General features: G+C 41.5%; 6 protein-coding genes and 1 long non-coding RNA gene across 12 annotated transcripts; 4 read left to right on the top strand and 3 right to left on the bottom strand.

The window, feature by feature from the left end:
* Positions 1-45546: 45546 nt before the first annotated feature.
* APIP (APAF1 interacting protein) lies at positions 45547-63397 on the bottom strand. 2 transcript variants are annotated; one of them, XM_086748138.1, is made up of 9 exons: positions 63265-63397; positions 56531-56631; positions 53766-53814; positions 53020-53121; positions 52322-52439; positions 50875-51010; positions 48193-48360; positions 47532-47654; positions 45547-46296 (listed from the first exon to the last, which is right to left on the bottom strand). In XM_086748138.1, the coding sequence occupies exons 4-8, from the start codon at positions 53104-53106 to the stop codon at positions 47555-47557; spliced, it is 609 nt and encodes a 202-aa protein (XP_086604264.1). In that variant the 5' UTR covers positions 53107-53121; positions 53766-53814; positions 56531-56631; positions 63265-63397; the 3' UTR covers positions 45547-46296; positions 47532-47554. The 2 variants fall into 2 exon arrangements, with proteins under 2 accessions (XP_086604264.1, XP_086604263.1); XM_086748137.1 differs by lacking the exons at positions 53020-53121; positions 63265-63397 and adding an exon at positions 62974-63118.
* PDHX (pyruvate dehydrogenase complex component X) lies at positions 63214-108429 on the top strand. 2 transcript variants are annotated; one of them, XM_086748133.1, is made up of 12 exons: positions 63214-63336; positions 63436-63639; positions 70951-71034; positions 75738-75838; positions 84278-84465; positions 86494-86592; positions 91606-91789; positions 93439-93586; positions 98369-98427; positions 101919-102077; positions 105679-105743; positions 108026-108429. In XM_086748133.1, the coding sequence occupies exons 2-12, from the start codon at positions 63492-63494 to the stop codon at positions 108288-108290; spliced, it is 1500 nt and encodes a 499-aa protein (XP_086604259.1). In that variant the 5' UTR covers positions 63214-63336; positions 63436-63491; the 3' UTR covers positions 108291-108429. The 2 variants fall into 2 exon arrangements, with proteins under 2 accessions (XP_086604259.1, XP_086604260.1); XM_086748134.1 differs by lacking the exon at positions 63214-63336 and adding an exon at positions 71732-71864 and having other exon boundaries at positions 63586-63639.
* A 13722-nt stretch (positions 108430-122151) lies between these two features.
* LOC147600571 (uncharacterized) lies at positions 122152-124166 on the top strand. The gene is made up of 3 exons (XR_015258609.1): positions 122152-122274; positions 122442-122611; positions 124047-124166. It is a non-coding gene; the product is annotated as an uncharacterized LOC147600571 (long non-coding RNA).
* A 57366-nt stretch (positions 124167-181532) lies between these two features.
* Positions 181533-246068, top strand: CD44 (CD44 molecule (IN blood group)). The gene is made up of 16 exons (XM_086749530.1): positions 181533-181693; positions 206598-206763; positions 209918-210054; positions 211480-211551; positions 212254-212493; positions 214027-214122; positions 225707-225880; positions 227665-227826; positions 229896-230081; positions 230978-231163; positions 231640-231867; positions 233506-233781; positions 234678-234863; positions 238210-238329; positions 239751-239829; positions 243255-246068. The coding sequence occupies exons 1-16, from the start codon at positions 181627-181629 to the stop codon at positions 243469-243471; spliced, it is 2592 nt and encodes an 863-aa protein (XP_086605656.1). The 5' UTR covers positions 181533-181626; the 3' UTR covers positions 243472-246068.
* Positions 246069-252752: 6684 nt separating this feature from the next.
* On the bottom strand, positions 252753-348381 carry SLC1A2 (solute carrier family 1 member 2). Its single transcript, XM_086748132.1, has 11 exons — positions 347653-348381; positions 290510-290649; positions 288536-288688; positions 287668-287918; positions 282986-283154; positions 280096-280222; positions 277046-277279; positions 274524-274718; positions 271646-271780; positions 265221-265452; positions 252753-261729 (listed from the first exon to the last, which is right to left on the bottom strand). Exons 1-11 carry the CDS (start codon positions 347667-347669, stop codon positions 261655-261657), a joined length of 1728 nt encoding a protein of 575 aa, XP_086604258.1. The 5' UTR covers positions 347670-348381; the 3' UTR covers positions 252753-261654.
* A 4406-nt stretch (positions 348382-352787) lies between these two features.
* On the bottom strand, positions 352788-410941 carry PAMR1 (peptidase domain containing associated with muscle regeneration 1). 4 transcript variants are annotated; one of them, XM_086748129.1, is made up of 13 exons: positions 410762-410895; positions 407105-407219; positions 398788-398964; positions 397896-398024; positions 390278-390392; positions 384901-385118; positions 380498-380605; positions 363452-363622; positions 360813-361025; positions 359205-359271; positions 356816-357048; positions 355097-355392; positions 352788-353835 (listed from the first exon to the last, which is right to left on the bottom strand). In XM_086748129.1, exons 3-13 carry the CDS (start codon positions 398915-398917, stop codon positions 353299-353301), a joined length of 2217 nt encoding a protein of 738 aa, XP_086604255.1. In that variant the 5' UTR covers positions 398918-398964; positions 407105-407219; positions 410762-410895; the 3' UTR covers positions 352788-353298. The 4 variants fall into 4 exon arrangements, with proteins under 4 accessions (XP_086604255.1, XP_086604254.1, XP_086604257.1 ...); XM_086748128.1 differs by lacking the exon at positions 407105-407219 and having other exon boundaries at positions 410762-410941; XM_086748131.1 differs by lacking the exon at positions 407105-407219 and having other exon boundaries at positions 410757-410889.
* A 37412-nt stretch (positions 410942-448353) lies between these two features.
* On the top strand, positions 448354-449884 carry FJX1 (four-jointed box kinase 1). The gene has a single exon (XM_086748943.1). The coding sequence runs from the start codon at positions 448468-448470 to the stop codon at positions 449758-449760; it is 1293 nt and encodes a 430-aa protein (XP_086605069.1). The 5' UTR covers positions 448354-448467; the 3' UTR covers positions 449761-449884.
* The last annotated feature ends 105941 nt before the right edge of the window (positions 449885-555825 follow it).

The following is a 555825-nucleotide window of genomic DNA, read 5'->3' as shown; positions in this document are numbered from 1 at the left end:
ATACTTATATAACCCATCCTGATGTAATATGCTAAAACATCTTTCAATCCTGTCCTTGAAATATTGCTGTCAGAAGCAAAAGTACAATTACCCTCTTTTTACACACCATTTATACAGAGAAAATGAACTCAAGATCTTTTTGGTGCTTTTGAGATGCTTATGCACCTGTGTAGACTTGAGCTGAAGCAACTTCCTCAAAGTCATACAAATAGGGAGATCCTGAATGCGAATGCGTCTGCCAGATACAGGCAGCTGCCGTGCACTGGGATGGCTCTTCCTTTCACATAGCTGTCACAAAGCACTAAACTGCCTAGTGGAGGCACTGTCATTTCTAGTGAAATGCTTTTAGTTTTGCTGAAAGTGTTAAAAAAGTAAGGCTTGATTATTTTTGTTTGTCTGTTTTTTTGTTGTTTTTTTTTTAATTCTTATGAAAACTTGCCAGTCTGTGCAAAATGGACTGTGGTAAATGAACAGTGCAAGTTTTTAGCAAAATAATAATAAGAAAAATTATAAAACCCGAAAAATGCAAAGTAACATAGACATTTCTGGTTTGACAGAAAAGCCCATTCATCCAGTTAATCAGTCTGCCAAGCTGGCTTTTTTTTTTCACAGAAAATTAAAACTTTTAGCCAATTCCGTTCTTCTTGTTGACCGGTGGGAGACCTAGGAGCCCCAGTGGAAGGTGGATATGTGGAAGAAACAGTTTCAAAAAAACCCAGAACAAGATAAAGGAGTTTGTTATTTTTTTTTTCCTTTCACATAACGTGTAGATTACCTCTTTTGCAGCTCTTTTTCGTTCCCTGCTTTCATTCTCTAGTTTCTGTCTTCAGTTGAATTCTCAATACATAGCTAAAAAGAAAAGCTGAGAAATCTTACCCGCCACTGAACTTCTGTATCACTATCAACAAAGCAACAAGAAAAGATACCTAGCCATCCAGAGTACAGATGATACAAAGAAAATACATTAGCATCAATCTTCTAAGCTGAGTAATGCTTGGTATTTAGGAAGGTAGTTACAAAAGGTTGGCCGCAGCCTACAAAGGCTAATCATCTGAGGATCGTCTGTAGTCAATGAAAGCTTTGTGTTTGCATTTGAGTTTGTGACACGCAGCATACGCCATGCCTGTGTTGGGAGAGTCAGCAGACAAACTCATCGCAGGTCAGCAGCACACTCTGCACAGCACTCTAGGAGGGGCAAAAAACCTACGCAAAGCATGCACTGGCCCTGGTGTCAGACCAGATCAGTTTGTAGCAACTATAGATAAGTGCTAAGGACTGATTTACTTAGTACTACTAAGTTAATCTTACTACTTAGGATGAATCTTTCTCTACCTCGGTGTTTGGAGAATTTCAGAACAAAATCAAAAGAGGGAGGATGACTCAAGAGTTAACAAGATGGAAGTGTCTTACTCAACTTGCCAGACCACAGCAGAAAGGATTTTGGATATCTAGAATGACTTGGCACCTGTCGTCCTCAGGCACATGAAATGATGTGGGATTTGGATGTGTCAGGAAGCAAGGACTGAGCCTCATGCTGCTATCTTCTAAGGATAACTTGCTCTCTTCCTGATGCCTGATACGAACTGGGATATGCCTACTCAGACCAAACAAAAGATGTAGAGATTAAACTGCACCATTAGTATGCAGTAATGAGATGACTGGAGAAGATCTCTCACATGCAACAGCTTCATTTCCATGCTTAAATGATTTACTTCTTTATTAAGTCCACTTGAATCAGCATTTCATGCAGGGAAATTAAATGTGTGTGGAAGAACAGTTGGCATCTTGACCACAAGCTATGCTATGGATACAAATTTAAATACACAATTCTGCAGAGTTTGATGTTACTAATGAGTGAAATAGAGTAGAAAAACCATTTACATCTGCTTACGCTTCTCAAAAATGTTACAGAAATCCTGAAAGGTAAATGAAGAGTATTTAAAAGATAGAAGAAAGCAGGGCAACCACCAAATATAATTTCTCACAGCACTACAGTTTCACTTCACAAGTAAAATACTGCTTTCAGCAATGAAGGAAATGTGGCAGAATTATCTGCTTATAATTATGATCCTCAAAATTTTAAGACTCTGTTATTTGTTATCTGACATTCTGGGAAACATATTATAGTTTGTGAATGCACCTGTTCTCTCCTGCTCAAGACCAGAAACAATCATATTTTAGCATGAAATGTTCTATTTCTAGAAACTGCAAAGGTGAAATTTTGCTTATGATTCTCTGTAGATTTCATCATAATTTTTAAATCAGCTCCTGCCTCATCCCTCCTTAACAGCAGGAGACAGAAGGAAGGCTGGAGAGATGGGCCTGGAGATAGTGGTTCTGTTTGGCACCACCTTTGTGCACCAGGGATGATGGCACTGCACTGGCACCATCTGGCAAGAGGTTTTAGTTGTTCCTAACGTGGACTGTGGAGCTGACTGCTGCAGATGAAAGACTCCGTATCTCAGTTGCTCACTGCTCAGCTATCCAACACATCCCAAGTTTTCAATTTGTAATAAAACCACATTTTAATCTTGATTCTCTGGAAAGAGGGAGATTTGTTAACCATGAATTGATAGGATTGCCTCATGTCAGCTGTGTTTTGAGAGCTTTGTAAATTCCCTGTGGCATAGAAATGGGAAACTTCTCCTGTTTAGAGTTTTGCCTTGCGTTTACAGGGAAGTAAACTGAAATCTAAGATGTGATGTAACTTTTCAGCACTGCTTTCAGTTGACTTGTCAGTGAAATTAAGATTTTCCTTGTCAGGAAAAATAATATTTAAGAGGCGTTTCAAGTTCGTTGTGGGCAAAATCTTCACAAACAGCTATTTGCATTCATATCAAGGGCTTCAGATTAATATTTATTTAATTATGAACCGATAACAGATTTACCTTGCTGCTGTAAAATGAAGTTGTAGAGGCACATGGAGAATCAGTCATCACAACTGACTGAGAAACCGTAAACCCTTCCCAGAAACTGACAAGAAGGAGAGCACAGAAATGCCAGGAGATGCACTTTGATATTTGAACTCAAAGGAAACACCCTGAAATGAGCCTTGTAGTTGGGATCTGAGCACCTCATGGCCGTCATAACAGCACCCATCACCCATAGAGTCTTGCCTGGTGGAGAACAACGTATTTTACCAAGGGCAGATCTGCACGTTTGCACAGGAGAGGACAGGGGCTGTCCCAGGTCACACAGTCAGCACCAGGGTGAGGACATTCCTGTGGCTTGTTTCTGTTAATCTGATACATTTTTGTTCATCATATGGAAGAATACAGTCTAAACAACAACAACAACAAAAAACCACAGATGGGTGAAATTTTAGAGGTATTTCAGGCTGGAGAGGTGGGCCCGTGCCAACCTCATGAAGTTCAACCAGGCCAAGTGCAAGGTCCTGCACCTGGGTCATGGCAATCCCAGGCACAAATACAGGCTGGGCAGGGAATGGATTGAGAGCAGCCCTGAGGAGAAGGACTTGGGAGTGCTGGTGGATGAGAAGCTCAACATGAGCCGGCAATGTGCTCTTGCGGCCCAGAAGGCCAACCGCATCCTGGGCTGCATCAAGAGAAGCGTAGCCAGCAGGTCGAGGGAGGTGATTCTGCCCCTCTACTCTGCCCTGGTGAGACCCCACCTGGAGTACTGTGTCCAGTTCTGGAGCCCCCAACACAAGAAAGACATGGACCAGTTGGAGAAGGTCCAGAGGAGGGCCACGAAGATGATAAAAGGGCTGGAGCACCTCTCTTATGAGGACAGGCTGAGAGAGTTGGGGCTGTTCAGCCTGGAGAAGAGGAGGCTCCGGGGAGACCTGATAGCGGTCTTCCAGTACCTCAAGGGGGCCTACAAGAAAGATGGGGAAAGGCTGTTTAGTAGGGCCTGTTGCGATAGGACGAGAGGTAATGGTTTTAAAATAGAGGGGGGTAGATTTAGATTGGATATTAGGAAAAAATTTTTTACGATGCGAGTTATAGAACACTGGAACAGGTTGCCCAGAAAGGTGGTGGAGGCCCCATCTCTGGAAACGTTCAAGGCCAGGCTGGATGAGGCTCTGAGCAACCTGATCTAGTCAGGGATGTCCCTGCTCCTTGCAGGGGGGTTGGAGTAGATGACCTTTGAAGGTCCCTTCCAACCCTAATCATTCTATGATTCTATGATTTCAAACTAGCAGTGGAAAAATTTTATAAATAAATGCAGATGAGAGATTTTCACAAGAAAATGTCAGCAAACCACTATTTTTTAAATGCCAGGAGGAAACGTTCGGCAAACTAAGAGCAGGTCACTAGGCAGCTGCCCAGGAATAACATGTGTATCTCTGTGGCCTTTTGGATGCCTCTAAACAAAATCCCAGCAGTGAGTGAGTGCCTGGTGGAGGCTGGGCACTTGCTACTACCACAGCATTTGCCTTCCCTGTAGGTCACACAAGCTTGTCCCCCTCTCCTGGTGCTTGTTCGGCAATGTTACAGTTGCTTTTCAATCACATACGGCCAAAAATAGCTGGAGTTTTTTCCTAAGGTGACTTTGTTTCTCCTGGTTTATGAGCTAATAGTCACGTGTGCTCTTGGCGGTGATGAGGCACAGCTTTGTGCAGAAGGTGTAGCTGATGCCTTTGTCTTCTCAGTCCCTCGTGTTCAGACCTTGCATTTCCTTCCACACAATCTGTGAAATGTTTGACTGTTCTATTGGTGGCTGGTGGCATAACCCAGTGGTTACCTGGAAATGTGGGTGCTAAACCAAGCACCTGGCAGGTAAACCTTTGTCCTCTAGTAACCATCCCCTCTAGTTTCTGTATATAAAAAGGTAATATTCTTTATATCTGTAATTTTCTTGTCTCTTTATGTTACACGCAGTGATGCTAGAGCAAACTTAATAAGGAGATGGTGAAGTTACAAAAGGAATCAGTTTATCTGATTGTATTTGTTTTCTCTTAGTGTTCTTTAAAAAATAATTATAAGTGTTTTGTAATATTTGCTGTAGCCTGGAAATATGTACAGTGGCAACAGATCAGATTCAGTGTCAGATGAAGCCATCATCCTCAGCTAATGTGTGTGGGAGAGGTATGCAGACAACATTTTCAGCCCATTTATTCAGTTATGTAATGGCCTTTTAAACATTTTCCATTTATGGTCTCTATTTAATTTACTCCAAGTCACAATGGTTTAATGTAAATCCAAGCCATAACACACACCAGACAGCTCAACCATAAATCAAACCAATCTTTGGTCTTTGTGCATTTCTTCTTTAATGAAATAACAAAATGTCCATTACCTGCCCTTTAAAATGAGACCTGAGAAAATAAATCATTTTGGTTACTGCATAGAACAAACCAGTTCAGGGACACTAGGTCTTTGCCCATAACAAATGCAATAAAGCTTTAGAAACTCTTCCTTTAAAAAATATTTACACTCACCTTTTGTGCTAACTGGCTTCAATTGTGATTGAAAGAGAAAATATGGTGGGGAAAATCACTCCTCAATGCAACTTTCAAACTCTCCAAAGTCAGGAGCACTCAAAGGTTTTTTTGCAAGGTTTCCATGTGTCTCATTAACAGAGGTTTGGATTGGTGTCTAAATTAGGATATTTACTGAACTAAACAAAACCTTGGCTCTACTGTCAACAAGTCATAGCATGAGTTTCAACAGTGTGTGCTCCCTCATTTATCTTCCCTTTAGCACTTCGCTCTCTGCTCAGCTTTTCCAATCAGCATGTGGTGATCCTCATAAAATCCAATAGAGGATTTATGTGTTTTCACTAAATGTGTCAATGGTGAGTTACATTATTTGGGCTCCAGTCTTGGGAAGCAATGCTTTTCCTTCCATCCCTCCTCCCTCTAGGCCCTGCACTGGAGGCATGAACCAGAACGCAAACCCCAAAGACGAGACTCTAGGGAACAGAACCCAAACCCTGTGGTCTCCACCAAAGAGAAATGTAGCCCAGTGCGGACTGTGCCATCTTATGCAGTGCAGTCAGGCTGCTCTGTAACACGCACCCCATACATCTCCCCCAAAAATGAGAGAAAGGGTGAGTGAGGAACCTGGTGATACTGGTAAGAGGTGTATTTTTGAGAAAAGCATTGTGGTGTGCCGAAGCTCACCCTGTGTCAGAGCCAGCAGGTTCAGCTCCGATGCGGCTTGGGGCAGGGTACAGCGTGTGGGTGCCCTGGGTCAACCTCAGCAGCCAGGCCGGGTGCTGAAAGCAGGCTAACTGCAAAATTAGCACAGCTTCTCTGCTGAACTGCCTGTGCACAGCACCCAGTGCAGTGCAAATGCATCCCAGTTGGTTTTACACTGGCTGCCCAGGGTTGTTGTAGCTCCTTAATCAGCTAGAAGTTTCCCCTTTGGCTGGTGGAGTTGGCCGGGTCTAGGGCGGACCTGCTGGTGGCCAGGGCCAAGCCAATTGGTGATGTGATAACACCTCTGTGATAATGTAATCAAGAAGGTGAAAAATTAAAAAAAAAAAAAAAAAAGAAGTGAAGTAGGAGCTGGGGGCAGAGAGGGGGAGGCATGAGCCTTGTGGGCCTTACAGGCCTCACCCTCTGGCCTCTCTCTGGGCAGCCGTCTGGGCCTGACTCAGCCCGGCCTGGCTGCAAGAAGTGGAGAGGAGATGAGATGTGAAGGCAACCTGAGAGGCGTCTGCCTGAGCCAATTGTGAAGAATTTCTTGTGAGAGAAACGGCTGCATATGCCAAGGTCAGTGAAGAAGGAGGGGCAAGAGTAATGTTGTTCCTGACAAGATTCCCCTGCAGCCCATGGTGCAGCCCATGGTGAAGCAGGTTGTCCCCCTGCAGCACATGGAGGCCCTCGGAGGAGCAGAAATCCACCTGCAGCCCATGGAGGACCCCACGCTGAGGCAGGTGGGTGCCTGAAGGAGGTTGTGGCCCCTGGAGGGCCCACATTGAAGCAGTCAATTCTGGAGGGACTGCACCCCATGAAAAAATGACCCACGCTGGAGCAGCTGGTGAAGAACTGCAGCCCTTGGGAGGGACCCCATGATGGAGCAGAGGAGGAATGTGAGGAGTTCTTCCCCTGAGGAGGAAGGAGTAGCATAAAGTGACATGTGAGGAACTGACCATAACCCCCATTCCCTATTCCCCCTGTGCCGCTCAGGAGGGGAGGAAGGTTGAGATAACTGGAATGAAGTTAAGCCCGGGAAGTAGGAGGGGTGGGGGAAGTTGGTTTGTTCTTTTTCTTCTTATCCTGCTTTGGTTTTCTTAATAATAATAAATAAATAGTTTTCCCCAAGTCAAGTCTGTTTTGCCCATAATGGTAGCTTCAAGGATCTCTCCCTGTCCTTATCTCAGACCCCCAGTGTTATATTACCTCTCCCTATTCCCTTGGTGAGTGGAGGCAGTGAGTGAGAGATTGCGTACCTTGGTCCCAAGTGGCACTAAACTATGACAGACATTGAAAGGCTCATGGATAATTACTTCTCTAAATTATCAATGTAGATAACCCATGTCTTAACAGAATATGTCAGCTGGGCATGCAGATGAACCCGAGGTATCTTTCATTTAGCCTGCCCAGGCACCGGTGGCATTTGAACTGGGAGTGTGTGGCCAACAGCCAGACCTGCCTGGGAAATGGGGTAAACCCCTGCCCACATAGTGCTCCGTGCAACTACAGCTAGACATGCAAGCTCTGGGCAAAAGCAGCTGGGGTTCATCTCCACTGAGCTGCCTGCTGTACGCCCTCAGGATGCACCCCCAGCATCCTTGGTGCTCCTGGTGCTGACACCCACGCCAGAAAAGACAAAGACGGCTGCAACGCTAGCGAGCCATCTCTCTTCAATATTGATGGCCAGAGCTCACCCCAGCCCTCTACAACTGCTCTCCACCTTTTCCCTGCAGTGCACCCTAGGTTCTTCTTTAATATATTCCTTCCTCATTAGAAGGGGCACATTAAACATACGGTGTGTGTTAAGCCTCTGCCAGCTAACTGATTACCCATGTGCATGCCTCCCTTGTAGCTGCAGGCAGAGATAGGGACAGAGGTCAGTCCCTTGCTGAAGGTCTCTGGAGAGGCACTCCCAAGAAACCAAGACACCGTGTGGTCCTTCTGCCTGGGGGAGAAGTTGGGCAAGTCCTTTACGTGGCATTTCTGAGGGCCATGTGTTCTGGTGAAAAAAGCACAAATCTTTAAACTCCAGCCTCCCAATATTTCAGCCCGAGAGGCTGGTCCCCAAGTCTCTTGTGTTAAGAGCATAATGCAGAGGGAGAGTGGAACTGCTCGGCCTGTTTCTGTGTTAATGAAGACAGACTGTACCCTATATTTCTTCTCTGTATTGACTTTATCAGATTGAAATTTGATGGGCCTGGTATATTTGCAAGAGCCTTGTGTGCATTGTTCTGCTGTTTGGTTTTGATAAAATGTGGTATTGTACTTGATGTTCTTTAGCTACGTCAAACCTTGCTTCACGGCTAATGCATGGCATTAGTCCATACCACAAGTTGTGCAACATTTTGCAGCAAAAATATTGATGCTTCTTGGGGATTAAGAGTGTTATTTCAGTGTGAGTTTAATGAAAGAAGGGAAGGTAGGATTGGAGGAAGAATAACTTAACTGCAAAATTAATTTTGACAAGTTGATTATGAGGAAAAAGCCCCTCTTTCTTTCCTCCTTCAAGCATTATGCATTCATCTGTTTCTAGAAGCAAACTTTTTTTTTCAAAGCAAACTTTTATTTTTAGTTTTAATTTCAAGCTGAAGCAAAAGGGTAATGACAAAAAAGCAAAAATTTTTGACTGAAAGCCCTTCAGAAAGCACTTTTAACCAGGGCTACAGGAGACAACGATGAGAAATTTTACAGTAGCCAGTCTCTCTCCCAGTGGGTATTTTCAATAAAGTCTCAAGAATTGGGACAGTTCAAGCCAGCATGAACTGTACAGTGTTTCTCTCACCTGACCAAATTCCTATAATTCTGGGGAAATGAATGGAGTGAAAGCAGAGGTGAATTTGGTCTGTTCTGCTCGGAGCTGCCACTTGGATGTAAGCACTCTGGGAACCTCTGGTGGGAACTAAATGCATACAGCCTCTGCGGCTGTGTCTAGGCTGCTAAATTGAACAGGGAGAAACACTCCTCACTTGATCATTTATGCCATTACACTCTCACAACATCCCTGGTACATGGTTTGCCACTTTCTCAAGCAGTTCCCAGTATGTTTTAGGATTAGCCGCTCCCCACTAGCAGCCTGCATGGAGCGAGGGAGTCTGATGGCCCCGGGGACCGCAGGATTTAGTTTGCCTGCAGGGGCATAGTGGGAGGATCTGCAAAATCAGTGCTTCGCAGTCCTGGGGAAGCAGTGGTGACAAAACTGGCTGGTACTTGGGCACCCCAGGCTGAAGGCTGCCTTTTTAGCTGAGCCCTTGGTGAACTTGCAGCACTGGGGTTTCAGCCTCTATGGCAAGAACGTGAGGTTCGTTTCCCCTGCAAAGTGTAAAGCTCCTTCCCGCCCTCGTGGTGCCAAATTTATTCTGCTCCTTGTGTTTCCTAGCCAAGGAGGCCCCTGCGCTTTGGAGAGCAAGGACCAACACAGATGAAATGGGCCTGTTTACAGGAGAAATGCTGCCTTCATTTCTCTCGGTAGCAGCAAGATAAAGCTCTCACATGCACACTTTGGACTCTGAATCATGTGCTCTACCCATTCATGCTGGGCTGATAGAAGAGATTAGCAGCACGAGGGCTGCCACACCTGTCTGCCAGAGGTTATTGCCCTGCAATGGGGGCAACAACAAGCCGGAGTATCAGCTTCTGATGCTTTCTAGTTCATAGGCTGATAAATGCACACAAATTGCTGGTTTTGCTTTTAATTTGTGCCACTCTGCCTTGAAACGTGGCAGTGTGTGACAGTGACTCAGGACTTCTCCGCTGCAGCTAGATAAAATTTGAAATTACCAGCGTAAATTATTTGCGATTCATTCTGGCTTTTAATTTTTTTTTTTTTTTCGCAAAGCCCGATCCCTACCCAGGCTGGCAGTTACTACTCTAATATTAGCACTACTACTATTAACCACAACAACAGTAACAGCAGTGAGTACCTACATGAACCAGACAATGAGTTTATTAGATGCCACAAACACTTTTTGTGCAATGTGAACGCTTGTGTCATACAGCCTAAATGCCTCGACTCCAGCTAAAACCTGGACCATTGGCTTTCTTCCAGAGTATTTCTGAGTATCCACAGAATAGCTTCGGGGTCAGAGAGTCGCATGGCAGCCCAGAGCCCGGCTGACCGAATGCAGCAGGTCAAAGAGGGATGTTCCACACTTATGCAATGATTTATTCCAGTGAGATCACTCCACCTTGGTCTAAAACCAACACTCATACATATTAGAGGAATCTTTACCCACCAGGGTTTGCATGTGGTGTTTTTGCTTATTAAATTCCCGAGTCCTCGGGTCATCATTTGCATTGTATATCTTCCTCTCTCGGGCTGACAATGTTGCAGTATGAAAACACTGAGGCTAATTGTTCTGCTATTACAAAGGCCTCTTGGAACAAAGCAGGTTTGGAGGATCATTCAGAGCAGGTGCTGAGTACACAGGAAGTTCAGTTGTCCAAGTAACAGATACCATACGAGGTTACTGGCTCTAGTATTGGTTTTATGAGTCTCTAGATGTTTCAAGCCTTCATAAACAGAGGGGCAGCTTAGACAACCTCCATAAGTATCTTCCGTATCTAATGCTATGAGCATATAATTAACTTACGTTTTGCGTATCTATGCATGTTTTTCTGGAAGTAGGTCTGCCTTTGTTTTTCTGACACTGTTTTACAGCTGCTAGTATCTTTAGGGACATAGATTCAAAACTGCATTTAAGCACTATGGATAAGTTGTGTTGAAAAGATGAAGGGAGGAAATCCTGCAAAAAACACTAGAACTCTTTTCAGGTAATACATAGATACTTTTTTTTTTTTTTTTGGTAGGACGTTGTAATCCATCCTACTGAATTTAAAAGAACAATATTGCTGTAGCAGAGCTTCATAGATTTTTTTAAAGTTTTTACAGAAAGTTTAGCCATGAAATTCTACAGAAATTTCCAGGAGGAAAATGAGAATATATGCCTTTATTATGACTATTTATCCCCAGGCTGTAGTAAGAGAAACAAAACCTTTAGCCAGTGAAAAGAGAGAAAGCAGAACATCCCACTGCAGATTTCTTGCAAAATCTGGCCTTTTCCTTTAGCTGCAACTGTTAATTGGTGGGAAAGAAAAGCAAGTAGGACTGCACTGGAGTCAGATATAGCAGCAACCACATAAAAGGCCACTGCATTTTAAAGAGTAACTTCTGTATTCATATGATTTAAAGGATTTTTAAATATAAGCTTTGATTTGTTCCAGGGAACTTTGTAGTTGCAATCAAAATGGAACAAATCTAGGAATGTCAGAAATATTACTATAAATTATTCATGAATTAAAAAAGCGAAACAAGATGGAAAGTAATTGTAGAAATCATGTGAAGGGGTTTTATAAGGGGTTTTTTTTTTTGCTTACATACATCAAAAATACATTTTTCTTCTTCAACAAAATGTGAGTAACATAGGATGAAGGAAAACCTAACTATGCTCTGGCAATTCCAAAACAGATCCTACAGAAGCTGTGCCATGATTTTACCCTGAAAGAAAAGCTGGAATATCCATGTTTAAGCTAGTCTGTGAAATACAGTGTTTGATTCAGATGGACATTCCAGGAAAATTACTTCCATGTAATACCTGAATAAGTCAACTACAAATGGACTGACAACTGTAGCAACATCCAATTACAGCATTTGATAGTCAAGCAACATTATTTTATAGTAATTACCTTTGATAGCAATTCCTTGATGTTCGTTTTATGTTTACTTAAAGCAGGCTTATAATAAAGCATGCTCATAATAGCATGACTCTTTATAATTAAATATATTTACATCTTGTATCTCATCAATGCAAAAAACCCCAAGAAACAGAGAGAAATAGTCATACTTAGCAGTGGGATAGGTAGGGGAAATTAAACAACAAAAAAAGGATTTAACAAAATATCCAAATCACGTGGAAATGAACACTTATCTCTCTTCCTGCTGTGATGCCCACATGAATAAACAAGAATTACTGTCCGCTTTTTTCGTGAAGTCATTGTTTTGCAGGATTGTATGTTTTTGGCTCATTACTGAATTGTGAGCTGTAATGAAGGATTTCCTAGGTGCTGTGCAATGGCCTGGTAATTCATAGTGCTGTACTGGCTCACACATTAATGTGTATGCTGCTTGCAGTGCGGCCAGTGTTAGCAGCTGAGTGACGGAGTACACGAGCTGCAATTACTGCATGTGAAGAGTTAGTGAAGAGTTGTTAATACACTCTACAGTCGTCACTTAGTGTAGTACTCAGTTAGGTAGCTATGAAGAGGAGCTTTCAGCCTCATCAGAGGATAATTTTGTGGATCATTTCTTTTTTTTAAAGGCCTGCTACTTTCTTAGTTGATAGAGTTGTTCTCTGTAAAAATATATGGTAAGAATTGGTAGAAATGATAACTAATTGCGTAATACTTTTGGAATATGCATTTACATTGCATACATCGTTGCCTGCTTTCTAACTGCCAGTTAGGAAGTATGTATGGATATGTATGTGCATTATGTGAACAGGTGTATTTATTCATATTTTCAAGAAAGTTTTTAGAAAGGAATTCAAATATTTATACTCATTTTAGGAGCATCATAAAATTATATTTCTTAATAAATAGCTTGTTTTCTTTCTAGAGGTTATGAATCACATTTTATGTTTCTTAACTACCTAGGAGTAGTTCATGAATAATCAGTCATGCAAAGTTGTCACACTTGGTTAAATAGCTCAGTCCTGTTTTTACTGCTTCAGTCCTTTATATCTTTAATTACCTTTATTTAGCTGATATAAATCACCTTAGAACACATGCTCTGCTAAGCAGCCCTATTTCTGTATGCATTCTGCAAAGTACTGATTGCACTTCTGGCTGAAGTGCAAAACACAACAACTGTATCTCTTTTTCTTTGGCATGGTTATGGAAATCTTTTCCATACTTCTTAATCCTTTTATCTCGAAAGAACTGCTCTTTCTTAGACATGTTTTGCTGCATTGGCATTCTTGCTCAGTTGCCTTCTCATGCAGGTACACACATTTTTGTTTTATGCAAAGCTCCTTGTAAGAATATGTCGTCTTTTTCAGCACCTTCGCTACTGGAACAAATTTCCTTGCATGTGCATCCCAAAGTGCCTTAATGAATTCCTCTCCCCTGTTTGCAGTTGGATCTCACTCCTCCATGCCTCCAGAGCTTTGACGACAAAAGTGCCCCACACAGCCAGTCTCTAGCTGACAGTAAGATACTCTGTATTTAAGAAAGCAATTCTCTCAGAAGGGGTTTGATAACTTCACATGTAAACATTACTGTCACAATAAATGCCTGGAAAAGTCACCTGGCAACCGAACCTACTCAATTGGGTAGTTGTAATGAAAAAGTGATGATGGGTTAAAGTCATAGTAACTAGAAAAGCCAGTCAATGGCTGCCAAAAATACTCTCAGGCTAATGTGAATGTCACTTTCCATTTATTTTCTCCTAATATGTCTGTCACAATGGACAGACAGATTTGCTATAATGGCTAGTGTCTGCAGATTAAATGCGATAAATTCTCTGAAATTAAAGGAGTGCATCTTCATGCAAAAAGTTAATTAGGCTCTAAAAATTGTCTTGCAAATTTCCAAAGGAAAGACAAACAAAAAATCAAAGAAGATAAATGAGCCAGATTATTTCAGGATGATAATTTAGTTAGATCTATTACTTCAAATTCTCTCCTCTACTTTTGAATATGTTTTAACTTCTGTTCAAGGACTACAGCTGATTATGTATGTATGTATACATTAATATAAACAAACTACTGCAGCTGAGGAGATGAAGCCAGGTGTCCTGTATTTCTGATTCTGTAACAGGCTTGTGACCAAGGACAAGGTACTTCACGCTTCCATGTTTTGGACTAAGTATATGTGAGGATTCAGATAAACTTTCTCTCTCACATCTTCCTGCCCCCTCAAGCTTTCATCCCCTTTTAAAAATTTTCCCTTGAAACTTCCAGCTCGTGAGTAATACAGCAACATCTATACAAACAATACCTACCGTGAAAATATCTGCTAAGGATAGCTGCACAATGTCAAATACATCAACAAGTCATTAGCACCCTAAGCTTCTGATGCATCATCTGACATCAGCGATGCCTGCAATCAGACTGGCAGAGGCTGCTGTTCTGGCTGGTCTTGCTTTTTCAAATTCCTCTTTGCATGTACACTGCCAACTGTACAAAACTGATACGCCTTTTTGATGAAACAAAGGCAGTATTATTGGACAAGCTGCTGATAACAATATGTTGTTATTTGCATATCTAAATGCTGGCTTGTGAGTAAGTGCTGTAAGCCTGGGAATGGGTGGGTTTCTGTTAGAGTGACTCAGGCTGTACCTTTGCTTAGTACAGGAGCTTTAGTGAATAGCAATCACCAAATATCCTCCCATCGTGCATACACAGAAAGGTAGGAGTCTCTCTTTCCAGTCCAGGGAAACCTGCGTCACTCAGTAGACATAGAAAAAAGCAAGCTTTTGCTCTAAAGTGGATTTGCCTTGATGTTCTGTGAAAACATCAATAATTGTCATCACAGAAAGTTCCATTAAACTTTCACAGAGGTTCTTAACCATGTTTGGCATTTCTGGTACTCAAAATTGTTAAGATTTCTGACCCCATTTGAGTCTGCTTCTTTGATTTTTCTTATGCAAATATGTCATATTTTCCAGGCCTCAGACAATGCAGCTAACAAGATCATTTGTGCCCCAGTCTGAATATATTACCCCTTTAAGTGGGATCCAGTTCCAATGTTTTCCTCTTCATTCTCTTCCCTCCCTACTCACTTACCTTACCTGCCTTTTATAGCATTGCCCCTCTGCCTTTTTAGTGATAAATATCGATGTCCCCTCCAGCTCCCCTCCTCCAGTTACTGCTGTGCTTCCAACATTCGGTCTGTTTTGCTAATGAGTTGATAAACTGCTCTCTTGCACATTATACTGGGTACATCAGTGCTAATAGTGCAGGGCAGGGGTGCTATACACCTGCTGCTTCTGTAATCCCTCCAAACTAAATCACACACTTGGGAGACAGCCTGGATAGAACAGCAGCAGGTATCCACCCTTTAAAGGGAAAATCCCTGGTAAAAATAAAAATGCCACAAAGTCTTTATGACCTGTAGACCTGTTCCTTGTATAACAGGTGTTTCCAACACTGGAACTTCAGGTGCTTTTTGCACTCCTCCAGGCTTTGGAGATGGTCCAAAGCTGCTCTTGGAAGACCCCAGTGAGATACAGGTGTATTTTTCATGCAATGTCACTTGTCCATGGTCTCTCTGAACTCCATTATTTCCTGAAAAGGGGGTTGCTTCCTTCCAAGTCCTCTGATGGATGAAGATCTTTCTCAAGAAAGCTCTCCAGCTACAGAAGAAATTAATTTGGAAAATGTAGACTGTGAGGCATGAGAGAAACTCTTGTGCCCTGCATTTAGCTGAGGAGCAGGTGCTTCATGTGCCATGCCTGGGCTCAGAGAGGGGAACACAAGTCCTGAGGCCCCATCATGCCCACACCACTCCTGGGTTGTGGGACTGGGACATGGTGGTGATATGCAGAGGGCAGCATGTACCTGGGTTTCACCCGGGTGTGAATTTGTATGTGTGTAGCTGTGTCTGTAATTGGATTTGAAGGCTCAGAAGCTCCCTGACTCCCAGTTTATATGTGCATGCTTTACCTCCAGCAAAGCTGTTCAAGTAGTGATATTATCAAGGAATCCGGGGACAGTGGGGTTTGTGCTTATGGTTATGAATACCAAGCCATGGAGACGACCCATCTGGTACTTTTTAGGTAGCACAAAAACCAAGAAAGGGATAAATAAAGAATGGAGGTAAAGCAGCTATTTTTAAATGCTTAATTCAGCAGCTGGACCTTCTCCTTCGTGTTTGTAGTTCGTGCTGCAACCAGATCTTTCCACTGGCATGCTCTCTGTAAGAGTGCTAGTGCGAAAGTGGGACCTGGATTGTTGTATGAGTGCTGCATAGTAGACACATTTATGATGAATTTGTGGCAGATGATTCCTGCCCTCGGCCTGACAAAGCTGATCATCTTCTCACAGTCCATTCAGTACTTTGTCTTTCCAAATTGCTAGGGCAATTTGGAAAAGTCGCTATGTGAGCACTTTTACAGATAGCCCTAGAAAGAAGTGAGAGTATTAGGCAGTTGATGGACATCTCTGCTTAGTAGTGTCATTGTGACGAGATAGTTGAGAGGGAGCTGCTGTGCAGGGGTGGTTGCAAAGCAGATGATAGCTCTAACCAGGGGGTGAGTGCTCCAGGCTGTGGTGTGCGTGCAGAATGCTAATGGCTGCTGAGAGCAAAGTACTCCTGAATTCTCTCTGCTCTGATCCAAAGTAGGCCATTTTCATGGTGCCCTGCAGGTCTCCCTCTGCTAGGGCTGTGGGAACAACTGGAAAGCTGAGTTTTCAGAGCTCTCTAGAGGCCAATCCTATGGGCATAGGTATTGTGCACCCATCCTGTTCCCTGGTGAGCTTCTGAAGGGTAGGGTTTGAACCCTCTGACCTGGTCTGCAGGCAAGATTGAGTAGGTGCTGATGCCCTCTAGTGACTTCCCGAAGATAAAATAGGCTGGTGCAACTAACAAAGGAATATTTTTGATCTAGTGTAAGAGCTATGATGATCAAGAATTCAAGTCCTCTATCTGTATTTTTTCTAACTGAACGCAATTATTGTATTTATTGCCAGCGGTATGTCCAACATAACAAGAGCTTTGTGAAATATTGAGGTTGGTACAGTTTGAGTTTTATCTCTCAAGCCTTTTGGTTAAAGAATTCTGCTCTACTAGAGTAGGATTTGCATAAAAGAAAATACACAGCTATACTAGTTCTCTTTAAATAAGGAAAGACCTTTTTATAATATAAAGGGTATGTTTTCATACAGACCTGCTTAGTCATACTATGACTGTTTCCTTGCCACAGGAATACTTGAAAAAATAGAGTAACTAAATTTATTCCCTACACTCACTTAGTGGACCTTGCTTAACTTTTTGAGATGTCTTCACAATTTCTTTATTTTTTCTAGATGAGTTACGTGGAATTTGGATCATTTCAAAGAATAGTGTTAGTTATGCAAGCAGTGTTTTCTGAATGGGGAAGATGAGTCACTTGTGAAGAGTGCAGGAATGGTGGATTGGTTGACAGTCACCAGGTTTTCATTCGAAGAAACTGACCCACTCACCCTCTCCCTTTGCTGTGCCCTTGGCTTTTCATGAACCTGTCCATTCTGCAGAGACAATCTTGTTTGGTGCCACACTCCTGTGCATCTTCTCTTCTTTCCCCCCTAAATGAGAATTACGATTTTTAAAGCACTGTTTCCATTCACTTGCTATCTCTAAAAGAGCCTCTTCTGTGAGATCTATCACACGTACACATAGTTAACTGTCATTCTTGGATTACAACTGGAGTTTTGCTGTTTGGTATCCCTTCTTTTGGGAAGAGAGCTATCTAGTAGAAGGACCTTTTTTTTTTTTGGTGTATGCTCTTATTACTGTATGTCAATGCTAAATAAAAATTTCCAGAACTTCTCATGTCCAAAAACTCTAGTAGTTTCCCTGGTTGTTTCACCATGGTTGTTCATGGCTTTGTTTAGTCTCAGTCTGAGGTGAACGAGGTGAAAATATATCCCCTTTGTGCTCGGCAAAGGAGCCACCACCCTACATCTTCAGTGCCTCTTCCTTTTTCCCAGAACACATGAAAATGACCAAACATATAGCAAACATAAATATTTTACATTGTACTAAATCTGCATCCTCCTTGTTTGCTTCAGTCCTTGTGTCTTCAAACACTAAGTCTGCAAGATCTCTGGATGAGGACTGTCCTGCTCCCTGGGTTATACCCAGCCCAGCGTGGCCCTCAGCCCTAGCTGTAGCCCTGACATCAACACTGTACCAGTGGGTGGTGGATGAGTTTGTGAGGGCTGCACAAAAAGCCTACAGGCAAAGTGAGGAGCAGGTCGTATGGGAGATGGGACAGGTGAGAAGTGATGCAAAAGGGGAAGGGACACAGAGGAGAACACAGGCAATAAATTGAAAAATGTAGGGAAAAGAGAGAGATACACTGGGCTTCCAGTTCAAACAGGTTCTTTGTATCTCAATACTTCTCCCAAAAGCTGGGAAACAGCGGCATCATGTTTGCAACTGTAAGGAGGGAGATAAAGGAGGAGAGAAACAGAACAAAGACAAGTGTGTTGGAAATGGGGCAGGCAAAAACCAGGTATGTGTCACAAGACACCTGAGCATTTTATCTTTGCTGTCACTTGCCAAGTGACCATCTAAGTAATCAGAGGGTATTAATTAGATTAGCAACAAGAATTCAGTGGGTGGAAAAGTGGGACAATCTGCTTGTATTATGCATGTCAGCACATATGACTTCTGTGCTAATTCAAGGCGTCTGTTTTGCCAGTCCTGGGTGTTCCTTCAAGCTGACAGAAAAGTGCTCTGGGTGGAAACAGATGTACTTAATTAGGAGCAACACCAAGCTATATTTTACTACTTACAAATCTCAATTAGAAGAGGGTTAAAAGTGTGCTGGACCCTGTACTAATAGGTCCTGTATGAACAGGGCATCATGCGTGCAGAACCTCCCCTCTGGGAGGATGAAATGAGGAGTGAAACACAGGGAGGTATCTCTATTTATTTGGTGTTTGGTGTCCTCAAGTGAGACTGTCAATTATCATAGTTAGTCTTATGCTTTGATCCTACTTTTTTTTTTATTTTTTGTGTAGGGGCTGTCTCTTTGTTATGTACACAAATCCTTAAAAAAACTAAGGCTTTTGCTTGTTGGTACTACTATCATTAATTTTTTTTAATTAGTGGCTTTTTGTGCACAGGTTATTTCTCTCTACATACAATGTTTCTGAAAAATAGAGTGAGTCCATGAAGTACTGGAGGAGGAGAAAGCAAGCCTCTGCTGATGAGTTTGAATGAGCAGGTCTCTTTAGGACATGTGTTCCACAAGCTTAGGACTGTGTTATATGGTCTTACTGGCCTGTCTATCTGCACTTGTGGACATCCCTTCAGCAATCACTCTTCCCTACTCCCCACTATGGGAGAGCATTCCTTGAGGATGTGCCTCTCCATCAATAGAGGTCTGTTTCAATACATTATTTGTTTTTCCACTTACACAGTTTATTACAGAGGGTACAAATGCAGGACCCTACAACTGTATGCCCACATGGGGTGAGGAAGAAGAAGAAATATTTTCTTCTTGTCAGACAGGGTGATGAAGAAGCAGAAAGACTTTTTTAGATATAGGCTAAATATTGGAGCAGGGATTGACAGCAGAATTGGGGAATGTCTCACTGCTATGTCCTTTTTGTCCATCCAGGAAAAAAAAAATAATTGAATGAACTAGTAATTGACTTCTGTTAGGGATTGTTGGGGGAGGTGTTATTTGTTTAACTTATCCCAGTATTAGGGTTTACTGTGGACCTGGAAATTTTTATTTCTGAGTGCTCGCAGTACTTGTGTGTTGATGTGGTGGGGTTTTTGGCTTCTTTGGGGTTTTTTAGTATCAAGTAGTCATCTCTGAAGATCAGGTTTTTAAAGTATCTTAGTGCATGTACTCAAATCACAGGGCTTCCAAGTTCTCTATTTTTCCTTAATTTTCTTAAGTTCCTGAACGTTGTGGTTTGATAGATTAAAATCAACACTCAGGTTTTCTTAAAGGCCATCCTACGCTGCCTCCGTTAAGCTTTAACCAAAAATGTTGTTCACTGCAGTTCTAGTGATCAGCTAAGAACGATTCCTAGCCCTCAGTTAGGAATTACTGTTCTGACATATCCAACAAAAAGACTGTAAACTCACCAGATACTGCAAAACAAAACTATAATCCCTGCTGTTCTTGTCATCAGGCGTATCAGAACTTCAGTCCTAGATTTATCAGCACAGAATCGGATCAGCTCTTAAAATAAGGAGCTTTTTCTTTTTCTTTTTTCTTTCCTTTGGTCCTTTGAATGTCAAGAAAGTATTTTTTTTTTTTTGCATTATAATGATTACTTAGTTATCAGTTCTTCAAAATCGCATCCTCTCCCCGATTGTCTATATTGTATTTTGACTTGCTTACGTTTTGGGTCTTTGCTACTTCCTACACTGGATAACTTTGATACCAGTTTTAACCTTTAGTATTTTATGCTTTCAGATCTATGGTTACTTTTATTGGTTAAAGTTAATTTGATTATTTCAGCCAAGTGCTGCACTCTGCCAAGGTGAAATAATATAGGAAATAAACTAAAAATTTTGGAAGCTAAGAAAAGTCCAGCTGTCCATATTATTTATATAATACTCTACTTTCTCAGGATACACTTCACATGCCAGTTGGTCTTCCAAACATTTGTTTAAAAAAAAATTTCTTACTATTCTTGCTCTGGCTATAGTGATGGAAGAATACAGAACAATATCATGGTGCTTGCACTAGAGAGTTTATAATCTAAGCCTGAGATAAGAAATGCCAGCAGATCATAGAAGAAGAAAATCACAAGATGCCAGCAGTGTAAGTGTTATTTTTTTTCAGTAGACATTGCAGCTAAGGAAGATAAATGAAACTTTTGTGAATGAATTAATATTTTTTTAAATTTATGCTTTTTCTTCATTCTGTATCTGAAAAAAAAGCAGAATAGATAAGAGGAGTTTATCACCTTTCCAAGGGAATCAACACTTAGGAATGGATGGCTCCTACATTTAAGGAGGTTGTTCTTTGCCTGTTGTTGATACATCACAGAAAGACTGAAATGAATAGGCCTGTGCAGGTAGATCTGGGAGCAGAGTTTGGCTGCAAAGCCTTGATGACTGGTGAGGTTACACAGAAGAGCAAGGAGCTGTGCTGTATTTGCATAACTGACAGTTGAAAAAAACGATGCTTTCAATTATAAACTAAAAAGTGCACAAGAAACACTGAGATAGCGACTCCTTTAATCCTACACTTTCAGTCACATGATGGGACAGGACCACACTTTGAGGCAATCTGGTTTTCTTCCCATAGATTTAGGATTCTGCTGCAATTCCCTAATTGCTGTGGAATGTTGGTAATAAGGAGCAGGGCATTATCACTCCATCTGGATTGTACAGTACTAGAATAGTTTGCATTTCTTTAGTTTCATTTACCATGGGGAATTTAGGCTTAACCTGACTGGTGAACCTACATGACTAATATTTCCTTTTTAGGAGTGCAGAAATTGAGACAAACTGTGCTGGTATTTTTTTCCCCTCCATGCTCCACAGACTAGGAAAGCCTGAGATTGGAACAGGGTCTTCAAATCCTTAAAGGGTTAATTGTTTTAACTCCTAAACTGTATGTACAGCTTCCACAAAAATCTTCATCTCATCTTTGGGCATACTCTGAGGAAATTCATAGTAGAAACGTCTTTAATGGTGTAACACAGAAGGAGTTTTCTTAGGCTTTAAAAATATATGACATTTTTAAGAATTATGTAAGAATTTGTATGAATACTGAGAACAGATATAGTCTTTCATTCCTCAGACCTGCTTTGTGAATACTCTTATGGCTAGCATGTTTATTTAAGTGGTCAGTTCATAGTTCTACCATTCCTTCTAGTGTCTACTTCTACACAGAACTCACATGCTTCTTAGCTGATGGTGTTGACTACACTGTAAGACAGCAAAAGATGTGAACCAAGGCTTATTCGAACCATGTCAAACTTTCCGTGCTATAAGATCCACATAGATTATTTCTAAATACCACTTCCTTTTAAGCAAAATATAGTAGGATCTCTACAACAAAATGGAGGACTTCAATTTCTCAGAATTAAGATTTGGGAAAGGTGTTGGCTTTTCCACTCTGACAGATAAGATTTACAATTTAAGTGAAAGTGCGTCATGCTGACTACTTCTAAATGCTTTATTATCTACATTTCCTTTTTTCCTCACTCACAACAGATAAATGCATGTAGAACAACAGCGTGGTCTAGATGGTGATTACCAGACAGTGGCAGAGAAAGAACTGAATATATTAAAGACAAAAGGACCATGTGCGTGGCTTGAACTCTCTCCAAAATGCTCTTACCACGTTAAGGTGCGAAGCATGAGAAGTGCAATTACAGTCTCTCCCTTGCATGCAAGTGTGCAAACAACTTCATATAGTTTTGGAGGAGGAGAAAATTTCATCATTACATGGGTATTTTGTTTCCCAGTAGCACAGTTACCAGTACTTCCAATAGTATATTATACACTATGACCCAAAAGGTGTAAAATCAGACTTACAAAGAAGTAGCTTTTCATCTGAATTAGCTGATGAGAGCTCAGGACCCTGCAGGTGCCTATATTCTGTATGCGCCTCTCCCCTCCTCGTTATTCTGAAGGATGTGTACTGGAATGACCAGCTCATTTCCCACAGTCTATCAGCCATCTGATGACCGCTACTGACCTTGACTAGACTGGAATGATTATTCAGCCATTTAGCTGTGGGAGATAAAGTTGGTCCAAGTTCTTGGACATACTTCAGCAGTTTCCAGACTAGTGCATGTAGGCATGATGAACCTATCACAGCTGTGGTTTAATGGGTATAAACAATTAAGTAATTATAAATCAATGAGCTCTGTAACTCTGGTATTATAATAATTACATTTTAAAAGGCACTACTTAGTTACAACTGAGGGATTATTTACAGACAATAACTGAGGTCAAACAGACTTCCTCCTGTTCAAAGTATTTGTATGAGCAGCATGTCAAACAATAATTAATTTAAGGCAAACCTAATTGCCTAGTGTACTGAAGTGTGTCATTATCCTAGAGAATATACCTTATGTCTATCACTGGTTACATTTTAAAGCGAAAAGATGTCTTTTTTTTTAAATGAAAATGCAAATTGTTTTAATGTGTTACTTTTTGGTATCATTTCCTTCAGGGGTTTTTTACTCAGCCCACAGGAAAGGAAATAAAGTAACAGGAAAAAGAGTATGGCACATCTTATGCATGAAGCAATGCTATGAAGAATGAATAGATGGGAAAAATCAGTGGAATCATTTTACAGGATTATTCCCTACAGTATACTTCCCAGTGCTTTGTCTGGTCTAGTTTGCAAAGATGCAAATGATGTCGTTTTTCTTGCTTCCCTTAGGGGAGATTATTCCAGTCTAATAACACTCACAGTTAGGAAATTTTACTGATGTTCAAACTGTTTTTCTTTACCTGACTTTACCCCATTGCTCCCAGTTGTAAACTCCCACAGGCAATTAGGAATAGTTCTTCTCCTTCCTGGGTGTTCTGGGCCAAGCAATACACAAGTATTTCTTTTAATCTTTCATTGAAGTCTACCGAAATGATGGACGTTTGGGCCTTGGATAGCCTCCAAGTTTGAACACAGCCTCTGATCACTGCCCTGTGTCCACATGTATGTCTGTGCACAGACACACTGATGTGCAGAGACACATACTCATGACATGCTTACCCCAGACAATGCCCCCATGGTGCCCACTGACTGATCAAGCATTCTCTTGCCAGTGGATTTCTTTTTCAGTCAGAAGAAAAGTCACCTCCAAGGCTGGTAGCCTTGAGGAAAGGTAAATTCATAGGGTCAGCACAGAGTCAAAAAAGTCAGAAGGGACCCCAGGAAGTCTCTGGTCTGACTCCCGTCGCAGAGGATGAACTATGAATGCCGACCATGCTGTACGGGGCTTTGCCTTGTTGGGTCTCAAAGGTCCTCAAGGGCATATATTCGCCAACCTTTCTTGGTGACCTGTTTGAACACTCTGTTTTCTCATTGAGATATTTTTTCCTATTCTTGTACTTGTTAGTCTTCTGAAATTCATTTTACATTTGATGTACACTTTTCAGCAGAAACAGCAGCTGTGAAAGGTGGCAGCATGAAAACCATCTCATGAGCTTTGAAAGGCAGCACAGGCTTCTTCGGTTTCGGGTCAGATGAACATTGTCAAGTTACCTTCCCTCTCTGAGTTTTGCTTTCCTGTCCACTGTTATTTTGTTTAAATGGCAAACCTGGAAAAAACAAAAAAAGAGTCTTTGGAATAACATCTGGAAAAGGCATGCTTAAAATGGGCTTGTGCTAAAACACTTCAGAATTCAGTTATATTATGAGAGCAATTTCATAAAATATTGCAAAGTTTCTGCAGTTTGATGAAATACCTAACATTACATGACTATTGGTAGTCACGTTGGGCAGTCTTTCTCCATTATCCATATGAAAAGTGGAATCTTCCACAGGAAATAGTCTTCTTCCTGGTCATTATGCCTACCTCAGCTCACCTCAGTGACATCTCCTAAGGGGATTCACTTTCAGACCCTGGTGGTACAATGGACTCTGTTGCCATAACGCCATGCTTCATTCCTGCTCAGCGCTCCTCTGTTTTCTCTGCACTCCTGCTGCGGAACAGGCACCAAGTTTGCCCTGGCTCCATCCCACTAATGCAAATCTTCTCCTCTAGTTTAGAAAGAGATATATGTGAAAAGGAAACAAAATAGAATGCCTACTTTATAAATATGCAATGGAAAAATTCGACATGTCCTCATGATATACAGTTTCCAAAAGCCAAGCATGAAGTATTTCTTACAAAGGCTGCCTAGGAAGCCACTTCAAAAATAACTGAATGAAAGAGTTACGTTCCAAAGTAACCATGTTTGTTTTTCATTTAACAAAAAAATGGGTTTACAATAAAATTGTTTTGTAGAGATATACAGACACATATAGAACCTGAAATAATAACTGGTGAATACTGTAATATCCTTTAGCAAAAGTATTTCAAAGGGGACAGACTTTTCAAAAAGCTTGGCTTCTTTTTAAGAACCAAAACAACTAGCAGCATTCTTTCTTAGAAACTTTTAGCACACATGGCTTTGAGCACTTCTGAAAATTTGCCTATAGAAGTGCATGCCGAGCACTTAAAAAAATTATCCTTGAGCTCTTTGGAAAATCTGCCTACCTTTTAGACAAATGCCTGTTCTATGATCTCTTGCTCTTTGATATACCAAAGCTTCATGTTAATATTTGATTAACTGCTTGTTGACAGATATTTATCAGTTTTTAGCTGGCTTGAAAAAAAAAAAAAGAGGAGAGGAGGGACATCTTGGATTTTGTAGAGATGTAGCTAAACTTTATATTTAGAGGAAAAGTCAAACAGCCAGTCAAGCAATCAATCAGATTTCTTGGTCCCTTGAGAGGATCCAGAGCATACAGTCCAGGTGCAGGCCTGGAGATTCTTTCTCACACTCCAGTCCAGCTACATCAAGGCTTCATGGTTTTACTAATGTTACTGAGAAATGTTTGCACATATTTTTCCACCACCAAATGGTGGAATAGAAAATACAGCAGCCTTTTATGCTGATGCAGGGAATGATTAGCCAGTATGGAAAGTACATTACAGGAAAGTACCATAACTAATCCCACTGCAGAATAAATAGTTACTAATAAAATAAATAATAAGAGGATGTATAGTTAGATGTATCCAATATGTCACAAAGAACTGATCTTTAAATATTGCAGATAATTGCTATATTAATCTAAGTTTGATGTAGCACCCATTTACTGAAGTTTCTGGATTGCATTCATGTTTTTCAGGTATACATTTTTACACAACACATCATCCCTACTTTCAGTCCTGCTAGTGCTAATAGTAACCTGGGAGTTCTTTTCCAGCCTCCCACCCTCTAAAGAGCACCTGAAGTGAACATACAGAATAAGCATTCCTGGAAAACTCCTTGTGTATTTAATTGACAATTAAAATCTTGTTGTGGCTTTCCTGCATTTCTGAACATATACCAGCCAAAATGCAATCTGATGCAAATCCAGATTGGATCAGCAGGAATATCTTGACTGGCCTGAAAGTGTCCTACGTGAAACTGTAATGCTACCTGTGGAATTATACCCCCAGCTGTTACGTGGGCAGTAGCCAATGCCTGACAGACTGTTTGGAAGAACGCTGCTGCATCCTTTTTCATCCATGTATATAAAAATGCCCCAGGTTTTTGAACATATGCATCTCTTGCTGTACTCATGGATGTTAAATTTACAGAAGTAGTAATTATTTACAGCACTAGGTGGTTAACTTACTCTTTTATCAACTACCAGTCCTATCCTGATTAATCAGTATTTAATTCTGCATTCCACATCTCTATTGACCTTTAAAAATATTTTTTTGCTACCTATCAGCCAATTGTGTATAGTATGAATTATTTTAGATCTTATTTGGATGATTAATTCTTTGCTTTTCAACTTGGTGGGAAGGGTGGACATTCAATGCATTTCTTGAAATTAGATGAAAGTAGTTTCTGAGCAATAGAAGTGGCAGAACTGTGCCATGGGTGCAGTAATCTGGGCTTTGTGATAGAAAAAGACATTAATGCTTCTTTTTAGAAGCTATTTGTTTACTTATTGCCCATAGCCTCTTTCCAAAGATTGTACAAGAGATGCGTAGCTATAGCAGCAAGGTAAAGACATGATTGCATAATAGATATGGTTTAGGATGAGTTTTAATCTTTACCATATCTTCTCACTAAATAGTGAATGATATGTAGCTGACAGAAGAGATACAGGAGAGAAAGAGCAGTTGGTGCTTTGACTGAATCTATGATATAGTTAATTATGTTTCTAAACCTGTGCCAGGTGCTTTAACAGCTCTAGCTAGGTTTTATTTTATGTGGATGTAAATAAATAAAGATTGTGGTTAATTTTCCTGTTTCCTGAAATAAGACTTTATAGGTGTCAGTGAAAACAATGTTATTGAGGCCTAGAAAAAATAGAAGACTTAAATATTGGAACTGTGCAACTCAGTTGAGAGGCTGACTGGGTAGCTAGGGAGGAGGTGATTTAGCAAGGTATTTATAGTCCATCAAAGGGTCTGTATTTGTCTTTTAATAAGGACATGAAAGCCAGGAAATGACTGAATATAGCCTTCAATACTTAACTGCATGAGCACACGGTGCAGACAATGATTGGAGCTGGCACGGGTGCATATTGTATGGATAAGTCATTCATCAATTGAAAAACGTGCTGCAGATTGATGACACAAGCTAAGCAGTAGGAAATGCATGGCAAAATGTAAAAGGAATAGATTAGACATAAATAAAGCGAGGGGCAAAAGAGATTTGCATGCAGATTTTTTTACTCAACTGCTTGAAAGTTTGACTGGCATCACACTTCATTACTTACTGTGCTACATCAGTAAAGGGAACCTGAGTAATAAATCTGGTCTTGATTTAAATATGTGGTTAAAGGTGACTGGGCGAGTGAAAATTCTCAACTTGTGGGAGAGGGAGGCTCCTGCCAGGAATGCGGGGCTAATGAATGAACAGTTAAACTTGGAATAGCATCCAGGGACCCTGGAGAGGCAGTGGGATTGGGACACAGAGAGGGAGAAAGAGTTTGTAGCTGACAATTGTACACATATCAATTTTAGGCGAGCTTAATTATTATATTATTAAGAGTTTAATTTGATTTAAATTTAGATGTTTGTTTTAGTGCAACATAAATCAGATAACGTTAATAATAATGTGGTATTATCATCTCCCAAATAAATGTATTTAACACAGATTGCCATTGTCTCCACCGAAACCATAAATGTAAGTGGGAAAGAAACAATCTTGTTCAAGCCACAGTGGAAAAGATTTGAGATTTTTGTGAAATGTAGTCATATTTTCTATTTCACTAAATATTTTTTTTTGTATTTGTCAGTTTAAAATGTCCTGTAAAGCCATATGAGATTATAACAAATCTCATAATTTTCCCTTTAAGTCTCTGTGATGATGGTTATTGTGCAATTTACATTTCAACATACAGTTATGCTCTCTGGACTCCAGGCCTACTGGAGCACAATCAACTTCAGGATAAAGAACAAAGAGAGGATATAATTACATGTACTCACAAGAGATGAAAATTAAAACTGTTTTCCAGTTTATAGATATTAAGTGGACTTGAGTTAATTAGCAAAATCATCCTTCACCATAGGTTATAGCAATTAATTTATTAAAGTGAGAGGTGGTCATCTAGTGCAACTTCTTAAGCAGTTGTGTTTCTTTCAGTGATAGGAAGACCTCTTACATCTTTTCTCTGCTACAGTACTTAGCAGTGGAAACCGGTCCTTGCCAAAATCCATAAAGCTGATCCCTTACCCTCCTTTAAATCCCTCCTCGAAACCTTTTTCTGCTGTGATGCTCACGAACCACTCCCATCAGTTAGGCAAGTAGTGAGCTGTAGTGAAGTCTGTTTGCTTTACAGTTATTCAGTCTTTCCAATCCACTCCCACCTTGTGATTTATCTGTTCCGTCCGTCGCTTTTATCCCAGCCGATAAGAATGCTGTTAGATCTCTGATGCAGGAACTCTTTTTTATTATTGTTTGCAAAACACCTAATTAAATTAAATCCTTTCATTTGGGGTTTCTAGATGCAACTATAATATAAATAGTAAATTATAACTTTGTAAGATTAGCATTATCTCTAACCCAAAAATCTGAAAATAAGACTTCAGTAGTAGGTGATTTGCAGTGCACTGGGAGGAACTAAGCAGTGGAGAAGGCACTGGGGTGCCTCTGTCTCGTCACCAGACAAGTCCTGCCTGGTAATAGGAGGAGCGTTAATAGATTTGGGGAACTGTGCATGTGTAAGTCTACACAGTTTGCTCTCAAAAGACAATTCAGACTAGGAAGTTAGAACAAAAAGTTTTTCCATTATAAGATGGTTTTTAGTTCATAGCAAATTAATTTGTCCATATTTAGGTCTGATTTATTGGTTGTTACTAACCCGTGCACAAAAAGCTTCCCACATTAATGGAGCTTAGGAATGAAATGTATCCTGGGAGTCCTCGTGTTTGAACCACAGTAACGTATCTTGTCCTGCAGTGAAAAGTGTTCCATAACAGAAGTGAAGAGAACCTTAGCTAAATCTGCAAAAGAGTTTACAGGTGAAGTCTTGCATCTCAGGATTTTTTTCAGGTGTATTTCAGTCATACACCTCAGTGTGACTTGGCTTTTAGCATGTCACTTTGGCTGTGATATTGATAATTGGGTCAAAACCAGAAATAAAAATGAGTTCACAGTGCATCACTAAGCCAGGAGGAGAACACTATGTCTTTTCAGACCTCTGTGTAACTGGTCATACCTGTTCTAAAATGAACACATTCCTTGAGAAGCATTAAAGGAAACTGACCTTACTGTAGTGTCTAATCATAATAAATGACAGGCTGGGTTAATTATTACTTGGTAATTCTTTATTTAAACTTTGTACTAAGATTCATTTGCAGTATATTCTTTCATGCAGAACATAAAAGATGTAATTGTGCACAAGGTGGGCGTGGTGTTTCCCTAGGTCGAGTATGGAATAATTTGTTTATACACTTGCCCTGTATGAAAAGTCCATGCGTGCTGCACATGAATATCCCAGTTTATAGGACTGTTTCTATTAGCTTTTTGCACACATGGAGGACAGTCACTTTCTTAATTCTTGACGGTCACTTTTCTTCCTAGCCTGATAGAAGGGAACACGATACAGGTAAGTTTGCTCAGTGCAGCAGTAACTTAATAAAACCTTCCAGATCCAGTCTATATCATCATCCTTCCGCACTCCATACATAAGTATTTCTAAATTAGCTGGCCTGATTACTCCATCTTGTAGTCTTGTAGGACTTGTTAAAAAGTCAGTGCCCAGACTTTGCATCCAGGCTGTCCATTTGCATTCCCAAGGATAAAAAAAAAAGTTATTTGTACTGAATCTTTTTTACTCAGCTGACTGAAGCTGGCATTCTGCCTTTAAGAAATCTGTTACAGACAGTACCTCACTGGATTGCTTTTTATCCAAAAGATATGTGCAGCTTTTCTATGCGCTTCATATGTATAGTTGTTGCACCACGGAATTTGCCTGAATTGACAGAAGCATTGTGCACATGGAATGACACATGGGCAGATAAAAGTAGAAGTCACTTTGGAAAACATCAATGATCAATGTAATTTTTATGAAACAATGCAGTATCCTGAGAAAGGGGGAATGCCAGCTAATCCTCAAGGGTGTTGCTTATTCTTCTGCAAAACAGGATTCTTTTTATTTAATTGCCTACCCCTCCATAAAACCCCAAACTCCTCCCCCTCCCCACAAAAAAAATAACCAAACCCAAACCTCTAAAAGGTTCTGAACCGGACTTCCTTGGATTGCCATCAGGTTTCTACCAAAACCAACAGGATATTGTTGAGATTAAGATAATTCAATGTCAAAATTGTAGCTAATTCCCAGTCAGGCATGAAAGACTTCTTCCAGCAGATCGCTCCTCACAACTGCTGCCCTTTCTCCCAAAGCTCGCTCTTCTCTTTGTTCTCTTTTCCTACAGCTCTCACATTTTTTTTTGAGCTGGAAGCCCCTGGCCATTCCCTGCTTTAAGAACTGATGAAAAAATGGTACCATCTCCCTGTGCTTCTTCTGGATTTTTTAGAATAGCATGAAGCTTATAGTGCCTGCGGGAGGATGAATGAGCAGACTCAACATCAACAGAAATCTTAAGAATGAAAGTAAAAACCACTCACCTCAGTCATTGCTGGCTGATATTTGTTCATAGTATCTCGGCCAGTACAGGTGAATAAGAGAAGAGCAAAAGTCTAAACTCCATTGAACTGGTAACTTCAGAAGTTTCCATAGAGAGGGAAAAGGAAGAAAAGCAATTACCTTTGCTCAAGGGGATGAGGAATGATGTGCTAGCTGCATCAGATACACAGAAGCAAACAGTAATCTCTGACCATCCTGTGGAAGACTTGAACCACACTGTTCAAAGCTGCTAATCAGTCACTTTAATTACTGCTAAACTTACTAGCCCTCAAGGCAACTTTCTTTATTAGTAGCACTTCTCTGCAAGTATTTTGAGTTCACAGGCATCTACTCTGGTCTTTGGGGATCTCTGCACTGTGGAGCTCTCATTATCTCAGAAGGGTCCAGGACATTTGGCTATACCACAGAGAAAGGCAGGCAATTACAGAGAAAAGAAACTTGTTCTTCCAGCACAGGCAAAATGTATAGCCTGTCACAAGGAACTCATTGTTTCATGACACAGTCTGTTTTTTCTGTTACCAGCCATATTTAGAAAGTAAATGTTTTTCTAAGATCTGCTATTTTTCTCTCTTTAGATGCTCTTTTTCTAAGTCCTTTGTCCCATATTTTTTCCTACTGTTTTCTTTTTTGTGTGTGTATGTCTTAACGTCCTCTTGATATCTTTAAAGTCTTTGTCATGTTTTACTTTTTCAATAGGCTTGCTTTTTCCTTTTTACATTTTTTTTCTTTATGCTATCCTGCATATTCCTCCCCCTTTTCCCCAGTATTATATTTATTTTACTGCACTTAAGCAATTCCAGTTGAGCATGAGGTCCTATTATGTTGGTCACAATCTATAAAGCATAGCAGAAAGGAATTCTATTCTCATAGATAAGGAAAACATGGCTCTGGCCAGTCAGTGTCTTGACCTAACCCATGTAAGGATGCCAGATACTTTCAGGCTTGAGAATTGCAGGTCACTTTCAGTTGGAAGTGACCTGCAATGATAATTTAGTCCAACCATCTGACGGCTTTAAGGCTGAACAAAATTTAAAGCATATTATTTAAGGGCATTGTCCAAATGCCTCTTAAACACTGACAGGCATGGGGCATCGACCACATGTGTTTGACCATCCTCTCTGTAAAGAAATGCTTCCTAATGTCAAGTCAGGGTTTATGTCGACTGACACAGCTTTGAATCATTCCCACACATCCTATCACTGGATACCAGGAAGAAGAGATCAGAACCTCCCTCTGCCCTTCTCCTCCTCAGGAAGCTGTAGAGAGCTATGAGGTCACTCCTCAGCCTCCTTTTCTCCAAACTAGACAAAGTCAAAGTCCTCAGCTGCTCCTCATAGGACATTCCTTCCAGCCCTGTCACCAGCTTTGTTGCCTTCCTCTGGACACATTCAAGTACCTTAACATCCTCCTTAAACTGTGGGGCCCAGAACTGCAGACTGTACTCAAGGTGAGGCCACACCAACACTGAATACAGCAGGATAATCACCTCTTTTGGCCGGCTGGTTATGCTGTGTTTGATGCACCCCAGGATGCACTTTGCCCTCTTGGCTGCCAGGGCACCCTGCTGACTCCTGTTGAGCCTACTGTTGACCGGCACTCCCAGATCCCTTTCTGCAGGGCTGCTCTCCAGCCACCCCTCTCCCCGTTTATACTTGTGCCTGGCATTATTCCATCCCAGGTGCAGCATTTGGCATTTGGACTGGTTACCTTTCATGCCACTAATCACAGCCCAATGCTCCAATCTATCTAGATCCCTCTGCAAGGCCTCTTGTCCCTCAACAGAGTCAACAGCACCTCCCAGTTTGGTATTGTCAGCAAACTTGCTAATGGTGCATTCAACTCCTGCATCCAGATAACTGATAAATATATTGAACAGCACTGACCCCAGGACTGAACCCTGAGAAACACTGCTGGTGATTGGTCATCAGCCAGATTTAGCCCCATTTACTACAATACTACCCATTTAGGCCCTTGAGCTCTGCCATTCAACTAGTTCTTCACCCAGCGCACTGTGAACCTACTCCCCTCATAGCTGGACAGCTTGTCCAGAAGGATACTGTGAGGGACAGTATCCAAAGCCTTACCAAAATCCACAAAAACTGGAGTATTTGTGACTCCCACTGATACAAGTGGGATTTAAACACATCTTTCCCTCTGTGTGCTTTTCTGTGTCCCTTTTCTCTTTTCTTTTGTACTTTTCCAGAGAGAACATTTTATTCTCTATGGTTACTAACCCTTGGCCACTTAGCTGAGTGGATATCTTTCCACCAAAATCAGTGGCAATGATCTCAGGTTACAGGATGTTTCATCAATCACAGAACACCTGTATTGCATAACTCAAGTAAGTTGAACAGTACACTCATCTTGAAATAACACTAGGCACACAAGTTAATTGCATAGTTACTGTGGAAAAAAAAAAACCCAAAATTAATTATTTGATAGTAACTATTCCGTGATTCTATCAGCAATGGCAGTAACTTGCTTGTTTAACTTAAGATAACACTTTCAGTGCTTGTTATTTTCCAGTAATAGTGTAATTGACTGGTGTGCAAATAAAACAACATTTTTGAAAAATGCTTGCATATAAAATTCCAAGCTAACACAGCAAGAAAAGGTTACTCCTCCTACCTCCATAAACATTACTGACAAAAGTTATCATAGCTTTCTCAAAAATAAATGGGAAAAAGTAGAATAAGGGCTTCATTGAATTCCACCCATGTTCTACTGCAGTGCAATGGGGAAAGATGCACAACTGGAGGAGAAGGAGGAAGGAAAGAGGTACTCGATTGACATGTATAAATGAAGATCAAATAGTCTTTTTTTTTGTTTTGTTGTCCTGCTCTGTGGTAAAGGGTTTGGGTAAGGAAAGGTTATTTGAGTTACATGGTGGAACAGATGTTTAACTCGATCTCATTTACAGAGCAAAAGAACTACTGTCCTGTCACTTTGAGTTATTACTACCTCTAACTCTCTAAACCTAAACTTCTAATTCTGAAAGCAAGATAGAATCAGCTTCTGTTAACAGGAGTGGAAATTAAATAATCAATGTATCTAATAATTAGATTCTAATTTTTAAAAATTGAAATGAATATTTGGTTGATAAAGGAGAAAATTGAACTTTACTTTTTCTAAAAATTAAAGAAAGAACCACTTTTGGTCTTGAAAGCAGTTTTGAACCAATAGGTTTCCCCAATGGATTTTAGCATCCATGGTTGCATGTGGACAGAAAGAACTACAGCTGAGCTACATAAGGATCAACATCAAAATAAAGTAGGGCATGAATCAGAGCAGTTTATTCACGTCCTGAAGTGGATACTCCTATTCCAAGATAAAAACTCATCGGTGTTAAGTCACTTCTTTAGACTAGAAGGCTCCACCAGTTATCAATGATGCTGTTACATGAGTATAACAAACTCCCTTCCAGGACACACTCAAAGAGGCTTCTTTGGCTTTTATTTCAGTTGAGCTTAACCCCTTTCTAGTCAGAACAATGTAGTATTTAATGCCATAGCATTACCGTATTCACAAAAGCATAATATATCTCTGTTTCTGTATTGTCTTGAAATCGCATTTACTCATTTGTACACATGTTTGAATCAGGCTTGTTACCATTTTTCCTGGGTGTCTGGAAAATTGGGATGCAGTGTCTTAACTACTAGTGTAACACTAGAGATCCTGCAGAAATAGTATCTACTAGAGGTTCACAGCAACTGTTGTTCTCTCTGTATTTTGTTAAGGTGCTTCGTTATTAATGGAAATTCTAAGGCAGTAGTTATCCCATATTAACACATAACAAGAGATTTCAATCTGTTATTGAGTCATAATAGCTACTGGCATGGTGCTTTTTTCAGTAGTAACTGGTTGGAGAACAACCTTTGGACATGTTCCTGCAGCAACACCCACTCTTCTAGGGAAAAGGATTATCAATGCAAATTACAGGGGTGTGTTTATTAAAGGTTACTAATTTGAAAAATGAAAAATTTGCTGAGATGAATGATTGATAAAAGCATCTGTCATCCATTTCAGGACCAAAAGAAGATTATAAGAATCATGGAAAGCAAAAGAGGTTTTTGTTAAAAGAGAGGCCTGGAAGCTGTAATTGCACATTTCTTCAGATTTATTCCTAAGTGCCTAGTCAATCCTCCGTTTCAAGCATCAAGCACTATTCTCAAGCATCTTAAATATTTCTGTTAGAGGTATCTAATCCATAGGATTTTCCCTTGTCATCTAAATTTCTCCTAGAATTGTGTACAGTCACGAAAAGCCTTGAGTAACCAAGCTCTTACCTCAAACCTAAGCCCTTTCAGGAACCAGAGTCTTGATATATCTTTGGAGGATGTGAGCAAATCTGGGTCAGGCTCTGATTTTTTACAAGTAAGTAAGTGACATAAAAAACTAGCTTTTTGTATCTCATGTTGTATAAATGGCATTCATTCAAAAATATTCCATAGTCTTTAATTCTTTCTTCTGCTGGAGTATCTTCATATCTGCATCTGCCATGACAAAAGCTTTGCTGAGTAACAGTACTTTAACTTCCTTCTGCTGACTCATCTTTCTCTAGTTCAAGCTAAAAAAAAAAAGTGGGACATATGTTCAAGTATCTATAAATTAAACACAGATTAGAATTCAAGACTCCCCTTCCCCATTTAAATAATCTGTTGGTTGCTTGAGGACTCATAGGTGCCCACCGCTATCTCTTTTTGAACCAGTGAATGGTTTCACAGCATCTTCAGTAAGAAGGAATGAGAGTACTCCCTCCAGATCTGGAATAACTGAACTTTCAGCTCTCTTCATGGAGATGGGACAAATTTGGTTGCACTTCCTCATTACGAAAAGGTACCAGGTTTTCATGATTCTGAATAAGACCATTAACTGCCTAGGTAAAATTTGAAGGAGCTGGTACTTCTTTATCCCCAGGAATAAATTAATAATCCTCGTTTACAATTTTTTTCAAGGACAGTGCTTAGGCATCCATCTTTAGGAATGGATTCTAGACTGAGATTTTTCAAGTAGGAGGAGGCTCCTCTCTGTTCAGTCTGACACCCAGATATGGCTTAAAATTAAAGACTTACTGTTGCTCATTTTGTTTGCTACTGATTGCTTATTCTACTTCACATACAGCTTGTATTTTACAAATGTAAATCTTCTTGTACCTTTGAATACAAAAGTTTTTATAAGGAAGTCCATTACAAGTATCAGAAACCTACTTCCTTTTTTTTGGATAGCACTTTCAAGCTGTAAGTGCTTGAAGGATGCATAAGGAAGTTCAAAACCTTTGCAGAGCTTAAGTGGATCATAAATGAGTCAAAGTCCTGATATCACTTCTCTGAACCGGAATTGATTTTTACCCAACTGGGAAACCCCGTCTTTATCCTCTAAGAACTCAAGCGTGGAAGTCACAGTTTGAGGGAGAATGTTGTGATTTTATACTGCTGTTGTGCTCAGCTGATATGACCAAACAGAATATTCTAGATAGTCCCAAGAGACTGTTTGGGTTATAGAAACTAATTCCCAAGGACATCTACAAATCCTGAGGAAGTGTTCTACCCTCTGCTCCTGAAATCTCAGTCTTATGCTCAGCCCCTAAGGGAGAGCTTGAAGAGTTCTGCAACAAAGGCTTCAGTTTCTTACATTATTCTCCATTCTGGTGAAATTATCTCTGGCCTGATCTGTCTTTTCTGACATTTTACTCTTTCTACCCAATGTAAAGAGCATAGAAGACAGTGAGAATTTCCTCTGTAGACATTAGTGATATTAAAAAGTACAATTTCAGTGCACAGCTGACAAGGTGTGAAAATAAAGCTCACAAAACTATCCTGACTTTAACCTTTCCTGGCTAACAGCATTTCAGCCATCCCTACTGGTCTTCAGTTGTCTGTCTTATGTTTAATTATTTGAAAATAAGTTTATTATCTTATTTGTAGAATTTGAGCTCTGTCATTTCCACTGGACTGATACTTCAGGATGAAGTAGGATGAAAACATTCTGTAAAAAAAAAATACAGAAAAATAAAAATGAATCTGTATCAGTCAACTGTAACTCAAAATAGTAGTTTAAGGATTTCAATAAAATATGCAAATTAAAAATATCCTGATCAATATTAGTATCTTTTTTTAAAGGATAGCATAATTACAACTGTAACTAAGCTGATGTTCCTGGGATGAACCGTAATTTCTTGATCTCTTGGAGCATATTAAATTTGTATCTACATCATAGAGTCTATTGTGTGATAAACTTAATCCTGTAATGAGAAGTCTTCCTTTGACCTAGCTGACATCTGTAGCACAAGGCAAAGTCTGACCTCTTAGCTATTTAACTTTGTCAACTTCATGACACTTGTCCTGAGCTCTTCATGGCTGCTTTCCTCCAATGTGTGGTTACTCTTTTTTTTTTTTTCACATGCAAGATTATTTTTATTACATACCCTGGTGTATTACTTTGAATTTCTGGGACTTTAACACCCATTCCCTTTGCTTTTTAGGTTTCTCCTTCATGTTCATCTGTTCAAGATGAATTCCCTGTTCAAGAATCCTGTGCATGTTCCTTGTGCTCATGTTGGAAACTTTTTCCTGCATATTAATATTCTGCATTCCTTCTTTCATCCTGAAGCAGTTCTCATGTGTGGACACTTCTTCCATGGAGAAATCTCTGTGAAACTATCCCCTGTGTTGTTAAGATAAATTTTGAATATGTTATGAGGGAAAAGAATCAGAGACCTGTAAAGAAAGGTAAGGCAAATAGGAAAGCTGCAGAGATTTACAGAGCTTTGGAGGATTTCTGGATGTGAAGCTGTGAACAGCCTATCATTAATAATAAAGGAAGCAAGTGAAGTAGTTTCGGAAATTACGTATTTTACCAGAGGTTAAGCTTTCTGATAAATTTATTCATACAGATTTCTGTATAGATTTCCACATACACAGAAACATGATTAGGGAAAGCTCATGACCTGCATAATGCTGTTACATGGCATAATGCCACAACTTTGGTCTCAGTGTTGCAGCCTGGGAACCTTTATCGAGTTAGAATTAAACACAAACGAGAGATTATGGAGAGACATTAAACTTAAATACAGCTGGGGCGACTGTCTCCCATTCTTTGTCTCCCTATAGGAACAGGTTGCAACGTACTGTCATTTCGTTTCATTTGGTAATTAATAATTAATTTTGTGCAATATGAGTTTTGTGTTACACTAAGTTATTGAGTAGCGTCTACTTGATTGGCCGTTGTTCTCCTCTGGTCTAATTAGAACTAGTTCCTCACCTTCAGCATGTGACAGCTTTGTTTATAACACTTCTGAAATTTAGGAGGGATCTGTGTTGTATAAACTACTTAAAATACCTAGACCTTCTCTTTCAAATGTAGTAGTTGTCCTTACTGAGGACTAGAAATTTAGAACAGGAAAATATATATTAATATAGGTTAGTATATGACTTTTTATTAATAATATTGGACTAACTATTGAGGCTATGAGCATTGTGCTGGTTTAATCATAGGTACAGTATAGTAAAATATGGCACTATTTTTTGGTACGATTAAAGTGTTTTATTAATGCTTCCATTGCAATAGACAGTGGTCATCATCCGATTTGTTTAACTGTGCTTGTCTACTGATGTTGCTTCCATTGCTACTAAATGATTTCTTATATAGGTGTCTAAGACCTTAATTATATTCTCTTTTCTTGCCTTTACTACAATTAAATAATTTGTTATCATAATGTTTGCCCTTTCCTCACTGGAAACATTATTCCCCTCTTATGCTATGGCTTGAGGCTTTATAGACTGAGCTGTCACTAAAATGCTATTGAATGGGTTCTCCTCCCTCTGTGACTTTTCAGAAACAGCAGTTGCCCTCTTCCTACTCCTACACGTCTCTTTGTATCCCCATTTGTTTTAACCACGGCAAGCAACCCAAGTAGCCTTGGGTTTTGTTTGGTTTTTTTGGTCTGGCGACTGGACTTTCGGGTTCAAATAACTTACTCATCCAGGTTGAGTAAGAAATAAATAACCTTTCAGACACCTCTGCAGCACCCCAGCCATAAGCCTCTAAGCATGTTTGCGTGGAGGAAGCATTGGGTAACAAATTCTTTACTTTGGCAATGGGATTCTCCAAATAAAAAGTTAAAGCATGCAAGTGCCTTGATTTTTAATTGCTAATGTACTTTCTCCTGAGGCCCTTCTGCTAAACTCCTTTATTTATATACAAGTTGAAAAAAATAGCTGCATTATGAAATCTCATTGGGTTTTGGTCTATTTTTCATAGATGTAGTCCTCAACCCTTGTTTTTGTGGTGCATGCGATATTTCAGAAGTTATCATAACCTGAAGGTGAGTGCATTTAATAAAATGATGACCCAAGACGCGCTAGTTTGATTTTGAACATGTGACAGAAGTCATAAAAGGAATAATTTTTTATTATATGAATTAAGTTGCAAGGACTGTTAAGTTAAACTTAAAATAACCCTTTTAAAAGTTGTTGAGGATAATGAATTAGCCAGGAGGAGTCAGAGCCTGCTGCTGCCAACTAAAGTGCTTGGGGACTTGAGATAGAAGTGAACGATAAGCAGCAGCTTTCATGCATTCAAATAAATTACATGTTGGGCTTGGCTTAATCCTGGCAGCAGAATGATCTCTGGGGTTTTCCCTACATTATCTCAGTCTATGATTATGCAAATATCCTTTTAATGTAGCGACTCCTTAACAGGAAATTAGTCTCATACTTGCTCAAATGCTTTTGCAACAAACAGACATTTGCTTGCAAAATCCTGGTGTGTCTGAGGTACAAAAAGCGCATTAACCCTTTAAGTACCAAAATTTTGAAAACGTGCAAATAGCAGGACATGCTCAGATGTGTCAGGGATGTAGCAGATGAACCAGGAAAGAGAAAAGTTTCCTAACCCAAAAATATCCCTGGGTTTCAAAGTTCAACCAGAATGCAAGTGTATTAAGGTTACATTTGCTTTCAAAGATAGTAAGGAAAACAGGGGAGGGAGAAAAATAGGATTAAAACTGAATAAAACATGGAAATGAGACAAAGCATAAAGACAAAGGAAATGTAACAGTGTTAAATGCGCAGTGACCTGCTGAGCCCGGGTAGTCTGCGTCATCATTCACGCATATCGATGTACTGAAGTTTATCACACGTATAGATGTACTTCAGTTTGTCGTAGGCATGTTGTTTTCAGGAACTGCACCAAAATGGGGACTGTGAGGGAAGCCTGCTATGTCCGGAGAACAGGAACTTAAGAATGGGCATCAGATGTTTCATTTGGAAAGAGAGATGGCTGGTATTCTTTGGGAGGGTCAAAAGTGGAGTCACAAAAATTGTGTTGTGTTCCTTGTGGTAGTATTAATGTACATCTCTGAGTGAGCAGGAAAGCTCTTTTTTTTTTTTTATTTCTTGTTTTTGTAAATCTCTGCTAGGTGAAATTATCTTAGGTAACCTTTTTCTTAAACTAAGAGTTTCTAGTATAAAAGGTCATCTTTCTTTTTAGGAAAAAAGCACCAGTTAAGCATTTGATGTCAATCTGGGATACACTAGCAGTAAGTTGGCAGCTAGTACTTGAGGTGCCTCCCACTCCTCTTTTCTTTTTTTTACCCCCCTGATTGAAACACAGACAGCTAAATCCTCAGAGTTACAGGGGAGCCTAATGAAATTAAGCACCTAACTTTCCAATGGGATTTAGGGTAGTATCTGATTCATTCAAGCTCTTTTGAAACTCCCATCAAAGTGAACTGTTCAAGGCATGACCTTAAGGTAACACTTGGATCAGCCACAAAATCTAGACTTCCAGCTCTTTGCTTTAAATATAAGACCTATCCTTTCTTCTATATCCAGTGTATTCTGTTTGTAATTACCAGAAATTACCATCAGAGAAATTGGAACTAATCTGAGGCTCATTAAGGAGCGAGAATTTATGCCTAACTATTTAAATAAATTCTTGTTGATCTGGTTTCTGGAGATTAAACTCTGTAATTTTATCTGTCATAGGAGGGAGAAACTTGCTAGTACAATAGCACAGTATCTTAGAGTAAAAAAGCTGAACACACATACAGAAGCACAGAGGGAGCGGGTGTTTGCAAACGCTATTCAGGCAGTAGGAATTAGCACAATTCCCCATTGAATCCCATCTAGTCAAACATGCTCAGTCCATGTTTGTATTGAGCACTAGCCAGTCACTAGTTAGTTCTGACAGCTCTAGCAAAATCTAGCAGATGCTAGATGAAGTCTGAAGATGTATAGAAAAATTTAGAAATGTTCTATTTGAAATTGAATTTCTTTTCACTAGATTAAAATCCTAAGAAACAGACAATTGTTGTGGTTCCACTAGAGGTTTCACCTCCAAAATAGTTTTGCAATGGTGCACTCAGTATGCTGAACCACTAGCATTCAAACTTAGCAGAAATAGGTCCCTGTGCTAATGATGTCAAACAAAAAATAGTGAGATTTTTACTTAGTATCTGATTTGTGTAGTGAACCCTTGCATAATACCAGGATAAATGCCTGAGAGCTTTTTGTCAGACTCAGGGTCTTAGAAATTTGCTCTTTTAAAAAATCATGTCAGGTAGCATTCTTCTGGAGTAAGACTAAGCTTTTAACATTAAGCTGACTTAATATTCTCTATATTCTCTATTACAAAAGTCTATCTCAGCTCAGAGGGCTGTCCTTGGGCACAACCTGCGTCTGTGAGGCGCAACTTTTATTTCACCTTACATGTAGAGAAAGAAAAAAACCAAAAACAAAGCCCACAAGAGTTCATCTCCCCTTATAACAACAGGGAACTAGAAATCCAAAGTGACTTCAAATTCTCCAAATTTCTTTATTGCTTATGAATCTGTAAAGTACCTGACTGATAACTCCCTTCAACAGGAATGCCTTAACTTGTATCAGCTCAGAGGTTTTTTAATAATTTTAAAATCAAGAAGCATTAATATAAACCTGTATTTCCTTCTGTTCCTTGATACACAAGTAAGTAATCTAAAGTGCTCCAGGGTCTTTTTTGATAATTTGCAATCTTCTGTGAAATAGCAAAAAATTGTTACAGACATAGTTGCCAAAAAGTGTGGCAAAAAAGAACATAGAGGAAGGTTACTGGTTTATTTGTATTGTTCCACTAGTTAGTGGGGTTTTTTTTTAGATGTTAATTTTAAAATGATTATTTCAGTGTTAAAGGAAATAGGATGCCAGTTGTTCAGGCATTACAGCATTCACTAGAGGACCTATACTGGCATCACAACTGCTTGCTATAAATTAGAGCTCTATCTCTTCATGTTTCAAGATGCTGTGTTCTGCAGTTTTATTTCCTTCTTGGAAAGCAAGTAGGATGTTTGCTAGGAAATTACTTTTGCTGGGAAATACTGGAACTTAATTAGTATTTTGGATGACCCACTTGAAATGGGAATTACGTCATTTTTACACAAGCCTATCTGGTGATACTAAACCTAGATAATTGGCTTCGATGGAGATCAAGTCTTTGCTGCAAATGCATAAAAATATCTAGCTGGCTTATTAGCCTACAATTCACATCAGAAAATGACTTAGACTTAAAAATGATGGGAGTTTAGAAGCTTTAACTCATATGGGAAATGTTCATATTTTTGTTCTGCGTAGTTGGAGCTGAGCTTTCTGAACACTTTGGGCAACAGAAATCGTTTCACAAGTTCATGAAGCCACCAAAGCTGTGAAGTCATTGATTTCTTTGTTGAGAGTTCACACACAAACAGATGTGAGAAGAGCGTATTTAGCTCATTTCCATACCACTGAATGGGACTCTGAGCATCTTGGAGTCTTATATGTAAGAACTATGAACTTAACTACTGCTATAGAAAATTAATATCTCACACAGATTTTAGAAAGGCTACAGAGTGTAGCTGGATGAGGAAGTGAACATTTGTAAATAACACAACCCCAGAGGAATATATTTGGCAAAAAATACCTTTGAGTGCTCTTTGTTAGTTCATCATTACACGTGCAGAACAAAACAACACCAAGTGTAAAATCATCTTTATCCTTACCAAACATCAGTATTATGGAATGGTACAATTATGTCCTATTCTGACATATCAGAATACCACAGGAATTTACTTTTTGCAGAAATCTAGCTGTTTAAATAAAGAATTAGAGGTCACAACCAATAGATGGCAACTAGATTTCAAGACTAAGTGGATTGTCACATCAAGAAATATTTTCATGAGCATCCCCATATGGAAGAAAAACTAAGGGAAATACAGTCTGCTTTCCCTTCATGTCAGCTGCACCTCTGAAGTCTTTAAAATACTCAGAGATGTGTTTTGTGCTTAAGTGGAGTAGTGGAGCATGCAGTCTGTCCAAAGTCACTCTCTGATCTAAAAAAAAAATATTTTTCATCCAAGTTCTCAGTGCGATCCACATACACTCACAAGATGTGGAGTCACCAGAAAACATTTGCCACTGACAAACAAGTGTCTAATAATGAAAACATGTGTCAATGAACACACAGTCAACAAGCTGCAGTAACTTAGCCATAGCCACTATTTTGCAATGACTAAGGTCACCCGCCCCCTAAGGTTTAAAGGTTGCTCACTGCAGGCACAGCACTACCTACAGAATCTTAATGAAACCTGCCACTCTGTCAGCACAGCACAGCACAGCATAGTACTCTATGAATTTTAAGAATCAGGTAGCACAAATGTTTGGGAAGGGAGTTCAGAAATAAAGTCAATGGCATAAACCACAAAATAGTCAGTTAGTCTTGTGTTCCTAAAATGTGTAAGGAAATCCAGAAAAGATCTAAATATGGTTATTCCTTTAATGTTAAAGAACAGAATGGGAAAGATTGTGTTCAATTAAATTCACTGTAATAGATGCTGGTGACTCTTGCTGTCCAGTCATTGGGGGGGGAGGGGGGGGGTGCAGGGAGTGGAAAGAGGCCTATCTGAACTATATGGCAGTTCCTTTAACAACTATTTAGTTGATACCTGACTGACAGGGATAGGAAAATTTGAGCGCAAAGCTTAGGTATTTCCTGTTGAGAAAATTTGAAGCATCACAGAGAGGTGAGTGCGTGGTTTTTTTGGTAGGCGAGTACTCAGCAAGCTCCTGATGGCAGATTAATCTATGACAAGCCATTCCTGGTAACTTAATCAGTTGAGGTCTTGGTGTCATCTTTGACAGCTGCTGTTGGTCTGGCAGCAGCAGGTGCTGAACATTCTCTCCTGTGCAGCACAGAAAGATAGGCTGTAGCTGCTACAAGGACATGGCACTAAGAGGGATCTTGTTGCTTGACAAACTGGCAGCATAGCAACAACTCTGGTGGCTACACCAGGCTGTCATGGCACAGATGACCATATCTTACTTCGAAACAGCTGGTTCCCAGCACATTGGATCAGGTCAGTGGGCACTTGGCTTATACCATGATGCCTTTCTGTAAAAGAGCTTTATCAGAGCCCAGTGACAGACTGTTACGTGGGGACACAAATACCCACAGTCGTAGTTCAGCCCTGATCGGGGCCAGACTACGCAGTCTCTCTCTCACTCCCCCCACCCTCTGAGAGAATAGGGGGAGATGATATAAGGAAAACGGCTCGAGGTTTGAGATAAGGACAGGGAGAAAATCCTTAAAGTCACCGTTACGGGCAAAACAGACTCGACTTGGGGAAAACTATTCATTTATTTCTAAAAACAGCAGGATAATGAGACAGAGAATAAGACAACCTCCCTCCACCCCTCCCTCTTCCCGGGCTTAACATTATCTCTACTATCTTCCCCTCCGGAGTGGCACAAGGTGGGGAAGAGGGAATGGGGGTTGCGGTCAGTTCATCACGCATTGTTTCACACCACTGCGTCATCGTCGGGGGAAGAATTCCTCACATTCCTCCCCTGCTCCTTCGTGGGGTCCCTCCCACGGGCCACAGTCCTTCATGAAACTGCTCTGGCGTGGGTCATCTCTTCCACGGGGTGCAGTCCCTCCAGAACAGCTGCCCCAGTGGGCCCTCCACGGGCCAAAGCCTCCTTCAGGCATCCACCTGCCTCAGCATGGGGTCCTCCATGGGCTGCAGGTGGATCTCTGCTCCTCCGTGGACCTCCATGGGCTGCAGGGGGACAGCCTGCTCCACCATGGTCATCACCACAGGCTGCAGGGGAATCTTGGCCAGGAGCCACATTACTCCTCCCCCTCCTTCTGAACTGACCCTGGCGTCTGCAGCCGTTCCTCTCACATGAAAAATTCTTCACAACAGGCTGGTAGACGCCTCTTAGGATCTTTTTACATCTCACTCACATCTCATCTCCTCTCTACTTCCTGCAGCTGGACTGGGCCGAGTTGGGCCCAGTCAGCTGCCCAGCAGGAGGCCAGAGGGTGAGGCCTGCAAGGCCCACGAGGCTCACGCCTCCCCGTCTCTGCCCCCACTCAGCTTCTTCACATCTTCTCTTCTTTTTTTTTTTTTTTCTCCTGTTTTCCCCTTCTTAAATACGTTATCGCAGAGGTGTTATCATGGAGCATTCTGCTACCAATTGGCTCGGCCTTGGCCAGCAGCAGGTTTGCCCTAGGCCCGGCTGAGTCCACTGAACAAAGGGGAGCGACTTCTAGCAGTTTCCTGCAGAAGCTGCCACCTTAGGCCCCCCCTCGCTAAACAAAACCAGAACACCCACCAAGCCAAAGCAAGATGTTTTTTTGTGCAAGTTCAGCACAACGCAATTACCATGGTGTATGCTGTGCTATAATCACAGTAGTTTTCTCTTAGGCTGAAGAGTTAATCCACCTCATAGAACCTCAAAAAAGTGACAGAGATGGTGCAAGGGCAAGTGCTGCGAATGCATGGCCCCTAGCAGAAAACAAGGGCCACTGATGCTTACCCTGTCCCAATTCACCCTTGGGAATAGAGTCTCAATACTCAGAAAGTTGGTCAATGAAGGCTTAGACTGATGCCGCTGTGGGGCCATTCCAGATTTTGAAAGAAGACACTAAGATATAGAAATATGTGAGACTATATTTTAATGAGCAGTTTGATTAAATCCACCTTAGGCTGGCTAATCATAGGTCATAAAAAGCTGTTTTAAAGTTGTAATAAACAAAATCTTAATGAACGTGAATGAATTTAATGAGGTAAAAAACACACAAGACCCAGAGTAGTCTCTCAGTAACAACTTCCAAATGCATACTGTAAAATTATTATTTCCTACTCATTATAATGACAATTAAGAGAATTTAAAAATACATATGCTACAGGCTTAATTTTGTAAAAAACCCCTTATTAACACAGCATGAATGAATCAACAGTTCAAACAATGCTTTAAACTTTATACCTAACTTCCAATTAAGGAGTCATCCTCATTTTTTTTCACCCCAAGAATAAAAGCCACTGTAACTTTCAGAAATGGAGACCTAGAACAAGTTAAATGATGTGGCAGTAGAACAAGATCAACTGATGCAGGTTGTTGAAATATGAATTTTCAAAGCATGCAAATAAAATGCCACAGTTCTCAACAGCTGTTTTCAAAATCTTTTTTCATATCTGAATTTTCATTCCTTCTACATTTGACAGGATTCATAAATAGCAATGATTGTTCAGCATTTTTGTTTGTTTTAACTCTCCTTTTCTTCTTGGATGTGTTTAACAGTCCAAACTGACTGCTAACATCTCTCAGTCAGCTGAGTGCAACAGCACCCCCTTCTAGTTTTAACAGTGCGAGGTGGAATCTGGAACTCCCGTCATCATGTAAGAAACCTGTAAAGAAGAAATAAGATAAAAGTGAAAATATTCTAAAACTAGGTATTTAGACATAAGAGATAGGCAAATGAATATTAATGCCACTACGTTATTACAGCCTATTCAACTGCAGGGGCTGAGGAGTTTTAAAATGGTTCTTGCGGGCCACAAGGTAGCTCTGTGCAAGTATGGTAGCCAGCATGTCCTCGTCACTGTATGTGGTGGCAGTGCTCCAAAGATCTGTTCACGCAGATGCTTACTTGACAGCAAGCCTCCTGTCCCACTGCTTCCTCCTCTAATGTGGGCATAAAGGCTAATCAACCAAGTACCTGACTGTCTGGGCTCAAGCTGCCTGAGCAGCCATTTGTCATCTCTTCTGATGCAAACACGGTGGGTGGAGAGGGCTATCTGATGGGCCAACTCTATGCCACAAGTTAGCCTATCCTATTTAATTAGACCACCACTTTGGCCTAGCAACTCCTTTATAATCTCAGCACCGGTATCTTTAAACTTGCTTAGATTTTCAGGAAGAAGTACCCCAGACTCTGAAACATTACGCTACCACTGTGTTTTGCCGTACTGAGCTGTATATTCCTTATGTGAGAATTGTTTCAGGAATCCTTCATGTACAGTACTGCCTGATCATATTATCTGTGTGGTTTCACTTTAAAATATTTGTTATGAAAACTTTCAAAACATTGATCGTTGCTACATTAGAAAACAAAGTCATGGTAATTTGTATGAGGTAAGCAGGTGACACTCATCAATGAAACTTAATCAAATTGCAACAAGCCATTTCTGCTGAAGGAAAAAAAAAAACCCAAACAATCCACCATATAAGTAATACCACTGAGATGGACTGAAATCAAACATGATCCTGCAAACTGAAGAACAAAAGTGGGTGTGCAGGCATCTCTGGATAGATTAACTTACCAGGCTGGGGGTCTTTCTTCTGCATTGGCTTTTTCTGGTAATGCTTGATACAATTTTGTTTTAAAAAGCAATTGCACTCCATGCTGTACATAGGTGCTAAAGTATGCACAGGACAGACTTAACTATTAATACATATATTTTTGTTGCATTGTGTGGTAAAGGAGCATTATTTCAGGCATATATACAGTTGCAGTGATAATGGAGTGGAATGGGGGAGATGTGCAATACTGAAATCTCCTGAGTGGGAAAGCAGACTGAAGTGATGCTATCATCTGCAGTCTCTCCCTCCAAACAGATCAGCTCTACAGATAAATTCACACCTGAATATAAACGTCGTCATCGTTTACAAGATCCCATTTTCTCCTGCTGGATGTTTTGAAGGATCTAGCCCATGCTGCTTCATCTGCACTGCGATATCAAACAAGTAATCATAACACTCACACCTAAAATTAAAAGGAAAAAAAAAGGTGAGATGTAAAGTAAGGATCAAGTCTTACCATGTTTTATGAAAATTAATAGTTTTCTTCCTTGTGCTTTACATCACCAATTTGACAGTCTGACTGGACATTTCCATTACTGTGGTATGGAAAGTGCCCAGCATTTTTACTACATGATCCTGATTTGCTGCTTGTCCATCAGCAAAAGAAGAAGTAAATTCCAAATATGGGACTAGAAAAGACTACACAAACAGTATTGGCAGGTGTCGTATAAAAGCAGACATAGCCTGCAGGTTTCATAACAGGAGGGACTTGTCCATATGAAAGGACAATGTTGGCAACCCTATCAGCCAGCATTGATACGAAAGGAAAACCAAGTGGTGGAATAATGGATGGACCCATTCCCAAAAGCTCCCTATACATTGAGTGAGGCCAGAACTTAATGTTCTGAATCACTGCTCATGGGCTGGAAACACACATGACATTAAGGTCACTAAAATTTTGCGGTACAGCAAAAGATACTATATTCCTAAATTGTACTCACATTGTTTTGGCTTTTTCCCATGTTTCTCCCCATACGTAAACTCCGTGACGTCTGACCAATACAGCACAAGAGTCTGGGTATTTTTCCATTGCATGTGCCATTCTTTCCTTGAGATCCTTCTCTTCTGGTGTATTCTCAATAATGGGAACCACTAGCGTATCATCATATCTGAAAGAAAAATCAATGTTTGTGTATTTTAAAAAAAATGCCGTGTTTGGATACATGAAGCTTCTTCCTAAGAAAGAGATTCTCCTTTGACTGTGTAAGGATGTTAACAAATTCTCAACACTACTGATTTCACGCTCTTTTCTTGTGAGTCATGCTGTAACATAAGAACCCTCAGGAACATCTCTCATTCCCAACAGTATGCTATGCTGGCAATACCCGAGAGCTACACTTGAGGCACAAAAAGAAAGTAACACTTTAATGTATTAGGTGTAGCTGTTTGTTCACATATCACTTTGTAGTTGAGTCCCTTTACAACTTTTTCAGACTCTCTTCATCCTGTATTGGCATCACCTACAAGCTTTATCTCAGATTAAATTATTTAAAGGAATCACATCATGAAGAAGGAAATGAAGCTGTTTGCTGCAGAGCAGAAAAAAATTAATTTAGGTAGTCTAAAAAGCCTCTGGAAATAAGATTGTCCTGCTAAGGCATATAAGTAGAAAGTAGAGTCAACACATGAAAAATAAATTATCTGTGATGGAGTCATTGGTGGGCTATATGTGATCTTAAGAGAGCCTAAGAACCCCAGTTCCAAAGACAAGATGATGCATGTTACTCAGTGGAACTTGCCTAAGAGTTTCTTCTGAAGGAGGACTGCGATATTTGGCATTGTCTGAACCTTAATTAACACTGGCAGAAACTTGTTTAAATAGTTTTAATGAGCCCCCAGTGCAGGTTCAGATTTATCATTGAGATCACATAGATACTTCATGAGTGGATGCTACCAGTACTTACTTTTATAAAACAGAGAGAAAGCCATGGTAAAAATAATACAGCTTATACTTCAAATCAGATACTCAGAAAATTTAGAAGTCTCATCCCTTACAGTTTTCATGGCTGGTACTTTCCCAGGAAGTCTATAAAAATAGTGAATGAAGAAAATTCAGTGTTTTTGGCAGGTTTACTTTGACTCTTACATATTCTGATCATTAAAATTAGATTTGGAGTGTTTGCTACTAGTGAGGCCAAATGAGCTAAGGGATTGGTTTCCTAGGTTCTGCCTTCTACTTGGACATGAGTTTGGAAGCAGGTGTAAATACTGTAACTGATTCCTAATCATAGCCATAAGCTTTTAATCAAGAACAAATACCTATAAAACCCAAAGAAGACTCTGAATGAGTTAAATATCTCTTTAGTTTTACTGAAATATAAGCAGCCTACATTTAGCCAAACCTTCATACAAAATATCTTGGGGCAGTCTGAGACATTCAAAGCTATTTACTACAGATCTAGTTCTCCTTCTACTGAAGTCAAAGGTAAAACTATTCTGGCATCACTGGGATCCTATTTAGGCCAACAAATACTTCTGATTATTCTATCTGTAGCATTTTCCTGAATAGTTTCCATAAAATCTTTACGTAATTAGAAGCAATACATTGTCAATCCCTTTTTTGAAAGATCCCATTCAAATTTCTCTGAATTCAATGGGGAGCCTTGTGTGAGGCGAAACAGTGGAATCAGTCTAGTATGGACATATCTAATATGTACGTAAGAACCACATAATCTGGAGGTTTGATTTCTTTACTTTAACATTTAGGAACATTTGGGAATTCAAAATGCATATTCAAAAAAAGAAAATTGTTGTGGATTTTTTAAAAAAACAGTGTTGTTAGACAATTCAATATAAGGAGTGTCTTTTGCCACATTAAAAATACAAATGTTGACAAGAAGGTAAAGCTGGCAAGTCAACCAAAACTGAATAAAATATATCCAGGCATAAAATCACATGCCAGACATATGGCTTGCTCTCTTGCCAAAGGGCAATAGTTAGTTACAAAAATTAACATCAAAAAGTAGAAAGAATTTAGCATTTCAATTTTTCATCTAATTGTGACATATTACATAAATGTTGTTTGTGGATCCCAATTCAACACGCCGTGGGTGGAGTCCTCAAAACAAGCCGTCACACATAATCTGGAATAACTCAGCACTTACCTCAGAGCTCATCCTTGAAAAGTAATAACATTATGTTTAATGAGCTGTTTATTCTGAATTTTCTTTCAAAGTCTGTCAAGTAAAATCTGAAATCCTTTACTCTCTTAACATGCCCTAAACTGGCAAAGGCGGTGATACGTGAAATCCACACAAATGTAGTTTGTACGTCATCAATCCAACCTAATGCTGGTTGGCTCCAGTTTCAGTTTAACATTGTATAGATGTGTTAAAATCTCTGCTCTTGAGATATCTGTCAGGACACAGCTCTTTATTTGGTTTGTTTCTGTAGACCACAGTAGCCTTGACATTACATGATTTTATCTCAAATCTCTTCCACAGGCTTGAGACGTTCTTAGGGAAAGCCAGAGGTCCTTATTCCAGAGGTCTTTTTACTTCTTATTGCTAATACTTTATATTACACACTTTAACACACATAACTCAAATGACTTGCCATCTATTTATGTTGCTCGAAACAAATGATCAAATAGTATGCTTCTTTTCTTAAATATAGAGAAGTACCGGTAATAGCCTCCTGAAGTACACTTCTGGATTCCTTTTATCATCTCCTGATGGGTAATACTGAACTCACTCCCTGGGTAAAGAAGGGTAGCCATAACAGCAGCCTTGGAATGAGTATGGATCACTGCACCTGCTCCTAAGAACAGAAAGAAGAAAAATATGTATCTTTAGAATTAATTTTAAAATGTGTCTATTAAGAAAATTTCATTCACATACTTGCTTCATTTCCCTTGGCTAGGCATCTTAGAAAACAGTGACCTACTGTACTACAGGAAAAAATATACAGCAACCTAAATAAAGGTATGAGATAATTACTCATCTATAGAAGACAATTACAGATTGTCTTAGGACGCTAGTGTTAACTTTTAGTTAGTGACAAATTCCAGGAGAGAAACTACTTGCACAAATTCAAGTAGAAACACTACTTGTACATTTCTTCACATACTGCAATGACTGTAACAGGCTATTAACTTTATCAGAGTTCTCAGATTCTAAAAAAGTCCAAAACTTACTTGTAAGATGAAAGTTTAAAGATTTTTACTTTCTTTTTATGCTAGTACTCTTCTTCGATTATCCACTGATTCTCTGAAAAAATATTTATTGTTATCTTATTGTGTCATGATGGAAAAATAGGTAGACAATAATTATAATTTACTTATATAGTTGCAATCTTGCCAAAAATATGAAATCGGTTTTCCTTGGGTACACATGCAAGGTTCTTGTGCAGCAAGATCAGAAGGGACTCCCTACATCCTTCCCAAACTAACAGATGTAAATCAACAGCAAAAGCTCTCTATTACTGTCCACCTGCAAAAGAAAAGTTTTGTACTTTTTTCACCTATCCATAATTTAGAAACTTTGATCACAGCCAATGCTTATGAAAGGATATAAAACATAGCTGCTGAATAGGCAAAACTACTGTTATAAAACTGCTGTAAATGACCCAGCTCCTCCCACACCCTACTAATATACTGCACTAAAAATTAGTTCCAAAAGATGATGACAAGTATAGGTACATGAGAAGATGAAAATGTAAAGGACACTCACAGGATCTTACCATGGACTACCTTCCACTGTACATATTCCTTTGCAAATTAATTTATTTTATAGTTTCATGTTTATTTCACTGTGACTTCCACATATAAAGAGTATGGTATTGAGCTTCAATTTTGTGGATGGGTATATCAAATCATACGTAGTCGGAGTTGTAAGGGACCTTTAAAAGTCATCTAGTCCAACTCCCCTGTAAGGAGCAGGGACATCTCCAACCAGATCAGGTTGCTTAGAGCCTTGTCCAACCTGACCTTCGGTGTTTCCAGGGATGGGGCATCTGCAACCTCTCTGGGCAACCTGTTCCAGTGTTTCACCACCCTCATTGTAAAAAAATTCAGTGTGAAAAATATACAGTGTTTCAGTCATCACTAAACTAAAAACATTTGCTAAGCACCTCTCATAGTGTAGGCATTCATAAAAAGAGGTGTGCACTGGCTTTTCTTTAGTTTCTTGTGTGGTGGAGGACCACTGATGTCCTTTTCATTCATGTCACAAACAAACATATCTTCTGGCTGTAAGAAAGAAGAAATTATTTTGACCTGTGATGATCCAAATAGTTTTGTTTTCCTTCTAGGGAGACAAATATATACACCTTATATTTCATATAGAATGTGATTTTAACTTTGTAAAAGTGCTGTAACACACTGCATTTCTTCTAGCTTCAACACTATTTACTAACATTGTATAATGTGAATTGTTATTAGATACTTTTTATATTCAGACTGCTGCCAAGCAGATATTTGTAAAACTAAAATTTTCTCAGAAAGGAGACAGTCTGTATCTAAATAACAGACAATAGATCAAAAGGAAAAGTAGCAACTGATTCAAAAAAAAGAAATGTAGATGTACTTTTCTTTCCCCCCTTCAAGAACCAACACAGGACCTTAATTAAACCTACATATAATATATTTAACTTGTAGAACTATTTTTTTTTAAACTTGCTTTTAGTAGCTTTACATGAATGTTACCTTTGCACCAATCAGCTACTCAAAATAGTATAAAGAATTGTTCAGAGCACCAATAAAATTTTCTTCTTTAATGTTATTTTAAAAATCAGCAGGAAATACAGTTGCAAAAAATTTCCTTACTCACTCTGCTCAATCCACTGCTACTGCTAGCAAAGCACAGACCATCACGGTCTTGCCATGTTATGCCTTTGCCTGCCTTACTTGCTAACATCCCCAGTGAGCACTGCTGCAAAACCCCAAGTTTCTATCAGTGAAGACATTCCTTTCACTTCTCATTGTATTTATCCTCAGATTGACAAAACAACAAATCCTTTCCACATAATATTCTATTTTGGGGGAAGTTCTGCTGTCGTAAAATAGTTATCATTTACAATTCTCCCCTCCACTTACATTTTGGGTTTTTATTTAAAAGGAGATACATAGACAAAGTCACCTTTTCATGCTGAGAGCCCAGCCATTGACTGAGAATATCAATACAAAGATTTGTAACCACTCAAATGAAAATAAATAGAGATGAGGTGTTAATGCTTAATTATATACGCAGCACAGTAACTTGAAACTGTAGCCAGACAGCTACAAAGCCATTCAAGCTTGACAAAGAATAAAGCTGGATTTGAGTAATGTTCGAATCTCACAGTCTTCTGTGTTAATTTAAAGCAAAGAGATCATCAAGACTAATCTACACTGGCCACTGAAACGCATGTTGGCTTGCTATGCTAGCGGAGTACTGGGCAAAATCTTCAGTTGTTTCAAAAAGGCAGTCAATAGTATAACAAGTTAATAACTACATAAGGAAAAATGAAACTCTAAACAAAGGTATTTTCATCCATCTCAAGATGAGCTCTGAGATAAAAATATAGTTCAACATACCTGTATTCTTTCCTTTTGGACTCCTGAAGGAGCAATGTAGATTTCATTCCTAAGTTACAGACAGGGAAAAATCAATAAACATAGAATTGTTCAATTGCACAGACATTAGAGCTCTCGATCCACTGAAAAGGCAATAGCAAATCTAGGCCCTCAAAATTCAATAATTCTCTGGCTCCTTCCATAGATTGACATGTAGATGGTTTTCAAAATAGTACTGAATCATACAAAGGCGTATGAAATCTCTAACAATGCATTTATATATTTATTTGTATCGATAAAAAGATAGCACTAATTCAAGGCAATTAAATGACCAAAATTCAAGTAGAAGTGCATTATTTCTTGCAAGGTTTACATGAACAAAGACTATAAAAAATTGGTTGAAATTAAAATGATTTCAATATGGTGTCTGAAATATTTTCAGTAACAGCAAAAAAAAGTTCAGATAATCTCTCTCAATTTTAATCACTATTCAGTTTCAACAGTAACATACTAAATTCAGGAGCACAGAGACATCTAGTGAATAATTAGTCAAGGTACAGATATGTTTCCTAAGGACCACGAGACATTTATATTTCAGGACAAGAGCACTTAGAAGACGAGCGAAGCTGGTAAAGGGTCTAGAGAACAAACCTTATGAGGAGTGGCTGAGAGAACTGGAGTTGTTTAACCTGGAGAAAAGGAGGCTCAGGGGAGACCTCATTGCTCTCTACAACTACCTGAAAGGAGGTTGTAGCAAGGTGGGTGTTGGTGTCTTCTTTGAAGCAGCAAGTGATAGGACAAGAGGAAATAGCCACAAGTTGCAGCAGGGGAGGTTTAGACTGGATATTAGGGAAAAAATATACACTAAAGGAGTTATCAAGCATTGGAACAGGCTGCCCAGGGAAGTGGTTGAGTCACCATCCCTGGAGGTATTTAAAACACGTGTAGACATGGCGCTTAGGGACCTGATTTAGTGGTGGACTTGGCAGTGTTAGGTTTACCATTTGACTCGATGATCTTACGCATCTTTTCCAAGCTAAATGATTCTATGATTCTAACTCTTACAAAAATACAACTCTTAACATAATGCACTGTTCATAGTGGTAAAATGGCTGTGAAGCACATCATATTTGTCATTTTAAACATTCATGAATTAACACTGCCAACATTGCATTAATTTTGTCTTAATTCCTTTGCATGAGCAAGACGATTCAGAGCGGAACATATCGAGAAATCAAATGATAATTCACTTACTAATCAAAGACATGCATTTTTTTCTTAAAACTTTTTTTTTTCTTTTTTAGAAATTAATCACAAAGGGAAAAATCAGATGATGAATACAGCCTTTGAAATATAGGACACCTGACAAAGAATTCTAGATCCATTTTTAATATGTTATTCCATGTCCAAATTGACATTTTTATTCTGAGTAGCTGATATGAACCGCACAATGAGTAATGCTGATTAGGATTAGCTGGTAAAACCATTGTTAGAATTTCAATCAAATTCACATGTTCTTTCACTGTTTCCTATGTAACAATTCTAAGCTAGTCTGATCTCTGCCTCATAGCAGAAACACAGCTGCTGTTACTGCAGGTATAAAACAGTACAGCCAGACCATGTACAACATGTACAGTATTGGTACCAACTCAAATACATATTTTGGTGTAGTCTGAGAAACCAAGTTATGGAACTGCTGAGGAAAACGGTACTACCATGTTAGTGTATTCTCTGTTGACACCATTTGTCCTGCCACAACCAATATGAATCGCACTGAAGTGACGAAGAAAATAGCCCACACTTAGCTATGGATGAGAAATTACTGCTAGAAAGATCTTTCCATAGGCAAAGAACTTTAAAAACAAGAATGAACTGTCTTATCATTCCTATCATTATTATTATTGTTATTTCTTTGCTTGCAAAATCACACAGGGAAGCGAAATGTCCTGCACAAATCTAATAGCACAGCACAAATATTAGCATTTATGTATCTGTCTCATATATTTAAATAGCAATGGCTGTTTGTATCTGCAGGCAAGTGGACATCAGAAAAATGAGAGGTCAGACACTTTCAAGTTAGAGTGTCACAACGCCCTGTGACTGGGGGCAGAATTGCAGGCACCGCGGAAGGTGCGTTTCGCAGAATGAAAACTATTTTCTCAGTGGCCACTGAGAGGAGCTCTGTCTCCATTAAAAGCTTGGAACGTATGAACGGGGGGAGATGAGCAAATTAAAATGCAAAGTGGTGATTCTTAGTAGTGGATGCACACCAAAAATTGTTTCTGTTACCTGACCTGCTTTAATTATATATTAAGCCTATCTCCTTAGAAACTATTTCAGTGGAACAGTAATTTCCTTCTTAAAGGAAATGTCTTGCCTGCAAAATGTATAGGGTGGGATTCATCTCATCTAACCACAGGTATTTGAAAGCTGCATGCCTGGTGTAACCCACTCTAAATTCCATAGTAAATTAAATTAAAAAGGGGAAATACATTGTTCCTTAAAGGCAATTCATCTGCCTTAAACACTGACAGCAAAAGGACAGAAAAAAGTCACACACCGAAGTTGGTGCTCTCCATTGAAGGGACTGCAATGATTAATTCAGACTAGCCACCTCCCTTCTATATGGTTAAATTTGGCATATTGTTCAGCTCCCCCTCTACCTTCTTGCTCATTCTTGATTTTCAAACATTTTTCATGGAACTGAAATATCCTCACCAACTACTAAACACAGCTACCCCCTCTCTCTCTAACCATCACATTCTTTCTCTTCCATCTTTACTTACCCATGTTTCAAGCTGATTCCTCCACCAGTTCCTGTTACCCAGCCTAAACCATAAAACAGTCTACAAAGCTCTGGGATAAGATTTCTTGGATGTAACTTCTCCTAAAAATAAATTAAAGTAAAAAAATTAAAAACCATCAGAAACCTAAGAATTTCAACTCTGAAACTGAGTTTAAAGGGGCAGTACTTTCATATCGCAGTATGACAGTCTAACTTACGCTTAGGAACTTCAGTTACAAAATGAATGCACAATGTATTTGCACAATGTCCTTACATTTTGCAGGGACTGTTCACATCTTGAAAGGAACAAACTAAACCCCCAAATAAAATGCATGTCTGATTATCCTTCACAGGAAAGGTCTCATCTGAAATTTATTAGTGCAGTAGCCCACAGGTATATTACACCAGCGAGATTAAGTCATAGACTATTGCCACAAAAACAGAAAAATAAATGCAGCTAACATTAGCCATTCTGAAAAGTTCAGTTAATTACTTTTCCTATTGAAACAGTTTTCCGTAGGTTTATTTTGCTTAATTTACAAATTTCAGTAGAACAAACTTTATTATTTCTGCTGTATCGTATTTTCACATAGCAGTCAAAAATACCATAGAAAACACAGGCAAATTATTTGATGAATTTACATTCCTACATTTTTACAATGTGAGGTTACCTCACATGCAGTTTAGCCAGAAGGCAAATTGTATTATTTTAATATTTATTTCAGAAGGGAAAAGTTCTTAATTTTTCCTACATTCCATTGTTTATTACAACAATAAATACATCTACACCTGTCTGTTAACCAAAGGTATCCGTAGTGTCAGAGATTCATTCATAGTTAACCTAAACCAGAATAGCTTTACAGTACAAGCCAAAACTATTTATTGGAAATCCTAAACATTACTCTGCACTGAACATAAATGAAAGCTGTATGTAAGAGGTAGCAGTCCTTGATAAGTGAGGATTACATTGGCAAACTAAAAGTTTTTAACGTTGGAACCACTTACCTCAGAAATATAACCAGGATACACAGAGAAAAGTGTGAGATGCTACTTTAATTCATGCTGCGTGCTTGAATTTATACATTTGCATGTTGTCCTGAGTAATTCTCTTAGCTTATCTGAGACAATACAAAGCCAAAGTCTTCCCCATTTACCAGTGTAAAAATAAAAATCATATGTGCTTTCACAAAGATCCTGATACAACTGAACCCATCAAGTAAGGAATTAAATAGCAGAGAAACAGAACAGTCATTTTATTTACGTCAATTTATTTCCCTGGGATGAATTAAGATTTCCACCTACACTACTACAGTAATACAGCTGGTTTTGTTTTTCACATGAGTGTGTGACAGAAATCTATGATTAAGCAATACAGATGTGCTTCTTGCATTGTTTTCAACAGAAAAACTGATCAGTTCTAGGAAGGCTAAACCCTTAGGTCACCAGATACAGTCCCTTGCTACTGCATAATTCTTTTTATGTACTCATTAAGCCTGATCAGTACTTCAAACTTCAGCTTAATAGTGTAGCACTGTATTCTTCAATGGCACTTGCTTCTGAAGCATTTATCTTTAAGGAACTGGGATTCAGTTCAGATGCTATTCCTGCCTGCTCTGATTTTGTTTCTATTATTCATAGTCTCTCTTAACATATTAAAAAATCATGTTTATTCATTCCAAGTGATAGAAACAAGACTCTAACCAGCACTCCTAGAAAGATTTTTAAAGCATCATGAACCTTCATCAGTTCACATTACCTGAAACAGCACATACAAGAGTGTGTGAAGGAAAAAGACTCCAGGGCAGATAAGCAAACTCCTACATTTACCATGAAAAAAACCTGAAATCTTCCCCATTCGCAGATCTGAAAATTAAACCACTTCTTGCTAGCTCTTGGCCACTGAAAACAGCAATATATATCGAGTATACTCTAACTCAACATCCCTCAAATACTCATGACTCTGAAATGTTCTGTGAATCTGAAAATATTAATGTATGTGTCTTATGTTTACAAATACAAAACAAGTGCATAGCATGCGTAAATTATGGGTCCCCATTTTGTTGTTCTGATTTATTTATACAGAATTAATGGCCGTACATAATTTTTATCTATTAATCTGTCATGAAACTGAGTTCCACAGTATCTTGTTTTGACTTATGCAAAATTACATGTCTATTTCTACCCTATGCACTAAACCAGTATCTTTCATTTCAAAGAAAAATTATGTCCCCTACTTTTCATGGAATAAGCTTGCATTAACAGGTTTATATTGCTATCATTTATTGAATGCATGCAGCTATAAAAAAAAAAATAGTTTGTAACACTCCTAGAGTTGTTTCGTATTTTCCCTGTTTGATAAATCTAGACATTTACTGCAAAATTCATATTCGTGGGAGAACATGAGTGGTTTTCACCACTTTAAGTCACTAAAAAGATTCTTAAAAGTTCAAATTCAGAAGCTGCTTTCATCGAGAACATATGAAAATAATCAAGGAATTCTGACTGTTTTTCTGAAATATTTCAGGACTATAAATCAATTCTCAGAGTTCAACAGTATTTTTCCAGGATCAGTGGATATGGATTATAACCATAAACTATCTAAATAAAAACATTACTGTATTTCACGTTTAAAATTACTGATAATAAAAAAGACAGCTCTTTCCATAACTAAAAAAGGGTACTTGCTGTGAACACGTATAAAAGCAGCAGGCAACTCAACAGGATTACTCTTTGTTAAATCTCAATTAGCAGTATTTTTAAATTTGATTTTTAAGTTGAAGTACAGGTGCCATGGTTATCTCTTCCTTCATGTCTCCAACTCAGGATCTGGCCCACTAGTTTCCGATATAGTTAACATGAACAATTTGGCTTCTTTGCTGCTATGCTGTTACCATCTTAGCTTAAGTTTCTACATGCTGTTAGGCATCAAGGAAAACTCCACAAATTTCCATGAACTAAAAGAAGTGACAAATTTTTCAATCCATTAAATTATTCATTTGAAAACAAATTTGCTGGTAAATTTCCAAACAGAAAGTGACTGAAAGTATTCGCTGAATATTTAGAAAAATTCCAGCAGTCAAATCTTTTAAAAAAATTATTATTGTATTCTGTCAGACTGTGGTTGCTCAAGGAAAGTTACTTTTTTTCCTATTTTATCAAAGTTATTGTACCTAATATGATTTAAAAAACAAACCAAACCAAACCCATCCCCCTAAACCAAAAGCCCAGAAAACAAAGTGGATATAACACAATGGAAGTCAAGGTGGACCCAGGCTACTTGTGGAACAAATAAATTTGTAAAGGTTTTGTGAACAGTTTTCAGAAAGTGTAAAACTAAACTACCATGTGGATATTTTAAGATATTATACTAAATAAGCAGTGTCTGAAATATGTATCTACCTTTCATAAATTGTTTAGAAATGACATTTCGTTCTCAGAAATAAGCACAGACTGCATAGATTAAATCATAACACTGATGCTTCATACTGATGGGTGGAAAATCATGATGAGGTTTCTTTGAATAGTCACGTAGTGTTTAGTTGCATGTGGTAAACCAGATCTATGCTACACTGTACACATAAAGTGAGAACAGTACTGCTAATAACCTGGTAGATTTCTGTTAAAAATCTATCAAATAAACCAAAATAGCAAAAATATTGTCATGATCCTTTAAAAAAGTTTACTTTCTACAACACCTTCAGCACCATACAAGGACTCTATAATGCAAAAGGGAGGGTTTTTTTTTTCTGTGAGAAAAAGAAATAATTGTAAGGAAGAGATAGGAAAGCAATGTTGTGAGGATTCCTACTCTGCTTACAAGCCTCAGATGGTCAATTTTTATAGCAAGTACAGACTTCCAACTGAAATTGATAATTTCTTCTGTGCCTTTTTAATGTTTTGAATTTATATCGCAGTAATTAGAAGCTTTAATAGTTTTTTTAAAAAATGACAAGTGATTAACTGTTCTAGGGCTCAGCTTCATAATTTACGGCCAGGAAAGGATATTTCCAAGAGAAACATTTGTTTAGCAGCAGGAAACCACATTCTGTTAGGTTTTTCTGTTAACATCCAAAGAATAAAGAGAACAAAAGAAAAAAAAAAGTAGCACATATCAAAACTTAGTTACTTAGTACCAATACTCTTGCTGAAACAATAAGAAAAAAGTGCTGTTGTCACTGTTCTCTCCTCCCACCCCGATACCACTGTGACTCTAAAGCTGAAGACTGAGTGATCCTTGATGGTCTAAAGTAAGACCATAAGACTTAAACAAATGGGAACTGGGATTTTGTGAGCCTCCCAAGATCGTCTCCTGGCCTGCAGAATCACAGCAAGCAGAAGCTTTGTTTAATGCAGCCCCCCTGAACAGACTCCTTGCATCTTGTTGCAGTTCCTGCAGGGGGCTGCACGCCCCAGGAAAATGCTTCCAGCTCGTGTTGGACTTGGAGAGGCACTGGCAGGGTATGGGAGAAACAGGCAGGGATGCAAGGCAGAAGCAGTGGTTCTGAGGGAGGAGACGGGAAAGGTGAAGTGATGGAGACAGCAGTCTGGGGCAAGTTTGACAAGGTTTGGGAGCTCCTACCATAACTCCATCTTTAAAACCTCTGATGACAGTGAGCCACAAACTCCTTAGGCAATCTGTTTAACTGTCCCAGGTTAGAAATACTTTCCTAATGCCTGGCCTAAATCTGGCTTGCTGAAACTGAAGTCTGTTACCTCTTACCAAAGTTACGGACATAAAGAAGACGTTCTTCCCTTTCACCTCTGTTGACAACATTTTACTTATGAAGACAACTCCTCAATTCGCTCTTTTTTTTTTTTTTTTTTTTTTTTTTGACTAAGCAGATTCTTTCCCTCTTTCCAGACAGGCCACATTGTCTAGTCTGCTAACAATTCTCATCTGCCTGTTGCCAGTCCGCACTGTTCTCTTGATGTAAGGGTCGGTCAGAAAATCAGTATTGTCTCAACCTTGTCATCGAGGACTTCCAGGTGGACTATGGACTTGATCTGGCCTAAAAGTTAGGCTCACAACTTGACATGAGTTGCTGCGAGCAGCCTGCCTGAGTTGTTTTTTTTTTCTGGAAACAGAACAGAACTCTTATGAACAAGGCCGACTCTGGCCTAACAACAAAATGTACAACATCCTTGAGACAGCGGACAGAGTGGCGCGGAGGTGCCACAGCTCATCCCTGCTGTCAAGACTGGCAGAGATAACCATGCAGCTGCTATCGAGGAGGATGAATCACAACTGCTGTCTCAAAAACAACGATGAGAAAGTGCCCTTTAACAGAACTTTGCTAATTATAATGTACAAAAAACACACTTCTATCCTAAGGGCCAAGAACAGGTGGAGATCCCCGAAGTAAAGGAGCAAGGTTTGCCACTTGGCATAAAAGGTCGACCCCTAACAACGAGGCCCCCGAAATGCTCTCCCCACCAAGGATCGACATCGACATCGATTGCGAGGACCGGCGAGACGCTGCCTGGACCTGGGACCATAGGGACACCTTGGATCCACAGTGGTAGCTATTATCCTTTTTTTTTTTTCCTATCTTTACTTTTCCTTTTCACTCCCTTTCACCTATCGCACGCCGCTTTACAGGCAAAATAATAAAGTTTGTGCTGTTTGATTGAAAGCAACCCCTTTGGCATGGCAGCCGTAACTCTGCACTTTGAGATCGCACTAAAAGAACCATCACAAGTCCCGAGGGGGCCGTGACACTTGACCAGTTCCACATACAAACAGGACAGGTATTTCAAGCCTCGTCCAGGAGATGCTCCCGTAAGCTCCAGCACAATGCTCGCTTCGTTTGATGAAGCACAGCCCCGCCGACTCGTATTCACGTTGTGGTGACTTATAGTAATGAACAGTTACCAAACTACAAAGAACTCTAAACAATCACAGAAAAAAAAAAAAGAAACAAAACCCAAACAAACTTAACCCCCCCACACCCCTCAGTTACCATAAATAAATAAATAAATTAAAAGGGCCATCAGTCCTGTAACTGCAGCCAGACTGTCAGCTGACAATATTTTGGGAAGTGTAGTAAATTTCATAACACCGCTATACTCTCTGCTAATTAGTAACTACGAAGGTTACCAGCTAATTACTCAAGTTACAAGAACAGCCTCAACAACGGCAATTGCCAGCTGCTACCCTGGAGCTGAGGCAAAACACTCCCAGCCAGGCGGCCGGCAGAGCGCGGGGCGGCCACAGCAGGGTGCGGGCACGCTGGCAGGGCCGCTGCCGGTTCGCTGTCCCGCCTCGGGCCTCCGGGAGTCCCTCCGGCCGGAAAGGGGCCCCTGGGGCGCCGGGCCCGGCAGGCTGGGGGTGGCCGACCCCGCATCGCCGGGAAGAGGCGGGCGTGCGCGCCCCCGCCGCTGCCGGGCCCCGCGCCCCTTGAGAGCCCACGCGTCCCGCGGGGTCTGCGCGTGGCCCCTCGTTACCTGCGCGGCGTGGCGGTCGTTAGCACCGGTCGCCGCCATGGCGCAGGTCGGGCGGTGAGCGCAGGGGTCCTTGCGCGGGGCCGCGCGGGCGCCTGCTCGCCGCCCGCGGCGGGGCGTCGGCCCGTGGGGCGCCCTGGTGGGCGCTGGGCTCTGCCCCGCGGCGGAGGCGGAGTAGGGGGGGGTTGGGTGGTGAAACTCGTCGGGAGAACGGGAAAAGGGGAGACGCGGGCGCACCCCGGGGGCGAACAGGCAGGCAGGGCTGCGAGAGGCGCGTCTGTGGTCGGCTCGTACCTGGGGCGATAGAGGCAGTCACGCCCGAGCAGGCAAGTGCTGCGGGAGGCCTTGCCGCTGTGCCAGGTGCAGGTAGGCGGCCAGCTGCAGTGCAAGGGGCGCCGGTGAAGTCGCTGTGTGCTGAGGCTGGGGGGCGTGTCGCATTTTTTTTTTTTCCTTCCTTTCCCTCAGGCAGTGAGGGAGACAGCCCCGGCGCTGGGGAGGGCAGGGACGCGAGGAGAAGCAAGATGGCAGCTTCCTTGTGGCTGAGCTGCGGCGGCAAGCGGGTGGCGAGGCTGCTGCCGCTGCTGGCGGGGCGGCCAGCTCTGGGTGCTGGCGTGTCTTTCCCCACTCAAGGAGGCTGGAGGTGTCTGCACGGGAGCCGAGAGCTACTGGGTGAGTGATGGGCTGGATGCTGCACCCTTTTTTTTGTCAGCCCGATGCCTGTGCCGTGGGCCTGCTGCAGGTTTGTGCGTGGAGGAGCTGCCGCGTTCAGTAAGGGATGAGGGTAGGTGGTGCTGGGGGGAGAAGTAAAGGCTGTGCAAGGCGGTGGGGAGGTGCGAGTGCCCGGTGTTACCAGGTAGGTGGTGTGGGGTGGCAAGGCCGAGCAGCGCTCTTGGTGTCCTGAGCAGGAGAGACTGAGTAGCAACGGCGGATGGGGAGGTGGGTGAGAGGCCACGGAGATGGGTTAGTTTGGCAGGGTGCTTGGTTTCTGGAGGTACTAGAAATACATGAGGAAGTGTGTGGCTGGTGGGAGAGAATTCGGAGAGGGGCATGAGACTTATTAAAGATCTAGAAAACGTGATCACTGAGAAAAAAAAAACTGAAGGAATTGGCGTCTAGAGAGGAAAACAGGTTGATGGGAGACTAGGCCTTTAAATATGTAAGTATTCTGTTGTGGATAAAGAAAAAAAATGCTTACAGTTGAAAACAGTTGAGTGTTTTGTAGCTGTTAAGTATAGTTGAGTAGTGAAAGTTTTTGGTTTTGGTTTGTGGTTTTTTTTTTTTTCGATGTTTGGATATTCCATCACTTTTCTGTCATCTTTTTATTCTACAAGTAATGTTTCAAGTAGCTGGAGAAGGGCACAGAAGCTATGTTTTATGTTTTTTTTTTTTAATGGAGAAATAAGGGTTTGGATTCATTAATTGCATGTCTAGCATACACTGCTACATAGAAGTCAACCTATGAGGTTATGGCAACAGCCTTTTAAGATAGTTTTTTGTCTTCTCCAGAGTTTGTTCTTTCAGAATTACCAGGCACATCTTCTACTTACCTTCCGTATTTTTCTCTGTTTCTGAGATGTTGGAAGAGTTTCGGATGACCGAATGAAACGTGATCTTTTCTTTCTCTGTTAGCTACAACTTGTAAAACACTGAAACAATAATCAGGTGCATTGTTATTAGGTACTAGTGTGATACTGAGCATAAAATACTTGAACTTTTTGGTTTTTAAGTGCACTTACAAAGAAGTGAGGTCTTGCTAACCTTGTGTAATAAAACTACATGCATTTTACAATAAAACTTAGCAGTAGTTTAGAGACTTGTTAATCATTATGGTTTAGATCTCAGTATACCCTTCTTTCCAGCACTGATTGTCTTTGCTGCTTTGCAGTGTGAAAATGTTTTCCTTTGCAAAACCTGCTGTGTATGATACAGACAAGGCTATCCCTGTCCTGAAACAAATGTTACTTATTTTCTAATTTTATTAGAAAAGGTCTGCTTACTCCTTCATAAAATAATGTGTTTGTCTTTTTGTCCAATACAGGGTTAGCTACTTCTGTATTAATCTTGTTATCTAACTCCCTAAAGGCCTTTTGTCTACAGTCCTCCTAGGCAATCTATTGTTGTACTTTATCTGTATGGCGAGAAAGGCTTATCTAATGTATAGCTGGAGTTAAATTATTAATTTTGGATATGGAAATGACTGGTTTTTGTTTTTTGGGTTTTTTTTTTGTCCTTGTGGTAAGCTTTTATGTATCAAGGTATGTATCACACTTTTAACTTGTTCAGGCTTTCCTCATTGGCTTGTTTCTTTGAACTCTTAATATTGCTTACTGCTTTTTGAGGTGGTGCATATCTTAGTGACAGTGTTTTTTCTTAAATGTTTATTGTAGCCTCTAAAATGAAGATGAGAAGTCATGACTTCTTTGGTAAAATACAGCTCTTTTGGACATAAAACTCAATCTTAGTTCCTACTTTGGAAATTTAAAGTCAGGTGTTTTTTTTTTTTTTTAGCATTAATTTTATTTCTTCACTTTTCTGTTTCAGAAAATGCCACTGTCTGAAGTATTGAAGTATTGGTTAATATGGATCTAGGTGTTGTTTTTGTTTTTTTTTTTTATCACTTCAGTTTTTTGCTTCTCTCCATGTTTCTTTCCCTCTCTGTGGTGATGTTGGAGGACGGAGAAAGTTGATTTGTATTATCAAAATAATTAATTCAGAATTGAATTCCTAGTTTGTTGGTTACAAGGAAGGAAGAAAATAGAATAAACCTGTCTATTAAAGGTCTGTCAATTTTTCTTTCTTTTTAATGTTTTTAATCTTATAATTGATGTCAGGTTGGAGTAAATCTTTCAGTTCTCTACTGAGTGCAGAGTATGGCTCGGGTAGTTGGTTATGAAATATCTCTCTGGTGGGGTACATTAAAGCATTTGTTCATTGCGGTGGGTTTTTTTGGTTGTTTGGTTGACAATGCTGTAACTGTTTTCGTATCAAAGATATCAAAGGAGGTCAGAATGAGGCAGTGACCCCATGTTATGCTGAATAAGTTTAAGTACAAAATTCTCTGTCAATGGGATTCTCAAATTGTAGTTGATAGGATATTATTGAGGTCTACTGTCTGTTCTTCTTTTAGAGCCCTGCCTTAAGTCTGTTTGCGTATCAAACAGACTGCTCTTCAGTTTGTTTGATACAGAGCCTAAATATGCATTGAATCTCTTCATGGAGAAGGAAGGAGACAGAAATGCCATGCCCAGACTCAACTTGATTCTTAAAATGTGTCACCAAGAACAAATTCTCTTGGGTAAACAGGGAGTGTTTAAAATAGCAGCTACTGTTTATGTGAAGTTTTTTTAGGTCGTCATCTTTTTTTTTTTTTTTTTTAATTCAGATAATTGATATATAATAACACAGTTACTGTTCATAGCAGTAAAATTAATGAGTAGTGACTGGGAGTTCAGAAGTTTCATGTGCTTACAGCTCTAAATTGTGTTATGTCAGTGAGCTCTGTCTTTGAGATTATGTGCAGATTGCCAGAACTTTTTGTTTACCCATAATGAAAATGCAACAATATTTACTTCCCAGAGTGCTTGCAAGGACTGCTTGTACAGTGTAATGGCTTCTTGTGTTAGCATTTTTTTTTTTATTTTTATTTAACGAGGGAAAATACTGCTGAAGTTCATTGTAAGATTGCTTCCCCCCTCCCCCCGCCCCGAAACACATTGAAGCCTGGTTTTTCGATGTGTGTTGTCATTAACTGAAAAGTGACTAAAATAGCTTTGAAAAGAGACCATTGTTGTAGCTGGTGTTCTTGTGTGTCTGTTGCTGAACAAGGCTCTTAATTGCAACACTACTGAACTTCTCTGAACATAGGCATCTCTATGCATGAGCAGTAAATCAGTGCACAAATAATGGATAGGTTGGTGAGCTTGGAAGATGAGAAGCAGTGCACCTTTTTTTTTTTTTCCTTTCCTTTGCTGGATTGTAGTTTCACAGTTGCTTTTTAACTCCACTCAAATTCTATTCTAGTTCCCACTGCCCATTTTGGATGTTGATTTTGTTCATACTGCTGTATGATGAGCTAGATCAGGAAACCAACCTGACTGAAATTGTATTTGTTTTTGTGATCGTGTTAATTTCCAGCAAAATCAGTTCTCCAGTCTGGGTAACTGGGCAGCAGCATGAGTATTAGCACTACTGGTACTATGAATAAAAGTGTGAATGTCAACAATTCTTGTTTAAAAAGCACTTTGATTTTGTAGCTATCAAATTACTTTAAAGCATCCAAGTACTGTTAATAAATATGTTCTCTGGGAAGTTTTTCAATGAGCTTCTTGACTGCACCTGACCTCCAGACAACTGAAAGTAATTAGGAATTGAGTGTTTAAATCAGTGCTACCGCATTGCCAAGGCTGTTGCTGAAATATTTTCTTGTGCGTTACTGTTACAATATTATAATTTTGTTGTATAGTTCTGCTTAGTTTAGATTAGGCTGTGTATAAGTGAGGAGGAAGAGGAAGTTCCATGCAAAATAAAGTAACAGAAATAAAGCAATTTGTTGGTATAGTTTGTCCACTTTTTTTTTTTTTGCTGCAATGGCTCTTCACGTTATCAACATTATTTCTAAATATAAAGTTGTTCTCTAGATAACTCAAGTAATTTTTCAATTGGGCTAACTTATTACTTTTTTTAGTCTTGTGTTCTCTCAAGTCCTCTGCCCCCAAAATATTCTCAGAATGTCAGGAATATTTTTATTTCTTTGATATGCCAGCAACAGCAGCCTAGAAATAGATCTTAAGTTTTGCTGGTGATTGTAGGAGTTGGGAGAGGCAAGGAAAAAAAAAAGCAACCCCTGCATGTGGTTTTCCAGTGTAGGAATAAAATATTCTCAAATATCTACTGATTCAGTTTTTATGTGTGTTTTTTTTCTGACCAACTTGCTTGCTGCAGGTAACTAGAAGCTTGCAATGATTTTCTAAATAATTTTAGTTTTATGCCATATACAACCATACAGTTGCTGTTTAACAATCAACATTCATCTGTAATTACCACAAACAATAAGAGAGATTAAAAATATATGTAACTCCCATAGTTACATATAGGATGTAGTAGATATAGGAATATAGTAGAGGAGGATATAGTAGAATTTCAAACACTAACCCTTAGCAACTGTGAGTAAACTGATATTTTCTTATTGAATTAAGACCTATGATGTATCTATTAAATTCTTATTTGTTTGAACTTATTTGGAAATGTTTCCAAAATGTTTCCTTATGCAAATTATTTTGTAATTTAAGCAGGATGTTGAAGTTTCAGTGAACAGTTTAAAGGAGAACATCTATGACATCAGTGGTTGTCTTGCAATATGTTTGAAGTTGCAGGGACAATTCATGGAATTTTACAGCCAGATACTTATTTTTCTGAATGAAATAACCACATAGAATAGTATAATATTGTTTATGTATTTATTTTTGGAAGTAAAATGTTAGCAGCCTCCCAGGTAGTAGTAAACTTTCTTACCTGCAGCTTGCAAGGTCTTTTATTCAGCATCTTCAAAGGAAGTGAAGTGTGGGACTAGTTTTCAAACTTTATTTAACTTATATTTTCTAAATATACTTTCAGATTTGTAAGGATAGAATTACACTGAAGTGTTTTTGTAGAGAAGGGAAAAAAAGCAATTTGAGTTATAATATGCTATTTACAGCATAAAGCGTGGGACTAGGGGTGGAAAGATGGACGTTCTTTATTTTGCTTAGTGATGCAGAATGAACTATTCTGCTAGCACTCGGATTTACATCAGTGAAATTGAGATAACGTTATCTCATTAAGAGGGTTTATATTCTCTTGCCTACTGAAGCTGCTGAGCAGCCCTCAGCTCTCTGTGTCTTCCCAAATAGGAGTAGGTTCTGTAGGGTTTTTTTCCAAAAAAATATTTTTCCTTTGAGTTCTATAATATATAGGTCTTTCTCGGGAGCAGAAAAGTTCCTCTGTGTAATAGTAACAAGCTTTTATTAGTTTCCTGGGCATTACAAGTCAAATATTCTGTGTACCTGGTGGAAAGCTGGGGAAGGATGAAGGAAAGAATTTTTGGTTTAGTTACCTTTGTGAGTATTTGTCTCATCTCCTGCATAAAGATTTTTGCAAAGCTTTTGTCTAGTGATGAGTGGGTTTATTGTGTGGGATGTAGTTTTGTTTCAGTGTGACTGTCAGTAGTAAGTCGTTAAGTGCCTGAAAAGACAGTTAGCCTGCTGTATTGGCTCTTACAGGCAGAGTCATAGAGCTTCTAAGGTCAGTTCCAGTGCTGCTCCTCACCTACAGTTTGCATTCTTGCAGTGGGGCACACAGCACAGAAAAAACGACAGTTTCTCGTTTTCAGATTTGACATGTGCCTTGATTTTTTGGATCTTTTCTTCTGCTTTGTCTCTTGTTTATTTTATGTATTTATTTTTTTATACACTTCATGTGTACTTGCTGCTGGATCTTTTCTCCTAAATTGATCAAAGGACCAGAATGGACTATATGTTTTGTGATAGTTGCTCGTAACATGAAAGGGAAAATGTTACAGTGGCATAAATTTGTTGCTCGATTTTGTATTTATGCCAAAGTATGGAGCATATTCTGGGAAATGGATCAAGTTACTCTTTACTGAACTGAAACATGAACCACCATGTTTAAAAATAAATTTTTGTCCTCATTGGAAATGTGTAATGCTTTCACTTTTTTCAGTGAAGTATGTCCACTAGCTCTAGATAGTCTTAGATATTTGTGGGCTATGACTTCAATATCATGTTTTGATTGTCAAAGTTGATTTGTCAAGTTAGACAAATGAAACAGAGAACACTTCTGTGCATCCTGTAATGCATTATTTTCTCCTTGCTGTTATCTGTAAGTATTTTTTGAGTGAACTTTTATAGCGTTAAGAAAATGGTGAACTCGTGCTTTGTCTTATGTTCAGACTTCCTTTCCTGTCAAGCAAGCGGGAATTGAGAGGACAAGTCTGAGACCCATCTCATTCACTTGGACCTCTCATTTACTCCAGGACACAGCATTTTAATCAAGGTTTTTCTCAAAGAGGCCCTGACAGGGTAGAACTAAGCATATGCAGGCCATGTGTGGAAAGCCTCCAGAAATGGAAATGTGTTTTGGTTTAGTACATATGCACAAGAGGCAGGGGCTATTAGCTGGCTCAGCTTTGAAATTTATGTCATTTTGAGGGTGAGAGGAGAATAAAAAAAAAAAAAACAAAAACAACAACAACAAAAAAACCCAACAAACAAACAAAAAAAAAAACCCAAAAAACCAAAACCTACAGCTTCATGCTGGTTACTGACATTTTTTTTCCTAGTGTAGGTTTGTACATTATAGCTGCTACTTCTTTCTACACAAGATAGCTTGTGTGTAGTTGGAGCTCTAAGCAAGTTATAGATTTTTTTTTTTTCCTGTATACATTTCTGTTGGTCAAAAGTTATATAACCTTGTTTCACTTACATCCGCCCTAGGATTGTTCAGGAGGTCAGACCGAACTGAGGTGTACTTGAAATACTATTTTGTATATTTTCGGTAATGCTCTAAGACTTGGTCTTGGAGAAAGCTTCTGTTAAAAATTACTTGAATCAAATCTGAAGCAATGTGAGTGTCTAAAGTAATTTTCGTCAGATCCAGAGTTCTGTATCATATTTTTATTTAAGACAGAGTTTAATTTGCCTAATACTTTGTATTATTTATGACTTCATACTCAAGTTGGCCCTTGTTCTCTGTGTAGCATACAGTTTCTATACTTAGTGCCTTGTTTTCCTTGGTGCTCTTGGGAGTGCATGCCTTGTATGTACGCTTAAGAAAAGAGCATCGTAGTGAATGTTTTGTTCAACTGTCTTTCAGATTGATGCACTTTTAGTTTCATTTGAGTTGAGCAATTAACTGAGAAAATAATTGTACTGAAAAAGTGTTTAGGTAATCATGTGCTTTTTTTTTTTTTTTTTTTTTTTAAAGGTACACCTGGTATTAAAGTTCTCATGCCTGCACTTTCTCCTACAATGGAAGAAGGAAACATTGTGAAATGGTTAAAAAAGGAAGGTAAGATAGCATTTTCTATGGCCACATTTGTTGTAGTTCTTCATTATATAAATCTATTCTGTAAAAATAAGGTAATTATTTCTGGTTGTGCCTTAGTATTTTGAAGCAAAATGTTTGCTATATGGATGCTGTCTCCTTGAACAGTATTTCCCTTGAAATTATTGGTTCTTGTAACATTTTTCCTTTAGTTGTCTTCCAAATGTTGAGTTTATCATATTTTTGAAAAATTTCCATTAGACTGTTCCAGAGCGTTGAATGTTTGCATTGTTTTTAATTCCCAGTGCTGTCATGCTGATTAGTAACTTTGAAAGTCTCAGAACCTTTGAGTTTGGGAAGGGTTTCTGTTTCGTTATTCTGCTGTGTTATGAAATAACATGAAAGATATGGTATTTTTATAATTGCTATTTAGGGCTTACTTTTCTTAATATATAAATTATAGTCTTCAATTAAAGCTGATAGGAGAATTTAAATTCCTTTAATAACCCAAATTCCAAATGGGGAAATATCTTTCAAAAAAAAAATTAAAATAAAAAAAAAACCCAACCAAAACCCAGACTACTCTTCCAAAAAAAGCCTTAACATCCTCGGTTATCTTAAAGCTCTCTGTGCTCTGACAACTGAAAAGTAAGGTAATTCAGTTAAAATTTGTTGGAGCAGCTAGATAACTAGACTGAGTACATGTTTTGTCTTCACATAGGTTGTACATAAATGAAAAATTATCTGCCGAAGAATCAGCAGTCTGTGTTCTGTCTTTCTCCCCTCTCCTCCTACCCTTTTACTTCTCCAGCTGAATATTAAAACTGGATTTTGACTGTAGCTTTGGATTCCAGGTAGCAGCTGTCCACTGCTAGAGGATGCATTGCAGACTTTTAGATGACTGTAGGAACGTGTCTTGTTCTCAGGCATTTTTAGATTTGCTAAAGCAATTAACATGTTTGGAGGAAAGAAAATCTCTTAAAGCATATTATCTGTGACAGACACAATTTGGTGAGCTGAATGTGTTTTTTGACTACTCTGCCTAGATAAGCCATTTCCTGTGGCTTACCCTCTAAGTATTGATACAGCCTCCATCATTGTGTTACTGGAATACTTCGCTTTTATACATTTCTGGGAGGTGGCTGGAAGGCAGCAGCTTGTTGCTCCAGTAGCGGACATGACCGCTTGTAAAAATTCTAGTAAGAATTTCTGCAGAATTTACTAGGCACAATGTGGCAGTCTATGTCTGTAAAAAGTAGTTGCACCAATGTTCTTGCGACTTGAAGCTTCAGTTAATTGAGGATCAAGTCCAAGATTATGCAGAGAGAAAGGAGCAATCCGAAGTCCTCCTTCTATTCATTAGTTGTCAATAACTGTAAGACATTAAAAATCAACAGTAGTTTATTTTACAATAAATGTAGCATTCAAAATTGCAAGAGAAAGCAAAGAAGAGAGTACAAGAGGAGCTGAAGTAGATTCCATCGTGCTCCACAACACGAATGAGTCAGTTTTCCTCGTATAAAAGTGTTAGGATGCAACAGCTATACAATGTTTTTTTTTTAGACTCTCCACTATGCTTCCACCTCAACACAAAAGGGAGAAAAAGCTCCACACCTATTTTAAATTAAAATAAAATCTTAATTGATGGTTGGACTTTGAGAGAAAACTATTTTAGGATTTTTATTACTCTACTTCACATTTAGAAACAAGGCCAACACTGAATATAGTATATTGTCTTATTTGGCACATCTGTGACCATAATTAATTCCTATTGATTTTTTTTTTCCTCTGACAATCTGGAAAATAAACATAATGACAATGTTAAAAAAGTGAAGAGAAATTTTGAAGAAAAAAGCAAAGCGATTTAATGCTTATACACCTTCTGTCTGCACAGGATGCTCATAACTACGTAATCCTCCAGTGAGCTGGCCATCTAAATGTAGTAATGTTACTGAATATAAATATTTGATAATCTCATATTAAAAAAAAAAAAAAGCAATTGACAGAAGAAGGTTAATGATTGCATAAGAAATGTCTTCCACACTGCATAACCAGCAGGGGTCAGCAGAATACTATGTTAATCATTTTTTGGCTCTTTGTGTAAATAGCAAATGTTTTCATTTTACAATTTCAAAGGATGAACAGATGATTTTAATACTGCAGAAGGAAAAATGCTGAATTTAATTGACAGCTTTACTATTTCCATCTTATTTTTAATGAAGTTTCATATTGATTTTTTTGGGTAATAAAGTCATTCTCATAAAAATAAAACTTATGTTTCCAAAAATTTGTATTTATTATGTATGAATTCAGTGTTGGTGAAAGATGATAGATTGACAGCCCAGGAGACTGAAATTCTCATGTTATTATGAGCAGGAAACAGAATAGGCGACAGTGCAAGCAGTTTCCTCATGCAGTGTAACGCTGCCACCTTCTGAGACATCACCTCCAGGGACTTCAGTCTCTCTGCTCAGTCAACTTTTATTTGATTTGCACAGAGTACATCAAGGAATGCAGTTTGTGTCTTGTGATTTGGATACTTGTCTGTCAGTAATTGAACAGAGCATGTAGGCTCTTGAATGCCAATTGGAATATTTGTGTGCCCAAGATTTTTCAAGGGCACTATATACAGTCTCAGAGAGATACTGTTCAGACTTGTGTTGCAAATACTGCTCTTTCATTAGAAAGTGTAAGAACAAAGATATGCTCTACAAAAGTGTTCCTTCCAATCCTATCTATTGGGAAAGCTGACTTGTAATTGACATCAATGTGGGTATCAGTTAGGAGCTGTCACAAATTTTGCAATCTCTAATGAAAGTAACTATGATCCTTTCTGTTGTGCTCGGGTACTGAAACACACATAAGACTTTTGAATGCTGTGATGAAATATGCTTCTTAAAATTGCATTTAGTCAATTACCTTCCAAACTTACGACCACTTCTTGGCTGCAGCAGTGAAAGGAAAACAAAACAAAAAAAACTAGCAGAAAAGTGGTTTGCCCAGTTCTCTGAAGACTTTTCCTCTTATCTTCCCTGTGCAAGGGAATTCTTAACTTTCTGTGAACAGCCTCATGTACCCAAGTTAAGCGATGGCATGTGTGACAAGCACATGTATGAAGGCATTTGCTTTGGCTAGCTGGCGCTGTTGGGGTTATTGCTGCAGATTGCTTAGCACTGAGATTTGTTTGTAATGGCATGGTCTGATTGTAGGTTGGGAGAGAGAATAATTAAGATATGAAGTTAAGCTCCTTTCTGCTTGCCTATCTTAGCTGTGTAGGTTACAAAATTTGCCCAACAATTTGATTTCTTAATATCTATGAAGTACTTACCTAATGATCTGATATATGAGCTACTTGAATTAATGATCCAGTGGAATTAAAACACTGGTATAGAGCCTGGAATTTTGACTTCCTGTTACAAACTGTTCATGCTCTAGTTATTGCAAAGTGCGGTGTGGCAATTAGATTATTAAATTCAAGAGATCAGGTGCTACTTTGTGTACTCCCCTGCCAAGTTCTGTAATAGGACTATTTATGACTTACACAGTTTTATAAGTGACTGAGCTTTGAATGTTTCCATTATTTACTACTGAGAGATCACGAGAATCATACAATACTTAATTTTCCACTTCTAATTCAGGTAGTCCTGAAATGGGAAATAATTATTTAAAAAAACCCCGAAACAAACGTGTTTGTCTCTTACCTAAATACAGATGATAACCTGCACTAGATTTACTCTGGTGCTTAAGTATGACAGAGAGTGGTACCAGGAGTTAAATTAAATGCTTAGATAGATATAGTGTTGCAGCATTTCTGGTACTAGGAAAATATTAAGTTTTTACTTCATATAAAAATTGTAGTCATGTATTATACTTCTGTTTATTGTCCCTGTTTTTCAGTGCTCTGTAAGGAGAACGTTATCATATTTTGTTGGAGGCCAAAACATTCAACTACCTCAAAGTTTTTTGGTGCAATTTCAATGTTAATGTTGGCCACCTAGTTGGTATTGATCTGTTGAAAGATTCCAGACCCATAATAACTTTGTCATGCACTCGCAGATACAGATATTCAAAAGCAGAGGAAGAGTATACTGCAAAGTTAATCATAGATTTGTGTAACGTAGCAAAGGCAATTTCTAACACATGCATATTTTTATTTCGCAAAGTAAGTATTTTTCTAAAAGACCTTTTTTTAACTATGTAGATTGAGGAAACCAGCTTGCAGACTTGCTTTCCAAAGAGATTGAAGTTCCTGAGGTTTTTGTTTTAATATCTTTAATTTTTTTAAGACAGTGGTCACAGGCAACAACACCTCTAAGTATCACAGCTCTCTAGTTTATATCTACACTATTAGAGTTTTAACTAGCTTGCTTTGACTTAGGGCTAGCAATGAATATGGAGGGCTCAGGATTAATAAAATGGCAGTGTTACTGAGTGATGGTGTTGTGGAAAGAAATTTCATTTGTGTGTACTTCCTCTTGGAAAACCTACTGTAAACATTAGTATTTGGAATCTGTTAATGTTCTGCTGTAGCAGGTTGTGTCTCTGAATCTTAATGTTTTGTTTTGGAAATGAAGATACAATATGATAAATAATGATGAGGGATTACCTAGCTATAGAATATATTAAAGAATGTAAAATGGCTGTATTGTATGGATAATTATATATTTTTGCATGGTTAAACAGATCTAAAAGGAAGTTTAGGCTAAGTTTTCTGTTATATTTTGCAGGTGAAACAGTGAATGCTGGAGATGCCTTATGTGAAATTGAAACAGACAAAGCAGTGGTTACCATGGAATCAAGTGATGATGGCATATTGGCTAAAATACTGGTAGGGATTCTGCCTTTCTGAGTAGGATGATGTAACTCCTCTTCAGACTGTTGTTTAGCATATTGCCTCAAAAGCTACTAAGCTAAATTATTAAATGTCCTTCTACTCAACTTCCAGAATAATGCTTTTACTTGCATTCCTAGTGAGAAATAATTGCTCTGTTTCTTTCATACATGTACCAGACTACTGGTACATGGTTCATGATTCTATATATATTAAATAGATTTTCAGTTAATCTTTTTGAATTATGGTTTTTTGTATGTTTTGCATCTTAAAAAATTATGTCCATGAGATATTGCAGTTTATGACATCTCTTACTCTGAGTTACAGGAAAATAAGTTGCAGTCAGTTGGAATATGGAATTTTGGATGGTACTTTACGTAGGATGTGTGATCTCCATGCTAGATTATCTTGTGCTGGCCACTGAAGTTGGGCTACTATACAAGATAGGCTGACTCAGAGGACAATTCTTAGAATTATTAATTTCCTATATTCTTAAATTTAGATTAGTTAGGCTTAATATAAAGAATGAAAACTGGGGTGAATGTGTGTCATAGTTCAGCCCCAATTGGGACTAGACTACGCAGTCTCTCTCTCAGTCCCCCCACCCTCCGGGAGAACAGGGAGAGATAATGTAAGGAAAAACGGCTCGAGGTTTGAGATAAGGACAGGGAGAAATCCTTAAAGTCACCGTTGCGGGCAAAACAGACTCGACTTGGGGAAAACTATTCAGTTATTACTACAAACAGCAGGATAATGAGACAGAGAACAAGATAACCTCCCTCCACCCCTCCCTCTTCCCAAGCTTAATATTATCTCTACTACCTTCCCCCCCACCGAGTGGCACGGGAAGGAAGGAATGGGGGTTGCAGTCAGTTCATCACACGTTGTTTTATGCCGCTGCTTCATGGTCGGGGGAAGAACTCCTCACATTCCTCCCCTGCTCCGTTGTGGGGTCTCACCCATACGCCACAGTCCTTCATGAAACTGCTCTGGCATGGGTCATCTCTTCCACGGGGTGCAGTCTCTCCAGAACAGCTGTCCCAGCAGGCCCTCCACGAGCCACTGCCTCCTTCAGGCATCCACCTGCTCTGGTGTGGGGTCCTCCATGGGCTGCAGGTGGATCTCTGCTCCTCCATGGACCTCCATGGGCTGCAGGGGGACAGCCTGCTCCACCATGGTCATCACCCCAGGCTGCAGGGGAATCTTGGCCAGGAGCTGCATTACTTCTCCCCCTCCTTCTCCACTGACCTTGGCGTCTGCAGCCATTCCTCTCCTCTCACAAGAAAAGTTCTTTACAACAGGGTGGCAGATGCCTCTCAGAATCTCTTCACATCATCCATCTCATCTCCTCTCCACTTCTTGCAGCCGGGCCGGGCCGAGTTGAGCCCAGTCAGCCACCTGGCGGGAGGCCAGAGGGTGAGGCCTGCAAGGCCCATGAGGCTTGCACCTCCCCCTCTACCCCGCTCAGCTTCTTCACATCTTCTCTTCTCTTTTTTTTTTTCCTGTTTTCCCCTTCTTAAATACGTTATCGCAGAGGCGTTTTCACGGAACATTCTGCTTACCAATCGGCTCGGCCTTGGCCAGCAGCAGGTCCGCCCTAGGCCCAGCCGAGTCCACTGAACAAAGGGGAGCAACTTCTAGCAGCTTCCTACAGAGGCTACCACCCTAGGGCCCCCCCTCACTAAACAAAATCACAACAATGTGCAGTTCTCTGAACATCATTTTGGAGTATTTGTGTTTATCGGCATATATAATAGAGATAATGCTCAGTTTGTTTCAGTTCCTTGTTTGTGTTTGGCTTTAAATCCTGTTCTGTACCAAGATGGAAGCAATAACAACTGGACTACAGAGATCAGGATGAAGGACTTAGTTCTAAACCTGTATTGCTTAAGGTCAGCTTCCAAGTCTTGTGCTCTTCTTTACGTACTGTATTCTAAAAAGACAAGTCAAATTCTTTGGCTTTTCCTTTCTCCTCCTCTTCCTCTTTTCTAACATTTTTGAAAAATATTTCTTATTTCAAAAGGCCTTGATGTTAATTCTCATCAGAATTTAAAAGGATGGGGCTGTAATTCTGAGGCCTTCTATTGCTGCTTCTGTGTAAAAGTAGATATTACATTTTCTGAAAGCTCATACTTGATGCTTAGAAATTAAGGGAGGCTATATTTTTCTTGTCCGTTAAATATGTGTAATAGGAAATGTATTTTGGAGTTTCTTATCTTCAGGTAGTGGAATGAAAGTTGTTACTAATTGTGTATAAAGGCAGGGAAAAGATTTTCCCTCCCTTTCAGTATTCACCACTTTTTCTAAAACTTTCCCTAAGCAATGTCTAAGTCTGTGGAGTTATCTTATTTATCCTGTGAAGGCTTAAACTGTCTCTAGCCTCTAGCACCTCCAACTGGAACACTCATATATTTTCTTTTTCCCTTTTAGGAGTTGGGTAGATAAACATGGATAATCTTAAATATGATTTTGCAATGAATTTGCTGTTTGGTTAAGATAAAACAACTTGCTCAATTACAGTTGCAGAAAATCTAGTTGGTCAAATAAGGCAGGTAAATGGGGAAATGGGTTATGCAGCATAGTGTTTCTTAAGTTTCATGTGTATACTAATACATTAAGAGCTTCCTACCACACTTAAATATCCCACCTATGAGCTAGTGTCTCCAGGAAAAGTTATGAAACACTTCGGAATGTTTGAACTATGGGATACTGAAGAAATCTACTGGAATTGCTGTGCAGCTTCTTAGTTTTGTTTGATGGTAGACATGTTAAAATGAATATTAGGACTTATTTTGTCTAAGAGTGTTTGACGGACACTGGCTGTTTTGTTTTCAAAATTCTCCTTTGTTCTGTTATAATCCTTCAAGCTCTCTTTAACAATTTTTCTTGGAATTATGGTGCTCGAAACAGGATTGAATATTCTACCTAAGGCCTCTTTAGGACTTAATAGAGTGAAATACTTCTCGGGTGTTAAATGGAACATTTCCCAATATAAATATGCTATACTTCTCTCACCTTTCCTTTTTTTGTCTTTGTTGATTCATGTTTAGCTAGTAATCTTGGAGCCTTTTCTGCCTAACTGAAACAGTTTTATTCTACTAACAGTCCTACAATCATTAAGAACTACGATTGCACTCTGAAAGAAAATGCTATTGAGGACAAACTTTTATAGTAAATATTAGATATTTTGATCAGGAAGATCTCCTCTAGGGAGTATCTACACAAGAGGTGTGGATTGTATATAATTATATATAGGCATGTTGGTATTATTTGCAGTCTAGCTGCTCGGGAAACAACAGAATGGGTGTAGGTACAAACCAGTTCCTGGAGCCATCAATGTGCAAGAGAAAGTCCTACCCTATGCACAGTGAGACACATGTTTCTGCTGCTTTTACAAAAACTGTTGGGGTTGAATACAACAGCGTGTATTTGCATAGTTATCCTTTGGGGAAAAAAAAAAAGGAAGAATGATGGTCTGTTTAGTATCTTCCTTCTTTGTATAAGCGAAGGGAACATCTTTTGCAAAAATGAAAGCATCAAAACAGGTGAGAGGCTGGCTGGAGAGAAGCGGTGATGTAAGATGGAACTCGACTGCAAGTGAGGTCTATCAGGGCTTATAAGAAATTGACTAGTGTTTGATTTCTACAGGATAACTTGCATTTTAAACACTAGTTTATAGAAGCAACGAAGAGTTTTGTAAATATTTTGCTGCTTTTAATTTGCATTGCTAAATAGTAATTTTTCACAGATGTTCAAATTTTTTTCTACTGCTTTGAAACATCTAACCACAAAAAAACTGCTCAGCTGTGGAGCAACACATCTAGTAAGTTTCAGATAATCTATTGTGCTATTCCAGGACAAAATATCAAACATCAGACATGTTTTTAAGTGTGTTTTTAGTCTTGTAGTTTAGACCCACTCAGGACTAAGCCCTACACAGTCGCTCATTCACCCTCACCACCCTCCGAGGGAAAGGAGAGATAATATAACAAAGGGTTCAAAGTTCAAGATAAGGACGAGGAGAGATCATTCAACAGTTACCATTACTGGCAAAACAGTAAATTCCTTGACTTGAGGGAACTAATTCAGTTTATTAACAATAAACTGTGGGCCTCCATGGGCTGCAGGGGGACAGCCTGCCTCACAATGGTTTTCAGCATGGGCTGCGGGGGAATCTTGCCAGGAGCAACTTTACTCCTTCTTCCTTCTTCACTGACCTTGGCATCCGCAGCTGCTCTTCTTACAAGCAGTTCCTCACAACTGGACTCAGACAGACGTCTCTCATATTCTCTCACCTTCCCTTCCTGCTGCCCAACAGGAGGCCAGCGGGCGAGGACTGCACCTCATCCTTTCTGTTCGCGCTTATGCTTTATTTTGCCTTTCTTAAATACTTCTTCACAGAGGTGTTATCACTGTCACCAATTAGTTGAACCTTGGCCAGTGGTGGGTCCACCCTGGAGCCTACTGGGTCCACTGGACAAAGGGAAAACTTATAACAGCTTTTTGCAGAAGCTGCTGCTGTAACCTTGCCCCACTACACCAACCCAACACAAGTCTCCATATAGTTATTTTAATAACTGCTGGATGAGTAATGCTTTCACTATTTTTAATTCTCTCCTCTTTAATTTTGAGTGTTTCTGAAAATTATTTTGCATCTAATAGCCTTGACAAAAATATGTGCAACCTCATAATTTTTATTAATATGAAGGACCTATTCTACATTTACAGATAGTGCTTTGTTAGATTATACGAAGAGGAGATATGAGGATTGTCTCTGTCAAAGGTATTAAGGAATGATTCCCAGAGAGACATCAGGAAAAGTATAGCAGACTCCAGTATTCTTTTTTTTTTTTTTTCAAGTTCCTTTCATGGTGATTAATGATGACTACAAGTAGTATTTCTATTTCAGAAGCTGTGTTTTTCATGTTTCCTGTAGCCTGAATGCATTCCAAATTACAAAATTTTTGTATTGCTGTTTTGGCACACCTTTTTTGATAGGTCAAAACCAGACTCCCTAGCAACTATCTGATATCAGTATTGTGGAGCAGTGACACTTGGCCTTAGCCAAGGATTCCACATTACTCAGTAACAATCATACACCAAGAGCTTAGTCTGAGAAGAAGATGCCAGGAGGTGGAAAATGACTGTAATGTCCTTCAGGTTAAGCGAAGACAGACAGCTTTATTGGAGTAACATGAACAGATTATTATGCAAACCCTATCTTTAATGGATTCTTTTAATGCCCATTTTTAGAATCTAGAAGTGGTGGGCTTAAGTATTAGAGTACAGCATAGGCACACAAATAGGCTTTTTATTCCAGTCTACTAAAAAGTGCAGGAAAAACGTCATGTTTTGCACACTGAAGGAATAGCGGAGAAATAAGATCAGGAATTTTTCTGATTTTTTTTCTTTTAATTTTTTTTCCCCCCTTACCTCAGATATGATGCTTAGTAGTCTCTCTGCAACATCCTATGGATATTTCTGCACTGCATTGGGTGTTCAGTAGATGTTTGTGTAGTTTGTAACATTAAGCTATCTCAGGTTTCTAGAAGGGGAGAGGATTTCCTACTGAAAAGACTGTCCTTCCAAAGGCTGCTCGAAAGTTTCAGATGAAGTAGTTAATGGAAAATTAAGAATGTTTGATGCCTCTGAGTTATCAGCATCTGTCTGAAGTTTACAAACTTCCTAAAATAAATCAGGCACCAATTTTATGTTCTTTGATTTCGACTACAGTTCTGTACCATCTTGACTGAGTTCAGCGTGGAAAACTGAGTGAACAGTTTTCCTAACTGCCTAACACTTTGTTTATTACCTTTAAAGATAGAAGGTTCATTAGATCAATTTAAATTCAACTTCTGTAGCCCTTGTTTTTGTTGACTGTATAATGTAAATTGTATGGTTTAAGAAGGAGCAGACTAACAGTAAAATGGATACTCATGCATATATTCCTTTTCTGTCTCACTAGATCTTTTAATGGTCACATCTGATTCAGTGTAAAATACCGTAAAAGATTAAATGACTGAATGAAAGTATTAAAAGGGTAATTTCAAAATGGTGATTATTCTTTCAGTAGAGTTGCTCCTTAAATTAACACGGTCTTTTTTGCCTGAAATACTTATCAGTTCAATTTGGACCAAAACCGGATGGTGAATGATTGTTTAAGAACCGGATTTAATATCCGTTACCATTTTCTCATTTATGACCTAAATGAGAATTGGTGTGAACTGAAACTACTTTGTATAAAACTTCCACTGCAGAGTGAGCCAGCATAAATTCCATCCACCTTTCTTCCCAGTGTAGCAAATGAACATATACTTTGGGATATATGTGTGAGTGACTAAAGCACTGTGCTGCAGTGGCAGCCGCTCCGAGGGAACTTTATTCCTCTGTGCACTTAATCTCCTCCTGTTTTTTTCTCCCTGTCATGCCTCACCTGTGCTTTGTTGTTTTGTCAGCAAAGTTGGGATCTTTTTTATTCTTCTTGGCTATGCATGCACATAGTAATGAAAGTATTGTGAAGCTACTTGTTTTAGCTGTTCTTACATCTGAGATTCTGTAGAAGTAACTCAAAAATCCAGAAGATGAAAAGTTAGGCAAAATCGTAGTTTTTCTTTGTCTATTCTAGTTCTGGGCTGCAAAGCTTATGTGTTTAAAAGCATGCTTTTTAAAAAAAAATACATACATACACTTTTAAAAAGTATATAGTTTTACAAATCTGTTTATCAATGGGCATTTCTGTGATAGGGTCTTTCAGCCTTGGAGCAATGAGTTCAGGACTTTTGGTTGACATCCTGTCATGCTTAAGTATTTTAAAGTCATCTCAGTAAAAATAAAATTAATCAAGTCTTGATGGACTCTTCAGACTTCTCTCAAATGAAGCTTTTCAGAATATTAATGGACCAGAATGCATCAAGAGATCAGAACAAGAAATATTGAACTGAATCTTAAATAATCTTTTCATTTAATAAATACTCTTGAAGAAGTAGTATTGCACTAGAATTGCACCTGGTGTTCCTGGGGGTGGGAAGTGAACTGACAAAACTGTGAATGTGAGATGTTATATCAGAACATACTGAGAACAAACTTCCTTCTCACGTCTAGTGTTGATCCTTCTAGTGAGGGAGCTGGATAGTTCTGTGAAGTCTGATCCGTTCAGTCAGGGGAGTTAACAGTGTGCAGACGACAATCTTGTCTGAGTAATAACATACTTGTATTTCCGTCTGCCTAGTGCAGTCTTTACAGAATTCTGATTTATTTGTTAGTGTTTAAGTACCTAGAAAACTCAGTTAAGGTAGCAGTAAGAACAATGTGATACCTGATACTTATGTATATGTTTTTGTGTCTCTGTCTTTGCGCTTTTCAAATGATAGTGATTTGCATTTTCTTCAGTAAAATGTCAGCATTGCCGATATAGAGCAGCTTCATTTAAGGCAAATGTATGTGCACTGTGGCTTTATGGTGGATATATAATGTCCTTTTTCTTTGTTAGGAAGTCAGCTCTATTTGGGCTGGTAAAATCGTAAGTTGTATTTGACTACCTGTGGTCCTAAAGGGCTATTTTTACATGTGGCCTAATGCCCTGGAGATGTTACTGCTTTTGAGGACCAACGGCTGCACTTCTGCAGCCGTTTCAGAGACTGTAGGAGGAGCCCTTCATTAGATTGTTAATTTACCATGACTGCTATGCCTTTATCTCTAAAGCATCAAAGAGATACTTTGTGATACAGTCATCCTTTTGTTTTAAAAGGAACATCTAGAATAAATTGGCTTTATCTCATCTAATTAGATTATATTTAGATTAGATTATACTTATCTTTCTGTAATATTTCTGTTCAGGTGTTCTTTAGAACAGTGATTTACACACCATGTGACAGACTTGTCTATTTTAATATAACCAGTGCCAAATAACAAACTTAGAGGAAAGTGCATGTTGTCTTTTTCAGAAAGAAGTAACGGAACACCGTTAGTATGGGCTTTTGTCTCTTTTTGTTCCCTTAGCTTCTGAATTTACAAGCTTGTGTTTTAAAAAGTAACGCTGCTAGATACAGGTTATATACCTCAAAGTACATCTGCTCAATGTGTCCAGCAAAATTTTCAGGCTCTGTTTGCAAAGGTAAGGCATCCACATTTGTCTTCAGTAGCTAATGTGACTTTATTCTTGGAGGTACTTAGTAGTCTGGAACTTACTTTGATTTCTGAATGCTAACTTTAGATGTATGGGATTTTTGGGGCATAAGTTAATACTTCTCGCCTTATAATAGCAATGGTAATTAATTTCAGTCATGAGTCTTCTTATTAATAGTAGGAATAAAATGGGATATATTTTCTTGATGAAGTGTCGTTAATATGCCTGAAATTTTCACATCTACCATTTTTAGTCATATTAGTCTAGATGGTGCAATATGTACCTTAATGTTCTCATTGTCTTAAATTTAGGTGGAAGAAGGAAGCAAAAATGTGCGCTTGGGCTCACTAATTGGTCTGCTGGTAGAGGAAGGACAAGACTGGAAGCAAGTTGAAATACCAGCTGATGCTGGTGATTCATCTTCCGTGGCTCCACCAGCTCCTGCAGGTCCTTCAGTTTCAGCCCCTCCTAAACTGGAACATCAACCTGGAAAATTGCAGTAAGTTTCTATGTTTGTTATGAAGTAGAACTCTTAGATCAGTAGAGCTGAACCAAGAAGAATCTTTTGTCTCCTTTTACCTACTACTAAGCTGTTTAAGAGGTGTTTCAGTATGTGTGAGGTAATAAAGCTTGCCTGCCCAGAATTTTTCTTTGCTTGTAAGCCCAGTAAGTCAATTTGAACAACATAGTTTTATTAGACCACTTTGTATGGATGTGCTTTTATTCTGACATACAATTGCTTTATGAAGGATTCTAAGCTTAGGTTAGGAAGAAGTCGTGTTATATATGATGGACACTAATGCTTATGCATCAGATGCTGAGTTTACCTATAACTTATTTTCTATTGCTTTTTTAGGAGAAAAAAAACCCCAAACAAATGGCACACTCCAAAACCCTTCCAAGCTCTTGCACTTTTGATATTAGAAAAAAATTATTCTTATTTTTATAAAGGTGGAACGCGAAAAACTCAGAACTGTAGTTTTATGTCCTCTTTGTTAGTTTTGTTTTGTCTTGATCTGTTAGGGTACTCTAGGCATTGCAAACATCTTGAAGTGGGAGTAAATTAACCCCTAAGTGTTAGTCAGATAACAGTAATCTGTAAATCACTGGTTTGTGTTCTCAGGGTGTACCTTATTTGGAGGTATCACTCCTTGTTTGGAGTGAATTACAACACAAATGCTGTACAGCTACAGCCTATTAAAGAAAATTTCTTTTTTAAAAAATTCTGGTAGCATGTACTGCGCAAAGTTTGGTTGTTTTGTTTTTTTGGGGGGTTGGTTTTTTGGGTGGTTTTTTTTTTTTTTAGCCTCATTACTTTTCTGTCTGGTTTACTATGTTTACTCTTGCTGTCAGCATTTAGGCTCTTCTCATGCAAGTGGAAGACAACTAATAGTAGGAGGATGATGCAAGGAAAGAATCTTTGAAAGGATTAAATCTTGCATTTTAGTACCAAAGAACATGAGAAGTGCATCTGTTTCACTGCAGCTGTTAATTGGAGATGTATCTACATCTTTGGAATCAAATTATCAATTTTTTTTTTTTTTTTTTTTTTTTTTTGCAAGGGCTTATGGACAGTTCTTAAAACTTAGTGTGGTGCAAATATAGTCTCCTTTAGGAAATAGAGTTGGAGATTTTGTGGAAAGACTTGAAACCATGTATTTTCTATTTTATGAAAATGTTGCTGCTTTTGTGTCTAAGAATTCTGTTATGTTATTTTTTTCCTCATTTCAGAAAGCAAATCATGCTCAGGTGCACTGAGTGCTCTGTAGCTGTATGCTGTGCTTTGTAGTTGATCACTGTTTCTGTTTCCAGGCAGAAATATTACTATTGACTGTACCCCATCTAGGTCAAGATGACAGGTACAGGTTTACTAGTATTATAGTGGATCTTAGGTATATGCTGATTAAAATGTTTGAGTGTGGGAGGGCTTACTACTTAGTCTTCTAAAGCAGATACTGAATTATGCAACTACATCTATGTGGCTTTTGCTTTCTGAAAAAGTAGATATTTCATTAAATCAATTCTATAAAATAAAATTGAAGATAGGGCAAAGGTAATGTTACAATTACAACTCAGCTGCATTAATGATGCAATTACAGCTAGCCAAACAAATAATAGGGATGAGCAACCATTTTGTTTGAGCTTCTAAAACTCATTTTTTGATGTTACTATAACAAGCTGGTATTAAAAAATGTATTTCATTTTTCACTTACGACCCTTTTCCAGAAGAATCCACAAGTATATTGCATTGCTGCTGTAAGAGGAAAGTTTGGATGAGTTTTCTACTCTTTATTTTGATCTCTTTAAGTCATTATTGTCTTTTTAAATTCATCCTTGCGTTAAAGCTTTGTGAAGGGGCACGGTCTGACTTCAGTGATCACAGCCTTTTGTACAGACATCTGTTTTCTTCCTCAGCTGTTGCTTCTGAAATAGAGTGTATATTGTGTAGTTTCTCCTTGATATGCATTAAATGAAATTAAGTTAATCTTATTGTTTAAATAGTTTATTTTTCTCCTCGTTTCTTTAGGGTTCGTTTAAGTCCAGCAGCACGCAACATTCTGGAGACACATGGACTAGATCCAAGCAATATTACACCTTCTGGGCCTCGAGGAATCTTCACTAAAGAGTATGTAGATATTTCAGTAAAGTTACAACCTCATATTCCCTTATTTGTTCCTTTGAACCTAGAGCAATCTCCAGGAACTTGAGAAGTCAATTTATTTAAAAAGACATATTTGTGTTCCCGTTTTTTTTTTTTTCTACCAGGGAATGACTTAATTAAATTTGAAAAACATGTTGAGAAGATATGGAGAATAAATTAGGAAATATTGTAAGAAGCCTTTAGTTAAAAAAAAAAAAAACAAACCAAAAAAACCTTTGTTTTTATATCCCATCTGAGCTGCGTGGTACTGCTGTCACATTTCTTGCAGCTCAGCCTAATAGTGGCTATCAAGTCCTAGGCACCACTGTTAGCTACCATTGTGGATCTTGATAATTTTGCTACTAAGAGATGTATTCAGAGCCAGAATAAAATACCAGTGGCCTGTTTTCTTCAACTCCTTTTCTTTGGGGAGTTTAGGTCTTTTTCTTCTTTCACTGAAGTTCAGTTATGAAGTCTGTCAGGATTTAATTTGTTCCCTTTTTTATTAGACTGGGGAGAGCAATGAAGTACAATGGTAGGAAATCCAGAGTTATGTTTTTCTTCCATCTTTGTTTTTTTTTCCCTGTCTTTGATTTAAAGAATGTTTGTTTACAAGCCTGTGGTTTGTTACGATCAAACTTCTAGTAGTTTACTATACTTTTTGAGTATTCTAATGTAATTGTTGGCACTCAAGCCTTGGAGTGGGGAACTTGTGTATAAAAATGTGTTGTGGTAGATACAGAGCCCTTAGCCTTAAAATAGTGCGTTATCTTCACATTAGTGTGTATGTTACCGGAGATGAGGATTTTGGCAGGAATACTTATTTTTGTTCTCAGTAAAATTATTCTTTTTGACACATGCCATCATTCAGCTGCGCAGACCTTGTTAACTGCCGTAATTTTAGTTCCATTCAAAGACAACCAGATCAGTGTAACTTGGAATTGAACCCAGAGAAGCAGACAGTAGAAGTCTGGTTTTTTTTCAAAACATTTTCCCATGGTCTTTGTCTGAGTTGAATTAAAATAAGGAGTCGGATAGATAAAATATCCTATATAACATCATATTATCAGAGATATTTTTTTCTCAATTATGTAAGTGTGATGGTAATTTATGGTGTGTTTCTAGGCTATGGCAGGTGGAAACCCTCTAGGACTTTAAGCTACCTAATTAACATTCCCTAGTTGTCACAGAGATGTAGCAAAGAATTTTCTGTAGCTATGAGAATTATCTAACAAAATCCTTCTTCGAAACTGCTTTCTTCTGTACAAAAGATTAAACTTTGAAATGTTGTTTTAAGATATAACCTGGGATTTTTTTAACCATTCTTTTGAAATGCTGTTAGTCTTTCAGATGCCTACAGGCTTTGCTATTATGTTCAGTTTGAAATGAAATGCTTGCAGATTTTTGTAGAAAGCTGCTACAGATGTTCAGGAAAATACTTCTTTTGCTAACTTGAGATTACAGTTGAAAATAATGTGTTTTATAGCTGGGTGACTCAGGGTCTCTTTGCCAAGTAGACTAGTGGTTAATTATTTGAGTGTTGCAAGTTCACTTTTCACTTTTAAACTGAGTTTCGTTATTGAACAGGGCTCACACTCACCAGATTACGAGGAACAAAGACAGTGAGTTATGTAAGCAAGCAAAATTCTTTCCCCCTAACTTTCTATCTCTAAATTCAATTAACTGTAAAACTTTTAACAGGAATAGGAGCTTTCACTTAATAGCTTCCTCTGTCATAATCTACTCCCTTAGTAGGCTGATACATAATTTCTTTTATGTATCTGTGCAAGGCTGAACTACTGTTGTCATCTTCCTACTTGTTTTTCTTTTATGGAATGGCAGCTTTTTTTTTTTTTTTTTAAGCAATATCCTCTGCTTTCTTCAGAACTACACTAAAAAATTGATGTGTCAGTACAAAGGAACTCTCAAGTTCTGTCAGAGATTGCACCATGTTCCTAGTCATCAATTCAGACACTGTTTGCAAGAGCTGTGTTAAAATTGTTGGTTATTTCAGACTACTTTTACCCTTTCTCATCCTGTTTATTAGTGATCTATGAATTTATACATAAAAAGGTGGGGGAACTAGTTACCAAAAATAACTGTGTGTGTCTGAGACCATGTTCCTTCCATCTGTACCTTCCTACCAGCTGTTACTAACTTAATGTGATTTGAGATCTCAGAGCTGCTCAGGCATTTGCATTTTCAGCTTGCAAATAAGGCACAGTGCACATGCAGTGCTGGTTTTCCAGAGTCAGTTCATCTGTATGTATGGAGTGCAGACTTACGGTGGGATCTGTGCTGCGTGCGGTTTGTCAGCTGCCAGTACGGAGCAGTGAGTTCCTTCTATAACGTTGATAGTGCATTAAGTCCAACATCTAGAAGTTTCCGATGTGTAACATTGTCTGCTCACCTTTTTCCTTCTTCCAGGAAATCTTCTATGAATTGACTAATCGGATGTTCAGGTGAAGGGGGATTGGGACAATTTAGTAACAGTAACATCCACCAGAGGAAGCTAGTGTCAATCTGTGCATCTCCTCTTGCACTGTTGGATCCTTAGTGATTTTTTTTTTTTTAGGGAGGAGAGGGGTGTATAACCTACAACTTGTCAATTTCAAACAGTATATTCTGAGCACAAAATACTCAGTTTACTTCTGCTGTTCTTTGGATTTTGGCTAACATGAAGTGGAAAGACTACACACTTCTGTAGTAGTGGTAAACTGAAGTGTAGCAGAGTTGCCAGAATCTGCATACTTCTAATAATAAATAATAAGTTTGGTAAGGGGTATTTTTGTTTAATAAATGTTTACCGAGCTCTGATACCTTTTACTGGGGAGCAGACTTTGCTCTCTCTTGTTACCTCTCTCATGTTGCTCCATTACTATCCTTTGTTGATAGAGTAGTTGAAAAGACGTATCCAACCCTTCCTTTTCCAGTTCTAGTAAAATATCTATTTGCCTGACTTGTACTGAAATCTGTTTAGTTTGATTTGCTTTGGTATGTCCTCCAATGCTACTTGTATGCAGGCTTGCAATCTTGCACCTGTGACAGTCACAACATTGTTGTACCTCTTTTTCTTAATCAGTTAAACCATGTAGCATTGTGGAGGGGAAATTATTTTTGTATGTCTGTATAACAAATATTTATATAATGTATAAAAATACAAATATATGTGAAATGTGAATTTTATATATGTATATTTTATATATATTTGTATCTCATGCATGAGTTTCAAAACCTTCTGAGAGAATCTTCTAATCTAAAAATAAGCTTAATTTTGGTAATACGTTTTTCAGTTAACACACTAAAAGCCACTGAAGTTATTAAAGCATTTTGACTTGCCTGCGATAGGTAGGACCATCTGGTTTTTGTTATTTGCATAATATATGGGAGTAATTTAAAAGCATTTCTTTAGCTTTAGAATATATAAAAAGCTATAAAAGCTTTATTTTATGTGTTATGGAATATAATGAGCAGATGGTCTGTCTCTTATGACTGCCAAGTTAAAACCCTTAAGTAATTTTTGGTAGCTTCTAATATGTTAACTAGGAAAGTTGCATTATGTCATGCAGTTACTTTTTTTTCTGTCTCAAATTTTAATTGTAGGAGATTATTTTCATTCAATGAAATCTATTTTTTTTCTCTGATATAGTAGTTACGTTAAATACTAAACACTTATTTTTAAAACAAGTCTTGGTTAACATGTTAATTTGGGAAAACAACTAACAGCTTCAATTATGACAAATTTATGTCCTGAGCTCATTCTTTTTATTTTTAATATAATTTGCTGAAGTATGTATTGAATCTAAAAATAAGTTGAAGCAAGTCAGCAATCAGTAAAAGGCATCATATAGAACATACAGAGCTTTTCAGTTTTCAGTTCTTGGTTTTGAAATGCTGCTTTCTGAGGAAGAACTAAGAATGCATAATGTTGTTCTGAGATTTTTCCTTTCTGCAAAAATTTAATAACACATTAACTGTTGACTCTCACTCAAGAATAGACTCTCACTCAAGCAGTAATCTAATGAAATTGTATAGCTTTTTTTAGTATTTATGGCTTATGTTTCAAAGCCATGGTATGGTTGTAAGTAGTCTGATTTTTACATTTGTTTTTAATTTCCTTCTCCAGCTTATGTAATAAGACATTGTGTACGTAAACCTTTGTTTACGGCCTGTGGTGGTGTCTTCATGAAGTTACAGATTTATCCAACATATATGATACAGACCTTTGTGTCAGATCTGGAGCGTAAAGAGAGATCTATGATTGATATAGCTCTTCTAACAAGTCACTAGTATAGATGCAGTTACAACTGCAAACCAGAAATTTTACTACAGCTTATTTCCCTTGCAGTTGGCAGTGGTGCTGTAAATGCAGTCTTTTCTGTTTAGGGTCCTACGTGCTGATATTTAGCATGTTGCTTTATAAATACAATGCACCATGTAGATGTAGATTATAGCTTAAAGATGGGACTTTAGTTTTGTGTGTCGTACTGTGCCCACAAGAGGGAAGTTTTGTGGTGATAGCTGTATCCATATAAAGGCTCTGGGAGAATGCTTATAGAGCAGACAAGGTTCAGCCACAACTGGAACTGTTAGATGTTGCTCAGTTTTTGGCTTTGGTTCTTCCATGTGGTGCTATCTTTCAAATTGCTTATGAAGCATGGGCTTTTATACTATCTACACATGTCTGTGCATATTTGTATCAGAAAGGTACAGAAAAAATGAATGATAAATGTACTGCTCAATTTTCTGTAAGCACTAATTAATTACTTTAAATTCAAATGATTACAAATATAACAGATGAAACATCTTTTATTTGAGACTTTATAGCCTAAGTGTGTTCTGATATCTTATTTACAGGAGTTGTTAGTGCAATTCACAAATTGGTTTGTACACTCACAATCAGAGATGATGAATGTTATCTCTAACACAAATGTTTTCTGTTACTGCATATTCAGTCCCTTATATTTACAGAAGTATTTCACTGTGTTTAATTGCAAGGGATGCTCTCAAACTTCTGCAAGAGAAGCAGAAGGGCAAACCCAGTGAATTGAAACCTGTGGTTTCTCCAGCTCCTTCCCAGCCTACTGCAGTGCCTTCTGCATCGCAAGCAACAGCTGTGACTTCTGCTTATCCAAGGCCAGCAGTTCCACCAGTTTCCACACCAGGACAACCTGCTGCACCGGTAACATTTCTGTTAAGTCTTCAGCATTGCTACAGCTAAATATTGCCACAGCTACTTAAGTAGCTGTATGAAATTTCCAGAACTGGAGAGATAAAAGAAACTAAGACCACTCAGATGCTGAGCCCAGTCATATGCAGTTTTTACTATGTTTGAGTGATTCTAAAGCAGTGCAATTCAAACTGCAGAGCTCTTGAAATAATGGTCTGCACACTACTTTCTGTAACTTGCAAATTGAAGCCATGAAAAGATTTACGTTGCAGACCTTGGAAAGAGGAAAGTCAGAGAGGCAGCAGTTTTATTTCACTTCCCAAACAAGAAGATGCCACTAGTTTGGAAATCAACAGTACACCCTTTCCCTCAACTGCTGCAGAATCAGTATGTCAGTGTGTATTTCCAAAGTCAGAGAAATGTGAATCCTGATTTATTTTTACTGTACTTTATTTGTTTGCTTTCCTGCAAAGTAAGTTTATGCAAATGTCCATTCATGAGTTATCAAGAAACGAGGAAGGAAAGGGCTTAGTGATTGCTTTGAAGAGTAATTTTGCAAACTCTAGCATCTAGATACAGTTCTTATGTTAATTTGAAATGTTAGAAATACTAGAAATTATTTTTTAAAGAAGAAATGCCCATGCTGAAATGCACATTAGTAGGAATCAAAAAGCTTTTGTGAAAAATGGGAGGAAAAACCTTTCTGACTCTAGAATTAAATTTGAAGTATCTACAGGCTGAAATTTACAATGTAGCTACAATTAATATTCAATTATACAATTAATTAAATTCAATTAATATTAATTAATTAAATTCAATTAATACAATTCATATATTCAGAAAATATGGCGCTTTTTTTTTTTTGCACTGTACAAAGAACCAAAATGCTCAAACTTACGTATTTTTCCATTACAGAAAAAAATGTTTTTGTCATGGCAGCAGAACATACATATAGCAATTTGTTGTCATCTTGAGTACTATGTATGTATTGTATGTGCTGAAGATTAGGTATACAAAATAATGTTTTAGAGAATCACTTCTTTTCTTGCTTCCTATAGTCACTGATGTTTCAAGAGATTCCTTGACAGTTGACTTGCTCCTATGAAGAAGCTGGAAAAACTTTTGCGTTGAGTCGTTACTGAATATATCTGGAAGGAGAGAGAGGAATAACAGAAAAGATACGCAATAAAGCCTGTCTTAAGGAACCACTCAGGGAAATGAAAAAGCAGTAGCTTACTGAGGAAATTCTCTATTACTATTTAAATGGAACAAAGCATATTCTGAGCAATATGCCAGATCTGGCAGATGGAACAGTGCTTATAAACTCTATCTGAGAATTAATGCTTGAGTATTTGGATTTTTTTTTTTTTTTTAAGTAGTCTACTAGAGTAGTAGGATTAATTCTGTACTGTAAAGGGCAACTATCTTTACTCTGTAAAACCTGTTGAGTTGATCCAAGTTAAGTGGAATAGACTAGAACACTCAGTGGTCTTAATCATATTGATTTCAGTAGTTGAAATGTATCACTCTGATATCTAGGGGATATTTGAAGTGAGCAGGAGTCACTGATGATAATGCATCAATGCTGGAGTCCTGTTTCAGCAAAGGGGAAGTATGTTTGCTGTCTTGGTATTTAATATGCAGCATATGATTTCTTTCAGGGCACATTCACAGAAATCCCAGCTAGCAATATCCGAAGAGTTATTGCTAAGAGATTAACGGAGTCTAAATCTACTATACCTCATGCGTATGCTGCCGCTGACTGTGACATTGATGCTATTTTGAAATTAAGAAAAGAATTAGCCAAAGGTTAGTGATTAAATTCGTTTACTATAACATGTGGTACTTATATGCATAAGATAACATAACAATGCATACTTTGTCTTGTTTACGTAATCTTGCCCAGGAGGTGTGGATTTTTGTATAGGTAGAACTCCATACATTCAAATAATCTTTTTCGGTATTCTATATGTGGTTCCCTGTGACTATTGAATTGGACAACATATCAAGATACAGGAAGACAGAAGATAAGGTCATAGTCAAAGATTGCTTTGTTTTTGCTAAAATCAGCTGAGTGTACTGTGCAATAGGATGTTTTAATAGTTTCAAAAGTAACTGTGCAGGCTAGAATCTTCTATCCCAAATGTCAGTTCAACAAAGTATAAATTACATTCTTTTTTTTTTTTTTTAAGAGGATTTTTCAATAGAACACTATTTTCATGCAAAATATCACAAGTGTGTGTTTAGTGTCTTTTTAAGGACTTCTGCTTAATTGGGTAAAAAAAAATGAATGAAAATTTTTATTACTTTAACATCATGATCTTCTTAATTTAAATAAACTTTATATTTAGAAATATTTGGTCAATATATTGATTTTAATGTTGCTTGCAGGATATGGTTCCAGTTTTGTAGTTCATGAAGATATTAAACCAAAACCTGTGGAAACTCTTTAGGAAAGCATCATTTTATATTATATCAGTTCTTGCAATTGCTTGTAGTTACTAACATTTTTCTTTTTTTTAAATTTCATAGCTGGTCTAATATTCTGTAAAGAGGACACCAGCACAGTGCAATCTATTTATAAATACCAGTGTCAGAAATGTGGCAACAAATGTTTTCATAAAGCTTTGACATCTGTAAGTTAATTTGATTAAGCCAGATTTACAGCAGAGTAGGTTAGACGTGTATTAATCTAGGACATCTTGCTCTTCAGTAACTCACCTTAAGTTAGACGATTTCCTAGAAATTGTGTCTTTTGACTCAGATATTTAAGCCTGAGGAAAAACTTATTTTGTAATGTACTGTGCTTTTTCTTCCATCACACTTATAAGGCTATTTTCCATTAATTACACACGTTGAACAAGAATTTAAAGGACTATAGTGAAATAAGATCAGAGAGAATTGTTGAGCAGTTCCACTGTAGGACTGTTTTTCTTAGCAAGGTCATATCTCTGTCACAAATCTGGTAAGCTGTGGAAAAAATTAGTGATGAATTCACTGTCCTTTTTCAGTCACATGTTCCATCTTTGCTTATCTCCTAAGCCACTTATGGAAGTTATAGATTTTTTTATATATATATATATTTTTATGGATTAAACAGTAAACCTGTGCTGCATGTTTCTGCCTCCGTAGTTTCATCATTCCCTCTGATGCCAAAACTTGAGTTATTTTAAGCTGTACCAATCTACTGATACATTTTGACATCAGACCTGCAAAACAGTTATGCAACCACGATTGAGGTGATGTTGCAAAGTAGGAAGCAGTAGCTGAGGGGAAGGGAGATAGGCCTGGGTGGGGGCAATGCCTGCCTTCAATTTCCTGCTTGTCCCTGGAGCGCTAACTAATTCAAATATCTTGAGAAATGAGGTTTGGCTGCAGCTGTCCAGGAAGAGTAGCATTCTCAGGAAATCTATCTGGTTCTAAGGCAGAACGTGATAAATTAGTCAAGGTCATGTAGTATGTCTGATCGCGATATCTGTAAGTGATTCTTCTTGTCTTAAGTTTCTATAAAATATGGAATATTCTTCATAAAGTATAATGTTTATTTCTAGTGTCTGAGGTCTGTAATTTTGTATATTGAATTGACAACATCTTATCTTTGGCTAAAATGACATGGCATCTGTTGCATTTTATCTGCTAGAAATTGGTTGAGATCAGTTGACGTTTATCAGTTGCAGCCAAACTAATTATGCATAGCTCTTAAAATTAATTTTCATTCTTTTAGAGGAGAGATCCCTTTTAAAATCAAATTGGGAAAATATTACTTACTTTTTCTTTTGATAGGTTTAGCTCATGGTGAAAGAATCATATATTTGTTTACAAAACTTGACTTTTCAATACCTACAAAGTTTGGATACTATTCCAGGCATGCAGATTAATCTCTGCCACTTGGAAAATTAAATTTATATTCATCATTCATTCCATTTTATGAAATCTCATTTTCCACAGTATTCAAGCTGCACTAAGCAAGCAGTGAAGGTGACATGCACACATACACCTCATAGCCTGGTACTAAGTCTGTTATTTGGGTAAAAAGTATTAAATGCCCATTGTTTTATAATGAGGAGAAACAGTTTTGAGGTTTTGTTTTGTTTTCTTTTTTTCATCCTACTATACTTTTTTTTTTAAAGATCAAAGTTTATTTCTAAAGACTAAAGATGTTCATGGGAGAATCCAGCTGTCTACATAAGAAGGTACACAGACAACCTCAGGTGGATTCTTCTTGATGTTATTCAATGAGTCCTTTTTTTCTAGTACCATTTAAATAATTTGTTCTCAATACTTCAGCTTTTACTTGTGCATCCTCATCATTACACCAACTAGTAGAAATAAAATTGATAGTAACGTCGAAAACAGCATACACTACAATAATGAAAAGTGAATATTTATTGGTCTAAGACAGTGGATATGTTACACTTCGAGTTTTGTTCTAAAGCTTCCTCATTGCTCTCATGGTTTGAAAGCTTGTAGGTTCAGGTTCAATTGATAGTTTTATGAAGCCATGTGAACTCTACATTCAGTACATTTACATTTTTATTGTTGTTCTGATTGAGACAGCAAGTGCTTTCTCCTCCTTGTTTGAAGCATTTGGAGAAGAGCGTGAAAGCTGGGGCCATCTATTGCTGATACTGCTGTGCCTTTATTTAACCTGCACAAATTAGGTCGAGTTCTGAGAAGTGCTGAATGTTCTAATGTTTAACTGAAGTCTGTGAAACCTAGAGACTTTTTCTTTTTTTTTTTTTCTTTTTTTTTTTTTTTATGATGTCTTGTTCACAGGTTAATGTCAAAGACAGTTTATGATGCTGATACATTCTTTAAACAGTGACAGGTCATAAGAAATGAAGTAAAAATTGGCTTAGGACTACTTGCTTGCTTAGAATTTTTCACATCTCTCCTGCTGCTGTGGATTCTTAATGAATATTTTTCTTAAATGTAAGGATAGGAAGGAGCCATATATCTTTGCATAAAATTGAATTGCAGAGATAATCCTGGTAGGTTTTTTTTGGGGTGTGTGGGGTTTTTTTTGTTTTGTTTTGTTTTGTTTTTTTCTTCCCCCCTGATGGAAATGATGGTGATTTCTATTACATGATGAGACATAATATGGAAGTTTTATGCAGCATTCCCTACTGTAAGCTTTGTTTTGGGGGTAAAATATAGCAGTTACCCCTGCCATAAACTTCAGTGATTGAAGGTAAAATATTATAAGACATACTTCATTTAACTGTGCCCCTATATTTTCATATAGTCATATATTCCTGCCCCGCTAGTGGTCAGTGACACTTTTACCAAGGCTTAGGTAACATATAAATCAAGATACAAAATACAAAAATATATTTGATGACCAAGATACAGATTTGTCTGATGTGAAATTCTGTCAATGCAAATTCCATTGTGTTATGTTAGAATTTTGGCTCTCTTCTTACACGTAGATTGCTAATCATGGCAATTATTGCAGGACAGTTATGTGGTAAGAGGATACTTGGTTCATTCCCCCAATTTTATGATCACTTAAGAAGATTTTATATAATATAATTATTTATAAATAATTTTCCCTTTACAATGCGTTTCTAAAGGTGTATGTATTACATGCCATAAACCAGACTCAAAAATGAAGTAATTTTGCTTCTTGATCTGCTCGACTGGCAGCAGTGATGTTAGTAGCAGAGTAATGTAACTTTTTTGTTGTGAGAATGATGCGTTTAATATTGTGTAAATGTGATGCATCTTTAGGATACAGCAACCGTGGCATATTCTGCATTGTATCTATAGGCTTTGCTTCTCCTACCAGTCCTGATTTCAGTAAGTACTTTTGGTCTCCTAAAGCTTAGGAGGTACAGACAAACATAGACATTGTTTCCATCCCTCCTTTCTCCTGAGCTATTGGGAAAAGGAAGCAAATGTACTAAACGTTACGCAGTATTCCTTAGGCTTCATGGAAAATATGTAGTCCTCTCAAGGTTATCTTATCTGCTGCTGGCTATTGCTGCCTTTTTTTTTTAATGTAGCTTTGTTTTTAATTTAACAACTTTGTCACTCCATATTTTGCAGCCTGCTTTAGAATATACTGTTAACCCATTTTAAGGATTGACAGATGCCTTCACCTTGCGAATTCTTACATTTTAGGGCTCTAAAGGTCACTGGAGAATAACATACTTCTGATTTATAGCTGAATAAAAGCTAATCTCTGCAGTTATTCCAGTTAATACGTCACAGTACATAAAGAATAGTAGTCTCCAGTATTGTCTCTGTATATTTAGGTCCTACAATAGATTTCTACATAGACAGTAAATATGTAAAGCATAAAACACATATGTGCTGCTACTTATAAGAATGAATAGTAATACTCAAGTTTGCAGCTTTTTTAATCTAGTAACAGTCAGCAAGGATGTCTCTGCTCAGGAGACTTTTCCTTGATGATACTCCTTTTCTCCCAAGGTGGAGAAAAGTTTTCTTGCTTTTATGATTGTAGTTTGAAGATGAGTTACTTTCTGGCAATTTTTCAAAGAAGCAAATCTGCTAAATCACTGGAATCTTGTCATCACACAAACAAGTCTTATGAGCAGTGATTGTTGTTGTTTTTTCTTTTGGCAGATGACATTAAAGTATCTGTAAATGATTTTATCATCAAGGCAACTGCAGTTACTCTGAAGGTAAGTGAATAATTTGACTTTTTAAAAAGGTGTATTTTATGGTAAACTGAGAAGGAGACGAGAAGTATTTTGTGAGCCTATATGAAGATAGGAGTGCAATCATAGCAGGCCTTGTAAGTCTTTATCACTTACTGTCAGGTTTTTTTAAGCTCACCACGTAAAATTCTCTACACTGTCTATGCTGTGGACTGTGAAAATGAGAACTTCTTAGTAAAGATTCCCTTACTACAGTTATCATCTGCAGATAATGGTAGATGCTTTGTCAGCAGACTAAAGCAATTGGCAAGGTAAGTGTTCTGTTCTTTGCTATTGCATCTTATTTTCTCTTACAGTTATAAACAAATATTTATCCAAGTCATAACAATTTTGTGTATTACCTCAGGTGTATTCTGATGGCATAGTCAGTCATCTCTGCTTTGAATTAAAAATTCTTCAGGCAACCAGTCTTTGCTAATTGCTAAGGATTGTCATTGTTCCCTTTGTCAATGTAAAAGTAAATTATTTCAATACATCCTGAAGTTAAGACCTTAAATTTCATTAGGATCTACTGATTCCCTGCTGAACTGGCTTCACAGTCTCCATAAGCTATTAGCGTGTTCTCTGGGTAGAACTAGATACATTGCCTTCCAATTTGTGTTGATTGCTCTGCTTGGAAAACACTCCCAGTGGCACTTAATTTTTTTGAAACTGAAAGGTTACAGAGATCGTTCTTTAGGAGAACTCCCACACTTTGGAATTGTCTCTGCTTAGTCGAGAGTGTCTCAAATGTAATCACTTGGAAAACAGAATGTGAAATTAATCTTATTTCCAAAATTGTGAAAAGAAAGAACTGTGATGGTTTCACTTAGATGTGGAGTGGTTTTAGTTTAAATTGTTCGCACTTAATTTTAGAATGAGTCATAGGTGGGAGTTCTGACCAGCCTGAAGGCCAGTATTTTTAAGGTTCAGGAGGAAAAAATTGTCTTTTAGTGGTATCACTAACAGCTGGAAAAGATCTCTGTCATGTAGAAAGATAATTAAGAGGGACACATGCTCGATCCTCAAACACTCCTGTGGAGTTTGCCCTCGTTATCAAGCCAATGTGCTTATGTGTAACAATAGATGAATGCAGATTTTGAAGCCATTTGATATTGCCATGGATTTGTTAACTACATCTTCTTGATTGCACAGTGATCATGCCTTCTAGCTATATGGTAAAGGCCTAGAAAAGCTAAACATCTCTGATGTCATTGCATCATTTCAGCAGCAGATTGTAAAAGCTACAGACAAGATAAAGCAGAGCAAGGATCCAGACTTGTATTACCTCACAACAATATAAAAACATCAGAAAGGGAGTGAGAGCTGTTTCTTCTCATTTGTAAGGATTATTTTAACTATTCAAAAGCTGAAGGAACAACTTGCATCTAATTTGGGGAACTATTCCCATGAATGTATGGAATTGAGAACACTGCACTGAGACTCGAGAAATTTCTAGCCAAACAGGATCTAGATATTAATGTATAATTGAAAGAGCTATAGATTAACATGTGATTGCAAAAGCTATAGATTTTGACAGAGAATAGACAAGATTCTAGGCAGTTTCATAAGCAAGTGCCTCAGAGAAGTTCTGAGTGGAGTGACTGGAAAAAACTTCCTAAGTTATTCTATATCAGAAACAGGAGGAGGAGCTAAATATGCTTGCTATGCATTTGTTAAATGTGAACTTAGCAAGAAGCTTCTTTTTGTGGCCTAATGAGACCTTACATGAGGAAATGGTGACATACAAAAAATTACTGTGAACTGGGGGACGTCGGATAACAAGTCTCCGCACCAGGAGACAGGGAGAGTGAGGAATTTAAGTTTTGTGTTTTTCTATTCTACACAAAAAAGACCAATTAAGAAAGATAATGGGATGTAATCCTCTATATGTGAAAGAATGACTTGAGTACAAGCATTTAATGAACTTTTTATTGCTTCTGCTTATATAATAAAAGTTTTTTGTCATTATTTGTAGATTTTTTTTTAAGTTGCTGCCTGAAACTTAAAGGATAAGTGGTTTCCTGTCCATTTAACTATTAGACTGCTTTACTGTACTTTGAAGGAGCATACACATGGATTATGCATATTGTTCATTATTTAAAACAATATTTCCTTATCTGCCATCACAAAATGACCTAACCAATGAATTCTTTAAATATGATTTCTCTTTCTCATATACAAGTAAAAATATTTAGTCTGTGATTAGATTTGTATTCTTTTTCCTAGTATTTGTGGCTGATGCTTATAATACAGAATTTAATCTTGGACGTAAGGATTAGATAGTTCTGTGCTGTGAACACGAATCTGTAGCATGTCATTTTAAACTTTCTTAAAGGAAATTCAATAGGCAAAGTTAGTAAATGATAATGCATATAGCTTTGTAAAGTAAGTGTATCTTTGGCTATAAATGAGTTGATACTCCAGGTCTGATTCTGAGAAGCAGGAGTTCTTGTGCACTGGGTTAGAAGAAATTCAGATGTTTTGTTTTCTGGGGTTTTTGGTTATTTGTTTTTATAGGACATTAATATTGTCTTTATATTGAAGTTATCATTAAACTGTTCTGTCCGATCCTATTGCTTTGGTACAAATCCATGCTAGCATTTGTTTTACTATTAAAATAATAAAGTAAAAAAAAAAAAAACAAACCCAAAACCAAAAAACCAACAGATTTAACTTTGTATACCAGGAAATAAGCTCATGATCAAGCTTATGTCGCAACTACTTTCTGTCAGTGTTTCAGAAACAGCCCCAGCCCCCCCCCCGCCCCCAGCAGTTTCAGCTTTATATGGTAAACTCAATAACCTTATTGAAATTATCAGTAAACGTTATCTCAATTTCAGTTGAGTCCACAGAAATAAAAAATTTAATGCATTTTAGGAGAACCTCATCTGAATAACCGTGAGTGTAACTGCAGCATATTCTATTTCTAACTTTAAGAGTCATGCTTGAGACATGAGTGGAAAACAGCACATGGGTATAATAGAATATCCATTTCCATGCTTTTCATGTCAGTATCCTGTGATTTATTTTGGGGGAGAAATGACACTGCTTTGTAGCTTTGCATGCTGGGCATCCGTAAGGTAGTATCAGTGACTCCTGAAGGAATTTGTAGTTTTAATATTTTTCCAGCAGCATCAAAAAGCCTTCTGGCTGCCCTGCCATTTTCAGTTCCTGGAGCATACGTTCATGCTTTTTGACAAAGTAAGTTTAGAAATAAAATAAATGCAAGCTAATCAAGTACATCTATTCTTAGACCCTCGCAGTGACTCTTTTTTTTTTTTTTTTTTCTTGTGGCAGTCCTGATGACAGATGTGACCTGTTCTTTTGTCTTCATTTACAGACAGCAGTCTGTGATGCCCTAATTAACTTGGTGAATGCTTGTATGTGGCTATGTGTCTTAAAGGATTTTCCTTAATAATTGGTTGCAGCACTATTCTTTTAACAGCTGTCTTTTTAAAATCGCTCTTTTCTAGCAAATGCCAGATGTGAATGTAACGTGGGATGGAGAAGTCTGCAGGCAGCTGCAGTCCATTGACATTTCTATTGCTGTGGCAACAGACCGAGGTCTCATTACACCAATCATAAAAGATGTTGCTGCCAAGGGAATACAGGAAATTGCTGCCTCTGCAAAGGTAGGTCTTAAATGTATGATAGGCTGAGGAATAGAGTAGCTCTATTTTATTTTATTTTTTTTTTTTAGCAGAAAATGTAGCATGACCCAGATACACATCAGTAATAACAAAGATAGTTTCAAAATGGATCTAAAGCAGTTTCACCGTTCCTTAGACTTCAGAATTATTATTAATTTTGCAACTCTGTTCATTTTTAATTAACAATAACTTATCCATCATCTTATTCAGTTGAATGCTGGCAAGACTGAAAAATAAACCTGTGCAGACTTCTACCATTTAATATAGTTTTATTTCTTTAATTGTCATGAGAAAGCTAGATAGTGTTAATTTGTTTAATATTTCCGGTCTTTGGGTTTGAGATTTTGTTTGTTTGGGAGGTTGTCCCCCTCCTGTCTTTCCCAGAAATGTACTTGAATCTGCTTATGTTACTCTGTGCTGTTATGTTATGGCACTTACTTCTGTCAGCATTTTTTCAACATGCAATTCAGCTGAGAATGTCACCCGAAAGGTAACATGAAACTCCTCAGACTAATGAGCAGTATTTTGCACGGACCAGGTGCCAATTAGCATGACTTGAATCTGTGACAGTTGTTGCCAGCCACAGAAGCAGTATTTTGTAGCAGGTAAAAATACAGTGAATGGTGAAATGCCCCAACACAATCCCGTTCTTGTCATTTCATGAGTGCTAATCAAAGGCCTGCAGTATCTGAGGAACGCAATGGAAGTAGCTGCTAGACACAAAACTAGACAAAAGCTGCACTTTGCAAGTTTTTGTCTTACCAAAAACTACAGAAATCATAATAGTCTGTGTTGACAGAGGGGAGCAACCAACAAAGTTGTATCAAAAAAAAAAAGGTGTAAGTGTGATGCAACAAAACATTCATAAACGGATGTTTTAAGATTTTTCCAGTCCATATTGCTTATTTCATGTTGAATGTGTTGTGAAAGCAGATCCTTTCACCAGTACAATAGCCGGCCAAGGAGGAAGTTCAGCTGAGATTGTTAATTTATTATATGATTAGTGATAGAATAAGAGCATTATGAGAAGTGAAGTATAGGTTATGCTTTCGTTATCATCCCAAATACCTGTGATACTGTGATGCAGTATTGTAAACCTGTTACCATAAGCTACAGTGTCCCGCAGTTCCGATAATGGGCATGTATGCTTGCATTATGTTTAATAGTGCTCTGATAAAGTAAGCATTTCCCTTTAATTTCAAATGGAATGTGGTAACATAGGTCACACTACTCAATGCCAAAGTCGTTGGGTCCACACCAGATTGCAGGTGTCCACACGAAGATAGTTTTGCTTTTCAACTTCTTCACTGAATTATTGAAGTAAATATGTACCCAACATGCACATGTGGAAGGTACAGACTGAAACTGCAGCTGCTTCTCTACCAGTGTGCCTGTAGTTTGGCAGGTGCTTTCTTTGTGTAGATTGCTTATGTGTCCCTTTCTGCTGCATGTTAGTTAATTTTAACTTCTTTCCAGGTCATGTGCATCCTAGTACCATATTTTCATCGTTGAAATAATGAAATTGCACATATGCATTATGCTGATACCCTATTATGTGAATGCTGTTCCCATGACTATTGTATTCTGGTACACTAGTTATTCAGAGATGAAAAAAAGCCTGAAATAAAATTCAGTGTATCCTTTTAACTTTTAAATTCATTATAAGGATGTCAAAGTTTTGTAAAACTTGGTGTAAGCTTGAATTATTTAGTAGGTGATTCATTAGAATGATATTCTCTTAAACTTCTTGATGTTTATTTCTAAGCTGAAGTCATTGCAGTTGTTAAACTACCTTTCAGAACTTTCTCTGGCCTTTCAGAACCTTCGCCTGAAAGATGTTTAGAAATGTATACGGGGAAGACAGTTGTTTACCATGACCAACAGAGTTATATTACAACATGAAAGGGGATTAATCCATGGCACAACTGTGTAACTACTAGTCAACTCATTATCTTTACGGAAGTTTTATCTTGTAATGACTACCTCCACCCACATGCAAACAAGAAGGAGTCAATTCAGACATAGTTTCCACTTAGTGATTCTGGTTCTTAAAGGCAGGGTGGGATTTCACAGAAGTTACCTCTTGGTAGATTGAATTTAATTGAGTGCTTGACAGAATATTCATAGAACACATGTGGAAAATCCCTGGAAAACAGGACAGGCAATTCCTGGAAAGCAATCTAGAAATTAAAAAAAATAAAAATAAAATTAAAAAAATTAAAAAAAATCCTGGAACATGGGGAAAAAATATCCTAGAAAACAGTGGTAGTATTCCTAAAAAGGGAGTGCAAAATTCCTAGGAAACAGGTGATTCATGGAATAATCTTCTCCAAGAAAGTTTCACAAATGTGATGTATCACTTTTTTTCATGTTGTGATAAATTAGATTTTTTGGTTTTTATTCACTTCCACTGAAATTTCCCTAACATAATTAATGATTGGAAATGATCATTAGTTTTATTATTTTTACCAGAAGAAGGGAAATATAAACAGACTGTGTTGCTTTTATCTGTCTTTTCAGAAGAAAATCTGAGTCTTACCCTGACTCTGCTTTTGGAAACAGTTATTTTTGTCTTAAAATGTCATAATGCTGCAGTTGTCACAACGTGACAACGTTTCTATGCACTTTTCCACCTGCAGAATAAATATAATACAAATATGATTACGGTAGATTATCTGTCCTGCATATATTCCCTCTTCAGTCTCTGCTGTCAGTTGAAGAGCTCCTCATTTTGAAAAGGTTGCTGCTATTGGAGAAGGCATCCAACACATTACCAGTTGCCACCTTTTCCATTGAGTACTCACAGGATGTTAGGAATGGGTTGGTGACTGAATAACTGGCTCTTGACCCACCAATGAGTGCCACTTCTCTTGAGGTCCACACGGTCCTTTCTTTCGTATGTGACAACTGCTGTAAGAATTATTAATCCTATTTCCTACTGCTTCCATCGAGGGAGACCTCTGAGCTAGAAACATCCTAGGTGGGGATAAGGTTCTTTTTCTCTATGGTCTTATCTTAGAACATAGTATGAACTTCTTGAGCTGCATTTTGAACAAAACATCTGTGGACAGTTTCTTCTGTGGTATTTAGAAGTAGAAGGGTCTCACAAATTAAATGGGGGTCACAGGAAGGGTGGTCTTCAAGGTGGTTGAATGCTTACCTGGAAGAAATATATTCTCTCAGACTGCTAGAAAGTGGTACTTGGCAGTTTCTTTAAACAAGTATGTTAAGAAGAATACTGTGAATTTGTCTCATCAGTATTTTGCTAGATAACTTTTATAATCTAAAAACACCAGGGAGAATAGTGGTTCCATTGTGAAAACTGGAGCAAGGTTTGTAAGGTGAGAGAACAGCTTTTATTGAACAGCCAGTATCATTGGGAAAATGAAGTTTTGTGTCGTAGTCTCTTTGCCAAATCATTGCAGCTAAATAATGTTGCTGAGGTGCTTCCCTAAGTCCCAAAGCAGATGACTTTTTTTTATGGCTGTATGATACTTATAATATCTTAATGAAGTAAAAAGAATTCGTATATTACAACACTTTAATTTCTTTCTTATCTCTTCTTCTTTTTTTTTTTTCTTAGGCTCTAGCAAAGAAAGCAAGAGATGGAAAACTGTTACCAGAAGAGTACCAAGGAGGATCTTTCAGGTAAAACTGTCTAGCAGCATTTAATATGTGCAGTGTGGGTTGAGAACTGTTTTATCCTCAGGTATTCCACTGTGTGTTAATGCATTGCCTTTTAAAATCTTATTCCAATTAGGATGAAACTCCATGTGATGATTCTGAGGGCCAAACCTAGGCAGAGTATCCTGTATCAGGGGGAAGCAATTATCTTGGTATAGAATTTTTTTTTAATCTGAGCCTGGTGTGAAATTAATGTTTTTTGTGATCTGACTTTTATTTTTCCTCCTACTTTTTCCCAGTTGCAGAAGAATGTTTTAGTTTTGTGAGTTGTTTTGAGGGTTTTTTTTTATTTTGGTGGGTTTTTTTTGTTTTGTTTTGTTTGTTTTTTTTTTTTTTTAATTTGCATTCTGTAGTTAGGAAAACCCATTGATAATAGTTTGAATATTTTTAAAGGAGTTGTATGGCAGAGGTATTGCAGCAGGCAGTGATGTCCAGTTTATCTTCAATTCACTCTTCAGAGGACTCTCTCTAGAAGGGAAGTCGTGGCAGGTGAAGTCCCTGGTGACTGGAAAAAAGGAAACATTGCACACTTTTTTAAAAAGGGTGGAAAGGAGGACCCGGGGAACTACTGATCTGTCAGTCTCATCTCTTGTGCCTTGGAGGATCATGGAACAGATCCTCCTAGAAGCTACACTAAGGCACATGGAGGACAGTGGTTCAGACCAGATGGGAGATCGGTGTTGAGTGTGTCCCTCAGGGGTCCATCCTGGGACCAGTCATGTTTAATATCTTCATGAATGACAGAGACAGTGGGATCAAGTGCATCCTCAACAAGTTTGCAGGTGACACCAAGCTGAGTGGTGCAGTTGATGTGCCTGAGGATCGAGATGCTGTCCAGAGGGACCTGGACAAACTTGAGAAGTGGTCCCATATGAACCTCATGAGGTTCACAAGGCCAAGTGCAAGGTTCTGAACATGGGTCAGGGCAACCCCTGGTATCAGTACAGGCTAGGAGATTAAATTGAGCGCACCCCTGCTAAGAAGGACTTGGAAGTACTGATGGATGAAAAGCTGGACATGAGCCAGCAGTGTGTGCTTGCAGCCCAGAAAGCCAACTGCATCCTGGGGTGCATCAAAAGAAATGTGACCGTCAGGTCAAGGGACATGATTCTCCCCCTCTACTCTGCTCTCGTAACACCTCACCTGAGGTATTGTATCCAGCCCTGGAGTCCTCAGCACAGGAAAGACATGGACCTGTTGGAGCAAGTCCAGAGGAGGGCCACAAAAATCATCAGAAGCATGGAACGCCTTTCCTGTGAAGAAAGGCTGAGAGAGTTGAAGTGGTTCAACCTGGAGAAGAGAAGGCTTTGGGGAGACCTCATTGCAGCCTTTCAGTACTCAAAGGGGTTTTATAAGAAAGATGGGGACAAACTTTTTAGTAGTAGTAGGACAAGGGATAATGGTTTTAAAATAGAAGGAGGTAGATTTAGACTGGATATAAGGAAGAAGTCTTTTACAATGAGGGTGATGAAACACCGGAACAGGTTGCCCAGAATAGTTGTGGATGCCTTATCCCTGGAAACATTCAAGGTCAAGTTGGATGGGGCTCTGAGCAACCTGATCTGGTTGAAGATGTCCCTGCTCCTCGGAGAGGAGTCAGACTAGATGACCTTTAATGGTCCCTTCCGACCCCGAACTATTCCATGATTCTCTACAGATTAATCTTCTTTCTACTCTTTGTAGTAACTATAACAAATGGAGGAGATGGTGGACCAGCTTTCTCTGCAGACAATCTTTCACAAAAGAGTCTAAACCTTTCGTAATACACCACTTCCCAGTTGGTTACACAGAGAAAAATGTTGAAGGGAGAAAGGCATGATGAGGCTTTCCCGTGCCTGAGTGATATCTAGATTTCCAAATTGTATCACTTGGTAATCAACAGCCATTGTAACTTAAAGTTGTGAAGTTCAGTCTAAAAGACATTTCACTTGGAATAGGGACAGGCAAAGTTTATTTGAAGATATCATTTTCCTGTCCTACTTTCTGCCTTCAGTGTGTGCAATGCAAGGATATATTACTGTAAAGAAACGGGACTTCTAAAAAGGTATGTTAGTTGTAATTGCAAAATTCCCGAACACTTGAGAGTCTGAATGTGCCCAACTGAAATCCAGCTCAGATTTATTTTAAAGTGAATGGGCTTGACCTTGGGAGAGAATTAGGTCATAGTAGTCATTGAATATAGATTATTTCTTCTAGGGGATATATAATTTCTGACATTACTGGTAACTCTTTTCTCTTTCATTTAGTATCTCCAATCTGGGCATGTTTGGCATCAATGATTTCACTGCAGTCATAAACCCTCCGCAGGCCTGCATTCTGGCTGTGGGCCGAGCAAGACCAGAGCTCAAGATTGTGGAAGACGAAGAAGGAAATGAGAAACTTAAGCAGCGTCAACTCATGACAGTGACTCTTTCAAGTGATGGTCGGGTGGTAGATGATGACCTGGCTTCAAAGTTTCTGGAGACCTTGAAAGCTAACATAGAGAATCCAATGCGACTTGCCTTGTGTTAAAATCCGTGAAGATGGCTTCTTGTTTTGATAACATAGATAACCGTTGTTTACTTGGGGTTGTTTTTAGAGGAGTACATAGTTACTGTAAGATGGACAGTTAAAATATTTAATTTATTAAATTAACCTGAAAAACTAGTAATTCTCATGCTTTTAGTCTTTTGCAATGACCAGGTTTTATACTGTAAAGCTAAAAGACTTTAAAGTTAACATATGACATTTCTTTAAACATTTAAGCACGTAACATTTGCATAGAAAAGTGAATCTCCTCTGTAAAGGAAAATTCAAGACAACTTAATGAAGTTTAAAAGGGAGTCATAGAATCATAGATTCATACAGTAGTTAAAGTTGGAAGGGTCCTTTTAAAGGTTATCTAATCCACCCCCCTCCCCGCAAGGAGCAGGGACACCTTCAACTAGATTAGGTTGCTCAGAGCCCCATCCAACCTGACCTGGAATGTTTCCCTTCTATTTTAAACCCATTAGCCCTCATGCTATCACAACAGGCCCTGCTAAAAAGTTAGGCATCATCTTTCTTTAGGCATCCTTTTAATTATTGAAAGGCTGCAATGAAATCTCCCTGGAGCCTTCTCTTTTTCCAGGCTGAACCACTCCAACTCTCTCAGCCTTTCTTCATAGGAGAGGTGCTCAACGCCTCTGATAATTTTTGTGACCCCCCCCTCTGGACCCACTTCAGCAGGTCTGTGTCTTTCTTGTACTGAGGGCTCCAGAGCTGGATGCAATACTCCAAGTGGGGTCTTACCTGTGCTGAGATAGGATGCTTTATTTTAAGGACTAAATATCTACCTTTTAGAGTGAGGAAAGCCAGAATCATAATTGAGCAATGTGCTGCTATAAGCCCTGGTCAATACTGAGATAAGTGAGTAGCCAACTGATATTGCTGCAGTAGGAAGTTTTTCACTTCTCAGAAGAATTTTCTGGCATGTTGTGCCATCCAGATTAGATTGAAATAAGGTTTATAGTATTTTGACAGATATTTCAATGGCTTCCTACATAAAAGCAAAGACATTACAAACCAAAAAAGTTTTGGTTTGATTTCTTTTACGTGACAGATTTAACTGTTCTTGTCTTCTCTTTTACTATAAGCTACATTGAAGAAAACAAGATGCCTGCAGAGGTGAATGGGGAAAAGAAATGATGGGAAATTCTGAGAAAGTCTAAATTCGATCATACATAAAAAAAGTAATTTCTTAAAATATTAAGTAATCTGGTGAAAACCACAGCTTCATTCATATAATTAGAACTCCTTAAAACACATTTAAACTGTAGGTGCATCTATTTTTTTTTTCCCAGTAGTTTAAGATAACTGCATAATCTAATGCCTTGCACAGGGGTAGAGAGGAGGATAAATTTCTCTGAATAAATGCATTCTCCATAAAGGATGGAATCTCAGCATTGTAGATATATATTTTTTTTTTAATTATTATTTTTTTAAATGGAACTAGCATTTAGTGAAAACAACACTGTGTGTAGAAAATTAACAATAGGTTTTCTGTGACTTAATTTGGAGACAAATATATTTTTTGAATTTAGTAGTTGCCCGAATTCAGATGTCATCTTCATTACCACAAAATATAATTTTTTTTTCTGGTACTCTGTGATATTTTGTGGTTAACTTAAAACCCAAGTTAATTGTGCTGATGTGAAAAACTGGTTTTGATCTCTTGCTCTCAGAGAGGTTCCAGGATGAAAGGTCAGATTTTGCACACTGAATATTTACTGATTAATGCTGTTCTTTGCTGGGGCAGAATAAAGATGTAAGTAGACAGTGTTTCATCATCACTGTGTATTGAGTTGTAACTTGGAGGCTGAAGTGCAGTGGCTTGAAGTTTAAATTAACAGAAGTAGATTTTTTTTTTCTTATATATAAATATGGAACCACATGTTGTATGTTTGTAATGAAATAACTGCATTTACAGGACCTGGTGAGAATATAAATTGTCAGTAGAATTCTTTGAGTTTTTCTTATTCTAGTTTGTGCAAGTACTTTTATTTAAAGATTTGGAGGTCATTTGAGCTGCTGCTATAGTTAAAAAGTTAATTGCAAAACAAAACCTTTAGTTAATAGTGAGTTGAGAGTTTTTTCTAAATGAGTTTACTTCTTTGGCTTCTTGAGATATCATAGATTTGATAAACACTAGGTAGAGTTTTTGATTACCAGATCTAGTTTACTGTGCAATAATGGATGTATTCATTCTGTATTTCCAGGAGTTGCTTACTGATAAATTATATTCAAGATTGGGTGCTGAAGATTAATTTGCAATTTTAAATTGTTAACCATGAATTTTTCCAAAGTATTTGTCAATCCCATATTACTTTGAAGGGGAGAAAACCCACCAATTTATATATTGCCCTTCATAACGTACAAGAAATTCTCATTGTTTACATAGCTAAATCTGCTCTGCCAAAGAGAATTTGCAGACTAATTTAAAATCTGATACACTGGTCTTCATTTTTGTACTTGGTGTTCTAGTGGTGTTGTGTGCTCCCTGGTCTTTGCGTATTCTACTCTTTAGCTGGCCACAGTTAAGGGCTGCATGACTGATGTGTACAACGATAGTTTTGCATGTATGTGCGTTTATGTAGTGCATTTTACTTTTGCTTTTGGAGCCACTGGAAGGCATTACTGTATGTAAGTATGGAATGTTTATCATGTCTCATTCGTGTGGGTACTAATACATCATTATACTTTCCCTGTTCAACACAAACAGGTGAAGACAATGCAACTTTTTCTGCAGGTTAAATAAACCTTTACAAGTTTTGAACTAGGCAAATCTCAGTAAGGCTAATACAAGATTTTTATTCCAATTTCTCTGCACATGCTTGCTTGCCAGCATTGTCATTTGACATAAAAATGGATGGATGTGATTTGTCAGTCATCAGCCCGTGAAGGAAATCTCTGGAATTCAGACATGTGACAGCAGTCAGATCTCTTTAATTCAGAGTAGCTGTACCATTTGGCAACATCTACCACTTTAGCAGAAGTGAGACAAGAAATAGTTGCCCATACAAATTAAACTAAAACATTTAATATCTTCCTGCAGAATTTAGGGATTTGAGGATGGGGGGCAATGTATAAAACAGCCCAGATTCATAGGATTAGGACACCTGTTGTCATCTCTCTGGACTTCTGTAATGCCTGTGACCAAGGTGAGTGGTGCAATTGAACACCTGAGGGTCTTGGATGCTATCTAGAGGGACGTGGACAAGGTTGACAGTTGGGCCCATGTGAACCTCGTGAGGTTCAACAAGGCCAAGTGCAAGGTCCTGCACCTGGGTCAGGGCAATCCCTGCTATTTATACAGGCTGGGGGATTAAGCAGCACTTCTGCTCTGGTGAGATCTGATCTGGAGTACTCTATCCAGCTCTGGAGTCCTCAGCCTAAGACATGGACCTGTTGGAGCAGGTCCAGGGGAGGGCTGTGAAGATGATCAGAGATGATGAGAGAGTTGGGGTTGTTTGGCTGGGAGAAGAGCAGACCTTATTGCAGTCTTTCAGTACTTAAAGTGGGATTATAAAAAAAGATGAGGACAGATTGTTTAGCAGGACCTATAGCAACAGGAGAAGGGACAATGGTTTTAAACTAAAAGATGGTAGATTCAGACTAGCTACAAGGAAGAAATTTTTTTACAATGAGGGTGGTGAAACACTGGAACAGCTTGCCCGGAGAGGTGGTGGATGCCCCATCCCTGGAAACATTCAAGGCCAGGCTGAACGGGGCTCTGAGCAACCTGATCTAGTGGAAGATGTCCCTGCTGTTTGCAGAGGGTCTGGACTAGATGACCTTTAAATGTCCCTTCCAACCAAAATTACTGTATGATTCTGTGAAAACTACTACTCTTGAGCTACTTGTTCAATTCAAGCTCATGTTGATTATTGCTTATACTGCTGCAAGGTTAGTAAATAAATTATTAATATAATTATATAATTATTCTAGTGATGAGAGTAACTTCTGCCTTTCATGTAGGTAATAGTTCAACTTATGTTCTGTGCCACTTTCACGTTGTGGAAGAGCTGTTTTTCAGCCTCTTGTTCATGGCTGATATGCCTTAACTACACCGATTCATGCTATTTTGTTATTGAAATTATAGAATGATTTTTTTTTTTTCCTTCTTCCAGGGATTTGAAATAAAATATCCCTTCACTTCTTATGAAGTACTACGGCACAACTAATACAATTTAACTAGCCATCCACCCGGTCCTAGTATTTTTCTGAGTTTTCTGGATCAGGAGAGATTCTTATCTAGTACTATAGTACATCATGGATTAGAAATAAAAAGATATTTCCTTTACCCTGAAGGTTGCTAATAAGCAATCAAGCATTATCATTTAAGAAGTGTGCTAGCACCTACAATTTCCTGTTCCCCAATACCTGTTTGTAGAATGCTGTTTGCATTTCCATTTTTTTGTTTGTTTGTTTGAAGAGGTATTGAATTACATGTGGATAGTCACATATTGCTTTGTAAGTAAGAAAGATGGAAAAATATGGTTCTTCAGTCTGTGTTCTCGTTTGTGTGCTTATGATGATGGTGATTTTTCATTTTCCTTAAAGTTTCCCTCTACCTTGCTCTGGTGAGACCCCTCCTGGAGTACTGCATCCAGCTCTGGAGCCCAAGCCCCCAACATAAGAAGGACATGGACCAGTTGGAGAGGGTCCAGAGGATGGCCATGAAGGTGGTCAGAGGGCTGGAGCACGTCTCGTATAAGGACAGGCTGAGAGAGTTAGGGCTCTTCAGCCTGGAGAAGAGGAGGCTTCAGGGAGACCTTATAGTGGTTTTCCAGTACCTAAAGGGGGGGCCCCACAGGAAAGATGGGGAGAAACTGTTCAGTAGGGCCTGTTATGAGAGGATAAGGGGTAATGGTTTTAAAATAGTGGGGGGTAGATTTAGATTGGAAATTAGGAAAAAAATTTTTTTCACAATGCGAGTTATAGAACACTGGAACAGGTTGCCCAGAGAGGTGGTGGATGCCCAGTCCCTGGAAACATTCAAGGCCAGGTTGGATGGGACTCTGAGCAACCTGATCTGGTTGAAGATGTCCCTGCTGCTTGCAGGGGGGTTGGACTAGATGGCCTTTGAAGGCCCCTTTGAACCCTAACCATTCCATGATTCTGTAATTCCAAGTATTAGCTAAATGATAGTCCAATAAAATTAGATTAATGTTTTGATAACCCTTCCTAAGTAGTTTAAATGTTCTGATCCTTCCCTTTTAGGCTTTTTAGAAACTTCTAATGTATGAATGTTTCCTTCTAGAATTCAGCCAAATGACAGGGTTGAGTAGAGATTTCTCTGTTGGCTTTAAGCGGCAAGGCCAAACTGTTTGAGAATGTGTCATTTAAATTAAAGTCCTAGCAATCATTTAAAAAATATGCCAGCTAGATATTGTTCTTGCAGAAGGAGGAGTGTATCTAAGATGAGGATGACATTGATCTCAAGATGCAAGGAAGGTGAGCGTTGCTGCAGTAGCTTTAAAGGATATTAGCACAATGGACAAGTGTGTGCCTCATGAGGTTCCTTTCTGACTGTAGTAATGTAGCATGAAAAATGAAGCATTGTTCTACAGGGAAGTGCATGGAGTGTGCTTTTTTCTTTTGCTGTATTTTCTAAATGACCAGAAATAGACGCATATTTATCCAAAACTTCTTTCCAAGAAAGTGTATTAATCAGCCTATTGATCTCTGTACATAGAGCTGTTCACTAAGTAATTGTTCAGAAACGAGAAACAAGGTACTGATATACTCCTCACCAGTGGATTTGCTTGATATGAGCCTTGATGGTGCCGCTGGTTTTGATCACTTCAGTCAATTGAAGGCTTGTTTTAAAGGGAAAACTGAAATAGAGAGAGGCCAGCAGAGGGCAGAGAAGCCTGGTGTTCTGACTTCTTGATCTCCGAGTTTAAATATAGTCACCGGACTATTTTAGTATGTGGATACTCTTGAATTTAAACTGTAGCTTGATGATTTAGTATTTGGTTTTGAAGTGTTTCAGAAAGCACCTGACATGAATAAAGAACAAGTAGTAAACAATAACTTGCCTTGATCTGTTGGAATTAGGATCAGTCAGAAACCTTGGTTGTTGTATGGCACTTCCTGCAGAACTGGATCATAGAATCATAGAATATCTCAAGTTGGAAGAAACCCATGAGGATCATTGAGTCCAACTCCTTGTTTCTTGCAGGGCTACCTAAAACTAAACTGTGTGACTTGGAGCTACGTGCAGATGCTCCTTGAACTCTGACAGGCTTGGTGCTTCCTTGGGGAGCCTGTTCCAGTGGCTGACCACTCTCTCAGTAAAGCACCATTTCCTGATGCCCAATCTGAACTTCCCCTGATGCAGCTTCATTCAATTTCCTCTTGTCCTACCACTGGTCACCCAAGAGGAGATCAGCACCTGCCCCTCCGCTGCCCCCCTTGAGGAAGTTGTAGACTGTGATCAGGTCGCTCCTCAGCCTTCTCTTCTCCAAACTGAACAAACCAAGTGACATCCTCATAGGTCTTCCCCTTGAGACCTTTCACCATTTTGGTCACCCTTCTCTGGACACACTCTAATATGATGCCCTTCTTATACTGAGGGGCCCAAAACTTCACACAGTACTCAAAGTGGGACTGCACCGGTGCAGTGTAGAGTGGGACAGTCACCTCCCTTGACTGGTTAGCTATGCTGTGCTTGATGCACCCCAGGACATGGTTTGCCATTTTGGCTGCCAGGGCGCACTGCTGACTCATATTAAATAATGTTTTACTCCATTTGTCCCTAAAATGTTGAAGGCATAGAGAGCAGATTCTAAGCCAGCATGGCAATTTCATCCATAATAGATTAAACAGAGGAAAAACTGATCAGCTGAAAGTACCTTTCAGTATGTTCTTAGTTAAGCATAAGTTTTAAACTTATAACCTCTTGTGATTTCTTTCTTTGTAATCATGCTTGAGTGAAGCAGGAGGATGTTGACAGTAGCCTGCTGGAGATGTGTAGGAACGTGGCAACCAGTAAATGTTCCAAGAAACACAGAAGCTTAGGATTTCGTTGAAAACCCATGTGTTGGTTAAACTGGGGTACAAATAATTTACTGGAAGTTTGACGGGCTACTTTGCATGGTTACTTTACAAAATCTGCCTACCTTGTATCAGTGTAAAGCCATCACTGTTTTCTTGAATTCAGTTTGTGCTCCTTCCCTTTGGCATCAGTTTGACTTGTAGATATCACAGTGGATAATTATTCAGATATGATAACCATATTGTTCTTCCCTCTCTCCACAATAATTGTCCTACCTGGCAAGTTAAACATTTGTGTTATTATGAGAAATAGCTAGAAAATGACAGACTTTTCTGTTTGTTCATTACATGTACTAAGGGAAATTACTTATCCTATGTTAATGAATACCGCTATTTATCTTCTTAAAGATTAGGGATCAAGAGAAGATTCTCTTTTATACCTTCAAAGTTCCTGTCATGTCGCCTAGACCTAGATAGGAAGAGAAGACAACTGTGAACATTTTTATTTCTGCCCACTATTGTATGAAGAATATACTGAATTGTTAGTGCAGCAAATCTCCTCATACAGTTTCATGGTTTTTGCGTCGTCAGTGTAACATCATTACATAATTCACTTCACTTTGCAGGGATCCAAGCAATTGAACCTCGTAGGATGCTCTCTGTTGACCTAGTCATCAACCAGTTCCTGTTTCAGCTACCTATCTTAAGAAAATATGTGTAATTATGTTTCATTTTGCAACTTTGGTGCACTTTAATTTATTCCCTGCCAAATAAATTATAAGCTTAAATACCCATGGAGGCTGTTAGCTTGTGCAGATGCTTATACTTGCTGTGTTGTGTCCCAGTCTCCATTAGCAGCAAGCACTGAGTATCTCTGGGTTTCAGCAGACAGCATCACACTGTTTCCTCTTCCCGACATGGAAAATAGGAACTAGAAGAGATCCCTTGGCTGATCAAGAAAGAAACTCTTCTTACACTCTTCTGAAGTGTGAGACTTTTGCCTTATAGTGTAAATTTCAACCAAATATTCTGAGTGCAATACATTGCTTACTTGTTAATCTTGGCAAGGATTCTAGAGCACCTTTACTATTCACTTTATGGTACAAGCAATACACAGACTCAAATGAAAATAATAGTCACACTTTTTTTTTTTTTTCCTCCAAGAGTATTTAGAGAGACAAGTTAGGTACAGAAGTGTTTTGGAGTAAATTCACAGATGAATTGGTTGTGCCTACAGAAATTTATCAGATGTTATAACATCTTGCATTTCCCTGTTGGCAAGTATAGAAGAGTTACAGCTTTTTTCAGGCAGATTAGGAGTCCTTCCTCTGTTCATTCCTATTTTGAACCTAATTTAGCTATTCTAGGCTTCAAAGCAGGTGGTGTTTTACTTAAGCTCATAACAAAGTCTAATGATTCTGAGTGACTCCCAGCCTGGAGCAGAAGAGACCTTTTGGGATGCGCTAAATTATCCTAAACAATGCTCTAAGGCACCTCCTTGGCTGCTTTTCCTGTACATTTGTATGCTATCTGACAGCTGCAGAGGAAGGCCAGAAGCAGAGGGTCTAGGCCCTCCTATTGAAATGGATAATACTAATAAAGGAGAAAAAAAAAATGTGATTATTGGATCCTTTTCACAAGATTTTTGTTAGTTGCATTCCAATGCCTTCAGCAACAATGCAGCTAGTTTCATTGAGTGTAAGTCGAAGGAAAGGGTTGCAGTTCTACCACAACAGATCTACTGCTGTGTTAATACTTTTGTTTTCCAACAAGACAGCTTTTCTGTACTGTATGTTGACATAATGTCTGTGTTAATCATTAGTCTGTGACACCTTTAGCTGCATTAGGAGGGAAGAATGTTGCTTTTGAAGGTCAATACTCACTGTTTACCTGGAGATTAGCAATTGCATTTTTACCAGTAGCACCGATGCTGCTACAAACTTATGAAACTAAATTGACCTATCGGGAGTGTCTTAAATATTATTCCCGTGGCTTAAATATAAAGTGAGATCTGAGCTGAGAGAGAGCTGTTTTGGCCAAAGACTACATTTTGGTGATTGCAGGAAAACATCTTTGTTTTGGAAGACAATCCCAATTGTGCAGGGTAGAAAAGATGGAAGAAAGTCAAAAGAAAGCCTGTGCATGTGCATATCTCTGTATGTGCTGAGATGGAGTGGTAAAGAGAACCCACTGCTATTTCAACCACACTTGTTAAAGCCTTTCAGATCTGGGCTACAGGGTGGACAGAGAGACAGGCTTTCTCAGTTCCCCTGCAGAGATTTCAGCATTTCTTCTTTAATGGATGTGTGTCAATGTATGTGTGTATTGCCACAACACTGAGGGAGGCCTAAGAGAAACCTGCCATGATTACACTTTCTTCGAGTAATTGCAACATTGCATCTGTTGCTCAAACACAAGAGATGAGACCGTTGAAATGACAGCCAGGAGAGAATACTCTTGGCTAAGAGATACCCTGACGAATCTATGAAGCAATCTTTGTGTGAGAAGACAGCTTTCCCTTATATGCACCTCATCACAGTATTTTGGGGAGTTGTGGCGGTAGAAAAAGTTGTCTTGTGTGAGAATAATGTGTTTAGTGCTCTTGGACAGGTTTTAAATATGTATTTCTATTTGTTAAAAAGTAGAAGGATGATCAACTAACCAAGCAAAACCTGCAACTGCTGCAGAGTACTTTATAGTTTGTTGATAAATGTATGAATCCACAAAGGGATAGTCTAGAAATCACATGGTATTAGGACTGATTTAGGCGTACACTAAGCCATTATTTTCTCTGCACTTTTCTAAACCTAAGTCCTATTCAATTTTTAAGATGTTTAATGTGATGATTGTCTGCTTGTGAACATGCTCTATAGCCGGCTATGAACTATATCTGACTCAGGGGTGTGTGTGTGTGTGTATACCATTTATATCAATTAACTAGTTGTGGATGGTAATGACCAATTTACTTTGAATTTCAGAATTGACTAGACAACCATCAATGCCACAGGAAATGCTATATTTAAAAAAAAAAAAAACAAACCTGAACAGCTACTAAATAGCCATGTTAGTGGGTAGTGCTTGCTCCACTGAGATAACTTAGCCTAACTATTGACAGAAAGCAAGAGAGATTAGGACAGAAAACCAGTAACTGTAGAGAACTCAATAGCAAAGCAGCCCGGGATTCTTGCATATGTAAATATACAGGGGGTGGGTGGGGTGTCTTGGTTTCAGCTTCAGTAAACACAGAAAATTTTAGCTTTTTCTTGTTAAGTGACAATTTTTTGCCATACCAACCACAACTTCTAATTACAAACTCCAGAATATGTTTTTCTGACTCTGGAAGTTTTAGGGGGTTCTTCTGAAATTTTTGTGATAGCAAAAAGAAATGTTTTCATGTGATTTGCTATTATTCTTGTGGTTATTTTCAATGCTTGACTGGAGTTTCATATGTGAGCAGCAGATTAAACAATTGTAGGTTACAATTTGTTTTGCTTAACATACGCAACTGCTAGATAAGTTTTTTGGAGTAGATCCCCATGTCACTGATGGTAGGAAATGTACAGATGCCCTTTTTCTAGGCTCTCAACCAGGTGAGAACAGCATCTAATTTTGTTTTACTCTATTTTTTTCATTTAAAATTAATTTCAATGTTCTGAAAAACTAGTGGCCTAGTTTACCAAAAACATTTATATATACACTGATGTTTTCACAAAACTGTGGATGTATATCTATAGTTAAAAATGTTTTCATTGGAATTGCTATGAACATTTCAAAGATGTTCATTTGGAGAAGTTTTGATTGAGATGTGGATTCATATAAATAATAAAATACGTGCATGAAGATTATTTTAGTCCTGACCACCACTTTTTAAAATAAGAGGTAATTTATGTGTCAGTTGTTTAAATCATTTGAAGAATTTGTTATCTGGCAATGCTTAATCGATTTTTCCAGCAATCCCAGAAAGCCTTGGCTCATCTCATCATGAATTGTTAAGAACTTACGTTATCTCTGAAATCCTTATACAAAAAGATCTTTTTAAGGATCATGTAAGTTTGAACAGAATAATTTAAAAAATGGTTTTTATTACAATGAAAGCATATTTGGACTTTAAAGAAAATAACTTTTGGGTTTTTTTTAAGTCTGAGGACTAAATACTATCAGAAAGAGCTAACATTTTTAAGAGTTTCTGACTATCCTTTCCTTAGTAACTGTTTTCTTGCTTATATGTAAATAGAATCCAGAGCTGTAAAATGAAAATACTACTGGGACTGTCCACAGGGATGCCGAGACACTTAACAGTAGGATAGCAGCTCCAACTACATCTTGGAAAAACTGCCTTCAGCTTCCAGTGATACTGTGAAATATCAGTGAGAAAGCTTACATCATTTGTGCTGATGTCTCAGGTCTCCTGGCATTTAGTCTCATCTCTTTTAAACAACCAAATTGTGAGAAGACAAAGAAAATAACTGATGATACAGCAGAAAGCTTGAAGGATCTTTCTATCATTTGTCAGCAGTCCTGGCTAACTGGGGAAGTCCCAGTTGAGTGGAGGTTAGCAAATGTGACGCCCATCTACAAAAAGGGCCAGAAAGAGGATCTGGGGAACTACAGGCCTGTCGTTCTGACCTCAGGTATTTAAAAGATGTGGAGGTGTCATGTTAGTGCATGGTTTAGTGGGTGGACTTGACAGTGGTAGGTTTATGGTTGGACTCAATGATCTTAAGGGTCTGTGTTGGTTTTGTTTGGGGGGCGGAGGGGGCTACGGTGGCAGCTTCTGCAAGAAGCTGCTAGAAGTTTCCCCTTTGACTGGTGGAGTTGGCCAGGTCTAGGGCAGACCTGTCGCTGGCCAGGGCCGAGCCAATTGGTGACGAAATGTTCAGTGATAATGCTTCTGTGATAACATATTTAAGAAGGGGAAAAAAGAAAAAAAAATATATATGAAGAAGAAGCCAGGGCAGAGGTGTGGAGGCATGAGCCTTTTGGGCCTTGCAGGCCTCACCCTCTGGCCTCTCCCGCTGGGCAGCCGACCGGGCCCAACTCAGCCTGGTCCAGCTGCCAGAAGTGGAGAGGAGATGAGATGTGAAGAGACTCTGAGAGGCATCTGCCTGCCTGTTGTGAAGAATTTTTTGTGAAAGGAACGGCTGCAGACACCAAGGTCAGTGAAGAAGGAGGGGGAGGAGTAATGTTGCTCCTGGCAGAGATTCCCCATGGTGCAGCCCATGGGGAGGCAGGTTGTCCCTCTGCAGCCCATGGAGCAGCCCATGGCGAGGCAGGTTGTCCCTCTGCAGCCCATGGGGGAGCAGAGATCCACCTGCAGCCCGTGGAGGACCTGACACCAGGGCAGGCAGATGCCTGAAGTAGGCTGTGGCCTGTGGAGGGCCTGCGCTGGGGCAGCCAGTTTCTGAGGGACTACTGCCCCTCGTGGAAAAGGACCCCATGCTGGAGCAGCCAGTGAAGGACTGTATCCCGTGGGTGGGACTCCACGCTGGAGCCGGGGAGGAATGTGAGGAGTTCTTCCCTTGAGGAGGAAGGAGCGGTGGAAAGCAACATGTGATGAACTGACCATAAACCCCCATTCCCTCTTCCCCCCGTGCCGCTCAGGAGGGGAAAGGAGGTAGAGATAATCGAACATAAAGTTAAGCCCGGGAAGAGGGAGGAGTGGAGGGAAGTTACCTTGTTCTCCTTCTCATTATCCTGCTTTGTTTTTACTAATAATAAGAAATAAATGCTTTTCCCCAAGTTGAGTCTGTTTTGCACATAATGGTAACTTTAAGGATCTCTCCCTGTCCTTATCTCAACCCTTGAGCCTTTTTCTTGTATTATCTCTCCCTATTCCTTTGGAGGGTTGGGGGTGTGAGTGAAAGACTGCGTAGCTTGGTCCCGAGTGGGGCTAAACTACAACAGGGTCTTTTGCAACCTAAATGATTTTATGATTCTATGAGCTAATTTAGCTACTGGGGAACATTATAAAGATTCCAGAGATTAAAGATAAGCGAAATTTTACCAGAGAATTAGATTTATGTTTTCCATGTGATGTTTTTGACAATATCCCTGTACGTTTAAGATAACAGGTTTTCCACCACCAGAAATGTGAAGGCTGGGTATTCCTGGTGGTGAGCTTATTCTGACTGTGGTGGTGATGTTCTAGAAGCACTTTATTCTTGTTTGTTAGAAGTAAGTCTTGAAATGTCAGCCAGTTTGTGTATCATAAGCTTAAGGCAAAAACCCCACAGCCCTGCTGCCTCCTTTTCTGTAAGCTTGGGTTGCCATCCTTTCTCAGTCATTAACTCATCTTTCCACCGGCTTTGAATAATTACTGCTAGCACTGCAAGTTGTCTTCTATGCTTACCAGCCTTGTGTCAGGAATTGGTTGATATTTATCTTCACAGATTCTGCAAAAGAAGAAAAGCAGAGGCTTTAAGAAAAAATTGTGCCTATTATCTATATATATTTATGAAGGTTGTATTCATTTGCCTATCCAGAAAACTGTTTGAGTGATTTCCTTTGAGCTAACTACTGAAAGCCTGTGAAGCAAGAGGAAGTATTTAATTACGATTACTTTATTTCCTCCTTTCTACTATCCACTGTAATCCAGCAGGATTTGCCACTCCTTTAAAATAAATTCTTTGTCCATCTGTAAACTGTTGTAATTTTTCAAGACTCACTAAAGCAGGACTCATTAATATAAAGCACATACTGTGTTTTGCAGTTTAGACCAGGATACCTGTAACTGTTGCCAAATCACGTTGTTAAAAGCTGTTTACTGAGAGATACATAAAATGCACCATTGTTGAAGCTAGCATGGTTTATAACTTGCTTCTGCTGTTCTGATTTTTTTTTTTACCCCTGAAGTTGAATTTTAGGATTGTGGTGGTCCTTTACATCTGGTTTAAAAAAAAAAAAAAAAAAGAAAAAAGAAAAAGCTAAAAGAATAGGGGACAATAGCTGCTCTTCAGGAGTGGCAGCTAGAGACCAGGTGGGATATCCAAAGGTGTCTAAAATAACACTGAGGCTTGTGTGTAAACAACGAACTCTCATCACTGAGTTACATCACTGAGTAAGCATGGGGAGAAACCACTGTTAGGTTTTGACTTGCTGTTTCTTGTTTCCCTAAAGAATGAACTCGAATTATTTTTTTGATAGGACCTTTTGTACTTTCACTGCAATGTATGATGATATGAAAAGAATCAATTTTTGCTTGGACTTGGAGACATGTTTCTAACAACATCAGGAGTTGTGCGTGTCCTTAAGATAAACATACACATGCTACATACAACTTCTGCATTCCTGATAGAGCGCTGCCTCGTACACAGGTAAGAAATCAAGCTTGCAACCTACTCTTAAAATGAGAAACAAAGGACTTACTGGAGAATAGCTTGATTTGATTATCTTTCTGATAGATTTCAGATCATTTATAGCAGTGAACTGAAGTTCAATGAAATAGAAACAGCAGGAAAGAGACACTTGACTTCACTTTTGATTAAATCTGATCCAGTCTTCAGGATCAAATACTCTTATCTCTAATTTGGAGATTTGGATCATGAATCAAAGCTGAGGAAAGTTCTGTCTGGCAACTCCTGGCACAAAGCTAAATGTTCACAGATGACTGTTGAGTTTTAAGTGTAGGTGCCCAGGAAACTCCAAACTGCAAACACAGTCACACCCCTGATTTCCAAGGACTGCCTGCTTACCAGGTGCTTACCAAGCGACTTACTGAGGCATATGAAAGAAAATACAGAAAGTTTTTAAAATAAGGAACTGAAAAAATATGTAACTGCTACTAAAACTGTGTATGATGCGTGCAAACAATAAATTAGAAGTGTGCTCTGATTTCATAGCATCCAGCCAAGATGACAACTGGACTCCTTTGTTGAGTATTTAGAGTGGAAATAAAAATTAAATAGTGCTCCTCAGGATAACTGTATTACATAGTAAATTAATATGAAATATAGTTACTTCCTCTGTATCTGTTTTTTGTTGTTTTGTTGGTGTTTTTTTTTTTTTAATGAAAAAGCCATCAAACCTAGGCATAAACAAAGAAGAAAATCCTACTATAAGGATATGGACTTTTCCCAGCATGTATGACTTTCCAAAACCTAAGAATTATTAGGTAGGCATCTTCTAAATACTTTGCATGTACACAATAAAACATTTATGTAATGAATAGTAGGCTGACACTGCAGCAGGAAAACAATAGGGGGGGAAAAAGCAAGAGATGCTGGTACATGTTGATGCTGATTACAACACACTAGGTTTGTTGTCTTAAACCGAAGGCATGACATCATCAAACCAATGCCTTTGATCTCAAACACCAAGGCAAATGAATTCCTATAAAAGGCTATACACTGGATTTTTCCCAGTACTGTTCCAACTGATTATCTGGAATACGAATTAACAATTAATTAACATGATTGCAGTTCATACAAACAGTCATGTAATTAAGTCGCAAATTAGGCCTGATTTTTAGAACAGACGAACATGTAATTCCTATTATATTCCAAGGAAGAGAAATGGTCTGGAGGGGGAGTACATGCCAGCAGGTGAGAAAGAAGGTTATAGAAGGAGACCATGCTGAAAAGGGTAATGGAGTTTCCAAAAAGAGGAACATAAACCAGAAATTAGAGATGAGTATCGAAATGGAGATGCAGGTCAACTGGCTGGCACTGTAGGAAGCAGCGCAACTCCGGTGAATGCAGGAAGAAGTGAGTCATCCAGTGACTCACAGCCAGCCTTGTCTCTCTGTTTCAGGAACTATTCGGTGAACTCCAGAACAGAGCACTTAACCTTCCATGCCTCTTCTGCATCTTGGGTTTTTATCCACAGTAAAAGTTAACATTTGTACAGCTGCCTTCACTGCAGCCATTGTGAGTATATAATGCAACAAGTCTTTGAGATTTTTTTTTTTTTTATGTGGGCTCTTATTGAGTGCATATGGGATCAGCAGGATAGAGATGGAGTTATTGAGTGGCTTGTCTGGCCTAGTTCAAGCATCCAGCCAGGACAATTTGTGCCTGGGATGCCAGCCAGGTTCTTTTGAGTTTATGTTGATGGAAAACAATGCCTCCTTAACTATAAGGTACTTAATAAAAATAAAACCATTTCAGTTCCAAAGAAAATAGCTCTGATTCTGCCACCTCTTTTCTGTTCCATAAAATGGTGTCACTGTGAGAGTTGCAGCCCTCTGTTGTCACATTGTAGGGCATTATGGGAGGTTACTTGGATGTGTCTTGGAGGAAAATGGCAAGTTAAGTACAGATACTCAATCTAGATGGAATTGTTTGTTATTTTGCGCTTTTTCTTTTTTAGCTGCTGATATACTTCAGCTCTTTTGGTGCCATGTATGTAATGCATGAGGTGTAAGTATGTCATAGTTCAGCCCCGATCGGGACCAGACTATGCAGTCTCTCTCTCACTCCCCCCACCCTCCAAGAGAATAGGGAGAGATAATATAAGAAAAACGGCTCGAGGTTTGAGACAAGGACAGGGAGAAAATCCTTAAAGTTACTGTTACAGGCAAAACAGACTCGACTTGGGGAAAACTATTCATTTATTACTACAAACAGCAGGATAATGTGACAGAGAATGAGAGAACCTCCCCCAACCTCTCCCTCTTCCTGAGCTTAACACTATCTCTACTACCTTCCCCCTGAGCGGCACAGGGGGGAAGAGGGAATGGGGGTTGCAGTCAGTTCATCATGCGTTGTTTTACATCGCTGCTTCATGGTCGGAGGAAGAACTCCTCACATTCCTCCCCTGATCCTTCGTGGTGTCCCACCCATATGCCACAGTCCTTTGTGACACTGCTCTGGCGTGGGTCATCTCTTCCACGGGATGCAGTCTCTCCAGAATGGCTGCCCCAGCAGGCCCTCCACGGGCCACAGCCGCCTTCAGGCATCCATCTGCTCTGGTGTGGGGTCTTTCGCGGGCTCCAAGTGGATCTCTGCTCCTCCATGGACCTCCATGGGCTGCAGGGGGACAACCTGCTCCACCATGGTCGTCACCACAGGCTGCAGGGGAATCTTGGCCAGGAGCCGCATTACTCCTCCCCCTCCTTCTCCACTGACCTTGGCGTCTGCAGCCGTTCCTCTCACAAGAAAAGTTCTTCGCAACAGGCTGGTAGACGCCTCTCAGAATCTCTTCATGTCATCCAGCTCACCTTCTCTCCACTTCTTGCAGCCAAGCCAGGCCGAGTCGGGCCCAGTTGGCCGACTGGCGAGAGGCCAGAGGGTGAGGCCTGCAAGGCCCACGAGGCTCACGCCTCCCCCTCTGCGCCTCTGCCCCTGCTCAGCTTCTTCACATCTTCTTCTATCTTTTTTTTTTTTCTGTTTTTCCCTTCTTAAATACATTATCGCAGAGGTGTTTTCACGAAACATTCTGCTACCAATGGGCTCGGCCTTGGCCAGCAGCGGGTCCGCCCTAGGGCCGTCCGAGTCCACTGAACAAAGGGGAGCGACTTCTAGCAGTTTCCTACAGAAGCTACCACCTTAGCCCCCCCCTCACTAAACAAAACCACAACAAAGTATTGCATTGGATAAAAGGTAACTTCCTCCAGGAATCAGTGGAGAACTTCTGAGATGCCTTGTCCTCTGAACACTGCCATGAACATATGGTATTAATTCCAGATGTTATGGCCCTGTTTCTGTGGGGAAATGAACAGGAAAAATATTTCCAAAGCTTTTTAATTAAATTCACAGAAGATTCAGACCACATATTTATGCCTCAGACATATTCAAGATGTACAAGCACTTTTCTTTGTCAGTATTGTTTTAGAAAGAGACGAGCAATAAGGGTCTATTAAGCCTTTGTACATGTTGATGTGGTCATCAAGGATACTTGAATCTTCTTCAATTTCTCTCAGTCTAAATGAGTATAGCTTTTGCCTTCCATGCCACTTTGAGATGTCTGCAGCATGGGACATCACCCCACCACACGTGGAGGACAAACCTGCAAAGGCAGATATACTGCTTTCTCTGATACACCATTGTGCATTGTTTAAGAAGCAAAGATTCTCCCCAGTGAGTATCCTTTGCAATCCTTTTTAACAAGCTATAGACAACAAACCCATGGTTTATTTTCATCGTTCCTTTTCCATTTTTAACAGCTACTGAACCTTGATGAGTTTCTGCTCACAGTATCACATGTTGATGCCAATGCTAAATGCTAGCAACCCACCTAACCTGACTTTCCTTTAACAGAAGATGCCTGCCCCAGTCATTTTAATCAAAATTTGTTTGCTATAGAATAGTTTGCTGTGCACTTTTATATTCACCAGGAGAACACTGTACTTCAGTGATTCTCTGCCTTTACCTTCTCCAGCAATTTTATTCAGTTCTGACATTTCAGAAAGTTAAATCTGTTATCCAGATGTCAATACCCTGTATGGCAGATTCTTTTATAAAATTGCTATTACTCTTTAGCTGGAGGAAAAAAAAAAATCTAGATTTTACACAGAAGACAATCTTTTCAGGATTATTAGCAGTAGGGTGGGTACTTGAGATGGAAAGATTTTCTCTATAATAACTAAATATATGTTATCGTACGTCATCCCTAAGCTCGCATGATTAAATTCCAGTGGGGAGCCATTCTTTTTGGAGCTTTGGAAACAGCTGTAACTTTCCAGGCTGTGTTTCCACAGTGTATTGTTTATCATGAACCTGCCAGAATTTTAAGCAGGCGTGCACTTGCATTCCGATGTTAAAATATTCTATAGCAGCTACTTCACCAAGCAAGTTTGGTTCAATTGACTGTAAAGTAAGCTCTGTTTTCTAGAATGCCTCAAAGGGTGTGGAAAACTGCCTAAATTTGCCTGCACTAGGGACAGAAGGCAAAATGACATAGGAGGAAAAGAATTGCTGATACCAAAACTGGATTTAAAAAAAAAAAAAATCCACATATTAACTTACTGTGTTACCTTATAACAGCTGGAGTGATGCAGAAAAGGATGACTGGAAAATTAGAGCCATTTACAACTACATATGGACGTAGGTATTAGACACACCACTCGTAAGTTTTCAAGTTCCTTTCCAAGAAGAAAACAGGAATCAAAGCCTGTAATACAACTGTCCCCTAAATTTGGAAGAAACTTGCTTCTTATTGTGACCTGACTTTTCTACAGGCCTTTTATTATCTCCAGCACATAACAGAATAAAACATTTTCTGTCCTTAAACTTTAAGAAGGTCAGGATTTCCATCTGTGAAATTTAAATCCGCTGCTATATCACAAAAGCAACTTATCTTTAAAGCAGCACATTAATTTCTATGGCAATGAATAAGCCAAAGAAAAAACAGCAGTGAATTACAGAGAGAGTAAATTTATTCTTGAGAAAAGTTCCATTGTGCTTAACTAATAGGCCTCATCTCTACCTTTTACTACAGTGCTACTGCGTCCTGCTGAATCATTAATTACAGTTTGTTTTTAAGAAAGGGAAGTGCTGTCATTGCTCTTGTCTCAGCAGCAGATTTATTACAATATGCCAATGCGCTTGGCAGCATGCTAGCAATTTCCAGTTTCTAAGAAAGCAAATGCGCTATGACCTACAAACACCAGGCTCTGTAGTTTTCATAGACTCCAGAAAGAAAGCACAGAAACTTGCTTTGCTGTGCCTGCCAGGTAAACATATGGTGATCAGCCACAGCATCGTGACTGTTGACTGCAACTAAAACAAGGCAAGAGCTATCAACTCAATATTCTACTCAGGGGTCATTAAATTTAGGGATAGAGAGCCAGAACAAAGGGCACATTTCTGCCGAAAGCAACCAGAGAATGGTTCTTTGGCGGTTCACTTTTTATTTGTATGGAACCATAAGGTTTCTGTTTGCAAATTGCTTTGTGGAATCTACCTGTCGTACCTGTTGCTGGCCTTTCCAGTTCCAGCAAGCCTTCTGTACCCAGTCTTTTATTTTTTAGTTTCCAGACTGCCTGGTCTTCTTTTCTCATATCTCTTTCCTGCTATTGCAGTCGTTTCATTTTCCCTTACTCTGTTCCCCTGAGGCAGTTTTCTTCTTTTCCCCTGTTCTAGCATATATAAACATTTTGCTGGCTGGATCTTATGCTTATGGGATGACACAGTACCTCCAAAGGAGCCATAAATCATAAATGCCATATTGCTGAAGACCATAGTGGATACTATCAGAAGATAAAATCCTTATAAATCTGTCCAGAAATGAACTCCCAAGGAAAACCCACCCTTTTCAAGGTGCTTAAATCATAGAATTTGGGTTGGAAGGGACCTTCAAAGGTCATCCAGTCCAACCCCACTGCAAGGAGCAGGGATGCCTCCAACCAGATCAGGTTGCTCAGAGCCCCGTCCAACCTGGCCTTGAATGTTTCCAGGGATGGGACATCTACCACCTCTCTGGGCACCCTGTCCCTGTGTTCAACCACTCGCATTGTAAAAAAATCTTCCTTATATCTAGTCTAAATCTACCTCCTATTTTAAAAACATTACACTTTAACAGCCTCAGGTTGACCAAGAATTCCGTATATAGAGAAGATGCAGAAAATAATCCTGTTGGGCATGTTACTTGGAGCAAAGTCCTTACCTGGAGAAATAGCTCCAGAATTATGCATATTAAATAACATATTCCTCATGAAGCTTCTCAGACTGCAGAAAGCCATTTTTTAAGAAAAGTAAATTACAGATATCAGACCTTGGCTGTAGGCAGCCTGTCTCCTGGAACAGACCCTTTGGATGTACATTATAGCCTCGTTTCTGGCCCTGTCTTCTGCTCCTGACTGGACTTGCTGAATGGACTCTGTACCTGGTTCATCACTTGCCTTGTCTGGGAGTATCAAAAAACCCTTATTAGTAGTATCTGGCTCTAGCCACTGTTTTCAGTCCCTGTGGGACTGCTCTGGACTTTGCTGCTCTCAAGAAAGAGTTGCTTTTTGGTGCAGCTTTTGAAGACCTTGATGCACTATGGCTTCTATGTGCAACCTCCCTTGCTGCAGCTTTACCAAGGTGAAAATGAATTCTCCATTCCAGATCAGCCTCCTTTAGTTCCAGTCTTTTCTTAATCTCAGTTTTTATCTTTGTTTATTCAAGTTTATTTCAACTTTTATTGAATATTAATCTTATTTTCATAAATATATTTTCCTAGCAGAATCTCAACCTTCCAGCTCATCTTTTACAGAGACTTTTTTTTTGCCTTTCAAAATTACTGTTGTATTCATTTCTTATGTGCTGCTATAATAGATGTGAAATGTACTCTCAGAGATCCATTTATAATGTACCTATCTTTTCACTTAACAAATGAGTTTTCATTTTTACCCTAATTGCCTATTGTTGTAGTTCAGCCCCGATCGGGACCAGACTACGCAGTCTCTCTCTCACTCCCCCCACCCTCCGAGAGAATAGGGGGAGATAATATAAGAAAAACGGCTCGAGGTTTGAGATAAGGACAGGGAGAAAATCCTTAAAGTTACCGTCACGGGCAAAACAGACTCGACTTGGGGAAAACTATTCATTTATCACTAAAACTAGCAGGATAATGAGACAGGGAACAACATAACTTCCCTCCACCCCTCCCTCATCCTGAGCTTAACATCATCTCTACTACCTTCCCCCGCCCCCCAACTGGGGGGTCATCTCTTCCACAGGGTGCAGTCTTAGTGTATACTTAGTGTACTAGAACCAGTTTAATTTTATCTCCACATTAGACCTCTGTTCTAACAGCTAGAGGTACAGCAAATTCAGGATGCTGTTATTTTCTCCCTTGCTAGATTTTAGATTCAGAAAGCCCATTTGAGAAATATTAGGCCACACAGAACTGGCCTAAGTAGGAAGAAATACTCTGAGTCACCAAGTGCACTGTGGCTGAAAAAATGCAAAATAAATGCAAATTCACTTTTAGGGCGTTACAGTTAGGAGTTCATCCTTTTCTTGGACAGCTATTACTTCTTCAAGAGCAAGGACACAAGTGTGGGATGGGTTATGATGCAACAAGATCGTCCTCAAGTTGTGCTGCTGAGTATCAGTCTTTAATGTTACCATTGTAAGCTGTTTTAGAAGCTACATAATGAATGAGAACACAAGAGTGCTCTCAAAAATTTGTAGCCATCACTCCCAGTAGCCTGGTGGGTGATGAGATATCTTGGAAAGCTTTATCGGTTGAGTCAAAAGAATACCTTTGCAGCAAAATGAAATGTTAAAGACCCTCATTGTTTTTATACGTTTTGACATGATTAGGGCAGCCTCTGGAAATGTAACTTTGAAAACCTTTTTATTTCACAAACCCATCAGTAAATAGCTAGTGACAGTGAGTGCTAAAGGGAGGGTAACCCTTGAGAGAGGGTGCACTATGCAGCCATGTATATTTATACATCGTATACAGTATATATTCTCCAGTCAACAAGGTACAGTATACAAAGTATTTACAGTAATTTATTTGGTAGGCTGCACAGCTTCACTATTGTAGAGATGAATGTGTTTTATGGTCCACAGCAGTTTTACATTGGCAGATTCACCAGGTAGTCAGCCAGTTAACAAATCAAGATGGAAAAAAATAAGTAGAAGATCTAGTAGAAGTTTTTGGACTTTTGATAGAATATGTAAAGCTGTTAGCATTCGCAAAACTTGCAGATGACCCATTAGGAAGACCAGGGTCTTACAGGTAATGTTTGCTTTGTCTTATTCAATTTCAGTGCCTTATCTTGTACTTTCCTTTCCCCATAGCCTTGCTTTCATCTCTTGATCTCTTTTCTTCTTGTTTTCTTAGAATCATAGCGTCGTTAGTGTTGGAAAGGACCTTTAAAGGTAATTTAGTCCAATTCCCCTGCAAGGAGCGGGGACATCCCTGACTAGATCAGGTTGCTCAGAGCCTCATCCAGCCTGGCCTTGAACGTTTCCAGGGATGGGGCATCAATCACCTCTCTGGGCAACCTGTTCCAGTGTTCCACCACCCTCATTGTAAAAAAATTTTTCCTAATATCTAATCTGAATCTACCTCCCTCTATTTTAAAACCATTACCCCTTGTCCTATCACAACAGGCTATACTCAAGAGTTTTTCCCTGTCTTTCCTGTAGGCCCCTTTTAGGTACTGGAAGGCTGCTATCAGGTTTCCCTGGAGCCTCCTCTTCTCCAGGCTGAACAGCCCCAACTCTCTAACTCAACTCCAACTCTCTCAGACTGTCGAACTTTCTTCCTCTTCCCCTTAGTGTGTCTCATTTATCTTTTTTCTTTCTCTGTTCTCCAATTTTGTTTCCTAGCATGTTCACTTCCACTGGTGCTCCCATCACTCTGTTTTGTGTGCGTCTCAATTTTCCGTTCTCATTCTCTTCTGTTTTCATTTTTTAAGTCTCTTTTCCCACTCTTATTTTAGGCCTCAGCTTTGCCGTTAGTCAAGTGCTGCCTATTCAAATCTATATTTTGTATGAAATATGAGAGGATTTGACTGGAAGCAATTGATCTTTCACTCATGTCAACAATAAGTTTAGTTATCCTTGGCTCTTCTGCCATTTTAATAGTATTTTTTTCTCCAGCTGTTTCCATGGGTTAGTAAGTCTCTCATACTTGAATGTTAATTTTAAATCTCTTCCAAATTGAACATCTGACCAAGATTTTAACTACATTGTCCCATCTGAAAGGAGAGGGAAAGTTCCCTCTCTGTACAGTGCCAATAGTAGCATTGAATAGTTTCCAAGAGTGCATAATATACTATAGCAATTGGCTTTTAAGATTGTGCTGGAAAGTTAGCAAAGAGAGTCTCAGCAGAATAGTGGAATACACAGAGGACTGGGAAGGGGCTATATAGAGAACTGTGGTGTGGGAAATGTACAGCTTCAATTTGGATTGTTTAAAACTGACCGTGCCATGTTACCGCGTTGTGTTGAGCAGCTGCTGAGATCCATCTTGGAGGCTGCGGCACTTAAAAAACCAAACCAAAGCAACCGTGACCCCTCTTTCCCAAACAGATATTTGCTTGCATGCTCTTCATTAGCATGAAAATATGATTTTGGAGATTTATTGGTAAAGCAGTGTGTATAAACTGCAACATAGAAGCTATGCCTTTTGAAAACATTCATTACTATAACAACCAGATAGCAGTATCTATCTGTGATCTCGTTATATAGGAAGCATATTATAATTTCTCTCTCTTTTTTTTTTTGTTAGAAGGTCCCTTCCAACCCTAAGCATTCTATGATTCTTTGATTCTATGATTCTATGATTTGTTCAAGTAAATAATACAGTTTGTCTACACTGAGTTAAGAGGCACTCCTTGAGCTGTTGTGTATAACTCCTTTTTTACAGTCTGACAATGGTTGGTTCTCCACTAGTCTCAGCCTGCGCAGCTCCATTGACTTCATCTGGGAGCTTTCAGCCTAAATTTCAGCAATATATAGTAAAAAGACTCTTTTGGACAATCAATTTAAACACCATTCTTATTAGCTAGCAGATTAATGCAGGTTTTGCCCAAGCTATGTTTTCTAGAATGCTCTAAGTAAAAAAGGACTTTTAGCTCATGACATACAAAAAATAGTATTGTAAAAAAGGAAATATTTTTAGCTATTTTGCATTTTTTATGTGTCAGCTGGTCCATCACAAGTCAGTCTGGTTTGTCACGCTTAGATACAGTTTCTAGCTACATTACATCTTTTCATAATATTCTTTGGGCTTTGTGGTTAATTTTTGAAAGGCAGCAACACGTTGTGCGCTTGGTGTCTTTGAAGTTCATTGAAGTTCAGAGTATTGGGAAAGAGGTTCTCCCTAACCACTTTTGCTTGATGATTCAATGGCAGCTGCCATTAGAAAATGTACTGTGTTTCCCCAGGCAGGATGTTCCTTTATTGGACTCCTCTGTACTGCCTGAAAGTCTGAGCTCTTTCATGAAGAACCATCAGCATCTGAATTGACTTTCTACAACTCGCAAAGTCTGTTAATCCTGGGGACGTGCTATGGATGCTGCTATATAGGAACATGCTTATTGCAATATCAATCAATTACAGCTGTATGGTTTACCAGAAATGTAGTGTAATATTGATATAAATAATAGAAACAAGGGCATCATGTCAATGATGCTTTCTTTTGCCATGTAAGTTTTCTTAGAAAGTAAATTAGTAATCAAATCAACATATCTTTGGCTCTGAGTTTCTCCACTATCAAGCTGTAAAATTGCTGGCCTGTTTTTGGGTTTTTTTTTCTTCTCAACTTCAGCCAAAATACTTTTGCAAAGTTATTAATGCTAAGAGAAGATTTTTTTTCATTTTTTCTTTTTCTTTTTCTTTTTTTTTTTTTCTTTTTTTTTTTTTTTTGTAAAAGAACAGATGAGAATTACTCATATTATTCTTTTCTCCCTTTGCAAGGACTGATGACACGGTGACTTTTTTCAGAAATCTACTGGTAGTGATCTAATACCACAAGTGTGCTTTCAAAAAACTATTTCTAGTAGTGAATCTACAATCCTTGTTGATTTTTTTTTTTCTTTTTCTGTATTTGTCAGGGTGGATTTAGTATAGCATAGGATGTATTTTCTTTCTTTTTTTAATGTATTATTACTGAACACTACATGTCAGAGCAGGGTTTTTCCTTCATTGATTTTCTGTTGTTAAGGTACCTTTTTATAAAGCCAAGTGTTTCAAGGTTTCTTTTTAATTATGGATTTTCAAATATAAATGCGATAACAGCAAATTCTCAGAGTTTGGGTCTACGTTCTCTTTTGCTTGAGCCCGTTAGCAGGTGTAAGATGAAAAGTTTTTTCAGCTTCCTGTGGATGCAGCTGCTTTAAAGTTAGCCACAGTAACGCTACAACATCCTCAGGTGTTTCCCTATCTAGTCGATCATGCAAGTTATTATTTTATGCTCTCTTCATTACCTTCTTGGACACCTGTCCTTGGTTCCTGACAACTGGGTCTGTTTCCAGAACTGCAAAGCTGTCCTCATTCAAAGCACTGTTTTCCTAATCCTGCTCCACGAGAAATGTTTAGCAGCCTTCCACTGTGTTGCAACTCACCCATGGTCTCAGTTACAAGCCTTATGCCATGATCTGCCTGCTGTTCTGCAGGCTGATCGAAAACTGGGTGACCTTCACCTACGTGACACTGGACTGGTATTCTGTCTAGTTTCTTCTTCTGTGACTCCCAGCCTCTGAGCATAACTCTGAGTTAAATTATCTTCGCAGAATCTTTTCAGGGTACAAAATTATTTAGGCACAGAGAGATTAAGTTCACTGGGACAGGACCTCCAGTCGCTTCTTTACAGTCTAGTGATTTAACCCGAGAGACAACAATTCGCCTCTCATTCTGTTTTCAGTAATGTTGTGTGATAGATAAGTTAAAGTGAAACAGGAATAAGACACATGAGGAATCTATTCAAAGTTATACACAGAAGTGGGGAGAGGATGGGAATTTTCCAGTGATTATACCCTGGCCCATGAGACTTAATTATCCAAAACAGCCTGATAACTAATGAAATTTGTTTGCATAGCTAACTCCCCTGATTAGTTTTGGGGAGGTGTGTGTCTTTCTTTCCACTTCAGGGAGTTTCTTGTATAATTTTCTTCCAAAGGTGAATAACGTCATATTTCCCTAAATGTAGCTGGCTCTGAGAATCAGATTCTGTGTTCAGCAACTGAATTTTCAATCTGAAATGGTTTCATGGTTGCATCTGTTCCAGGAACTTTTCTCCTTTACAATACATACCTTGTACAAGTTGCTAGCTCACACTTCAGCCTTTGCCATAGTATCTTTAAAGTACACCTTTTTCAGGGTAAACCCATTCCCATGTGACACATCATTCCATAATTTATCTATGTAAATCCCTTGCAGTATAGAAGCAAAGGCAGAATTATGACAACCACTAGTTTAAATGGTGAAAACTCTTTTGAACACTGGTGTGTGCTTTTTGTCCAGAAATTATTTTTATGGTAATCCAAATTTGTGTTTGGTTTTTAACAGTTCAGCAAATTGTAGTGTTCATGCGTGGTGATCTAGCCTATAAGTTGTTCTGTTCACAAAATAAGTTATCTGTTGACAATACCAAACTCTACAGGTCAGTTTGTGTGAGATCTCTTTGGTAAAGTAATTTTCAGGATCTTCTTTTTTTTGGTGTTTATTTTGATCATCTGGACATATTTCTAAAGACTTAATGGAAGGATTTTTCTTTTTATGGAAAGCAGAGGCCTCACCCTGGCATGGCATGAAAGTTAGGTAGGACGGGAAGCTGACTGAAACCATTGAGTTTTGCTATAAGCAAAGAAAGTAGAACATTAATAGTCCCTCTTTATGCATGTCACGTCTCCTTTGAAAGTAACTACCTGAAATGCTGACTGTAGCTCAGTATTAACATAGGCACAGAAATAGAGATGAGTTAACACTTCCACTGGCTTAATTATCATGCTGCATTTTTAAACAAACAGGACTTCTACATTTCCAGGATGAGATATGCTGCCTCAGTTCACCTACTATTTAGCCATGGACAGTAACATGACATTTGCTGATGTCTGCCTGCATATATATTGTGCTTTCTGCTGCCACAATAGATCACTTGAGTCATAATCGGGAGATCATGCTCTAGTGATGTTATCTGATTTCTCACCTGAAGCTGCTGGTAAATGTGGATATGAATCCAAGGGAGAGATAGAGTTTTGCATAGGAGCTGACAAAGCTCAGAAGCTCTGTTTTTTTCCTTCTGAAAGACATAAAGAGGAACACCTCAGTCCTCATGAGGAGAGCAGGATGTGAGGCTTCCCAGACTCTGTGATCAGAAGTTTCTCATTCCAGTGAAATCTGGTGGAGTAAATGTTAGCTACACGTGACGGCAGAATACAGGTTTTCATCAGGTTCTTACTAAGATTGTGATGGTCTTGCTCAGTGAACTTTGAATTCAAAAGTAATTTTTTCTTGGCAGCCAGCATCTGAGCATTATGAAGAGGCAAATGAGGCATCTCTTGACTTGCAATGCTCTGCCTTACAGATTTTGAAACAATATATGATTCTAAACAGGGCAATCAAATTCACTGTTTCTTTCAGAAGGAAGAGAGAGACTGAGAGACTTTGGTGTTATGTTTTTATGAGATATTTTTCCACATATCTTTCGCACACAGCTGTCCCAGTACAAGCATTTATATTCCAAATTCATGCCCTGGGATTTCTGAGGTTTTTAGGCTGTCAAAATGACTGATAAGCTTGGAAGCTAATGACAGAAGTCTCAGACAAAAAAAAAAGGAACCTATGGATGTTAAGCACCTTGCGATGCATGGAGAGTTGGGCTAGATGCCAGCCTGGTTGTTCAAGGCAGACTGATAGAGGCCAGTAGAGAAGTAATTCTTAAATCTGGCCTGTTTCCTGCGCTTGGAATTCTACTTTAGTCATGACTTGAGGTATATGAAAACCTGAAATTCCCAGTAAGAAATCCCCTTCTAGAGCTGAGAGGCCAATATGTCCTTTCAGTCAGGAAGCTGGCTCAGGGGTGATGGGGCTTTTAGTGTGCATTCCTCTGAAAGGAAGTCTGACACTTAGACATGCTTAGAAAGTAGAAGACCCTGGTTCAGTGCTTTCCTCTGACAAGGGTTCACCCTTCCAGGAAAAAAGGCCATAGAGAGACCAAAGAGTAAACTGGCACCTGGTTATCTTTACATATATCATGAGAGTGAGCCACTCTGTAGCCAAGAGCACAACATCCAAAAGCGAAGAGAATCAGCCAGAGAGGCTACTGTGGAAAGGTGTCCTGGAGTCATGGTTCTCAGGAGTAAGTCTAGGCCTTATTAATTATTACTTCCCATAAAAAGACATTATCTTACTATTCAGTGTTAGGTGAACAGTAGTCAATATTTCCCATCCGTGATAAGAAATCTGATCACACTTTTTAGCTCTTATGATCTCAATGAATTTTGCATTTGGGCTTTCCGAGCATGTTCAGTAGCAGAAATCAAAATCATTTTACTGACGCAAACCATAGGTCTCCATGGAATCAAAATGTTGAGAGAAGGTTGTTGACAATTACAGCCTTGCACTGAAACCACCTGAATCCTTCCTGGTTTGTCCTTGAGGTATGTATGAATCTATGTTTTGGTCTGGTTCTTTGCAGGCATGCATTTCTTGGTTTTGCTGTTTCACAACAAATTGGGGCTCTGCCTTTTCAAGACTCAGAGAGAGGAAGGGCCAAACATTTATCATTGGGAGCAGACATAGCCCTCCTGCCAGCAGCATGTTTTCTAGCGGTTAGTGATGTCTCCCTGCAAGTTAGAGGTGTAACTATCTTATTTTCTCCCTTTCAGACATAGCACTTGGCTGGAGAAGGTGAAAGTGCTGTCTTCTAAATAATTGATGCCACTTTCTGCAGGTATTCCCTTTTTAAGTGTAGCATTAGAGAAGTTAACATTTGAAAGTGCCGAGGGAATTGCAGTATACTGTGGCTTCACTATCTGTCTTTCTGGGTGGAATAGTCATGGCCAGAGATGCAATATGTGCCAGTGAAGAAATTTGTCACACACTGTGTGTAGTAGTTCACAGCAAGTGAAACCAAGGGAAGTCATGAATTGTCCAGAGCTAGACTGAGACAATGGCAAAGCCTGCATGCATGAGTTACACGAGCGTGATTATTCCCTTGTCACAAAGTTTAACATGGTTGTACTGCATAACTACAATGCATGCAAACGTTGTCCTGCTATAGCAACATGACTCATTTGTTCTTTTAAAGACATTTCTATTACATCAGAGGAACCGTTTTCGGAAATCTGATCATTTTCACTGAGTCAGTTAACTGTCTTTTCCAAATGTGCCTGGCTATCTTCTGAGTAAGCTTGGAGAATGTGAGGCTGAATTAGTATTGGTGGGGTCTATCTGTCTACAGGCAGAAAATATCCTGAATGAATACATAGCTTGTATGTCATGCCAGTATTATTCATACACGTAATATCTAAGAATAAGAGCAATTTAACAAGCCAGTAAATGTTTTTTCTGATACTAAATTTAAGAATGCACACTAAGGAAGAGATAACTCCTCTTTCTCAGAGTACTTTCCTGGTTGTTCGGGCTTGCAAAAATAATTCTTAAATTGGCACAGAATAACTCCAAAAGCAAAGCCCAAGTATTTCATTGTGTTATACAAACTACACTTTATAAAAGAGTGACTTTGTATCACAATTAATAAATCATAAGCAGTAAGATTTTAGAGGACTTTAAATGCTGATGTAATGAAAATACGAGGTTGTGTATTGTCATGTTGTCTATTTCAAAAGTATTTTTGTTTAGTCTATATGGTCCAAGGTATTTTCACTGAATTTTGGAAACTTCTTAACTAGAGATTTTTACCTAAAGTGATCAGAAGAAATCAGGATTATATCTCCTTCTATTTATGTATAATTTTATTGGAAAAGTTTATAATAGAAAGGTGTGTCTGTGTGAGATAGAATATTGATGTGTGTGCTACTTAATAGAAGAGACAGAATTTCTTGTTTATAAAACATTAAGTTTGCAGTAGTTTGATATAACCAGAAGGAAAAAAACCCGAAGTTCTGGGTAAGTTGAAAAAAATCCTGCCTGCATAATGTCTGTATGATTTGTGTGTATATGGGCAATGATATACCCTTGTCATTTGAAAGTATTAAAATTAGAGCGAGGCAGAGCTAGGTTTATAAAAAAAATGAAAGCTTTTCTTAAAATGGCCATAAGAAGAACAAAGGCATTAGTTTTTAAACACTATTGTGGCTTTGTTGTGCCACTGATGTAACTATTCTGACAAAAAAAAAAAAATAAAAGGTTTGTCTGTGTACTATAGTCATGGTGTCCTCCAGAGGAATACAGGCAGTTCTTGTTCTCACTCTCAGTTTCAGGTAAACTTCGGTCACAGTACTTGTGAAATGGCTCTTGACTGTCTTGAAGCTAGTGAGAGTTACTGGATGGAAACGGAACAGCAGGGATTTCCCAGACTTGGTGCTTGTTAACTTACAACCACTGAATTGCTTCATTTAAATTGCTCAAAAATGTCTCCCTCATCTCTGGAAAACTGAATTACACAGGCTTGAAGGCTAGCCGACCACTGCTGTCTTTGCCTGTACTCTGCTCTGCTGCCAGCCCTGTAAACATTCCTAGGACATGAGTGGAGAGTTACAAAGTAGGAGGTATGCTCAGCGTCACAGCAGGCAGAGAGCGCCAAATTAATAACTTCTTGGTGATTAATTCTACTGTTATGGGATCACCATAACTAGCTCGTAAGAAATAACAAGCCTCAGCTCGCTGGGTTGCCTTTAGTTTTACTTGCCTGCTTGCAAAGGCAGCTTTTGCTGCAGCCAACGGGAGCATTCTGGGCTTTGGATTAATCATAAAGTACTCATAAATTTTGTAACGAAATTATTCAGGAAGCATTGACATAGAGACTTTCAGACTTTAAACCTCTTACTCTACTCTAGGATACTTTCATATTTTTTTTAACACCATTCTCTGTTTGCTTTTAGGTAAAATGAAATGAACCAAACACCTGTGCAAACTAGAACAGAAATTGCAACAGCACACGGTTACATGATGTATACCTGGCATTGCACTGCAGGTATGTCGAGATTAAAAATACCAACATAAAGGCCCTAATTAACACATGCACACTGTTTTGGCAACCAGCAGGTTTTGAAATATGGATTCACTGGATCAAACTCTGTCAAATCATGCCTTCTCTGTCCTCCAACTGCCTATGAAAGACACGTCTGCAATTTGTTTTCTGCATTTATTCACTTTATTTTAATGTGTATTATGCCTATTCTCTACAGAGAAGTTTGCATGCCAAATCATCATCTAAGATTCTATTTTTCTAGGCACTGATTGATTACTTTTGGCTGGTGTTTGGACATAGAGCAATTGAAAGAGTAAAGCAAGAGTTACATCACCCTGGGTTTTGTTCTGAGGAGGGTACCACATGCTTTAGCCTTGCTGACGCAAGCCAAAAAACAATGTACAAGCCTTCAAGAGGACATAGAAGCAGCCTGGAAAAAAAATAGCATAGGGACCGCAAGTACCAAAATGTCTATTCATATATCTAGGGGCTGCTTTTGTCTTTCTGCAAAGAAAACTATTTGAAAATATTTGCAGCAGAAAAGGACCAGTTAGGATCTTTAGCACTTGAGGAAATAATAACTTCTTTCCTACATACTTTCTCTCCCCCCCCCCCCCCCCACCAATGCATCATAAACTTGTTTTGGAAAAATTTCTTAGCTGGAAAATTCTTACGAGAATAGCCAGAAACAAGCAATAATTATAGTAATGCATTGCAAAATAAGGTGCTGTTGGAACCAGAAAAGCAGCGAAGCAACCTGCTTGAGGCTTATTTCCTGGGTGAGAGAAATTGCTGAGGGTGTGACTGGGAAGAGGAGGCTGATGCTATGGAAATGTAGTAATCACCACCCATGAATAAGGAGCTGTTGAATAATGGGCAGTAAAGTTTTGGGGTGCAGATGACTAACAGTGGACGTAGTTTCATTCTCTGCATCCTGCCCGTGACTCTGAGAAAGCCTCTCCATTTTTTTTGGCCATCTGGCTGTGCATTTGGCTTTAGTCAGGAATAAATCAACTGCATACAGAGTGCTGATGACTACCTTGCTGTAACTATGCCTATGAACGTTCCTTTGCATTTCAGAACAGGACCCAGAATTCCGGTCAGATTCCAGGTCACTGTTGTCTTGCTTCTTGAATTCTCACATATATTCATCTGAAATAAACAGTTGTCAAAACAATAGGCTTTCAATCAATTGCTGTATTGCAATGACAGACAAATATAGCCTGCAGTTAGAGTCAATTGATGATGATGGACTGCTAAATAAAAAGCAATTATTGCCCATTACAAGTACCCATATAATAATCATTGTCTAGATACTGCTGTGTGTAATTGGTGGAAGAAGAAAATTAAACTGGTGTGGTTTGTATTTTATTTTATGGTTTTAAAGTTGAGATGTAAATTGTACAGTATATCTGATACAAAAGCCAAACAGCATCATAAGATCAGTTCTTTCATGCAAGTCAAAAGATAACAGCAAAATCATGTGAATCATTGGCTATCAGATATGAAGGGTACTAAAATAAAGTTCCTGTCTTTTAAAGATGCAAAACTGGTGCTGCTTGGAACATAGTGGTCAGAAAATAAATTTAAAAAGAAGTTGCTAGAATGGAAAGTACACCTAACAGAAATGTGAACTTCACTATTAGAGGCTACTATGTTAATTAAGTTTCTGTTGAATAGTGCTGGATTGGCAGCTTGGAATATGAAGACCTTGTTAATTCAGAAAAAAAAAATCACTCACTTGAAATGTACTTTAGAAATGGCATTGGATGAGTTGTCTTGAATTTTTTAAGTAGAGCAGATAAATAGCTTGATTTCTGGTATTTGAAAGAGTGCATGTTACCAGGTTTTCTTCTCTTCCCTATTAGTTTCACATCTTGCTCACTCAAAGAAAGGATATTACACTCGATGGTCCTCTAGCCTAATTCCTTAATTCCTTTAAAACTTACAATTTTTATAACCCATTCAGGATTTTATTTGAAAGCCCATGTATGTCTGAATCATAGGAATCTTTACCAGTTCATATTTTGTGTGGGTTGTTACCAATATGTAACATGATTGCTCTGCCTTTCGTGGATGCTAATTAAGGGGAAAAACATTTACAACACCTGCAGAAGCTAAGATTTTCCCAGTTTGGTGTAATTTCCCATCATGTGTGGTGTAGTAACTATTGCCTGGATCTGCACTCAGATGAAATTGTTGTGTTTTGAACAGTTTACAGAGCCTTCCTTAGTTTCTCTCTCTCTTTCTCCCTTACCACATGTTATCTGCTGTTTCAGTCTCCTTGTGACTCCCTGGGATTAAGCTTCCCGTTAACTGTATCAGGGCATTCCCCAGTTGATATGGGAAGCTGGAACTGGAAACTGTCCTCTCTGGGACAGGAGTGGAAAATCTTCCCCAGCGAGCTCCAAGAGTTTTAAAGTACAGATTTTTTTTTTTTTTCTTTGGCGAGGATTTCCTTATACAGAGCAGTATAGGAGGAATATTTTTACTGGATTTACATTTTAAAGAGCCCAGAAATTGTCTAAAAAAAAAAAGCTGTAGCTGAGATATTAAAGTTGCATTTTAATTTGAAAGGGTCTCTCCTGCTCCACTCAGCAGTGGTGCCTCAGAGTGAAATTGGTTTTTGGAGGAGAAAATCACAGCAGAATTTTCTAAGCTTGCTTGGAGATGCTCTGCAGGCAGAGCAGTTTTAGCCCTTTAATAAGAGGCTGTAATATACTCAAGAGGGGGAAGATGAGAGGTTTGTTGGTGAGAGATGCTCCAAAGAATGAAAGTGTTGATCATTCAATTCTGTCTTGCCAGCACTGAGGTTCTAGAGGATGCAGCCAGTTTGCCTCCTATAGGTTGTTTTACTCAAATGTTAACTTGGTAAATAATAAAAAAATTCCAGGGAAAATGGGGGATTTGGGGAGTGTTTTTGTTTTTTTTCTCTCTCCTTACCCTAGGTCATCTGCAAATATGCTCATCTCAATAGCTTAACACTCTGTAGTCTCTCTCCCTGTCGCTTATTTGCTGGCTTCTTCACAGAGCCACTGTCTTTAACTGGTGACAGATATCCCTAGGTGCACCACTAAATATCATAAGAAACAATTAAATCAAACCATTTGAAATGAACTAGGAAAGGAAATAAACTGATAATTGTATAGACATACAGTTTGAAGAGAACAGTTTGACAGTCCCACAAACATTCAAAAAGTAGGAAATAGCAGAAGCAGGTTTGTCTATGCTTCCGTAATTTTGGCTGCTTTATACGTCTGATTACAGTGTTTTCTTCAATGCATGATCGTGCTTTCTCCTCTCCTCCTACTCCTCCCAGGACCCCAGGCTCACTTAGTGCATGACACAGACAGTGCTCACTTAACGAGCATCTTTTCAGTGTTTTGTTTGTGCCTCGTTGTTCTATGTTTGGCGTTCAGGAACTGTGTCTGATGACCGAGAAAGCCATGTGCTTTGAGATGACTCGTGCTTTTCTATAGTGCCTTAATGCTTTAAAAGCAGTAGTTTGTCTTTACAAAGGCCCCTGAGACAAGCAAATCTCATCACCTCCAGGAAGTTTTATGATTAAAAGAAACAATTAGCTTGATTTGAGACAGTACAATTCTGTTTGTCAATACTATGTGCAGTTCTGACAAAACCGAGACACACAGGAAATCATGTTTTAGAATATGTAGGAGTAAATTGAACTTCATACCTTCGAAGTATGGCATTCTCCAGCTTCGCTTACAGCTGTGAACTAATGAGATTTCTTTTACTGGAGCTGAAGCATCAGTTCAGATACCCAGAAGTTAACATGCAGACTTCACTTGTTTAAAAAAATAAAAATATTAGTTCAAGTAACTTCTCCAGGTAGAAAATATGTGACAGAAGAATTCAATTTAGCCTTTAATCTCAACCTTAGCCACACTTTTTTCTCCTACAGTCCCTTATTCTAACTGCTACACACCTCCCACTCTCTGTGAGGATTATGGGTGCTACCAACAATAATCACTTTTACTTCAGAGCTTTCCTGCCTTCCCAGAGTGTTTTGTAGCATGCATACTGAATAAGGTATTGCGAAGGAGGAAAATATGATTGTGAAATTGTGAAGGTGGCTTCCTTATGCATACAACAAGGCTGAATTATGATTATACACTGATGAATGCTGGTATTTCCTCATTTTGGAACCTTAACCAGACCATCACTAGAGGAAAAATGAGGGAGTAGTAGAAGACAGTGAGGGTCTACTGTAGAGTGACCATATTTCTGGAATGCATTTACTGTACATCCAGTGGGACAATGCTTCTGGCAGGAGAGTGGGATATGTCTTGAGAGAAACAGTATGAGTGTGGACACAACTGCCATTTTTATTTCTTTCAACACTAAGCTGAGCTTTTCTATTGCTTTTATTCTACGCTGCAATTTCTCTCTTGCTTTCTGGCCTGTTTCCTTACTGAGTCAGTGCAGGTCGTCTTCTCTCCCTGCCAGGTCTTTCAACAGGCTTCTTTTTGCAGTCCACTTGTACATGGGTCAACTCTTGTCCTCTCCTTGACTCTGACAGCTTTGTTACATGGTATTTGGCAGTTTCAGCGACAGTTGTGCTTAGCCCTGTGCTTGGGCATGCCCTATGGAGGTGGAATATTTGATAATCATAGATGCAAAGAGCCACTGGGTGTATATGAGATGCAGTTACTCTTAGAATTTTAGCAGCACTCATGCATAGGATTGGAATATGCCATGCTCTTGATGCAACAACCACGTCCATGTAAAAATGTAAAGTACATGGGTGTTAGACAAATTGAAAGAAAAAAAAAGTGTCAGAAGTATGGACATTTGAATAAAACAATATATTTTTAATTTTATGTTTTGAAAAGACCAAGCTGTTCTGGTTGAAGTTTTCCAACAACTAAATTTACCTTAACACAGCAGACTCTAAGAAAAATTTTGTTTCAATATTTAATAGACCTTTAAAATATGATTTTTTTAAACACATATTGTTACATAGAATCATAGAGTGGTTTGGGTCAGAAGGGACCTTCAAAGGTCATCTAGTCCAACACCCCTGCAAGGAGCAGGGACATCTTCAACCAGATCAGGTTGCTCAAAGCCTCATCCAATCTGGCCTTGAATGTTTCCAGGGATGGGGCATCCACCACCTCTCTGGGCAACCTGTTCCAGTGTTCTACCACCCTCACTGTAAAAAACTTATTCTTAATATCTAATGTAAATCTATTTCCCTTTATTTTGAAACCATTACCCCTAGTCCTGTCACAACATGGCTTTAATAGGTGGAGCAATCAATAATAGCTAGTAAGCTACCAGCAAATGTTTCTAGTCAGTAAGACTGACCTGGAACCCAAGCAATAATCTAAAATTATAGGACTGTGTGTTTTATTTCCAATCTCAGAGCCTTAAAACTTACTTATTTAAGGATTTTCTTTTCTTACTAGGAAGCATTTCCCCACACAGCAAATCTCTCCCTCCTTTCTTCCTCTTTCCCTGCATATAATAAAATGTTTCTCTCTATCTATGATATTGGAATGAAATTGAGCCCTGTCTGACATCCTTTCAAAAAGACAGAGATGTAGGGAGGATATTTGAGCTATTAGCTGAATCTTGTAAATAAAATTTTACATTATCTTTTAATAATTCTTTGGCATTTTCTTAGATCTTTTTATTCTTCGTAAAAATATGACCTAAAAATACTTGATGAAAAACTGAGCTAGATCCTCAAATGGAGGAAGAAAAAGGAATATAGGCAGAGGAAATGAGCCAGATTTCACTCTCCTTCAGTAGATTTGTTTCAAAATTGTTGGCAAAGACAAAACAAAAATCTTGGAACTTCTCTGTGAGCAGCCAATGTTTCCTTTGAATTGCATGCAGTAATTTCAAGGAGGAGCTGTACACTCTTACAACAAAAAAAGAAGTCAAATATATGGTACTGCTTATAGTGCTAGTGCTCTGGTATCTGTTGCACAGATATTTGTACACACATGTATTCCAGTATTGGGACTGACTGGAAAGATTTTGTGCTCTACTGTTTCTCCCCTTCATTTTTCTTTCCCTTCACCTCTTGTCTCTTCCACAACTCTTCGCTTCCTCTCTATAACTCACTTTTATTACTCACATTGAACCATAGATTAGGTTGCTGAGTTTCTATGTCATTACTTGCAAGCCAAAAGACTGCCTCTTTGTTAAAAAGAAAAAAAAAAAAAGAGGCAAAACTCCCCAAACTCTCCCCCCTGTAAAGATTCCATGTAGAGCTCTTGAAGGATTTCTATTCTCTTCCATCAGATTCACAGAGAAGGATATGCCAAATGTGTTTTCATGTCTATGAAGGAAAAGCTGGACTTGTTTGGAAGAAAAAAATTAACAATGTACATTTGTATTTTCACAGCTGACGATGACACATTTCACGGTGAGTATGTTAGGATCTGCCTTTCCAGGTCTGGGTGCACAGTAATAAACCTGCAAGGAAATTCATATTATCAAATGCTATACCAGAAAAGTATAGTGATTCTTTTTAATACTCTCCCTCTTCTAATGTCTCTGCAAAGGAAAATTAATTGTAATCTGTAGTCTACATTCTGAGACTAGGAAACTTTGAATGTTGCCCCTGTAAATCAGCAGTGCAATCAGAGGCTAATGCAAGCCCATGGGCCCCCTTTTTCTAAGCCAAATGGTCTTTGTCAAACACTGCTGAAGGCACCACAACAGTGGTGACTTCCTTTTCATTCAGATACCTAGTATTTGTGCTTGAACATTCATGATGGTAATAATTCAGAACTTCATTATAAGAACAAGTTTAGGGTCAAAATTATTTGCTTCTGAATGCACATTTATGCAATCATACTGAATTTGAGATTTGAAGGGCAAGTTCAGAAACCTTGGATAATTGCACAGTAACAAACTGTTCAAGATTCATTGTACTTTCTTGGTTTCTGCAGATACTGAATCACCTCTGCTGTCTTTTTCCCTGTTAAAGAATTGAAAAGAAAAAAAAAACAAACAAACTCAAGAACAAAACCCAGTATTTGATGTTCTACATTCATACAAGATATTGTGCTGTGGTCACTATATGTTCACCTCATGTAGCAACGCATCAGTTTATGATGTGCTGCACAGAGACATTGTAGAGAAAGATATTTCCTCATCTCCAAAAGCTGTACTACACAATAAGAGACAAAGCCCCCAACATAAGAAGGACATGGACCTGTTGGAGAGGGTCCAGAGGAGGGCCATGAAGATGATAAGAGGGCTGAGCACCTCTCCTGTGAGGACAGGCTGAGAGTTGGGGCTGTTCAGCCTGGAGAAGAGGAGGCTCCAGGGAGACCTTATAGTGGCCTTCCAGTACCTCAGGGGGGCCTATAGGGAAGAGGGGGAGAGACTCTTCAGTAGGGCCTGTTGTGACAGGACTAGGGGTAACAGTTTTAAAATAGAGGGAGGTAGATTTGGATTAGATATTAGGAAAAAATTTTTTACAATAAGGGTGGTAGAACACTGGCACAGGTTGCCCAGAGAGATGGTGGATGCCCCATCCCTGGAAGCGTTCAAGGCCAGGCTGGATGAGGCTCTGAGCAACCTGATCTAGTGGGGGATGTCCCTGCTCCTTGCAGGGGGGCTGGACTAGATGACCTTTGAAGGTCCCTTCCAACCCTAACCACTCTATGATTCTATGATTCTAAAGCTGGGAGAAACAATCAAGTAGTGGTTAAGTTAGTTCTCAGCAGGAAGAGTATTGTAATTATCTGACTTCATTAAGTAATGAGGTTGAAAATCATAGATATGATGGTGGAAAAAATGTCAGTGTTATTTTTAGATAATGCATGTTTGGTAAAGCAGGATGAATATTCTGTGTCAGTCAAGGGATCACATAAAAAGCAGTTGATGAACTGCAAAAATTCTAGGGCAAGGCATGGCAGCAAAACGATTCCGCTCTGGAAAGATTGACTGGGAAGGAAAATGTGAAATGATAGCTCAGAGGGAATCGTGCTAACAGTCTGCAAAAGCTGAAGCATGTGAATGCCAAAGAAGGAGAGGAATTTACTGTGATGCAAAGGAAGTAGTACAGGAATTAATGAGCTGAAAAATTTAGAGGAAGTGTAACTATGAGACTGCAAAATGCTTAAAAATTAAGACTGGACAAATGTCTGCAAAATACAGTGCAGGAACCAACCTGAACTGGAACTGGGTACTGTTATATCCGAGCCTTATAGACTTCCCTCCACCACAGTGTTTTTCTGACAATAACTTCAGCGCTTGTGTGGAGCCAGTATGTTGCATTTCTGACTGTTATATTACTGATTATGAACTGTGCTATGATAGGTCTAATAAAAAACCTACTTCAAATCATCTTCTATCTAATTACCTGGAGAAATTTCTGCAATGATAATGAGACATACAAATTTTAAACTAAGGAACAAGGGAAGAAGGTGGGGAGAGACTCGTATTCATTGAGGCTTAGTATTTGCTCACCAAGAGCATAAATCAGATAAATAAGTACACAAAAAACCCACAAAGGAGTAGAATCAGTGGACAGAAAGAGAGCAAAAGGAATCATGTAGATGAAAACAGGGAACAGTATAGGTACAGAAGGAACTTCACCTCTTCTCAGAGACTGGGTGTGGCACTGAGAAACCAAATATTTATGTACCAATACCACAGCCTGGTAACACAATGGAGGAAGTTGAGGTGCTAGGGGAAATGAAACTAGACGGGGTGGAGACAAGAGGAACATGATGGAGTAAGAATCATGGACCGTAGGTATTAAGAGGTATGCCATATACAAAAACCTATTTAAACATTTAGCTGGTGGATGGATAATACAACATGCTCGGGATGTGATCAGACATAAACAAACAAACAAACAAAAAAGAGGTAGCATGGCTTAAAGAGAATGGATTTGCATCAAAAGGAAATCTAGTTAAGTTATCATAGGACAATACTGAAACCTGTATAGATATTTTCAGATTTCTAATGGTGTTAGGAAATACTTTTGGGAATTGCATGATTGTGAGATTTTTAGCTTTCTTTATAAGAGTTAGAAAATGCCACTTACAATAAGGAGCCTTAGACATTCCCAGATTTGATAGTTAACCTCATGGATTGTTCCCCAAATAAGAAAGGAGTGATGTTATTTAGCTTGTTTTGGGTGTGTAATAAAACATGCTATGAAGATGATATAGAAGAGATGGCCACAGAAAATACCTATGACTTGAATGATGGCGGCTTGATTCACTATAAATTAAGGGAAGGATAACCAAAAGCAGATTGGTGAGAGAGATTCAGTTTTGAGAGAGAAAACAAAAAAAAATTCTTGTATAAAGGATGAGGATTAGTTAGTCAAGTTACTTGAGCTTGCATGTAGACAGGACTGACACTTGCTTAATTAGAATGTTGTGGAACTATCAGGAATTCCTATCTCATGCAAGGGAAAGCTTATTCAAGGCACTCCATGCCTAAATAGATAATGGATACTTCCAGAGTGATATTACCATAAGTAGACAGCTGGGAATGAATGGAAAATTGTCTGCTTACCAAAAAATGCCCCATGTCTTGGACATGAAGTATATGGGTACAGCAAGAATCAACAGAAAGATAGACCTTGTTAATAACATAAAAAGTAGATTTCAAGAGGCCCTTTAGCCATATAAACTGAAAGGTTTATAAGGAAAAATTTTCAATGCAGTGAGGATATGGTCAGGAGTAAAGATATTTATCTGTTATGATTCAAAAACTAAATCAGTGTCAACTTCTTTCCCAGGTTTCCAAGTTAGCTAGCATGCAAAAATTTGCATAGACAAGCTGTATCTATTTATTATACAATGCTCAGATTAACATTGAAGAAAAGTAAATGTTTTCTTAACACTTACAGGGAAAGAGATATATCTGCATATCTGTGGGTGCATTCCTTCAACCTGAAGAAAAGGAAGCCTTCAGAGTAAATTTGAAGGGCAGGAGTACTCAAAGATTGAAACAAGAATGCATTCAAACAATGATTTTGCAAACAGAAGGTTGTACCACTCAAATATTTTCTTTCTCTAGAAAACCAGGGAATTATTTGGCAGTGGGGAAAATATTACTTATTTGAATTAAATGCATCATGTATAGGGCCACATTAGAAACTAATGATCAAGAAGGGAATGAATGCAAGAATTGTGAAGTGGAGAAGGAGTTGATAAAGAAGAAGAGAGGTAAAGAAGCACCTTGGGAGTAGAGGATTGGACTGATGACGACAAAGATGATGATCCATTGTCAACACATGGTAGAACTGGATCATCACATAGGAAGATTTGAATGCATTGAGGACTGGAGTAATAGAAATGAGATTAAATTCAGCAGTACAGTAGAAAAAAAACACTTAAGGGAGAAACTAATCACAAAGCTGTTCTGAATTGGGACTACCACAGGGATAGGCAGCTTAGAAAGGAAGTTAATTGGGGTGAGAGAATGGACAGCTATCAGTTGCCAACAAGAAATGCATCCATGGGAAAAGACAAATGTCCTGAGAGTTATCAGTCAAAGCATTTCTAGTAGAGGTGGTAGGTATGGTAACAACTGATTGAAACTGGAAGAGGCGCAAAGAAGGGCAAGTAGGATGATTAAGGGAATGGAGACACTCAGGAGAAATTTGTGTTCTTTGACTTAGAAAGACAAGTGGAAAAGATTATATTGCTCTCTGCACATGGATAAGGAGGATAACCACTACCAAGAGACAACGTTTTAAAACAAAGAATACAAGATCAAAAAGATAGAGATTCTGTCACTGTATGGAGTACAAAAGTGAAGGCAAAAGAGCTCTGGAGAAGTCCTCCATTAGAATGTTCCATAGTATTCATGGGACTTTCAAGATAGAGACCAGAATAACATGAAAAGTCACTTTTGTGACTAGGTGACTGTTTGAACAGGGAATTGCTTTGGGTGGGCTTGGAAAATCTTTCCAAACTTACAGTCTACATGCGTATTCAATCTTTGTGAACAGTTAATCCCTAATTCCTCTCTCCAGTTCCTTTAATCTACATGGCAGGAACTATTTAACTCTCCCATATAAACACACTTCTCAGTAAACATTTCCCAAGACTCATTTTTCTGAACACAGCAGTGAACGTAATCACAAGTTGAGTGGTTTAAGTAGCATTTCCATTAGTAGCGAAGGAGAAAAAACTGCTCTTTTTTTCACCTCTATCACTTCTATTGAAGAGCCTACAGGTTAAAAAAAAAAAAAAAAAAGCCTTTCATTTTACTTTATCTAGGAGGTAAGATTAAAAAATTAAAGTGGCCTGTCATCATTTTAGATGGTATAAGCCACCAAAATACTGGCTCCTCAGAGAACTGCTGGCCTGTGATATCTGAGGAACTGCATAGATGAAAGTTTGAGAAAGGGGAGGTAACATGAAAATGTCATCCTGCTGAACGTATTTAAATTATAAGCAAAAAATGCCCATCCTCAGACATTAACTAGGTATTTAATTTTATAGTACTCTACTATACTGTTGCTCACCTCCTTCTCTCATTTCCCAACTGGAAATATTGTTTTACTCCTACAAGAAGTCACTATGTGGCAGAAGAAGTCACCGTGTGGCACCCAAGCAGAAATTGCACAGATGAAATGGCTAACTTTTCTACAGCAACATAGCTGTTCTGAGCAGCTGAAGTATGCACAAATTCTACTCTAAACACTTCCCTCACACGACCAAACTCTCTATCATCTCTTTGATGTACTTATCTTGCCTTGTGTAGATATGTATGTTATCACTTGGAGACAGTTTGCCAGTCTTTGCGTCTGAGTTAATGGCCTATCTGGAGTAGCTAAGTCTGCCTGGAATTTTGATGTGTAAATAGCATATACAAAGATGCATCATACAGAAAATATTAAAATATATGCACTGTTGCTCTGGTAAAGTAACTTCTGTTCATTGTAACCCTACAGTTCACTTAAGGAAAAAAAAAAACCAAACAAACTTGCAGGAGATTCCAGATTATCAGTGCATGACATTGTTAGAAAGAGGACGTGCATTATTATCTGAGTTTTGCTGTGGGGAGTGCCAAATAGGGGAGAGAATTGTGTATGACATAGAATGAGAAGGTGGAAGAATTGCATGGTACTATCATCTAATCCCTTTAATGTAGGAAAGTATAAACAAAGGGAAAAAGTCTAGGATGGGTGTGAGAAGGCTTGAAATAAGCAGGATAGATAAACAGCAGGGAGCACAGAACACTGTACCCAGGCTCACCTGCTCTACTGTTTCATTTAATGTATCCCAGTACAGGGAGAGATTGTTCCAATTCACTGCTGATGTCTTCAGCTCAGTGTTGAAACTGCAGATTGTTAAATTAAAAAAAAAAAAAAAAGAGGAAGTAGCTTCACTGTCACAAGGCATTGTACTTCTGCAAAAGTAACATCAAAATATATCTTGCAAGATGTTTTGCAGTTTCACTTTTTGATCATTTCACAAAGATTATGAATTGCCACAAAACTTGCTTTTTCTCTGTGAAAGTGAAAACTCTGAGATTACTCAGGTTTCAGTGTAATGAGTTTTATACAGGAGGAGTAATTAAATTTAGATGTTTGAAAAGAGAAAAGCTGCATCAAAAATGCAATCATTTTTCATGTAGCTACTAAAAATTTTCTGGAAAATACTGGAGACCATTCACAAAATGTGACCATTTTAGAGATTTTTGAAAGATAAATCCAAGCCATCAACTTTCTGCCCATAGTAAACCTTCTCATAGGAAGCATGCATAATAGCAGATAAAATGATATGATCCTTATCTGGAAGGAACATATCCAGGTCAACATGTAAAGCCCAGAAAGTACTTTTTTACATGTTGCTTTGCTTTGGTAGATAAAAGATCTATGTGCGGGTATTCCTAGGGAACTGGTGATGAATAAACTTGAGTGGAAAAAGTAAACGTAGCAGTTCTGGCAGTGACAAAAAAAAACCAGTGTTTCCATTTTTTTTTGTCTCTGATTACCATTCTAGTGAGTAGTCTAGTGGTAGGACCAGATGGTGATTCTATAGTAGTTTGGTTTGGTTTAGTAGCTGTGGCAGCAATGGTAGTGGGAAGACGGTTGGACTAGATGATCTTATAGGTCCCATCCAACCATGTGATTCTATGATTGTATGATTCTATAGAGGTGTGGCAACAAACTGAGGAATGCAAAATGAAGTGCTTGCAGATCTATGCATCTCTCAGATTTTTCTAAGTGGAGAAGATTTGATGCTGTAAGAAAAATTTCCAGTCTCTTCATTTTATATTACTCTTCATTAAAAATTTCAGTTCCTTTTCTGGAAAACCTCCTTGAGGAGGTTTTAATACTCATTTGCTTTTGATACTCAGTTCCCTTTAATACTTATGCAAGTTGGTTTCATTGAGAGCAAGCAGTTATACTGTATAGTGACAGGGATGCAAAAATAAATTAAATGTTCTTCTTGTGCACATACAAGTTGCTACAATGGGAATTTCAGTGGTTTTATATTTATAAACAGGACTTAAATTCTTTGCATGAATCTGCATAGCAGGAGGATTTGATCATACTTACAGCTGCTGCATTCAGACAAGAAAATATTTGTTGGTTTTGTTTTAAAAGTGATTGCTTTAGTTCTCTGAAGTACAAGTAAAAAGTTGTGTTTTAAAATTGACCTTCAATCACTTTCTTAGGTCTAGCAGAAGAGTTGATAGAATTTTTTATCATATATTTTTGACAGAATTTCCCAATATTCTTTTTGTCTGATGTCTGTCACGTGAACCTTTTTCTAAATCCAGATTTAAACTTGTCTTGGTTAAATGCTATCTGATAACTGATTGTGTCTGTGTACATACAGGACTGCTCTGTGGACACTGCCTGTTCTCCAGATCATTCAGCCTAGGACAATCAGGCACAATCCACATTTGAGGTTGTCTCTGACTTGGTATTCTACAAGCCTTTGCACTTGCAGTCCTTTTAGAAACCTGGTTGAGGCTGGAAGAGACCTCTTGAGATCACCTAGTTCAATCCTCTTGCTCAAGCAGGGTCAGCTAAAGCAGGTTGTCCAGTTGAGTTTTGAAGAACTCTTCTCTGACCTACTGTTAAGCCTGAGGCATTTTAACATTTTTAAAGAGACTTCAAGTAACCATTAATATTTATTTACAGGAAACTGAAGATTACCATAGGGCCACTTTATTGGCCACCTTATATTTGCTCTCCTAACATGTCTTTGATGGTGTGTATTTGCATATAGACAGATTTGGCATAAAGAGCTAGGCAGAAAGTTTGATGTATTAGCAGTTGAGAAGGGAGCCTTAATTCACACTCATCTTAACTCATATTGCCTATTGAGACAGAGGTATCTATTGGGTGGAAACTTAATTGTCCTACTTTGAAAGACATCCCAGAAGTGATGGAGCAGTGTGAAAGACAAAGGCAACAGAATCCTTGACAGAAATTTGTAGTGTAGATATCCCCAAAATACAGCAGAAGAGACTGAGTAAAATATAAAAGCTAGTGCTACCTCCTGCTGCTTACCAGTCTGATAATGGCCTGGAATAACTCAAAAGAGTCATCAATGGATTTGAGCCAGAAGTGAAAGCAGTCTTCACCAGCAAGGGCTCTAGGTACATCGCCCAAGTCACAGAAGGCAAAGGCAGTGACTGGGAGAATGAAGAACCACCCACTGTAGAAGAACAGCAGATTTCAGACCATTTAAGGAAGCTTAAAGTGCACAACTCTATGGGACCTGATGAGATGTATCTGCAGGTCCTGAGGGAACTGGTGGATGAAGTTGCCAAACCACTGTCCATCATATATGAGAAGTTGTGGGAGTCTGGTGAGGTTCCCACTGACTGGAACAGGGGAAACATAACCCTCATTTTCAAAAAGGTAAACAATGTATACACAGGGAACTACAGGCCAGTTGGTCTGTATCTGGCAAGATCATGGAGCAGATCCTCCTGGAAACTATAATGGATAATGGAAAATAAGGACGTGATTGGTGACAGCCAACATGGCTTCACTAAGGGCAAATAGTGTCTAAGAAATTTGGTGACTTCTACAATGGCGTTACAGTGTTGGTGGATAAGAAATGAGCAACTGACGTCATCTACCTGGACTTGTGCAAAGCATTTGACATTGTCCCATATGACATTCTTGTCTCTAAACTGGAGAGACACGGGTTTGACAGGTGGACCACTTGGTGAATAAGGAATTGTCTGGATGGCCACACTCACTGCACTGAGTTGCAGTCAACAGCTCAATGTCCAAATGGAGACCTGTGAAGAGTGGTGTTCCTCAGGGGTTGGTATTGGGACTGGTGCTATTTAACGTCTTTGTCAGTGACATGGACAGTGGGATTGAGTACAATCTCAGCAAGTTCACTGACGACACCAAGGTGTGTGGTAAGGTCATCACACTGGAGGGAAGGGATGCCATCCAGAGGGACCTTGACATGCTGGAGAGGTGGTCCCATGGAAATCTCATGAAGTTCAAGAAGGCCAAGTGCAAGGTCCTGCAAATGGGTTGAGGAAATCCCAAACACAAACACAGGCTGGGCAGGGAATGAGTCAAGAGCAGCCCTGAGGAGAAGGGCTTGGGAGTGATGGTGGATGAGAAGCTCAACATGAGCCAGCAATGCGCACTTGCAGCCTGGAAAGTCAACCGCATCCTGGGCTGCATCAGAAGAAGTGTGGCCAGTAGGTCGAGGGAGGTGATTCTCCCCCTCTACTCTGCCCTGGTGAGACCCCACCTGGAGTACTGTGTCCAGCTCTGGAGCCCCCAACATAAGAAGGACATGGACCTGTTGGAGCAGGTCCAGAGGAGGGCCATGAAGATGATCAGAGGGCTGGAGCACCTCTACTGTGAAGACAGGCTGAGAGAGTTTGGGCTGTTCAGCCTGGAGAAGAGGAGGCTCTGGAGAGACCTTATTGTGGTCTTTCAATGCTTAAAGGAGGCTTATAAGAAAGATGAGGAGAAACTCTTTAGCAGGGCCTGTTGTGATAGGAGGAGGTGTAATGGTTTTAAAATAGAAAGAGGTACATTTAGACTGGATGTAAGGAAGCCATTTTTTACGATGAGGTTGGTGGAACACTGGAACAGGTTGCCCAGAGAGGTGGTGGAAGCCCCATCCCTGGAAACATTCAAGGCCAGGCTGGATGGGGCTCTGAGCAACCTGATCTGGTTGGAATGTCCCTGCCCATTGCAGGGGGTGTTGGACTAGTTGACCTTTAATGGTCTCTTTCAGCCCAATTTATTCTATGATTTTGTGATTCTATGGTTTCTAGTTTCCAGACTGTGTTCTTGCATAGTTGTTAAAGGATATTATTTTTAATATCATTTATTTGAAGGAGTTTTGCATGCAAATTTTGCTTTTTTGTAGTTGCAATAGTTTTTAGAAGAACATTTTGAGATACTTTTGAACAATATTTGGGATACTGTTAATTGGAATCCAAAGCATATCTGAATTTTTGATGTTTCCCCACCAGTCTAACATATTTGGTAAACCATTATTACATGGTAACAATTCAGCCCTTAGTCTTCTATTGGGTGAGTTTTTGGACTGAGGGGAATTTTTTTTTTGTTTTAATGTGACTGTGGCAAAGAATTTCTGGTCTGTTGCAAGAACATTACAGTGTGTTCCTCTTTGGGATAGTCATTATTTAGGTTATATAGCTTATTATATTTTCAGATAAACAATTTGTAGCTGCAGAAGTGCCCAAGTGTAGCCATTAAAGTCTGGCTAATATAGGGCAATTTAAGTTTTAGGCTAAAACAGCTTGTGGTTACAGATTATAACATACATTGTACTGTACAAATGAAAGTGCATTATAAAGATATATTCTTCCTTTGTCAGCTTCTTAGTAATCTAGTCCCATTTAATCAGACTTGATAGAGACAGTAACACTTTTCACTAGTTATTTCTAACTAGGACCAACTGCAGTATTTCTCTGTTCCTGAACTAAGCAGGAAATACAGTTTGAAGATTTAGTGTTTTCTAGGTAGCACATGGGAGGCAAGTGATTTGGTGAAGGGGAGTTTTAGCATAAGTATTAAGGTCCCAAACCACTGAAGGTCAAACGCATCTATTACTTTGTTCCTTGGCACAACACCTGATACAATGAACAGCTCTTTCGTTCATTTGCAGAGTGAAAACAGAAAGAGTACTGAGAGAATGCTGGAGAACTCTGTCTTCATTTGGATCATTGTCTGCCATTATTTAAATCTCAGCTGCATCTTTGTACCCCTGCTAGTGCTCCATGGAAAAGGGACTTGTTAGTTCTCAAGATGAGAAAGGCTGCGGTGACACAGTTCTGACCACTACATATCTACCGCATTTCTACATGGAAATCTGTAAGAAAGTCATTGCCATTCAGGGATGTCAGTATTGTTCTGCCTACTGTAAGCATTTGTAAATTGCTGCTAAGCATTTGAATCCAATAGAAACATGAACTCTAGAATTGCTTTGGTGTAGAGACATGAGAGGGGTAATAGGAACTAAAGCTAAATTTTAAAGAATCAGGGATTATTGACCTTGTCATCTGTTAGCTCTACAAAGCGTTTGGTTGCTATGGCAAGGTAGATTCTTCACAGGAAACTTCATGGGGTTCTTTATAGTGGAAGCAAATGGCCTTTACGTAATTTAACTTCCTTTTGCTTGTTTCTTTCTGTCCAGCCTTACAAACCACAGAAGTTTTCAGCTGAACAAATGGGAAGTCCAAAATCTGAGAGCTCTTTGTTCAAGATAAGAGAGCTCTTTGTGAGATCATATTAAACATAAATACACAGTGTAAACCAAACCATCTGAATTATCTCCTCAAATGCATAACATATTAAGTTTGACATTTCTTGCAAGAAATTTTTAGTAGATTGAACAATTGAAGAGAACAAATAAGAAAAGGGGAAGGAAGGGGAGGGGAACTGAACCATAAAAATCAGTCAAAGAGGAAAATTTTAGTTAAATAATCTCTGTTGCAGTTGAATAGATGAATTATGTGAATGAAGTGGCTTGCTTTCGTAGCTGGTGGGAAAAAGTTGATCTGCGTTACTTTCTCATAAACAATATTTAAGGACAATTTAACTGAGAACTTGCTGAAGGCCTGGAAGCATCAAAAAATCAAAAATAGTTTGAAAATTTTTTAAATCTAGAATATCACAATGTATTAGTAAAATATTAGTATTGATTTTTGAACTGATTTTTCAATCCTTTTGATAAAATTTGAATAGAATCTTTGCTGACCTTTTTCCATTAGCTTTTAGAGTGAAATAATCTACTATGTCTTCCATGGACCTGCACTTAGTTTTCTGGGAAGGAGCTGAGTCTGTCCAGGTCTTCTTATATTAGCAGCTGGTAATGAGTTTTGACAACAGCAGGAAGAGCATAAAAGCATATGGAGTTGAGAATCTGTAGGAATCACTTCAGCAAAAGTTGGGAACACAAAGGAGAAAATGAACAGAAGAGATTTCACACTTATATATGCAGCACATGCATGTTTATTGTATACATAAGTATTCTAACTGAAATCATCGAACACATTCAGTCAGTGTTACACCAGAAAATCTGACTAATTGAGAGATCAGAAAAAAGCAACTGTAAAAAGGGAATCATTAGTACATGGAAAAGTTTCTAGAGGAGTCCCTGTTTGCTTGGCTCACTTGTTATTTAATATCTTCCTCTTTAATTAGTAGGAAAATATAAAGTCATTTCAAATTAAGTTTATGTAAAACATGGTGCAGTAAAAAAAATGGTCAAACAGATCAGTTATACACAGCAGCCTAGTTCACATGGTTGGCCTGTACCTTGTATGGTAGTACAGCTGCATGTAATATTTCATAACTGTGAGCAGAGAACAGTTTACTAGCCAGGAAACTGAATCCCACAAAGAGCAAACAGCGATGTGCATTTCTCTTTTTATGATTGATGAATAACTGTAAATGAGACTCTGGTACACACATGGTATTATTTATGTCTTGGACCATACCTACATCCAAACTATTCTTCTCCTTTCCATTTTTTGCTCCTATTGATTTGATAATAGGATCTTCTAAAGCAAAAATTTACAGTGACCTTTGTGATCTGTTTCTTCCTTCCAAATGTAAATATGTTCATTTTTTCCCATCCTATTTCAACCAGTACATTGTTCCAGACTGATTCAGCTGTTTAGTTTTGCTAAATTAAGTATTATCTTTGCTTCCAAGGCAAAATCAGCACTTTGTAAGAAATTAGTCCATAACTTTTCATTGTTAGGGCTGAACCATTAAAATTGTTTTTCCTTGATGGCTTGCACAGAACCAAGAACAAAATCTTGGTAGCTTTGAAAGACTGCTACTGCAAATTGTTGTAAATGCTTGATGCACTGTTTGGCAGTCCAGGTGGCATTAAGTTGACCTTTATACCACATAGTGTTTTTTCTGGTAATTACAACAGAAAAAAAAAAACAAACCTGAAAATGCTGAGTGAACTAAGTCAATGAGAGGATCCCTCTATCCTAACTACAAGTTAGAAAAAATGTTATTATTTTGAAAAACATATTCAGGGCTAAATTCAAGTGTCCTGGCAAACTGCTTGGAATCTCCATTTGGAATTTATTTTGTCTACTAGAAGGCATTGTTAAGCTTACACTCACCAGCTGCTGCACTTCATATTATAACTACAGTAGTGAAATATAATCTAGCTAAGTACATCAGACACTGAGTTAGACATTCTGAACCTCCAGTGCAAGGAGTCCACATCTCTTCATTGCTGCAAAACTACCAGCTGTTTTCTTCCAAAACTTGTACAATAAACATCCAGTGCGATGGAAAAGCCCATGATTATGCTATTATAAAAATAATGGCTAAAAAGGCCACGTAGATGTTCCAAAGTTAGATGTAAAATATTTATATACTGGAGGCCACCCAGCTGGAAAGCAGCTTGGCAGAAAAGGACCTGGGGGGCCTGGTGGACACCAAGTTGAACAGGAAGCAGTAATGTGCTCTTGCTGCAAAGAAGGCTAATGGTATCCTGGACTGTATCAGGCAAAGTGTTGCCAGTAGGTTGAGGTAGGTGATCCTTCTCCTCTGCTCAGAACTGGTGAGGCCACACCTGGTGTACTGGGTCCAGTTCTGGACTCCCCAGTATGAGAGACAAGGACAGACTGGAGAGAGTACAATGAAAGGCCACTAAGATGATGAACTGAAGCATCTCTCCTATGAGGAAAGGCTGAGAGAGCTGGGACTGTTTAGCCTGAAGAAGAGAAGGCTCAGGAGGGACTTTATATATCTATTTAAATTCCTGAAGGGAGGGGGTAACAAAGACAGAGCCAGCCTCTTTTCATTGGTGCCCATTAACAGGACTAGAGACAATGAGCAAAAACTGAAACACAGGAGGTTGCTTCTGAATGTCAGGAAACACTTTTTTACTGTGAGGGTGACCAAGCACTGGCACAGGTTGCCCAGGGAGGTTGTGGAGTCTCCATCCTCAGAGATATTTAAAAACTATCTAGACATGATCCTATGCAAGTGGCTTTAGATGGCCCTTCTTGAACAGAAGGCTTGTACCAGACACCTACAGAGGTCCTTTCCAACCTCAGCCATTCTGTGATTTTGTGATTTAGTTTGGGGACTGATGGGAGTTCAGTCGTGACAGTACAGATTGAAATAAATAGCTAAAAAAAATGACCTGAACCTTTACACAGCCTCCTGGCATTACTGCTGAGGCCAGGCTATTTAAATAGTTGTAGAACTACCTGTACTTGTGCAAGGCATTTGACACTGTCCCACATGACATCCTTGTCTCTAAACTGGAGAGACATGGATTTGACAGATGGACCACTGGACAGATAAGGAATTGGCTGGATCGCCGCACTCAAAGAGTTGCAATCAATGGCTCGATGTCCAAATGGAGATCTGTGAAGAGTGGCATTCCTCGGGGGTCAGTATTGGGACTGGTGCTGTTTAACATCTTTGCTGACGACATGGACAGTGGGATAGAGTGCGCCCTCAGCAAGTTCACTGGTGACACCAAGCTGTGTGGTGTGGTTGACAGGCTGGAGGGAAGGGATGCCATCCAGAGGGACCTTGACATGCTGGAGAGGTGGACCCATGGAAATCTCATGAAGTTCAAGAAGGCCAAGTGCAAGGTCCTGCAAATGGGTTGAGGAAATCCCAAACACAAATACAGGCTGGGCAGGGAATGAGCAGCCCTGAGGAGAAGGGCTTGGGAGTGATGGTGGATGAGAAGCTCAACATGAGCCAGCAATGCGCACTTGCAGCCTGGAAAGTCAACTGCATCCTGGGCTGCATCAAAAGAAGCACGGTCAGCAGGTCAAGGGAGGTGATTCTGCCCCTCTACTCTGCTCTAGTGAGACCCCACCTGGAGTACTGTGTCCAGCTCTGGAGCCCCCAACATAAGAAGGACATGGACCTGTTGGAGCAGGTCCAGAGGAGGGCCATGAAGATCAGGGGACTGGAGCACCTCTCCTATGAGGACAGGCTGAGAGAGTTGGGACTGTGCAGCCTGGAGAAGAGGAGGCTCTGGGGAGACCTTATTGTGGTCTTTCAATGCTTAAAGGAGGCTTATAAGAAAGATGAGGAGAAACTCTTTAGCAGGGCCTGCTGTGATAGGAGGAGGGGTAATGGTTTTAAAATAGAAAGAAGTACATTTAGACTGGATGTAAGGAAGCCATTTTTTTTATGATGAGGGTGGTGGAACACTGGAACAGGTTGCCCAGAGATGTGGTAGATGCCCCATCCCTGGAAGTGTCCAAGTTCCACTTAGTGGAAGGTGTCCCTGTACAGGGCAGGGGGCTTGGAACGAGATGATCTTTAAGGTCCATTCCAACCCAAACCATTCTATGATTCTATGCTTATTGAACCCTAGCGCTCGTGTGCATACATTCTGATAAAGCTCGTATAGGTGGACCTCTCACAATGCATCTTTATTTTTTTGTTTTCTTTCTCTATTTTTTTCTTCACATCGAGTGGTCTTCAACAAACTCTTCACTTCTTTCGATTTCCCTCTTTATTCATTCAAGCTGGTTAAACAGAAGCCTCGATAGGAGTTTATTTCCTCATGTAACTTGCTGAAAGTAACTAATAGTGTTGATGTGTGCTTTTTTCGCCCCGTGCTCCCAGAACCGAGGTACTGATATTGTGTTCATCAGTTAAACTGACTAATTTTGCAGTAAGGCTCAGTAATAGACAATAATCTCCCAGCACTGCTTATTTTCAATGGCTCTCCTCCTCAGGCTCATCTGAGCGGCCATGATGCCTAGCTTTCTGCCATCCTCACTGCTGTTGCTGGTGATATCAACAGTGCGAATTTAAATTAAGTTCATAATGAGTGTCACACTTGGTGTGTGCATGAAATATGTATCACATTATTAACAGAGCCTGTGACTAAAAATACAAGATTGCTGTCCATTTGTAAAATGAAGAATCTGTAACTGTTTGATAGGTAACAGCTTTTAAGTATTGGACATCAGAAGATGTTTTGGGAGAAAAAAAGCAATTTTGCTTTTCACAGTTGCTTCTGCTTATTTGCTTTTTGCATTTTACTTAGTGTAGAATGAATACCCTGGATTCATTTTTGCATTTACTATATTTAAGCCAATTTCATTTTCAGTCAGTTCTACAATATTTTCTTTGTAAACATCAGAAGAGTCTTTTAATTGCTTTTACAGAAAAATTTTCTTCTTGTCATGTGACAAGGCAATGAAAGCAGCTGCTATTAATGGTCTTAGTTTTATGAAAAATTATTCCTTTGCCCCAATAATTAATTCAGTGGCAATTAAATCTGAACAAATTTTGTAAGCTAATATAATATGTTTTCGCAGACCAACAGATATAATTAATTGTGGACAGAAAATCAGCACCTAGGTATCAAGATCAGGAGCAATACATTATGCATCCAGTTTGCAGCAAATGATGGGAAAATATATAAGGTAGCATAAATTAATCTGAAGAAGAAATATAGAAACTCTGAGATCAAGCACCTAAGTAGAGATTATTCTCATCCATGATATTTTCAAGTTCAAATAGATAGATCCTAATACTCGTTTGAGATCTGCTGATAGAGTGACTAAAGAAAATCTTATGTATTATCTCTTGCTTTATTATTGCTAGTACATTCTTTAAACTTACTTCAGTTCGCTTTACTGAAAGCGAAGATGATGCAAGTACTGCCATTTATTAAAGTTGTAACTTTAATAATTTTCTAGGAAAATGAATGTGTCAGTATCATGCACAAGTATTATTTAGCCAAGTACAAGAGTGCTAAACAAACATAATAGAAAAGCAAAAATACACCCATATAGACTATGAGAGCTACTTTGAGGCAGTAATTCTACTGCTCCTGCCCTTCTCGGTAACTTCAGTATCTTGTGACTAAAATAATATGAAGCTTTGATTCTGGAATTCAAGAGCCCAGATGGATGTATATATTTAAAAGGCGTTGTTATGGATGGCAACCATTTTACTTCTGAGATCACAAAACTGTAATTGAATTGGTGCAAGCATCAGATTTCCCTGGACTTAAGCAAGTTTTTGTGAACTTGTTATTCTTCATGAAACAAATATAGGAAAGGTTATCGAGGGCATCAGTGGACAACATAGTGAATTTTTGAATCATTACTCCCTCTCTAACTCCGAGGACATCTTACTGTGGAAGTACCAGCTTTGTTCCTGAGTCTTTTTTCTAAATAATGTCTGTATTCTTGGTCTGAAATAATTTAGGGCTTTACTTAATGTAAGCTGGCAGGAAAAGTGCATGAAGATTGTCAAAGTGGTCCTGCCTTAGTATTTATGTAAATAGTATTATCTATTTATAAGCCCCTGATCTTCTCTGGCCCTCTACAAATATTTTTCTTTACTATCATGGAGGTAATTATGCACAAACCATGCAAAATTCCTACGAGCGTTCTAGTGCATCTTCAAATCCTCTCAGCAAAGTAGTGTATCTCTTTAGGCTCATTTTTAAATTGTACACATCTGTGTATTTCCAAAGCACTGGCTTAAACATACAAATTATTCTGCTCCTGGCAAAGAAGAATATTTTCAATATTCTGTTACCTACTGCTTTGCTGGGCTCTACTATTATTGCCATTCCCTTTGGGAGTCATTGCGTAGGAAAACAAGCCTGACATCTTGTAAAATTCTGATCACTATGTGCACTCCCTCTCAAGCCTATGGGACCACATACATCAGTATAGTGCACAAAATCATTTATTTGAAGTGCTGGTGTAAGAGAGAACTGTGAAGGATTTTTGCAACACTCACCTATGTAGTTATTTCTAATTGCAGTAGAATATAAATTACTTTCTCTGAACAACATAGTAGGAGAGAACTGATTAAAAAATATTTTAACTTCATCTCTTCAAATGAGAAAATCAATTTTGGAGGAATTTATTTGTCTGCATTCCACAAACAGATGGATATCCAGTCTGACCCTTTGAAGAAGAAACTATTAGGCTCAACACAAACATTTCTGCACTGATCAGCACTGCTTCACTTTCTTGCTTAATCTAATAATTTCTTTCATTATCTGAATATCCTTAAATGAGAACATAAATGGAAACACATATTCTGATAAATATGCAATCAATTCAATTTCTAAGTCAGAATTGCAAAGTTCTTTAAAATACAGACCTTTAAACTGAAAGCTGGGAGGGATGATAACCACTTTGCTTAAAGTGCTGAGGGAAATAGATAGTTTATGCTCAGATTTTGTGTTTCGTCCAGAAGGATTGGGGAAAAAATCAAATAAAATGAAAGGAAAGATCATCATATGCAATGGAAGAGGAAATTCTTTAATTACAGTTGTGATATCATTGGTGGTGGTAAAACTGACAGTCATTGCTGCTTTGGGAGCACGTCTTACAGTCTGCTAAGCATGTGGGGAAAACAATGTCACCAGCATCAGTAACTCCCTCTCTGCCCGTGTATTCTACACACATACAATAAATGTGTATGCTCTAAAGTGCAGTAAGAATGTATAGTGGGGAAAAAATTATCTTTCTAAAAAAAGATTTTTAACATGGTGATAAGGTAGGAATCCAATCTCATATCATACTATGCAATGATATTTTCATACACCAGAAGTCACAAAGATATATTCTTATGTATATCTATAAAGAAAAGTGAGGGCCTGTAAGAACATTCTTAATTTTAATTTTTATTTAATCAAGAAGATAAAAGGGCAATAGGTTGGGCAGAAAGTTTCTCTGAACGAACATGTTGATTCAACTTCTTTTTTTTGTTCTCTTTTGACATAATTCTCATTAGTCCAATGAGTAAAACAGAATAAAAAGAAATTGTTCCTTTATTGAATGAGTAGAAGTACAGGTGAACACTTCTTGTACTAGGTGATAGTACAAAAGATAGTAAGGTGTTGTGTTTCAGAGATTCTTTAGCAGGTAAACAATTTTCTTTGTCTTTGGGAATTTCTTTTTGTCTTGAGCATTTTTGTTTGAACAAAAGGTGCTGTCATCAACAGTCTCTGAGCAGCAGTTAGGAATAATTGAAGCTGCCTGGAGTATGAAATAGGCACTTGATGAGCCATTATCGTGAGCCATTGATGACTGTACAGTGACACAGAACTTGCATTCAAGAGAGAATTTGATAGAACATGTCTCTGTATCCAGGACTTTCAACCATGTGTTATCAGTCATTACAGATGTCCTGAGAACTACCACATGCTGAAGCTAGGCTGCTTACTGTGTGGAAATACCAGAGAATACAGGTAGCTCACTGTAAAACACACCTTCTATTTGAAATTTTAAAGAATCTTTCAAAGATAACTTATACGGACTCAATTTTTTACCCGTCATCCTGCCAGAGAAAAATTCATTTAGCAAGAGCTAAAACCTAATTAAAGACTGAAAAAAAATGTGAAACACCTCCTTCTTAAATTTACGTAAGAATGTTGGGTACTTTTTGTGATGGAAGAGGTGAGATTACTCGTAGCAGTAGGAAACAGGGCCTTTTGGGCACCGTAGAAAGGAAATTCAAATATTAAAATAATGAGATGTAAGAAGTTTATTCAGTGAGTTGTTAAGTGGAGATACTGTACAAGGCAGCAGGGTTAAGATCTTGCACAAAAGGGAAAAAACTCCAAACACGTGCTTCTGTTGTAGTTATTTTCATTACTGTGGCATTACAGATTCTAGTGAGACAGAGGCAAGACCTTGAGATACCTGAATCCCTTTCACAAATTCAGCTCTCTTACTTCCTCCTAGGCTGACAGGTAAATCTGTCTTTTGAAATGTTCACCTGAAATAACATTTTGAGTCGTCTTTCCTTATTTGCAATTTCTTTCCCTTTTTCCTTTAATTGTCAGTTTACTTTGCTTCCTCCCAGCTCAGCTACCCATCTCTTCGTTGCTACAGTCTATCTGGTATTTCCTAAGCAAAACAGGGTGTTCTCCATGCCTTCCACAGTGCTAAACACTCAGTTTCTGACTGCAGGGAAATGCAATAATGTGGTGTTATAAAGGAAAACTTACTTTACTGTATTCTGAGTCATTGGCAGAAATAAAGACTTTATTGTTACATTTACTTGACTACACTTTTGAACTACGCAGATCTGAAATGAGCTGAAAGCATGAACTTTTCATTCCATTTATAAGATGACAGGCTGGAGAGGTGGGCCCGTGCCAACCTCATGAAGTTCAACCAGGCCAAGTGCAAGGTCCTGCACCTGGGTCATGGCAATCCCAGGCTGGGCGGGGAATGGATTGAGAGCAGCCCTGAGGAGAAGGACTTGGGAGTGCCGGTGGATGAGAAGCTCAACATGAGCCGGCAATGTGCTCTTGTGGCCCAGAAGGCCAACAGCATCCTGGGCTGCATCAAGAGAAGCGTGGCCAGCAGGTCGAGGGAGGTGATTCTGCCCCTCTACTCTGCCCTGGTGAGACCCCACTTGGAGTACAGTGTCCAGTTCTGGAGCCCCCAACACAAGAAGGACATGGACCAGTTGGAGAGGGTTCAGAGGAGGGCCACGAAGATGATCAGAGGGCTGGAGCACCTTTCCTATGAGGACAGGCTGAGAGAGTTTGGGCTGTTCAGCCTGGAGAAGAGGAGGCTCTGGGGAGACCTTATAGTGGTCTTCCAGTACCTAAAGGGGGCCTGCAAGAAAGATGGTGAGAGGTTATTCAGTAGGGCCTGTTGTGATAGGAGTAGGTGTAATGGTTTTAAAATAGAGGGAGGTAGATTTAGATTGGATATTAGGAAAAAATTTTTTACACTGAGGGTGGTGGAACACTGGAACAGGTTGCCCAGAGAGGTGGTGGATGCCCCATCCCTGGAAACGTTCAAGGCCAGGCTGGATGAGGCTTTGAGCAATCTGATCTAGTTGGGGATGTCCCTTCTCCTTGCAGGGGGGTTGGACTAGATGACCTTTGAAGGTCCCTTCCAACCCTAACCATTCTATGATTCTATGATTCTGTGTCAGGAATCAAAGAATATTTTAATGATTTTGTCAAATAACTCTAAACTTCAAAACATACTGCAGGTCCCCTAAGGATAATGTAGGATTATATACAGCAATTGCAATATACATTAAATATGACAAAAGCTTTCATTTTTTTTCAGTCTTAAACATGTAGGATTGATGTTTCTTTGCTTGGTGTTCCCTGTAATGAACATTAATGTCTTTCCTAGATTTGTTTGGAAAAAACTGAAATATGATCCTGCAAAACATCAAAGAAATCTTGTTTTACTTCATCATTTCCTATCTTACATATTAGTCTTCCATATCTTATTAGTTAAAAGTGTGATTTGTCTGGCCAGAATTTAGGTTACAGAGTTCAGGAAAAAACATGGAAAACTTGTTTTGCCATTGCCTCACATCCTAAGTAACCAATTTGGGGGATTTAAAGCATTGTACAGTGATAAGCAAAATCAACGGCAGTAGTTCAGATTAATTTTGCCCAGTTACAAGTAACAGAAACAGAGGAAAGTTGGTGTATAATAATGTCGCTGTGGTAATCAGTGATCAGTTAGCAACATGAGCTTTCTTATTCAGCAAAATTCCTAAATCCACAAATTTCAGCCCAAGAATAGTGCCACTGAAACCAGTCAGAATCACTGACATAATTTCTGAGGAATGTACTTTTTAAGATTAGGTCCAGTAAAGTGCTTGAATACCTAATAATTAGGTGTGTCAGCCCTATGTCTCCCCAAATAGAAACCAGAACCTCACCCAGAGTTCCCTATAGCGTGGACAAGCTGAGTCAGGTATTTCTGAATGGGATCTATACAGAGCGTTTCCTATAGCTATGGCAGGAAATGTTGAGAGGAATAGGGCTATTTCTAAGATCTCTCATTCCTCTGAGGTTTAGGTAGATTTCTCGGTTTTCTAAGGAAATATTTCCATTCACACAGCATCAGAGCTCTGAACAACTGCTTGAATGTAGGTATCTAGGATCAAAAATATATAGATAGCTACCTATGTAAAGCAATATCTGAAAGAATAAATTCCTACTATCCCACACTAAAGACAGCAAATTGTGTTGTTCTCTTTTAAAATACAGTCAGTAGTAGCAGTAGTGATTCTACACTGGAATTTCCCTTGTCTTTAGAGAGCTTTAGAGAGTTTTCCTACCTACCTTATTCAAACCTGATCAGGATTAAGAAGCTCAAGGAAATCACAAAAGTCAGAACCAAGCTATTGCAGAGAGATACTGAGAAGTGGATCCTTGATTTGGGTTAATGCCATAGCTGAATTCTACTGAAGTCCTTCAGGAATCACCTTTCCATGTATTCTTGTAGTTTTATTCTTTAAAAATGGGATGGGTAATTCATAAAGTTTTTTGGTTTGCATACACACATATATAATGTTACAAATATATCTATATACACACAAATATCTTTGGATGTCTACATGTTAATGTGGAGGTTTCAGCCTTCACTTGCATTTCAAAATTTAAACAAATAGCCTGATATCACAACTACATTTTTTTCCTTTTTTTTTTTTTAAAAGCATACTTAAGAGAAACTAATGCAATGGACATTTACAACCAAATCAGAAATTAAATTTCTGCTACACTTCCTCACCTTTAAAAAAATGTCTCCACAAAAGCTAATACCATTAATAGTTGCATGGGAATCCAAATAGCAGAGCAACTGTGCAGAAATATTTAAACAAAGCAATCCTTGAATGCCAGTTTGGCACTTTCTATCTAGTCGCATAGCTGAGACCTTTATTTCCTTTAAGAGGATGTTGAGGATTTCTGCAAGTTTAAAATAAAACATTAAAAAAAACCCCAACAACAACAAAAAAAAACCAACAAAAAATCCCAGTGTAGCAAACTCTGTAACTGTGTTTCCTTTTAATTAAGTTCTGCAGCCTCTCATCTGATGTGCAATTTCTTGACTATAATAGAGAGCATTCATTGCCAAGTACTTCGCATGGTTATTTGTGTCTTTCCTTTACTCGTCATGTAGCCACATGCAGGGGAAAGAAATGATTGGACTAAGGTGGATGTTGAGAAAAATGTATTTGTTCATTTGGAAACTGGAGTTTATTTATAAACTCCACAGATGGCTTTTGATTCCATTTCAAAAGGTTTGAAAATAATTAAACAAATGTGTTTGATGCTGAATTAAATAATAAATTTAAGAAGTTAATTTCTGTTTATCCAGAATGAGTGTGAGTAGGTGGTGATTATGTGCAAATGATTACTGATGAAGACAACGCAGTCTTAATTTCCACCTGGCAATGAGTTCTCTGTCTGTATCATGGGTCAGGTGTCCTTTCTCAAGCCTGTATCTGACTTGAGATTATGGCTTAAAGCAAGTCTCCGAATTCTCTCCAGGCTCACCTTTTCTCTGCTGTTTGCACCTCTTTCCACCTCATAGTAATCATCAGAGATGGAAATTCTGGTGTGACTTTGATTTAATGGAGAAGGCAAACTGAGATTTACGGAAATTCTTGAGACTTTGGAGTTTCCTTTCCCCTCTAAAATCTGTTGGGGTTTAAGGAACACATAGGGAGAAAAGTCAACACAGTATTTGGCTATAGTATTGGCCTATTTGGCCTGGTTTACTGGACATAGTCCTGCATTTGTGACTGTTTAGCCTTAGGCATAGGTTTTGATTCCTAACTGGACAGAGTTCTACATTTGTAAGTGTTCAGCTTTAGGGGTAGGTTTTGATTCCTAAACAAAGCTAAACTTTACAACCGAGATAGGGAAATCAAGCTCCTTGACTTTAATGCTTCAAGCATGGAACCAACCAAATTTCTAAGACTTTATTTGGTATCTTATTCTCCTTTTGTTGTACTGTTAAGTTTGAGGTCATTGAGAGATACCTCTGAGTGCTGTTTGATTGTACGTTGATTATAACTCTTCTGAAGATGGGTTGAACATCTGCATTCAGACTGCAGAATGTCTGCACACAAATGTGCAGACCAGCTGATAGATAGTACTCAGATCTTGAAATTCTGAAAGGGTTCAAACTGGCAAAAATTGTGTTTGTCTTGGGAAAAGGTATGGAAAAGGAATCTCTACTGAGGCCAAGAAATTACTTTTCTGCCTCTAAGAGGACAACTACATCGTGGAGTTTTTACATTCAGGACAAGGAGCCAAAACTTAAATAGACAGAGGATCAAACTGTGGCTCATGATTCTTGCATAGATTCATTCTGAGACTACTTAGCAATGGGGAAGCCTCAGCTGGGACCATAGATTCCGGTGAATTTGAGTTTCTGCCTGTAGGCCAGTGTGGTTGGGTTGCCCTGTGTGCCCATCTTAACTCAGCTCTGCCCCAGAAAGGAAAAGGAGCAATCATCACGTGAACCTCTCCTGGAACTCCCCTCTTTTTTTCCCCAGCATTCTGTAACTTGTCTCGTGGCTCTCAGATTTATGAAGATATTTTCATGTTGCTGGTATGGTCAGTGTTGCATGGCTAAAATAATGCACATGAATGAGCATTGTAAAGAGTCATCTGACAATACATAAGTACATTTTGCTTGAGATCTTTGTCTTTCTAGAGTTGGTATTTTCAGTGACAAAGAACACATCTCCTGACAGATCTTATACTTGTTCCTTACTCTACTACCATATTTATAGGAAGAGGGCATTATACATTTCATGTTTCTGAGCTGCAGCTAATAAATGGTTCACTGACCGCAATAAATGGATCAGTCTTGGTACCCATTTTTCAAATCCTGTGTCCCATTTTTCTATTATTTCTTTCCCTCTGTATCACTCTACTCATAAGAATTTATGAAACAGATCAGAGCTGCACAGTTATTATTTCCAATGTTCCTTAGCATCGCCTACCATTCTAAAAAGCAACCGTTATTTGCAAAGTAATAGCTCAGTGTGGAAAGCACTGCAGAATGTGTAATAGCATGGCAATTGGAGTGTACTTGACCTAGAAGATCACTATATGTCTCTTTAGGGAGAGCTCTTTTTTATATAGATTTGTTTCTTTACAACGCCTGTAACTTGAATTCTCCGTTCATTCAGGCATCAAACCATATGTTTTCTCTTGTTTATATTAAAAGCAGCTACTGAATCTGTGAGGCAGTAGAAATTATTCTAAGATCTTGATCCTGTGAGGCTCTAATTGCATTGCACAGCCCAGAACATGGTGCTGTCTTTCTATGACAAATGCGCTGAGGGGAGGAAATTGTTGATAAGTTGATGTTTCTTTTGGAGCCCAAAGTAAGAGACAATTAAGAATAAATCTCATAAATTCATGCTCAGATTATTCCTCATTTTTCATCTAGTCTTTGACTATCTACTGCTAATGTCTCATCTGTCAGGGATGATAAAATGGATTATTGAGGAATGGAAAATCTACAACGTCTGTGAGATTGTCAATAACATGAATAGAGAGGAGATAGGTTAAAATACAACAGTTCTTTCCCATAAAGTAATTAACCTGTCCAAGAAACAGAGGAATCTAATAGCTGAGTTTCAGCCTGAAAGCTGTGTGACTGAAAGCACTCCTTGTCTGCAGTAAAGTCTCTGAGGAGTGACAAGTCCCACCATGATGTGATTAATTCCTTGTGCTGGTTTCAGTGACTGTTCAGATGTTTCAAGTACAGCACTTGAGATGTGGGATCCTCTTAGATGAATCACAGACTCATAGTTAAAAACGTCAAGTCATCTCATCCATCATTCAACAAGGATGAGTGTGTTCTCAGAAGCTATTCCACGATGTAGTTGGTATCAGTAGCAGGACTTCCCTAAGGTTCAGCTTAATTTTTTTCCTGTCTGAATTTTATCACTTACTCCATTTGAGTCTCAGGAGGAATTTTCCCTAGTCTTGCTTGGCCAGACTTCCTGCTTGGCAAAGAATTTATTTTGCAAGGCCAAAATCGGTTACTGAACAGGCTCTTGCTTCAGCCTCAATCCACACCAGCAAAATCTGAAATCCTGCAGAGCCTTGCAAAAGAAAAAAAAGAACAGAGGTGAGGAAAGGACAGACTGCCCCAGACTTCTGTGGGAGATAACCCCTTTCTTATCTGAAAGGTCACAAGCAGTGTAACTGGCGACTTACAACTAAGTGCCACAATGTGCTGTGTTGTTTAGGTAAGCTCACCTGAAGGGACATGACTTCAGCGTACAGGAGAAGAGGGTGAAGAGATGTACCCAGCTGGTACTTCTTCATGATGTCATGCCAACCTATGTAGAAGCATGAGTTCCTGAAAGCCGTAGATCATTACCAGAGTGCAGCTGGTCCTAGCTAGTTAGGTTTCTCTGCAAGGCTAATTAGCTCATATGCAATGCCATACAACTGTGGCTACAGCATTTTCAGCTCTGAAGCAGGCTCAGCTGACAGCAGGCTAGAGCTTTCTTTGCTATGCAGATGTGCAAACGCATGCTAAACTGCCTGCTCCCTGAGGAAATAAGAGAACCGTGATTCTCCCACAAGAGTGTCAGACAAAGCCATCCAGTTTCTCTCTCTGGCCTAATATTTCCCTGTCTAAGCAAAATGGAGTAACTTCAACACAAATGCTTGAGGGATACCCAGCTCAAGGGGACCAAACTATCCACTCACTAATGCACACTCATGGGAGAGCAGCTGTGTTTGAAATGGTCATAGCAAGTAAAGGACTTAAATCTGCCTTCCACATCACAGGCAAAAAAACCAGTACAATCAAATTCTCTGCTCTTAATCACTCATAGATCTGTGTTTAGTCTTATAGTCTTGGCTGCCTTCTAATTCAGATAATCACAATCTGAATAATTAAGACTGTAACCTATATTTGCAGTTAGAGAAAAATGATACCGTTCTCTGAAGTTCTCATACTTGACAATATTGTGCAAAGGATCTGCTGTGCCCTCTACGTGATGCATCCATATTTTGGAAGGAAATTAATAATCTCTTGAAAGATGCACACTGAACCTCCTCGGACGTTCAGTAAGAGTTTCTGGCTGCATGTGACTAGCAGCATACGGTGTATTTTTACCTTTTTATTTCTCAATTTTCTATGAGTCCTTCAATTAGTTCTCTAATGGCATAAGCTAGAAAAAGCACAAAGTATTCTGGAATGGCTAAGTTCAGCAAAGACTGGGCTATGAGGACTACGTTTCAGATATCTGTCTGTAGAGAAATGTGTGATTAAGAAGAGAGGAAAAACTAGCTAGGCTGGGATTGAAGAACTGAATTTGAATATGGGAGGGAGAAGTTAAAAAGGAATCCTTAAATAGTTGAGATAAGCTTTAGTATACTTATATCTTTATTTGAACTAGACTGTTGAGCATTCATAGCCTCTCTATCTCACATCTATTCCCCTTGAGATATGCCTCGTATAATTCATCACTTAGGGAGTCATACATTTGTTAGAGTTGATGTTGATGTAGATCTGTCCTTCCTGAGCTAGCTAGTACCAGTGACTTTCCTCCTGTATAAGGGAAAGAAGCTTTGCAGGAGTGCACTCAACACATTTAATTTTGTCTCAAGACTCTCAAAAAACTGTTTAGTATTATACTGTTTTTGTGGTATTGGCTAGCAGTTGCTGCTTGCTAGATAGTGCTGTGCAGAGTTTAGTATAGTACCAGGTCTATCAGACTAACAGGATAGGTTTTTCTTCCTTCTGTTATCTCTGCCTCTCCTACGTAGGGAGAGTTACCCCTAGGGAAACTTTTCATTAAATTCTTGTAACAATTAAAGACGGTTTGGTTATAGAAAACAAACTGGGTGGAGTATGAATCTCAGCTAAATCTTTATGTGTATAAACATCTTTATCTTAATGTATCTTGCAAAAGATAGGAAGAGGGGCTTTTTACTGATGGGACTTCCAGGTACAATGGACAGCTGATAAACTGCAAGCTCTCTTGCTAGTTCTCATATCCATTTATATATCACTGAATTTGCTCTCATATTGTATCTTTGAAATCGCAGATGACTCAGACATAGATCATTTCTTGTAAATTCAATGCAAGTTGGCTGAAGCTTTAACATCTCAAGGAGTCTTAATAACTTTCCAGATCTGACTTGTTCAAAATGCTGTTCAGACATGATCTGCTTAATCCTTCCAACACTTCAATAAAATGTTTAGCATATATAAGTAATGTTCTAGAGGTGAACAAATAACTCATAATACTTTATTTATTGCTAGTTGTACATTTCTGCAAATTAAAAGTTTGTTAACTCATTGCAAATATTTTAGACATGCACTATTCAGAAGAATCTGACAAATTCCTGCACAAATGTTTTCTTTACACAAATGATTGAAAGAGTGGTATGCAGGAACCAAAAAAAAATTATATGGGGTTGGTTAGCAATGATGATCATGTGATACTGTGTCATTTGATGATTAGTGTATTTATATAAATCACCAGCATAAATTTTGTAATTTACACTTGCATAAAGCATTAAATTTCTTTTTTTTCTGTATAGACTTTCTGTCCCACTACTATCTCTTGCTGGTAGATCCTGTCACCTCAAACATCCCTCAAAAGGCAACCCAAAAGGACTGCAACTGAATGCAAGCACGTTTTCAAAATCATATTCAAGGTAATATTTTTTTTTCTTAACTTCAGAAAGTTATTGTCACTCAATATTAGTAAAGAAAAGACAAAACAAACAAACCACAAGTAATATCACATTTTGGTCAGCAAGAAACATACATTCTCAAACACAGCTGTGTTATTCTAGGTATGTAATGAAAGAAATAAACTTCAATACATAATTGAACTCTTACCAACTATGTAATAATATCCCAAGTGAGTGTTTATTTTTCATTTCTAAAATATTGGCTTTCATTGTTACTTCAGCCAAGTTGTTAAGTAGGCAATGGATGTGTGGTCTAGTGTGACAATTCCCAGTTCTAAGATAAACTCACTGTGTTGTAATAGCATTCAGCTTCTTCCTTATCTCTTTCTCTACCAGAAATCCAGGAACATGGAAATGCACAAAAACAGAGTTTTTGTCTCACTAATTTTATGAAATCTATTTTCTGTGCCTCTGTCCCAGCCTCACACAAGACTCCTGCCTGCAGTCACCCAGAATTACCTTATTTTGCTTATTTATACAGAGAAAGCAGTTTCCCTTGGAAGGCATTGTTTATTTTCCTTGACAATTCCCACATAAATTATGTAGGGCTCAGAAATGAAAAATGCTTTTGTAACTGCCACCTCTACACACTCTGAGTGAGCTCCAAGGGGCAAACCGGGAGGGTTTCCTGCCTTGTGCATTCTCCATCCATGGAGGGGCACTTAGTGCCTGTTGGACCTGAGGCAGCTCCTCGGGCTCCCTGTTTTCCAGTTGGGCTCAGGGAAACAGCTGTCCTGGCTTTGTCTGAATATGCCCAGGCAGAAAGGATCCAGTCTTAGTAAACAAGCTGTTGCTCTTGCACCAGGAGGAGCCAAGGTCATTGATTCCAGGCAATGTTTAACCTGCAGAACTAACAGAGTTTAAACATTTTTGGGGGAGGAGGGAAAGGGGGAAATGATAGTTGCTGCTGATGTTTGCACATCCCACAAGGCAAAAGGACTGCTCACTTGAGGAAGAAGATGCTATTGCTGTAGCAGTGCATTACCTAAAGCCATATAAGGGGCAGATTGCTTGGTGTGTATTCTACCCAGCAAGTTTACAGTCCAAAACCTAGCACTGCTATGCCTGCCAGCCTCCTCACCCTGTTCATCATATGATGTGCACACACCTGCACCTTCCATCCTAGAGCCAGACTGGAACCAGCTATTATCTTGGTCTCTGAAAACAAACATGCTTATTATGATCTAAAATTAGGATACTTTTCCTTCCCTTCCACCTTTCACAAGGGTCATAAACTGACTAATAGGGAGACTGCTGAAATTCAGTAAGCTGCTGTTTATGTACAGACCAGGTCTGCTTTTAGTGTTCTTCATGACTGGAAAAGACAGGCTTAACTATTCATTCCCACACTGCTATGTTTAGGGCACAGCCTAAATGTGGCTGTGTTATATGTGGCTAGGGCAAGAATGGCACAAACAGACTTGGTGTGAACAGAAATTGTTCCATGAATGACTCCAACTAAAATTTGGGTTTTACTTTCTTCAGATAGGAAAATATTTTATCAGTGGCTATAAATCTAATGTAATCCCTCTGTCCTTTCAAATGATATATATACAGGGAAAAAATGTAACACAGTATGCAGAGTTATCGTAATAGAGATACTGGGGCTAAACCAAACACTGTTCAGAGCTGGTCTGACTCAAAATTCCTCAAAATCAGTAGAAAATTTCCCTTGCCTTTGAAGGGCTCTGGCCAGGTCCATATTAGGCATAAGAGCCCCTGAGGATTTATCTGTAGGTACAGTTAACAGTTTGCTTATTATGCAAATATCAAGTGTTTCCTGAGTCGTGTGAATGTTTGCATTTCGTAAAGCTCACCTGCTCTTCTGGAGCTTTACATGTTTGATTTAATGATTCCAACATTCTGCATAGAAGGGAAAGTGAATGAGGAAGGATGGGGGCTAAGAAAAAGGAGAAATGAGTAGAGATGGGAGAGAGAAGTTGAGGTAGAAGTCAAGAAGCAAAATCGAAAGGAAGAGAATGGAAAGACAGTGGGGAGGAGAGCGAGGGAGATGAGAAAGAGCACATCCTGGAGATGGCCAGGTGTCAGCTTGATTTACTTACTGTTAAACTGGAAATGAAAGAAACAAAAGTGTGAATACAGAATGCTTAGCACAAATATGGCAGCTCATGCTCCGATACGTTTCTTGTTGCGTGGCGTGTGCTGGGAGGGCCGGCAAGGAGGAGGGAGGGGCAGACAGACTGAAACCACCTAGAGAAACTGTGTCTCCCCTTCCCCCCTCAGTTTCCCGTGTACTCCCCCCACCACCTCCCCAGCCCTCTACATAGCTACTTATGGCTCAGTTAGTCACTAATGCATTCAGTGTGTCTGTCCTGCCTGCTTGGACATCTGGTGGCAGCTGCTGTGTGTGGATTTCGCGCCCCAACTCCAGCAGCGACGTAGTAACTAACTGGGTATGGTGATGGGAAAGCTGTGAATGAGGACCAGTGCTGGGATGTCCTGCCCCTGCTCTGTTGGAGCCACTTGGGTCAGCCAGGGACTGAGTGCTTGGGGACAGCGCTAGGAATGAGAAAGCTGATGGGGCCACGTGGCCTGCCGCGGGAGAAACCTTGCTGCAAAGGGTTTCCTATGGCCTACTTGAGCGATTCTGGCTGTTGAGATCTTTCACCTGTGTTGGATTAGTGAGTTGTTTAGGGATCTGAGGCAAACCAGTAAAACAGGCTGATGAATCCAGGAGGTAGGTGCCAATCTGGGTTGCTGCCTTTTTCAGAAGTAAACAACTAGGAGCCATTGTTCATCTTCCTAACTCTCTGCAGGACACAGGCTGTAAATTACATCTAGGAACAAAGGGTTGATGGGAGTAGAACCGGGTGCCCAACTTCCCAAGGGAGTGCTTTGCCCTCCAGCCAAAAGAGTAGCTTTTCTGGCTTAAACCAGCACAGGCTCTTCTTATGCCTTCCCATCAGCACTCAGAGCCCAAGAAAAGTGTGCAGTACAGGATTTGCTATACTGAAGCATTTACAGCCGTTTCCATTATGAAACCTGGTTTCAGAGTTGATCATGGAAATTAAATCTGGTCTGAAATGCAGGAAACAAGATTGCAGTCTAGGGACACAGGAGGAAATTGTATTAAAAATACCATATCTTATTGAGATTACAGTTAAATAGGTATAAAATCCTCCCTCCTCCCCCGAAACTGCCTTAACAGCCAGTCTCACAGACCAGCTGTAGTCTATGCAGAATGTACGCTGCCACGACGAGAATTACCTAATGAGATTTGTGCTTTTTATATTTGCCAAGACTGTGTTCTTCAGCTCCCCATAACAAGCTTGAAATTTCCACCAAAGCATGTTCAGAAAATAATTTTTTTAATTTAAGAAAAAAAAAAAAAAGTCTTTCTGCTGGTAATAGAAAAAAAAAGGTTTTTCAAATTAGGAACTTTCTTTTTCGAAGTTTCTGGTTTTTACAATAGAAATGTCAGCTATTTTGACAGAAACAAAATTCCATTCTTCCCCACCTTTCAATTGTTCCTATTTGATAGCGAAACTGATCACCATTGGTGTGATTTTTTTCATTGTAAGTTCAGGTACATTCACTTTCTGGTCTGTCCACATAATAAAATCCAAATAAATATACATTACAGGGAGAGGCTGTCCCACTGAATTCAGAGGAATTGTGGCCTTTGACTTCAGCTAGGCCAGAATTTCATCCTCTATGGAGATTCCTGCAAAAACATATCTTTATATCACTGTAAGCCATGCATGTTCCTTTTCTAGGACTCCAACACATGTACTTCCTAATAGGATTTTTATCAAAATTAATTAGTGCTGGCTACAGTCCACATATGTGATAAAATCATGAATGAGTTATTTTGGTGTTCCTGTACTATACTGCAACATCATAGATTCAGTATCCGCTATGTCAAAGGCTTCACAGAAAAACACTTTTTAAAATGTTGGGGTTTTATTCTTTATAGTTGTATTGTTTCATTCTCTTTTGAAAACTTAATTAATTTGGTACCATTTATTATTTTACAAATTTTTAGTGCCAGTAATTTAATTGCTTGTTGCCAAGGGAGTAAGCAAATTCCAAAAGCTCAAACATTTACCTATGTGATTTTTGTTGTTAACAATAATGCCATGGGAACAAATCCTCAACTTGAAGTGATGGTCTGCTGGACTTCCTCAGCTGAAGATTTGCTTTAGGATTTTTCTGTTCCTATATACTAAGATTATCCCAAGTTAAAAGAAAAGTTATGTATTTCTCACAAAGAAACCCCCAAAACAAACATACAAAAAAACTTTTCCCATGTCCTTTAACTAAATTTTCTGGGTAGCATCAGTCCCTGCACCCAGGCTCAATTTGGACTGCTGTCTATCTACCTCAGGCCAACATATTTCAGGAGAGAAATTCCATGTTTGGGTGGGAAAGAAGGAAATATTTTTGTGTCAGCTTTTTTATTTATTTGTTAATGGCAGCTCTTTGAAGTGCTCTGTGCATTGGAATGCAAGTGTGTGTCCTAGGCTGGCGTGTAAGCAGGCAGATGGCATGTGAAATGGCCAAACTTATGTATTTTATACGTACAGCACATTAATTATTTCTGTGGTTTATCACATTAAATGATGTACTACAATTAATTATTTTTCTTGTATACATCTTGTTTTCTTTATGCACATCCATGCACCTGGTGTAAACATGCCTAATCTTAGCCCAATTTTATAGGACAATAAGCAAGAGAGAGACTTTTCAAATTGGAATACTACTCACCTCTGCCAAATACATGTAGAAGTACCAAGAAGTCTAAGATGCATATCAAATAATATTCAGTACTGAAAAAAACCAAGCTGTTCATAATCTGATGTCAAAAGGGCTAGAATTAGAAACTTCAGACCATGAAGAGACTAGGAATTTCCATTCCTGGTAAAATAAGACTTTTGCCTCTGTAACACTTGCCCACGTCCCAGAAATGGACATTATTCTCCATTTACCGGTGCCAAAGAAAACTTATTTTCATTTTTTCATTCCATGTAATTGTGAATACGTGACATTAACAGAGAGTATTTTATATTCATATAAGACTCAAAGATACCAAAATTTTAATTAAACATTCCATTCTTTTGTTTCATCCATAGGGGTGAATTTTAAAACTCATTTATCAATTGAAGAAAAAGATACGCTTAGTAAACTTAGAACATGCATTAGTTGTGCAACAGCATTTTAAATCCCAGTAAACTTTATTCATATATTTCGATGCCAAAATATCTGTAGCTATAAACATACAGGAATTCATGGAACTATTTCTTTTCCACTCCTGCAAACAGTGTATAGGAGATTGTTATTTCCTTGCTTTTAAAGCCATTTGTTTAAAAACAAAAAGTAGCATATTCACTAAATAAAATGTGTTTTATCTGTAACGTCAAAGTTGCTACCTTCTTAATAAAAAGATCCCCTGTGTTTGAAGGAGAAATTTTCACTTTAACCTTGTCCCATCAGATATTCTAGACCTGTAGGAAAAGCTTGTTGGAGCCTGTTGCTAAAAATTTGGCTGATTGAGGAAAGGATATCCAGCCATCTCTAAGTCAAAAGTCAAAGAAAAGGCAAAGTCCTGAAAACCTCTTTGTGTAACGTTCTTGTGCCTGTGGCTGGAAAGACCTGTCTGTATTTTTCCATTGTTTGTGTTAACAGAGATTAAAAATTAATGAGAAAATTCTTTCAAGTGGGAGGATCAACAAAATGGTAATCTGATATAGAACTATTCATTTCAAATTTGCCGAGTGAAACTGAAATCGGGGCATTACTGGTTGTCAGTCATTGCCACATGTTGGCTGGTAAAGGTGAGATGTACTGGCTTTGGTGATCCCTGACCAGCACCTCATTCCACTGCACACAAACAAACCACTGTTGCAATTCTGCAGCTCTGAAGAGACGCCAGGGTATGGAGACACCACGAGTAATCGCTAAGGCACACAACAGACATGCCTTTCACTTATCCATGGAGGCTTTGAGGTTTTCACCATGGATTTAATGTGGCATCTAGAGTCACACAAAACCCCACGCGGCAATGAACATATGTCCCTCAGGAACTGAGACCTTCTGTGAATGTCAAAGACTGTCATACGTTTCCCATCCTGTTTCTCTGCTTTGCGAATTGAGAAAAGGAGGAACCTATTCCGTACCTCATACTATCAATACAATAAAATATCAGCCTCAGCCCTCAGTGTCACTGCTGGCACTGGCGTTAGTTACTGCTTTTGTCGGAGCAGCCTGTGCAGAGAAGCCAAGGGTGGAATGGGCTGTGGGAGATCGAACTGCCTCGACTTACCTTCTGCGGGAGGTTATCCTCCAGCAGCCAGCAGAAACCTTCTAGAAAGGTTCACTGCAGAGCAGGCATCGTACTTGCTCTAAATTGCACTGCAAAAGGAGAAATGGTGAGATGAGACAAAATAAGCAAAATATTTAGGGAAACATCCAGGCAATCGGAGGTGCTTTGCTGGGGCTCAGAAACTGTAGTGCTTTATGTTCACCGCATTTGCGATAGTGAGATTTTTAAATGCAGGAGAGGAAGCTCATAGCAAACCGTGCCTTTCTGAGCTAACTCACAAGAGATTACACAAATTTTCCTGCGAGCACAGTAAGTATAACTTTTGCCTGTGCTTGTAAGAAGAGGAGGTTTAGTGCCTCTTTAAAACTCAAGTGTGGCTGCTTAGTCAGTACTAGCTCTCCTCCCACCCCCCCCCCCCCACACTGCTGGGTAACTTTTGTTGCAATATGGGTGTGACTTTTGATGGAGCTCCCCCTCCCAGTTATGTCATTACTTCAGTTCCTTTGAATCAGAATAAAAAGTGCAGCAAACTTCAGACTCATTGACTGCAGGCTTAACAAGCGTCCGGGCTTTTCTTCTTTCCGCAGCTTGCAAGGATCTCTGGTTTTTGCAAAACAGTTCTGAGGAAACAATGGCCAACTTCTGCTTATGGGCAACTTTTGGATTATGTTTGCTGAAGCTTTGTCTAACAGAAACACGTAAGTTTTTTATGAATGAAAACACTTATGGTTGCTATTAAGTTTATCTCTCAGACAGCAAGAGCTCTTCTGCTAGATAGCTAACAGCTTTACATAAAGTTTTATTATTTCTAAGAGTTACCAGAGATGCTTTAGAACTGTAACCTCAGCTGTGCTGGTCTGTACAATCACGGAAAGCTCTGTATTGCTTGTAAGGGGCAATTCCAGATCTATAAAAAGTGAATTGTAGATCATTAAAGTTAACTTTAAACTAAGAAGATAAGTACATTACGGAATTTAGAACAGCTTTGGTAAAGCTCAGTTCGACAATGTGACTGCTGTTACATACTTAGTTTGCTCTCAGTTCCACTTCAGACAGTAGAGAAAAGAGGGGGGTTGGGGGGATGCGGATGCATCCCCCCCCCGCCAGCATAGAATAACTGCATTCTTGAGTTTACATGGGCTGAACGAAGAGCTAAGATACATGGCATTTGGACACAGCCTCGCTGAACAGAAACAAAACTGCAGTGATCTGTGACTGAAATTTTGAGAGCTTTTGTGCCAGGCATGCTTGTTTCTGACTTTCTTAGCTTTCTTTGGGGTTGACTGATGAGATTTTGGAACAAAGTGGGTTAGAAGTGACCGCAAAATTCAGTTGTTTTTCAATTAATTTTCTGTAGCTTGGTTATCTGCTTCAAATATTTGTATTTAAAAATGAAACGTTAATAGAGAGAAAAAAAAATTATGTCCAAAATGACAAAATGCTTTCAAAATTTCACATGGTGCAGGCTCAACCGTGTTTGAGAGAAATGGCCATGCTTTTAACAGACTCTTACTGTAACAGCAACTGCCTCGAGGCATTTTGTGCTTAGGGATAACAATTACAGTTCTGTATTATTTTTTTACTCATCAGTTCCAGGAGTCTAACAAAATACATTTTTCATGGCCATGGTTACCCAAGGGCTCTGTGTGTGTGTTTGTACAGTAAATATATATATCTCATTTGTTTGAGCAGCAGTGGATACTTCTGTAATGGTTGCAGCGCTGTCGGGCTGTGAATGGGTGTGTCGGAGTGAACAGTTCCCAGCGCATCCACGATAGCTGAAGCACCCTGTTTGCTTTTCTTTCTAAAATTGTCCATTGTACCAAAATGCTCTTGCTAAAATCAGGTGTATGGATAAAGCCCTTAAAGAAAGGGCAGGGTACTGCAGGCAAATATAGCATGTCTGAGATGTGTTTAAAAACTTGGCTTGGTCCAAGTCAGTATGCTGAACAAGTATTATAATTATTTGGTTACCGGCTGCTCAACTGATTTCTCCTTTTATGAGCTGCCAGGAGCGTCCTAAAGCAGGAGGGTCTGCACTGACTCTGGGAGTGCTGCATTTTTACAGTGAGACATAGCAGAAAACCCCATCATCTAATCTTCAGCATAGTTAAAAAAAAGTATGTCAAACTTCACAAGTGCCCCACAGGGAAGTTTCTTTAATGGCTTAGCAAGATATTAGACTACAGCTACAATATATTTCAGTTGGTATGTGGTATATTCCAGCATGACTTTGTAGTCAGTAATGACTTCAAAGCAGCAGTTGGTGGTGGCTTTATTTCTTTTTTTAAACCAGTGACTTTGCTGTGTATCATAGAGTCATGGCCATTGCTGTTTAGAAACACCTTGCTTGAAGACAAAATTCAGATCTGCTCCCGAATTGGAATTTTGATTCTTTTAGCACATAATTTGGCAAAATTAGAAAGGACATAGGATTACTGTTAATATGATTACTAAGGGAAAGATGAGATATAGGGAGCAGCTGAAAAACTTATTTGTCCTGAGATATGTGCTGCTGTGACCATTAGACTCACATGACCATGACATGTGAGTGAGGTGTACTCATGGTATTGATGTGACTTTTGTTGTCTAAGGAGCCTGGATCCAGGAGGATTTAGATGCTGACATATTGATTAATGATGATTCTGGGGGAGATATTCCCCTGTGAGCATTATGTATTTGTAAAATATTTATTTCAGAGTTTTCGTTGATTAACGCATAGTGAATCTTAGAATTTTGACCCCCAAAATGGAAGAAGCTGGAATAGAAGTAATAGTAAAAGTGAAATGAAAAGAGGGAGCATGAGTCCATCAGTGGGAGGGAGGAGCTTAGCACTGGAGAGGTTGCCAGAGTCTCAGTACGAGGTAAGGCAGTGAGATGGGGCCACTATAGCTACCAGTCAGTCACAAAGGAAGGGACCTGCCTGCCTCGTGGCTTATATATCCATCATGTAAATTTGTAAATAAAGCAGTTTGAAGAAGCTCTTTGTGCTAGTTTATTTTCCCTTAGTCCTTACAGTGTGTATCTTGGCTATTTTCCCAAAGCTGCAAAGTAGTGAGACTTTATTAAAGTTCACTTGAACTTCCATCATCATTTAACGGAAAGGTTATATACCTGTCCTTGAAATATTCCCACACCCACAGCCTACAAACCATGGCAGAGGATTGTCTTGCGGAATTGGAGAAATGTTTGCTGATTCTTTAGTTACTGGTGTTCACCACAATGCAGAACCACTACCTTGAAAACAGGAAGTCACAGAAAGGCTTAATGAGGAAAGATAGCATCATACAGTTGAGGAAGAACTTTTTAAACTAAACGCTTTTAAAACCACTGGTAGTTCTAGCCAAAGTTAAATGTTCCCCCTATACCTGGTGTGTCATTCTTTCCAGAACCGTTCCAATAACTTATATAGGCTAGGACTTGAAGACAGTATAATACTGCAGTTATTCATCTAGCACCTAAACATGCATGAAGTTCTTCTGTAGAAAGACTATGCCAGCAGGATGAGATGTCCTAAGATGCTGATAGACAGGTATAAACAGCAGAGAGAATCACAAGCTCATTACTGCTAAAATACTTGTAGAAAAGATGAGTTCTCAAGAATTTCATGAAGGGTTAAAAAAATACTTTCATTGAAGGACAACTGCCATTTCAAATGAAAGAATTTATGGAAGAGAGCAGGAAAATATAGGGAAGAAAAATGTGGATCTCAAAGGGATGTTTGGTTGTATGGAAAGGAGCATGGTGGATTGCAGGAAGCAACTAAAATTAGCTGTATAGAGAGCATGAAGTCTTGAAGAATTTAAGTTAGAGAAGAAATCTGAAATGTATCAAAGCAAGAACCTAGTCTAAACCTCTGCAGACGTTTCCACTAATTTGGATAGCAACTGTCAGGAACAGGGGAAAATAAATGAGGAATTAGAAAAGATAGCAGCAGCAATCAAGTTAATGTATAATAGGAGTGGAGCCTACAGATATGTGAAAAGTTAGAAAAAGTAAAAAGTGCGTTGCTGACATGGCGGAGGAAAAAGCCCTGGTGAGCTCCGTGGGATATGAGTAAATTAAAAAGCAAAGGGCAACAATGCAAGATGGCAGTGTTCTTTCCAGAGAAGAGATGGTATTCAGAGGGAGTGGCTAGACAGCAGCGGTAATTAGGTTTTAAGTTGCTAAGAGACATTGTGTTTAAGGACAGATTGATAAAGACAGACTAGATAAATCCTTTTAAAGGACAATTTGAGTATTGGTGATTGTGCTACTGGGCAAGAAGATGGAGCAGATGACCTATGGTAACTCTGTTTCTTCTTTGATAAAAGGATAATTTTAGTTCTGAATGTAGTAGTGGAATACATTGTAGAGAAGCAGGGAAACATGATGTAGAGCATCTTATATAATGACAGGATAAATCAGCCCAAGAACTTAAAAGTTTTTCAAAATTTCAGAGATGCTCTCCGTTTGCTTTCTGGTCTTCTTGCCTTGCATTTCTATTCATGCACTAATGGATAAATGCTTGAAAATATAGTGAAGATAGAAGATTATAATTCTCAACTTCATATGACATGCTTTCCGTTATTCACAAACTTTTTTTTTTTTTTTTTTAAAGAGAACCCTATGCAAGAGAGCAAGGGAAGTTGTCCTGCCAAATTCTCCTCTAAAATTGCTTTTTCCAGAACCAAGGCTAAATGTACATAGTTACCTGTGAACTGTAACTTCACAGAGAGGATAATCGTGAAACAAACATGACCCACCACAGTAATCTTTCCTACTTTGAGAACAATACAACCTTGTACTGGAACAATTCACGGTGTTCAAAACATGATATTTTAGCATAAGCTGGTAACTGAGAGCATGCTTTACCAATTTTCATTTTTCAGCACTAAGCTGAATTCTGAAACTACAGAAATTCAAACTTCCAATTGAAGGCCAGCAAAGTGAGAGGAGCAAGACAGAGGTTAGGTTTGTTGCCAACACGTCTCTGATATGTACATCATGGTTACTACAAAGTAAAATCCACATCCCGAGTCTATTTTGTTCTTTGCCTTTACCTTTGAGGGTTTCTATGTGATACATCTGGTGGTTTGGACCGTTCTTGCTGGGTTCTTAAGAACTGTAGGCGTGAAGCCAGTTTGGCATAGGTGCTAGCCATTTTCCAGATTAGACCGGAAGTTCATCAGCTGTTAACATGCAGCTGTCTCTCACTCCCAGGGAGGTAATAATAATTTCAAAGCCACCAGACACTGTAATTATCAGTGACCATTATGGCTGCTGCTAATACTGGTGGCAGAGAGGGTTCTGTCAGTCCTGAATGTTTATCAGTTTCCTCCCTGCCAAATCACAGGCCTCCCCACAGTGGCATCACCAGTAATATCAGTAGCAGCTGGCTGTGATTTTCCTCCCTTGCCACGGCTGCCGGAGCTGACCCCACCCAAAGGACGACTGAACAGCTCGTCATGAATGAGTTTGCAGGCAGTAATGTGAAATGGCAAGCGAGAGAGAGAGGGGTTTTCCTTGGAGAATCTTTTTAGTCACACTGAAAGTTCAGCTAATTGTGATTTAAAGTTCAAACCTCCATGACTGTTTCCTGCCTAATGAAACCTGCAGTTATTTTTGAAGTCTGTGTCTACAATTAAGAACATAATTGAACTCTCTTTTGTACACACTGGCTTTGGGACTTTCCAGTTCCTCTGCATGACAACACTGGCTCCATTATATAATGCAGCAATCTTATTTCAGTACCAAAAAAAAAGAAGACAAAAAGGAATTGAAGAATAATCTGCATTTTTAGCAATTATCAACATGGAGGCTCAAGCCACCATGCTAATCCAAAGTAAAAATAACAGAGAAGACCTGAATTTTACTTACGTTAGCAGTTTGAAAAATACATTGCTTCACTTTTTTCTTTCTTTCTATTTATGACTGAGCGAGGCTCAGTAGCTGGAAGCTCTAAGAGACTGTATTGTGTCTTTGCAAAAAAAAAAAAAATAATCAGCCACGCAGCAGCTGTGGTAAAACTTCCGTCTCTGTTTCTGCTAATGATACTGTTCCAAAAGCAATGTGAGATGGTTATAAAAGAGGTTGCCAGGGTAGGGGCTGACAGCTGCCTAGGAACAGGGCGTTAGCCAGCCATCACCAACTACACAGCTAATGTCTGTTTTACTAAATACCTGCTTTCGTAAATAAGAGGCTGCCCTTGACAGAACGTATAATAGTTAAAAAATCTGCTGTGACATAGCTTTTGTTGAATATATATGTTTCACAGTGGCAGCATGTTAGCAAAACAGGTTCTCAGAAGTATATTTCCCTAGGGGGCTTTTTTATTGTTATTTTTGTTAATGGCTACGTGTCTATAAAGAAGCAGGGTGTGGTATGTGTAGGCAGATGTAATGAATAGGTTCTTGCAGCGTTCCCATACAGAAGTGAAAGGTTAACCTGAGCTCAGCACATGGTCTATGGCCGCCCAGGGCCCTGTGGGCAGATATGAGTGAGCTCTGCCCAGGCAGCGAGCAAGCTGCTGTCCAAATTGGAGTCTAAAAGTCAAGCACCGACTTTAAGCTGGCAGCCGCTCTGAGAGAACACATCTTGCTGCCAGGGAGGCTTATCAGCAAGGGATGAGTATCACGCTTGCCAAAGCAGCATGGCTGCAGCCATTTTCAGAGCGCAGGCAGGGCCCGAATGCCCACTGAAAACAGACTAAGCAAGCTGGCAGCTGCTCCTTCTGCAGCATGTAAATGCAATAGCTCAACAGTGCTGTAGGGATGATTGTGATGGTAGTGATAGCCGTTTATTTACTCTTTGCCATCGGTCAATGCACATCTTGCACCTAAGACAGGAGATCCCTGTCGCAGAATGAGGAGCCTAAGGCAGTGATACAGTACACCACTGCTGCGGGCAGCCAGGCCTGCCCAGCTCCAACACAGCGCTCTTGGTGAAGCTTCTGCACAAGGAATATGGAATGGTTAACTGGGCGGGTTCAAGAGAAAGTAATATTTGCTAATTATAAAGAAACATGATTCATTAATAATGAAGACACTGAGAGTGAGGCCTGAACTCAGCTTAATGTTTTGCTTTCACTCACTTCCCTATTCTTCCTCCTCCTGCTTGATTAGGTGTCCTCTGTTAATTTACATGGCCTCTCTCTTTTCCATCATTCACTCAGGTATGTAAGTGTAGAAAAAAAGCCTCTTTTGCTAATGAGTCTTCATGTTTATAAATGTGGGATTTGTTCTCTGTTCCTATTTATTACTTATGCATAAATTTGACTTAGAGGAACATTTAGAACATGGAACATGGAAATAATATGTGTTCTGTTCAATTCAATTTCTCCATAGCAGTGCTATAAAAATCAGATAAAACTTTTCTTGGTCGCTCAGACAGTTTTATCCTGTTTTCTTGTGTGTGTGCTCTCTACACACGCTGAAGACTGGCAGCTATTTTCAGTTCAATTGCACCTGGTTCCTGTTAGACAAAAGCAAATGCTAAGTATAGTTTTCTTAAAAAGTTTTTATTCAAGACTTATCTTTTTATGATTAGGGATGTTGGAAGCTGTTTGGCAAATGAGAACTAACTTAAATCTTTTGTCGTACTGTCAAACTTAACATTCCTTTGGGTTCAAGAACTTTAAAATTGATTTAATAATTAACTGAAGAATGATGTCTTAAATTTAGTCAAGTTTCCTCCTGTTTGAAGCAATACTTCCTAGTGATAACTATAGCTATCTTCTTGAGATCTTGGAGGTATCTGTACATAAAAGCCTGATACTCTGGGAAAGCTGAGTGCCAAGAGCTGCAGCAAGTCAGAGGAAGAGCCAAGAATAGGCCCACTGTCTCTAACTCGAAGAAGGGCCACCTGGCCACAATGCCAGAAGGACATATGGCCAGAACATTACAAGTCCAGAGAAGTTTGAGTGTCACTGTGCAGCAACTATGTGTGTCCAGGTGGTATATCTTTGAAATGCCCACATCTTCTTTTGAACAACTTTTTCTTGCACCGATTTACTGTTTTCCCCACTAATCCATCTCCATCTCTCTGGGACTTCTGGCTGAAGCAGTCCAATAAATCTGATAGACTCTTGTCAGCTTGCGCCTGTGATAGAAGGTTATATTCATTTGATCCAGTAGCACTTTTGCTCAGCACCTTAGTCATTCTCAGGCAAAATTAAATTCTTACAAGAGACAGGCCTCAGAGAAGACTCAACTGACAAGAAAATCCTCTTATTAATATTTTTTATTATTTTCCTTTGATTTCAGCCTACTGTGCTGGCAAGTCTGACTCACTGTCATCGTGTTCAATATCAGGCTAATAGGATTGGCACATCCAGTGACTTCAGAAGAATTTTATTAACAAAATACCACTCTCATATTGCACTAGCAAGAGTGACTTTTATCTTCTTGAGAGGAGCAAAAATTCTTCTAACACAGAAAATAAGAATACTTTTCTTGAAATCTCATATTGAGCTCTAAATTCTTAAACTCCTCTTTTCCAGAATGTAACAAAATCATTTCATAGCCTACAGAGAATAGATACTTGATGGTTCCAGTTCATCACTGAATGGGCATAGCCAAGGTTTTAGACAGGCAGCTATACAATTCACAATTCCTGTATTAAAAGCAGTAACAGGCAGATGTTGTGAGCATGTGAGACACCTTCCCATGCTGACTGCCTAGAGAAAAGTTTCTTTCCTGCTTTTGTGGCTTGCCTCAGAAAACCCTGGATCCATTTGCTTGCTATTGCAGTGTAAAATGTTGTAAGCTCTTCTCAGAGTGTGTATGATGATTTTTGTGTCTCCTGACATTTCTATTAGATCAGTCCTATTCATTCTTTTTCTTATGGCTGTATTTCCTGGCTGCTTGTTGGGTGGGAAAAGTTCACAGTAGTTCTGCTCTATTTTCTCAAAATCTCCTTGACCTGCCAAGTCTCACACATTATCTAGTAGTGATACAATTTGTGCTCACGCGGAACAGAGTACAGCATTAACTGACTTTTAAAACAATGAAGCAGAGGCAGTCTTAGAGCATCATGAAAGGGTAAGACCAGCACAGTTACTCAGTTTTTTCAGAGTATCTCTAGACATAAGTGCTGGATGGCATTTTCTGTCTCTGTGGGTTCATGTGGATTAAAGAAAAGTCCAGTCATCCAGTTTTCCAGGAGGAGGCATATCCTGTGACTTGGAGATTATTAAGACAAATGACTGAATCAAAATTTGTTTTCTGTTAATGCTTTTCTGACGGTATATTTTTATCCAGGTAGTTAATTTAACAAGTAATTTGTGTCTCTTTCTGGAGCTGGAATCTTTTTTCTTCTTTTATATTTCCTAACAACTCCTGTTAGATATATACATGCCAGTGGGCGCAAACACTATGGTAAATTAGTGTGGAGTACGGAATATATTACATATAGAACAATGTAAGACTGGTAAAATGTTGCAACAGTGCCCTTAAAGGTCATTGGAACCTCTATCCAAAGTTTTGCATTTGCAAATAAATGAATTCTTTAATTAATTTCCTTTACTGAGCAAAGGAGAAAAAGTTCAAAAACTCTCTTTACCTGACTAGGTTATCCTTCAAAACAAAACATAGGCAATGCTATTTTCTTCCATTGCTTCTATATTGTCACAATTCCATTAAAAAAATATAGCATAGCTACAGCATTGAAAGTCTTGGCCCCAGAGAAGGTTATATCCATGAAAAACCTACAAGAATGTTTGTTGATAGCATCTACTTGGTGATGCACATCCCCATCTTCAAAGCTCAAGGCGGGCATTAGTAACAAAATGCAGTGGTTTCTCCTCAGTATATCCTACAGCATCTTAAACATTTGAACATTTTGACATCAATGTATGTCTGAGATGTATTCTTTGCATTTGTCATCTGCTGGATTCTTCCAAGCACCATAGAGGAACTTGAATTCTTCTTGAAGAACATTTGACGTCTTGCACTTTCTCAGTGTATCACTGCAGAAGCAGGTGGTGTCTGTGAGGAAATTTTTTTCTGTGCAGTCTTTCTTTTTCTTGTGTTACATGGAGTTCACAGAAATATTGCAACATTTGGTCTAGACGGGGGTACTATCTTATATGGTGTGTTTCATCAACGCATTCAGCACAGTTGGAATCAGACTGAATGAGTTTAAATTACCATAGAATTAAAATTTCAAGTCTAGATATAGTGTTGTGTAACAGGGTAAAGATGATTCCAGCTTGGGAGAAAGAAGTGAACTCATAAACGTGCTCATAGCATTTTTGTAGCCCTTTGGAAGTCAGTGATTTTATCCCTACCTCACAGGTAGGGAAACAGAGAGAAAGCTAAATAAGTCACCCCGCAACATAGCTGTAAATAGAACATTTTCTCCAAAATCCCAGCCTGGTGTTCCATCAACAAGATTAGTGCCTCTTTCGCTTGAATTTCAAAAAGCAGCTATGCTTTCACATACAGGACTATTTTAACTGGAATAAACATTATTATTATCCATAAGGACAAAAGTCGTTGTGCAAACATTCTTCTACTGGAGCAGAAATGAACAAGAGTACATAGGACCGGAGCATTCTCTGGAAAGCTGTTATCTTAAAACCAGGAAACTCTCTTCAGTTACTAACTGTTTGGTAATCCGTCATTCAGCCTGGCTTTGCAATCCTTACTTCACTGAGAAAATACTCTTTATGAGTAAGAGCTAAGTGTTTTCCTAATTTTTGAAACACCCTTACAACTCATTCTTTGCACACTTGCACTGAATTTGTTAACAGTATCAGTCAAATACTTTCTCTGACTTTATTACTCACAGTGCTCAGGTCATGCCACTTTATCAACACCGGTCGCAACCATATTATTGTTGACTCACAGCAATTGCAAGACAACACCTTTTAACACCTTTTTTCCACCCTGACGTGATAAAAATATATCCACAATGATAGTCATAGCAACATGTTCAGGTTCTAATGTAAGTCTGCCTTTTGCTCTTTACCTTACTGGCTTTGTATCTTAAATTGATTGCTAAATTGGGAGATATCCCAATATCTCGGATCCTTCCAGAGTAAATAGTTTTAAGAGTCAGCTGAATTAGCAGCGTTTCAGGAATTGATATAGTAAGGTGTGTCTAAGACACGCTTTCAGACTGTTCAAGAATTATAAATGGGATCTGTACACAATGACTGGTAGCAGTGGTTCCACACTGTGTCAGCTACTTCTGCTGCTCCTAAGAGAGATCTCTGCTTGTTTAAAGAACTTGAAGCTTTTTTTTTTTTTTGCAAGTATGTGATGAGAACTTTTAAATTCTGATTTCAGAGTCCTTTACTGACTTGCTTTCCTTTTCAGCTTTGATAGGACCTTACTGGTGTCAGTCCATCTTGTGTACTGTATATAGCTTGCTGTTAATACTCATTGTCTTGTGATAACAATGGGTCACACACGGTTAGTTTTTTGCTCTGTTTACTGTACTTGGCAGACAACTCAATGAATTTTGCTTCAAGAATGTAAGTAATTTCCTTGGAAGTAAAAAAAAAATCTTGTGGTGCTTTAATAATAATAAATTACTACCTAAGATTTTCTGTTCATTAAGATGACTTATTCCTGATTTGCTATTTGAATTGACACTTGCTCAGAGTGAATCTGACTTCATGATGCTTTCCAATGTCATGAAACTCACAGTACCTCACTTGAGGTCTGTCACTGTATTATTTGGCATTCAAGCATTGATTAATTCTGGATCTTTTTGTAAAATCCAGCTATGTCTCATTACAATAGAAAATTGCTAGAATCAGTGAGCATCACAGCAAAATCACTGGCTTCGCAATGATTCCAGCACTTTTGGGAGACAATGATGCTTCACTATTAGAGGATGATTACATGGCAAACACTAGTGCATTGCCCTTACATGTCTCCACTGCCTAAATATATGTAGGATTTAATGTAGTATTTGAATTCACAGAATATCGAGGCCACACTGACAATGCCTCTTTCCCGTTCTTCTCTCATGCAAGTGAATCTTCACTACCTCTCATGAATTGTTAAGTTTAAATAAACTTTTTGTTAAAAATAGGAAAAAATATATTAAACCCAAGGCATATCATTATTCTCACCACATTTGTGATGGCAACAGCATTGTGTACATACTAATGTTAATTGCAAATTCTAATTATTTAACATACCTTTTTACTAAATCAACTATAAAAGATTCAAAACTTAGACTGTAAGAATTATTAAAGAAATTTAACTTGGGGATACAAATAACCTGCATACATCTTATGAAAGTTTCTTGCTAGTCAATATTTTCAGTATAAATCACAAAATTCTTGAAACTGTAGTGTATGGATGGATAGAGTGACACAGAGTCCAGAAAACTGAAACATTTTGCCTCTAAAAATTCCAGTAGAAGTTGCCTGCTGGCCTAGGCATTCTGGTTGCCAGCTATGGGATCCCTACCCTGCTGGTATTAGGGAAAAAACAGAGGGAGCAGTGGCTGTGACAGTGTTCCCTTCCATCATCAGAAGCTTACCCTAATTTAAGATACTGTAAGAGCTTTCCCATTGATCTCTATAAATTCTAGATGAGATTCGATTAAGTAGATGGTGTTAATCATTACCTGTTTTTTACAAAGTGATCATTTCCAAAGACCGCTTTTTGTTTGAACCATATTTACTTCAGATCCCAAGCCAAGTATTTCTGACAATGAAAATCTTAAGTTTGAGGTTTTATCACTCTTAGTCTGTCCTAATATTTCCAGAGTAAAATTTCAAGATCTTCTGCAAGTGAAAATGAACTGTGCATTTTACAAGGTTTGGTGTTTTTTTTTTTTTTTTTTCAATAGCATGTGGTATGCTTCCCTATGCTCGTAAGAGCACCACGGTTGCCATGCCTCTATTGAAAATGTACGCATGGCTGGGTACTTCTTGCGTTTTTATGGAGAAGAGAGCAGTGAGATCAACCCACTCTCCATCTCCGAGACTGCAGTAGCTTGTACACAAAGCTGGATATGCAACTGTCATCTTTCATTATTGCCTGTGAATTAAGCTCTTCAGACTTCCTCCATGATCTGTTCTTCAGGGAATGCTTTTTTTTCCTGAGATTGTTTCTTTACTTTCTCTTTCACATCCAGCATTTCTGATCTCTTCAAATCACACCATTTGTAAGGTCTTGTAAATAACAATGACCAGACAGCACTGCTAGCAGAAGTTACTCAAAATCCCACTGTGGAAAGAAAGCAGTTTCAGTGTAACATCACAAAGCGAGTCAGCTGCTTTTTGCTAACCATTGATTCTAATAAGGAACTTCAGTTTTTGGTTTTGATTTGATTATCATTCATCCAGTAATTTGATAGGACTTAGAACTCTTCCACATTCTGAAGACCTTCAGAATGCAGACAATATTATACTTTATTCTGCTTTTTTTTTTTTTTTTGGTGAAAATCACACATATTCAAAAGTAGTGTTTTATCCATGTTTAAAAATGCTAAGTTACATACAAAGGTTACAGCTATATTCTTAATTTGAGTAATTGGAATTTAGTATGAGTCATTAAATCATGCATTACATTGGAGGTTTCAGTTCTCCAGTTTGATTCCTAGCAGGCCAAATTCAATGGATTATTGGACAATATTTTAATCAATATGCAATTGATAACTATAATCCTTGATTTAAGTGTTTAATATTATGTTACTTTGTTCTGTTCTCTGAGGTAGCTCCTTGTAAATTCCTACAAGGAACTTCTACAGAAAGGTTTGGTTTCATCTTAATTTTTCCAGACATTTGAACAATAATGGAGAGAGGTTGTGAAAGAAACTGGGAATGAGTTTTCATCTGCGTTGTGGGGAAGCTGACTTTGGAATAAGTACTGATATGTCTCCTGTTTCGGCAGTCCTCCCCTGCCATTATTTGTTACTAGGAAGTCTGGATGGGTCATTTGTCCTTTGACATGTCTTACATTGTGAGGCATATTCTAAGCAGCCTTCTTTTTAGTATGTCTTCCAGATTAAGGTTATCTTTGTTTTAACTGGCTGGCTTCCAGAGCCTTTAAAAAGATACTTGAGGTTCCTTTCTTTGTTGTTTTCTTGCAAAGGGGCCTTGTTAAAGTCAATAGATGTTCTACTTCTTATTCAATGTCTTTTCCGTAATGAACTACCTGTACAAATGAGTTCAAAATGTTGAGATTACTTATTAGAGGTTTACCTGTGTAACTCAGAGGAGTAAAGGAAATAGAAAAAGCATAGGTTTTTGGTTTAGAAATTGTTTACCAAAAAATAAAACCCCCAAACTTTCAATATCATGTGAAAAATAGTTTCAGATCACACCTGATATGATTATTAAGTAGCGTAATTAAAATTCAAAATCTGTCACTTGATTGGACTTGTTAATCATAGATCTGATTTTGTATTAATTTGTTATCTAAGTAACCATGGAAGTTAAATCAGACTTGTGGCTTGTCAAAGCTTAGATGGAGGCTGAATGTAAAAGCTATAAGAACACAATAAAATAACAATGTAATAGTTCTTTGCTCTTACAGCATTCTTTATCAGTAAATCTAAAATCACTTTACTAAGGGGGTTAGTTGTAAGCTGAGGTAAAGAGAGAAAAATTGGCTTATCCAGGTTATATCAGCGAGTAAACGACAGAGCAGGGAATAGGCGTCCAAGCTCCAAGCTGGGGATCTGTCTGCTGAGCAACACTGTGTCTCACCTGCTTGTATCCCAAGGACTGAACAATTTGCTTTCAATCAAACAATAAAAATCAGACTCTAACTATTATTCACCAGCTTTGTTTCATCTATGTTTCTTCACCTGGATTGCTTGGAACTGATCCCAACTGATTTGCTTCACAGTCCCTGTTACTCAGCCTTTGAGGTTAGACTACTCATTGTACAATCTGAAGCTCTCCTTGTATTGACAATGATAATTATGCTTTCATCATCTTGAGGGGGGCATATCTGATAACTGTCTAATTCCAGGACTATGATTTCACTGCCTGCAATTTTTCCACGGAGGTGCTGCACATCTGTACCATGTTCTAATGGAGTATGAAAACTTTGATCTCACTATTGGGTGAAACTATTACAAAAAGAATAATATTAATGTCAGCAGCAAGGAAGTTTATCGTAAGTGATGACACTGTATAGGCTCACTCAGGATGTTTACCAGAGCAACAGTTGCTAAGCAGATAAAGTATGTTTGGAAGATGCATTAGCAGGCTTTTTTCTTCCTGCAGCAACTGCTGAGGAATGAAGCATATTTCTTGTATTTACTTGCATTTTGAGTGACTCTGTGAATGCTTGATTTATTAATAGTGCCACCTCCACTCCCACTTTTTAAAATTAGTAGCCAGGAAAACTATCAGATTAAGAGACTGAAGATTTTTGCCCATCAGTAAACAGAGACAATGACTTTGGTGGCCAGTAGGCAGATTTTTTTAAGAACAATTTAGAAGGAAGTCAACAGATTGAGCTTTGTCTCACATCCTTTTTCCAGTTTGCACTTACTGAAGTAATACAGAAATGTAAGGAATACTTATTAGCATTTGGTGGAGAAAGGAGAACCCCCTATGCAGTGTATTCCTTTCTGTCTACTGTCTATATTCCCAGCCACACCTCTCCTTTTCGTTTGAGATCCACTTGAGCCCACGTGGGTCACAGGGTTAGCATGGCTATGCCATGACTTTTTATGTAGTTAACAGAATACAGGAGAGCAAGGAAGCTACCATCTTATTTACCTGTTCTGCCCAAGTTACTAGATACCCATCTATAACTGGGTAGTAGGAACAGCTTTGGCAAGACTTCAGAGAAAGGTCTGGTTTTATATCTTTGGATCTATGGAGAGACATCTTCACTTTCTTGTCATGACACTCAACTACTAAGTATATGTTGTCTCTATTTATAGCAGACACTCTTTGCAACATGCAGGTTAATTCCTTTTAAAGTGTTTTCCTGGACTTTACTGTCTTTAAAAAGCCAGATGTGCAGAGAACTGTTTTCCCCAGCATTCTATAAGGAATATAACTGTGGTTTATTTCTCTCTGATGAAAATTTTCAAGAGTTAGAACATTTTTATAGGCCAAACTGAAATGAAAATATGAAATTTTTAAAAATTCTACAGGGAAATTTTGGACTGGATTCCTTAAACCATCTACTTGTATTGCAACCATATAAACATTTAAACTTAACTTTCTTAAATTGTTCTATTTTATTTTGTGCAAGCTAATTAATTAAGATTCAAAATGAAAGGCAGTTACAAACTAAAAAACAATCCCCCCCGCCCCCTTTTTTTTTCTTTAAATATCCAGAAGGGATACTTCAAAACCCAAAAATATGGTTTATTCCCACTAAATCTGGAAATATATTTCCTATAAATCATTTTAGGTTTTACAACTTGGCAATACCCCCGGGAAAGTGTTTCATCTGATAACTCCCAAGAATCTGTAAAAACTTACTTTCACTGTCACTATTTGGAGAAGGTTTGCTTATGGTGTAGGTGGCTTATTTCCAGGTTTGTTTTTCTACTTTCTGTAGAGAATGATGGCTGGCAGAGCAAAAATGCTATAACTGGGAGAACAGAAAAATATCACCCAGCCACACCAAATGACTGTACTTGATCCTTGGTGCTTTTTTGTTGTCATGGTAAAGGACTGCTGCCTCATAGACACATGGTTGCTTAACTCACATGGATCCTACACAATCTTACTTCTAAATTTTGATCAGTGTGTAGTCATCCCAGTTTAGAGTCCAATTTTCCCAGCACAATTTTCCTTTCCCCATCAAGCCCTGAGGGATTCAGGTATAGGTGTGTTTTAATGATGTCGACACGTGTCTATTAGTGACTGGGGCTGGGATTAATGAATCATTTTACATAACCTAGCAAACAGCTATCCAGTGGTTTTCATTGCTACTGACTTGGGCTTTAGTCCAACTTCTGACATAAAGGTGGAAGCCTCTGTATCCTGTTACAGTTGTCTGGGCTGCCAATTGCTTTAGTGAATGATTTTACTAATAGCCTCTAAAGAAATTGTGAAATACTCAGCAAATAATAATGCCATCCAGGTCTGTGTGTATTGCAGTGTATTGGGTAATCACTGAATGATATTTTTGTACATTCAAGTTCTCCCAGCTGTAAAAATGGCTTTAATTGGGCTATCTTAGTATATACATTGACAAAATGGTCTTGGATCCTGAAATGTTTGATAAATCCATTCTATATGCAATTTTGTATTCAGAGGGTATTTCCCCTAGTCAGGAGTAAAATATGTATTCTTATTTAGCCATTAAGTAGTTTTCCCGTGAAACATTTTAAAAAAACCCAACAACTGGAGATAGATGTGAACTGAGAGCCAAGATGAGAACTGTCCAGATCTCCTGAGATCTTAGGACTCATGGCCCAATTTCTAGACTTGCCTGGAGAAGAACCATAGTTACTAGGAGTCTCTTTTAAGCAGATTTTAATCTGTTTCCAATACACCACTTTTTCCTACTTCATTACTAGCATGCATTAAAGCAGGTGCTAATATTCAAAATGTAGATATCGCTGCTAAGCTAATGGTTGTTTCTGTTCAGAAGTGTCAGTACAAGATTAAATAATCTGTGATTATAAGAAAACGTTTACCCATGTATATCTGTCTGGAACTTGAAATCCGTTTAATAAATTTAGAACAAAATTATTACAATAAATGTAAAACCTATATTCTATTAAAGCAAACAGAGAATGAAAAGTATCTGCACTGTCAAACCCCTAGTTCTGTCCCTGATTTCAGCCCCAATTTATCACATCCTGGTGACATATCAGTCATCTTGAACCACAAACCAAAAAGGAAAATCCCCATGAGAACAGCACACTAACATTTCCTGGTTGCCATGCAATGCAGACTGTGGTTTTACCAAGAAGTCTGTTAACAACCTTGTGTGTAAGTATTCTTCTACAGGTTTTTGTTTAAGGGGGGCAAGTTTTTAGCAAATCTTCCACTTCATTTGCTTTGATGTATCTCTGCAGTTGTTAAAATAACATTTTTTTTTGTATAAGAGAGCATCCGCCTTAAGAATAAAACCTCTAGGTATTGTCTTGAAAACAGTGAAAGGCAGGGAGCAGTGCATGAAACAGTGGATCAAAAATCTTTATGGAATATCGACTCCAATGGGAAGAGTTTGCGTGAGTCAGTGTTGCTTATTATGTGTAAGGGTTGCAGAACCAGGGTGGAAATGGAGATTGCACCTGGCTTCTTACTGTGACAGCTTCTAACAAGCCTCTACTATTAATAATCAGGGTGTAACTCACACTTTCATGAAAGCACAATGCTCCTTAGTCTGCCTCAGCCAATTCTATCACACCAGTGGGCTCTAGCTAGCAAATTGTCTGTGGAACTAGAGTTAGTGATTTTGGCTGAGAGGTATCCATTGAGCCTGGTTCAGATATGTGAATGGCAGTAGCAGAGAAGGGCTTGCATGCAGCTGCTTGAGACAGAGCATCACAAATCCCAGGAAAGACAGGGAGAAATGGCCTGTGTGAAAGTTAATGTTCTCCATGCTTATAAAACTCAGCGCAGGCTTAGGGACATTCCATGGCTTTGGGTTGAGTCACCGAAGTCTCACGGTCTGGATGAGATTAATGATGATGACAGTTCAGGCATGTCTAATACTTTTTGCCTTTTTTTAAGAGCTATTATGATTTGTCTTTCGGCTGTAGCAAATCATGTGAATGTCAGGGAAAGATCATGGCCCGTCAGCCCCCAAAGTCTGCCTACTCTAAGAGGGGGCAGAAGAGAAGTTTTGGGTGCTGTTTGTAATTCCACTGTGAGTCCACTCTGGATCAGCTCCTTTGAAACTTCAAGAGGGTTGAGGGGATCAGTAAGAGTTTGGCACACAGTATAAGTTTTGCATTTCATTGTCTCATGAAACAGAGAAAAAAATGCATCTTTTGCATAACTGCATTAAACCCAGCTAAGTAACATAAAATTAATGGATTTGACCTTCCTGCACTATGGGAAAAGGTGGAATATGTGTTTAGATTTGGATTTGGCAATCATATTTCTTCCTTAACTCAAAATTAGTTTATAAGCCTCAGCATGGAAAAAATAATTTAAGGTGTTAATTTAGTTCAGACCCTGTCTTTCATTTTTTATAAGCTTTGGATTGTTATGACTAGAAATATTTTCATTAATTCAATTAAGAATCCCCATTGTCTGGACATTAAAATATGAGATCAGAAAGTAAAAACTCTACATTCCCTGACTGCTCTGGGCAGTATGCTCTGCATCTGTATTTTGCCTGATTTAAAATGTGGTAATTATTGTCTTCACAGAGGAGATGCTGGGTTTATGCAATTTGCTTAGACTGTGAAATGTCGTGTGAGTTTTAAGTACTGCTGTAGTCCTTTTTCCACAATCACTGCTTCACAAACAGTGTCTATTCTCTCCAGCAAGGTTACAAACATTTTTAATAGTCAGAGTAGAAGATATGCAAATAAAAACAAAGCATACTGTCTCAACATTACGTTAGGGCAAAGTGCCAACTAATTGGATGACCTCGAAACCAGTTTTGAGAGTCGGATTGCCACATTTTTGCCTGGGGTTTCCTGGACACCCACATAATCTCCCACGCTACAGGAGCAAGGCTACCTGGGAGACATGGCCCTTCTGTGTGTGCGTGCAGTGCCGTTTATCAGCACATGTGCAGTAAGCCTGACACTTCCCAGAAGTGTCCTGGTGTACGGTGTGTACGCTGTAGAGCCAGGCTGAGCATTTCCATGGAAAATGTACACGCGTGTAACTAACCCACAAGTAGTTACATTAAGCCTATTTGTGTAAATAAGCCTATTTACTTGCAACAGTTGGGAGTTTAAGGAATTGGCTGCCTAAAGAGTGGGATTCTAACTGCAGCTGGATCTCTGGGTGGTAACGCAGCAAATATTGTAGTGTTTTAAACCATGAATGGGCTGAGGTTTGATGACAGCTGAATTAAATCCACTCTAAACAAAAGTAGACTTCACTTAATCTTTCAGTGAATCTGGGATGAGCTGTGAGATTCAAATGCAACCCAAAGCAAGTGGATGTGGTATCTGCTTTCATAGCAGAAGTTCTTCACAAATTAGCATAAAGTTATTGGAAGAGATGTTAATATTCCAGACAAATCTAGTTCCAAAATCACTGAGCTTGTTGCTTTTAAGTAATCGAATAGATCTTTGTGATCTGATCCCTAAATTTAATATTAAGTCTTGGGCTTCACAGAGTCTGTTTAATTATCAGCAAATTTAGGCGTGCTGTGTTCTATACAGAAGAGGGAATTGAGAAGGGAAAACTAAAGATAAGCCTTTTTCCTGTCCAGGTCATTTATATTAATATAGCTACTGACTGGACAACTGCTGAAATAATGTCAGGCTTTGAATGTGCAACATTCAGAGCTAAAATAGGTGTCACTCACATGGCAGCTGTGAGAGCAGCTCCATCCCATAGCAGTAGTTGTAGGCCACATCCTTGTGTGCAGAGTAGCTGTTTGTTGTGTTGTCATAAGAAAACATCTATCGGGATCTGCAACCTGAACATCTGTGACTACATTTGTGGCTTGTAGGTACACGTGGTGATGTCTTTTGAGCATGCAGTGCTGTTCCATGAGGGGTGGGGATGCAGAAGGTCTCAGCTATCCCCAGATGCCCCCAGTACTGTGCATCTGTCTGCATCTGGCACTTCTGGAAGCACTGCAACTATTTCAGAATCACATGTGGGAAGACTATCATTCTGTGTTAATCCACTAGCTTCTCCTCAGACTGTGAAACTCAGCCCTGTTGCAAGACTTTAAGTCCTCCAGGAAAGAAAAATGCATTTGTTGGTGTCCTCTTCCACACAGGTTCCTCATTCTTGCCTTCGAAACTTCTCATGACATGGCTGTCATCAGAGAAATTTTAACAGAACTGTTTTTCCCTGGAAGAAAACAACTGTATCAAAATACAGGCATTTAGAGAAAAAAATGTTAGACTTGCATAAATTTTACAAAACTAAAAATTATATCCTTTTGGTATTTTTTATAACATATAATAATAAAAATATTAAGAACTTTAATCATCAAGACTGTTAAACAGCTGTGCAGTGTATATAATTTTTGTCTACATTAAGTGTTTTTGTCAGCCTGAATAACTGGGGAAACAGGTAGGAGAAGAGATATTTTTTACATTCTTTCTGTGGAAAGGCCACCCAAGTAACCATAGTGATTAATTCTGTTGCCTATGGTGAAAGTATTTAAGACTGGATGAACAGCTTTTGAGCTCCAGTGGACAGACAGTCATCAATACTATTGGACACCTGCCTATGCTGTGAATTGTGGTTATCTTCTCATACACCATACAGTCTGGATCTAATCTGGTATTTTATCTCCTTGATTGTTTCCTGTTACCTGTGGAAAGGAACATTCCTTGCCGTTTATGCTGAGTAGATACACTGTAGATAGAATAACCTCAGTTTACCAATGAACAAAAGCAATTGAAGGAAGAGTGCACACCTTGATTACTATCATTTGCTTTCACATCTACGCCGTAGAAGCAAATAGACTGTCAAGCAAAAAAGACATTACGGAAGTTGCTTGTTATTCACATAGAATGTGTCAATGGAAATGTGCATGAATCGCATTTTGTGTCTTTTAGAAAATAGTTAATTTATAGCATCTTTTATTTCAATTAGGTGGTACAGACACCCCCTTTTAATATTTGGAGAAGACTGGTCTATTTTTCTCTTTCTTGCACGTGGAACTCACATTAAAATTAAGATAAAAATGAGTCATTCTCCTCTTCACTGGGAATAATAGGCTACTCCAATTAAGTGTGCTTTTCAGTTGTCAGTCTAGTCTGGAGCTGAAACTACTTTTTTCTCTTCAGGGGAAGGAGAGGCAGGAGGAAAGTTAACTCACATTGCTTTGAAACATTCTGGTCTTTTCTCGTTTTCTCCATTAACATGATTATTCTTATTTGTATTCATCATCATCTTCTTCTAATTATTATTATTATTAACTCTTTCTTAGCTGTTCCTTTAAAAAATATGATAAACAGATGTTTATTTTTTCACTCATTTTACTCAGTCACAGACTTTCCTTGGATTATACTGTTTTCCCACTGTACCTGTTGCATTGTGTAGGCAGTATCTTTCCAACATAAAGATTAACTGAGTGTGATGTCCTCAGAGCCTCTATCCCTCATGCCTTTTGTTCAGTGTCTGTAGTGAATTGTATAAGGCGCTCCCCTCCTGTAGGCTTTGCATGTACTGCTTGTTCCTAGTTCCCAGGCTGAAGGCCAGAAAACAAATTGCACAACATAGCTACAGCACTTTTTTTTTTTAATTTTATTCATTAGTTTTATCCTCATACTTTTTGCCATTGAAAGTTACTTCCATGTGCAAACCTTTACAGTATCATTAAATTAAAATCCATCTAAAACATTATTTAACATTAAATAAGCTTATGCAGTACATATTGAAACTCTGACATTGGTTTGTGTGTGAGCATGAGCTCAGCAAGAGGAAGCCTTTCAAAATGGAGGGAAATACTTTCAAGATGAATGAACAGGGAGCAAGAACTTAATTCATATGAACTCATATAATATGTGTTTGACACTTCTTATCTGCCCTAGCAGGGAGAATAAGAAGAGCTAAAAGATTATCTTTCAAAGAGTATTTAGTAGCATAATGTTGTTCTAGTTGATAACTTCCTCCTGCAAGTGATAGAGGAGCTAATGAGGAGAGGTACTGTGCTGGACCTCATTGTCACCAACAAGAAGAGGCTGGTGGGGAATGTTGAGCTCAAGGGCAGCCTCAGCTGCAGTGACCATGAGACAGTTGAATTCAAGATTCTTATGGCAGCAAGAAGGGCGTGCAGCAAGCTCTCTACCCTGGACTTGAGGAGAGCAGAATTTGGCCTCTTCAGGGATCTTCTGGGTAAAGTTCCATGGGATAAAGCCCTGGAGGGAAAAGGGGCCCAAGAAAGTTGGCTAATATCGAAGGATCACCTCCTCCAAGCTCCAGAGCGATGCATCCCAAAAAAGAGGAAGTCGGGCAAAAACACCAGGCAGCCTACATGGATGAACAAGGAGCTCCTGGACCAACTGAAAAACAAAAAGGAAGCCTACAGAGGATGGAAGTAAGGGCAGGTAGCCTGGGAAGGTTACAGAGAGATTGTCTGAGTGGCCAGGGATCAGGTAAGGAAAGCTAAAGCCCTGACAAAATTAAATCTGGCCAGGAACATCAAGGGCAACAAGAAAAGCTTATTTAGGTACAGCAGGGATAAAAGGAAGAGCAAGAAGAATGTGGGCCCTCTCCAGAAGGAAACGGGAGACCTGATTACCCAGGACATGGAGAAGGCTGAGGTATTCAATGACTTTTTTGCCTTGGTCTTCATTGGCAGGGGCTCTAACTACATCACCCAAGTCACAGAAGGCAAAAGCAGGGACTGGGAGAAAGAAAAACTGCCCACTGTAGCAGAAGAGCAGGTTCGGGACCATCTAAGGAACCTGAAGTTGCACAACTCCATGGGACCTGATGAAATGCATCGGTGGGTCCTGAGGGAACTGGCAGATGAAGTTGCCAAACTACTGTCTGTCATATTTGAGAAGTTGTGGCAGTCTGGTGAGGTTCCCCCCAACTGGAAAAGGGGAAACATTACCCTCATTTTAAAAAAGGGAAACAAGGGAGACCTGGGCAACTACAGGCTGGTCAGCCTCACCTCTGTGCCTGGCAAGATCATGGAGCAGATTCTCCTGGAAACCATGCTAAGATATATGGAAAATAAGGAGGTGATTTGTGACAGCCAACATGGCTTCACTAAGGGCAGATCATGCCTGACTAATTTGGTGGCCTTCTACAATGGGATTACAGTGGACAAGGGATGACCAACTGATGTAATTCACTTGAACTTGTGCAAAGCGTTTGACACTGTCCTGCATGACATCCTTGTCTCTAAGTTGGAGAGACATGGATTTCATGGGTGAACCACTTGGTGGATAAGGAATTGGCTGGATGGCCACACTCAGAGAGTGGTGGTCAACAGCTCAGTGTCCAAGTGGAGACCAGTGAAGAGTGGTGTCCCTCAGGGGCTGATATTGGGACTGGCCCTGTTTAACATCTTTGTTGGTGACATGGACAGTGGAATAGAGTGTACCCTCAGCAAGTTCAACAACGACACCAAGCTGTGTGGCGTGGTCAACACACTGGAGGGAAGGGATGCCATCCAGAGGGACCTGTGAACCCATCAGTGGGCCCACATGAACTGCAGGAAGTTCAACCAGGCCAAGTGCAAGGTCCTGCACCTGGGTCAAGGCAATCCCAAGCACAAATACAGGCTGGGCAGAGAATGGATCAAGAGTAGCCCTGAGGAGAAGAACTTGGGAGTGCTGGTGGACAAGAGGCTCAACATGAGCTGGCAATGTGTGCTTGCAGCCCAGAAAGCCAACCACATCCTGGGCTACACCAAAAGAGACATGGCCAGTAGGTTGAGGAAGGTGATTCTGCCTCTACTCCACTCTGGTGAGACCCCACCTGGAGTACTGCGTCCAGCCCTGGAGCCCCCAACATAAGAAGGACATGGACCTGTTGGAGTGAGTCCAGAGGAGGGCCACGAAGATGAACAGAAGGCTGGAGCACCTCTCCTATGAGGACAAGCTGAGAGAGTTTGGGCTGTTCAGCCTGGAGAAGAGGAGGCTCTGGGGAGACTTTATAGCGGTCTTCTAGTACCTGAAGGAGGCTTATAAGAAAGATGAGGAGAAACTCTTTAGCAGGGCCTGTTGTGATAGGAGTAGGTGTAATGGTTTTAAAATAGAGGGAGGTAGACTCAGACTGGGCATAAGGAAAAAAATTTTACGATGAGGGTGGTGGAACACTGGCACAGGTTGCCCAAAGAGGCGGTGGATGCCCCACTCCTGGAAACATTCAAGGCCAGGATGGACAGGGCTCTGAGCAACCTGATCTGCTTCTTGCAGGGGTGTTGGACTAGTTGGCCTTTAAAGTTCCTTTCCAGCTCAAACTATTCTATGATTCTAGTTCAGAATATCTGTGCAGCTCACTTAGTTTTTGTCTCTGGTAGATCATGCAACATCAAACTAATGTAAGCCTTCTGCTTTCTGTCTAGCTAATAATAGGAATACATTGCTTGAACTAGTTCTGAAACTGGGGACTGATGTATACGTTCATTTAAAAGGATTCACCATGAAGGGATCACAATGAGATAATTAAGGAACCTTATGATCATAAAGGCTCTGATTATATAGTTCATGTTTTAAAAATTCTGTTATGAATTAAATATTTTGTTTTCAAATACATTTGAGTATTCAGTTAGTTTTGCAATAATGTGGCTTCCAAGACTTTGATGCTACATTTACGTCTTCTCCACATTATGGTTAGTGGCTTGTTAAAAGTGCTAGATACCTCACAAAAACATGTTTCATTGCTGTTTTTGGAAAGGCTGAAGATTTGACTTGTGTCTCAGCCCAAAGAGAGGAAGTATGAAGATGGTAATTGAAAGTGCTAGCTCTCCTTCTGAACAAATCATTAGCTGCTACTTGTTTCTGGTTTGCAGTGAAAGCACTATATTTGAAAATTAATCAATTCCAGGTCTTCAGTGAAGCATTAAGTCCAATAATTTGTAATTCCTTTTTTTTTTCCTTTTCTTTTGTTAACAGAATTCAATGTAAGTTGCAGATATGGAGGAGTTTTTCATGTTGAGAAAAACGGTCGCTACAGTCTCACACGATCTGAAGCAGTTGAACTCTGCAGAGCTCTCAATAGTACCCTGTCAACACTAGAGCAATTGATGAAAGCTCATGAACTTGGATTTGAAACTTGCAGGTAAAAAAATTCTTGAAAAAAGAATATATCATGACAAGTCCATCCATCTATGTTATAGTGTAATAATTACCGTTGACTTCATATAGCTGTTCATTAGATGACCGAATCAGTTCTCAAGTAACTTATATTTTGTGTGATGAACAACACATCTTTGTGCATGTGTGTGTTTGCTCTGGGTCTGGTAATAAGTAAGTCCTTGACTGCATATTTTGTTTACCAATTATCTTTTAAAAATTGTACCCTCTTACAGATAAAATCTAAAGATAACAAAAGATTGACAGCATAATAAATTAATTGGGAAGATGTGCAGATCATACTGTATCACTACTTGTAAGAAAAGTACATGAAAAATGTTTATGATTTTTAATGACCTGATGTAAGGTAAAAGACTGAAGATGATACAGTACAGAATACAATATATAACTCTGTCTTTTCAAGAAACAGTAAACAGCAGCAAGTGGTACTGTGAAGGATGAACTGACATCCCAGTGAAAAAATGGCCACAGTATTAGTACATTCTTGTAATGTGGGAATGGAGAAGTTTCAGAAGACAGCCATAAAAATGACTAAAAACCCCCAAATCATGTTGTCAAGTAACATCTGCAATTAATGTTGTATGGGATAACAAATGCAGATAATGCAGACTTTTCAGTCTAGCAAAAAATAACTAGACCAAGAAACTGGAAGTTACTCACAGAAGATTTTGGATTAAAAAAATTAAGTGAGTACTAATACAACAAAATATATAAGGATAATAATTATTGTCTGAAACAACTTAGGCGGATTGTAGTAGATTCTTTGTCACACCAAAATTTCATCAAGATGAAATATTTTCCCCAAGGATGCCCTCTGTTCAAACAGTAATCATGTCAGAACAGTCCTATGGTCTGTAAATATTAGATGATTATGTGATCTTGCTTTAGAAAATACATAATACACTTATTATGCAAGTCATCCTAAACATTCATATGCAGAAAAGAGATTGAACTCAGGAGCTGTAAATTTGAAGTTTGGGGTTTTTTAAAAATCAAGTAACATAGATTCATGTCCACGAACCATTATAGAGTTGAAATAACTTTCAGTAGATTTTCAACTGTATTACAATCTAAAATAAACAGAAGATAGAGAGAAATTGAATTTATCTTCTAGCTGACTGGACTAGAAAAGTTCAGTGAACATTTCTTCAAAATTTTAAGACTTTCATTCTGGTACCATGAGAAATAGTACTAGCATCAATACTTCCTGCACCTTTTTCCTGTGAATTATTTCATTTCATTTTAGTCAGTGGGCTTTACTTTTTTAACGCCTAATGCATTAATGTTCTTTTTCACTGGCTTGCAAGCTCATGAGAATTGAATAAAGCTCCTTTCAAATTAATAGTATCTGTATGAAATAATTTGTAACCATGGAAAGATACATGTTCAGTGCCTTGAAAACATCCTTATACATATAAATGTCATACAGTGTCATTGATGACAACACATTCATTGTCATTATGACCTGCATGGTGGTGAAAGAGGTGAACAATAGTGCCAAGGAACAATGGACAGAAAATTCTTATAAGATTCTTCTGTGAGAAGTGTGAATGTAATTTAAAATAGTACTACATAAAGCCTAGAGACAAAAGTCCTGCATAGCATAGTAGGCAGGTTCTTTCTCTAACATTAGCATATGAACATACTTACCGTTCTGAATTGTCCAGAACCACATAAGTATGTGGAGACTACAGATCAAATCCTAACTAAATGCCTGGGGGTAGAGATTTCTAGTGCTAGCAGTCATGAGTATTCTGCAATGTGGAAAGTCTTTTCTAAAATTAAAATATAAAGATAATTGAAAGAAGGAGTAGAGTGAAATGTTGTGTTTATGGTTTTTTTTTTCAGCAGGGAGCTGTAGTTTTTCATTAATGTTACAATTTTCCCTAATTCACAGCTTAGCAGAAAACAGATTTGGACATGTAAGGCATGTAGGTAGGATTCCTTCCTCCTTTTCTTCTGGCCTGCTGTCCACCCTCTTACTTTCATTTGTTGATCCTGTGCTAGAAGTCCTTGTCGGTAAGGCTAGGGTCTTCCCAAGCTTGGATAGGAGAGAAAAAATATACTCATATTATACTCATACACATATAATCATCAAAATACATGTAGAATGATGAGTGAATAAGGTGAATCAACAGACCATAACACAACTAGGAGATTAATGGATTATAAAGTGTCAACATCGTAGGCTCGGCTGAAAGTGTGAGTAAAGCAGTTAATAATTCCACCTACAAGAGAGTTTCAGGATTGCAAGTATCTGCACATCAGACATGTAACTTGAATGGGCCTCACAGGCAAAAAAAAACCTGCAAAGCTATGAAATTTGCTCCTCCCTCAAGAAGTAAAACAAAACCCAAACCAAACCCCAGTTCTTGATACCATTCTATCACCCTTCCTAGCTAAATACATTGGAATTAATCAGGTGTTACAGGATTGCAAAATAGTAATAATGCATTGTGCATTATGTAGCTCTGTTAACCACAGTCTTCACTGAAATATGTGAGCTCTGTACACAATAGCCATATTGTTTGACTGAAAGATATAGTAAGAATTTGTGGATGAATGGGTGTTGTATTTGAATATTTCACTAAGATGTCAGCTTTTGCAGAAAGTGATGTGTCTTACAATCATTCTCTAAATTCACTCAGGTGCTATAAATTGAGCCCCCAGCATTTCCGTGTGAAATGTCACTGGGCAGTATGTTATGCTCAAAGCAATGAAAATGTGACTCCCTGAAAAAAAAAGAAGCCAGTCTTTAGTATCAGGTAATACAACCTCACACTGAATAAAAAGTGCACTTGCCTTTCAGTCCCTCACTTTCACTGCCTTGCTCTGGAACCGATCATTCTAGCTAATAAGTTGCTTACTTAATTAAAATGGGTATAGCTCTAGAAATTACAAGCAAAATGGTGTTGAGTGGCTGAAGACTGATGTAGCTACATGTGAGAAAGGAACGCTCTTCATATACAAAAAGGATGCATAAGCACATACACTTTTAAAAAATAATGTAAGATGAAAATAACAGCTACTTCATAGCTTCTTCGCATTTGAGATACCTAGAACATTTATGCCCTCTGCAATACTGTGTAATATGATGTGTTTTCCTCTGTTCTTCACAGGTATGGTTTTGTAGTGGGGTATATTGTTATCCCACGAATCAATCCCTATCATCTTTGTGCAGCAAATCATACTGGCGTCTACAAACTTACAGGAAATACAACTGGTCGGTACGATGCATACTGTTACAATGAGACAGGTATGTATATGCTTTTATGACATATTTTAGATATAAATTCACTAACAATAACATATGTAATATCCTATTTAAGGTACTGGAATGAGGGATTCTATACTAAATATCATCTCTTTTTCAACTGAGAAGAAATACCTTTTGTCAGCCTCTAGAAGTGTATGTATAATGCCAGCAATGATTTTGATCCGTTTTATCAGTAGTGTGTTTTGAACTAAACCATTTCTGCCCTTTGAACTACCTTAGTGGATTCAGAACAGTTCATTATCATGGCCTAGTGCAGTGAACTACTGCAGCAGTGAATCTAAAAGACATAACTGTTGTAGATGATGGTGCTCAGCTTTTCTGTTCCTGCACTCTTGAGCTTCCATGGCGAGCATGAGTTATTTCGGTTAAGGGATGCTAGGAGTGGCTGCCATCTGCAGCAGCTTCAAGGCCCCAGGTGGCCATCCAAAACCCATGGATAGGTTTCGGATGGAGGAGGCTGCTGCTCTCCTGTTTGCAGGTTCATTCACTATTTGCTCTCAGGAAAATCTCCATTCAGGCATCACGCAGTGAGATAGCAATGCAAGTCGGAAGCAGACCACTTTCTTCAAAGGTTCTGAACTTTTTAATAGCTGGAAATATTTTGATAAATTATTAGGAAAATGTAGATAATCTTGTAACAGATGCTGAACACAGTATTTGAAGATGAAATATGGACTAGCGTCAAGTGTCTTGAATTTCAGTAGGTTATTACATTCACAGACAGATCTTACAGGAAACTGTAGGCGAAATTCACGGATTATTTGAATGCCAGTGACATTATATCATTAAAAACCATCTTTGCATTGACATAATATCAGGTGAGCTGCCATCCTGTCACCCATGGATGACTCTTCTCCTGCTACAGCTATGTCCATCCCCACCAGAGCTTTATAACTCCTCCTAAGTCTTCTTCTCTTCCAGCAGTATGAGAAGGTGGCTCACATACTGGCTCCAAGCATGTCACTACAGCCCGCTGGAGCAAGCAGTGCTCACCAGACCAGGGCAAACTCTGCCTGTGCAGAGCCCTCCATGGAGAGGATGGGGGGTCCCTCCAGCCAAAAAAAGATTGGGGCTGCCATTACTGCCATGACGGTGGGGCTATCTGCACTGAAATTGGGTCATAAGGCTATTTTAACTGTCATTGATTGCAATCATTTGCTGGAATGGTTATGGAAATGGAGAATCTCATCATTAGTTGACAGAACAATCTTGAAGTGCCCCACCTTGGAAAGAGCAGATCGGGAACATAGATAGACCAGTGAATAACGTTTGATTTGGAAATTTGTTTTTAATTGTCCACATCTGAAGTTGACATTTTGTGATTACGTATAATTAATATGGGTATACACGTGACTTTTTTCTCAATTTCTCAAATTAATATTTTCTATTTTCCTTCTTTTACAGAAACAAGGGACAAAGCATGTGAGCCAATTGAAAGACTAGATACTTCTTTCCTCAATAATCAGAGTGAAATAGGTACTGTATTGATTAGAAAGACCTGCCACTTGTTTTATTCTTAGGATCTGGTTATCTTTTTTTACGTAAACAATTGTTAATTAATATTAAAAATCAAGCCAAACATAAGAGAAAGAAGTCAAGAGATGTTCAATGGAAATTAAAGCAATTAGACACTTGTCTTCCCCTAAATCCTATGGAGCTTGGTTTGTCTCGAGGTGCTACCAAACATTTTTATATAGGTAAATTAAATTTTTTAGCACCTCAGAGTTGCTAATGTTTCTTTGACATGGAGGACTTTGCTTAATCAGCAACCTTTCTACATCTCATTTGAGCTGCTGATTAGAAAAGCAACTGTAAGTGGAAGAAAACTCTCATAATAAATTATTTGTCCCAATTCTAAAATTCTAGTTGACTGTACAGAGGACAAGATTTTATGTTCAAAATCAAAGTGTCTGATCAAAATATCAAAATATTTGATGCAGAGTAGGCCCTATATGTTTGACAAATATATACATTAGTATATATACCTTAGATGTAGTTTAGTGATGTATGATCTAGACATAGATAGACAGGATGGCAAAAATGGATTAACTGATATTAATCTACAACTATTTCTCATTATTTTTTTTTTGTTATAGGACTTAAACTGTTTAGCATTACTGAAATATAGCTATTTAGCTCCTTCATATTATCAGCTGCTTAATTTCCTCTTTCCAACAGTCATTGACAATGCAGATGGCTCACGTTATAATGCAGATGGCACGCGTCACAGCGGAGAGTCCTCAACCTCAGGTGCAGATGATGAAAATGTAGGTAGTGGATCAACACATGACACAACTCCCATGGATACCTCCATCAGGAGATCCAGCCCCTCATATTATGGAAGCGCTACTCCAGTCTCACAGCTGCCAGATCATTCTTCTGGAGGAGGTGAAAAAGAAATTCTTACAAAAGATTCTGGTAAGGACAGTAGGTTGCTACTATATCCCCTTTAAAATAACTGAGTGAAGGATTACGTTGCTAGTTCAAGGATATTATAAGGAAATGAGAAGCACCGTCTCTAATTTGGATCCTGGGGAAGTCAAGGGAGAATGTGTGTCTTTGAAATAAAACAGAAACATTCTGAATTTCTAAGGATTTTTTTTGTTGCACAGGAGTACAGAGCAGCCACACATCAGTTCACATAAAACTTCACAAGATATTGAGAACGGATCATTCTAAGAATTTGCTCTTGTTCCTATTAAAATATTTATTTCATTAAAGGCTCAAAAACATATCTAACAGTGAACACAGAGAGGTTAGTGAGGGTGAGGGTATGGATATATAGAGATACATACAGAGATTTATATATAGGATAACTTATTCTTATCTATTCTCTAGAAGGATGAATTAACATTAAGTAATAAGAATAAGGAGGACTTAACAGTGGAAATGTTTTCTCTTTATACAAATAAAGGGTTTTTTTAAGGACATCTTATGACAGCATATTACAGAATGCACAGAGATATAAAAGTGTCAAATTAAAATGTTATTAGTACCTTCTTTCTTTAGGTGGTAAAGACAAATTCTGTTTTCATGAAGCCCTATGAAATACAAATGTCATACTCTTTTCTTGGGCATTTGCAGGGTGGCAAATTCATGAATTAGAGTGCCTTGCCTGTATCTTGCTTTCTTGTGAAAGTGGCATGTTTTGCTTGTGTGGCTGAAATTATCAGAGATCTGAAAGACTTGCTCCCATTGAACATAAGGGATTCAAATATAATTCACCCTCAAAGTACAGTGAAGTTTACTATGTAAGCTCTGACTATAGGCTTTCTATCAAATCACCAATAACTTACCAGTGAAGGATACGAGTAGTTTGCATCATTATCCTCAATAAATACTGAAATAAAAAAAAAAAAAAAAGAGCAGAAGCATTAGGATTATAAAGTGATTTTTCACTGGTGATATGCTCATGACATGTTATGCTTCTTTTTCCATGTTAACATCATGAAAGATAAATCCTAACCTTCTCTTCCTAAGGAACTAGGATCAGAGCCATTCCCCAAGGCGTATGCCACATACTTGAATTGCTTGCTGCAACAACTCTTATCAACTCTGCTTACATGCCGCGTTTAGATTTTTGGACTAGATCTCAGAATATGTCTCAGTAAAGAGGGGAAAACAAATAACTCATTGCTCTAGAATTCCTGTCCAGAGGGTACACAGGTACAATTAGAGCTTTAATCACATGAACAGATCATTGCCAGGATGTTCATTATCCCTGTAATACATAATCTCTTGAAATAATCTGGTTTGGTGATATCCTTAGTTACATGTTAGTGAAGTAAGGCCATTTGGGGTTGAATTACGTGAAGAACCTAGTCTGTATCCTTTTCTCTTGGACCTATAAATGAAGGAATGAAGCTTGCAGTATAAAATAATTGAAGTAGTTGTAAGTACTGAGTTGCAACTCAGCTAATGAAATAGTAATGATTCATTCATCACATACAGCTGATGAAGTTTCTCCTGTATCACCTGACATCTCTTTGGCGACGGCAGCTGATGATTTACTCGAAAAAGATGATGGATGGTATCCTGTAACTACTGGTAAGATTTATGTGATGTAACAACTGCATCAAATATAGATTGCGTTAGAACTGCTTTCTTCTTCCAGCAGGGCATTCTGGTAAGTGGTGAAGTATACATCATCTCTAATTTTGGAGAGGCATTGCAAGACAGTACTTTCCAGACTGGTTAAGTCAGAAATAAACTTCACTCTCTGAAACAAGGGGAGTAAAAACATTTACTGTATGTTTGCTTCAATGCTTATAGACGAGTTCAGAAAGATTCCTGTTTTGTGTTTCCCACTGCTTTTTTATCACATCTATTTACTCTATGAGGCACCACAAATCAGTGCAACCAATTATCACTTGAAGTCAATTTATTTCCGAGGTAGAAAAGGACATTTTCGTCAATTTGTGATGAAAGTGTTTGTGATTCTAGCATATTTATGGTTGTGAATGTGGGTAATCCACATCAAAACCATGGCCTTGCTCACCAAAGCAGTGCTTTAAGTGGCGTTTCCAATTTCCAAGCCACTTGTGCACTGGAAAAATTAATTTCATCCTTAGTGTTGGCAATATGCATGAGAAAAAATTGGAGTCTACGCTGGCTCTATAGCTGTGAGAGCTCAAGAGAACAGTAACCATTTTCTGTACTTTGTCCTTAAATAGCTGTACTGAGTGGGAAAATCTGCTTGTGATGTTTTTGTCAAATATATAGTGCAGAGCAGCTGCAGCAAATGAAAAACTTTTAAAGTCATCTTACATGTTTTAAAGTGGAACTGTACATATATTCACTGTAGTTCTTAAGTTTAGAGTGATAAAGATCTTTGCCCCAGAAAATAAAGTTAATCTAAAGGGAGAACATTTTAATTGTGCAGAGGAGATCTACAGAGGTGTGTTGTAGTAAAGACTGAACTGATAGAAAGTTTCTTTCTGCTGACTCTTTTTTTCCCCACCATGGAAACTCGTCATAGTGAGTTTGTTTAATTGTAAAAAATAGTCAGTTTGTTTAATTGTTTATTGGTTGCTGATACGTGGTCAAATGGGCTATGTGACTTGGAGGGACGATGCCCTCATTACTGTATTTAGAAATCACAGGATAGGGTAAGAATGATTGTATGTCTTAAACAGTTAGCAAAAGTTTTACTAAAAGACAGAAATCATTCAACCAGACTTCTTGTCTCAGAGGATATGAAGGGAAAAAAAAATCAGGTTGGTCTTCCCCAAAATCTTGAAAACAAATAGAGAATTTTCTGGTGCTTGTTTGAAGTGAAAGGTTTTGCTACAAAGTTTTGCCTGTAAGGGGCAAAGGGTAGAATCCCACCTGGTAACAGTGGGGAATTTGTCTGGTTGACTCTGGTGGTGATTTTTCCTGTAGATTTATTTGCTTTTATATGCACGTGTGACTTCATGCTTCCTTGTACAGATGTTTCTGTACCTGTTGCAAAAACCTGTGCATTGTTTCTAGGCAGGAAAGCTTTTGGTTTTTCTTTTACTACTTGGTTATCAAATGTATTGATCCTACAAATGTATGTCTCTTCCTGTTGCTAACAGTTCTTTCTCATGGGCATGACTATTTTACAGAGGAAAAACTAGAGGCATTTAAGATTTTAAAAGATCAAAATAACTATAGAGCTATGTAATAAAATATGTTAATAGTGACATATGTATATCACAAGTGATAGCATTGGCATGATTGCTTATTGTTTTAGGGTTGATAGATTGATTCTCGGGGGAAAAAAGATTATGAAGGTACTGCACCTGGGCTTTTCTGATAGGTTTAGCTATCACTCAGCAACATCACTTTAAAGCCAAATAGATCCAGTTCATTTAATTTTACTGCATAACAAACTGTCATAGTTCAGCCCCGATCGGGACCAGACTACGCAGTCTCTCTCTCACTCCCCCCACCCTCCGAGACAATAGGGAGAGATAATATAAGGAAAAACGGCTCGAGGTTTGAGATAAGGACAGGGAGAAAATCCTTAAAGTTACTCTTATGGGCAAAACAGACTCGACTTGGGGAAAACTATTCATTTATTACTACAAACAGCAGGATAATGAGACAGAGAATGACATAACCTCCCCCACCCCTCACTCTTCCCGAGCTTAACATTATCTCTACCACCTTCCCCCCCGAGTGGCACAGGGAGGGGAAGAAGGAATGGAGGTTACGGTCAGTTCATCACGCGTTGTTTTACGCCGCTGCTTCATAGTCGGGGGAAGAACTCCTCATATTCCTCCCCTGTTCTGTTTGTGGGTTCCCTCCCACAGGCCACAGTCCTTTGTGAAACTGCTCTGGCGTGGGTCATCTCTTCCACAGAGTTGAGTCTCTCCAGAACGGCTGTCCCAGCGGTCCCTCCACGGGCCACAGCCTCCTTCAGGCATCCACCTGCCCCAGTGTGGGGTCCTCCACGGGCTGCAGGTGGATTTCTGCTCCTCCGTGGACCTTCATGGGCTGCAGGGGGACAACCTGCTCCACCATGGTCATCACCACAGGCTGCAGGGGAATCTTGGCCAGGAGCTGCATTACTCCTCCCCCTCCTTCTCCACTGACCTTGGCGTCTGCAGCCGTTCCTCTCACAAGAAAAGTTCTTCACACCAGGCTGGCAGACGCCTCTCATAATCTCTTCACGTCATCCAGCTCATCTCCTCTCCACTTCTTGCAGCCGGGCCAGGCCGAGTCGGGCCCAGTTGGCCGCCTGGCGAGGGGCCGGAGGGTGAGGCCTGCAAGGCCCACGAGGCCTGTGCCTCCCCCTCTGCGCCTCTGCCCCTGCTCAGCTTCTTCACATCTTCTCTTTTTTTTTTTTCTGTTTTCTCCTTCTTAAATATATTATCGCAGAGGCGTTATCACAGAACATTCTGCTACCAATCAGCTCGGCCTTGGCCAGCAGCCCTAGGCCCGGCCGAGTCCATTGAACAAAAGGGAGCAACTTCTAGCAGTTTCCTACAGAAGCTACCACCTTAGGTCCCCCCTCACTAAACAAAATCAGAACACAAACAAATGAGTAATTTAGCACTGCTGTCAGAAGTTAAGTGTAAGCTATCCATCTCCATGAGAAGTCATCAAATTTTCAGTAGCACTGGAGAAAGTTACATGAACAAACAAAAAAGAAGATAAGGCCATGCCCGAATGTCTGCTATTTACATTGTGCAACAGTGCAGGCTCATTGGAATATCCCAGCCACAGTTTAATTTCCCGAAGAAAAATCCCACAGACAGAAAAGTGGAAAATTAAGAAATAAGTAAAGAAAACTATTTGGCATATATCTTCATGTAGATGACTAAAAATATATCTGTTTAATTCTAGTGTGTGAAAGTGACAAACATAACTGGTGGCTCTTCATCTATATTACACACCCTTTGTAAACTTAAAGTTTGATGATCAGGTGTCTAGCTTGTACAAAACACTTTTTTTTCTATGGGTTTGAAGTGAGCAATTGCCACAGCTCCTTGTTCTTTATTACTCTGGCTTTGGACATTATTGGTGATGTTCTCCATCAAGTTCATGGCCCAGATTAATACGCTACCAGTACTTTGCCATCACCTTTCTCTTCTAACTGAAAAGAGTTTTTCTCTTTGTTGTTAACAAGTCATGATTCATCTGCACATATGCTGTGGATCAGTTGTAATGAAATTGTGTTGCTGATCGACGAGATACTTTCCTAAGCTATCAGAGCTAATTACTCAAACAGTAACTGCAACTGGTTTTGTTCATCCATGTAATAGACATGTTTATGCTCTAATGGATTTTCCTTTTTAAAAAAAAAAAAAAAAAGACGCAGTATTTATTCAGTCAAGGAAAGCTTTTCAGAAAGGCAAAATCTGTTAGGTTTTGCTGCCAAAATAGCTACATCTTGAAAAAGTGCAGTTCTGAGTTTAGGTCCATACACATTGTACACTTTGCAGTTTAAAAATAAGCAAAACATAAATACTGCAGGCTGAAGAACATCAGCTTATCCTGTTTGATCATTAAACTTTGATTCCTAGGTCTTACATTTTACAATGCTTTCATATATTACACAAAAATTTATCAAAACTAATGTCTTTGATGTTAGTCTTCACGGCATTTTTCCAAATCAATTATTTAAAGATTTTGCTCTGAATGAAAAAGGGTATATGATATTTTTTCTTCATCTTCAAGATATAAAACTTAGGTGGTCTAACTGCTGATAACAATATTGCCTGTGAGGAATTGCCAGAATAAAAATATTTCCAGATAAATATTGTGAAGTAGATTCAGCTTTCTTTTGGTGAATATATGTGTGACTTGAAGCACAGCTCTTCTTGCAAACTCTGCTTCTCAGTTTATTAATAACTTTCCTAGCAGAGAGAAAGGTTAAACTATCAGCTGGCTTGCTTGAGGGATTTCAATTTCTATGGTGTGCATGCTTCTATTAGCTTTGAATGTTTTTTGTCAGAATATTGGGGCATATTTCCTATACGGTACGTACTTTGACCTGTCAAACCTAAAAATACTACAGAAAATTCATTGACTTTACTGGACTTTCAGAGCTGGTAACACAATCTTAGACTTTAGTAGAATATTTCAAATTTCACTTACACTAAAAGCACTGGATATTTTTGCTGTTGGAGGAATGTAATGATACCATGAGTTCATACATTCGACTCACATCCATCTCAGTGGGATGAGCATGCTCAGGGTGTCGGTGCTGGTGGACTTGACTTTGCTGGAGGAAAAGTGCTTCTCAAGAAATAATAACAAGATCTTGGTTGAATGAACCATGTCCTAACAGCCCCAGGGCCTCATCATGACGACCTGGAGAAAGCCACCACCCAAACTTGGTGGAATCCGTTTTCAAACCACTGGTGGTGGTTGAATGCTGGAGAGAAGACACAAGAACCTACGCAAGCAACCAAGGGTAAAGAATGTCATGCTAAGAGGGCTCTTTGGTTAGGGGCTGAATAAGCAGAGCACCAGGGCCTCGAGCTTCAGAAGCATTAAGTGGAGGGGGAATTGAATGTGTGGTATATGTCACTGCTTTTCGTCACCATGTGTGTGGTGAAGTGGGAGAAACAAAGTACTGGATTATCTGTCACTGACTACATTTGGTAGCGATAGAGCAGTTGTCCGCATTGTTCACGTACTGTGGAGGTATTCTGTGTGTCTGAAAGGGACGAATATGTGAGTCATTTTATAAAGGATGTACTTGGGTTTTTCTTTTTTCCTGTTTGGAGACAGTTTAGAAGTAGACTGTTCCAATGAGAAGGACTTGTGGGAGAAAGGAAGAAAATGTTTTCAAGCTAGTACACTATGCTTACTCTGCTAGAAGATGACAGGATATGGTTAGTGCTGCAAGCGTGCATAGGGCACTGCAATATAGCTAAAAGTCACATTGGGGCACCTTCAGCAGGGCCCTGGCAGAGTGATGAATCCCTTGTGGGTGGGAGAACCAGGAGGAGATATGGACCGTGGGAAGCATAGTGCTGTACACTCTTCTCTGTGATTATAAAGCTGCATGTAGGGGATACAGGAAAGCATAACTGCTGTCAGCAGAAGACCTTGTGAGTTAGGGCTTCATGGCAGATTTAACATCATCACAGCAGATATGACGTCAAGTGGCAATGGTTCGGATGACGAAGACTCCTCTGAGGAGACGACTTACCCAACAGTGTTTCCAGGCTGGGACAGGAGTGTGGCCAAGGACGAGTATGCTCCAAGTACTAGTAAGGAACTTCCTTTCTCTTTGGATGGTTTCTTTCTTCTTTTTCCTCTCCTGCTCAATATTTCTCCTCTTTTGCCATACATATATTGTGTCATAGTGGGATGTTTTCCTGATCAACTCGTTTCAAATACATCTCCAATGCCACAGGAGAAACCTGTTTATATCTTTTGAGTTCAGTATGCTTAGAAGCACCATCTTCCACTGCTTCTGGAATTGTTGTATTGTCTCCATTCATATTTGATTTGTGGGCTTCCCTCATGGCATGCTGTGTCTCAAGGAATAATTCCTCTTTGAGGGAGCTTCCTACCTCTGTACAAGTGGAACAATTATTTCTGTTTGCATGCCAATACCTGTTTGTCTTGCCTAGCACAGTGGACGAAAAGACTGTAGATTCTGTAATTTTTCTGAAAAAAGATCTCTTTCCATACTTACTGTTACAAACCTATGGAACATTACTATTCGAAATGCTGTGTTTTGAGAAAAGTGCATTGCTAATGTGATAGGAGTAAAGCCGCACCTCTCTTTCCATCCTGTTCTGACGCCTAACTGGGAAGTGTTTCTGGTGTGGATTTTCCTGACAGGATCAGGCCAAGGGGAGTGCATGTGTTTTTGGAGTGGAATGGCCATAGTTCTGAGCACAGCTCTTTGACTGCATTGGCTTCATGGGGTTATTAGTACAAGACAAGGCTAAACTAATGGGTGTGCTTATCTCTGGGTGTCCTTTTTGCCCATCATGGATACTTCTTTCACCTTTTGTATGTGATTTTATGTTGTCTTGGTTCCTCATTCTGGCGTCTAAGGCTACCTGCTCTCTTCTGCTGGCAAAGTCTATGAGGAACTCACTAACCTTGTTGAATGTGGAGGGCTAGAAAAGACCCAGAGGACTTTTTGATGCTCCTCTCAAGGGACCATGTTCTTTCTTGGGACTGCCACTAGTGCTTGCATCTGGCTAAGTGTTTGAGGAATGTAATGATACCACGGGTTCATACATTCGCCTTGCACTCACATCCATCTCAGTGGGATGAGCATGCTCAGGGTGTCGGTGCTGGTGGACTTGACTTTGCTGGAGGAAAAGTGCTTCTCAAGAAATAATAACAAGATCTTGGTTGAATGAACCATGTCCTAACAGCCCCAGGGCCTCATCATGACGACCTGGAGAAAGCCACCACCCAAACTTGGTGGAATCCGTTTTCAAACCACTGGTGGTGGTCAAATGCTGGAGAGAAGACACAAGAACCTACGCAAGCAACCAAGGGTAAAGAATGTCATGCTAAGAGGGCTCTTTGGTTAGGGGCTGAATAAGCAGAGCACCAGGGCCTCGAGCTTCAGAAGCATTAAGTGGAGGGGGAATTGAATGTGTGGTATATGTCACTGCTTTTCGTCACCATGTGTGTGGTGAAGTGGGAGAAACAAAGTACTGGATTATCTGTCACTGACTGTACATTTGGTAGCGATAGAGCAGTTGTCCGCATTGTTCACGTACTGTGGAGGTATTCTGTGTGTCTGAAAGGGACGAATATGTGAGTCATTTTATAAAGGATGTACTTGGGTTTTTCTTTTTCCTGTTTGGAGACAGTTTAGAAGTAGACTGTTCCAATGAGAAGGACTTGTGGGAGAAAGGAAGAAAATGTTTTCAAGCTAGTACACTATGCTTACTCTGCTAGAAGATGACAGGATATGGTTAGTGCTGCAAGCGTGCATAGGGCACTGCAATATAGCTAAAAGTCACATTGGGGCACCTTCAGCAGGGCCCTGGCAGAGTGATGAATCCCTTGTGGGTGGGAGAACCAGGAGGAGATATGGACCGTGGGAAGCACAGTGCTGTACACTCTTCTCTGTGATTATAAAGCTGCATGTAGGGGATACAGGAAAGCATAACTGCTGTCAGCAGAAGACCTTGTGAGTTAGGGCTTCATGGCAGATTTAACATCATCACAGCAGATATGACGTCAAGTGGCAATGGTTCGGATGACGAAGACTCCTCTGAGGAGACGACTTACCCAACAGTGTTTCCAGGCTGGGACAGGAGTGTGGCCAAGGACGAGTATGCTCCAAGTACTAGTAAGGAACTTCCTTTCTCTTTGGATGGTTTCTTTCTTCTTTTTCCTCTCCTACTCAATATTTCTCCTCTTTTGCCACACATATATTGTGTCATAGTGGGATGTTTTCCTGATGAGCTGTTTCTTCAGAAATGTCTCTTTTGCAATTGGAAAAAACATATGAGGTCCATATTGACAATATTATTATCTTTTCTGTTGCTACTTAAAAATAATTTATTGGTTTCATGCCTATTGGAATACACGTGTTCACTCATGATTTTCCCAAAAGAAAATGCTTATCTTTTTTTTCTATTTTTTCCTTTTTGGGAAAACAGTGTTAAAATAATTCTGGTTCATGTTATTTATAATCTACATCTATACAGTAGTAGACTTCCTGTCTGTGGAAGATGTTCAGGCACAATCTGGGGAGGCCATGCCCCAAGTGCCCTTTTCTTTGGGAAGTGTCAGCAAAACAGTTTCATATTTGCTACCTTCCATACTCTTCCCATGCACTCTTCTAACATTGTCTCATTTGTTTTGTGAGCTCAGATATTTGGGCATGATCCAGTACCACAACTCACCTATTTTAATACATAGCTTCATTTTCCTGATATGAATAGTCCCACAGTGATCATCTGATAGCTCTTTTTTGACTAAAAAAGCCATCTATACCTAAAATAATTTTGTCTCAAAACCAGAAAACCACCACGTATGAGGATCAAAGCCAAGCGCTTTATGTCACTAAAACACGCAGTCTGGTACTTGGCCTTAAGATCACAGAATGGGCTCAGCCCTGGGGTTTTTTTCAGTATAGATGTTGCCATTAATGACTATATTCTAATGCTCTTATTTGCACAAATATAATAATCTATTACTTTTTTGTGGTAATTTTGTTTAACTTAAGCACATCTTATTGTGTCTTTTGTCTGTGCACTTACTTAGTAGTGTTTATAAATCACTGTTTATAAGCATTTTTTTTTTCTGAAGATAGTGGAGGTCTTCATTTTTAGAAGAAAATATAAAATGAACAAGTCATCTTGCTTTGGCATTTTTTATTCTTTTGCCTAAGTTTTGGGTATTTCTGGTGTTAATTTATTTATCTTTGCGACTCTGCATTTGTGACTTATTCCACATGGCGTCTTGCATTCCAACTACCTTCTGTGGCCTAGTGCTGTCTGCATGCTCCATGGGTGAAAATGTATGCAGTCTCTGCTCATATACTCTTGTGGACATTTTCTTTTATCTATTCAATTTTATTATAGCTTTCTTGACTAATATTGGCTTCCTGATGGCTGTCAAGGTGCGTTCGTTTTTTTTCTGAACGTAGCTTTTGAGCTCAGTGGTAGATATTCTAACATGAATCTGAGTACTTGTTGAGTACTTAGTAAGCATGTTTTACATGTATTCAGACATCCAGCATATTCTTTAGGTCCAGCATTATTCTTCAACCTGGAGTTTAAATGTTTATAACTGCTGTAATGGTTTTGCACTACTTCTGCTCTGCATTATACTTCTAATAGAAGTATTCTTCTTGGGAAACTTTGCATCCGCCCAATGCAAAGAAAAGAACGACTGGTTTCATGTAAAGGGATTTGATAAGAAGAGTAGAGACCACAGTTAAGCTGTGCATGAATTTCCACTTTCCACCACCTTTATGGCACACACTAACAGTAGAGTAATAGTGGTAGATATAGAGCATGGGCAGCGTTGAATCCTCCATTGTCCTAACAGCTGTGGACTCGCAACACGAAACGCTTCTGGAAACCTCCACACAAGACCACTGGAACCCCGCCTATACAGATGAAGAGGAGCAGTATCCTAGCTCTGCTGGCAGGGGTAAAGCAATTAAGCATTTTAGATAATACTCTGATTTATGACATAATTCAGTGAACACTGTTACAGTGCAGCTGGTTGTAATTCTCGTACCGTTAGCTGGTTGTAATTCTCATACCGTTAGCCTCAGTTCAGTATAATAGCTCTATATTATGTGTACTAGAGCCCTAGGAGGTGGCATCTATAACATTCATCTGCCATTTTGCATCTAATATTCATTACTTGGCACTTTTCCTCACATCTCTGGGACTTTTCAACTTGCACTGCCAGTAGTGTAATAAAACTGAGCAGATTGTAACATTTGGTGACCCACCTTGGTAAGAAAAATAATTCCCTTTTTTCCACTTCAAAATTTCTATTTTAAAATCTGAAGCAAAAGACAAGAAAGGGAAATAGTGATTCAAATACATGAAACTGTGCTACAAAGGATAATATACTACCTGCAGATGAATGTGAACATTTTGCTACCACTGTTAGTGCCAGCAGCAACCTGAGATACTAAAAGTGTGCTCATATTCTTCAAGCCTAAAAACTTCTTTATGCAAAGGCTTACAGAGTGCATTCTCCAGCTATTTTTGCTGTGTACCTAAACAGTTCCCAGTTAAATTTTTTTGAAAAGCATAGCTGGATATGACCTTCATTTTTAGGATGTTTTGGCTATAATGCACAGCTTTACCCTGTTAAGGAGAGGTGCAAAATGGAATAGCTGGAGGCACAGCTGTATACAGCTGGATTGGGAGCCAGCCTTGTAATTGCATAAAATTAGATTGTACTCGAAAGAAATACATTTCACTGGGACTTGTGGAAAGCTTTCTTATCCCTCTGTAAAAACAAGCATTTTCTACATCCTGTGGTAGTTCTTTGGATTTATATGATCTGCCTCCAATAGCTGGATACATGTCTTTCTGGTTCCAAGATAGTTTTGAATAGTGAAAGCTGTTATGAATGGCATCAGGACAGGTGCTATAATCACCCAGAAATAATTTTTGTGATAACTTTATTTTAGTTCTGAAGTATAGTTTGATTGATTGATTCATACATTAGTTAATTTTAACTTTTTTTTTTACAAGATAATCTGTATATATTAAGTTTAATTACAAAAATAGTGAATTACACTTGCATGAGTGCCCTCTTTATGAACATTTTATTGCCTGAATGTGAAGATAAATATTACTTCAGTTTTGCTCTTTTTGGGAAATAGCATAGGTTTCTGTAGCTGGTGACTTATGGCATAGGTAACAGGTCTGTCTCATTCTTTGCATGCTTTGATTAAGGACCTTTGCTTTACCTTTAATCTGTCACTCATGGAAACTTTTGATACTTAAGGCAAATATATTTCAAACAGTTCTAATGTTCGTCTTAGTATCATAGGTATTCTTTTTTTTCTGGTGTATCTTTTCTAAGCCTTTTAGTGTTCATTAGAAAATCTCTTATGGTGGTGGTACTTCAAGTGATTTCTGACTGCATGTTCTGCTATATAAACAACAGCAAACTAGAGAGTGAACAATTAATTTATTTTATCAGTAAGAGCTTTAATTATTACTGAGTTCAAAACAAGTATGCTTTTCAATGTCGAATATATGAACCTACTTATTTCATTCATCCGGTTCCTGAAGAAATAACAATTTCTTTGGAGGCAGTCTTGTAATTGTGTAACGGAGATACTAACTCAAAAGCAAAAGTTAATAATCTTTTTCACTTTTAAAAACCCAGAATACACAGACTCAACAGTTAAGTTAGTATTAATAAATACGAACTAGAGATGCCAGCTGTTGTTTCTATGTGTTCTTCCACTGCTTCTCCTATAGCTTTTCTCTCCCATTGGCACTGAGATACTTTCTAGTACACTTAAATCTTCTTCTGATCCTGGTGATGCTTTTGTGTGATAGGGTTTCCAAAGGACTTCTGTTTTCTTTCATCTTTCATTTCACATCTAATGCAACAATTAAAAGAAAAATCCAAAACACAAAAGCTAAGCAGCCTTGTTGTGTAGACTATGAAGATGAGAATATGACTGGTGTGGCTATTTTGATCATTATTGATTCAATCATCATCTTATCAGCACTAGTTACAAGTGAAAGTGAAAAACTTCAAGGACCAACCCAACATCCGCTATTACACAGTGTTCATTCCGGATGGATCAGTCAGGAGCAAAATCCTGCAAATACCACTGGGAGTATTGAACAGCATGAATTTACTGTTGCAGGTGAAAATGATATTGAAAAGGAATCTTCTTATACAGGTAATATTACAGGTCACATTTTAGTAAAGTATCAGGGTTTACTAAAGGTTTAGTTTTAAGATTTTTTTACTAACAGTTTTGCATTCTGAGGTCATAACAGAGTTTCTGTGAGTAAACCTGAGCAATTCTGATGTTATATTGTATTTTTAAAAAATTATTCTATTCTTCAGACCTGTTCCTGGAGGTTTGTTTTCTCTCACATTTGGATTGCGTGTCAAGACCAAGTAGACTGTCTCCTCCGTTTTGTGTTCTGTATAATGAAGTCACAAGGTTTTAACAGGCTATCTTACCAGGGTTGTATCTGTAGGAAACAGCGAATGTTTAAATGGAAAAACAATAATGTCTGTTGTTTTTTCCACATATCTGGAAGCTGTGTTCACTTCCCCCTTGCAAGTCATTATTGGTCCTGGGTTTTTTTTTCAGTTTTTGTTAACATGGCAATTATATCTAAAAATTTCTATCTAAAATATCTACTCACCCACTTTTGAATTATGACAAGATAATACTGGTAATGAAGGGAAGAAAGCAAAGCATAGTGTAGAATAAAAGAGAGGCTTCTCTCTTCCATTGGTCGAAGCAATAGAAATTTAAAAGATCAAATTACACTGCAAAGCTAGTTACTGAAAATTGCCATGTATTAGTTTCTGCTCCTGTGAGTGTACTAAGCTTACTAGTTAATGACTGATGTGCTGTACTAAGCACTGCCAACAGTGAATTTAACACAGTGATCCTCTGGTCTTGCAGACTATCCAATACAGGCCACTGAAGGCAAGCATGTCATAAATATTATTTGAGATCCTCTATAACATGGATCTATTCCTTCAACTCAATGTAAACTTATTAGCAAAAGTTTTGTATAGCTTATTGCTTCAGCAGTCCCTAAGCCCACATTCCTCTAAGATATCAACCCCAGAAGTTTCATCAACATCCTTTAAAAATCTGGTGATGCAGTACAATGTATTGATACATATAGGTACTGTACTGTACTATACTATACTACTGTAGCAATATAATTTGGCCCAGTTGCGACTGAAATTTTAACATGCTGTGGCAATTTTGTTGTTGGTTTTGGTTTTTTTAATTGGTTTGGGGGGCATTAAGGAGGGTTATGCTACTTGTAAGATTTGGGTACTGCTTTTCTGTGACTGTCCACTAAAAGCTACAGATTGGTTGATATGGACAATATAATATTTTTCTAAATAACTGCAATAGCAAATATTCTCCAGTTGAATGCAGTCTTATTTATTGTGTGCGCTATTCACAAATCTGCACCATGTGCTAGCCTTCCTCTCTGTCAGACTTCCTTGTCTATTTTCCTAGAGATGCTGCAACTAACAAAACAGTGAAATTTTGAGGGGATAAAATTTGATATAGTCAATACACTCAAATTCTGTGATTAAAATCTCACTGATGGGTCATATTCTTGCAGTAATTTCTGCCTTTCTTGTTCTTAATTCTGCATCAGTGGGTATTGGTTTGATATTCAACTAAAACAAAATCAACAGCATGATTCAGGGAAATACTTTTGAAAAACAATGAGATATCTTGATTCTCAAAAGCATATGCTCGGTTTAAGGAAGAAGTCAGCCCTATTCGTGACAGTAGGCAGCTTTTCCAAACATAAACCAGAATGAGAAGCAAATCTGCTTTACTTCTCTTTGCCATTAAATGTAGTAGACATGTGAGCAAGGCCTGTCATAGAGACAAGAACCGAAGAGGAGAATAATATGAGAAATGGATCTTTATATACTGAGTTCATAATTGCTTCACCATCATCATAACAGCTATGGCCTCCAACCATGGGGCCAAACAGAACGACTCGGCGCAAGAGCCATTGATGTATCCAGCTTTGGACAAGGGAGAGGATTATGCCACACAACCTGCTATAATGGATAGAATTATTCCTTCCAGAGAGAATAATAATGAAAAAGAGTCTTCCACTACAGGTACTAGTAATAATGTCAATGATGTATGTTTCATCACTTCTGTCTCTCAGGTGGCCTGTCTTGGAAAGATATTGCATGAACTTGTAGAAAGGATTAACTTACTGATCTCTTCTGACAATGATACAAATTACAGAGTGATTAATTTTCTCTGTGCTCTGCCTGAATAGTGTTGAGATAGAAGTTTTCCATTTTAGCTTTGTGTAAAACATTGATTTTTTACCTTCGAAAACACCTTTTAGTGCTTTCTGTTCCTTAGTGAAACATAACTGTGGAACTGCGTCTTGCTTATTACGTAACTTCTATTATTTGGTGTTGCCAAACTGTCTTTACCATAAGGTTGAATTCATACTTATGTATATTTGTACATACACTTGTTGTCATGGTTTAACCCCAGCTGGCAACTAAGCACCACACAGCCGCTTACTCATCCCTCCCCTTCCCAGTGGGATAGGGGGGAGAATCAGAAGAGTAAAAGAGAGACAGCTCATGGGTTAAGATAATAATAGTTTAATAATTGAAATAAAATAATAATAATAACAAACTGCAGTGAAAAGGTAAATAAGAAAAAGATAGATTAATAAAACCCAAGAAAGATAAATTATGCAAATGAAAAACAATTGCTCACCACCAACCAACCAATGCTTGGTCTGTCCCTGAGCAGCAGCTATCCCCCCAGCTACCTCCTCTCAGTTTATATGCAGAGCGTGACATCATATGGTATGCAGTATCCCTTTGGCCAGTTTGGGTCAGCTGTCCTGGCCGTGCCCCCTCCCAGCTTCTTATGGACCTCCATCCTTTTCGCTGACAGGGCATGAGAAGCTGAAAAGTCCTTGATTTAGTGCAGACACTACTTAGCAACAACCAAAACATCAGTGTGTTATCAACATTATTCTCATACTAAATCCAAAACATAGTACCAACTACTAGGAAGAAAAGTTAACTCCATCCCAGCCAAAACCAGGACATCTGTGAATATTCACCTGGGGAAAGAGTGATAGATTTTATCAAAACATTTGTTCCTCTGGTCCGTAGAATGATGAGAGAAAGGAATTTACAAAACTGGCATGACACAACATCATTATACAGTCTCATATAACACCATTTATACCATCAAAATAGTGTTCTAAAGACATGATATGAGAAACACGTGATTATTCCTGAAATAAGAGGAAATGTAATTTTAACCTTTTCTTAAAGAGACAATGCTCAGAACCTATTTTTTATTTTTTGTAACAACTAGTTAAATTTCTTATGGTTGCTGTGTGTTCCTCTGACAGTATCTCTACTGTCTTATTGTTCCTGCCATTATATAGCAATAGCCAGCTATTCCTAAAAAGCAGGACAGCTAAGGTTATGAAGCTGGAAAGCTGATGACAATGAAAATAAATAGAAAAGCTTGTTTCCTTTTCTTCTTTAATATTCAATTAGAATAAAAACTATAAAGTCTACTCTGCAGATAAGGAAAAGAGCAGTGTGGATGGTGGGTTCAGTAAACACCACACCACAAAGTAATTCTAGTAGGTAAAATCCTTCAGTAATGACAAAAATGTGAGGGTAATTCTGTGAGGAAGCCTAGTCTTATGACTGCTGTGATCAGAACAACAAATTACAACATTTTTTTTTCTGTAACTTGTCAGCCCTCACAGAGTCTTGAGCAACAAAGCAGAATCATTGTCTGTAGAAAGGGTTCTTTACTGTCAGTACTGATATCTGTAATGTAAACTGCACTGTAGCGGCATTTGACAGTGTCCCTGGAGCTGAGGATCTGTGGCCAGCCTGAGACACAGGCCAGGGAGTTCTCCTACTGCTGTCTCTATGTCCTTTCCACATGTCCACTGTCCTTGGGAATCTGTTGGATTAAGTAAAAGAGTGGATGAGAATAGTAAGTGAAAATGTCTGATCCATACATTGAGAGAGCAGTGATGGCGTATGGGAGGACAGAAGGTTTCCTGGTGAGAAAAGGGTAGCAGTGGCTAAAAGTCAAAAGGAGACTTGAACATGGTGGGAGTGGGAGGGGGATGGCAGCACACATGTGGAATTCACAGCTGATTAAATCATCATGGTAACAGCTGTTGCCTCTCCTGATGGTGCCCACAACGAAGACCCAACTCAGCCACCTCTGCCTTCAGATAATGAAACAGGACAGGGCACTGAAGGCATCATGCATCCCACAGATGTCCCTGGGGATGAGGTCCTCCACAGGACCACAGACAGTACGGACAAAGCTGGCGATGACTCTTCTCTGATGAGTACCAGTAAGAATAATGGATCATACTCATTTCTCACGCCCGATGTGAAATGAGACATTATTTCTTCTGAAATCAAGTCCTTTACCTATCCTTCTCATCCTGGCGGTCTACATTCTTGGTGTGGACCTGCATTGAAAAGATATGTGGTGGGATCTGTGCTGTTGATGGAATTCCCTTCTGCACAAGGCATAAGAGACTTCTTGCTGGTACAGGTGGTGGTTTCTGTCCTTTGCTGACGCTTGTTTCTGGGTGGCCTCCTGACTGTTCTGCAAGACACGCACGTTGGTGTTTCTGAATCCCAGCCCCCTCTTCCTTTCCTGCGCATCAGTGGGATCAGGCTTGATAGGCCTTGGTACCGTGATTGGTGTGGTGGAGGTGCTGTGGGTGGTTTAATCAGATGGCATGCTCCTGTGACTCAGCAGCAGCACCATCACCGGGGAGCGCTATCCTGGTGGTGAGGGCAGGGCAATCATAGAAGAATTACGTCCCATAAATTCTGTTTTCAATTCCATACTCCTCCTCACTGGTGAATTGCCAGGCAAGTCCACTGCAGATCTGGCTGCAGTGTGGCAGCTCAGTCCTGAGGCACAGGGTCAGGTTGTTGCTGCTGTGGTCTCTTCTTCTGAAGGTCTTCCTGCTCCATCTGTCACTGGGATCTGTATATGTAGCCAGCGTCTCCCTCCAACATGGTGAGGGTGTATGTTGTGCTTAAGGGTCTCTCAGAAGCCAGTGACAGCATGGAAGAGGAAGGAGAGCCTTCATGTCTTCTCTCCTTCTGTGCTTGGAATGAGGAAGGTGGACGTGCTTTCTGGCTTGCTGTGGTACAGGGAAGAGGGAAAGAATGTGGATGGTGGTTTTGTGAGTGCTCACATTTAAAGCTGACCGCACCATCGTCATGGCAGTCACAGAGTCTGTGGATGATGTCAACCAAGAGAAATCAACCAGGGAGCCACTAATACCCGCCACTCCGCCTGAAAGTGAAAGTGAACAAGCAAACACCACAGATGGTTCCCATGTTAATTGGATACCTGGGGTTTTTCCAGACGTTGAAGATAATCTTAACCAATTGCAGACGCCTCTTCCTACTAGTAAGCACTATGAATTACAACATTTTTTTTTCTGTAACTTGTCAGCTCTCATAGAGTCTTGCGCAACAAAGCAGAATCATTGTCTGTAGAAAGGGTTCTTTACTGTCAGTACTGATATCTGTAATGTAAACTGCACTGTAGCGGCATTTGACAGTGTCCCTGGAGCTGAGGATCTGTGGCCAGCCTGAGACACAGGCCAGGGAGTTCTCCTACTGCTGTCTCTATGTCCTTTCCACATGTCCACTGTCCTTGGGAATCTGTTGGATTAAGTAAAAGAGTGGATGAGAATAGTAAGTGAAAATGTCTGATCCATACATTGAGAGAGCAGTGATGGCGTATGGGAGGACAGAAGGTTTCCTGGTGAGAAAAGGGTAGCAGTGGCTAAAAGTCAAAGGAGACTTGAACATGGTGGGAGTGGGAGGGGGATGGCAGCACACATGTGGAATTCACAGCTGATTAAATCATCATGGTAACAGCTGTTGCCTCTCCTGATGGTGCCCACAACGAAGACCCAACTCAGCCACCTCTGCCTTCAGATAATGAACCAGAGCAGGGCACTGAAGGCATCATGCATCCCACAGACGTCCCTGGGGATGAGGTCCTCCACAGGACCACAGACAGTATGGACAAAGCTGGTGATGACTCTTCTCTGACAGGTACCAGTAAGAATAATGGATGGATCATACTCATTTCTCATGCCCGATGTGAAATGAGACATTATTTCTTCTGAAATCGTGTCCTTTACCTATCCTTCTCATCCTGCAGTTCTACATTCTTGTTGTGAACTTGCATTGGAAATGTTTTTATGATTTTCTTGCATGTGAACATCCCAACAAGAGTTGCTGTAAAGATTTTTTTTCCCCTGGATCCCCTGTTTCTTATGTCCCCCAGCTTTTTTCAGGTTATTTTTAGTAGAAGGTGATACTGAGAAAGCAATTACTTTGTGGGTGTAGTGGGTGTCTGATGGTTCCCAGTCTTGGCGTTGCCACAGGTTCTCTTAATGCTATAAACTTTGAAATAACTTACTTCAGTTTGTTCCTGTAGTTCTACAAGCTTCTAACTTTGATCCTAAACTCTGCCTGTAACCCAATCAAAATTATCCCAAATCAAAATATTACTTTTTTATTCTAATGTTTTTAATTCTTTAATAATGGATTTTTATTACATTGTAGTGCTTTGAAATTTTTTGCATCTTTCTTTTATTTTGTAAGAAAAAGATTCTAATGAAAAAATGGCATTTATGCTTTCCCTTTTCTTCTTCAAAATCCGTTTTCATCAGGATTATTTAATCCACAACACTTCGGATTTGCCAGAGAGCTATGAAAAGCAGAAGACTGTGTGGATTAAAATCCAGTTCAGTTCTCTACTCCGCACTCCTGTTTTCTAAATATGGAAGAGATCTTGTAAAGCTTCACAGTTCATTGTCATCAGCCTGTTAAGCTTTATGAGATCTGACAGATCGGTTGCAAATATGAAAACTGAAGTACAATTTCACAATTTATTCAAATATTTTCAATCAAGTGACTCTAATATCTTATTCCTATGTAATGTCAGGAATCCTTATGCTCATTTTACTTTGAAAATATTATTTTTTCTTCCTTCTAAATAGTGATTACTAGATATTTTCAAAATTAGGTCATTAGGCTACTGTTGTCTGGAAATGCATCCTTTGGTTTCTCATTTTGCTTAGTGATGTTAACTTTCAGTGGTGTAATTTTGAATGAATATTAACTTTTATTATTCAGTTAATATTTTAGAGCACTTGGAAATTCTGAAAGTGCATTTAGTTAAGCTATGCCTAGTTCTTTGCATACTTTTGTGACATCCTTACTCTTGCATCAGCAGCATCCTTAGCACTGCCAGAATGATGCGTGAAGGATGTTCATTCAATAGTTTCATTCCTTTATTTTCCATTTGAATTAATTTCAAACTCTTCTCTTGGCAGACCAGCACACATTTTAATGATCATCTCATGTAAAAAGAGAGACACCTAAATAAACTTAAAAAAGACATTTTAAAAAATGATGGTATTTTCAGTCTCAAATAGTCATATCTAAGTGGCTGCTACCTACTTTTTGGAAAGTCTTTACATGTTTTAATCCACACTGTAATTTAAGAAATGAATAAGCACCTATTAAAGTGATCACCAGAGTATTAGTGAAGGAACAGACAAACCAAAAATAATGTGACATATACAAAAGATCTTGTTTGCTTTTGGTTTTTTTATCTTTCACTGTATATTATACATAGGCTAAAAAAGAAAAAGGTAGAGCTGGTTAAATAAAATAAGGAGGGAAAAATACGTAAGGTGGGGTTTTTAAAACATGTTTGAAGTTAACTAGCCGTCATCACAACAGTCACAGCTTCCACTGATGTTCTGAAACCAGAAGATCTAACCCAGGAAGTGTGGGCACCTGACATCATGGTAACAGCTGTTGCCTCTCCTGATGGTGCCCACAACGAAGACCCAACTCAGCCACCTCTGCCTTCAGATAATGAAACAGGACAGGGCACTGAAGGCATCACGCATCCCACAGACGTCCCTGGGGATGAGGTCCTCCACAGGACCACAGACAGTACGGACAAAGCTGGCGATGACTCTTCTCTGATGAGTACCAGTAAGAATAATGGATCATACTCATTTCTCACGCCCGATGTGAAATGAGACATTATTTCTTCTGAAATCAAGTCCTTTACCTATCCTTCTCATCCTGGCGGTCTACATTCTTGGTGTGGACTTGCATTGAAAAGATATGTGGTGGGATCTGTGCTGTTGATGGAATTCCCTTCTGCACAAGGCATAAGAGACTTCTTGCTGGTACAGGTGGTGGTTTCTGTCCTTTGCTGACGCTTGTTTCTGGGTGGCCTCCTGACTGTTCTGCAAGACACGCACGTTGGTGTTTCTGAATCCCAGCCCCCTCTTCCTTTCCTGCGCATCAGTGGGATCAGGCTTGATAGGCCTTGGTACCGTGATTGGTGTGGTGGAGGTGCTGTGGGTGGTTTAATCAGATGGCATGCTCCTGTGACTCAGCAGCAGCACCATCACCGGGGAGCGCTATCCTGGTGGTGAGGGCAGGGCAATCATAGAAGAATTACGTCCCATAAATTCTGTTTTCAATTCCATACTCCTCCTCACTGGTGAATTGCCAGGCAAGTCCACTGCAGATCTGGCTGCAGTGTGGCAGCTCAGTCCTGAGGCACAGGGTCAGGTTGTTGCTGCTGTGGTCTCTTCTTCTGAAGGTCTTCCTGCTCCATCTGTCACTGGGATCTGTATATGTAGCCAGCGTCTCCCTCCAACATGGTGAGGGTGTATGTTGTGCTTAAGGGTCTCTCAGAAGCCAGTGACAGCGTGGAAGAGGAAGGAGAGCCTTCATGTCTTCTCTCCTTCTGTGCTTGGAATGAGGAAGGTGGACGTGCTTTCTGGCTTGCTGTGGTACAGGGAAGAGGGAAAGAATGTGGATGGTGGTTTTGTGAGTGCTCACATTTAAAGCTGACCGCGCCATCGTCATGGCAGTCACAGAGTCTGTGGATGATGTCAACCAAGAGAAATCAACCAGGGAGCCACTAATACCCGCCACTCCGCCTGAAAGTGAAAGTGAACAAGCAAACACCACAGATGGTTCCCATGTCAATTGGATACCTGGGGTTTTTCCAGACGTTGAAGATCATCTTAACCAATTGCAGACGCCTCTTCCTACTAGTAAGAACTACGAATTACAAGCACTTTCATTTATCCATCAGTCAGTTATTGTTTTGGACAATGGTGATCATCCAAAAACATGTGTACTAACCATAGTTGTAAATTATTGTCATATTAGTATTTCATTTTTGGTTCTTATTATTGTTTATAACCTGCTTATAAGATGTTATTAAAGGGAATCTCTTCCCGTGCAAAGCAGACGACATTTGCTAAAAGGCTGAAAATATTGTTTTGCACGTAACTTTTTTTTACAATCTGTTATCTGTATGTGGTAACACAGCAATTTAAGTGAACAAGTGTAAACTTTCTCCTCATACACATCCATACATGATAGCATTTTGTCTTTCTTTTTTGACGGGCAGAAATGATAACTATGTAACCCTTAACTGTCTGCCAGTTTATTCCCCATATTCCCTCTACATTAGCTGAATATGCATCCAAAGAAAGGTTATTCTCCACGCAACCTTTTTTTTCTAGGTGTACTTACTGTTGGTATCTTGCCAGTGATTAATTATATCTGTGTTACTGGGCTGTAACTGACATTTCATTTGTGAACTACTTTTTTTTTTAAAGGGTTATTCTTCTGTTAGATTTATTACAGTTAACAGTAACAGTGTTTACTTATTGCGCTACATATAGCCTTTCTTTTTTTTGTGTATGTGGTCACATGCCAATAGTACGGGAAATTAAGGGACTTTTTCCTTATTCCCAAGTGCAGTTTCCATACAAATAATAATCCTAACAGTAAAGTTTTTTTCCAAATGCTGCTTCACATGCACACCAACCCCAATACTACTTTCATGCACTTTCTTGTAAGTTAGTGGAACCATCCCAGGGTAGATTTTGGCCAATGCTCTGTGGACATTCTTTGCAAATAAGCAAGATTATGTGTCTATATTTTTAAAGCACTATACAGCAAACACTTTAAAGATAATTCTGTTATTAGGTAATGAATTAATGTTAATTCATACATTGTTAGGTAGAATTTGGCCTACTTTTTTTTTTCCAGAGTTTTATATAAACCCAGAAAAATCAAGCCTATCAAAATTACCTGAGTTACTAGTATTGTTATATAAGCTCAGCAATATAAATACAAAATATGTATTTGATAGAATTTTATTGGAAAGATAAATCTATTTTTAATAATGGTTTCCTACTACAACAAACAAATTTCTTGACTTTCGGTGCCCTGTTCACTTAATTAATCCAAACTGCCTCCTTAATTTTATGTGCAGATACACACTATGAAAAAATGTTTGCTACCTTTCTGTTTTGAGCACGTAAATCCTGTAAGAACTGCTTTGAAGTTCATTTTCAAGGTGAATATCTGCACCGAATCTTTGCATTGTCAGTGCCCTGGCAAAGGCTTATAGGACCATATTCCCAAAATTCTTACTTTTTTCATTCATCTTCTCATGGTGCTTTATAAAAACACAATAGAAGGGAATTACTGGGATGCTACCATCATCATAAAAAGTTTATTTATTTAAGGGTTAATTAATTTGTAACATTCCGCCCCCCCCCCCCCCCCCCCCCTAGCTGTAATGGAATGGAAAAGGTTCATGAATGTATTGGCACACTATAGTTAAAGGATTTCTCTGAACAAATGGATGGCTCGATGTACTATACTACTTTCTTTCACTTGCTTTTTCTTTAAAGAAGTGTTTAAACTGTGGTGTGAAATCACAGTAATGATTGATCTGTTTGCCAAGTGTCCATGGAATAACAAATCAATCCACTGAAGGAACTAAAAAAATAAATGCCAAAAAGAAAAAAATGTAGCATGTCATCAAAATGAAATGCAGAGAGCTTTTGAGGATCCCTCCCTGCTACTTGCAAGCACCTCCCCAGAGGCAGAAGAGCAGGGGCCCTGACTTCATCCTGCTTCTTCTCAGTGCTCAGAGAAGGGAAAAGTGAATGTAGCAGTTCTCTAAGCAGACAAATTTTGATAAATGTCTGCTTGCCTTTCTAAGGGGCTTTGTGGTGGAAAACCTCTGGCACTTCTCAAGGATGATATAAAGCTCCTTAAAAAAAAAAAACTTGCTGAGATGTGGGGTAGACAAGTGAGTATGTTCCTTTTGGTTGACTTTCTTGGAGGCTAGATCAGGACCCTTAGCTGCTGAATTAGTGCTCTCCTTTGTGGTGAGATAGCACAAAACAACTCACCAGTCAATAAGTTTCTTGTTAATAACAATAATGAAAACATCTGGAAGATTAATGAGCTACTTGCTGGCTAAACTTAACAGAGGGGAAAAAAACATGCTTCTCAGTTTTGTATTTGCCAGCTGCTATTAGGAAATGAGATCAGAAATGCTGGCTAGAAATGAAGTGCAACCTCTGTTAAAGAAAACAAAAAATAACTTTACAGCTGATTAGAGTAAGTGCTTAATTTGCTCTAGTAGAGTCTGGAAGAATTCAGAGAGGTGGAGATCTGTAATATCTTTTCTGTTGTGATAATGAAGTAGCAGTGTGAAATGAAATCCCTGTATCTCGTCTGCTGATAATTTTAGACTTGAGATACCCATATGGAAACAGTGTGGGCCAGAAACATAATTGCATAAAAGTTCAAACAGTGTGGCCAGCACAACAAACACTTGAGACTGGAAGTATGCATTCTGATTTAAGATCTAATACTGTCTTAGAACCAATATACACAACTTTTTAAAAGGAACAAAAGGGATCCACCTCTAAGTTTACAGAGAGCGTTTTTTTTCTATTAGGAAAAATATGTTGAATTTTTGAAGTCCCACTCTATACGTTGCTATCAAATTTAAAACCATTCAAAGAACTGTCCTTGTATTTTATGAAAGCATTAGAGTTTTAGAAATTCAGTTTTATCCTGTGTAGAAATAAAATTAAAAGTTTCAAAATTTCTTCATATTGGTCATTTTAGGTTTAAATAAAAAAGTAAAGTTTTTTTTTTTTTCTCTCTCTCTTCTTTTCTTACTCTCTTTTCCCCATGGAACAGACAAGATATTTGACTTGTATGACAAAAACCTCTTTAAAAAGTTGCCAACATTCACATGTCTTTACATTTTCTCCAGAAAATTTCTAGGCAATTACAATTGCATTTTCATTCACGAAAATAGAGCATAATCAAAACTGAAACATATAAGAGAGACAAGAGGGGAAAACCATGAGATTTGTTATTCAAAATACTAGCCAGAGTTTAGATGAGTATGATGATTATAGTCTATTGAAGAATTTTCAGTATAAATACTTTTTAATGACCTCAGCATGAACTTTCTAGAATATGTTATTTTAATTGGGAAAGTCATAGTCTTTGTACCTCACTATTAAATATTCACTAAGCATATTTGGCCTAACAAGTAGTTTTGTTCTTTAGAATCTACCTCCCGTACGCATGGTAATCAAGGACCACGCAAGGGACACCATGAATCCACTACTTTCCCTGCAGAGACCACAACAACAATATTTTCACAACCAAGGTCACCCCACGTACCAGGTAGGTTTTTTAAGTATTATGTTTTAACAACTTAAGCACAAAATTATATTAATATGAATGGAAGTAAGAGATGAAAATGTAGGTCAAGTACAGTTGTTCAGGCTTTATTCCGAATCAGATAATATGCAGCATTTTCATTAGGAGTCTGAAAAATGCAGCACATTGTAACTCATGTCATTTTCCAGCAATATCAAGATGAGAGAAATCATGTGTTTGGAAAATGGGATTAAGATCCAAATAACCTTTATAAATTGATATGAAATCAGGCAAAATTCAATAAAGATATATGCAAAGTATCCATGAAGTGTTTGGTGAAGATAATAGCTGAGACAAGTGTTGCAGAATAGGGCTTATGGAATAAAAAGAAGCCAACACTGTGACACAATTGCAAAAGAATGCAAATATATTGTGGAACATATTAACAGTAAAGTCATTTTTAAAACAGAGAAAGTAATTATCCCACTCTACTTACGCCTAGCATGTCCAGAGCTGAAGCTCTGTGTTCAGTTCAAGGCATTGCATTGATCACTTAGAAAAAAAAAGTGCAGAAGAGCACAAAAAAAAATTCGGAAAGGTAACCTTTGAACCACCTTGTGAAGAACTCATCATTTTCAGAGAAAACTGAAGAGAGATAAGAGTATGCTACAAAAAGAATGCTTATCAGTTTTTCCCCATGGAGTAATAATTAACTAATTAGAAGAAGTAATTTGTTTCAAGTGAAACAAAGGAGACTTGTTAAACAAGGGAGACTTGTTTCAAACAAATAAAATAAAGGAGTTACCTCTTAGGAAAGGATCTCTGTATATTATGGCAGTACAGCATGAAGAATAGGCTACTGGGAAGGTTGTGAAATCTCCTTTACTAAAAATGTTAAGAGCAAATGGAATATTCCTCAGCCATCTTCTTATTGACCCTGTTCACTGGAGTGAAATATAGCTCATATGACTTCTTAGGGTCCCTTCCATTTTCTAGTGTTTTTTTTTTTTTTTAGAGTTTGCCCCCAAAATACCTCTTAAAGTAATATTTTAAATGAAAAAATGAACATTTCACTCCAACTGAAAGTCAACCTGCTTTTGTGCCTGGGATGCAGGCATATCATTGCTAATCCATTTCTTTTGCTCTTGGAGTAAACCAGCGATACAACTCCTCTTCACCTGTGCCCACCAAAGCACAGTGCTTGTAGGTGCTAACAGCGACGAGGTATTTCATCTGAGTTGGCCTGAGTATAGCTGGATGAATAAAATGTATTCAATTTGCACAGAAGCACATTGTAAAACAAACAAACATTCATGCAAGGTAGGAAAAAAGTCTGACAGTTTAAAGAATATAAAACAGCTTGTGTTCTTGCAGCTCTGCAAAACGGCAAAACTACGTGAGATATGTTAATACGCTCTTCTCCTCTCCCTCAACTCTCCCTACAGAATGGCTGGTCATAGTTGCCGCTCTTGTGGCACTTGCGTTGATTCTTGCGGTGTGCGTTGCAGTTAACAGTCGGAGAAGGTAAGGTAGCCCCTTTACTTTTTCAAAACACACTGCCTTGCTGTTTTCTGCACTGAGAGGCTTTGAAGCTTTGGGTGGGGGCAGAGTAGTGTAACACAAGGAAAGAGCTTCCTCTGTGAAGCTCTGTGAGTTGGAGTGTGAGGGCCCAGGTCACCGTGTCCTGCACAGGTCACACATCAGCATTTACGCTCACGTGGAACCACGTGAAGTCAGTAGCTGTGTATGCCATTTGGTCTTTACTTGCAGGTGGAAACAAACTGTATATGGACCACAGAGAATTAATTGTTCTCTACCTATTACTTATTAATAGGAAAATCCTGTCCACTGAGAGTGAAAACGATGTGAGATGGATGTGGACAGTAGCACCCACAGGATGACCTGTGTATAATCCCCCACCATTAACAGCCTTGTCTGTGCACAGTGTGAAGGGCTGTACTGGACAATCGCTGTCACAGGATTAATTTGTTACAGGGATATACTCTAACGTTGTTATCAGAGCACTCAATAGCTTTATTTGCTCCACTTTACAGATTAAGAAGCTGAGGAATAGAAAGTTGCAGTGATCTGTGCAAAAGGAAATTTGAAAAAGTCTAGCCTAAAGGATAGGCTATAATGTTCCTAACTCTTTCTTTTCTTTGGGGGCTGTTCTGAGGTTACTTCTCAATTGTCTTAAACAACTTTTTGCTACTTGAATGTTAAAGTTGAACTTTTTAACAGGGTACATATTTTCTACTGGAATGTTGAATTTGCATTGTTTTTATCAGAGTAACCATAAAATATGTGGGGATTTTTGTTCAGGAAGTAGTGAGCAAATTTATTCCTAGTCTGCTGGTTGCAAGAAAGCACATGTTAATGCTTCTGTGAAACGGTGTCAAGGTCCTCCAAAGCGTGGCAGGGGTGCCAAAATAAAGCACTGCCAGCACGGTGAGGGAGCAGCCCAGGCATTGCCTGCCCAAAATGTGGAAGGCTTCTATGAGACAAAATAGTGCAAACTAAATGCCAAGTTGTCAGACAGAGCAAACTGATACAGTTTACCTGAAGTCAGTAGTGAGATGCCATGGGATATATTTGCCCTATGACTGTATCCACAAGACCAATGCTGCTCTGATAGTATTATTAGAGACCTGTTGAAATAAAAAAGCTGTCAAGCACATGGTGAGACAGAAAACTCCAAAACTGTCTTTCTGTGAAGTGATTCTGGAGTTACACAGCCTGAACGGCATGGCTTACTGATTTATATGTTGCTCTGTTACGCCTTTAAAAGTAGAGACTGCCATTTTTCTCCCTTTCAACCCAGAGTCGCCATGGGAACAGACAAACAGGACCACTACGGCTAATTATAGATTGCATCTGACAAAAAATGAAACCATTTCAGAGCTGTAAATTATGCCCTAGATACCATTAATGGAAAACATATCTTTTACTTAGAGATTCCATGCAGCTAGGAGTGAGTTGCAAAGAGAAAGTGCATGTGGGTGCATGTACGTGTACGAATGCATGGATTAGATCCTAGTAACATGTTAATCACTGTGAGGAAAACTTTTAGAAGCAGGGATGTACTCTGGTATGCTTGGAAAAACTGGAATGTTTTCTTTCACTTTAGCAGGATACAAATGATAACATGAATAAGTCAAGAATCCTGTCTTTATCTATGCTGATAAGCGTTAATATGCTGCAAATTATGATGATAGAGAGGCAGCTGCTGTGCAGTCAGCGTACTGCACGTGACTGCCAGCTAACCCGAAACTAACACTGCAGCCATGCTGTGAGAGAACTGGATAGCTGAGAACGTTTCAAGCATTAATTTACTTTAAAAGTGAGAATGATCTGTGTTTTTACTTGTGTAATATCTGTCAGTTACACCATTTTTAAAATTAATACTAACTGCAGCATCTCCAGTTTCAGTCTCATTCGAGTTGTCTGAAAAGGCCTGATGAAGTGTAGGCCTTAGTTTCAAGGCCTTCTTGGTTCATAAATGAATAGATTTAGCCTTTCTAGTTAGGAGGTCACCATTTCAAACAAGCAATTGAGCCTTCTCAGTTAATAATGAATGGCTTGGCTATAGTAGTTCCTTTTTTTAAAAAAAAAAAAATAAGATGTTGTCGTAAGTTGTCTTAAGCAAAACCCCAAATGTCCAAGGTTCAGTGTGTTCCTATTTAGTTAGTTAGTTATTCCTCTTGTTGCAAAGATGACTGCCTCTGTCTGGTGCCTACTGTAAAAAGTGTTAGGATCTCCTTCCAGAGTCCAGCAAAAGATGCTGCCCAGCCTGACCATCATGTCAGGAAAGACACTCTGGGCTGCTCTTTTGAGAGGCTGTGCAGCTCCACAGCTCCTCGCTGGCCTCTTCTGACATTTCATGGCTGCAGAGCCAGAATCATGCCCAAGGCTGCGTGCAACGTGAGCACAGTGAACTGAACTACTTTGGATAAAATGACCCTCACCTATCAGTCAATAAGCATAAATAAAGTAATATTTCAGAAGTATATATACTATATATAGTATAAGTGAACTGTTAAATTAGTCATCCAGGCAAAATATGCTTCATTTAAGAAGAAAGCACTTTAAAGTACAACTTCACAGAGACATTGTCCCTCTTAAGAGAGCTGTGCTTTGTATACTCAGTTTATGCAGGCACCGTGTAGCCAGAGAACAGCCTGGGGCAAATCTGCTAGCTATGTAACTGGCACTTTTTTGCTGCCCTGAAAAATACCCAGCCCACATTGAGCAGCATGCATCAGTTTTGGACTGGTGACTTTTTAAAAGAGTGTGTGTGTGTGTGTGTGTGTGTGTGTGTGTGTGTGTTCATTCAGAGCTCCGTACAGAGTTCCTTTGGCAGCACTGCAGTGAGCGTAGCTTTAAAAGCACAGTAGCTATTTCCTACATTAAATTCATAAGGAGCTATGCTGTTCATAGTAGCAAGAGTAGTTCTCTGTATTTCCTTGCTGTTGGCAGGCTTCTAGGCCTGACATGCTAATATAAAGAAGGAAAAAGTTATCTTCTGTAATGAGGTGAGAGCTTCATCCAAATTTTCTGCTATCTCAAGAACTTCAGCATTTTCAAAGGTGTGGTGCCAAGTTTGGATTTAGAATGACCTTGTCCTTAAGGTGAGATATATACAAAGTTCATACGTGTGGATATATCCAAATGTTAGAAAATCTTTTCTAGCTTTCAGTAACTAATGTTATTCCTATCTGTAGTAATTATAGGTACAAATTTTATGCATATAGTGGTGGATGCTTTCAAAAATAAAACATGCAATATGGAGAAACTTTGCACTTTGCATTGTATAAGTCTGCACTGACAGACACAAACTTCATTTCCTCTGCACTTTCCAAGCACCTTTTCCTAAATATTGACTTTTTTTTTTTTGCTTATTTATGTTAGTCTTCATTTATAGTACTTATTTTCCTTTTATATCTTTCTAGATGTGGGCAGAAGAAAAAGCTAGTGATTAACAATGGCAAAGGGGCAGTGGAAGACAGGAAGACGAGTGGATTAAATGGAGATGCCAGCAAATCGCAAGAAATGGTGCACTTGGTTCATAAAGAACAGTCAAGTGACCGAACAGGAGCATGTGACGAATTCCTGACCGTTAATGAAACGCAAAATCATCAGGAGCTTGACATGAAGACTGGAGTGTAGCAGTACCAAGTTGCCAAGTAGATTAGAGCTGGGGAAATCAAAATCACATGGAACTTGGACAGGAATTCACAGATGCACTGTGCTACTGATGTCTTTTGAACATAATTTAACATAAGTTTTATTCATTTTTAATCACTTTAAAATGATGTCTGAGTTACAAAATTGTCATTTGCTTTCTGAAATAAGCCCCCAAGAGTTGTGTAATGTTTTCAGTTCCCAGTTCCTAAACAGAGGACACTCATTGTGTCCTGGGTGTTAGGAGGAATACAAGTTTACATCATTGTTCCCCAGATGGAGGGTCTTCGCTGTGCGGAGCTACAGAAGTATCCAGTCACTTCATCTTACAGTCGTTTAAGGTACTAAACTTGCCATGGTACAAGAGTAAGTGAGGAACAAATGTCAAGAACAAAAATCAAGTTTAAACCAAAAAGGCCTCCTATACAATGTCTAAAACATCAGAATCTTTCAGAAATGCCTTCCAGCCAGGAAGAGCAGTAGATGCATTCAGAGTCTGCAAATATAAACAAAAAGTGACATTTTATAATGATTTATGGTTTGATCTGCAATGAGGGAAACCCAGAAGGATAAATTTATTTATCTCTATTTTTAAATGTCTATGAGCATACAGCAAGTCTTCTTGCGAGGGGGAATAAAGAGATGAAAACATGAGCTGATAAATAATAAACGTCTGTGTTTTATTATCCTAACAATCCGCACAGTTATCCTTGAGTTTTTGAGGTGTTCATTGCTCTTCTCCCTCCCTCTTTCCTTGGTCACAGTTTGTGCATGTTTTTAATGAGCCTGTTAGTTAGGATAATGAATAAAACAGAATGACCCCAGCTCTATAACACATGCACAAATCAAGCAATTGGAGATCATTAGGGAAGGTGACAGTATTTTATTCCTGAAGAATATCTTCTTCTGCTCCGTTTTACTTAAGAGCTGCTGAGCCTAGTAAAACTTGTTTCCCCTGTAACTATTATCTTACACCAGTTTGCTGATATTTTAAAAGTTGCCTTTCTCACTTCCTCTGAATTCTATTTCATCCATGTTTTTCCCTCTGCTTTTTAAAAATACCAAAAGAAACATTGCTTGCTTATGGGTACCAGAAGTTCAAATTCTACAGAAAAGATCAAAGAAAATTAAAGGAAACTGTCTCAGCCATGAAACATAGTAAAGTAGCTGCAGCTGTATTGTTATATGCTTTTGTTTTGTCCTTATGTGTCTGTTATGTAAAATATTTGTATCAAGCTATGATGCTGTGCATTATATTGATATGAATTGTCAGAAAGAAAATTATTTACTACCAGTGGTCTGTGCCATTTTTAAGAACGTGTACTGGAATGGAGGGAGAATTATAACTTCTAATTGGGCTGCCTCAAAAAAGGGCAAGTAAAACCGGTCTAAGGTAATTGCAAGAAATGGTCTGCATCAGTTGTGGGATGGGGAATGTCCTGTAGCAGGGTTGTTCAAGTGTCCCTGTTCACTGGCCATAGCACCTGTCTTTGAAACTCTTCTGCTAAAGCATGCTGGTTTATGTTCTCCATCTGAAGCAATCTAGAGGATGAGCATTCAGCTGGCTAGATACTAACAGTAGCTGGCACTGATCTTTACTGGAACATAAAGCACAAGACTGTTGATTGTATTTCTCAGTCACAGCCCTCCAGCAGTTTCCCGTGTGTTTCATCGAGTTGCTCAGTGCCCTGGTATCTGCCGGCAGATCTCCTCAGGGACAATTTATGCCTGGGCAAAAGGTCCCAAGACGAAGTGTGATTTCTAAAGTACATGTAGGATGTTTTCTGACTTTATGCAGGTCAGCACGTTTAGTCTATGAACAGCAACACAGATCGTGGTCCAAAAGTGTTCAAACGAGATGAAGCTAATGGGGTGAAGGTGATTTACACTATCAGTACTTGTGGTCCACTGTCAGACTTCTCAGTCCTTGCATGTATTTTAATACTGAACTGTGTAGTGGGAAGTCTGTTGACTCTGTGCATTGATTTTTGTTTAATTCCTGTAATGTTTTTAAGCAAGCTTTTCTATTTGTCATTATAAATCAAAATGATCTGTTGAAGGCTGTTTAAACTGGTGTTATGTACTCATTTCACTAAGTATGGCAATCCAGAGTAAGAATTATTCCTCTCTTTAAATCCTAATTGAATGTAGGTCTCAATCAAAAGGATGTATTTTATTGTCTTGAAGGTTAATTTTTTCTTTTAAAAAAAGAAAAAGGCGGTGGCATGTAATTCATCTCCCTATTGAGATGTTTGATGGGGAAATCCACAGACTCCTTCCTAATATATCTAATGTTCAGTAGCTATAAATGCATAGACAACACTGGTGAGCTTCTTTTTATATTTCTAAATAGGGACATGCTCAAGTTCTCTCTACAGAGGCAATGCCATTATTTTATACATGCTGAATATTTTTAGATCATGTCATGTGATTCTTGTGTAATTAAGTTTCATTATAGTTTCAAAACTAGATGGCCATTTCATGTGTAATATAGTACATATTTTTATTAATCTTGTTTTTATTATTGAGGGGTTGTTTGCTGTGTGTATGTATTTTTATATAAAGCACTTGATATATTTGCATATTTATTTAACAGATTAATCAGAACAAAAGAAAATATTATCTCTAAATTGTAACTAGAAATAGTATTGCTAAAAACACATTGAACTGTAAAAGAAGCTTCCAAAAATAAACTTGGATAAAAAGTAAGACCGGCATTATTAGTGGGAGAGAAGTATTCAGCAGGATAGTCGTGTTTAGTAGTGGTGAGCCAGGGGTCATTTTTTCTGCTTGCAAATTCTAAGTCAGGCTCAGCTGACTGCTGTGTGACTTTGTCTGCTCTGCCAGCCTCCCATAGGCTCCCCAGATACCCTGGGAGTTAGCGATTAACTCAACTTCCCCCTAGAAGCAGACAACTTGATCCCATTTAAGATCAACCCAGTAAGATCTTGACTATTCTTCATTCACTGAACCAACAGCTTTTGGGAGAGCGCAGCGCCCAGCAAGACCCAGCCCTTCCTTCAGGGTGCTGACAGACAAGCTGGGTCTTGGTCTACCCTTGGTGCCTGGAAGAACGAGGGTCTCCTAAAAATGCTGAGGAGACCAGGCTGGACCTAGAACAGACCCCATGATCAGCTTGTGTTATTCCTTTGTCTTGAACAGTTTTAAATAAACATAATCCATACCACCTCTCACATGAGAATACTGTCTATAGCAGTAAGCATAGTTAAGAGAGGGATTGTATGTTTTATGAGAATGCAATATTTTCATCAAACAACCCAGGATGACTGTTTTTCCTGTATTTTCTTGAAGATCTTACAAGGAATGTTTGATTAAAGCAGAGAAAGACTATGCAGCCATCATGTCTACCTGCATGGATGTGTGAAACCCTTGCCACATCATCAGTTCTAAAATTGTATTTCTGCACAATGTTTTTCACGTGATGGAGATGTCTTTTGTGTGTCCTTTGGCAATAACAGCCTCTGCACTAAGCAGTCTGAAGCATGTTGCCCGGGGTATTATTAGGAGACAATTACCAAGTTTCTCTTCAGCACGTGGAAACTGTGCTGGGCAGGGGCAGAGGTCAGTATATCATCCTGCTTAGGGCTGGTCCTAATTACCCTTTCTGTAGATGAAGCAAAGAAATTGCATCTTCTGACAACTGTGTTCTGCCTCTGCATACGCAGATACCAGGATATTTTGTAAGCCAGCAGTTAGCGGGTTTATTTTATGGTATATTAGGCCACTAGCCAATAATTATATCCTAGCCTTATTAAGCTGTTCAAAATTCTGACTTCTCGAGTTGCAAGACATTTGATTAGTGAAATACAAACCCTTTGGGTAACCACAGGTACTGACTAGTTTTCCTCTGTGGAGGGGAAAAGGACAGAAAGGTGGCAGGAAAACTGCTGCCCTGGGCTGTTCCTTGGGGTGCAGTTCCAGCTGTGCAGGACCTGATGACAAAACTCTCATTCCGTATGGGGGGTAAGAATTGTGCAAAGGTGATTTGGGGATGGGAGCTCGAGGGGATTAGGGATGGAGGGAGGATGCAGTTGCTGGGAGATAATGTAAACAGAGAGTGAAACTTCTCCGCTACTGCTGGGAAAGTCCCTTCAACATCCCCAGGACTTTGGCACTTGAATGTTTCACAGCTTTGAGAAGGAAAAAAGAATTGGCCTTTTCCTGTGAAACCCCCACCTCCAAGTCTCCCTCTACATTCATCACCTCATTTGCAAACTAATTTTGAATAATTTTCCCCTGGTAGCTTATTTCTCATTATTACTATGCCATGCTGCATGTGGCATCCACCAGCACCGTGCTGAGAGCAAGCAGCTGTGGTGATGAGAAATGAGAGGCAAAGCACAAATTTAGCAAAGATGAGTAATGGTGTCTTTTGTACAGCACTGTACTTTTTTGTCTTCCCTGTCTCACCAATTTGGAGTAAGGTTAGCAACGACAAGATTTTGAGAACATTTCTCTTCTTGCTCATCTTCCTGTTTTTAAAGTATCAGGCTGACATGGATCTTCACGTAGGTCAAATGTGCTGCTGCACAGTGTTTTGAAAACTTGAAATTGAAGAAAAGAATCCATCATCAAAGAAGCCCTCCTGACCTCAAGGGAGCTGATTATTGTTAAACTGCAAGTAAAGCACAGGCAGAGAAAGCTTTACATACGCTTTAAACACAGACGCCTTTCAATTTTCTCTGGATGGTTTCGGCAAGCATTAGAAAGATTTTGCCTGAGCAACAGCTTCAAGGAGCCTCAGACTTTTTTTTTTTTTATTAAAACTTCTTACTCTACAAGCAAAAGGGTTTTGGATGGACAAGGGGTTGGATGAAACCCATTTTCACACATTCTCTGCCACACAAATCTGTGCATTGAACACTGATGTGAATGTCATTAGTTTTGTGTTTTCTTTCAGAAAAAAAATGAAAAAAAAATATGATTACTTTTTGGATCAAAACAAGTCCACCATGATTGTCAAATGAGAAGCTGACTATTTTTTGTCTTCAGAACCAGAGAAAGTTTTAGCTAGTTTTAATATCTTAGACAGAAGATCTAGCTGTGCAAAATTACTCTTTTTTTTTAAGATTCACTGTGCCAAATACAAAATATAGCTTTCCCTTTGCACTAAAATGAAATTCTTACAAGTAAGATATTTCCCATTGGAAAAAAAAAAAAGTCTGGTTGGATGGGGATCTGAGCAACCTGATCTAGATGATGTCCCTGCTCTTTGCAGGGGGGTTGGACTAGATGACCTTTAACGGTCCCTTCCAACCCAAACCGTTCTATGATTCTATGATTTGTCATGTCAAAGAGGAACTGACAGATATTTAAGTGCATCTATTGGAAAACTCTCAAGCATTTTTCAGACTATGAGGAAAAGTCCCATTCTGAAACACCCACCTAATTCAGACTTTAGCTCAACAGCTGCTTGTTTCTGGTGCCGAAGCTGAGGCAAGAGGCTGCCTTGTGAGCAGCGCCAAGGCACAGCTGCAGTTCTGGGCGCGTAGGCTGGCAGTGGGAAATCGGCATACGGCTCATCAGCAGGGGAGGCTCAAACAGGTTCCAGGTCTGCTGAGTTAGTCCCGGAGGATGCGATAAGGCATTTTTCACCTCTTCTCCAGAGGCTGTAAGTTTTGTACCTGGCCTCTGAAAGCCTTGCCTCAGGCAACCAGATTAGGGTGGGATCAGCTTTAACGCCCATGTGCTGTCCCATGTTGCAGTGTGTAAATGGTTTGGTTACAGCAGAGTTTTAGCTTTAAATCTACATTTACTTGCAGTTATTGGTGTACATCTAGCTTCCGGCAACACATACGCAAAAACCTTTTTCTTTTTTTTCCTGGCTCAATCTGATAAAAACTTAGATCATTTTCAGTGTCCGTATTTTCCTCGCATGAGTTGAGACTCCATGCACTCATTTTACCCAGAACAAACAGTAATAAACTGGGTATGTTTTACCTTGTAATTGGTTGTTAAGTCTGAATTTATTTTCACTGCTTTTTATCAGCCTACTTTTTTTTAAATAACAAGCATCTGGTTCAGGGTTGCTGCTGCAGATTGCTAGCAGCACCCTTCCTGCAGCCAGCTCAGACAGACAGTTTTCAGCAGCTTTCAGCCCAAGTCTGTAGGGTGAGTTTTTCTCAGACGAGCCCGTCATAGCTGAGCCCTGTATCCAAGACACAGTGATCCCAGCTGACAACAGCACAAGACGGGAGAGAAAAGTCCTCGTGCGAGTGCTCTGGGCTACAACCGCCAATGATACAAGCCTGACAGCAAATCTCTAGAAGAAGTATGTTGGGTTCGTTTTACTTTTCAGATCTACAAGCAATTCACTATTTTGGCTTTGGTCAAGCACTGGCAACCTGTGTCTGAGTGCTGCCTGCCTGTCTGTGCCCTAGGGGACACCTACATGGCATTTGTTTTACTGTAAAACCATTTTACAGTCGTCCACTCAATTGAGTATGTTTTCTTTCACAGCAGTAGGTCATCAGACTCAGACAAGTTTATAGTTACCAGAAACTTCCCTGAAGTTCTTTGGTAGTTCATTTTCTAGTTAATGCTTGTTTCACTCATCAAGAGAAGGTCTGAAATGAGCTCTAGGTAAGGATGCTTGCTTTTTCAGCTACTGAGTTAAACCCCAAACTTACCCTTTGTTCAAAAAGGTGCCTTCCTCCCCCTGCACAGAGGGCAGGTATAAAGCTTACCCGTCGGTTACACGCCAGTCAAAAATGGGAGAAACCGGATTCAGAGACAGCTCAGAGGGTCAGCCTGCTGCTGATTAACTGCAAAGGTGAAAAGGGAGCCTTTCTTAGAGCAATCTTCACTCATACAGAGTAGTGCCTTCAAAAATCATTGCTAAAAAGTAAGCTAACAAAGCTTATTTGATCCTGCCAATTTAGGTAATACTGGTAAACTAGGTGAAACGGTGGAATGAATTTTGAGTGAATTTCCTAGCCCGGTCCCTCTTCTTTCCCCTTCACAGAGTTGGGAGTCAGCTGTCTTTTCTCGCTTGCACATCTCCACAGCAGCATTTCTCAAGTGGTGTCCATGGACCATGGGGAAGCAATCCACGGAGCACCTTCAGGCACCCCAGTAAGAAAACCGCCAAATGGGGGGTAGATCGGTCTTACAAACAACTATGAGAAAAAGCAAACGTATTTTTAGTTCAGTCACAAGTGAGAATGAATAGCACAACACTGTGAAAGACGGCCCTAGGTTGCTTTTCTAAACACCTGTCCTTGTACTACAGAAGCGCTATAAAAAGTGTGAGGCCTCCTTTCTCTGGATCAAATCCCTGTGAGTTTTGCTGGGTGGCAGTCAGCTTCGTAATTTATCTGTCTACGCAGACACGCTGTGCTTATCGCCGCAGAACCTGCCTGCCTTGCTAATGCTGCCATGACCGCAAGCCCTGATCTTGCACGCAGTCTGGCTTCCTTCCTGCACCTGCCGTAGCCGAAGAGCGCGTTCGTTGCACGCTGCCCACGCCAGACAGCAGACAGCTGCCTGCCGAGGCCGTGAAAGCCGCCTCGGCCTTGTGCGCCCGCATGGGGCTCTGCACAGCTCAGGGGAGCGTCGGCATTAAACCCTGCTGGGGTATTCCTGCAGTATAAGTGCTTGCTGCAAATAACTCTTGCTAGCCCCACTGAATGACATTTTTAATGTCATTTTTAATGTTACTTTCCCCCTAAAGCGCTGTAAGTTGGAGCCCTCCATTTCTTTCGTATCCTTGTCCTGCTTACATGTACTATCTAATATGAAGGAGAAGATTGTTTAAAGTTTAGTAGCCCTGAAGCGTTCGCTCAGTTTTTCTTTCATGCCCGAGAGGGGATGCAGAAATATCCCTTAATGTGGGTCAGTGATTCATGACTCACTGTCTTTTATAGCACCTTACAGCAGATGCTTTCCCGTAGAGAGGGACACATTCCAGATACAAAGACACTCCTGAAACGACCTTTTTCTCTAAGCTTGAGGACACGGAGAAAGAGTGGCACACAAGGGACTTGCAGGGGCTTAGAGAATCAGCCTTTGGAGTATGTGTTTTCAAAAGGGACAACTTCATATAACTGCAGAATTGGCTCCTGTGTGGGTTTTTTTTGTTTTTTTTTTAGGTCATTCTTGCAGAAACATTGCTTTGAAAAAAGCAACAAACATAGGTCACAGTGTTAAGCCTTTAATTTCAAAAGTTTTGGCACAATGTGTAACAAAAGAATAACCACCTTTTACAGGGAAGGAATTTGAACACACCGAGTGGACATAAAATAGGTGAATGATGGGGAATCCTGAGCGCAACAAACTTCAGGGGGAATTTTATGTCAGCAGCAGGCATTTACTAACAACGCTTGCTGATGGGGCCAGATCAGGACACTCCTGCCTCTGGCAGAAAGCAGCAACACGATACAGAAATGGCAGCAGATAGCAGGGGCCTCAGGTTTATCTTTTGCCCCGAGATCTTCCTCGTGCTGCGCGAGGCCGTGCTTCGGTTCGTTAGTGACTCGGCGGGCAGATCGCCAGCTGAAACGCTGCCAAAGCCACTTCCTGCCGGGCCTGGATTTTCTCTGGAAACTTCTCAAGTGGATGCCGGCCTCAATGAGATTAGTAAGAAGTAAGCCCAGGGTTGTGCAGACTGTTAAACCTCACAACCTGAGTTTCGGTTATGTGTCTTGATCACACACCGGTAGTTAGGTTATTTGCATAATGTGTGCTATTCTCAGCATAAAAGTTGGAGCTTTCTCTCCATGCTTGGCAACTGCCCCTTGGCCCTGTCCTCTGGGCCTTTGTTCACTCCATGAGCATCTCTTAATTCATGCTTTCAGTAGAGATGCTTTCTTTACACAGTGCTCCAAGGGTTCAGGTACAGGCTTTATTTATTTTTTTTTTAAGAAAGCCTATGAGGAAGGGATTTATTTTTTAGCAGGCGGGGCAGGGGAAGTAGGTTTCCAAAACAACTGCAACCATTGCATTGTATCCTCCTACTCTTCTAACATCTCTTCCCACTTCTGTAGACTTCATTGCCAAGAAGTGTAGCTAGTGCATCCTGGCCTTCATGCCAAACGAGCTCAGCTGCAGCTGGCACTCTGGAATATTTGGAGGATACAGTGAGTGGTGAGATTTCTAACACTTTGGCAAAGTCGCATCCATCTTCTACCCTGCCTGCAGTTTTCAGAACAGGCAGCCTGTCACGTCAGACTGCTTTACCTAAACTCCTACCCAAAGCAGTCCCATATTGATCTCAGGCTGACATTAAAACTCACAAATATCAGACGTGAAAATTATGAATCAACATTTATTGATGATATGTACAACACTTTTAGTGAAATATTATATTCACGACTATTTCCAGTAGAGAAAGAATGTCTAGTTTGTTTTATACATGAAAGTTACAGAAATCCGTTCACACCGTAAGAAAGCATTAAAAGCAAAAGACTACCAATCTTTTAAGGAGAAAAGGATCTGAACTACAAAAATAGACTCAGTCTATGAGGCATTCCAACTACAATATACAAGAACAGAGCTCAGAGTTGGGAGAAATTTTATCATCTGCATTCATTAGTTTTTAAACAAACTGTGCTATAGATACTGTACAGTATGTAATTTCAAAATCAGGGCTACTTTTTGAGTGTAAGGAAAAGATCAACCTTAACCTTATCCCTCTTTCTTTTTATCCTTTTTACATGAGACATCTCAAAACATTCCAGCTCTTGCCTGGTCACTTTTCAGAGGTGGCAAGGGATGAAAAAAAGGCAGAGCACAGCACTGTAGTGTGCAATTCATACTGAAGCATCGGAATGGGACTCAGCAAGCAGGATACTTCCCATGCTTTGGGGCCCGATTTTGATCCCTTTCCACTTACAAGGGATGATTCTATTTGTGAGATCCAGGCCCAGGGTATCTAGGAATGAACCAGCTGCTTCTTGCTGTTCCAAGCTCTTTCAGATGAAAACCAGCGCATCTTCGCCCATGAGTGTACCCATCTTTCTCAGAGACTGTTTCTGCCAAGGGGATGAAGTGGAGGTTCCTACTTTGACTTCTTGGGCACTCTGGAGAGAACTGTCAGCCCCTGCTGCCTGCAGCCTTGCACAGTCACAGCCGTGTGACTGCACTTGCTTTGCCGGCGTCTGCGGTCAAGGAGGAACTGGAAGTGACTCAGAGGGATCCTGCGATGCCGTGACGTGACTGGGGGCTGAATGATGCACAGTGCACAGAGTCAAAAGCAGCCAGGGCATCCAGTGGGAATGCAGTTGGGTGGATTTCCCCTTATTCATTGCGCCTACTTAAACAGCGACTTACTAAACTTCTGGTAATAACGAGTCTCAATATTTCAAGCAAACAAGAAGAAAACGAACCAGAAACTAATCACTCTACGTGAACATTAATTCTTAATGTCATATAAACTGCATTCACAAGGCAGCAAACCTATGCTGGGATCGCTTTCACTCACTGCCAGGGAACTACACACATGCAGGTACTAACACACGCCACGCTGATTAGACAGCTGAAAACTAAAATTAACAATTAACATATTTACAAGTAAGTTGGCTGCATACATGATTCTGAATGTCATCAGAACATGATACTCCATAACAGACAGATAAGCAGTTACTAAGCTGTGGAACCTAATCAGATCAATTGCCAAAAGGAAACAAACACAGATACGAATGAAAAACAGAAAGCAGAACAAAATTTTAAAAGACAGTCTAATTTTCTACCATGGCTCAATACACAGAAACCAATAAAATTAAATTAAAGCACTGCTACGCATATTGTATACACCATTTCACTGAAATTACATGTCGATAGCTACATTATCTACACTAAGTGCAGAGAGGCACTGGACATCATGCTTCAAGAAAACGTCAAAACTGGTATCAATAAGATTTTACAGCTATTAGTAACTCAGCACTATTCTACCTGTGGTTCCTATTAAGGTAATAATACCTGGTACGTCTGACTTAAAATACAAGAAGGAGATTAAAATACAAGGGTATATCAACACACTTCCTACATGTATATCTACTAGAAATCTAGTCTTCAAAACCTCAGCAGAATAACGTGGCCCCATAGATTTCTGAATAGTTGAAGAGATACCCAGTATCAGTCACCCTGGGACAGCAGTACTTGCTATTGAATTTTTTCTTTTTTTTGAATCACAGTCAGACCTAGTAGGCCATAAAATATTTTTGTGATATAATTGCTATGAATATTTATATTAATTTATTTTTATTCCTCTAAAAAAACAGTTCTTTGTTTATTAAATAGAAATTATTATAGCCATGGCCTTAATGCCAACAGGTATTTGCCTAATGGAAACAGGTGACCACGACAGAGAAGCAACTCACACTTGTCCTGGTCAAAAAATATAGCGACTGATCTCTTTAAAATGCATAAGAAAGCAGGAGGTATTTGTACAGGTGCTACCCAATTACACTGGTCCCACGGTGGTTTTGTTGGTCCCTTTTCAAGACGGCAAAGGCAGGTGGCCAAATCATGAACTCTTTCCACAGGCTGAACTCATACACACTGCATTGCAGCAAGATGGACCGGGGACCTGAGAACTCTTTTTTTTTTTTTGTTTGCCTGCCCAGATCTCCAGTTTTCTATAAAGTCAGTCAATTATGCATGATCAGATCCTAAGAAAGAACTGCAGGATTTAGCAAAGGTAACACCAGGAAAAATGACAAAAACGAGGGACGATTGCCCAAGACAGTCAATCTAGAAGATTGTTCAGATTATTATAACACTGTTCCATAATGAACTGCAGCATTTAAGGACGTCTTGAAATTCCTATTTGCTTCTTGCATTTTGTGCTTTGTTTATAATTATTCACTAAACATAACACAAAAATATTTCATCGATCCTAAATGTTATAAGAAAACTGGTTTTGTTCTAAGGTACAGATCACCTTTAAAGGATTATCCCCCTACCTTATATGGTCATATAGAAAACATTATAAGAAAATATTAGTGTGTCTGTAAATTACAGATACTAGGTAATTTAGTTCAGTCTACACTGTAGTTTCCAGAGAACAAGTACAAATCTCTAAAACCTGTATTAATAACTAAATCAGTATTAAGCATATAATATTTAACAATATAAATACATATGCAGCTTTTTCTCATGCATTCTACAAGCTAGAGTTCACACCAGATCATAGGAAAGGGGATGTATTTCAGAAAGGAGCAGGATATGTTGGGTGGAAGCGTATGCAATTGTCTTTAAGAAGGAAGGACAACCTGTAGTACACAAGAACTCACAGGGCTCATACAACACACCAACATGGAAATGGTATAATCTACAATACTGACTGCAAAATCAATTTGTAAACACAGTCTGCACACAGTCTTTGAAAAACTGTAGAAAAAAAAATGATACAAAAATCCCTGCAAACTATACTATTTATGTACAAAGCAATACACAGGCACCAGCCAATCCAGGTTGTGTGATGCTGCCTATGGCAGTTTCCCTTCAGGTAATGGTGTGCGCCACAGAGCATCATTAAAAACAATTGCAGGACTCCTGAATTTTGAAAAATCAGACTACAGGATTGGACACTCTGGCATCGATCGGCATTGGTTCTGCAGCAGAACGTAGTTAGGAGTGAAAGGGATCAAAGGCTGGGTGAAGTGAGGAATCTCACAAGTCTTCTTGCCTCCTCAAATCCTGCATTAGCCTGTTGGTTATTTCCATCCTGGCCTAGTAGAGACCTACTTAGTGGCTCAGTCATACGCTCTAGGTTTTTTCAATGTTTGGAGCCTGAGGTTTCCATAAAACTCATAGTTGCACCTGCACGATCACCTTATCTGTTATCAATCCAGTCGTGGGAAGTCACCAGGGTTCCCCCGAGCAGGGGAAGATGTCTCTGGGATGGTGGGCACACGCAAAGGATGGTTCCTCAGAGCCTTGTGCCAGGGAGCCCACTCATACAAGAAGTGAAAGAATTACCAGTACCTGGGCATCAGCAGCGGCTTGACTCGTTCATAGCAGCAGATTTCCATTTAACATCAAATGTGATCAGGAGGAAAAAATGAGGGAGGCACCCGTTGTACAGTCTGTACCCAGGCACTGTTGCTGGGGACTTCACTGGGAGTCCTGCCTTAGCTGGGCAGAACTGTAGAGTCTGTGCTTTGTCCGAGGACCGCAGAGAGACACGGCCTCGGCGTCTATGTGGGAAGAAAGATCAATGACTTGGGAAGGAAGACGTGCTAAGCACATTGTTTCAGGTAAATTGTGAGCAAGAACATAACATTTTCAAAAATAAAACGGTGAAGCAGAACAATTTGTTTACAACTGGACTGCCTTCTTTGACACTTCAGTATTGCAATTCCTTTTTTTTTTTTTCAGTATTTGAAACTACACTCTATATATTATTATTCAAACAAAGGAAATTGGGTAAATATTTTTCTTTCAAAGTCATCAACATGGTTGGAGAGAAGAAAATAAGTCATCTTCCCAAGAGTGCTTTCTGCTGGAAATAGAAGCTTCTACATAGTTTTATATGGTGAATTACAGCTGAGGTGAATTGTCCCAATGGACTATACACCTATGATAATAACACATATGAAAAATATCTTAATCATGGCCTTAGAAATCACAGTAATAAAATCAAGGATAATCTTCTGGCTCATAATAGAGTAATAGTACAGTACATTTTTATAAAGTGCCCTTATTTATCCTTCTGTAAATTAATTCAACTGCAGCAATAAAAATAGACAAATGGAACTTAATGAAAGGAGAAACAGTTACACCTTTACATCTCCACAAAAGGATTCTTCTGAGCCTGGTACTAAAGCTCAGAGCCTTTTTAACGATAATTACAGAAGTGAATGTCAGAGGTGAGGTTTAATACTGCCTGTAGTTTGGGGGATTTGTGCGATTGCTGCTGCGTTGCTACAACAAGGCTGCAACAACACAAGTGAAGGCAAGGAAGCAAAGAACATCCAGGCAGTTGCCAGAATAAATTTGTTCAAGCACTGTTGCTGCATCTTCTGAGATGAACAGTCAGCTCTTCTGAGTATTTACTGCCAGAGAAGTAATGACTCTGGGAGTGATGGAAAACAGATCAGAAATCTATGTTACTTGTACGTTTTATCGTGGCACAAAGTTTGGAATTCCATGTGCTTTGAGAAAGAAATGGAGATCAGCTGTATCTCAGGGAAGAACTGGAAAAAACCATAATGATAGTGATCCTTATTCTTGTGCTGAGTTTTAAAGTCATTGCTGGACTTGTAGCATAGAAACAATTACGCAAAAAAGAACCATCTTGGCAGAAATCTTTTGGATGTGAGAATCAATGTCATTATAAATAGCAGACAAAGCCCATTCGCTAGGATGGGCTTGTGAAATGTCTTATAACTTAACAGAGACAGGAAGGGACTTGATCTTTTCTGGAAGCCTGTGACACCCACAGATTTCAGTGGGACTTTCATGTAGTCAGTGCATTGCGGGCACAGATTTTACTACAGCAAACACAGTTTTTCAAAGACATATTGAGTCTCTCACCGATTCAAATGGAAGAAGCACATCCCATCACACGGTTCAAATGCCTTATCCCCTACCCTACCTATCTGAAGCACCCTCGTGTACAAGACCCACACGTGTTTCTTACAATGCTGGTGCAGCCTTTGTCTTCTAAGGGAAGGAATGAAGAAACAAATTCAGTAGCAAAGTGCTCCACTCCTTCTGTAGCTTGAATGTACAGTGTGCTTTAGTTTCAAGGAACAGATATTAAGAGAATACCGACGTAGCTTCAGCAGTAAATGTTTAAAGCAAATGCATGAGCATGTACTTTACTAAGCATGCAATTGAGTCTCTGCCTGGTCCAGACTTTGCCATGTGCCAGTGTGCTGTCAGCAATCCAAAAGGCAAAGGCTACCACAGCTGCACAGACAAGGGTGGGGGGAACTGACAGAGCAGCAAACAAGATGAAAAAAAGGAAAGAAATGTTAATTTGTTTAGGAACTACAAAGAAAACACTGTCCACTGTGCTCTTCCTTTAACTTTGCTGCCCCAGCACTGCGAGCAAACACAAAATATTTGCCAGATACAAATTAGTCCATCAGCACTCCTGGTGAAACTAAAGAGAGACCAGCCAGTAACCAGCATCGCCTGCTGAAACAACCCTGTATTAGCTGAAGTGGCCAGTCTCTGGGTTATTTTCTGTTTATTTAGTTAAGTAGCAACCCAGCCTCATGTGGAATGAGCAAATTGAGAAATGCAAGCCAAGAGTGACTTACATTTTCCCAGAGAAATGGAAAACTTTTTGATGGTTAAATACAGTGTAGTGCTGGAGTAACACTGTATTAAATATTCAGTCAGGCTAAAAGCAGAGGAGTTTACCAAAACCAACATTTCTCCTTCTCCCACATCCACATTTAAATAGAGAAATACCATCGTAATTATCTTCTGAAACGTCCCTGAGTTACTGTATCTACAGAATTACTATTTTAAAATCACAGTTTGCTATTCTAGTCCTATCAAAAGACCCAAAGTTATCCTCCCTTATGTGGGTGGGGTCTCTCTAGCATCTCATTCCTTCCTCCCCTAGTCTCCATCCAAAGGAGCACTCTTCAAAGGACAGTACATCCCAAGTGGATAAGCGTGAGCATATTCTAAGTGTTTCTCAATATGTAATTTTGTGGAGCTGCCCAGTCACATGTTGCTGGTATTTCTGTTTGTTTCCAACTGCTTAACAGTTTCAAATGACAGCTAAACGTGTATGGACGAGTTTTCCAAACCTACTTTCAAAGCAAGCAATCGGTGTGGCTGCTCCTAAGAAACTGCTACAGTGAAGAGGATGAAAAGTCATCTATTAACGGGCAAGTTGTGCCACGAAACAGCTCGGGAATCCTCGATATAAACCGGGTTAAACACCACATGTTATTCTTGGATGTAGCTACCATCCAAGTCACAGCAAATTTCATTTGATGTGAGCCAGCACCCTCAGAGTAGGGAATGTTTTAAAGTACCTACACATCACCCTAGGCAGATTTCTGGCACAGAACCCAGTGGTAAAAATGTCCTTGCGTGCAAATTGGGAGAAGCAGCAGCTAGCTCCAGGTTAACTCTGGATATGCTAATACCAATGACTGAAGAAAAGAGAAAGACAACCTGCCTACCGCTTCTCTGAATATCCTACAATTCCATCCCTCACCAAAAAAAATCCTTAAAATGCTTCAGGAGGCCTCTGGAAAAGGTCCCCACCTGCAGAATTCACAGTGGCTCAATATTTGTTAAATTAGATAGGCCGTTTTGCTTAGGATTGTAGCCATGGCATGCAAGTGAGGACAAAAATACAATGGCAAGAAAAATATTCCACGATGAGAAATGCTTAAATGAGGGACACTCTGACAATGGACTTAATCTTGCACACCATTAATCATGCAAGTAGCCTTGGCTGGCTCAGGCCTGTGTGCATTTCTGGAGATATTTATATGAATGCAGACGAGCAAAAGCAGGTTATATTTATATTTTAACGGCTTCTACAGAGCCAAATACCACTCTACAGTTAAACACATTAGTCCCGTTTAAACCCATGACGGTGTCTGAGCACAGACACTGAATGGCCTGATTCCATAAATGTTTCAACTCTGTTTTCTGCCATTTTTAAATTCACTGTATGCTCATATTCTGATTCATTCTGAGAACCTCTGAGAGGTCTGCCAAAAATCGCACAAAGGTTGTTCTGTGGGCAGAGCCTCCCAAGGCCACGTGGCTCAGCTTTGCTATAGAGCATTGCTAATGGCATTCACCAGTGTCTTAAAATTGCCGAGTATTAACAAGCACCTTTAAAAACACTTCACAGGGTGATTATTGTGACTGTAATTTCTTCTGACAGGATGATTCAGCTATACTATGTTGACAAAACACCACCTCATTAATTCAGATGCCACATGCTCTAAGAAACATTTCTCTGACATTAGAGAGTTATATTAATTGTTACTCTGCAAAAGAGAGAGAGAGAGAGATGTATATTCAATGTAGTGGTCTAAATCCTGAAATTCTGGTTTATTCTTCATTCAGACCTATTCCTGGCCAAATTCTACTAAGCTCATATGGAATTTGGCTTAGCAACAAATCAGGATTTAGCCATTCTCTGAAATATGACATATACTTGAAAGACGGCTTCCACTTCATACCAGTTGCTACTGATGATCACATCAAAAACTCAGTTTCTTAGAACCTGTTTACAGCTCATTATCAAGTACCCAATCATGACATCTGTGATCAATCTTATTAGCACCTTACTTGAGCAGTCCTGTCCACATGAGGAATCCGTCTGACATCAGTGGAGCAGGGTGATTAGTAAGGTGCTACCTACTTTGAGTAAGAATGGCATAACTGAGCCCATGGTATTCTGTATTTTGTACATCAGGCATAGATTTAGCAAAGGAACTACCACCCCTGCAATAATACCGCCTTGGATTATATGATGCATTATGGTGACAAAGCAGCACAGCCCCATCAGAAAACAAAGGCTGCACTTGCCCTGGGACAGCTGATAAAAACACATCTCATGCACATATAAATCTAAGGTCTTGCCTGCATGCTACGTATTAGTTGTACTGATCTAACAAAATGTTGGGAATAATTTATTGACTTCTATATATTAATCTTGCCCCTGGATCTAAGTTCAATTTAAAGTACAACTAGGCACAAAAATACAGTGCTTGTTATTATTAAAACAAACAAATCTTTATGGACATTTTCAAAAGGTATTTTAGCCATACAGTGCTAAAAAGATCAGGTATGCCACAAGAGTCACCAAAACACTTGGAAGTTTATGTGGTGTTTTGTTTCTCTTGTATTTGTGACCCTGAGTCTCTGTAGTGAACCGTACTGGCACTTTGATCTTCCCGTTTTGCAGCAGTTACATTCGCTGTGTCTTGAATGAAAGGGGAGGCGCGTGAGAGCCCATTGCACTGCATGGAGGATTCTCCAGCTGCATCATCCAAACAGTAACACAAGGGAGACAGATGGTTATGGATCATTGCTTGGCAAAGACACTACAATGACTTGATGAGATCTTTGCTAAGTTTCAGTTAAGAAATTAAGTAAGCAGAAACTGTAGATATTAAATAGAAAAAAAAGAGAGATCTTCTTTAATCGTGGAATCTTTTGCCAGAAGATAGCTTCAGGGCTTATTAAAGATGGAGCTAGGAATCTCTTCCCTTAGTTTTCACGTTTCCAAGGCTCTTCTTCAACAACACTGAAGTCTGCAGATTTGCCATTGGTTGCCAGTGTTACCTGCAAGTAATTATCATCAACAACCGACTTAAAGGCCAAGGCACTTGGACAAGAAAAATAATGAGTTTTATACGGAAGATCATGATATTTACAGGAATTACATACACAATGTCTTATTATCCATGTAAAAGGTATTTATTCAGCATTCACAACACTCCCAAATAGTGAAACTCCTGTTCATTTATTATACTGACTAGAAAACATTAGCAGTAGAAAAAAAGTTCCATATTTTCTTAGCCTTTGCTGTAGTTTTAAAAAAATAAATATTTCAGATTCTACTCCTTTCTATCTCCTATAGATTTCTCTGATTCATTTCAAAAACATGTTACTTTTTTAATGTAGGACGTCATATTTTTTTTTTCAGTGGACTTCCTTAGCAAAGCAGGATAGCTGATGCATGGACATTAAAAATATGCAAGGCCAGAATAATCATACATATGTATCTACACAAACTCACCGACAATTACACCACCTTTAAAGAAATGAAAGAAAAGATAGGCTGTGAAAGTATTGTTCACCGTACCACTATTTATAACAACGTAATAAAAGACCAAAAATTCATAGTAACGCTATGTTTGTCTCACACAAAGTACAGCAAAACATCACTCTTGCTTGTAAAGATATGTGCTATTTTTTTTTTTTCGGTTTTAAGTATGGTAGAAGAGCTACAGTGATCTACCAACTCACAGTAAACACTGGCCAGTACATTGTATCCCAGAAATCCCTATAAATAAACCCATGCTTCAAGAAAGATAGCTCCAGCCAAATGATTTAAAAAAATTTTAAAAAAATAAAATATCAATTTAACTTTACAAAAGTGATCTAGATCTTTAGAATTGTGAGAGAACCTTTCATTTACTTCTAAATGGATGGCTCGCTCTTTCCTAACTTACCTTGTAAGTTAGCATCCTCAGCTTCAAATGAAAACTTAAAGACAGAGCTGAAATTCCCCATGCTGGATAAACTGGATGCATGGAAGCATTGGGACATGGAAACATGACAAAATGCACTGATTTTTGAAACAAAGTCAAGCCTTTTCTTAGAGAATTGAAAGGGGGGAAACATGCAAATACAGGAATGAACAACTTACTGAGATATGAAAATCACATAGAGTCATGTGAAATATGATAATAAAAAAATACAAAAATATCGTGCATAACAACCACTCTACCCACATATAAAGGTGAACTACTTATTAAAAATATACATAGACCATGCAAAATTATAACATATTAGCGTTATACATGGAATATATTACAGAAAGTAAATGGAAAGCACGTGCTAGTAGATTAGCTTTTCCACATTCTGACCAGAGTTGCAGTGAGCTTTTCAACCCACCAGTGCGTTTGACAGGATGAAGAGATACCTCTTCAGATTTAACAGCTGGCTGTTTTAAAGCCCCAAATCCTACACTCCGTTGCTTTTGCTACTCTACCACTTGGGAGCTGTAGACCACTTCAACATGATCCAAATGCTTTGCAAACATCAGCATATATTCATAGCTTATAACTTAGGCCATAACACCACATCCTTTTGGCAGCTTGCAGACAGACACATGGAGAAGACAAGTGACCTGCTCAAGTCAGTCTTGTACTCCAGTAAACCCTGGCTCTTTCACGAGTTTGAAAGTGCAAAATGAGATCACAAGCAGAGCAAACCTAAAACAACGAAAAAGGACAAATATTTCTAGCCCATAAATCACTGGTCCCAACTAAAAAATGTGCATAGGATGACATATCACACTGTTAATCTATGTTTTTGAAGTAAGGTAATGCCTCAGCTGAGGGAAATGATACGAGAAACTGAAGGAGAAAATAAAGTGCAGCAAGTATTGCATCAATGGGCTGCTAGTTTCTAGCTTGACTTGGATCTCTGCGCAAAACTGAGAGACTGGAAAGAGATAAAATTACCAGTATTCAGCTCCTGAACCTGATTCAGACTGACACATGGTAGCTGAATTTGTCTTAAACCCACTGAAATTAGCATAGTCTATTTCACTGAAAAAGTTTTCCAAAAGGAGTTAACCAAAAAGTGTGTGTGTGTGCACATGCTTATTTTTAATGAAAAAATCTTTTATCAAATGAGGTCTTTCTTTTCAGGGAGCTTCTTTTTGTCTTCAGTTTTTTATCTCGTGTGTCCCTTCCTTTTTTGAGAAATACAAATTAATGACAATTTTAAATTTAGTGTAAGCATGTATTCTCTTTGCATTTCAAATTTTTTTTTCTTTATTTTTTCTCATGGAAAAAAAGTGGGTCAGAAGAGGAAGGGGAGAGCCATATCAAAACAAAATGTTTGTTTTAACTTTTTAAAAAATAATTTTATTAAAAACTTGGAAGATTCAGGGAAAAATTGAAAGTTGATAAAATGAAAGTTTTTTCTTTCCTGAATTCAGTATTACTTTTTCCCCTGGAAATTCACGTTTGGCCTGACATTATCTAGAAGTAAGCATTAGAAAAAATATATTTTAATGAATATGTCCAGCCAGGCTGGAGAGAGGTGAAAGTGATAGAATAGGATTTATATTTCAAATATATATGGTGATCTGCTAATGGATGTAGCGTAGTCTTTCACAGTTAAGATATTGGCTCAGCTGTGGCAACTGGAAGATGCAAGAGAATCTGTTTGGATAAATGGCTGAGGTCGGCTCATGGCAAATTCACTGTGTCAAAGACAGTGTACAGGATCAGATCAGAGTATTAATAAAAAAAAAACCACAAAAGACTACGAAATGAAAAGTTCCAGCTTGTTTCACTCCTTTTCTCCTCCTTTTCAAAAACTCCCTCTTGATTTTCAACTGCCCTGTCCTAGTGGTGGGTGCTTAGTAAACTTTTAACCACTAACCTCCTCAGCTGTCCTCTCATTCAACTGGTGGGGTTTCTCAAGCTCACTTTGTTCTGATCAAGACATTATTATTACTGTTAATAATCCATGTTAGTTACAGCAAGGGTTAGAGGAAGACTATGGCCTTTGTGTCTTAATGACTCGGGAACGATGACGGAAGCAAAGCGTAAGCATGCTGCATGAGTGCAGGAGCATTCTGATGCTAAAGTGCATTCAACATGTCCATCTCTGAACAGCATATCATGGAAGGCAGTCAGCAAATAACAACACCTGTATCTGAATTGCAGCTATCCTTCATTTCGGTTGGCAATTAAGTTCTCTGTTGCCATAGAAAATTAAGTAAATGTCCATAGAAGGTGATGCCATATTCTCTGCGTCTTGGCATATTCCATAATACGCTGCATCTTGTCTTTTGATATGTAAACAACGTACATGATTTTTTTCCCTCAAATCACAACTTTTAAGAAGAGTGCAAAAAATTGTCTTTTGAACTGCTCAAATTCATTCAAAATGTCTGGAGTTCATGGACCTTGTTGTCACATTGTTATTTGCAGAACGATTTGAAAAATACATGCAGGTTAAAAAAATAAGAGAAAATAAAGCATGCACTGCTATATACATGTCTCAATATCCATAAATGTGAAAGGTACCTTGCACTCATCTACTATGACTGAGTTGTGAGGTGCAAAAACACATTGGTTTGAGTTGTTTTCCCTATGATTTTTCATGTCATCATAGATTGACTGAGTCTTGGTCATTTCAATGTCTTCGTGCCCTTTATGATGGGAATCAATGGTGTCAAGTTCTGCCTTGGAAAGGTGGTAGACAATGCCAGCACCAAAGGAGTCCCCCACTACATTGACTGACGTTCTCATCCGGTCCCTAGAAAAGAAGCAAAAGGCAGAGGATGAATGGCATGAGAGGAAGAAAAGGTAGGGCACGGCAGCCCTGTTAATGTTGCAGTTACTACATTTATTTCAGAAAGTTTAAGGCATCTTTAGAACAGAAACATGGGAGCTTTCAAGTGAAATTGAAAAACTTGCTTTCCCAGGAGACTTGTTGAGACAGGAAGGATGTGCAAACTCCCATGTCCCAGCTGCTCACACTCATGAATTTTGGCAAAGAACTTGCGCTAGAGACACAGCCAAACTGCAGAGCTGTGCTTGACTGAGATCTGTACAGTGCCTGCTTCTGGAGCTGGAGGTTTTACAGTCGGGGTGCCAGGCTCACATCATTGCCCGTTGTTTAATCTGAATTTATCGGAGCACTGAGCTTAATGCAGCCAGAGAAAAGGATTTTGGATCTGATGAAGTGTTGTCATTTCTGGGATGGATTAACAAATGGCCTCTCCCTTTATTCTCAGTGAGCAAACTCTGGGGAAAAAATTGTCTGAAATATCTCCATAAGGTTCAAGCCATCTCCTGGCACCATCTTTTACAGATGGTCGTCTGTTAGCACGGCAGCATGCCCACTCACACTGCTGTATGCCAGAGCTCGGCATATGAGCCAACCAAATATAGGTCATGGCCTACAAAATGACGAGCCCGTGACAGCATTTCAGTAACGAGTGCCCCTCGTTGTAGGAGGATGCCAACAGAGGCTCACACGCTTCATTACACAGAAATGTGTTTGTTGGCTCTTCCTGGACGGGATGCCATTGGAGAGACACGCCACCTTTTTCCTCTCTTGTTTTCAGAGTGTAGCTCTATCCAGCAGCAGTGAACTCATGGTTGTGGATTTTCCCTGATTTCAGAATTCTGCTCCAAACCTGCCCAAAATTCTGCAGAAATGAGAGACGGTCTTAGAGAGCACTGCAGGACTATGGGCTCTTGCTATCTTTCCTACCGCAGGTAAGCTGTACTACACATGTTGAAACAATTTACAATCTAAATTGCCTCTTCATATCTGAATTAAACTTAAGACTCCTTAAAACCTCCTGACTGAGGGTTGCAATTTAAAGCTACTGCAGCAACTGTGTCTAGCTTTGTCAAACAGGTCAGAGAAGCGATTACACTGAGTAATTCTCAGAGGTATATCCACGAAGAATCATTTGCACAAGACGGGCAGGTTGAACAGTGTGGACATTTGCCAAGTAAGAGAAAAGCCAGCATGTAAGACGGCATTTCCCATGACAGTGATTAATTTGAAAACACCCTTTCTAGTATTTCTGGTACTAAATTTGTGTAACATCTCATTTTCCTCTAGAACACTGGGGGGAAAAATGCTAAATATATAAACTCCAAACTGATAAACATTCATTACACATGCCTATTCATGGCCATACAAACATTTGCACCCTTTTCAGCATCTTTGCTCTAAATAGCAGTAAATCTGCCTTTCCCAGCTGTCAGGCTGTATTCCATTTCAAGTTTCTCCTCTCCCTCTCTACATTACCATGCTTACATATTTGGAGATTATGGTGTACTATCTTAGTTGAGGCAGTTCATTTTTTTTTTTTTGTCGTCAAAAGAATACCCAGAAGGAAAAAAAACTCCTCCAATAATCCCCCTGAAAAACAAACAACCCAACAACCCATAGGAGGAAAACATCCTTCCAATTTTCCTTCACACAAATTAAATTATTTATACAGTTCTCATCCCATGTCTGTGAAGAGTGTTTTAAAACTGGTCAGAGTGGCAGAATAGGAAAATATGACTTTCCAAGTGTAATTTTTAATTAAGACTATTTGAACCTGGCAATATAGCTCCACAAAAAGAACACCTGCTTAATTTTTTTAATGAGTGGTATTACATTCTGAAAGGAGTTATTGGTGCCAGATGATGGAGGGATCATATAGAATGCCAAAAAGCAAGGTGGAGAGAATACATAAATATAATGAGGCACAATTCAAATTCTGAAAGGGTCATTTGAGGACATGCTGCAGCCCATATACATGTCCTACTAGCCAGGAGATTCAGCAATACAAACTGAACACTGCTGCAGAACACGCTATAGTGCGTGAGCCCAAGTAAACAACTAAGGTCCTTACAACAGAAAGGACAAAGTCTTGGCTGTCAGGAATCAACAGCAAAGTGCCACTAACCTCTTTTGGCCCAAAGAACACCCTAAGAAGAATAAAGAAGACTGTACTTACTCTTTTGTCAAAAACAACCAAGCAATTAATTCCAGCTATGCTGTAATGATGTAAACAAAATCAATAGAGGAAAGTTGGAGTCTCGTAACTGACTTGCCCCAACACAGGTCCATAACAGCTTCTAAGAGGAATAATGGGACTGAAAGTCAAAGTTCTCTCTGAAAAGCCAACTCAACATCTGGTAAGAATGGGCTTTGGAATAATTGGGAAATAATTCTTTAAATCCTGATAAGAGTTAATGCCTAATTTCCTCAAACTGGCATAAATCAGAACTGGAAGCTTAACAATGTAGATGAAAGCAATAGAAATGAGAGGAGCTGAATCAAGCCCCCTTGTTATTAATGTCATAGCACCCATACAGCATGCTAGTATGCAAAAAAAGTTATTCCTGTGCCCTGAAAACTTGAAAACCCGGTATATCAACCTTACTAGATTTTATAAAGGAGATTAAAATCTTAGCACACCTGCTAAGTCAAAGACCACGTGACATGTATAACTTGCCTTACATCTTCGTCATTATAGGAAAGAGCTCCTGTCTTCTATAGTTTAATTCCATTTATATAAGGCCCTCTCCATAACATCCAGATGTCAACTGGGTCTGAGTATCCTGAATCTAGATCTAAGCCAAGCAACCAAGTCAGAACTCAGTTCATCTTTTTCTGATTTACTGAATGAAGGTTTAAATACCAGATCAGCCATCCAAGCCCATTTTCTCTAATTCCTCTCTCTTCACTGCAAAATAACACTGTATTTGAGGTTGTGCTATGATATTTGCCAGGCTTGTCAGTCTCACATATGGAAAGCAGCCAGCTTCTGGCTAGAGGAAAAGGAGCTGGTTTTATTCCAGCTGTTGGCATATAATTACTGTCCTATTAAATGTCACTGCTGTGTTGTGCTTAGTTTTAAACCGAGAAACTGTGAGAGTTGTGAAATCTTGGGAAACTTGCTTGGTGTAAGAGCTCACACTGCATATGTATGCGTGGGAAGGGGAAACGTTGAGCAACCTGATCTCTAGATATTGGAGAGGCTTGAGAAGAAATCAATACAGAAACCTTTTGGCTACAATTTGCAGGAGAGAGTGCCAAGTTTAAGGACAATCAAAAGTCAGCTTTGTGTTACACCAGGACTAAACTGTGCAAAACTAGTTTCAGATGATGGTAGTATTGTAAAATCAATTGATGTTCTATACTTTCTTTCATCAGAAACATTGAAAAACTCATAAAGTAGGACATTTTCTAATAGCTTTCATTATCTGGAATCGAAATGTTGTAAAAGAGCTATTCTAAATATTTCTACATGGCTGTTTGCATTTATACTCTGCTTCCAGAAAAGGGGCTGGAATTGGGTCTTAAATATTTTATTACCTTTCTCTTCTATATTCTGTTAGAAATACTGCTGTAACATTATTTGATCATCTAAAGAAAAGGAAGAAGACAATGTTTGTAAGCAAAAAAAAAATAAAGTCTTTTTATGACCTTTCGTTTCAGACATTCTTTAGGTCTGGTTTGTGTGCCCAAAAGCTTGCTCAAAAGTTGGCTTATGTGCCTTTTCTCAACATCAGCAATGTCAGCAGCATCATTTTCCATATCATTTCCATTAGATCACTCTGGCTACCACAACACAACTACTGGAAGATGGAAAATAAAGCTATTAACTGTTGACATAGGTTAATTAGCACAGCACTTCCACCAAAAAAACTTTGTCTTAACTTTGCAGCACTAGTGGCATGACACAGAGCTTTTCATCTCCTTTTTTATCTCTTTTCCCTCTGCCTTTCAATTCTGAATCATGCTGCAATCACACTGCTGAGTGTTGGGCCAGAAGGATCCAAACCCAACAGTTATGCTGAAAGGTTCTGTTGCCTGGCATTTATTTTGGAAAGATACCTTGTAATATTTCTTTCAGAAGTACTATCCTTCCTATACTTACATTCATTACTGTTACATCTCCACAGTACAGATGTTTTTATTTCCTAAGCAGGGTTGAACGAGCCAGTGCTAAGAGCGTTGCGAAAGCCGAGCCTGAAACGCAACACCCACTAGTGGATCAGAATGGCTGGTAAACTCGCAGCTCGGAGGTTTGCTAGTGTGGGCAGAGCTTCTCAGTCCACAGGAATATTTTAAAATGACATTTCCCTAAAAAAACAAACAAACCACAGGCTCCTTTTGCGCATCCTCCTACCAGCTGCAGAAACCGACCTATTTGCCTTACTTTGAGAGCCAGCAAAAACATATATTTAAAATTAGTATGCACCTCCCTTTTGCTCTCCTCCTCCCAGCTGCAGATTCCTATGCTACTTTCCCATTTTCAACCATGACCTCATAAATATAACAAACCCACAGAATATCACTTTTTTCCTTATGCCAGCTGTACTCTGACTGCTGAACCCTGCCTCATTTCACCGTTCTGAGTCATGATACCATGTTATTCAGTTATATATAAAATATGTAAGTAATCTTTTCCCTTGGCCTTCCCAAGCTGTAAATTCCTTTCATTTTTACCTGAAGCAGAAATCGGAACTGCATGCTATTCTTCACAACTCTTAGTGACAAGATAGGTAATAAGAGATAGAACAGGTTGCCCAGGGAGGTGGTAGATGCCCCATCCCTGGAAATATTCAAGGCCAGGCTGAACGGGGCTCTGAGCAACCTGATCTGGTTGAAGATGTCCCTGCTCCTTGCAGGGGGATTGGACTAGATGGCCTTTGAAGGTCCCTTCTGACCCAAACTGCTCTATGATTCTATTAATACAGCAGTAGATCCAAAATACATATTAGAGGATTGACCAAGTTCTTTAATTCCTCTCAATAAGCCAAAAGATAATGACAGAAAAATAATTTTCTATTTTATCTTCACATTCTCAACTCTGCTATTCCTTCTTGCATAATTGTAGTCGTCTATCTGGGACTGAAAGCTACCACAAGCAGGCAGCTGAGGCTGCTAGTGTAGGAGGAATGCACAAATAGTACAGATCGGTACTTACATCTCCCCTTCTGGGCACCACAGCTGGCACAACAGAAACATATGTCCTTACTACGTAAAAGAATATTAGGGGAGATGGTTGCTGACCAGAATATACTGTGCTGCAGCAGTACAGGACAATATAAAAGCCTCTAGAGGCTGGTTCAACTTGGAGGACTACTGAGTCCCCATCAGCTCTGCACAGGTGACAGAAAGATACCTACATTGTCAAATGACAACATCAGAAAGAATGAGGCTTGGCATATGCTCTGCCTATATTTACATCTTCTGTATTCAAATGTTGAAGAACAAAAGCCCTGGAAAACTATCTGTAGTTTAGCTGTTTCTTGTCAGAGGACCTGCAATGGCACTGAAGGACTTTGATCTCAAGTCCTTGAAAATCAAAGTCAGTCTTTCCAGTTTGGAGGATCTGTCAGTAAAATCAAACTACAGAATCACCTTCTCTCCTTCTGTTTGCTTTGTCTTTGTTTTATATCCTGCTCTAGAACAGTTTCTTTCTTAAAAGTATTTTATTTTCTTATATACAAAAAAAAATAGACTTTCCCCACTACGAGCACAAAACATTTGATACTACAAATGTCCAAATCACCCTGTAACTTGCTGACAACATCCTGATGGAACATGCATTTTCAGCATTCATCCTTAATTTTAGACCACAACTATAAGAAACAGAGATATGAAAGCAAAGCTCGTAAAATTGCTCTTGAGTTATGTCTGTGATGGAAAGGCATCATTAGGAAGATGAAAATACGTCAGCATGAGCCCAAGGGTCTTACAACAAGATCCTTGGCTCATAGAAACTGACTTCAGTAGGTCTGTAAGAATTTGCACCAGCTGAGAAGCTGCTTTCAGTGTCTGCTGCTTCATCAAGTAACCTATTTCCTTCTTTGCTTCATCTGTAGAGGAGAGTCTTATAGTTCTTTAAAATCAACAGCTGAAAAACTCTACAGACAAGCATTGCTTCACTACTGCACTGAGCAGTGCAGTCAGCACAACTTACAAAAGCCAGTCAACAGCAACAAGCAAACTGATGTCCTGGGTAGGAAGACCCACTGCAGTAAGGATCAGAAGCATAGTGACAAGTCCCGCGCTGGGAATACTGGCAGCTCCAACACTTGCAAGGGTGGCGGTCAAACTGCAAAAACAAAAATCAAATAGGCAGGAAGAGGAACGTACACTTTCATTGCATACTCATGTGACCATTAGAAACATCTTATTTTTAATGAGTTTTTCCTAGAAAACTAATGACTATATGATAAATCATGGTAAGCTCAGACCATAGTTTTCACACTTGTGTTTCTCCAAAAATACTTATTAAGGGAGGCGAGATCTATGGGGTTTGATCTGAGAGTGGTAAGAGAGTTGTCTGAGAGTTTTAAGTTCCATAAGTTGGTTGTGGCATTCAAATCTTTGGCCTGATGTTGTTTTCTGAGCTCTACCAACACATCCAGTGTGCCGAGTCCTGAGTTTTGATCATCCAGACTTGCTTAAGTTTGGTGGGTACAGGCTGAATTTCCAGAGTGGTTAACTTCTGTACTCAAGGACTGAATAGCAAGGTAATGGCTGAGAGAAAGCGGTTATTATCAAGTCCAGAAGTCTTGGTATCCAAAACTCCCACAGTACAAGCCAGTGGGGAACCAAGTCTAGATAGAAATCATCCCAGATGAAAAAGTAACTTTCATCTGATTGTTTCATAAATCCAAACCTGTCTTTGTTTTTGCCTCTCTTATTTTCTGATGAAGGCCAGTAGAGTAAATGTGCTGTGCTACAAATGTTTGTAAAAATACAACACAGACCATAACAAATATCAACATCACTGGGCAATCCTATGAAGAATGGAAAACAAATTTGCCAGAGAACAAGCCAAGGGGAGAGAAGGAGAGGCAGAGGGAAGGAAAGGAAAAAGGAAAACAGAAAAAGGGAAAAAGAACAAGGAAAAAGGAACAAGAAAAGAAAAAGTTATCTCTGTCTTTTTAAACACAAAGATTAGTAGCACGGTTGTAATTCTGTGGGTGTACCCAACAAATTCGAAAGTGCTTCCAACACAGAAGTAGGGGAAAAAGGTCTTCGTGAGGGAAATCCTCAGCCATTAGCGACAGAACTAAGCTGTGAGGATGTTCACCTGATTGAGAGCTGGCAGATGGCTGGGTCTGACCCAGACAATCCGGGTTGCAGTGTGTTTGTCAGGTGTCTGGGTTAGAGTGCAACTTGGCCTGCTGAACACCCAGAGAGGTCCAGCGGGCATGCAGGGAGGATGCTCTGCTCTGCCGTCAGGTTCTGCACACAGTGCCAGCTCCCCAGGCGCTTTCAGTCTGAACTGGTAAGGGATTGCTTCCAAGCTCTCTGAGGAAATGGTCCTGCCAGCCTTCCCACAGCAGCGCTTACAGGGCTGGAGGGGAATGAAGCTACTAGCACTGTTCAGGTCTAAACAGGCTGACTTAGCTACCATTTCCAAGATCACCCTCTCCGAAAGAAGACAGGAAATCAGAGGATCTACATGACCAATATGAAGTAACTAGGGCTTGTCAAAAGGTAATTAAGTCTTTTTGTCTGGGTCATTTGAATATCTTCAGTATCATAAACTGGATTTGACAGACAAAACCTAATAACCCGTCATTCATTTGTATTGCCACCTCAAGAGATAGTTTCTGTCATTTTCTTGTAGCAAAAATGCTATGTACTGCATGAAGAGGAGAACCAATGGTTTTCTTACAGAAAGCCCAAAGTTGCCACCTGCTTACTAAATGTGAGTCACAAAGCTGGCCACGCTAGCCTTGAAATGGTGACATCAGGGCCCATTTCAACTTAATTTAATATGTGGCATCTCTGAAATGACTGTTTTAAGTCTTAGAGATAAATATGCATCACGCAGGTCTAGCACCTGCCTTCATTAGAAGAAGCCCTGAATCCTTTACAAACCTTGGCTTTACTATTTCAGGGGTTGGGGCAGGAGGTAAAGAAATGTAAAATGTGGAACTAGTATAGCTGGGCAAGAAACATGGAACATTGCAAGAGTTTCTTTAGTGTTAAAAGGGTTTAATAAAAGAAAGCTGGGTGGGTGAAAACTACAGGAAGAAGACAAACTTGGCAGCCTTCACTTGTGGTTTCCATTTTAACTATTCAAAATGTTAGGTCGGGTGTCTTCATCAATTTTTCCATTGTAAATTAACGTTAGCTGTGGCAGTCATAACTTTGCCATTATTTTCTATTAGTCACCCTACCTAATAGGTCTTAAAGCACCATTACAGTAAACAGTCTTCAATTACTCTTATTCATTTCTAATGGGTACTTTCCTTTGTCCTTCCAGATACTCAGCTTAGTCCTAGATATGACAATTTGTTATGAAAAGACTAGAGCCAATATTTGCTGGGTCAGAAATAAAAAGTCTGTGAATATCCAGACCACGCTGCAGGCAATCTCACCCTCAGGCTGGGTTATTCTCAGTCCATTTTGTTTGCTGTTCACCAAAGTCACAGAGAAAGTACAGGCAAACATAAATACATGGATACATTTTTTAGGTATACTTTTTTCTTCCAATGCATATAAACAATACAATCTAGAAAATTAATGCCCCATATATCACTTATAGCATCCCTCTATACTAAAAAAGCATTGCCTTGGACAGAGAATGCTGTATTTCACATTGTATTGTCAACTGCAATGCTGTGTAAAACACTACCAGCATGCACTAAGGCTGCAAATGATAGAAAACACGTCACCAGAGAACCAGGACCTATGTATATGACATTCCTTTGCATACCATTATTAGAAATCCATGGATTTCACAGTGAATCCCACAACTACTGAGAAGACATCCAACCCAAAGCTTCGCATTTTACAGTCTGTAGAAACAAAGCCTACAAATATTTTGAACTGACCTCACAGTAACTATCTGGCCTCCATCCAGCTCAATTCCATTCATCTGTGCTATGAAGATGGCAGCCACAGCTTCATAAAGGGCAGTTCCATCCATGTTAATAGTTGCTCCAACAGGAAGAACAAACCTTGTTACACGCTTATCAATGCCTAGATTTTCTTCAAGACACCGGAATGTGACAGGTAATGTTCCAGCACTGAAGGAGAGAAAGCAAAAAAAGTAGAGAAGACATAATTACAGTATGATATATACAGATAAGGGACCAAAGTCAGAAATTCTGCTATCATTGTTTACATTTTCTACTTCCACCTTCTGCTGTGATTCAAGCCTTTGTTAGCCAATTTTTAAATTAAGCTTGCTTGTAGCTGGAGATAGGATGGAGGCCAAGACATGAACATAACTTTAAGTAGAGATGAGAGCTTGAGAGAGTGTAGATTAGTTTTTCAGACTTATTTATGAATTATTTCTTTTATTTTGTTAAAAAAGACAAGTTCCAGATGTTTTCTGATGGTCAGAACTACGAGTGTAGGGAAAAATCCTAAATTTCTTTGACTGTGAATTTGCTCTGAATGGAGAAATCAGTGTTACATTAAGGAATGAAAAAGCCAGGCAAAAAGATACAACCCATGGAGTTCCCAAACTGGAAGACAGAAAAGTATATGAAACACAGCTGGAGGGCAGGAAAAGATGTGAAAGATGGCTGGAAGAGGGGAATAGCTCCTTGCACAGATCCACAGAGCTTTGGCTTTGTTGGAATAGCTCAGGCTATTATGTTAACTTGCTCAAAATAAAACACTTTCATAAAAAAATACTGCTGAAAACAGAACATACTATTTTTCCCTGTAGATGCAAATATCTTCCACTTCTTCCCTTCCCTAGCAGCTCTACCTGCCTCAGGCAAGAGACTTGCTGCAACAAGCATGAAACCCAACACAGGAACATGTTTTTGTTCCTTACTTTTCTGTGTTATCTCTGAGGTCATGGCCACCACTAAATGAAGTTGGTTGTTGCCTGAGAAGCTGTTCTGAAAAGGAAGCTGACTTGGGCAAATTCCTTTTAATTGGTGTTTCATACAGAAGCAGCTGGAGCACATCTGCTGTGGTTTATTCGCTTTTCTTCAGCTGAGTTGGCAGAATTTCTCAAAGGTCTTCACTATTGTGTCACACTAATTCTGGTGTTACTGCCCCTACACAAATACTGTTTTGCTCAGAGAAGAGAAGAGGACTAGACTCACCAAATTTTCCCAGATAAATACTCGTAGCATATTGTTGCTAATGCGTTGCAACTTCAGGGTCTTTCCAACTCATTCATTCATCCACTACCATAGAGATGCCATTGGCTACAAAAAATGTAATCTTTCCATTTTACAGGTAATTAAACCATGGAAAAGGGAGATTAAGGAATGATTGAGATATCTAACTATAAAAATGTAGCGTCATAATAAACGTCCTAGGTCAGCCTCGTGTGCTTGTTCCAGATAACCCGTCTCACATAGGATCTACGGAAAACTCAAACCTTTTTGGATTGGCAGATGCCTGAGTCACTTCCTAAATGACTCCTCTTGTCCCACATCATGGAAAGATGAGTTAGAACATATGAGCTTCTAGTTTCCCCCCACCTTGTGCTCAAATGACTGGACATTCTTCATCCACATAGGTGATTTTTTTTAACAGATGTTGATAAGCCTGACAGATGGTACCGATCATTTGTGTTCCAGCATCTTTACAAATATATTTGTAATTATGATTTATTTTACTATGTTTTTAATCAAAGGTAATAAAATGCTTAATATTCTGTGGGTTTAGCCAAATCAGAGAGAATTTATACTTTCTAAAAACAATGTAGTATATTCTCTCGTAAGTTACTCTAGCAGCTATGTTTATAGCAGACAGCAGAAAATATCTAGTGAGTCAGTAACCAGTAACTACTAGTCAGTTTTCAAGTCAGTTCCAGGATCACTTTGCCTCCTACAGCAAAGGTATTCCTGTATCTTATTAAAAGAAATCCAGGATAGAAAATATAGTTCTCTGACACATAGAAACTCAGTCAGGTAAGGTTCTTTTTCTTCAGAAATACAAGTTCCACCTTACCTTTACTGCTACAAATCACATCACCAGCACAAGGTGTGTACCAGCCATCGTTGCAATGAACCCCGGCGGGCTCAGCAGGCAGGGACTATGCAAATAGCTTTTCCCTTCAGTTCTGCCACCATGAGCAAGGACAGGTGGGCAGGCCATGGAGACAAGGTTTCTTTATGAGAAGAGCACAATATGTAGGTGTCTTCCATGGTTCCTCAGCCTGGCCAAAAAGGTTTCAACTCTCTGCACCTGGATGTACAACCTCTCTAAAAAATCCCCAAAGTGAGTGGTTATTTGTATTTATTTCAACATGTCTGGATTGAAAATAGTTTTTATTCAATGGCATAAAATGATTTTGCAGCGGAGGTCAGAACAACAGAAGTATTATCTCTACAGAGTAGCTAATCTGCTAAAAAAATAAAGCAAACTTATTTCTCAAGTGTACCTGGAAGCTGTGCCCAGTGCTGTGATCCATGCCTGGAAGATGCCAGCGAGGAATGAAAATGGGCTTTTCCTTGTTATCACAAAGTAGAGCAAAGGCAGGAAGATCCCTCCATGGATGACAAGACCCACAATCACAGTGACCATGTACATCCCAAGTTGTCTAGCAACTACTTCTAAGTCCTTGATTGCAATGATTTTTCCACAGATGAGGCAAGCAATGCCCAAAGGGGAATACCTGGAGAAAGAGAACAAGCATAGACAGAACTAGTCTTTGCAGCATAGTGATAAAAATTGTGCTCAACAGTATAGACTGGAGAAAGAGTAGGGACCTCTCAGGCTCAACACCAAGATGCAGATCAGGAAATTCAAGGAAATTCAATGTATAGCTTCCACCTATTTTTTAAAAATAATGGCCGTCTTCAGTGAATTCCCCATCTACTTCATTTTATTCCACGCCATCGAATGGAATATGCATTTCCTGAATAGTCTTTGATCTTGGAATAATATCATACAAGAATACTATAAAGTTACACAGGCTTGGATCGTTATGAAGAGTGGGGTAGTATTTGTTCTTAATACATAACTTTTATAACCCATTGCTTATCTGGTTTCAGGGAGTTGCATTATTTGCTTCAGTTAAACTATCTGTTGAAATGAATTGCTTTTATCTTGAAGGGTGCAAATGTTTCTATTATGTTCTTTCAATAATTTGGATAAATGCTTTTTAGTTTATGGATTCTTCATTAATTATGTGCTTTTCTTACTTAAGGCAGGTTTTTTGCCACCTGAGACACATGATTCCCCGCTGGCATAAATGGAACTTTTAAATAAGAATATAATGGTAGCACAGTTTGATAATTGAAAATTTTTGAATTAATGGATATTATTTTAAAAAATGTAATAATCAGTGAAAAATGCCTCGAAGTGCATGGATAGAAGACAACATTTACACCTGCACTGGTAAAGATTAGTATATTATATAATTTTAAGTGACATTCACTTTCTCTACCTGTTTTATAAAACTTAAGCTGGGAGAAAGTTATGTGTCTTACACGTGGAAAAACAGGAAACTAAATGTCTCTCTGAAAATAAATGGTAATGTATATTTTCAAAAGTAGTTACTGATTTGGATGCTTAATTAAAGACAATACAAAAGAAACTGGCTTTCAGAATAAAAGGGCTTCATGTTTTCTGTAAGAAACATCCCGTGGTCTCTCAAGCAAAGGGCCCAAAACCTGGACAGCCCGCAGTTACTTGAAATGCAAGGCCAGCTGTTACACCACATAAAAAGCCAGGTTTCAATGAACTTGACGAAGCGTATTTATTATAAAGAACTAGATGCTGTCAGAGCCAGATGTCTGATTTGTTTTATGTTTGTGTAGCAATGCCATGCTCCTGAGAATATGGAGTTGCCACGGGAGTTACAGCTCTGTGTGCAGAGAAATCATAAACCAAACAAAATGTAACAGAAGTGCATTTGTCTTTATAAACACACATAACAAACCTGCTTCTGGCCACAACAATTCTTAAAAATTCTAGACAGAGATGAGTAAGTTTAATTCCCAACATCAATCTCCCTTCTCACAAAAAGAGAAATAAAAAGCAATCAGTAAAAAATAAACATTTACAGTGAATTTCTTGAAACTTGAACGATTTCCTGCCATTGCAACACGGATTACTAGAGACAATTTATACTGTAGGCAAGGTATTATGTCTTGGGTATGCCAACTGGTGCTAGGTGAAGTAAGAGCAAATTCTAGCTCTCGGAGTGTTACGAGCGTATAGTCACTGTCTCTCTAGAGAGTTGCGAGTAGCAGGTCACAATAACTATTGAAAGCAGTAGAGCTTTGTGAATAAAAACAACTGTGTTTTTATGCAGCAAGATCATCTACAGAAAAGCAGAAGCATAACAGGAATGCAAAGTCATTGCGTCAAGTTCTCTCTTTTGTTCTACACATTTCCACATCGCTGTTGCTACCAGCATCACTCTTGTGTAACGGTCTTCCTTTGAAACACTGATGATGCTGAAGACTTGCACTTCAGGCACCCTGCTCCCTTTTCTACAAACTGTGTCCATCTAAAGCCTCAGAGAAAAGACATACTTATAATTCAGGAAATCACTTCCAGGGACACCAGGGCATCACAGGGAGTAGCGAGCCGTGATACGTGGCTCATTGGTGTTGTACTAGAGTGGCTATTTTTGCTCTTAAAGACCCAGGAGATATGAAACACAGTAGTACAATGCCAAATGTAGCAATGTGTTTTTATGTTCTGAAAAAAAGGGTTTTGTGTGATATGGTCACACTTGGCACGTATAAATAGCTCTGAGGAAAGCCTCAGAAGAAACATCTCAAAAAAAAAAAAAAAAAAGAGAATCCCCTTCCTGAAATGTAAACAAGGGCTCAGTTTTAATTGGGTGAAGTCACTCCCTTGAAGGCAAGCCAGGTCTCACTATTATGAATGTGTATACTTCAAAAGCAGGACGGATACGTTCCAGTGATCCCATTGTGGTGAGGTTGTAAGACACAGATTCTGCAAAAACTATGGGTGAAGGGACTACACAGCACTGAAAACCACTGGAATTTTATTTGGTGGTAAAGTATTTTTACTACAGAAGATAGTGAATAAAGTGTCTCCAGGCTTCTTTGTAATGATACCTCCTAGGTAATACCCTGGGATTATGCTACCCTCCCAGGAAGATTTGGATGCTCTTATGTTCTTGCTTGCTTAGGTGTCCTTCTATGTAACGAACTTCCATAATCAATGTAGTATTTGAAGGTCTTTGCTGGTACCTGCATGTCTTAGATTTCAGTAAACAAAGAACAGAATACCTTCAGAAATATTTCAAATTGGGTCCTAAATAATCCTCACCAAATAGAAATAATGCTGCTGTGGTTCTAACATACTTGTGAAGGCTTTAAAAAAAACGAACTATTTAATTACATTGTCTACTAACAAACTGTGGTCACTATGTGCTATATTAGGGTTTTATGAGGTTTTTTAAAATCTTTTTTTTTGTTGTTGTTCTAGAACTTAGAACTTCAAACTTACCACATGATCATAGTAACTAACTTCATTACAATCTCATTCAGGATGTTGAAGAAATCCACCATCATCTTGGCCTGTTCTCCCATTTTCCCCATAGCAATGCCAAAAGCAATAAAGAATCCTATCAAACCTATTGGGGAAAAAAATTGCAAGACAATAAAAGGCAAGTAAAACCACAGTTTTTAGCAAGTTGTTCATAGCCCCTGGCAAATGGGAGAGGCAATACAGTGCCATATCATGACTCTTCTTTGTTGCTAAGTCACTAGAGACGAAGAGTGTTTTTCTCAAGCTTTATAAAAGTCCCTTGAGAGATTCAACCTACAGACTAGTCAGTTCTGGAGTACAGGGAAAGGCAAAAGGAGCCCCAGAACATAACTTGTGCAGGCCAGGAGTATTCTAGTTAAATTAAGAAAGTGGGGGTGGGAGGAGAAGGTGGGTATTGCACTTTAAGCTAAACCACAGAACTCCAATTAAAGAGATTAATGTCACTGAAACAGCCTATCAGTGAATACATAATCATAGAATTCAATACAAGTAACATTTGGCTCCTAAATTTAAATGCTAAGGTGTGGTATATTGGACTAACAATGTGAAAAACCAACTGAGCGCATCTGTCATATTATTTTGGAGCCGTGTCTCCAAATGCTAACCTTTACCATCCAGCAATTTTCAGTGTCCAGAGTGGGATCATTAACTGATACTGATAGATGGTTTGAATCTTCAGCCACTCTTTGAGGCTAAATTCTCAGTCATGACATGAGTTCAGTATTTAACAAACGTGTGGAATTCAGCTGGGAAATTCCTAAGAAAAAACCCATCGGGAGACAAAACCATTCAAGAGAAGGGAATTTCAGCTACGAGTACTCTGGGAAAAGACAGGCTGTCCCATATCCTCACACTGGGTTTAGCAACCAGATTTTTTTCTTTTTTCTTTTCTTTTTTTTTTTTTTGTTTAATCCTATCTCCTGGATATAAAGTCATTCTTCAGCACCAAGCTATCTTTGTTGAGTCACCTGAATAGGGAAATGAAGTGTATGTTTGCGTGCTGCAGAGCATAGAGAAATGATGAAAAGCTTTTCAGTCAAAGACCAAGTAACTTCCTGGAATTCAGACTCTGCATCAGAAAATGTTAGTAAGTGGTTTTGTCCGTTAATTCCAAACGAGCTGCTACATTAGTCATAAGAGTCAAGTTGGTTCACATTTGCAGGAGTTTGCCTGGCTTGTACAGTTTATGCAAGCTGGATGGCAATTCCCCAATGTTTTCACTCCTTCATTCAAAACTAAACCACACCAAACCAAACCAAATAACTGCAACATTTGGGAGTCATTGGTCAAAATATTACAGCAAACTTCCCACTTAAACTGTGTATTTGCTTTCAGTAGAAATTGTATTCAGCCTTCTAGCTCTTTTCTTATCCATGACAGACCCTGCACAAAACAAGTCCAGTACTAAATGCAATGCATCTCTCACATTACAAATACAGCTTCATTTCAATGCATAAGCAGAGCTCCAGGAGAAAAAAAAAGCAAGTGAGGGTAACAGCATGAGCAATGAGCTGCTGCCTCACACAGGGTGCAAAATGCCAATTTGCAGCTTTGAAAGAAAGTGGCTCCTCTGCCCACAGATGCTGAATGGAAGGAGGAGCCGTGGAGGCAGGCAGAACACAGTGGCTCCTGATTCTTGCAGAGCAGGCTGCGTCACAGAGAAACAAATCATCTCTGCTCAGCTTACTGATGCTATCTCCCTTACAAGTAAGCAGAGCAGCCACTGCCAACCAACTCGCCAACACCTGGAAAGGCTCTGCAGGCACAGCAGCCACCATGTCAGCAGAAGCAGCTCATCAGCAGTAAGGGGCCGCTTGCCCTTGAAAAGTGATGGCCTAATGGTGAGGTAAAGCAGTGGTTTAGGTACTGCCACATACTGTCCCACTTTGAGGACAGCACCTATAAACACAGGTGTCAGCCTCAGCCCCATGGACATGCTGCCACAGAGCATGTGTATCTTCAAGTGTGAGTGTACCAATGAGGCTACAAATTGAGGGCTAATTTCTGACTGACTTCACTAACATCCAGAAAGTAAAAGGTGAAGGAGGAGCACTCTTCTCTGGGCTGACGAAACAGTGAGTCTAGGCACAGAGGAGAAAATAGAAGTGGTGTGGCGGGTGGCTGCTCTTCTTTCCCCCACGTCCCTGCCCCAGTCCAAACAAGTGCTTCAGGAAGAGGTGGGAGACAGGCAAAGCCTTTGTACCACTCCCCCTTGCTGGCTTGTCCAGACAAGATGGCACAATGGTAGTTGTTCATAATTTGCAGCTGGTAAAGGTCAGCAGCCAAGATGAAAGAAGGAGGGAGTTGTGACTCAGAGATGTGTCAAGCCTCTCTGGGATTTTTCTTGGGTGGTGCAGTTCACACCCCACCTCTCACTTCAGGCTCTGCCTCAAGCCAAATGCTAGTTCAGTGTGCCCAAGACACCTACTGGAAACCACTGAGCTCAAATTCATCAGGGGGTGGGTAAAGCACTGGCTCTTGAAGCTCTGCCCCACACTGTTTTGCCAATATGCATTAGTACTGGTCTAGGTAGGCTACTGCTAGGATGAAAGGATATTGTGTGCACCTCCTACATGCTTCCCCGCTGTACTCCAATTAATACCCGCAAAGCTACCAATCCAAAATAAGTCACTTGATTGCTTCTGTGATACAGTCATATTTCTAGTAAGAACATTAGATTTTCATCTCAGAGACCAATGGGCAGCCAGTGGGCGACAACATTTGATGATTATTTGGGGAGACTAAACTTGCACTGAAGAGCACATCAAACAACACTGGTTACCCAGTCACATCCAAAAGCTGTGTCATACATATGATGTACATATTTGACAGGCAAAAGTTTTCCTACCCAGGACATTCATGCCATCCTTAAATTCAAGTCCCTTCTTAATGACCAGCTGGGCTTCGGGTGGTGCTTCGCGCACTGTCTCATTCATCATAGCAAAAGCAGAGTCAGTGACATTAGGTGGTTCTTCAATGGGCGGTGGCACCAGCACCTTCTTGGTGACAGTTTGGATCTGAAGGCAATAAAAAGGGAGGATGAGAATGAAAACAGACTGAACGTACTACATATGGGAGATCAGGAAATAATAATAAAAAGAGTCTTCACTTGAAATTCCAGGGAACTATATTTTTTGAAGAATTAGACATGCATTCCACAACCTCTTACCCTCTCTTCCAAAAATAAGTTTGTTTTTCAATAATTCCAAGTGTCACAAAGTCCTGGGAGTCTTCCTCGTGACTCTAGTGAGAAAAGTATGGGAAATACTTGTTCCTTACCACTACAATGTAATATTTTACAGACAGTTAGCCCCTTTGTCCAGATGGTTCACAAATGGTGCTTCACAGATTGTATGTTACATGTTGATACCATTTCTTTAGCACCAAAAGGCAGGCACCTCTAAGATCAGTCACAGCAACAACTCTGCAGTAAGGCTTGTTATTTGGGATGGGCTGCCCAGCTAAAGTTATCATAGTTTGATGGTTAACTTGAACCAAAAACTCAGGACATTTCCAGCACTTCATTTGGTGATTGCAAGAATTCAAAATCTAATACACACAGTCTCCTGAGCTCTCTAATTAAAATATTGTGAGTGATAGATCACAGAAAAATTATAAAACCTGCCAGATACTTATTAAATGAAATCTGATCACCTCAAAAAAGAAAATAACAGCATCTGAATAGATCTGGACCCCTCCTGGCACATAAAACGCAGGGTCAAGGGAAAGCTGGGAAGGAATGGTAGGAGAAGGAATGGGCTTGAGTTTATGGCTAGGAAAAAAGGGAGGAGGAAGTGGAAAAAGAGAGATCTGTGACTTGCTGCTTTTAGAAGGGATGTTTTCCTCCCACTTCACACCTTGAGCCTTTCCTGCCTCTTCATGGCTCTGGGAAAGGCAAAATAGATAGGAAGCTATGAGCGGTTTGCCATGGTTTCCCAACAGCTCCCCACTTTCCTTGTTCCTAGAAACATATTTGAGTAAGGCACCAGAAACAGTGCATTAGCCTTTCAAAGAACATTTGCATCTCTTTCCAGTTGAGATGGACATTGTAGTACTGTGGATGACAATCCAGATTCGATCCATGGATTTTAAAACCATAAGGATTTAAACCATATGGTTTTAAAATACCTTACATTTCTCCTTTCAAAACCTGCTCTCTAAATCTAGAGAGAGGTGGATGTAGACAGGAAATCTACATAGCTTTGTACGAGAAACTCTTCAGTGGTCCTGAAACAACCAATGTTCCTGCACATTTACATTTTTTTCAGAGTCAAATTTTATCTGGAGGATGTTGTCAACATAATACTTTTTATGTGAGGTATCCAGGATATAAGAACAGAGCCACAAAAATTAAACTTAGACCATTACACACTCACAAATGTGTGACTTTACACACTCACAAATTCCATAAGCCACTTAAGTCAAAGGTCAGTTTTCATTATAAATGAAGAGTTTCTTATGAACCACACAAAAATTCAAGAGATACTGAAATCCCATGATGGTTCAGAGCTGAGTTTGCAAATTAACTGTCTCAAAATTGCAAGTGACTCCCTTCATTGCTTTCTGTCTGGTCACAAGGAAGGGTGTGTAAAACTCCCCCACCAACCACAGCTACACAGTACCATTGCTGTGCACCCTTCAAAATCATTCTTTGCAGAATTTCTGAAAAAAATTGCTTCCTCGTAAGGCAACCTGGAAGCACTGAATGCTCATGGAGAGAGTCTGTATAAATGTAGGAAGAGAAAACATACGCGGACACCATTAAAAGCAATTAATTTTCCTCCTAAATAAAGAGAGAGATAAGTAAAGCCTAACTTCTTACTGAGGAGTTAAGGGCTAATAGAAGGCACAAGTTCCATCTGGAAAGGAGTGTGACTGACTTTGCAAATGAAAGGCGGCTTTGTGGCAGAGGCTTTCACTGGTAATTAGTTCCAAATCTGATAAAATCGAACACTGGAAAGCCAAAAAGCTCAGTAGCTTTTTTGACTAAGTTTAAAAAACAATCAGTGGAATTGTGATCCATTACTAGTGAAGTGACCTGCACATTAATATTACACACACTGAAAAAGCAATATTAAGGTTACAAGAAAACTATCAATGGGTAGCTTAATTCTTCTTTCTGCTGCTTTTTGTCTCTTTGTTGAGATATTTGACCTCTTCCAACTGACCAGAAATTTAATTCTCCTCTCTTCCACAGTTCAAATGAGGAAAAGGAAATAAAAAACAGAAGCACTCTGCTCTCCCCTCACTCAATTTTGCAAAAATACATTTCATATTACGTGTGATGTTTAGCCACCCACAGTTTGACCACATGACTGACACTGCCATGATAATTTGGAAATATTGAGAATGTTCTCTCTTTAAACCCCCAAGGACTATGTGTCTTTATATGGAAGTCTATGGAGGAAGTGAAGCAATCCAAGCCCTTTTGGCAGCTTAGGTTGCCCTTCATTCTTCCACCTCCCATGGCCTCTTCTCCCTTCCCCCTCTTCTCTTTACTTTATTCTTTGGCCATAACCACAGCTCCAGCTATCATGCCATTTCACATAGAAACGCTTAAGAATAGGCTTGGCAACAAACCCTGTTCCACTAAAAAAAAAAAGTCTGCTTTATTGCCAAACAATTTAATTTTAGGAAAAAAGCTACTTACATACAAGAAATATGCTTAACCAGAAATTAGGAAGCATGCATTTTTCATTTATTTTACCCCTTGAAGTGAAACTGTTTTGATTAAGCATTGGTAAAAAGCTTTTAGACAAAATTATCTACCTTCAGAGCAAGCAACACATGGTTCAAGCATCCTTCTTTCCCAGCATGCGTGAAACTTGGTCTGATGGAGACATCTGTAGGTGGGTCAGCCACCTGGCTGTATTATCTGGATCCTAGTCCTGGATTCTAATATGCTAGTCTGGATTCTAATACAGCTACAGAAGTTATGAAAGGTTGTGTTTTGGGGTACATTTCCACTGTGAACCAGCTGGAATGAAGATCATCCACATATTACAAACAGGGCTTTGCAGAACCATCAGCTTTGTAACTAACAACTAAGATCAAATTCCACCTGGGTGCAAGATCCTATAATTCATCAGATGTTCAGTCCCAAGCTAGTATTCACAACTGTATATATTTGTCGTAGTTCAGCACTGATCGGGACCAGACTACACAGTCTCTCTTTCTCCCCAGCCTCCGAGAGAACAGGGGAAGATAATACAAGAAAAATGGCTCGAGGTTTGAGGTAAGGACAGGGAGAAAATCCATAAAGTTACAGTTATGGACAAAACAGATTCAACTTGGGGAAAACTATTCATTTATTTCTAAAATTAGCAGGAGAATGAGACAGGGAACAAGATAACCTCCCCCCCATCCCTCCCTCTTCCCGGGCTTAACATTATCTCTACTACCTCCCCTCCCGAGCAGCACAGGGGGGAAGAGAGAATGGGGGTCGCGGTCAGTTCATCACGCGTTGTTTCACGCCACTGCTTCCTCCTCGGGGGAAGAACTCCTCACATTCCTCCCCTGCTCCATCGTGGTGTCCCACCCATACACGACAGTCCTTCATGAAACTGCTCCGGCGTGGGTCATCTCTTCCACGGGGTGCAGTCCCTCCAGAACAGCTGCCCCAGCGGGCCCTCCATGGGCCACAGCCTCCTTCAGGCATCCACCTGCCTCGGCATGGGGTCCTCCATGGGCTGCAGGTGGATCTCTGCTCCTCCGTGGACCTCCATGGGCTGCAGGGGGACAACCTGCTCCACCATGGTCATCACCACAGGCTGCAGGGAAATCTTGGCCAGAAGCCGCATTACTCCTCCCCCTCCTTCTCCACTGACCTTGGCATCTGCAGCTGTTTCTCTCACAAGAAAAATTCTTCACAACAGGCTGGCAGACGCCTCTCAGGATCTCTTCACATCTCATTCACATCTCATCTCCTCTCCACTTCCTGCAGCCGGGCTGGGCCAAGTTGGGCCCAGTTGGCTGCCTGGCAAGAGGCCAGAGGGTGAGGCCTACAAGGCCCGTGCCTCCCCCTCTCTGCCCCCACTCAGCTTCTTCACATCTTCTCTGCTTTTTTTTCTGTTTTCCCCTTCTTAAATACGTTATCGCAGAGGCGTTATCATGGAACATTCTGCTACCAATTGGCTCAGCCTTGGCCAGCAGCGGGTCCGCCCTAGGCCCAGCCAAGTCCTCTGAACAAAGGGGAGCGACTTCTAGCAGCTTCCCACAGAAGTTACCACTTTAGCCCCCCACCACTAAACAAAACCAGAAAAAGTGAGGAAAAAATTAAGTTTATTTAATAACACACTAAAAATCATCTTCTTTAAATAAACCTATGAATTTAAATAATAACTACAACATAAATCAAAGCAGCTATAAATAGCATTTTTTCATTTACCTCCTCAAGACTTAAGATCTGTATTTCTCTTTGCATCACCATTTCTGTCATTAATATAAACAACAACATTAACTCTACAGACATCTCTGGTAAGTAAAAGATGTAAAAAATATTACTAAGGAGGATTTACTAGAAGGATTTACCTGCTGAAAGCATGCTTGGACTAGATTTTCAGGGAACAGGTTTCGGATCAGATCCAAGAAAGCATCCAGACTAGATACTTCATCATTCTTCTTCCCTTGACCAAGCTGTTTCTTGAGTTTTGGATTCCCAGGATGGATGGCTAAAACCAAAATCACGCCCAGCACAGCAGCGATAATAGTGGTGGACATGTAGTAGACCATGGCTCTTGTACCCAATCGGCCACTTGCTTTAGCATCTAATCCAGACAGTCCTGCAGGTGTTTCATTTTAAGAAACAAACAAATATATTGAGACTCAATATCCAATTCAGTAATCATAAAATAAAATCCTTTATAATTTCCAAAGTTCAATGACTGCCTATAGGTGCCTACTTTTGTCCTTGTGAAATTCTCACCACTAGATAGATTCCTGAAGCTTCTCCCTTCAGTTCTTATGTGAACAATGTCTGCTGCTAATAATTTGAAAAGAACCATTTAAGATTCCCTCTAATCGCAGAGGAGGCATTGAAAAACAGAGAAGATATCATACCATCTTTTGCAAATTGGTCACGGTCTGGCTGACACCACAGCTTTAAGAAAGCTGGGCTTGCTAGTGTCATGCCATCTTATTTGCAAGGTCTAACTCAGGTGAAGCTGCATATTAAGAAATGTTCAAGAAGGTAGTATGTGTGCATGTATTTGAAAATAAATTCACTGGAGTATCTGTGTATTAAAGTCAATGAAGTTAATCAGACATTAACTCTGTAATATATGTTGCAACTGCAAAATCCCTGACAGGACTATGCTGTTATTCTTCCTACATCAGAAAAAGCAAAGCAGGTGATACCTGCAGCAAGCATCTTAAAGTATTTATGGCTAATAGATCTTACCCGTGATTAAACTGGAGATAATTAAAGGGAGGATCAGCATTTTTAGCATCCTCATAAGTATATCTCCTGGGAAGGCTATTAACATGATGATGTCAGGGTCAATAGGTGTTGCTAGACGAAGAAGACCCCCACACACTGCACCCAGGATGACACCTGGAAGAAGAATAAAGAAGAGCAGGTAGATAACCTAAATACACCTGAACGTGCATTGATTACTCAGAAGAACAGCCTTGAAGAAAAACAGTTACACAAGGCAATTGATTTTTGGTACAGAACAGATTTTGGAAGGCTTAGCCTTCTAATTAACACGAGACTGTAACGTGCTTACCACATATCTCATGATTAAGGAGAAGTTGTCCTGATGTAGAATCTTCTGACAGCTGAGCTTGCACCTAATGTGCTATTCTGCTTCTGCAAATACAAATTTGCTGCAAACCACAATGTTATTGAGGTTTACTAATACTGTGTAGGCCTTGCAATACAGTGAGGGATAGTCAAACATAATTCATATCATTGTTCTACAGCTGATAAAATTGAGGCACCAAGAGGTGAAGTGATTTATATAAGGCCATACAAAACTCACAGAAGAGCCAGGGTTAGGACCCAGCTGTTCTGGGTACAACATCTAGTTCTCAACATAAGAATGGTACCACGTGACAACAAGGTCAGCATGAGTAGCTATTTTACAGCCTAAGAAAAATTCTGCAGGAAAGCTAGAATAATCTTGTGAGAAAAACAGATTCAAGTTTAATTTGGGGAGTTTTGGAATAGAGTACCTGATCTGGAATACTGCACATATCATTAAAGAAAGCTTTATTCTTAGTACTTTATTTATTACTTAATTTATTATTGATTTGTTACTTTATTTATTAATAAAGTATTATTTATTATTATTTATTACTTCTTCCCTTTAATGGTCTGCATCTTTCTCTTCTCTTTGTCCTAACATTCTCAAAATCACAAAAAATCCTTTCATCACTTATTCAGAATATGTACAGTGATAACACCTAAAAGTCTATCTCAGGATTGAGACTTTTAAAGTTATGTCTAGCAAAAAAGGTCATGTTTACTTTCATAACATGGTCTTTATGAATGGATATTTTATGTTTACATGTAGGATGCCTTTTTTTTCCTAATCTCAACTCTCAAGTGTAATAAAACTTGACAGCAAAGTGTGAGTTGTGATTTGCAGCAACTACGACTCTTTGAAGTAGCAGTTTGATACAACGGAAAATATATGTATATTTAAAACTTTCTCTGGAACTGCATCAGCCACCTTCTAAAGATGATTCAAAGCAAATACTGTCTAAACACTTCAGCAGGTATGGGTTTTGAAGGCTGAAATATATGGATGTGAAATTTGCAGCTTAAGACCAGCTGCAGCTGGTCTTTCAAACAATAACAAAATAGAGTATGTCTATGGATTTGCTGCATTTGGCTGTTAGGCTTTCAGTGAAAAAGAAACAGGCAAAGAGCCAGTGAACCACAATAAAATGTCAAACTGTTCCACATTTGGAAGCTGCTAAAGCCAGAGGCAGTATTCACGATGAGATCACGGAGCGCTGGCTTACAGCTACAGAGAGGGGGATAAACCTTAAAAGCAGCAGAGCATGAACTGAGAGATAAAAGATGAAGGAAAGGAAATTTTGAAGAGTTTTGGTCTTCTTTTTTTTTTTTTTTTTTCAAATAACTGAGACAAAAAAAAAGATGTGTAGTGCATTTAGTTCTACCGAATGACATTGATCTGACTGGCCTTGGGACTTAGACATTCTCCATTCAAAACCAGATGCGGAATGTATCTCAGTGGTGTGGATTTGCTCTGTTGTGTCAGTAATACCCTACACACCTGAACTAAAGTGACAATGCCTGTGGGCTGTTCTACTGGAACACTTGATGACCACAGACAGGGTCTGTGGTACTGCATGAACAACTCCAGCTACACACAGCACGTCCAGACCCACGGATGTACCTTACCAAATACAGTGAGAGTCAGGAGCAGATTCCTGCGGAGCGACTGGCAGAACTGCACACATATGTTCCTGGATCTGTGCTCCACTGGACTTAAATGACTTTCATGCATCCGTACTTCTACTTGCTTAGGCATATTGTTGGCACTAGAAGAAAAAATGAAAATCAAGTAAGAGTTATAGCACAAGATGCCAAAAGTGAGAGGAAAGTCTGGATTACTTCCATCATATATAACTGGGGACTGTGATGCATATTCCATCGCACGTTCCACAAACACTGTATATTTACTGCTCTGAAGAAGTCTCTGAAATGGCAATGGTTTGTCCTTCTAAAGGTGTAGCCTTTAAGGTATTTTTTGCGGTTATCTCTCAGATGGTGGGGATGTAAAGAGAATTAATTCACTGGACATATCATTCCGACCGTTTCATGGACTAAACTACTGGACTTGAGCTGGAAAATTCATTTTCCCCAAAAATCATGGCTGTGTGCTTGAGTAGGAGAAATGGCTGAACAACAAAATTTCAATTAGCAGGAAAATGTGGATTTTAATAGCTTATTTAATTCCAATTCAGGAAAAGAGTTGAAAAATAAGGATTTATTTGCAAAATAAAGCATTCCAGAATATTTTGCTTAATCTTCCCAAAATGTTTCATTTCAACATTAACATTTTATTGTAATATAATCAGAATGCTAAGGTCAGAAGAATCTTTTTCAACTTGGTTCTAATGAGACTTGAACAACTGCCACTGAAAATTAGTCAGAAAACTACATATTCCCCAAAAAATCCCTTGGTTTCATTGAATTGGCAGTGGTTAGAGGAAAAAGTTTTTTGACTAACTCTGGTTTATATTTGAGTAAGTGATATGCATATGAGTGCAGGACTTTGAAAGCCATGCCTCTAACTTTTTCAACACCTGAGAAATCATTAGCAATAGACTCTCTTTTTATATACAGAATATTAAAAAGTACTTTAAAAAATACTAAAAATACTACTACAAATAAAACACACAGCTTCCCTAACAGTTAAGGCTGTCTACATAAGTATGAGAAATGGGTAAAGAACAATTTTTTTTTATTATCAAGAAAACATATATTTTGTGATCCAGTCTTATGCCGAATCAGGACAAGATTTTAGAAAAGGGAAAACAAATCTTGCTTTACAACAGCAGATTGAGGTCTACAGACCTAAATCAGGGCTGAAAAGATATATAAAGTTTCAAGTCCTCAGTACTAAACCATTTCCAGGGAATCAAAACTTTTTTTTAAGGACAGTATGGCTTCTTGTCTTCATAAAGTTTCCCAATAGAAAGTTACGATTAGATCTGTAATAAGAATTCAGTCATTTTGATCCAAATAGTTTCATGATTTTCCCTTTCAAAGAGAAACAGCCTTTCTTTCCAAAACATTTTTTAAAAGTAGCACCAGCAGAAAATGCATTAGAGGATACTCTTTTTTTTTAAGGGGGAAAAACTTTCCAAGTGTTGTAATTTTTATTTTGGACCTTTTAAAATATTTTACAATGGTGGTTGCAATGAAATGTAGTGCTGATGGTGGAATAACAAACAAGAATACCAGTGCACGTTCTGACAGCTTAAACGTGAGGCATGCCTATTTCTTGAAGACTTTGAATGCAAGCATCAGAGATACATAAGGATTAGCCAGGGGATAATGTGCATAGCAGTTATTTGAGGAATTATGAGAAAGACGTCTCAGTCTTCCTGCACAGGGGCCGCAAAGCCATGAAATCACTGGTGGAAGCGTGCCACAAAATCAAGGAATGTGGGATCCAAACTTTGCAACTGGGGATTACATCTAGTTTTACTTGCACTCTGAACATGAATGTATAACTTGTTTAGACCTCTCATTCACTACAGGTTGGTTATCTATTTTTCTGAAACTCTGAAATACGGACAACTGAAAGTAATTAAAAATAAAACCTTAGAGCCTCTTCCATTAGCAAATAATGAGGCAGAACTGAAAAGGATCAGTAAAGAGAAGCACTTGGTGACGTCATATGTCTTTCCAGGATTTTGCTTTGGGCTAGGTTTAGTCTGGTTTCCTGGACCCTTTCCCACCTGACGCCATGCCTACAGCCTCACACCACCCAAAGGAAAGCCACCTCACAAATATCTGCTTCCTCAACTGTGGGCCTTTTCGCTAATTCACAGACAACGGAAGCGCATCATTCCCCTGACACCACTGCTGAAATAAGTCCTCCCATGCAGAAGCTGACCTCTGGTCCTGCTCTTGTATTCAAGCCTTATTTCTATTCCCATCCATTTCTAAGTCACAGGATGGTGTTTGCTGGCCAGATCCCCCTTCCACTCCATGTCTGGTCAGCATACAAACAAAAGGTTCTTGAAGGCAGGGGATGGTGGACCTACTCCCACAGTCACAGGGACTACTTCAGGATTACAGGTTCACCCCACTTCAGGTTCACCCCAAGTGAACCAAAGCCAGCCCTGCTTGAGGTGGTCAAACAACACAGAATTTTTACATGATAGCAATCAGCTTATTCAAAAGTTCAGCCATGTAGAATGTAGATATCAAAATACCCTCTGAGGAGAGAAGGAAATGAGGACACAAAGCTCTTTAAGGACATTCCTAAATTTCCAGGAACTTAGTACCGTATTCTGTGCTTCCCTCAAGTGCAAAATAAGGGTTTTACAATCTCCAGCTCTTCAAGCTTCTAAGTGAACCTTCAGCATGGACTAAAATTCTGATTGGTATGGGTTTTTTAAAGAAAAAGACCCAATACTAAAATATGCTAAACATGCACATCTGTTACAAAAGGCATTGACAGATGAATATCATCACTTGAAAAATGGTACCACAAAGGATAATAATCTAAGCATTTGCACTGTTAGAACTGTTCTTAGCAGTGAGATTTTTATCGCCAGACCAGAAACAAAATAATGTTCCAGGCTTTTGAATATGTTGCAGTGAGGAGAGGAGGGGAAATAATAATGAAGTAAAAACCTCCTGTGAAGGAGAAGAGAAGCACGACAAAATCAGTATTTTGCATCACAAATTTTCTACCCAATTACTAGAAGATGAAAATCTGTTTGACCTCCGAATCACAGAAATGAACTTTTGTCTTATTGACTGAGTCATCCTCCTTGTGCTGTTTTTGTGCCCCTGTTTGCATGTTCTAAATTATATTAGCTCCAAAAGAGTGAAGAACTTTTTGCACTTGAAACCTGCAGTCACGTAATGGCATAACTGCAAGAAGTCCCTGCTGAAGTCAATAGAGGATGCACAGATGTAAGTTAGGGCAGAACCTGGGCCCTTATGGACCAAATTCCTATGGATCTGTCCTACTCTGCTGCCTGTCACTGACTTTAGTGCACATTCACACACTCAGCTTCTCCACACCATGGAGGCCATAGTGACATGTGAAGGGAATGGGGCTTAAATATGTATAAGGCTTTCTTCTGCTTCAGATTTTCTTGTTGAATGAAAAAAATAACGCATGGTAGAGTGGAGCTTGACCGCACTCCAACTCATGGGCAGTCGGGGACTCAAATGCAAAGCCAGAAGAGTACCAATGACATGAGGCCCTCAGACACAGCTGAACACCACTAATACAATCTCTGTGTTAATGGTACCTCTGTATGTAGCTACCTATAACAAAACAGCGCAGAATACATTTTTGCAGCTGTGATCTTTCAAACATGCAAATACTTACCTTGGTTAAATAAATCATTGTTCCACTGTGCTGAGCTTCTGTGGCTAATCAAATGAACAAAGCATTCTGAATGCTCGTCCAAAACCCATCCGACCAAAACCTTTTTTAGTCTAACTTCACTGAAGCCAGAACATGATAATATAAATTAATTCTGCTTGTTATTTTCATATATCATAGTGACAAACAGCCAAACAGCTAAGCCCCGAAAGAGGCCCCCTGAGAACTGGAAGAACTGAGACCTTAAAAGAAGATCATATTTTCTGCCAACAAGAGGCGCATGAAAACACTGACAAGACATTAAAAAAATGAACCAAATATTGGAAACTGTGTAGTCACATGAAACAGCACATCACGTGAAACAGCACATAACAACAGCTAGACATACATGGTGGCATTTGAATGACTATGATCTTCTGCCTAGCCCGGTATCACCTATCCTTTCGCCCTTTTGAGGCAGCACTTATCCCTGGAAAAGGAGAGGAACTTTGAGCCTAGCAGATTTGATTTTTATTCACCTTAGGAGAGCACAGAAGTGTCTCAAAGTGAGGACAACCTGTGTATTCACTGTCTTCAAACACGCTTTACTCTGCCAAGGCGGCATGTAAGTGCATTAATAGAAATGAGTATTAGAATTAAACTGCCCTTTTACTGCTTTTTTAAGCAAAGAAACAAGCTCTTGCCTGAATAATCAAGAAGTTAACTACTTGCTCTTTCCACTGCCCCTCATCCCCACAGTATGCACAAAGTACAAGAAAAAAATCTGTCCATAAGCATTTGATTTTAGATTATCTAAATATTTACAGTCAGTTTTGCATGTGAGAGTCATATATAAGATAATATATTTATCTGCAGTTTTTAAGCTGCAGTCTGTTTATCTCGCTGGTTGCTACGCATACCAAAGTCCCTGTGCTTTTTGTTGCTATTTCCTTCAAGCATTTTTGTTAGGTTTTATTTTACCTCCTTCTGGGAAAGTCTGCTGTTCTATTTCTTTTCAACTGCTTCTTTGTTTCTCATATTCCCAGAAGTTTCTAGGCCTAAAAGGTTGGGAAAACTGTTTGTTTCTTTCCTGTGGTTACCAAATATAACTCCTTTCCTCACAAAAGTTAAGGGTTAACAAATTACACAGCGCTTGAGTAACTTACCCAGCTTGGCATAAACCTAGAGCAGAAATTAGAGGGAAAAAATAATCTTTCATCTAAATGAAAAATGTAGGCAAAGATCTTAACAAGGCTAGTGAAAATAGATGCTGTGGACAGGGTAAATTAGCAGAAACAGTGTTTAATTTGCATAAAGTATTTCAGCTGTGTCAATCAGGCAGGTAATTCTCAGTAGAAAAGTCTGCTTTGGTTGGCACTGCCTGGAGATTAATGTGGTCTGTTTTAGGGAATGGTGAGTGGTTTAGAGGACAGTTCTTGTTAGCATAGCAAATGGCTATTTTAAAGCAGGACAACAGAATGAGAATAATCGTATTTTTGGGATCTGACAAAATAGCTCTTGGAGGTTTATTAAAGGTTATTTAGTAAAGACTCAGGGTTTCAGCAAAATATTTAGTAAGGATTTTGGGAAATAGCATTGTCTTCCTGGAATACCATAAATAAAGCAGCAGTTCATGTTTGTAGCATTTACTTCCATCTAGGTAGCAAGAATTATGCTTGAGAAAACAACCTTGGACAGACTGGCTTGAGTTTCAGTTCAGGGTCTCAGAACATCCCTTCAGCTAGATGTTTGCCATCAAACCAAACATTGGACTCTTCTGAAGCAAAGAGTAAACAGCAAGCATAAATGTCAGTACTTGTTCAGTTGTTCCTAGGAGGACTGGCTTTCTTAAAGAAAAAAAAAAAAAAAAGGAGTAGGAGGAGCGGTAGAAACTTGAATTACCTTTCTGGACCTCAGAATAAAAAGTGAACAAGCTGCAAATGTTGTCTTGCCAACCACCTAATCCTCAGACAAGTGGTTCAAATGCAGTCACAGCTGAAAAGTGATAGCATACATGGTATTGTGAAGTTTGATGCATTGCAATCATGGTGAATCCTCACTGACAGAGCTTGTCCTAGCAATCAGTGGAACTGCATGGGAGTAAACAAGAGCTTAATCTGCCCTGACGGGTATTTGTTAGCAGCAAGGCTGCGATCAGGGTTGCATCTCTTCCCCTTTCCCTGGAGAGACAGTTTAACACCAATGAGTCAGGATCACGTGCTGAGTTCATGACAGGGAAAGGGAGTATGGATCTGCTCTGCCCCACATGATCAGCTTACTCCTATCCCACATGTAGGAAAGGGTCTGCTCTCGCTGCGAGATAAAAGGTGAGCGACTAGAAAAACTTACGGAACATCACCAGGACAAGAGGGATTTCACTAGCTGGTTGCGAGAAGCCCAAACTGTCTGCCACAACTCTTGTGAAACTGGGGCTCAAGCATCAGCTTACCAAGAAACTTCTAGTTTTGAGTGGAAATAGAGTTATCTGCTGCCTAAATCAATTCTATCAAGACAACAGCTGCTGAGCTTCTTTTGGGAGACAGTCTGGGACTACATTGTTCCTCTGTGCCATGGCATGTGCTGTTGAGTCAGGGTTTATTTTCATAGCTTAGATACATTTTTCAAACCACAGTGAAGCTGGTAAAGCTCATCATATGTCAGGTCTCAGCCTCTTCACAAAAAATTTAAAAAATGCAAAAACAAACACACAAAACTACTACAAACAAGAGTAACATAAGCTTTAGCCTGCACTAACAAGGGATTTATTTAAGCCTCTTGCTGCCACTAAGCCTTTTTATTGAATTTTAACTGCATTATGTAGGTTTTTTTCTTGCTATTTGTAAGACATTAATGAACTCTGAGTGGAGATTTGGTAATTTACCATGCAGTCTGATTTGGCTTAGGGACTGGTATTACAAGCAACACCCTGAAGCATGACTTGCCTTTTTGCAGAGGGACTTTTCTCCCTGGATCATTTTATAGCCATGTTGTTTCCTCTGAGTTAGCATTTAGAATACAGTCTGTGAGTTTAATATAATTATATGAGTGAGTTTGATCGCAATTATAACAGGACAACTGGGTGATCAGACCCTTCAGCATGGGTTTATGAAAGGCATGTCCTGCTTGACCAACCTGATCTCCCTCTATGACAAGATGACCCAATCAGTGGATGAGGAAAACAACATGGATGTTGTCTACCTGGACTTTTGTAAAGCTTTTGACACCGTTTCCCACAGCATTCTCCTGGAGAAACTGGCTGCTCGTAGCTTCGATGGGCGAACTCTTGGCTGGAGGAAAAACTGGCTGGATGGCTGGGCCCAGAGAGTTGTGGTAAATGGAGTTAAATCCAGTTGGCAACTGGTGACAAGTGGTGTTCCACAGGGTTCAGTACTAGGGCCAGTTTTGTTTCACATCTGGATGAGGGGATTGAGTGCACAGACCAGGTTGGGTGGCAGTATTGATCTGCTCAAGGGTAGGAAGGCTTTACAGAGGGATCTGGACAGGCTGGATTGATGGGTAGAGGCCAATTGTATGAGGTTCAGCAAAGCTAAGTGTAGGGTCCTTCACTTGGGTCACAACAACCACATGCAACGCTACAGGCTTGGGGAAGAGTGGCTGGAAAGCTGCTCGTCAGAAAAGGACTCAAGAGTATTGGTTGACAGCTGGCAATGTGCTCAAGTGGCCAAGAAGGCCAACAGCATCGTGGCTTGTATCAGGAACAGTGTGGCCAGCAGGAGTAGGGAAGTGATCGTGCCCCTGTACTCAGCACTGGTGAGGCTGCACCTTGAACACTGTGCTCAGTTTTGGGCCTCTCTCTACAAGAAAGACATTGAGGTGCTGGAGTCCATTTAAAGAGCAACGAAGCTGGTGAAGGGTCTAGAGAACAAGTCTTATGAGGAGCGGCTGAGGGAACTGGGGTTGTTTAGTCTGGAGAAGAGGAGGCTGAGGGGAGACATCATCGCTGTCTACAACTACCTGAAAGGAGATTGTAGAGAAGTGGGTATCAGTCTCTTTTCCCACGCAGCAAGTGATAGGATGAGAGGAAATGACCTCAAGTTGCACCAGGAGAGGTTTACACTGGATATTAGGAAAAATTTCTTCACTGAAAGGGTTGTCAAACACTGGAACAGGCTGCCCAGGGAAGTGGTTGAGTCACCATTCCTGGAGGTATTTAAAAGACATGGAGATGTCATGTTAGGGACATGGTTTAGTGATGGACTTGGCAGTGTTAGGTTCACGGTTGGCCTCAATGATCTTAAGGGTCTTTTCCAACCTAAGTGATTCTATGATGCTATGACTCTATATTTAAATAGCTGACCAGCAGCATCCTCAGTGAACCTGCAGGGAAGAGTGATCTGCGTGAATCTACTCCTGTCTCCAAATTAGCTAGCAATTACATGTATCTCTTCCTTCTGATTTTTTAAAATATTGTTCCATCAGGTCATTTAGGAAAACAACTCTTCACGATCTACCTGATTTTGCAAGGTAGGCAAACTTTTGCTCCATTTGTTTGCATTTTTAAAACCCTATTAGAATTGGCAGGAGGTTTCTGCTCACTAAATGCTTCCTTTAATAGTTTATCCAGCTTTTGAATCTGGCTCAGGAAGCCTAATTGTACAGTGGACAAATGGAGGTCTAGAGGCCATTTGAAAGCAGAAGCAAAGGAAAATGAAGTATAAGGTGACAAGGTTTTTTTTTACAAGCACATGGTCCTTTTTTACATATCTATCCACATCTTTCCACAAATAGTTATCACTGTGGAACAGCCCTTTTTTTTTTTTTTTTTTTTTTTTGCCCTAGGGTTTCTTTATGTCTGCTTGACGAATGTATTGACTTATGGGCTGTAGCAATCCATCTGAACAATAAGAAAGAGAAGTAAAGATGATGGATCTGCTGGGGAGGAAGGAATTGTCTTCTACACATAATCACACATCATACATGTGGACATGTATGTCCACATACGTGGCTTTGAATAACGTCTTTAGACAGACTGCAGTGCATGGATAAAGCCTATTCCTGTGCAAGATTTCTCCTATTAGCTTGCAACTTAGATTTTATATAGCATTTTATGGCATATTATATCAAAAAGAGAATGAGTCCCTAGGGAGAGGTTGTGAACTAAAGTTCACTTTTCATGAACCCTGCACCATAAACCATATGAAGCCTACAGATCACATTGAATCACATTGGTTGTGTTAGAAAGAAGATAATTGTATTTCACACAAACAGCTATGTAACTGCATACCTAGAAACGCTTTGGGAGTGTCAAGTAGACAGGGGAGAAAGCAATGAGGATAACACCTAGATGTCTGAAAGGAAGAAAGATGGAAATTTCTGCACTACATTGCAAAAGGAGATCTGTAACACCATCTCTTTACCTACCAGGTGGTGGGTCTGATGGTAGGGAGCCACAGGAAGCTTTACAGGTACCCTTCCACCGGGCAGCCACGAACCCGCTGGCTGCGCAACCCCACAAAGCAGTGCCTTCAGGCGTGTCTTCACTAGTCATATGGAAACCTGATTTTAATACCTCAAAGACTGCGTGTGTCAGAGTGTCTGTGTGTGGGCATGTTAGTGAGTTAACTAACTTTCTAATTTAGTGGCATGACAAAGCCTGACAGAAAGAGATTAAGTTACAGTTCCTAAGAACAGAGCCAAGGTAGTTATCCAGACTTCACGCAAGACAGGTGTACCATGGACTTCCATGGTCTTTGGCAAGGAAGATCCCCAGCGCTTTACTAGGACAAAAGTTTTAGTGACCAGAAATCCACTCCTTGCAGAAATATCTGAAAGGCCCAAGGGTGCTTCTTGTGTCTGCACACTCTGACGAGGCTCAAAAGCGGACTGGGCAACAAAAGACTCAAGTTGTGCTCCTTTCCTTGTGGGCATCTCCAGGGTGAAATAACACTGCCTTGGTAGAGACTAGCTGCTGTTTGTAGGAAGACAGAATTTGTAATACAGCTCACATTTTAGCAGACAAAGTTTCCGTAATTCTTCCTATTTGCCAGGTTTTCTGATTAATACCAGCTGAGGGTCTGATACAAAGTTTTTTTTTAACAGGTCTTTAAATGTGGCAGTGACATATTTATGTGAAATGCTGGCTCTGCCTGCTTACTCTTTCTGCTTTTCTGATCCTGAATCTCAAGCCTAATCAACCTGAAAAAGAAAGTCCTACTATGATATGGTAAAGATTCAGATTTACTCTAAATTTCAGACCTTAAAGGGGGACATCAGTTCTTTGTGGAAGGAGGGCTGCCCGTTTGTTTCTCATTTGGAACAAACAAGATGTATTTATATCTACAGGGATTGTATTCTATCCATCATGTAGAGTCTAAAGCAAGAAATTGTGTTTTAAACTATACAGTATAATACCTATGGCAAAGACAGTAATTTATTTATGTAAGAATGCACATCTGGAATATCTCTTCTAATTGACAAATTTCTGATAGGCTTTATAGTGGTGCAACAACCTGGGAACTTGCATGCTTCATTACCCCAGAATTATGCACTGAGGCTGAGATGAAGAGTAATAGAATTAAGGATGAATCATATTATTATGATGGCAAAGGATATAATAACGATGTGCTTTGTGCAAAACATTATCTACTTACACGCTCAGAAACTCAGAGACAAGTAAAATCACGATCTTGCGTTTGCTTCTACTTGGGGTGTGCCACATAGCACAAAGAAAAAGGCTATGAAATGATTGGGAATTAACATAGTTTTCAAGGGCACTGAGCAAAGATTAAGTGAGTGAGAATGTGAGAAGATCAGAAACATAGCAGCTTCTAGACATGCTGGCTAGGGAAAAAAGGAGTACAAACGTGGGGTAGTACAAGAGTAGTTCACAGAAAGGCAGACTGAACAAGGAGCTCTAATGGATAGTAAGAACTAATTTTATCATGACAATGGGAAAAAAAATGCAAGTTCTCCTATGAATTTGTTTCTTGAGCTATGGCTCTTGAAACACTTTTTTTTTTCCTGCAGTAAATTCTCACAGGTATATCCCTGAAAGCAGCTACACCAGTGATTTTGGACCACATCATTCACACAGAACAAGTTTCTAGTGGCCACGTAAAGCCCCATGGTGGAACTGGTGCATCAGAGTTCTACAATTACTAAGTCTTAACTAAATCTGAACACAGTTATTAGCATTCACCTAGACACTCTTAGGGAGAAAAACACCCCATTCTAATGGCTTTTTTTCCTCACCAAATCTGTATATTAACCATTTATTAACAAAAGTAGGATATGTGTCAATCAGCAGCAAAAATACAAAATATGAAGAAAACCCTCCTTGCCTCTCCTGTAATGACTATTGTTCTTGGTATCCACTTGAAGGTTCCCCAGAAACTCAAGGTCCCAACTTGCTCCTAGGTACCCTAACAGATGTTAATTCTGCTTTGACTATAGATAATGGTGATTCTCAGCTGTTCTCCAAAATTTGACTTACAAGGAAATTTTAAACAACTATAAAGAAAATAGACCACTGCAGTCTCTGAGTGCCAGAAACCTCTATGAAAGTGCAGACGTCTTGTAGAATAATGTTATAAACAGACTATATTTGTTCACCAGTACAGTGTTATCTCACAAGCTGAAAACCAAACCAGACATTTTAAGCTTTTTCTTTAACCACACAGCATAGAATCATAGAATCATAGAATGGTTAGGGTTGGAAGGGACCTTTAAAGGCCATCCAGTCCAACCCCCCTGCAAGAAGCAGGGACATCTCCAACCAGATCAGGTTGCTCAGACCCCCATCCAACCTGGCCTGGAATGTTTCCAGGGATGGGGCATCCATCACCTCTCTGGGCAAGCTGTTCCAGTGTTCCACCACCCTTATTGTAAAGATTTTTTTCCTAATATCTAATCTAAATCTACCTCCCTCTATTTTAAAACCATGTCCTGGTTCTGGCCAGGACAGAGTTAATATTTACCTGAGCTGGGTGGAGAACTGAAGCTGGTAGCCCCTATGGCTGGGATAGTTAACTAATTAGCTAACAGCTGGGGTTAATTTACCCAAATTAGCCAAAGGGCTATTCCATCCCATCTGACATCATGCTCAGTATATAAGTGAGGAGGGTGCTGAAGGGAGGCCCCCTGCTACTTGGAAGAGACTGGATGTGGAGATCTGTTGTGAGCTATTGTACTGTATTTGTGTTCCATCACTCTATTGTTTTCTTCTGTCATTACTGTTAAATTTACATTTTGTTCAATCTTAACCCGTGTGTTTGGTTTTTTTTTTTCTGGTTTTCTTTTGTTTGTCAAATCTCCTCCTATTCTCTCGGAGAGTGGGGGGAGTGAGAGAGAGACTGCGTAGTCTGGTCTCTGTTGGGGCTGAACTATGACAAACCATTACCCCTCATTTTATTACAACAGGCCCTACTGAAGAGTTTTTCCCTATCTTTCCTGTAGGCCCCCTTTAGGCATTGGAAGGCCACTATCTATCTTAAAATGCATCCTGTTCAAGAAACTTCTAGTCATTCTTTTCTCTTACTCATTTTGTTATTTTTTTTTTCCAGAGTCCCTGCTTCTCTTTTTATACCAATACACTTTTATTACAGGCGCACATTCAGATTGCTTTCATCACAACTATTGCTCCAACAAAATTGCTTTGGCCGAGCTCTGCTCATGTTCCTTGAAAACAGTCTTAAAAATTACTTGGGCTAGGCCCTGAAAAGGCAAAGAAACTTAGTTTTGAAGGCATGCTAATTTCCTGTAGTATGTTAAAGAGATTATAGAAACCAAGTGTAGCATATTAGGATCACTTGTGACACATTCTTTTAGCTGTACAGCTCAGCATGCTGCTTGGAGCAGTATTTATGATCACACACAGCAAGCTTTGATGAGTGCATGCCATCTACTGGAACCAAAAAGGCTTCTTACAGAGGAAATCCTAAAAGGCAGCAATAATTTTCACCCAGTGTAAAGCACGTTCTTCATTGTTTCATGTGCCTTCATAATTAGGGTTTGGAGCCTTTTTTTTCATACTGTACCTTTAAAATAAATGAAAAACAGTAGTAAACACACCGTGACCACATTCTTGGGCAAGGAGGGAAAAGTTTCCTACTCACATGGACTAAGAATTTCTTCTAGTAGCTGTATGAAAAGGAATGGACATTCAGATAAATAGGTTGCTCAGGTGATCTGTTTATATTGTTCCCTCCTTATCAACATATCAGAGATGTCTGCTAGGAAATTACATCCAGAAAACCAACAGTATTAAGATGGGAGCTCATAAATACAAAATAGCTTTCACAAAGAAGTGTATATTTAGGATTATGGACCTGAAGATGGATGATTGGGTTGTTTTCTACCTTAAATATTACACGTGATGCCCTCAGGGCACACGCCCCTTCATCAAAGGATCTGTCTTTGTCTCCCTTAGGTCTCCTTACACTCATTTTACAGATGCAAAAGAGTTGAGAGAATTTCGCTGCTGGCAAGAACAAGATTATTTTTGGCATTCCATAAGTCTCTATTCTAGCAAGACATTTTCTTGAACATCTTATTTTTGCTGCTTATTTATTATTGTCCACTTGACTGTAGTATAACACTTTGGGCAGCCTGATGGTGCTCTCCTAGGGAGATGTTCCACTTCAAGACAGAGCAGCACAGTTACTATATATGTGTTGAAGACAAATCTTTATATCCAAAAGTTGTGAGGCTCAACAGCAGGATGCACTACTCTGAGCTGCAGCAGTTGTTTTTCTGCATGATACAGCTACCGTCACTGCATGAGGACACAAACAAGAGGTTCTGAGAAAATTAGGATTGATTTTCTAACCTTGGCCGAATTCAACCATGGAAACTTGAATTTTTCAAAGTTAGTGGAAATTTAAAAAGGTTAAGTTTCCAAATTATTCTGTGCTCCTCACCCTAATGGCTTTTAATGCGAAGACTGAAGCAGGTCAAACTAGAGGGCTCATTTAACCCATTTAGAAATCTCTGACAGCAGCCTGCTCTAGACAACCAGGACATGACTGTAAGATGAGCAGGTAGCATAGAATTTTCAAAAGTATTGTCCTGGCATTCATCAGACTGTGGCTTGTGGATTTCAAGTGTTATCCAGACATAAACTCCTTCAAAACAAAGTTAGAAAAAGAAAGTACAAGCACACATCACAGCAATTTTTCCCATTCTTCCTTGCGAGACTTGTAATCCAGATTGCTTAATGAGAGGCTGAGCCTGAAATGGTACTGGGAGCCTTTGTAGAACATGCTCTACAAGTAGAAAGTTTGCAGAGTTTTAACTTGAATCATACTTAGTTACATCTCAAATAATAAATTACAGATGATCTTAACCCTAACCACATTTACTATGTCTATGTTTTCCATGGTGAATTCCAAAGCATTTTACATAAACATAATATCCAGAAAGATGGTGATGTATTGCAGGGTACTTTAGTCCAAGGCATAAAAAGTCTAAACCCAATAATGAACTCCCATAAGCTAAATTCTAAGGCTTTTATTGAGTTTTTACTGAGATTTCTACTAAAGTCACTCAAATATTTACCCAGAGTTGAAGCTATGGAAAATCTCATTCACTTTTAGAGGAAATTATTGCCAAGAAATAAAAAAAAAAGCCCACATCACTAAACTTCTAAGCAACGGATGTCTTCAAATGAGTTTGAAGACAGCTAGTAAAGCTGTGTGAAGCATGACACCTCTCAAGGTTGACTGGCCTGTCCCTGGGCCAATGTCAGAGTAAATACACAGAACTGGAGGCTCATGTTACAGCACGCATTACACTGGTTTTAAAACAGGAGGCGGTAGATTCAGACTGGGTTTAAGGAAGAAATTTTTTACAATGAGGGTGGTGGAACACTGGCACAGCTTGCCCAGAGAGATGGTTGATGCCCCATCCCTGGAAACATTAAAGGCCAGGTTGGATGAGGCTCTGAGCAACCCGATCTAGTCGGGGATGTCCCTGCTTCTTGCAGGGGGGTTGGACTGGATGACCTTTAAAGGTCCCTTCCAACCCAAACTATTCTATGATTCTGATCTTTTAACATAATTGTGTTGGTTTTGTTTAGTGAGCGGGGCCTACAGTGGCAGCTTCTGCAAGAAGCTGCTAGAAGTTTCCCCTTTGTCTGGTGGACTCGGCCAGGCCTAGGGCAGACCCACCACTGGCCAAGGCCGAGCCAATTGGTGGCAGAATGTTCCCTGATAACGCCTCTGCGATAACGTATTTAAGAAGGGGAAAAATAGAAAGAAAGAAGAAGTTGTAAAGGAGCTAAAGTGGGGGCAGAGGGGGAGGCACAGGCCTTGTGGGCCTTGCAGGCCTCACCCTCTGGTCTCCTGCTGAGCGTCTGTCTGAGCCTGACTCAGCCCAGCCCGGCTGCAAGAAGTGGAGAGGAGATGAGATGTGAAAAGAACCTGAGAGGCGTCTGCCTGAGCCAGTTGTGAACAATTTCTTGTGAGAGGAACGGCTGCAGATGCCAAGGTCAGTGAAGAAGGAGGGGAAGAAGTAATGTTTCTCCTCGCCAAAATTCCCCTGCAGCCCGTGGTGCAGCCCATGGTGAGGCTGGCTGTGCCCCTGCAGCCCATGGAGGCCCATGGAGGGGCAGAGATCCACCTGCAGCCCGTGGAGGACCCCAGGCTGGGAAAGGTGGATGCTCAAAGGAGGCTGTGGCCCATGGAGGGTCCGCACTGGGGCAGCCATTCCGGGGGGACTGCACCCCATGGTATTCTCTTTCTCATTATCCTGCTTTGGTTTTAATAATAAAGAAATACTTTTCCCCAAGTCGAGTCTGTTTTGCCCATAATGGTAACTTTGAGGATCTCTCCCTGTCGTTATCTCAAACCTCGAGCCTTTTTCTTGTATTATCTCTCCCTATTCCCTCAGAGGGTGGGGAGAGTGAGATACTGCGTAGCTTGGTCCCGAGCGGGGCTAAACTACGACGCTAATGAATAGTGATCTGCTGGGACACAGCTGTGTAACTCGGCAGCTCTTACACGTGTCCTTAAAGTTACGTATATGTTTATCTGGTTGACTGAACCCATCCCTAACCAATGAACCGCAGGAAGATACAGCTCTAGAATTTACTAGACTATTTCTTGTATTAAAAAATCTTACAACAGAATTGCAAACTGAAAGCAGTCACTGCCTAAATAATGACCAAAAGACACAGATTATCTAGAAAATTCTGACTTTTTAGGACTATGGGAGGCTTTAGTTTACATTGCTTTTATTTATTATGTTTGTATTTTATTGCTTGCAAAGTTTAATAGCAAAGGACACTTCAAACAATAATTCATTGCCTTCATCATTGTCATTTGTAGCCAGAAGTGAGCTGGAGTCTCAGCTGGCCATATCACTTCTGATTCCTGGTGCTCTCACTCAAGCTCTGGCTGTCCATACAGTATATGATGGGTGTCCTCAGTGTGAGCCAGTAGACGTTTGGATAATTTACATTTATAGCTTATTCCTCATCAACAGAATTTATTCTGTCAAAAACAACAAAGTGGGGAAGCAGCCACAACGGACACACTAAAAATACAATGGACTAGGTAATGCTGTGGTTGTGCCCATGCTCTAGGGCAAGACAATGCTCAAGTTAGGCTTAATTTGGTCAACAAGATCATATGCTGAAGTTACGATGCAGAGTTTTATAGGATCTTGCAGCACTTGCATGTTGCTTTCAGATCAGAGAAAAAATCAATGTTACAAATCCACAGAGTAAGACTTAGCTCTGTCACTGCAAACAACACATAATGTGCTAGTTTAATTGCTTGTCTTCAGCTAAGTATTTAATATACAGATTTAAGTGGGAAAATGAGACACTTTATTTTGTTTAGCAAAGCTAATTGAAGAAGCATTCTCTTCAAATGCTCTTTAAAACTCTGCTGCCCCTTCCATGTATCCTGCAGCAACAATAATAAGTCTCCTTAATCTCTGGTCCTTTTCTGCCTGATTAATTGACAGGTGACACCAACCAAAGGACAAAAGTTTGTACCATTGAAATACTTGAAAAGCTCTAGGAATGAAAAAAATCTGTGATGGTGCATTTGTGTGTCTTTCCTCAGGCATCTTGGAGTCATTGACTTAAACTTAACCCTTATTTTTGTTCAGTTCTCCTCCCCACTCTCTTCTTGCTCAGGTCAAATCTCATAACACTAACCTCACTACTTTCTGATTACTTAAAACTATAGGTTTTCATAGTTGTATTTACTGTAACCCAATTAAACAGAATGGTCTTGCCATCTTGAAATACTTAATCCAGTTTCTTCTTCTGCTGTTAAAGCTTCTTTAGGCTGTTGGTGCAGCCCAAGTATCATTCCATTGCTCTGTGAGCGGCCAGAGTTCATTACCCAAGCAAATGTCTCCCGTGACTGTATTCCTTTCAGTCACCGCACCCTTCATATGGCACCGGTCACAGTTTCAAAACACACAAATGTCCTTGAGGACATTTACACGAGCACTACGGCCATCCCCAAATGTGATGAGCAAGCTCCTTCAGCTGGTGGAAAGCAGCAGATTCATCAAAATAAAAACGCTTGCCCCAGAGAAAATATCAAAGGACTAACTTCTTGAAAAGGCGCCCTCAGCATTTTCTCTGACCAATTGCTCTCACTGTCTCTTGTCCCCTTCACCTGTCCCCATTCCTCTCCTCCGCAGTAGCAGGAACAGCATCCCCCACTCCTTGCTGTCGCCCACCACCTACACAGAAAACCTCCAGCTGCGCCGTGCTGCGCGCACATGCGGGGCTTCCCAGCACTCAGGTAAAAGTCACTTTCTAGGAGTGCATGAGAGCAACATTTGGGAAATTTCAAGCCAGAACCAATGCATCGCTCCTCTTACAATAATTATTACATTTATTACATTTCTTGACAGGTTCTCTTGACCTTTCAAGGAGCAAAAGTTCAGCTTGTTTCAGCTGGCTGCAGCGAACTCTCCCTGCCAGCTGCAGTAAGGATAAAGTCCATTGGAAACAACACTGTCTTCAGCTTTCCTGGCGTGGTATGAAGTTTTACTTCTAGCAGTCTTCAGAAGAGTTTTGCCTGGCAATCATGGTACAACCTACAAAGAAAAAGATCTTTTCTCCCTCTTGCTACACAGTAGAAATCTGTTGGAGATGAATGGGCATACCTTTTGCTGGTAAAAAAAGGACGTGTTTCTTCTAAATTGAGTATCTTATGAATTGATACGCAATGCCAGAAGGCAAACTGGGCTAAACCAAAATCCAGTTTCCTAAGGACTGCATGGAGCTCGAATTTTGGCCCAGATTAATAGAAGTTTGGGGACACTCAGGACTTCCCCTATTTTTTTTCAGTTCTGGGCTTTAATTGTCAGGTGACAATTAAATAATTTTATAATACAATTCACTTTATTTTAAGCTTGGATTTATTCCTGTTCTATGTCCTTCTTCCTTATTCTGCTTTAAACTCTCCAGCAACTGGAACTTAAAATACTTAATTAAAAAAGCATCTTCAGCTGAGCAGGAGGACATGATTCTTTCTAGTCACCTGAACAGCACAAGGGCTCCATTGCAGAGGAAAGAAGACTGATCTGAAATGGCCCAGGTAATCTGACGTGTCCACTTGTAGAGTGACAGGAGCTAGAAAACTTGATTTATGGTGAAGGTGAATACTCCTCACAGCTTTCTTGACGTACCGACATGCTTGATTCACCACAGCGTACTGAGAGCTGGCGCAGACTTACAGAAAGCAGCAGAGGCTTGGGCAGAGCAGCACTGAATAGCACCTCACTCCACCCCAATTATTGGTGCCTTATGAGTCCAAGTTACCTACAGGCCTTGCCTTCACAAACCAGGCAGTGAAGAAGGATTGCAGCTAGTGAAAGCAATAATTAACGACCTCTGCATTTTTGCCTTTGGCTCTCGGTTTTAGTAATTTGATCACTTTCACGGCAAAGACTAACACAAAAGATTTTTATACCCTTAACATTTTCCGTGCATTTCAATATTGTCTTGCTTGCCAATTTATTAGTAGCGCAAATAATGACTCACAGGTGTTTCGCAAGTGATTATTTATAACAGGAAGCATAAGTGTTAGACAAGAAAATAGAAACAATCTTCACCTATGCTTAGAAATAAACATGAAATGTGAACAGTTAAGGGTGAACACACATGCTATAGGCAAGTAAGTATTGTGTTGAGCAAAGTCAAAAAACATGGCCTTACCCTCTTGTATTCATGTATAAAATCACACCTTTGAATTACAATATAGGACCTTTGCATTTTAACTACATATTTTCACCAAATAAAATGCTTCTCAGCTTCTCCTTCCTTTAGCTATTCATCTCTAGAAACATGGAGCTTGACTATCCACTATACTAGAATAGCTTGGCACTAATGATGGAAAGTCAAAGGCCACAGGATGGTTGCCATCAACCGACTCAATTAAACAAGACCACTGGAGTACCTCAGGCTCCTCTTTACCAGTGACTCAATGCTGGCAATTCCCAGGTTCTCCCTGATCTCTTTTTGGGCTGCAGACTGAGAGCCACTAAGGTGTCTCCAGGGCACAAAGTGATATGTTGAGGGCACAGGCCAGCCCTGTGCCAGATGAGGACGGACCGTGATCAGTTCTACCAGGAAACTGCCCAGAGGTTTCCTCAAGGTGGCTTAACCTCCTCTTATTGAAGGTCTGGCTATGCTATACCCATTCAGGTACACACAACTCATTGTGAATAAGTTATAAGCCAAAAACTACTCAGAGAAATAGAACAGATATTCCTGAATTAGAAATACATTAAGCAAAGAACTTCCTCTCTTCATGACTAATCCTCTCTATCTCTGTAGTCAAGTACTTGCATCTTGCTCACCATGTAGTACAAAAAGTTCCCTAGCTAAATACATTCATTTGGATTCACTGGGACCTGTTCTAGTTAGACATGACAACACTCTGCAACCCAAGCCTAGCCTTGAACTTATCTGAGAAAACAAAGCTTTAGCCCTGTTCCAAGAATGACCTTCCCACTCTGTCATTCTTCTTTGCTTTTGAATACTTCCACATTTCCAGGTTCCAGAAGACAGACGTGAGAGCATCAGGAATCACTTGGCAATGCCTGAAGGAGCTGGTTCAGACCAAGCAGCTTCAGCAAACATCACCCCAGTTTCCTTCTACCTAAACCCCTGGATAATTTGTGCTCATGCATCCCCTGTCAGCTCATGCATCCCAAAGCCAGATAGAACGGAGGTATCAATTTTCCTGCCCTTGCCTATTTGGCCTTTTCTGTATCAGGCAGAACTTGGAGTCTGAGTTCTGCTTGAGTTACATCCCCTCCTAACAAGCCTCTGCGTATGGTAATAACTCTAACTGGCTCATGCCAGAGCCTGTTACACAGTTTCCTATATTGTCTATATGAAGAAGAAAAAACATTATTCTGATTGCTCTTCCTCCTCTCACACATCAGTTGGGTTGAAAACAACTTGGCTTGTTATTGCACTTGCAGGAAGTGTACTATAGATGGTTTGGATGATGAAATGCCCACCTGCACTAGCAGCCAATCTACTTTTAAACTCATTTAAAGGGAAGTTGGTTTGCTTCATTAACACAGTATTTTTCTAGCACAGAAACATTTCTTTCGAACATGTTATGCTCAGGTTTGTTTTTACATTCAAAGAGGGTTTATCTGCATGTAGCCTAAAAGAAGGGGAGGATTGGGAGAAATCAACAGAATGTTACTACAATTTTTAAAGGTAAAACAACACAGTTGATATCCGTCATTCATCCATTAGACACGTGAAATACTGCAAACAGTTTACAGCCCTTAGAGCTGCTAAGACACTCATATCTGACTTGCCTGTTACTAAAATTGTTCTCAAAGTGGACACAGTCTACTCAGCCCCTCTCCTGCTAGCTAATGATGTGCCGTCATTACTCCTGGAAACTACATACCCTTTACTCTGGTTACACCTGGCAGGGTACAAATCGATAAAGGACAAGCCTACACCTCAGTGGCATAGACCAATTACTCCTTACCAGGAGCAAGGATGAAACGATGCTCTTTTGAGTATTCCACAACTATTTGCTGAGAAGGTTTCTTGCACCTTTCTCAGGACCACCCCTATGGGCTGACATCAAACATTGATTTAGGCAGGTACAGCAGTAACTAGGCTTCCTAAAATTAAAGGAGTTGCTGGCTCTAAAATTTTCCTTCTATTACTTTCTCAGAACTAAGAGCAAAGGGAATATTTTACAGTTCACCTTTGTACGCTGGAATTACTAAAGCCTGCATGAACCTATCCAACAGTGGCTCAGGCTTCATTCCTATGGGTACAGTTGTGGCCTATGCTGAATTTTCTGTCTTTGAGGAAATAATCTTTCTCTGACTTCTTTGCTCCTGCCCTCCTCTCTGCTCTCAGATCCTGTTGGAAATTCTGACTTTTGCACAATTAAGGCGCTTAAGCGGTTTAAAGAACTTCAGTGCAGGCTGTGCATGCATGCATGTATAATGCCACTCTCTCTGCTTTCAGTAGAGGCCGCAGGAAAAGTGAAAACACATCTAATGTAGCACACAATCTGTACAAGGAAGATTTTGCTGTACCCCAGTGTCCCCCATGTTTAAGCTACCAGCATTCTGGAAGGAAACCCTGACAGACTCTGCAGGATTATTCATAACCATGCCAATTTGTATTGCCATTTATATTAGTGCAAGGTAGGTGCAAACTGTTCCTGGGTTCACAGTTCTCTGTGGGCGTCCCCTGGCAATACCATTTTCTTCCCCCCTGAAGCCTTACTGGGGACTACAGCAACCAACATCTGTAGACTCTAAGAGCATCCCCATGACGCTGTATCTGATGCATTAGAGCCTCTCCTAACATATACAAAACTTATACACTAACTACCATTAAAATCTTTGCAGAGGTTTGGGCAAGAAGTAGAACTCAGAATCTGCTTCTGATACTTGCTTTATCAAGATCTGCTAAATGCCAGAAGAACCAGAACAGCATTAGAGAGAGACCTAGTAAAAGTGGAAAAGTTTTAATAGTAATTCTTATACTCGATTGGTGCTGAGTCTTGCACCTCCGACCTTCCTAACAAACAAAATGTTCTAATGCTGTTTCCCCTTCTCCTGTGTCCTAGACCACTTTTGTCACGATACCAAGAGCCCGGATTTCAGTACTGGGTTTGCTAACAGTCGCTGCAGCAATCAGTCAGACCCAGTCTGCTTTAAGCAGGTGCAGCTGTTTTGAAGAAAGCAGGCACGGACAGACCACACGCAGCATTTCTTCCCTGATACGCATTTGTACAATGCAGGGTCCACTAGGCACCAAAAGAGTAACTAAATTCCTGTATTTCATGAGATCACACTGCACCTTGAATGCAATTTTAAGTACTCTAGCCTCAGAGAATCTCCTTAGTGTTAAGTACAATTGAAACTGTCTTTGGTAATTTCCTAAATCCTTTCTTTCCTCTCTGTTATGGGTGATATGGCTACGTGTAATCTTGTAATGAGCCAGAAGGCTCTTCATTGAAAGCACAAAGGATTCTTGAATGGTAACAGAGATGGAGATTTCTTACAGAAAAGGAAGCATCTGTTCTATGTGGAAAAGAAAAGATGACTACAGGAGCCCTCTTTGGTTTAATTTGTAAACGGCCATTGTGTCTAATTCAATTACCTGTGGTACACTGATACAGTAAGAGACTACCAGTGAATTGAGTTTATCAACAGTAAAAATAAGAAAAAAACCAACTGTTAAATAGCAGAAGCTGATGTTTGTGTAGAAAGATTTTAAGCCCTGTACACACTTGTCTTCAAGAGTAACCCAACATATTTCATTATTTTCCAATTTTGTATGTGCCCTGTGGCCTAGCACTGTTCCCTAGGCAGTTTCCCTGGATGACTGACAAGCCTTATTACGAGTTGTTTAGAGAGTATTTTATGTCATTTGAAGAGGAAAAGCACTGGAAATCAAAGTTCTTCATCTAGGCACAAGATAAGTGTGTAACCAAAAAGCCACTGCAGCTCATCTTAACCAAAGTGCTTCAAATATCTTCTGAACTGAAAGTGTATTCTTTAGACTGCATAAAGCCCATAGAAATTAGTCCATGATCACCCGTTCTTCTACATATCAGCTATCCCATCAATACTTTCTCTTAGCCCTCTCTGCTGGTATTACATTTGGGTCACTGCCCCAAAGATTGAAAATTATTCTACAGCAGCAAATTGATCGCAGTGACTACCTTGCGACATTAACTCACCCTCTCTGGTCATCTGCCACCCATTTCAATATCCCTGGTAACATCTACAGCGCTTGCAGCCCAGAAAGCCAACAGCACCCTGGGCTGCATCAAAAGCAGGGTGGTCAACAGGTTGAGGGAGGTGATTCTGCCCCTCTACTCTGCTCTCATGAGACCCCATCTGGAGTACTGTGTCCAGCTCTGGAGCCCCAAACATAAGAAGGACATGGCCCTGTTGGAGCAAGTCCAGAGAAGAGCCATGAGGATGATCAGAGGGCTGGAGCACCTCTCCTATGAGGACAGGCTGAGAGAGTTGGGGCTGTTCAGCCTGGAGAAGAGGAGGCTCCGGGGAGACCTTACAACAGTCTTCCAGTATCTAAAGGGGGCCTACAGGAAAGATGGGGAGAGACTCTTCAGCAGGGCCTGTTGTGTCAGGACAAGGGGTAATGGTTTCAAAATAGAGGGAGATCGATTTAGATTAGATATTAGGAAAAAAATTTTTACAATGAGGGTTTGCAGAACACTGGAACAGGTTGCCCAGAGAGGTGGTGGATGCCCCATCCCTGGAAACATTCACGGCCAAGCTGGATAGGGCTCTGAGCAACCTGATCTGGTTGGAGATGTCCCTGCTTCTTGCAGGGGGGTTGAACTAGATGACCTTTAAAGGTCCCTTCCAAACCAAACTATGCTATGATTCTATGATTCTAAGTGTTATTGTCATTAAGACTGTATAAAATGGACACTGTCTAGTTAAAAGGGTAAGTCCCTTACTTCATTCATTTGTATATCGAACATCACATTTCAACTCCCTTTGCTCTCACCTTGCAATATAAAAGATTGATCCTCCACACTTCCCAATGAAAAGATTTTCTGCTCAGAAGAGAATCTAAGAACAAAATTATTCATAGGTTTTCTACGAAGTCACTAAACTGGCATGTTACAGACTAGATCCACTTACTTCTACTAGAAATAATAGCTCTTCAAACTAATATTCTGTATAGTAATGCCCCAGACTGTTACCTAAAAGAAAGCTCACCTTCATGCTGAATCCTGAACCATGTCTTTCCTCTTTATTAATTAGCTTTTCCAAGTTAATCAAGGTCAGTACATCTCCTTTTTGTCTCTCACTTGCCTGACCCTTTAATCTCCTTATGTTTCATTTCTTTTCTGAGCTGCCACCTCTCACACACTGACAGAGACGTACAGTTTACAAGATTTTTTTTAAGGTACCAGCCGACTAATGAATTATCTTGTTTTTTTTTTTTTTTTCTATTTTTCCTGTCACTTCTATAGAGGAAGAGATTATTTCTTTCTCTTGGTTGTGAAGATGCATATGGGAAGGAAAGACTCAGCTCTATGAGTGAGCAATATTAGGAGCACATAAAACTCAGCAATAATATCTTTCCCAAAGTGCAAAGGAATTTATTACATGGGACTTTACCATGTGTCTCAACTGAGTGCCTATTTACTCCTAATTTAGGGCTTAGTCAAAATCCAGGGCTTGAGGAAAATCAGGGGAGAGGCTGTTCAGAATATATTCCCAAAACAAAGTATTTCCGTTCAGATATGCTCTAATGAAATCTCTGGTTACCGCAGGTCCATATATTTTTATCTGCGTAAGGAACATGAACATGATTCGCTCTTTCCATCACAAGACCTAGTATGACCTTTAGCCCAGCCTACTAAGAAGAATGGCAAACCCTCTGGGTACGCAAGTTACAACTACTACGGCAAGACAACAATATAGCACATTGCGACAGTTCAATAATCCAGCCAAGGTAGTTCTGATCTAAGTTTAGTTTGAAGTGATTAAATTTCCACAGCAGGAAAAGAAAGCATGCCTCAAGATCTCTGTCTACACATTCCTTCCTCATACAGACTCTCCAGGCAGTTTAAACATTTGCTATAAAATCAGATTCACAAAATAACCCTGATTTTCTAAAACACCCTTCATCCATGGGCCATATCTCTATGACAAAAGAAATGAAACATCCTAGAATTCTGGAAAATCTATGTTTTAGTTTAGTTGTGACTTACAACATTATTGACGCACTGTTACGCTTTTGTCTTTGAATCATATCCACATCAGTGGTCAAACACAAATAAAGCCCTTCATGCGCTCTTTGCATAAAATATAAGCAAGAAAACTCCCAGGAGGTCTAGCAAATGCAAACATCCAAAACCAAAATAAACATGTCATCACTACTTGCCAGAAAAAATGCTCGTAACACCACTCCTCAGTGTATATCCTCAATGAGAAGTTAAATTACCAGTAGATTTACAATTTCTACTCTTCAGATGCCTCACTAGGGGTCACGTGAATTATGATGAAAGTCAAAATGTAGTGTATCACTGAAGCAAAAATAAAAATACAGCTGCTGCTTTTCCTCATTTGTGCTAAAATACATATATATAAAAATATATATTTTACATATATTACATGTATTATGTGCACATAAAATCTAAGACATTTTTTTCTCCTCAAAAGCAAAATCTATAAACAATTAAAAAAAAGTTATAGTGGAAAAGTTTTAGCAGCCTTAAGAGTTACTGTCACTACTGGCCAGGATTAATATTAGCCTTCCTAAACCTCGAAATGGTTATGTTCAAAAAGATAATGTTAGAAGTTGTTAAACCAGATTAAATCAGGAGAACAGAAATAAAAAATGAATGTTAATATTTTAAAAGTACACCAATAAGTATGTTTATCACTTTTAACAAACCAAGACACATAGGAGAACTCAAATTATATCTAATGCAATAAACGATGTCACATGTCCACATTTTCCAGTATTCCCCACCCCCCCACCCCGGGCAAATCTTTAATTGTGGAGGAGCATTAAAGTAGTGTATGTTAGACAAGATTCCTTAATGAAGAAATGTTTTGGGCTCTACAGGTTCTCAAAGAGCTTTTGAAGCTCGGCACATGCAGAGTAAAGTGTCATAGGAATCCTTTCATAGAATCGTGAGATGGAAAGCAGCACATAACAGAGCTGTAAACAAACTGTATTTGACAGTGGAGAGGAAAGCTGGAGACTCATTTGCAAGAAAAGTAGACAACACAAAAATGCAATCTTATGTTCAAACTTCCTCACCTCTCCTACAATTTGTACTTGACCCTGACCTTTTGCAGGCAGTTCCTTCCACACATATCTCTTACAGTGAGCTGAAGCAAAATGAAGAAGCCATATGCAGCTGAAGGAGAGGGCAGTGAAAACATGCTATGGGGTTACGTAATGGTAATCTGGGTCCTTCATGTCTATTTCCATGCAGCAGTTGTGGAGAAATGAGTAAATGAGATGCAACGAAAAACAAAACTTTGGTTTCTCCTGTCCCACCACTACCTGGCCGAAAGATAACAGAAGAACCGGACTAAGTTACCCGTTCTATTTCATGGTCACTATGCTGGATTATATGTTTTCTTGTATAAAATGCTGCACCTGTTCTATGTTATTTAGTAGATTTAACCCATAGACTAGTTATTAACTTAAAAAGAAACCAAAAAAAACCAAAATCCCATTTAGGGATTTTAAAATTAGGATTTTAAAATTAAATACATACTAATAAATTTACTATGCTCTATCAAGTCCAGCAACTTGAATTTCATATGGAAAACTTGGCTGAACATCAGTTTAAAAAAAAAAACAGAGCTCAATGTTTCTATTCACTGTTTGCTTTTGTCCATCTCCCTATGCCCAGCAGCCTGACCTATAGACTATGGCCTTGGCTCTTTTAATATGAAATGCTTCTCTCACTTCCCTTCAATGTAGAAGGGGAAAAAACTTCCAAAGAGGAACTTTTACAATAGAACCATTCACACTTTAAAGGATTTTTCTCTCAATGTAGTGTGAATGGTACTGTGAAAATGGACCTTAACGTAAAGCTTGAAGTGGAATTTGGCCAAAACACCACGTGCCCTGATGCCTCTCATTTGCCCATCACCCATGGCTTCAGCATGCGTTCCATAGAAACACACAGGCTCCAGCCCAGTGGTGAGAAAGGCCTTGCAGAAGCACTGCAACTCTATTGCACTGGAGAGACGCAAAGTCTGTTCTCCTTTGCAGTCAGTTTCTTCCCTTTTGTCTCTTCTGGCACAGGCTGTGAGACACCATTGTGCTACGCAGGAGAAAAGGAGCAGAAGCAGCAGCTCACCTGCGCTTCCTCTTCCCTTGCTGTTCACCTAGAAGCAGGCACAATGGGGCTTTTAACATTAACCTTCTTTCTAGGGCATGATCCTGAAACCATGAGTAATGCCTGGTGAGACTGATTCATCTGAGTAGTTTTAGTGGACGAGGTGATGTTCGAAGCAGGACAAGTGACACGTCCAGCTAGCACGGGCTGCGGCACTTGTATAGGTCTGAAAGATGGGGTCTGGTTTGGTGCTACACGGTCCGTAAGCTTTAGAAGAAGGGTTGTCTCACAGTGCACGTGTATTTAATTCTTCCTGCTTCTTGCTAGAGATTTTCAACTTTAATCTGCCTACAGCCTGAATTAACATTTTTATTTTACTGTAACCAGTCATAAAAAGTGGGGGGGGGGGGGGGGGGGGGGAGATACATATTTTTTTAAACAGCTGAATTTGCTGTATCTATGCCAAGCAACCAAAGAGAAGTATGAAATGTGGGATAAAGACTCAAAATGAGAGATTAAGAAAGTAAGAAAGTAAGAAAGCAAACATGAACAGCTTGAATGAATGCCACCTTTGTTCTTTGTCTTAACTCCAGTTTCACAACTTCACATTCTGACGTAAAAGGGGTGCCCACAAGGAAAACAGAAAGAGGGAAATTTTAATGGGAGCTGTTAATTTCTAAAGATAAGGACAGGACTTCATGAAGAAGGACACTTTCCCTTATTTGACTTTAATATACAAGGAAAAAAACCTCTCGAAAGGCAAAATTTGCCATGAGTACACTCAAATCTCAAATCTTTGAGGGGCACAAAGCTTGCACTATTGTTTAATTAAAAGTGCTGGAGTGAACAAAATGTTATTTATGACGTAGTAGCTTTGGTTTAGATCTTGTTTTAATAAAGTTTCAGGAGATGCATCTGTGACTGGCACTCGGGATAAAGGTTTGCAGACAGCAAACAACATGCCCTCACTGCGGTCACTCTCTGCTCAGTTGCTGGTTTTTGCAGACTTCTCTCTTGACTGGTTATGGATGGAGAAATATGTACAACCTTGATTCACACTTCAAAACAAACAACAGGAAAAAAAAAACCCATGGGGTTAAAAACAACTGCTCTTTCAAAAGAATTTGCTAGGGCCTGCGCAACCTCTGAGCTGATGCAAACTAATGCAAGTCTGAGTCTGCCCTAGTCCAGACCTGGTGAGCTCTGTCATACTTTGCTCTTACAGACTTCTGTGGGTTCATTCGGAGGATGAAGAGAGGATGGTTTTTACAAGGATGCTTTTGCTCCATGATCTAATTTATACGCTTGTGCTCGTGCTCGTAACACAGTTTCACCTCAGATTTCAAAGGAGCAAGACACTACCTTGGAAGATCTTCCTTGTGCTCAACAATTACAGACCGAGATCAGCAGGTGGAGGCTGAAGTGCTTGGGCTGTGTGATACGTGCAGCTTCCTAGTTCTGGGTCATGTACACAAGAGACGGTGTCATGATCCCAAGGGCTTGTCTGAGATAATAATGCTAGAGGTTTTAAAAAGCAAGCCTGTCTGGTTACTTAGCGTGACCCAAACTGTCTTAAAGCTGATTCAGCTATCACTGGATGCATCCCCCTTGACCAGGTGCCCCAAGAGCCCTTTTCCACAGCCAATAGAAAGGCTACAGACAGGAAAAGTAACTGGATATCACAGCAACCAGAACTGATGATTGTCATGAAAACTGCTTGGGACTTGGGGCAGTTAGTATCATTTAAAATACTACAGGAGTGCAATAGATTCAAATTATGCCACCCTGGGCTAGTATTATGGTCCTGCCCTCTCAGGCACATCATGCCGCTGCATGACCCAGTCAGTGGTTGATTTCTCTTCTGAGTCAGCTGCATGATAGTTATCATATTTCAATCAAAAATTCAAAGCTAAAGTTACACAAGGTGAGTTCTTTGCAAGCAGTAGCTTCTCCAAAGGAAGCAGAAAGGGACTTGAAAGAAGGTCCCCATTATTCCATGCCAACCAACTGAGATGACCAGGTGCAGAAGGCAGCACACCATGCATCCTCCTCCATGTGGGAGCAGAGGATGTTTCCCTTGGGTACAGTTCTCCAGAACTGCACAATCACCTAGAGCTGCAGGGCTCTAACATGAGTGACTTGCTAAAAGTTAGACAAGTTGAGACAGAACCCAGATCTCCTCTCTTCTTCTAAGACTCCGTGCATTTGAACCTGAACCAAACCAAAGTTAATGGAAGATTCCTATTTCTTTTAGTGATTTTCAGAGAAATTATTCAAACCTCAAGGCTGCCTGATAGCAGGATGTGGGCACCTTGCTCTCTGAAAATCTTGAGCTGCATGCCAGGAAAGAGACTTACCTGAGTAGGAAGAAGGAGCTATCCCATTCTTGCTTTTGCAGATATAAATCTCATTCACTCATTGCTGGTTTTAGGCACAGTCTCTCCTCAGTTGCTCAAGCAGAACAATGCAGCTGGCAATAGATTTTGTTTTATATCTTGCTTGGAAAAAAAAAAGCAAAACAAAACAGATGCAAGCACATCTGGAGAGTATGCCATCCTCTCTCTGGACATAAAAGAATGACAGTAATGGTGGCAAGACTGCTCAGAGGTTTGGCTGTGCCCCATGGTACATTTTGTCACACTCAGCAACTGGGTTCTTTCTCAGAAAGCTACATACGACGGCAGCTGTAATATCCTGGCATTTGTAGTGAAAAACACAACTCTCAAAGCTGAGCGTACACAGAACAAAGAAGCCTCCACCTCATTTCTTGCACTCATCTTAAATACTGTGTAACAATTGCGTTCAATGTACACTTGTGCCTTTGCACTCCCCTACACACAACAAAGAATAAGAATGTGGAAAAAAAATCCAATGTCTTCATCCCCTTTGCATGTTATTGGCTTTATTACATAAAGCTCTGTCCGAAAAGGCAGACGAACTAAATTGTTAAGAGCAGTGATTCTGCTTCTGTCTAGTATGGAAGTTGCTCCCTATAATGTCACAGATACTAAATTAATTCTTTCCCTCCCTGAGAGACTTCTTACAAAGACTTATACTAGACTCCTCAGATCCATTTTCTCTAGCTCAGTTATGAAGCTTTCGAGTAATAAAAAAAATAATCATTCTGTATTGATATACTGTACAGGGGGGCTTCAAACCTTTTTTTTCCAGCAATTGGGGTCTGCAATGCCATCAAAGAATACTCCCATCTTCAAACTTTTGTTACTGGAGCACGGAAATGATTGGTTATGCAAGTTCCCTTCGGGGATACTGGGCACAGATGTGCAATGTCTTGGGGAAAAAAGGGTTCCATACAATACTGTCAAAAAAATACCTAATTACTTCCTTAAGCAGAACACCCTCTGACTTTTGGGGAGTGTATAGCTTAGCTCGAAATGAAAGAACAGATTTATTTTTAAAGCATGCAATATTAGCATGAGCTGAAATAAACTCAGCAGAACAATCAGTCCCCTTGTTTCAGGGAGCGCTCTCGCAAACATAACAAGAGGAGGTGCCCACATGATTTACTACTAGGCCACATATGCTGAAAGGATCTTATTTAGTTTTACACATGCAGTGTGCAGGTTACTCAAAACATTTGCCTTTAGAAATGTTTTTCATTACAGCTTTTTGCTGATACGTTCTTTCCTTCTAGATTTCCCAGTCTGAGTTTAAAAAACAAACAGAATCTCTGCATTTGTTTATTTCTTTTTCACTGAAAAAAATTACAAAGTTTATGAGAATCTGAAAAACCTTATTGAAAACACATACAGCTGTTAGTTTGAAAGAGACATAAAAACAATCAGTCCATGAAAAAGCTAAGTTCTGTGCCCTACACAGATATATTTTAAAGGCAGAACTACAATGGCTATAGGAAAATGCAGAGGAGTTACATTCCTGATCGTATCCTTTTTCATTTAAGGTTAGTGGAAGCTTTGCACATGGGCCTAGCCTTTCTAAATCTAGCCAAGAAAAAGAAATCCAAAACCCCACAACTGATGACCACTGAGAAAAACTGTCAACCAGCCAGAAAGAAGTTGTGCGGCAGACTTGATAGAAAGACTTATCTTGGACCAGGAACACGAACGGGAATTTTATGATACCTGGCAACTATTTCAAAGGCCTAACTGAAGACAGTTCACTGTAGGCATCACCAAACGCTTTGCAGGAGACAAGACAGCTGCTGAAAGACAAAGACACATACTCCAGTTCTTTTATCAGTGTTTTTCTTCTCCTGTGAATTTGAATCAGGATATGAATTCCAATGGCAACTACCAGGACAATTTGGTGCTTCTAAGGGAAAACTTACAGTGGAGTAAGCCATCTCAGCTTTATTGGCACTAGTGGAGATATGCTAGTTAACGATTAATTAGTTCACTAGAATTTTTTAGCGTTACAACTCCTTTAGACATTTCCTTGACTCTGTCATGGGTTCACTGTTACTTTGTCAATCTGCCAAACTTCTCTGTACATGTTTGAAGGCCACTGCAGAAATACAGTGGTTTTATTGCTGTTTTATTTCAACTTTGGCAAGGAAATCTGTCTCAGACAAAGGAAGGAAAACCTCCTTAGGTCCTTTGCAGCATTATTTCCTGACACTATAATCACTGGGTTACTGTGTTGTTTTGGTTTCCACTAATGTGCAATAAACATCAATGCAAACAAACAGCAAACAGCTTTGGTTGTCTGATTGCATTTAATCTCTTACTAATTATCAGTCTGCCTCAGACAGTGAATGTGTTTTACAATTTGTGATGAGCAGAAGAGTCACGCTGCTCTTGGTGAACCAGGTTTGATGTACTAAATGCCTAACACTGGTGTCAGGGCTATTTGGGATGTGAAGCACTTTGCCACTTTCCAAATATCAAGGCATTTTTAGACACCAAATTTTTCTGTGGTGGGAAGATTCCCACTTACATGCCTATATTTATGCTTGTTTAATAACGTAATGCTGTTTAACCATTAAACATAATGCAAAATTTCTGTTTCTTTCAAAAATGCAGGGTACCACGACATCCCATCTAGTGCAAAGGTATTAAAATTCATATTTTAAACATCTCTAAACAAGTGTTTATTCACTCCTGCATTGTAATTCCATGCTGTTTTAAGCACTGGTGTCTACTTGTAGTCCTTGTACGTACTCATGGATAAAAGTATGATAGTTTATTTTTAGTGAACCTGTTTTCCAAAGAGTTTTATTTTAAAGCCTGACTAATCTTTGGTGCACCACAGACTAGGCTGATCTCTTGATAAATCTTAGCTTAGATTGGTGGTGAGCTGCAAGATGACACCAAAAGCTTTTTCAATTAATCCTCTTTTATATCTAGCCTTAGAAGAGGGTAAGGAAGGCACAGAAAAGAGTGAGAAAGCATGCAATGCTTCCCTGGGATCCTATTGCAGCCTGCAAAATGTGGGGGAGCCACATGCATTTGGTTGTCTTTTGTGTCTTACCATGGCCTTTTTAGCAGCTCCACAATGAATTTGTCTGCTCTGCCTGCAATTATTCACTGCATCTCAAAGAGACAGGAAAACATGCATCAGATCTGCTTGCTCAGATTTTCCTCCTCTCTAACTAGGATGTTGGAAAAAAAGATGGGCTGAGGGAGAAATGTATTTCAATTTACAGAATAGTGCATTTTTAGATACATTTAAGATATTGTTAAGTTTTAATACATAACAAAAACAGTGCCAAAGCCATCAACAGTCTTTGAAGTCTTTCTACCAGAGCCTGTGATTGGCAATTCCACAGCCTGAACTTGTGAGACAAAGAAGGAGACAGACGCACCTCTTTTCTGTTCACAGCCTTGCAGCTGCTGATTCTGAAACACAGTGGTACGATTATTGCAGGTGGCATAAAGGTAAGGGTCACTTGGCCATCACACAATAATTAGGAGGGATTTCTCCAGTATGAGGGAAGTCCCAGAGGCAGAAATCCATATACACGTGCACAGCAGGCATATGGGTACAGGAGAGGCCATTTCATACACAAAAGAGCTGTGAGGAGGACAAATAGCCAACTCCATCTGTCCTGAAGTGACAACCTAGACCTTGGATTACTCCCAGATGGGTAGAGGTAGAGAAGCAAATACGTTTTCCTAATCTGTGCTGGAGAATGGCCACATGGAAAATGGCAGAGCTCTGGTAGGCAACTCCCCATTTCATCACGTCGCAGGCACAGACCTGAGTCTGATTTTCTTCAGTAAGAAGAAAAAAACTTGGCTTTATCTTCTTGATGTGCTCTGCAGACAGGAAGAATGCAGCCTTTATTCTTCCAAGTATCCTCATAGGGACTGCTTTTGAGAGCAGGCATTGCAAAACCAGGCTTGAACTATTCTGCCCCATGCTTAAATAATCCTCCTTTCCTTTCCATTTCAGGGAGGGAACTAAGAAGATACAAGTACAAGAAAACACTGGATAATTCACATTCTTTGGTGAAATGACACCTAGATGTACTATTCAGCTCAAGATGTTTATTGAACTCCAGGCAGTGTAATGCCTTGTAAGTGCAAGTAAAGGTCTCTAAAAATATTTGACTAAATTTTATAAATGAGACTCTAGTTGTAGCATTTTGCCCTTCCTGGGGCGTGAATTTCAGCTCTTAAATCCCCTGGCCAAAGCCCCAAACACCTCTGCAGGGAAATCAGCTGAGTGGGGTAGGGTTTAGCACAGGCCAGCCTGCAGAGAGCCCGGTGGCCATCAGCTGTCTGCAAGGACGGCGAGGCTGGCTGCAGGATGGAGGAAAAGATAGAAATGTCAGGGATGGGTGGGGAATAGCGAAAAGCAGCATTGCTCTTGTTACAATCAGAACTTCAGGGGTTTCTGGTAATTGTCTATTTTTATCTCGGTCATGAAGCAATGGCTGTGTCCAAACCAGTACGCTGAGCACATCAGAGGCTCGGGCCTTTCCCATTCACCCGTACGCTCTTGCACGCCAGCTCTCCTTCGAGAGGTCTGTTACAGCCAGCCCCCGTGAGCGGAATGGTAATCAACACAGAGCAGGCAAAAAATACATATTATCCCCAAGCCCTGTGGATTTTCAGGAAGGTTTACTGATTTTAGTTTTTTTTTTTTAGCTTTATCTTTTTTTTCCCTTTTTCCTTTTTTCTTTTTCTTCTTCTTTTCTTAGCTTTTTGCTATCTGATTTGTAATGTTTCCTTTTTCAGTCACAAGCAAGAGGGAGTTGCCTTGAATATTCCTGAATCATGATTCTATCTGGGTTTACTGAATAGCTAAAATATTTGCTAAAGACAACCCCACTGCTGATGATATGACCCCGCATATTCCCCACAGGCCACCTCTCTTCCTCCCTGCTGTCTAGTTTTCAGTGTATTACATTTCAGGAACACTTCTTAGCCTTAGTAAATAGATAATTTCCTACCATGAACTGCACCCTACGTGGGGAAGGAATATTTTCTTTCCTGATAAAAAGCTAGGTTTGGGACAGTGGGGCAGATGATGTAGTGATGAAGAAACTGGAGATAAACAAGTGCTCTCCTTGTTTTGTACACTGAGTATGTCCAGAAAGATTCTGGTGGAAGGTCTCAAAACCCCAGAGGACAACAAGATCCCACTGCAGAAAAAGGAGGGATGGATTTTTTTAATTTCCATTAATGCCTCTGGACCCTTATCCTCTCAAATAAAGCAGTAAACCAGATATCTAGTAGGTCATCTGGGCATTTCCTAGGCCATTCAGGTGGTGTGCCTTGTGATTTATTAAAGTGATTTGTCCAGCCTGCTCATTGAAGTTTTAAGGAATTTACCTTCCACTACTTCCCCTGCAAACCTCCAAAACTGTCTAATGAATCTTGTCATTAATACATGCATACATTCAGATTGTTTTTAGTAAGTTCAAGCTCATTTTCCCCTTGTTTTTTTTTTCCATCAGAATATTCCTAACTATATCTCACGAGGACCAAGCAAATCAATTTCCTTCCTTTCTTGATGGTACAAATACCAGTTTCAACCTGCAGCACTACATCTCAGCTCAGAGCCCAGCAGAATAATGTGCTCAGATAAGCAAAAGCAACTTACTCAAAACTTCCACTAAAATCGCTGTTTCTCCTTCCACTAACAGTAAAGTGTGCAGTAAAGCTCTGCCTCTCACTCTAATTTCAGTGGCCTAGTAGAGAAAACTTACTTCTAACAAAAACCTGACAAAAAGCAAGAGCCTGTGCTTTGAGTTTCTAGTTTCTCCAAGCAGGCTCCTGTGCCGCCACTCATTTGAGATCGGCTGTTTTGCCCGATCCACTCCCAGCTTTGCTGAACAGCTGAGGTCTCCCATTCCCTCTGAAACGGGATCGCACATTTACCTCGATAAAGTCGCAGTGAAGCATGATCTGGCTTGAACAGTTGGCAAAAAAGCTGCCTACTCTTGAGCTTAGTGCTTTGCCTAGAAAGGATCAAAGCCACCTGCCAGGTGTCTCAGCAAAGTGAGGCATCCTACAGCTCTTTTTTCCTGGTTTTATCTTTTTACCAAAGGACTCATTAAGGGCCTGTGATGGACAGCCAAGCAGATACAGCTTGTCTCTTTGGTTGATGAGGTTATAATATCTGTCCTAGACCATCAGCTTTGTATTTCAAACCCTGCACGTAAAACCTGTCTTTGTTCTCACTGCTGCATATCAAAGCCTGGCTGGCAGGTGAAAAGACAAAGAGAAGAGCAGAGCTGTGGAAAAATCTGCACTAATAAAGATTACAACAGTAATTATCAGCCTACAGTGACGTCTGCGTATACCAGCCATCGCAATGGGAAAAGCTGGGGCTGGAAGGAGAAGACCTCTGTGGACTTTGATTAAGCTGCGTTGCTGTACAGCAAGCTCTGAACTTGGCCCAAAGACACAAGGCCCTGCTCACAGGGCATGAGGGTGGACCTACAGACAGCACCCTACCTCAGCTGCCCTTTTGGGAAAGAAAGGCCTCTCTCCACCCAGGAGCAGCAGCAGCCTAGCAGAAGACCCACATACAACCCTTCCAGTTCTAACATGGAAATTCACCCACCTGGGACAGACCATTTGGAGGGCCTATTAGTCCTAGGTGGAAAGATCTATTTTGTGATTGATGTTTACTCAACTATCTAGTTGTTTCAATAAACAAATTTAGGATTACATCTCCAGTATTTCTGAGCATAACTACACGTACTGTATTTCCTCCTTGGCAAATCTGTTAAACACCTATATTTTCCTAGAATGCATTAATAGACCGTGAATAGTGGAGGTTAATATCTATGTGTTTCTTAAATCACATTTTAAAGATTTCTGCTATTTCTGTAACAAATATGCAACACTACCAGAAACAGAATTCTTATCTGGAGTCACCAATCAAATCCCTGAGTGAGAAAATACTAAGAATAAAGACAGTCTGAATAACCAAAGAAAAATGATTGTACATACATGAGAAAAATTGATAAGCAGGATCACGTCTTTAAGTAGCTTTATAGCAGTAATGTAGAGTCCTACAACAACAGTTATTCAGAGCCTTTTGAAAAAGTAAGCATTGTGTCAATCAGTTTTGTAAGCTTAAAGGAATTGTCTGACTCTTGGGAGAACAGCTGCTCTCTTTGCCAGGACCAGAACACAGAAGTATACGTTGATCTTGATATTAAAGATGGAAAATATTCTGTCCTTAAATCATGCCACTGGCATGTTTCATTTCCAAGTAAATTGCCCTCTTATCCTTATCATGCTTTTCATACAAAACCCTAAAAAGAATTTCCTGGAAATTTTGTAAAAGAAAATGTTTAAAATATGTTTTAGGGGGTCAGATCTGAGCAAGGAAAATCCATTACAAAAATTCTTAATAAACAGTATAAAACCAAAACTCATCAATTTAGTTTCCCTTTTCTTAGAAAATTAAAACAGTACAGTCTTTCCTTACATATGTACTGGTCAGAAAAAAGGTTGTGGATTACTGAATGTGTTAAAAAGATCTTAAAATCTTCTGCAATACTTTTACAACCATGCTATTTCTGCATAGAAAAGCTGTATCAAAAACTAGCAGCCATCCGACTTGTCTTTTCCCTAAATTTTGATTTTTACAGTTACCACCCAGACAGACTCTAATTTAAAATAGTAATTTCTTAAATGTCAGGAGGCATTTTCTATAAAAAAACTTAAAACAAGTGAGTTTTGCATTGGAATTTTGAAGTTCAGAGTAAGAAGTTCCCTTTTAAAGATAACCCATTCTGCCTGTCTGTTAAACTGCTGGAGCTGCTTAGAGCTTGACAGTAGATGACAAAGCTTCAAGAAAAATACATGAAGAAAAGAAAAAAAGATCCTATAGCTTACATAATGTACTATGAAATCCCAGTGCTACAAAAGTCTTGCACTATTTTCTCAATAAAGCACATGGCACCAGAGTGCACAGCCATCAGGAACAGGATTTTTGCATTTTCTGCTGCTGGAAACCATTAATAATTTACACCTGACTGCGAGTATTAGGTTGCCATAGTAATATCTGAGATCTCTATTCATAAAATCATATTTGAGCTGCTTTGAACATGAACAGTGCATGTCTTGACAAGGGTGGATGTGTATACACTAAAGCTGAGGTTGCCCCGTGAAACACACAGTCTACAACTGACTGACTGACGGATTCTCTGCGTAAATTCCAGGCAAGCAGAAGGTCAGGTCTCTGCTGATGTAAATTGACAGAACTGCACTGAAGTCAGGAGAGTTCAGTGCAGACCAGAGAACACGAGCAGAATATATATCTCACTGTCTGCAAGGTCTCCTGGCTGAGCAAAAGTAACAATAAATACTCTTCATTTCCATTATATTTCTCACTACACTTCTTGGAACATAGTTGCCGGGTTTAGCAACTTGTAGCTTAGGCTTGTAGCTTAGGCCATTTGTACCACCCTGAAGTAATTATTAACAACCTTTAATTCACAAATACATGAGTTGCACACATGTAGTCAGCCTTGCTTCTCTAACAGGGCCGCTCCTCTATGATGGATGTAGCAATGGCATGCTGTAGTATCATGAGGACTCTTATTTTGGGAGAGGCAGAGTGGAAGGTGTTGGTTTTGCAAGCGAGTGGAACTGGATGCCTGAGGGAGGGGAGCTGGGCTGATCCCTGGACCCAGTCCAGCCTGACTTGGCTGTGACCGAAACACGCAACCACTAATGGCAGTTTTGTGATAGATGTGAGATGAGCGATTTCGGTTCCTAGGGAGCAGTCCCACAAACCATGAAAACATTACTTGTGGTAGACACAGCAGGAAGAAGCCAAAGGATAAACTGCCTGTTGGGACTCCCTGCAAGAGACAGGATGAGATTTTTCAAACATACGCAAATCAGATACTTGAATAGTTGGAGGCTTTTCTGGAAAGTCATACTGAAGCAGCACTGAGACCTTCCTACTCATGGACAAATACCAATTGAAATATCTTCTTCTGGGTTGCTCATTTAGCATCATTCATGAGCACTGAATTCACTCTGACCTAGAGTAGACAAGAAGCATGCTAACATGAAGTAAGGCCATCAGGTAACTATGGTTAAGATTAAAAACTAAGGCTAGGAAAGAAAAAAAATCAGAGACACTGCATATGACTGAGCTGTGAAAGGCACATGAAGAGGAAACAGGAGCTCGGCACATGTGTATTTGGGATGAGCTGTGAATAAGGTAGCAGTGAGAAGAGAGTAACAGGTGAGGGAAAGTTAATTAATATTCTCTTATGTTGCACTAGAATATGACTATCCACATTAAAAGTATTGTATTAAACACACTAAGAATGGTAACTAATTGTCTAGGCAGGATTATAGTTTCCTAGAGAATGGGTGCTGCTGGTGGGTTGGTCTTTAGGTTCAGGTTCTTGTCTGCAGACCTGATGGACCTGATGGAGATTGGATCTCAGCTCTGCAACAGCCGCGTCCTTCTGGCTCCCGCAGGGAAGGGGCTTGGGGATCAGCCTACGGAAAGGCTGGTGCACCACGGCCCTGGCTCCCAGGGCTCCAGCAGCATACGACAGCCAGAAACAGACTCCCTCTGCTCAGGCTGGCCAGAAGGGTCAGCACAATACCAGACACAGGCTAATAATCCCAGCTCAGCCACAGCACTGGGCTAATGCAGCAGCGCAGTGCTCCTCGGCTGGAGCTGCCCCACATCTCTCCAGCCCAGAGCACAGACAGAGCGACCCCAGCACAGCAAGGGTTTGAAAGATCTGCACCTTGAAGATAACCATATGAAGAGGCAATAACAAAGTTTCAGCGTTCTTAAGTCCATTTCTGACCAAGTCTAGCTCTTTCTCTACCTCAAGCATCCACCTGCATGTCCTGACCTGAGTTTTACTAGCATGTTACTCTAAATTGAGATACAGCAGCATTAAGCAAATAGGGAGAAGCAGAGACTGGTCTTTCTTAACTTCTTAAAAAAAATGTGATTAGCTGGGTTTGATGATATGAACCACCACTTCCTTTCCTTTCCACTTTGGGGAGCACCCAAAGAAAATCACAGATGTAATTTTCACAATATGTCATATTGTGTATTATAAAGCAGATCTGAGTATTGTGAATTCTGGTATTTTTAACAGGGTGAGTCTTTGCTGCCCATCTGCTGGCAGAATTGAATTCTAGGTTTGTATTTTTCTAAGGCAGGAAAAAATGTCACTCCACAACTGCAACATGGAAGTGGTATTGTTAGTGTATTCCCAAATGGAGTTTCATTAGCCTATTTATGGTATTTCATTTAAAAAAAAAAAATCCACTTACCATCTGTGAGCACTTTCCTCACAGCCTCATTAGGGAAGCATCTACTTAGCTTGCTTTGGTTTTCTCAAGTCATCTTTTTTTAGTAATAATTACACCCTCCCATACAGTCTTGTTGTGTCCTCGTGGTTAAATATTACTGTATGGCAGCATTTACTGTTAATAAAACGCCCAGGGAGAACTGGGAATGTTAACTTTTTAGCCCCCATTTCTGCATATCACATAAATGTTTCTGAGCTCTACCTGTTTGGTTTTTTTCCTCCAAAAGAGCCACAAGCAATTGCAAGCTACCTGTTTTCATGAGTGCCCTGCTCCTTTCACACCTGCCAGCGCGAGAGAACTGCGCCACAGAGGGAACAAGGCAAAGTTTACAACAAGCGAAGGCCTGTCACTCTGACACAGCTGCATTGTATTTCTAAGACAAGTAAGTATGAGTCAAATTCGGTTTGTGCATAAAATCCAGCAGTTTTATTAGCTGCCAGGCTCAAACTTGCTGAGTGCCTCGTGTACTGCTAGCTGGGAGTCAGAAACGAGCCGAGTCAAAATCAATTCTTTAACCCCATCTCCTGGCCTCATCTGGGCAGTCACATTCAGAACCCAGCCAAAGAAAATGAAGCTGCTGAAACTCCCAGTGAACTGAGAGATGATGTGGCTTTTTTTTTTAAGCACAGCAAAGCCTTTAAAACTCTAAGGCTTGCCTGCACTGGGAATCTACTGCAGGGCAGGCAAAGGTACCATGCTGACTATCCTACACTTTCAAGGTATAGTCAGCTACTTCACCTTTGCTTTGGGGTGAGTCTATCTGCGCTAGGAATTAGTGCAGAGTAGCTAGGGCACAGCCAATTAGCCAAATAAGCTTGCTTCACAGCAGGCAAGCCCATACATTTCCAGACTGAGTACTAGCATGTTTGTGAGTAGCTGTGAAGGACTTCTAAAGAAAGCCTTTCAGATCGCCAGGGAATCCAGCAAAGCACCACAACTTACACATATTCTATGGAAGTCTGGACTTAAGCAAAAAGACCAAAATATTCCACTGACACTGCTTTCTTCCTGCCAGCCACGCAGGCAATAGTCTCACTGAAGAAAGAATAAACCTGAAATGAAATTTTCCTTTATTATAACTGACGAGAAGTGATTGCCAGAACATGGGCAAATAGAGCAGTTTGTACTGGCAAACCCAAATAAACTATGTGTAGTTGGCCAGGAGAGCTACAATTAAATGTGTGCCACCTTCCTCACATTCCTTTGTAATTAATTTTTATTTGTTCTTGCAATGAGTAAAGATTTTAAAAGTAACAAATGGGCAGAACATCTACCTTTCACCTATTAAAAGAAGTATTTGGATAGGATCGTGAAAATCCTACAATGCCCATTTTTTCCTCACTTACTTTTCAATAAAAACTTGACATTTGTATCATGAATTAGTTCTAGCAACTATCAAGTCTGATTCTGCTTCAGGTGACCAACTATTGCCAATAGTCTGAAGAAAAAAATATAATATAGAGGTGTATAGTGTAAACAAAACAGAGGGGGCAGCCAGAACTGCTAAACCCTACTTCAGTATTTGTCAGGGGGTCACTATTTGATCTGTTCAGAAAATCGAGAGTGAAAAATTTTCAGGTCTAAGGCATGCTAGAACGTATGGGCAAACTTGTGGCACACTGCATGTGAACACCGATGTCCACGTGAATGTGGGTATTTACACTCACGGTCACTGAGAATACACACTCACACAAGTGAGGAAGTCCGCCTCCTGACCCTGCAGCACCTTTGGTACAAGCTATCCACACAGGCACTAAACAAGCTGTAGGAAAGTCCGACTTTGTATGTGGATGAGTGAACAGGAAAAAAAAAGAAACTAAACAAAACAAAAATGTTATAGGCTAGAAATATAACTTTTCATTTTTTGACAGGAAATGAAATGATTATCTCACTGACCTGGAAGGATGCATTTTTAACAAAACTTACAAACTCAGATCTTCTTATAGAATGTACACCTGTGCATTGTTTTGAAACCCACTGAAATGTATTTGAGTGGTCTCACTGGTATGGAATCCATAGACAAAGATGGAGACTAGCATTGTTGTTACCAAAGTTGAACAGTAAGACAAAGGAGGTCTCTCTTCCTGCTGGGGGAGTCACTGATCATTATCCTTTGCTGAGGTGTGAGTGGATTTTTTAAAGTGACATCAGATTTAGTATTGTCCACAAAACAGATAAGTTAACTCACCATATTTTCTTCTACAGTGGCTATTTAATGTAATTTTTCTAGCTATACACTGTAGGACTGCATGGGATCTGATGTGCCTTTTTATCTGCCTTATTATTGTTTTCTGACTTTGTTTCTGGTAACCCACCTAATCCTTGTGGGACCTCATGGCACTTGAAAAAAGAAACATGAATCATTACAGCAAGTTAATGCTGATGGTTTGAAAACACTAACAGTGGAACAACCTGTCAGGGATGACTTTTACCTACACTAAAGGATTTTAGAAGAGGACTAGATTTAAGGCTAAAATCTGGAGTATTTTCTGTTCCACATACATCACTTGCGTATTTCAAAAGGAATTAATTAAGAGTGCAATTCTTGGACAGAGGGATGCTCATCTGAGAAGACACTAAAAGATACAGCTACGGCTTAGCCAACTCCTACACCATCTTCTCCAGAGACTCTGGATAAAGGGCATGTTGAGGAGGAAAGATAAGATAAGGATGTCTAGTACGCTCACAAACCATAATAAATGATCCCAAAGGCTGCAAATTGAAGCATCTGCTAGAACATTCTAATTTATACTGGGATGGGACTGTGAAGATCACTTCCACAGAGCCCAAATACTTCTTTTACACTGAACTCACCTTCTTTAAACAAAGACCACCCTTGACAATAATTGTTTATGGCCAATTCCAAGAAAACACACTATTCTGTTCTTCTTTTACACTTTGTCATGTAAAAAATGCCCTGCTGGGGTGTTACCTTGCTTACTTAATTGCTAATTCAACTGATAGACTAACTTTTTTCTGTCTCCTGCTATTCTGTCCTGCTAGGCAGAATGTGAAGTTATGTCAAGAGCATAAGCCATGAGAAAGAATCTACCTGTTGAAACATGACACATTATGCCAGATATTGTTAAAGAAACCATCGGCTTCAGATACATTTTGACTTTCCTTCTCCTGAGTAGTTTTTTGTAACAGTCCACAAAACAAATAGCAATGGAACGTTTGTGAAATGCAGTAAGCTGGTCATCTGCCAATAAGGATCTTTTCATTCTGTCTTTTGATGTACATTTGGCACTAGTGTATTTTCTGTCACCGGGAAATGTCCTATCTATCCTTCAGGTATGTACTTTCTATGTCTGAGGGCCTCGTTTAACAAATCAGCCTCTGTTAACAAACACATCAGTTTCACAACAATGCTTAGAAACAGCAGTTCTGAGAAATGCAGTCTGCCTCTAAAAACAAACAGTCGTTGTCAGGTTTTGGGGTATTTTAAGCTTCAGGGGAAAAAAAAAACAAACTGAGAGAAAGCAAAAGGAGAACCTAAGCATTCCCAAACAATTCAACAAATCTGAAGCCAACCTGCTATTTTCTTTTTGCAAGAAGAGAGAAGCCACTGCTGGTCCACAAAAAGAAGCAAGTTCAGTCCCTCACCTGGCCTCCCTCTGCTCTAGTCAGGCAGCAAAGAGGCAACCAACATCACCTGGGGATGAAAAGTGTGGGAAACAGATAGTTTTGCATTACCTGACTGGCCAGGGCAATAGGACAACTGTCCTATCTAGAGCCACAGATTCCTCTGTGACAGGGAGCAAACCTCACACCTTAGCTCTTCACCTATAAAGATGAGAATACATTACTTCTCCTAAGTTGCCTCTGATTTCTCTGTTTAGACAGGAAGAAAAATTAGGAGACATTAATCTTAGGCACATCTTAGCTGTTCTGGTATCACAGCATTACTAATAGATAGATTGGAAAAACAACACCTCGGTGTGGTCACTCTTGATATGCCATGGATGAGGTTGCTGAAACTACCGTCTTTCTTGATGGCAGAGGGAGTATAAATAGCAGGAAAACTGGCTGGAAGTAAAAATCCTCCTTCTCTTTTCTTTCTCTCACCCTTGGAAATAATGAAGAAACAGTATATGACAGCTGTTGTGATTTCCTTAAGGTGTCTAAAATTATGGAAATACTTCACATAGAGGATGATGTATGGTCACTGTGTAAACCAGGGTAATTACCAGGCACTAACACATAGGTACAAGATGGTAATTAACTTGTCCCCTCCTTTCCAGTTCCCAGTCTTGAGGCCAAGGCTGACCTCAAGGCACCAGCTGCTGTTTGTGCAGCTCCCATTCGATGTGCCTGTCCAGCCTGCCCTGTTCTGGCAGGTTCCTCTCGTCAGCTCTGACCAGCTTCCAAGTGACAACTTTCAGTGCTCCCTCTGCAGATGTAGAGCCGGTGGCTTTAAGGTGAGAGCTCTAGCTCTCTCTTCCCATCACCTCCAGCACTCAGCAGGCAATGACTGTCAGGAGCAGCCTGGTGACCTCAGACACGTACTGACTGATGATATCCTCCCGTATTTGCACAAGGAGGAGGGATACAATGGCTGCTACACTGATTCAGATATCACAACGATTTTGTACCTTCAATGCAGAGCCTGAATAGAAAATATTATGAACTGTTACCACCCAGTAGACTTAAGCTGTCACTTAACACTTGTTCAAGTCAATTATATCACTCTCACACTGTCATTACATCAATTTGTCAAGGAGTCTAAGTAACGAACCAGTTTCATAAGCAGGCTGAATAGAATGATTACAGCAGAAAATCACTTGTACTTATCAAAGCAAATTGCAAATCTAGATGGAGTGATCCAGACAAAGGGGAAAACATCACTGATGTTTTTATTGTTAAGGTCTACATATGCTAGCTCCACTGGATATTCTGGGGACAGCCCAAAGTTCAAAATAGACAAGAATAAAGATACTGGCCTTTCTATGACTACATCTTTACTGTTCCCTCAAGACAGGGAAATGCATTATTTTCTCCTGACTTGGACAATACATCCAGTTAACTAACCCCATTATTATTTTGAATTAGAAACATTTCTCCGTAGGTTACTGAATAAATAAAGCCTACAAGCTGAGTTGGTTTCAGACACCACCTTACCCCTGCTCTCAGCGGGGCCCCTACGTCAAAGGGCCATAACAACTGATGGTGTAATTTTTTAGCTAGGAAAACACAGCACACAAAGAAGTTCTGGTAACAAACACTGCCACTCGCTGCAAGAGTTTGCTGGATCTCTGTAAAACAGTGCAAGTTGTCTGAAGCAGACAACTGTCTTTCTACAGTAAATGTATGTAACAGGTAACGTACAGCTGGGCTCTGATCCCCAGCCCAGCTTTTGGACACTGTCAGCACGATGATGAACGGCAAGATCTAAAGCAGATTGATCTCCTAAGACAACAAGGCTTCCAAATCACGCAAAACTATGAAACTGAGGCACCTAAACTCAACAGCCTACCTCATTTGTGGAAAGGCAAGATAACATAACTGCTTAAGAGTGCTTGGTAATGCAATACCACCATCTAAGGAAGGATGCCAGCAAAACTCCAGGTGGCCAGAACAGGATTCCTTCAGTCTGAATTTAGCTACATGTATTCTTGCTTTATGTTTCACAAAATCCTTAACTACTACTGATAGTAACATTTAATTGCCAAATATTACCGGAAAAATAAAGCATCTTGGTAAAAATAGCCAGGTATCATAAATACCAACCAACATATTGGAATTTTACTCTTTGCATTATGACTTTGTGTCTACAGCCAGGTTACCTAAAAAACCAGGGCTTACACAACCACACTATCTTTGTGGGTTTTATCTGTTTCCCACTGCCCCGTAAGTCTTTCCACTGATATCAAGCCAGACACAACCAGGGGATCAACATCGGAAAGACATTAAAGCCTTGGTTACTGAGTGAGGGTGAAGACCCCCTAGAACTCCCTGACCCAGGCAGAGTGGCTGCTGAGCGAGTAAAAGCTTTATTTGGTTTGCAAGGGTGCCACCATGTGACACAAACCCGTTCCCAGAAAAGGGAGACAGGAATGTTCTCCTCATGGCACTCCAGCAACTCGCTTGAAGAGACGGTGACTGCTATAGGGCCCTTCTGCCCTTAACTTCAAGCCCAGTACCTCTGAAAGCAGAGGGTCCTCCTGGTTCCCCTTGGAAAGGGCTGTTGGGAATCCCCTTCAGCAGACCACAGGGAGCATATGCCTGCAAACAGGACAGGATAGAAAGCAAGAACGAAGGCAACAGCTAATCCTGGAAACAGCAGCAGGCTTCCTGCTGAGGTGCTTTGGTATTACAGCGAGAAGGGTTTTGTAATGCTTTTGGCTTACATAGCTGTGAAGATTCCTCCCTCACTTTTTATATCAATAGGAATAGTATCTCCTGGCAGTTTCCAGCATGGGATGTTGCCCCTACAATGTTGAGTGAGGGATTCTGATCTGGTTTTCACTTTCTGACCTAGATTGCTGTAATACAAATAGCAGCCAGGTGTTAATTAATTCCCATGTGTGTGTGTGTGTGAGGATGCCATGTGTTTATAATACACGTTCATTTTAAGGACAAATCTTTTCTTTGTTACTACAGCAAGAGTAGTTCTTACACAGATAAGGAACAGATGCTTAATTAATGAGATAACTTTCTGCCTCAGAGGAAGCGTACTACAACTGTACATACATGGTATGCTGCTTCTGCCATCGTATGGGGCCAAGAGTCCTCTGCACGTTTGGCAGGAATTTGCAACAGAAGGCTCCACATTGTGTATGACTGGAGACTACAGTTTACCGCCAGCCATGCTTTGCCCCAGTCTGTGTTCCTCATGATGAGCAGGCCAAGTACTGTTCACCAGTGGCTTACACACACAAACGTCTCAACGGGCCATGGCAGCATCTCGGCTTGTGGCCGCAGAAGGGGCCATGCTACCAGCATGTACATGAGCGTCCAGAAGACGACAAGAGCCTGCCATGAACCTGCCCAGCACTTACCTGAGGAGTATCAGTAACCAACTGAGGGTAAACTTGTATTAGCAATTTAGTCCATATCAGGAGCGAGCTTCTGGAGTGAAGCCCCTGACAACGCCCAACCGCTGCACTCTGGTTTGCACTGCGGAGCTGTGCTGGGACGGATGCGCCGAATTACTTTTGACCAGGAAATGCACTCTAGGAGCACACCTAAGGCTGTCCACATAGTGACCAGTGTGGTACGGACTTATCAGCACCAACTATTCCTGTTGGGCTGGACTATTATTCATGCATGCGTAGCCTGAAGCCAATCTCATGAAAAATCAGTAACATGGATGTAGTATAAAGTACGGTATGGTGTGCCAGCAGTATATGGCATCACAGCCGTATCTAAGAACTGAGATATGAAGATACTACATGCAGACAGCTGCATACCATGTATTTGTGGTATACAGAATCTTAGAGTTAAGGTTGGAAGGGACCTCTGAGAGTCCCCTCTCATATCTCCAGTTACATGCTACATATGTATTGGCATTTTTTAGATTAAGGAAGCCATGGTCCTGGACTGTTGGTAGTTAGTAAAAATCATAAATGCTGGCCCTAATTTTCATAGTCTGGAAGAAATAACGTTGATCTTTTTTTATCTTGGACTGAGAAACCTGTTGAGAAACAGGCTTTCAGGCTCTGCATGGGTCTGACCTGGGACATAAAGCGTGTCTGCACACAGCACCTGCCAGACAGCCTTTGTGAATGACGTGCAGTGCGTCAGGAGCTTAGCCGTGCATGTGACTTGTCTACCGGTGATCTCTGTCATTGTCCCTGGGAGAGAGCAAATCTCCAAGATCCAAACTTAACTCAGCTGCTGGGGTTAGCACAGTAAATGACAGGAGGAAAGCACAATGAATGGCTGGAAAGGCAAACACCAGGGGTTCCTGCCTTGGGGGAGAGGAAGTCCACCATCTGGAAACCACATGGTATGGCTTGAGGAGGCCACAAGTAAATCAGAGGTGCTGTCACTCTCAGATCTGAAGCACAAATTTGGCAGTGGGGCTAAGTAAGATTAACTTGATTCACACAGAAATGTGAACTAGCAGATGATGTAGCTCCCCTTAGACCTGTTTTACCTGTCTTCCCTGGGGTAGATGTACAGGGATAAATTAATGCATTTACACTTTTGGCAAATATCAGTGTGAATGCAGGTTTTACTGGTACCCTCTCTAGGCCTTCTAGTACCAAACTGACCACTTCCTCACTTACACAGATTTTACAGTTGGATACATCACTGATTATTCTGGATATGCTGATGGGATGATTGATTAAATTTAAACTTGCCCCAAAATATCTACTTCAGAGGTGCTGTCCATTATCTTTTTATTAGGGATGCAGTTGATAATGAGCTGTCACAGAGTAAGAAAAAGCTCAGTTCCTGGACACAGCTCAAGGACCTTGACTTTGGTCATGGCAGTTGCATCCTGCCCACCCAACAGACAGGCAGGCAGCCCCTATGCGGTTACCAGTATTAAAAACCAATGCTGCAAACCAGCTGTTGTGAAAATCAACACTGCAAAATACACTAACAGGTTTAGTGATTGACAGAGAAAAAGCTGAAAACTTCCAGGCAATTTTGGAAGCAACACCAGTGAACCAGCTGAAGACAGAATCAGATATGCCTTTGGACGCAGCCAGAGAAGAAGAAACATTTTACTCCGAACTAAACAAAATAGTACTGAAGCATAGAGACTTGGCAAAATCTCTTCTCAGCTGGCTGTCTTCACAGAGACCCTAGGTGAATCATCAGTGTCCAGGGACTTATTATTAAAAAAAAGACAAAACAGAAGCCCCAAAGGACTAGAAAGAAAAGAATGACAACAGAGATGGCTGAACGTGTGGGAAGTAGACCAATATCTAATGGTAAAAGAGGAAGCCAAAAGTAACTGTGGCAACACATGACAGAAGTGGAACTAAAGTGCACTGATATGACAGAAACAGCAGCAAAGTCTACTAAATAAAACTAAAAAAAACGGAGCAATGAAGCATAAATATATATGCGCACACATATATACATATACTTAATGTATATTATAGCTGTAGGTGACTCCCTTCTGAGGGGAACAAAGGGTCCAATATGCTGGACAGACTCTCCTCTTTGGGAAGTCTGCTGTCTCCCTGGGACCTGGGTAAAGGACATCACTAGGGAACTTCCTAGCCTGGTGTGGCTCTCAGCTTATTACCCATTATTGCTCTTCCACACGGGTGGCAATGAAACCTCAATGCTTAGTCCAAGGGTGATCAAAAGAGACTTCAGGGCCTTGGGACAGGCATTGAGGGTAACTTCTTAAGCCAGGTAAGAAACAGCCCTACCAGAGGGGATGCAATACTGTACCTGATGGTCACCAACACAAGTGAGCTAATGGGTGACGTCAAGATTGGAGGCAGCCTGGGCTGCAGTGGTTACCGACTGGTGGAGTTCGCAGACCTGAGGGATAGGGGTCAGGCAAAGCGTAAAGTCAGGACACTGAATTTTAGGAAAGCAAAATTCCAGCTGTTCAAGGAGTTAGTCAGTAGGACCTCCTGGGAAACTGCCCTCAGGGACAAGGGAGTAGAACAGAGCTGGCAGATATTTAACAATGCTTTCCATAAAGTGCAAGAGGTCTTGATCCCTAGGTGTAAGAAATCAGGAAAGGAAGGCAAGAGAGCAGCATGAATGAGTCAAGACATGCTGGTCAAACTAAAGGATAAGGACATGTACAAGCAATGGAAGCAGGGACAGATATCCTGGGAGGAGCATAGGGACACTGCCTGGTTGTGTAGGGATGGGGTCAGGAAGGCCAAGGTGTGGCTGGAGCTGAACTTGGCAAGGGATGCAAAGAATAATAAGAAGGGCTTCTCCAGGTATGTCAGCCAGAAAAAGAAGGTGAAAGAAACCAAAGCCACAAAAATTATTTCCTATGAGGAAAGATTGAAAGAGTTGGAGTTTTTCAGTTTGGAAAAGAGGAGGCTCTGGGCAGATCTTATTGCAACCTTTCAATACTTAAAGAGGGCTTATAAGAAAGATGGAGACAAACTTTTTAGCAGGGCCTGTTGCAATAGGACAAGGGGTAATGGTTTTAAACTAGAAGTGAATAGATTCAGACTGGATATAAGGAAGAATTTTTTTTACAATGAGGGTGGTGAAACACTGCAACCAGTGCACCACCAGAGCGGTGGCAGATGCCCCATCCCTGGAAACATTCAAGGCCAGGTTGGAAGGGGCTCTGAGCAACCTGATCTGGTTGGAGATGTCACTGCTCCTTGCAGGGGGGTTGGACTAGAGGACCTTTAAAGGTCCCTTCCAACCCAAACTACGCTATGATTCTATATAAATTTAAATGCCTACAGGAATAGCCTGGAGTTTAACTTACGTGTTGAGAAAATAGTAAAAAAGGCTACAGAGCAGAAAATAGCCTGGAAAAATTACTGATTTTTTAATTTGGTGCTTACATTTTTAAAAAGTCAAGAAATAGATCAGTCGCAGTCACACTAAAATATATATATATTGAGTTTGTCAGCAAAACTAAAAATAAAAAAGCCCCACAAGAAAAGACAAATACTGTTTTAGTCAACCCAAAATGTTTCTTTAATATACAGTGAAGTGTTTTCCTTTGTATTGGAGTCCCTACCATTTCATTTTAGCCTTCCTTTTTTTTCATTTACCCTTTTTTTTTTTTCAGTTGAAAAATAGGTTTGAAATGAAACTGGGCTGAACTAAGCATTTTTTTTTTAAGTAAAAATTAAATGTTTTTCATTTTAAAATTCCCCTTCCACCTTCTTTTCCTTAAAAAAATTCAATGAACTTGATTTCTCAGACATGTCAGTGAACCTGAAATACTGCATTTTTGTGAACTTCACACCATTCTCCTAAAGATGCCAGTAATTAGCAGGAATGTTCCTTAATTCTTCTACACCTTTCCTGTTCTTGTTTGTTCTTCCTTGTAAGGATCTCCAATTTGGATTGCTTACCCAGGGTCAAATATGTTCTAGACAAAAGTTAGAAAATATTATGATCTTTGAACCTAGTCTGTTACCTTTCCCAAGCACTTAGACACGTATTGTAGCTAATTGTCTTAAAGCTTTAAGTACACTGAGAGGCTTTGAAATTAATATAGAAGTAGGATTAAATATATAAAAGCACACTGGTTTTTATTGCTTGTATGCCTGTGGAAGTAGCATTTTAAACTAATGAGCTGGAGGCTAAAAGTGTGAAACATTGCACTGACTTGGCAAGAGAGGAATTGCTAATTTCATTAGCAAATGGACAATAACAGAGATGATGGATTTGACAGATCCAGCCAGTATTTTCAAGAACTCATACAACTAATTGTTCTAAATAGCAGGTATTGCAACACATGGGGCTGGAGAAGGGAATTAAATCATACAGAAAATGAAAAGGCATTAAATGAGAAGGTAGCGAAGATGAGGCTCGCTTGTTACCACTGTGCTTTCTCTCCACGCCCTCCCAGTCACACAGCTTGCTCCTGTATGAAGACAACTCTTTGCAGAGATAGCCTGGCGCTGCAGGCTGGGGTTAGCGCGGGCTCCACGTCCCCCTCATACACAGCCCCGGCGCTCCTGCTGTACACGGAGAAAGAATCCACACACCAACCACACTGCTATGCAGGTAGAACAGGACAGAGACTTAATGACGGGCTTTTTAAACTGAAAAACTGTGACCCTTTAAACAGTGCTCACAAATTTACAGTTACCAGTGATCTTGGTCAGGATAGAATATAGATCAAGGGGAAACAGCAAGGTGAAGAAAGAAACCTAAATGAAGTAATTTGCTAGTGCAGAAATACAGTGCTGCTTTGTATGCCGAGTTCTGAGTGCACTTGTACGTACACATCTGCATGCCTGTTCACGGAGGAGGCTGTACATGCACATTTGTTCATCTCATGGACCGCTACAGTAAGGCAAGACTTTTGAAAACTTTAGCCATTTTTTAAGGAAGCACTATCTCCCTTTAGCCTTTGTCTATCTAATCCAATACTATAACCTGCCTTTTCCAAAAAGTTCAGAATAAATAAGCCCCTATATACTTTATAATAAGCATTTTAATCCTTGTGCATCTATATAAGGATCTGGATATGTAGAAACTTTGAGTTAAATCTAGGTGACAACTTCTTTTTGAAAGTGTAGCTCAAGGCCAAACTGAAGTTTGGGGCCATGAGAACTGTCCTGACATCAGATTAGTTTTAAGGAACATGCGTTATCTTCTGTAGAGCCTAATTCTATTTTATTGAAATCGATGAGGGATTTGCAATTGACAACAGTGAAATGAGGTCAGAGCCACAGCTGATATGTCTAATTAATAGGCTACATCCACTCCATCTGTCCCACAAAATGTCTGAGCGTAGGGTAAAACAACTCCCTCCTGAGTTGGTGCGGTTCAAATCCTGCAGAAAAATAACAGTGAGAGCACCTGGAGGATTTCATCCTCTGAAGTATCTAAACATTTGTGCCAGCACATTTCATCAAGTTTCTATTTAGAGGAATTTGTGGGTAAATTACAGAGTAAAAACTCAGATGACAAGAAATCTGTGGGTGTGCTTGTTGTACGTATTGTGGCAGATCCTGAAAACTCACTCTCCTATGCAGGTTCCTGAACCCTACCATTAAACGGAAAGCTAGTTTTTCTGACTCACTTAGGTGTGTCCCGTTGTCTCTGGGCTAGGCGTATAATATGTGTTGGCAATCTCCCTTTCAGACTTTGTCTTGACAATGCAGCAAATGGCTTTAGGACTCCTAATCTAAGATTCAAAACCATCACAGCCACATGACTGTAACACTAATCCTGTATAATAAATAAATTCTTAAGGAAAAAATTTGTTCAAAAAATTTTGACAGGTTAACTTGCGTCCACAGGGCTTGATGCCAGGTAAGGTATTGATTATTTGTGCCTCCTGTGTTAACTTTATGTTGAACTGGCTAATAATCATATTTCTACAGATAATATAAAACCTGTGTAAGTTCCGTACTATGTGCTCTGGCTAATTTAAGAGAAATCAAATCACGCGCTCCCTGATCTGGACCAAACTCGCATTGTTTGGTGATCAGGTAGTACAGACAAATCGTATTCACGACTGTGGAACTGTAGCTTCAGAGACAGTGAAACCTGGGATGAAAATAGAGAGTATCTATAGAAGAAGAATGCAGCAACAATCAAGTTTGGAGAGGAGGAATGGACCACAGCTGGGATTTTTGGGGTTTTTTTTCCTGTTAAGTGAGATATTGATAAAGTCAAATATCAAGACAGGGATCTCCGTAGCTTCCATGCAGTATATCTGCTACTCTGAACAGCATGGGAGCTCTGCGCTTGTGCCATTTCATATTACATAAACATCATTCACATCGTGTACCTGAAATTGTGAAGCACTTATGACTATTTCACTAATTAAATCACGATGCTAAGCAATTACCCAGACTTCCGCTATTTTCAAACACAATAATTTTTCAGTGTACTGCTACAGTTTGCGAGATTTATTTTGTAGCACGGCGCATCACGCACACAGGCACACAGAGGCTTGCCCGTTAACTGCGTACCACATACCCGTAAGGGTAACATCACTGTTCTTATCATAAACCTGCCCCGGGACTGTTCTCCAGCACCGAGACCAAAGGAAATGAAAGAGCTCACATCAGTATTATTAAACTTTCCAAAATATGGTGATCATATCCAGGCTGCCCACTGGGAATGGCCCACGCTGACTCCCTAACCATGCCTGTGAACTGGGAGAGGTGGGAGAGGGCTGCCTGGCCAAAGCCACGGCAGGATTGCTCTTGGGCTGACCTGCACATAGAGGGTTGAGCTCGCGGCTCCGACACCTGCTCTGCCTCTGTTTAATTTACTGCTATAGATGCAGTGATAGTGTCTCCTAGTGGCTATACTCTTGAAGGAACAGACCCAAACCCAAACTTCACACCTGCAACTCCCGCTCTTCAGAGGTATACAAAATAAAACGCGTCTCTAGATTTTTAGAGTATCTAAACCAGCATCACTCAAATAGGTAAAATAAAATAAATAATTTAAACACTCAAAGTTTTATATATCTGAGTTACAAAGTTGCATGCTGATTTAACACCTAAAACCTATCGCTAGGTTATACAAATGTGGTGTTTTTTTTTTTTTAAAAAAAAAACACAGTAGTGAGGTATTACGTTCCTTCCCTTTGAAACAGTAACACTAAAAAGAGAGATGAGAGCCATAACAAAACCATGTGAAGCAAGGTATTCAGGACTTTGCTCAAAGCTCTGAAAGGAAGCATGGGCATCAATTGGATCAGAGCCCATTTAATTTAACCTTTAGGGCCTCTGAGACCCTGTAAAAGCAAAGGAAATGCATAAATGCTCTGCTGCAGTAAGTCTCCATAGGTTCAGCCTACCACATGCTAAGCCCTATGCCAGACACCACAATCTGTGAATATGAACTAATGTCGCCGGATCTGTGAACCACACTGACTCACGCAAGGCCACTCTGGCATAGATAGAAGGCCACCTCTCCCAGTAGCACCCTGTCTGAAGTCATGGCCAGCAGAGGACATTTAAACAGAGAACATAAAAACAAGCAATGGTGAACAGTATCAATACTTGGTTAGCCCTTACTTTTTGAATTTTCCTCTTTCAGCACCAGCTAAACACCAAAAATCCATCTTGCTAATGAGATCTGGGGATTTTGTAAAAGGAAGACTTCACAGTGAAGAAACAGACAGCGTATTCAACAGTAAGCCAAAGCCCCACGAGCTGGAACTACAGCAAGGTAGACCTAGAGGACACACGGGTCTGATTTTGCCATGTTGGGGGAAATTCCCTTTCTCATTTTCAACCAATTGAAGTTTCCCATTGTTCACCATCCTCTTGGAACAGAAAGATTTGGGCAGTAAATTTCTACACATGGATAAGCTTAATCAAATAAGACATTGAAAGAAAAAAAAATAATGACTGAAAAGGCACAGACAAGAAAACCTTTCCTAGCAAATCCTGGCTCTAGTGACCACTACTTCTTAACAAGGGAATACAGATTGCCTTCCTCTGTGTATACATCAGGGCCTTTTGTTGTTCACCAAGTACCGTGTCACACTCCTGACATCCCCACTTTGGAGATTTTATGTAAGCTCCACTGTTAATGGAGAAATAACGTACTGCAAAAATGACCATGGTTGAAGCAGTTCTATCACAACAAAATAAAGCCTTTACATACTTCAGATCTTGACTAATGTATCTCTCTGAACACCCCAAGAGCCACCAGACATAAACCTGAAGTGCATACAGTTTGTCCCCACCTCCAGCAAGTCTGCCTCCGTGCACCTGTGTGTGCCTGAGATACACTGCTCTGCTTGCAGCCATGGGCGCTTTCTGCTACCTTTTTCCCACTGTGCTAGTGCTGGTGGAAAGCCTTTCTGGAACAAGGTCTGGCCAGTATTCACTTTCCCTGCTGATCCTTATGGTGCCTGAGTTTGCTGACCTGTAGGCCAGAGTATAAAGCTTTTCTCCACCCTCAGCTTTTTACCTGAGGGGAGGGAAAGATGACAACTCAGTTTTGGAAGAGGTTCTCATTGGTAAAAAGGGATTGACAAGTGAAATGCTTCCCACTCAGCTTGTTTTCCACACCTCCTTCAGCTATCACAGAACACTAGTTGAATCATACCAAATAAACGGTTTCGGCTTGTCTTAATGTAGGTAAGCTTCCTAAAAAGTTTGAAAGCAAAGCCTAAACTTTTTGTTTCTTTTCTCACCCTGACAATTTAGCTCTGCCCAGTAAGGAAAGCAAAAGCATGCATCTATTAAGTCTTTCTGTTCCTGATCTTTCTTAGCCCACCTGTCCAGCCAATGTATTTAAAAAGCACCTCTCTTTCTGCATACATTTAAAACCTCCTTTCATCCAAAATTGACAAATCCCTCTAACGCAACCACCTTTTGTCAAGTCTCCTCTTACTAAGATCCTGCACAACAGATTCCACATTCCCCCATGGGTCCAAAACAAGCATAGAGCTCTACAGCCACCTCATGTGGGAATTAAAACAGCAGGTGATGGGAGCACCCAGAGGGGAGCGAAAGTTGGGGCAGTCCAAACATACAGAAGGGAAAGAGAATACAGAGCTGCAACCCTACAGACGTAGGCTGGTTCCTTCATTTCCAAGCTCCTTCCTCGTGGCTCCAGTTATCTGCTGACAGTATCTAGTTAGGTGAATTCATTGTCAGAGGAAATGCTACAAGGCAAATTAAACTCCTGGGCTGCTACCAAAATGAGAATGTAGAAATTTGGAGCAGAAATTCCCTGTGAAAGCAAGGCAGTAGCTAACAGTAAGTTAGTTACCTCTGTCATGGTCTTGTGAAGAGCCAGAAGAGCCCCATAGATTTGCCCTCTGTCAGACCTGAGGGATTGTCCTTTTTCTAAAGCAACCAAAGCTAATACTTCCTAACCTTCCACTCCTCCCAAGCCAACTGCTCGCGGGCCACTCCGCAGAGAGCAGTTCCTTCCTCTGCCCAGGTAAGAGGACACTTGCGTGCACACCCTCCCAGACATGTGTCAGGTTATTTAAATCAGCTCAGCAATTCTTTCAACCTGAGAGACACAAAAGCAATATAAACAGAGCTTCCTTTTGCACTCTGTCCTCAGAGAGCCCTATCCAGAGCAGATCATGCTGATACAACCTGACAATATCCAGGGATAAAGGGGAGGCTCACACCAGACACAGTCTAATACTAGCTAGTGTTATAAGAGGGCAACCAGAGATCAAATAAACGTTTTCTTTTCTTTCCTGCTACCAGTTACTCTGTAAACCGAACAAGCCTCCAGCCCCATCACAGAGACAAAGCGGCAGATCCTTGCAACCCTGTCACGGGTAGGGAGAAAGGTTTCCTTCTGAGGGACACTACCAGGGCTGAACTGTGTTTGCTTTTCTTTAAAGCCTCTTGTATAACCCTTCGCCCTTCCCAGCATTGCTCTTGCTAGCACTGCAACGCATTTGGCACAAAACTGCAAAATTGCAAAACTCCTCAAGAAGTTGGATTTGCTTGTTGCCTTTTTAAAGGGTGGGTGGGGGGACAGCTTCTCGATTCTTTTTGCACTATTCATTGTTATTATTATATTTAGGAAGCTGCTCCCTCCTCCACCTGAGTTAACCATTCACCTGGACTCTTCTTTCAGGCAGGTGGTTTAAGCTTGATCTGCCTTCCAGGGGTTAAAGAAAGGAGTGATGCGAGAAAAAAAAAAACCTTTCCAGTGGCTCATATTTTAAATTCTTTCCCCCCCCCCACCCCTTCTCCTAAATGGGGCTCGTCGGCTTCTCGTTTCCTCTCGCTCCCCAATTATTCTCTTAAGGAACGGCGAGGGAAAAGGATTAACAATGAAGTCGATGACAGGAAACTTACCAAAAGCACAATGCCGGACACCCCCCCTCAGCCTCCCGTTCCTCCCTCCCTCCCAAGAGCCGGTCCCCCTCACCCTTCTGTCGACGCCATGGTCCCGAAAGCCCCCCTGTCTTCTCAAGAGTCCAAGGGGTTATTTTGGACAGCAGGGCGCGAAGGAGGTTGGCTCTTTGGGGAAACCCTCGCTCGCCTCCGGGAAGGAGCAGGCAATTCCTTGTAATCCTGGGGGCTGTGCAGGGCGAGGATCCGGCTCCTCGGCTCTCCCCAACCCCGCCGCCGCCCCAGCGAGGGCTCTCCGCGCCCCGGGGACCGGCGCTGTTGCCCCGCGGTCGCCCAAGCAGTGGCCGGCGGGGCGAGGAGGCGCTGGCAGCCGGGCTGCGATCCCCCGGCGCCCTCCCCTCGCCGTGGGGTGCGGGTGCGTGTGCGGGTGCGTGTGCCTGTGTGTGTGCGCGCGTGTGCGAGAGGTGGGGGCGACTTCACATCGGCGCGGTGTTGGCTGAGGCTGGATTGGAAGGTTTTAGCCCTCGAGCCGTGGATTTGCAGTCTATCCCTCTCTATTTTAGGCACGGGCTGACATCACGCGCCGTTGTTACTCCTATAAATCCCCCCAACCGCTCCTTGACAGAAGAGCGGCGGGGGGTGGGGGGCGGCGAGCCCCTCGCAGTGGGAGGGCCGGCCGCTGCCGACCGCGACCTGCCCCGCTGGCTGCGGACTGCCACCGCCTCCCCGGGGCAGGCCCGGCCCTCCGCACCGAGAGGCCCCTCCGGGACTGCGGGGAGCCGGCCGGCAGCGACGGGAAGGAGCGAATCCGCCCCCCCCCCCCCAAAATCCACTCTCGTGGGTGTCCGGCTGCCACCTCATGCCCCTCATGTCCGCTGGCGAACGGGAGAGGAGAGCCCCGCAGCCCGCCCGGCCCAGGGGCTCGCCACCGCCTCCCCGCCTGCCGGGCCGCGCCCCCAGCGGCCGAGGCACCTGCCCCGCTGCCTCCCGAGGCGGCACAGCCCAGCGCGGCGCTAGACGGCCGCCCCTCGCCGGGCCTGGGCCCGTTGAGCCCTTCGCGAGAGCCGTCCTAATCTCGCCGGGGCGGCCCAGGGCTGGCTGCCGGCCGCGGCAGTACCGAAAGGCCGTTGCGGGCGGCGACCGGGGCCGCCCACCCCCAGGGACGAGCAGGGCGCGGCGCGGCCGCAACGAATGCGCGGGGCCCCGGCCGGCCTGGCGCCGGCGCGGGGCGGTGCTGCCCCCTGCCGGGGAAGCGGGGGCGGCGCCGCGGCGGAGGCCCCACCTGCCGGTGCGGCGGGACCCCGGCGGCGGTGTCCCCGCAGGCTTAGCCTGACCGCAAGGCAGAGCCCCAGCCCCGTGGCCTGGCCTGGCCTGGCCTGGCCTGGCCCGGCCCCGCGCCGCCGCGGCCCCGGGGGAGAGGTCGCAGCCCCGCGGGTGCCCGCAGCGCCTCTGCGCGCCCACGCCGCCCTCCACCGCGCCACGCGCCGCGTCCGTACCTGCGCCCGCCCGCCGCCGCCGCCGCCGCGCCCCTCTGCAGCGCCCCGCCCCGCCGGGGGGCGCCGCGCCTGGCCGCGGCCTGGCGGGCCCGGGGCCGCGGTGCGGGCGGGGCCTTCGGCCGGCTGGGCCGCAGGGCGGTGCTGACGGGCGCGGCCCCCGTCCCGCGGTGGCCACCCCAGCCATGCTGCGACAGGAACGGCCGGGAACGCGGGCGGGAGGTGAGGCCGAGCAGGGAGCGTTGGACGGGCACTCGCAGTAGCTCGGCCCGCAGGAGAGCACAGAGGTGTCTTGGTGCTACCCCTCCTCCTCACCCTTGGAACCGCAGCACCGTCCGTGCTGGAATTTTCCAGATCCACTGGATTTTTCCAGATCCCACTCCCTGGCCTGCAAGCTGCAGCCGGGCCATGTTTGCGGCGTAGGGCAGGGAGTTCTCATCCCGTTCGGTCACCGCACTCTGGCACAGGACGCTCATGCCATGTCAAGATGCTGCCAGGCACCTTCACTTTGGTTTCCCTCAGCTGTGGCTCTGCTTGCCAGCCTCCGTGCTGTCTTTGCATCCAATCTGATGTCCCATTTCACAGGGAACAAGCCTTTCCCCTCTGCACCAAGGAGGCACAGAAAGCCAGCAGCCATGCGGGAAGCTCCCTGCCATGGTAAGGAGCAGCGAGGCTGCAGGGGATGCACAGCCGAGCAAGGGCTGCCCGACCCTGCCCACCGCTCCACCGCTGCCTGTCCTGCAGCTGAGCCACTTCCAGTACCTGTCCTTAAAAATGGCTGGGTGCAGCTTGGTGTGCATTCCCCAGTCCTAATCAAATACACATTTTTTTCTTGTAATCTTACCATGGACTTGGTTTTTCAAGGGGAACAAGTTACCAGGGCAGTTCCGTTAGAGTTGCTAAAGGTACGCCTGAGAAGAGCATGTACTTCAGCATGTCCCTTTCCTTCCGCTGCTATTTTTCAGCTAAGCACCCTGGCTTTTGGAAGTAATTTAATGCACCTTCAGCCCCAAAAACATACAAAGGGGGAAGTGTAAATCCATTGGAGTGAGTAAGAATGCAGAGGCTGCTCTGCTCTCTTTATTTTTCATACGGCCTTTCCAGAATGCGCAGCTCTTTTCCTCAGAGGGAGGATGTGTTGCTCTCCATGTTGTGCTATTTCACACCCTTCCTCCAACAGATGGCATAGATCCTCACCTGTTTAGAAAGAGATGTTTGAAATAGTTCTGTGTCTTAAAAATAGATCCTAGCTATCAAAGGGATTAGTGATTCCAGCTCACAGGTTGGTTTTTTTTCAAATATTCATCCTCTATTTTTCCTCAGTATTGGAGGTAGATGTTAACCCCTGTTCTGTTAACCAGGCTGTAAGTATGGTACTACTGTGGGTCAGCCTGCCAGACAGGATGGACGGGCTGATTTGTAATTCCTGCAAACACTAGGCACGGTGCAGATGCTTGGTCAGGTTGATCTGACTGCCCACCCGTACATGTGAATGCATAGGTCACATAACAATAGAAATAAAACATTATGTTTGCATTTAGAGATTAGCCAGAACTAAATCCAGGATTCAAACATCACTGAGGTCCAGAAGTAGAACCAAATGCTACAGCTAATTCCTCTTTCAATAAAGGGCTATGCTAAAACCTGAATCCTGGGGCTGAGAGAAGCCTGGCCATTTCCTTGCTTCTGTTTTCTTTGAAGCACATCATAACTGTCAAAAGAAGGGGTTTGAATTCTTCTGTGCACACAGCTGTAGCAACCTCCTCCTGTGATTTTCATTCCATTAATTCCTCCAAGTTTCTCTTCAACAATATACTTTTGTGTGATACACAGCCAGCGAACAGCTATACTGTTGCTGCCCAAGCCCAGAAACTTTCAGCTATGTGTTGCCAGATCTGTGAGGGGTTTGAAGCCAAATGGGGATGGGATTCAACGCTGAGGAGGAGGTAGAGGATCGGTAAATACTAGGCATGGCTGATCTTTAGTAAAAGGAGAAGAGTGGGGGCTAAAGCTGGAATTAACACAGAGTTTTGCAGATCTGTGTGGACCGCCTAGCTCTCCAATAGACAAATCCTAGAGGGAGAAAAAAAAACTTAGGGCCTCTTCTCTCTCAGTCGTAGCAGTGGAGAACATTAGTGCTATGGAAAGCAATGGAGTCATGGTGTCGTAACTGAGAAAATAACCAGCTCACAGACCTTCATGATTTCTGTCTTAGAAGAGAATTTCTCTTACCATTAGAGTGTAAAGACTCTCATTTAACGTAATCATGGAAGAGTTCTGACTGGGCAAGCCAGGCTCCAATAAACAATTCTATTCCTTTCTCATTTCAGTCTTCATCGATAGTGTTAGGAAGAAACACATGTTGACTTTCTGCAAGTTTGCCTTTCTCCAGAACTACCACCTAATTTCCTCTAAACCCTTCTGTTAGCAGGTGAGTACCAGATGTTCACTGGCATGTGTCCCTCCCAGCAAAGGAATGAAACACATCTGATTTTTCACATTTAATTCAGAATTTCTGTTGCTGTTGTTGCCATGCAGCTTGTCAGCCAAGCATAATCTTCTGGCAGGAGGAGATAGACAAACGAGATAAAGAGAAGCAATATACTTTGGTTGTAGTCCTTAAATTTTTTGAGTCAAGCAATATCGCTTGGTCCTATTGCCAGTGAAAATAAGAAAAATTCAAAAACATAGCACATTAAATCTTTCTGCCCAGGAAAGCAAAAAATAAAATACATGGAATGACCTCCAATGCTACTTGCCCTTTCAGCAGAAAATTTCAGATTCAGAAGTGGGTAGAAACTACTGAATGCTACGAAACTCTTAGCACTATTTCACAGCATCAGAGAATCAGAGCTGAAATCAGACTTGTTAGCTTATCATTGCCATAGGCATGCAACAGGCTAGGCAGAACATGGCTTCAGGATTGGAGTCCTTCTTGGTGAGGGTACGGAATCGTTTCATCAGATCCTAGCCTTCACATCCAACTATTTGTGTGAGCTGGTTTGGACACTGTAATAATTTGAAGGTCCTACAAAATCCAGGGTGTCATAGATGGTGTACCCAGGAGTCATTCCTGATGGGAAACATTCCCCTGTCCCTCCTCCCCAACTTTTTCTAGGACTCATCTCTAGTCTTTAACCACAACTGAACAGAGAATGATTTAGTGAAAGAGCAGTGATTAAGGACCGTGAGGAGACCAAAGTCTCTCTGCCAGACAACATGCCCAGTGGGAGAATATTACACTTTGATGTCAAACAGTGCAGTCAGGAAAAGCCTCTGCCAAGTGTGAGACCTGGACATTATTCTTCACCCTGATGAGCTACAGAGGTGTTGTTTTGCCACAAAGGTATGTGAACTGATGGAAACCAGAAGTTTTACTGAGGTTTTCATACGTCTTTGAAATAATCTACATGGAAAAATGTTTTTAAAATATGTTTCAAGTTTTCATCTGTTCAGAATACAAAGTGGGAAAGAATTCCCCTGTACATTTCATTGCAATGGTTCATGTACAACAATAGTAGCACTGGATGTATTAAGAAAAAAAAAAACATGTTATTTATGTAGTAATTTAATTTTGTGCTAATTCTGCCTTTCAGTGTGCCTGAAGAGTCCCAAATGAGAATCACATGCAAACAGCCAAGGGCAGTAAAGAGTCCCTAGAGTGTGACACAGATAAAGCAACAAGGAATCGAAATAATGTTAGACATGGATATGTAGGTTAAAAAAACAAACCATGGTTTATTTAAATGTGTAAAGTACTTGGGAGGGAAAAAGATTACATTGTACTATGGCAATACGACAGCACATACTGTAACAAGCTCATCCATCATAACAAATTTAGGCTACTCTTTCCAGCCTCCTAATCTGCTCAGTCACACAGATTTTTGGGAGAGGCTCGCCGTCGATTTCTCTAGGGGACTCCACACTACAGATTAATTTCAGTCAGAATTTGCTGTCCTGTTTCTGTATGTCAGACTCAGGAGCAGAGCATCATCCTCCCACCAGGGGAGACAGGCGAAATATGGCAAAACTTCGCATGCACTGAGGCCCTCTGTCATGGGTTAAGTAAAAGCAGCCTGATGGAAGATCTGATCCTAGGACAAATCACCAGGCTGTCTGCCTTAACCTTGTCCCAGACGTGGCTCATCACTGGGATGAGAAGCCCAAAGCAGCAGAGACTGAGAGAGATATTATGATAGTTATAAAATGCCATTTCCAGACACAGCTTTTTATTTCAAGTTCTTCTCAATCCAGTCTTTGAAGGGAAGAGCTTTGGTGTAGCCACTGTAGAGTTCTAGGCTGCAAGTTTTATCATAACCCCAGCTCACTAATCCCATCAGGTGCCACCTTAGCTCAGGAGATGCTTTTCCTGGCAAAGTTATGGCTGCGATCCCACCAGTCTCTGCAGGGCAGATATTAGAAAAGGCTGTGTGGTCTTGTTTGGCACAGAACATGCTGTCAGTGATGCTGACTTGTATCCCATTATCCTCATACTGTTGCTCACACAACAATGAATCCACCATCCGAACAACTCCCATGCGGATTGTGTCATTCTTGTATCCGGGGTCTTTAACGTCAGCCAGTACCTTCCAGCCAGTAACCATTATTTTTAAATCCTCTGTGGATGAAGTCAAGTCATGAGAAGATGACAAGCAAATGGGTTGAACACGACTGCTGATTCTGGCTTTGTCCAAGAGTTTTATGATCGCTATGTCAGAATCAAGTAATATAGGGTCATAATTGGGATGCACGATGATGGCAGAAATCTGGCGAGGAAACAGAGCAGGAAGAATTGCAATGGCAAGGCAGCAGCACTCTTTCCATACTACTATAATACATGTTAGTTTATTTTGCATACTTCTCTACGCTCCACTCCCAAACTGTTCTTTCATCATAGTGCTCACTCAAATGAGAACCATGTAAAGAGACCAAGCATCTTCTGACTTTTTTTTTCGGCTTGGGTTTCAGGCCAGTTTTTATTGCATGAAACTCTTCCGAATGAAGAGTCAAGGACATTTTCAGCAAAATGGGGAGTTAATGTGCAGTTCAAGTTTTTCCACTGTTTACTGAAAAGATTTTACCTGCCATGTCATCTTCAGCTTGTTGAATTTGAATGGGGGTGGGGGAGGAGGGGGGCTTTGAATTCAAACGTTATCTTCTTATTGAAAGCCAAACATCTTCCCATCAAAAAAGAATACTAGCAATACATTACATAATGTTGGGGCCAAACCTTTACTGCTACTTACCTTGATGAAACAGTACAAGAATGGATAGTATTCCTATAAGGAAACAAATAATATATTTCCTTACAGGAAAAGTCTGAAAAAGCTGGAATTAGAGGGAAAAAAAAAAAAAAAAAAAGGGGGGGAGTGCGGGGGTGGGGAGGAAGAATCAAATTAACTGTGATTTCTTGGATAAAAGCCATTAATTAACTTACATATGCTCCCACTCCAGAAGAAGAGACACACACAGGCAAAATTGCTATATTTCTCCTCATTTTGACTTCAGCCTTTCTAGTTCTACTTGGAAAAAAAAAAGAAAAACCACTCTGATGAGCCTGAGGTGCTATTTTTGGAGCTGGAGTCAGACATAAACTTCCTTTGAGTTTAGAGCTGTACAGCCTTGGGGCTGAGATGTGAAACGCGCTCATGGCATCAAACCAGGATCTGGAGCACAAGTGTTTCCCTCATAAATTATGCTAATCACTTTTGACCGTAGCTGGCATCTCTTCTGCTTTTTTTCTAGCAGTGTCACTCAAGACATTGTGGCCCATGGAACCTGAGCTATTTTCTTAGTGATCTATGTTAGGGTGTGAACATATGAGTTGGATAGTGTCAGGAGAATTTAATGAACTGCAGCATGTGCCCTTGTGCCATGACAGTTCTGTCAGTTGAGTCTCTAGATATGCATTTCAAAGAACACTGTGTAAGACTATATTGCTCAAAGGATAACCTTTTTCTCCCCGTACAAGATGGATGTGATCAGCATCTGTCTGTGCTCATCATTTTCCCCTCCCAGCAGACTTACCCGCAAGTTCTGGATGCTCTTTTCATCCCTGTCATCATCTCTGTAGAATTTCCCCAGAACCACCTTGAGCTCTGCTGTCTTCAGCACGATGGTCTTGCCCAGGTCAGTGACACAGTGAGCTGCCACCACCACAGTGCGCTCATTCACCAGGGCCCCACTGCAGATAAGGATCCAGGCCCCTTTCCGGAGACTGTTCTCCTTCACTTCGTTGGCTGTCCGATAGATTGCTGCTTGCCAGGGCCACCTGGTAGAGGTCACTGTCTTCTGAAGGGTGATGTTTTCTGCTTTTCCACAGACTGAGGAAACAAGAACCAAGAATGAGGTAACACCTTTTCCCCACCAAAGTATCTGGATATTGCTCTTGATCCCTGCTTAGGATGTGCTGAAAAACCAAACTGCAATGGTTAGCATGAGAGACAGCTTTTTAATTAACATCTGTCTCCAATCTGCAAAATTATAATATAAGAGTATTTTATATAGCTTAAAAAAACCAACCAAACAAACAAGAAACAACAAATCTTTCAATGTTTCCATTATTATCTGAATTCCTGGCTGAAGTGGGAATGTGGATTTAGCACATGAGCTTGTGAATTTTCATGACAACCTTACCAAGCTGCACTATAATGAGATGACTGCATAAAGAAACTGAAAGAACATCCCTGATTCTTGCTTATAATAAAACACCATAAAGCAAGCAGTGCACTAAAACTCACCCTAGGCAGTCACAGAGTAATTGTGAGGTCCTCTCCTAGAACTGGCCTTAGCACAGGTGAGTTCACACCTATGAGAACAGACTTGTCTTGCAGCAAGAACCTTGAAGCAAATGCATCTAAATCAACACCCATTCTGGGGAAAAGGAAAAGCTCTGCCCTGTCCTAGGAATATATTAGCTGGGCTCAGACCTGGGTTAAAATCTCCTGTATTAGGAAAGGTTTACTTCAGTTGAAAGAGTTACATCTTGTGGCCACATTTTTTAGTGTCCCTTTTTTAGTGTCACTTTTTTTTTCCTGGATGTAGTGTGTGCACACTCATAGTGAAAAGGATTGAATTAAATACTTTTCAATACATGACATGATCTCAAAGCAAAACGACAAACAAGAACTTGAAAAATTTGCTTCATCTTAGGATTTACTTTTCACAGTTTGCCTGATGTCAGTAGTGGGTTGTACCAAATCTTGTGGTGTTCTTACCCTGTCTTACTCTGTGCACTAGCTCTGGATAAGATTTTATCTGGACTTAGAGTCTGCAATATGTACCCTTCCTTAGCAGGGTGTATTAAAGAAAGATTAAAAATGCATTAAAATGCAGACTCTCCATTCTATTGCTTAAACTTTGATGTTTTTGTCAGCCGTGTGCCAAAGTATAGAGATGAAAGAAATCACATTTGCAATAAATAATACAGGAAAACATGAAGTGATAGTAGGAAAACATTTTCAAATGAGGAGAGAAACTCACTACACCTTTTGCTCAATAAAAGAGTAGGGAAATTGATGGCAAATTACAGTGCTGAAAGCTTGATCCCTTTACTATCAATTGCACAAGTTCTACTGGTGGATAAAAAGAGCCATATATCCACCAAGCTTTATTGCTCCTATCTCCCAGCCAGAAGCATAGGCAGCCTACACCACTGGAACTCCCTAATAATTTAAGATGAATACACATCTTGTTCCCCCATCCACCCAGAGATGGGTGCATTTTTTTTTTTCCTTGGAGACTCACTTGGAATACACACAGGGGCTCTCCCACTCCATTTTCCTGTCTTCAGACAAGTCCTCCTGCTGCTACCCAGGCGGCGGTAGAAAGGAGAAATGCACTCATACTGAAGCTGAGTGTGCAGATGCTGGTACCCTGGGGGCAGGTCTCCAAATGGCAGTGCTGGCTTCTTGGTTGGGTAGATTTCAAGCTTTTGCTTGCTGAATGCAGATGAGTAAAGTTGATGCAAAGGTGTTTCCCTGTTTCAAGGCACAATGAACACAAGGTAATAATAATAATATTATAAAAGCAATCATTACCATAGCTTTATCATCAGATGCGTTAAGTATCATTTAAAATTATATTTAAAAGCTTGTGAAAGAACAAGGCAAAAATACCATTCCAATAGAGTTTACCAATACTCTCATTTATATCCAAGATATTTTATTTACATATATATATGTACACAAATATAAATATGCATATGTTTATAAATTTTCTATTTGTGTCTCTTTTTCTTCATTTTACAGTTTCTGGATTGCAACCAGTTGACTCTGAATGCGGAACAGTTTTTGCCATTCACAAAAGGACTCAGATACCATGGTTTTAAATAAAGAAATTACACTGGAAGTTGGCATTGCCATAATTAATTCTCACTAGAGAGGAGTTAGGCACATCTTTTCTCTAGTGAACATTTTAATAGGGAGTATTAGGAATCGATTCAGATTAAATCATGTTGATAAAGTTGCTTGATTTAGCAATTAACAGAGATAATTGCCTCACCACAGAGATTTCATAATTGCAAGAATCACTAAGCTTCCATTTAGAAATTGTACTGATTAGCTGAAACATGGCACATAATTAAAAAAAATAAATATATGCACCAGCCTAGATGTGGACCATAAGCTTGACTACAGTCATACTTAAATGTTCATCACTTAGAACATGTCCCTTGCTTTAATGCTTAAAAGCAAATATCTACAGGAAAAAACTACTTATGTCTGAAGGACATAAAATTCAGCAGGAAATTAATTTCCCTTGAGATTTCTGGTACTGCCTGCATCCAGAAAAGCCATAAGAATGTTTTTTTTTTTCACGTGATAATTCCATTTTTGATTACAGAGAGACATAGACTGCCTCTGTCGTATAGAATATATGAGGCAATACATAACAGCACTCAAGGAAAATAGTTATTAAGAACCAAAGCAATGGCAACTTTCTTGTATTTTGGAAGAGCTGCTGTGGTCATGCTTAGACTGCCAGGGTCCCATTCCCTACTCACACGTGACCTTGCAATATTGCATAATCCACACGTTGCCTCACTATTAATCTATGAAATGGAGAGCCTACACCAAGGGACAAAAACAGTCCACGAACATGAGATGCCATCAGGATGCTATGGGGGTGGGGGCATGTACACACTCTCATAGTGCTGGTGCTAATATCTGAAACATTTAGCAGAAAAAGACCTGTGTTCAAAAGTGAATTGAGAAATTTAAGCAACAAAAATCCCCTGATGGCTACTAAAGCCTCCTGATGGCTTCTCAGGGCCATCTCTACAATCATACATCACAGAGCTGGAGAGTGGGAGAGTATTTGGGAAGCACATGTTTGCCTTATTCCTAAAGTCTTCCCTAGGCATCTGCTACTGGCCGTTGCCAGAGACAGGATATGGCTTGAGCTGGACCTTTATTCTGACCTGGTATGGCTGTTCTTAAGACCAAAGCTGAAGACAGTTCTTGCACTGCATCTAAAAATAAATGTGTCATGTGCTGAAAAAAAAAAGAAAAACCCACCACCCTGAAATGAGAAATTACTACTTGGACAAAAAATGAACCTGAACATTGCAGCATAACTAATTCAGATTGGGTTTATTTCAAGAAATCAGCAGAAGGCTAAGCCCAGACAAGGTCTGATTTTTCATTCCTTCCTCCCCTCTTTCTCTACTTCCTCCTCTGCCTCATGCCCACCCCAAACCCATCTTTATATGAGTTGTGCCATATCACTTTGAATGGTGAAACTTCATGAGAGCAGATTGCATTGTCCTTCTCTCCTTGCGCTGTCCCCACTCATTCTTCTCTAAGACAGCACGTGTTCCTATTTTAAGACACACCATTAGCCCCGAGGAACTGTTCTCAGACTGTTCTCATAGCCTGTCACAAGCTTGCAAGCCTAATTCTGGCATTGTCCAGTAGTTTGCACATCTCTAACTGAGCATTTGTTCCCGGCTGCCTCCAGTAGCTTGCAAACCTGTGCTTAAACAGACGTCCCCTCCCAGCAGCAATCTTCGCTTGGTTATCAGTGGAGTTGTGGGAATGGCTGCTCAGGCAGGCTAAACACACAGGGTGGAAAGGAGAGGAGGGGAAAAGCAATCACATTTTTTCTTTAAACTGTAGTTGAGATATTACATTCTCACCTTGACTGAACCTGCATTGGAAGCACTTTCTGTCTCACCAGGTCAGAGATCTTTGGCTCTCTGCAGGCTAGAAAAAATACAAGGTTGCACAGTACTTTCCACATTCACAGCTCAAGTGTTAAAGTTCATACGCATTTCCACTCTTTCCTCTCACTAGCTATAGTGGACTGGATTAAGAAAAGAGGCAGTAAGTTACATGCATTAAAATAAAGATATGCCCTAAACCTAAAGCCTTGAAAAAATACTTCCTCGCAGATCGCCAGATCTATCCCATTTACAACAGTGGGAGCAACTGAGCATCTTCTGCACTGGCACTTTCAGCCATGGAGGAAGATTTGTCCATCAGTGTGTCTGAATCCCAGATTTACACCACTACAGCTGATGGTCTGGAATCTGAGCAAACTTTTGCAATAATGGAATTATATAAAAAATACTTAATTTCTATCTGTGTAGCCACAGACAGCTAATCCCAGTGACTCAGCATACAGAGTGTTATAGATTTCTAAATGTCTGTTTGCTTGTGCACCCATTGTAAGGAGCTAAAGATTCCGATTCAAAGGAACACCTCAGAGTTACCTGAATATGCACGAAATAACAGAAGGGAGATCCATGATTTCTAATTTTGCATATTCAGTTTATTTACTTTAAGAGCAGGATAAAATATTCAGGTTGCTCGGTTCAAATCTCCTTCTTGCTGTGTACAGTGGAAGAAAAGGAATCTTGCCAGATGGATTTTATCTGTATGCCTAAGCACTTGTGTTCTGTGGGATTTAACAGATCTAGGTTTTTGTGCTTACTGTATATGTTAACTTTTATGTCACTATCAAAATTAACATCAATAAAGATGCTTTCCACAAATTATTATATGCTTCAGAGTGAGAATATTTCCATCTAAAATAATAGAATAAATCAAATTCTCCAGGGGACAGACATATTTCCTTATATTATCACTACTACCATTAAAATATGTGTCAAACAATTGCTTTGGGAAAATGAATTTGGCAGTTCCCCAGCCCAAATTCATTCATCCATTCACGGTTTCAGACATGCTTAGAGTAGTTCCAGGTCAACAGCATAATTCCCTTTCTAGCAAAGATTTAAATATGTGTTTCAGGTTTTGGTGAATACAGATAGTTCACGTATGTCCTCCACTGGTTTTCTGAACTAGACCTTCAAGACTGCAATCTACAGGCTTGGTCTTTCACACTCATGACTGGTCCCATTGACTTAAAGGGATTATGAGAGGAGAGCTGGGCCGTACGACAGCAACTCTGATGAAACAATTATTTCCTTCTATTTCAATTCCCTCTTGATCTCCTTTGGTTTTGATCTTTCGCAGGTTTGATCCTAGAATGAGGGCTAGTAAGGGTCTTAGGGAACATTGCTTTCTATGTTTAAACATGGAAACATCTTCTGGAATCGCTAGTATCTTCTCTGCCTGAGTTTAGCAGCCAGTGGTGCTGGCAAACTACCAATCTCATTATCAGGTGTCCATTAGTTTAATCTTCATAAAAATGATCATTTGGCAAGTGTAAATTATATAAAACAAACTCCAGTAAAACCATAGCAGCTTTTGTGAGTTGTGGTAAAAAAAAGATTGTAAACTACCTTTTATGCAGATTGGCTGCTTCCCTGACCACTCTCCATCATCTTGGCAGGTCCTCTGTTCATTCCCACTAAGAACATACGAGTTGTTACAAAAGAAGGCAATGACTGTGCCAATTTTTGCATAGCGTCCATTAAAGAGCCCAGTGTCTTCTACTACTCTTCTGTAGCCATTGAGTGGGCCACCAGGATCTGAGCAGGTTTTTTCATCTAGAACTAACAATAGAGGGGAAAAAAAGTAACCATTTTATAAAGTTCACACCATTATTTTCACCCATCAGATTATCTGGCATTCCATTCAGACATTACTACACAATCTACACTTTATTAAAGATGCCTTTTCAAGACCCGTCTGGGATCTCTGTCTTCAAAAAGATCAAATATTAAAGAACAAATTATAATATACAGATGTCTGTTTATAATACACACTTTAGTCTTCACTGAAAGTGTAAGATTCTCAAATTGTTAAAAAAACCTTAAAATGTAGCTGACAATCTGGAAAAGAACCTTGACTTTACATGATGTTAATGTCCCATTAACATTAAGAGGGCTACTTCAAGAGCATAAAAGGATGCACTTAAGTTATTCGCAGGAAACAGGCCCTTGGCATTCTTTCCTTATTTTCTGTACTTTCAATACCTCACTGGACTTGGATAATAAAACTAAGCTACTTAATTTTACTTTTATGTTTGGTTGCATTTTGGTTTCTTAGCACTGAGAGAGAGATCTCAATAATCCAGGGCAATATGGGAATTGAAAAAGAACATATATATATTTACTGATACTAAAAATTTAATATGGAAAGCTTACTCATGCTAGGTTCTGCCTATAAAACCTCTTTTACTTCCTCCTTCCCAATAGTTTCCCCTGCGTTTTTTGTTGTTGTGTTTTTTTCTCTCAATAAACTTAATTTTTTGGCCTAAATCTGGATGACAATATTCCCTATGGGATGCTAATAAATGCTTTTCCCTATATTTTTCACTCCTCTGCTCTTTCTATTTAGCAACTGAAAAGGTACATTTTTTTTTTCCTTTGGATTTCATCCTAGTTTTCTTGTCAGGATGACAGTAACATGCAATTCTGTTTAATTCCTCTGTCTGGTGTCTCATTGCATGTTAACCAGCGAACATCTAATTTAGACAGCTAATATTGGTGCTGCTCTGCTTCTGGAGGGCTGAGAAGACTGAGATGTATCAATTGACCAGAAATGACCTCTTCACGTCGTTGCTTCAGACTCGGCTGCCTACTCAGCCTCACTTCACAAAAGCACCAACGTATAACAAAGCACTTAAACATTTATTTAAACCCCTGTGAAATCAGCACAGTAACAGTGCATAGGTATGGCCCTGTCCTGTTCCCATATCCTCACGTCAGCAGACAGAGCCCAGCTCAGAGAAGCGTGTGAGCTCATAGCTAACCATAACAGTACAAGTTCAATGAAGACCATATGCTCTTAACATTGAGAATGTAATTCAAGAATTCAAGCTAAGCCTATATTTCAGTGCTTTCTTTAACAACATTGGATTTTAGCATATGCTGAAGGTTATAGATGTGCTTAAATACTTTTCCACGAGTCATATTCAGTCAACAGAGGACGTCTGAACTTCCTCTTAACCAGGAGAAAGGGAAAAGCAGAGCCCTGTCTCCTTTGAATTTGGCTCCATTTTTCTTCTCTGTACCTCACAGGCTCTCTCACTTATGAACCACAAGTGACTGATAACTTGATAGCAGCTGAAGACTGAAGGGAATCACGCACAGTATAATGCTTTATTTGTAAGTTGCTTTCTGTTTCAATATCTAGCCTAGAGGCATCATCTAATGAGCAGAGGGCATGTTTCCAACTGTACCGAAGCTTGACCAAATAAGTCAATGAAGGCTTTCTCTTATTTCACCCTACACCTATCTGTAACTTGAATAGTAATTCTCTTCTTCCCTAAGCATGGGGTTATGACTTTTTTGATGGATTTAAAACAAAGAGAAAGCATCTGGGAAGGAGCGACCCAAATTACACCAATTAGCACTTCAGTAAGAGCCAAGTCTAGAGACTGATCTTTCAGTAGATCTTTAGCCCCAGACATCATGCAGCAGGGACTTGAGCACAATCCTGATATTACATTTACTGTGACTGGAGATGTTCTCTCTAGACAGAAGAATGCCTATAGCTTGCTCTTTCAGATGAACTCATATACAGCTGTTTCACAACACTCCCCCCGAAGAGTCTAGTCTTCATGGAGTAAGCCCCTAATCACCTCCACAGGGTGCACCAGACTTCTGCAGAGAAGATATCAGAGGTATATAGTAATGGAAGCAGCTATTCATTATTGCACAATGTCCTTCACTTGGTTTTGGTCCAAGACATTTTCAGTCTGTGTGTAAGAAGGATGTATGCCTAAAGTCTTTGAGGAAATTATTTTCCAGTCATTTGATGTTTCAGTCAGACCTTTATATAAGCAAGTCTTGCAGGCCTGGTCTCCAGCAGAGTAAAATAAGGATCCCTACTGCTTCTCAAAGACAGGAAGACAAAAGAACATCATGTTAAGCCATGGATCCACCAAATTTCAAGTGAGATTTGGATATTCTAGTTTCATGTGAATACATTGGCGGAAACCTTTTATAAGAAGCAAAACTTAAAGTGACCTTACCACATTCAGGATGATGTGTTGACCAAATCCCATCAAGCTGACAGTAGGCAACACGGCTGCCTTTTAAGCTGTAACCCGCGTTGCACTTGAAGTAAACCTGGGCCCCGTATTTAAAGTCATCTCCTTCCATAAAACCATGAGCGGGAGCACCTGGAGTCCTACACATCACCACTGACAGTTCAGATATTTCAAAAAAATCCACTTTATTACAAAAACAGGACTGTGTTAGGATGATTCTTTATTTAGAACATTGAAAAACCAATTAACATGGGCAGAGGAGTCAAAATTACAAGAAAGATATATGCCAATCTTTAGAAAGTTGTTTAGATGTCAGTACTACACACACTTACATATACGCCACTTTTCAAAATATATCTAGATCCATTCAGTTCAATGAGATTAGGCAGAAGTGTGAAGTGATCATGTGCATAAGCGATTTGCATCATTAGGGCTCATTTGCTCAATGTTAGTACTTGAAGCACTTTTTGTCTTAACAGTGGTTTTGAATGAACTATCATGCTTGGTCAAGAAAAAATTTAGATTCTTAAAAGCCTTATATTGAAATTCTTTCAAATTTTTCTTTCTATCTTTATACAGTTTTTCAGATAACCTCACTGAAATATTAAAGCATCATTATTTGTGTAGATCAAACATTATCATAATGACATTAAAAAGAAACCTTGATATTTACCAAACTGTGATATTTTACCCTTTCCACAGGGTTTGCTCTATTGGGAAAATAATTACAGACAGTGGTCTATTTAACTACTGCATGTAGTAAATATTCGATTAAACATTGTAAGCAAGATTTCTCTGAGAGCGTCAAACCAGCCATACTAAATCAGACCAAAAGCCCATCCAGCACAGAAACCTGTCTTCAACGATGGTAAACAGTAGATTTGATGCAAGGAATATAAAAACAGAGCAAGCATATAGAATACTCTCCTGGCATATTCTGGCAGCGTTCAGCAATCTGGGGCTCAAGGATTACCTGAACTATAGTGGTATGTTTAGTATAACATACCCTGGTGATTTTCTTTTTTTTTTTTACAGTAATTTGTCTGAGTATTTTTTAAACTCAGCTACATACTTAGTGTCCACAATATTCTGTGGCAATGAGTTCTACAGACTAAGTGTTTTGTGAAAAAAACCTTCTTTGGTTTGGTTTCTAGCCTACCACCTGATAATTCCATTTGATGCCCTACTTTATCTGTTACAAGAGACAAAGAACATCCATGCCCTATTCACCTTCTCCAAAGTCACTTTTTAAGACCAATTTTCTGTATGTAGAAATTATATGTATGTATTTCTGCATGTAGAAATTACAGCAATGTAGGAAACACAGGTTTTAGTATCTACACAGTTATCCATCTCTGTGTGTCTCTGGCTTTGCCAGGCCATTCATTGTGGAAAACTGCCTAGGAAAGGATTCAGTGCAAGATTTAGATACGCGTATGGGTTTTTTACCTGGCAGCTGTGGTACTCTGCTGAAGACAGACAGATGAATGTTAAAGAGATCATCTCTACTTTATGTTTTAAAATTTTGACTTTTTCTGTTTTGCCTCATAGCTAGTTGCTTACTAACCTGCAGCTAAATTTTGATCCTCACACTTGCAGAGGAAAAAATTTTCTAAGGCCTCAGCCCTGTAACACAGGACACATATGAATGTGTCTATTTATATAGATTGTGGACTACCCAATTATTTCCATAAGGAAGAGATTATTGAGTAACAGTCGTAAAGCTGCAACTTTCGCAAGAACAAGGCCCCAGAAAATTCCTCTAATTTTACAGATTACTACAAACATCAAAGAATGCGATGATCATTTGTGCACTAGTAAGCACAAGTCTTGGAAAGAAAAACTACCTAACATTTGAGCATTAGAGAAGGGCACAGACTCACTCCTCCAAATCAAAACACATCCAGTTAAGGGAGCTCAACATTTCCTCTTGGCTGCGAGTGTTCTGCATCAGTGTCATCTTTAGTGAAAGAATAACAATAAAAATTCAACAAAATTAATTCCTAGCCCTTGTTGTTTATCATGTGAAATATAGGCACACACACATATACATGCATATATAGGTCCATATGTGTATACACAAGCACATACATAAATGAAAGGAAAATAATGGGAGTGCAGATCTTCTAGGTGTTTTAAATTCTCAAAACACTTGTCTTCCTGTTCATGATCTTTGTATTTCCAGTCACTCCCTCCATATCATAGAATCATATCTTTCTCTGAACAGCAATTCTTTTCACTACATTTATAGTTCTCTCTTGCAATGTAAAGTCACACTCAGCTTGTCAAATGATAAAAGATGATTAGAAACATCTATGCACCACTCAGAGTTCTCCTTTTTACCATAAATACAGGTTTTCTGTTTCACTTGTGGTCCAGTTCAGCTCTGCAGAATGAATGTTCTCATGCTTATGTGTTCTAGGTCCATCCTGGAAATAATGTCACCAAGCTACACTTTTTTTTTCCCCCCACAAAATATAAGTATTTGTTCTTGTTCAGTCTCCTAAGTGATTAAGATATTTAATTTCTAGTCCTTTTGATTTGCTGTGATTGCCAGACTTTCTTTAGATTCTCTGTGCTAGTGTGACCCAGCTGGAACAACTCTGGTTTTAGTTATGATGCAAATTCAGTGTTTCGTGCACAAATTTTTTTAGTACTGAAACTATGGCCTAGAGTAGAGGGTATGGAGGCAGAAGGTCATGAGATCTAATCATAGCTATAAAACTGTGTCCATGGGTAAGTTGCTTCATCTGCTGTATCCAACAAATGAGAGCATCCCTTTTCTCACAGGGATGTTATAAGCATTAGCTCATACCCACTTGTGTCACAGAGTCACCGTGGGGTTTCTCTGATGGCAAAACAGCTAAGTATTATTAATAGACATGTCCCTTTTGTTACCCATGCCTTTTTCTACTGGTCGGTCATCTGTTCTCTTGTAACGGAATAGGTCTGTCCTAATCTTTAAACTTTGCCACTGGAGGCACAGCTGCTCATTTTATTTTTTCTTGGGATCATTTTGTAAGTTCATTCTTTCTCTCTACAAATTAAATGTGTTTTTGAATCTTGAGATGTTCCCTGCATCTCAGTACCACAGCTGAGCTCTCTGTTTTCAGCTATGTTATCTAGCCTGAAAGTCAAATACAGTTACTCTAGTATCTGTATCTATTGCTTTGGTTTGAGTTCTACAGCTTTTTTCCCTCTTCAGTTTGACTGGTCTTTTATCCCTTTCACCTAATATGTTTTAGGCAGCTCTTCTCCACCTTTTCTCTTTACTTGTGAACACTTCATGCAATGGAGTTTTTAACAGTTACTGTGAAGGGAATCCTAGCCCCTGTGTGCTTCATCCAACTCTTTGTTATCTTTTTGTGGAGAGGTTCCCATCAAGAGTGTGAATTTGACTGGTTCTTACATCTTTCAGAATGTGCAGTATATTCCATTGAACTTTAGGACAGCCTCCTTTGTTTGAGATATTTTATTGAAGTCTTTCAATATTCTCTCCTGGTGTAAGGCTATATCCAGCTCTCCAACAGATGTTTCTCAGAAGTCAAAAAGAAAGGAAAAAAACATTTTGTAAATGTCATTCATACCTAGCTCTGCCCTTAGCCTCTGGACACAATCATACACTAGCCATAAAATCCAACCACTTGAGCTGACTCAATTCTCTTCAGTTTCTAAGCTCTCTAAGATATATTATATGATTTCAGATTTCCTTCCCTAGGCAGGATGGGCCTGATCCTGCCATCTACTGAGTATTTCTGAATATCAGTCCTCGTCTGTCGTCCAGCTTTCACAGTTACATGGGCTTGATAACCCTCACAGCCCTCACCCACCCACAGCCATCCCCATCCCACCTTATATCCACCCCCAGCTATACCTGTGCCTGGTCTAGCCTGACCGCTACAGCAGAGACGGGGCCTTGAGCCGTTTGGACAGCACTTCCTTGGGAAGCAGGTGGTGGGCTGGCCAGGAGCACCCCATGGGCTTGAACCATTCCTAGACCACTAGTTAGACTGCTCTGCTCTGCATGAAATAAATTATTCCTAATGTCCTATGACTCTGGCTGCCTGCCTTTAAGGTGTCTTAGATGTGTGTCGTTTGTGCTGTGTTTGGCTATAGCATTACTTGTTCACAACAAAATGAGAGAGGAAGGAGTAGGAAAATCTGTCTTGATAATCCGCAGGAGGACTTTCTCGCTGACACAGCAGTGGTTAAAGAAAGAACTGGCATCCATAGGCCTTATTCTACTTAAAGGCCTTATCAGCATTTCCCTAGTGTTAGTGCAATGCCTTCTGAATATCAGTCACTGAACAGCTTTTCACAAGATTAATACCTTACCTTTTCTCTCTGCACTTTGCAAAGCAGACAGAGGAAGAAGCAAAAGACAAGGTAGAGAGCTTCAGACAGAATTATCTATGCAATGTACCATGAAGTCAGCAATACGCACTCCAAACTGTAAGGTTTGAGGGCATGCTGCCACAATGGAACTAAGAGTGTCAGGACTGCAGGTTGCAGTGCTTGGTCTCTGCACCTTTCTCTTCACAAACAGAAGACAAAAGCCACCAGGAATCCAGAAAATGGACTAGGTGGCTGCAAAATTCTACTATAAGCTGGTAATGGACAGCCAAATATGAAAGACATTAATTCAAGGTCTGCCAAAAAAAGTCTAAGCAACCCAAAGACTCCACGAGGGTCAGGCTGATCCCATTATTCATGCCATGCTGTCATCACAACTACACAGGTTCTGGTGAATTTATATCTAGAAAACAATAGGAAAACTGGAGAGATTTCAGGGAAAGGTGAAACTAATGTTAGGGAAATATGATCTTGAGAGTGACTAAGAGCTAAGAATAACCACCCTGGTCATGCAAAAGCTAAAAACTCCAATAATCTAAAAGCTAAAGCCAGAGAGGAGACAGTAAAATGTTTAAAGGAAGGCAAAGAGGTATATTCAGTCAGAATAAAATTAAGAACAGGAGAATTCTTACTCAAGAAAAACTCCATAGAAGTCTCCTTGACAAATGTTTGAAAGGCATAGCAGGATGTAAGTGGAAATGATATAATTCTCATGATCTGAAAATTGAAACTCTAGCTAAAAAAAAACCTGGAACAGACTTTGGAGAGAACAAGGCAGCACTAGCAAGCCCATTATAAGCTGAGAGACTTTTTTTTTTATTTTAATTTGTCCATACACAATGTAGATAACCCTTGTCACTTTAGGGTCTGAGGCAAGTTTTGGCCTGTTACAGCTCTGTACAGTTCATAAGACAGCAAATGTGCTACAGGCACCTCTGGCAGAAATGCTCAATTGTGACAGCCTAGTTGTTAAAGAATAAAAAACAGAGCTGCCTCAAGTGTCTATATAACAAACTAAGATTCCTGATGAAACTTATTACCCTTCTTGCCTCTTACTTTGGTGTCTTGGAAAAAAGAAAACAATATTTCTGTCCCATATGAAACATTAAAATGGTTCTACATTTCACAGATAACTTTGTGGAATCTGAGAAAAACTAGACTAGAGGAACAGTAAGTTCCTGAATTTTTAAGTAAAATGTTTCATTATTAATAATAACAGTGCAAATTCCTCTCCCTTTTAAATTATATGTAAGAGACATTCCTCAGATCTGAATTATCTGCCATTTAGAAATAGTTTTCATGCTTATTTTATCACCAATGAGATAAATTAGATAATCTCTTGAGCTACACTTTTCTCTTTCCAATGTCCTTCAAATCCTGCCTGATGGATTTTCTTTTGTCCCAGGGTCCTTTTACTAAATAAAGACCTTTTTTTTCCTGTTGCCTTCCTCTCATCCACTTCCTCGTTAAATAATATATACCCCCTCACACATATCATACATTATCTCTAAATTCTGCACAACCTTTCAATAATATATTGCATGCCTGAAATAAATCTCATTTGTCACTGCTGGTACTAATAAAAGGTTTACATTTCTATTTTTGTCCTCCCTGAAATATTAGGTGCAAGAGCTTGTAATTGTATGGAGTTTTGTTCTTAATTTGCTTACAGGATTTTTTAATACTGCTGCTGCTAAAGAAATTTATCTTGTTGCATATTCCCAAGTCAGAGTTTGGCTTTCAGGTTGACTCGTGCTAATGTATATAGCACATTTTGACTATCTAGTAGTGGCTCTGGGGAACATTTTTCTATGTACTTGTAATATTACTTTCACATAAGGTGTGCTGGCATGCTCAGTGGAGGCCAAACATTGAAAATGGCCGCAGAAACTGCACTTGGTAACAATAGGGGAGTAGAGCAGATTCTGCTGTTATGAATCCTAGCATATGTCTTCTGCAGTGAAAGAGAGTGCTACGGACTTGCTTTGGGACCCTGGGTGCCACCATCCTAACCAAGCCAGTCTAATGACTGTCAGAGAAAGCCTGATAGAGACTGAAACTGAAGAAATTTAAATAACTATCCTCAGAAAGAGGACAGTTTGTCAGGAGTAAGACTAAATGACATTATTTTCTCCAGTTAATGCTATCATGACCCAGCATGCTGCTAAAAGCCACAGCAGCCCATGAGTCAGAGAAATGCTGTGCAGGGAACCTAAGCATCAGGATTTTGGATCCTGAGCTTTGGGTTTCCTGGCTCCGCAGCAGTGGCTGGCAAGTGCTCTGGAGCCAGAGAACGTGGAAGCCCCAGAAATCACAGCTCCAAGATGCTGTTGCTGGAGGGAGTATAACATGCAGAGTAGGTGGAAGTGATTTCTTTTTTTCTCTCTGGTTAAGAAAATAATAATTTTAAAAATCCAGCAGAAAATAGAAATTAATTTGCAAATTTACTGCTATGAAACCATTCTAACAGAAAACTCCCAGCCAGCTCTACCTCCATGCGCTTCATGCAGCTCACTGATATTTGCAGCTGCTGCCTATGGCCAAAATAAATTTTTATGGCTAAAATCAATGGTGGCAAATCCCATCAGGTTTGACTTTTGGCCTGCAAGTCTCTGATTTGATCAAATTCTTCTTCTTGGTTTAAATTTTGTTTTGAGGGCAAGTCTGATTAAGTGACTACCTGAGTATCATTATAGAACACTTCTTAAAGATTATAATTTCTGTATTTCAAAAGTTTTTTATAAAATTAGTGTCTGTCTGCATTTTACTGCTGGTGAAGCTATAGCACAGAGATATCAAATGATTTACCTGAAGGTAAACAGTGAGTGAGCGGAAGAGCTAGGAATTGTCCTGTAATCTCTTTATATTCTTACTACATTTACATTTAACCTGACCTATCTTTGTGCATAAATCAGCATTAAATAATGATAGCATGACATAATCCACACATTATTCTCAGCAGCAGTGTTTTGTACAAAGGTGATGGAGCCATACGGGAGCAGATGATAGTTCAATGTGCCTGAACGCAAAGCACAGGAGTTAAGGAGGCAGGCAGCCACAAACAGCTTAGCAGTTCCTGCTGGGTATTGTGAGGCCCTTTGCAAAGCCCATGAGTAAAGAGCTTTTCTGAATTCAGACTTACATAATTTGTAGTCTTCACTCATAACAGAGCTTATTTCCTAATCTTGGCCTGTAAGCTCTGTCAGTCCACGTAAATCTCTGATACCATTTATTCCTACACTTATCCCTTCTCTCCCCAGCATGCATCCACAAGGTGAGGACGCCCCAGGTTCTCACAGGGTTTGCTGGCAGAAAAGAACTGACATGGGGGAGGACTCAGATGGTTCTCCTGAGATATCATCCCTCTGCAGCTTGGCATAGCAGCCCAGAGACGGTTAATGCCTAACACATAAGCCCACATAGACTAACTTTAGCCAAAAGCATAAGGACATTGGCTGTTAAAATGTTTTTGGAATGGCTGTGTCCTCAAGGATGGAATGAGGTGAGGGATTTCTGGAGGCTGTGACTCAGAGTGCTCAGGAGAATTGCTTTTTTATTCCTTCTCATAAGCAGCGAGCAGAGCTTTCAAGCAAGAATATCAGTTTGGAGATGGATTTGATGAAATAGTCCGCCAGGTTCGGGAGCCATCAGGCCATCCTGCTATCTTAAGATAGTGTGGCTCTGCGCTCTCCTCTGCGCAGGGCTGCCAGACCTCGATGTATCAGGTCACACACACTATGAGGAGGGAGCTCTGACTCCAGCCTTATGCTTCAGGAGTCCCAGTGTTCTTGTCTGGCTCCTGTCTGCCTTCAGGATTCTCTGCATGCTGGGATCATGGGCACATCATAAGTCTCCTGATAGCAACGTTGGATTCATGACATCCTGCAGCAAGCTCTGTAAGTTATGGTGGGAATGTCCTTCTCTCTGTGACACTGCTGACATTCTGTCTGAGCTTGCAATTGTTTCAGCACAGGATTTGTTCCTACAATGAGCTCAATTCATGGTGATGGTACTTACACTCAGGAAAGAGCCTGGCATCTTCTGATGTTGCTCTCAAGATGAACTCTCAGCTCAAGCTCTCCTGAATAAATGGTAGCAAGCACTGCGGGATCCATTATAAGGACATTAACCTTCTTGCCACCACCTCTCTGAACCTTCCACCCCTCCTATGCTGGAGAGTGCTGCTGACTAGGAAGCTGCACACTGACAAGCAGCCCAGCTGTTCTCCTCCAGACCCTGGCAAGAGCTGGATGTGAATGAGATAAGGAGATCCTGTACAGGAAAGGCAAGGAAACCACTGTGATAAGAAGGTGTTCACAATGTTTTCAGGAATAAGTAGACCCTCGGACCTCAAAGAACAAGGATGCTTTGAACAGCTGCAGCCATGCACCCAAGTAGCACTGCTCTGCTTAGTCATGCCTGTCACCATAGACTCAGCAACAAATGGGTGAGGCTTTAGGCAGGGGTCTCACAGGTGCCTCCAACCTCTATGTTATCACAGGCACTTTATCTGGCAAGGCTAAGATACTAACACCCAGCTCCACAAAGGTGCTCACCCATGTCATGGTAATTTCAGTAGGTAAAATTGCAAATAAATGTCACTTAGGAAATAGCCTTCAGTATCAAATACAAGTCCTGGAGGGTTAACAAGGATTATTCCCTAAAAGTGCCCCCTTCCATTGCAGTAGCTTCCATTCAGGTTGCTAGCAAGGGAGGATTTTGGATAAACTAACTCTGCCCTCACTCGTGTTTGAAAAGAGAGGAAACTTCACCCTCCTTCATGCATCTTGTGATATCCCAGGATACATTCTCCCAGCTCCATGCTCTGCTCCAGCTACAGCTCATGCAGAAACACTTGGACAGACAATTCACCACAAAGATTTTTTGCCTTAATTTACCCCCAGGAAAGAGTCCTGGAAGTTCAAATCTCCTCTCATTGTTGCATTTTACCAGCCCTCACATTAATCCTGGAAATGTCAAAGGAAATCATAACAAGGGCAGCTGATCAGCCATCCCCAAGTACCAGAGACAGTAGATTTCCAGTCCTGCTCTCTGGCCCTCTTTGATTTTGTAGTGGTTCCACCAGCTAGGAATAATCACACAAAAATATGATGTAATCGCTACTGAAATTCAAATCTTTTCATTCCCTTCCAACCAATTGGAACTCACTCCTGATGTTTTCCAGCTTCTCCCTTCTGTGAATGAGACTGTATCCGTGTGAAAATATGCCTGGATCACCCACTGTGATTTATTCATCCGGAGGCAATTTGGAGGTTGCTGCTTACAATTAGCCACTTGATCTTTATCAGCGTTGTTCTTAGCACTTAGAGAGCTGTATCTCTGGATACAACCCTTCCAGTACTTGAATGGCCTATTTAATTATACAACTGGACCTGTTTGTGCACGGGATACTGGAATGACTGAAATCCTAATGATCCTCAACATTCACTTTCTCTACCAGAGGCAAAAACTAATATTTAGATTAAGTTCCCCAGTGTGTCCCTTGGAAAACATCACAATATCACACTGCAGAGGAGAGCACTATCTGCTCAGGAGAAAGATTGTAAGGCAACAGAGAAGCTGCTCTGCTCATTATTAAATATAGCAAATTACAAAGGAGAGTAAATCATCTCGAGACATCAGCTTTCCAGCTAAACAGGGACAAACCCAGGAAATGCTGGATGAGAAAGACACTCTAAAGAAATGTATATTGCTTTGAAACAATGTTTGTGAATGTGCATTAACTGTAACAGGAAAACACCATCTAATGATATAGATTCACTCTAGCATAGCTGACAGAATAGACAGCTGAGCTGGATTTCAGACAGAAAGGAAGATCTGGCATTGCCTGTTTAAGAAAAAGAGATGGAAATTACTAAGTAATGAGATGAGAGTGTAGGGAAAAAGAAAATGAAGGGAACTAAGAAGCAGGAGAGTATTAAGGAAGTAGCACAGCAATTTGGTTGGCTGTGAAATGCAGTTCCTGAAGAAAGCAAAGAGGAGTATGGGAGCCATAAGAAAGAGCAAGCTGGATACTGCCTGGTCATTTGTGTCATCATTCCTACTGCCTGGGGCCATTCTGCCTTGGTAGTGTTTTGTATCAGCTGCAAACATTGTTGAAGACAGTGAAATCATGCCCACGAGCGCAACAAAGGGAAGTGTGTAAGGCAGCTTGCCTCAGAGATGTTTGAGTGTAAAATCCTCAAGGGGGAATGAAACCTTTGAATGATCTTTGAGGGGCAAAGAACAAAACTGTCAGCATTTAAGTATGCTGGTTATTCTAGCAAACTTTCAAAGTAGTTTTAAGGTTACTCCAAAGCACTGCAAGAATGTGCAGTCTGTATGCTTGCACCCCAGAAGCTCAAACAGCATATCAAGTGGTCTTCAGAGAGGACAAGAAGTGGTTAGTGGCAGAGACTCCAAATCTATAATCTGCTCCAGGCCCTCCTCTCATTTCTTCTAGCTCCAAAGAAACCCAAAGATAGATCTCCTTCCCCTCAGCTAGGAGGCAGAAAACATCTCCATCAGCAACTTACAACTGTATACCAGCCCCCTGTTGTCTGTGACCTTTGCAAAAGGTGTGGGTGAGCCTAAAGTGTGCCAGTGGGGCAGACTGGTTTTTTTTGCCAGCATGCAGTTATTCTGTGCTGAAGAGCTGATTTATGCCATACCTTAGAGCAGATCTGTCACAGATTGAGAATTAATCTCCTAAGTGATTCAGGGATGAAAAGACATCTAGCACGGCAAGAATACCTGGAATGTAGCTTGGTCCAACCTGTGCTCCTGCAACACTGATTCATCCTTCCCCACATCAAGTCATACCAGGGAGAGTCCTGTGGATAGTTTTATCTCCAAGACATGTTAGCAGACTGAGGAAAAAAACTCAGGATTGCTTTGGGATGGGGCAAGTGGAATTCCCTATGAACCCATTTAATGTGGTTTAGAAATAAACATCTTTTCCTACTGTAGGCCTAACCTTGGATGGATTACATGAACAAAGAGACAATTTCTGATTTATTTAGATTATAGTAATGCCTGGGGCTATGCTCTGGGCAGAATACCACAAAACATATTTCCCTTTCTAAAAAACTAAAAAAAATGTCTAGTTAGTAGACACCGAAAAAATAACAAAGGGACAACAGAAGTTGTCAATAAAGCAGATGTCCTGTCCCTTTCAGCCTTGCTGTCAGCTACACTTACTCACTGGAGTTTCAAAACACTATAAAAATATTACAAGATAAAACACTGCTAAATAGTGTGAGCAACTTCCTCCCAAATACTGCATGACTTGCCCAGTTCTTGCTTCAGCTCTGTCAACAGTTGTGTTGACAGAGCTGAAGGAAAGAGCAGTCCTAGGGATCAGTTTTCTACAGGCTGATTCACAAGCAGGAGTTGTTTAGTGATTGCTTCAGATGCTTGTAGCAATTTCCATCCTCAGCCATCAACCTCATTTTTCTCTTAGGTGTTTCTGCCCTCCTATGGGGCATCTGGGCTGTTTGTGTAACAGGAGCCGAACAGCTTCAGTTTATCGCTCAGTGAATTAAGACAACCCAAAATTGATGTTAGGTTACCTTAAAGCACCAGACATAATGTTTGGTGGTTTGGCAGTTGCTGTGTGAACAGTTCCAGCATACTTCTAACCAAGGGAGAAACTGCCAGGAAATATAATGAAATGAAAACTGGGAGCAGAAATCTCTACCTCCACCTCAAGCCAAGCCCTTCAAATTCACGCACTAGGCACTAAACAATACAGATCTTGCCTCGTAAACACATGATTCTCTTGGAAAGGAGTATACTGTGGGGCAGCGTGGGGCAAGGATAACATCCTAGCAAATGTCTAACCAGCTCAGGAGAACAAAAGAGAGCATTATCCCACCAGAACTGAACTCTGAAGGTGACTTACGAAAAATCTCTCTGAGGACTGCAGTACTACTATCTTACCTGGCTTTGCAGATACATGTGGGTCAGTGAAGCTTCCTGTATGACTGCACTGGCCCTGTCTTCACTGCAGACAGACTATCTCAGCCTGTCTGAACTAACTGTCCTTCTGAGCAGTCTTGGCCATAAAGAGCAGTTCAACTAAGGAACAGTGCTCAAGGCACAGGTAGTGATACTACATTGCCTCTCAGGGGGACTCCCAGAAAGATTCTGGAGAACAACAAGGAACATGTCCATGGTTAGGTAAGAAAACCTTTCCCCAGTGCCTCATCCTAGACTCTGCTGGGATTAAAACTCTGTCTAGCCTATTCCAAGCAGCTAAGGCTCATTTCTCCCATAGCAGAAGAAGGCAGGGGGTGGGGGAGTGCTAATGCTTTCTCCCTATCTTAAATATCAGTCAGTCTGTTAAGGGTGAGGGCATCCCTAAGAACCAGCTGAAGTCACAGTTGTATGGGGCCAAGAAGGGTAGAGGGGGATTATACAAACAGTGGGGAAGGGCCTGAAAGCTGTATTCAGAGGCCTGTTGGAACATAGTAAGGCCAGCTCTAGCAACATCAAAGGCTACAGCAAGGAGTTAGTTTATACAGCTCAGTTAGTTGGATTAGACCCTTCATTAGGATGCAGAACAAACCTCTTCTTCTTGGCAGAGAGGATTGAGAAACAGAATAAAAATGGAAATCGGATCTGAGCCCTGAATTCCCTATTCAGCACAAGTTCCTCTTATTTGCGTAGGAACTCTAGTTTGCCTGGCTTTGTTTGAAATAAAGGTAACAGGAAATTTCAGGGCAGGATGAGGTCAAGGTCTCTTGCTTTGGGGCCAGCAAGCCCTGGGAGGACTCCTGAGTCAGAACACCCTGTCCTAGTAGGAGGACAAGCAGAGGGGGAGAGCATTTGCCATGGGGTACCAGCAGTACCATCTCTCTACAGCTGCATCTTCAGAAGACAAACTCAAAACAGACTTTGGAAAAGACCTTTCTTACTTTGAGTTGAACAAGTAGTTGTCCTGCTATACAGAGTCATTGACAGTCTGATACTTGAGTGGATGCTTTTTAGCATGCAGAGCACCAGGATGGGGCCACTAGTCAAGCTTGTTACTTTTCCCCTAACATACATCTTTTGAGGAAGTTTCTGTTTTGTTTCAGAGTATTGCAGGCTAAGAGAACAAGATGATATGGTTTTGGGGTTTGGTGAGTTGTTTTGGTTTTTTTTTTTGGTTTTTTTTTGTACTGCCTCTAACTGGAGGATTATTTGCATTAAAATCCACAGAGGTCAGACAGAAAAGCCTGAGTTTGACCTCAATCACGTCAGCATGGCTAAGGGACCACTGGGAGGGTTATGCAAGTATACTGCAAATTTAGTTTAAGATCAGAAAGAAGCCCAAGAATTTAAAATAGGAATTAGTTATCTACTTACTGTATCATCATAACAAAGCATGCTTATGTGTAAGAATGTATTTATTGCTGGTCTCTAGAACTTCTCTTTATTGTGTTTTAAGAAGAACGAAGGAAAGATCACACTCTATTGGTTGGCATTTGTTTTACAATTTCATATAGATTTTTTTTTCTAAAACAGTCTCTGGAGTGAAATCAGATATATTTAGATAAAATATTTCTTGCCTTGAAACAGAACTGATTGAAATATTAACAAGAGTTAGAAAGATATATGCCTGCATTTCACTTCATGCTGTTGAAGCCTTTAAATCACTACATTAGACCCTCGAATTGTAATCAAAAAGATAATTTCCTGGATGCCATAGTAGAGGAGAAAAGAGACTGCCACTTATAAGCAACCTGTGCCTTTAATTATTTTATTAATATTGCAAATTGTAACTGACAGAGCAATTAAGGTTGAATATTACCCTAGGAAAGCAGCCTGACCAATGTTGATGATCCTGTTAAATACATGGAATTCAGCTTAACAGAGGAAAAAATAGGTTCCTTGTGGTTTATTTCATTAAGGTGATTTCCAGAATTCCAGTAGTGATTGCCACATCTTTAAAACTAAACTTAGTAACAGACAAAAAGACACAGCTGCATTGGGATGGTGAGGAACTTAGAAGATTTTGGATTCTGTCATGAAATGTCCATTGCTGAATTTGTTTAATTTGACCTTAACTTTATCCTCAATGAGATAATCCTACAGTCTCCCTTCCTCTGAAGCATGTCCCTTGGATTTCTTTAAAACCCTCGTATCTCTCCGGGTACCTTCTGTTGCACCACTGCAAATCTTCTACATGCACTTAACATTAAGGGGCTCTAATTTTCTTCACTCTTATACCTATTTTTCATCAACATAAATCCATTGACTTTAATGGGATTGCACCTGACTTGCTCCAAGAAAACCAGACTGAAAGAATCAGCCTTGTAGTGCCCAAAGTCATATTCAGTATTCCAAAAGTGACAGTTTAATTATTGTTTTCTGCAGAAATAAATTTATTTCCCTTGCCTTCATCTCATAAGACAGCACTGTTGCTGCAAGACTTAACAGACAAAGATTCTAAGCATGACATTATCTCCCTTTAACATTTAAACTGCAATGCTGTTCAGGAATCTACATGACTAATTTTTAAAGAATTACAGCCACAGATATTTTTTCCAGTTCTTCCTTTTGCTCTTAAAAAATAAATCAAACTTTAATTTTCTGCCTTTTTTTCCTCCATACACTGGAAAATACTTAGGATACATTTTGGCAAAACTGAAGGAAATGTGTTAAGAAAAAAACTTATTTGAAGCCAGAGAGAGCATCAGAGATTTGCCATGATGTTTTCCCAGTGTGAGGCCTGCTATTCACATACAAGGAAAAAAGTAAAACTTTATCTATGTTATGGAAGGCAGCAATATAGATGCTGGAAAAAAAATATTTCCTAGCATAAGCAAAAGGCAAGCACACAGCTGCAAACATCATAAAGTAACAGTATTTTATCCACTTAAACTGCTCTTTCACAAATCAAACTACAGGATTCCTGTCAAGTTAAAAATCTTACTACTTAAGTGTCTCCTCCCTTTCATTCTGTTACTACCTACACCCTTCATTGTTTACAATAAGACAGAAGTCTCATCCTATTGTTTTTGACTACTTCTTCTGTTGTTTGCTCTGTGTTGCATAGGTGAAGTTTCTACACTGAAATTACAAAAGAAAACTAGTAAAAGAATGTGAGCTTCATTTCTTGCCTTGACTGTAGTGTACAGCTTGCCAAAACTAGGGTTGAGGTTTGCTGGAAATTTAATTAGTTTGAAATTTAGGTTGGTTCTGAACCAGACAGGAATCTTTTCTTTTTTTTCTTTTTAACACTCTCCTAAAGACAGGAATGGAATTAAGCTAACTGAGCAGCTGCAAACAGCTTGGGAATTTCCAGTCCCTAAATGACCTTCTAAACAACTACTTACAGGAAAGAGACTGTTAGCAGAAGAGCAAGCCACATTAGTTCTGAGGTCAGAAACACTCAATTTTCAGCAACCCCTTCCCCACAAAAAATATCTGTGCAATGTGGCAGAATGTGGCATGCTGTTCAGAACCAAAACTTTTTCAGGCTCATAGAAAATGTAAAACTGCCTCTCCTCCGGTCCACTGGGAGAAAAGTTAAGTCTCATGAGCTACATCTGGATCTGTAGAAACCAAAAGATCTTTTATCTCAAAATGATCCATGGAAGGAGGTACCATGTCACTATGATTTAACTCCCCTGATGAAGTAAAAGCAATTGCAGGAGAGAAATCCACTCCTGATAATGGCAAGTGTGAGGAAAAGATTTCGAAGTAGTGAAGTTTGGTGTATACTGACTGCTCTGACACAGAACTGAAAACTCTGGAGGCATGCATGTAAGGCATCATGGGCCTTACAGCCAGAGTAACACCACAGCAAGGTACAGAAAGCCATGCTTTCCATCTTGGGCCACATATGATCCCAAGTGGATTTCACTAGTATCACTGAAATCCTCCAGAGTCAACTGGAGCTCTAGCTCAGTGACTTTAAATATTGCACAATGCTCCTTTCATCTAGTAGAGATGATATAGCCTTTATGATGATATAGCCTTTACCAGAGCATATATTGCACAACACTTACTCCTTCTTTCTCTTTCAAACCCTGTTAGATAAAGATATTTTTTCAAGCATGAAGAATTAAATCACTAGAAGAGACAATTAATTTGAACTAATGTGAACCCAGTTATTTTACAATTCACTTGGCAGGACAAAACCAGGTGTATGAGTATACATAGAGTGAGGACCACCAACACAGATATGGACAGAATCTATCCTTTTTCATTTGTTTTGATCCCAAGTGTCTGTCATTCATGGTGGCAGAACTCTACCTTTCAGGTGGCTGTGAGGGAAGACAAGCTTCCTAGGACTGACTCTGGCAGGAGCATCAAGTGCAGGGCTCAGCTAGGGTATGTGCTTTTAGAAGAGAACAGCTGATTCACACATTGGAAAATAGCGGGCAGGTATATCTGTGTCTGATAAGGCTAGTCCATTACAAGATTTCTTGTGTGCTGTCTCCCAGTTCAAATTCTGTTTTACCATTTTACACATAGATAGAAACACATAGATAGAAAATTCCAGAACTATCCAGTGGACATCTTAATAAACAGTAAGAAATGTGTCTTTAAAAATGCCACAAGAAGCTCATTGCTTTCTCTGTCACTGTGACTGACCTAACCTATCAATGACACTCCTAACAATTAATGGTTGCATCAGTGACAACCCTGGATGCTGGTTGTACACACAGTGCCTGTACTCACAGTTTTCACAGCGATTCCCTGTGTAGCCAGCCAGACAGGCACATTTGTAGGTACCACTTTTGTCAAGAATGCATGTTCCATCATGAAGACATGGAGATGAAGAACAAGCTACAAAAGAAAAGCAAGAACATTCATGGTCTCTCATAGCATAGGAGTCCTATCTATTTTCCCTCATGAAGGTTGTGTGTTGCGGTGAATTACATGTTCTAGTTAAAAGTTAGGAAGATACAGTAAAGGGCCTAATGCATGTCAAAAAGCCTTCTGCTCTTCTTTCTTACTTACTGGAAAGAGGGATGAGCAGTTCTTTTCCCAGCATTCATCATTTACTCTTACCATTTTCCTTTAACTGCCGTTAAGTGGTGAGAAAGATTTGTAGAAGAAAAACAATTTACAGCAAGCTCTAACAGTGTTTAGAGCTTAGTCTAAATTAAAGTAGTTTAATATCATCCCAAATTTCTCCTGCCATTCACCCCAGAGTTTAGGGATAAGTTCTGAGATCCATGGTTCTGGCAGGTTTTTTTGGGTCTCATATCTTTTCACCCCAGACTTTGGGAGTTGCTTTGCCCTTGAGGAGCACTTCTTTGGTGTAGTGTTTAGGAAGCTCTGAATAGTTGTGATGACCCTAAGTCTGCTGAAGAAGCTCTTGCACACCACAAATCTAGCAGTGATAGGCATAAAATTGTACCTATTGGCATAAATTAATATCAGAATGTGCAATTGTGCCATTTAATATGAGCAAATTCCACTGTGCAATAGAATCATAGAAACATAGAATGGTTAGGGTTGGAAGGGACCTTCAAAGGTCATCTAGTCCAACCCCCCTGCAAGGAGCAGGGACATCTTTGACTAGATTAGGTTGCTCAGAGCCTCATCCAACCTGGCCTTGAATGTTTCCAGGGATGGGGCATCAGCCACCTCTCTGGGTAACCTGGGCAATAACACACACACGGTTTTTTTGTGCCTGCTCTAAGGGGACATGAGTGAGTACAACATAATTTATTCTCAAAAATACAAAGAAATCATTTCCACTTAGATTATTTTCCAAACTGAATGTAGGTTTTAGCACACTGAAAGTAGAGCAAAAATCTCAAGACTTAGATCCAGTTTAAGATTCAAGTAACTCCAACACCTGAGGAGTTCAGGATCTGATGCCCTGCTTCAGTTCCATCTTAACAAACAAGACTCTGCAGCAAAGTTCACATCTGAAGCCACACCAGAAGTTGAGTTCAGTTTCAGCTCACATTGACTACAAAACATATTCCTTGACATCTTAAAGAATTATCCAAGCATACTTGTTAACTTACAGATTAAACTTTGAAATCATAATTGCTAGAAAGGTCAGCATTCTAATTCCTTTACAGATCATCTTTGTCCTTTCATGCTAAATACACTGATTACTTTGGTTATAACAGAAATATGAATCTTTGTACCAGCTGCTGAGTGTTGGAACCACAAGCAACCAGCCCTGAGGGACCTATGGTGAGGCTGTGTATGATTACATTTAAAGCATTCCCTCTGAGATAGTCCAGAATGACTATCCAGAATACCAGAATCAGCAGTTTTCCTTGGAAAGACTTCACTTGAAGTATAATCTTTGAGTCTGTTATATCCAGACAGCAAGAGATGACAAATATATAGATACCACATATGGATTTCTCTGGAGGTTTCACATGGTACTGTAACAGCAATTCATACATGGCTGGGGAATGAATATTTTCCAGGTCTCACTGAAGACGAAGGTGTGACTAAGGACAGTATTTCATTGATAAAATGAATATATATGTGGTAGTTGTACTGTATCCAACTAATGTAAACTATCACTGAAAAAGAGAAGAAGAAGAAGCAGAAGAGCCTGTACACACTGATATTTTGTAGTCACTAGTTTGAAGCCAGTGAACTTTCGGCTTTGTCCTTGCCCCAGCTTTGTCTCATGATTCTGTAAAAGTAAGCATGTTAAGCGAACAAGGATAAGTGCCAGATACTGTCCTTGAAAATGCCTGATACTCAAGAGCACTAAATATTTTTCTTTTCAAAGGAGTGTTGATTTCCTGGCTTCAGTCAAACAACATGGGACGTTACTTCAAAAGGTTAAAGCCCCAAAGTTGCATCAAAGATCACTAGCTTGGGGGTACAGAAAGTGTTGAAACTGAAATTCAGTAATAGTCTTTCATCTAACTAGATCCAGCATATAAGACCCTGATGCCTCCCCATCTAGCCCCCCATCTTTCTCATCTGAAGTCTGCTGAGTGACTTCTAGTCACTCATGCCAATTACTGGTCCTCATTTGACACCTGGCATGGGATGGGACCTAACACCTCCTTCTAGACCAGCAGTGCAGCAGGTTATGTGGTTTTGTTCTTTAGTAATTACACATGCAGTGACCTTTCTTAAAGGGGATATAGGCTTTGCAGCTTAGTTTGTATCGATCAAAACCTTTCTAGCAGTTGAACCAGTGACCTCCATGCAGTCACTGCCACTGTTTCAGCAAGCTATGACTTACAAGCCAGCACAGAGGTCAGACGAAGGGAAGACAGAAAAGGAAGGAATTCATTTCTAACAGCACAAGATGCTTCTTCAGTTCTCTCCATTACACCACTAAGGTGCTGGGGACATCAGATCACCTCCATGGCTTCATCCACATCCTGCAAGCACAAGTGCTGCTGCTGCTCTCACCTGCAGCACAGGGAATTGCTCTAGCAAGCTCTATTCAATCTCTTCCAAGGAGCTCTGTTTTTCCACAGTGCTGTGCACAGAGGGAAATTTCAGGGGAAATGCCTCAGTTTGCAATGTGCTGCCAGAGCTTTCAATCCTGTGCTGCCCCTGCTTTTAATTCTACGCTGCCTCATGCACGCTGTATTCTTCCCCTAAACTGTCCTACTGGCCAGATTAATGCTTCACATAAAAAGACACTGGGAGTTTTTTAAAAGCCTTTCACTGCAGCTACACATTAGGCCAGAACAGCCTCATAATAAAGTGCACAATAAGAACTCCTCACAAACTCTAAGCAGCCCTTTGCAACGTGCTCTGTGTGGATTACCACACACTTGCAGCCACCCAGCCTCAGAATAATTACCACTAAAAACGGGGCGGAAATAAAGTGCTCAACAGCTTTCGAATACCAAGTATTCCCTGCTGGGCAGAGAAAACACAATCAATTCAGCTTGCACCATATGGAAAATGTTAGTTCCCTGAGCGTGGGCAGCCCTTATGCAACATAGACCACACCACGGTCATTTGTTCTATATCACCTCTCCTGCTGGAAGCCCAGGCGAACTATCAATAGCTAACTGCTCCTGCCATGTTACTAACAGGTACTAAAGGTAGCAGCTGAAGAATAGGGCAGGCTAAGAAGTGGTATAGGTACTGCTTCCAGCAGTATGCACACTTCAGATCGCTAGTTACACCCCTGATCATTGTTAACAGCTGATCCACTGCAGGTCTGTGGATTCATATAAGGATTATATAAACTAACTAAACTTCCTGAGTCAGATATACCCTGGATGGCCTCATGAAATGTGGGTCACCAGGGTGTGTGGAAGGCAAGTGATGATGGGTCACAGATCCTGCAGGGTTTATCTATGGCAAAGCAGCACACTTTAATTAGCCTTCTGTGCCAGGAGTACTGTGGATAGATTTGACAAAAAAAATTCCCTGCATAGCTAAATAAGGAAGATCCAGGAAGAGTGTAGAGGCTGCTTCAAATGCAATGGCAAAATGAGGAGCCAGCCACAATTTCAATGTTATTTTACAGCCAGAAAGAAATGATGGAAAGCAGCGTGGGGGACTCAAGCACTGAGTACTTTAAAAACCTCAGGAATTCTGGAGCCCTGCTTCTGTCATTCATAACACTGAGTTCATCACAGAATGGGAAATGCATATTTTTTTTTCCTTAGAGAAAATAATCTGTCTTCTGTACACACTGTTGTTTTTTTTTTAAAGCCCTAGTGGTGTGATACATGAGCCAACACAAGAGTCATGTCAGGGAATTTTCACTGAGCTAATTATGAGGTTTTGCATCAGATTTTTGCTAACTGAGATAGTGACTCTGTTCCTCCACAGAGCACTGAGCAATTCTGCAATTGCAGATACACATGCTCCTTCCTCTATTTCCTTCTGTGCTCTTAGTTCTCAGATTCAAAGAGAAAGGTCTCACAAAACAGCAGCTTTTCTGTGCTGGCTGTTGTGCGTTTTCTTCTCACAGGTAGAAGGAATTCAGTCTGTGTTAGAAGAGCCTCATACTCACATGCCATCTGATGGCTTTTGAATCTTCCCTGCATTGACTTTGTGTAAGTTGCTGTTGGCAACACAGCATGAAAGTTTATAATGAAGCAAAACAGGGAGAGAGATTAGTGAAACTGAATTAATGAGAATGAGTGGCATGTTCCACTTTTCAATTATTTTACCTGTAATTTCTTCAAAGACAGCATGAAATCCATCAAAGTTCTTGGATCCATCAGACTGGAAGAGGACATGGAGTGAGGACCCAGTGCTTCGGATGGGAGGTGGCCTCTCATTTCCACAGAATTTCTTAATTATTCGGCTGTCCAAATTGTCCCCATCGCGAACTTCCACATAGTCATACTGGCACATGTAGTCAAACTCCAGACTCAGCATGGAAAATCTTGGGAAATGAGGACACACAGTCAGACTGCATACTCTTACCTGTTCAACCTGACTCTGATTTATTTGCATGTCTTGTTATTAACATAACTGTGCCTTCCCCCTCCTCAGTAAATACACAAGTCCCTAACCACATAAAGTTCCCCTCAGTTCATCTCAATTTTTGCATCATGATCCTTGGAATCCAGCTCAGCTCTACACAGTTGCGCCATGAGTATATTTAAGTGGCAGAACAGTGAAGTCCGAATTGAAGTCACACAGTCTGTTGACATGCATCAGATCCCTAACCACACTACAATGTTAGAACTTTCATCTAGGGTCAGACATTGTAGGGGAAATATTTCTATTGTGGCTATCTGCTAAAAACTTCTATTTAACCTAAATAAAGTTCTAAGTACTGAAAGTAACAGTATCAAAGACCAAGGCTCTGAATGTTATGATGTCCAGAAGTCAGCGATTAGGGGTACAGGGAAAGCTTGGGGATGTAACAGAAGCAAAAATAGACAGAGAAAGGGAATCTGAAACACTACAGCACGTTTTGCATTAAAAAGTAAAATGGTAGTAAATCCCCATGTCTGGCACTTGCCCTTCTTTTGAGGGCAGAAATAAGAGACAGGAGTTAGTGCAGAAGGAAAATATTTAAAGCCTTTTCCCACAATGTCTGTCTTTCCTAGCTTTGATCTGGCCACTGCGTGAGGCTCTTGTTCGTTAACAGGAATGTTATATGCTGCTGTTTGAATGCAGTGGGGCACAGAGCCAAAGCATCCCACCAGAATATGAATGAGAAACAAAGTGAGAAACACCAAGTGCCTCTGGAGAATGCGCAATGGGCAAGGGTCCTGGGCCCAGTCTTGGTACAGCAGGTAAGAATGATAAAATCTGGGCCTGGGAGAGGCCATGCTACTAGCTTTTCTGTAGAGTATTTTATAAATTAAACTTCTTGTGTACTCAACCTTCCTGAGAACTCCTAATGCCACAGACATTTGAATTTAGGATTACACTAAATTTCCCACATTGTCTATTCCAGTGTGGGCCTAGTGATTTGTAAAGACTGCATTTTCACACCAAAGAGGTGAGACAAATTTTGGATCTGCTGCTGGATCTCACAGTCTGAAGAGGCAAGAGAGTACTGGAGCCTATTTTCTGCTCTTCTCTTCTTGGGATTCAGGCCTCCATGTTAAGGAGGCCCCCATGTTACATGAAATAACCTTTCTTTGACAACTCATGAGCTGACTCAAGAGGCCTCTTCATTCAATCACCTTTGTTTAGGTCGTATGGTTGGTTTTAGAGCATCAAGAGTACACTACATAACAGAGAAATGAATGAGCAGTTGTAGGAAGCTACATCAATGGAGGAGAGCTCCTAAATTTTAAAATAATCTAGTGGAATGTAGAATAACAAGAAAAAATTATATCTGCTTTTAATATGCATTAGAGAGATTAATTCAACTTAGCTTTGCATAAAATGCATGAGTTGAATTCTAGTATCTGTCACGTTTGCCAGATACATCCTCACAGGCATCAGGTTATACACTACATCTTCAAAACATTCTGTCACTGGCAGATCATACCCCAGGGACCTACCCTTATGGAAGTTACAGAGCAATACAAATTAACCCATTCATCCTTGTCATACTTACTGTCAGGTACAGGACTGTCAGGCTACAGTTTATCCTGACTCAGTCCTAAAAATATTTACTGGTTCTCTGAACTGGAGCATTTCTGATTAAAATTAAGTATGTGTGTAAGAACAGAAGAAAAGTTTCTGGGATACCCACCATGTAATGGGAGCAGTAACACTTATAGGTGTAAAGGTAAACTCTGTCTAGCAGTGTGTTCCTGAACAAAGAATATCAAGAGATACTCACACAGAGTGAAGGCACAGAGCCATACACAGAACACTGCTTTTAATTGTTTGCTTGCTCTGCTTCAAAAAATTATGAAAACAGAGTGGAAAATGTGAAAGGCTTAGGGGATTCTGATTTGCATTTTATTTAACTTAGGATAGAAGCAGGTACACTGTACTGATGAGACAGGATCCCATGATTAAGACTCAGAATTGGCAGATGAGGAAAACAGCCAAAGTTTTTCAAAATTTCTTGGCTATGGGCCAGTGGATGGGGCCCTTTACAGACCACAAGGCCTATTGCTGTTTAAATCGCAGGTACAGGCAATGCCATGAACCTCAGTTCCCTCACCTGTGAAACTGTAGCTATATCGTAATTCTCTTGGATATTATGAAACTAAACATGCTCATTTAGTGCTACAGGTCACCAGATACAAAATCGAATGCAAAGTATTGTCTTGATTTCATCAGTGCCTGCAGTGTGAACACATTCACCAACTCTTCTGAGGAAAGCTTCTAGCCAAGGGAAAATATGTAAAACTGCATTTCTGCTGAGGCGTTAAAGAAAATGATTGAAAGCTGTGAGCTACTTCTACTGTGGTATGACATCCTTGACATGGCTCGGCTGAGGGAGTGTATACCTCACAATCCAAAGGAAAACAAGGCTGGAAAAAGGCAGAGAAAACAAACTACCACCACAATCTGGGCACCATTTATCAAACAGCTCTGCTTAGCCAACCCCCAAAGGACTGTGTGCCACAGCTTAAAGCAAGGGAAGATTTATCTGTGCTCCTGAGATTTTGACTCTTCCTGCCCTATGTAAGCAGAGACAAACCACTTTGTTCCCCTTCTGTATCACACTGTCCTCATCTCTGCCCTCACAAGCCATCAGAGCAGCAGCAAATAGGATTTGTGCAGAGAGAATGAAGAAAGGAGTTGTTAGCAGTTGTGCTGAATCAGCACAACGTTGTCTGTGCATTACAGCTCTAAGCAGAGTTCACACCCACAGAGGGGATCAGCGTGTTTATATCAAAATGCAGTGAAGGCAACAGTTCAGCATGGATGGCAGACCCAGGAGGAAGATTCTGGTGACCTGCCCTTCTGTGTAGGAATGGCCTAAAGGAGAAGCTTTAGGCTAAATGTAGCAGTCTTTCACAGCATCTAACTAATGAAGTACTTCAATGGCCAGCTTTCAGGAGGTCCACCTTGAAAACCTAAGCTGATTCAGAACACACTCCAGGGTTACCTTATGTGAGATAGATACAGGTCCTCACGTTCTGTGTTTGCCCTCCTTCCTCCTATGCCTCCTGACTTGCAGGCTGGCAGGATTAAGTGTGGACATTCAGTACAGCTCCTGACGCTTCCTTAGAAGTGCCATGTCATCTGCTGGGATCTTTAAGCACCCAGGCATCAAGCTTAGCTCAGGTTGGGCACAGGGCTTTAGGCTTCTCCAACACTATCCAGCTCAGATAAAGATAGTTACAACAGCGGGCTGGTAGCTCAGGCTGCCCTTTTAAGAGGCTTTCACAGCTGGAATGTAACATTATGTCACAACAAGGAGATGCTTAGTATTGTGTGTGTTTGACTGTAGGAAGGATGGAGATGGGGAGAAAGAGAAAGGCACTCTCTGCAGGATGCCACTCATGTTAAAGGTTTGCAACTTCTGGTAACAGCAAAGGTAAAAGGAGTTAACTGTACACATCTCAGATGACACTAACATGTTCCTACAGGGCATATGCATGGCCCTCAGGGTCTAGAATGGAGGTCTGGTTTCTCCAAAGAGTTAGTACAGCCATTAGCTTACTTTACAGCATCCCCATTCCTCTGCCTTGAAAACAGATGAGAGTCACCTTAGCGCAGCCACAGCAAGTACCGCTGCTCAATCTAGCGTCCTTTGTTAAAACAGCCTTTCCTCCCTTTCCTGTACCTTGTGCCTGGTGCCACCTGGCTGTCAACTCTTTACTTAGAGGTGGGTGCATTCATTACTGATGTGCATGCACAGGATCCATTTCTACTCTCACACCCACCCCTGTAAGGTGAAGACAGGGTGACACCTGTAGCTCCTGAAGCACTTTTTAAGCCTTAGCATTGACAAAGCCTTGTTCAGAACTGTAAAAAATCCCAGGTTACCACCTCTCTGAGCTTGTGCTGTGCAAATCATACATCTAGCCAACAATATCTTTTAAAAACAAGGTAAGTACAGCTCATACCTGCTGAGACTAAGGCAAAGTTATGTCATGAGAACACAAAACTCCTTCTCACAGCATTGCTCCCCTGTGTCTCCTACACATGTCTGCAGAATGAAGGGGCTCCAAGGCAATAATTGCAGCTGCTCATAACTACACAATAAGATTGCATTTGCAAGTCTGAAAACAGGGTATTAGTGTGGGAATGCCACAACCTCTTCTTTTCTATTCAATTCATTTCTCTTCCTCTTATTAAATATTAAGTCTCTCTTTAAACATACAGGAAGAAATCTGTTTATGTATCTAGCATAGTCCTTTTGCCTGGGCTCCAAAGCTGGTGAAATATTGATGTGAAGGCTTTAGCTACTGTTTTTATTATATTAGCTAGTCAGTTTTGAATACAATTCCTTGCCAAGCTTCCTGCTGCATGTGTGAGCTCCCTGCTACGCACTCATGTAAACAGTATTACTTACCCCAACTAGGGACGCTCCTGCACTAAGCAGGACATCCTATCAAGAACTCTGTGGGTTAACAGGTCTAAGTCTACACAGGTTAGAGAATCAATCACATCCTTTAGACATAGGAATGGTAAGAGGAATAACTGAGGCTCGTTCACCAATGTGAAACGGTGAAAGAAATGAGTGAAAGAGTGAAAATGAGTGAAAACAAGTAAAAGAAAAGTAAGAGAGGGAAAAATGTAAGCTAAACGCAAGGCAGGTCCCATGGGCAACTCTCTCCTAGCATGAGACATCATATCAAAATGTTCCTACAGCTTTTCTTCAAAAAACATCTTAGTTCAGCCTGGTACACTCTTCACAAAATATTGGGTGCTTTGGTGTCAAAGTCTCAAGGAGACCTCTAGAGAGATACATTGTGTCCAGTATCCAAGAAACTCTCCTTAGCATCCAGCTGTCCTAAATGGGAACTGAAGGCACAGCACTGACAATGTGTGCAGTGGCTGCCCACCACAAACTAGACCAGGGAAAGAGCTGAGGTACTAAATGCAAAGTGGTGGCAGTACCTTCACTGCCCTAGAGCTCCTAGCTGTTGACCCTCATTGACTCTTGGTGATCCCCATACCCCAATGTCCACTTGAAACCAGTGCTGGCTAAAAGTCAGTATGACTTACCGTAATTCAATGTTAAATCCAGCTTGAACATGAATAGTCCATTCGCATCGTGCATTCAGTGGGTAACCCTCCAGCAAAATCTGACCTTTAGAAGTCCGAAGAACCTGCCCGCACCCTGGGAAGAAAAAGCAGTAAAAAAAAATCTGTGTGAGGGACCTTCAAGAGTCATTTGAAGAAAAAACATGTAGAAATAACACCGGAATGAGAGGACAGGGTGGCTTAGGGAGATACACACTTTCTTACAAGGCAGTATGTAAAATAATGGGACAGCCACACAATGGCTATAAAGAGTAGTGACTCTCTTAGAGTATTGTTTAGGCTAAGAGCACTCCCAGAAAAGTTTTAGTTGATTGTTTCTCCCTAGTCTGCAACGCAGCCCAGTGAAACCATTTTTACAGCTTTTGCCCAACTCTTAGTGGGCTAATCAAAGTCCATCCACCCACCCAGCTGACACTCCAGCTCAGAACAGTTTTGATGGATCTCATGTTGATCTGTATAATCACTGAAGCTGATGGGAAAGTGCCAAAGGTACAAGGAACACTTGAATTAGCTCAAGTGAATGAAACAATGAGGGGAGGAGCAGTTGCACCCAACGTCATAGTTTCAAGTCCTTCACAAAAAGACTTGTGGAGGAAATAAAGATGGTGTATTCCTAGAGGAGACATCTATTTGTCATCAGAATTCACCACATCATCTTTACATGTAAATGCCACCATTCCAATGGAGACATATAACCATCACAGCTCCTCCACCAATGACTCAATCTAGCCCATATATAACATACAGCCCTCATCCCTTCTCTCAGGTTCATTCATATCCTTCCTCTCCTCCTGTCCCACTCTGCTTGTGCCACTCTCAGCTTTTCACCATACTATGAAATGTGCTTCAGTGCCTAGCATCCACAGAATTAGATGAAGTACTCTGGTAATTTGTGCCCAGTCTGAGAAAACCATCAGAGGACAACGACCTGAACAAACAGCAGACAAGGTCACACACTGAGGAAGCAATATCTTTTCATGGCTATCCTGCAGCTGTCCCTAGGCAGCTGTCCAGGAATAGTCATCCTCATTCCTCATCTTGGATGCTGAACATTTTTAGCCCAGAGAGTTCTCCTACCTTTGGTAACCTCTCCCTTTCATTCAGCTATAAAATATGGCTAATGGTATTTTCCTCTGTAGAAGAAGGAAAGTTGTATAGTGATATTTGTAGAGCCTTCTGTGATCTGCTAGCAAAATGCACAGCTAAATCATTACGCACCAAACAGAGCTAATTTATCAGTTTCTGCTTTCCTGACTACATCTTTCTGAATGGAGTCTTGCACATGGCTACATTCCCTGGTAAGTCTTCTGTTGCTTTGCCGGGGGATGAGACCGTATCCGTAAGCCAGAAATCGCAATTGAGTCTAACAACATCACCAAACCAGGGGACTCTGATAGGCTGCACACCACAGATAAGGAGGATACGTAAAAAGACAAATGACCCAGAAGACCTCCATAGCACCACTCTTGCTTCTTTTTACCTCTTCAGTTCAACAGAAAGCCCTGCTCCTTCCACCTCATTCCAAAAAGGAACCCTAAACTTTTAACCAGGACACAGGATGAATGTTTCCTACTGAAATAGTGAGTTTTAACACTCGCCTCAGAGCCCTTCCTTCCTTTGGGAAAAGAGGGTGACAGTGACCTGATTTGGTGAAGTACCAAGCGTCTGCGGTTCCCATTGATCTTAGTGGTTGGAAATCAGTACTGCTGCATTTGGTCTATGGGGAAACGTGAAAACTGCAGGTCAATTACTCCTCTTTCTTCTTAAGAAAGTGTTTCTCAAGTGAAATACCCTTTGTTCATTTACCCTCAGTTACCCTTCATTAAGCAGGACCCACGGAAACAGAAATCCTGCTCAGAAGAGTTCCTCAAGAGTGTTTCATCCTCCTCTGTGGCTTGCTTAGTTCCTTCTGTTAAAGGCAAGGATTAATGACTGTGCCCAGCAACCACATTAGGATTCAGCGAGTACAGCAGGATCTGCTGTGGTGCACATGATAATGCTCCTTCCCACAGCAAGAAACAGGACCTTGTGCTGCTGCTGGCTCCTGCCTCAAAAACAACCTGAAACAAAGATGCTAGAAATCTTCAGAGGGTTTGACAGGGGGCTTGGACCACCACAAAGAAAGTTTCCCTTTCGTCCCAAAGGGCTTTTAAGTTCCCGATGCCTTTGACAAAGGAAAGCCAAAGAACTGGTGCAAAGAGATACTTGTGTGCATGGCATACTAAACACACTTTTCTGTTTGCAGTGGTACAGCCTGAACTCTCTGAACACTGGTGCCAAGGAAGTAGGTTTGGCCAGCAAAGCAGGTGGTCCAGAGGCTAAAGAGGAGCCATTCAATGACTGCCTCCAAAAGAACGTTCTCAGATTTGCTGCTGCCCTTCTCTGCACGAAGCCCCTTTGCGATCACATCAGATCTGTGCTCTTCTATCTCTAGCCCTTCTAGCAGCAGTTAGGCTGACTCCCCAGACCAACACTTCAATCATCTGTTGATCAAAAGGAGTCTTTTCTCTTCCCATTCTGAATCTGCAGGAGACCTGGAAAGCTCTCTAAAATAATTTACATCCTAAACACAAATGCTGCCAAATTCTGCCTCATTTACAAAAAAATAATCCACTTTGGCAGAGTGTCAACATCCTTATTCTGTTCCTGTTCCTGAAAAAAAAGGCAGCTTTCAGGGCCACAGTAAGATTTCCTCTAAGGCTTGTTACTAACAGAAAACAATTTAGGAGACCTCTGAGTTGTAGCCCACAGAGACCCATGAGTCGATGAAGGGAGAGGTCCTGAGGAGACCTCTAGTCAGAACTCATTATCTGCTGTTCGAGTGCTACAGCATCGATGTGGGGCTCATTCAAAGGTCAAGAAGACTGAGCAGAGGAGAATGAGAGTACAAATGTTACTGGTATTTAGAAACAGGCTGATATAGGAAGGCAGCTGTCACTTGTCGTACCTTGTTGATACCTGTTGCTTGTTGGTCACCAGTATTATGTGAAACGCTAATGTTCACAAAGTCTTTAAAACTACAAATACTGTTGTTCGTCATGGGGACCACATTCGGACAGCAAGGCTGAGGACAGCTCTTAGGTAGCACCACTTTCTCCCTCACTTTAATGGAGTCTGTGTTCTCACGCAAGGTGATAATCACATGTTGACAAAGGCTGTTGGAGTGCAGGGTACAGAGGAAAGGGTCCTACAGGGTCATTTTTCTTCTGGTTTTAGATTCTGATGTGCCTTTTAGGGCATGATAGTCCAATTCAATAAACAGCCCCATTAGGAAACGTACTACTAGCAAATTAACTTTATTCAATGGGGGTTTTTTTTCCAAATAACATTCCTTTGGACTACCCTATACCATTTCTTGAATGACTTGGCATTCTGTGGCTATTTTTCAGGCATCTCCATGCATCCGGCTGTACCAGCAGACAGTACGAACTAGACAGCCCCACAGGCTAGCCCATGCTAATTCTTCCTTGCCATGGCCCTTCAGGCCCACCACCACTTTTGCCGACAGCTCCCAGAAATCGCTCCCAGGGGCTCACCCTGCCCTCACAATTGCAGGCAGCCCCTTGATCACTGCCCCAAGTCTGGGGCAGCACCACCAGCCCACGGAGCAGGACGGGGCACTCCAGGGCTGCTGGGCTGCCCCACGGGCAGGCCTCGCTGCTCCCCTTGGGGTAACCAGAGCCTGCCCCACAGCTGCCCCACCCCAGTGCGCTATTAAATAGGCATCAATCCTGCCCGTTGGCTAAATTGCAGCTGTACAGCCCTCTACACCCCTACACGCACCGCCATTTCCCCATCTGGCTGACAGGAGCAGCCCGGGGCCTCCTCCTGCGGGGCGGCCGGGTGCCACCTAGCGCCCGCACGGCAGCGGTGCCGCCTGAGGGAAACTAGCGCGGCGGGAGGGCGGAGCGGCGGAAGGGCAGTCCGCGCCGGGCCACCTCGGCCCAGGCCCGGGGCGGTTTCTTAGGGCGGTCCCGTAGTGAAAGGACGGAGCCGGAGGGGTACCCGCTTTTGGCCGGCCCCGGCACACTGGGTCCCGGGAGCAGGAGGCCCGGGCCCCGCGGCAACGCCTCCCGCGCCCCGCGAGAGGGAGACAAAGCCCGGCGCTCCCCGGGCGGCGGGGGCGGGCGGGCCCGGAGCGCTGCCGGGTGCTCGGAGGCTGCCTGGCCGCAGCTCCGGCTCTCTGCTCCGCGCCGCTCCGTGCACTGGGCAGCCGCCCTAACGCGTTCAGGCGTGGGCGGGGGCTGTGAAGCCTGCGGGTAGGGGCAAGGAAGGCGCGGGCCTCGCTGGGCAGGAGGAGGTAAAAATCTGGGGAAGAAGCTTCAGCTGGGGACGCCTTGCAAGGGCAGCTCTGTCAGGAGGAGCGTTCCTTTCCGGCCGCTCCGGCAACGCTGCTCCCCGCAGCCACTGGCGTAGTGCGGGGTGAAGCTTTGTGTGTGGCTTGTGCGCAGGACCGGCATGGTCAGGGCAGGTCATAGAATCATAGAAAGATTTCGGTTGGAAGGGACCTTTAAAGTCCAACCCCCCTGCAAGGAGCAGGGACATCTCCAACCAGATCAGGTTGCTCAGAGCCTCATCGAACCTGGCCTTGAATGTTTCCAGAGATGGGGCATCAGCCACCTCTCTGGGCAACCTGTTCCAGTGTTCCACGACCCTCATTGTAAAAAAATGTTTTCCTTATATCCTGTCCGAATCTGCTTCCTTCTATTTTAAAACTATTGCCCCTCATCCTATCACAACAGGCCCTGCTAAAGAATTTAGAATCATCTTTCTTATAGGCCCCCTTGAGATGCTGAAGGGTTGCTATAAGGTCCCCTCAGAGTCTTCTGCAGGCTGAACAGCCCCAACTCTCTCAGCCTGTCCTCAGAGGAGAGGTGCTCCAGCGCTCTTATCATCTTTGTGGCCCTCCTCTGGACCTTCTCCAACTGGTCCATGTCCTTCTTATGTTTGGGGCTTCAGAACTGGACACAGTACTCCAAGTGAGGTCTCACCAGAGCAGAGCAGAGAGGCAGAATCACTTCCATCGACCTGCTGGCCATGCTTCTTTTGATGCAGCTCAGGATACGTTTGGCTTTCTGGGCTGCAAGCACACATTGCTGGCTCATGTTGAGCTTCTTATCCACTAGCACACCCGAGTCCTTCTCCTCAGGGCTGCTCTTGATCGATTCTCACCCAGCCTGTATTTGTGTTTGGGATTGCCTCAACCCATGTGCAGGACCTTGCACTTGACCTTGTTGAACTTCATGAGGTTGACACCGGCCCACCTCTCCAGCCTGTCAAGGTCCCTCTGGATGGCATCCCTCCCTTCCAGCATGTCAACTGCACCACACAGCTTGGTGTCATCGGCGAACTTGCTGAGGGTGCACTTTATCCCACTGTCTGTGTTGCTGACAAAGATAAACAGAGCCAATCTCAATACCAATCCATGAGGAATGCTGCTTGTTAGCAGTTCCACTTGGACATCAAGCCACTGAATACAACTCTCTGAGTGTGGCCAGCTGATTCCTTATCCACTGAGTGGTCCATCTGTCAAACCCATATCTCTCCAGTATAGAGACAAGGATGTCATGCAGGACAGTGTCAAATGCTTTGTTGAAGTCCAGGGAGATATTATCAGTTGGTTGTCCCTTGTCTACCTAGGTCCCATGGGACATCCACATGCTTGCTAGCAGAGGGCAATGGCATTTGCAATATAGGATGAAGCAGACAGATTACATCCCCCAATTTCTGTGGTTGCGCTCCTTTCTATTTCTGAGATTTATTGGCACTCTGCCACTGGCAAGGTGCATGGGGAAGGCTGCAAAGTTCCAGATGTGATCCTGCGTGCAGGTACAGAAAAGAGATGCCTCCTCCTTTGCTCTCCAAAATGTGTTGTGCTGGCACATCAACTGGCAGTTTGTGCATGCTGTTGTTCAAAGGCTACTTGCTGGCTGCCCTCCAGGCCCAAACCCACATAGCTGTGAGCCTGCACCAGCACTGGGCATGTTTATAAGGTGCTTTCTGGACACGCAGTCTCTGCATGCCTGAGCCTACCATCAAAGCCAAAAGTGAGACAGATGTGAGAGCCAGAGCAGAGGAGCTCAGAAGTGTGCTGGGATTACAATTGTCCCCTGTACAGGGGGACAAGAGTGGAAGAGACAGTAGTGGTCTCTGTCCATCCTACCCTACCTCTGAAGTACGGCAGAACCACACAAAAGAGACCACATCCTCAGTGTCACACTGCTTCCCTCAAAAGAGCAAGTAGTAGGAAAAACCACTATAAGACAAAGGTCTGCAAAATTTCAGTATTGCAAAAATGTCCAAGTAGACTGCAGTGTGAGGGTGTATTTGCTTTAAAACACAAGTAGGCAGAGCAGGATGAAATATTCTGTAGGCAACCGATCTACTCAGGCAGAGACAAAGGATTAGATGAGCTAATGATTCTTTCTTGACTCTGCTCATATAAAAAGTGCCAGGGGAGCGCTAGCATCATCCCAGAACAAATAAGACTTGAAAGTGCTATCAGAAATCACACCGTAAACTGCAAGGGAATCAGTTTATCCACTTCTGAAGCACCAAGGCTGAGTTGGCCGTGTTGCTGAAACATGTTGATTCCCCATATTCTGCTGTTTGAAGCAATGATTTTATTTTGTTTGCTTTCATCTCTTGAAAGGTCATGGGCTGTGTTGGGAAAGCAGGTCCAATAGTTGCTTTAAAATCAGCAACTAAGAGGAGACAAGACTAAGATGTGTGGAATAATGGACAGAACAGAGTAGGAAAAGCAGACTCTGCTTTCATCCCTTTCAGTGAAATGCGAACAAAGAGACAGTCAATAAAAATTGAAAGAGGGTTGGTGAAAGGCCAACTTAACCGGTGGGAAACTGGTAGAGGAAATACTAGTCTTAAACTGTATCCAATAAGCTTATGGAACTCATTATCGAAAGATAGCATTGGGACCATCAGCTTAGCAAAATCCAAGGAGCAGGAGCTGTTGTATGCTGTCGGGAACAAAACCTTCAGATATTGCTACCAGAGCCTGAAACGCTTCTGGTCCATCACAGTGCTGTTAGCAGTTGCAAAATGCTGTTTTCCAGAGCTGCCTTGGAGTGCGTTGGAACTGAGCGAAGGAGGTAGGGAGCACTGGGACTTCCTTGGGGCTTGTTCTGCAGCCCAGAGGTTGAAGGAGGACAGAGGAGAAGCTCTTTGATATAGCTGTTGCCCTTGTAAATGTTTATGCTTTGCTGAAGGCCTCTAGGGAATCAGTTATGCTGAAGTATGTCTGAGAAATGCAGAGAACAGAAGATTTCCAGAGTCACAGTAGTTAAAGTTTTAAAATAAACCAAAACAAACCAGAAGTTCAGTAGGGTTGTAACCTCCTGTGACTTGGGTCCCGGGCCAATCCCTAGCAGATGAGCACTGGGAGAGTTTTCCCCACTGTCGATCTGCTTATTGTCTGGTTGTGTTTGTCCTGTCCTGCTTGTGCCCTTTGCAAGAGTCACTGTACAGGAATAGCTGGAAAGGCACAGCATGGCTCTGTCTCTGGCTCTGTCCCACCACTCCCCGTCCCCGACATGCCTCCCTGCCCGTCTAGGACACTTACTCATGCAGTCCCCTCCGTACCAGCCAGATCTGCACTCTGCACAGTAGATCCCCTTGATGTAGAAGTCGTCAAGCGTCCCTCCCCAGGAGCCATTGCGGCAAGACTTGCAGTTCTCAAAAATGGTGCAGCCTGAAAGGAGAGCCACTGCATTAGAGGAAAGCCAAGTGAATTGTCCTATGAGGAAAGGAGCAACCTCTCTCTCTTTCCCACAAAAATTGCCAATGATTAGTGAGTGCTGTGCTGCTGACAGCTTCCCCACTGTGAACCATACCCAACCTCCACCCCAAACCCTAGGCAGCTCAGACTCTGAGATCTGGAGCCAAACTCCCAGTCTGACTTGCCCAAACCTCTAAATCTCATTCCTCTAACTGTAAATGCCTGTCTCAGGTGTCTGAATGTGGATGCTGGTGCCGCTCAGGCTCAGCCCAGGTGATTCAGATGTTTTCTAACATGGTCCTGTCTCCTCCCTCTCTCACCTTTCACTTTGCCCTTTCTTCCTTGCTAGCTGGGCTTCCGTGTCATCTCTCCCTTCTTGCTTTGGGGATACGAATCATCACAGAGCACCTAGAAAACACTCCTGGTGTGAAGCCAGCTGCAATACCACCCTTTGGCAGCTCCCAATCTTGCCCAAGACACCCTGAGGACAACACTGCTGGTAGAAATTTTTTTTTTTTTTTTTTTTCTGGCAGCAATGCTACCTGCTGTGGGTGCACCTTGCCAAGTGTCTTGCTGTTGTCAGCAGAATGGCAGAGGGAGTTCCTGAGGAGATGCAGGGCAATCCCATGCCCCAGTGAGATGTGCCTGCCCTCACTGCTTCCCCTCCCAGCAGCTACCATTATATGCTGATGCCTTGGTCAAAGATCTGGTGTGAATAGTGGGGCCTTAAACATACCTGGGTGGATTAAGCAGGAGTCACACTCATTCTCCTCATTCCTGCAGCAGGGAATGGTGTAGCCCACTTTTTCTTTCCGTCCTGGGCAGGTGCACTCAATTTGGTCGTATTCGCAGCACTCCCGACACATGATATTCCACTCGGCGCCTGGGCAGTTTTCGTTGATCACTGTGTACTCTGGAAGCAGGGAACAGAGAGGGGGACACATGGAAATAATCTGTTATCTGCTGAGGATTGATAGGATCTATTATTCAGCAGTTTGTCAGATCATGTATAGCTTGAGGCTGGCCGAGGTCTTCAGCACAAGAAATCTCAAACTACGTGGTAACACGCGGCTGAAATGCCAGCTCGATTTGGGTATCTAAAGAACACACAGGCAGTTTTGCAGTGCCAGCCACAGGAGGCAAACAGACCAGAGGGAAGGAATATGCTCACTTCAGTCTTTTCTCTGCAAGGCTTTCCCACTTCTGTGGTGAGAAAGATAGTTCAAAAAACCCCACAGAAGATGACGTCACATGAGAAACTCTTCTTCAGACCACAAGACTGATTTATGGCCTTATATGTAGTATAGATTATTTAAATTGTAATAGCATGTTTTATTCTTATTTCTGTTTGTGAATTTGCTATTCTTGAAGACTAGAGTGGCACCAGGAAAGGCCAGTTTTGAGACTGGGTTTTAGCCAGTTTCACTCCCTGTTTTCACTCAGAAGCACACGGTGTTACATTCAACTTCATGCCAAAGGAAACAAGATTTTTCATTTTTAAAATTTCATTTTGTCTGGCATTTCTAATATGGTAACATTATTAATGTCTTTTTATTATTTAGCATAATCTTATAGGATGATATTTAAGCTATGCTGGAAGTACCCTTTTAGGGAACGACCTCAGACTGACTCCAGACCGCCACAGCAAGTGCAGATCCCGTCTTTCTCCACCAGTGTGCTGTCTGAATTCCACAAAGTGAAATCTAGTGAGCACACGGTGCTGTCAGTGTGTCTCCTAACCAGCTGACAGACCTGGTGACTACTTTTATGGAGTTTGATGGTAAAAAGAGAGAGAGCAGACTAAAAAGATGAGACATGAAAGAAACTTAATGAGACTATCTCTTTCTTCTTGCCTCTCTCCTCCTCTTTTTTCTTTTTTTTTTTTTTTTCATTGTGGTTAGATAGCATCCTTTTTCCTTCTGTTTTAAACTCTGAGTGACAGGGCTGCCTTGTTGTTGCAACAAGCCATACAACTCTAAGGCGCAACACTCCTCTCCATGCCTGTACCTGGCTCCCTTCTCACACTGCTGTTTTTTGTTTCATTGTGCCTCATAGCCTAATTATCATGTCTGCTGGAGCTCTGTACCACTGAACCTTACTTCTCTGTCTCACTTCATTCTCTACAGCCTGGTTCCTGGAAGCTTATCTGTTCCCCTAATGAGATGTACTGGCTCCATAAAAAAAGGGACCATCAAACTGTTTCTTCATTTTTTTTTTCCCTTGACTGGGAAATGAAATTCAGCCCTTCATGCTCCTCAAAACTGAGCCTTTTCTTCGTGCCTGGTGTATCAACCAGGGAGAGTCCACTCTGAGTTTGGAAACCAGACTTCTGTTTGTGCTGAAACCTTTCTATTCTCCCTCCTCTCCCCCATAATCATTCCCAAAAGAGAAAAGAAAGCTGCTTCTGTCATTCAGTAAGGTTCTGTATTTTTTTTTATTCTAATAACAAATTCTTGCATCAAAATAAGCTTAGTGTTTAGTAGTTATATAGCCTTTTGCCTGTAGATCTCAAGAATGTCTACAAAGTCCTTTTTTTCCAGATGGGAAACTGAAGCACAAGGGAGGTGAAGTGACTTTGCTCAAGGTCCCAGAGAAAAACAATAGGAGAGCCAGGAATTAAACTCATGCCTTCTAGTTCCCAGAACAGCAGTCAATCAACTTGGCCAAGTTGGGACTTCTTAACCTATAGCTATTATTCTCTTTTAATGAAGCCATTTATCTATGAACTACATCTGATTCAGATTCCAGAGCAAATTGGTTACACGTGTCTAATTATCTTATTAGAACTGACCCTTCATTTGATATTTTTCACCATACATGACTGAAAATAGCTGTTTCTGTGGTGTATGGGGGTAGGGGGGTCTCACTCCTTTTTGAAGGAGGACTCCCCAAAGTCTGAGTAATAAATAACTGCTCAACACTCGGGAACTTTTGCAAAGCTTCCTTCAAATCCTCTTGTTTCCCAGCTCAAGCTAGAAATCTAATTTCTCTCAAGACTGCTAGGCTTATTAATAAAATGGCTATATCCATTTGAGTTGTAGCTGTAAATTGCCCAAGAGAAACTGCTATCTGTAAAATGATCCAGATGTACATAGGCAAAGTTGCACTGGAGTAACCAAGGCATGTCTCCATCCTTGCAGGAATTCAAAACGTAGCGAGATAAGGCTGCGAGCAATACAACGTAACTTCCGAATTAGCAGTTCTCACAGAGAGGGGCTGGACCAGATGACCTCCAGAACCTTTTCAACCTAAATTACTCCATGCTTCCATAAAATATTGCGCGTGTATTTGTATGTGTGTACAGAATGAGTGTGTGCGTATGCTTATTTATTTTTATATGTAGAGCTTGGGTACACAACAGGACCAAAAAGCAGATGCTACACTTATTCTTGGTGAATAAAATGGATGTATTTGTAGCACAAGTTGAGTTTAAGGTAATATTTAGTCTCAAGATGGGAGCAACAGATCTTGACCCTTAAAGAATCGTAAAAGTAAATTTGCTGCCACCTAGAACTACTGTTTGCTCGCTTCTTGCCCTTATCTCAACTGAGACAATGAAAATAGACTGTCTTTTGATTTACTGACAATTTAATTCCCTTTCAAGTTCTCAGGTACAGCAGTTTGGACAACATATATAGCCTTGACAAGGAAATTTGTGGATCTGAGATTTTTTTGAAGTGATCCTCTCTAGGATTTTCTTCAAATAAATAATGAAATCTATTATTCTGAAGTTTTGTAGAAGCTATTCTTTAAAGAAACTTGTGTGAAGATTTATGCACCTCTTTAATAACAGTAGTGTCCCTTTTGTTTTGCATAAGTATCTCCAGGCTATTGAGCAAAAGCAAAGGAAATCTTTTCCTCAGAAATTTAAGAGGTCACTAGCGTGTGTAATGAACATTTGTTTGTGTTGCTGAGCGCAGCCTGGGCTCCAGGGAGGAAGAGGCATAACCCCGCTCCCCCTTGTATGTTTGGGGAATGGTAACCACGAGTGGCTCCCCACACCCACACTTGGCCACTATTATCCTGAAACAGAAGAGAATGAGCCAGAGAAGAGCAAGGGCAGATTTATTGACTGAGTAAAATACTGGAAGCCAGGCTTTGGCCAGTTGTGGCAGAGATAATTGTGGGGTGCTTTGTGGGCCTGACTCTGATAATCCTCCAAAGAAGGCGATCTGGCTTGCAGGCGGTGGCTGTGTCTCCCAGCATCAAGCACAATCCAGAACGTGGCTTGGCCTGATTTTGGGAGAAGCAGGAAGAAGCTGCTTGACGACCCATGCAAAATATTTAGCTGAAAAGAACAAACAAGTCTCTGGACAGGCAAATAAACAGTGGATTAATTTATGGGATTTAAATGATGGAAGAAAAGCCCATTAAATCCAGGCATAAACAGCACACATGAAGGCAGCTCAAGTTTATGGAAACCAAGCAAGAAATAGCTGTGTTGGGAAGGCACGTGAACACTGGGGAAGGTGCCAGAGGGAAGACCTGCTTGGCTTGGGAGCCTCTCAGAGCACAACGCATTTCACCCGATGCTTTCAGTCCAGTCTGAAGGACAAGTGATGGGAGATGAGCACTGAGGCAAACACAGTGTGGCTGGCAATTCTTATGCGTTTCCAGGTTTGGATGGCAACACGTTCATGCTTTTCACTGACATCTGCACCTAGCAAGACTGTCTAGTCCCTATAGCACTTTTCACATCCTAAAGGCTGTCAGCGATGGATTTTGTAAAATGGCAGTGGGAGGGGATGTTCACAGTCAGTGTCCTCTCTGTTAGCAGCATCAGTTCGAGGGCTGAGTTACAGCGATGGTAATTCTTCACAGTGATGCTGTGCCCCTGTGCTGAACGGGGGCTTTGGAGAGCCCAAAGCTCCTCACTTTGGGGAGCCCTCTCTGCTAACACGTGGGCCCTGAGCCTGCTCTGTGAAAACCTGCATGCAGGTAATGAACTGCAGCAAGGAGAAGATGCAGCAGGACCGTGTGGAAGGTTGGGCTAGCTGATCCTGCTCTGGCCTCTGCTGAGCCAGCACTGGGAGCTGAGCTGCTGAAAAGCAGATGAAAAGTATCTACAGAGGAGCTGGCACCAAATGAAATGCACAGCCAACTTGCTAAGTAGTTTTCTGCTTACTGACTTCTCCTGTCAGCAACAGGACCTCAGTTTCTCCACAGATCCTCAAGAGTGCAAAGGCAAAAGTTTCGGCCTTTGCTCTTAATTTTGACTTGGCTCGGTGTTCACCTTTTTAAGTGGTGCTTGCCTGCCTATCTCTGTACCATGAACCCACAGGAGCCAGTGAAGGGAAGGAATGGAAGTAGGTTACTGCTGGTGCTACAGTATCTTGAAGGGTAAATAGTTTTAATCTGCTGGACCATCAAGCATCTACTGTCACTCACTTCCTTTATGAAGTTGCAGCAAATCCAGCCCACACCTCCCCCTCTCTGCCCACATTTCTGCTTTCCCCCTCCCCTTTCAAAATACATTACCACAGAGGTGCTATCACTGTCGCCAATTGACTTGTCCCTGGCCAGCTGTGGTCTGCCCTGGAGCCAGCCAGGTCCACTGGACAAAGGGGGACCTTCTAGCAGCTTCTCACAGAGGTCACCACTGTAACCTCCTACCCCACTACAGAAACCCAACACACTTGGCCAAGATGTGCTTGGGCAGCCTGGTGTGCAGCAGAGAAGCTTGAACAGTTAGCAATGTAGTCATCATCTCCCTGACACAAGTGTGTCTGGTTTTCCTATCACCTTCACGATCTGGGCACACATATGACTCATCTCTGTCCTTGCTAAACCTCAAATACTATCCTGTTCCAAACTTCAGGTCTTCGGAAAATGAGGTGATAAAAACCACACAAGAAATTCTTTTATTAGTACTTGGGAAGGGTCGTGATGGAGGTTTGACAAAAATACTGTTTGAAATTGAGTGGAAATGCAACCTTCCAAAAGGGTACTTTTTACCACACCATCCTAAAAAGCCAGAAGTCTCCTAGGACAATAAGTGAAGGCTTCATTAGCATTCACCCTGAAGACTGGAGATATGTTACTTATTCTTATGCCAGTGAGTTCAAAGAGGATGCCCAAGTAATAAAAAATAGCTGCAAGGAGAAGACCATCTTAAAGCACTAGTTCTATTCAATAGAAGGTCTGCTGGAAAGGATAGTGATGAATCCTGTGGGATATACAATGAGCCCAGTCAAATCTCTCATTCAAGGGAAAAGCAGAGACCTATCAGGGATGGGCAAAAGTCTGATCATCAAAGCAAGCTATGCCTTAGAGCTCAGGGACAAAGGAAGGACTGCCAAAAGCCAAGCTGAATTTAACCTTGCAAAGGAAATTAAAATTATATCAAAAGGTTCTTCAGCCATATGAAGAAAAAAAAAATAAGGAAAGAGGAAGAGAGACTCCTGTGGGATGGGGGTATGGATGAAATGTAAGACCATGTGAGTTATTAGCTTTCATCTTTCAGGGAGATTGTTTATGGGAAACTCGTGAAGAAGGGTTTGAGGGTGTGGAATCACACAAGTGTGATCCACGTATTAGTGAGCTTCTAACCAACTGCTGTTTGCACCTTGGGATATTCAAGTAAACCCACTTCAATTTTGGTTTGTCTTACTAGGTCAGGCTTAAAGCTTTGGTGATTTGGGAACAGATTCACAAGCACATTGCTGCCTCAGGGGTGGGTCAGGCAGCTCATAATGGTAAAAATTCAGCTTCAGCACACTAGTCTTTCTGCCATGGTGAATCTGTCAGTCATAGATACCTTGCTAGATAGAAAGGAGAATTCTGTTCCAAAGGTCTGAGTGCTGGGAAAGTTATATAGCTAAGAACTGAGGTGAATTGAAGCAAGCTCAATTACACAGATTAACTCTTCTGTCTTCCACTTCTTTGGAAGAATGACTTGTTTTAGGCTGCAGTCACTTTAAGCTGATATAAGCCCATGCTGCTGCTGAGACGGAACATTTTCCTCCCTTGTCTCCCTGACTTCCCATTCCCACTCCCTGTCTTTGTGCTGGCCTTAGTTGCTATGTGGAGGGATCAGAGGACTGATCCAGCAGAAAACCAGGTTGCCATCTCCATCCATCCCTGGGAAAAAAAAATAAAAGGAAAAGCCTACAATCTAAATGTGCTCTACAGTCCTCCAAAAGAGACAGAATCTTAGGGCCCTGCTGAATGTATGTATTTATCAGAACTCCTGAAAGATGGAAGAAAGTGCTTTATAAGGACATCTATATCTTGGTCTGAACTGATGGAATTTCCTATCCTACAAGTCCATTCTGTTATCCTGCAAAGATGAGTTCTCCTTCCAAGCCTCAGTTTGTCCATCAACACATATGTAAAACACTACTTAGGCTAAAAGATGTATTATTTCAAATTTATTTGAAAAGTGCTGTATGGATTAACAGTGCATTGTAAATAAGGGCAGATATGAACAGATATGTCTCTAAAATTAGAGTCCACAGAGGATGACTTTTTCAAAGTGATTATTCAACTAGTTCATGTTCCTTAGATGAGAATATGCCCCTTTTTTAAATTGCATTTTAATTTTTCAGCATAATGCTCAAAACCACTTACCATCTTCTGTAGACGAAATGAGCATTTGAGTTTGAGGGAGCAATTTCTTAAGGCTCTTATTGGGGAATGTTTGGCCATGGGATAATTCTGAAATGAAGCTTTCTCGTTTAAAGAAAAAATAGCTCCAACAGAGGTGAAACCTAGTACCCACTAACATTTTATTTAGGTCTGTCTCGTCTTCATTACTGTTTTATCCTGTTCCTTTCTAACTCAGCTCTACTGTTGTTGCATGGATGTGCAAGCTGGATCCCACCCCATAAGTATCATGTCTGTGGACATGAACAACAAGAAGAGCTCTGAGCACACAGGAGAGCTAGAATTTGTCAGCTGGAAATTAGAAACATGTTGGGTGAAACTGTGGCTCCACTGTGATGAGTAGTAAAACTCTCAATTTGATTTCAGTAAGGCCAAGAGGAATTGGAATAGACCTCAGAAGGGAAGAGAAATGTTCCCTTTAAGAGGCTTTTACTGAGGCTCTTGGAAAAACCCAAACCATTAATAATGAAGGAAAATGTAAGTCTTTATTCTTAACCTCTTTTTGCCTCAGATAACCTATTGTGCAAATGATACCTGTTTTCCTAATAGATGTGTTAAGAGGATGAAAGGGATAATGTTGTCTCTGAAAACACTTGCTTCTATTTTGAAATTATGTACCTATTATTCTTTTTAGTAACTGGGCTAATTAAAAGAGGAGCTAAAATACATCCTCATTTTAGTTTTAATCCATGTGCTTACTTTATGGTTTGCAGACCTTTGCTGAATAATTAGACTACTTCTTCTACAGACTCAGTTAGCATCCTGTCCTGGCCATTAGTGTGTGTTTTCACACAGCAGTAAAAGTTGGGGTCGGGGGAGAGGGGGAAGAAAGGATTTCTGTTAAAAAAAAAAAAAAAAAATCAAAGTCAGTGGGTGAGCACAGGGGAAACCTACTAATCTACTATACTAAGCTGAATCTGTCCACTCAATAAATGTGCATTAACTCGACTGTGCCTTTTAAGTCCCAACTGCAGGATTGTGTTGAAAGCAGACTAAACTACTATGGAAGGTATATTCTGTTTAAGAAATGCATTGAAAACCTGTCTAGTGTAAGTACAACAACTAGTGTTCTGCTGGATGAGACCACCATCTCATCCTTTTAACAATTCAGATCATGTTTCACATAAAAAAAAAAGGCTAATCCACATTCTCCTTTGATTCAGGAATTGGAGTCTGCCTAGTGTTTTCAAATAGGAGGGTCTCTATTCCAGGTTTCCTGTTGTCATATAGTGTTTAGTAGCTATACTTTCAGAAATAAATAGTCCTAGTGTTGCTCCTGACAGACTGTAGGTTTGCCTCTTCGTGCTTCTACAGTAGTGTCTCTTTTACATTTCAAGCTTCTATTCTTAACTAGGCTATAACAAACAAATACTCCCAATAACAAACAAAACTCCCAACACTTCTGCTCCAAGGAGAGAAGAATTCTTAATTAAAAAAAAAAAAATTACTTTCACTCCATCAGGTCTTTAACAGGATTTCCCGTGTGACTTCCAAAGCTTGTGTCTCTATCCACACTGCCTTCTTTTGCTTTGTCCATGATAAAAATCAAGTATCTTGGCGTAACTAAAAGGAAAGCCAAATAAAAATTTTGCTTCCTATTTGTGAGGTCTAGACTTTGCCTATCTACGTGTTATAATGGTGGGTTAATGCTCTAGGGTTTTCTGTTTCCAGTCTTATCCAGAAGCAGGACTGTCAATTTGGTCTTTTTACATTTTAAAGCCTCAGTAATCCCACTGCCCCTCAGCCAATGTTGCCTCAGTTGTAATGACAGCCGGTTGTGTCATTCCCACCATTTTCCTCTGTCGAGAGGCCTGCATGCAGCCCCGCAGCCCCTCCTCATGCCTGCTCTACCCACTGCTGTGGAGAGGACTGACAGGGAGCTCTGGGCTAAGATACTTGTTCCTATGGGAAACTTCCCGTTGCCTTTTCTTCCCACATTCCAGCAGCTCTTGCTCCCTGGCAGCAAGCTGTAACATGCAATATAGAGCCATACTCCATTCTTTCCCCATTTTCTTGTCCCAAACCCTCATATCCCCTCCTTTCCCTTAAAGGACAGGCTGGCTGGGCCACAGGCCCAGAGAGCTGCCTCAAGTGTTCATGCCTCCACCACAGCTCAGATCCAGCTCCAGTTTAAACCTCCTTCTCCTCTGTGTGCATCTTCCCATTGCCCTCAAAACACCATACAGCTTCCTTTTACTGTATCTTTTTGTCATAGCTGGATTTAAATTACAGGCCATCTATGCCACTAGCCAGGATGTTTTTAGCATCTAAAGCAACCTGAAGAAGCCTGCCCTAAACCTCTCCCTCCTTTGGTTTCTTCTCTGTAATTATGAGCTGGCATTTGTGATGTTATTATCGGCACTGTGGCCTTGTGTCTTCACCCAAGAAGGGCTGTGACAGGATAAAATAGCCAGGGTAAGGCTAAAACTCAGAGGTTGCCACATTCAGGCCTTGATTTCTTTCTGGGATAGAAGAGTTTATTCTGCCTGGAAAAATTATACTAGTGTGATCAGAGGGAGATTTTGTTTTCTCTGTGCTGCAAGACAAGGAACAGGAATGGGTAATTAACGTAGCACTTTTGAGTTAGTGACAGCATCAAAGAGATTAGAGAGCTCAGCCTTTGCTCATGGGGTCTAGGGGGCAAAGCCGGACTTCCGCAATAGGGGAGAATATTTGGGAATCTGTGGAGAAGCAGCAGCTGCAGTATTGAAATTCATGACCACATAAGATGAGAATGTGCTTGTGTTATAAACATGGAGGGAGGAGTGGTGCAGGACCTGTCTTGAGAGTTTGCTTTCTGTAATGGTGTGAGACCTGGAACGTGCTGGCAGTTTACTTGCAGTTCATGTTGCCCAGGTCGAAACAGCCCACACAGACAGCAGCAAAACCGCTGAGGGTCCATCTCGAATTTTACTCCTTACAGCTCCCCTGGGGTATGTAGTCCAGCCCTGACCAAGAGCTGCAGATGCCCTCAGGCTGCCAGCCTGCTGTCCGGGCTGATAGCCTGCCTCCCTGCCCTATGGCCCCCCTTCCTGTCTGTACCTGCACCACGTCCCTGGTCCTGCAGAAGGGAGGGGGTCATCCAGGTCCCCAAAGGAGCTCGTGCTGCTGGCCGCACCCGTGTGGTCCTGTGGCGGTGAGGGCTCCCTCTGAGCCGAAGGAGAGCCAAATCCTGGACACCGGCAGGCTTGCTGGGACTCCTGGGAGCCCATTGAGGTGGCCTCAGGGTCAAGAGTGAGTAACCCCAGCTTTTCTCCAAAGTAAAAAGCAAGCCTCTTTCCCTTTGTCCATGCTAGGAACCTAAACACATGAACTGAAGTAACCCATTTGCTAAGATTGAATGCATCTGGATGCATCTGAGTGCATCTGGCCTCCACTTCTCTAGACAGAGGCTGGAGGGGGAGGGGAAGAGAGATTGGGAAGGGTTTAGATAGGCAGAAACACACACAAACACACATATATTTTTAAGGAAATATGAGTCATTTGCACTTCAAGTTTATTCCAAATATCAATTCCCAGACCTCACCGACTCCTGCCCCCAACTCTTGAGGCAGGCCCTGTGCAACTGGGTGTGATAAATATGGATAAAAATTGGATACATCTGTGGGGAGGAGGCAAAATGCTATTTTCCAACCTGCCCTGACATGCTAAGGCCATCGCGCTTTTGAATTGCTCCTGTCTCTGAGTGCCCCTCCTACGGCTGCCTGAGGGGAGCTCCTGGCCCCCTCCTCATGCTGCCAGCTGTGTGCTGGGCAAGTGCCATTGGCAGGGCTATTTCTGTGCCACCCTGGCACATGCCACAGAGCCACCTCGCCTAGTCAGCGTGCAAGGTGGCAGGCAGCTCAGGGACAGGGCACCACAGGGACGTGTCAGTGCCCGTGGGACAGAGGTGTGGAGAAGCTCTCTGTGCTGCTGCCTCAGGAGGAAGCTTTGGCAGTAGGTCAGATCCCAGAATGGCTGCAGGTGCTGATGGCCAGCCTGGTGGGCAGAGGTCCATGGTCACCACCTGTCACCTGCAACCTGGGTCCCAAGGGGCCGGCAGGGAAGGGCAGGTAAGAGGCAGACCCTCTGCCGCAGTCCCTGGCAAGATGGGCTCAGGGGGGTTGGACTAGATGACCTTTGAAGGTCCCTTCCAACCCTAACCATTCTATGATTCTATGATTCTATGATTCTATGAAGTGCCATCCTTGACACCGATTATTTACAGTCATCGCCATTGGAATGCCTGCATACCTGACAGCTCCCCCGGTAAGAGGCACTTAACCCTGCTAGGAGTGCCACAATCTGCGGCAGCTTGAAGGGTGGGTGATTTGAGGGCACCTCGCCTCCCAGTCCTTAGGGCTGCAGCTCCCAAGGACTGTGATGCTGACAGCTAGCTGCTGCAAGCAGCTCCAGCCACCTCCAGGTGTAAACAGCCCACGTTCGTGGCCGTAACAACAGCAAATTTGCACTCAACAGTAAATACTTTTTCCTTAACCTTATCAAGAAGAAACCATACATGCTGGTTCAGCAGAAACTGGAGCGAGGCTTGAGTATAAAAAAGAGCATTCTGCTTTATCAAGGTTTCCCTTTTGAAAGAATAATATTGCAGAACTAAAGCCCAGATCAGAAACAATGTGTAGCTTTTGTTTTCTTTTTTTTCCTTCACTTTTTTTCCTCTCTTGCCTTCATTCTTGATGTTGAGGCTGGAGAGGAAAGTCTCTGTCTTGCCAAACTAAACAAATTACGCTTTACAATTCAGAGACTCAAATGCCTCTTTTTATCATCATTTCCTTAGCACTGAGTGTTGAGAAAATAAAGCAGTAGTAAGCGAAGTGATTGCATACCCTTTTCTTGATGGCCACTGGCAAACAAATCCAGCCAGTTGTTTCTCTTTAAGGCTATTAAGTTTGCCTGGAAATCATCCTTGGGCAAACCTCCCCCCACACACACTCCATTCCGGCAGGAAAAAAATAAATAAAGCAGAGCCCCTTCCTTCTGTTATTACCATCCCTGCAGATCTCTCTACTTCCCATGACAGCACATGAGATCAAACCCCTCTGACCACACTGAAGGAAAGGGACTCATTTGGCCGTGCCGGGAACACGCACGCTCACTTACGGTACCTCTTGGCAAGCAGGAGATGAGCAGGAGCTGGAGGAGAGTGAGTCCTACAAGTGTCCAGGGGGCTCGCTCCATACTGCCCAGGCCAGTGCAGCGGTGTGACTGCTCGGGAAGGGAGAGCAGGCAAACAGCTTTTACTGGGACCTCACCAGCTCCAGGCTGTGAGGGATCTCGGATTTCAGACCTCAGCTCGCTCCCATCCTCACCAGAGGGGAACTACCTTCAAGAGACTTCTCAGGCGTCCAGAAGCACGACGTCACCCCAAACCTCTCCAACTGCTGCCTTAACCCTTTCTGGACTCTGGCAGCCGATCCCTTTTGCGATGGGTTTATTGGCTCGGTGCTCAGCTCTGAGAGAGCTATTTTCATCTCGGAAAGGAAGATATTGTAAAGGGGGAAGAAACAGAAATGCAAATATCTATCTGTATAAGTCATCCCAGCTGCTGTGGGTGAGCTGAAGTTACAGACGTCCCCAGAAGGAGGCACTTTGTTTGTCCTCCCTTTGGACTTGCAGGGGTTGATGCATTGGGGTGCTCCCCCCAGCGACGGGGCTGGGCCTGGGGTGGGTGCAGAGAGGGATTCTTGGCCCACGTTCCCCTGACTGGACAGCCTGTGACATGTTCTGCTTTATGACATGCTTAAAATAGCCGTGTATTTTTATAGTGGGGCAGATGAATGAATGAGGCTTACTAAAAGTTCACTCCACAGTGGATGAAAACCACAAAACACAAAAGGAATCACTTGGCATACACATGCTTGAACTAGTCAAAACCTTTTTACGGAGTCCATTTCTGCCAGGAAATGCAATTTTGGCAAAACTGAAATGTTTTGTCAGAATATGTTGATATTGAGGAAATGTTCAATCCAAACAAAGGAAAACATTTAATTTGGATTTTATCTTTGTGTCATATTTTGTTTTGCCTTTTCTATTAGTACATGCTACTGATTTTATCTGATTTTCAGCCCATATTTCATAGCGGTATACTTTATTTTGTCTAAAATTTCTCTTGCACAATTTTTCAGAACTATCCAAAGGAAATATTTCATAGTTCTAAATAAGACTTTCTCAATTTCATTTCTGTAGCAACTTTTTAAAAATTACCTATATTGTGAAGGGGAAAATTTGAAATATTGGCATTTGCTTTGGAGTAGAAACTCAAGTATCTCAAAAAGCTTTAACAAATACCTACAGCTGTTTGTAAAGCTCTTGGCCATGTTGAGCAACCTCAAAAATTTGAGAGCAACAGCCAATGGAAACCTTGAGTAGTTTACTACAGTGGAAAATCCATTACACCTTTAGGTGGTCTTTCACAGGGTGAATTTCTTTATCCAGACATCTCTCTAGGTTATGCTTGTCTGTCTACCAACCTATTGGCTTTTAACTGTGAACAGTCTTCATTGTGTTTGTGCGCCTTCTGTATAAAACAACACCACGGTATTTGTGATCATCTTTTTTTTTTTTTCTAAATATCTTAACACTGATGCAAACTCACCATTAGGAATACTAATATGCAAAGACCTGAGATAGATGCCAAGATTTTAACCAGTATGGCACATAGTGCTACCCAGAACATGTAAACACAGCGTGGTACTTGAAGGACATTTTGCACTTGGCTGCTTTTTTACTTTCTGCATGTCTCCCAACAGTGGAACTGATGCTAACTGCAAATACAGTAATGGTCACTCAGTAAATACATGGCTTCTGCTTCTCAAATACCATCTTTTGAACAATTTCAGTATGGTGGTGGGCTCACCTTGGCTAAGGGCCAAACTTCCACCCAGCCAACCACTCCCTCACTCCCTCCCCCTTCTCAGCAGGACAGAAGGTGAAAATAAAGACAGGGAAGTTGATTGTCAGTTACGGTCACAGGCAGAACAGACTGGACTCCATTTATTATCAATTAAAATAGTTTTGGGTAGTGAGAAACAAAAATGAAAAATAAAACAATGCGTTGTGTCCCCCACCTCTCCCCAGCTAAGCTTCACATCTCCACTCTGGATTCCTCTACCTCCCCCCTGAGTGGTGCAGGGACAGGGAACTCTCCTCACTGAGGCCCCTGCAGCCCCCGCCGCCAGCACCTCACCAGGGATACCCATACAGTGATTTAGTTTCCACACACCCCTATATTTCATAGTAGCTCTTGTTCTCCACCTCTGACATCACAGGTGAAATGTTCACAGCTTTTGTAAAAGGTGAAGAAATCAAGGCTCTTGAGTGGAAATCTCTCTCTGGGCACAGGAATCATTGCAACGACAGTCGTAGCAGTCTGAAACTGGAAGTCCTAACAAGTGGACTAAAGCTTTTCTGCTGATCCTCGCCTGTGAACCATCCTCGCTGGTGCCCTGGGTGCTCAGCAGCACGGGAGGAGGCTGCCAAAGCTCTCCAAGTCCCACAGGGCCCTATTATGGTTCAGCTACCACATTTGCCCAGAGCCCTTGATGGGCATCTTGTGCCCCAGAGCCCTGAAACCTTGCCTTGAGGGGCCCCTGCTCCTTTCTGTTCGTTCACATAGAATCAGAATAGTTTGGGTTGGAAGGGACCTTCAAAGGTCATCTAGTCCAACCCCCTGCAAGAAGCAGGGACATCTCCAACCAGATCAGGTTGCTCAGAGCCCCATCCAACCTGGCCTTGAATGTTTCCAGGGATGGGGCATCTACCATCTCTCTGGGCAACCTGTTCCAGTGTTCCACCACCCTCATTGTAAAAAAATTCTTCCTTATGTCCAGTCAAACCTCTGTCCTAATTCCATCTTTGAGTTCCTCTAACAAGCCACTGCTGGTCAGTGGCAGGAGGAAAAAAACCTGAAGCCCCACAAACCAGATGAAAATGGTGAAAATGGGGAGCCCTTTCCTCTTCATAAAGAAAAACATAACAATTTTAATGTCTGCGGAATCATGATTAGTTTATTTTCCTAGCTTTTATTTCTAGTAAACAAATTATTTAACCTAGTAAGTCATTTTAGGACTGAAAGTTGGCTTACAGGTATCTGGCTTAGATACCTCTGAGAGGGAGTCTTATGAGGACGTAAGCCAAAATCTAGCTTTTGTGTGTGAAGTGGAAGGAAATCCCAGAGCACTGAATGAGACTGGACACAGGGAAACAGGTTGTTAAGGCCAGACATAGAGGGCTTAATATTTAGGTTTCTTGTAAAGGATAAAACCATTGGGGAAAACATACCCAGAAGGGCCACAACTATTTCTTTATTTGAGCCAGTTCCTGTGGTGAGACGTTCAACACGGTAGAAAAGGAGCAGCTGAAGTTCTGTCTTCAGCCTGTGCAAGGAACTATTCTGCAGGGACACCTTCTGCTTTAGGGTGGCAAAGTGGTCTTTCTGTTTTATGGAGGAGTGGGCTAAAGGGAAAACCTGGTAGATCTATGACATCTTTTCATTTTTCTTGTCTCTGAGAGATGGTAATTATGCCACCAGGAAATAAAATTGCACTCAGTGTTACTCTACAGTGCTTAACTTAGCTTGGCACCTTGGAAAATTGGTTCAGCTGGTGGATCCACTGCCTGCTTAGAAAATGGCTCAGCAGCCAAAGAAATGCATTCAGCCATGATCCCGCAGATCTGCACATGGCGTGTTTACACGGGTTGTTTGGTAGGATGTAGCTTTAGCCCAGGAATGACTCTGGGCAACTTATACAGTGCTCCTGAATGCACTTCTTGCATTCCTATTAAGAGGCAGGGACCAAACCAGGCAGATCAAACTGGCCAAATATTTCAGGCTGTATGTAATCCTCCATGAAAGAAAGCTAAAAGCTCTTAACCATGTGTCTGTGCTGCTGAGGAATCTCACTGTAGCATTTGGCTGCAATGGTTGTGTCTGCCCCGTTGCTGAGCATATTTAAGTACAGGTTTGAAAATTTAATTCCACTGAAGCTGAATTGTAAAACCAAGTGCTTCAAACATTGATAGATTTGTCATATTTTAATAGCCTTTTTAGAGTACCTAGCAATCCATTTCAACCTAGAGTAAACCAAGCCCTTTTATAATTAATAATTGATCATCGAGTGAATAATTAATGTATAATTAATACCACTAACTTGTACTTCTACTAATCTGCCATCAAAATTAAGACATGAAAGCACTGTGTGATCCAGTCTGCAAGAACAGAAAGAATGCCACCATTCTATAGTGGGGAAAAACTGAGGGAAATGAGCTGAGGTTCATAACCTGAAGCAGTGGTGGATCAGGAAGAGAACACGTCTTTGAAATTTTAGTGAACTTTTTATTTCCCTTCACTTTCACAAACGACTGAAATCTCTTGTTTCTGTTACTGCAACATTACTAGAAAACTTCTTTCCTGACTTCTGCTCAGATGATTCCATCCCAAATGGCCCTGATGATCTTCCAAAGCTCCAGAGATTCTGCTGGAAAGAAATCTGTGATTTTCAATGTTATTCATTTACACTGCTACAGATTGGGTGCCTTCACAGGACATCCTTTGTACAAGAACATTTGGAGCCCATTTCTCTCTCTTCTCACAGGCAAGATTCCCGCTGAAACTAGTGGATTCTTCTGCCAAAGAAAGAGTTTGAATCGTCTGAGTTCAAACATACTCCCAGCAGGCTTGGTGGAGTTAGGTCTTGAACTTTAGTGACTGCCCAATAATACCCATCCCACTCAAACAAAAGCTGAAGAAACCATTTGAAAGACATTGTAAAAGAAAATGGGCTCATTGAGAGATTGGAAAGGGCTTGTATCTCAGAGGGAAAATAAAGTTCAAATACCTGGAGATTTAAGAGTAGCAGCAAGAGCAGTTAATGAAAGATTAGCACTAATGTTTTACTCCTCCCCTCAAAGCATTACTGTCAAATAAGGGGGACCTTTTAGAGAAGAGATTTAAAAGTGTTTGCCTTTAAAACACAGCTTTTAAGAGAAATCCCAGACCTTACTGCAACATCTGAAGAACATTTTATAAGTTCCTAGGAGTATTAAAAGTACACTTTGCCCTTTGGGCTTCAAGTTCTGCCAAATGTGTGCAATGGAATAATCCAGCATTTATGAACCACAGTAGAATCGCGGCAGCCTACCTACACAGGCACCTACAGGCACGGGCACTTCATGTGGCTTTTTCTGGCCTGAGCTCTACAAACTATTCCCATCTCTGGGTGGGATGTGACTGAGGCATCACAGTCAGGAAGCTAAACAGGTGAGAATGGGAGAAGCCAAAAGAGTGAGGAGCTGTTGTGCCAGCACACATTACAGCCCCTGACCTAATGGGACTGGTAATGACAATGGTAAAGATTGTATTTGTTAAAAAGATTTTATCAGGAAAAACAAGGTAGTTTCAAGTTTATTATTCCAAATACATTTCTGGGGAGATGATCAGAAAAAATATGGTCAGAAAAATACGACTGCTTAATGGTACCTAACAAGCAATACACTTTTTTTTTAGTTGTTATTTCGTGTATTAATCTGGATGTTATTTTCAGTGATCTTTCTGCGTTTCACGTTTGTATACAGTCTATGATGATCTTCACCATAGCAACGTGTAAGAAAAGAAACAGGTGGAATCACAGAATCATAGAATGGTTAGAGTTGGAAGGGACCTTCAAAGGTCATCTAGCCCAACCCCCCTGCAAGGAGCAGGGACATCTCCAACCAGATCAGATTGCTCAGAGCCTCATCCAGCCTGGCCTTGAACGTTTCCAGGGATGGGGCTTCCACCACCTCTCTGGGCAACCTGTTCCAGTGTTCTATAACTCGCATTGTAAAAAATTTTTTCCTAATTTCCAATCTAAATCTACCCCCCACTATTTTAAAACCATTACTCCTGTCTTATTGCAAGAGGCCCTACTAAACAGCCTCTCCCCATCTTTCTTGTAGGCCCCCTTGAGGTACTGGAAGACCGCTATCAGGTCTCCCCGGAGCCTCCTCTTCTGCAGGCTGAACAGCCCCAACTCTCTCAGCCTGTCCTCATAAGAGAGGTGCTCCAGCCCTTTTATCATCTTTGTGGCCCTCCTCTGGACCTTCTCCAACTGGTCCATGTCCTTCTTGTGTTGGGGGCTCCAGAACTGGACACAGTGCTCCAGGTGGGGTCTCACCAGGGCCTCCCTCGACCTGCTGGCCACGCTTCTCTTGATGCAGCCCAAGATACGGTTGGCCTTCTGGGCTGCAAGGGTGCATTGCCGGTTCATGTTGAGCTTCTTGTCCACCAGCACTCCCAAGTCCTTCTCCTCAGGGCTTCTCTCAATCCATTCTCCACCCAGCCTGTATTTGTGCCTGGGATTGCCATGACCCAGGTGCAGGACCTTGCACTTGGCCTGGTTGAACTTCATGAGGTTGGCACGGGCCCACCTCTCCAGCCTGTCAAGGTCCCTCTGGATGGCATCCCTCCCTTCCAGCATGTCGACGGCACCACACAACTTGGTGTCATCGGCGAACTTGCTGAGGGTGCACTCTATCCCACTGTCCATGTCGCTGACAAAGATGTTGAACACGGCCGGGCCCAACACGGTCCCCTGAGGGACGCCACTCGTGACCGGTCTCCACATGGACATTGAGCCGTTAACCACCACTCTCTGAGTGCGGCCATCCAGCCAACTCCTTATCCACTGAGTGGTCCGTCCATCAAATCCATGCCTCTCCAGTTTAGAGAGAAGGATGTCATGCGGGACAGTGTCAAAAGCTTTGCACAAGTCCAGGTAGATGATATCCGTTTCTCGTCCCTTGTCCACTGATGCCATCACCCCATCATAGAAGTCCACCCAATTGGTCAGGCACAATCTGCCCTTGGTGAAGCCATGTTGGCTGTCACCAACCACCTCCTTGCTCTCCATGTGCCTTAGCATGGTTTCCAGGAGAATCTGCTCCATGACCTTGCCAGGCACAGAGGTGAGGCTGACCGGCCTGTAGTTACCCGGGTCTTCCTTATTCCCCTTTTTAAAAATGGGGGTTATGTTCCCTCTCTTCCAGTCATCGGGGACCTCACCAGACCGCCACAACTTCTCAAATACGATAGCCAGTGGCTTGGCAACTTCATCCGCCAGATCCCTCAGGACCCGCGGATGAATCTCATCAGGTCCCATGGACTTGTGCACCTTTAAGTTCCTCAGATGATCCCGAACCTGCTCTTCGAGCACAGTGGGCGGTTCTTCATCCTCGCAGTCCCTGCTTGCACCTTCTACAGCTTGGGTGGTGGGACAAGAACTCTTGTTCGTGAAGACTGAGGCAAAAAAGTCATTGAGTACCTCAGCCTTCTCCATGTCCTGGGTAACCAGGACACCAGTTCCCTTCCGGAGGGGGCCTACATTTTCCCTGGACTTTCTTTTGTCCCCTACATACCTATAGAAGCTCTTCTTGTTGCATTTTATATCCCTGGCCAGATTCAGTTCTGCCAGGGCTTTGGCCTTCCTTACCTGATCCCTGGCCACTCACACAGCCTCTTTGTAGACCTCCCAGGCTACCTGTCTCCATTTCCACCCTCTATAGGCTTCCTTTTTAACTTTCAGTTGGTCCAGGAGCTCCTTGCTCATCCACGCCGGCCTCCTGGCCTTTTTGCCCAACTTCTTCTTCGTCGGGATGCACCTCTGCTGAGCTTGGAGGAGGTGCTCCTTGAATATAGACCAACTTTCCTGGGCCCCTCTTCCCTCCAGGGCCGCCTCCCATGGCACTTGGCCCATCAGGTCCCTGAAGAGGCCAAAGTCTGCCCTTTTGAAGTCTAGGGCAGAGAGCTTGCCATGTAGTTTCCTTGCTGCCCTGTGCATCTTGAACTCCACCGTGTCATGGTCGCTGCAGCCAAGGCTGTCCTTCAGTTTCACACCCCCACCAGTCCCTCCCTGCTGGTGAGCACAAGGTCGAGCATGGCATCCCTCCTTGTCGGCTCCTCTATCGCCTGCAGAAGGAAGTTGTCATCCACGCATTCCAGGAACCTCCTGGACTGCCTGTGCCCTGCTGTGTTGTCTCTCCAACAGATGTCAGGGTGGTTGAAGTCCCCCATGAGGACCAGGGCCTGTGACCGTGAGGCTGCTTCTATCTGCCTATAGAGAGCTTCGTCTGCTCTGTCTTCCTGGCCAGGCGACCTGTAACAGACCCCCACCATAACATCCCCTGTCCGTCCCCATCCTCTAATCTTGACCCATAAGCTTTCTGTCAGCTCCTCCTTCGTCCCCAGGCGGAGCTCCACACACTCCACCCGGTTGCTGATGTAGAGAGCGACACCCCCTCCTTGTCTCCCCTTCCTGTCCTTTCTAAAAAGCCTATACCCCTCCATGCTGACGCTCCAGTCGTATGTGTCATCCCAACACGTCTCCATGATGCCAATGAGGTTGTAGCCCTGCTCGTGTGCAGGTGGAAGATTTAGTTTGAACTTAAAACTAGTCAATAGTCAAGCCTACTTAACAATCAGACACTGATATTACAATCTAAGGGGGTAACACAAAAGGGCTGCAATTACATATTTCCCTACATGGACAGGAATAACCTGTAGATTCAGTCATTCTTGTGATATAAATTTTTGCTTGATTGGTTAATAAAGAAGACTTTCTAGGATAATGAACAAAACTTTTAGTCTGGATAGCAGATTAAACTGATCACCAAAACAACAGAGATAGAAAATTAGCAACTATTTTGATTTTATTTAAGTTTTGGTTATGTTTTTGGTCTTGGATACATGTGAGTCAGCATGGAAGCCAAGAAAAGAATATGATTTTGAGACAGAAACCTAACCATGCTCCACCTAGAAGGCCAGCTCAGCACTGCAGCATGAGGTCCAGCCAGATGAATGTGTGCATGAAATAAAGGTCAGAAAAATGTTTGTTGGAAGTAAAGAGTGGAAGGTCAGCTTTTCAGAGGTGCTGAATGTCTCATTTTCCAAACTGGAAATGTAAAAGTATAGCACTTCTGGAAATATAACTCACATGAGCTGTAACTGCATTGCAGTTCAATAATGGAGTGATGTAAGACTTGAGCAGTGCTGTCTGACAAATTAAGAGCTTAGTTTGAAGTGTAGGTTTTTTGTGATCTCCTTTTCTCCTTTCAGTGATCCTCATAAAAATTGAAATTAAGGCTCACTTTCTCTGTCCCTGTAGGTCAAATTTGCCACAATGTCCTTATGAATGTTCTGTGAAAAAATCTAGCTAGGAACAACTATGAAATTCTAATCACAAGGAGTAATGAAATCGTTCACCTCTTATACAAGTGTCTTACATGTCATACAAGTGAATAATCAGGAAATGTACAGTAACATGCCAGGTATCTTCCCGATGCATCTTTTGTGAGTTCTGCCATCCATCATTTAGCACCCTCTTGTGCTAAAAATTTCCCAGTTTTTCTGTCCTTTTCCCTTGATTGACTTGACTGACCTTGACAAAAAGGGAGGAACCTGAAAAAGATGACAAAGACAATAAAAATATAATGATTCAGAAAGAGAGAGTGAGATGATTGCTCAAACTAATCGATGAAGTGGCTGAGATCTTTCAGAGCAGTAGTCCATTCTAAGAACAATTGGACACGGTCACCAGGGCATTGCAAAACTTGATCTCATGATATAAAAATATAAACTGATCAAAATCCCAGGAAAATATGCAGTCATGCCTTCAATTTTATTTAAAAAAAGATTATTAGCATCTTCAACTAGTGCAAAACCAAGTGCTGAAAAGCAAGTTGCTGAAAGGTGGCATCTTGTCCACCTCTTCTGTCCCTATCAGACACTGATGGGGCAGTTGACAGTCCCGATGATCCTGCTTCCACTTATTTATTTGTCATCCTTGTCATCATCAAACTTTGGCATACTAGACGACTATTGATGTTTCACTTAAAAACCTGAAAAAAAAAAAGAAAAATGTTTCCTAATAATTTTTTTTAAATTATTTTTTAGGTAGTGATATTGGGATATGAATCAGAAATATCATCTATTTTAAAATACTGTCCCTCAGTATTTAATCTATATTTAATTCTGAAGCACAGATCCTACCCACTGCCTTACATTAATTCCTGTGGGAAAATTTGTTTTGCTATTTGTCAAATGAATATCACACTTTCCATGAATGCATGCCTAGTGAGTAGTAGGATATGTCTGTGTCAGGAAATCTCCCTCTGTATATCTAACATCACAAAAAAATGCACCTCAGTATCATTCTGCTACTTACAGATGTAGAAGCTGAGGACGTTTAGAAGACTTATATGCTGTTAATCAAGGGAAAATAATCTATACACACAAAAAAAAAATGAGCTAAAATGTTCATTCCAGTTAATGGAAGACTTTCTGTAGCTCATAAAATTTCTGTTTAAAATATCCATGAAGATAATACACAGTACTGATTGCAATGGCATTTTGAGCTCTGACCTAGCAAAGACTTAAGCTTGTGCTTAACTTTATCTCAATGAGTCATTTCACTGAACTCAGTGGGCCTAAATGGCACTTTTAAGTTTTTGAAGTCTAGAGGTCTTAGTGGCTAACCATAACTGAAACTGGGAGAAGTCACAATGTTGGAGGTCGCATGGAAAGCTTTCTGCCTGAGTCCTGGGCTGGCTGGACTTCCCGCGCCTCGAGATATGGAGCATTGCTATCATTGCTGCAGTTGCCACCCTCAGCAGCAACCAGGGATGAGGCTGTCATTTTGCAGTGTGCTGCCTGCTTTGTACAAGAAATAAAAGGAAATAGATTCCATCAGGCCAGACTTCCCACTGGGGTTATCCACAGACTAGCACCAGACCACTACTTTGGAGGTATTGAAACAGTGACAGGAGTTTCTAAATAAGACAGCCTTCAACATTCATTGTTCATAGGTCTATCAGAGTTTTTAGTAAATATTTATGTAGCGGCCTCCAGGATTAGAAATCAACACTGCTGCTTCCCTTTAAAGACTGAAAAATCTGAGTTGAAGCAAAGCAGAAGATTTTACCACACCGTTGTTCCTCCCCTTGACTGTTAGCATTCGGTGGCGTGCAAGCTGACAGAGAGGGTATTGATTTTTATTACTTTGAACATTTCTTCGTAGAAGAGAAGCAACAAAAAGGAGTAGAAAAGAAATAATAGCAATTCTTGATTTTTCAAGCAGGACTTCAATCTTACAGATTTACGCAGTAAAAGAAAGGAATAGTCTATTCCATTGCAGTCTGTCCTGCAAGAAAATCCACATTTCTCCATCCTTGTTATTATTCCTCTATCTTGAAACCACAATGAGAGCATGTGCCTCATGACAGCATAGCTTTAAAATTCTGATATCTATTCATGGCTCCTTGAGGCCTTCCCAATCTCCCATTGCACTGTAACACACAAAATCATGTAAGGAAAGAAAAGTCTACACAGAAATTTGCTTCAAATAGTCTAAACTGCTTCAGGAAGGACCTCAGAACAGTCAGTCTTGGATCCAGTAGAGAATTTTTGGTTTATGCTAAAGGAGTATTGACTATTGTGAGATTTTTTCCTATATATTTGTTTCTGTCCATGGTTCTATTGTTAGTATTCAGTCATTGTCTTCTGTGTGAAGAATCTCTTGGCCATCAACATTTGTTTTAGATTTCTCTTCATGTATTTTTAATCCAGAACAGTTTGATCCAAAGCCACTGAAGCGAATGGAAAGACTATCACTGAGTTCAGTGGCCTTCAGAGCAGACCCATAAGTATCCTGATGATTAGCTGATACAAATTTGTCTGGAATTGAAGGCCTTGTCTGTGCTGTTTGAAACAGAAACCTCTGGAGTGTTTGTGAGCCTGTTTTATTTCCTTTCCTGCTTGTCTTGACTTATCTCTTGACTGACCTGGGCATATATGACACTATAGATGATGGAAATGGTGCTCCAGTTGTACCTCAAGCCACGCCTGGAAGCTCACCGTGTGGCAGACAGGCAAAATCTCCTGGGGAGGTCATGGGACCATCCTGTGCAGGCAGTACAGGCATAGTTAATATGACTGCACCACTTCAGATAACCTTATCACCTAGATCCATGTGACTACAGGCAAAATTGTAAATTAAATGTAACATGTCTTACTGTATTAAATGTGCTGATGAACAAGGATTTTCCCAAACACTATCAAAACAGACATTAAGATGAATTTCCTCTATGGACGGTTTATGTCGTAACTATCCAAAGTTGGCTTTCCTATGCCTTCAAAAGTAGCCACTGTCAAAGACAGGAGTACAATTGAGTACATACAGCTATTTGATGTCTCAGGGAAATTCTTCTCTTGTTGATGTCCTCAGCTGTGTTTCCCAAATGTTTTGGTGTGTTGAAATTTGCAAACTATGCATCTTTCCTGAGTCACCTAGTAAGCACTGGCTTTTAGACAATTAGCTTGTAACAGTAGCATCTCAAGGCCGAAGCCAATACTGGCACCTTGAAATGTTTAATTAGTTTCCATGTGCAGCTTTTATCTCTGTGCTCTAAACATACAACTGTCACACACGTCATTATGAGTAAGAGATCTTAGGCAGAAGCCTACAATAGCAACTCAATGACCCACTTAATGGGATTGTTGCGTATGGTGGAATATTAGAATGCATAACTAAGGTAGGCAGCAATCACTTTGCTTTTCATAATACATGGCATTTCTGCTCTTTCAATGGGAGTCAATCAGTGAAAATTGGTTCTCCTGCCTCGTCTTCTATTCCTGATCTAAGGTGTAATTTAACCAATGTGTCTCAGTCCTGGCCTCTAGCATTTTTTACTCTTTCATGGGTCTTCTATTTCAGACATGAAGGTAGCATCCATCTCAACAAATTTTAGATGATTTTACATAGATATCTGAGTGCGTTAGGTGCTCTTCATTATAAATGGAAAGAACTAGAAACTTCTAGTATGTGATTTATTAACACTCTTTTAAAAATCAGCATTCAGATTAGTTTTCTATTCTTCTCCATAAACTAGAAAGGGTTTTTAGATGGCTACCTTTGAAGTAAATATGGATATTTACAATGTCTGATGTTAGATAAGGTGAACCCAAACCCAATGTAGTGAACTTATGTGAGCACTGCATGCCATATAAAAAAAGTAAAATGCAATATTGACTTAATTTGCAAACTTGTATTTAATGGGACAGATTGCACTGGTTTGGGTTGCCATTCCTCATGAAGCAAAATATTATCTGCTTCTGTAGAGTATAGATGTTAGGAGGGTGGCAGATAAGTACTACGTGAGGATCTGGCCTTCAGTGCCAGCTCTTCTCTGCTGTTTTAGCAGAGTAAAGCCTTACTGGCCAGCACAGATGAGCCGCTTTAAATGTTTTATGATTTCTCAACCAAAAGAAGCCACATGGGCCACAGTGTAAACAAATAAATGGGAACAATAGGTGACAGAGGTCTGTGTATTCCTGGCTATCTGGAGTGTATTTAGTATTATATCATCCTCTTCCTCCATGTGATCACAACTAAGGTGGAACAACTGCTTTCCTTTACAGCCTTTCCCTTTGAAGTATGGCATATCAACTGCAAAAAGAGGAGGAAAACTTAAATCTGGATGCCATAATAAATAGTATTCCAAAATAAGTTCGTGAGACTGGTTTTTTTCCTCTGTATGTAGCCACAGAGTAAACAGGTTAATCTGTTTAAGATTCTTTTATAAGGTCACGGTGCTTAGTATGATTAACTGGAGATGAAATTTGGCAGGCAATACGTTCATAATATGATCTAATCATGTTTTGGTAGTGTGTGGGGGGAAATAAAGAAATTGGCTGAGAAAGGATTGCTTAAAAATTGGCAACCTTGCAAATACTGTAACTTCTCTATGGAAATCTCATCAGAATGATGAGCCAGCCAGCTTTTCCGAGCCTGACCAGAATTTTTCCTTTCAAAATATTTGTGCCTGAGTGATAATGGATGACTTCTATTACTGGATGGCTCTTGCAGTGCACTTCAGGATTGACCTGAAGTATCCCCTGCTATTTCATTATTGGACTAGAAACCGCTCTGCCAAAAAGCCTCACTCCTCAATCCCTCCTTTTCTTTCAGGTCCAGAGTTCATAGGTCTGTTGGAATATTGTCACATAAACATAGTCAGGCCAGACAAGACTGAGTATCATCTTTGTAAAGTGTTCTGCGTCCAGAAATGAGCAGGATCATATATTTCAACAGATACACATAGTAAACACATTGGGATAACACCTGTTCCAGCTCACAGTCCTATCCTGTTCTCCACTAATAAAGATTAACTCAACTCCTAAAGCGTTTATGGTTTAGCAGTTATACTCCTTACCCCTTGCTATCTACAGATATGTCTAATACTCCTTTGAAACTTGCTAAGATTTTGCTCCCATAGGTATGCAGTGGAAATGATCAATTACGTTGCACCAGGAGTCGTTTCTCTGGTCAGATTTGAACTGGTCACCTTCTATTTCATTAAATTACCCTTTGGTTCCTAAAAACCAAAGCCTTCCCAGAGCAGGACTTGGCTCACTTGCCAGCTGATATAACCAACCTATAACTGAGAAGTGCAAGAGTAACTTACTCTACTGATACTTGTATTGAACTCTGCTTGTCGTGTTGTCTGCTTCCCTAGACCGTTGCTTAGACTACGCTTGGACCCTTTGCAAGTTCCTTGTAGACATTCCTTGGTCTGGACTGATCAGCTTAACCTTATGCTATCTGCCACAGTTGCTAGGTCTCAGCTCACCCCACTTTAATATTTATTAAACTACGTGGCTTCACATTCATGTTAAACACCTCTCTACACCTATGTTGTCAGGTATGAGAAAAAAATATTTGTTCCTACTCTTTCTTCCTATCTCTCAGACAGTTTTCACCCATATACTTTTTTCTCAGCCATGCTAGTTTAAATGTATTTCTGTCCTTCTATGAGGCACCTCAGAAGGGGCTGTAGGAAAGTCTAACTGAGCCCTGGCAACCAGCTACCCTCTACCCATTGCTTTACTGTCATGTAAATTCACTGGATTTCTGTCTTGCAACACCCATTGCTATGCTGAGCCCAGAGCTCCTCACAGCGCCGGCATAGTTGCTGCTGTCTTCGTCTCCTGCAGCCTCAGATGGTTCCTGCTGAACCTCTGTCTTCACCTGTGCGATTCTCCATTATTTACGATATGGATCTCACTGTCAAGTATACATGCAGCCCTATTGGTAGGAGCTATCGATGTGAGCAATGCCTAATTTTACTATAGGAATAATGATTTTTTTATATTGCTTCATGCACTTTTTTCCCATGTACTCAAATATGCAGGCATTAGGTCCCGTTGCAACATCACTATGAGGTGTCTGAAGTTTTTGCACCAAAAAAATTGCTTACATTACAAATGAGAAATAATATCACTACTGTCACTAAAGAATGATTCGTCATTCTGTAAAGCTTTGGCAATGTGACAAAGGGCAAATGTTCAGGAAAAAAGAATATTTTCCCAGTGTTAGTAAAATGTCCAACAAAATAAATATTAACCCCCTGGAGATTACAGGCAATGAACATCTTATTTCAGCCTCCACAGAAATGCCTCATAGTTTTTTTTTACTCTTTGCAGTTCCCCAGAATAAGGAATGTATTTATGGAAGATTAACCTCTAGATAGTGGGTTTCCCATGAAAGGCATTTACCTTTTCTATACTCTCTTTTGACTCTTCAGAAACTCACACATGTGTGTTCTGAGAATGAACTGCCAGACACTTACGTGGGCTAGGGTGCAGCCTTGGGCACACACTATTGGAGAGATTATTTCAGCATTGCAAATTGCCTTTGATTTACCCATCTTACTGGTTGTGCAAAATAACTTTAATTTATGAAACACAGAACTAAATAGGTGCTGGGCCATTGTGACAGCAAACTCCATAGCACGTTCTGCGAGTACCTTTACCAGAGGCAGAAACCCTGCTTTGGAGCAGGTGCTTCAGTCCCAAGCATGAACTCTGGTTTCCAGAATTGCTTTGCCATGGAAAGTGGGCCTGTCGGCATCTCAACAAGTGCCTGCCAGAAAAGGAAAGTGTCAGTCTTTAAACCTTACTGAGAGCCTGCCGAAGTGAAATGCTTTGGGAGGATGGGCTGGCTACAAGTGCTCCTCCAACTCCTCTGCAAGAGAGAGAGGGGAAGCGGAAAGTGGAAGATGCCTAACATCAAAGCAAAAGGACCAGATGTTGGTGATGGGCTGTATAAAACTGAGTAATTCACAAAGGACAGGAAATCATAGCAGGTGAGAGGATCAAAGAAATGTTTTCACAGCAGAAGGTCTTCTAATGTGCAGGAATAGGCAGTCAAAGCAAGCTGCTCTGTAGCAAGGAAGAAAAGAGTGAGAGAGAGAGAAACACCATGACTGAAGAACAAAGTACTTTTCATTCATTGTGCAAGTCAAATGCTTGTCAGAGAAAACTAAGATACAGACATTTTTCACTGCTTCGTCCACTTCTTTTTTGTACTTTTGCCTTTATTAAGTAAATCACTGTATTCTGCAAGATTTTACATCCAGACTGTTACTTTCCCTGCCATGGGGGTTACAATATTATCCCAAACACCCTACAGGGAGACATGCCAGGAAGAGATGCTCCTATTCCTGTACCCCACAGGATGACAGCAGCAAAGATACCGTGGTGACTTCCAAAAATGCACTTTGGGCACAGCCGTGGCCTGCTGAAGAGGGTAAACCAGCATCACTACAGACAGTGCCTTCAGACAACCTGGAAGAGAGGACACCCTATGGGGAGGCCTAGTCATGACCTGATGGCTGGCTCATATGAGGAGCTGCACCAGAAACAGGCAGCCCCATCCTACAGTGGGGCATACACAGTCAAAAAAGCTCTGAAATAGATACTTATGTTCATAAGGATGATGTTTACAATTGAATGGGTCCTTAAATGCTTTCTTGAATGGGGATGGACTGAAGCACATTCACCAGGCACAGCTGTTGAACCGTCCTGAGGGGAGGAACTGTCATAGCAAGATCATAATCTTGTTTAAATTGATCTGTTAAATGTGAGGCTTACAAAGTCTTCAGATGTCTCCAGGAGTGTAATTACCTTATATTCCTGGCATAAGGAATTAGCCACTGGTTTTCATTATCCTTTGCTTTTTCTGCCCTAACACAGCCTCTTTAAACATATTATCCTTGCATAATAGAGGGAAAAGACATGATTAAAATGACATGGCTAAAAATGTGGCACAGTTCACAGGAGGAGGAAAATTATTGATTAGGCCAAGTGATATAGCTGGAAAAAACAGACAAGCTTTCAAGCATACAAGTGTGAGTGAGCTCAGAAGCTTGTCAGTTTTTCCCAGCCATATCATTTGATACAACAAGAGATATTTCCTCTGTGAACTGGCTTGTATGGATCCTAGAGGGGCACAGCATGGAGAATGCACTGTGAGCAAGGGACCCCACTAAAGTGTCCCTAGCATCCCTCTTTATAAATTGGCATAGCTTTGGGTGAAAAGTGCCTTGTTATTATCCAGTTGCCTTGAAATCACTCTTAATTCAAACCAGGATAAGAGCAATTACAAATAAAAGTGTTTATTCATGAGATCCACAAAGTTGTCACAAAATTTTTAAAAGGTGAAGCAATGGAAGGAAAAAAACATTTGAGATTCACTAGGGAGGGACTTCATCTTACACTCTCCATCCCTTACTCTCTGCCCTTCTCCCAGCAGTTCCTTGTAGCCTTTCCCCGTGCTCCCCTGGGAGGATTGGTTTCTGTCCATACACTTTTCACCTCAGTCTTAACCCACTTGGCTGGACAGATCATGACATCTCTCAAGCCTTGTCTCCCCTTGAGGCCTTCCAGGGGATGCAGGCAGGTGTGATCCCTCTCTCCGAAACAAGTTTGTTTCTTTTCCATCCAGGCAGGAGCCTGATCTTTCTTCATTAGAATATGGGTTGCTTGACTTTCTTGGGGACTTAAACATCTCTGCAGTGGACCAGGTGTTATTTTCCATTCTTTTCCAACCACTTGCCTACACATTATGCTTCTTTTTACATCCTCCCACTGCCATACACGGGTGACTCTGCGTTCATGACCTTACACTGAACCCCATACATCAGAGTAATCTGCACCTTAACAAGCATGTTTGATATCAGCATCTCTGGGGGATAACTGTATCCACCTCCTGACTGGATATTGGCTGAAAGCAGACACAAAGGTAATTAACTTCTTCATGGCATTAGTGGATTTAGGGTTGTTGACTGTGAATATCTTCCTGCTAAACATGCTCAAATAAGTATCCTACCTTCATACCTCTTAACAATTAATGAATGCTTTCTCACAGCTCTGAGCAACGAGGTGATGACTGTATCTCATTTTTTACTTAAGGGGCTGAGGCAGATGGGCTGACAGATTAAACTCAGGAGTGTATTTATTTCTGTGGTCCAAAATGTTGCCTTTTTTTTTTGTTTCTTTGTTTCTTTTCTTTTAAATTCTATTGTTTCTTCTAACAGTACCAGAGCAGACTCCCATTGGCTTCCATCACTGTTGTCAGGGCCCATCCTCCTGCTGGTCCACCTTGGGGTGGCAAGTGAGGAACCTGGAAAAAATCAATTGCAAATAGCTGAAAAGCTTGGATTAAGGAACCCAGATGAGGTTTTTGGGTCTTCTGTGCCGCTCTATAACAGAACCGTGGATAAAATCTGCAGGATTCTGCTTCTTTGAGAAGCATCCTCCTTTTCCTATATTCCCTGATTTAATTCTCCGCAATACTGCTAATTTCTGCAGGATGTAAGGCAGAGGTCTGACTACTTCCCACCCTTGGTAAAACACCATAAGGCAACATCTGGCAAAGCTTTCCCTTTGTGTCATGTTGTACCAGATGTGCAAAGCAATTGGTAGAAACGGTTGTTTGGATGGTGTGCCTTTGTTCAGCACTTTCAATGCTCCCAGAAAACCCTGCTGTCTGAGTTTTGTTTTTATTTCATTACTTGCAACATTCTGGGATGTTTCAAGCTCAGAATCAGTTGCAAGGTCAGCTGCTCAAGGCTGAGGGGGAGACACAGCTGGGCTGCTTGCCACTTGGTGACTCTCCAGCCAGAAACTTCTGCCTTGACTGCAGCTCTTTTCTGATATTTCCTGAGCTATAAGGAGAAGCAGAAAGGTGAAATGGTAGAAGGAAGTGCAAGATGAGTCTGTGCTCTTCTTGTTTCTTTTTCAGACAGATAAAAAAGGCCTGATAAAAAATGCCTGAAAAGTGGGACCTTTTCTCCCTCACAAAAAGTCTCCATTCTCTTCTTGTTTTTCACCTTTGAAGCATCAGAAAGGTCAAGGCTTGTCTTCACTGCTTTTTCTTGTGAAACTGGATGGATATCTGTGATATTGGCTGTATAGAGCAGAGTGAGCTGAATCCTTAGCAAATGTGTATTTTTTTTTTCTCCAGCTGTCTATAGGTGGGCTGCATTAAACGTACTAACAAACTCAGCATTTTAAACAGCCTAGATAAAATTTCCTCTCTCAGCTGTTCATGCTATAGCTTTGTCATAGATATCATAATCCTATTAGTTCTCAAGTTGTCCAGAGAGTCTATCAGGAAAAAGAGTAGAGAGAAGATCTGAATTTTTCTTGTACAAAGTATCTGCTGAAAGGTTCTCTCAAAGTATCTGTAAAATGAAAACTCTTTCAGGCTCTCGTTGTAGCTAGGAAAGGAAAGAAAAGACATGGACCCATTTCTTCCTCTCTTGAGATCACCTACAAAAGCTGGCAAAAGAGCTGAATTTAACTGAAATAAGCTCAACTCAACTCTTACCAGGATGCCATGGCCCAGGCTGGCCTGACAATCCATGGCCGCAAGTTTTGAGCTCTGACACCAATGACAGCCCACTCACTGCAGCACAAGAGCCAGCAATGCTACGTGCTGGGTGCTGCGCTTGGGCCACAACAGCCCCATGCAACGCTGCAGGCTTGGAGAAGAGTGGCTGGAAAGCTGCCCAGCAGAAAGGGACCTGGGAGTATTTGTCAATAGTCAGCTGAATATGAGCCAGCAGTGTGCCCAGGCGGCCAAGAAGGCTAACAGCATTGTGGCTTGTATCAGGAACAGTGCGGCCAGCAGGAGTAGAGAAGTGATTGTGCCCCTGTACGCGGCATTGGTAAGGCTGCACCTCAAATACTGTGTTCAGTTTTGGGACCCTCTCTGGAGTGTGTCCAGAGAAGAGCAACAAAGCTGGTGAGGGGTCTGGAGAACAAGTCTTATGAGGAGTGGCTGAGGGAACTGGGGTTGTTTAGTCTGGAGAAGAGGAGGCTGAGGGGAGACCTCATTGCTCTCTACAACTACCTGAAAGGAGGCTGTAGCGAGGTGGGTGTTGGTCTCTTTTCCCACGTAACAAGTGATAGGACAGGAGGAAATGGCCTCCAGTTGTGTCAGGGGAGGTTTAGATTGGATACTAGGAGCAATCTCTTTACTGAAAGAGCGATTGGGCACTGGAACAGGCTGCCCAGGGAAGTGGTTGAGTCACCATCCCTGGAGCTATTTAAAAGCCATGTAGATGTGGTGCTTAGGGACATTGTTTAGTGGTGGACTTGGCAGTGTTAGGTTTATGGTTGGACTCGATGATTTTAAGCATCTTTTCCAACCTAAATGATTCTATGATGCTATGATTCCAAGAGTTTGCTGATTACTGGGTTTGTAGGCTGCTTTCCAGATATAAGAGGCACAGAGCTGATGAAATGAAAAACAAAAGCCTTTCAGTCTTCAAAAGATCTTCGTCTGAACAATAAAGCCTCTGATCCCACTGACTATTATTTGAAAAATATTGTGTTCTACCTTCATGCAAAATGTGTCAGGGTTGCGTCAGGATATTTCCGTTGTGCCTTGAGCAGTACTCTACAAATGCTTTCTACAGACAGAAGCTGTTCACATGTGTACGAAACAGGCAGGCGAGTGAGGCTGAAAGCACTGGCACAATGTTGTCCTCTAGGAGCTGGCATAAGACGAGAGCCTTAGTCCTGAGCAGAGCTGTGTGAAATGTGCTCAGCTGAAACAAAATCGCATGGAATGAATGTTACACACTTGAAACTGAGCACTTTGGTCAAAAAAGATCCCTTTGTCTGGAATGTACCTGGCCCCAGTTCTGAGGAAACTTGGATGAAATTGTGAAAACCATAAACTGCTTTTTTTTTTTTTAACTTGGAAATTGCTGAAACTCAGGGAACACAAATCCACTGAGACAGAAGCCAAAGAAAAAGGTTGTCATTATTGACATTTACCCTTGTACCCACTTTTTCATGATGCCTTGCCAGGATACACATTGAGAAGTTTAACAAGTCCTTGAATGAAGGAACACAACTCTCTTTCTTTCTGTACAATGAAAGCAGATATATTTTGGTGTGACACCAGAGAGAGTTACTCAACAATCATGTTCTTTGTACAAATGAGAGACTTTGTCCAAGAGGAAGATGGCTGTGACACTGATAAAGCTAATAATCTGTAACTTCTAGATGATGTTTTTCCTCCTCAGATATCAAAGGACTTCATGAAGGAGAGTATTCTTATCCTGTCATTATAGAAAAAGGGGACTTATACCACAAGAAATGAAGGAAGTAGTCCAAGATCAAATGGTAGATAAGGAGGAGAGAAATAACCGCTGTCCTGTTCCAATCCCCCATGATTTGCCTGCCCTGTGAAACATGCTGAAGGTGAGAGTTGCTTCCTCAGTCTATTCTTCAGAGGGAGGAATTCACACTGATGAAATTTCATTCTCTCCCTCTGCTGCTGCTGCTGCTACTCTTCGTCCACTCTTGCCACCCTGGCACATATTTTCTCCAAACTGAGCAGCCTGGACACAGAAAAAGCATCATGACCCTGCATCTTTCTCTGCGACTTTCCTTGCTTTGCTGAGCTGTGGTCAGTGCTTCAAGTAGCACGCTACACAAACATGCAGGGACAGTCCGCATCACACACACTGTGACCCACAGTGGTCTTTGGGTGTTGCAGTGGCCTGTCCTGTCCCCAGAACAGCAGACGTTAAGGCCATATGTCTCCTCCTTATGACTCCTCACAGCCCGGGACAGTGTTGCCTTAGAGGAGGAGAAAATTTGCCAGTCTGAGAAAGAGATGCTCAGAGCAGCTGAATAAACAAAAGAGATGGAGTCACTTGCCTGAGATTCAGATGTCATTGCCATCGGATGCTGAGATGCAGAGCCTTATGATGTCATTTTTTAAGTTAAAAAAATAATTAACCACACAGTGGAGAATTGCTCCATTTTTTACAAGGAAATACGTTTCACGAAGATGACTTCCGAATTATTACACATAGGTCATTAGGAGGCAGCAGCTCCAGGAGCCCAGAAATCCAGGTGCTGAGCTTTGCAACATGATGTGCTGCAAGGGAACAGCCTGTCAGTACCTTACACAACAAGTTCGCTCGGTGGTTACATGGAAGTAGCTTCGCCAGGTCTCAGCCCAGGTTGAAGCCTCCATATGGCAGATGCTGTCCATGAACATGGGAAAGGTTCCTAGCCCGGATGGGTTATGGTCTCTCCAACATAGACACCTCAGAGGTGGAAGGCACAGTGAAAAGGGAATGCCTTGTCAAGGATCTCAAAGGAAGATCGTGGCAGAAGTGCAACACATTAAATTCAGACCTGCTGAGCTGAAGCCTGTATCCCGAATTCAAAAGCCTCTGCCTTCCACTGAGCGCTTTCAGGCTGCTTTTTACCTCTCTGTCCTCTCCAGATGTTTACTGGAAACTACTGTGCCATGATGGTTAGAGATTCCGATCCACAAAGAAAATACAAGGAAAAGGAAAACCTCCTTCAGGCTACTCTGGATAGAAGTCAGAAGGTTTATGTATGGAAATTATCTGTTTGCCAGGGAATTAGGGGTTGAAGGGAGACCTGTGAAGTGTTGTCGCTACGGCCAGGACAAACTGGGACAAAACCCAGCATATCCTGAACACATACATCATTTTCAACAGGGAGTTGTCAATTAGCACAGAGCGAGTCAGATGTCACTGGAGAAAAATCTCCGCTCTTCAGGGAAAGGAGGAATCTCTCCGTGACCGAAGAGCGGATGGTTTGGCAGCAGCAGCTCAGCTAACTCCTATCACTGGATTAACAAATTGCACAGATATGCTCCGTCCTTTGTATTTACAGCACAAGACTGGAAACAAGGCTCAGGAAAGAAGGATAATGTGAGAAGAGTTCAGCTTCCACATGTAATGTCAGCCGAGCGGCCAGAAGGGATTCTGATGGAAGCCAGCAGCCTGCAGCAGGACGCTGCCTGCCTGTCTACCTCTAGCACATGTACTTTTCTGTTTAAGGGCATAGCATCCCATTTCCTTATCCCAGACAAAATGCAGCATTATAAACTACTGATATTTACCTCTCTCTAAGTCTCAGTTCTTAAATTAATGCTGAGCCTGTGTCTTTAAGCCTTGTTTGTTGCTCCTCTTGTTGCCATAGCATTTAGTGTTTCCATGTTGGAGATTTCCTTTTTTTTTTTTTCCAGACGTTACCCCATCAGCACAGTTCCAGACCTGGGATTCCAGCCACTTTTGGCTAAAGGGAAACTCATTTTTGTCGCTATAAAAATATCAAGCCATGTAAATGCCTGTGGCTCAGATTTAGGTCCCTGTATCTAGGAATAGCAGCACAGCTGAGAGCGAATAAAAGAGTAGAGGAAGAAGCAAACAGACCTCTGTGCATCTCATCTCATTCCTCTAAGTCAATCTGTCCTCTCAGGGACAGGGAGAGGAACAGCCCTTTGCCATCCTCTGGCACTGTAGCAATCCCTATGGCTTTTTTTTTTTGGTGGGAAGGATGCTTGCCTCCAGGTTGCATCTGCAAGAGAGATGGCCAAGGCCAGCATACCCCTCCTGAAGTGCTGACCCATATATAAGGGCCTGGTCCAAGCCGTAGGTGAGAAAAGGTGTCACCCACTCAAGAATACAATGCCTCAAAGACAAAAGAAATTGCTCAGTTTGGGCCTGATCTGCAGTCCAAGGCAGTGGAAACTCATCTAGCACTTTAAAAGGTGCTGGTCCTGGTTAGACCCACCTTGTCACCAAGGTCTTTGCTGGCAGGCAGTGGATGTGGGCGGAACTGTGACACCAGAGGCCCCTCCTCTGCTACATCCCACCTTTGCAGCCTGCATAAAACTGGAGTCAAGTCTACTCTCTGCACTGAGGGATGAGCGAGACCAAGGGTCCCTCCAGAGACCAGAAGTGGCCAGTGTAAGTGGAGAGATAAGCTGAGCTTTCTGAAGTGAACTGTCTTCTCCTGAATACCAGGGAGTTCAGAGGGAAATTTTGGCTTGGTAGAGCGTACGTGCTATGTTGCTTCTTGTGCTGGAGTCCTGCAGCATCTGCAAACCCCTGGAGAACAATGGTGTGGAAGAGAAACAGCAGCATCCGCAAAACGCAGATTCCGGATATTAATGATGCTCTGAAATCCCTGCACTGGTCTGAGCCTCTGGTTGCCTATCTGGAAAACAGAAGTAACGAATGGATATTTAATTGTCTTAGTAAACTGTCTGCTGATAGAGGGATGGAAAATATGAGCTAAGCACAAAATACCACTAATATTAAGCTATTTCTTACAGCATTGTTAACACTGCTTTCTGCAAATCATTGCCATTGACTCATCCTGGCGCTCAAATTATTTGTGCTGCACAAAGTGTCAATCTGTTACATCGCAGCACAGATTGAAAGAATAAGATGAAGTACTCTAGGGAATATGGCATGAAGTTTTAACTAGCTCTAAGTAACAGCTACTGCTAATTATTAGCATTATACGTTTCACCAAATTACATTATCATAATAAAGCATTTCAGCTACTGTATTATGTCATATTGTAATATATCAGAAGCAGCAGTGCATGCTAGTAATGTATCAGGAAATTACATTTAAAAATGCAAATAATTTAAAAAGCGTGAAAAGGTAAATTAAATTGGAAGTAAAATTGCGATGCAAACCCAAACATTTTCTACAGTGTTTTTTTTTTAATTTTTAACACTTCTTTCATTCAAATTCTATTCATGAGCCTCATGGATTTTGAGGAGAAGCAAATCCAAGATCATTCCTGGAAGTTTTCATGAGACCAAAATGGGAAATGTGCTGCCAAAGTCAAACAATTTTCCTGGTTTCTACCTTCTTGTGTTTTCTTGCGGTTTTTGATGAACACTTCTGTCTAATACTCATGGGTTATGTTGCTGTACAGGGAAAACTCCTGGAAGAAGGGAATTTCAATAAAGAGCTTGTCGGCCGTACTACCACTAGAAGTAGTATCTTTTTTTTTTATTTTGCACATGAAAGGAAAAAATGTTTCTAGCAAAGGGGAAACTAGTAAAAATCCTCAGGGTGAAAGTCTCTCATTTGGACTTCCTTGAAAACCCAGGAGAAAAGAGGGCTAATGACAGCAGCCAGACTGAGGGAGCTGGATAAATCCCAGTTAGGGAAGTAGAAAATGTTCATCAGCCGTGCCGTTCCTGATCAGCTCTGGCATAGCACAAAGCGGGGCTGCAGCAGAGCACGGATTACAGGTACATTCGTTGGGCAGCCCAGACAAATGACTGATGGACACACCAGATCTTCCCAACAGATCCCCAGCTGGGATTTCTGTGACCTGAACTGTTCACATCATTGTATCTCTCTAGCTTTGCCAGGATCTGTAATGAAGTCTATCTAACCGGCCAACAAGGAGCACAACAAGTAACTGGTAAAGACTGAGAGCTAAGTAAGGTGATCTGGATCTTCTCCTTTTCCAGGCTCCCTGGTTATTTAGTGAATATGCCCATTTCCGGGCAAGTCAAATTAGAGCCTGCGATAAATACCAAGGGAGATATAAAAACATTTCTGAAATCAAGATGTGCATTCAAGCAATGCTGTTTGATGCTGCACAGCAGAACTGCAATTGTGAAAATCAAATCGCGGCTTGAGAGGGAAAAAAAACCTAAGCTGCATCTAAAATCCTAAAGAGGATTTTAAAGGACCCTACAGAGGATCCTAAACAAAGATCCATGACAGATGGAGTTTTACAAAGATTAGAGACATACAACCATGTACTGAAACTGCACATAGGAATTCCTCCTTCTTTTTACTGCAGGGCTCCTGACTTACCCCTCAGGGGTAAGTCGGGACGGAGGCAGCCCTGAATACACCTTCTCTTCCCTGAACTCCCTCTGTGCATGCCTGGCCACAGATAATTTCTGTTCCTACCTCCTCACCAGTCAACCTAGTTGCCCAGCTAATTGCCCTCTCACAAGTCAAGTTAATAGCCAAGCTACATTCAATGTTTGGATTTTCACCAATAGAAACATCTTGGAAATTTAATAGCACAACTCTTCTCGTACCTAGGCTGCCTGAAGGGAACTCCTACAGACAACCAGCTTTCCTGGAGCAAAGATTGATTTCATCTTCTGTTATTTTATTTTAAAGATCCAGTCCCCAGATAATGTCATCTTTTTGCCAATTACACCCCTGTCAGAACAGTCAACCACATCCAAGAATACATGGTGTCAAAGGCTCTGAGCTCCAAGAAATGCCTCAGTTGGCTCTTGGCTCCCCTTGGCTTCAGGACACAGTGCACATGTGCACAGAAGGCAGTCACTGTCTCATGTCAGAGCTGACATCCCAGCCTGTAGAGCTCTTATGACAAGGGCTAATTTTGATTGTGTGGTTTTGACTTTCCCACATGCCGTGATAGCCCCGTGTGCCGCAAACACAAATCCTGTGCAAGCCACCCGTGGTGGAGGTACAATCCAAACACTTGTTCCCCCTGTTCACAAAAGAACCTGACCTCGCTTCTTTCTGTCTCCTTTTAGATCAACACCTGATTGATTAAACCCTTTCTTTTCATGTGCCTTTTGCATCCTTGACCTCATTTCATGCAGTATGGGGAAGAAGTCTCATACAGGGAGACTGAGAGACTGAGAGAGCTGAGCTGTTTACTTCTACGTTGGTATTCTGAGTGTCAAGCCCTACTAGAAATAATAAATCACAAAATAAGTTGCATTTAAGTAGAGACTCATAGTGGTACATTGTCAGCATTTTAACTGCTTTGGACATTTCAGAGCATTTGACCATGAGCAGATTCAACCTTGACATTTTAAGATAATAAAGCAATTAAGATGGGTGCTGCACATTAAATATTATTTTGTTTCCTGAGCAGAATTCATAACATAAACCCATCTGAGCATGTTGCAGCTGTAGTCTTAAGCACAGCCTGAGCACTATCCTCACGCTGCATATTTAACCTAGCGAATATTGTGCTTTCTTTGGTTTTGGCAGCAGGAGGAAGGAAGCTCTCAAAGTCCTTGTGCAAAGCTCCTGAGTGCTGCAGGTCCTGAGGAAAGTCCAGGGTCTTCACACAGGTTTTGTCGTTGTTGTCCTTCACCCTAGCAGGCAGGGGAGCGGATCACCAAAAGTCATTTCACACACTTGCTTCAAGTTGCCCACCCGTACAGTGGCGTAACACTGCAGTGCAGAGTGCTGAGGGGGTCTGCAGCAATGCAAGCCCTGCAAAGCTGAATTGCTCCATGTTGGTGCTTCATTTGAAAAACTGTGTAAAAGGGCAATTAGAGAAATGCAATGTATTTCTTACACTTAGTTCCATCCCAGAATAAAAAGCATCCTGTACAGAGCTTGTGAAGGGACCTAAAATGCCTGTATCTGCCTCGGTGACTCCAAAATCCTACTGCAGAGCTTAAAGACAGCCTTTAATACAAGGACAGGGAGTCAGAGAGAGGTGCAGGTGGGTCCTGCTGATCTGAAGAGAGGGACTGACACAACACACATGTCTATGCGGCTGCTTTTCCAGCCCGGAGACACCCAGGACCAGCTCAGCTCCTCCGCACCACTACTTATAATTTCTTGGGGGGCAGATTATATTAAGCCACATCTCCAGTGCCACTCGGTATCTGAGGAAGTTCAGATGTCTGTTCAAATCCATCTCAGAGCTTAAAAAAATAAATATGTATTTTCTCCATGATGCCTTTGTTTGTTTGTGCTGTCTCCTGTTATCTCCCCACTCTGTTCTTCTGTGAGTCTGTGGAAAATCATCTCCTGTGATGGCTAACAGAGGGCAGGAGAAAGACAAAGCTCACTTCAGTAACTCATGACTGTGTTTATTTTTCTCTTCTTTGTGGGATTTATTTTATGACTGTCACTAAAGTGTTTATAGAAAGTTCAACAGCTAGGCAGAAAGTAATTTGCAAGGAAACTGGGCTAAACTAAAACAAAAATGTTGGGCGGTTTCCCAGAGGAAAAGGAGCTCTTTTCTGTAATGTCTGTTCTGCTCTTCCTCTCCACCTGCATACTGGGGAAGTTCAAATGTGATAATGAGCAGGGATGAAGACAGAATGAACTGTAGCAGGTCTGGAAGATGGGTAAGATCATTTATCCCTCATAATTTTGCTTTTTTTCTGATCTTTACTTTGAGATCAATGAGAAGGACGCAGTCCTATACAAATCAGGAGTTGCGTGAAATGACAGCATATAGCAACAACAAAAATAATAAAATTATACTGCGTTGACTTTCTTGAGTGTCTACCAGCTCTTCCTGCTCTCAAGGAGAGCTCAAAGACCTCTTTAGACATCATCAAATAACTTATCTTTGCAGCATCCCGTTCTGCAAGTGGAGAAACTGAGGCACGAGCAAGCTAAGTGGCTCACACGATGCCACAGAGGGGAAATGCAGTAGGAAACCACTGGCAGAAACCAATACTTAGATTACTCATCTTGCCAAATTATTGGATGCAAGGCTGAGGGAGAGACTCATTTTTGTATTTCATTGTTCCTGATAAAAGATTCACTTTTGGCAACACACAGTAAGCACAACATGGAGCCTCTTACACTGCTCTTAAATCGGCTGCCAGGAGTCCCGAACCTGTCTCAGGCTTTTGGAAGAGAGGAGCAGCATGTCTTTCCCCAACGAGGTCGAGGAGGTGTATCCTACCAGAGCACATGGTAGAATGTACAGAAGAACTGCAAATCATATCTTCATTTTGTAGTTTTATGGCCTGAAGTTCCAGCTGCGAACCAGTGCTAGCCCTGCCTGCTGTGCATTTTGGTGGCCAGCCAAAATTCTGGGGGCTGAGGAACAAAGTGCCACTTTGGGCCAGTTAAGAAGGCAGTACCTGAAATGCTTTCCTGTTTGTAGACAAAGTTTTTGGATTTCATTTAGAGCTAAAATACATTTTGATTTAACAAAAAAGGTGGTGGAAGCCCCATCCCTGGAAACATTCAAGGCCAGGCTGGCTGAGGCTCTGAGCAACCTGATCTAGTTGGGGATGTCCCTGCTCCTTGCAGGGGGGTTGGACTAGATGACCTTTGAAGGTCCCTTCCAACTCTAACCATTCTATGATTCTATGATTATGGTGTTTTTAATGAAGCCTATTGAATATAAAAATGTTCATGGCGCTTAGATATTGGGCAGATCCAGCTCCTGATGGCAGTCCTTAACCTCTGAAGGGTACTTTCCCAGTTTCTTTTAAATCACATGCGGTAACTGTCGCTTGCTTCTGACTCTTTATTCATTCCTTAAGAGAAAGCTAGTTAAATACCAGATAAGTAAATATGTAATCAATGAGACATTTATTGAATGTTAATGCTGTATTTAATAAGGCTTAGAAATTTAAATCGGTCACATGAAGATGTAGAGTGCGCAGCAGGGAAACTTCTCAATGTCACCAACCCCAATCACAGACAAATCATGAGCTGGGACCTTCAAAACTGGGACACCTTCGTGACTCATCTGTGGGGGGGTTCTTTTCTCACCTTGTCAGTGGAAGGGCACCTGGCAGGGAACATCTCCACTGCAGAACGGGCCATGCTATGGGGATCACTGCGACTGCAGAGACCCAAACTGGTAAGTCCATTCAAGCCTTAATTTAGGCTAGTCATGCAAGTGTGGCAGCATTCCCGTCCTAATCACCTGAACCCAGGTTTCTGAGCTCAGACAGGGAGGCTGGCTCGTGCAGCTAGATCACATCCAGGCTCAGTTGGCTTACCTTCAGACAGTTTGGCTGTCCTTATATATGTCAAGGTAGACCCTATTTATTTTCTTCAGTGAAGACTGAGAGTGTCAGTCGATAACTTGATCCCAACAGCTGGAATGTGTAGAAAAACTATTACAATAGGAATTGCAGCCACAGTCAGTGGTCCCAGCAGAGACGTCTGCTGGACAGAGGTAGGAGGGTGGAAATCTCATCATTCGAGTCGCGTAAAATTGGACAAAACAAAACCCTAGAGGATGTGGAGGAGTCAAGGAGAAAGCCTCAGCATGCCCCGATGCAAAAGACTATACTATCCACTGAGATGGGACCATACCTGTCCTCAGTAGTAGACTTGCTTCCCATATGTGGATGGAGGTCACATCCTGGAGCCCGTGCAGTGCTGCATACACTGATGTGTATGCTGATGGTTTGGCATGCAATTGTCCAGCCCTCAGCAACGGAGTGTCAGGCCAGGGATGCCCTTATGGGCAAGCTGCAGGCCGCCTGGAGCGCCTGGTGTGGGTAAGAGATGGGCAGAGCTGAGAAACCTTGCACCACACAGGCACAGCACGGAGAGGGCCTCCTCTGGCAGGACCCATGGGCCAAAGGAGAGAGACTGGCTCTCTGTTTCTCACCAGTTCACCTCCCAGCTTCATGCGGTGGCAGAGGATACCTTCAAGGAGGAGAGAGGCTGGGGGAAAAAAAAAAAGCAAAGGTCCAGGGAATTCATACGTTTCTTTCTTCTGTCTTCCTCCTCCAGCACTCTTGGCAGCCGGAGGGGCTCCTCTGTCTTTGGAAAGAATCCAGCTGCCTCTCCAGGCAACACAACAGAGAGAAGATATTAGGGGCCAGGAAACTAGGTTTGCAATTTAAGCTGATCCTTTGCTCCGCTTTGCTTAGAGAAAACTGAACAGCTGGCTTTCCACGGGTGCAGCCGGGGTTTTTACCTTAAGACTAATTAGAATAGTTTCACTGGCAGCGCAAAAGCTGCACATTTTTAGGACTTGCTGAAAAGTTTAAGATGTGTCCTGGGTGTATTTTTGCAGTAGGAGCTACATTTTACAACCATTTTTTTTTTCCTTCCTGTAATAATAGCAACTCTACCTTTATCCTGGCCTCATTTTTCTAGTCAAGTCTGGTCCATCTCAGTTTTTAACTGGGCCCATCACAGGGCTGCTCTAAGTGCCTGGCAAACACATTAAAGTGAGGATATTTTTAATAGTGAGGGTATTTAACCCCTGGCTCAGCTTGCCAGACAGTGATGGAAAGCCTCTACCTAAAGGCAGTATCTTTCCAAATAATACATACTTCTTCAAGTACAACTTGATGGGTTTGCGGGTTGGATCAGGAGGAAAGAAGGTCTGTGGGCTATTATCAAGGTGGCCACTGAGTTTGGGTTTCCCCTCTCTCTCCTGTTAGGCTACACCAGGGGAGGCATCTGGAATTACTGTGAACTGTATTGAACCATATTCTCCTCTCACATGTTTTGGCAGCCAGAAGAAGGAGAGGAGAAAAGTTAATGATATATAGGACATGAATATTGCAGGCCATGGGATCTGACCCCTCAGGAAACCCTACCGGAAAGCAGAGACTGGTACCCAATGCATTATTCATCCTCTCATACAGTAATTACCTTTTGTCTTCCTAAATCGCCCCAGCAGTTTCACTTGAAGAGGTTTCTTGAACCTCTTTACTTGCTGGCCGAAAAAAAATTATATTTTTTGTAATGGACACAAAGGGCTCTGGTGTTTCCCTCCAGGATGGACTGCATTTCAGGGTGAGCAGGGCACAGCGACCTCCCAGAACTGTTCTGATGTGGATGCTGCAAGTTCCAGTGAGCTGCTCACCACCGGGCAGCTTTGCCAGTTCAGATCAGCCAAGGATCTCGCCCCAAGCCATGACAAGCAAGGCCATCGTGCCTGATGCTGCTTGTGTGGAAAATCCTCCCAGCTGAGTCATCAGCTCTCTGGAGAAGCTGGGTTGTATTTGTGTAATGGATGCTGCTGACTTATCATTGCAATATACATCTCTCCTGACCATTCTGCAGAGCCTGCTTGTCAGAGACCCTGAGAACATCAGCCTGAGCTTAACACAAATTTCCTTCTGTCTTTGCAGTTCGCCTTTAATAGGGATGACAACAAATCCCCTAACTGACTGAGCATCATTAGCACCTGACAGGTCTTAGGAACACTTTCAAGAGGCAGGCACAAGAGCTCAAGCACTTACTCGTTTATTGCTTTGATATTAAAAGCAGAGAGTTGGAGATATTAAAAACAGAGTCCCAGAGTACAGGGGAGATAGGATCCATTCTGTGTACGGAAATTGCCTAGCTTCATGTTCTACATGGTGCTTCAGATTAAAAAAAAATAAAAAAAAATAAAAAATCCTTCTAGAGTCCCATCTGTCTGGGAGCTTTTCTGGGAAATCAACTATGGAGTCGAAGCATAGAAAAGCTTCCAGATTTCTCTGTTCCAGGCTGAGACAAGTTTGTAAATACTTCCAGAAATTGCCAACGCGCCTGCAGGGCAAGGTCTCTAATGGTGACTTCCCCGCTATGAAATGCAGAGCACCTTCACTTTTTCAGCCCTCCCCCAGTCACAACCAGCTATAAATCCTGCCCTTCAGTTGCTGGAATATCTCATCATGAGGGATGGGGTTTTTAGGTTGAGAAATACAAATCCGCCTTGCCAGAGCCACAGTCAGGCATACACACGGGCTGTGTTGCTGATATATTTACAAAAAGCACTCCTAGCATGGAAATAACCCATAGTGCCACTAACTGAGCACATCATGTTTTTGCACACTAACTTTTTGCCAGTATAGTTTGTTCCAAAATCCCCACCCTTTCCCCAGATAAATAAGCTGTATTGGCAGTAGCATTGTTTTGATGGTAACCCTGCATCTGTACTAGGCAGCTTTGCAGGCACAGGGCTTCTCCCCTAACCAGCCAGTCTAAGCGAGTTCCTCGCAAAGGGAAGAACTGAAACACCCAGGGCCACACGGGTGATGGGCTCTGGGCGGGAGCTGCCCTTTCTACAGGAGGCCGCAGGTTCAGGCAGCGCAGAAGGGAAGCGCAAGCTGCTCTCACCGCCACATCAGCTGGCACTGGGGAGGCTGCATCAGGAGGAACCCATTGTCAGCAGAAAAGGGATGCTGCAGATCAGCCAGTGTAGGTTACTGGGACGTGGAGGGCTCATGCTGCCCTGATGGAAGGCTGCTGAGACCCACATTTTCACTGCTCCACTGGCTCAAAACACAAAGAGAGGAAGTGCAGAGGAACAGGAAAATGCAGCGCTGAGGAAGCTGGGGCATCATTTTGCGACAGCCTGTCTGCAGCAGCTTTCACATCCCCGGGGCAGACCCCAGTTCCACAGGTGCAGGCACACTGCACCATGTGCCCAATGCTCGTCTCCTGACAGCTGTCGCTGGTGGACCCTTTAAAAATGGCTATGACTAGTTACCACCAGCTCACTGCCAGTAGCCAAAGCCACTAAACAGGGGTAGGAACACGCTGCTCAGAGACGGCTGAGGAAATGCTAGATATAAAAAGAGGTGTTTGGTAACCTGATGGATAAACAAGAAAGAGTGCAGATGGAGCTGGAGAAGTACTCAAGGTGGGAACAGGCTGCATAAAACGTCTTAGGAGGGTGAAGTCTAGAAAAATTATTCTGGCCTCGAGTAAAAAGCCCCTATTCCCACCCCACCCAGGATGCTGAACCACGAATCAGAGTAAATGAAGGACTTCATGTGTTGTGCTGCTGAGAGAGATCACCACGAAGCAATTGCTCAAGCTCACCCATTGCCGTCTCCAGGGAAGGAGCTCGCAGCCCTGCTGAGGTTAAAGTGGCAGCCCCTCTGCCAGCTGCAGCTCCAGCCATGGGAGGAGGCTCCCTCCTGCCCCAGAGAGCGCTGGTGGGTCTCTGGGGTCTTCGGAGTTATTGATAGTTTCAGGCTTTGGTGCAATGGAGACTGCACTCTGTGCCTGCTTCGCCAGCCTTCTGTGCCCATCAGAGACTGTTACCAGAGACAGAGCCCCTCAAGTCCAGCATAGGCAACCTGGGTCCAGAAAAGGAAAACCCCCATCCACTTTCCTGAGATCCTAATACTATCAAAGCCCATTAGAGTTTGGCCTTTGACTTGAATACAAAATAACTTTCACTGCAAGGGGAGAAATCTTGAATGCTCTGTTCAGTCCCCGTTTCTTCTGCCTTTGATGGGAGGAACCACCGCTGCCTGCAGTGACAGCTACCCCACATTGCCAGGAAGCTGGGTACCAGGGGTCAGGAGGGGAATGGGGAGAACAGAACCTTCACTAGGCTAAAATCAGTGCGAAACACTAGCAGCTAGGTATTCTATGAGCCCAGCTTTGCAGGCAGCTAAAAGCAAGTGAATAGAAGAAACAACACAGGGAAGCCAGAAACCATCTTGTTATCTTTTTTTCTTGCTAGGATTCTGGGTCTGGACAGTGGCCAGCTCTTCCTTTCCCGTCACAGGGCTGAGAAGCCCAGAGACCGTTCTCCTTTATCTCCAAGCTGCTTGTTGCAATGTCTGCAAAGCAGTAACAAGACATCTGATTGACCCAAATATATCAGTGATCACAGTTTCAGGAATGCTTAACATGCTGTAAATTGGACAGCACGTCAGGTTGGCTGATGTTTACCCCTCTACCAGTCACCTGGTTTGAAAAATATTCTAGCTTATAAGCAGGACTGTAGGCCAGGGGAATGGCTCAGCAAAACTCTGGCTTGCTCTCCGTCCAAATAGTGCAGTTAGGAGGCTGAGTATTTGAGGGAGATGCTGTTTTCCCAGCTATTGATTTAAGGGTGTAATCATGGTATAGCCTGTTGATTAACTGCTTAGCTTACAAGAGGCCAGCTGTAATTGAAATGGATGTCATGCGTAACTTGGAGCTTATATTCACCTTAATAACAGGAAATGTAGTGTCCTTACTCATGGCAAAGATACTTCTCCAGGGGGACTTCCCAGTGCAGGCACTGGCAGCTGGATGCTCTCTATAAGCATAATTCACCCTGAAATAAATGCAAATTATTCCCTTAAATCAAAATACACGTCCAACCTCTGTATGGAATAAAATTCATTTTCTGCTTTCAGTCCTTTTCTAACAAGCTATGAGCTATTTCAGGCTGGAAAGTGGCAGAGAACAGAGGCAATTCTGTGCCGTTTCTTTGATAAAAATATTCAGCCTACCGCTGGATAAAAGCCTCCTGCTTAGTGTAATGGTCCCGTTCTTAGTGGCCACTGTGAATTGTAGCATTCACCAGCTCCAAATCACACACCTGGTGTTCACCCTGCAGCTGATGAGGCTTCGAAGGGTGAAAGTGTGAAGCATCATCTGACAATGAGGCTTCAGGTTGGAACAGCGTCAGACCTGAATTTGTGGGGAACAAGAGGAATCATTACAGCTTGCATTGCGTTTGAGATGGCGACTAGTCCTCGTTATTTCAGCAACTGTGCATGAGGGGCCCAACAATACCAATGCTCCCAGTTACAACAGTCATAGAATCATAGAATCTTTAAGGTTGGAAAAGACCTCGAAGATCATCGAGTTCAACCATAAACCTAACACCACTATGTCCACTAAACCATATCCCTAAATGCCACATCTATATGTTTTTTTAACACCTCGAGGGATGGTGACTCCACCACTTCCCTGGGCAGCCTGTTCCAGTGCCCGATCACTCTTTCAGTAAAGAGATTGCTCCTAATATCCAATGTAAACCTCCCCTGACACAACTGGAGGCCATTTCCTCCTGTCCTATCACTTGTTACGTGGGAAAAGAGACCAACACCCACCTCGCTACAGCCTCCTTTCAGGTAGTTGTAGAGAGCAATGAGGTCTCCCCTCAGCCTCCTCTTCTCCAGATTAAACAACCCCAGTTCCCTCAGCCACTCCTCATAAGACTTGTTCTCCAGACCCCTCACCAGCTTTGTTGCTCTTCTCTGGACACACTCCAGAGAGGGTCCCAAAACTGAACACAGTATTTGGGGTGCAGTCTCACCAGTGCCGCGTACAGGGGCACAATCACTTCCCTACTGCTGGCCACACTGTTCCTGATGCAAGCCAGGATGCTGTTGGCCTCCTTGGCCACCTGGGCACACTGCTGGCTCATGTTCAGCTGGCTGTCAACCAGCACCCCCAGGTCCCTTTCTGCTGGGCAGCTTTCCAGCTGCTCTTCCCCAAGCCTGTGGCGTTGCATGACTCAAGTGGGTTGTTGTGACTCAAGTGCAGGACCCAGCATGTAGCCTTGCTGAACCTCATTCAGTTCACCTCTGCCCATGGATCCAGCCTGTCCAGGTCCCTCTGCAGAGCAGATCGACACTCCCGCCCAATTTGGTGTCATCTGCAAACTTACTGAGGCAGCACTCAATCCCCTCATCCAGATCGTCGATTGATGAAAATGTTAGATGTGAGAAAAAGGGACCAGCCACAATTTTTGACCCTTCCCCGCCTGGCACTCCCCTTTCTTGCCGAGAGACCCCACCACCCCGCCGTGAGCCCCTCACCCCCAAAGGGCTTCCTACAAACCGGTCTCCTCGGCCCGGGTCCCACTGGGTTCGGGGTCGGTGGGGGGTGGTGGGGCCGGGCTGCCCCCCCAACTCCTGTAGATGCCGGCTGCAGCGCGGCGCCGTGACCGGTGGGAGGAGCTGGTGCCACACGGCTCCGCTCCCCGCTGCTCCCCGCCGCTCCGCCCGGGCGCGGGGGCAGCCGGGGCTGCCCCTCGCCGTGTGCCCGCCGGTGGGGGGAACGCTGCCGTGCTGCAGCGGGGGGGCTGCCGTCGGGCATCGGCGTCCCACAGCCGGGGCCTCCCCAGCAAGGCTGTGGAGTCCCAGTTTGAGGGGTTGAAGGGGGAAATCGAGGGAAAAGACAGGGAATTCAGCTCCTGTCTTTTTTTTTTTTGAAGGTGTTAAGGTGGGTTAGGAGAGGTTGAACGTTTTAAACAAAATCCTGGGAAAAGAGAGACTTGGGAAGGCAGGAAAATTGAAATGGGGGGGGCGGGGCGGGACAAAGAGACAGCTGTTCTTCTAGTCTTCCCGTGTAGACCCTAAAGACCTCGAAGGGACATCACATCAAGGGAAGGGCTGGCTGTCGTTCCCCTCGGGCAGGAAATCCGGCGGGGAGGGGCCGTAATCGGCCGCCGGCTCCGCAGGCTTGGAATTGGGGGGAGCGGTGAAAATGCTGGGAAAAGCTGGCCGATCCCTTTGTGCAAGCACCTGCAGCGACCGGTCCCCCCTCCTGGCCCCCAGCGCCAGGGGCGGGGGAGCAGAGGGGGTGCGGATCCGCCGGTGACCGCGGCGCGACCCCGTCGTGCCGACACCAGAGGGAGGCGGCGCGGCCGCGCCCGGAGGCTCCGTGGGGGCCGATGCACCGGCGCGGGGGGCGGCCCCACCGGCGTGTGCGCCGCCTCCCCCGTTCCCCTCCCTTCCCTGGTGTGTGGGTTCCATTGTGCTGCCTGCAGCGGGGAAGAGGAGGAAGAGGGGGAACCGGCGGACCGAGCGGACCCGCCGCACCACTCTCCCATCCCGCGGCCGGCGCGGCCCCCACGCCCCGCCCCGCCCTCGACGGGGCGCCCCGACGCAACTGGGTCCGCCGCTGCTGCCGCGAGGGGCATCGCCGCTTTAAGCGGAGGGCCACGCCGGGGGACGGGGCGGGCCGGGCGCGCCCCCCCGACTCCCCCACGTGGTGCGGGTGCCTGTGCCTCCCGGCCGCTGGCCGAGCCGGGCGCACACTGCGCGGGGTGCTGCCGGGGCTGCCTTGCTCCAGCTGCTGCTTCCCGCGCGCCTGGACCGGCCCGGCCCGGCCCGGCCCGGCCCAGTCCGCGGCCATGCGCCAGCGCCGCGCTGAGCGGCCGAGCGGCGGGGCTGTACCGCCGCCGCGTCCCGTGGCAGCGGCGTGAAGCGGCGGGAGGATGAAGCGGGCGAGGCGCGCCGCGCCGGGCCCCCTGCCCCTGCTGGGGCTGCTGCTGCTGGGCGCCCTGCCGGGGCTCTGGACGGTGCTGCTGCTGCGGCGGGAGGCGGCGGCGGCGGAACCGGAGCCGCGCCCGCCCGCGGGGCCGCCCCCGGGGCGGTGGGGCTGGGGGCGCTCCCCGGCGGCGCGGGGCGAGCCCGGCGGCGGAGGGCAGAAAACTTTCCGGGCGCTGCTGGCGGTGCCGGCGCCGGCGGGCCGGGAGGAGCCGGGCGGCGAAGAGCCGTTCGCCGCGGCCGGCTCGCCGCCACCGCTGCCGCCCGCCACCGCCGGGTCTCCGGTGGAGCGGGGCATCTTCTGGAGCCGTGAGCTGGAGGAGCAGGTGCCGCCGGGCTTCGCGGCGGAGGAGGCGGCGGCGTGGCTGGCGGCCGCCCGCGCCGCCCGCGTGGCCTCGCTGGAGCGGGGCGGCTGCGGGCGCAGCTCCAACCGGCTGGCGCGGCTGTCGGACGGGAGCCGCGCCTGCGTCCGCTACGGCATCAACCCGGAGCAGATCCAGGGCGAGGCGCTCTCCTACCACCTGGCCGGGGTGCTGGGCATGCAGGAGCGGCTGCCGCCCATGGCCCTGGCCCTGGTGGAGCCCCGCGGGCGGCAGTGGGAGCCGGTGCGGGAGGAGCTGCGCGGCTCGCACTGGGCCGAGGGCGCCGTGGTCAGCCTGACGCGCTGGGTGGACAACCTCACCGCCGTGGTGGCCCCTGCGCCCTGGGGCGCCCAGGCCGGGGCGGGCCGGCGGCTGCCTCCGCTGTCGGCGGGGGAGCTGGAGGGGCTGCCGGCGGCGCAGCTGGTGGAGCTGGTGCAGTGGAGCGACCTGATCCTCTTCGACTACCTGACGGCCAACTTTGACCGCCTGGTCAGCAACCTCTTCAGCCTGCAGTGGGACCCGCGGGTGATGCGCCGCGCCACCAGCAACCTGCTCCGCGCCCCGGACGGCGGGCTCGTCTTCATGGACAACGAGGCGGGACTGGTGCACGGCTACCGCCTCCTCGCTATGTGGGACCCCTACAACGAGCCGCTCCTCCGCTCCCTCTGCGTCTTCCGCGAGGGGACGGCGCGGCGGGTCGCCGAGCTCCACCGCCGCCGCAGCGCCGCCGCCGAGCTGCGCCGCCGCTACCGGGCGCGGGAACCGCTCTGGGCTCGCCTGGGCTTCCTCTCGGAGCGGCAGGCCGAGCTGCTGCAGGCCCGCGTCGACTTCGTGCACCGCCACATCGCCCACTGCCGCGCACAGGCCGCCGCGCTCTGACGGCCGCGGGGGCGGTGGGGCGGGGGGGCGCGGCCTCGCCCCGCTTGCTCTCCCCTCCGAGGTAGCGGCGCTGACTTGACCCAGCGACCCTCGGTAACGGCCGGCTCTGAACCCGCTGGGGACGGGGTGGCGGCCACCGGGAGCGGACGCTGAGGCCCGGGTGGTACGGGGCTGTCGGGAGGAGCGATTGATCCGCCTTGGTCAAGAGCCGTGAAGATGCAGAGCGCGGTCAGGGTAACTGCTGCCCGGTTCCAGCCCGGGCCCTGCTCCCAGAGCCTGAAAAGATGAGAGGACTCGGCATCTTGAGTGCTTTCCTTAACTCTCCCGCAAGAGACTCTGTGGGAAAGCTGTCGTCTTTGTCTGGGTCGGGGCCAACTGCCTTCTCCTTCCCAAGGAGGCAGGCGGAAACACTTTTTTATATATTCTTCCTTTTGCAACAGCGTATTTAAGTATGAATGTTGGTATTCATAGACTGATTGCGCAGTAGGGGAGCCCCTAACGACCAAACCTGCCCTATTTATGAAGCTTGTTTCTCACCGATTTTCCTTAACGAGAGTGAACCTTTCCGCTGATTGTTAGACCTTGTCGATGAGAAGTGCATAGGAAGCCCATATTCCATTAGCTCGTAGTCTTTGTTGTGGATGCATCTGGTTAAACTGTTTTGATTCTTAAGCGATTGTTTGTAATCATCACCATCCTCATTTTGTCCCACCAGTGAAGTAACTGACCCATGGGTGACACAAGAAGATCGCCCAGGTTTTGAAAACACTGCTATGTGCCGAGACTTTGACGTAGTAGTTGAAGTGGAGGAAAAACTGTTTCATGCACTTTACTTTGACTTTTTAATTTTTTTATAAAAGAAGACCTTTTTATTTTACAAAGTCTGCCTTTTATGTACATTATATATGTTCATATGCTTTTCTGTAACATACTAAAGAAGCTGATATTTCAGTAAAGTGTGTTAATGTTTTGCATTCTTTGTCCCGAGTGTTTGCCTGAGCTGTGGCAGCGAAGCACGCACCTCCTCCGTCTTTCCTAATGGGCCATGGAGACCACGTCTTCCCAGCTTCTTGCTCCACCGAACTGGGAGGACTTCTTCTTCCCTCTGAGGCAAGGAGGGGTAGAGTTTAAGCTTTCAAACGCTACCCTGCCTTCTCACTCTCCCTCTTTCCCAGCTCTTGTGTCACTGAAAGGGCAAAAGCTCTTTGAGTGGCTAAAGTAATGTGACTGTTGCATACTTCAGCTGAATAGACTTTTGTCTGTTTTTTTAAAGCCTGACATGAACTGCCTCATCTGGCACGGAGATAACTGAAGCAGTTACGTTTCGGCAAACTGACATAGATGGTGTGGGCTTAAGCTGCTGTTGGCCTCTTCTGGTGCTGGGACTGGGTGCCAGCCTCTTAATACAGGGTCACGTCATGTTACTGTACCAAAAACATCCCTGGAGGTGGCAGCTGCTTTTGGTGGATATTTGTACTGGTTCTCAGTCATCTCTTCCCGTTCTGGTTGTCTTTGCAATGGCGGGGGTTGAGGCAGAATTGAAGAACAGGAAAGCTTTTCAATTTTGCTGGAGTAGCTGGTGTTTTCTTTTCCTACAAAAGTTTTGTTCCAGGTAGTGGGGGGCAGCAGCAGCGGGTGTGTGAAATAAAATATCTGCATCTCTTGTTTGCTTTTTTATGTAGAAGAGACTATTGTATGGCTCAAAATACAGCCGGAATAAGGACAAAGGACAAACTAATCCTCTTTAAGCCCCGAATGCCGGTATATATCCTGCTGTAATCAAACAACAGCATAATCTCTTTTACATCTGGACAGGCACCTCCCTGTATGAAGGCAGCAGCGTGCTCAGTGGCTGCTACGCAAGTAGGTGCTGTCTTCAGTGTGCTGAGCTCTAACCTTCCTCTGAACTCAGAGGATTATGCATTCATGCCTGCAGGAGGTCTTTGGTCTGTTAATATTCATTTATTTAGATTAAACGTCACATAAAGACAATTTTCTTTGGCCATCACAGTGGGATTTGTTGGTTTTTGTTGGTTTGGTTTTTTTTTTTTTTAAATAGGACATGACAACAGTTTTACAAACAACTTAAAATTAATGGTTGATTAGTTAGCTGTATTAGATATTGCAACTGTGTGTGTGAGTATTTATTTTAAAATGTACCAGCAGCCTCCAGGACTAGCTCTCATTCAACTGCTTAACTGACAAGGCTCTCTATTGAACTTGTATTTATAGTTCACTGCATTTATCTCTCTGAACAATGCACAGAATCCCATGTGACATTCCTTTGCCATTTACATGATAATACACAATTTAACTGTGTAGTTCTTAATTCTTCTTTAGCGTTGCTTTGTAACTCAGATGCAGCAGCTCTATCGCATTCACCTAATGAAAATACATTTAAATAATAAGCTGCTGGCATAAATTTTAAACCGCTGTGAAGAGCAAGCTGCTGTGCCATGAACGCCTGAGGTTGCATTTCTGTTTGAGTACTTCTAGAAGTATGCCACAACTGTGGTTTTGACAGCTAGTGGGAAATAAATCTCCTTTGTGACACCTTTAGAGCCAGAGCCTAGGTGATAACACCTTTTGAGAAGAAACGTGGTTTCTGTTTGGTGACTGGTAGCTACCTCAAGTTATATATAGGTTCGTGTTTAAAAATGGGGTCGTCGTAGGTTGCTGTGAAACTAGAGATGCTGTGCTAGAGAAGCTGGGAAATGTGTCTGTTCAAAGAGGACGGAGAAAACTGGCTTGGGCGGATGATGATACTTTACTTCGTTGCTGCATTTTTCTCTCCTGGTGCAGATAATCTGCGTCTGTGCCAGGGAAAGCTTTGAATTACCATCACATTGAGGAAAACTCACTTTCTTCCATGTGGTTTCTATAACGCAAACAGTGCTTTGTAAATTAGTGGTCTGCTACACTTTTTGCATGCTGGTTTAGCAGTATATGCTGTCTGATGTCCTGCTGCAGAACCAAGGGGTGAAACTCTGTAAAACTTTTTTATTTGGCTCAAGGAATCGGCTGCACAACCGGTGCCAGAGTGGGGCTGTGGGGCTTTAGGCCTCACTCAGCAGAGCGCTTAAGGATGCACTTAACTTCCCACCGCTTTTCAGAGGCTTTCCATGAAGTATGTGCTTACAGGTTGGCGGCATCGGTGCCTTGTTCAGATGTGGGCTGTTGCACAGGTCTGAGCAGAGTTTTGGAAAGGTTGGGTGGGGTTGGCAGTCTGCTGTCTGTCCCAGATGCAAGACAGGAGGTCTGGTTTTCTTCAGCTCTGTGGAAACTCGTGTGCCTAACTGATAACACTAGCTTAAAAAAAAAAAAATCCAAACAGGAAATAAATATCTATGGGATGTTGTAATTTGAATACACTTCATTCAGTCTCATATTTCTGCGTTTCCCTCATCAAATGCAGAAGGCCACCCCCAGATTTTTCCTTTCATTGCAATCTGAGGAGGTGCATAGGGTAGGAGGTTGTTGCTGCTCGCAGCTTGAGTTCATAGTCACTGGGATGTTACCTCCAAATCTCACTAGCGTGAAGGGAGGACTGAGTTCATCGTTTCAGAGAGCTGCATAAGGAGTATCAAAAATTGTGCTTGGAGCGGCTGCTGCACCCTCAGGGAGCACCGGGCAGCAGAGCCTGGGCGAATTCAGTGGGGTTCCCACTCAGTGAAAAAAGCAAGACTAGCATTCCCAGCACAAACCTCCTTTGCTTTTGTTTGCTTGCCTCTGGAGTAATTTCCAATCTGAATTTATCTTCATTGTGGGTTTCCCTTTGAGAGTTTCCCTTGCTGCTTGGAAAGCTCTTCCCAGGTGCCGAGTCCCCTCGCCTCTCACAAAAGCAGCTGCGGCGGGGATGGAGCCGAGCTGACTGCCGGCACCATGCTTCGCTGCCCAACTGAGGCCACGTGAGCCCATTCAAAAATTTGGGAAATAACCCGGGGCCAGTGGAAGACAGTGAAACTACTGTTAGTTACACTTTGACTTACTGAGCTGACAGTACGCTCCTAACATCACCAGCATAGTTTTGTGGCTTGCTTTCCCTTTGAAGTTCAGTGCATTTTTTAAAATGGTAATAATACTTTGAATTTTCTCACTGACATTAGTAGGTGGTCCAGGACTAGCTTGGATATGAGATCATATTAAGACTTAATCCCATTTTGCATGTTATTCCTACTTTGCAACCGCAGCACAAAATTTAATCGCTCCTTCAGAGCTGCGCTCTCTGGGTTGAGCGCGGCGACGCTCCCAGGAGAACGGGCTGGGCTGCACAGTCAGCAGTGCCTGCCAGGCGCCCGCACGGCTCCAGCGACTCTCAGTGACCTAGAAAACCTTTTACCTTGCCCTCTCGGGTGCTAATGTGGCTCTCCTCTCTGAAGTGATGTGCGCTTATCTGAGCAGAAGTTATTTTCCCAACATGGTGACTCACGTCCACAAAGAGTATTTAATTGGGAATCAACCGGTGTTTTAACAAATGTTATCAGTCCCACCCTCAGGGACTGCATAATCTAACTCAGCGCACTTTGCAAATGGGGCAGGAACAAGGTGTTGTACCTGTAATGTCTTAACCCACCTCTTGTGCTGTGGCTTTCCCTTGCCCACTCTGGGCGGAGGCACAGGATGAGCTTACGGGAAAGAAGTGCGCACACAGGCTGGTGTGAATTGGGAGCACTGCTGTGTGCAGGTGTGAAAGGAGCTCCGCAGACCAAGGAAGGAGAGCGATCCCATCTGAAAGGAAGCCAGCGCTGCACTCAAGGAAAAGAGCTCTGGCTGGGTTATTGGAGGATGAGCGACATAACAGGACAACAGAGAGGATCTGACGCTGCAATCGGACTGACTGGTTTTGAGCGATCCTGCTGTTCAACCACTTCTTGTGCATTTTGGGTTGTGGGTTTTTGTATGTGTGGCACTTGGACCATTTCTGCAAGGAAATGAACCCAAGGGAACACTGACTGCAACATGCAGCTATTGCAAGGAAAATTGAGCAGACATCTTCAAGACCGAGACCCCTCCCGTTCCTATCCCATGGAGGGAAGCACAGGTAGGGGGATTTCAGGTGGGATAGAGTAAGTTACAGCATATTGTAACAGAGTTAATATAGGCAGATTGAAGTTGCACCGTTACAGGTACTGCCAGGATATCATTGCCTTTGTCTACTATCGCCTGGGCTTTTTTAAGTGTCACACAGTGTCAAGCCAGGAGAAGGTGTTTTTTAAGAAGTAGGATCATAGAATCATAGAATAGTTTGGGTCAGAAGGGACATTTAAAGGCCATCTAGTCCCGCCCCCCTGCAGGGAGCAGGGACATCTTCAACCAGATCATGTCCCTCAGAGCTCCATCCAACCTGGCCTTGAATGTTTCCAGCAATGGAGCATCCACCACCTCTCTGGGCAACCTGTTCCAGTGTTCCACCACCTTTATTGTAAAAAAATTCTTTCTTATATCCGGTTTAAATCTACCTCCTTCTATTTTAAAACCATTGCCCCTCATCCTATCAGAATAGGCTCTGCTAAAGGGTTTCTCCCCATCTTTCCTGTAGGCCCCCTTTAGGTACTGGAAGACCACTATAAGGTCTCCCTGGAGCCTTCTCTTCTACAGGCTGAACAACCCCAGCTCTCTCAGCTGGTCCTCACAGGAGAGGTGATCCAGTCCTCTGATTATCTTCGTGGCCTTCTTCTGGACTCTCTCCAACAGGTCCACGTCCCTCTTACGTTGGAGGTCCAGAGCTGGAGGCAGTACTCCAGGTGGCATCTCACTAGAGCAGAGTAGAGGAGAATCACCTCCCTCAACCTGCTGGCCACACTTCTTTTGGTGCAGCCCAAGGTGCAATTGGCTTTCCAGGCTGCAAGCACACATTTCTGGGTCACATTGAGCTTCTCATCAACGAACACCCCCAAGTCATTCTCCTCAGGGCTGTGCTCCATCCATTCTCCACCCAGCCTGTCTTTGTGCTTAGGATTGCCCTGACCCATGTGCAGGACTTTGCACTTGGCCTGGTTGAATTTTGTGAGGTTTGTATGGGCCCATCTCTCCAGCTTGTCACGGTCCCTCTGGATGGCATCCCTTCCCTCCAGTGTATTGATGGCACCACACAGCTTGGTGTCATCAGCAAACATGCTGAGGATGCACTCAATCCCAGTGTCCATGTGGCTGACAAAGTTGTTGAACAGCATCGGTCTCATACCAACCCCTGAGGAACACCACTTATCACCTGTCTCCTCTTGGACAATGAGCCATTGACCGCAGCTCTTGGAGTGCAGCCATCCAGCCAATTCCTTATCCACTGAATGGTCCATCCATCAAATCCATGTCTCTCCAGTTTAGAGACAAGGATGTCTTGTGGGACAGCGTCAAATGCTTTGTACACGTCCAGGTAGTCTTGCCAAAAGTGGTCAAAGACATGGAAGTTTGAAACAAGACATAGATTTTAAGGTACTTAAAAGTAGGCGAATTCCGCCCCAGCTATGTCTGCAGCAATGGGACACGTTCAATGTATTTGTGTGTGCCACCTTACAAAGTATAGAAAGACACAGGAAATGAGGGGAAAGCACTCCAGAAAAGGACAGAAAAGCAGTAGAATCCTTGCAGATGCTGGGGATGGCAAGCGGCAAACATCCTTTCAGGAAACTGCACAAGTGCTGCGGCAGCATGTCCTTCACAGCCCTTTCTTCACCTTCTGAGATATGTTTCCTGCAACAACCCCTGAAATGGATCTTTTCTAGGCAGCCTGAGTCACAGAACAAGGAGGACAATGTGTGTGCCAGGAGGCCGTCGGCACTCGCGTACAGAGGACCTGCCTTTCTGCTGTGTAGACCACTGGCAATTTGTGATCTTGAAAGCACAGGCTCATTTTCACAACCTGTCATTAAATGTTTTTGCAATCTGATGGATTTCAGCCTGTGTTACATTATGTACGTTCAATAATTTTTACTGCCCTCAATATTTAATTCAACCCATTCAATATTGTTTACTAAAACTCATGAAAGGTTGAAAATGTTTTTACTTTCCCCGTTCTGAGTTGTGAGCAGTTCATCATAAAGCTCCCTTTCGGTGCTGTAAAATCCACGTACATAATTGAATATCCAAGTATGTTACAACACAAGGTTTCTCAACCTGTTTGGACTAGGGGATGTTGTCAGCCTTGAGGCATCCTCAGAGCAGCTGTGCGATGGTGAGGGTTCACAGAGGTTTGGGGTCAGTGCAGTTTTGGGTGAGGAACGAGGCTGGGAGGGCCCCCTGACTGCTGCCCCTCACTGCTCCTCATGTTCCCCAAAAGCACATGTGGGAGTTAAAATTACTGTTTGTCTGTATGGACTGAGTTGAAGTTGATTTTCCTCTTTTAACTGAAGTGTAGCTGAAGGGCTTTGTTCTCAAAGATACCTCACAGAAAGCAAAAGGCAGCTGTTAAAGTGTCTGTGTCCCTTCCCTCCCTTAAACTCCCTCCTCTGCCACAAGCCTTCTCCCCTCATGACGAGGATCTTAAAAATGCCTTGCTGTGAGGACAGACAGGCATTTGTCTTAAGTCATACCAACACACTAACGCAATCCAGTAATGAGGTAAGGAATGAACACGTTTTGTACCAGTATCTCAAGCCCCAGCACAGGCGAGGAGGGCTGTGTTTCTGCCTATCATACGTTTCAGTCAGAGGAGTCATCATTTTTTAATGCGCCTGTCTTGCCAGTTTCCTTTTTGTGTCCTGCTGTGGGGGAAAGGGCATTAATAAAGTATGGTTTAAAGCTGCTGAATTTTTTTTATCCATACACAATTTCTTGTAGATGAGCTAGGAGTCTGCTCGCAGTATTTATTTGTTTACGTGACTGCAGTTAGCCAATTTGCTTTAGTTTAGCTGGGTCACCTTCATCATCCCCAAAGATTTCAATGCCCTTTAATACGTTCAAGCTAAGGAAAAGTAATTGCTTCCTTTGTTTTGTTAAAAATGTACAGAATTTGGTCATCTGACAAAAAGTTATTTTTTATTTTTTAACAGTGCAGTGCAAAATCAGGCGGCATACATTATGGATGAACCTGGATGCAAGAATCTGGAGGATACTAATGGTATTATTTCCTTTCACACCAGCTACCCAGTGAGGTAACTGTTCAGTGGAGATATTCCTGGTGTGATAGCCACCAGAGATCAAAAGCAGGCCCTCTGTTTGCAATTTGTTAAATGCAAATAACAGGCTCAATTCTTTTCTCATTTAGAGCCCTGCAGAGGTAAGAGCGTGAATTTGCCTGCAGTTTGGGTGCAAAAGTTGGTGATGAGTATACTCACGATGAGTATTATTTAAGATACACTTGAGCCTGCTTTTAGAAATAACAAGGGGGAGTGTCAGTGGGGCTTCTTGCTCCTTTCTGTGCCGACTGAGCCAGCAGCCTGCCGGGAGCCCAGCTAACCAGAGCCTGCTGCGAGAGTCAGGATGACAGGAAGTTTTATGAGCTCCTCTAACAAGGAATAGTTCAGGCAGTGCCAAAAATGAGGCAGTCATCTTCTGGCTCATAGAAACAACTATCTGTGTAGAAAGTTATCAAAAGTAGCAGTAAAGAAGAAAAAAAAAATGTTCAAACAGGGACTGTCGCACTGAGTCCAGCTATATGACTTTCAAGGCTCATTAAAGTGGTTACAAGATCGCATTGAGTCATTCCCTTCCCAACAACGTGGCACAGTGCAGAGGGGGACAAAAACAGCCTGGGGACCACCATGAAGCATTACGTGGGATGCTGTCCAGTGACAGAGTCTGAGGCTCTCAAAATCACAAATGGCAGAGCCCAGTGCAGTCATTTATCCCTCCATTCAAGCCAGCGTGGAGGAGCTGCTAACCAGGCTCTTCAGGTACCTGTCAGATGTGGAACAAAGGACCACAACCAGTGACAGGCAGTTTTCTTAACAGTTTGTCATTTATTATGGAACAGATGAAATCTCTTGACTTTCTGAAGATGAGCGGTTGGAGTTGATACGAATTGGTTAAACAGATACTCCTGGGTTAAGTCTCCTGTTTTCCTTTAGGAAGAAAACCAAATAATTTCCCTTCCTTGTGTTTCTATTAGTACTTCAGATGATTAAAACTAAATTAGAAATGTAATTTACTTGTCAGTGAATAGTCTAGATAATTATTTTACTTGTATATTTCTCCTCCTAGTCAAGACACATAAATGAGGCACTTTTTGTCAATAATGATTCTCCAGGCTTTTTAATTTTCTAGACCTCTCCTACACAATCAGGACACTGCAGTAGCTGTATGGTAGACTCTACAATTGGTGTTCCTTGAAATTAAGTTATTCCCCCAAAAAAAAGATTACTACAATTATTTCTTCATATATGTTGTAAAAGAGAATATTTAGGATTTTTCCGTGTGAATCTTAACAAACCAGGCTACCATTTTTTTCTCTTTCAAACTGTGAGGTTTAGCTCCTTTAAGGAAGAGCAGACAAGATCCATTTCCTATAAAACAGCACAGCAGTCCTGTCTGTCTTAACAGTGCTTCTGGTGACATCCAGAAAGCTATCTCTGATCAAAGAGGCGTAGGACAGGTAGGTTACGTACTGAAGTACGGATCTAAGGCTTGGTTGCTTCACGGGTGATGCACTGATGCTTTTCGAAGGTATCAGCGGTTTGGGTTAGTACGTAGATCACAAACGCATGTGCAATGTCAGCAATTGAAATGAATCGCGACGCGGATGAGTGCAAGTGTTAGAGAGGCTGTGTTTGGCCCTGTGAGAAGAAAGCCCTCAGGATCAGCCCAGGCACAAACATCTCACTTCCTCCTCCTTTGCCTCCCACCCCCTTTGGTTGAAAATAGATGTTTAAGCCATGGAGCAACCCAAGGCGCGTTCAGACAGGATCAAAACAGGTGGCTCGGGAAGCTGCAAGATCTGTGCTAACCTCACTGATGTAAGTGTAATCCGGCGCCGGCAGTGGCAGCTGGCATGGGGAGCGGAGCCAGGCTTCTCCAGGAGCAGTCACCCTGTCTGCCGCGAGGACCGTGCCATGGCTCTGCTCTCCGGCTGGTCCCCAGCACAGCCGGCCCCATGGTTGTGGGGCTCTGCATGCCATGTCGCCGGCTGTGCTAGGGGGCCAGGAGCCAGGATAGGCACAGGTCTCGTCTGACACAAATGGGAAACCCAACATGTCATTTCTAGCAGGTACCAAGTGGGAAAAAAATGGACGTTTCTGTATATTTGCTAACAAAAGGTATTGCCTTGCTCCAGACTTGGTTCTTCTCCCTGCCAGGATCATCCTCAGCACTTCGGCAGCTAAGGCTGCTCTTGAGACACAGGGCGCAACCTCGGAGCCAGGGCGCAAAAGCAGAAGGATCCCTCAGGAAGCAGGAAGAGGCGTCCCGCAAGCCGAGGCTGCAGCTGTGTTGCTGCTCAGCTGAGGTTTGCAGTCCTTGCAGGTGGAGAGGCTGGGATGGGGGCACCACTGAAACATGGAGATGGGATGACTGCTTCTGCAAGAGACTAAGCGGAGTCCAGCCAGCCAGAAGGAACGTACTCCAGCCAACTTGCCTGTTCTGATGGCACTTAAAATGCTTAAATCCTTATTTACAACACCCTGGCACATTTGAGCGCCTTGCCACAGGCTACGTGCTAATGAGCAAATGCCACATCCAGAAAGGGAACTTGAGCGTATTGACCCCTTGCCCTGTTAAAACCGCTCAACGGCTTTTCTTTACCATCTAGGTCATTTCTGCTCCTGTCCACACTTTGCTGCAAGTTCTCAGATGCCACTGATATTCGCACACGCTGGTACACGTTACAGCATACAAAGACAAGTCTGCCTGCCCGTGGGGTGTGCTACCTCCTCTTTGCTGCTCTGGGCTTGGAAGACCCACCCATACTCACCAGCTAGGGTGGTAAGGAACACATGGCAGGCAACTTTGTGATGAAATGCAAGCGTTTTCTTCATTGTATTTTTTCAATCTGCTGTCAGTTTAATGATACCCATCCAATTCTTTCCATTCCAGCAACTGTCGGTATGTTCACAGTCATCAAGAGAATTTCTTCTCAGAAAGAAAAGTATACCACTGACAACTTTAAAAAATATCCTGCCTGATAGGAATTACTCAGAAAGCTCATTAACATTTCAGTTCTCAGTTTGCATAATAGCAGAAAAATATACGTGTGCCAGATGGAGCCTTTTGTGCATTAGGAATGACAGAATTTTGACTTCTAACATTTCAGATGTGTGTAGATCTTCCTGAAATTGTTGGAAAAGGGCAAATGTAAGAAAAGCCTTTACAGCATCTCTGTACAACTGCCAAGGAGCTGAGATATAGCATGGGTAGATAATAAATAATAATATTCATGCTTAATGATAATGACATGGACCATTCAGAGACAGCAATACAATAAATAAATACTGTGGCAATATTGACGATGTTACACCAGCACTTTGGGCTTTTGCAGAGCATCTCATGATGGATTCAAAGCACTTAACAAAGATGTCAGGCATCACAGTGCTCTTGTAGCAAGTCTCCCATTGCCCTCGTGTTACAGAGTTACAGAGAGGAAAACAGGAATAGAGGAGCCAAGGGTGTGTTGCATGGCGCGGGCAGAGGCAGAGCACCTAACTTAGCAGGAAAGGAAGGCCAGTGATGGGCGAGGTGTAGCGAATATTGCCTTGAAGGTGGAGGTGAGCTGAGGTGAACTTTGCGCCGAAGCCGCCAAGACTCAGGCACAGGTTTTCTTCTGCTAGCCATGCTGTGTGTGCCGCAGCGCATCCGTGCTCGCTTCAGAGGTGCTCCGGATGCTGCGGGCTGGCGGGAGCCTTCACCATCTGCCGTGGGCAGGGGGGGCCTTTGTTCGTGGCCCCTTGGAGGATCCACTTTCCCCTGGGCTGGCAGCTGGCGGTTCAGGAACTGTCAGAAAGCTGGCTCCTGCTGCTTGGCCTCCCTCGTACCGTGTTGCTGCCCTTGCAGGAGCAGCACAGCCACATTGCAGAGCTCACCTTGTTTCCCAACAGTGCCAGGCAGGCTTCAGAGAAAAGAAAAGGTACCACAGTCCTGGAATTACAGTTATAAACCTCAGGGTCGTAATTGCAAGTAAAAGAAAGCTGTGACATGGTTATAGCCTGTACTTAATGTGACATCTTTGTCAGTCTCATATTTCTCCCAGAGCCCTTGTGTGACACATGCCTCAAAGGGCAGTGATGTGGATTTAATGGAATAACCCAACTGCAGGCACTCCTCAGTGTGCACATGGATTATTTCTCTTTCCCCCCCATATTTACATTAGATCTTTCTGTTCTTAATGAGCACAAACACAGCACCAATAGCTCACATGCCTACATCTGTTGTCTTCTGGGATCCCCACCTTGGGGAGATGGCTTAATACACAACCTCAAAGCATGCTGAAAATGTATAAGGTTTTACCCACCAGTGCTGTATTAATTGTACGAATTTTCGCTTTTGTGCCTCCCTGCCCTTGCTAGCAGTCAGCTAGGCACCAGGAAGAAGCTCTCTGCCGGTGAAGCCTTTCGGGCTGAGCTCCTGCTCCTTAGGCACCGCTGACTCAGGAGCGTCAGCCTTGCAACGTGCAGGTAGGAGCTGGCACGGTGGTTACTCCAATGCCACGCACCCACCCCTCTGGGGTTGTCTCCGGACTTGCTTGTAGCAAGCAGCGCCCGTTGGCTGGCCTGACCCCACGCGTGGGTTCCCCTTGCCTCGGTGGGAACATGCTGGGTTCGAAGCCCTGCCTGGAAGAGCAGAGCTTTAACACTGAAATGTGAAAACTGCTCAGTTGGAGGAGTCAGGGCAGCACTGTATATTAGCATAGGTATGTGCACTTACTGGGGGCACAGTAATGACTAAGAAGGATTTGGGATTTCCGTGCTGTTTTTTCATGTCAATAGACTAGGAAATTATTTTTCCACTGCCTTGCTGTTGGTGTAGGAATTTGCACTTTTAAAAGTGTGGATCATCGTGACTGTAAAATTAAAACATACAAGAAATGTATAGTTTTATGCATTTTACTCATTCTGTAGTTGTGTAAATAAAAGCCTAGGGATATAGCAGAACAAAATCAGGCCATTTTATGCTGTTGACTACCTAATTACTGTTCAACCCAACTTCAGAATAACTGGGTTTGAAAAAAAAAAGAAAATAAATATACCTTTGTTAAGACAGAGAAATAATGAACTTAAATCATTAGACTTAGGTGATGATTCTGTAGATCATCAGATATCAAACCCAACGTAATCACAAATGCTACCTAGTATTAGCAGCACTTCCAGGGGTCAGGAACACAGGAAGGACTTTCTTTTGACTTAAACTACTGCAGCTTGAAAACTGATTTTCTAGGCTTCTGCCAGTAGAAGTCAGATCAGAATCAGGTTTAGAATGTCATTAGTCCAAAATGTAAACTTTTGATCTTTCTTGTTTTTTTTTTTTTTTTTTGCGGGAGAGTGGGGTAGGTGTCTTTTTTTCTGTTATTACTTTTTGAGAATGACTTGTTTGCGCATTTGTCTATTGAGGGTTGGTGATGGCTCTGTTAGTTTGCATTAGACGGTGAGTAGTGTCAGCTGAAATGAGCCTAGCATTCATATGCTCCTCACAGAGCCTCAAGTTTTGCTCTATCAACACTTTTCTTAAGTGCATTGCATTAAGAATTCTGTGTGACAGGTTTGCACCTGGAGGCAAAGCCTGTTCCCTTCCCCCCACTCCTTCCCTGAAACCCCAAGTCTTTTCACATCAAGTATTTAATTTTCCTTTGTTCAGGATAAAATGATATGTAAAGTATGTGTTGCCATGGATGCAAAACTGGGAGCCTATTGATCCTCCCCTTAGCCAGGTAGATTTCAAGCAGGATATTTAACATCAGAGGACAGCACGGCATGGAAGGCAAGACAGAGACAGGTTGGGGCAGGGGGAAATAACTTTAAAATTGAAGTTCCCGTAGCTCTAAAGGATCTTGTCCAAATAAAGCAAATCTTGTGGCCTGAAGGGGTTGCCGGACTTGTTCTCCATGTGCTCAGCAGCATTCCTCTGCCAGCACTAGGGTTTTCTCCCTCCCCTCCTCCATATGCCTCCTGCCATGCAAATGGCAGGGATTATTCCTATTTCCCACCCAAACCCACTGAGAATTGAGCTGTGGCCCAGATGATAAATAATTTTTTGTGTATGCCACAGATTAAGGAGCAACAGTGTTTTAAATACCACAGGAGAATGGTGTGAAGATGAATGAATGAATGTCTGAGCGCACTGCAGGAGGATCCCCAACTGCTGAACGACCCAGCAGGGTCAAGCTGCTCATCCATGGAGGGCAAGCAGGTAGGCAGAGGGGAACACCCAGCCTCTCACAGCTCAGGGATTTCTGGAGATGACACCTCCGCCTCCGCGTCCTCCTCTTGCAGTGGATGAGGCTGTGTGCCCGGTTGTCATGAGCAGCACGCACGGCAGTGTCGAGCTGCGGGCAAGGGGCGATAGTCTCTGTAGTGCCAGAGAGGGACACAGAGGGGGTGTGGTATAAATAAATACATTTCAAAAGTTGTTTTCAATGTTCTCCTAACTTAATTTCAACCTAATTTTTTATACCTCTTGTGTTTGCCATGGCTTCATATCCTTTTCTTTCAGCGGCAGCTGATTTGCCATTGTGATTACATTGGACTGTGGCCTCCACAGAACTCCACTAAAATAGTTTCATTTAATTTTGTCTAAAGAGTGTAGCGTTGCCTCCATAGACTTGCACCAAAATTGGCTCATTTTGCTTCAGATTATCTTTTCCCCACAGGATTGCATCATTATGGCCTGCACTCGCTCCCCACCGCTGAAAGCGCACACTCTAATGCAGCTCGGTTCATGAGCTAAACGCCTTTTAAGTGTTTTTTATACCTTTCTGTGGGGCGAGCTCTGCGTACTCGTGGGCAGGACCCCACCAGAGACCTGCCGAACAGTGCCCATCGCGAGGCAGAGGACACTTGAGGAGCCCGCAACCCAGTGAGCACGAAGCTGAAATTAGCTTCTGGTTGAAGCAGCCGCTGTCTCTGTTATCGGGGTGGGGGAAAGCTGAGGGCATCTGCAGAAGCAGCCGGGGCCATTGCTTCCCTGGTTTCCTACAATCACCCTCTTGTAGGGCCCTCACTCCTTTGTCATTCGTAAGAGCTACCACAGCAGAAAGACACTTTCTTTTTTTTTTTCTAACTGAAATAGGCTTTAATAAAGCTATTGTATTTGATCACTGGCTAAGGAAACAATAATTTAGCATAATAGGAAAAGATCATTAATGTTCAATGAACCTAACACTCTGCTCCAGTTTTTGCTGCCCTAGAGAGATGGAGTAAATGCTTCTTCCTTAACTGAAGACTAAATAGAGTACATTTCATTTTTCATTTCCAGCACTTTTTCCGATAGGCTTGTGATGTTCGCTAACGTGTGCTGAAAGGGGTCGACTGCCTGGCAGCAGGGGAAAAATCAGGGGGGAGGGTTTAGAGCACATAAAAACTCACTCGCTCTTCATCACTTGGCTGTCTAGGGCCTTCCACTTCTTTCTTGACAAGCCTCATTTCAAAAGCCCCCAAAGACCATGCCAAGGAGATGTGGTGGTCTGTTGTATTACAAAATAGAGAGGAGCAGAGAAGAACGCTTCCATCCCCTCTCCCGCAGCCGTCCCTCCGTGGGGCACCTGTGGCAGGGAGCTGCACTGCTGATTTCTCTGCCAAGGGATTCCCTGGGGCACGGAGGGGTTTTCTGAGGTGCCAGGTGAGTGGCTTCCCTCCTGCCAGGGTCAGGTGGAGGAGTAAGGGCTAAAATTGGTGTCCAGGTGGCATTTTGTAGGAAAGCCAGCTGATAAACACTCACAGGAGTAATGTTTGTCAGTATGTTGGGGTGCGAGGTTGGCTCTGGCTGCTGCAGCTGGTGTAGCAGTGGGCTCTGGCCACGTTCACCTGTGTGAGACAAGGAGATGAAACACACGGCAGCCCCCGGCGTTGCTGTTTCAGCGCTGCCCAAGGACCCACTGGCTTGGAGCTGCTGCGAGCCCGAGCTCTGGGCCGGCCAGATCTGGTCGAATAAAACGGCCGAGCGCAGCTGTAATGAAACAAAGCATCTCCACAGAAAAGCTGGGACACAGCTAATAGCATCACGTTAGCCTCTGTTTAGTGCAATACAAAACGGCACTGCTAACGACTGTTTTTCCCTCAGAGTTTCCTTGATGGATTTTGCCATTGGAGCACGTACAGCCCTCATCCTCAGCTGTGCGAGAAGGGAGCTAGCAGACGTGGCGATCAGGGATAAGCAGTTACAAAAGGGAACGGGTAGCGGTGCTGCAAGGGGAACGTACCCCAAGTAAATAATAAAAGATTTACAGCGCATAGGGCTGCGCTGCCCAGTGCTCCTGTCAGACATCTCTGATAGCAACCGTGCCAATCGCAGTAATAATGAACAGCAAGATGAAGGATAACGGCTGGTTTGCCGCAACAGCCAGTCCTTCGTGATGCAGAGTGGATTCCTTCGCTGCCACTGAGGAAACTCTGTGGGTGGGTGGTGTGGATGGGGGGTTGTGGGGCAGAGGGGAGCGGGTGTGCGTTGCAGAACACGGCGTGTTTAGGCCACCGAAGGGCACGTTTTGGGGGGAGGTGTTGGCCTCTGCCGAGCCGGTTCCCCACACCGGTCGTGTGGCCCCTCCCGCCCACTCCTCGTGGGCTGCATCGCCGCTTTAAGGCGCCGGAGGGGCCGGCCCCGCCCCGCGTGGGGGAGACCGAGCCAGGCCGGGCAGGGCCGGGCCGCCCCGGCGGCTGTAACGGGGGTCGCGGGGCAGAGCCGGCGCTGAGGGTCCCCGTCGCGACAAGCGGGTGGCGGGGCGGGCGTCTGCCATGTCTGTGAAAGCCGAGGAGGGCTTGCTTTGGTGTATATGGCGGCGGGGGAGTGAGGGAGGGGCATGGACTGATTCAGGTTGCTCGCAAAGTATCAGTCCTCGAGCATCCAAGTTGCTTCCAGCCATGATGGAAGGCTGTTGCTGTGCGGTGGCCATAGGAGCTGTTGGTAGCTCCTATAGTACAGCTGTTTTCTCCGCTGGCAGTGTTAGCAAAAAGGCTACCAGTGAGGGGTTTTTTTTTCCCCCCCAACTCCTAGATTAAAGCATGGTGAGAAAAACTTACATACTCTTAGGTCTTTAGCATGTTTTGTATGTAAAGTTGGGGTTTCAGTCTCCAGGGTTTATGAAGTCACCTCCTGTTTTGTGCCTGGGGTCTGCTGTGACTTCAGTGGAGATTAGGCATATTAAAGTTTCTGAGAAATGAGGGTTATTATCTAGGGGAATGGAAGAAAAGTAACTTGAAGTCTTCTTCTAGGGACTAGCTTGTGGTCTTTCTTTAATGCTTCAGATTCCTCTTGAAGATTATGGCTTTCCTTTTTTTCTGAAGGAAATGTCATAGCACAGACACAGACCCACTCACACAGATAAGGCAGTTAGATAGCTGTAGGTGTTCTTGTTTGTTCTTGTCTGTCTTGAGACACTAAGGAAACCAGGAAATCCAGAAAATCAGGAAGAAACATGGTTAGCTGAGTTTAGTTTGGTCTGGAGCATCCCTGCTTTTGGAGGAGGCAAGAATCCCTTCTTACATTTTGTATGTTGGTTCAAGCTGCTATTAAAAGAAAGTACAGATGCTTGAGCCCTTGAGACAACCACACCTTCTTAAGATCTTCCCTGGAGCCTGATTTGGAGCATAGAGGTCTCTTTCTGGCTTGGTGTTGCAGTGAGACTATTGTCAGTCCTTTCTGTCACTGCGTGATCCTCCTGCTCCCCGCAGATTGTGCTGAATCTGCCCTTGGTCCATGCTGACTCTTATTTATATTATAATGTACACAGATCAAATTAATTGAAAGTTACTGTTTTATATTTACTCAAATCTAATCATGATGCTCCCATCTCTATTACTGACAAGATAAATACTCGCTAGCTAAAGCTTTAATTTCCTTGGAGTGCTGTTTTTCTTGAAACGAGCTGGCAAGTTTGTGTTCATCACGTGTCCTGCTGACACCCTCCCAGGCACTTGGTACCTGGCTGCACCATCTGTGTGGGGTGGGCCTTGGCTGAGGGCACGTGCACAGGTAAAATCGTTATGGGTTAGCAGTGCTTTGCAGGACAGCATCCACAGCTATGTATCAGTAGGCATCCTGCTGTGTGGAGAGAACTTGGGTCAAGTGAAAGCCAAATCAGATGGGTTAGTATTTGTGCCTACTTCAAATTGTCGGCTTTGTCCGGACTGGAAAGGCTTTAATGGCTAACGTTTTTTAGCGCTGGGATAGATCACATTGCCTGTAATGTGTGTGTATAAGCCTAAAGGACTCCCCTCCCGCCCCTGCAGAGAAACCTCCCTGCGTGTTGCCATTCTGCCCACTTACTAGTCTATCAGTGCTTCCCTGAGAGAGAAGAGTAATGCAAACCAATGGGGACAGTATTCTCGTCCTGCAGAAGAGCCAAATAGCAAGGGAAACCAAAAGTGCAGAGACCACCCCACATTGATCAGCGGTCAGAGCCGCAGAGCTGGCAAGGTGGAGCCAGGCCACGGCTGAAGCTGGAGTCGGGGGCGGGGGGGGGGCGCGGAACTTGTGCAAAATCTGTCTGATTTCATGTTCGGTGCCTGCAGTGTCTCTTGGGAGAGGAAAAGTGTTCTATTTTTCTGCCTCTATCAGTGACTTCAGGGGGATGTGAACGGACTATTGGGATGCTTCTTGGCTTGTTTAAGTCATTCTGTCTTGAGTATTACTGGTCCCTCAGGACACTTGACACGGATAATGCTGGGAAAAAAAGCATCTATTTGGAAGCAGTCCTGCCAGCATACCGTATGTTAGGAGTTTACCGTTTCCTTGTTTGGCAACTGTGTGAAAACATTGTTGCTTTTGATTTTTATCTTGCTGCTGTTTATGCTTGTTGTGTCACAAGCTGATTGCTCAAGAGATAATTGTGCTGTCCAAAGTGGAGGATGCGATACCTAGGAAGTCTAATGATTGGCACTCCATAAGCATCACAAGATGGTAGAGAGAGAAAGAAGGGTGAGGGGCAGGGGAAATTCATTCATTTCCACGCACCAGAAACCAAATACATGCGAAACTGGATTTGGTTTTGTTTTGTGACACTCTGCTAAATGGAGTTTAGAGGGGCTCTTCAGCAGTGGGATGAGTACTGTGAAGAGCACAAGTCTTGAGGTAGTGGTAGTTGGTGGTATGGCAAGGGAGCATTCACGTGCATCAGAAGGGATGCTGTTAGGGTCAGCCAAGGTGCATCCAAAAGAACCACGTTGTTGGTACTTCTGTTGGAAGCCATCAGTGCCCTTGGGAGGTGATCTTCTTTCCCACCTCCCCTTGTCTCCAGTGGTACAGTTAGTTTAGCGTGGTCTTTGCTCCACTCTCACTTTGGAAGGCTTCTGTACCAGCGCTGACCACCCTCATCAGTGCCGTGACATGTCTCTGGACTGGAAGGTTGGGACCATGGCTAGGATATCTACACCATTTCTTTGTTTCCAGTTGGGAGTGAAGGTCAGAGCCGAAGTGCCTGGTAGCAGATGGTGCCTGTTTGGTGTAGCTGTCTCTCGTCCCTGGTGGGCCATGGTGGAGGGTGGTATCAAGATAAAGCAAAAATAGCAACAATTTTATGTCAAAATCCAGTAGTCTCGCTAGTATGTGGGGTGGATGGCTGGGCAGAAACACAGAGGCCCTCCTGCATTCTTCTCGCTCTTCAGTATTTGATCAAGAGGGAGTTTGTCAAGAGTGGTGTCTGTGAGGGGCTAGGTTTGGGAAAGAACCTTAGTCTAAGCATTGCATCTCCCAGCTTTGGAGTCATCAGGCGACTACTATAATACCAAATACTCTTCTGATTTAGGGCCAAGGCTTCCCCTGTTATATGTGAGAACAGTTACTGTCTCAGAAGATGATTTAGGAAAGCCAGAATGTGGATCCATGAGGTCAACAGAGAGAAATGTTTAGGAGAAATATACAGCTCAAGCTTTATCCTTTGTCTCCCATGCCATAGAGAACATCTGTATACCACAAGCTGAAACAGCAATGAATCTTCCCCTTTTTCTGTATTCTGACTGATACCTAATTATTTATGCAGAGATGGGGAGATACTGAAATATGGAGTCCTACTAGCAGACCAAAAGTTGGAGTGCTTCTCTTGAGAGGACGGGGCTGCAGGTCTGTCAAGCAGACAGCATCACTGAGCCTGATCTTTGTTAGAAGAGTGCTGGCTGTGCAAGATGAGGGGATCATGAAAGCATTGTTTCGTTTTGTTTTACATGTGGCCTGCCTGTGGCAAAGACAGAAGAATGGTTCAGTGGATGAATTAGAGGGGAAACAATGCGCAAGGCTGCTGCCAGGCTGTTCAGTCTTTGAAATTTAGGTGGTCTCCATGCACTCTGTGCTAGAGGGGGGGAAAAATGATATCTGAAGTATTTTGTTGGCAGACATTCAAGTGTCTTTAGGATTAGGTGGGAGGCTAAGGACTGAAATTTTGGATGTTGGCATTTGAATCCGGGGTTAGCTATCTAAGCTTCCCTCTAGCAAGGTGTCAGCACATTTTTCAGATTCTCTTCTGTTAAATGCTGCAGATAAAATCAGAAAATGCTTCTGGAAAAAGCCTCCATTAGACTCTGCCTCAACTCTTTCATTTGTCAACAAGCTGCGGCCTCTCAAATAAGAGCAACAATTTTTTTTTGCAGGGAGTAGCTGAAGCAAAGGAAGCAAATATTTCAGGTATTCCTCAAGTGCCTCATACCTCAGTTTTTCTCTCCTGAAGCATGCACCCTTGATTGCTTCCTTAATTAGTACTTTTAAAATATCTCTCTATTCCCATTTATAAATAAATCAAAGTAGAAATTCAGAGTATTAATTCATCAGGCACTCAATGTGCATTCTAGAGAGCAAATTTAACACCTGTACATGCAAGGACTGAGTGCCCCCACAAGCTCCTGAGCCACTGACTTTGGTGGTGGCTGTGGAACATCTAGGAAGATCTCTCATAGCCTTGCTTCATTAACAAGGATGCAAAAAAGCCATGAGAAAAATGAATTGCCTGTGCAATTGCATTTAATTTTTCATTCTAGCAGGTTTCCCAGTTCACTTGGCAGCTATTATTTCTTCCCCTCCCCCCTTAATTCTGCTTTTTTTTTTTTTTTTATTCTTTCTTGGTCCTTTTGACTGAACAAAAGCAGTCCCACAAGGGCAGGCTAATGTATTCATAGTTTTGCTGCAACTTGGCTGATAGAATAAGCTGAAAAATTGCTGCCTCCCATTGTTTACTGAGAATCTTTGTTGTGCTTTGTAGAGTTGAAATAAGTGCTGTCTGGTGCCCTCTGCTCCCCATCCTTACGGAGCAGAGCCTGTTGCGCTGAACCTGCTCGGGCTGGAGATGGTGGAAAGGCTGAGGTTCAAGTTCACAGACTCAAAAGTAAGTTACAGAAGTGATTGCTTGTTTGAGCATTCGCTTGCTTGCTCTTGCCTTTCATTCTCCTTGATCTAAGCACAATGTATTGTTAATGCCTATCTGAACATTGCATTAAGCTCTAATTAAGCCTGCCAATCAAAAAAACCCAGAAAGCAGGCTTCTCATGTTCCTGGTAGTAAGTCATACTTCCCCCCTCAATTTTCTGACTATGAACATGTAACTGGTAATTGTGGGTTTGTAGTTTTTTGTTTTTTTTTTTTTTCTCTGAACTGCAGACAAGTGCTTAATGAAGTTGTACCACAGTGTTTACCTTAAGGGGTAACTTTCATTATAAAATGGCTTTGGATTAGCATCACATGAAAGGTCCAGACTTTGCCAGGCTGTAACTAAAGTTGTACTGGAGCAGCATACAGAAGTCAAAGTTGTTTTCAGCTTTTCATGCAATGCCAGAAAACATGCTAGAAGTAACGTGACCAGGAGGAATGAATATGATAAAGCTGCCTGGAAGGTCTTTCTGGAAATAGAAGAGAAGGTGCAACATCTAGGGTACTGGATCCTCTATCTGACATTGGAGCAAGAGCCACCAATGGTTACAGCTAGTGTAAATCCTATCTTGCTAACCAAAATCCCAAAATGGAAGTATCAAATGATGTGGCTTTGGAGCTTCCACTGAGACATCAAGAGTGAAAAAGCTAGAGGGCAAAGCCATAGTCTAGTACTACCATTTTATAAACAACTATAAAAGAAGAGAGGTGGCTTCTAATCCACATCATGTTTGTAAAATAAAACATATTGGTAGGATTGAGATTACAGTGTTTCATACAAGAAGCTTTTCACGATGGTAAGAAAAACCAAATTGAGATCACACATTACAAATAAGTCCCAAACTTCAAAGTTAGTAATAATCATCCTTTGAGGAAGACACCAGAAGTTTAGCTGCCTAGTTTTGATATAAATTGAACAGGATAAAATAATAGCATAAACCAGAGACTAGAGTGTCTAGCCAAGATACTCTAGTAGGTCTTTCCCATCTCTAACCCTCAGCATCTATTTTCCTGTGGAGCACAATGATGATTTCTGCCCTTCTGAGCTGCTGAGTCACACACTTTAACGCTTGTGAAATTTGCATCAAGTGTGGAAGTTGTATAGCAGTGTCAAGCCAATGCTAGACATCTGAAAGGCCAAGGAGGAAAGCTGTGACCGAAGACATGCAGCTCCTAGATAGCCTGTGCTGGCCCTTGGACCTTGATAAGAGATCCCAGACTAATAAAGCTTTAATACTGTGGGTAGGGAAAGCTGAGAGCTCTGATCTAGCCTGACCCCTTTCTCAATGTGCTTTTGTGTCTGCCTGATTTTTTTCCCCTTCCTTCCCCTGCTGTAATCCTTCTGGAACATCTGCCCCAGCCAGGAACAAACGGCAACTTGTTCCCTGGACTCCACGTCCTTGTCTGTATGCTCAGGTCCTGCAATCTTTCCGCCCTTTGTTCCCCTGCTGCTTTTTTTCCCCCTTTAACACCACAAGACTTGATTAATCCAAATGCTGAAATCCCGCAGGCGCTGTAGTTATTTTTAGCATTAACGTTACAGCTCTGCAAAGGGTGGATGAAGATTTATGATTTTGTCTCCTACAAATCTTATAGCCTTTCCTTTCTCTGCTAAAACTTGGATGGATTCCAACACCCCCCCTGCCAGTGCCCAAAATTGCCTTTTATTTCTTTAATTAAAGAGCTGCGAGGGCCAGCAGTCTTGCCTCATGACCGTGGGGCAGAGTGGGTCCCAAGTCCCTTCTGGAGTTCAGCACATCTAGAATTCCCGCTCTTGTTTGCGGTCATTAAAACTTTGTAAATCTTCATCCTGGAAAGAGTCTTTCTGTTTCAAGCTGGGAGAAGAAAGGTTCCTTAAGCATGTGAGCACCGAACAGAACTTTCATGGTGGAAACTTGCTTTATTTTCTGGTTTAATGTTTTCATCCACTCTTTCATTTCCTCCCGCAGCTCAACTTCAGTGGGCACCCAGTTTGCCCTTTGTGAGGGCATGGGGAAAGAATTTTTTCTCAGAAAGAAATGTCAAGAATTAATTTAGGTCTCTCTCCACTTGTGTCTCATCTTTTATTCTCCTTCTTGGGCTCTGCATGTCCAAACACAACTGTGGTGTTACAGTCTGACTGGGTTACAGTCATTCCCACGGAGTATTTCTCCGCCCCTCCCCCCCCCCCCAAGTCAGGCATGCCATACACCATAGCTATTTCCTGGTGCACCTAAGTCTAGTTTCCAGTTTGCACCCCAAAACCTCACTTAAAATGAGTTTAATGCATCAGCTGTAATTAACGTATATTTTCCATCACGTGCTCAGGCATGCAAGTGTGCCCACTTTTGCCAGTTGGGAGCTGCTGTTTTCTCCCTGTGTCCTCCTCCTGCTTGCAGCGTAGCTCCCCATACACTGGGAGGGCTGTGCTCCGGCTCAGTCGAGGCACAGCGTGCTCCTTGTTGGCAGAATAGGGTGCCTAGGAAAAATTGTTATTATCCAAGTTATTCTGCTTAGAAAAATGTCTCTCTTTGGTGTAACATTTTCCAAAATCTGGATGATTATCAGCAATTCCTAGCTGTGTGCCTTTGCAGCAATGCTGTAGACTTTGGGAAGTTTTATTTTGGTTTTGGGTTTTTGTTTTTGTTTTTGTTTTTTTTGAGGCTGTGGACACAGCAGCAGTTGCCATGTTAGAGGATCCCACCTTTTCCTCCACCAAGCAGGGTTTCCAGCGTGGCTGTGCCACGGCGCCAGCCGCTGGAGGGCTAACCAGCCAGAGATGTCTACAGCTATATGTTTCCCCATACAAACATGAAATCAATATGCTGAAGCAATTAACTAGACTTCATAAACTTCAGCTGGCAAGCTTTCTGGAGTCTATTCAAAAAGGCAGCAACAGTTCCTGGGTTGCCTGAGAGGGAAATAAGCCCAGAGCATTTATTTTGTTTAGCTGGTGAGGAGGATGCAGGCAAGCTGAAAGGGGAGAAGATTTAATGACCTTATTTCAACCTCAACATGAAAAAAAAACCAAAAAACCACACACCAAAGCAGAGACATCTCTAGATCTTCTTCTGTTCCATTGTTACAAGTCAAGAAATAAATCTTTTCAATGTCTGAATACGATTGAAAAATTGCCCTTACTCCCTGCCATCACTGGCACCTCTTTTTGGTAGGCATTAGTGAGCAGATTCTGGTAACGTTTTGTTTGCAAAACGTGGTTCATTTGCCCAAAGTGCTGAATAAGGCAACTGCTCTTTTGACAAGCAGAGCAAAGCTGTCAGGTTCCTTTTCCCTGTAGGCGACGATACTTCATGTTCCTGGTGCCAGATAATACTTAACATTTAATTTAAGACCCTCAGTGCCTGTGTACAAAACTTTACTATGGTAATAGTGATAAAGTGGCTGAATGCTGTATTTGAGTCTTTTTTTCCTCTCTCCTGGTTCATCCCCATGCTCAGTTTGGGTTGAAGGATCTGACATGAATTAAGGAGAGGAGGAGACTTAACCCTGAATTTTTATGAAGTAAGGAGACCTGATTTGCAGATAAAGATCTAATAATGAATCTTATTCTGGCTGTGAGATCTTTCACTGGCTCACTCCTAAGAGGCCAGGCAGAATTTATGCAGAGAAGGAATGGGTGAGGGATAGTGTCAGCAGAAGAGAAGAACCTTCTGCTTGTAATTCATCCAATTACTCATCTTCTTACAGAGTAGCACATACTGTATTGATCAGTAATGCGTTTCCCACAGGAAAAAAAATAGCACTAAGAGTATCAACAAGGCTGTGTTTGTACTGAGGAGGAGATAACTGGGTTTTTCTGAAGTCACGGTGAGCTGCATCAGCACTGATCGTGCTCTAGTCCATTCTGCAGGCAGAAGTAGGTCAGGCCAGTGGCTCGCAGGAGAAGGGGTCAGTGATGCCGTGGTGGCTTGTCCCCTCTGGGGAGCAGGGGCTGCGCTCTCCTGCAGGGTGTAATGGAGGAACAAATGACAGGGACAATATGCCTGTCTTTCATAAGCAGTCAAACTTGGTAAGAGCTGCGGTGATAATGCTGGGGCCCTGGCTGTATCAAGTCAGTGGTGCTTTGTCCATGTGGTTCCCATCCCCGGTGCACTTCCATAGGCTGGTGTATCCCACTGTGCCTCTCTGCAGCAGCAGGGGTTGGTCCTCATGGTGTCAGTGCATCAGGATCTTAAATGCATGTGTTATTTTTTTTGTGCCTAACGTACACACAGTAGCTGTCCTGCTCTCTGCACCCCGAGTCCTGGAGAAGGCAGGCTGTTTCACTCGGCAGTCTTTTGATCCTCAACAAGGTGGGAGAGAGACAGTCCCTGTCTCAGCAGGTATAGGGACATAACGGAAACTGAGCTGATTTTTTTTTTTTTTCTCCTTTTGCCTTTCCCCGTTTAAAAAATACCCCATTACTTCACTCAACACCAGTTCTTTGTCACTTGTGTTAGCTGAGTGGGGAGAGAAAGCCATGGTGAATCACGCTTTTAATGTGGAGATTAAAATATTAGTTGTGAGTATGTGTTGGAGACAGTACTTGTACTAGTGCTGGTAGAAAGCAACTGGGAAGGAAATTCTTACGGGAAGAAAAAAAATGTTTTATAGAGTCTCTGGGATCTAATGTACTTCCCGTGAAGAAGTTATGTACCTGGTCCTACAGCAGAGACTAGAAAGAGTAGATGGATGATGTTTGAAGTCTTTCAATTTAAAGTGAGTGGGCATGGCACAGTATGGGGGAATGGATTTTCTCTGAGCAGAACAAACATTTCACATCAGGGTTTAAAAATAGTGCCTGGCTACATGAAGGCCCCCAGCTCCTTGTGTCACTACCAACCACCCACTTCCTCTGTAATTGTCTGGAGTGCGCTTGTTTCTCTCCAGCTTTTAGCAGTTGATAAGATAGCTGTTAAAAAAAAAAAATGAACACCCAAACCAAAAAAAAAAATAAACCCAAAATTGCCCTGTTATTCTTGCAGAGTCCTGGGGCTACTTTAGGATATATATGATGGAGTGGGTGTGTAGTTGTTTATGATGTAGTTAAAGCATGGTGAAGAGACAGGTCAGACAGAGGGAATAAAAGTCCACTGATGCAACGTAGCTCCAGTGCATTCCTATATCCTTGCAATCGAAAAAAGCCGGTGGAGGCTAGCCACAACCCCCACCGCCTGTCCATATGGTAAACAGTCTGTGTCCATGCTGACGATGCTCTTTTTTTTTTAATATTTTTGTGTCAAGATTGCTCAGCTGGATTTTAGTAGATAGATTTGCCCAAGGGATGGCAGGCAGGGCCTTGCTCAAACCTCACTCAGGAGTTGGTTTTGAGCCACCACCACCTTTTTGCTGAAGATGTTGCACGGCATACTTTGCAATGCTGTGCAGGTGCAGCTCTTGACTCTGGATTAGGCTTTTACACGTGAGAAATCGGCTCTGGTGGTAGCAGGAGCTGGGGCGGTGGGGCTCAGAGAGGGTTGTTCATGGCAGGTTGCAGCCACTGTCACAGCCATCCCGTTGGTGCTGCCAGAGCAGAACATAGAAACCCACAAAAAAATGCAGATGCTCCAGGGAGCATCAAAGTCCATCTTTCCCTCAGGGCAGGATCGTTTGTATCTGCCGTTTCCAACAGATGTTTGTCTAACCTTGTAATGCAAACCTTCACTGATGGCATTCCGGCCTCTGCAGGAAGTCAGCACAAGCCTGTTACTACCCTGGGCATTAGAAAGCTTTTCCTAACGTCTGTTTTAAATATTCCTTGCTGTAATTTAAACCCACTATTATTGGCTCTTGAGTACTCCTACCACTACCATCTTCCATTTTTCATTAAGAATAACTATTGCAAGTACTTATTAATAAGTGCCTTGTTCAGTGTTTCCACTTACAAAAATGCTTCATAACAGATGCTCCGACACAAATTTCAGATTAATTTGTTAAGTAAAATGGGGGAAGGGTTGGTGGGATCTGGCTGAAGCGATCTAGAATAATCATATAGTTAGAAAATACATCAGGCTGTAGAAGCACTGGATGATAGCACCATTTATGAAATAGCAAAGCAGAAATAAGACATTTGCCAGTTTTTGATGTAATTATGCAGACTGCTGTAAGATTTTTCGTTTCCTGAGTGGGGCAGCAAAAAGGAGGTGAAGGGGCTGATGAGTTGCAGGAAGAGGCATTTTGGGGAGGGTTACCGTACCTCAGATGCCTGCTGGTCACTCTGAGTTTCTGCTGCTAGAAGAGTCCTCCAGCACCACCCGTGAGCACAGGAATGCTAGGATGATGCTCTGCTGGAAGGCAGGGACTGCCAAGAGGAGATGATTCACAGGCATCTTGCTTATTTCTGGCTCTGCAACTGGGATAGTGTGCCAAAAATGAGTGAAACCAAAGATCAAGTGAAGAGGTCTAGAAGGATTTTTACCACTTGATACAGCCATTGGGAGCTATGACTCATGCAGTCAGAGATGATGCTTTAACATTCGCTCTAGATCTATATCATTCTGCCGGTGTGACTGAATTACTAATGGCAGCATTTGCGGAGAGATGAATTCAGCTGTCTTAACTTGCACCTCCACTCCTTTTTTCTTGACTGATATTTGCAGTGATGATAATAAAATACATAGCTCTTAAATTTTATTTATTTGTATTACTCCTTTTGGAATTATCTTGAGCCCCTGTTTAGTGGGGAGAGTAAGCCAGGAGGGACAAATGAAGGGGATGCGTGGTATAGTTTATGTTCTCACTTGGAGGTAGACCTGGTTAGCAGGATGTGATGTACTCTGTGGCAATCACTGAATGTGTTATAATGTACGAATTACCTCTGTTTGCTACTGCTTCTGCTGCACTATTTGCAATAAGTAAAATGATGGAGGACCCACGGTTTTTGGCCCGTTCCCAGGCAGGGCAGCTAGAGTGACACCCAAAACACTTGTTAGCCTATTCACCTGCATTGCTAGATGCTGAGTTTACACCTTTGTGAAGTATGACTCCGTCTTGTAATGCTGTAATCTCTTCTGCTGCCGTCTCTGGACTTTTCACCTTGTTCAGGTGAAAACAGCCAGTTTTTGCGTTCATGATCTGCTTATTCTGAAAAGAAATCTCCACGGGGCCATTAAAGGACCTTATCTCAACCATCAACGGTAAGGGAACTCATCAGAGTGCTGGCTCTTTGAGAAGCTTGAGGTGGGGGGTGGATTGTCTTGTTTTTCTAACTGATCTTTTCAATGTTAACCTGAAAAGTAAGTAGAAATCCATACAGGGTTGTAGCTCTCAAAGAGCAGGCTGAGGGGAAAGCAGCTCGCTTTTTAGTGGAGCTAAGCACTAGCAGAGTAAATGGCATGGGAAAATAAAATGGAACTTTGGAAACAAAGGTTACGTTTCACAGAAGGATAAATACACTGAAAGCAGGTCCAGGGAAGCAGGAGATAAGAAAGTAGTTGTGCGGAGGTGCCGAGAACACAGAAGTATAGAGACTGTGGGAAAGATGCTGGGGAGTTTCTCACAGACAGCCCGGGAGCCTGTGCTTTTGCTGCAGCTGCTGTAGAGCAGAGCAGGAAGGATTAGGTACAGCTAATCCCACACTGAACTCCGGGCTGTTAAACTGCACGGGTTTGACATGTGCATTTCAATGTTTCGAGTATTAATTGTGAGATGGCTGGGCAACATCACGCTGCAAGCCTGCTGGGCAGAATTGCTCTTAGACCATGTGTTTCTTTATCATTTCCTTATAGGGGTTTGTTATTTCACAGCGGAAAAACTAGCGCCTGCTCTGGGATTTTAAATAGCTAGATATGCTCTAGCAAGACACAAAGTGTTAGCTGAATATGTATAGAAAGTTAAGTATTCTTCAGCTGTGTTGGAAAAGGACTGTTGTTCATTAGCCCTCCTTTATACTGGCCAGTCTACCTGGCACTCCAAGCAAGCGGCCATCAAAAGGTGAAGTGCACATTGTGCTAATGAGATGCTAAGCCATTGTTAGAGACATGGTTTCTGAAGGAACTAAACTGCATGTTAAACAGATGAACTTGGATATTTGTGAAAGACTCTGCCTGAAGTTGCTGAGAGGGGGAAATGTGGTTTCAATTGCCTGCTTTTTACCCTCATGAGTGTCTGGACCAGGAACAGAGAAGCGTGTTTGTCCTACCCCGTCAGCCGGGTGGGCTTGCTCTGCCCTCTGTCAAGGCTTGCACGAGGTGCAAAGCAACAGGACAAAGTACGAGACTCAACAGAGGTGAACTCAGCGTCTTGTCAGCCGCAAACTTGATCTGACCCTGGGCAAGCCACTCATACCGGGTGCCTGCGTCCCCCTCGGCGGCTGAGCGCTGGTCGTTTCACAGCACCGCTGCTGGAAGGAAGGCCTGTGGATGAGTCCTCTCCAGTCTTGGCAGTTGCTTACGCAGCTGCTCTACGCATCGCTCCCTGTATTACATGATCTGTTGTTCTCAAGTGAAAGCTTTCCTTTTTGTAAAGTACAGTGGTTGGTATCTTACAGAGTTGCATCTTACAGAGATGCAGGAAATTGAGTATAAATCTCCCTTTGCACAGCTGGTATTTCTTTCAGAACCCAAAAGAACCATTAATGCTATGCTTAAAAAAAACGAAACAAAACAAAACACCAAACCAGCCTAAGTCAAGTATCCATCTGCACTTTTCCTCTCTGAGCACCCAACAAGCGTACTGCAAAAGGCAGGGACAGTTTGAGAGCAAAGTAGAATTCAATGTCCTGGTTGCTTACTGGTGCTGGTATGTTTTCAGTAAGGCTTTACTGTATTTTCAGTGGGGCTTTTGGGCAAAGGTGGAGATCTTTCTCCTCTCATTAATTCCCTGATCTGCTGAAGGGCTAAGAACTTTTTGAGAATTTAACCTAGTGCGTGGAGACTGTACATCAAGGTGGCTGTGGCATTTGGTGTGGCATGTGGATTAAAATACCTCCTGCCACCAGTATGGTTGTTACTCAGAGTGCAGGAAGGGGATCTGGTGGAGAAGGGGCATCTCCTCACCCACTGCAGGCATCTGCCTGCCTTCCGAGTGGTGGAGCAGAGAACTGCTTTGGCAGGACAGACCCGGCTTTTTCCAATATATATTTTTTTTAAATTTTTAAATTCAGTTATTGCTTGACAGGTTGCCATTGTTTTCTGCAGAACACAAACAAGGGAAAGGAAGTTGCATTTTTTTTTTCTGCTGTTTATAAAGCAATAAAATTTGGATGGAGCTTCAAGGAGTAGGGAAAAGGCGCTTCACTAGCTTGAGGGCTTTTCTCCGTGACATTAGAAAGATGGATCCTTTCCAAGGAGACATCAGTGCCAGACTTTTCCTGACAAAGATTGGGTTAATCTCTCATTCTGGAAAGTCCCACTTAGCCAGCATAAGGGAGAAGACTGCCTGCCTTCTTTCTGTGAATTTTGTTGTAGGTGTGAGTACTCTCTAATTTCCCAAGGCAGTGCTGAATTTAACGATGCAACAGTTGGTGAATAATGTGGCAGACAAAAGTTGTTGAAAGTTGCGGTGGTTTGGCTGTAGTGTTGGAAGTAGGTAGCTCTAAAGTGTAAGATGTGGTGCTGTCACATTGCTGCCATTTCCCTGACTGCTCAGGAAGCTGCTTTACAGCAGTCCGACTCCATACAGTGCCTCCTGCAAGAGAGACATTAAATTTAAATTTGGATTGGAAATGTGTAGTTATTCTGCTATCCCCTCATGCAAAGAAAATTTCCAGATATGTGCTATATGAGCATCTGAAACTTCAAAAACAATTAGCTGTTGAGCAAATACCCAGTACGTGCCACTGAGAAGTACCACCTTCTGACTGATCTCTACTTTTTTTCATCCTCCCAAATGAATGAAGAGAAAAGCTGTACTGAAAATAGTGTGAGGATTGCAAATTCTCTCAAGGCATGGCTCTTGCTTACAGTAATCAGGTTTTATTTTGAGAAGGACTGTGCAAAGGGTATTTTTGGCACTTGGTTCCAGTTGCCTAATTAAACTTCTTGAAACAACAACAACTAAATGCATCACCCCTGGAGCAGGCCAGACCTTTGGAAAGCAGCCGTGTAAATCTACTAAGAACAAATGGAGAAATTCCCATTCCAGTCTTATAAATTTCAAAATCCAGATGCGGTAGCCCTCCAGCGACTGTTGCTGCTGTGCAGACAGGGCAGGGCAGACCCTGTCAGGAAGAGGATGTCCCCTTGCTCTTTTCTTTTGCTTATGTCTCTCTTTCTTTTCAAAACAGCAACCACTCAGATAAGTGCCTGAGATGATGCTCCTGCCTTGATTTTTATTATTATAAATTTTATTATATAAATTATTATAATTCCACTCTCATTTCAATCCTTTCCTCATAAGGTGAGGCACAGAGCCTTTGTACCTGGCAGGACAGCTGGTTGATAGGGTAAGTGCATCTGCAGTGAGTGTGCTGGTTCGGCTGCCTGCCTGTGCTGCTCCTGCCCTTGACCCTTGCAAGTTTTTGCTGGAGGATGCCCTGCAAGCAGGTTTGAAGAGACCGTTCCGCACAGGCTTTCACCAGTATCTACCCATGTTAATTCAAAGGAAACCTATAGCATAGAAAGAGACCAGCCTTGCATGATAATTGGGGTTAACCTGTGCCAGTTCAAAGATAGTGCCTGTGGATGATATCTAGCATATTTTTTTTTTCCTGTCTCTGTTCTAATTGCAGTAAGAAATTTTGGTAGTACACCTATTAAAATCACCTTAGCTCTCTGTTCTAAGCAGTTCTCAATTTATTGTAGTGTTACCAAATCCTAAGTGTTCTGGCTGAAATTTTCTGTCTGGGCTATCTATTTCACCATGTTATTATTTTTAGGTTTTCATCCAAAAAAAAAAAAAAAGTCCAGCCTTTTCCAGGAGCCAGACTAGGAGGAGAGCATTGCTTTACATTAAAAGAAACAAGCAAACACATCCTGGCAACTGCTTTCTCCATGAGCTGGAATGCCCCAAATGCTTGGAAGCCAGTTTTGGGATCTGGCAGACGGGTGGCCTTTGGGCTCATGAGTGAGTGTTTCCCCATCTGTGAGAAGTTTCCCCATTTTAAGCCATATCATGTGTATGCAGCCATGACGTCAAAGTTTTCTCGCTGAACATTAATGTTTTCTGTTCACCAAAAGGCTAAAGCTGTCCCATTGCTTACTGCTGGTGAGCAAAGCAAGCAGAGATGGATATGCTGTGCACTAGTTAGAGACAGGAGAAGAGCAGGACAGGATGAGTCAAGCAAGTAGGAGGAAAAGCAGTGTACCCAAGAAAGCATGCCATATCCTACACCCTCTGGAAAGGAACCCATGGTTGCTGTCAGCCAGGATCTTAGTCTACTTTGCTGCCAGAGGTGGCCGCCCGACTCTCCCTTGTTCCTTTGGCATGTTCCTACCTGACAATCCAGGAAAAATAACCCAGGTCTTCCCCTGGATCAGATGCCTGACCCACCTCCCCATGAGGTAACGAGTGTTCATGACATTTCAAAGGAAGCAGCAGTATGGGACGAGGAGGATTGTGCTTCCCTGCAGGCAGATATCCTGTAGAACTTGCTGGCAGCTAGTACATCTAAACCCTGGCAGTTTGATTTGTTCCTTCTCCAGGTGATCAATACAAAGGCCAACAACTGTTACTCCTGTAAGCTGCTGTGTTTGCCCAAGTAAAGGAGGTCTGCAAGGCAGGTTGGTAGGCTAAGCATTGCCATTGATCCTAGAGGGTGACAATGTGAGAACAATTTATGGCACTTCTGTTCTGTTGGATTTTTCTAGAATTTCTTCTTGCAATTAATTTTGATATAAAACATAGGTAGAAAAGATAATTCTTGAGACTGCAGGTAGTTTTGGCCATGGTGGACCTGCTTGGAGAATGAAAGGGGTTATGGAGGAATGAAAGCTGCTGCATCCCTTCTTGTTTGTTGCAGAGGCCATACTGTATGGAGTGGATGGAGTACGCAGGGAGAAAGAATCTAGTGATATGGTTAAAGCAATTACATTGGTCAGTATAGTGATTTTTTTTTTCTCCCTGCACTCCTCCCCTTGGATGCTTGAAGAATATCTCCTTCTTCTGATTAATCTTAATTCAAGCAATTCTATTATTTAAACATCACAGTTCTCTTTTTACATTTCCAAACTGCTCAGCCTTCTCAGTAGCTCACATAAAGATACTTCTTTCATTTGTGCCTCAGTTCCTAAAGTGAGAAGGGGACCCTGTTGGGAGGTGATGTCCTTTTGTCCAGAACGGTGAGTCCTGATATTACTACTCCTTTGTCCTTCTGAGTAGACCCTGAACAAATGAGATGTTACCTCTTGTATCTGCTCTGCTCAAGTGCATGTAGGTAAAGGAGGAAATTAGATCAAAGCTTCTATTTTGCTAAATCAATGTTCTTTGTATGTACAAGATATAAATACAGTCCCTGCCCTGAGGAGCACTGAAAACCCCTCTGAAGCAAGGTCACGCTCCTTTTGTCTGTGAATTTTTCTCTGAGTTCAAGTACAAAACACATAAATCACTACAAGGTTGCTGCAGTGTGCTCTTTGTGGGGTGACCCATGAAGGTAACTTGAACTTCATCAAGGGAGAATGGTGATGCTTGCTTCCTTAGTGGTGTTTCATGTGGAATATATTGTACTAGGGCCTGGTAGTGACCGTTAGCTGAGTGGTTTTTTGGATAAAAGGACAGTGTTGGCTTGACAGAGGAAGGCCTTCTGGGGTGGATTCCTGGATTCTGAGATTACTTTTCTGATGATGAGGAAAAATAAGATGTTCATTTTGGTATTGTTGCACTGGAATTGCTGTGGTCATGCTACTTTTCCCTGAAAGTTGCCCAGTTTTGATCAGTGAAATAGAGTAGATACTGGCAAACCTGGTCCCTTTACTTGTATGTGGATAATGTGGATAACAGCCTGTCCAAGTTTCAGGTCATTGTGAAGGACATCTGATGTGAGAATGTTCTGGCAGAGAAATCTGAGTTCACAGGGTCCAGAAGAAGTCCTGCTGCCCCTACAAGCTCTTGCTTTTCTTACAGAGGAGAATCAGAGGCTGTGTATTTCTAGGACAAGTTGTAATGCCTGTGGGAGGGAAGGTGGGCACAGTATATAGACTGGACAGAAATTCCTTGTCAGGGACTGGGCTAAACAAAAAAGGTTTCAGAGTGCTCATCATGTTTTGTGCTGAGCAATTTGAGAATTTGTCTGTTGGAGTAATTACAGGAACTTCTTGGTTAGAAACAGTTTTAGAAATAAGTGCTAAGTCACTTGCTCAAAATCATCCTGGTGTTTTGCTTTAAAACCTGAAATGTTATTTACATCTTCCTTTTGCCACCATTACCTCCACAGATAAACCAAAAATGTTTGCTTTGACTGTTGTAAGGCACTTGTCACTTGTGCATTGTTGGCATTTAATTAATGGTGTTAATTGTTGAAGGAATGCAATCCCATTAAATTACAACAAAATTAAAAACAGTGAGGTTAGATGTGAGAAGAAAACTTAGAATCATAGAATAGAATATAATCATAGAATAGTTAGGGTTGGAAGGGACCCTCAAGGGTCATCTAGTCCAACCCCCCTGCAAGGAGCAGGGACATCTCCAACCAGATCAGGTTGCTCAGAGCCCTGTCCAACTTGACCTTGAAAGTTTCCAGGGATGGGGCATCCACCACCTCTCTGGGCAACCTGTGCCAGTGTTCCACCACCCTCATTGTAATTTTTTTTTTCCTAATGTCCAGTCTGAATCTGCTTCCTTCTATTTTAAAACCATTACCCCTTGTCCTATCACAACAGACCCTGCTAAAGTTAATAATACATAATAGCAATATTGTCCATCAGTTGCCAATGAAACTTTCCTTGGAGGTCAGAACTGGCCAGCTCCGCAGAGATCACCCTGCTTTGCCGGACTGGTATGTCTCTCAGATAACTGCTTGGTGGAAAGGTCACCTCTTTGTGTGTTGTGGCAGAGCCCCAAGATTGTCTGTGGCAATTACTGTTCTGTAACTGTTCCTGGTGATCCTATTTTCCGTTCCCACCTTCAGTGACTGGTACTCGGTGATCTTCTTCCCCTGGTAGATTTCCACAGACAAGAAGAATGTTTTGTAGTTTAGCCCCAGGATCTTCTGGATCATGAGGATGTCTGTCTCTTCAGGCTTCCATGGTAACAGTGAAGACCCACATGATTTTTGCTTTATTTTTGAGGCTACATCAGGGTGTGTGGCTTACATTGTCCCTAAACCTTAGGGGCTGGTACTAGCTACCCATTAAAAAATGCTAATTATTTGCTTGTATTTCCCCTAGAATGTTTGTTTTGCTATTAAATTAAAATAATTATAATATCTCAAGGAAGTGTTTTATTGCATGAACAATGTGTGTTAAAGGGAGAAAAATAGTTTTTGTTCATGTGGCAGTGGTATTTGTATGGCCTTAGTATTGAAGCCTGAACTTTGAGAACACAGTGGCTTTCTTTGCTATGGCACATATAGTCATATACAGGTAGCATTTAATTAATTGAAATACAAAGGACAAGCCAAAGTGTAAAAATGGATGGAGAATGTTGTATTTTGATAGCTTCCAAAAGATGTCCTATTTGAGAGGTGTGAATTTATGCATTGCATTTCAGGCTCCTGTTCAGAGGAGGGTGAATATTCATTGGGATTAGCAGCATCTTCTGCATGAGAGGTGTCAAAATGGGCTGTCAGCGTAATGAACGCGCTCCTGTTGTTCTCTGGGTTGAGACTCATTCTGTCAAGTCAATGCACCTTTTAAAAGCTTCTTATTTATTTATGTGATACCAATTATCTGCTGAGGTCTGTAGACACAGGCTAGATCAAAAAAGATAGACAGTCATTTCACTGAGTTTAGGGGTGGTTCGATACTGTAAGTGGCATTACTTCTAATTTGACTCTGGCAGGGCAAATTTCCCTCTGTCGGTGTAGGGCAAAAGAGGTTCAGTTTGGCATTGCCTCGTGCATTTATTTCTACAAATGTCAAGACTCAGACCTATGTCTCAAAGACCTTTGTTTAGAGATAAAGGCAATAAATTAAAAATATGTATACTAGTCTTGCATACTCTGCCTTTCATGGGCAGGGGGTAATTGATACCCCTTATTTTGATAACAAAAACTGTTTGTTTATTCATATCCGTCACTGTGGTAAAACCAGAAAATCAGTCACAAAAATATATTTCATGTGCCTGGGACTTTGTGACCCAGTATAGAATATACTCTGTCAAGAAGAAAATCCGTTTAACAGGCTTTAAATTTACGAGCGTGCCGAACCTCTAAATACTATCCAGTTTTTAACATGATTTGTTTTGTTCATTGATTATTTTTGTTTGATGTGTTGTCAAAGTTGTGACAATCTAAGGACATAGGTAATCCAAGGTTTGTAGAGATAATGTGTTGTATTAAACCAGCAAATATCCCTGGAAAAGTCAAAGGTGCTTTCAAACACACAGACAGCACCTAATTACAATTTGTGTGCCCAAAAGCCTCTCTGCTTCTCCCAGCTCTATTTTTTGGTCTAATCTGGCATAGTCTGTCTGACCACAAACCCTGTCCTACCCAGCCCTTCGCTGGTACCTACAGGCCGCAGGAACACTGCTCGGTTCTGCTGGTTAAAGTACAGAGCCTACCTCTGCTCACTTGCATATTTTTTCCAGATACAAATGAACACAATGGATTTTTCACCAAACATTTTTTTTTTTTAAGTAAAAAAGCAATGAAGGAATGATATGGTTTTGTTGGGAAAATAGTCCTCCAGCCTGCTGCTGTAGCTGTTTATAACTACTTTTTACTATGAGTCCATTTTTTAATATTAGTTTTTGAAACCTTCCTGGTTAAAATCAAATTACTTTAATTAAGTTTCTTTTTACTGCTCGTAGCCTAATTGTTGGTAATTAAGATAAGATGTTTGGAAGTGGCCATTACCTGTAATTGACCATGTCAGTTTTGTAAGCCTCCATAGCTTTAGCTTATCGCACCTCTGTATCCACCAGACTCAAGTCATACATTGATTCTTAGAGGAGATTTTGTTTTCCTGAATTGCTTCTTCACCAGTACAATGCTCTTCAGCCTCTACATGTGGTGCTATTCTCAGTAGGAACAGAGGCTCTGATGTACCCTGGAGTACAGGAATATTACAGATTCTGTATGGATAACAGGGGTTTGCCGCCTTCTGGGTCTGGTCGCAGATCTGTGCTGTATCCCAGGAGCTGTCAGTGCTGTGTTTCTAGAGGGTGATCAGGGTTCACTCAAGGAAGCAGGGAATGAGTTTCTGCTTGAAGCTCACACCTTCAAGACACCGTCTGCTATGGACTCTGTTCTGAGGCCATGTCTAGGAGTATAGCCAAAGTTCAGTTATCTGTTTCAGTTATGCTTTATCTGCATCCAGGCAGTCCTTTGAGGATGAACAGTGTAGACTTTATAAAAAGGGATTTGTCTCTCCTCAGCTCTGCAGGTAACCTGGAGAGGCAAAAATGTGTGTTCAGCAGGAGTCTGATAAAGCATGGCAGCTGGTCAGGCAGGAGGAGCAGAGTGCTCTCCACCTCGAGGACCTGTGGGAAGCAGTGGCTGCTGCTTGTCTGAGTGTGGCGCTGGCTGAAATCTATGTCCACTTGGCAAATCTGGTCAGCAGAAACCTAAAGGCAATGGAATGAACCTTCAATGAGCTGGCCTTGCTCAAACCTGAAGTAAAACTGAAGAACAGGTGAAGTGGATTACTCTTTGGCTTTCTCTTTTGTTGCTTGTATCAGCATTAAATACATTTATAAATGCCACTAAGTATCCAGGGTAGTAAGCCATGATGTGAGTAATAATGCAGGACAAGTTGTGCAATTACATTTAAATGCCCACATATTTTCAGTGGTTATGAAGGGCAAAAAGCCAAATGTCTTCAGCCTCTTAATACTGGATTTCTGGTGTATTGTACATAAAAATTCTTGAGAGATGCTGTTGCTTCATAAAAAGTGAAAGAGTACTTTATCATTTTTATAACTCAGCTGACAAATAGGGACACCCAGCTATTCAAAGCTCCCTTATAGTCCAATCACTTCTCTGCAATAATGCTTTCTGAAAGGAAGAACTGCTGTAGCTGCAATATTGCATGTGTGTCTCTAGAAAAAGAAACTGTTACTATTGCAGACACCATTCTGAATTCATCTGTATCCCCAAGAGCCTGTGCATCTTTAACTTTTCTCCTCATTGTCTGAGTCGTGGATGGCTGTGTGTGGAGGGTAGATCAGTGAAGGATTTCCCTTCTTGCCTCATACAAGCCAGATTTTGGATATGGATTTGCTCATTTAAAGTTTGAAGTCTTCGTATTCAAAATTCTGCTTAGGCACGTTGTAGAAATGAAAGAGAGCAATGAGGGTTTGAGCAGTTCACACTCTTATTTGGACAAAGGAACGCCCATGCTGAACTCCCTAAATATTCTTCTCTTCACGTGGAGGCTGTAAGTCATTTTGAGTAACTCCATGTCTAGAAACTCAGTTTCTGGCACAGATGTGCATATGGAGACAACAGACAACAAGGAAGACAAAAATGAAATTTGTCCCTTAGAAAACAGAGTTAAACAGATGAGAGGGCGTAGTAGGACTGACAATTCTGATTGCATGGAGATATAAGCTGCTCTTGATTTTTGGGAACTCTGAGTCTGTATTTTAAAGCTCTGCCTTCCTGGATTTGCTGCACTGAATGATACTGGGTTGTCCTAGAGACAAGTGGGTGAAGAACAGTTGAATTTTCCCTTTGACTCTGTACCACATAGGAGGGCTGGCAGAGGTGTATTGAGTTTTCACTCAAAGGAAAGAATTTTGCAGGGAGCAGCAACACTAACAGCTGAACCAACTGGATTTCCTGATATTCTGCAAATAGACATATCTTCTAATCAGCTTCCATTAGTAAACTTGCCCTTAGAGCTAGCAATATATACAAACAAAAACTCCACATGTCCCAGTGTTATCCTTAGTTATGTTAAAGTTTCCGCATACGTTCTAGAATGTATTTGTCTTTCTTTGTGTTTCCTGAAGGGGAAATGTTTTGCTTTCATTCTTTCATTCTGAGCAACCTGACCTAGTTGGGGATGTCCCTGCTCCTTGCAGGGGGGTTGGACTAGATGACCTTTGAAGGTCCCTTCCAACCCTAACCATTCTATGACTCTATGATTCTATGATTTTTTAGTGCACGCCCACTTTGGTGCCAGATATCAGGTAGCTAAGATTTGGGTTGGATAAACTGCCATCCAAAATTCCTTACAGCCAAATTTCATAGGTCATGCACCTGAAATAAGTCTCATATGATACCTCTTGTTCTATAGTCCTGGTATGAATCCAAAACACAAAGATGTTTAGGAGGAACTGTGGTTGTGGGAAGGAGAAGTGAAGCCTATCCAAACATTTGGAAAATGTACAGATTGTATTTTTCTTGTAAACTTTAAAAGCCTGTGATGTGGTTTCTGTTTTTTTTCCCCAGCTTTGATTTTTCCACATTAATAATTTTACTCACCAATTTGTTTTCCTTTGTCCCTCACTCAGCAGAAGCTTCATAAACCCTTTGCTATTTATAGTTTCGATATTTGTTGCAAGGTGAGGAAAATTGCTCCTCTTAGATCACAAAACAACACAAGTGCTGGGTACACATGTATCAGTCAGGGCCTCAGGTTTCCAAGCCAGAGCTGTGGAGCCTGTTCTTCACATGGGGCTCCTAAATAGATGTTGAAATTAGTGCTAAACCCATAAAATGGCTGTTCACGTGCTTGACTATCCGTAGTCTCACTATGGAATTAAAAAAAAATTTCATGCAGGCAATGAGAGCTCCAAGGGCAGGGTGAGTACCTCATGTGCTTAGCACTGCATAGGTGCTTGGTAAGAGACCAAGAGAGTTTGCAGTTCAATATCTGTATTTCCTGGAGGCTTGTGTATTTCAATTGGAAGCTTATCATCTCAATATGTACACTTTTAATTCACATAATTCTTTTAAAGCAGTCCTCCAAAACTCAGCTCTGCTGAAATTCAGTTCATTGAACGTTCAGTTCATTGGTGTTACAGCAGGGAGGAATTTTTCAGAAACAGATTTGAAACAGCCCAGCAAGTCTGCAGTGAAACTTTAACTTTTTTTGATGCTCTAGGGAGAGATTAATTCTCCTCAATCACTTTTGATTTACCTACAGCATAAAGGGAACTGCAGACACTTTAATAGCTGAATTGAAAGGTTGTTGAGTCACCATTATATCTCTGTGGTCTTTGTTCACTTGCTATTTTGCAACTGCTTTTACCATTATTCACTAAGTTGCCACAGAAATCTCTGATAGTTGTACTATGAGATTTTTATTTCCCTGGCAGTGGGAGAATCACAGTGCTAATCCAAATCATTACTGCGAGCACCAGGAGGCTTTGCATTTAAAGTGCAGGTTGTACAGCAGAATCTGTAGCAGCAAGTAACTGTCTCCGAGTGTTAGGGAAGCGTATCCTGGGTTTTGTGTATGAAGGTCCCTACACTTCTGAACTGGGCTTTAGAGGGCTTATGTGAAATGTGCCTCATCTGGGAACTGAGACCTTCATACTACCGTATGATAAGTCATTAATAACTCTATAAGTATGTTGCTGTATCTCTGCATTTCAGCTATGTGAGCTGAACTGGATTCTCTCTTAGGTACAGGCTGTAATTTGTTGAGTGGCACCAGATTACGTTGCATTATCCTACTTATTTCTCAGAGATTATCGTGGAAGATGACTTCATGAGTCCTGAAGTACCTTCTACATTTTGGAATGGTACACAGCCTGGAGTGGTGAGGAGAAACAAAATTGGTGTCTGCTACCTTTAGCTTTCTAGGTAGAAGGTTCAAAAGAGACTTTAGGGAATTTTTTACTGTTCAGATGAGTAAAATTGGATAAAACAGCTGCCATTCTCATCTAGACGTTTGAGAAGTAGTTTATTTCATCATAACATTTCATGTCATAATCAGTCTGTGCAACTGTGAGAGCTTAAAGCATATTGTGTCAAGTCAGGCAGATCTAGTGCAGCTTTCTGACAAAGCAGGTCAGTAGGCTTATACAGGAGCTGGCCTGTTCTTTCCAAAACCAAAGAAGCAAATTGGTACATGCTTTAAACCTAGACACTTCAAAGTAGTTATACGAGTGTCCCACTAACTGACCCCGGATGTGTTAGGAGTTTGGATCCCCTTATGCCATACATAGTCTTTGATCAGGTACTAAACAAATTTGTATCTGGTGCCTCTTTTCTTGCGTGTGCAATTTATGATTGTATTTGGTTTTGGTAGTGGTGGGTCCACAGGGGTGGCTTCTGTCAGGAGCTGCTAGAAGCTGCCCCTGTATCCAGTAGGTTCACTGCCAGCTGGCTCCAAGACGGACCCACCACTGGCCAAGGCTGAGCCCATCAGTGATGGTGGTAGCACCTCTGTGACAATGTATTTAAGAAAGGAAAAAAAAAAAAAAACTGGGCAAGAGAAACTGTAGCTGAAGATAGGAGTGAGAATATGTGAGAGAAACAACTCTGCAGACACCAAGGTCAGTGAAGAAGGAGGGGGAGGAGATGTTCCAGGTGCTGGAGCAGAGATTCCCCTGTAGCCTGTGGTGCAGACCATGGTGAAGCAGGCTGTCCTCCTGCAGCCCATGGAGGCCTATGGAGGAGCAGAGATCCACCTGCAGCCCATTGAGGACTCCACACCAGAGCAGGCAAATGTGTGTGAAAAATGCTGTGATCCTGTGGGAAGCCTGTGCTGGAGCAGGCTCCTGCCAGGACCTGTGGAGAGGAGCCCATGCTGGAGCAAGTTTGCTGGTAGGTCTTGTGACCCCGTGGGGGATCCACACTGGAGCAGTCTGTTCCTGAAGGATTGCACCCCATGGAGGGGACACATGCTGGAGCAGTTCGTGAAGAACTGCAGCCCATGGGATGGACTTACACTGGAGAAGTTTGTGGAGAACTGTCTCCTGTGGGAGGGACCCCACACTGGAGCAGGGGAAGAGTGTGAGGAGTCCTCCCCTTGAGGAGGAAGGAGCGGCAGAGAGAATGTGTGATGAACTGACCACAATCCCCATTCCCTGTCCCCCTGCACTGCTGGCAGGAGGAGGTAGAGAAATTCAGAGTAAAGATGAGCCCAGGAAGAAGGGAGACTTGAGGAGAAGGTGTTATAAAATTTAGTTTTATTTCTCATTATCCTGCTCTGATTTCATCAGTAATAAATTAAATTCATTTTCCCTGAGTCAACTCTGTATTGCCCATGATGGTTATTGGTGAATAGTCTCTCCCTGTCCTTATCTCAACCCACAAGCTTTTTTGTTGTATTTTCTCTCCCCTGTCCAGCTGAGAATGGGAGTGATAGAGTGACTTTGGGCATCCGGTGTCCAGCTAGGGTCAACCCACCACAATGATGCACAGGATTACTCTTTTTATTGCTTGAAGGGAAAGGAAAATTATTTTTAGAATAGTGTGTGTGTTTGGAGGTGAGGTAGAAGAAGCAATCATGTTGTATTTTTTCCTCTTTTTTCAAGTAAATCCATTGATGTAATGCTTGCAATGATGCTTGCAACCCCGGCTTCAGTGTCTCTGTGCTAGCACAGGCAAAAAAAACTGAAATGGATTGCAAGCCTGGATCTCACTTGTGCTCTCCTCTGAGTTCAGAATTAAAATTAACTGTAAAAAAAAAAAAGTAACAGTGTTTCCCTTACCCATTTCTCCTGGGAGAAAGGGAAATAAGAAAGAAACAGCATAATACTGAAAAAACTCCATGTTTTTAGAATTGTCTCTCATAGCCAGCAGTCTGGGGAATAGTTTCGGAAAAGGGATTTCTTTCTAAGAACCTAATTGGTTCTTCACCTGGCCACAGGCTTTGTGTTCTCCTCTCTATCTCAGGTCTTTTGTAAGCCTGTTTCCTGTTGTTGACTGCAAGGATGATAGACAAGGATGAAAAATAGTAGGGTGTGTGAATATATCTGGCCAGATTTCTGTCCTTGCCCTAATGGATGGTGAGAGATTAGCAGCAAGAGGAAGAAACAATCTACATTGTCATCGTTCATGTAAATGCCTAAATAACAAGAAAATTGTCTGTAAGCAAAGGTATCTTCAAACTGCTATCCACAAGGCTTCAGTTGACCTACAAGGCAAATGCTTGAAGTGGTCTGAGGTGTGCTAAGGTATGCTGTAGATGTTTAGTTGCTTAGTTATGCAAAGCATGTTAAATTGCATGGCTGCGTTGGTTTATGTAACATAGTTCCCTTCCAGATTGTCCAAGCAATTAGAAATCAAGGCTTGCTCAGTACAGTTCTGGCCCTCTGCTTTTCTCTGGGTGAAAGTAGTGGGGAGCAGGGGAAAAGGTGTTTTTCATGTGTGCCCATTGCAAGAACTCCCATCTGCACAGATCTTGTATGATTGATGCAGTTGCGATCACCTGATATAAGAAATCTTGGTGCCTTCTGTAGCATGTGTGGCTTCAAAGAACACTTCTCTTCTGATTCTCTTCTGATACCTGTTTTACACCTCTGTTTTTGTTGACTGGAGGTCATTCTTATTGCAGTGGTATGAGAGAAGAAAGAATCTATCCCTATGTGTTTTGCAGCATCTGCAGTTTAATTTAAACTCTGCTATGAAATAGAAATGAGATCTTGGAAATGCTAGATATCATTAGGCTCCTGGTATTTACCAGGAGCACCATCTGCTTCAGTACACAATGGATAGCTGATCAGCTCCTTTCTGTAGCAGGAGGTACCATGGTGTTACTGTGAGTGGATAATACTGATCCCAGTTCTCTACTAGTGTAAAAGGAAAGAAAACAGGGCTTTAAGAGGGTGTACAAGTATTTCAATCCTTTGTAAACGGCTGTGATTGTGTTTTGTTGTGCTATCTAAATGCAGTAATAAAAGCGTTTGGCCCATTAGCTCCTTCTTGACCCAGTCATACGGGAGGATGATGCCCTCACCCATCAGGCTGTAAGGTCTCGTCTCCATTAATGACAGCAGATGATTGACTCTTCTGTTGCTAAGTGTTTGGTTCAGAAAAGATGGTTTGCTAAAGTGCTGAACCTAACACTTTTAATTTTTTTTTTTCCCCTGCACATCCAAGATGAGGAATGCAGTCAAAACCACTTTTTTTTTTTTTTTTTTTTTTTTTTCCCCTCTGAAATTCAGTTTTGAGAGCAGATGCTTTTAGAAATGTGTATGGACAAGTAGGGACTGGTCATAGTATTAAAGTGGAAAAACCTCCTCCTAATCCAGTTTGTGCCAAAAGGTGCTTGTTGTTAAAATGCTCAAATACATGTATCTAAAAGCATGCTGAAGTGGTTTGTTCTTAGCATGTATTACGCATCCACAGCTCTGATTAGCTTTGGCTGGACCAGTTCTTCGACTTTTGCTTATTTAGCAACCAGATTTAACACTACATTCTATTATGCCTGTCAAGCACATGTAGACTGGAGTAGAGAGGAAACCTTGTAACGATCAGATGAGGTAAGTTCTTGACCAGAAGAAGTAAGACGACAAGATATCAAAGAGTTCTAGAATTGTTGTGTTTATTAAAGGAATTACATGCTTGAATCAAGAAGGAGCTTGGGCTGCTGGCAGAGGGAAATATGAACTGGTGGACACATAGTGTTTTAAATAGCCATGGTACAAAGGCAAAATTTAGCAAATAAGGGTATTGAAGTTTTTGGTGTTTCTGGGTATGGGTTCTTCAGCTTACAATATTACTTTCAATTTTATAGCTATAAGCCAGAAGCTGGGGAAACTGTGGATGCTGACCCATTGATAACTAGTATTATGTATAACCTGTATTTAGTCTGAAATCTTTTCCCTTTAAAATGAGGAAATCAATGAGCACAGGAATGTGAGAACAATGCATTGTATTACTTCATATTTTTAATCTTTTTTTTTTTAGCATCTCCAGGCTCTTATTTATCTTCTTACAGAATTACTTGTGCACAAGTCCATCTGCTAGGTTGCATCTGGGAAAAAACACAGATTCATCTGGAGAACATCTGATGCGACACTTAGGAAGCATTTTTTTTCTTGACTGATGTCAGCTAGTCAACATTATTTAAGGTGTAAGCTCGTAAGCTGACATGGTGAATGGCTCTTTCTAGTTCTTCTTTTCCTAGATTCCTGCTAGACTTCTAGAACTCCTTGCTGTTCTGCACTGAAGCGGTCTATTTTAATTCTGCACTGACACCCAATGTTCTTAGATTGCCTGAGGAAACTGGTAGCATTTATAGACTGCCAGTCCAGCTGAGACTCAGGAGGGATGCATACCTTTCTGAGGACCCACCCTCTCCTGCCTGGATGAAATCTTGAAGATCTTTGGCTTTGTGGATAGACCGAGTTGAATGCTGTGGTGAGAATGAGTTGATGGAGGTAACTGGGTGATGAGAAAAAGCAGATCTTCCTGCTATACGGTGGTGGGGCTCTTGGTCTGGTGGCATATGTTTTAATGTCATTTTGAGACCAAAGCCAGGAGATTGGAAAGAGTGCTAACTTCTTAGAAGCTGGTGATGGAGTGCTGCCTCCACAGAGCTGCCCTGCTACACTTGTTGGTGCTAATTAGTTTGTGTCTGTTGAGCTTCCTTGTGACTCAATCTGTTCTAATTAACACTTCCCTGTAGATTGCTGCTGAACACCAGAAATCTCATTCATTTGTGACACACGTTTCACCATCCCAGGGAGACAAATGTATTTTGTTGACAAAGGTGCTGATAACACTTTGGACCGCGGTTTAGTGTGTGTGTCTCAGAGATGGAGAGAGGTGACAAGACAGCCTGAGTGGGAGAACGGAGTTAAAAATAACACAAAGAATTGCAGCTGCAGTTTGTCTGCCAGTTTGAATTGTTTGAGCCCCAGACTGTGTGATACTCTGCCTGCTCCAGACAATTACAGGCAGTGTTTATTCCTTCTATCTCTGCCTCTTTATCCTAAGAGTAACATGAAAAGATACAATTGTTAGAATGAGAAGCTTCAGAATTATATATATATACTGTGTATATATATAAAAACACACTATATACAGACAGAGTGTCTGTGTCTCTATGTAGTAATCTCTCTATGTAGTATATATAATTTGCTTTAAAAAAGAAAAAATCAGGAGCTACTCTATTAGTTAAATATAAACCTGGCAAATAGAATATGCCTGAAACTGCTGCAAAACTTGCATCAGAGGCTGCAGCATCCAGGGACCTTGCAACAGATTTTAGAAATAATTTGCAACTGAGTATATGAGACCTTTTTCACCTGGGCTGTGGCAGCTGTCAGTGAGGCTGTCTGCTGCAGCAGAGAAAGGAGTAATTGCAAAAGGCAGTCTTGACTCCGTAGGTAATGATGAAACAGCATTGGGTGGGGAGACGTGCTATTTCCATCCCAGAAAAGAACTGTGGAAATTCTGGAAAGTCTTCCTCTGCCACCATAACTCCTTCTGCACCCCCACCGTAGACACAGGCTATGGAGACTGAAGCCTATCTGAAAGTGGGAAGTCCTAGCCCAAGAGCTGGGGCATTTGGTTCCTTCTAGTAGGAGGTGACACCGACTAGAAGGCACCACCCTTCTAGTTTGCATGATCTACTCTATGTAAAAGTCCATATCTTATAGTTAAAACCTTTGAAGTCAGAATTTTCTGTGGATGTTAACGTGTGCCCTTCGTGAGCTGGGCTTTTCCTCATGGTTTGGGTCTTTCCCCTTCTCTCCATCTTGTATCATTGCCTTCTGTGTGGGCTTTGTGTTTTACTGCTGTTCTATAGCATAACAAAAGCTCCTCTAGAAATGCAAAAGGCAATTTTTCTGCCTTAATGGCTATCTCAGAATGACTTTGCTTCTGCCATTTATCTTCAATCCTTTCTGCAACAGAACAAATGGCTCATCTCATAGTGTTGTTTCCTTTAGCCATTTCTGTGTTGACAATGCCAATACACTGCGGTATGCCAGAAACTATACTTCTGTTCCACACTACTCATTTCCCCTGGTCCAGTTAGTAGTGATTCTAAGCATCACTTATATCCCTAAGAAAGCTGAAGAGACCAGCTTAAAATTGACAAGGACAAAATGAGCCCCGAACCCTCTAGTACAGCATATGATGTATGAAGCCTGCACAGAGTTCGCTGAATTTTGGCGATATTGGACTCCAATTCAGGTTTTTATGGCCATGGGTTGCCTTTGCAGCCTCACTTACAAAGAGCCTTCAATTTTATGTATCAAGGACAATCTCTGTTGTTAAAATGACTTCCAGAAGTGACTTTGGGCACCCATTCAACCCTGGACTGCCTTTGGGGAATCCAAGCCAAGCTATAGCTGTCTTCACCACAGTAAAGAGATGTTAACAGGATCCCAGCAGAAGAATAAATTACAAAGCAGAGCAATCTGCTCACCTTACACAGACCAATACTGAACTAATAGCTTAGCTTTGCCACCAGGGAGTAGTTGTCCATTGTCTTTCCATCTGCCTTTTTGTCTCAGCTTGATTAGAAATGGATTGAGTGGGGGCATATTGATGTGGCTGCAAATGGAGATTTAAGTAATGCTTAGTCATTTTAAAAGAGTTTTTGCAACAAATAGGTTTGAAGAGTGGATGTTTAAACAGGAAGCTTCCTGTTTTGAAGCAACATTTTTCTGTTCTCTTCCTGCGTTTTCTTTCTGTTGAGCTACCCTTCCCCTGCTTAATCTGAAGGGAAAATGTTAAACTATGGCAAATGTCATGGAAAAGCCTACCAGCCCAAGCACAAAATCTTCATGGGATCAGGAAAAAGCAAGTGATTTGCTTGATTTGACGGGCAAGTATTTACCTTACCTTTTGTAAATCAAAAAGCATTATTACAGCTTATGGGCTCCATCTAATGCTCATGTCACTTTTCCTATCCCCAGTATAAGCCATACTTTGCTTTAGTAGTAAGTTGTATACAAAAAAAAAAGGCACAAAATAGTTGGAAACTCGAGCGATAACATCTTTGCAGTTTGCAGTTGGTAGAATATAGACCTTCAGTGTTTCCCATGCCAGGCCTCCTCATGGAGGGATAGCCTAGCTTTAGAAATACCGCTCTGCTCTTGTAGAGCTGATCAGTTTTCCCATACTGAGAGCAGAGGCCTGACTCCTCTCGTGCTGAGGTGAGAACAGTGTAATTCAAAAATTAATCAAAATAGCTCCCAGTTTCCCTAGGTATAAATAACAGGGGTTTCTGGCTTCTCTTTTCACTTTAACTTTAGCATTTTTATTGGAGATACTTGGCACTGGGTAAAGCATCCATACTGGTGACCTAAGCAACATCATCTACTTTAAAGCATCTGTTTCATTAACCCTTTGCCCACTGCTGCATGTTGAAAACACAAAGTGCTTCTCCAGCCACTTTGAGGCACAAAGAACAAGAGCATTACTTCAGCCACTTCTTTCCTTTTTCAGTGACTGCTTCATTGCTCTGTTGTTGCATTATCTTCATTTCAGTGCACTTGTGAAGAAACACAGGCGTATGGCAGGAGGCTAGGGAAGCCCGGGATGTGGGAGCATAGAGCCATTCCTCATTCAGAGATGCTGAGGCATTTGTGCAGGACTGGCACATGAAGTCCTCTCACAGTGCAGATAAGCTGAATCCTTTTCCTCTTCTCCTCTCATGTAAGATGAAAGCATTCTGTATAAATTCAGGCAGCTTTTCTTTTTTGGTTTAATTTCTAGTAAAACAAAGCAGTAATTCATTTTCAGAATAAACAGCTCAGTAATCATGGCTCTCACTCTGTAAGCTTCGGCATGCTTCTGACAGACCTTCCTCCAAAACAGAACATGTGAAGTGGTATGTTAATTGCTCATTGTATTGATTTAATGAGGCCATCTTAATTTATGATAGTTTGGGTTTAACAGCGGTCTCCTCCATAAATCCTCATGCTTTCATTTTCTACTAGCATCTTCCTAGCGTCTTCAGTGTACTTGCCTACATGATACGTACTTTTTGCACCTTAATTAAAAAAAGGGAAAAAAGATCAGCATTCAGAACAGGCAGTAATAAAAAGCCAGGTAACAATACTTTGCTCTATATTCTGTGTTCTCATTAAATAAGTAAGATTTGAGAATTTCTTGGCCAGTTTCTCAGGCCAATAGCCCTTTTCTTACTCCTGTATGTTCTCAGATACATTGCTCAGTACTGTCTTTGAGGAGGAGAGATTTTGCAGAAGCCACAGCTGGTCAGTTGTCCTTCTCCAAAGTGAAGGACCCCACTCTGGTTGTGGTGGTGTTCTTCTAGTGAGGAGGTGAGAGGGATGTTCAGAGCAGCAGGCAGCCAGGCAGTGTATTATGCTGCTTTTTGAACAACAGGAGAGCACACAGGGAATGCAATCGCGTCAAAGCATTTCAGTAAACGCTTCAATGCAAGTCCCTCTGGCATGTGTGGGTTATCTTACTTTTTGATGTTAATTGTTTATCAAAAGCAACTCACATGTTGGAAAACCAGTAATAACTTCTAGTCTGTTCTGTAAGAGAGCATTTTGTAGCTGTCTTCAGGCCATGCCTACATCATCTAGGCTTAGAAGCAACTGTTTCAATGTCCTGACAGCACCCTAGTTAGTATACCATGGGCAAACCTCAGGAGTGCTCGATCCATCCCTATATAGTGCCTCTGGTGTGGTCTGGATGACTCCATTCTAAGAAAACACGTGGTACACAGATGTACTCCACACATTGCTCATGTAACTGCACCAGGCCTCTGGCGTCTGCCCATAGAATCGTAGAGTATCTCGAGTTGGAAGGCACCCATAAGGATCATTGAGCCCAACTCCCTGCTCCTCTCAGGGGAACCATGATGGGTTTGGGGTAGTGTGATATAATATAATCAGTCTGCCAGGCTTCCCAGTATTGATACTTCAGCCACTGTCCTCTGTACCAGAGAGGCTTTAGCTGCTTTGCTTTTTGATTATGGCACACATTTCACATTCATGGATAACCTGTGAAATGGTGTCCAAGGTCAAGTCCCACAGTGTCCCAGGGATGGAAAACAGGTTTATAGCTAAAACCAGAGTGGAGCTTTGTGCTATCCTTTTGGCTGCATCAAGAGGAGCATGGCCAGCAGGTTGAGGGAGGTGATTCTGCCCCTCTACTCTGCCTGATGAGACCCCACCTGGAGTACTGTGTCCAGTTCTGGAGCCCCCAGCATAAGAAGGACATGGACCAGTTGGAGAGGGTTCAGAGGAGGGCCACGAAGATTATAAGAGGGCTGGAGCACCTTTCCTGTGAGGACAGGCTGAGAGAGTTGGGGCTGTTCAGCCTGGAGAAGAGGGGGCTCTGGGGAGACCTGATAGCGGTCTTCCAGTACCTCAAAGGGGCTTACAGGAAAGATGGGGAGAGGCTGTTCAGTAGGGCCTGTTGTGATAGGACGAGGGGTAATGGTTTTAAAATAGAGGGAGGTAGATTTAGACTAGATATTAGGAAAAAATTTTTTACAATGAAGGTAGTGGAACACTGGAACAGGTTGCCCAGAGAGGTGGTGGATGCCCCATCCCTGGAAACATTCAAGGCCAGGCTGGATGAGGCTCTGAGCAACCTGATCTAGTGGGGGATGTCCCTGCTCCTTGCAGGGGGGTTGGACTAGATGACCTTTGAAGGTCCCTTCCAATCCTAGTGATTCTATGATTCTATGATTCTATTCTGCTCTTCAGCAAGGTCTCTTTGGTATTGCCAACAAAATACTGACTATTTTGCCCAGAGTCCTGAGTGCTGAGCTCCCACACAGCCCTGAATGGCAAGAAACAGCCTCATGAACATGTTCAAAATACTGCTGAGAAGAAGGTGGGTTGTCCCAGCATGGCACATACCCCAGGAACAGACACAAGGCCACGCTTACAGGCACACACTGAAGGGACAGGGTGAGGGTATCCTTCTCAAGGAAGGCTGAGCGTAGCGGAGAGCCAAAAGCCATTGGCAGAGGGGTGCTGCTGCTTGAGGGATTTCCATGCAGTGCTAGGGCCTCTTATCAATCTTACCATTGGCAACATTGCCTGCTTTAGTGTCACCTTTCAGAATAGGCCAGGCTGAGCAACAAGACAAACTCCTCTCCCTCCAGTCCTCTATATTAGTCTGTTGAGGCAACTGCTTTTCTTTGAGCAGCAGTGACAGTGGCCTTTTATTTGCTCACAGTTTATGCAAGTGTGGAGAAATTAGATATTTGGGTTTTTTTTTTCCCCAGGCAGCCATAGCAGTAGTTCTGTGAACTTTGTAGAAACAACACAACACAAAATGAGACTTCAGGGTATCTCAGCCCTTTGTCAGGAAGTAGTGAGGTGAGGGAGGGGCCTGAAAGACATGGAAATCGGTATGTTTTGGTCCTAAAGTCTTTGAAAAGTGTCAGCTGTGCTGTGCAACGGCGTTCAGGTGGATCAAGCCTATATAGGGAGTTACTGGTTTCTCTGGCCCACGTGAGTTCCTAGAGATAGGTGTGTGCAGACCTTGGGAGAGCAGAAGAGAGCTAGTGTAGGGGTTCAGCTCCTGGGCTTGTTCCTTCCTGCCTGTGGAAAGCACCAGTCAGGCAGTGAGCCTTATTCAAGTCTGTGGGGTGGGTCACTGAGATGTGACGGAACAGGTAAGTATGGGTAGGGCAGTTATTTGGAGGCCTCTCCTTGGTTGTGCTACGAAGGTTTGTGTGTACAAAGTGGGGTTTTGGGGTGCCTAAGCACTGCTCTGGGCGGTCTGGAAGACCCTGCTGTGTGGATGCTCTGGAGGGGCTGCTGTAGCATTCCTCCCTTGTAGGGAGTTTGCAGCGCTCGCTGGGGATGTGGCTGCAGAATCATCAGTAGTGGCTGGAGGGAGAAGAGATAGGGAATGGAGGGAAAAATTTCACAGTAAACGTCTGTCTCTGGGTATATACAATGATTTCTCCAAGGGATTGACTTATGGCAGAGAGTATCTGATAATTATTTATGAAATCTGGGAATTACTTATTAGTAAGAATGGCTCAGTGCCTTGACACAATGTCCCACTGGAGTCACTGAATTCAATACTAGCATCAACTGTCCTACCATCCCCTTTCAGAGCTGCTGGTAGCGCCTTTTGGTACTGTTGGCTTTCATGTCTGTTTTTTTCACTGTAGGAAAGCAGCAGGAATCAGTGAGCTACTTTCTCTGCCTGATTTAAAGGTAGAATTTACTGAGAAGTTATAATGCGGTGCTCCTTTCTCACCTAACAGACTGTTAGCTGACTGAAGTGTTTTGCTCTGACCTAGCTTTGTTTTTTATATATTTTCATTTTAATAGTTGAGTAGAGTTTTAGCAATAAATGATCAAGAATTTCATCCAAAAATAGTCAACACATCAGCTGAGAACTGAAAGCCCAAAAGTTCATGCAGATAAAATGAAAGTCCTTGGAGTGGGCTATGTTTTTGTTGTTAATTTTCTTTTTGCCAGAGCTGTGATTGACTTCTCAAATGCCCAGGCAATTTTTTCATGACCACATCACTTTCATTTTCGAATGTTGCTCAACCCACTTTGCACGTAATTAACGATGAGTGTTGTACAAGAGCTTTTTCAGTGGGTGACCTGTCAGTATGGATGGGGCAGAAATCTGTAATGAGGGTCTGACCTACTTTGATTATTGGCCAGTGGACTCTTGATTTGTGTGGGTTTGGTTGTGAGGCTGTTCCTGTTAACAGGGCATCATTAAAGTGATTGTCAGGCTGTGTAGGCTGAGGGAGGTCTCAGCTTTAGAGGAGCCCAAGAAAATAAATAAAATAGAAGGGGAAAGTGTTTCTCTTTAGTGCCCAATATTAAACATTCATGCAGTTTTGAACTTTCTCTGCTCCTGCTGGTATAATATGGTTCATAATAAAATTTCTTACTAGTTTTCTGATCCAGCCCAGCTGGTGGACTTTGTGCTGAGCAAAAAAAAAGGTGAAAAATCAGAGAAAATCACTGAAGTTTATCTAGGAAGTTACATTGTGGCATCTTTTTCAAAGTCCTGTCATTTCACGTTGCAGGAGGTGCAGGCCTCAGTGAGATCTTAAACACATTAGTTTTCCTCGCTAACTGAAAGCAATCCGATCATTCTGAAATACTGAGTTTTCCTATCTGATATAATATGGTATTTAAAAGCAAAAAAAAAAAAAACCCAAACCCCGCAGATTTATCTGTAAGTAAGCAGTTAATGAGTCAAACGTGCCGGAAAAAAAGGCACATTCAAAATACTTCTATGCAGTCATGATTCAAAGCTTCTGTGAGTGCCCCCCTGCCCTGCACTAAGTCCCCCTGAATTTGGGGGAATTTGATTCCCCAAAGGGTCTGTACTCAAGGTTGTAAAGAGCTGAAGGGCTTTTAGAGGAAGGCTGTTATTTCTCCTATCTAATCCAAATGTTGCTGCGAAAAAAATGAAATGGTGGCCTGCATCCAGCTTTGCTCCTGTTTTCAAATCCTACTCCACACCTTGTATTCACTGAACTGAGGTCTCTGGCCATGTCAGAATTAGTTCTTCAGGATCTTTAAAAAAAAAATAAAAAAAATTGAGCTGTATAAATAATATTTGCATGGCAAAGTAGCTGTTAATGTTTCTGACCCTTTTTTTGAGAGCTGGGTGCTCTTTTTTTTTTGCTACTCAGCCTCTCTGGGCTTAGGAAAGTATCTTTTAAAATCCCAGCCATGACTTGTGCAGCACCCCTCAGAGCACATACACAGTTCATTAAGATGACAGTCTCAAAGATGCTGCTGACAGCTAGACATGAGATAACAGCAGGAAGGAAGATTGCCCTCTCCCAAAGCTGCAGGGACTGACCCGTTGTCTCTGGGAGCAGGAAGTGCCAAGTGTAGGCAGCATCTAGGAAGGAGGTGGCATAGGCCACTGCCAAAAGTTCTCCTTGTCCCTAACCTGCCTCAGTGGATCATAAGCAGTTTCCTGCGGCCACAAGAAGCCACCTGCTGCCACACTCACTCAGCAAATGGAGGATTTCTTCCTGTCTTCCTATCGGAGTTTCTGTTTTCAGTGGCCTCCCAGAGGCTGAGCAGCCAGAGACAAAGGAAAGGTCTTTTGTTACCCTGTTGATGCAGAGTTTTCTTCTCCTCTTCCTTTGCCAGGGGTTGTGTTTCACATGTAGGGTAATAAAATGGGATATTGTGGGAGAAGTTAATGGGTGAGTCAAGCCCTCCCAGCAAGAAGGCTTTCTTTATTAAAGGCGGCTGCTGAGAAACCTCTTGACTCTCACCCAAGTGTACCCTCGCTAGCAACTCAATCAGCACCTGGGAGAAGGACTATAAAATGACAGAAGTAGAAGAAAATAGGCTTAGTGGTGTGTCCCCTGAGACGGACTTGTGTGAGTTCTGTCTCTGCAACTTCTTTATTAAAAAAAGTAGAGAAATATAGCATCCTGCAATTGATGTGGTGTTATGTATCTTATTGAAGTAGCTTATTTGTGTATAAGATGCATAAGGATCTTGTGTGGTAACAAGGCAGAAATGTTGGGAAGGCTGCCTGCTGCTTGGCTGTAAGCATTAGCTATCAGGTCGTTCTGTCTGTTTTGAAGGTCTCACATAGGGCTCACAATGTGGCTAAGGCGTTGCTGCTTTTCCTTCTGCTGTTGTTGCTCTTCTTACACGACAAACTCACTCAAGGTTGTTGGCAAAGACCATGTGGCACAAAGAGGAGCCTGGGTGCACCTCTCTTCTGTGCGGCTGCTTTAAGGTCACATAGGAACTTCGGGAGGTCAAATTGCAGGGAGAGGAGTGATTCCACCTGTGTATGTGCTGTGGCTGTGTGGGATGGGTACTGGATGACACTTCTGCATTTTTACGGAAAAATAAAACTTTAATGAAGAACATCTCCTCTGCTTTTGGCAGAACAGAAACTCAACAATTAGTCAAGTGGACTGGAAACCTCTTAGCTTTCTTGTTTACCCCATTCACAAGAAAGCTGTTCCTTGCTGTGTAATTTCTCTTTCTTGTTCCTTTTTCCTTTTTCCCTTGTTCCTTTTCAAGTATCTCAGCAGTTAGGGGTCCCTTTATTCCTTTCCTCTTGGACAGCTGTTTCAGGACTTCCCTGCAGGCAGGCTTTTTGTTGCTTGGTAAATTTTCTGTTTATTAACATTTTGCAACTGTTTCCTGTTTTCACCCTCAGTGAAAAGTGATTAAAAAGGTATAATTCGGTTTCTTATTTCCTTCTTTCAAATTACTTTCTTTCTCAGATAGATAGAGAGATAGATATATTTTTTTTTCATCAGGAGTCTTACTTTTACTGCTCCTGCCTTTGCTTGTCCGTTAGCAAATAAGTGCTTGTTAGAAATATGTTCTTTCTTGCATACTGTTTTTCAGGCTTACTGTGCTGGGAGCTCACTCGCTGTAAGGCACTAGGTGTGTACGTGGTGTCAGAACTCTTTCTGCAGGGAATTGGTGTGTGTCAGCTGGAGCTGAGTAACGCTTCTCCTGAACTAAAAGTGATGCTCTGTCAGTTATCCTTAAAGACTCCTGGAGCAGGGGGAAAGGAGAACCCCTCTGTGGTTTGGCAGCGATATACAGCAATAACCACCCGTTTTTCCTGCACAAAGCACCTGACAAATGATTACTGACCCAAAGCTGTTAATGTTTTACTACGGCCCAAACTCTTGACTTGTGTGTTTGCATAAAATCTTCTCACGTAAACCCCATTCTCTGATAGAGGCTGTGGAAGACCAATATTTTATTGTTTTACAATGTTTTCATTCTCAGAGAAAGCATTATGCTTTTATTGGAGATGAAAGTGCAGAGAAGTTATGGCTGTATTTTTCACAAGCAAGGTGTAAGGTTTAGCTTCCTTGTTCACACTTACTTGTGTTTAGTTCCTCAAAGAGATCGTCAGGTCTGTTTTGTTACCGGGTGGAAAGGTGGGAGCCCACCATCTTTGTATTTATTTATTTAAGACAAACTGGAAATGCCTCATATTTAAGAGGGGAGCTGAACGCCCTTACTGAGTGCCAGCAAGTCACTGGGGCACCAATCCTTTCGTTGCAGTAGGTCTTGCTCCCCGCCTCCCATGACACCTCGCCTCCCACCTCTACCCAACAGCAGTTAATATTAACACTCTGCAGGAAGCAGCTTCTCTTGGTCAGGTCTCTGTCTTCATGTTTTATCTAAAAGATAACAGTGTATAGCTTCCTCCTTGTTGTTGCCCTGGTCCTTGATTTAGGGCTGAACAGAAGGACAGGGGTGTCACCTTCCAACTTACCATGCTCCCCTTCACCGCATCAGTTTCTCCTTGGCCACCCTCTCAAGATGTGACCGGGCTTGACCTTCTCTCATCTATGAGACTTGACGGCTTGCAAGGAGAGTGGTTTGGCTTCCTAGGCCACTGCTGGGGATGAGCTCTGCTGCTTGCCACTGTGATGCCCCAAGGGCTGTGGCTGAGATGATCTGAGCAGGAGAGGTTACGGGGAGGAGATGTGGCAGGTGGATGTGCCCCAATGAAAGGACCTACTTTTGACCAACCTGCTGGGATGTCTACAGCTCCCACTGTTAAAACAACAGGGTCCAGCCAGGCAAAGCCTTCCAGAGCCGCTGTTGGTTTTACTTAATAAGATGAACTGCCTGGGTTTCTTTCCCCCTCCTTTTCCTGGAGTTTTACTGCTTGACAAGAAGCTGTTGGAATCTGGAGAAAAGCAATTAATGATGGAGTTTGGGTTTTTGACTGACATAGTAATTACACTGGAAAATGTAATTTTCCCTGCATGTTAGAGATGGGATTATTTCAAGGAGATCTCATTAATGTGCTGTTCACCAATAAAGAGCCCAGTAACCTCTCTCTTAATAAGATTAGTGTGGGGGTCATATGCAGAAGGCTGCTAGGGTGATATATTCAAGTTTTTGTTCTAAAGAAAAAATTATCTTCTGCTACCTCGTAAGCGCATATAGGAGTAGATTTCATTTAAAACGATGGAAACCTGACATTTACTCATTTCCTGATAGCCAGCAGATAACCTATGCCCATCTTCCTTTGTCCAGATAATGTACATCAGCAGTGAAACCCCAGGACTGGAGAGGAAGCCTGGAGCAGTGGTCAGAGCAGCGGCGGAGGGGCAGGCAGGTAGTTCCCATGGCACCCCTCAGATCAGTGACTTATCTCCTGCATGACTGTAAGCATGACTGGCTGCTTCTCTTTATCTCTCTATAACATGTGGATAATAATTGTCCAGAGCTCATGGAAGATTAATGGCTGTTTGTGCAGTGCTCCAGCTCCTTTGGAGCGAGGTCTGCAGCCCTGATCAGGGAGCACAAGTGTCAGGGAGCATCATGTACGACCTGTTGTGCTCTGAAGGGGAGGGAAATGGTCGTACAGCAGAATGGAAAGAGTTGCTGTTGGTTTGGTTGAAGTTTGATCAATGTGTGAAAATTCAGGCCTTTCTGGGACAGCACGTAGGTGATGTAGATGCTTTTTCTGGTTGCGTAAGTCTTCCTCCACTCCCTGCTGTTGCCTGTGGAGTGTTTTTGGGTAAGCCAGAGAGTGACACTTCTGAAAACATTTCCAGGCAGCTTTCCCCTTCCTGACTCTGCTCACATCTGTCTGCCATCTGTTTTGATTTTGCCTCTGCTGTGCTACTTGTAAACATCCTCTTGAAACATCTGGGACATGGAAAGCTTGGGAGCTCCCCCCGCTCCAGCATGGGGTGTGAGGGGGTGGTCACCGGCTGCCGTATAAAACATGAGAGATGCTGACCAGTGTCGAAGAGGAAAACCAGCTGGTATTTATTATCGGCACTCCCTGTCTGCAAAGGCATCTCAGTTATGGGTCAGGAATCCCTGTCATTGAGCTAAGTGTGCAAACAACAACAAAGTCCAGTCCCATAGTGTCCTGTGCTAACCCTTCCATAGCAAGCTGTACCACTGTCTAGAAATATATTTTAAATTAAAACCACAAGTCAACTCTACCCCAAACAGGAGATGTGCCATATGGTAAAATCTTGCATGTCACTATTGATTTTTACCCGAAAGGCACTGATTTATTGTAATGGAGTGCCGTGGTGTAAAACCCCTTGATAGTTTACCAACTCTCAGAACCTCTCTTGCAGACAAGCTGTGTATTTAACTGCTTTAGCATTAAAATAAATAAATAAAGCATTGCTTATCCTCTCAGTTTCATGATATCTCATTTACCTTTCAGACAATATGCAGAAATAGAATAGGAGTAGGGAAAAGCTACTTAAATTTATGTAGGTTGAAAGTTTTTTCAGCACAGTGGTAATGAGCTGCAGTTAGGAAGTGTGTTTTGATGCAATTTGCTTATGAGCTAGACAGTGCCAAGCTGCAATGTTCTGTTGATTATTCCTATGGTAGAAGTGGTGCAATAAATTGCAGAGTTGTGACACTTTCACTTCTGCTGCATAGGCTAGTACTGTACTGAGGTGTTTGTGCAAGGTATTGTGTCTTAAATGTTGTTAATTTATGGTTTGAGCCAGTGTAAGGGTGGCATGCCTGAGAACATTGTTTTGGTGGACTTCTTAAAAACTTAGAGCACAAGATTGTCTCTATGCCCAAGAAATGCTTTTTGAAAAGTGTCTTATATAGCTTAAATATCTTACAGCCTAAACAGATAAGCACATTAATGACAGGGCGAAAGAGCTCTGAGGTGAGGTGAGGCGAGGCGAGCAGAGGAGGGCTTGCAGTCATCCTGATAGTGCCAGTTACATTTCTTGGGCAAGGTAGAGTAATAGTTTCTATTTTTCCCAAAAATACCTTTTGATGACTATGATGAGTTATCAGTTCAGAGTGAAGTAGTCATATAGCTGGAAAATGTAATTTCTTTAAAAAGTTATTAAATATACTGCTGTGTCTCAGTTGAGTTGCAAATAGGATTTTCGTACTTCTGGAAAGGGAAATGATGGAGAGCGCTCCTTTGGCCTCACAATATTTGATTACTTTCTTTTAGCCAGTTGCAGGCGTACCGGAATCCCAGTTATGCTGTCACATCTGCTCATCCTCTCTTTGTTAAAACAGCACTAAATATCAAAAACCAATGATCACGGGTTCATTGGTGAGTGTAGAAGGAATTGATAGCCAGTGTAGCTTCTCAGCACTCCAAAACCTCAATTCGAGATCTCAGAGGTTCTCAGTTTCTTCCCCCTAATGTATTGCTGTTATGTCTGATTTTTAGAAAGTCTCTCTTGCCAAAGAGTAAGTAATGCAATTGCATTCCCGGTGTAGATAAACCAGGTCAGAGTCTGTGTCAGCAGAGATAGCACTCCACTTTAGTAAGTAAACAAAAACATTGAACATTTTTCTTTAGTTGGAAGGCTGTAAACATTGCTTCATCGTCTGCTTGAAGACCGGAATGTAATTTATGGCTTAACCTATGATTTCAATTCTAAGGCCAATTAACTCTGCTGCTGTTTGTTAGGCAATGTTTCCTTCGAGTAAAGCGAGTGTAAAGGCTCCACTAGATTGTACTCGTAAGAAGTCAGTAAGGGGAACATCATGATGTCAGGGAATATCGGATCATCCCTCCGGGCATCTGCAGAACTGAAGGTTGGGAATTTCATCTGGTGATGCTGCACTGGACCCATAACTTGTGTTCAGCCAAAGCATATCTATCCAGCAAGATCTCTGCATGGGCCGTGAGGGGTTGATACCCCCGTTCAACTTAATTCTAGGCTAGTCGAGACCAGAAGCTGTTACACGAGGGTGGCTGGTTGGTAGTACAGGACGGGAGGTGGAGAACTGCCTCATAAGACAAGTGATGTACCAAACTGCCTCCCTGCCTTCTGCTCTCAGGGTTCTCTGCCTGTTAAACTGGCGGTCGCACCACCCCATTCCCCTTTGGGTTTAACGCTTTCTCTGGCTTTCATGCTATCGCTTTTTTGCCTGTCAAGCTGTTTGGAGACATTACTGATTTTAACCTGTGACTCATGTATTGTTGGGTGTTCTCTTATCGGTGTTTTACTGTCTGCTTGTACACTATAAAGCAGAGGGAAGGCTGTTACAGGAAGGAGGCATGCTTAGCGTTTAGATTTTTTTTTTTTCCCACTGGTTTGTTTTACTGTCAGAGTGATATAGATATGGGGGGAAATGTGCAAAATGTGTACTCAGCCACTGTTGTAGCTGGGTTGTAGTAAGACTGTAGAAGATTCTTGTATTTGAAAGACAGAACTTTTCAGCTGGTTGTAATTTGACATCCACATTGAGTACCTGGCAGGATTTCCAAATTGACTTTTTTTTTTTCCTTTTAAAAGTTTCTGGTAACTGTTTTTTAGCAGCTTGACTCTGCACTATCTGCAGTTTGAGAGTGATACACTACCCTTTGTGCCTGCCTTTGGTGAAGTCTATCGCTGTGCAATTTTTGGTGCACTTAGGAAAGAGCCTCTCTTGCCTGCGCTTCGTTTGCCACAGTAGCGGAGCTGGCCTCTGAAAGAGGGAAAACTGTGTCCTGCAAATATAGTCTCTCTGCAAACAAGAATTTTAAGATTCTCCCTCTGCATCCAAAAGCCAGGCATAGACAAGAGGAGAAATAAATCTGTGTGGACGCTGCACAGTTTGGGCTTAGCTGGGCACTCGGGTGGTTTCTCAGAGAGGTCGCTGTCGACCTCTGCCTAGGTGGAGCAGACAGCCCAGCTCACGTTCTTCCCATTCGCTAGGATGTTCAGGAAAGGAGCAGGGCAGCTTCATGGCTGTATCTGAAAACATGGTCTGAGAACTGTGTGAGACATTATTTTCTCTTGTACTGGGTTTGGAAGCCAGAAAAAAAATGACAAAGCGGGATACCCCTATGAATTCACTGCAGCAGTAATTTTGTACATTACTGAGCAACAACAGACAATCTGCAGCTTGCATGTGAATTTTTTGGTTGCTTTCTGGTTCCCTTTTCAGAAACACACAAGAGTGTCTCTTTGGGCTTCATACATAGCTTGGGCGTAGTGTGACATTTTTCTACAAAAGCATTGATGTTGAAGCAAAGTGAGAGCACAAAAGCAGAGCTGCTGAATGAGAGTCTCTTGGGTACTAGCACCCTGTAAGAAATATGAGAGGGAGATGTTTTCAAGTTAGTTTACCGAGTTCTTGTGAAATTGGTTGTATATGGAGTCATATTTTAAAAGCACATAAGAACAACTTCTTCCTAGTCACCTATTTCCAAAAGCAGCTTAAAACATAAAGACCACTAACTTTCATAGAAATTTAATGAGACCTGTACACAAAGATTGCTTTTGTGTGTGAGCACTAAACCTGTTTGTTCCTAGCATCTGAGCTTTTAATTTTTTATATAAAATTGCCAACGTTATAAATGCTTTTGCTGACAAAGCATTCTCAGAAACATCACCTTAAGACAGCACAAGCAAATGGTTCTTCCCTTTTCAAGGACAGTGAAGAGTTTCTAGCTCTTTTTCAATTTATAGGACAAGCTTAAAGTGTAATTCCATCACCCTGCTGTGGCCTGTCCATCCTAAAAACGGAGTTTTCATCACAGGGAGGAGGTAAGGGACAACATCAGAGGAGTAGGAAAGAGTGCTGTTTTATTATGGATGGTGGGTATCTCACAAACCCGATGAGGGTCACAGGAGAGCTGACTTCATGTCCTCTGTGGGGAGGGCTACAAGGCTTCCAATTTCCATAACGTGCTGAAGGCACTGAGCCAAAATTAACACTGGTGGTACAGAGCAATGCAGCCACCCAGTTTTCAGCGGCACTACATTTGTTTACTTCAGCAATTCCACGTGCTCTGCTTCCGGTTGGGTAATTTTTCCCTGAGTTGTTGTGATGAATAGCTAGCTCCCTGAGACACTTTGATCATAGGGATGAGAGAAAAGAGAATTGCCAAATGCCAGCACAGTGGTGTGATTTGGTTACAGCTGTTGCTGAAAGCTTTGCCACGGAGTACTTGTCCTGGTTTCCTTTCCATGCTTGAGGGCTGTCACACCCTGAGCTGCCCTCGGCGTGAGTGCCATCTGGTTGGCAGAGACGTAAAGGCAATGCAGGTACGGGGCGCTTCTTCCCAAGCTTTCTTTTGTTGTTTCTTGATGGAAAGCCTAAAAAGGACTGAGCTAAAGCGAGCCTGTGTCTGGGCTGTCCGAGTGCCCACGGGAGCCTTGCACCCCTCTTGCACCTGAAGAGGAGAGAAAGAGGAGACAGAAAGATGCAGATATTGTTCATCTTCCCTGTATTTCATTCTAAAAGCAATTGTGTGCTGCTGAAATGGGGTGGTGCAAGTGCTGTGTGCTCTGTGCCCTGCTAGTGTTCCTTTCCTGGAGAGGTACCTATTAAGGCGGGCTTTCAGGCACAGAGTTTGAGGGTTTCAGAGTGTGAAGCTGACGTTGCCCCAGATAAAGCATTTGCAGGGGAAGTTTTGGATATCTGTCCCAGGGAATGTTTCTGGCCTTACTAGTCTGTACCTACATCCTCATGGTTTTTTTTGCACTTAGGTGAGCTTGATAGTAACCAATGCTTTGCCTTCAGTGAGCTGACTTTGCTCGTTGCTGTCTGATTTCATGTGACAATGGAAATGAAACTTGTGTGCCTTAGATGTCTTCCAGATCTAATCCTGACTGTAGACGAACAAATTAAAAAGATATTTGGGTTCAGTTACAGGCACTTGTGCCAATCCTTAACCTTTCTGAGACTGCGTAAAATTTTCCAAGGGAATGGTTGAAAGCCTCTCTTTTCAGATGTCTGAATTAGATTGGATAAGGCAGTAACAAGTATCCTATAGGGAACATTTCTGCACTGGAAAGTGGTCTAGATGGCTCAGATTCAGAGATGGAGAAAGATCTATTACAGTACAGAGCAACAATAATTTTGCAACTGAGGTGCTAAAAACCGCATGCGCTTGTATTTGTCATTTGAACCTTTGAAGCAGCACCTTGCCAGTGCCTGAGTTCCTCTTACATTTATGTGTTGCACCCATTTCCTTATTATCACATTTACAGACAAGGGATCCAGCAACACATTACTTCTTAAATGTCCTGCTATTATGAATGTATTTGCTGTTCACTGTAATAGCACCAACCATGATTAATTCATTTTGCATTCATGTAGATGTCATGAGCACTTTGGACTATTTTTTTTTCTAATTTAAATCAGTAAATGGACACTTAAAAGCATTACTCGTACGCCCGTTGCTCTGCCAAGGGAGCAAGGGAAAAGCGTGCCTGTAGATTCAGGCTTGCATAATCCCCCGCGTAGTGGGGAGGCTTCCTCCTGGCTAGAAATTAGCAACCAACCCTTTTGGATTGATTGACCGTTCTTTGTGACAGCAGCAACTTTAATCAATTTGTTGCGTACACAACAGGTGCATCTGTTCATGCCGTGGGCGTTCCACTGTCATTTAGCGGCTGGCTCAATTTAATGGACCACTTACCGTATCAGATACCTGTTTCGAGGAGATTTTTGAGCCGGGGAAGGGAAGGAGCTCTCTATTTATCACAGGAACCATCCCCTTTCTTATTTTGCAGAGTGCTTTGGGTGCTTCGCCTCACGTAAGCGCACTTTAGCTGCGAAAGGTTGGCACTGCTGTGATAAGCCTGTTGTCGGTGGATAAACTCTGTAGTTCAGTGATGCAGAATCTCTGCTCAGTGATCCAGGGAAGAGAAATAATTTGGTGGCAGATGTTTGGAGTTCAAATAGCACTGAACTTCCAAGCGCTGATGTGAATTGTAGAGTGGGTGGGGAGAGCACAGAAGGGGAGAAGCACAGGGGGATCAGAGGGCTTGCGCAGACCCAACTGCAGAGTGAAGAGTGCTGAAGGAGGCATTTAAATGTCTCTGCAGCTCTCCTGCTTTTCTCAAGCTCTACTGGGTCTGTCACACCACTGAACAAAAACATGCAAGTTTTTATATGCCATGCACTCACATTGTTGCTTCTCAAGTCTTTTGAAGACCCAAGTGCTCCCAGTGGCTCTGGAAACCTACCAGAGCTATTTCATGTATGAGTGAGCCCGTAAGGTGCTCAAGTTTCCTAACACTCTTGCGAGTCAGATGAGAAAATAGAGGCACTGAGGAACTACGTGAGGGTCCTCGATGAGGTAAGCTGCAGAAAGCACCAGAATGTGAAAGCCCCAACTCCCAGCTTTCTGAGCCGTTTTCAGTCTCTTATGTTCTTTCCCCACATCTGAGTAGGTAAGTCTGAAGGCAGGAGTCCTCGGTGCTGTTTTACCATATCAGCTCCAACTAGCCCCAAAATATGTGACTGCACACCATGACTGCATGGTTCAGGTCAGTGTCCAGAGCACTGAGTCGCCAAACTGAGCATTTAAGTCGCAAACTGGTGGGCTTAGTTTTCAGAGGTTGGAAGAGGGAGAGGCTGGAAAACCAAAGAACAAGAGATCTGATTTGAACCAGGGCAGCAAAATTAGGGAATGCTGAGTTGAGATTCATAAGCTTTTTAGATAATACAGTCACGATCTCATCATGAATAAAACAATGTGTTTCACTTGACCACGCCATCTAATAAGGACTCACCTTCACTGGATTCTGTCATTTTCAAAGTAATGAAATCTCTGCATCACCTTGAAAGAGATAATTTGACCCCTGTGTTTATATGCATGTACATGACAGCAATTTCTAGGGGGCACCCAGTACGTCCATTGCTGCTTGCATTTTTCATGCAGGAGAAAGGCTTCTCCTCAGGTGTATTGGTTCAGACAGCTAGTTGGGATTCATGGTTTTTAAACAACTATTCTGCCCCCACCACGTTCAATGTTCTTTTTTTCACACTGAGAAGGCTGTCGTGTGGTTTAGGCGTAATCACTTCAGACGCTAAACTGCAAAGAGGAATCCTTAATGTGAAAGCAGAGTGCGCAGATGGGGAGTGAAAGCAAAATAGCTGTTGTGCCTCAGATATAGATTCTTGGTTGATTTTGAAATATTTTTGAAATATTCCCTTATGGATAGGCTCTTAGAGGTGCTACTCCCCTTTATTGTTTTGTGGTTTTTTTGGTGGAAATTTATAGTGGTTAGTATCTGCTGCTTCATATCTATGCTGGAAGAGGTTGAGGGGGCAATAAACTGCCCAGCTGCCATGGCCCCTTGTTTACGTAGTCTTAACATATCAAGCCAAATAGATTTCTGGTACAAAGACTTTCATGCACCTTATTTCATAGCTGAATCTGAGAGTTGTGATTTCAGGGCACTTTTTGGTTTAGTAGAAGTGAAGGGAACAGATTTAGTCTGGTCGTCTTGGCATGACCCTTCACACCTTCTCCGTTATGATAGTGTTGTGTAAAGTGGCAGAGCTGTGGACCTTGATCATACAAGCTGCTGTAGCTTTCATCCTGGCTCATTGTGAGGATGAAAAATGAAAAATGACAAATATTTCCAGCATTGAAGGTCTAGCGTCCTTCCTATCTCATGTTTCAGTAATTACTTCAGATGAAGTTCAGGTAAATTGCACCTTCTGATGGAGGTTATATAAACCTTTGGTTTTTTTTTTTTAATGAATAGTTTTTGTGGGGTTTTTTTTGACGTGTCCAAGAATCAACTCCAAATTAAATTTAGGAGCAGAGGCAGGTGATGTAAACATATGTGAAGATAGAATGGGAAGCAGTTTGTTGTGAAAGGATACTTTTGACTTTTCCACCTTCCAGGCAGTTGTGTAGCAGTGGTGGCATGCTGAACCTTGGGAGATTACTATGAGTAATACTGTGACAGTGGTGCTCTTTGGTGATTATTTACTTGTGGTGCAGAACTCCTTTTGCATGCGGTGCTACTCTGCAAGGAAAAAAAAAAAAAAAAGGAATACAATATGTAGGCCAATGTTTACCCCACTGTCTCTTAATTTAAGTTGTTCTTTGGTGTCAGTGCTTACATCCAAGTGCCAGTCAGAAATGTTACTTGAGATTACAGATGGGAAATGACATCGTTTCTTAAGACAAGGCCAATGCTACATGGATGAAGGACAATTTCTTCAGTGCAGTGCCAGCAGTGTAAGCATTGGTACTGCTTCTGCCAGGAACCGTGTGTTGCCTTAGAGTCAAAACTGGTAATAGTGCTCAAGCCTTGCAAACTACCTCAGTGACCTGGTGGCACCGGACTGCAAAGTCTGTTTAGAAGAACATTTACAATAATTCATCCACTCTGTATCCAGGCCACTGAGGTGGTGGGTTGTAGTATGTTGTTTGTTCAGTCATCATCAGAAGTGGATTGTACAGGGAATGAAAAACAAGAACTTGAAATCTTACGTTGGATTGTAGTCCTGCTCTACTCACTTTCTAGGTTTTCTGTTTTAATTCCCACTCTGGCTGTGTTCAGATCAGCCAAACTAGACTAAGGAAACTGCACTACAAGAGGCCTGGGGACTTGATGCTTCAACACTGGAGGTGAGGATGGTTTGATTGACAGTCCCACAAGAGGAGTCGGGTATGGGAATCCTGAGCTGGCCTGTCTAGCCTGCAGATGAGAAACAAACAGTGAAGATGGGATTACCCTGAAATACTCTACACAGTTTCAAGGGAGGTGTTTTTCTAAACAATTTCTAAATGATTCTCACTTTTTAAAAGAAATCTATATTTTGCAAAAATATGTAGTCTTCACTCCACATGCAATAAATGTAAATCACCCCCTATAAGGAAGTGATGCATGTTTGTATAGAAGGGAATCTTTTTAATTTTAAAGCTGCATTTACCCCTTGCTTTATTTGTTATAAAACCTTTGCATTAGCTGGCACAGTGGCTCATTAAAGATGTTCTCCAGCTTGAGTGCCTGTGTGTCAGGCAGGCAAGGGCGCGTGACACTGTCAGCGCTGAAGAACGCTGTTCTGCTCCGGCTTCTTAGGAGCAGCAGTTCCTGGTCCAGTCCTCTCTGGCTGGAGCAGGCCTGGAGAAACCTTTGTGCTTCAGAGGAAGGTCACCACCCGGCTTTGCCTCCGTGCCAGGACAGTGCTGAGCAGTTAGGGCGTATTATCAAGGAAAGGGGCTTCATGTGCTATGTGGGAACAGAGGAAGGTTTTAAGGCATTTGGATGCTCTGTTCCCGTTAGAGATGGAGGGGAATGGGCATCTGTATTGCCCAGGCAGCTTCCAAAACATCAGTCTTAGTGGTATTATTAATTCTAATTCATTAGTATTAATTATAGAAGTGCTTCCAGAAATGAGCCAGAGGACTAAGAAGAGAATAGTCACTACCGGAAAGACCTTGGTTAGCTATGTTTGTACAAGAGTCCACTTGATCGCAGTGGGAATTTTGGTTTGCTTTGCTTAGGTTTTTGAGAAAATGTTAGGATTTGGCCAGTATAACAGTAGGCTCGTGCCAGAGTTCGCTGTCAGCTGCTTTCTCCAGCTATATTGGAGTGCATGTGTCTTTTCAGCAGCATAGGTGGTTCATGCAAGCCGTCATGCCAACCTGCTGGCTCCTCGAGCACCAGGGGCCGGACTCCGGTGGACACACAGGCAGCAGGATCAGGCCCACGCTAACTTGCTGCATCTCAGCTTTGTGACTGCAAATGTGTCAGTACTTCATGTAGGGCTTGCCATTTGTAGTTATTGTAGACTGTTGTTCTTTCTGGCTGACCTGCAGGCATGCACTACCAATTCTGTCCCAGCTACGGTCACGTATAACTGCAGCTCAGTTTTGATCAATAATTATTCAAAATTAAGATGTAAATAGTTGACTGTTTTAGTCAGATACCTTTTTCCATTCTGGCATCTAATGGCTCTGGGGTAGGTAATTTTGTTGTCTGGTCTAGAAATGGAAAATTTTTAAGTACTGCTTTTTTATTTATGGTCCCAGATGGAAAGCACTCGAGTCCTGAAATCCCTCCAGATGTCTCTGTGGCACATTTTCCCTACTCTTCTGAGGCCATATGAAAGAAGGAACTCTATATCCTGCATTTAGATATAAACGCTACCCACTTTCCTCATTTCTGGAATACATTTCTTGGGTACTTAATAGTGGAAAAAAGTACTGTTCAATTTTTCTGCCCTGTTTACTACATGATGTGAGTTGTCAGAAGAGACATTTGCTATTGCAAAATAACCTCCGCTGAATTCACTGCTCCAGAGGAGCCTGAAGAAGAGTGGACTGAGAGCCTGGGGCACCACAGGGCAGTTTAACTCTGGCCTTGGAGCTGTTGTCCATTAAAAGCAATGGAGAGCTGCCAGAGCTCAGGTTTGCATGGGAGCATCCCGTAGACAGCGGCCATAGGGTTTGGCCCAAGCTCCCTGGCTAAATGGAGGCCTCACCACTCCAGTGCAATGCGGCTTCAGAAGCCCTCTGAGGACAGGGAATTCGCTTTGACATAAACACCTTTTTGCCCATTTTGTGCAGTGTATCTGAAAGGGAAATTGCTAACAAGTCATGGCGATGTGCGTGAGTTCCCAAACATTTAAGCAGAGCTGAGGAGCAAGCAATAACTGTAACTTTTTGTCTTCTGTTTTTCCCATCTCTTCCAATGTATATTTAGTGGTAAAAAAATGTTCCTGGGCTTTGTCATCTGCTGTTACTGTTGTTCATTATGTGGGATCCCTGGGAGGCATTCCTGTCTTTAATGTGAGCCAACGTACTACTTACTTAGTAGATAATCGTAGAGCTCACCCTTGGCCACTGAGAGGAAGTAGAAGAGTTAATTACAGAGAAAATCAACTGTTCACCTTCTAAGACTGAAACAATATCAGAATGTTATACTTAATGAGGAGTCAAGCAACATGAATGGGTTTTGTTCTGGGAGTTTTGCCTGTTCTCACTTGAAAAAGTCTTATTCAGGATAGATGTTTAAGCTATGGTGAACATGATTATTGGAGAATCTCAGCCTTAAGATTTCTCTTATCCCAGAGAGTGATTCCCACTTTTGACATTAAAAACTTCCAAAAAGCAGAAATAGAAGTTTCAGGCTCCAGGTCTAAATTAATGGGGTAGCTTAAATAAGGACAAAAGTTTAAAACTAAGAGGGAAATATCAAATGGCTCCCTAGAGAGAAAGTAAGAACTGTCAAAACCCACCTAGAGATAGACTCAAAGCAAAGGGGAGTAAAGTAAACAGAAAAAAGATCTTGCAATAAATAATTATAAAGTGAGGAAACAGTGAGAGGATGGGGAGAGATGTACTATGCAATAAGAATGGGTAACATAGGTGAAGCTCCGAAACTAAGAAACTGCTTTGCCTTTCTGTTCAGGAAAGATAATTCAGTTGGATCTGATCAAACCAATACCTTCCCACCCTTGTTCGGTACCTGGAGTGAACAAAGGAAAGGTGACTGTAGCGTCTCTGAGGTATGAAAGAGAGGTAACTACCACGTTCAAGGTGGATGCAAACCTTTGAGAGTTTAGTGGACATGCCTGAGGGGTTGGTTATATCTTTGCCAGAATTCTGCTACAATTTGTACATCAAGTCCTAGTGCAGAAATCAAGATTTTTTTTTTTGAGTAAATCTGTGAAATCTGAGTTTACATCATTTCACTAAAGAACAGGAAATCTCAGGGACAGACAGACATGCTAATCTAACCTCTGTACGTATCCAGGACTATAGACCAATTTGGGAAGCAGAGAATGAGCAAGAATAAACGCAAAGTAGGAAAAAAATGCAACATAGGATTTTCAGAGATTTATATAATAATTTATATAATACCTTTAAGTAATGAAGTAACTGGTCTCCTTGGAAAAGAAGTGTAAGAAATAGAAATGATTTGATGCCATGATTCACAGGGAGTTAGATAAATTGAAGACAGAGATTAGAAAGTAGTACAAACACTTGGATAACGGGGAGATGGCAGGAAGCGATACTGTAAAGGGAAGAAAGGTTGGAGGGAGGTTATTGAGACTTTATCAAGGAGCAGTCTTGGGACCAATCTTGCTTAATATTTTTATTAGTGACTTTGGCTCAGAGAGTGGTGAGAGTTAATGAAATAGTTTTCTGTTACTGACACAAAGTTGTGAGACACATCAATAAAAGGAAGATCAAGATAGTGTGCAAGAAGAATTGGATGACCTTGAAGATTAAGCAGTAAAAAATGTTATAAAATGGAATGGTACCAAGTAAAAGGTTATTCACTTAAGGATTAAACATAATCCACTTTGCTGTAAACTGGGCTCATAACTTAGAGAGGAATGAGGCAGAGAAAGGTACTAGTGGCTTGATCCAGGTAAGACTCGCTGCATTTGCTTTGTCTACATATTCAGATATTTTATTGCAGAAAAGGATTGTGCAATATGTTTTTTGAAAACCTATACTGTATTTTGCGTCATGAGATGCCAATGTGATGCAGCTGGGGAAAAGGCGAATGCAATCCTATCTACAGAGTCAATAGAGAGGGGCATTAAAGCTGTTGTGTATTTGGAATCAAGAGTGCAGTTCTGGTCACTAATGTTCAAGAAGGATGAACTTAGAAATAGGTTCAGTGATGGTTTACTTCAATTAAAAGGTAATGCAAAGGGTGAAGATTATTTGTGTCACATAGTAAAATGATGGCAAAGAGGCAATGTGACTGCAGTCTGTAACACCAACAGGGCTTTGCCCTGTGCGTTGGAAGGAATAATTTAAGCCAACAGACAGCCTTGGCACAAGAACAGCAGGGCATAGACTGGTGATGAGTATGTTTAGGCTAGAAATTAGAAGAAACTTTAACACTGTAGGAGAAGTGAGGATGTGAAGCAGACTTCCACTTACAGAATTTGGAATGGCACAATTTTGTTCCTGTTAAAAAAAAAGAGGCAAAAATATAACTAGTTCGAGATGGATCCTGGTCTGGACAGGATGTATTCACCTGTGGTAGAAGGAAACAGGGCTTGGGCGGTTCAGGGGGATTCTTTGCATTCTGTTTTTTATCCCAGAATGAGTGAAGAGTGAATGTAGTTGCCCTGTGTTCCTGAGATCTCAGTTTTACATATATAAAGTAGGAATCACTCCACATTTGTGCTAAAGGGTGTTATTTGACTGTGGCTGGTGCTGCACACTGAGAGCTCGAGGAGATAGGAAGCCATTTGGGCAGGGACATGTTCTGTGAGGCAGGTGAGAGGAGCGTGCCAGCAGGTAGGAATCTACGTGGCAGCAATGAAATGACAGGATTTCCAGTAGTCTCTTTAATGAGAGCGTCTTTGAGACCTTGTGGAAGCACATGAATGCATGAGAAATTGCAACTCAGTTTTCTTTAGAGAAGTGGACCTGTGATGAGCCAGTGCAGCACGACACATGGTGTGTTTCTGGGGAGGGATGGCTAGGGGTGCTAGAGGGGTTCACCTCACTGTCTTAATTATGTGGGGTATTTTTTATCTTCCTTATCCCTCTTTCTGTAGTTTCCTGTCTGTCTAGTTTTCAGATCACATCATGAAATTTCACAGCTCCCCATTTGTTAATGGGTGTATTTATAATTGGTATAATACAATTTATAGGTGTTCAATTTTATAAAAGGAGGCATCCGAGCATGAGCCAAGGGCAGCCTAAGTAATGTTCTGGTCCAAGGAAGTCAGGTGATTGTTCCTGGGAAGAAGACCAAATATTTGTGATTTAGCAAACAATTTATTTTCCAGGTGAAGCACTTTAAAAAAAAAAAAATTTCTCATCTATTCCTGAACAATTTTGAGATAAAAATGAACAACCTATAGAAATAATTATCACAAGTCATGATTCTACTGCTATTTTTGAGCAAAACCTTGCTTTCGTGTGTCTTTGTCTACCACAAAGTGATTTTTAACTCACTGCAGGCACAGAATCCTCTCATACACTGTCACTTCAACCATTTTGAGGAATCAAGTAGGCTGACATTTGATTCAGAAGCACAGTTTGGCCATGTCTGTGTGCTGGAAATCTAGCAGAGTCCCAAATATTACAGAAACAGCAGTATCAAACAGTCAGTTGGTTGAGTGCCTGCATCTTTCCCTTAAACTGCAGAAATGGACAAAGACACCGTCTTTGTGTAATAATTCATTTTTTCTGCCAGCCCTGGCGCCCCTGATCAGAGGCATCATTCCAAGACGCTGAGTGCAATGCTTGGAACAGCACATTCTTGTTCTCACTAAAAATCAAGCTTGAATGGTACAGCATAGGGATGTCTTTCATGAAGCAATGAGATGTCTGCTTCTCAGCTGCTTCTCACAGGTCACTTCTGTCCGGCAGCGAGAATGAATTCGAACCAGCTTGACACGGACCGTGTGGTGAAATGCAGATTGTGATCACTGCAGTCTCTCCTCTTTACTTTTGGACTTTTACGTGCATCCGTGATAGAGATTCAAGGCTTTCATGCTGGTGCTGGAAGTTGGCTTGGTTTAAAGGAAGCCGCTCTTACAAGAACGTTCTGCTGTTGTGAGTGGTACAAAAGATGTTTAGCATAGTTAAATGTGACGGCCGTCCTTGTCCTACTGCAGGTCCAGTGCAAATGGCTAACAACACTCCTGCACAGCTTGCACAGGGGGGGATGATGGCTTTCACTGCCTCTGCAATTATGTTTCTTGTGAGACACTGTGACAACGCGGAAAGAATACTACAGGTAGTATAGATATGTTATTTTGTAGGGTTTGCATTACAATGCATGTAGTGGTTCCCAGAACACAAATAGGAAAGAGGCAAGAGGTCTGACTTTTTAATGGTATTTTGTAAGTACTTTGAAAAGATGGTAGCCAATCTCCATTACAAAAGGCTTTAGTGCCCATCTTGTCTGCAAAGCTTTACCTGGAACATCTATGTAACCTGCAGAAACAATAATTAAAAAAAAAAAAGATTCAGTATTAAAAACAGAAGTGTGGGCTTCTAATTACTTTTGTCCCCTCTGGTCCCCTTGAATAATGAACACCAGCAGCACAAGTCCAGCGGGTCTAGTTCAGCATACTTTCATGTTCCATTGTAATGTGTCTTTAGAAAACTTCTATCAGCTCCTTAGCAAGCCCACCTGAGACTTCTTTCTGTGTACAGAGCTGTTGACATCACGTCCCTACTGTAGTATTTGGACACTTCATCATGTAATGATGCTCTCTAGCACTGTTGGGAAGTCAAGATTCCCAGTCCTGTGACGTCCGGAGGTTTTTCATACACCCAGTCCTGTGCTCTGTGGGGAAATGAATCGCTTCCTCCTCATTTCTCTGGGTTCAGCCTCAGTTTCAGGCTTTGTAGTGCTTCTTCATATTATTAACTATTATTAATTATGGATGCTATTGATGCATTGCCCATTGAAGTTGGAGGTGGTTTCTGTAGCTTGGATCTCCGGGCGCAGGACAGTGCAAAGTTGTGCTGGCCAGTTCTTTAAGTGTCCTTGTCGACAGCACTCGGGCAGTGACAAGTCCATGGCCTGTGGACCAGGGTCTGGGTTCTTAGGTCTTGGCTCTTAAGAATTGCTCATCATGACATTGGATGACCCAGCATTGCTAGAAGTGTACTGAAACTACGGAAGTTAGAGCTGAATTTAATGGGTTAATAAAAACAGACATCCAATTTGCTGCTTTCTGTCTGTGTATTAATCAAACTATAGAGTACAGCTTTCCCACCAGAGCCCTATTTTGGAAGGTGTGGATTCAGTATGCTGGCTTTTATGCTCAGATTGCATTAAAAGTAGCAAAATAGGATAGAAATTGCTTCCTGTGGATGTCTGTGGGTTTTTTTTCCTTTAAGTAGTCTGAATATAATTTCTTAGTAGAATTTTTGTCCTTTTTCTGAGCATAATTTTGTCTCTCATTTAGTCTATTGCCATCTGCCCCCTGTTTCTGCTGCGTGCTGTGATGAAGCACCACTTGGGCATGTTCTTGATGCTGACTCCACCAAGAGGAGACCACAAATCTCATTAAAGAATTGCAAAGACTTTGTGAGGCTGAAATGTCTCCTGTAAATCCATATAGTGTCCATATATAATTTACTCTTTATGTTTCTCTCTTGGAGCTGTTAGATATCTTGGATGGTATCCTTCTTTCTTTAAGAACTTAAGCGTGACCCTATGTAACTGCTTATTCTTAGAACAGTGAAACTGTTTGCTCTTTCATGAATTTATAAAATGTTTTTAATTATAAATCAAATGATGAGTAATTTATTTTGCTTTGTAACCTAAGAGAAGAATCAGCCAATTAACCTCATGCTTGGTGAAACAGCATCTGAAGGAGAAGCAGTATCCTCGGCTTCGACAGCACCACTGAGCATACCTGCTGCTTGCACACCTACCGAACCAGCAGCCCTTCAGTCTCAGGCCTAATTGAGTTTCAGGAGTCATGGTGTCACAAAGGTATTGATCTCTGTACTTTGCTTTTCTATGTAAAACTTCCCTCAAAGGAAATGTTTTACATGGTATCAGCAGTGACAGTTTTGGTAGAGAACAGCTGCTGCTCTTGAACGGTGCATGGGCCAACCTCTCAAACTGAGATCTTAACAACTCTGACTTCCTCTTTCCCCTTCTTCACTGCGCAGCTGCTCCCTCTCAAGAGCACACGAAAGAAAGAACAAACCCACAAACCAAGATGCAAGGAAGCAATCAGTCTAATGCAAACAATGCAAGGGGTTAACCAGACCCTGAAGAGACAAGGCTTTATAGATCTTTGTAAGCCTTAGGACAAAGAACAACAGGATGGTTACATAAAACAATATCAACTTAAAATGAGATGTGAGGGTTTCCTCTCAGAGAGAGCATGTTAGCTGTGACTTCTTCCTGTCTTTTGTGCGAAAGGAGCCTGTGGCATCCCTCTGATTGCCAGTGAGATGTGAATCTAGAGGATTAGAAGAAAGCAGTTCTAGCAGAGACAGCATAAGGCAAAGGGTGGACGCTCTGCATCACAGGAAAAATTCCTCCTGGCCAAATCAGAGATGCATTATTGGGGGAGTGCAAGCATGGTTGCTGAGTCTGTGAAATGGATCATTTGGGGACCTTGCCCTTTTTCCTCCCCTCCTTTCTCATTGTCCAGTCCTTATTCATTTCACCGTATCTACATGCACATCATAGTTTCATCCCAAGAACTTGCTGTCTAGCTGTGGAGAGCCTCTAACGTTGTCTGTCTTTGTGAGGAGACAGTAAGATTGTGTGCGTGCTCAGATGAGTGCTGCCACAAGCCATGTTTGTGCTGCAGCAGCTTATGATGAGGAAGACCTTAGTCATCCGTCTGGCTGTCGTAGAGGATCTTACATATCTGTTCTCCTCTTTTCCAAAAGAAACCGCAGGCAATTAAAATAATCCCAAGGTCTCCCTGGCTTCCTGCTTCTAATCTACATTCCCAAGAACGAACTAAAACCATGACAGGAAATTGTGTTCGGTCCTATACTTTTCAGAGGCGTAGGGCTGAAGAGCAGGGAAGAAAAGAAATGAGATATATTTATAAACCAAAAACTCAGAGTACATTCATCTGACAGTTGAAGGTCTTCCTTAAGTGGACCCACTGGTGTAAAGAAGAGGTATGTGTGCATCGTGTCCCTTATTCCTCTTTCCTTAGTAAGAGGCTACGATGCCGTAGCTGCTATTCTAAGTGACTTTAATACGTTTTTCCTGTTTTATTTCATTCTTTTGCTGCATTGTTTTTTATGCAGTTGTTTTGGTGTTGAAGCATATAATTTTGTAGTTCCTTTCTGAATTAAAAGAGGGGAAAAATGCAATTAAATAAATTGCTAGTCTAGGCTAATGCAAGTGGGTTCGCTTGGTGCTCACCATTTCTGCCGCCGTCGCTGGGCAGGCTCTGACCTCTGAAGGTAGGTGAATGTTAACAAAACCCGCCGTAGGACTGTCCACCACTTGAGATTATCCCTCTAAATGAAAAGAGCCTCTGGAAGTCAGGTGGCCTATGATCATGTGCACTGCTGAACGGACAATGACAACAGAAAAAGCTAAGCAGGGACATTTGGTGACTGTGGCTTTGGACTGGGAGTCCCCTCTCCAGACCACAGCTAACAATTGCAGTCTGTTTTAGTTGCGGAGGCTGAAATGCTGCTGCCTTAGCCCTCCTCCTGCCAGAGCTTCATGCTAAAACAACTGCTGAATGGGGCACATTTCTAGTCCACAGCCCTCTGTTTCAGCATAGATAGAAAGGAAACTGCACAAGCCAAAAATAAGCTGCAGCAGCATATATACATCCCTCTCGGCCATCCCTGCTCTGCCGGCAGCAAAGCCTCGGAGAGTGGGAGATGGATAGCTGAAATTAGAAACCACTTTAGCCAAAAGGCAACTCTGCCTTTGGCCACAAATGCCGTGAAATGGAAACGTCCCTTTTTTTTAATTCCCCTTTCAGGCTTCTTCTCCAGGCCGTTCGCTAGGAGTCCGGTCTCTGAGTGAGGGACTGCTGTGTACCGTGCTTTAATACAGCAGAGCCCTGATCTCCATAAGGGCCCTTCAGCACAACTGTTGAACCAGCTGTCCTATTTTAAAATACTCGCAGCAGCTTCTTGGGTGAAAAAAAAAATAGCATTTCTGTACTTCTTTGTGAAGTGACCATTTGTTTCCAGGGAGCATGCTCATGTGTGTATTATATGTATTTACACAAAGGTGTGTAAGTGATGCACGAAACCAAGATTGCATTTCATCTACCAAGTGAGAAGAAACAGCTGTTTGTGGGTTTGTTTGTTTGTTTGTTTTCCTGATACTAATTGGACACTAAAGTAAAAAGGAATACAGAAGAAATTCAGCTGGCTTCCTGGGTAAATGATGCCTGATGTTGTGATCAGGGAAGATGAAAGAACCTGAATTTTCCCAAACAAGTATGAAACCTCTGGCAAATGAGGAGGCAGATAACAGTAACAATTCTGGGAGCAGAAGAGAGGGATCTTATTATTGGCTTGTCCTTGAAGATACCTTGCCCAGTGACAGCCCGATGAGTGGCACGTGTTATCATTCCAGCCACTTTCCCACTTGTGTGCAAGGTGTAGGATGGCTTTGAGAGCCACTTGAAATGCTCCTTTATTTTCAGACATCCATGTTTTTGCTGCCTCCAACAGGATCACACAGAAAATGTCCCAGATTATTTAACAGAAGCAGGGAACTACTGAACCTCAGACTTCTCTCTTTGCTACAGGGTCAGCAGTGCTGCTTGGTTTCTCTGCAAGATAAATAATGTATTCTCTTCTTTAATATTTCACCTCTTCTTTTTGCTGGTTTTTTTTTTTTTTTTTGGTCTGTAGTCATAAATGATGGTGTTCAAGCCAAAGCTAGGAAATTAAGTGTGTTCAGCAATGCTACATAGGTATAAAGCTGAACCAGCACATGGGGCACATTTCTATCAACCTTAATGTCTCCAGTCAAAGGCTTTTATCTGAATGAGTGAGAGGGAGACCAGAGGTGATCTTTTCTTGGACTGCCAGATGGAAAGCGAAAGTTGGTAGCATTGGAAGAAATTGCTCAAGCTTCTTCCTTGCCTCTATGCACACATCCATCTGAGAAAGGGCAGCGTGTCTGACAGAAGTGAGGAGATCAGTCCTGGATGAGATTTAGCACAAAGCAGTCGGGCAGATTTATTAGGCATGTGAAACGGTGATGTGAGCTTTGGAAGTGCGTGGCTGGCGCGTGAGGTTTTGCTACGGTGTCCCTTACTTCTGCTTCGGGGTTGCCCATCAATTAAGGCTGCACAAAGCTGATGGAAACAAGGCTTGCCACTAAACAAATGGGAGAGGGGAATTTCCACCCCAGCTGCCTTGAAGGTGATGGCCCCTGAGATGCTCTTCCCAGACTCAAGCTTGTAAGACAAAGGCTTCATTCAAAAATGACCAAGCCAGCCTCCTTTCTCCCCAGCTGCGTTCCCCCCATCAGCGCTTCCCTGTTCCTCTCCCCTGCACCCCTCTCCACCGGTGAAGGTCCCTGCAGCTCTGTTGCCGCATCCCCTGCCCTCACCCCCTTGTACAGCACACAAAATGTGGCTTGCGTGTTTGTGTTTGTTTTCCTGCTCCCTGCCTCCGCTTGCCTCTCGGATGATGGATGGGCTGCAAAAGAGACACTGTGGAAGATAAATACGCCAGGGAAATTTCAGCATCTGCTGCAAAGTGGAGATGACTTGCTGAGGTTCCCTGGCAGAGCAACGAGCTGCTCTGCTGCCGCTCACCGCAACTGCTCGGGACAGGCCTCCGGCTTTCCCTCACAACTGCGTGACCTCTATGACATGCCCGAGACAGCCTCACATGCTATCCTGGAGCTCGTTATCGCTGCAGTCGCACCAGCAGTAATCGTACGTGCGAGGCACCTGAGCGCCCTGCTCGCAGCAGTGCCACCATGATTAAAAGATGCGGCCGACAATAAAAATCTCCATATTAAAGGAGTGCGAAAAGCAACTGAAACGGCAGCATTGTTATAAAACAGAGGAGCCCACATGTATCCAGATGGCAATTAAAATGCAGGAGGTTTCTGGAAGCAGCTCTATTTTCTAAACATGAATTCTCTTCATGTTGAATGTACTTTCTCCAGCAGCAGCGACTGTAATTGGTGAATGGAAAAGCAATTAGCACCCTTTCTGTGCACACATTTAAAAGATGTGCAATGATATGAATACAATAGGCAGTTTTTTTCAGCAAAAGCATGCTACACAGAAATACTGGTTTGAATGTACATAAATACATGCCATCAATATTTTCTGTGCAGCGTGTGACTGTCCCTTACCCAGAACGTACTGTGGTGGAGCCCCACACGTTCACCCACAGTGGACTAAGGCATCTCTTGGGTCCTGGGCTTTTCTGAGCTCCGTGGCTTACTGAGGAGGGGTGAACTTTCTCACCAGGATGGCAAAGCCTGAGCTGTGCCGCTAACGTGGTTTGTGGCCTTAGGAGGTCGGTTGTTCTCCTGCCGCTTTGGTCCCTGTTGCTGCCAAGTGGAAATGAGGGTGCTTGCCCTTTCTGTAGTGCTGCGGTGGAACTTTGCTGATGTGCTCACAAATCTGCTGCTGAAAAGCCAGCAAAACTGCAAAGGCAGAGCTGTCTGGCTTCCAGGGCCTGTGTCCCCATGTCTCCAGGCATCCTGGGGACAGAGAGGACAGGCCAGTTTGTGGAAACTTGGAGGGCAGGATAGTTGGGTGCCTCTGTACCTCACCTACTGTTGTTTGTAGAGGTCTGAAAAGCCTTCCTTGGCAAGAGCAGTGTGCTAAGAGAAACTGCTTTGAAGGGTTTCATTGTTGCACAGGAACCTAGCTTGTTTTACCCATAGCTTGCACGACTGGAAGGGACTACAAGATGGACAACATAAAGGACTGTTTAGCAGAACTTGTGATTTTTGCTGTCAAAGTTCCTAGTGGATTATTAGGCGCATAGCCATTGTACCAGCACTCTGGGTGACCTGCATCAGCTCTTGGTAGCTGCCCCAGGAGAGACTATGAACAGAAAGGTCCCGGACACCCAAACCAGTTCTCACTGACAGGACTTTCACAGGGCGGGAGATGGTGCCTTTTTTGAGGCTTAATGGGGCCTCGGCCTCCACAGCTGCATCAGCAGCATGTTTCAGTGAATCTGAAGTCAGGCATCAAAAGAAGCAAATGAATTTGTCATTGCAAATTAGAAATTGATTTCAAGGTACAAACTGCAACTAGACTCATAGCACAAGAGGTATGGGCCAGCTCTGTGATTGTAAATTGGGACTCCAGTTATAACAGTACCAGCACCTTTCTTGCTTCCGTTAGTTTCCATTTTCTTTCCCCTGCATGTCTTACTTAGGCATGTAGATGCACACAGATGTGCCTGTGTGTTTGCAACTGAACAGGAGCCAGCTGGTCCATGGGTTCACGCAGGCTGCTGAAGCCAGGATGCGTGCTCTGGATGGTTCTTGTTCATGCACAGAGTGTCTGTGTGTGCCTACTTTTCTCCCTTTTTTTACTGCTGAATTTTTCCTAGCTGTAACGCAGTATTCTTTATTATCAGCCCATCACCCACTTGTAGTGCTAGTCCTGCTTGTTTACAAAAACAGATTTCTCTGCCTAATCTCCTCCTTACTGTGAAGGTCCAGTTGTTCTTTATTTCAGTGTACCGTGTGTAGTGACTACGGCGAGGGGTAGTCCCTGTTCAACACCCCAGTCTTAAGGATGTTTCCAAGACAGAAAGGAGAGAAAGAAGAAACCAAACTTTCATTTTACCTATCTCTTGGAGAAATCAGTGGACAGCCAAGGCTATGTCTTTGAAAGCAAAGGGGCTGCTCAGCTTATGGAATTCTCAAACATTAGCTCAGCATGGCTGAGCCAGGGCATAGGAAGATGTGTGAACCCATTAATCATTGCGTGGCAGCTGCCAGCTCCCTGACTTTAATTGGGGCCTTCTAATATTTACGCTGTTTGGAGGGGGATTTTTGGTACTGCTGATGAAGGATTTCATTCCTCTCTCGTGAGGCCATGCAGAGATAGCGGAGGTGTGAGCTTAATTCAAGGTTGCTGAATGACTTGCAGCTACTGGGGGAAATTACGTTACTCAGCATTGTTTTCCTTCTGAAATTGCTGCCTTGGCAGCATCTCAAGGGGTTTTGCATATTTGCCTCTTTAAATTTCCTGTTCCTCAGACCGCTCTATCTTCACAGTTTCCAGTCGTTGCATTTTTATTAAAGATCTCCATGGAAGTAAACAGTCTTGGAGGGCACATCCTTCCAATATCCCTGGCTTGAGAGGAGGAAGCGGGAGTGGAAGCATTTCTTAATAAGGGGAGGAGGAGGAGATTGGAAAGTATGCTATTGCCAGAGCAATAGCTTGAAAAATAATTCGTCTGAACTCAGATTACACCTCAAATGATAGACTTTAAAAGATTACTATGCTTAAAAGAGCTCTTTTCACTCACCGTGATGTGTCTGTCTAGGGACACGCTTCGGTGCTCACTTGCAAACAAGCTACACAGAGAACTGCGAATTTTCACGCCCCCATTTGCCGCTTTTACCCCTTCCTAGCTGTCACTCACTGCCTTCTTCCCAACAGAAGAAAGCAGGGATGTTCGTAGGAGGAGAAGGAGCAAAACAGACTTATCCCCCAGTACTTGCAAGGTGACGGTGGCCTACTTAAGCTCTGCCTTGCTGTGGGGTGGCAGGTGAACTGCATTTTCCAGAGGGAGCTTTCTTCCAGCTTCAGCCAGCTACGTAACTGCAAATGCAATGAAAGAGATTTTCTGAAAACTGCCTTCTCCTTTTGCGTTTAAAGTGTTGCAAACTCTATTACCAAGCGCATGCAAGACAGAGGAGCTGAATCTGGGTGTTTGTGCCAATGTATCTGCTTTGATTTTTGTGGCACTGATCATCTCTTTATAACATAGTCTAAGAGTGCTCTACCCCCGTCAACACAGCTTGGTGCTGCACTGCTTTTGCATCTGGTTACTTTATCAGTTGAGTGTGCAGCCCTTTGTCTACACTGAAAATCCTTTGTAGGTCAGCTGCCACGCAGGGAGCCTACACGTGTGTAGTGCTTAATTGGTCTCTCAGCTCTCTCCCGTTCTCTACTTTGTTTTGCTTACAGAGCTCATCCTTTCCCTCCCATTTCTTCTTCCCAGGAGAAAGGCAAGATGATGATGACGATGCATCCTCTGCTAACAGACCCTGCTGAGACAGTGGTTTTGGCTGCAAGGGAGACTTCACAGGTATCTCGCGCTGCACTTACCGACCTTCCTCAGTGAAAAAAAAAGGAAAAGAAGGATCACAGGCGTCCAGTGATTTGGGCTTTTCCCTGAAAAAAGGGACTTTTGCTGAAGTTCTTCCTGCCCTGGCAATATCAGTAAATCAGCCTGGGCTTGGTTTTCACCCTCCAACCCCGCAGCATGTCCTGCAATGCATAAGGCAGTGCGATCAGTCTGTGTTGATTTCTCAGAGTTTCAGAGCAAAGAAAGGAAACTTAAAGGTGCTTAGCTGGGGGTTTTGTAAGCTGTTACATTGGCTAGGTTTACAAACCCTCCTGAGTTGGAAGGGATTTTTGGAAGGGGCTTAATTCCTCTTTAAAACCTCATCCTTACCTAATACCTGCTAGTTAGCAAACAATACTGCAGACTTGATATGACTTCATGTGATGAATGAGCAGGGACTTATTGCCAGAGTCTAGGGCTAATCTCCTCACAGTGTTTAAGCACCTTACCCCCTCTTACTTTCTGTGCTACTTTCTTGCCATTACAGTACTAATAGATTTTCTTAAATGATAATAAAGTTGATTCATATCCTGGGAAAAGTGCAGCTCAGACCTAGCTGATTAGTCAGATATTTTAAAATCTGTTTGGATTTTCAGTAGTAAAAGGAAAGGCAAACAATAAGATCTCACTTTAGGTTCAATACCAGTGGAGGCTGTGGATGCAGTTCAAACTCTGCAAGGCTTCTGGTGGGAATGTTTCACAAAAGATACTTTGTCTCCTTTGGAACAAATGCCACCAAATAGTGGAATTTATTTCTTAATTATTTTTCCAGGGCCCCTCTGTTTCCAGCATGCTCACAAACACTTCACATAGAGATTTGCTTCTTTGGAATGGCATGAGGGAGGACCAGCAGTGGGGATTTGCTTTCTATGCGTGGCATGGTTTGCCTCGTCTGCATGAGCTTTTTCTTGTTCCTAGGATACACTTACTTGACTTAATTTATGGGCTTGCTTTATTATTTTTCCCTTTGGCTGAGATCTGTTTTGACTTTCCCACTAAGCTCCTTTCTGAGCAGGGGCAAAACCAACAGCACTGAATTTATTTAAGTGGAATTAAAGGGCAGTCCTTGTGCTGAGGCTGGGGCTGGGCTGCTAAAGCATGCTCAGCCTCCTGAGGTGCTAAAGAACCTCATGTTTCATTCAAAAGCCAACTGCGCTGAATAGCAGAGAGCCACTTCTAAGGACTGCAGTGGGGCTCTAACACCAGCAGCACAGAATGAAAGATGGGGCTTTAGGAGGCAATGGGATATAAAGTAAAAAGGGAAAAGAGTTGAGGAACCACATTATGTTAAGGCCCCAGCTAGTTTTGTTGCCTCAGAAGCAAGGTCTGGAAGATTATATAGTCCCTCTGTGCCTATGGTGCCATAGTGACTATTAAAAATGGGTGGGATAGTTAATGCATGTATAAACATTAAGAGCAATTTTCATTAATAAAAATTAAATTCACCTTCTGCAGTAGCATTATGAAATGCAAAGAGGGATCTTTCTGTATTGAATCATCAACTGATGGTCTTTGAAAATTCAGCCCTGCTTTGTGTCTTTGCAGATATTTTTCTTGTTCATATGCACACTGTATTCTGATGAGAAGCAAACTGAAGCTTTCATCAGAACTATATAGAAATGCAGAGACTGGAAAAGAAAACACAGTGTAAAAATGCATGGCTTTCATGAGCATACCATGGGTATGCATACCAACCATGCAAGAGGCACATCTCCCCGGCAAAAGAAGGTGTTTCTGGTAGTGTTCAGAGCATCCCTGGTAGCTGGTTCCTCAATGTGACCCTGATGCTAGCCCTCACGCAGTAGAATGAAAGCAGTTAGCTGGGGGACAGGTTTTCACTGCAGTGCCCATTGTACCGGTGCGTGGAGGGAACCCTCCATGTATGTGGGACAAGGTCTATTTCTTTTCTCCTTGGTTTTTTTTTTTCCCCCTAGAAGAGAAGAGCTAGAGGTAGAGTTCAAGAATTTGCCTTTTTTTCCCTGTTGACTGGTAGGCTAGAATTACTCTGGGAAACCTCGAGGAAATGTGATAATGTCTGTCTATCAAAATTCAGTCTCTCTGCCCAATGCTAAATAAACAAGGCAACAGGTAAGGTAAGTTAATGAATCTTCCAGCCCTACCCTTGAAGGGCACAGATGGCTGAGGAGATCCGGTAACTCCAGAGAGGTAGAGATTTAAGATCCCTTCTCATGCCTGCAGGAGGTGGCTGCTAGATCCAGACTGAAGCTGATTGACTGGGAGTGGCACAAGATAAAGTTGTATTTCCCATCCTATACTACTCCTGCTCTGCAGATTGCAGTACTGGTTCAGCCTCAGGGGTGGTTACTCCTGCATTTCCAGCGGGCACCAGATTAGCTTGAAAAACTAACAGGACCTTTATGTATATTATCTCCAGAGTATCCTTCTGGTGACAGAGGTCGCAGAAAACTAGTTTTCACAGTGCCTTGAGTACAACTGCATATGTTGTGGGTTAAAAGTTTTTGACCCTGTCAGATGTTGCCTATGTGCAGCTGGGCTTGTGTTTATCCCTTCTTATTAAAAAGGTTAGAAGGGGAATGAGAGGTAAAATGTAATATATTATTTGTCTTATAAGGAAAACATCCAATGTGGTCTCCAGAGTCTTCCCTGCATTTTTTACTTTATCTCTGTTTGCTGAAGTCATTGTTGGTCCCGGGATTTTTACAAGTAGTGAAATTGAAAGCACACAAATAAGAAAGAAACTAGACAGAAAAAGAATGGCTCTTATTGTACTAGGTGGAGGTGGATTTAAAAAGACGATGGCTGGATACATTGCTGCTCCCTGAGGAAGAAAGCCCATGACTGCGTTTGACTTTAGGATACTGAGGATGTAGTGCTGGGCATTTTACTGTGTCCTTACAGGTGCTCCAGCTTGAATCCTGAGGATAGTTATTCTTGATCATCAACTGTCAGAGATTACATTAGAGAACTTAAAGCCAGCTTTTCTGCAAGGCGGTGCCTATACCATAAACCTATGAGGTGCCACAGCTGGTGTGCAGGTGTGTCTGCAGAGCAAGGCAGAGGACTGACTTCGACACAGGCAGCTGGCCTGGGTAGCAAAAATGAAAATGTGGCATGAGAGGCGTCAGCATGGGCCAACAACCAAGGTAAGAACATCAGTTTCCACCCATCAGTGTTTTGCTGGACCCTTCATCAGTATGTGCTGTTTTTTTTAAAGTGTCTCTACTGGTTAGAGAAAAGCTAACACAGCAACCCCATGTCACAACAACCCTTTGCTTTCCGAAGGAGACCTTTCTAGCTGCCCTGGCAGGTCAGTAGGGTGCTCAGAAATGGATTGGGCCGCATAGGTGACATTCTTTTATCGTTCCTGAGTTAGTTATCATTCTTGCATACTGGTGCAGAGGAGTTTGTATGGTGGGCCTCCACCAGCTAGACCATTGACAGACCTTGAGGACGGGATTTTCGTGACAAAGCATCTGCTCTTTGAATCAGAAAAGGTAACGGCAATCAGAGGACTGCAGTAGTTCATTGTCAGGGGCCATTGGCCAGATGAGGCTTACTTTGGGCTGGGGTTGTTGTTTGGGTGTCTTTTGTGGCTTTGATTGGAAGCAATCTTGATTTCTTCATTTGTGAATTTTAGATGGGGAACCCTTGTTACCCTTTTAGTCCACAAACTTACCTTTTCTTATAAAAGGTTTCTTTTCCCTTCACAGAAAAATTTCTACTCGGTCTCCTTCAGGTAATGAACACCAGAAAAAAATGTCTTGAGCGATGCACACCTGTGGCAGGAGAAGTAGCTGATGTTTCCTCCCGTTACTTCACTTTGACATGTCTTTGGTTCACCTGGATATTGCAATTTTTTTTCACATACTTCTCCTTCAAGAATTCACTGCTTGTCACCTCTCTTGATTTATTCACTTGTCAACCTTTTTTTAGGTTGACAAATATCCTGCAAAGATAAGGCACTGGCCTTTGAAAATACGGTGCCAGTAATTAAAATGAAGAAAGCATTACAGTAAAAAGTAGAAATATGAGTCTAAAAGCCACACTGGTATTTTTAGTGATGGGAGTAATTGAGGATTTCAGTTTAATAATTCAGTGCAGCTGAGATTAATAAATGGTATGAGGTAGAAATGGTCTTTCAAGAAGAAGGATTTCAGGGGTATAGTTAACAATTTAATTTAGTATATCTTTAAAGATGCTGCCAGAATCACTGAATAATAACTCAGCAGAGTCTTATAGTTTCTGACCCTGTTTTGTAAGAGGAGGAACACGCATCCTGAGTGAGGATTATGCGAAGTGAGGGGACCCATCTGAGAAGAAGCCAACAAGCCTGGAAATGCCAGGCTGGCGCTTGTTCCTGCCCTTGTCTGCGGCGAGTCACTTCGCATTGCTCTCGGTTTTTGCACAGACAGCAGCAGAGGGGAGGCACAGCAGGCTGTGGAGAGGGCCAAAGGCCTACCTGACCACCAGCTCCCAGGATGAAGTGCCCATTCATGACACAAGCCCTCCAGGGGGGGCCAGAAAGAGATCTTCTCCTTTTCAGAGAATTTTTTCTCTTTATTATGAAAAGACTAAACCCCATAAATGATCGTGTTCTCCATTCAAGGTGTGAGGCCAAGCAGCGCTGAGCTGTGGCTAGGAGGCAGGTTTATAATCTTCTGTTCAGCTACAGGATAGCTCTGCTTTGGTGTTGTCCTCCGAAAATGGAAAGACGCTACTACCTTGCTGCCCGGTAAGGACACGCTCATTCAGGGTTATAAAGCAAACTGGAAATCCAAAGCCCTCGTGAAGAGACAAAGACTTGGGAAATTTCCATTAACTGTTTTTTTTTCATGGGCTCCAGGAATGTGGTGTGTCACACTGCCAGTTGTAAGGCCTGTGGCATCCCCTAAGTGTCCTTCTGTAGGGAGATTTGTCCCTGTCTGCGTGAAACCGGGCTGTGGTTCCTGGCTCCTCTTGGCTGTTTAGGTGCCCGTACAGTCTGAGCTGCTTCCCTCTTCTTGGCCAAAGCCTGTCGGTGAGTCTCCTCAGGTACAGATTTTTTGCTACTTCAACCAGAATAGCCCCGAAACAGCTGCGTGTAGCATGCATCAGCAGCACTGAGCAGCCCAGGCAGCTCCTCCATGCCCTGAGCTGGCTGCAGGTGGGGAATCCGCTCACGGCTGTGTGTGGGCTGGTCCTGAGATATCCTCTGCTTCCATGTTTGCATCTCATGCTACCTTCCCTGGTAATAAGGCTGTTATCCTGCATGGAGAGACTCTGAATATAATAACCATGCCACGATCAGAAGCTGGGCCTAGACCAGCCATTTTACTCCCCTGCCAAAAGGTAAAAACCTAGATTGAGTTCAGATCCTGATTCAGCAAGATGCCTTAGACTGTGAGGAGTCCTCTGGGCTTCTTCCTGCTCTGGTGCTGGTGTCGATAGGGTTAAACTCAGCTGCTTTATCTTGTTAGACTCGGACACTGGAAAAACCTTATTTCCTGTCTATACGTTAGGTGGATGAGTTACGCTGCAGAATTATATTGCAGTTGGAATGCATGTGTTGTGTGAAATGTACCTTGCAGTGATGATTGCACATACTGAAATAATTCAAGCTTTCTCCCGTTTGCTTTGCAAGGTTCATTGTATAACTTGCTTCTACCCCTAACTTTCTGTTGACAGCGATGGATGAGTGGAGCCAAGCTCTCTAGCCACCTTTTGAAGTCATGGAGTGATCCTACACGAGTGATCAATTGGTATGCATATAATGTACAGTTTGTCAACTTTCTACACTTCTGTTTCTCATTTCAGTTTCTCGGATCATCTGAAATTATATGGGAAGGTTGAGAAGAGACAGTTATAGCCACTCAAATAGTAAGAGCAATGAAGCCAGTGATGGGCAGGAGGGAGGAAAACTGAGTCCTGAGTCTTTTAGGGGGAATCTTCCCCTCTGTTCTTTCAGTGCCAGATTCAGTCACAGGCTGTTGGGTATACTGTAACATTTGGTGGGTTGGGTTGTTTTTTAATCATCTGCCTGATTGTGATTTTTTTTTTAATCCTCATTAGCTTTAGCTTTGTGATATTATGATAAATTTCAAAGAAAATAATCTGGGATTAAAATCTCAGCTTCCTCTAAATCAAAGTTTCCCTAACATTAAAGACTCCAATCTAGAAACTCTCTGTAACAATCAGTAAATAGGCACCTCAGTGTTCTTAGGGGGAGTTTCTGATCTTTTTTATAGTTTAGTATTGTCTAGGACACCTGATAAACTTGAAGGCGCAAGTACATTAAATACAGCACAATGGCTTATACAGAACAGGCCACAGTTTCTGGTTTACTCATTTTATCAGTTTAAATCCCATGATATTTCCCCTGATTGCTACAGCAGGTACCCATAGGCTACACAGTGCCATCTTAGCCTTGAGCATAAAAATCACACTGTTTCCATTTTGTTCCTAGACCGTACTGCTTAGGTGCTGGTGTATTATGCAGATTTGGACTGAAGTATGTTTTGATTTTATCTGGCCTGCATTGTGCTGCTTGCTGAAATACTGAAAAAGCCTTTATCAGGGAGGCAGGTAACAGCCTCAAGCGGCCCGCTCTCCTGTTCTCAGGATCAGCAACCACATTTTATCATTAAGGTTATTGCTGTTATCACAGGAGTGTGGAAACCTGCTCATGAACTCCAACTCCAGTCTGCTGGAGCTGTGCAGGCACGGGACAGAGCTGACCGCTGCCCTTAGGAGCCCTCAGCCTGAGCTTAGCACAGTGATGCTCTCTCAGCAGGGCAGCCACTGAACTCCTCTCCAGACTCCTTTGCTGCTGCGTTATGCTCACAGTATAGACAGTACCAGAGAGGAGAGTCTGAAAGAAACACATTGATGCCACTTTGTAAATGAAACTACCTATACCCGCTGATTCACACTTGGCAATAGTGAGCTTGGCCACTGTGTGCAGTACTTCTGGCCCCCAGACGATACTGTGTACAACTTTAGGCATACACCTCTTAACCATCCCATTATACCATTGTAGTACCACATAGGCACACACATTTTTGTTTCTCTGTCCAAAAGAGCATTTCTCACAAATATTGCCACTAAAAAGCACCTTAAACTTACAAACTTGCATGGAACAGAAACGCTGCAATGGAGATTTTCACCACCTCTGTGCAGATATTATGAGCCTCTCTGCTTATTTAGCTTCTGAGACTGTTGATTTGAACTCCAATTAATTTCTGTAAAGACCACAAATCAAGTCCTGTCATAACTAGAGAGCATAGTGTGATATCATTAATGCTTACCTCTGAATGAACCTGAAAAGCAAGGTGATCAATCCAGACATAATTGCCAGTGTCACCAATTAATTGTTCCTGAGCGACCGAGGGGATCTTCCATCGGCAGCCTGTCAGTCTCAGAAACAGCAATGCAATGTGGCAGCCCTCAGGTGGGATGAAAAAAAAAAAAAAGCCTTTTGAGCAAATGCCAGTTATTAGCAGTAGGTTGTTCTTTCAGTGTTTTCCTGCACATCTCTAATTTCACCACAACCAGATGGACATGCCCTGTGCAGTCTGTACCTTCCTCGGTAAGGCCAGTATCAACCAGTCTTGGCTAAGCCCTACTTCAGCCATGTACTTAGAGTAAAGCATGAGCTGAAGTCCCTCTGAATTAAAAATTAGTCAGATACTTAAGGGCTTTATTTAAAAATTACCCCTCAAGCCCCCATCCTTGCTCAGTTCTTAATCACGTAAGTTGCACGGGAAAGCAAATTACATCAAAGCAGCATCTGGGCTGCTAGAAAATTAACACATGAAGAACACAGCGTATTATTTGTAGAAAACTTTTAAATATTTTAGACACATTTTAGAATGAGAACTGGCCCTAGTAATCATGCAGTTAATTCCAGCTAATTGGAGTTGCTTTCAGCATTGATCTCTGTGAGCCCCTGTGTCTCCATCTGTACAATGGAACCAAAAGCATAAATGGCTTTTTAGGAAAGTGGTTTCACGGTAACACGTGTTACTCTCTGTAAGCTTTTGGGTTGTTTTTGCATTTAATATTTTTCCATCCTTCCATCTGTTGAACACAAATCATTTGTGCCCAAGGCTTACAGAGTGAAGGTCACTTTTTCGTAACATGAGTGTTTAAAAAGCCCTCAGATTATGTCATGTGGCTCCAGTTTAAATGTAGTTCCCAGCTAATTAGTCTGGTAAAGTATATATATTTGCAAACAAAGAATAACTATAGTATTATCCCAGTGGAGATCAGCAAAGGAATCTGGGGAATGCAAATGTTGATAATTGTAGTTCCTGTGCTATAGTTAGCTGGAGCAGACAGACGGCTGCCCTTAAGCAGACCTCTCTTGGTGCCAAGAGCATTACACATGGGACAAAAGGCAGTAGATCCAATTGCAAGATGAAAGGCCAGATTCTGATGTCCCACCTCATTTTATTCCTCAGTTAAAGTAATCACGAGGCATTCCCAAAGAAAGACCAGGAAGATTCCCAGGACCCTTAGATAGATGGAGACCAGGATATTTAATTGAATCTCTGAGAGGGGACTGTAATTCTTCTTTCCTTTTTTTCTTCATTTCTTTTTTTTTAACCTGTGCCTGAGTTGCAAACTACCCAGTACCACCAAGGTAATTCTGCCTGACTGTACAGGTATTCCTGTGTGCACATTTAGGTGCCTTTGCTATCTTGAAGAACTATGTGTTTTTAACACATAGTTTTTGAGGGAAGTAAAGATAACCTTGTTTCTCTTTGAAAACAAACAAACACCACTATCTTCACCACCTCAGCCCTGAGGATAGCTACAGTTTTGGCTTTGTTTGCATTGAGCTTTTACTTCATAACATAGATTTTACAAAGCATAGGATGATCTGCCTGTCCCAGATGACAAACGGTACTGTGCCACTTCAGCTAGACTGTGTTGTCAGAAGGATGGAAAGGGCCCAACTATTAGCAACATCAGCATTCTTTTTAGTGGACTTACAGACTCTTGAGGGTAAAACAGGCTTTTTCACAGAAATGATTTTAAAAAATGTGAATCCTGGGGCTTTTTGGTTTGATTTTTTTTTCTGCCTCTGCGTTGAGAACCTGTGTGCTGCTGGTAGCTGCAGGCTGGTCATCCAGAGGTGCCAGGTTTCAGCTTGCTTTGCTCTCTGAATTCATCAGGCACTTTCTCTGACACTACTGCAAAGTCGAAGATTCATCTCTACAGGGAGGCAATGAAAGAAGCACGCCAGCAGTCAGTCTTAATGACAGAGGTAGAAACAGGGAGAAATATTGCTTGAATAGACCCAGTAACAAGCTTTCAATGTGGCTTAAGCACTGCTGCCCCCATCACAGCCAGTGTCACTTGGCTTTTGCTCTTGCGGTCTGAGCGCAGACATGGGCATGTCCAAGAGCAAGAGGTTTATCTCAACCTGATACTCCTTAATAATCTATTTTCTCAGAATGCAGAAGACCTTTTCTCAGAAGGCAGCATGTTGTACATGGACTTTGTATCGTCTTTCCTATAGCAGAGGAAGAGAGGATCTCGTTCGCACGCCAGTGCAGCTGGAGCAACCCCACTGGTGTTGATAGCACATGAGGAGTTCACCGTGAGCTCAGTGCCCTTGGGTGAAGCTCTGAATCTGAGTTTGTAGTGCTGCAGCACCTGCTGGAGCCTGTACTTGTGCTCCCAGGCATTCATGTGCCTCCCCTCCTCTCTTTGCCCTCCTCGCCAGGCTTCGGGTATAACCGCAATAGGAACTGACACTCTCCCGATGGCCACATCACATCTCTTTAAGGCACTGTAAGCTGAACACTGGCCGAGAGGGCTCCCCTGGTTGACACCCCTTCTTTCACTAAGCCTTAAATAATGACATTTTCTGGCAAAACAAAGCAGTTCAAGGCTGTACAACACTCCTTATTTTCTCTCCTTAGAAGGAGAGACAGCTTTCTGGGGAGGTTGATTTAATATACAAATGTAAGGTGCCTCTCATCACTTGATATGTTTCTAGCCCTTTATGTATAAAGTCATACTCAAAGCAGGGAAATAATGGGAACAGACGTGTGCATGTGTAACGTCCCCTTTGCTGCAAGTCAGCGAGCACTGTGGTGGGGTGGTGCTTCACACACCGGTTCCTGTAGAGTGAGCTGGCAGGAGGGTGGCATGGATAAAGGCTGCTGTTGCTCCTTCCTCTGCGTGGTTTGCAATTGCTGGTGACTTTCTGCACATTTGCAGTGAAGGTGAAGATAGCTGGGTTTCTAAGGATGTGAAACAGAGGGGTGAACATGGGCTGATGGAGAAATGTTCAAAAGCGACCAAAAGTGACAACTCTTTACCCAAAAGCACAGCTGAGCCCTATTTGTACCCTGGTGTGCCACAGGGGGAGAGGATATAGGAGATGGGGCTCAGGCACTGGCTCAGCAGACATCTCCCCTCAGTGCCCAGCGTGCTACGGAGAGCGGTATGGGGAGATCACAGACTTCCCGGGGACTCATCTTCCCTGACATCAACCCCTGCTCTATAGCAGGAGGCAGGGACAGTTTTGCAGTTTTGCTTCCCAGCTTCTCACAGCCCAACAACTTTCATCCCAAGTAGACCAAGAGGTCAGCTGGGGCGGCATCCTGCCAGCAGGACCCGCAGCTCCAGTTGCTTTGAAGGAAGATGCAGCTTCCTCAAGGGGACATTTTTCCTGCCCCTGGCTTGTGGTCAGCTTGAATCCTGAGAGCTGATGAACCTTGTAATTTTATCTCTGCTGGCAGAGCTGCAGATACTATTCTGAATCACCTCAGTGCCGGATCTTTGTTTAAATTTTGCCTGCATGCTTTACCTCCCTAATAGCTGTTGTCTCTCACAGGTCACAGAAATCATCTGCTACAGTGATACTCAACCTGTGCCTCCAGTGCATCCCGTGCAGCCTGGCGGTAGCTCCCCTTGCATCTGCTGCTTGCGAGGCAGGCAGAAAGCTGATCACAGGAGGCTGTGGGAGAGAACAACGCCAGGCAGAGCAGTCACGCTTGCCTCCGCTTCTGTTACAGCCAAGAAGGAAGAGAAACATGCTCCTTCCCCTCAGGCAGCCAGAGAAAAAAGAAACCACAGAGGACCACAAAACCATCACAGGACAACATCTGCGAACACCGTGCAGTGCCTCTAGCGGGCCAGGACACAAGCGGGTGAAGATAACCCTGTGTGGCAACTCTGCATCAGTTGTTCTGTGGTTTGCTTTCACATGAGAGGAATTAAATGGAAGCTGACACAAGATCAGAGCCAACAGAATTATGTTTTCAAAGGCAGAAAACCCCCACAGAACATCTCGCAAACATGTCCCTTCTCACACAGCTCCCACCCCACGTGCTCTCCATCAGGCAAGGAGTGCCTGAAAGCAGCCGTGATGCACCTGAGGGAGCCAGTTCTGTTAAACAAAGCTTTTTTTAAAGGGAGTATGAGAGCCCAGCTGGGGAAGGCTTTTCTTAGGTTGTGATTTTTCAGGTCCTCTATTTCTCTTTAAAGTCTTATTATTAAAAAAAAAAAAAGTCAGAGTTTTTATTTCTCTTTAGAGCCTTCTCAGTTTAAAATAAGCCTTCAGCCTGATGCTAGCAAGAAGCAGGCCAGACCAGTAGCTGATGAAATCCGGAGGAATGTGCTTTCCCAGCCTATAGCCATTACAGGTATGTGATTGTTTCTCTTGGAGAGATCTGTAAACGTGGACACAGTTTTCTGAGGGCTGGTGGATCATGCGTTTCTACAATTTGCAAGACTTGAGAAAGATACAAGTGGGGATTATCTATTGTTCTGAAGGTTAAATGTAGAGGTAGTATAAGCAAATACACCTTCTTAAAAGAAACTTTTCTTGCTGTAGCCTTAACTGCTCATGAGGGGAAAAAAGTAAAAAGTAATACAGAAAGCTGACCACTTCTCTTCTAGCAGCCATATTTCTACAAGCCGACAGCAAGAAAACTAAACACCTGTCTTTAATAGCTTGCTCACAAGTACCTTAATTAGTCCTCCAGGCTTGTGCTTATCTGCCTGAATTAGTAGCCAAGGGAAGGGGATGCATCTCTTCACCTGTCCTTTTGGTGCCCAGTCACCTAATGCTTAAGCACTTCTGTGTGCATTAGGTGACTTAAGACACTCCCTGGCATCTGTAGCATTGTGCCTGTGTTAGAGCAGCTTCTCATCACAGCTGAAAGAGCTCAGCTCTCAAATTCTTTATTGAATATAACTTTACCTGCTGTTAGAGGGGTTAAATTGTAATATGGTCTGGTACAACCAGTGGCGGAGAGAAGAGGTGGAGCCTGACTAGGCTTCTGCTCTTGGTTAGTGTCTGCTTTCCAGGACACATTCAAACTGCATCCAAAGGATGCCAGGCACCTCTGGAAGCTCTCCAAAGGCTTGCGGCAGCTTGTGTCACAACTGTAATTCAGCAAAAGCCAGGCTGCAGAGCATGCACATCTCCCTGGTGAAGAAACTCACAATGTTTCAGCCTTTCTCAAGACTAAAAAAAAAAGTTTAATAGTTGCTTCTGCAAAGCTGAGACAGAGGAGGGCCTGAGAGGGAGGCAGGTTAAGGCAATATTAAATATCAGGTCCTGCTCTTGGAAAGTTGAAATGACGTTTGGACCCACAACAAAAAAGAAGTGATGATGCCAAAGGTGTCCAAAGGAAAACCTTTGGTCTTTAACATCAGCGCTCAGTGGCTGCTGTGCTCCTGGGTTACCTGGTTGTAGTCCAAAATGTGGTTTGGGGGTTGCTTTTGTTTCTTTGTTTGCTTTCTCCCTACAAAGCTATTTACCCATGAACAGTTATCTCCAGTGGACTGGCTGAGAAAGAGACCCTGGTTTCAGGGAGGCAGCGCCGACAGATGGGGCAATGTGTTTCAGCTCCAGGACAGGATTTCAGGGCCTCAGCAGCTGGTTGAGTGCCTAAGCCAGGCTAAAACACCCACTCAAGCTGGGGGGAGCAGGAGTGGGATCCTGCCTGGGATCGTGTGCATGCCCAACTCCTGCTGTTCCCAGAGTTGCCACGTATTTAATCCTCTGTGGGCTGAGACTTGAAAAGATTGTGTTTGACCTCCTCTGAAGGGGAAACGTTCCTGACAGGGTACAACGGAAACAAAATCAAGTTCAAAGAAACGCAGGAATGTGGCTTGCTGCATTTGGGATTAGACTGCCTGGATTTATAAGGATGTATCCCACCCTCCTGTTTGATCATTACCATGTTGCGATGAGTGGTGAAAAGCACCTGGCTGTGGTCACCCTTTTCTTCTGCAGCATGGTGGGAGGCTCCAGCAGCACGTCGGGAGGCTCCACAGACCGCAGCAGAAGCGATCGCAGCCTTTTCAGCCTGGACCCAGCAGGGTTTAAATGCAAATACTGTTGCTTTAAAATTTTTAAATTCCCTTATACTTTTGGAAAGTCTGAATTTGAATGTTGTGCTTCAAGCCCCTGATGGTTGCTTCAGTGGTCTGAGTGAGCTTAAACAACAACAAAAAAACAGATTTAAAAGAGCAGCGGTACTGAGCAGACGTTGTACACAGTGGGTGGCTTTGTCTTTTCTGTACAACCAAATGTTGGAACTGCAGGCAAAAATATTTTTCTCTGTACGGTACATGAAAAGGCCGTGAGGAGTCACGGCTTCTCCTTGCTCCTTCTCTATTCTGTAGCTCTTGGGGGGGTAAACTCCCTCCACACGCAGATGCCCCGGCTCAGGCCATTGAGAGAGTGTCCCCTCAGAATATTATCTCCCTGCCACAAAATTGCATTGTTAACTAATACCAGCTGAAATCTTTCCATGGGGAAGTAAATAAATAAAGGCCTTTTTTCCCCCTCATTTTTTTTTTCAGAAAAACCACCCACGATGTGTTTGAGGGGAAAAAAAAAGAAAAAAGGTTCCTGCAAATCCAAAGAAATGGAAAATTATGAAATCCTCCCCGTTGAGGTATATTGCAAAGAAGGGCTTTGTCTCCCAGCTTTAGAAAAGGCAGCATCTTTCTTTAGAGCAGGTCTGGCTCCTCGTGGCAGAGGGGTTATGGCAAGGAAGAAGGGGGTGAAAGCAAAGCCGCCAGGCAGCCCGAACCGGCTCCAAAGCCCTGTTTAATATTTGCAGCCGGGTCCTGCGGGGCACCGCTGTGTGTGGCCCTGGAGAGAGGCGCCAGCAGATGGTTCCTGTCCCCCAGAGCCAGCAGCAAAGCAGCAAAACATCCCAGAGGAAGCCAAAAAATCCTCTGTATTTCTAAGTGGGGAAACTGAGGCATGGAGCAGCAGCCACTGCAGAAATGTTAGAAATAAATCCTCTGGGATTTTATTTATTTTATTTATTCTCCTCCACTGGCAAGGAGATGGGGAGTGCAGCTGTGTGTGGGGGCAGGTTGTGGGGAAGCAGCAGCACCATCGCCCTGTGCCTGGGTCTTGCTACCAGGGAGCAAGCAGCTGGGGGGTGTTAGGGTTCAGTCCTCGTGCCTCAGGCCCAGACATGGCCCCTGTGGTTTCTCCGAGTCCACCGCAACCTCTTTGCTGGTGACTGTGGAGAGGCTGGGTCCCCAACATGTGCAGGGAGGTGGAAGGGGGTCGAGACCTGGTGCTTGAGCTTCTAGAGCCCACACCACGTGTGGACCACAGAGTACATTCTTCTCTGTGTTACTCCCCACCATCATGCTGGTGTCTCCTCCGTCAGTCTCACTGGCAAGACTCTGAGAAAAGGGCAAGGCAGAGAGTGTAGCTGAGCACTTATCCTGTCCAATTAAAAAAAGAAACAATCCTTTGGACCCCTCAGGGCTGAAAGAAGCAGGGACATGTGAGGTGTGCTAGTGCATCCTGATGGATCTTTAGTGGGAGAGAGGAAAAGCAATAAGGCCTTCAGCTGCTCGGCTGAAGGCAAGGAAGCGAAGTGAGGGGTGCTGCTGTTGCTGCTGATGGAGGTACAGCCATGCAGGAGTGCTAAAAGCACTGGGAGAGCAGGGCGGTGGAACCAGCAGAGTCAGGCGAGGGTAGCTGTACTGACAATCAGAGTGCTGCTCTGATGGATACCAGCTCCCTCTGGTGTGCTGAGACTCCTTTCATTTCTAAAGTTGCAGTCATCAGTCACCAAACCTGAGGGCATCTCATCTCCGATACTGATTTCCTGCCCTGGCTGCTGATCCAGGCCATAATCACTTTGGTTTTTTCCCAGGGCGAGGGAAGAAGTAGACTGGGAATGAGTGAAGACCTGGGGTCAAATGAGGAAGAAGTATGATTCCCCAAGGATAAACATTTCTCGGTTAATGAAGTGTGAAGCCAAACGGCAGGGAGGGGATGAGGACCAGCAAGCCACCGACCAGTATTCATTAAACCTCCACGTACTCTGAAATACAATGAGGGCCACAGCCATCCTGGCCAGGAGCCATGGTGTGGGGCAGAGGGACCGGCTCGGTGTGGTGAGATAATCGGAGGCATCAGGGTCATGCATCTGGCCATTTCTTGTGTTCCCATGGTCCTGTTAATTTCTCTCCCACTTTAAGAAGAGGCGAGGTGGGAGAAAAGGTGGCACAGATGCTTTTTCCTGGTGGAAATTACAGTGCTGCTTTAGCTTGTTGTACATAGTGTCACAGGGTGGGAGGGATGAAATCCCAAAGCCATAAACCCCACTGGCGGGCGGCTGAGCACGTGGGGAAGAGGGGAGCTGGCAGGCAGCTCCTGCCCGGTGTCTGTCGGGTCCAGGGTGCCTTCGTGGCTGCTGTGGCGGGGGTCTGACAGCCACATTTATCACATGCTAGGGCCCAAAAGAAAAATGTGCGACTCATTTTATGGTCAGGAGTAGCCTGTTGATCAGCACTGCACTCTGTAAATGTTGTGTCCCTCTCCTAACAGGGAGATCAGCAGTAACTAGTCTTAGTCTTTTTGGAGGTGGAGTAAATAATGAAATTCATTTCCTTTTTTTTTTTTTTTTTGGATAGCCTTGTCAGCACCAAAGTATATAAAATACACTGTAAGCAAAAGCCCTCATGTTACCCAAGAAAGGATATTCGTTTAGGGAGCTGCCTCATGCCAGCAGGTTGTTAGCATCTGTGTTTACTGCTGGCTGGTTCTTTGCAGGCACAGAGGCCTACAGTAGGTCATGGCCACGGGCAAATCACTTGAGCTCCACAGAAAAGCTTTTTTTCATAAATAAACAGCATTTTCAGATAATTTAATTCAGTAGGAACTTACCACCCTCCCTGAAACGTGGAGGCTGCTGGGTGTCGAGCCAAGGGCATTACTGGAGCAGCAGCAGGGACCCAGAGCACCCTGTACAAGCTGGGACTCCACATTCCAAGCTTCTGTCCAGGCCATTGCACCCTGGGGCCAACCTGAAAACCTGCTGACCGCTGTGCTGTAAAGACACATCCTGGGGTTTGCCTGGTCTGTGCCAGTGTAAGCCTTCCTCCACCACCACTGCAGCTCCAGAGGGAACAGCCTGGAGCTGAGCAGGATCTGGGGAGCAGAGCAGACCTGGCACCTTTGGAAGCTCAACGCTGTCAAACTCTGAGCACTGAAAACCAAAGCTCCTCAGACTGGTAACGAGCTTTGGCAATGTGATCGCCATACTCGAAGTCGGAGCAGAGCGATGTCCCAGATGGGATTTCAAGCGCACACCCTGGGGGAGCGTTTGCAGAAGGCGATGAACAAGCCTGAGGAGGGAGGTCAGAGAGTTGTTTCCTCGTGTTATGTTTTTAAATGCAACTCAGCCCTCAGAGAATGAGGGAACCATGCCTGAAAGTCACTTTTTGCTATGTCCTGGGAAAGACGCAGCGAGTCTTTCTGAAACTGCAGGGTGGACTTGGGTGATGGCTCTGTGGTTGCCACAAGTGTCACCTTGGGTTAGACCTGTGCCTGCATTTGGACTTCCCCACTAGCCTGTCGAATCCACCGAGATACCAGCCTGCTCCCACCTCCCATCTAGCCTTTGTACTGATCTGGTGGCTTTCCCAGCGTATCTAGGGGAGTGGGGTTCGGTGCGTCCCAGGATGATACTGCCTGCAAACTTCTGCTGCTCCCGGCCTGGGAGAGCCATGGTGCTGCTCACAGCTGAGGGGGATGATGTGGTCCTGCAAGACCAGGGTGAGCAATAGGGAGTTACAAGGATACCAAGGAGCTACCAAGGTGTACGTACAGCAAAAACCACATCCCTTTTGGGTAGGAGTGAAGCAGGAGCATCCTGCCAAGCTAACCCTGCCTCCTGCAGGCAGAAGGGCTGTGTGGTACAACCTTTCATAGGGGGAGCTGTCAGCTTACAAGAGGGCTGGAGAAGTCATTGGCAACCCTAAAGGATGCAGAGTAAACCCTTCGCATGCCTTTCTGTTCTGGATCTTTTGGGAATATACATAAGGGATATACATGTGGGAATAGACATATGAAATAATACATAAAGCAACTGACAGCTCCCACAAAAAAAACCAAACCAATAAATATATTTCTAAGTAAAAAGTATATTTCCATGGCTTCTTCCCTACATGCAGAGCAGACAAGACAAATATGGCCTAGTTTTCGCATTTGCTGGGCACCCATGGATCCCACTAGCTTTAGCAGGTGCTGCAGATGCTCGGTTCTTCTGGAAAACAGAAACCAGGTCATAAATCTCTCTCCCTCTACCTGTGTCATCTTCAAAATTTTTAATTAAAACTCTGCCTTCTATTGTTTCTGGGGTCTGGAAATTAATTGTCATTAATACAGTTTAAGGCTCTGCTGCCCAGATCCTTTTGTCCTTCAGGTGTGTGGCGTGATCAGAAATCTGGAGCAGACCGTATCCCTGCTGCCTTAAGGGGGAAAAAAAAAAATCCATTTTTGGAATTCACTTTACAAGACTTGTGAGCCTTGTTAAGCTCAGCGCTGCTGCGGCTCCCCTATGGTGGGTAGTGGTATTTCTGGCAAGGTGGCTGTGTGAACAGTCACATTAGATCAACAGCACTGCTACTGCTAAAGGACAGTCCTGCAAATAAATAAGAAGAGGGAAGAGGGCAAATGAAATGAGACAATTTTTCAATTTGTGAACCTGGACAGATATTTTCCCAACATTTTATATCCTTATTCATCTCTTTCTTTTTCTCTCTCTTTTTCCTCTTGTTCTTTCCATGTGCACATGCTGTAATCAACAGCTCTTTCTGCATTGCTTGGCTCTTCATCTTTTCCTTTGCCTGTCGACACCTCCCAGACGGAGGACTCTCCCCTGATTTCTTTCTCTCCACTGCTAAGTAACCATCAGTAACCATGGCCATGGCTCGCTCTCTGCCCAGCGTGCTGGTCCCTGAGCCGTGTGTGGTCTGTTTGGTATGAGCTGCATTTGCTCAAAAGCAAATGGGCCGCTGTGGCTGCGTCTCAGTTTCTTGCCTACTTTTCCGTGTATCATGGGAGGATTTCTTATTTGCATGTTCTCTACTTCCAGGCATACTACGTGTGCACAGACACACACATTGAAATGAAAGACAGTCATATTTAATGCATTTTCTGCATCTTCATCTGAAGTCCAGAAAAAAAAAATAAATCTCAAGAGTAAATGCTCCCTTGGTGTATATTGCAGCTTGTCCAGACACAGCTTTTCTTCTCCAGCTTTCCCCTGTCGCTTTGTGCTGCCATCTTATGTCACTACTGTGCTGCTCTGTGCCCTTGCAAAAGGGCATCGCGTTAAGGATGGAGCTACTGTTATTCATAAGCATCTAATCTTTTTTGACATTCGTAACATCTGCAGTGTGGCAAGGAAAAATACAAAAGACTTCAGTATAGAGAGGAAAAAGAGAATTTCCCCATAACCTTTCTGGCCTGCTTCACTGCGCGGGAAACAGAAAAGAGCAGGCAAGGCTGCTTCTTCAGAGTCAAGGTCTGAACCACACAAATGCTGGATGGCCCAGGCTCACAGAGGACACGTTAGCGTTTTTACCACCTTCCAGGATGAAGTTTACATGTCACACTAAACCATATGGACTTGTGTGTCGCAGTCCGATATGCACAATGACATGCTTCTTTCAGTCCCTCTGTTAGACACAGCCCTGCCCGTGCTCAGGTGGAGAGCATCACTCGGACCACGGGCATCTCCATCCACCAGGCGTGGGTTCTCATGGGGAGCAAGGGCAAAAGTGGAACTGAAGCTACATAGCTCTGTTGGTTTTTGTCTGATGTTAAGGCTGTTGAAGAAAAATGCCTAGATTTGAGCAATAGCTTGAGGTGTCATCTACTCATGTAAATTTTCTAAAACACTCACCTTACGTCATGGTTTGTAGGTAACAGTACATGACCCCCAAGAGAGGATACTGTTACTTTTGAAAGCTATGTGTTAGTAAGCTTACATGGGAAGTGTATGAAGGAGGATTGTAAAATATGCTTATCTTTAGTTGCAGGAAATTGGCCTTGATGGTCCACCAAGTCTTTATACTCCTAGTAATCTTCAAGATACTTTCCTTATAGCCAGTAAATGTCCCAGAGGCTTGTGAAAGATGGACAAGCAGAGTGTTATGGTTGCCCATGCCCATACCCAGTGAGTGGGTGGCTTTTCTGGGGACTTAGTAAGGCTCCGGGCTATGTTTTCTTTTGTCAGGCTTTCCTATCTTAGGATTTACTGCAAATTAAATAACAACATACACAGAAACTATTAAAAATACCTCTAAAGCGGAGTACTTTTCTTCTTTTTCTTAATAGCTAAAATGACTGCAAATGAGCAAAATGCAATCCTTTACTTGGGGATACAACTCCAATCAAATCAGCCAAGTCATGAATTGGCAGCAGTACAAAACAAGTCAACAGCTGATCAAATCATCAAACAAGCGCATACAAGATTTGAGTAATAAAGCCACACAACATATGGTGAATTTTATGAAACAATGAGCACTGCTCCTCCTTACTCCAGTTACACTTGTCACTTGCCCACACACACTGTCTTTCTCTTTGCCTTCCTTAAAATATCTTTTTTTCCTAGGAAGTAACTGGAGAAGCAAAGGTAACGTTGTTTATTCCGATCCAATAAGGATCACGTGTTGATGCTGGATCTGTTTGCTTGAAACCAGCTGAGCAAAAACTAAGGGCTTGCAAAATGAGAATGGTTGGAGGTTATTCTTGTCATTATATACAACATGATAGCTTTATTCGATAAGCCTGTTTCACAAGATGGATGATCAGTGTTGTTCGGAGAAGCAGAAGAGGAAAAAAAGGGAGACTCTCTGTCTCCTTTTCTGGAGAGCTTAGAGATAGTCCTGACCACAACCAGCTGTCGCGACTTTTGCCTTGGCTTAGCTGCAGCCCTTGCTGTGGTCAGGGCTATGCGGGCTGCGCAGCACAAGTCAAGTTGAAACCCAAAAAAGAGTGTGGAAAAGGCAGCTGAAGTCCTAAAAAACCGGGTTGCCCTACATGCTGCAGTTTGACTTGAGGTGTTTGGTGTGGGGATATCAGGAGACATCTCATAGTCATTAAGCTAAAGAAAACAAGTGTGTGTCTGGAGGTGGAGAAGAGCTGGATGTACACAACATTCACACAGCATGTCCTCAGTCAATCTCAAATTCTTATTGGCCTAAACAGCAGCTTGCTATCATAATACCTACTTTTTCCACTGAAAATTATGTTAGCTCTCTTAGAAATGTTATGCATAACATTTCTTCTCTCATTCAGATGGTCAGAACTGCCCTCTGCATGTGTGTGAGAGAGAGTGAGCTCAAGCATTTAAGATTCGTGGGGAAATTCAGAACCACAGCATTTTAGATGCTATATATCAGCCGTTGCACTGCCTGTGTCATTTGCAGGCTCTTGCTGTCGCAATGAAGAACAACCTCACAAAGGCCCCTCAGCAGTCTCAGTGCCACAGAGGTTCCTTACTCCTTCCAATTTGCTCAACGTGACATATTTATTGGTAGTTGCAGTCTTGCATGGTCAACCTACCTTACAGAATGCAGTGCAAAGCAGGAGAGAAAACTTAATGGAGGCAAGTCAGATGGTAGGGGATATTCCTCCGGGCTTGTACTGGGGTGCGGGAGAGGTGTTAGGCGCGATTTTGCATCCTCTGCAGACAGGCCAACAACACACCTGCCAGCATTGCTTGCTGAAGAGCTGGGCTGACGGCACTTTACCAAAAGAGGCTGCTATTATTTGTGGTAGGAGAAGGTTGCCCAGATACTGAGACTCTGTCGTGCCTCGTTCAGCAACAGGGTAAAGGAATGAAAGTCAGATGAGAAGACATCTCATGGGAGCTTCGTGGGGAAGCAAGGTTTGCTGTCTTGAGCCAGACCAGGACTGGCGTCAGTGAAAGCTCTTGCTGTGCACAGTGAGCTCACAGCTCTGGATTGCTTACGGTGACCCTATGTCAGTGCAGAAAGCATTTCACCAATGTGCTCGCTGTTAATTAGCTTCAGCGATGCAAAGAAGCCAGTGACTAAGTGGCAGCAGAGTCTTCAGCCTGCAGGGACACAAGCAGGTCCCAGGGCAGCTGGCCACCTACCTCGAGGCTGCTCCCTCCCAGGCTCCTAACACTGTTTGCTGAAGTGACCCTGGCAGATCTGTCCACTGTCCAAGGAGTCCAAGATGACTCATGTGGAGCTGCAGTTTGCTTCCTTGCTGGTGTGAATGAGAATTTTCATTTCAGTTGTTTTCTATTGTCTGATTCAAAGGAGGTTTGTTTCCTTTCCAACAGGTACAAGATTCTGCAATATGCATATTGGCAATTATTGGGCATTCCAGGGAGATGGAGCTTCAGGACAGAAAGGGAAGCATTTGCCCAAGAAAGTCTGCTGCAGCAATATAACAGAGAAAATTTTGGTCCAGAAGCAGAAAGTAAAAACCCCACTAATGGACATGTGTCCTGGGAACTTTAATGATCAGTGGTGGTCCTCTGTTTCACACTTTACTTGGGAAACGGCTGCTCTCATGGCAAATAGTCACATTGAAACTATGGTAAAGCAGGAAAAAGGCATTGCTTCCTCAGTCAGCAGCTTTGGCAAGGGAGGCTCTGGAGAGAACTCCAGGAAGCCAAGGAGGAAGGAGGAGGTGGTCTGTATCTGTGCGTATCTGCATGCACTCCCTTCAGCCCCTGAGGCCAGGCTGCATCTTGGCTCCTTAATATTTAATACATTCAGATCTATTCTGGGACGGCTTCTCAGAATCACTCTTATTTGCAAGTGTGAGCTGACCTTATTCCCCCTTATATTGCTGCTGTCTGAATGAAAACACCAGTGGAGAAAGCAAAGCAGCACAACGGGCTGCAGAGTAAATTGTGTGCAAAGGGTCTGTTCCCATCCTGAGCTCCCAGGCCATTCTGCTTCAGCTGCACTCTCTACCCAGTGGGTTGTAGGACGCTTGCATGTTGAGCCACGTCCTGCCACCTCACACCATCCCTCTCCCTGAGAAGCTGGCAACAAGGATGTGTGCCTGGTGTCAGCACATCCCCAATGGCTGCGTTTCCTCCGTGAGTAAGAAAACAGTGAGACCCTTTGGCAGGCACTTCCTGATGGCCACAGCCCAAACGAACTCAACAGTGACAAGGTGACCTTGACGAGGTGAGATGGGAAGGCTCTCAGCCCAAGCGTCGCCAATAAACAGAGTACAGCTGCATGGAGCGGTGTTTCAGGCCATTTGGACACAGGATCAACCAGCACTCGAGCCAAAGAGATGTTTTGGTGGTGAGCCTGTCAGCTCAACAGACAACCATGGCGAGCACACCTCCTCCCTGACTGCCCTGTATGTAGTCTGGGCTGCCATCAGGCATCCCAAGACCCACCTCTGTGCATGTGCATGTGTGTTTGTGTGTAAATCCTTGGGAGCACATGAGCTTGAGCTGGGGAAAGGTGGATGCACTGGGGAAGGCAGGAAGGATTTAGCACGCAAGTGTGGAGCTCCTCCAGTCTGACATGAATGGAGTGGCTTTTGCAGAGAGAGCCTTACTCTTGCTGCCTCCTTGCTGCCGCTTCTGGGCAATACTGGTTTTGCTGACAGAATGGAGGACACAGCTGGCCAAACATACAACCTACGCTGCTTTGCAGGGATCCTGAGCACTTTGCTGGATGCTGCTGGATGTCCCCCTCATGCCCTGGCTGCCAGCACTCTCCTGGGGCTCTCCAAAGTTCTGGGCAGTACAAGGGTGGGGTGATCCATCATTTATTTCCAGCGTTTGTCATCCTCGAGTCACTGTGCTGTAAAAACATGAAAAAGCCAGATCCCTGCTGACCGCAGGGCAGCAAACTCGAGGGTCAAAGGAATAGCAACAAAACTAAATAAAACAAACCAAAAAACGTAGTACTGCACTGGAGGCAATGCAACAAGATATTTTCAGGAAACTGCTTTTGAAGGAGTTTGAGAACATGCGGGAGACTTCAACTCTTAGGTCACTGCCTCAAAGACAACTGAAAACTAGTAGTCACCCAAAGTCATTTCTACTGGACAACAGCTATTTATAGACAGTAAATTCGTTATAACCCTGGTTCCCACTGTTTAGTCCCCCTTGCCAACCACTGATTGTGCCCAGGTTGAGGACAGTGACTTTCCAGCACAGTGGGTGAGTACTGCCCTCTCCCCAACTGTGGCTGCTCTGGGGCACAGTGAGGCTTTCTGTGGGTGAACAGTCACATACGGGGGCCTCACGTCCCTAGGTGTACTCTGTCTGTGGTGCTCAGTGGCTTTAAGTAGAGTTCTGGGTGTTTGGTGCCTCTCAAAATTAACACCTGAAGACAACCTAAACAAAGGCCGTGCTGAAATCCACAGGGCTCATATGGTGTAGCTCACAACTCCATGTGGCTACCAAGGCTTGCATAAGGCAGAGATGCCGTAGTGCAAGCTAGCAAACCAGCATGGCGTGCCCTCTGGCCCCATCTTTCCCATCTTTGAGCTGGGTAGCAGTTCACTTTTCCTTATAGGAGTCCCTCAGTGTTTCCATCTGTCTCAGTAAAATCACAGTCTAGCTCTAGGTTTTTATTCTACTTTGGCACCTTTGCTTCCTGTCCTGGTTCTGGCTAGGACAGAGTTAATTCTCACCTGAGCTGGGAGAGGAGCTGGAGCCGGTGGCACCTGTGGCTGGGGGACACAGCTGTTCCATCCCATGTGACATTATGCTCAGCATATCAGTGAGGAGGGCACTGAGGGAAGTGTCCTGCTACTCATGAGGAAGATGAGCATCAGGATCCACTGTGAGCTATTGTACTGTAAACTATGTGCTTAACTTTTTCTCTCAAAGAGTGGTAAGGCACTGGAACGGCCTGCCCAGGGAGGTGGTGGAGTCTCCGTCCCTGGCAGTGTTCAAGAGGCGGCTTGATGAGAAGCTACAGGATATGGTTTAGTAGCTGTGGCAGCAATGGTAGTGGGAAGACGGTTGGACTAGATGATCTTATAGGTCCCATCCAACCATGTGATTCTATGATTCTATGATTCTAAGTATTTTCTGTTATTTTTGTTTGTTTTCCGTCTCTGTTTTGTTTTCTTCTGATGTTCTCTTAATTTTGTTGGTTTTTAT

This window comes from Chlamydotis macqueenii, chromosome 5 (assembly GCF_036417535.1).
Source record: "Chlamydotis macqueenii isolate bChlMac1 chromosome 5, bChlMac1.mat, whole genome shotgun sequence".
Classification (NCBI taxonomy): Eukaryota; Metazoa; Chordata; class Aves; order Otidiformes; family Otididae; genus Chlamydotis; species Chlamydotis macqueenii.
Note: the sequence above shows the minus strand (reverse complement) of the source record. Positions and strands in the feature narration are given on the sequence as shown.

Bases quoted from the DNA above. Each gene is read 5' to 3' on its own strand.
- PDHX (XM_086748133.1), top strand. From the start codon at position 63,492: ATGGCAGCTTCCTTGTGGCTGAGCTGCGGCGGCAAGCGGGTGGCGAGG. The intron at 98,428-101,918 runs GTAAGTGAATAA...GCTCTTTTCTAG, and splicing joins CAACTGCAGTTACTCTGAAG to CAAATGCCAGATGTGAATGT. The intron at 102,078-105,678 runs GTAGGTCTTAAA...TTTTTTTCTTAG, and splicing joins AAATTGCTGCCTCTGCAAAG to GCTCTAGCAAAGAAAGCAAG.
- CD44 (XM_086749530.1), top strand. From the start codon at position 181,627: ATGGCCAACTTCTGCTTATGGGCAACTTTTGGATTATGTTTGCTGAAG. The intron at 225,881-227,664 runs GTAATATTACAG...TCATCATAACAG, and splicing joins AAAGGAATCTTCTTATACAG to CTATGGCCTCCAACCATGGG. The intron at 238,330-239,750 runs GTAGGTTTTTTA...CTCTCCCTACAG, and splicing joins AAGGTCACCCCACGTACCAG to AATGGCTGGTCATAGTTGCC.
- PAMR1 (XM_086748128.1), bottom strand. From the start codon at position 410,834: ATGGAGCGAGCCCCCTGGACACTTGTAGGACTCACTCTCCTCCAGCTC. The intron at 385,119-390,277 runs GTAAGTCATACT...TCATTTCCCAAG, and splicing joins GGATTTAACATTGAATTACG to ATTTTCCATGCTGAGTCTGG. The intron at 380,606-384,900 runs GTAAAATAATTG...TTTCTTTTGTAG, and splicing joins TGTCTTTGAAGAAATTACAG to CTTGTTCTTCATCTCCATGT.
- SLC1A2 (XM_086748132.1), bottom strand. The intron at 288,689-290,509 runs GTAAGGTACATC...TTCTTCTTCCAG, and splicing joins CCTGACTCTCACTGTATTTG to GTGTCATCCTGGGTGCAGTG. The intron at 280,223-282,985 runs GTAGGAAAACTT...TTTCCCCAATAG, and splicing joins GGATGGCATGAATGTCCTGG to GTTTGATAGGATTCTTTATT.
- FJX1 (XM_086748943.1), top strand. From the start codon at position 448,468: ATGAAGCGGGCGAGGCGCGCCGCGCCGGGCCCCCTGCCCCTGCTGGGG.
- APIP (XM_086748137.1), bottom strand. From the start codon at position 63,012: ATGGCGGCGACCGGTGCTAACGACCGCCACGCCGCGCAG. The intron at 51,011-52,321 runs GTGCTTAGCAAA...TTCTGTTCTTAG, and splicing joins GAATGCCTACACTATGAGAG to GAGCAGGTGCAGTGATCCAT. The intron at 47,655-48,192 runs GTGAGTACAATT...TTTTAATTTTAG, and splicing joins TGGGAAAAAGCCAAAACAAT to GTGTGAGTGTTATGATTACT.